The sequence below is a fragment of the Halichoerus grypus genome, chromosome 4, assembly GCF_964656455.1.
Source record: "Halichoerus grypus chromosome 4, mHalGry1.hap1.1, whole genome shotgun sequence".
In the NCBI taxonomy this organism is placed as follows: domain Eukaryota; kingdom Metazoa; phylum Chordata; class Mammalia; order Carnivora; family Phocidae; genus Halichoerus; species Halichoerus grypus.
The window spans coordinates 155,662,433-156,165,922 of NC_135715.1; the positions used below are offsets into that span (position 1 = coordinate 155,662,433).

General features: G+C 38.7%; 2 protein-coding genes, 2 long non-coding RNA genes, 1 other non-coding gene and 1 pseudogene across 13 annotated transcripts; 3 read left to right on the top strand and 3 right to left on the bottom strand.

Annotated features, from left to right (window-relative positions):
- Window positions 1-40,347: 40,347 nt before the first annotated feature.
- On the bottom strand, window positions 40,348-71,276 carry STK17B (serine/threonine kinase 17b). Of its 2 annotated transcripts, none has more exons than XM_036097311.2 (8): window positions 71,003-71,276; window positions 62,119-62,284; window positions 56,268-56,480; window positions 50,628-50,772; window positions 48,667-48,793; window positions 46,763-46,811; window positions 45,417-45,596; window positions 40,348-43,707 (listed from the first exon to the last, which is right to left on the bottom strand). In XM_036097311.2, exons 2-8 carry the CDS (start codon window positions 62,238-62,240, stop codon window positions 43,425-43,427), a joined length of 1,119 nt encoding a protein of 372 aa, XP_035953204.1. In that variant the 5' UTR covers window positions 62,241-62,284; window positions 71,003-71,276; the 3' UTR covers window positions 40,348-43,424. The 2 variants fall into 2 exon arrangements, with proteins under 2 accessions (XP_035953204.1, XP_077927261.1); XM_078071135.1 differs by lacking the exon at window positions 71,003-71,276 and adding an exon at window positions 64,834-64,862.
- Window positions 71,277-71,502: 226 nt separating this feature from the next.
- LOC118538997 (uncharacterized) lies at window positions 71,503-137,406 on the top strand. Of its 6 annotated transcripts, none has more exons than XR_013447307.1 (9): window positions 71,503-71,826; window positions 78,376-78,446; window positions 106,380-106,500; window positions 109,307-109,368; window positions 109,749-109,823; window positions 112,312-112,449; window positions 113,037-113,131; window positions 116,488-116,733; window positions 135,387-137,406. It is a non-coding gene; the product is annotated as an uncharacterized LOC118538997 (long non-coding RNA). The 6 variants fall into 6 exon arrangements; XR_013447306.1 differs by lacking the exons at window positions 71,503-71,826; window positions 78,376-78,446 and adding exons at window positions 90,387-90,489; window positions 98,616-98,697; XR_013447304.1 differs by lacking the exons at window positions 71,503-71,826; window positions 78,376-78,446; window positions 106,380-106,500; window positions 109,307-109,368 and having other exon boundaries at window positions 109,381-109,823; window positions 135,387-136,546; window positions 137,185-137,406.
- LOC118539001 (U4 spliceosomal RNA) lies at window positions 76,580-76,709 on the bottom strand (annotated as a pseudogene).
- On the bottom strand, window positions 91,287-451,984 carry HECW2 (HECT, C2 and WW domain containing E3 ubiquitin protein ligase 2). 3 transcript variants are annotated; one of them, XM_036097301.2, is made up of 30 exons: window positions 451,067-451,563; window positions 450,511-450,617; window positions 313,572-313,898; window positions 241,480-241,587; window positions 233,039-233,133; window positions 227,966-228,041; window positions 223,137-223,306; window positions 220,618-220,760; window positions 215,018-215,118; window positions 213,236-214,585; window positions 211,908-212,003; window positions 202,294-202,444; window positions 201,489-201,592; window positions 200,863-200,987; window positions 191,339-191,524; window positions 167,684-167,818; window positions 164,226-164,328; window positions 160,482-160,578; window positions 151,268-151,351; window positions 147,065-147,174; window positions 136,309-136,429; window positions 134,566-134,679; window positions 123,550-123,702; window positions 121,680-121,778; window positions 118,530-118,659; window positions 117,220-117,366; window positions 116,459-116,573; window positions 113,355-113,440; window positions 112,273-112,385; window positions 91,287-98,111 (listed from the first exon to the last, which is right to left on the bottom strand). In XM_036097301.2, exons 3-30 carry the CDS (start codon window positions 313,861-313,863, stop codon window positions 98,000-98,002), a joined length of 4,716 nt encoding a protein of 1,571 aa, XP_035953194.2. In that variant the 5' UTR covers window positions 313,864-313,898; window positions 450,511-450,617; window positions 451,067-451,563; the 3' UTR covers window positions 91,287-97,999. The 3 variants fall into 3 exon arrangements, with proteins under 3 accessions (XP_035953194.2, XP_035953197.2, XP_035953200.2); XM_036097304.2 differs by lacking the exons at window positions 450,511-450,617; window positions 451,067-451,563 and adding an exon at window positions 451,876-451,984; XM_036097307.2 differs by lacking the exon at window positions 451,067-451,563 and having other exon boundaries at window positions 450,424-450,525.
- Window positions 167,197-167,299, top strand: LOC118539002 (small nucleolar RNA U13). Its single transcript, XR_004918887.1, has one exon. It is a non-coding gene; the product is annotated as a small nucleolar RNA U13 (small nucleolar RNA).
- Window positions 451,985-452,110: 126 nt separating the features above from the next.
- Window positions 452,111-454,269, top strand: LOC118539000 (uncharacterized). Its single transcript, XR_013447308.1, has 2 exons — window positions 452,111-452,281; window positions 453,959-454,269. It is a non-coding gene; the product is annotated as an uncharacterized LOC118539000 (long non-coding RNA).
- The last annotated feature ends 49,221 nt before the right edge of the window (window positions 454,270-503,490 follow it).

Genomic DNA, 503,490 nt, shown 5'->3' on the forward strand with positions numbered 1-503,490 from the left:
TTATTATTTTTTTTTTTTTAAGATTTTCTTTATTTGACAGAGAGACACAGCGAGAGAGGGAACACAAGCAGGGGGAGTGGGAGAGGGAGAAGCAGGCTTCCTGCGGAGCAGGGAGCCCGATGCGGGGCTCGATCCCAGGACCCTGGGATCATGACCTGAGCTGAAGGCAGACGCTTAACGACTGAGCCACCCAGGCGCCCCACAGTATTTCTATTTTTAAATTTTGAGGACCCTCCATACCGTTTTCCACAGTGGCTGCAGCAGTTTGCACTCCCAGTAACAGTGCAGAGGGTTCCTTTTTCTCCTCATCCTCACCAACACTTGTTCTTATAGGTCTTCTAGTCTAGTCATTGACAGGTGTGAGGTGATATCTCATTATGGTTTTGATTCACATTTCCCTGATGATTAGGGATGTTGAGCAGTTTTTCATGTGTCTGTTGGCCATCTGTAGGTCTTCTTTGTAAAATGTTCGAGTCCTCTGTCCACTTTTTAAATCAAAAATTTTTTGGGTGTTGAATATAGTTTATATATTTAGATATTAAGCTTTATATATCATTTGCAAGTATCTTCTCCCATTGAGTAGGTTGCCTTTTCCGGGTTGATGGTTTCCTTTGCTACACATAAACTTTTTATTTTGGTGTAGTCCCAAGAGTTGATTTTTGTTTGTAGCTCTCTTGCTGAAGATTTACCTAGAAAAATGTTGCTATGGCTGATGTCAAAGAGATTATGGTCTAGGTTTTCTCCTAGAAGTTTTATGGTTTCAGATCTCACATTTAGGTCTTTAATCCATTTTCGGTTTATTTTTGTGTATGGTGTAAGAAAGTGGTCCAGTTTTCCTAGTCCCATGTATTAAAGAGGTGGTTTTTCCCCCCACTGTGTATTCTTGCCTCCTTTGTTAATATACCAACCCCTATGTTTATAGCAGCATTATTTACAATAGCCAAGATATGGAAACAACCACAGTATCCATCAATGGATGGATTTAAAAAAAAAAAGATGTAGGATCTATATACAATGGAACATTACTTAGCCATAGAAGAGATACAATCTTGCCATTTTTTTTTTTTTAAAGATTTTATTTATTTGACAGAGTGAGAGAGGGAAGGGGGAGTGGGAGAGGGAGAAGCAGGCTTCCCGCTGAGCAGGGAGCCCGATGTGGGGCTCGATCCCAGGATCCTGGGATCATGACCTGAGCCGAAGGCAGACGCTTAATGACTGAGCCACCCAGGCGCCCCCAATCTTGCCATTTGTGACAGCATGGATGGACCTAGAGGATATTACAGTAAGTAAAATAAGTCAGATAGAGGAAGACAAATACCATAGGATTTCACTTTATGTGGAATCTAAAAAACAAATGAAGAAACAAACCAAAAAGCAGACTCTTTAAATATAGAAGCAAACTGGTAGCTGCCAGAAGGAAGGGGGATGGAGAATGGGTGAAATAGATAAAATGAATAGATACAAATTACCACTTATAAAATAAATCATGGAGATGAAAAGTAGAGCATAGGGAATATAGCCAGTACATTGTAATAATGTTGTATGGTGACAGATGGGGACTATGCTTATGAGGGTGAGCACAGAGTAATGCATGGAACTATGGCATAAATGTTGTACACCTGAAACATATCATAGGTTAATTATACTTCAATTAAAAAAAGAAATTGAAGGAAGATCAGAGTCAGGGATTGGTCAAAGATTGGAGCAGAATGAAGAAGTTTTGAAATAACTACTTGGCAGGAAAAGAGAGAGAATGGGAGTGATCGAGGACATACAGGAACAACCCAGTTGAAGTCTCTGAAATAGTAGTGACAAAAATCTGTACTCCCAAAACATCCAACAGACCAGGCTCCAGTTCAAAGAAAACCAACACACAACACATTTCCCCAGGCTGGGATGACAGAAGGATAACTGTTGGCTCACAAACTGGCCCACACACAGGGAAGGCAGAATGAAACGGAAGAAGCAGGTCACCCCAGATTGGTAGGCGGCAGGTTTAACATGCAAGGGGACTTACGTACAAGGCTTGGTTCCTGCAGCCACAAGACGAACAGAGTCTCACGCCCACCAGCCACAATCTTCAGTTTATATAGAGGCCTTAACAAGGTTCAGCCACGTCCAAATGGGCTCAATGACAGATTGCTCTCTCAAGTGTGGCGTCCTTGCAAACGGCTTCAGCTGTAGGAAGCGTGGAAAGTGTGGGCAGAACGTGCATTCCAAGGTGGGGGGGTAGTGAAGGAGCCTCCAAATGCCTGGGTCCAGCTTGCTGGTCAAGCAGAGGTCACGGCCCTTCGATGACCTCCTTCAACAACAACAGAGCAAGAGAAGGGAGACTCTGATAAGAGTGAAGTTAAAATAGAGACTCTCAGAACCTAAAATCAATAAAGGAAGAAAAGGCTATTAAATGGGGAGAAAGCTGTTAACTAGGGTGAGTGGGCATCTCAGTGACAGAGACATCGAGGGAACAACTGTAACAGTAGAAAGACTAGGAGTGAGGGTACTGACTCTGCAATTTCCGAAGTGGAGCAGCTCCAGGCATTGACAGGGTCCCAAATATGGCCATGGAAGTGGGTGACTGAAGTGAAGGACTTTTGTCGCGGCAGATCAGGGAACTAAGTTGCTAAGGCTATGGCTGATCCCATGGATGCGGAAGTAGCAGAGTGGAATGGAAGACTGAGTGAAAGTCTTCAGTGAATGAAACAGGAGAGAAGAGGTGATGAGCCTAAAATTAGTAAGAACTTTTTACTGGAAAACAGCTGATAAATGTGGCAGACCCTGACTTCTGCATTGGAGGGTGGAGGAATGGAAAATCCCACATAGAAACAGAGCGTTCAAGGAGACACATTGCAGTAAAAACCTGGAGGTAGGCGTAGGGTTCCAAGAACAGGTTAAAGATAAGAGTGTGCTTTCACAGCCCGAGGGCACAGTGAAAAGCTCTGAAAGCCAGGAGAGTACTGGAAGGTTGAATTCTTCAGCCAGAAAGAAGCAAAAGAGCACTTAGAAAGTCAGAATATGAGGAGTTAAAAAATTACCCCAAGGCCTTATACCATAGGCAATAACCAAGAGGTGTGAAGGGTAATCAGGAATATCACCGACCAGACTGAGGCTGAGATGTAATCCCTGTCCTCACCATTCAGGTTAAGTTCAGCTCAAAACCCTGACAAGAATCGATACATTTCAAAAATTGTTAGGAATGAATTTTAGATTAGATTAGATGTGTTGGACCTTCAAATTATGGAAAGACACTTTATCACTGTTATTACTTACTTCCTTGAAAGATTCCCTTACACACTCAGTGTTTAATTTGGGTAGAGCTATTTCTATGCTTTTGATTTATTAATCTACAAATATGGACGTCTACTTTAGGAGGAGCTATCTGGAAACAGAAACTGGTAACCTCAGTTAGCCAAATATAAAAGACTAAATGGAGAACAGAAATTGACTTGCTGATATTTTGGTTCCCTGGGTGTCAAGTTCGGCTGCATTTATGATTTTGTGTTTTCTCTCATGGTTTGGGTGGTTTTCTTCTAAAATGATTTTATTACACATGAACCAAATGCTTGCTTAAGGATTTTATGCCGCAATTTGTGCTGATTCTAAGGGAATCTTTTATGAGAAATTTCTTTTCCTTTAAAATATATTGTATAAGCTGCTGAGTTTTGACTTGTGTTATTTGTTACTACTGATTTTTTTTTTTACCTCCTGCTTTTGAAACTGTAGCTTTGTTGAAGGAAAAAGTGAGGGCTAGTATGTTATACATTCTTCTTTGAAGCAGTGTGTCTGCTTTTTATTATTGTGGGGCATGCTATGAGGTTGAGAAAATTGAGTGTACAATTTAAAGCAGAGTCCAGAATCTGGTATTCTTTTTTCTGGCCATGCCTTTCTCTCTGTGTGAACCTATACTCCTCCCCATCTTCCTCATCTTGCTCAGGTGACAAGTATTCCTTGAACACCTGCTGTGGGCCAGGCATTGTTCTAGGCATGGGAGAGAGTGGAGGCCACCAAGATCCCATCTCCTATTCTAGTAAAGAGGAATAGAAAATGAGCAAGAAAAAAAAATAAGTATTTTGTTTATTTATTTCAGATGATGAAAAATTGTAAGTAAATGAACCGGGATAGTAGGAGAGACTGCGGTCAAAGAAAAGTCTCTCAGAGGAGAGACATTTGAGCTGAGATTTGAATGACAAAAGGAGCCAGCCCTTCAAAAATGTCAGGAATGAGTTTTCCCCCCCGGAAGTGGGTGAGCAGGTGAGACTCAGGCCTGAATGTGAGAATAAAGTTGACACATTCAAAGCCTGAAGAAGGCTGGGGACATAGTGAGGAAGGATCTTATTTTAATAAGGTGAAGAAACTATGAGTTGAAATGGGGCAAGAGTAGAAGCAGGAAGGCCATTTAGGAGCCTATTGAAGTAGGTCAGGAAAGGGATGATGGATGGCTTAAATTTGGGGGAAGTAATAGGTGGAGAAAAGGGGACACATCAGGGATATATTTGGGGGGAAAACCTGAAAGGACTTGCTGATGGACTAGATATAAGGAATGAGAATAAGGTAAAATGACTGTTAGGTTTTTTGTTGTCTGAGCTACTTGGTAGATGGAAGGCACAAGAAAATTTACGAAAACTTGGTTCTCAAACATGTCAAGTTTGAGATGTCTATTAAATGTCCAAGTAAGATGTTGAGGAGCTAGGAAACTGTACAACTCTGGGTATAGCTCCGGTCAAGGGATAGAAGTTCATCCATAGATAGATGATAACTGACCGTGAGAGTAGATGAAATCATCAAAGAAGAGAGTGTAAATAGAAACAAAAAGGAAGGTGATCTAAGGATCAAGCCCCAAGACTCTTTGTTTTCTGTTTCTGGAAACTTGCAATTTAAAAATTACATATTTTGTCAACGCTTTAGCAAAGAGTTCCACAAGTACAAAGTTAGAGTCACATCAGATATCTCAGATACAAAAGGAACCCTACAAAATGTGGTTGACAATTCATGCATGTGGTATTTGTGAAAATACTGAGCTATATATGGACCAAATCCCATAAAAACAAATAATGATGCTGTTTTATTACCACACGTTGACCTTCAACTAATCACAACCAGATCTGAACCAACACAAATGGTTGCATTCGATTTCTTCGAACACTAGAGGGAGATATACTCACCTGCAAACCAGAGAGAAAAATGAACTATTTTTTTCTATAGAATTACTCTCTTGCCATAGAACCATAGACTCTTTTAAATTTTGATATTGTTGCAATCATCAAGAAATAAGTCTTAAATAAATTACACGTTTGGAAAGTAACTCGATTTCTTTGCTACATCAGTTTTACTAAAAGGCTATGTTGTATATGCTTGCAATATGGTATATTGTCAGGTGATGTCTTAGTTCTTTCTTTCTTTTTTTTTTTTGGACAGTGTGGAGCAATAAGATATAAATCAGTTAATTTTTATTTGGAGAAACATCAGTTCTTCCTTCCTAGGGATTCTGGTAATATATTCATTGTAAGCCAAAGTGTCTGAAGCTTTGACTCTTGGCCTTATGTCTGTGGACTCTGGGAATGTGCTGAACTTCATCACGTTGAGTGCTTCTAGGTTGCTTAAAGGTCACTGGCACTGACTTCATTCTGGACTTTTTATTTGCCCAGTAAAAATGTTCTTTGACTTTGCTAGGTAATCGCATAGATATGCAGTGTTTTCATGACTGCTTGGGGCAGCTAGAAAACTTTCTCTTTATTTACTTTGGTAATCTTTGCAAAGAACATACTGTAAAACGTCCTCTTTTCCTGATCAAAGGTTGAATGTGAACCCTACCCAGCAATTCTTAGCCTAGCAAATACTTTATTTGACCTTGTAACTAATTTATAAGTCCTCTTTTTTTGTTAACTTCAACACTGAAATGCTTCGGTTAACTAAAAGGGGGGAAAATGTGTTTTCTATCCCTAAGGAAGAAGGATAGTGTAGGAAAAGAAGTGATTTTCTGGAATCAGAGCTATTATGAATCCTGACTTTGGACAGATGTTAACTAAACTTATTGTGGTAATCGTATCATAATATATGCATTTTGTGATTATATTATATATTACTTGATATGCATATCAAGTAATTGTATTGTACAACTGAAATGAATACAATATTATAAGTTCAATTTTATCTCAAAAAAAAAAAATTTCCTGACTGTCTCTACTGGTCAAAGTAAACAAGTTCTTTGTATCTCTGAACTATCATTTTCTTTTCTCTAACTTGGAATCACAACCTTTTAGAATTTTTGTGGGGGCTGATTCAGACAATGTACAAAAAGCATCTAGCTTAGCTCCTGGTAAAAAGCAGACATTCCAAGTTTCCTAGGCCCCCCTCTTTCCTTCCATGTGAAATGCTTTTTAAATTGACCCCATAAATCATATGTTCATAGATTATGTGCTCTGAAGTATTTGTCAAGTGCTGGTCATATGTACAGAAGGTGACCCGAGCCACACTTGCAAGGCAGTCTTGCAAGTGTTCATGTGTGGTCAGAGCTGTATGGAGCTGTGCTCTCCATGACTAGGTCAGACAGAGGACTTCACTAGGTGATCAACTATTCCTAATTATGGGCTTGTGAGCAAAGAGAAAGGACAGGAGGCTCTGAAATTCTGGTGGGAACTATTGTCCCTGAAAGGAATGACTTCCCCTTTCCCTCCACAAATATAAATTTTACCTCCCACCCCCATAAAGGTCCCATTCAAATCCTTTCTCCAACAGACATTCCCAGCCTAAATGAACTCATCCCTCCAAACACCTCTAATATTTATCCAATTCAGTCACCTGGCAATTCATGCCTTGCATTCCTATTTGCCCTTCATCTACATGTATCTCGCCAACCAGGTAGGTTCTTAGAAGGCATGGTTGCTACGATGTCCTATTTCTTTGTGATTCACTTTAGCACATTCCACGGTATACTGGAAGGAGACATCAACGCATAGTTGGATGTATTTCCATATCAGTTTTCCTTCAACTTACTTGTCACACACGTTTTGACAATGGAACTCATCCAGGTCAAATGCATCGGTACTGTTTAAATCATTCTGCTGACAGCATCTGAAAATTCTCTCTTTAAACAACAGATTCTTAAAAAGAAAAAACCAGAAAGTATGACATATTCCGCGTACATTTATGCTGTTTACTTTGGTACCCATGCCATAATTTTCACTAAGTATCTGCTCTCGTTTGGAACAGATTAGTTACCATGATGTCATGGCCATCATTCACAGATGTAATATATATGATAAACATTTTCATCACAGGCAACCGAATTTTTTCTTCTTAAGCCCCAGAGTCAAATGTTACTATTGGTCATAAAATGTGTGATCATTTGACCCCGGTAAAACTCTGAGGCTGGCATACATGACTCCACAGAACTAAAACAGATGATGAAGTTTTTTTTTTTTTTTTTTTTTAAAGATTTTATTTATTCATTTGACAGAGACAGAGATAGCGAGAGCAGGAACACAAGCAGCGGGAGTGGGAGAGGGAGAGCAGGCTTCCTGCCGAGGAGGGAGCCTGATGTGGGACTCGATCCCAGGACCCTGGGATCATGACCCGAGCCAAAGGCAGACGCTTAACGACTGAGCCACCCAGGCACCCCTCAGATGATGAAGTTTTATCACTATTTATTATTCAAGCTGCAAAAAAGGGTTGCTATAGCTAGACTTAGAATGCTCTCCAAGGTCATGAAGGATAAAGAATCACACATGAAATGCAGCACCTGTTCCCCAAGCGTCAAACCATAACAGAAAAGTCCTAATCCTAAATCTGGACTTTGGAGCAGCTCTGTGATGTGACCCACGTGCGGTGGGTCCTTGCTTGAGGGCGGCCCCGTCTTGCCCCTAAGGAACACCTAGGCAAGATTACATGTTCGAGAGAGGACAATACAGGAATGTACTTTTAAATACTAATAATTGAAGCGACGTTATTTTCGAAAGAGTTGCATGGCAATGTATTTTTTAAAGAATATTCAAGAAATGGGCACAGTTTTTCAAAAGTAGATGCAGAAAAAAGCATGGAAGCAGACTCCTTCCCTTCTGCTTTTATTCATTCACAAATCTCTTAGCTGCTAAATTACATGTTTAATTGACATTTTCTTCTTTTTTTTAAGATTTTATTTATTCATTTGAGACACAGAGATACAGAGAGAGAGAGAGAGAGAGCATGAGCAGGGAGAGAGGCAGAGGGAGAGGGAGAAGCAAGCTCCCTGCTGAGCCAGGAGCCCAATGTGGGGCTCGATCCCAGGACCCTGGGATCATGACCCGAGCCAAAGGCACGCTCAACCATCTGAGCCACCCAGGTGCCCCAGTTGACATTTTCTTCTAAACTCTACACCATTTCTCCTTCCTTTCATATCCCAAATCCTCAAGTGAGTAGTCTCTATTCACTTGATCCATTTTCTATTTCCTTGCCACCTGATCTCTTTGAAAATCATCTATAATCTGGCTTCTGTTTCCACAGTCCATTGAAATAGCCTTATTATTGTTAACGACCTTGACCACTTCTTGTTTTTCTTAATTACTATTCAGAATTTGATGTTGCGGTTACTTCCTTCTTAAAATTATCTTCTTCCCGGTCTTGCGGGACAACCTAGCCCCATTCTTCTAGTTCTCTCACATTTTCTGGCTCTTCTTCTTTCCTTGTCCATCTATTTGTAGATAATTGCTTGTGCTCTCTCCCCTCAGTCTTCATGCCAATGGCTCATCTACTTTTAAAGCTTCATATACCACCTTGATGCTTCTGGCTCCAGAGTCTCTGCTCTATGTTCTCTCTCAGTTGAATACTTGTATCTTGTGCCCAATTATCTACATGACTTTTCCCTTTAACTACACTACTGTCCAAAACCACAGATCCAAAACTGGTCTTCTCTTCCCAACTTCTCAGCTTTACCTGCAGCCTTACCAATCCTCCAAGATCAGTATCTTGAATTCATCTTGGTTTTCTCCTTGTTCTCTAAGTCCAAGTTAGTCATCTGTTGCTGTTATTATTTTTTTGTAGAAATGTCTTACGATCATCTCGTCCTTCTAGCCCTACTGCTACTTTTAAAATCCAGGCTCTGAACACCTAGGTAACTGTGTGGGTCTTTCAATTGTTTATTTGTTTGGTTCTCAGTCTGTCCAATATGCATACCTAAAGGCAAAAAAACACAAAAATAATCCAAAAGGATTCCTTCTTGGTCTGGTGTCATCCAACTCTATTTCAGAAGACTATCCATCAATTCCTTCTTCCTTACCAATCCATTGTTATCTTCCATAACCATCTTCCCTATGCAGAGTCTCTATCTCTATATTGTACAACATAGAACCTCTACTCAGGTTGTGACCTCCACATTTTGATGGAGTCTACTTTTCCTCTGTATCTTTCTTTATCTAAATTTATCCCAACCCAAGGAAAAGGCACTCCATCAAGAAGCTTTTGCCCAAATATCCAACAATGGGCTATTCTTTTTTAAAACAAGAATTCACATAATATGACCTTCCAATTTATTAACTATTATTGCTTGCATGAATGTTATTCTCCTTTCTTTACCTAATATATATTTTTTTCTATTTCTAATTACTTATTCTTTAAGTCCCAGTTCAAAGATCACTTCCTCTACAAAGTCTTCCCTGACCATCCCAGTCACTTGTGTCCCCCAAACATACCTGGCATAGTTTTAGAAATGTAATCAAACAGATATAAATATCTTCCAGTTGTACTATATTCTGAAAAAGAATGACCTCAATGGAATTAATTGCTTACTTAGGCCCAAAGGATACATACATAAATTAACAGGTAAAGATATTTTTCTAGGCCAAGCCATTAGTGTTATTAGTAGAAGCAATAAATAGAAATAATTTCTCAGAGTTATTCTATTTTCAGTGAAGCTAAAAAATAGCTTATCACCATAGCCTATGAAATACTTATCACTACAGTTTATATAGTAATCATCATTTTTGTTTTTAAAATTTTATCTCTACTGATTACTATAATGGTGATGTAGATGATGATATATGTGTCAAAACCCATAGGATATATAACACAAAGAGCAAACCCTAATATTATAAACTATGGACTTGAGTTACAATGTATCAGTATTTGCTCATCACTGTAACAAGTGTGCTACACTAACACCAATGTTAATAATAGGGGAAATTGGGAGGAACATGGGAACCCTCTACTTTCCACTCAATTTTTCTGTAAACTTAAAACTACTCCAGGGGCGCCTGGGTGGCTCAGTCGTTAAGCGGCTGCCTTCGGCTCAGGTCATGATCCCAGAGTCCTGGGATCAAGCCCCGTGTCGGGCTCCCTGCTCAGCGGGAAGCCTGCTTCTCCCTCTCGCACTCCCCCTGCTTGTGTTCCAGCTCTTGCTGTCTCTGTCTCTGTCAAATAAATAAATAAAAATCTTAAAAAAAAAAAAAAAACTACTCCAAAAAAATCAAATCTATTAATTTCTTTAAAATAACATATTTATTGCAGAAAATGTATAATGTCGTGTAAAAAAGCACAAGGAAGAAAATTTAAAACATCTTCAAACCTACTACTCTGTCATTGCCAATATTTTGGTCCCTTCAGTCTATCATTCTCTCGATTGATCACTGGAAGATACTTTACCCATTATTATTACATGACTATTCTCTTTTAATGTTTAATCATATATCACAAACATTTTTCTCTCCTTAAATAATCTCTTACAATAAAATATTTAATAATCACATGATATTTATCTTGTGATAAATATCTTTATCTTGAAGCAATATTTCTAAGATTTTCCTGAGCTTTAACTTCTGCAGCCTGATAAACTTATTTCCTTTACTACTTTCTAAATCTGCATTATTGTTTCCTTCTTGGTAGTCATATCATTCATATCTGCATTCTTTTTTTTTTTTTTTTTTGAGAAGGCAGGGGAGGAGGGATAGAGGGAGAGGAAAAGAGAGAATCTTAAGCAGCCTCCATACCCAGTGAGGAGCTCGATACAGGGCTCAATCTCACAACCCTGAGATCATGACTTGAGGTGAAATCAAGAGTTGGATGCTTAATTTACTGAGCCACGAAGCACCCCCATATCTGCATTTTTGATGTCCCTTTCTCAGGATGCTTTAAAGTGAGTTATTTATATTACTTCCCAATTTCCTATATAACTGTCCCTTTCCACAGAACCATTTTTTTGTACTAACACTTCTAAAAATACATCAGCTTATTAGGTTAAGGGTAGTTTTAGATAAAAAGCAGCATGCATACTGTTATACAGCACATCAATGATTAATTAGAACATAAAGTATGCCAATGAATCCAAGATCTTTTTCTACCTGATGCATAATTTTTATGATATATGGTCCTGGATTACTATTTGGGTTTATTTAAGACAGAAACTTAGAGATGGGGGATGGTTAGAAGTAACACCATACAGAGTCTTTCTGTGTTAGGACAACATACAGAGTTCCTGAATTAGTGAACATGGGTTGAAGTAGTCCCAATGATGGGCCAAAAATGTCCTTTGGTTCTGGCTTGCATTGTTATTGAGAAGTCAGCAATATTCTCAACATTGTTCACCTGGATGTAATGTCCCTTTCCTCTGGCTGCTTTTAATGTGTTCTCTTTTCATAGCTTTTTGGCAATTTGATTATGAGGTATGTTTTGATGTGCTTTTATGTTTATCTTGCTTCACATTCACCAGTTTCCTTGGGTTATTTTTTTCATCCATTTTGGAAAACATTTAAACACTATTGCTTGAACTATCTCTCTGCTTCAATCTATACCTTCTCCCTCTGATAATCCAATTATATATATACTGACTACTTGATCTGTCCACAGCTCTCTGAGACTCCATCCACCTTTTTTTTTTCAGTCTTCTCTCTCTCTCTGCTTCAGTTTTGATAGTTCCCCTGTCCTATCTTCAAGTTGTGGTTTTTTTTGTTTTTTTTTGTTTTCCTGCAGTGTTAAGCCTATTTTGTGATAATTTCATTTTATATGTTGATACTTTTGGATCTAGAGCTTCTACTTGATTCTTAAAGACTCCATTTCCCTCTTAAGATTCTCTGTTCTCTCAGTGTGTTCATGTTTTTCTTTTAATCCTTGAATATATTTATAACGGTGGTTCTAAAGTCCTATCTACTAATTTCACCATCCCAGCTATTTCTTGTTCTATTTACATTGGCTGATTTTTTTTCCCTCTGGCTATAAATTGGGATTGGTGTATTTGGTAGCACAATTCCCACACAGGGTCCTTGGTCTGTGGGGTATCTTAAAGCTATCATAGTAGGGAGCCCACTGGAAACCTCTGGAACTTCCCTCCACCCCCAGCAAAAAAAAGGCCATATCAAAACAAGTTTCATATCCATCTATGGGGTAGATGACAGAAATTAGTGCCATCCTTAAGCATCTAAAGGAAGAATACTTTTGCCAGGGCCCACAACAAGAGTTACTTTGAATCATAATCTATGACTACTGCTTTGGTACTCTGAGCAAAAATAAAATGCATTAAGATTGAAAAGAGGAGTATAAGTACAATTGCAGCAAATACTAAAATATAAGGGAAAACATTATGAATAATGTTATTTCCACATATTTAAAACCTAAAGGATTTAGACAGATTCCTAGAAAAATACAACTAAAATACAAACAAAACTAAAAACTAAAGACTAAAGAAGAAACAGAAAATCTGAATGATCTTATAATCATAATTGTAATTGAATTCATAATTAAAGGATTTCTCAAAAGGTAAACCCAGCTCAGAAAGTTCCATATGTGAATGAAACATTCAAGGAATATAATCTAATTTTAAACAAACTGTTCCTAAGACTAGAAAAAGAGGAAAATATCCCCCAACTAATTAATAAGCCTAACTGAAACTTGCTAATAAAATTAGACAATGACAACATGAATATGGAAAATTATAGGCCATTCTCATTATGGGAAAACCTTAAATAAAATATTAGCAGGCCAAAGTGAATGGAGTATATAAAATACAAGAATGCAAGAATTGTTTAACATTAGAAAAATCTATTAGTATAATTTACCTCATTGAGGTATAAGGAAAAAATACATTTCGTCTTTGTCCCATGTTCTTGGCATAGAACTTCTAAAATCCTTGGCATTTTGTGAAGGATAGGAGTGTCTATTGTTATTCCTAATGAGCGAGCCCCTTTCTACCCAACCTTCAGGATAAAAACTGACCCTGAGGAAGACCAAGCATAGGATTAGAGGTTTGGAAGTTTCAATCCCAGCCTCTGCATTTGAGAATGGGAGGACAGGGGGACTGGAAATTGTTCGATCACCAATGTTCAATGAGTGACTCAATCATGCCTACTTAATGAAACCTTAAGAAAACATTCTTGAACAGAGAGGTTCAGGCAGCTTCCAGATGGGTAAACACATCAGTGTGCTAGGCTGGTGGTGTGTCTGGAGAGGGCATGTGAGCTCTCTGCCTGCCCTCCCGTACCTCCCATTACCTTGCCATATGCATCTCTTCCATTTGGCTGTTCCTGAGTTGTGTCCTTTCTAATGAAACTGATCATAATTACAGAGGTTTCCTGAGTTCTATGAATCATTCTATCAAAGTATAGAACCTGGGAGAGGGGTGATCATGGGAAGTCTTGTATTTATAGTCAGTTGGGCAGCAGTGGGGTGGGGGGTGGGCAGCAACTTGTAACCAGTATCTAAAGTGAGGACAGTCTTGTGGCCCTGAGCCCTTAACCTATTGGGGTCTGTGCTAATTCAGAGTCATTAGTGACAGAACTGAATTGAATTGTAGGACACCCAGTTGGTATCAGAGAAAAAAATTGTTGTTGGAAAGATTGGAAAGGTACCATACAGATTAACAAATTAAAGGAAAAAAAATCATATGATTTCCTCAGAAAGTACAGTAAAAAAAATAGGTAGCAGATCCTTTAGGTCTGTCTGCCCAGATCCCATACCAGTGCACACTGGTGTACCTCAAATGGGTTACAAGTGAACCAAGACTGTGAAGGCTTATGAAGGCCAGAGCCCTTAAGCTCATTGCTTCTCCAACTTCAAACAGACTCATATATTTTTTTCTACTGTCATGTATGAATAGTATAATTTTCGACATGTGCTGTCATGTCAAGAATGTAGTACAGATTTTTTTTAATAGATGAGCTTCATTCAAACAGGTAACTCTTATCCTATTATTCTACCCCCTATTCATTGGCGGATGAAATCCATTGGTTTCATTTGAGTAGAGCTTCTCTATTAAAAAATTTTAAACCTATAACTACTAGGAATTTGCTCTTTTCTTCCCTCCATGCCTGAACTAATGTGACAAAAGGATCATGGCTAAGAGCGTGTTTTGCAAATGCAAATTTCCCTCAGTTGGGCTGAATCAAGGCCAAGAGCGTGCAGTGTGTTAGCAAGCCCATTTAATCACTTACTCATAAATGTAATGCTTTCAGTAATTGCTTTCAGTAATCAAGCTGATATTTTTTAATCTCCATTGATCTGACTGGCTCGATGGGAGCTTGATTTTGTTTAGTAACCTCTTAATATGCCAATGCATAGAATTTCCAAAATGAGGGGTTATTCTGAATCAAAATCAACAGATGAGCCAAAATTGAACCCAGGTTGGCCAATGATTTGCAAACGTTTCACCTACTGCAAAAGTTTTCATAAATGGCTCCTCTCCTGCTTTTATTTTCTCTAAACTGTCACAGAAATATCTCCTTGAAAACTCTTTAATTGACCAACTTCACTCTAAGCCACCTGCCCTCCCATCTTTCTGCCCAATAAGACCCTGTGACCAGTGTCAGGTGGGCCTGTTAGAGCAAAGCTTGTTGCTCTTCTCCCTCCTGCTCCACTTGCTTCATGCACTGTCTGTGGGGAATCTTCCTTCCTTAAAGGATTTCAGTAATAACTCCGCTCCACAAACTGAAGTCATGCGTGGTGAGTTTCCAGCCTCATTTTTTTTTTCTATTTTTCAGTCCTCATTAGCCAGGACTCCCTTCTAGAAATCAACACATCATGACTCTGTTCTGGAGCATGTACCTTCCAGGTGACCCTCCTGTGGAGCAAACTTTGAGAACTACAGGCTTATTTCAAGAACATTGGCACCAAGCAAGCTATTCTCTTTCTGTTCCCTTTGGAGGTAACCCCTCTCTGTCAAGGCAATCTTCCATCTGCAACCTGAAGGAGAGAATTTCCACTGGTCATATGACTGCCAAGGCTTTGTCCTATCACACTTTTCCACGCTGCCACTCCAACACACACACACACACACACACACACACACTCATGTTCTACCACTACTAGTACCCACTAGAATCGCTGTTCCCACACTCACAGATGCAAAATGCTTTTATGTTAAGAGATGGCTAGCATTTTCTTTTGTCACAAAATCAGGATCTCTAGAGGTTGGCTTTTTGGATTTTAAGTCATAATCTAACATAGAGGGTACTTCCATAGACCATGCCACCCAGCCAAAGAGATCCAGAAGGTTTGCTCAAAAACAATTCTTGTTGGGTCAGCCTTTATTAAATCCTCCCTGGAAGCTGATATTTTGGGAACAAAATATTACTGGTAAAGAGAAGCATGCGAAGTTTCCAAAAGCAAAAGCGTTTGCAACCAATGAAAGGATAAAATTTCAAGGCCTGTACGGTAAAGCAGCTGTTAGATAATTTACTGGAAAATTCTTCCAAAACATAACAGAGGCTTCCTACTACAAAGGAAATATTTTTCCTTCAAGTCCATAATACTAAAGTTCAATATGTTATGGACTCAAAAGACCTCTCTAATAAAATCTGAGATTTTCACGAAACCCTCCACCTTAGGGACTTGATTCTGGTTCCATCCCTCTGAACAGCCAGAACATCGCTGGTGTGAGATTCATAATGTGCGTTCTAAAGTCCAGACTCATTCCTTCTCTGCAGTTTCCAGTATCAACAGAGGCTGGGATTCCATTTCTCAAGCATATGAGTGACTCATGTTAAACTAGGCAAATCAGATAACCTCTCGCTTTCAGTTAGAGAAATTATCTTCGATCTGCCAGCAGGGCCCTGGGTTATTTACAAAGGCAGTGAGGACAACTGCAAAGCAATACTTGCAGGGGAAGAGGGGGGTCGGAAAGGGAGTGAAAATAGACTGTTTCCAGGACGTGCCTTAGCTTTCTACATGGGCAACCAGGACAGAGAGGGCCTTTTTCAGATGCTCCCGCATGTGAGTGTTCTGGCCAAGTCATGGTGGAGAGAACGAAGGCAACACTGAGGTATGCGGCATGCTGCTCTGTCGCTGCTCCAGGCTCCAGGCAGTGACGGAGGGGGATGTCCGCCCAACGGAATTGGCCAAAAAGCCCCACACCAACACTTCCCACCTAACCTCGTCCTTGACTCTGCTGACCCACGAGGCCGTGTGTTAGGAGTTATCAGAAAACGGTTGGACTCCGTGTAATGTTGTATATTCACGTTAAGCATCCTCTGGCTCACATGACAAGGACCTCACCTGTACAAAGGGCACTGCTGAGCTTACGGAGGGCAATTACTCCTGAGACTTTGATCCACACAGGAAAAGCTGAAAGGGCAGTGGAGAAAAGAGACACGGTGATGCACGTTGAAGGCGAAGCAGGACGTGTCCTGCAACTTGCCTCCTTTACTATTCTGAACCTGCCAGCCAACGCTAGCCCACCGCTCCCTCAGTGTGCCAGAGTGTGGGGTAGATTCAATCAAGATTCAATCAATCTATTTGATTGAAACTCCAGGTTACACAGGCCTACTTTTCTGAAGAAATGAATGTGGAAATGGTCCAATGGCAACAGGACCACTGATACAGGAATGGTTTGTTCAATAACTATGACGTGTGAGCTAAATGTCTGGACTTGGGTCGTGACAGGAGCCAGTACTGTGGGAGCAGGAGGCCCGCGCTGGCTGAGCACGGGCTCTGGCTCAGCCCCCGGCGTCTGCTGGGCAGCGAGGATTGGAGGCCCTGTGTCAGTGACTCAGCTCTGCCCTGCTAGAGGAAGAGAAATCAGGTGTCATGTGCTTTACTGTTGGTCAAACAGGTTATTTGGGGGAGAATGTAGAAAGTGACTTCAAAACCATAATTCTGTGAATACAGAAGTTCCCTATCTGAAAAAGTGCATATTTGGCCCATGATGAGGACTTTTTCCTTCCTTATGAAAATAATACTATCTCCAGAGTTATCTAGAACTGTTTACTACATGGACCGTTTGAGTTTCATTGATAAGGAGGGAGTCGAACACTGCTTCCAATGATACTCTGCTCAGTTGGGGGACAGCACGCCCCCAGCCTTGCACACTGCCACCCTCGTCCCCCCAGAGGAGCAGCTGTGAAGTCTGTTCCGGAGCAAAGTGATGAAAGGTCCCAGGGCCTCTCAGTTCCAAATGGCAGGAGATACCTTGGGATCAGTTATAGAGTTGTTTTTTCCTATGTGTTTTAGCTTCCGTTCTATACCCTGTGGTGTGCATGCCCCCTTGGTTCCTTCTCTTCTCTCTTTGCTAACAGACCCCTGGTCTCATTCAGGGATCAGGCAGCACTGGGCTCACAGCAGTTGGGCTCAGGCCCAGGGATGAGTCATGACTGGCCATTCCTCTTGGCCAGTGACTAGTGTAGGGATCAAACCAAAAAAGAAACACTGCTTCGGGGCTTTGGGAAAAGGCTTTCCTCCCTAATAAAAGGAAACTTGACATGACTGAGCAGGTGGATTAACCCACCCTGCAATCCTAATGCTGGGCTTCTTGTTTGGGGAGAGAATCCACTCCTTATCGTTTAACCCCACTGGATATGGTGAAAATTGCAACTAAAAGGATCCTCAGTGGTAAGAACTTGAATTCTCTTTCTATTTCCAGAAGAGAAACCAAGTCACAGGCTATCAGCTCCTACATAAGAAGAAAAAAATAAGCACTCATAGTAAGCTATGCAAATTGACGCAACTGCAGTCAAATTTGCTCATCTGTAAAATGGGTATACCAGCAGTAACAATGTCAGAGGTTTATGATGATTAATTTCTTTAGTACAGATAAAGCTCTTAAAATAGTACATAGAATTTAAATGTCAAATATTATTATGGAGATGAAGCAAGAAGGATTGATCATTCTGGGCTAAATCAGGGCTACCGATTAGGGATCAAGGTACAATCACTTGCAAAGGGCAAGATTATGGCTGAGCCTGGTAATATAAAGGAGACAGCAACTGCAGCTTAGCAATGTCTTCATCATGCTGTTCCCTCCACAACGGTATTCAGTGATCTGGCCATGACAGCAGCTCTCCGGGGTTGGCTCAGTTGACCCGAGGTGGTAGGCTGAATGATGCCCCCCTCCCCAGAGATGTCAGTGTCATAATCCCCAGAACCTGTGACTCTCCTTCCTTACATGAAAATGAACTTGCAGATGTGATTAAGATAGGGGTCTGGAGACAAGGAGATTATCCTGGACTATCCAGAGAGGTCCAGTGTCCCTATATGAGGGCAGAAGAAGATCCGAGTCAGTAGTGGGAGATGTGCTGTTGGAAGCAAGAGACGACAGTGATGGGAAGAGGGGCCCACAGCCAAGGAACACAGGATGTCCTAGAAACCGAGAAGGGCAAGGAAACTGTTTCTCTCCTAAACCTCCAGAAGGAACTCAGCCCTGCCAACGCTTGAACTTGGACTTCTGACCTCCAGAACTGTAAGAGAGTAGATTTGTGTTGTTTTAAGCCAAAGTGTGTGGCAATGTGTTATACTAGCACTAAGAAACTAGCATTTCTGGCTAACCAGGTAAGACACGTCCCCTAGGTGTCACGTGTAGGTCCCTCAGTGTTAGTTTGGATGTTTTTGCTGCAAGTAACAGAAGCCTCAGCTGAAAATGACTTACACAGTTAAGGGAACTGGGATCTCAGATATTAAAAGAGAGAAACGGTGTCAAGGTGTTATAGGTTGGGTAATTCAGCATCTCAATGACATCATCAGAGATCCATGGTTTTTTCCAAATTCCTGCTCCGCCATTCTCAGCATGAAGGTTTATCTCTTCTGATTGGTCCACTCATGGTCAAAATGGTTGTTGTGGTTCTAATCACTACATCCTTACACATTAATATCCGAAGGCTGAAAGATAAAAATCACTTCTCTTGTGCATCCCTCTTTAAGTACCAGGAATATTCTCCCAGAAGTCCCCAAGTAGACCTTGCCTCATGTCAAAAGAGGATTTCCACTACCTCCATTTTGACCTCAACCGGTACTTACTCACTGATTAAGTTCTTCTCTCCAGTTTATCTCTTAACTCAGGCAAAGGACCCTGCAAGCAAAGCATCCCGTGATGGGAACCCTCAAGTAATAAAGACTGCCCTGGTGTCAGCAAGACCCCATACGTTTGACTCCAAAGACAAGGATCAACCTTGACCTTTACCATCCACCTGCATGTACCCACCAACCTTTGTCCCACATTTTCCTTATATAAACCTGGAAGTATTTACAGTACTTTGGAGAAGCTAGTCCACTGTCTTTTCAGTGTTGGCCTTACTGAATAAATCCCTCTCTTATTTCACCACCACTCATTTCTATATCTTTGGACTCTGTCAGGAGTGAGCAACTGAAACGTGATGTGTTTGGGACCCCCAGAATGAGGTGCTCTTGCACTCCTGTGCCCTGGTTACCGTGTGGTATTAGCAAGAATGGAAGGATTCACCTATTTCTAAACCAGTCACTAGGAAGGGGATGGACTCAAGATTCCCCTCCTGGGACAACAGAAGAGCTGGTTCCTCCTGCAGGACTTGGCAGCCTACTTCCAGGTTGCATTAGTAAGGAAGAAGAGGAATGGTAGACGGTACGTAGCAAACATATACCTCCCACGTTCCCTCCTCAAGGATCCTTCTGAGCAAACAGCTACACCAGAGACAAAAATTTTCCAAAATTGAGAAGGGCTGTCCTTTCAGCAAAATGTGCAAACGTCTATAACTTGCACTCTTTTTGTTCAAAATCTTCTGACCTGGAAGTGCATTCATTTATTTAATATTTGTCTTTGCTTAGAGCAGCCCCCAAATTAATGTTTATGGAACCAAGGGTCAATAATGGTTATTTTGTGCATCCAGTGGTATTATTTTCTTATTTGATTCTGAACAGTTGGGCAGGTATTTAGAGTCTACTGGAGATCTTATTAGCATAAATTTTGTATTAGGTTGAATAAAAATAAACATACTAACTCTTACATAACATTTTCTCTGGGCCTGTTGTTATACTAAGGACTTTATATAACTCATTTAATCTTAGCTATATGAAGTAGTACTGGATTTTTTGTTTGTTTGTTTTATTGGTTTGGGGGGATGGCGGTTAAACATGGAGCTTGAACTCATGACCCTGAGATCAAGAGCCACATGTTCTACCAACTGAGCCAGCCAGGTACCCCTGAAGTGGTACTGTTTTTAATTCCCATTTTATAGATGAGGAAATTGAGGCACAGAAAGAAAAGCCACTGATAACCCATATATTCCTCCTTGGAAAAGGTTAAGCAATGGCAAGGAGTAGCTCTCTCAATATTTTAAAAGGAAGTAGAAACAACAGTTAAGCATCCGACTCTTGATTTCAGCTCAGGTCATGATCTCAGGGTTGTGAGATCTAGCCCCTCGTTGGGGTCTGCACTGGGCATGGCGTCTGCTTGAGATTCTCTCTCTCCTTCTGCCCCTCCCCCCTCCTCTTTCTTGCGCACTCTCGCTCTCAAAAAAATAAATAAAATATCACAAAAATAAAAGGAAGTAAAAACAATTTAGTAAAAATGGCCTGATACATGACATAAACTACAGGATAATTTTATACCTATATTTCAAAAAAATTCTTTTTCCTGTAAAATTAAAGACAAGCATCATTCGAACCTAAACTGAAGGATGGATAAAAATGAAACGTGTGTGTCTGTGGGAAAGACACCAATAGAAAAAAGAAAAACTTTATAAACTGTGGTCTAACACTCATGAGCAAGAGAAAAACTTGAGGTTGGTTGGGAATCAAGATCATTTGGTTTTCCAAAACTGGCGACCAATATTTTTAATGTCTTTTATATGTTTGTAGAATTACTTTGACCTCTCTCTGAACTAACATCTTCTTCTAAAATGTGTATGGGGTATTGTGCTACAACCATTCTGGACCTAAAAGGCCTATATTCTGCTTTGGCTCTTGGGCTCTTCTAATCACTATTTATCCACTTTATTGTTATTGGGTTTAGATATAATGAAACCAAATGATTTTATCAGTTCTTGCATACAGACAGAGACAGTAATAAACTTCATATTAAATGTATTATGATTCCCTCCAGGAGAGAAAATGTTGGCACCAGTATGTTTGTTGGTTGGCACTGCAATGGAGATTGAGATGCTTTTTAAATAATCTACAGAACAGTTGGAATTTCTATACCAAGGAAAACAAAAATTCCCTCACCTGAATCCTATTAGAGCTGACAAGGGTTTTTCAGTGAAGTTAGTTATTTAAAGATGGGATATTTTATGTCCACAATAGCCAAACTATGGAAAGAATCTAGATGTCCATCAACCGATGAATGGATAAAGAAGATGTGGTATATATACAATGGAATATTATGCAGCTATCAAAAAAATGAAATCTTGCCATTTGCAATGACGTGGATGGAACTAGAGGGTATTATGCTAAGCGAAATAAGTCAATCAGAGAAAGACAATTATCATATGATCTCACTGATATGTGGAATTTGAGAAACAAGGCAGAGGATCATAGGGGAAGAGAGGGAAAAAATGAAACAGGACAAAACCAGAGAGGGAGACAAATCATAAGAGACTCTTAATCTCAGGAAACAAACTGAGGGTTGTTGGAGTGGAGGGGGATGAGAGGGATGGGGTGGCTGGGTGATGGACATTGGGGTAGGAACTATGGTGAGCGCTGTGAATTGTGTAAGACTGATGAATCACAGACCTATACCCCTGAAACAAATAATACATTATATGTTAATAAAAAAAGAGATGGAATATTGTAGATTTCATGATGCCAAGTAAACCAAAGAGTGCCTTCAAGTACACACCAACCTGAAATCCAGAAAGGGAAGAGGCAGCTAATTTATGGTCAATGCAAAGCATACAACACATGAATTCACAAAACAAAACCATTTTCATGTGTCAGTATGTTGGCTTCATTCAGGCTCTACTTAAGCCGATCACATGTCCAGAAAGACCTGAAAATGTTGCCCATTTATCCGAATGATTCCAAATTATCCTATATGTGGTATGTTAGAGGTAGAGGTAAAGATCCAGGTTTTCTTTTTTTAGTATTTGCTATCCAAAGTTTTTCTTGTGTCAACTATTTCCAAAAATGAGTTAATTAGAAGAGTTCGCTGGTGATTATAAATGTATTCCTCTTTTACATTTAGTTTTTCTATAACCAGTTTACTGTTGCCAAACATGTTGGGATAGGCTATTTCCTCTGAATATGCTTTTTTTTTACATTTTATTTTTAATTGAAGTATAGTTGGCATGTAATATTGTATTAGTTTCAGGTGTACAACAGAGTGATTTGAATGAATATCCAGACTTATCTAGACTTTAAATTGACATTTCTATGGCACTCTGAATCATCACTGCTGGTAAAATGTAAATTAGTCTAATGCATTGCAAACTAATTTGGCAGTATATACAAAAGCCCTACAATTTTGGGGTATATAACTGAGTACTTCTGTTTCTGGAAGTCACTTTCAGGAAATAACATAAAATTCAAAAGCCATATTTAGGTTCAATAGTTTGTTTATATGGTAATTGTGCTAACTGAGATGAGATACAATCTAAATGCCTAATAAAAACAAGTGAATAATGATATATCCACTGAATGAGATGTTACTATTTCTAAAATTTATAATAAAATGAAAAAATTCTTAAATATAATGATAAATGCAGAAACAGGCAGAAGGCAGAAGCAAAATTGCATTTGGCATTTGATCTTAACAACATTAAAAACTACATACATTTTTTCAAAGAAATATATCTCCAAATGCCCATTAACAAGAGAAAGGACAAATAAGCTGTGGTGTAAGCACATAGAAAACATAAAAAAAATTTTAAATGTGTGATTTCAGCCAAATAAGCCAACAGTGATGAATCTTAATAATATATCTCTTCTTAAGATTTATTTATTTATTTGAGACAGAGAGAGAGAGAGAGAGAGAGCATGAGCAGGGGGGAGGGACAGAGGGAGAGGGAGAATCTTAAGCAGACTCCCCACTGAGCATGGAGCCCAACACGGGGCTCGATCTCATGAACCTGTGATCATGACCTGAGCCAAAACCAAGAGTCAGATGCTTAACTGACTAAGCCACCCAGGTGCTCTGTGAATCTTAATAACATATCTTAATAAAAATAATATATCAAAACAAGCTAACCTAAATATTATGTTAATTAGGCACACATTCATATACATGTGCATGTGTGTTTGCATGTGTATGTGTGTGCACGATAAAACTAAGAAAAGAAATGGTAATAAGCACAAAATTTGAGACAATAGTTATCTCCAGCAGGAAGGCACAGGGTCAGGAGGAATAGGGGAAAAACAAATAAGTAGAGGTCATTTACTGTAACAGTCTACTTCCTGGGCAGGGCAATGGGTCTTCTGCTAGTCACTTCGTTATATGATGAACAAAATTAAAGATGGCCATGAATGAGCCATCTTCATGTGGCTCATGATTTATTTAATTCTCACCATTGTTAGAAGATGAGATTATGACTGACATTTTTCCCTTTATACATTTCTGCAATTTCTAATTTCTATGATTAGCATTATATTTTAAAATTGTAAAAACAATAAACTGATCTAGAAAGCCTGTAGGTATAAAAATTCAAAAGACATATTATACCTAAGTCTGGATGAGCTAGAATTACCAAATGTAGGTCAGGCAGTTGAACCAAAAGCTAAGATTTATTTATCATTAAGGTACAAACAGTTACTGGTTATATTATTTTATTTTCTTAGTTCTGATGATTCAGATTCTTTGAGAATGTGACCATTCCAGGGCCTAAGTGTAAAGACCTGAAAGTACCATATCTTCTCCTAACAATAACAATAGATGACACTGATTATTGCTATGTGCCAGGTACTGGGCCTGGAGAATATTTGAATCTATATCCTCAGTTCCAGGCTAGCACCAAAACATTTGTGTAATTTTCCAATGTTTAGCACTGACTTCCAAATTTCTAAAATTTTTAGGATACCAGTCTTAACAGTCAGATCCAGAAATTGGGCCCCATCTGCCCAAGTGTTCTATTTTCCCCAAAAAATGATAATGGGTGACATTGATTATTACTCTGTGCCAGGTTCTGTGCTAAGTGCTTTTCATCCATGGTCAGAGGTAATGTTCACACTAAACATGAGATAGTTAACTATTATTGTCTAAATTTGACAAATGGGGAAACTGAGACACAAAGAAGATGGGTACTTTGCCCAAGATCAGACAACTAGTAAATAAGGGATCTCAAAATTGGAGCCTAGACTTAATATGGATCAAGCCTCCTCCTGAGAACAACTAAAAAAATCTTATCAAATGCTGATCTTTTTAAGATTTTTTTTTTTTATTTTTAAAGATTTTATTTATCCATTTATTTGACAGAGAGAGAGAAAATAAGCATGGGGAGCAGCAGGGGGAAAGGGAGAAGCAGTCTCCCCACTGAGCAGGGAGCCCGAGGTGGGACTCAATCCCAGGACCCTGAGATCATGACCTGAGCTGAAGGCAGACACTTAACTGACTGAGTCACCCAGGCGCACCTATTTATTTATTTTAGAGAGGGAGAGCACATGTGTGCACACAAGAGTGGGGGAGGGGCAAAGAGAGAGGGAGAGAGAGAATCTTCAAGCGGACTCCCCACTGAGTGTGGAGCTCAAGGTGGGGCTTGATCCCAGGGCTCTGAGATCATGGCCTGAGCCAAAACCAAGAGTTGGACGCTTAACCAACCAAGCCACCCAGGCGCCCTTCAAATGATGATCTTGATATATACTTATTTACCACGGTGGAAGCATAATCAGTCTGAAAAAAGGGCCCAGAGTTCAGTTCTTAGAACCAAGTGTGAGAATAGATTCAGGGCCATAGTTTCTCGGGGTCTGGTCTAGAGACAGAAGGTGGAGGAGTACAGATGCCAAGGATATATTTAGAAGGCGGAATAGCATAGTGCATAGGTTCCAGGCCCACAACTACTTAGGTTAATATGCAGGCTTCGCCACATACTAGCTTTGGGACCTGAGAAAGTTACTGGAATTCTCTGTGCTTCATTTCCTAGGATTGTAAAATTGGGATAATAGGAGTCCCCACCTCACAGAGTCATTGTGTGTGTTAAATGAGCTAATCTGTGTAAAGCACTTAGAACAATGGCAGGCACACAGCACTCACTAAAGGTTAGCTATTCTACTTCTGGTGTAGGTTTTCCCAGCGTGTGATCTTTATTCCCTCTCTCTCTCTCTCTCTCTCTCGTTGTACATTCATAAGATGTTTTGAATTGCTTTGAATTATTGGGGAAATGAGCCAAGGTATACAATATAGAACGGAAAATAACCTTGCTGATACTAATAATTGCATCACTTTTATGATATGGAATAGAGGCTTGAAGATGCATCAGTTGGTTTTCTTTGCTGTTCAGAGAACCCAATTCTAGGAACAGGAGACCTGAGTGCAGGTCTTGGCTTTGTCATGAGCTGTACAGTCTTGATTAAGTCTCAACTTTCACGTCCTCAGTCCCCTCATCTGACAGTGCAGATGAGGATGCCCCAGTCACCCACCTGAATGCTGTATTCAGGTATGCTTTGGCAGGTTTGCTGTTTCATTTCATGCTCCACGTTTGGTGAGCACCTGGGCTGGAGGTGGGAGCTTCGAACTCCGGTACATTGAGGAATTCAGGGGGCAGGAACTGCAGTCCTGGGACAGGTGTACCCACATCCAGGTGAGCGTGCAGGGGTGGAAGAGACCAGAAGAGAACATTCCTCCTGCAAATGATGATACGCAAATTCTCAAAAATACACCAACCCCACACAGCGGAATACGAGCTGTTCAAGAATGGGTTTTTTTCTTTTTGACATGAAACATATGCACATTTCCATGGGACTTTGTACCCATAATTGCCCCCATCTGAAATGTTTGTTTTGCATTTGTTTTGGATCCTTTTGGATTCCATGAACCTTTAACTCAGCTTCTTAGGACAGAACATTTGTATTTATTTGGCAGAAATTTTCTCACCGTTCATGTCCAATTATTAAGTAAGTTAGATAGAAAATAATGATATTACTACTCTTTCATGTTTATCACCCTTGACATTTTCCATAAATAGGAACTTTGTTCATTGGCTGGAACTGTTTAATGCTAAGCACTGTCAAAGACAGGATTTGATATACCAATCTCCTTGGAGAAAAGGATGTGGGTCTCTAATTCAATTACAGATGGAACTGAATTTGATAGCCCCAGACTATTTGCCAGTAATATTTTTGTAGCCACAAATAACCTGGTGACTCAGCATTTTAGTTCACAGTGAGGTAAGAAAAAGGTCTTATTAGTCATTCATTTCCACATTTCTCCAAACGTCAATTTAGTGCCCATCATGAGCATGCCCACTCGGAGCAGGAAAGCCCGCCACGTTACCAAAGCCATGAGGGAAGGTGTCAAACATTAAGTTACCCTTCAACCCCAAAATTCTATGGTCTGGCATCTAAACAAAGGAGGAGGACTCCAGAAAAAAAAATCTGAAACTCTTCTGTTAACCTATCATCGGGTTATTTGGTATTGCTTAGACTGAACCAAAAGTCGTTTAAAATTTTGCTTCTCAAAATGTAATGAAAGGAGAGGTACAAATAGCTAATAGACTATGAAAAGATGTCTGTCCTCAACGTGGTTTCAAAACATGGAAAATAAAGCAAAATATTCTTTTTCTCCTACAGAATTGGTAATTACTTGAACATTGATAATGTCCAATGATGGGGGTGGAGTAACAGGCACTCTCACTTAGCTGTTGGGCCATAAGGTATTGGTAAAATTTTTCCAGAAAGAAAAAAAATCCTAATGTTTTGCATATCCTTTGACCCTGAAGTTCTACTTTTAAAAAACTCTTTTTTTTTTTTAAAGATTACATTTATTTATTTGACAGAGAGAGACACAACCAGAGAGGGAACACAAGCAGGGGGAGAGGGAGAGGGAGAAACAGGCTTCCCACCCAGCAGGGAGCCCGATGCGGGGTTCGATTCCAGGACCCTGGGATCATGACCTGAGCTGAAGGCAGAGGCTTAACAACTGAGCCACCCAGGAGCCCCGTGGCCCTCTCATTTTAATTTAATACTGTTCAATTTTTTTTTCTAAGATTTTATTTATTCATTTGACAGAAAGAGACACAGCAAGAGAGGGAACACAAGCAGGGGGAGTGGGAGAGGGAGAAGCAGGCTTCCCGCCCAGCAGGGAGCCCGATGCGGGGTTCGATCCCAGGACCCTGGGATCATGACCTGAGCTGAAGGCAGACGCTTAATGACTGAGCCACCCAGGCGCCCCAAGAAACTATCTTAAGGAAATAATTATGAATGTACACAAAGAGTTGCCTTCAAGGATAAGTTCTGCATTGTTTTCAATAATGAATAGTTAAAAATATAAAATGTCCAAAAATAGGGGATTGGTTAAATAAAAGATGCTATACACATACAATGATACAGTATATAATCCTCAAATATAATGTTATGTCATAATATTTTGTGGCAGGAATATGCTTATGATATATTAACTAAAAGAGACATTGTCATGCTAGCAGTCGTTATCCCTAAATAGATGGATCTGAACTGATTTCTTAATATTTTTTTCATTTTTCAGTATTTTTTATGGTGAATGCATTTACCACTTTAATAAAAATTATAAAATATAATGTGATAGTTTCAATAAGAAAAAATGGATAAAATGTAATACAATGCTTCTTAAACTTGTATAAATTTCTAAATGCTATTAAAGCAAACAGATGTTGGCATTCACCTATAACCCTATGACAGTCACTTTATTAAAAATATATATTTTACTTGTTTTGATCAACTTAATTCCAAATAATATAGAGTGTGATATTTGTCAAAGACACTGTAAACACGTAGGATTCGAGCGCCCCTGCTAGACATTTTGTATAATACATGAGGTGGTTGTGCACTGTTTCAGTGGATAGCCAGGATTTGCAAACTTGCACTCCTGTCCATGGAAAGCACGTGGAAATAATAGGAAGAGCTGACAGATGTAGGTACTTTTGTAGTTGAGTCCAAAATAATAGGGGTAGAAAGCCAACATTCACTGGTATGGGGTGGCCTGCCCTCAATTCCTGCCTCTGTCCTTCGTTGGCTGTGTAACCTTGGCCAACTCACTTAACCCCAGCAAAACAAGGACAACAGTAATATGGACATCTTCCAGGGGTCATGAGATTTAAATGAGAAAAGGAACAACACAGGTGGAATTTGAAATTATACGTGACAAATAAGCACTCAATAACCTTAGCTACAATTCCCGTCAGTAGGTTTGTCACGTGGTTGGTACATCTAAAGTCTCCTGCTCAAGTCCTGTGTGACCAAACTGGAGGAGGTATGTCAAGAGCAAGATCAGTCAGCAACTGCCAACATTCCTCAACCCTACCCAGGGACTAGAAAGTGCAACCCACGGAAAGAAACTGAACTTGGAAATGCCCTTGCATTCCTACTTAGTGTGTGTGTGTGTGTGTGTGTGTGCGCGTGTGTGTGTGTGCCTTAATGGAATCCTTTTGTTAAAAAAAAAAGAGAGAGAGAAAAGCAATAGAAGAAAAGAGGTACTGTCCACCATAGTTAATATTGCAAAGCCTCAGGGAGTAATATATTCACTACTTTCTGACTTAGAGCCCAGCAGGGGTTCTACTTCAGGGGATCCTCTTTGAATTTCAGGATTCTTTTTTTTTTCTTCTTTAAAGTTGTTTAAATGTTACCAAACTTTTAAGTCCCTGGATGGATAAAAATCTCTGAGCAAATTGGTTAATGTTGCTGAAGCCCAGAGATGAGTGTCCTAACACAAGGAAGGGCCTGATTTATTCAGAGCCCTGAGCACAGGGAACAATGACCACTTTATGTGGTAAAATAATTAACCTGTTAAAACAATGATCGCTTACAGGAAAAATGTGAGAAAAGTTTACTTCAACCAGGAAGACTTTGGTGAGTTCACTGTTGCCTTCTTGTAGAATCAGTAACTGAAAACCTCAGCCCCATGCTCCTAAAGTAAAACCCCCTCTGTCTTGAGCCAGGGAAAGAAAAAAAATTGTTTGCTTCCTGAAAAACACAAAGCTTATTTTTTCAGATCTTAAAAAGAGATGTAATTTCAAAAAGGGATAATCACAAGCAACACTTTCTGCTGAGAACAAAAACCAAAGCAAAAAAATATTTATGGACATTCCCAAGAAACCGCTATGGCAAATCTCATTGGAACTTTAATTCCTGTGGAGGCTTGGAAACATCAGCACACAGCAGGAAATGAAAGGGCATTTGAAAAATGAGGGACAACTCCAGTTTCTTCCCTATCCATACCTCCATAAATTGCAAAGAAAGTCCTTAATTTTAGCAAAATTGCTATCACATTTACCAACAACATTTCCGGACATGTGTCCACAGCTCTGTGCCAACATCGCCGGATCGCCGGGGATGCAAACCTACCAGAATATTCTGTTTTTCAAAAGTAGTTTCGCCTTAGAATACATTCACACGGAGGGTAGGGAATGAGAACCATCGTGGATAATGACAACTCAGGGCCTGAGAACAAAAGAAATCTGCTGGCGATCTTAAGGAGTACACTGTGAAGGAAAGTCCCTTTTTAGCTCCCAGTGAATTCCTCAGCAATTAGTGGTTTGTCTTGAAATGACAGCAGTTGCAAGAACTGTGACCAGAGATCCAATGCTTGCCTCCATCATGGGAATATCCCTGGCCTCTGAGAAAAGGACCTGCACGGAGCTATTGTAACACACGATCTGTTTTTCAAAGCTTTATGGGCCCCTCTTTCAATAATATGTGAAACAAACAAACAAAAAATAAGCAAAGAAAAATTACCCTTGATCAGGATTTCATAGATATTTCAAAGGAGAGGGATGCATTCCTACCAGAAAGTATTGTTTCCGAATGAGGAAATGTGTTTCAGGATGCCAAGCTCCTTCCAAGAAGTATCTTAAAACACGTGGGCAAATAAAGTCCAACATAAATGGTTGTGGGATTTTGTAGGTAAGAGGACTCTAACTTTCTGGCGTTCCTCAAAAAGATATAATGAACTGCCATGAAAAACCACATACTTCCAAAATCATCAAAATTCATTAAAGACGGTATATTATTTTAGTTTTACATTTTTTTGTGTGTTACTGCTGAGAGAGCTTTGCCTCCTTCCCCATCAAATGCCTGATTATAAAAGAAAGGCATGCTTATTGTAGATAACTGCAAAGCATGAGGAAAAGATCACCTATTATCCCATTGCCCGGGTGCGGCCATCACTAACATACCACAATGTTTTTTTTCTTGTCTGTTTTCTACATTTTTGAAAAAAAACATAGTTAAGATTATACTCTGTGTGTGTGTGTGTGTTCACTTGATGTTTCATAGAAGTTTTCCAAGGTCATGGAGAACACTTCATAATTATCATTTTAAAGGCAGCATCATATTTCATCACATAAATATGCCATAATTTGCTTAACTTTGTCCTGTTACTGTACGTTTTGCACATCCTTTTGAACATGTGTACACTTTGTGAGTGTTTTGTTAATGCAAGTAATGAGGAGATTTTCTTGCTAAGAAATGGTATCTTACATTTATTTGTACGTATATGAGTATATCTCAATTTTGGGTGTCAGATATTTTGATTTATTTAATTTTTTTTATGTCATCTCTCAGAAATGAAGAAGACTTGTTTGTATCTAGACTATATAAAGAATTCCTAAAAGTCAATAATAAAAGAACCCAATTTCAAAATGGGCAAAAGATTTGAATAGATATTTCTCTGAAGAAGATATACCAATAGCCCATAAACACATGAAAAGATGCCCAACATCATTAGTAATCAGGGAAATGCAAATCAAAACCACAGAGAGATATTACTTTACACCCACTAAGAGGACAATAAACAAAAAGACTAACAAGCATAGCGGAGGATGTAAAGAAATTGCAACCCATGTGAACTGCCAATGGGAATGTAAATGGTGTAGCCTCTTTGGAAAATAGTGTAGCAGTTTCTCGATGGTTAAATACACATTATCATGTGACCTAGGAATTCCACTCCTAGGTATATATCCAAGAGAAATGAAAACATACACCTACCCCAAAACTTGTACGTAGCAGCCTAATAGCCAAAACGTGGAAACAACCCAAATATCCATCAACTAATGAATGGGTAAATGAAATGTGATGGATCCATACAGTAGAATATCATTCAGCAATGAGAAGGATTACAGTATTGATATGCATGGATGAACCCTGAAAACATTTTGTTAAGTGAAAGAAGCTAGTCACAAGAGATTGCTTATTTTATGATTTCCTTATAGGAAATGCATAGAATAGGCAAAGCCATAGAGACAGAAAGTAGTTTGGTGTTGCCTAGGGCTCAGAAGGTTGGGAGGAAATTGGGAGTAACTGCTAACGGGCACAGCATTTCCATGTGGGGAAATGGAGATGTTCTGGAATGAGTGGTAATGGTTGCACAATTCTGTAAATGTATTAAAAACCATTAATTGTACACTTTAGATAAGTGAATTATGTTTCAATAGAATTGTTATTTAAAAAGAGAAATCTTAGCATATTATGGGAAATATTCAGATATTGGCTCAATTTTATCACTTAAAAGGTACCAATAATGGAGCCACCATATTTTTGGAAATATAGTTTTCCTGGCTGCAAAGCACCCTCTGGTATCAAATTTCTTTATATGTACAAGATGCTCTTGTAGCCACAGGAGATAATTACTAAATTTCTAGTCAGGTTTCAGACAGTTAACTCATAAATGCCTGCTTTTTTAAGAACAGAGTTTAGGCTTCTTGAGTGAAACTAAACACATTATTTTTTTTAGATAAATTAATCCAATTCATAGGCCTTTACTGTAAGTTCAAAGAAAATGTGAGTTTTCTTTATCCAGGGACTGGAATAAGATTTATTTACATTTGAATCTCAGACATTGCAAACATTTTGAAAAAATTCTATATAAATCTCACATATAGATTATTCCCATTGCTAATTTTTCTAAGAATAAATGTACCCTGGCCAGTTTGATTTAGTTGGCATTTGTTTATTTTTTCACAAGCATTTTTTCCTTTTTTTTTTTTTTTAAGTAGGCTCCACGCCTAGCATGAAGCCCAACATGGGGCTTTAACTCTGACCCTGAGATTAAGACTTGATCTGAGATCAATAATCAGACACTCAACTGACTGAGCTGCCCAGATGACACCTATTTGTGCAATTTCACAAATGGGGATGGAGTATGGGAGTGGCAAGGTTGTAGAAGCTCATGAGGGATCATAAATATTGCTGTGGTTATTTTCAGAAAATGTAATCTGCCACTAAGGATAATTTTTAGAGCTTATATTAGTCATTTTCACTTTTGTGTAAATATATTTCAGATTCTCTCTGGGAAGAGATTTTCATAAGAAGGAGAGAACCTGAGTATACAGCCTTAAAGGAGTTGGGAAGGGGACATAGGTAAAAGAAGGAAATGGGGTGCTTACAAAAGTAGAGACAGGTTTTACCTACCACCCCTCCTGCAGTGGTACCCAGGAACCCATAAATGCCCTAACCCCCCCCCCCACACTGTTTTAATTGTTCCTCTCTGTTGATATGAATGGTGGATATTTTATTAAAAAGACATTTGAATTCCTTCCATCCTTCCTCCAATCACTTCTCTCCATCCTGTCTTACCTCTCTCCTTCTCCCAAACTATGTCCTGCTAAAGACATGGCTTTAAAGCAGGTTAATAGGACTGTAATATGGAGACCTGAATTATGGAAGTCATTGTAGGGCCTGGCTCAATTTCACTGGCCTGCTCCAAGCTAATAACCTCATTCAATCAGCTTTGCAATGACAATACCTCAATTTATATCTCCATCGCGGACCACACCCTGCAGCTCCAAATCTATGCAACAAAAAAACCATCATCATATTCAACACATCCAAAACTGAGCTCATCTTCCCCTCAGACCTGCTTCCTCCTCCAGGGTTCTCTTGTTTTACTAAATAGCCAACCACTGAAATGGCTGCTCAAAAGAAAAACTTGAGAACCATTACTTACATGCTCCCTCATCCTACACATCCACGTAATCAGGGAACTCTAACAGTCCTCACTCTCAGGTCTCACTTGAATCTGTCCATTTCTCTTGGCTTCCTAAGCCCCCACCATCTCTTGCCAGAACAACTGAAATAATCCTCCAAAGTGGGTCTCTGCCTTCAGATTGACCCCCTTTCAATACATCCTCCACACAATGTCCAAACAAACCTTCTAAAACACAAAATATGATTATGAGCAACTCTCACCTGAAAATTCTTTAATGGCAGCATGTGACCTTAAAGTAATTCAAACTGGTTACCATAGACCCTGCCCACCTCGCCAGTGTCTTCCCTCACCTGTCTGGAGATCTTCCAGTTCCTTGAATGAGCCAGGCATTTCCTGCCTCAGAGCCAGTTCTGCCTGGAGAAGGTGTTCACGGGAAGGCTATCTTTGCAAGAGGTTTCTCAGACATTAGAGATGAAGAAATGCGGAAGACTCATCTTATACCAATATCTGCTCCACGTGGAGCAAATTATGTGTGGATACAGGCCATCTGTTCAGTACCTGTTTGTATGGTACAAAATGGCTAACTCGGAAACACTAGCGAATTATTCATATTTCTCTTTTCTATTTAGCAAATACTACATTCTGAAATGCTTCAAATATTACTTTGACTTGATATGTTTTAAATTTTTAATCAAACATATATAAATTAAAATTTTGATCCAAATATGTTTTTCAATGATACAGATTCCAATCACTTTCTCCTAGTTTTTTTCATTCAATCCAGGAAAATTTAATTTAAATCTGGTGTGATAGAAAGGACCCAGGTGGCATTTGAAGCCAGGTGGACTTGAGCTCAAATCCCCGAGTGTGGTAATTAGGTAACTTTGAAAACTGCTTAACCTCTCTGCAACTCAGTTTCTTCACCTACAATATGATGATATTCAGGGTTGTTGTGAAGAGTAAATGAAACAGCATGAATAAATAGTGGGCCCTTAGTAAACTTTATTCTTCCTCATTTATTTTATATCCTCTATATTTCTGAATACAGACATACCAGCCAAGTGGTATTTTTTTATATAGACCCACAAACACCCATTTTATAAACACAAACTATAAAGACCTTCCAAAATTGATACTTAGATACAATGTTGTGGGACTATTTGTGTGTGTTATTTGGGACACTGGAACAAAGCCAAAGTAATTAAGTCTCTTACAAATTTAGTAATATAAAAGGCTCCAGGCACTGGCCATTGTAATTATTCTATTTCTGGGAAGAAAAGAGACAGGTTTATTTGCAGTATCCCATGCTTAATCATTAGTATTAAATGAATTCAGACCAGAACTAATCAAAGAAGCAAACAGCTGATTACTGCTGTTTTGTAAAAGAAAGAAGTAATTGATGTTCACATAGGTTAAAACGGCCAAAAAGGCCTTTAAATAAATGGCTCAGCTTCTTTTCTCCCTTTATAACTTGTTTTCAATGGTCTTTAGTCTGTGATTACTTAAATATTCATTTATTTCAGAAGTCTTTTTGTGCAAATGCCAATTAAAAAACCAATCACGTTCTTAATAAATTGGGCTAACAACTTCTTTCAAAGGAAGAAACAAATAAATCACAATGTTTCATCTATAAAATTTGACTTCCTATGACTATCTAGGCAGTTAATTCAATTATAACCAGGAAAGATCATGAAGCCTCATAGATTTAGTCCTGATGATTGAGTTCTAGGGCAAGGAAAGGCTCTGATATTACATGACACGAAAAATCTGTTATATTTTATTTGTTCAATCATTCTACCTTATAATTTTCTCCACATACATTTTGTACTCGCTTGTTGACTATTCAGTATAACTAGAGTGCCTGCACATTTACAATTGTGTCTGTAATTGGTGACCCAGTTGCATTTTATGATCTGGCTAGCAATATTGGTATAATTAGCATATATCTTTCTTTTGGCCTTTCAAAGGGGTATTACAATCACTAAATTTAAATTCCAGTGGTGAGCCACAGAGGGTGGAATCCTTCCTACCATTATAAAATAATGCCTTTTTTTGCTTATTCTGAAGACTGACCACAGTATAGGGTTGGCATAGGACCTAAGCGTGAAAGATAATTCATTTAATTCTGACCACACTTGCACCCACTCTGCCTGTTAGATTCTTTAACAGTTTCTATAGTAATATGTTTTACAGAAAAGGACTTAATTTCAGTAAAGTGGAAGATTTATTTGTTTCCTATAATTAAAACTTCTACTTTTCCATATAAAAAGATAGACATTGTGTGTGTGTGTGTGTGTGTGTGTGTGTGTAGTGAGGAAACTATGTATGAGGGAAAATGTTAGAACTTCTCTATTCTTATAGGAAAGCCTTGATAAATAAGGAAGAAGCCAGAAGATAGGGAAAGGCCCATGATACTTAATTTCATGGTATCAACTTGATAGGGCTGAGGGAAGCCCAGATAGCTGGTAAAACATTATTATTGCTGGGTGTGTCTGGAGGGGGTTTCTGAAAGAGATTAGCATTTGAATTGATAGACTCAGTAAAGATCACCCTTACCAATGCAGGTGGGCATCATCCAATTAGTTGAGGACCTGAATAGAAAAAAAGGCACAGGAAGGGAATTTTCTCTCTCTTTTCTTGATCGAGGATATTCATCTTCTTCTGCCCTCGACATTGACCCTTCTGGTTTTCTGGCCTTCAAATTTGGGCTAGGATTTACATCACTACCTTTCCCGTTTCTCTAGCTTACAGACAGAAGATCATGGAACTTCTCAGTCTCCATAGTCATGTGAGCCATTTCCTATAATAAATCTCCTCTTAAATATGTCTACATATCCATATATATCCTATTAGGTTTCTGGGGAGAAACCTAATACAAGGCCTTTGCTTTTAGGTGTGGAACATATACAAATGAACGGATAGAGATGAAGGAGCAGTGAGAATGCAGTCTGCTCATGCTGGAAGCCAGGGCATAGCCAAGCTGAGTCTCCAGCAAAAAGCCATGCCATTGACTTTCTATCAAGGAAACATCATCAAAATATTGAGAGCTCATGAAAATCAAGAGTGTGTTGTATCAGAACCTAAAGGTGATTGCTAATAGAGGTGTGAAGCTTAGAGTACTACAAAGAGGGATACTGAAAATGGTCTCACTTAAATAAAAAATTAGGAGTCTGTCCTTCTCAGTCTCTTCTCCAATACAAGAGCTGGTTCTTACAAAGTAACTTGAATTTTATTTTGGGATAAGCCAGATCTTTTGAGATACTTGGATTACATTTATTTAGCATCTAGTGCAGTGTAAGTGGTCCATGGATACCATCCAGAGAGATGTTAGCATGAACAAAGTAATTATAGTACACACTACACACTAGGTTCCTCACTTGGAGATTCCCAGCATAAATTAAAGCCTCCAAGGAATCTTGCAGTAAAAATGCATGTTTAACACTGTTCAACATGGTGTTTCTAAAACCCAGTTGGGTATATGTGCCTTCTTTCTTTGCCACATACCTCATAACATTACAAGGAATGTGAGTTTGGAAAATATTGATTGTGTCAATTAAAATGCTTTCAGCTGCAAATAACAGAAAATCCAAAAGAGAGTAGCTTAACCAAATAGGACATTTATAAAAAGCACAAACTGAAAAGTTGAGAAGGAAGTGACTACTCCTATTACATCCGTGGCTTCAGTGGAACAATAATGTCAGGGCCAGGATCTCCAGGATTCCCTTGTCCCTTCATTCATAATTACAAAATGATGGAAACAGCTCTCATCCAAGATGGTCGAGAGGTTGGGGCTGTCAGCATTTCTTGTTTTCATCCAGAAACCAAAGCATTTCAGAAGCCACCCAGCAGACTTCCACTTCATCCCTTGCTCCAAGTGAGCTGGATAGTTTCTGTAATGGAGGTAGGCAACAAAGAAAGAAACGGGCTATGGCTGGTGAGTTAGCCAACCTATGGTTTCTTCAACAATGGTAGAATTACTTTTAGAGACTTGCATTGTAGCTACATGCTTTCAGCTTCCACCAAGGGATACTGTTAGAACCAATTGTATAAAACCTACTGTTGTTTTTCTAGTAAGTGCATTCTGTTCATGAGGATGTTGGCCAAAGTAAAAGAATATACTCTAATGATACCCACATGAGAACCTCTTCTCAGGCTCAATGCTATCTTTTCCCTCCCTGCCATGCTCATTCCAGAGACAATGTTTACCCCACACAGCCTTTTTGGTTCTACCTTAGCCCTAGAGGCCACATTGCTGCTGTTGGACCATTCTCTACAAAGTCCCACAATACTCAATGTGCACAGGGAACTGGGCAAGTTTCGTATTGCTCCAAGACCTATAGATTTTCCTTCTTGTTGCCTTCTGAGACTTTCCCACTCTTTTCAAACTCTATTTTTCTCAGCAGATTTAAGTCTTTATAAATAAAAGCCCCAATGGAACAGGGTTTGTTTTTTTTCTTTTGAGTGCTACTATATATCTCCCTGATGCAAAGAAACACAGTCTCCTGATATAAAAGCAAAAGATATAGGCAGGAATGATAAATTAGTATTATAAGAATTATTTGGCTACACACTACACACAATAATCACAAATTACGATCTTTGGTGTTTAATATCTGTCTCTCCTGATTGGTTATAAACTCCACTCATTTGACCAACATTGTTGACCACCTCTGTCCTCACCTTGTGCCAAATTTTTACTCTTCCCACCACACCCACCTCTACTTCCTTTACTCTCAGCAGACCACTAGCTGCATTCTTCTTAGGAGAAACAGATTGTCCCCTCACTTCACACCTCTGTTGTCACCCACTTTCTTTTTCATTTTTTCTGTTGGGAGACATTGTTTTTCTTTATTCTAGCCAAAGTTGACCTCTGCCTTTGTGCTTGTGATCTCATCATTTTCTCTGGCATTTTCTATCATTAATCATCTTGTGCTCTTACGCATTTCAACTGTTGCCTCCATGTGGACTTCTCTCCTTTGCCTATTAATTTTTTCAAGTCTTCCCCATTTTAAAACATTTTTAAAAAACACTCTTCAAACTATAGTTCTCCTTTTCCCCTAGATTTCTTGGAAGACCAGTATATACCTGTGGCCTCTACTTTCTATTTTCTCAACTAGTTGCAAACTCACCATTCTAGTAAAATCACATATCCAATGACTACTCAGTCTCCTTCCTCTTGGACATCTGCTTGCTAGACAAAGTGAATACAGATGAGGCTCACTTCCCTGTGTCTTTCTGGCTCTCCTCCCCTTTTAATCATGTTAGAGTGAAGAGAATTAATGTGATAATCTAGATTGGGGTCAAAACAAACTAAATGTAGCTCATCATGTTTTTATAAATAAAGTTTGATTGGCTCACCCATTTGTTTGTGTATTGCTTATGACTGTTTTCATGCTCTAAAAGCAAAATTGAGTAGTTGTGACAAAACACTGGCCTGCAAAGCCTACAATATTTAATAATTGGCCCTTTATAGAAAAGGTGTACAGACCTCTTTCAGGGGTGATCTAAACAATCTAAATCTAGATGAATGTATAGGAGTTATTTTTAAGAGAAAATAACTATAAGATATATAAAAAGATATTATTGATAGAAATTAATGACTATTAGGGAGCACCTGGCTGGTTCAGTCAAAAGAGCATGTGACTCTTGATTTCAGGGTCATGAGTTTGAGCCCCACACTGGGTGTAGAGATTGTTTAAATAAATTTTAAAAAGTTTAAAGAAAATAATGACTATTGGAAGACGTGCAGTAAGAAAACAAAATTTTTAGAATGACACCTAGAGATATCCAGTTGTGATGTGTGGGTAAACAGTGCTATATTAACTGAGGGAGATAACATGAAGCCAGAAAGTTTGGGTGAGGAGGTGATATAAAGAGAATATGATCATGATTTTACTTAGAGCTATTTTACATTTGAGTATTCTTCTATCCAATAAGGATAATACATATGATTTCAGTGTCCAGGAGGAAAATTGGGACTAAAGAGAAAAATTTGGGAATGCTATTGTGTCAGAAAAATATGGAACCTGAGAAGAAAGTGCTCACAATTAAGAAGTTCCAACACATAACAATTTCTTCTCCCTAAAGACTCAATTGTTAAGTTGTGCACACCATTTCTTTATCACACTTCATACTTTTTACATGATGACTTTGGCATGTAGAGTTGACCCTTTTCATTCATTAATTCCATATTTGTGAACTTACATACTTACTAAAATTTGTCACCCCAAAATTAACATGCATAATGCTTTCACAATCATTTGCAGACAGGATCACAGCAGTAAAAAATTTGAGATGCCGGACACACGTTCCTGTCTTAGGTTGAGTGAAGTGATGCTCTGTCTTGTTTTAGCTCTCATACTGTAAGACAAATGTCCATTTTGTGGTCTATTTAGTGTCATGTTTTATGCATTTTTGTGCTTTTTGTTAGTGACTTCTGTGTTTAAAATGGCCCCAAATCGTAATTTTGAATTGCTGGGTAGTTATGTTCCTATGCACAGGGCTGTAATGTGCCTTATGAGAAAAGATGTATTTTTAGATAAGCTTCATTCAGGCATGAGTTATGGTGCTGTTGGTGTGAGGTCAATGTTAATGAATCAACAATATATATTAAATAAGATCCCTTTAAACAGAAACTGCATAAAACAAGGTTATGCACTGATTAGTTGGCAAAAATGTTATAAACAGAACCTTGTAGGAACCTAACCCTGTATTTCCTCTAGCAATGTTTGAGTATTCACTGTTTGTGGGAACTTTATAGAACATAACCAGAGTATGTTATGTGAACTGATTAGTCCATAACAGATTATAAATTTCTTAAAGAATCCCTTATTCATCTTTTTTAAAAATTCAATTTATTTAAACTATAAACAAAAACAAAACCCCAACAGAAACAGTTCACCCATTTCTGGGTAAATAAAAATCCCTTATTCATCCTTATGCAACAGATAGTACACTGCCATTCACTGACATTTTCTGAAAATATCTAGCATTATCACAGAATAGACTTGTTTTCAAATTTATGTGGCTTTTTAACAGACAGGATCTAATAAACAGATATGTACTGAAAAGGGAGTTCAAAGATGACGTGTCAAGGCTAGAACCTTCAGGCAAGGAGGTTTGCTTTTAAGAAAAACAAACTTAGAAATACTTTAAAGCAAAAGACAATCACAGATGTAAAAAAGTGCTTTTTAATTTTTAACCAAAAGGATCATTAAATTGACATGTTTTTTTTTTTTTTTACTGGGGTATTCATAATAATGTCAGTCAACATGTTTAAGCAACATGATTATTTAATGAAAGATGGGGGCAGTTGTAATTTGTGTGAAATTTACAATTAGAATTTAAAATTCTTTAAACTCATAAAATTATAAATTTATACTATTTCTCCAAATTGGAGGTCAGATAATTTTAATACAATTTGAAATTGAAGTACAATTGTTTACACAACAATGAATAAAGACAAGTTTCCAAGACAGATATAAAAATGGAAATTCAAAAATAAACAGAAGAAATGTAAACAGTTATAAAATATCAATTTATAAATGCTGCTTAGAGCAAGGCTATTCCAAGTATGGTCCGTCAGCTATTAGCAACCCATCCCAAACGAAAGAAATAACTTGTGCCAGGATGAAAATCAATTATATCATTAATCAGCTGACTTTCTTTTAAACAACTTGCTTTAAAGGAAGCAATGTATTGATATACATTCTGGCACAGGTGCCTTATCTCATTACAGACTGCAGAACACATACTGCTTACATCCTTAAAGTGCCACTATAATTTTACTGCTCAGAGTTAACTTGACTGTGGAGAAAAAAATTAAAATGACAATTGTAACTGTCGTCTATACTTTATTTTTTAATCCTATCTATCCAAAAAGCAAAGTTATTAAACTTTATAAACTCATCACAATTTAACATTAATTTTCAGATGTGTTTAAGTGTTAAAACATCTGGTTCACCTCAGAGAGGCTAAAATTCCTACTTTAATGAGATATATCATCTACTTTTGATAGATGCTTGTTTTCAATCTTGAGAGAAAAAGAATTGAGTCATTTGTTGAGTTCTCTCTAAATACTGGTTTAATTTTCACATTTCAAACAGTGAAAATATTTAAATTCACTTTTATGAAAAAACTGAATTTTTATACTGTTTGTGCAACTACTTGTTACTTTTTTACAATAAAAATTGTTAGGGAAAAAAGGTATGGAAATTTACGACTTTGTGTATTCTGTTAACTAAGGGGCAGCATATGAACTATTTTAAGATTCCTCAGACTAAAAGAAAACTGGTATAAAATATTTTTAAGAATTAGCTTATAATTTAAAATTCAAACATTTCTTTATTTTTAATTTTTACTATGGCATAATTCCTCTAGAAATTTAAAAATAAAATATGATCTTTTGTAAAAATCCTCTTCCACCAATGGCTTACCAAGCTTTACCTGCATTAGCTTAATATGGAAGGCAAATAAATGGACAATCAACAATTTAGAAAAAACTCAATCAGTTTTAGATATACAAGAGCCCAATTTAGCTTCTGCAATGGCTAGTTTATTGAACAACAAACTACTTCTTAAAGAATTTAAATGTATATTTACATGTCCATAAGAAGAGAGCTCCTTTGGCACCTGAGTTGAACACAATATAGTAGAGCAAAGAATCTCTAAGAGAAAGTTGTCTAAAGACTATATTTTATCTATCTATACATAAATACATAGCCTATACATATACACATATGAACACACAAGTAGAAATAACTTTTCCTTTAAGAAATGCTGAAGATTTAAAAGGAAGTCGCCATTTAGCCAAATAAAGTGAACAGATGGCTATTAAAAACAGTTTTAAGTTATTTGGAATCTTACCAAATTTCAGAAAGTTAAAGGTTTAGAGTAATATATAATTCAAGGGGGGGGGAGCTCAAGAATTTTTTTTGGTCAAAATATAATTTCTTTTAATGTAGTAACATGGTAATGAGGTAACAATTATCCTAACGTGAATCTTTAATAGTAACCAGGTGCAAAGTCATCAAAGATAACCAAAAAAGGAGTAAATTTCCCTCTATTAGCAAAACAGTCATCAGCCACTCTGCTGACCTTCGAATCTTACTTAGATTGGTCCCAGCAAAAGACCATTAAAGGCCACCTGGCACATTGCCTTCTGCTGAGCCTCATCACTCACTGGAATTCTACAAAAGCACTTGAGAAGAGCATGATGTCATCAGGTTTTATGATCACATTCACCTTGCTGTCACGGACTCTGGCCCTGAGTTAACAGTCTTACTGGGCTGTGATATTTTTTTATGCACACTTTTAGAACTCTGAATGACTGGCTTATATCCTAAGACTCAGAAAACATCTAAAATTCTCTAAGTTGCCAAAATCAGGCAGCATTTTGTCCTATACTCAAATAATAAATATGTTTGGCCACCCAAAATAGAGCACATGCAGTTTTATTTAAGTATCTTCTACTCCAGAAATTCTGGAAGATGAAAATCCTCTACACTTGTGTACCATCTAATTCTCCATCTTTCAGACCTTATTAAATCTGAAGAATGTTGAGAGAGGGCAAAAGACATTTGAGTTAAAAAATGATGCCATGCTGCTTTTTTCTGCTCCAACTCTTATAGAGTATTCCTAATCAGGTTTCTAACTCCCTCTTTGCTCTGGTTAAAGGACCTGTCTCATATAGCAGACCATATATCCTGGAAATTTTAGGCAGTTTCAAAATATTTGTGATTGAAATATTTTCAAATGTAAAATATCCCTTGAGCATCTATAAAATAGGACATATTCTTCTTAAACTTGACACTATTATCCTAACAAAATTTTGTCAATAGAGGCATGGTATAGGACTTAGCTTAGAGAACCTATTAAATTCAAATGTCTTCATTTTGTTCAGTTTATTTCAACCATAACATAACCCAAATCACTGTTTTCCTTATCTGTAAAACATTTTGAAAAACCCATTTGAACTTGAATTATTTCCCTAACATGTAAACTCACATGCACAACTTTATCTTTTGTCATATATTTAAATATTTTTTCTCTGCAGAGTTAGTATCTCAGAACAGGAAATGAAATTATACTGGTAACTAGTAATTTAGCATCAAAACACTTCCCTAAACTCTCCTATGCAAAAGTGCATTTACAATATAAACAAGCCATAAATGAAGCTACAAACTACAATCTCACATTGGAGTAGATTTCAAATTCCAAATTCAGTCCAAATAACTCAAAGAGAAAAGTGCTAACACAGCAAATCTGAAACAAGTTCATGGGGATTGGGCAATGAGTTATCAAAGCGAAATCTTTTAGAAACCATGCTGCTATCCTCTGGAATATTCTCTTTGTCTTCTCGATCACTACAGGTTCCATTACAAGAGGATTTAGAAGTTTTGTCTTCAGAGGACCTTAATGAATGATCTTGACTTTGAGAGGAACTGCAAGTTTCTTCAGGGTGAAATAAGCTTCCAAAGTCCCACTGCTGTAGCCAAGAATGAGACAGGCAGATTTCTGCCGTTGGTCTTTTCCTTTGAAAGAAAGCATCAAGTGAAAATTTAGAACTAAAAATCAAGTTGGAAATGCCTGCAGTTTGATATACTATAGACTTATTTTTTTAATTTATTATGAAAATAACACATACTCATAGTACAGAAGAGAATAACAATACAAAGACTGGAGTACCTAGAGTTTCTTTAATACTGACATGTGCTGGAAATTCATTTTATCATGGAGCTTACGGATGATACTATCTAGTCAAAAAGCTTGAGAACATATGTTAGCCTCACAAATAAAAATTAGTAAAATTATAAAATCTCTTGGGTATAAAAACTCTGGAAAAAATATATATATTTTATAATCTTTATTATTATTTTGTGTTCTTAAAAGCAATACTGTTAAATCTTGAAAATAAAGTCTGCTCTTGAATGATGTTTATCCAATATTTTGAATTTTTACATTTTGTTTTCTCTTTTGAAAATAATATGGTCAAATATCACAGTATGTCAAAAGTTAAGAAAATATCTATCTATAGTCAGAACTCCAACCTTAACACAACCACCATTTCCATTAGAACATATGCTTTCTTAGGCTTTGACTTCATTTTTTTAAAGATTTTATTTGTCAGAGATAGAACACAAGCAGGGGAAGTGGGAGGCAGAGGGAGAAGCAGGCTCCCCGCCGAGCAAGGAGCGAGATGCAGGACTCAATCCTGGATCATGACCTGAGCCAAAGGCAGACACTTAACCGACTGAGCCACCCAGGTGTCCCTTAAATTCATTTTTTATGATCATTTTAATTTCATTGTTTTCTGATTACAAAAAAATTAATGTGTTCATTTTAGAAATTATGTTCATTTTTTTTGATTATAAGAAAATGAATGTGCTCATTTTAGAAATTTTAGAATCTAAGTAAAAATGAAAATGAAAACTGCTTATAATCAGAAGTATTTTTACTACTACTACTAAATAACCATTCATGTCCAAAATATGGCCAGTGAGAATTTGTTTGGACTTGCATTAAGCCAATAGAATAATTAACAAACCTGTGAGTTCTTTTTCCTTAAACAGATAAGAAACTGAGTCCTCCAGGAGATTAAGTAATTGTCAGAGATAAAAGACCTGACAAGTAACAAAACCAGGATCCAAGCCCAAGGCACTATATCACAGCTTCTGCATTAAGTATAGCCAGGCCATTTTAAAGTAAATGGGGCTGATCTGAGTAAAGAAAAGGGAGGTCAGCTTTTCTTTTCCTGCTCTGAAGTTGCCAATGAGAAACGTAAGAGTCCTAAGCGATAGTTTCAAGTTCCTTTTTTTGGAGGTGGTCAAAGAGCATCTGACCCTTAAAGATTTGACAATCAGTAATTTATACTTACCACATAACTATAATTACTTGTCTACAAATTATTCATAACAAAGCCTATCATAGCCAGCCATGTGTATTGTAAACCTATTTGTAATTATTGTAGGGAATTTCAAGGTTTAGTAGCAGGTTGAGAGAGAAATAACCCAAATCTTCTCTTTATTCCAAAATTTCCTGTTGTATGTTTTATCTATTTTCTATGTTTGAAGTTACCAATTTGTTATGTAATGATCTCTTACACCACCTCTCTTCCCATTTTATCTGAAACTTGAGAGCATACTTCTAATAACTGTATACTGTTTTAGAATGTATCTTTTCTCAATAGACATATATTATCCATTTTGTAACAGCACTTAAACAAATTAATGTTATAACTTACTCTGGATTTTTTACTAAAAGCCTCTGGATAAAGTCTGTGGCCAGCTGTGAAACTGATGAAAAAATTTCTTCTGAATAATCTACATTAACTTGAGAAATATTGAGGTATGTTTCTTGATTATCTTCTCCCACAAATGGAGATGTATGAGTTAACAACATATATGCTATTATACCAATATTCCTGAAAAACAAATAAGGGACAAGAGGGGAACTTAAAACGCATGTTAATCTGAAAACATTTATATAAAGTAAAACTGATACTCAACATATTCTTGTCCTCAAAACTTGTACAGTTAATCTACAGACTTAAATTGCTTTTCAAACTTCCTATATTATTAAAACTAAAATAACTGTGTTATCTCAAAGTCTGTCTCACAGAAAAAGAACATGAGGGGAATGCATGTGTGTTACATAATCATAAATATAATGTATAAAATACATATCCTGATATCTATAGTCTGCCCTTCACTCAGACATCTGTTATTGAGTACACAAAGCTGCTCGAAGGGCAGCATTTCCTAAATGGTGTCAACGACACAGTAATGATCTGTGAGACATAAACAGGAGTTCTATGCAAATAGAGTCAGCAAGTTTGGCAAAGCACAAAGTTGGGCAGGCAGATTTTTTTCATTGCAAAACTTTTCAGACTTAAATATATTAATGACAAGTCTGGTGCTCAGGAGCCAGAAAAATACAACACATACAGTACATGTTTCCCACTTATTTAGCCAAGGACATTTTTCCTTGGCAAGCCAATTACAGTTACATGGAACACAGAGAATAAGTCTAAACTCTTCCACGTGGTCTGTGGAGTCAGCCCCCATTGTGGTCCCAACTAAAGTTCCAGTAGGAATTCCAGTTTTACTCCCTATATCTGATATTCAAAATATCATTTTGCTTGTGACAAAAACTCACAATACCCTAGAGATATCATAAATAAAACTAAACTTTTGCATGAACCTGACCTCATTTTTCTGCGTAGCAAATACCTTCCTAGTTCTTCCAGACCTAGATCAGATTCTTACATCTGGTGCTTGTCTGCTGCTTCCTCCATGCTCATTAAGTATGTTACCTTATTACAGAACACGACGCACAGTACTGCAACTATTTTGGTTTTTTATTCCTTCAGGAAAGGGATTTTCCTATTTATTTCTGTACCTTTGGCTCACAGCCAAAGTACTACTTAAAAAGAATGGACAAGTAAATGTCTTCTTGTGGCATAGTAATGATACTTGAAAAAAAACCTTTTATAGAAAGTCTTATTATTTACATTTGGAATCAAAGAACCCTAGGATATATACTACTCAACATGTAATAAAAGCATTTAGGTAACTAGCAAAATCTTACCACATATCTGTTGCTGTGGTAATAGGATCATAGTTCAGGATTTCTGGAGCTGAAAGCAAAAATAAAATTCAAATTCAATACTGACAAATTTAAAAACATGAAAATTATTTTATAATAAATTAAAACTGGTTTTAATTTTAAAGACCTAGTAACATCAAATTAATAGAAATTTAGCATAGTATTAATTACCCTGTGATTAGACATTTAAACATATCTAATGTTGAGCAAATTGTATAACCAGATGGTTCGAAAGCACAAATAATATTCTTGGAGTAACCAGTAGCTATGTAGGGTTTTTTGGTTTTTTTTTTATTAAGATCAATCTTAGGAAAAATAATTATGAAGTAAAATTTTAGACACTAGAATCCTTTTAAAAATTTTAGTTTTATTACTCTATGTTAAGAGTTAGCTTGTGTTATTTTATTATACTAAGTTTTTCTTTTCAGGGTAAAGAGAATCATATGTATTTACAATAACATAATGAACAAATTATGCTTCCTAGAAGTGCTTTAAATTTTCAAGTAGATTAAATATCCCTCTTAAACTATCAAAAACCTAAATTCCTATGCAATTAATTTCCCCCCTTTTCCTTCCCCACCAGTTTTTTTAAGTGCAAAATAAATTTTCTATATTTTGTAAACATTATCACAAATTTCAAATTAGTAGGGTCCAAACTAGAATTTATGCTTGAATAATAACTTTGTTATTTCACAGCAGTTTCATAATTTCTCCAAAGAGAAATTGTTTCCTAAAGCCTAATGTTTTTATTAATAAAGACTCTGAGTCATATATATGTCAGTTTCTGTCTGTCACACAATCTACAACCTGACACACACTTCTGTGAGCTGTGTTATCTATAATTACAATCATTTATTCTAGAACATTATAGCCCCCATTAGCATTCAAAAGTTAGTAATTTGCTTTGTTTTCATTTCAGGAAATGCAGCCACCTTGCTGAGAAGCACCTGTTCTGTTTAGTTGTATCTTTTCAATGCTCACATGGGGATATCAATATGAGCAGCAACAAAAAAGCGTAAAAAGATTGTTACTATAACTTAAGATACTTCTTTTTTTTTTAAGATTTTATTTCTTTATTTGACAGAGAGAGAGAGCACAAGTAGGCAGAGTGGCAGGCAGAGGGAGAGGGAGAAGCAGGCTCTCTGCTGAGCAGGGAACCTGACACGGGGCTCGATCCCAGGGTCCTGGGATCATGACCTGAGCTGAAGGCAGACACTTAACCGACTGAGCCACCTAGGCACCCCTAAAATACTTTAAACTTATGTGCTGCTTTATAGAACTTAAAATTTTTTTCATCTGCATCATCTAATTCGTTGATATAGTACAATATCCCTATATTATCTAATCATAGGATCTTTTTGGCATCTTTTTTCTTCAAAATCCTCCTTTTACAATCCTCACATTTTTAACACAGCAGCAACGAAGAGCAAGCAGTCCTGCTAACAATTCTTGCAAAACTGAAGATAATGTATATTGTAAACAACTTCAGAGTTGGGACCAGGACAGAAGTAGAAATGTTGGCACTCTAGCCAACAGCCAGGCTTCAAAGGCAATAATGGACCACGTGACTCTCTGTTTTCCTCTTTTTCTTTTTCTCCTGTTCCCTAATTTCCCCTTTACCCATTCTTCTTTATGTACAAAGCCTTTACACACAAACATTAACTTCTGGACTTATATGGCCAATGTCCTATGAATTGTTGTAAATGTCTCAATAATCCTATGTATGCTAAAGTTCACATTTAGATGTGTCATAACCAAATTTCAATGCATTAAAATACCTGAGCTACATATATCCTGGAATTACATGCTCTAAAATATAGGTTTATAGAGGTATCATTTAGTTGATAAATTTCAAAATGGTGTAGAAAATAAAAAGAAATTCTTACCTAAGTATTCTGGCGTTCCCATGATTTCCCGAAGTTCACAAGCATTCCCTATTTTTCGAGACATTCCAAAATCTACAATTTTTATATCTCCAAGAGGGTATATGCTGCTCAATAATATATTCTGTGGCTAAATAAAGCATAATAAAAAATGATAAGTAATATACAACAATAAAAGAATATTAGTCTCAGATTGGAGGTAAATTAAGTGTTTAGCTATTACACATTTCATTGAATCATTCACCAAACATCTGCTGAACTACTTATTTAGGAAATGCTTTACACTCAATGATAAATAAAGTTAAAAATATACTCAGACGATTCTTAGTTTGGACAAAAAAGTTAGATGAATATTTGGATTAATTGACTATGAGATATACTCAGTAATAAAGACTATTTAAATCTGCCTATTATAAAGTTTAAGAAGCTTTTACTGTAGAGATGATATTTAAGCTGAACCTTATAGGATAAATAGGAGTATGTCAGTTCGAAAGGCACTCTAGGGAACAGCATGAAAGAAGGAATGAAGGAATAAAAAAGTATACATTTCCAGAAACAGAAAATGGTCCAGTAGAGTATGATGGTTCTGGGTCTGACTGTTGCCAGGTTTTTAGCTTAGACAATAAGAGATACGGATGTATGGAAGGTTTCAGCCATTGCTTCCCAGAACTATGTTACTTTGCTTTACAAAGCAAAGGCCTGAGGTCAATTACAAAACTCCCTGCCACTGTCATAACCCATATAGCTGCCAAGGTGCTGCTCCCAAAGTCTGCGAGAAGAATCATAAGTCTAACTTTGGGAAAACCCCATGCTTGTTTATTATTAAATCACAGAGATATTAAAGAAGAGGAGGCAAGGGTAATTAGATCTATTGTCAATCACAGGCTTTAGGATATATAAAGCCAAGTTTATTTGCCATCCCTGACTGCAAATGCTGCATGGTGTTACATAATACACGTGACTAGTCTGTCCTTAGCAGGAAAAAAACCCAACAGGAAGTTTGTGGGGGCATGATTATCCTGATATTAACGATATTGTTATTTTTCCAATATCTTATTTGTAAGGGACATGGCAGGGCTATTAGATAGTAAGTACTACCCCTCCTCCATGGGGGGGCCCCACAGAGACGAAAAGATTTTCTTTTTCTTTTGAAAAATGGGATAAGATAAAGAGAAAAAGTAAGTCTAGTTTGAGACATGTACATTTTAAAGTTTCTACAAGATATCCCAATGGTATCTAATCTACAGTTGGAGAAAATAATTTGGAGTTTAGGAGAGAAGCCTGGGCTATAGGGAAGAGAACTGGAAATCATCATTATTGTGAAAGTGATAGGAAAGGACAAAGGATCATGCAACATGGAAAGTGTAGAGAAAGAGAAGAGTCCAATGTTCAAAAAATGAGAGACAGAGTGATTGAAATTTTGGATGGCTGTGGAGGAAGGATACGGAGAAAGGATAATAATATAAGAGGCTAAAGTGGTTTTTCAGGACTTGAGGAGTAAGTGGCCTGAATGCTCTGGGGGGGACAAAAAAGAAGAAGAACCAAAAGACTAAAAGTCTCAAGGTAAAGATGAATGAATATAATGGGAACAAAGAAATGAGGCCTAGTAGGAGGTTATCTTCAGAGATGGAGATCAGACTAAAGTAGAGGTAGGACCATTTTACAAGATGAGAAAATCCAGTGTGTAAGAGTGAGATGGAGTAGAATGACTGAAGGATTAGAACATGGAGAAATGATGGTTTTTAAGAACCCAGTGATTAATTTGAGCTGCTCATACATGCGGTCTTCTCCTCTCTGCCAATACAAAATTCAGTCCCTGTAGCACATGGGTAAACAAAGACTGCACCACTGCAGTACAGAGGGGCATGATCTGACTTGCTTCCTACCAATACCAGCTTGCAATTATGCATCCCAAGAGCAGAAGGAACAAAGATGTTGTGTTACTTAAAATCATGTTACATTACCTTTAAATCAAGGTGAACAATGTTATTCTGATGTAGATAACAAACTCCTTCAAGTATTTGTTTAATGAGTCTGACAATGTCATTTTCAGAAACCATTTCAGCCAGCTCAGGTAAACACAAGTTGAAAATTTCTCCACCTGCAGCACTGAAGTGAAATTCAAATAATAGAAACTTGAAAAATCATTGACCTAAAAATGACAACTTTTAAATACTGTGTAACTGTTAAGTAAAAGACGAAGCTATCTAAACTTTAGTCTCTCTATATCGATACATATACTTAAGAAATTGGGGGAGGGAAGGGTGAGAGAGATCTTTAAGGTAGAAAGTAAATGACAAGAATATTTCAAATTTTGAGTACCGATACTTGTATAATAAATAAAATTAATTGCTGTATAATTCAAGAATATTATAGTCTGCTTTAACAATGCAATAAAAATAATAGCTAATACTCTGAACTCAGCTCTGCTCTTCATTTTATTCATTTATATATAGATATAAATATCATCTCTTTTGATTCTCATGACAACCATGTGGGGTAGGTAGTTATTATTTCCATTTTACTGATAAAGAAACAAGTACAAAGAGGTTAAGCTACTTGTACAAGGTCACATGGTAAACGGGGAACCAGAATCTGAAGCAGTATGATATGGGTGAAAATCTGCATTCTTAACCAATACCCTGTATTGCAGCTTCACAAATCTTTTATTATTTTTTTTAAAAGAACTGAAAATCTAAAGAATGTTGACAAAGGCATAGAAAGAAGTCCCTAGGTTTGGAATCAAACAATATAAATATAAATCCCGAATCTGTTATTTACCAGCAATATAGCTTAGGATCAGTCACTTATTTGGCTTTCCCCATCTGTAAAACTGAATCAAAATCACTGAATTCAATAGATTTTTTTTTTGAGGGCTAAATCTAAAAAATTTCAAAAAAAATCTAGGTGGTTATTCAACAAATTTATAAGGTATGTTTAAGAATATCCCAAGTAAAGCATATTCTATGTGGTAAAATAGGACAGTGTCTGGCATGTAGAAGGTGTTCAGTAAAAGTGTTGAATGAATGAATGAATGAATGGGCAGTCATTCTTCAGAGTGGCTGAAACTGAAATGCAGAAGTCTCATTGGTTGTCAAGAGGAAGAAGCATGTCATATGTATTAGGAGCTAGAAGAAGAAAAAATAATGGTGGTCAATTTGAGTCCTACACTGAAAGTCACAGGACTGACCCTTTACATTGCAGATATAACATATAACTAAGCCATCTCTACCAATCTGTGCCAGTTAGAGGATGCAGAGATTTGCTGCTTTGCACTTTACTATATTCCAGAGAAAACTGTGTGGGACAGCTGGTAAGGAATACTTGTGAAAACTCCAATTATACTGACACTTCAACTTCTCCTAACTCCTGAAACTCCAAGAGAATTCATAAAAAACTAATACCTGTCTCAAGGTATCACGGTAAAGACAATCTGAGTATTAAAAAGTTAGTTTGCTATAAAACTTATAGAACCAAACTTGAAAATAACATATAGGAAGACAATATTAAAGATTCATGTTCACCTACAAAATAAATCAATCTTTACGAATAGTTGTATATAGACTGCCCTTGGTAGTCCCTTGGTCTACAGGTCAGATGTTTACTTGTCACAGCCCTGCTCAAGGTCTCCTGAGGGAAGAGGGACTCCCCAGGCCAGATTGCCAATGACACCCTCACTCCTTCCCTTTCTGGTTACATTTTTTAATGAAACAAATCCTCTTAAAACAGAAGTGGTCTAAATATTCCTGCAAAGATATTGCAGATAATATTACTAATGCAATCATAAGCAGTAAGAAAATGAAGAGATGATGCTTTAGATTCTTAGAATGAGTCCTGTGCTCAACAAGAATTATTTGATAAGAAACCAGACAAAATAATGTGAAATATAAGAAAACTATATAAAATATGGATTTACAACCACTATTAAGATATGAAAATCCAGGGTGTAAAAGTGAGATGGAGTAGAATGACTGAAGGACTAGAACAGGCAGGAATGATGGTTTTGAAGAAGCCAGTGACTAATTTGAGCTGCTCACAAATGTGGTCTTCTCCTCTCTGCCAATACAAAATTCAGTCCATGTAGCCCACGTTCACCAAATTTAATTCAACAACCAGAACCCTCCATTAATTCAAAAATTCAAAAAATATAAGAAAACAAACTAAGAAAAAGAATGTGAAGCACTCCCTGGTGCCTAGGACATAAGAGATAAGACAGCAGTTTGCTTATAGGGGTACCTACTGAAATTCAAGACTGCCTGGGTTCCATTCTGGCTCTGCTGCTAACTAGCTGCATAAATTGGGACAAAATGTTGCCTCTGTTTCCTTTACTGTAACACAATGATACATGATGGATAACAACAGCTCCTGCTTCACTGGATTGTTGTAAGAATTAAATTAGATAAGCCATATAAATTATTGGACATAATAGATGTTTTAAAGATCAAAGCAGATCTATAAATATTTATCACAGTGTCTGACACATGGTAAATATTCAGTAAATATTAACTATTATAATAATGAGTCAACAAATTTTAATTCCAAGCCTAGCGAACATCTAGCTTTTCTGAATTTGGGAGCTTCTTACTGAATTCTGATTTTTAAAGGCAATTTAAAAAGTGTTTGCTAAATTAAAATTCATTTTTAGAAACATTATATTATACATATAAAAATACACACAATATATTCTTCAGTGAAAAAAGAGAGTTACAATAGAGTACTCCCAAACTCAAAATTTTGTTTCTAAAGGTACATAGACACAGACCAAAAAATAAGAATAATTCTAAAATATAGGAATATGCCATAAAAGTTACCACAATTTACATATGATTTCTATCTTCTACATCCTCTAAATTTAACACAATACATAGGTATTACTTTTGTAACCAGGAAAAGTATCCTAAGGGCTTTTGTCTGTTTCAATAACAAAAGTAAACAATTATTATGATTGCCAGCTAATCAGATTGTCTCTTCTTTTCAGTTTGGCAAGCTGACCAATGTCTTTTGTAGGATTGCCATTTTTCCCATAAAAGAGGGATGTAGGTAGAGCTATGGGAAATGGAAAATTAGGAGGAGGTAAGAGGAGGGAAAGAACAGATAACACAAGAAGCAGACGGCAGAAGTTAGCAGAAACTAGAAGCATAAATGGAAGCAGTGAGTAGTAGACAGGCAGATGCTTTGTTAAAACAAGCCACCCAAGAGCAGTGACTAGTGAGAAGAAAAAAATGCCTCTATAATCAGAAAAGACACCTATATCATTATCATTGCGTTGGAAGGTATATTCAGGTATATCTCTTCTCTGTTAGAAGAATTTGCACCCTGATGGAACATCAACCAACAAACTTAGAAACCTGGGAGCGTTTGCATTCATTTGCTTATGTATTTGTATATATGTTATGTGTGTGTGATAATAGTACTTTAGTATAATTACACTGTCATGCAAACCTATGTGTATATACCCTCTTTCAAATGGTTCAGTACATGTGGTAAAATGTCAACAATTGGTAAATCAAACGAAAGAGTATGTCAATTGTACTGTTCTTTCAACTTCTCTGTAGATTTGAAATTTTGTAATAAAAAAGTCAAGGAAGAAAAGTATGTAGGATGGTTTGAGGAGGGGATCAGATTGGTAATTGTTTATTAGAGTAAAAGATCTCACTGTTTTGTTTTCACCATATAAAACAACTAAGCCTGTCTGACCAAATTTTTACCTTTGAGATTATCTGATGTGACAATGCCACCCTGAAAGTGATAGGAACGGTAATTAAACAAAAGTTCTAGTAATAAATTTTAGTAGGTCTTAGTTGTTCTAGTAAGAAATTATTTTAATCCATCTACACATTTATTGAGTGCTTGCTACACTTCAGCCATGAGGTACAGTCCTGCCCTTACAGAATTCAGTTTACTGGGTAGGGTGCCTGAATCAAGGTTCAGAGTATGGACAAGGTCCAACCGTTAAATGTGTCAAAATGTTTTGATATACCTTGTTGCTGCTATTTAGATAAACCCCCCAAAGAAAATTTTATGAAAAGTAGTCAATGCTCCTATTTATTTACCCTCCAAAACTAGTATTCCATTACTGTGTTTGAAAAATGTTAGCTAATTTTCACATACTTCAAACATGCAGTGTCATACAAGTAGCTAATTTTTTAAAGGTTAGGTGAAGAATCTGATCAATCACAAAATGTATGAAAAATGAAGTCATGTTGGTAGTACTGTGGGTATTTCTACAATTCTAATTTATTTTGAAGGTGCTATAATATACCTTAATTGGTATGTTGGTATTATGGGAAATGTAAATAGTATTCATTTTTAAATGAACTATTGGTCAGTTTAACATTTTGCAAAATAAGCATTTTCATATTTAGAAGTTGATTCCAGGCAATCAAATTTCCTGGTACAAAAATATATTGATTTTTTATAAATATATAAATAAACCTCTTCATCCTTAAAATAACTGAATACTAAAATTAGGCTAATATACTTTTAAATTCAAAAAAGCAATGATGCAGTTTAACCACTAAAAAGGATTATTATATTTATAATGCATTTTTTTCTAAAATGAATACTTAATTTCTTTAGTTTATTATGAAATAGATTTCTTTTATAAACAACTATCAGAGCTTAAAGCATACTAAACATAAATTTAGCTAATCTCTTCCAACCATTGCAGATATTCAAACACATTTTACATACATACAATAAATGTGTCAGACTGTCACTCAATAAAAGGACTATTTTAGAGTCCCATGTGAATATACTGGTTAACAAGCCAGTTGGCTTAACCATGCTCTACCCCTCCTCATGCTTAACCTGATGAAATGTTGAATATTTGGGTGTTTTCAGCTTTTCAATGACTTGTGAGAAGAGATACATTTTATTTCTTATTGCTATAATTCCAAACAGTTTTTCACATGTTACACAATACTAAATATATGTGTTTCTTCAACAAACAATGTGGTAGGCAGGGGCACCTGGGTGGCTCAGTCATTAAGCGTCTGCCTTCGGCTCAGGTCATGATCCCAGGTCCTGGGATCAAGCCCTGCATTAGGCTCCCTGCTCCGCAGGAAGCCTGCTTCTCCCTCTCCCACTCTCCCTGCTTGTGTTCCCTCTCTCGCTGTGTCTCTCTCTGTCAAATAAATAAATAAAGTCTTTAAAAAACAAAAAACAAAAAAAACAATGTGGTAGGCATACCTTCACCTTCATGCAAATTCACCCTTCTACTCTCCATGAGTCATTTCCTTGGATGTGTTTTTCAAATAGATGGATAAAATATGTAAATGATTTCAATTCTATTTATCCATCAGATAGTTTTGCACAAAAACTCATCAACTTTCTATGCTATAAAGCAATGAAAGTTTACTTATTTTACCACATCCCCCAAATGTTGTGTTGTCATTCATTTTGTGTGTGTGTGGTTTAATTAGTTTTTGTGTGTGAAAATATTCGAATATACACTATGTCTTTCTAATATTTTATCAACAGAAATCTTTACAAGTTCTTGTCATACTTTCATCAATCCTGTTCTTGATATTTCAAGTCACCTTATCCCACCAATTAAAATAAGTACAATAAATTTACTTAAATTTATTAAAGTGTATACTTACTATTCCAGTATCAAAATGATTTCACTCGCATTTTCATAGACTTCATGAAGATTAATTACATGAGGACAAGACTTTGCTAATTCAAGTATGGCAATTTCATGTAGAATCTCTGCTCGACAATCCTGCCCTCTTCTTCTCTTTTTTAGAAATTTTGCAGCATATTCTTGGCCAGTAGATTTTGATATACACTGTCTAACCACAGCAAATTTTCCTCTGGGGGAAAAATGAGGACAATCAATTTTAATGTTTGCATAAAGAACAATATGAGTATAATACAGACACAGTTATAACTTGAACTTAAGAGTTAATCCTTTCAAACAACTATGCTATCAGGAACTTATCTATGTTCTCTTAACTGAATCAAATACTACATGTACTTTTATAAAATTTACAGTACTATCACATAAAAATTAAAATGGCAAATGTAATAACAGGATAAGACAGAATTATATTTGTTCATCACTATTAATATAATACATCATCATTGTAGGGGGAGATCTCATCTTCATACTAACTCCATGCCATACTCTTGATACAAATTTTTGGGTTTAAATACTGTAATAATCCTATATAGTAAGTGATATTCCATTTTGCAGACACCAGAGAGTATATGTATCTTGGTCTATTTCCAAAGACTGTACCCTTAATAGAGTACCACACTAACTCTCTAATCAAAATAGCTTCCTTCTAAAACAAAAAATTAAAATGAATGCAAAAATGAGTATTTGACATTTAATTTTATTAATGTAATCACTTTGCCTTTCAACACCACTTTTGACAATCTTTGAAGTTTTCTATCACTAATTTAGCAGTTGTTTTACCAGTAAACCTCTTAATATTGCCCAGTGGCCTATGAAGCCTGTAACAGATATCAAAGGTATATGTGTCCTATGGAGAGTATCCAGAGATAACTTCACGATCAACTAAGAAAATTAATAGTGATCAACAGCTACCGATTAAGGTCATGTTTATCATTTTAGGAATAAGTATGTGTTTAGCTCTTTCCAATAGAAGTGCTTAGCATCTCAGCCAAAACTTAAAAAGACACAGGCAAAATGTGTACTCTAAGCCTATATTTGCCCAAAATCTAGTTTCCCCAAAGACCTAAAGCTATCTTGAGTAAGACTACTTTAAGAAACTAATAAAGGCTACTGACTGCCTACCCAGAAAAATGTACACATACCCTTAAATAGAAAGCTTTACATACAATTCCAGAGGGTTTTCAGATTTCAAAGCCCATCTATAAACCTTCTAAACCTGAGTCCTAGGGATCTAAAATTAAGAACCTGTATCTTAAGGCTCAAATTACTTTGTAGATACTAACAAATGAGGTATAAATAAAGGGTCTTTAGAGAAGAACTTTTGTTCCACAACTCTTCTTTCCCCAATTCAACTTCTAACACAGAATATCAGGTGCTTGGCAAGGAAAACTTGGTATTTCGGGTGGGGATAGGGGACAAAATAAATTGCCTGATTGTATTTTACTTGCTATTCTTAAGGGTCAGGATGACAAAGATTCCAACTCTTTATTTTCCAAATTTCTTCAATATTGGCGCCAGTGAAAATCACTGGAAACCAAGCTGAAAAAGTATAGCTAATACCAAAAAAAAAGGTGACCAAGCTATAATTTGACTCTTCTACATTTATCAAAACTACATCAACTCAATAAATTTGTATGCACAAACCTGATTCTTAGAAAGACCTTTCCTTTAAGATCTGAAATGTCTAACTTAAACTATAAGATACTTTTTCACTGTACGCAAAAGCAATGCAGATCAATGCATTTCAATGAGCACACAAAAAGGTCATCAGTCTCTACTTTGTATTCAAACCACCCATGTTTATAGATTTTATACTGGATAAATTGAATCAGACTAAGATTAAATGATTCCTGAAAGGTCATATATGGAATTGTAGTGCCAAGAATTGAACTATGGAACGTGAATTCCTAGCTTTCTCTTCTAACCACTACAAAACAATTCCTTCCTTTAAGATAGTTTTTTTTTAAGAAGTACAACTCACTTCTGCCAATTCTCACTTAGATTTAGAAGTGAAAACGTGTCTAAAACAGAAAGGAAATTTTGAGTTTTACGAAGAAATTCACCTTGTAAAACTTAGTAAACAGAAACTAGTTAGCCAAGACAATTGTGCATCTGTAAAAAAAGTTTATACTACCAATTGTGACAATTAAATTCTGCTGTAATTTTACAATTGGTAAGCCAGAATTTTCTCAGGAACAACGAGCAAAATTAACTAGTAACACCTTTTTATCTAAATTCTTTCATGTATTCTTACAAGGCTTTCTTAAAACAAGTACAGAACTCATTAATCTAGTACAAAGGTGACCAAATGATATTGGTAATTATTTATCTGTCAGTATTTACGACTAAGTAAAAGCCCCATGAGGGCAGAGACCCTGTCTGTCCTAATTACTACAGTTATTATAAAATCTACACTTTGGTAACACGTAACAGGAACTGAAATACCTATTGAATGAATGCAAGAGTTATGCACCTACTACAATACCATATACTGTGTTATTTTGCGTCCTGTGCTTAAAGCATTTATATTTTTAAAGCTTTTTTAAGATTCCAATAACATTTTACATATATATTCATTTATATACTGTTAATTACCATAATTATCAGATGACTTAGGAAGAAAAAAGTATTTGTTTCCCATTCTAAAATGCTAACTGTGGTTTAGAAGTATGAAAAATAATCTTTTATACATTATGTTCCTGTATCAAATTTAACAGAAACATTTAAGAAAATTAAAAACCCTTAACAATAATACTTAATTCATACCCTAAAAATGCAAAACTGACTAGATTTCCCAGCAGTGAAAAGGTCTAGTAGTTAGCCTTCTGCATTCTAGAATAGACAATAAAATGTGAAGGGGGGGGAGGGTAAGCCACAAAGGAAGCTACGTTTATTTCTGCATCTGCCTCACCCTTCTAACCACAAGAAGTCCTAAGGAACCTTGCCTCGGTTGGGGGAGGGGTGGAAAAAAAACTTGCCCAACATGTTAAAAAACAGGAACAATGCAAAGTTTTTTGAGAATGGTCTAAAATGAACTGTTAACTTTTACATATTTTCTTTTAGTCTGCTAAAGGAAAATAAATTCTTAAATACTAACATCTTAAAATGAATTAAAAAAAAACAGGTGATTCAGAAAAATCAACTTGATTTACAAAGAACTTTGTAATTCACCACATGCTAGAATTATGTTTACATACTTAAAATGTAAAGCCTCAGGAGAAACAATATTATGATCCTAATTTTCATTTTGCATTAGTACTGATATTAAAATTGGTAACAATATTGGAAGAACTTAAAGGAAGTTATTGGTCGTGAAAGATCATGATTTCAATTGATCAAGTTTTACTAATTAGAAATATCAGTATTTACCACAGGACTCATTAGCCCACATCAATTTAAAGAATAATGTTAGGTCTCTTTCCTAAAGATATTAGAAGATGGGATATTAGCAAACTGAACTTGTTTTAATCACATTCTATCGTTTTTGCTCTAAAATGTTAAAAAATATACCTGATTCAAGTTTATGCTCGTTATTTATGATAGTACCTCATTTATAAAACCATTTAGAATTATTAATAGTGTCCTCCTCAAAGTTTAAGTTCTCCAAAACTCCCAAAGGAAAAAAATATTTTATAGACTTTCAAGCCACGTGATATCCCTATTTTGCAAAGTTAATTTAATAAACGTATGTACATTTACCCATCAAAATAGTAACTTAGAAATATGGGAAAGAATACCCTTTATTGTGCATACTGTTCAAGGCTTTTCATATTCAGTTACCTGTTCAAAGCAGTTTTCAAACATTTTTTCAAATAGAAAGAAACTTGGAGTCATCTTAATGAAAAGGAAACCACACAACTAAGTATATGACACAACTTTAGATCCAGAGTAAAGACAGGTCAACTGACTTCCAGTTTAACCTGTTTTTTACTAAGATACTATATAGGGCATATTTGACATAGCTGTTTTTAAAAAAAAAAAAAAAAGGAAAGAAAACTCCTAAGAGAATCTTAAGCTACCTCAATAAAGCTTTATGATAGTCTAGATGTTAAGATATTGACCAAACTGTGTCCACTCTAGGCCTTCTTATTTTAAGACTGACAATGAAAAATGCAGAGTGGTCCAGACGAAGGTAACTAGATCAAAAATGGCTGTCTGGAAATTAGGTCGTAAGATGAGCATTTAAGGAAACTGGCAGTGTTTAACCATATTCAGATCTCTGAAGAATTTATTATATTTATTATAATAATATTACATGCAGCTACAAAAGAAGAACTATGTCTATTGGGTAGATGTTAGCAGAACAGAAAAGAGAACCTTCTGTTCCTAAGAGGCACCCACAAAATGGAACAGACACATTTTGAGGTAAATGAGTTCCCCATCGCTGCAGCATTCAAATTGAAGCTAGATAAACAGCTTGTCAGGAAAATTATTGGAAAGACTGTTGCATAAAGAATTATATTAGAAGACCGCTGACCACCGAAATCCTTCCAGTGCAAAGATTCTATAACTATTCCATGTGAGATATAAGCAACTAAAAGAAACTGACTCCTGTTATGATGCAAAGAGAAATAATTACAGATTTAGAATTAAACAATTTCTTAGAAACATTCTGGAGGGCTTGAAAAACTGTATCTTTCAATACACCATTAAAACACCAGATATTTTGCACATAAAATTAAATAAATAAATATGCCAGGAATTATGAAAAATGCTTTCATATTTAGTTCTTAGTCTAATGAAGTATATATTATCACCCTTATTTGCAAATGAAAGGCTGCATTCAACATCTAACAAATCTAGGACTTGTTGTTACCTTTCATGTAAAAGATCACCAAAAACAGAATTCTTTTCATGGTTCAGTCAACTTTTATTTTCACATTGAGATTTTCAAATATAAAAACCAATCATACTATCTTACCATACATCTATCAATACAAACATGGACTTAGTAAACCATTTCAAGATAAGCAAACATCTGCCTCCAGAACTAAAATCAAACTAAAGATAGAAACAGATCACCATCTTTCAACTCTTTGTTAAACATCATTTAAGTTCAAAGATGCTGAACATATAATAAATAACTTAGCATTTTTTTACAACTTCCATATATATTTAAATGGTAGTGCTAAATGGTCTTATAATTTCAGGTCACCCCTTGGCCTTAACACTCTGGTTAGGCCAAAACAGATCAGTATTAAGTGTAAGTACAGGGTTTTACTTACAGAACATGCACTCTTCATCATACAGAATTGTATTATCAAATATGAGTTAATTCTTTTTGTTTAATTTAGGAAAAAAGAGGAGGAGACTCTCTATTTTTTTAGCTCAGCACAATATCCTAGGAATTTAAAAAACTTTTAACAAAAATTGATAGCATTCTACTAAATACTTCACAAATATTAACTAATTTAATCCTCATAACAACCATAGAAGGTAGATACAATTATCTTCATCCCCACTTCTCAGATGAGGAAATTATAGTACTAAGAGGTACAGAAATTTAATTGAGGTCACAAACTTTGGAAATGGCAGAGCCCTAAGCTTCCTGTTGCCATGCACAGCCTCAAAGAAGAACCCTGACCTCCTATTGGGGCTCTGAATCTAGGTGGGATATATCATATAAGCTCACTAATTTTCTACAGATTTGATTTCCAAGTCAGTTAAGACTAGACCCTTATAATAATAGCAGAGATGATGATTTTCTTTCTAATCATTTTTTAAAATGATCAAGTGAATTTTATAGAACTATAGACCCAGAAATCCAAAATATGAATTTAAACAGCAAATACATTATAAAATTTCCTTACCTTCCCAGCTCTTTAGATGTAAGTGTATAAAAATTATTAAAGTTTTCCATTTTCATTGGAGTTTGAGGAGTTGTAGTTATCAAGCCTGAAATACTTCGGCAATCAAATCTTCTCCTCAACATGTTAGATGACTCCCAGATATGCTTCTTTAGTCACTTATTTTTACCTATTTAAAAAAAGAGAAGATACAGGATATAATTTAAATGCAATTAAGAAAAAAAAAGATGTTATCTCAGACAGACAGGATGTACATTACATTTTACAGTTCCAAATACAGCTGTAAGATACAACAGAAAGAAAGAAAGAAAGAAAGAAAGAAAGAAAGAAAGAAAGAAAGAAAGAAAGAAAGAAAGAAAGAAAGAGAAAGAAAGAAAGAAAAAGAAGGAAAGAAAAGGAAAGAAAGAAAGAAAGAAAGAAGGGAGGGAGGGAGGGAGGGAGGGAAGAAGATTTAAACAGCACAGTCTACCCAGAAGGAAGAAAAAAAAGAAAGGCACACACATAAATTCTATTACCTCTATGGTACTTGAACTAACTTAATGGCTTTATTTCAGAATAAAACTACTATAAAAATCCTCAAGACCTCCCAAATTCTTAAAAAATAGTTATAATTTTAATACAAGCAATCATTCAATTTCATTTTTAAACTCTCATTCTTTAAAGTTTTATCTTCACATAAGATTCTAACGAGCAAGGTAATGATTATTCATTTTAAATTTCATTTTACATGGCCAAATTTGATAGTGAATTCACATTTTGTGAGTTAATGACTTAGAATTAGAAATTACAAGAAATAGAACTTGTTTAACAGACTACCTACATTTCAATATTAAATTCAAATTTTCATAGGTCTTAGAGTTTTTTTCTTTGGTAGAACAAAGCTCTCTAATTTTGTTGGATAAGTTACCATATACAAAGCCTATTCTACAGTTCTATATCTTGAACTCATATTTATCTGCAACTTTGTGATATTTACATGTATTCAGTTTTAACAACAAAACTACCATTTCGTATTAATTGAATTCATATAATAATTGTAGACTATATATTTTATAATAGTTAGGACTTCCTGCTATGTGTATCTAACAAAAGATCCAGTATTATTCTTCTAGTACCCTCTTTCAATAACCCCTTAGGGCTTTTGTTCTTTCTCTGCCACGTTTTTCCTCCACTTATTTCCTACTTGACATGTATTATTCTTTATCTTCCTAAATTCAAATGCCAACTATATTCAATTTAATAAGCAACGTGATAAGAGTTTAGTGCCTTTATTTTCTTGGTTTTATTCTTAAGTCAACAATTTTTTTTCCTCTAAATCCACTTATCTTTGGAGAAACCAAGACCTAACTAGTTTTGGTATACATTTCTAGTAGTCTAAGGGTTGCAGTGTAGCATTCTGAAAATAACATTTGGACTGAATCACATCTGAGTCTGAATCCCATTTATCCATCATACCAGCTAAGAGATCTTACTAAATTATTCAACTTCACTACTGTTATGGACCAATTGTGTCCCTCCCCTCAAAATTCACATACTGAAGTCCTAGCCCCCAATACCTCAGTAGGTAACTGTATTTGGAGTTAGGGCCTTTAAAGCGGTGATTAAGTGAAAAATGAGGTCATTAGGGTGGGCCCAAATCCAACAGGACTGGTGTCCTTATAAAAAGTGATTAGGCCACAGAAACACACAGAAGGAAAACCATGTGAAGACGCAGGGAGAAGAGGACATCTGCAAGCCATGAGAAAGGCCTTAGAAGAAACCAATCCTGCCAACACCATGATCTCAAATTGCTACTCTCCAGAATTATGGGAAAATAAATTTCTGTTGTTTAAGTCACCTGATCTGCAGTACTTTGTTATGGCTGTGTGGGAAACAAATATAGCTACTTTAAAAAAAATTAAAGAAAGAAATATTTCAAATGTATAGGAAGGGATACAAATATCCTAACAAACACTTGCTTTTTCAATCTTATTGCTTTGTCATATTTTGTTTAAATTAAAATAAATAAGACATCACATAGACACAGCTGAAGTTGGTCCCTTCATTCCATCCCCCGTTTATATTCCCACTAGCACTAGGTGAGAGAGCTTATCATTTCCTTGCCAATGTTTGTCCCATTTAGGCCTTTAATTTTGGCTATTCTAGTGTGATGAAGGGAAATGAAGTTTTGTGTTTTACTTTGCATTTCTCTAATTACTAGTGAGGAAAGCTTCAATTCTGCTTCTTCTAAAGTACGGATTATAATAGAATCTATTTTGCACAGCTCTATGGATTAAAATTAAAATATGATGTACTCATGAAGAATGACACTGGTACAGGGCTAATCATGAGAGTACATCATGATTGTTCAGTAAGTAAATATTGTTAATATTCTACCCAAAGATACTCTCTACACCAACCCTGGCTGTTGTTGAGAAGTTGTACTGTTTCCATATACAAAACTCTCACCCCAGGTTAGCTTAAACTCAACTCGTAAAATTCTGCCTTTTTTAACTGTGTACTTTGTGTACTTTCTTAGATCTGATGGCATGCAGTTACAATGGTCATATATTCCTCTCAGAAAAATCAAAATGGTTACCAATTTCTATGCTCAATCTATTTATTTTCAGGTCATCTTTGGGTTTTGACAATTTTTTTCTAAATTTAAAAGTCTACGAATATGCCTGCTTATGATTGCATTTTATTATACATACATATATACAGAAGGAAGGGATGTACCTGTATCATGGATACAAATTGGGCTACATTCCCAACACTGTCCATCAATCAGGCCTTGGGAAATATAAAAAGTACGTGTCAAATTCAATCATAGAGACAGAGTATAGGCTCTTGATTCTGAGATGTTCACCTCATCTAGATTCTAGAATCTAAGGTCTTTATCTCATGCTGTAATATATCAGGTACAAAGTGAACTATTCATAAAAACTCTAGCAGAACTAATTTTATGAGTATTTTCTGCTCTCAAGTTTCCAAAGAGTCAATATGGATCTTAGATGTAGTCAAAGATTTATGCTCAGTGAACTAGGATTTATAATAATGAAAAAAACAAACTTGTTGAATGAATCAACCCTAAAGTCCAAAAAGTGTTTAAATATACCTAAATAATAGGATACTATATACTCGAAAATCATGCTTTCAAAGAATATTTTTAACTCCTGTAATATTAAGTGAAAAAAGGAAGACACAAAAAGTATATACACTATGATAATTTTGTGGCAAAAATATAAAAACAAATAGAAGAAAAGACTGGAAAACTAGGGCAAAATGTTAACAGTGGTTATCTTTGGGTGGTGGGATTATGGCAGTATTTATACTTTCCTAGTATTTAAAGTATCTACACTAAGCAGGTACTACTTTAATAATAGGCAAATAATTAGCAAACGCTTTTGGGTAAAAAAGATGGCTGTGAATATATATCACTAGACTCTAAATGCAGAAACTTACCCACTTGCAACAGCAAAATATATCTCTTTACACATTAAGGGTTTACTTGACTGTAGGTTCAAGAACCATTATTGCTCAATTTTTTTAAGGCCAGAGAGTTTTCTCTGCATTTATATAGAGCAGATGGCATTTACTAACCAAATAGTATGTCAGTTCTTATGCAGAGACCATATAAGCATTCAGGGCAAATACTAAACAAGAATTAATGCCTTGTTTAATACTGGATAGAAAAGACAATTTAACAAATTCTGAATTAATGTTATAGTTACAATTCTATATAATGAATAACAATCTGTAACTTTAAGATACACACCTTTATTATGAGTATCACTTGTGAAAATGTAGACTTACCTGGGACTCCCTTCCCTCCCAAAATCTAAAATGTGATATCCAAATATACATATAAATATTGTTTTGTAATATCTATTATTCAGCTATGTTAGAAGGAAAAAGAGCTGATCTTTAAAGGATTGATAAGATAATAAAATAAAGAGGGCCTTATTAAATCAAGCTACTTGAGAGTATTTCCTATTACTGGACATTGCCTTGTGTTTAATTTTTTACCCTAACAAATTTTCCTCCCTTCACATGTACTGTTGGTCATCATAATGCTGAATGTACCCACAGGCGTTTTTATGACTCTAAATGTAGCTGAAAGCAGCACTGGGCAATCAGCAGTTCTTTTAAATACATGTTAATACAAAAATCATTTTTTGAATTGTGATACATTTTACTCTAGCTCTGAATATGCTGGAATACAAGCTATGTCTCAGAAAAAAAGAGCGAGCACATTTCTGAAAACAGAGCCTTACACTTACCTACTTGTTGCTAATATACCTATATTATAGACTGCTTAAGGCACCCATATAGCTAGCACCCTCTAAGTGTATTTTTCCTTCTATTTCCTGCACCTGAACCAGTTGCCACAGCCTGAATATCTTTCTATTTCTTCTCCTTTGGCCAATTTTACTTATAGTGGAGCATGAATGTTACCCTTTGTCTAAACCCTCCACAAACATCTGGTTGCCTGTCACATAAGATTTAATCCTTGGGTACATGAAGGTTATCAGTCAACCCTCTGTGTCTCTGTGTATCTTCCTAAATTTTTCAACAATTTCTCTTTAACTCCAACAATTCCAGACCTTTTCTTTGTTTTCTACCACAATTCACAATTCACATAACTGATTCTAAATTACCAATATGTCTCAATCTATTTGAAATTCATTTTGTAACACTTTATTAGGCTATACTAGTAAAAAAAAAAATCTTAAGGGACTTAGTAAGTAAATGTGTGTGTGTGTGTGTGTATAGAGGCACACAATTATAGAAACAATCAGGCACTAGAAACAGTAAGAGGGTAATAGAAGGCAAGATAAAATTAAGCTTCCAAGTATACAGTACCTCAAACTTATTCTCAAAGATTTTTCTTTTATTAATTCCCATCACAATAATTACAGTAAAAATGCAGATATGGATCAGTGAAGGAAGTAACAGAGGAAATGTTAGGCTCGATGTGGACCTTAACTTACTTGAAGGGAGACAGCAATGTGATGTGATCAAAAGTAAGACAAACAACAGTCCCTTTAAAACCTTTAAATAGCTCTATTTAAAAAATATTCATCACAATATTCATTTCGAAGTTATCAATAAAAATGTTTTACAGAAATAGGAAATATCATATACAATATATGATAACATCTAGAGAATTAAATTGTCTGGTTTGATCCCTTAATTAGCCACCCAGTACCTATAAGCTAAAACCCTACTGCATGACACACAAAAGCCTTTGAGGCCAGGTACACACCAGTTTCATTTCCTGCCACACTTTTTTTTTTTTTCCTCTCCATCTCTGTTCTACTTCTCTGCCTGAAATGTTCTCTCTACTTTTCCTTAAAAGGCTGTCTTCTCATACACCCTTCATATCTCAACATAGAAGGTCACCTCACCCAGGAAGCTTTGCCTAAAACCCACAGGTTGGTTTAAATGCCTCTCCTTTACCTTTCAAACAGGAGGAACAGGAGGACCCTCGACATACCTCTTTACTTCAACATGTAACATGTTAGACTACAATTCTCTTTAGTGTCTAAAGGGCAACATTTGCTTTTGTGTCTAAACTCCTAGCATGGTGTCTGGCACCCAGTAGGAATGTCAGCATTTTATAGCTACCAAGTTTTTCCTAGGAAACAGAGGAACTGGAGATTTATTTATCTAGCCTCCATCAAAATAAAGAAAGAACTTTCTGCTAGTGTGCCAGAAGAATCCATTTTTAGTCATTGATTAGAAATAAATGTATTGGCGTAGGGATAAGGATGAAGATGATTTTCAATTTCAAGGAAGAGACTATATTCCTTCTACTAACTGTATTCTAATAACAGGTTTTGTTTGTTTGTTTGCTTCTAAAGATTGAATAAGAAGTATAAGTCAAGAATTTAATCCTTTGAAAATCACAAAAGGAAGCCAGCTAACTAAACTCTAGTCCAACCAGTCTAGTATATACAACCCAAGGGCTGAAGTTCCAGGTAACAACCCAGGCCTGATTCTATGCCTTCCTTCAGAAGGAAAATTAAACCTTGTAATTTTGAACCAGGATAGGAAGATGTTGAAAAACAGAAATATAGTGGACCAACAAACACACAGTGCTTGTCGCTCATCAGATGGAAAATTAAGTTTCTATTGTAAAATAAAGTACTGTTTACTGACCTCACTGCTGAAGTACTGTTTGTTCAGTAACCATTACAATGTAAAATGGGATATGATCCTTTAAGGATTTAAAGATGAAACTACCACCTCACTGTTAATATCAAAATTTTTAAATGCTTAAAGTATAACTATGCCCTCTTTGGGTGAAGAAGTTGCAAAGGGTCAGGGATGCACCAAAATATACATATAAATATTAAAAGAAACTGATTAATTTAGATGTTTAAAGTGGCACTGAAATTCAAAGTTAAATGTTATTGGAAAAAAAGGATAAATAAATGAAAGAAATTTTTAAAAATTTGACTAAATATGTCTTGAAAATTGCAACATCACAACATATTTATAAAAAATATTTGTAACTTAATTTATAAGTACATTTGTTAGTTGAAATAATCAAAGAAATATCCTTCGAAAATAATCCATCATAGACTATAAACTACTTAAAAATAAAATAATAGAATTCTGTCATCAATATGGTGGAAAACTAAAGCAACTAAAATATTTAAGGTTTTCCCAAGGGGAAAGGAAGTACATAAATGACTGTTAATATTTCTGACATAATCAATACCCACAGAATGCAAAAGAATTCTTAAAAAAAAAAAAAACAAGATTCAATCAAAATCTTTTAAAAGCAGTAAATCTAGGAGCACTGTTCTTAGCTGCCAATTTTATATACAGGAAATATGCACTACAATATAATGTACATGCAATTTTGAGACAATTTTAGGATTTAGTGACAGTGTTAGCAATTGATTTCCTTGATTCATGGGTTTTAAATTAGGTCTTCTTGAGCACAAGAAATTTTTGATAAGGATATTCTCTCATAATAATCAAACAGCTTCAAAACAAAGCTTTTAAAATATGTTTAAATATTTACTTAACACCAGTAAAGCACTGCCAATGCAAGCTTAAAAATAAAATTGTTTGATTAGAAACATGCCATAAAATGCCTGTATCTTCTTCAGAATTGTTATTAATGTGCTGACACAGTGATCAATTAGTCAAGGTTTGACTTTCCTAAAAACTGATTCTATCTTAACCAAATTGTAATTCACTATTCAGAGTCCAAGAGCAACTACAACCATTCTGCCCACACACAAAAAAGAAATATTTTAATATTACTACTCAAGTTTTACTTTTAAAACTTAAATATATTGCCATGTAAATATATTTCACTTCAATTTTAGATCCATAATTTAGAAAATGATCTAAAAAGCATGTATCTCAAAAATAAAGCAGCTATTAATAACTCCACTTATTAAAATATTAGAAAATTTTAAAAAATGAAACATCTCACAGAAGGATGAATGGGGAAGAAGAGAGGTCTTAAATTAGGGCACTGTTTCTATGGACCAACTTTTTAAAAAATACAAAGTTCTATCGATATGTAGTTTAATACTTATAAAACAAACACCAGAAGTAGTTAAAAACTGCTTCTGTCCAGTTCACACTGGTCAGTGTATCAATGAGAAAGTAGGTTTATTATCTTTTCCTTTAATAAAATCGTGCTCGTGGGCTTAAATTGCCAGGTTACATACATTTGCCACCACTTGCTCAATCATCTCTGTAGACCATGCTGTCTCAGCGCACACGTTCTCAAAGATGAGGACTTAAAGGGGCCGCGCCATATCAAACATCACTGCAAGGTTCAGCATTTCATTGGTACCGGAGGTAAACATTACGTTGGCAAAACAGTAACTGTGATACACAGACCTAATATTATTGAAATTTGACCAGCATGTGGTTGGATTTTTTAAATGTATTTTTCCTTCTTAATTTTAATTTGCAAGTTTATGTCCGAGTGTCTCTTGTCCCATCACAGACGGAGGAAGAACTACTACCAGCTACCAGCTGCCATAAAGTCTCCTCCAACTTTGTCTCTACTTATCCCTCTAAGGGAATGCAAATGAAGCGCTTTTCGCTACAATAAAACAAAGAGCTGGGTAAATTTCAATACTGTAGTCATCACGTAATTGTACAGTTTCAGGATGGCTCATGTACACTTAAGTGATTTACATGGCGTCAAAATAAAATCAGACCGCTGAAAATTACCGAAACAACTGAAATTTGTCTTCTCTATTCAATGGCTTTACAACACTGTTCACAAGCTGTAACTGAAAATGCCCCACAAGATGAGCACAAACTTCCTCGAGACTAAAGGCAGCTGTGAGCAGGACGCGTCCACCAGTCCAGATGTGAACCCGTCCTGTGCCCACACCACAGCTGTGAACGCGGGGGCTGGGGACAGGAAGGACCACATCGACGCGACGTGGAAAGGGGCGCAAGGGAGCCAGTCGCGAAGGGAGCCCCCGCGACATGCGACCCGGGGAGAGCCCGGGCCGCCCAGGCGACGGCGCGCGCGCGCACACACACACACACACACACACACACGCACAGACACGCGCCGCGACTGAGGAGGGGGTTGGGAGGATCACCGGACGCCCCAGCACTGAACCCGAGGGAACTCCAGCCGGAGAGCAGAGAGGGGCCCGGGGCAGTCGGACCACCTGAGGTGCGGCAGTCCCAGTCCGAGTCCACCTCCACCAGGCCGGGGGTCCGGATTCTGAGGAGACTCCGAATCCGCCCACACTGCCTGCATCCCTCCTCGAGACCCCTCCGACGTTAAGGGGGTGGGCGTCGCCATACCCAGGGTAAAGGGGGCGGGTTCAGGGATTCAAAGTCGCAGCCCCGAGCCCACCCACCAGTCGTGGCAGGACCGCGGTCGCGCAAAGCGAAAGACACTGACCGCTCGGGCCGCAGCAGGTTCTCTCGGGGCTGCCCCCTCCAAGGGGGCTCCCGTCCCGCCCCACGCCGGTGGCCACCACACGACTTGTTCTCCAGCTCTAGCCCGGTGAGGCGCCAGGTAGCTCCGAGCGTGGCAGGACCCACTTTTACTCTTCTGGACAACGGCCAACAGTTGTGACCTGTTCCCCTGTGAGGTGGCTCCCGGCGACGGCAGCGGAGACGGTGACCGGAGCTTACAGTTGAGGTTTGAAAACTGCAGCCGCGTTGCGGGGCAGTGCTGTAAGCCAGAACCCACCCCCTCGGCCGGGAGAGCCAGTCCGAGCGCGCACGGAGGGCGTGGCTGTCACGTGACGGGTGGGGCGGGGCGCCGGCCGCGGCGCGTGCTGAGGGGCGGGGCTGGGGGGGGCCAGAGCAGTGAGAGGGTGTGGCCGGTGCGGCCGGAGGCTGGGCGGAGCCGCGGAGCAGGTGGGGGCGCAGGGGTAATTAAGGCGAGGGATGGGGGAGACGGGCGCTGGCTGCCAGGGCTGAGCGCAGGACTGTAACTTCGACTGGGTGCCCCATTCCCTGCCTTCAGAGTGAATATGTGCAAACTGGAAAGAAGAAGAAATAGTCCCAGCTGTTCACTCATTCCCAAACTTCTGTGCCTACCAAAGACTTGCTTTCTAACTCTCCTAGTCAACTTCCCTATGACTTGAAACCACCCTGCAAGTGGAGACCCAGTTTGCTTCAACTTGGCAAGCATCAACATCACTTGGGGATTTATGGAGCCTGAGCCCCACTACTGAAGTTCGCTTGAGGAGGCTGATTCCTGAGGCCTGGCTGAAGGTAGTTTAAGGAAAGTCTGAATGGGATGAATTGCTGATTTTGCATATAGGGTGCTAAAGAGAAGAGGTGAAAGTGCACAGCAGCTATTCAGGATCTGTCATCCCTTGAACAGAATGAAAAGGTTGAAAGTTCTGTGCAAGACACAATTGAATTTTTAAAAATATTTATAATCTACGATTTGTTGCAGAGTATATTTACAATAATTGTAGAAGATTACTAGGAAAATATATTGGGAGAGAAATAGTTCTCTTTCAAAAGGCTGTAACATTCAGCCAACATTTATTTACTTATTTAAGATTTATTTATTCTAGAGAAAGAAAGCATGTGAGCATGAGAAGGGGCAGAGGGAGAGGGAAAGAGAATTCTCAAGCAGATTCCCTGCTGAGTGTTGAGCCCAACATGGGTCTTATCCAAGGACCCTGAGATCATGACCTAAGCTGGAATCAAGAGTCAGCCACTTAACCAACTGAGCTGCCCAGGAGCCCCCCAGTCAACATTTAAAGAGGAGGTTTTCTTGTTCTATCCCAGTAAGCCAAGCAAATTCCCATGAAGCCATCTGTTGACTCTTCCATAATATATTTTTCTTAAGATAAATGCATAAAATGCCTTTTAGTCATTTAATGAAGTCTGCTTGTTGTTACTTAACTGACTCATCCCAGTTTAATGTGTCACTTGGAGAATACTGCTTATATCTATCTAGTTTCTTGCTGCTAACAATTGAACTGACTAGAGAAGTCTATGGTTAGCATGGAAACAAACAAACAAAACGCCTCATGTTAAAATGGACTTTTCAGCTATCGTCATCTAAGAGTTCACAAACCAATAAGACTGTTGCCATCTTTTTTTTTTATGAACACTGGGGTGTCATCCCAGAGGTCTCAGTACCAGCACTGGAACCAGTAACCTCTGGGAATCGCAGATATCATCATAGTGACTTTTGGTGTGTGTGTGTGTGTCTGTGTGTGTGTCTGTGTGTGTGTCTGTGTGTGTGTGTGTCTGTGTGTCTGTGTGTAATGCTAGACCTCCTCAATTACAGCATTTGATCAATTGCCAGCTCTTAATCTCCACACACTCAATCTGCCTTCTCCTCTATCACTTACCCAGTCCCATATCACTTCACACCTAGAGGCAGACCTTTCTGCATCACTGCTTTAAACCAACCCTCCTTACTCACAAACTCTGTGCTCTAACCATCAGCTTCTAGAGGATCTTTTCATATCTTGCATTTCCTGCCCCTGCCTTGGCTCCAGATTTTCACCATCCTCCTCATCAGTACATGTTCACCAATTTCCAACTATAAGAAGGCTACCCTCTCCAGAAATCAGAAATCTTTGCTGATTTCTCCTTTCCACTCTCAGCCTGATCACCTCTTTGCCTTACGTTGCTCGGTGCAGGGCTCACATTATACTTGTTCCATGTGTTTGTCTTATGCCCCTAAATAGATTCTTAACCCTTGTGCCTGATGTCAGATTTGCCCGCCAGGATTTAGCACATTATCCCAAGGACATTCAACTACACTTGCTTGGCCTCAGGCACTGGGGTTCAAGTAACGAGGAGTACCTGGTGTTGAGAAGCAGACTGGCAAGAGAATGCAGGAGTCAGTTATGTCCCTCCATCTAATCGCATTTACCTAAAGTCATTCATAGCCTTGTCAAAGGTGCATGTCTTGTTCTCATTCCCTTGAGTAGGAAATCTTCATGTGACCTAATGGTCATTTCGTGGGCATTGCATCTGACCATGCAGTTCATTAAGTTGATCCTCAAATGCCACATACTGACCAAGGATGGTGGTTGCTATGGGCTGTGTACCCGCCAAATTCATATGCTGAAGTTCTAACCCCCAGTACCTCAGAATGTGACTGTATTTGGAGATCAGGCCTTTAAAGAGATAATTAAGGTAAAATGAGATTATATAGGTAAGTGGTAATCCAGGATGAAGAGATTACACCATCAAATAAAATGAAAAGGCAACCTACTGAAATGGGAGGAAATATTTGCAAATCATGTGTCTGGCAAGCTGTTAACATTCAAAATATATAAAGAGCTCACACAACCTCAGAGCAAAAAACAAACAATCTGATTTTAAATTGGGCAGTAGATCTGAACAGACATTTTCCCAAAGAAGTCATACAGGTGGCCAACAGGTAAATAAAAAGATGCTCAACATCACTAATCACCAGGGAAATGTAAATTGAAACCACAATGAGATGTCACCTCATACCTGTTAGAATGGTGATTATCAAAAAGACAAAAAAATTGCAAGTGTTAGTGAGGATGTGGGGAAAGGGGAACCTGTGTAATTTGGTGCAGCCACTATGGAAAAGTATGGAGTTTCCTCAAAAAAATTAAAATATAACTACTATATGATCCAATAATTCCTCTTCTAAGTATTTATCCAAAGAAAACAAAAACATCAACTCAGAAAGATATCTTCACTCCCATGTTCACTGCAGCATTATTTATAGTAGCCAAGATATGGAAACACCCTAATTGTCCATCAATGGATGAATGGATAAAGAAATTTTGATACATCTACAAGGTAATACTATTCAGGCATAAAAAAGGAATGAAATCTTACCATTTGCAACAATGTAGATGGACCTCAAGATGAAATAAGTGCAAAGTGAAATAAGACAGAGAAAAACAAGTACCGTATGATCTCACTTATATGTGGAATTAAAAGCAAAACAAAATGAAAAACCAAGCTCATAGATACACAACGGAGTGGTGGTTTCCAGAGATGGGGGTGAGAGAGGTGGGAGAAATGGGTGAAGGGGGTCAAAATGTAGAAGCTTCCAGCTATAAAATAATTAAGTCATGGAGATATAATGTACAGCATGATGACTATAGTTAATAATACTGTCTTGCATATTTGAAAGATGCTAAGAAAATAGATCTTAAAAGTCCTCATCACTAGGAAAAATATGTATTTGTAACCATGTAAGGGGATGGATGTTAACTAGACTTATTATGATTATTTTGCAATGTATAAAATATCAAATCATTATGTTGTATACCTGAAACTAATATAATATTACCTGTCAATTATGTCTCGATTTAAAAAATAATTTTAAAAAGAGAGATTACAACACAGACTGAGGGATGACCATGTGAGGACACAGAGAGAAGGCAGTCATCTGCAAGCCAAGGAGAGAGACCTCAGAAGAAACTAAGCCTGCTGACACCTTGATCCTTGGATTTCTAGCCTGCAGAACTGTGAGAAAATAAACTTCTGTTGTTTAGGCCATCCATTCGGAGGTATTTGTTACGGCAGCTCTAGCAGGCTAATACAGTGGTCCTTCCCAGTCGTTGCAAATGAATCACCATCTGTGACCAGGGCCGGTGGTCCTTTCTTTTCGTGCCACGATATTCACCACAATGTGCCCAGGGAAAGTGACCCTCCCCAATCACACCAGGTCCGTCACCACAAGCTGAACACATACTGACCAGGGATATTTGGACATACCCCCTGATAGCACATTTATTCCCTACAGATGCAGAGGAGGGTGGAATTTTACACAGTGAAGAAGGCCCAAATTCAAAACTCCTGCCATTGATATATGCTCCTTCTGAAGAAAGCCTTGCCAATTATTTTTGTGTCAAGATCCTACAGTTTAGGGGCGCCTGGGTGGCTCAGTCGTTAAGCGTCTGCCTTCGGCTCAGGTCATGATCCCAGGGTCCTGGGATCGAGCCCCGCATCGGGCTCCCTGCTCCGCGGGAAGCCTGCTTCTCCCTCTCCCACTCCCTCTGCTTGTGTTCCTTCTCTCGCTGTGTCTCTCTCTGTCAAATAAATAAATAAAATCTTTAAAAAAAAAAAAAAAAAAAAGATCCTACAGTTTAATCCATGTGGCAAGAACCAAACAGACACTACTACTTGTCTCCAACTGAATCAACCAGAAAATTGTGGCCAGGCTAAAGGCAGCCAGACACAAGCAGGGGGCAGCAGCCTCTGAAGGGGCTTGGCTCAAACCTCCACCCAACAGGGGTACTCACGCTGCATGGACACCAGCTAGTCCACAAAGAGGGAGGAGTGCTGGGTGTACTCAGATGGATAAGTCACAGTGCTTTATCCATGGTGCCTACAGTGCATCCCAGTTTGGGAAGCCCTGGGGACCACAGAGTCCTCACATCCCCTGGCTTTCTTAAAACAAACCCTATTAACAAAGGTAATTGGGGCAAGTCTTTCCTGATGAGAATAATGACTCAGATTGGTGCAGGGTGATGTTATTCTTTTCCTCAAAGGGTGATACTAGTCTTTTCTCCAAAGCACCTATGACTGATGATCTAGGTTGCTAATCAAACCACCCACCACACCATAGTTGTTAGAGTATAAACTTCCGAAATCATCAAAAAGAAGTGTCATGCAAGCCTCATATGTCATTTTAAATGTTCTAGTAGTTATATTTAAAAAGTAAGAAAAACAGGTGAAATTAATTTTAATAATATATTTCACTTAACCCAGTATGTCCAAAATATTGTCATGTCAACATGTAATCAATATAAAATTATTTTTTAAAAAAGATTTTATTTACTTATTTGACAGAGAGAGAGAGCACAAGCAGGGGAGTGGGAGAGGGAGAAGCAGGCTCTCTGCTGAGCAGGGAGCCCAATGCGGGGCTCGATCCCAGGACCCTGAGATCATGACCTGAGCTGAAGGCGGACGCTTAACCAACTGAGCCACCCAGGCGCCCCCAATATGAAATTATTAATGAGATATTTTACAACCTTTTTTTTTCACATTGTCTTAAATCTGGTGTATTTTACAGCACGCATTCCAATTTGGATACTACATTTTCATTGGAAACACTGTATTTAGTTTTCAATTAGCAATAATCCCGCCTCGGATAAACCTCATTGGCTACGATGCTGCCACTGCGCAAAGCTGGAAACACTGTATTTAGATTGCACAAAATTCACTGTTGAAAAAAGAAAAATCACATCCGTATGTTGTTTCAAACATAAAAGTTTTCAGTACCTGAATGCAGGATCGGTTTCTTAATTCAGATTTAATCAAAATGAAATAAAACTGTGATGAGGTCACAGCAACCACGTGTCAAGTGTTCCATAGCCCCATGTGGTTGGTGGCTACTGCATCGGACAGTGCAGGTCCGGGGCTAGCCCTGTGCCTTCCAATTGCTTCTAAACCTTAGATTGTTTAATGTGGTACTAGGCATACTGGAGGTGCTCAGTAACTCATAGCATCAGGGCAGTTGGAAATTTCAAAAATCTGTAAGGCTCAGTAGCCCCATCCCCTTGTTTTAGAAGGGAGACAACCCAGAATGACAGAAGTTAAGGGGCTAGCAGAAGAGCACACCACTGAACTAGTTGGTATGTATCTGGACAAGAATTTAGGTCTCCTGATCCTTAGTCCCGAGGTCTTTCTATGTCATTACCTCAGCCATACTTCAGGGGGGGAACCCAGATTTTTTAATTTATTTGAATAATCACTTGAGTGACATGGGCAAAGAAAAACATACTTATATCCTAGTTGTACTTGCTAACCTGATAAAGACAGTATGTTCTAGAATATCTAAGGGTTCCTTCCACTTGGTCTGGGGTCTAGGTGGTTTAATCTGTCAGTCCCTCTCACCTTGGCCTGTCACCACTTGGTACTGCCTCACTGCACATCCATCAGCCCCCCCCCCACCCCAGAGCATCCGGCCACATTTTCTGGTCTGCAGCTGTCCTCTACCAGCTGACTACCACAATTTGCTTAATGCTGTGCTTCAGAGAATCCTTCATATTTGCAAATCAAAGCATTCAGTAGAAACTGCAGCAAAGTTGGAGAAGAGCTGCTACCCTCCAGCCATGAACGGAACCCTGAGGTCCTGGCTCCTGGTAGCTGCGAGACAGAGGATGTATGCGTGGTTAGGTGTGTGGCATCAGGCAGACCTGCTTTCGTGTCTCAGTTCTGCCCAGTTCCAGTTGTGTGACTTTGGGCAACCCTCAGTTTCCTCATCTGTAAAACGAGGATAATAATAACAGCTACTTCTGTGAGATTTAAATACGATAGTGTACACGGAGCCCATTGCTGGACAAGGGTACGCCCTCAGTTCATGAGAGGTTTTTCATTTCCAGGGGTCTGCAGGCTCTCCGAAGAGGAAGGCTACATATATCTGGTTCACTACTGCACCTTGTGACTTGCAAAGTGCTTGAGACATAGTAGGTCCTAATTGAATGTCTGTCTAATGACTTTATAAGATACTTATGGTTTCCCTCACCTCTTAGGGTTGATGCTAAGAGAAATGATTGGGGGGAAATATGGTAAAATCACTGATAAGGAAAGAGGAGAGGGAGGTGGCTGCTTCCGCCTTCAGCATCCACCTGGTGAAGACACCCAGGTTCAAAATGAAGCTGTAGCGTCAACAAATGTTGACGTCTAGGGCTGTGTGCAATGAAGAAATTAAGAGTCACTAGTGCCTAAAAGAAAGTAGATATTGACTAGAGCAAAGAAATAAATGTAGGGTGTAAGACTGTCACTTATTTGACTTGAGTAGATAAATGTCTTCTGGTTCTGCCCCTAAAATCTCCTTTCTTTTTATTCTCCTAGGAAACCTCCTCTACCAATGGCATATTCCATGAACCGTGACCTGATGTCCCATTCCCCAGAGCACACAGCAGGTGAGAAGTAGTAACGCTTCCAGGAAGCCTTCGCCGAGTCAGGGAGCAATAGGTAGAGGTAAGGCAGAGGCAGCTTCTAACCTCTGCCAACTCCCTTGCTGGGGATGGTCCTTGCCCCAACTGGCCTGAGGTGACAGCCTGAGCACTGAGAGGCCAATCTAATCCACTAGCTGAGTGCTTTCGTGGCACAAAAGTGTTGGTAATTTGGGAAATGGTAACATTAATATGATCACAACATCCCGAACACTGAGGATATTCAAAGCTTCCTTGAGTTTTTGCTATAGTTAGCCTTACCTCTAGATATATAGAATAGCATTTCATAGCTTCATTTTCACAAAAAGAGATGTAAGTATAGAGCTGTTTAGAAACACTTTAAAGGGCACATATTACTAGCTGTGAGACCTTGAGCAGGTTACAATATCTCCATGCCTCTGTTTCTTTTCATCTGTAAAATGGAAATGATAATATACCCCACAGGGTAAGACTAACATTAGGTTATAAATAATGAGCCTGGCATTGTTCTAAATGTGCTATTTGTGTTTACTCATTTAATCCTCACACTCCTATAAGCAAAGTACCAAGTTTTCCCCTCTCAAAGAAAGAAAACTAAGGGACAGGGAAGTTATATAATCTAAGTCACTAGTGGAGCCAGGATTCAAACTCACCTTCTACTATCTGGCCTTTTACTGTGGGTATTTAATAACTGTGGTTATCAACAATAGATAGAGTAGAGGGTTCTTGGGTGTTTAATTCACCTTAGCTCCTGGAGTCCCTGATCTTTTCATCTTTTTGTTCCTTCTCACAACTACCACTCCAAAATTTTTTCATTTTTAAAATAACTTTACAAATATATAACAAATGCAAGAGGAGGTGGCTAGAATGATCCATGTGCCAATGGATTAAAGTTAGAGACATTGGTATGAACAATGTTGAACTTCATATAGATGCAAATGTTTACCTATAGAAATATTTATAGATATTATAGATATGTGTCAGAGCATGTAGAAGCAATGACAGTAACAATAAACACGCCTACCACTCAGGCCTTGCTCTCCAATACCATTCTCTAATAAAAGGAACCAAGGCTCCTTAGAGAAATTGATGTTTCTAGGAATGGGGAAGGAAACATACAGATGGGCCTGGAACATTGTGTAATGCCAGAAAGAAGGAAATTCCAACAAATAAACAAAACCACCATACACTGATGGGGGTGTGTCAAAGGGACCCAGGAGCCAACTGAAAGAGCTCCCAATGACCAAAGCTGGGACAATTTGAACAACTGTGTTAAATAAATAAAGTAGTGTTGGATTATACATCAAAGAGTAACATAGACGTGCATGAGTACATACTAATATAAAAAAAGATTGAATAAATAAATAAATAAATCTTTCCTACAGAAGAATTATGAATAATTTATATAACTACTCTTGAAGTTGGTGGAGTGAACTCCCCCCTCCTTAAGTGTGGGCTATGCATAGTGACACTCTTCCAAAAAGGACAGTGTGGAAAGGTGGGGAAAAAAGTAACTTTATAGTGAAAAACTTCCAACAGCCAGGTGACAATCACCTACTTCAAGCCAGGTGATCAAAGTTAAGAAATAATCACAGGTCACATTAACAACACCTACCCTTAATATGATATAAAGAGAATGATAGGGGCGCCTGGGTGGCTCAGTCGGTTAAGCAGCTGCCTTTGGCTCGGGTCATGATCCCGGGGTCCTGGGATCGAGCCCTGTGTCGGGCTCCCTGCTCTGCGGAGAGCCTGCTTCTCCTTCTGCCTGCCGCTTCCCCTGCTTGTGCTCTCTCTCTCTGTCAAATAAGTAAATAAAATCTTAAAAAAAAAGAGAGAGAATGATAATTTGCCTCTGTCGTCTTCCTCCTCAAAACCCATAAGCCCCATTTACCCATGAGAAAAACATCAGACAAATCCCAATTGAGGGACATCCTACAAAATATCTGGCCTGGTCTCCTTAAAACTGTCAAAGTCATCAAAAACAAGGGAAGTCTGAGAAACAGTCACAATCAAGTGGTATCTAAGGCAACGTGATGACTAATTGTGGTATCCTGGATGGGAGCTTGGAACAGAAAAATGACATTGAACAATAACTGAATAAAGTATGAACTTTAGTTAACAATATGAATTAATATCAGCTAATTGATATCAGTTCATTAATTATGACAAATGTACCCTACTAATGTAAGATACTGCTAGGGGAAACTGGTTGTGGGGTAGTCTCTGAACTATCTTTGCAATAATTCTGTAAATCTAAACTGTTCTAAAATAAAATAGTTGTTTAAAATAATGAATGACTCTGTCATTGCTTAAAATATCCATATTTAGAATTATAGAATCAGAAATTAAAGCCAGAAATAATCTTTGAGATCAAAGGAGATAACCAAAATATACCTCGGGCAGGAGCAGTTACCCTAGGTTCTATTAACCACCTGTATATACTTGAGCCTCGATCTAGAGCAAGTGAGGCTGGCGCCAGGAGCAACTCGGTGACAGAAGGAGAAGTGGCAGGGAAATCAGGTCCCGGAATCGGTACTTCTCGTGGCCTCTCCTTTGTCCGCTGTTAGTGGCATCCACGGCTCCAACTACAGCCTAGAATCCCATCTGGAGGCAGGAGTGGTGTCTTCACCTGAAAAATCTGTGGATGTGATTTTGGATATTGTTCCTGGTTATCTTGTCCTGACCCTGGTTCTCCAGCCCAGATCTCTCTTCTATGAGCTACACAATATCCTTTAAATACGTTCCTTTGGTAGCTTCTGTCATTCAGAAATGCTTAATTGCTTGCAGTTAATAACTCTGACCGATCATACCAAGAACTGGTTTCTGAGTTAACTTCTGTAGTTATAGATCTTGATTTATTTTAACATCAGCCTTCCTGGAATTCCACAAACAAACCAAGGTTAACTAAAGGAAAGAAAAAGTGAAATAAACTTACCTTTTGCTTTATCTGCTATAGAAAACAAGTAACTACATAAATAAATTAAATGCTTAGCATCTTGAAAGATGAAAAAAAAATTGTTGGCCTTCTACTCTAGACGTAAACTTTTACCTAGATTTTGGAATTGTGATCCAACTTTTAACCAGCACAGTGTAAGATTTTCATTGTGTTACTTCCCAGTGATGCAATTTCTATAAATGGGCAAGAGGCTCTGAAGAAAATGAGTGATGACACTATGCCATGTGCTTAGTTCATTATAAATCATTGCAAGTCCCTCCAGCAGTTCTGAGCCAATCAAAACAGAAATGTTCTAACACATTTGAGAGTATCTTGTTTTACAGAGTGCTTCAAAAAGGCATGAACAGCACATAGGCTTTCAAATGTACCAAATTATCCAGAAAGGATTTTGGAACTGGTTCCTATGAGGTTACTTTTCATTATTATTTTATGGGATATATAAAATATAATGCTTTTCTACTTGAGCTCCTAGGGCCTGGAATGGTTCTGCCTTCTACAATTTTGCAAGCAAATTTTAAAATCTTTTATTCTGGTCATTTTCTTGCTAGACTTTAAAGGTGAAAAGTTTGTGGGCCAGTTAGGCCCTTCAGATCTTTCCATTTCATGATAACTCAGATTATTAGGGACTTAAATTAATTTCGACTCGACAAAGTATCTTCTTCTGCAATTGAAATACTACCTCTGATTAAGGATCCTTTGAAGTAGTGCCTTGAAATAATCCAGGAAAAACACACAAGGAAAGCAACCTGTCCTTTTTCCCCCTTTCATGCTCTTTGTCCAGGTTTGAGTTTAATTAGGGGTTCTTGGATCTGGATTCTGGTATCTCTACAGTTAAGTTCTCAGAGGAAAGTTTTGTTTATAGGAGAAGTCAACAGAAAAGCATAAATCAGCACACCTCACCTTGAAACAGGTTGAGAAATAAAAAAGCAGGCATATGTGATATCCAATGATAACCTGTTTTTTGCAAGTCTAAAATTGGGGGGTGCATCTTTTAAAATGAGGGTTTTTTTTAAAAAAACACTTTGCAGATGATTATCTTGAGAGAAGCTGCACAGGCATAAAATCATTTGTCTTAGTGTCTTCCTGTCTCTCACCCAGGGTATTTGTCTTTCTCTCTACTTGCTAAGAACAGGAAATTGCAGAAATAAAGATTTAATCTGTTCCCATTTCTTCAGTGAATCTTGCTCAGTTTAACCTAGGTCAATAACACATTTAGATTTGCCCAAATAAGTTATACAATTTATCAGAATAGGCCAGTTTTGTATAGTTTTTAATTATCTTTTAATCTTACAGGCTTTAAGTTCTTCTCACTATGAAGTTTATCTCTGAGAAGGTTGCTCTTTCAAAGTAAAATTAGGCAATACCTTTGGGACACTGTCCATTACTCACTGACCTAGAAAAATCCCCTTCTAGTAGCTCAGTCCCACGCAGGTCTAAAAGGCTTCTAAGGCAGCCATGTATGCTGAATGTGGCACAGAATTTATTAATATTAATAGCACTCAAAGTCTGTATAGCATTTTGGTTAACGTGGACCTTTCACATGGTATATTTTATCTGAGCCTCAACCATCCTGAGGTTGGACTGTGAGCAAGGCTTGTGTTATCCCATTTTACAAATGAGAAAAAAGACTGAGAGTGACTTTTCCAACTGAGGTCTGGGCTCTAGTCTAGAAGTGAAGATTGTATTATCCTCTGGGGCAACCCCTAAGAGAGAGGAAATCCAACGAACAAAATGATCTGACCTGCTTTCTCTCCTCTCCCACCCCCACTCTTTCTCTGAGACATTATAGGAGGCCCTACCATGGAGCAACTTTGGACAATAGGGAAGGAAACGAGGCTGTAATTTGTCAGGACGGCCCAAAGTCCAGATGGCAAGCCGGGCTGAGCCCCGTGGCCATTTTGTCTGCAACCACATACAGCACTGGTATCACCCCAAAACTTAGTGTTCCTGTGTTCCCAACTGGCTGAGCCACGCTCACTCCCCATTGCTGCCCTGGATCGCCTGGGCAGTTTGGGGTAGGGGGAATTAGGAAAATCAAGAATGATTTACCACCTAAAGTAATAAGATTTAACACAGAACCAAGAATTCCAAATCAATAGCTGAGGTTCACAGAAGATATTTAAGAGAAAGGAGTGTACCTGTTTTTAAAAGTTGACATTTCTGTTGTGAGATTACATAAGCACAAAGGATTAAAGTTTTTGTAGTGACATGACAGGAATGTTTTAACTAAAGCATGATCATAATTTTTCATGCAAGATGCTATGTATATGCATTTTATTTAATTCTTGAACATAACCTTGAAATAGTCTTTATTATTATTTCTCAGATGAGGAAACTCAGATTCAGAGAAGTTAAGTGACCTGCTTGAGGTCATACAGTTAGAAGTGGAGACAGAGTTTGAACTCAGACAACAAATCCCATGGCCTTTTCAGTATACTGCACTACACCCTAAGCAGTAGGTTACCTGTTCTCATTTCTTATTTCCCAAATGTCCTATCTCCATAACTCATTATACAAATGAGTTTGTATTACTGTAGTGGAAAGCTACTTATCTGGTAGTCTAACTTTTAAGAAACAGGAAGTATGCAAAAAAACTCTTCTGAGAAGCAGGATAGATGTTACAGCAGGCGTTCACATGTGAGAATATTCTCGCTGGCGTTGAGTATGTCTTTTATGTTTACTATGTAATTATTTTGGATGTTACAAGACTTCAATGATAGGATAGTGCAGGAGTTTTCCCTCTGATCTTCCAATGACTGCCTGTTTTTCTACCTTCAGTTCTCACTTTAGATGTTACATCCTCTGAGAGGCTTTCCCTGTCCATTGCTGCCCTGATCTTTATAGCACTTTTTATCATAATTAATAATGATGGATTTATTTGTTTACTGCCTGTCTTCCTCACGAGATTGTAAATTCCCAAGGACAGGAACTGTGTCTGCTTTTTCACCAGTATTTCCCCAGCACCTATGGTGGTGCCCAGCACAAAGTAGCAACTCAGTAAGTATTGATTGGATGTATGGACAGATGAGTGAATCATTCCCCTAAGAGTTTCCAAAGGGATCTGAGGAAATAGGTGATATGGTAATCTGTTCTAGGAGAGGCTGGGTTACTTTTTGGGTTAGGGTAGGTCAATCACCTTTCCCTAAAATAGGCCTGAGATTTGGTGCCTTCCTAAAGACAATACATAAGAACGGTGAGGCCAGTCAACCAGAACAGAAGGGGAAAGGAGAGTAAATATACTGAGAACTTACCAAATGCAAAGCAGTGTGTTAGATTCACATTATCTCATTTAACATAAAAAGCACTGCATGAGAAAGGCATTATACCCATCCTACAAATGAAAAAAGTGAGACTCATACTGGTGAAATTGCTAAAGGTCATTCAACAAATAAGTGGCAGAGCCAGGATATGGAGATAGATTTGTTATATTTCAAGACCATGTTTTGTTTTAATCAAATTGGATTTTAATTTTTTTGTTTTTATATTAGCCTGTAACTTACATATAAGAATTGCTCATATTTTAAGTATATAGCTTGATAAAATCTAAATATATATGCATCCTTGTAACCACCATCCAGATAAAAAAATAGGACATTTTTAGCCCACCAGAGGTTCCTCTGTACTTCCTTTCAGTCAATATTCCCAAGTCTACCATTATTTTGACTTCTGTCATGACAGGCTCCTGCTGCCCATTTTCAAGCCATATATATATATATGGAATCCTATGATATGCCTTCTTTGGTATTGGGCTTTTGCCTGCAAGATTCATCCGTGTTGTTGCTTACAGTAGTAATTGATTCTTTTTCATCTTTGAGTTATATTCCAATGAATTAATATAATCACAATTTATTTATTCTAATGTTGATGGACATTTGCGTTATTTCCAATGTTATTAGAAAAGTGCTATGTATATTCTTGGATATGTGTTTTGGTGGACATAGGCACTCATTTCTATTGGGCATACACTCAGAAGTGAAATTGCTGGTCATAGCTATTCATATTTTTAGTTTTGATCAGTTTTGCCACTCTTTCAAAGTGGTTGCATCAATTTACACTCTTTATTAAATTTAAATTCAATTAATTAACATATAATATATTCAAAAGTTTCAGAGGTAGTGTTCAGTGATCATCAGTCGTATATAACACCCAGTGCTCATTACATCACGTGCCTTCCTTAATGCCCATCACCCAGTTACCCCATCTCCCTACCCCCCTCCCCTCCAGCAACCCTTAGTTTGTTTCCTATGATTAAGAGTCTCTTCTGGGGACGCCTGGGTGGCTCAGTCAGTTAAGCGGCTGCCTTCGGCTCAGGTCATGGTCCCAGGTTCCTGGGATCGAGTCCCACATCGGGCTCCTTGCTCGGCGGGGAGCCTGCTTTTCCCTCTGCCTCTGCCTCTCCCCCTGCTTGTGCTCTGTCTCTCTCTCTCTGACAAATAAATAAAATCTTTAAAAAAAAAAAAAAAGAGTCTCTTCTGGTTTGTCTCCCTCTCTGATTTCATCAATTTACACTCTTAGCCGCAATGCAGAGAATTCCCATTGCTCCATATCCTTGCCAACTGTTATCATTGGTCCTTTTAATTTTAGCCACTCTGGTGGAGGAAGGCCATGTTTTTATAAACTATACCTTGGTGCCTTAACATGTGGGGCATGAGCCCTCAGAAAGGGAAAGACCAAGAGTTTGTTTCTGCTTCTCGGATGAACCTGACATGATACTATTCCCAGGTCTCTAGTATCACACAAAAATGTGGCTCTCATATCTGGACACACAGTGGGTGAAGAAGCAGGGCCTCCTCAAAGGTTAGAACAGACTCTAACAACTGGCTCATGAATGTGATTGAGACAAATGGACCCACTGAGAGAGAAATGGGTCACAACAAAGAGAAGAACTTCTAACCCTTTGGTCAGAGCAGCAAAGCAGTGAATAAGCCTCATCAAAACCAGTCTACCTTTTCAACCAGAGCAGGACTCTTTTAGGTAAGGAAGTGCCCACCCCATGTAGGAGGTCAGATATCAGAAAATGGCCCCCATAATTGTCATTTTTTGAGCCCTTTCTATTGCCAGCGATAGTGCTTCATACTTTATAGAATGCAGTAGTTAGGCCTGTTGGGTTGTAAATAACAGAATACAACCTGATTATTAATATAAATGAATTCATTTAAAAGAGAGTTCTTTATTCTGAGATTGTCCTTCTCTTTATGTGGGTGCTAAATTTTATTCCATTTTATATAATAATGGTAAGTATGGACGATAATTTGCTAGTTGTTATCAGTAAATGTTCCTTTTAATCCCATGCATTCCAATTGGATGGGGGCCAGTGGCACGGGCAGTGAAAAAATTCACCCAAGGCAGAACAAAGAGATAGAAGTTTATCAAATACACTGCAAGGGAGTAGCAGGCCAGACAGCAAAAGAGAGATTGTCTGCCACATGGTGGTGATGAGGGGCTATAGTTATAGGGCAGAGTGAGGAAGTATGGGAACGTATGGAATTCTCCCTTTTTGGTAATCTTAGGAACTGTGCCTTGTTGAAAGTAGCCTGTTGGTCAGTTAGGGGCTACGGCTATTTCAATGTGGGTCGCTTAATGTGCCTGTTTGGTAGTCACTGTGGGCCCTTCTGCCTTGCCCAAGTTTCCATTGCTCAAACCTGTTGCCTAAAAGTGACCTCTACATAAAGTTCACAATACTAAGCCATTCCCCTGCTCCAACCAACCAAATATTGTCGGAAGGGTTGTGTATGGAACTGAATTTTATTGCCACATGACACTCCAGTGGGAAAGCTACTGCTTCACACCATTCTCTAAAACGTGGGTGCTTTCATCCTTTTATCCAAGAATAGCCCTCAGGTTCACATCAAATCCTATTTATTAATGAATGTTAGGTAAGCTTGTATGATAGTGATACACTATTATTAACTAAAGTCCATACTTCATTCAGATTTCCTTAGTATTTACCTAATGTCTTTTTTCCATTGCACAATTCTATCCAGGTTACCACATTACATTTAGTCACTATGTCTCACCAAGCTCCTCTTGAGCATGGGTGTTTCTCTGTTTCTCAGACTTTTCTTGGTTTTGATGACCTTGACCTTGATCGTTTTGAGAAGTAGAGGTCAGGTATTTTGTGAGAGGCTCCTATATTGGAATTTGTCTTATGTTTTTCTCATGGTTAAACTGAGGTGGTGGGTTTGGGGAAGACCACAGAGGTAAGGTGCCATTTTTATCACATCATGTCAAGGGGATATACTACTTGAGACACATGACTTATGACTATTGATACTGACCTTGATCACCTGGCTGAGGTAGTGTTTGTCAGGTTTCTTCACTATAAAGTTACTCTTCTCCCCCACCTGCATTCTGTGATGTACTCTTTGGAGGGAAGTTATGATGAACATTCCTACATTTAAGGGTAGAGTCTTTACATAAATTATTTGGAATTCTTGTGCATGAAAGATTTGTCTCTTCTTTATTTATTAATTATTCATTTATTTATCAGTATGGACTTACACTTATTTTACATTTTGTGTTGTAATTCAATAGTACTTTATTTATTTTGTTGTTCAAATTGTTCTAGCTTTGGCCACTGGAGCCCTTTCAGTTGGCTCTGGTATCCTTTTAACATACTCCCATCTTTGGGACTTTTTTTTTAAAAAAGTACTTCCCTACTTTCAAGCACTACATGATGCTTATCTTGACTATTTCCTAGAATCAGTCATTTCTCCAAGGAGTAGGGATAATTTTTAAAATATGTTTTATATCTTAACTAAGGGCCTTAGCTTAGGACAGGTCAAAGTCAGCTAGGAAATGTTAGTAGCGTGTGTGTACCAACCATCACCACACCCAAGCTTTATGGCTGGTTGGAAAAACTCTGTACATGTACACCAGCCACAAAACTATTGGCACTCCTGCTTGGTTCCAAGATTCAGACAGCCTGTTATCTTCATTCCTCCTTAAACATTGCTATGAGTGATAGAACAGACAGGTTAATTGCAGACGAGAGAAAACAAACCTAAACATTTTAGCTCCAAATCATCAGTAGTATTGTATGAGGAAGAGACTCCGATGATACAGACATTGCTTTTCAAACCAATGCATGCGCACCCCAGGGTACACAATGTCGGTTCAGGGAATAGGCAAAATTAAAGTGGTATCTTACTGGATCATCAAATTCCTTCAATATTTAGGGGAGCAAGGAACCAGTTGTTATTAAAGCTAATAAGGGAAAATTCCTACTTTCAAATTAAAACCAAGTTTGATGATATATGAAAGTATTACTTAGAAATGAGTGAAGCAGACAAGTAATTTTGTTTGGTAGGGCTGGCTTCCAGCTACATTTCCATATTTGGAGGATCCTCTATCATGGTCATTGGGCACTACATTTAAATTTTTTTGAAATGGTTTCTTAACTGAAACTGGAGTAATAGTAAATTATCAATAATTGGTGAGTAGTTCTTTAGTCAACAGTTAAAAATGGTTTGTTTTGTTGTTTTGGTCTGGAAAGCCAATCATTCCAGAATAGAATTGCCCCCAGGGGAAATGTATAGCTCCTCTCCATTCTCCCTCATTCCAACCTCAAAAAAGAAATGCTGATCTAGATTGGTCAGGTTCAGGAACTTGTTCTCTTTTGGGGATAAGGGGAGCTGCCCAGCCTCAGTCAGGTTTGACAATCTCATTTTTGGGCTTTCCCATTTTTCTGGACTCATCAGTAGTACTATTTCCATTAAGGGACTCCTTTGCCCTGAGAAGTCGTAGAGTGGGCAATCTGAACCAGCTCCAGAGTCATATATTATATATCCAGATTCATATATCAACATATTCTCTTACTTCTCTTTATTGGCTGGGTTTCTCTTCTTGGAACTTGCCTTTCCCTCTAAGTAAGATACAGAGAGTCAAGCTATGATTGTGGGTGTAGGAAGAAACAGGTGTAGGAAGCCTCTTGACCTCTTTTAGTCTCTTTAGAACTGACTCTACTTACTGCAAAAAGATGCCCTTCATATTGTTTTAATCCAATTAAAAGAGGACTTCATTTGACATTGGAGGAAAAGCCTCATAGTAATAAGAAACAGGTCTTTATTTGGCCTTGAATTTAGGATTTAACTTGGGGGTAGAAGCAGGGAGAGGGATGTGTTGGCAATGTCATGACAAAGTTCAAGAATTTGGATTTGGGATCCGTTTTCCAATGCCAACTGAATATCAACAAGGCATGAATTATTATACTACTCCATTATTTTGTGTAGGAAGAGGTAGTATTTTATAAGATTATTATAAATTGTCGGAGAAATATATATCGTTCCAATGGTTTATGCTTTGGAAAACTGCTTGCTTTTCCTTTCTAAATGAACAATCAGCGACTAAAAATCTCTTGAGAGAACCTATAATAATGAAGACAATGAAATATGTGAAGCTGATTTCTATCAATGTGATCATTTTATCTTTTTCAGATGTTCTCATTTCAATTATTAACATTTCAATTATATTTCAATATTTACTCTGGTTGACAAATGTTATACTAGTCAACCTAGTACCTATAGAAAGAAGTGTCTATTTAGAAGGAAAAAAAGCCATTAATAGGTAAACATTTTTGATCAATAAAGTATGTAGAAAAAAACCTTTCCCCCTCCTTGATAAAGAGGTTAAATGCTTTCTAGTTAAAGGATGAAATAAAAAACACCAAGAAAGACTTCACAGGAGCATTAGTAGGATGGTGGAAATTATGCATATTTAAAACATTCACTAACTAAATGAGTTTCAGGTTTTAATATAAGAATATAATGAAGGCAGATAAATATATCATAATAGAAGTACACTGAGGTCAAACGTTACAGATGGAATAAAATGACACAAAAACCAGGAAGTCAGTGCCATGAATGCAATCTCTTGCTCTTCCCTTTCAATAATGATGTCAAAGTAGTCATTTTAAAGGATGAGTCTTTCCTTTAACTGCTCTCATGGGGTATCTGAAATTTATTTCTAGTCTAAAATACAGAATGAAGAGTCTAATGGCACATCTGTTCCATGAAACCTTGACAAGAATACTCTTAACTCATATGAATTAACACAAGGTGGTTTTCGGAGACACTGGTAAGCACAGATCATTTTCAAGTACGTAATTTAGTGATTGTCTGCCCTCATATATAGCTGCCTTTCTCCTTCCCCTATCTCTTCCTGTTAACTACTTTTCTTAGTAATATTTTATGTATTTGGTCAATTCATTTACACTATCAATCAAGTATAAAAGATAATGATATTGATTAAATCAATGGTTCCAAATTGATTTGGAAGGCAAATTCAACTAATAGACATATTTGCCTTGATCCACTGAGTATTCAAAAAATCTAGACATATCACATAAAAATTTAAGTTTCTAGGTTTCTCTTGATAAATCAGAAGATCTTTCAACACTGGACCTGAATTTTATGTGACTAGAGCTGGAGTAAAATATAAGAATGCTCCCTTTGGGTAAATCCCACCACTCTCTGTTGCTTACATTCAGCCAGGTTCATTCATGCAATACCTATTTGGCCCCTATAGGCTTGTGCATATGTGACCCCTGGATGATACTAATGTGGGTGGTAGTGGTAGTGGTGGTATGCATATGTGTTTATGCAACAAGTATTCAACCAAGATGGCTTAACAAATAGTCTCAGCCCCTTATGACTTCTGTTAATTCATTTCTTCAACATTATTTGATGGGCTATCTAATACTAAAATATTCTTTTAGGGATAAACAAAATGGATTCCTAATTGTAAATATCATGGAAAGAGAACTTCCTGTATCCACAAAGCTGCATGCTAATCCCATGAGACCTTTATTCACTTTGTTCTCTTTCCTCTTGAGTTTTTTTCTTTCCCAAATGTATCACAGAGAAGTAATAATCTATTTTTTTAAAGAAGATTTATTTTGGATTAAGTGATTTCATGATGCAACATGGTTTTAAACAAAAATAGAGATCAGTATGAAAATAAAACAAATTGTACACATTAAAATATCTTTCCCTCAAAGCATTTGGAATCATAAAAAAATACAACACAAAAGTCAGGGGTTCAGGTGAGGATAAGAATACAAACTTTCCAGAAAACCAACATCTAGTCTACATTTCAGAATCCCGGGATCCATTTAATACCACCCACAAATCATTCCTAGGATGTCAACAATCTGCATTATTTGCTTTGGAAAAAAACCAGATGAAATTTAAATATAAGGTGAAATGAGAGCTGTATGGTCTTAATGCCAATACTAAATACCTCCCATTATTATTCTCTATTAAAAGTCACATTGAATGAATATGAAGCTTAACTCAACAAAAATAGAAACATAGCTCTTGACTGTGAATACATGGTATAGTAGACACATGGGTGGAGTTGGTGAAAAGAAATGGAAAGGCTTAAAAAAATACATCACCTGTGCTCTACTGAAATCTTAGAAATAAATATGGTTTTTTTTACAGAGCCTTAATATTAAAAAGTAAGCATTATTATAAAATTAGATTAATACTTTCAGTAAGAGGCAAGAGAGATGCATGTATTTTTATTTATTTTGGAATGCCTGCATCCCTATTATAAAAACATGTAATCTTATGCACTTTCCAATATATGAACAGCTTCAAATTTTACTTACGATATCATATAAAGAAAAATAGGTTGTAATAACAGCTTTTAGAGCATAGGGTCCTAAAAGAACATTCAGTTCTGTGTGTTTCCTGGTTAATCCTTCCAAGGTATTTCTTAAACATTATCCATCCTTTTTTACAGAAGGTGTAGTAACCAGAAGTTTACTGATGGTTCCTTACCTGCATCAGTAATAGCTGATTCAGTTTGAATCACACAACATACCTATCAACACTCCTCAGGGTTGTAATATCCTAAAAGAAAATTAGATAGAAAGATATCACCTGCCCAAGGCCACTGGACGTAAACATCACGTATGTAAATTTAATTTCCCTGTTTTTCCCAGAAACCCTACAACTAGGGCCTGCCAATGCTGCTGAACTGTGCCATTGTGAAAGCCAAATAAACTGCCTAGCGGATTAAATCTAAGCAAATGTGTTTTCAGTCTTGATTAGCTTCCCGAAAAATTGGAAACACTGATTAGGTTCTCCATTTGCAATTCAGCAACCTAATTCTTAAGTTTTTGCTTTCTGGATTAATAGGGAACATTTAAATAACCACTAAAGAAACCATGAAAATGTCCCAAAAGCTATTCTAATGTCAAAGAATGTCTGCTGAGAAACAAATTAAGCATCATAAATATGTCAAGCTACAGTTTTGTTTTTTTTACTTATGTAGAAAGTTCAATAATAACAACAGTAATTCTGAAGTTAAATAAAATCCATGACATAATGTAATGCTAAATTGTCAAATTTTCCTGATTCATCTATGGTTAGCTTTAATACTTTTAAATTCTGTTGTGCAATACAGAAGATGTTACCAACCTACCGAAGTTACATGACGAGGGTATTTCCCACCAGGGAGATTATCAAGCAGTAGCCTCACTAGGCAGCATGACATTCTTTTTTTCTTTTTTTTTTTTCTCCCAAAGTCAGAAACCAAATTGAAGCCCTAAGATGATCTTTCCAACTCTCTCTCTCTCTTTTTTTTTAAAGATTTTATTAATTTATTTGACAGAGAGAGACACAGCGAGAGAGGGAATACAAGCAGGGGGAGTGGGAGAGGGAGAAGCAGGCCTCCGGCTGAGCAGGGAGCCCGATGCGGGGTTCGATCCCAAGACCCTGGGATCATGACCTGAGCCGAAGGCAGATGCTTAACGACTGAGCCACCCAGGCGCCCCGATTTTTCCAACTCTTGTTCTAACTTTCCCTTTGCTAGGGTCCTATCTTAACCATCCCTGCATTCCTTCTGGCCCAGATTGCTGTGATTAAGGGTAGCACACACATCCATTATATCCTTTGTGCCCACTCCTTGGAATGGAGCTACCACTCCTGAGTCTTGACAGTTGGTCAATAATAAGCATTACATTCCGGCAGGGGTGGGGGACACAACTGCTGGGCTTCTCTTTATGCTTTTTGCTTTTCTGCTTTTTGTTTCTATCACCCTTCTAGTGGACAACCATTGTCCTTAAGCCACAATTTAGAAAGCTTTAATGTCTCTGGCCTTCCTTTGCTTCCATGTTAGATAAACAAATCTATCTGGAAAACACAATCAAACTAGAAAGGTAACAGTTTTTGCACAATTAGAATCTGATAAAAGTGACATGCTCATTAATTTAAACTCAAGTTTTATGGAAGTAAGGTGTCTAAGATCTAGTGTGCTTTCACTCATCAACTAAAGCAGATAAGAGGGAATAGGGCCTGAGACTCAGGCCCAGTTTGGAGAGTGGGTCACATTCTTCTTTTGCATGTTTTTACTGTGCAGGGTTACAGATGTCTTTTAATAATGGTATATCATCATTTCACCTGCCTTGGGAATTTCTCCAATATAGTTAAGTTGGAAAGACTTTCAGGCTCTTTGTTGTAAGATGTTTGCCTTAGTTAGAAGTGGGCAAGTCATAAATACAATTTGGCCAGAAAGACAGACAAAAATTGAGTGAATGTGAAGAGGACAGAGAGGAAAAGAGGACCTGCAGGGGTTCCTTCATCCACATCACTGGAACCTAGCTACCAGAGCTTCTAGATCCATCCTTTTATTTTTATTAAAAAATAAAATAAGGTTTCTGATTAAAGCAGGTTTTCTTCCCCATTATCTTGCTTCCAAGTAATATCTGAGAAAACTAAACTACTATACTGTAGAAATCCACCAAATGCCATCAAATTTTGCATTGTTTTAAATTTCTCATAACAAGTAGTAAAATGCAAGTATTAAGTCTATGAGGAGTTTTTCCACGAATATACTAATTGCTTCCATGGGATTTTCAGAAGGTGACACACTTTAAGAGTGTTTGAAGAAATGAGAATTTGGGCAAATGCAGCATCTTGCAAAATTCACTGATAGTGGAATATGTTTGTAGAAACATTAGTCTCCACATTTCTTGGAATGAAACCTAGAATTGTAACCATAAAGTGCTGAAATGGGTCTTACAAGCCATCCATGAAAATCAGCCTCAACCCAGCTGGGATTGATACCTTCTACCCCACAGAAGCATGTGAGCAGCAAAAGACATATGACGACGCAGGGGAAAGCACTTTGAAACTCTAAAGCACCGCACACACACATTCTATCGTTACTGTTAATCATTTTGAATGTAGTTTCAGTACTTCTGATTGTTAATGCAGGTGAAACAGATTTTCCTTCATTGATTACAGAATGTCTACTAAATTATAAACACAACATATGCTAGAAAAATGTGACCACACTTCTTTAGCCAAATCCATTCATTTTTGTGCACAAAATAAACGTCCTGACCCCAGAAGTGGTTTGGGCTTAAGGACTGGGATTTTTCCCACTGAAAACCAAAAGTACATTGCAGTGCAGATGAAAGGAAACAGGGAAAGTACTGGATTTAATTTGGGCATTTCTCTGATAACTTGAGGATCCTTGAGCTGCTCCTTCATGGTTCGGCTCCCCATCCGCGCACTTGAAGCCCTCGTGTGTGAATGTGCCCTGGGCCTCCCCATCTGACCAGTGTTGACACACTATCACATGCCATTAGTTACCAAGAGAAAGCATTTATGTGATTTTTATTTTTAGCCACAGTATCTCCCACGTATGAAACCTTCAGTGGGTTTCCCAAATGGAATAAGCCGTTCTCTCCTCATTCCTTAATTGTAGAACATACCAAATTTTATTAAAAATAGTTTTTTTAAACCTTAGCTTCTACTCCTCTAGACTGTGAGTTTCTCAAGGGCATATTTTGAATCTTGTGGCTCATCATCAAACACAGTGGTTGGCACAGAGTGAAGGCTGATAGTTTGCCTCTGGCTTCATCTAGGAGACGTTCTGCATACATACATGATGCATCATGACTGTCTTTTATAGAAGACAGTATAGTATAAGCATCACTCATGAATTTCTTAAAGAAAACGAGACCACACAGCCAGGTCATCTAGGCTCAGAGTCCAGAAGAAAATATTTACGGATATTTCTATTTGTAGAGGATATTAAAGTCTAATTTATTCTGTGGAAATGTTATTTAATGTTTTTATAGTTACTATTGGACTTTTTTGTTTACTAATGATCACTTATCATGGTGTTCTGATATGTTAAGTACATCTTTGGTAATTCCCAATTCTGAGAACAATAGCAACAGTGGATGATTATACTATTATTTGGGAAGAAGTTAGATGCCTTAACAAGAAATACATTTGTTAGGATTAATTAAAGAGGTGCATTTTATTTCAAACCTCTTTTACCTAATAATGTGGAATGTGATAACAAAGTGTCACAAACCAAAATGAAAGCTAACATGGTCTATTTTTGAAAGAAATGTGTAACCTTTTATACCAGCTGCTTAGAGAATGCCAGCTCTGAACCATCTTATATACAATCAAAGATGTGTTTTTTTTTAAGTATGTTATACTATTTTTCCTTATAATGAAAAAAATACAAACAAGTAAAAATAGTTTGCAAAATTAAATATATACTTATATTCATGATCAATAAGTACAAACTAACATTTCCAATGAAAACTTTTTTCTCTTCCCTTTTTCTCTGGTCCAATTATAGTACACAGATAAATCTTCCTTTCTTATCTCCAGATTTCAGTAACCTTTTTTGGGGAACGTTTCCCCATGCTATAGTACCTGCCTTTAGTTCAGGAATGCAACATGAGTGGTATTTCTCTTGAGGGTCTCAACAGTAAACATAGCTTAACCAACAGGAGAGCAATTAGTTCTTATAAACCACCTGTGAAAACCATGCATGTGACCCTATAAAATACAAGATTGCCAACATCCCATAATAGGAATTCCATGGCTACTTATAATTCTCAAAGAGGTGTTTGGGCAACACCTGTCAAATCACAGGCTGGCAAACCAAATGCTAGTCCAGTGCTTTTATTATCCATGATTTAACTTCACTCTATTGAAGAACTCACTCCGATTAGTTATGGCCATAAGTCAAGAAAAAAACAATGATGTGGAGTGACCCCAAAAGCAATAAAAATGAAGAACATCCTCTGATAAAACTATGCAGAAATAACATTAGTGATATCATGCAGTTTCTGAGATACCATAGAAAAATTGTTTCTTAATATTGATAAGAAAATTATGCATCAGTGAAAATGCAGGCTTAGAAATATAGTACTGAGAGTTTCAATTTGTGATGTCTTCACCGACGAGGGAAAATGGAATTCTTATTACTAAAGAGAGCTGATCTCTTGGGTGTTGCTGATGGTTCCCTAAATGAGCTTAGTGTTTAATGATGCTGTACAAATAAAAAGCAGTGGGGGAAATACGAAATATCTGTATTAAATGCCATCCTGTAAAGTATTTGATGGATGGAAGAAGTCTAATGCATTTTAAATAAATGCACATCATACTATCACATATAGTGAGTCTTAAAAAATTATTACTTAGATGCACAGTCCTTGTAGTGGTAGACATGGCACTGTGAAGGAAGTCTGATTTAGAAGCTATTTTCTATTATACTTGTCAAGTGATGGAGTTGCTGTTAGTCGTATTGTAATGTCCCTTCAACTTTGGTACATTCAGTGCAAAATATTTCGGGGAATTTTTTTTGTACCTTTATAAAAATAAAAGGCCCTTTTGTTCCCTTGAGAGTGCTTAAAAGGATACGTACTAGCATGATGCCCGAGTAAGCATGGAACATGGAAATGGAACAGGTGACACACACAGTAGGACAGGTAGGTTCTTATATACAGCTTAAAGAACGTAAATATAATGAATCTATGACAAATAAAACAGAACTCACTGTGTATTTTTTCCTGATATGCTGTGATTAATTGCTAGTTATTTTTAAATTGTTTTCATGCATTATAAAGCATAAAATCTGTCATTAGTTATTCATTGTATAACAGTTTGTCTTCAGCCATAGTTACACACATACCACTTTGCATATACATTGTCACAGACCACCTTATTGCAGATCTTTAAAGTTACCTCGTTGACTGGCTTTCACTTTCACTTGCGTCCCATGAAAGCTGAAACCTACGGTGCACACCATGCAGGCACTCATAAGCAAGAAAATGAACATTCTGCTATAACTTAGGGCTTCAGTGAATGTACTTTCAGGAGACATATTGGTTTTTATTATATTATTTAACCTGCGCTAATTTGGAGATTGGGCCAAGTGCTGCCAGTTTGGCTGGATCCACGTTCAGTGGTAAGTTTCAAGATTCTCCTGAGTCCCTAAAAGTGACTGTGGAACTGATCGTGTACAGGTTCATCTTTGTCTTGGAACATAACACAAATGGAAAAAAGTTTGGCAGTCAACAACTGTTGATTGAAAGACTGTTGGGTTGTTCCCTGGGCATCAAGCTCACCCCAATCCTTCCAAGAGGACTCATCACCACTATCCGGTCCCCAAATGTGACAGAGTGTGTGTTCCTGGAAAATCAGAGCATTCAGCTTTACTCTAATGGAAGTGTACTCTTCAAACTTCCAATGTTCAGCCATTCTTCGAGAGGGCAGCTTTTGAAATTGCCTGTCCATACGGAGCCCGATCTCACTTTTCCAGGTCACTCAAGCCCAAAAGTGCTGGTCTCTTCCACTGCTGTCAAGAGTTTTTCATAAAGCATGGAGAATGATGGGTACGGGGGGAGATCCAGGCGGTTAAAACAAGTGTGAGCTCTGCAAACAGAAGCAGCAGTACATAGATTAGAATGCTTGGAGTGAAAGGAGATTGTTATGTGTGTGTGTGTGCTCATGCTTGTCTTTCATATTAGGATTGGCTTGTGGCCAATTTTCACACTTTTTTTGGGAGAATCTTTGAAAATATTTGAATTTCTAAAGAGAAATAGGATATTTAAAAAAATATTTTCTTTGTTTTCACAACCATTTAAAATCCACATTACATACATATTAATATTACTATTTGTTTAGTTGTCGAAGAATTGCAAAGACAAGTTTGGTTTTTTTGTATCTCTTTTGATGTTAGATTTTTTTTAAGTTTTTATTTGAATTCCAGTTAGTTAACATACAGTGTAATATCAGTTTCAGGTGTACCACTTAGTGATTCAACACTTACATAGATATGAATATCAGTTCTTGCAAAGTGATTCATTTTCAGAGTTTGCATTTGTCTGGGTGTCTCAGAAAATCTACAGTTTTACATTTTTTCATTTTGTTGGGCAGGGAAGAGCACTGAGTGTCTCTGAGGACCTGCCTCATGTGTTAGAGTCTCGGGGAAATTCCCTGGCTGGATTTTCCTGTCGAGGTCAGTAGACCATTGTTACTTCTTTCAGTCCTGTGCTATAATCTGTTTTCTCCTAACTCACAGTACAAAATAATGTCCATTTAAATCATTACATTAAGCATTCTTTTTTAGAAATGCCTCCCCTTTGCCAAGATAGGAAAAAAATATGTTTTCCTGTTATTTGCACCTGAATCACAATAAGAAATAGACAGTTTCCAAAATAGTACATCTTATCAGGAAACAAATCTGCACTTTTGACATGGAATAGGAAGCACTTTACTCTGAATGTACAACAGCTTGTTTGCGAAAGCTAAACAACTTCGACTAAAAAAAAAAAAATGCTCCTGGATTAATATGGAATTTTAGGAGCTATGATTATTGATGGGCTATTTTTACAAAGTCACATGTTTAAATTTTCATTCTTATAAATCACTCTAACACTTAGGAAGTAAATATAATTATATTCCTACATGCAGTATAGTGCAGTGGAAAGATCAGAAGTTTGGAGTTGGACAGACCTGGGTTTGAATTCTAGCTCTACCAGCAAGCTGCATGATTTGGAGTTATTAAAACTCTCTGAGACTCTGTTTTCTCACCTATAAAATGAGAATCATATCATTTGTCTCAGAAGGATACAAGGATTAAATCAAATAACAAAAGCATTTTTTTTTTAAAGCACGCTTAGTATAATGCCTGGTTCACACTCTTTGATGAAGTAATAAGAGATGTATTGTTAGCTACATTTCATTACCATTAAAAAGATTTGCTCTAGATGCCTTCATTCAATTGCCAAAAGATATCATGAGCCATGGAAATGATGAGATAACAAAGAGATAATAAAGCAGGTGTGTGGCCACACGCCTTATCAGATCAGGCATGCAAAGGGGCTCAATTATAAGAATATCAGTTTTAGGACACAGATAATACTGGCTCAGAGCTTGTGACTCTTGTTATTACAAACGCTAGGATATATTGGGGGGAAGTCATCTAATTACTCTTTGCAGCCAACACATTTTTAATATAATAAATTATTTCAGATTGCATTTGATATAATTCTTGTTAATATAATTCTTGTGATATCTTCCTTACACTGGAACCTCAACTTGGAAGCCTCAAGGAAGAAGTTAACTTTTTTAAAAATTGAACTAGCATACTAAGAGTCCCAGGAATGATTTAAAATCTATCTTTTGTATAGAATTTTTTAAAAGAAATATAGAATTATTAAATGAAGACTTTATCTCTGTTCTAGGGAAACAGGAAGGAGAGAAGTAAAATATGTTTTGAATATAATTATATTCCAGACTTTGTGTGCTAGACACATAATACTCATTATCCCATTAGACTAAAAGATGATACTCCTTTAAATAAAATTTAAAATGTTTCATTTCTTTGGTTACCAACATAGCTGAGCATCTTTCTCCAAGTCAGCTTGCTTGTAACATTTCCTACTTTGTGACCTACATGTTCATCTCCTTGGCCTGTTTATCTTTTCAAGTTTTTTTTTTTTTTTTAAAGATTTTATTTATTTATTTGAGAGAGAGAATGAGAGAGAGAGAGCACATGAGAGGGGGTAGGGTCAGAGGGAGAAACAGACTCCCTGCTGAGCAGGGAGCCCGATGCGGGACTCGATCCTGGATCTCCAGGATCATGACCTGAGCTGAAGGCAGTCGCTTAACCAACTGAGCCACCCAGGCGCCCCTATCTTTTCAAGTTTTTTAAAAAATTGTGATAAAATACACATCACATAAAATTGATAGACATTTAGCCATTTTTAAATGCACAGTTCTGTAGCAGTTAGTACACTGACAGTGTTTTGCAACCATCTCTACCACCCATCTCTGAAACTTTTAAATCTTTCCAGACTGAAACTCTGTACCCATTGAACACTAACTCCCATCCTCTCCCATCCCGGCAACCACAATTCTATTTTCTGTGAATTTGACTATAGTAGGTACCTCAGGTATGTGGAATCATATAATATTTGTCCTTTGTGACTGGCTTATTTTACCTAGCATAATGTTTTCCAGGTCCATGTTATAACATGGGTTAGAATTTCCTTTCTTTTTAAGGTTGAACAATATTCCATTGTAGGTATATACCGCATTTTGTTAATCCATTCGTCCATCGATGGACACTTGGGTTGTTTCCATCTTTTGGCTATTATAAAAAAATCTTATGTATATTGGTGTACAAATATCCATTCAAGTCCCTGTTTTCAATTCTTTTATGTATATACCCAGAAGTGGAAATGCTGGATCATGTAGCAATTCTATTGTAAATCTTTTAAGGAGCTATCATACCGTTTTCCATAGTAGCTGTATCATTCTACATTCCTATCAGCAGTGCACAAGGGTTCCAATTTGTCTACTTCCTCATCAATACTTGTTATTACTATTATTATTTTTATAATAGCCATCCTATGAGTGTGAAGTCCATTTATCATTTAAAGCTTCAGGATTTCTTATTGATTTGTATAAACTACAAAATAAAGAGATTAACTCTCTTTTAAAATTTTATTTTATTATGTTATGTTAATCACCATACATTACATCATTAGTTTTTGATGTAGTGTTCCATGATTCATTGTTTGTGTATAACACCCAGTGCTCCATTCAATACATGCCCTCTTTAATACCCATCACTAGGCTAACCCATCCCCCCATCCCCCTCCCCTCTAGAACCCTCAGGTTGTTTCTCAGAGTCCATAGTCTCTCATGGTTCGTAAGAGATTAACTCTTGCATTATCTCCTGCTAATCTCTTTCAGCCTGTTCACTTTTTAATTTAGTTATGCATTTTATTTACAGAACAATATTAATCTGATACATTGTCATTCTATCTTCAGTGTGTTGATAAGAAATGTGTTGAAAAGGCGATCACTATTGCTTACACCTAGTAGGAGGTTTTGTTGTCTATGCTTTTCTTGGTAGTGTTGGTGTATCAAAAAGTGTTATAGGTTGACTTTGGGGACAACTCTTCTTAAAAGAGTAACCCATAGTTGTAATCTTGAATAAATATGAGTGAACTCATTTTCATGAATTGAGTCATACTGGGTGGACTGGGAAATAAAAATAATTCAGGATGACCCATTCTCTAGATAAGCAATAATCCCTAATTAATGTTTTAGTTGCTTAGGACAGGACAGGACACAATTTATCTATCACACTCTTGTTAAGCCTGTTCCTTCCCTCTTGACAACAAAATACTTTCCCTTAACTGAAGGCTATTTTTAGCTAATTAAGAATTAACAAAACAGTCACATACATGGGAATGAGAATTCATTCAATGTTTCAAGTTCCCAATTAAGTTCTTGCACATACTTAGTTGTAGAATTTTAATTCATTGTGGTTTTGTGGTAGGCAGAATAGTAAGAGGACCCACCATGACCCATGCCTTTGTATAAGCCCCATCTCTTGAGTGTGAGTGGGACCTGTAACTCACTTATAACCCATGGAGTATGGCAAAGGTGAAGGCATATTTCAGATGTAACTAAAGCTAATCAGTTGATTTTAAGTTAAACAAAAGGGTGATGATCCTGAGTTGGCCTGATCTAATTAGGTAAGACCTTTAAAAAAGCATCGGGGAGGTCAGAGACTCTCACTGTTGCTGGATTTGAAGTAACCTGCCATGAATTCTATAGCTACAATTCTGCCAACATCCTAAAAGAGCTTTGAAGCAGAACTTGGCGAAGAAGGTCCTTCGCCACTTGAGCCTCCAGGTGAGAATGCAGTCCAGCTGATACCTTGATTTCAGTCTTGTGAGATGCTGAGCAAAAGACCCAGCTACGCCATGGGTGGACTCCTGATCCATAGAAACAGTGATATAATTGTGTGTTTTAAGCTACTAAGTTTGTGGTCATTTTTTATGCAACAATAGAAAATCACTATAGGTCTCAAGATAGTAGAATTAGTCCAAGAAAAGGAGGTAAGTGTGATGAATGTAATACAGTAGAATCACCCCATCAGGGACAGGTAGTGGGACACAGCTGGGAGCGAACAGCTGTCCTCTCATTCTCCCAGGCTGCTGAGCAGAGAAACAGGAACTCTGCGTGTCTCTCTGCAGTTTCTATAGCATCTTACCCAGTAAATCCTTAAGCCTGAGTACTCTTTTCTCTAAAGACTCAGATCTCAACACAAAGGGAAGGACTGGACAAACTTTTTTGATCCTCTTGAGTCTTAAGACACAATCACCATTACTCATCCATAATCTAAGATAATTACTGCCTCCTAAATTATATCGAGTTGTATAATATTTGGTTACGATAACCGAACTCTTCCTCTGAATAAACTTAACAGCTTCTCTAGCAAATGTTTCATGAGGATGGAGAAAGAATATATTGTGGAGGGGAAAACTACAGAAAGATTAAGTGGTTTTCCCAAGGTCAAAGTTGAGTCAGTGGCCAAATCAAAAATAGGATCCCAACCTAGGGGAAGCCCAACATTAAACCGAAAGCAGGAAGACTAATGCTCATTGGCTCTGTTCTTTCAGTTCTTTTTGGAAGTCTGAGTGTTAATTTCATCCTACTCCTGACTGACCTGCTAGCCCTAACATCCTACTAGATATTCTGAGGACAGGGATTAACAAAATAAAGCTTCAAATATTTTTTAAATGAATGACTCAAATAGTGTGCAGTAGCTCTGGGGAAAATAGTCCAGATTAGGTCAGTGTCAGTCCAGAAAACCCTGGGAGATACCGGGGGATTTTTAGGCTTAGCTCAAACCATTCAGTTCTATCTCCGGCTCACCAGAAAGCAGAGAAACTCTGAGGAACACGGAGTGCATCAGAATCACCCTAGAAGCTTGTTTACAATGGAGATTTTTGGCTGTACCCCCTGAGATTCTAATTCAGAAAATCTGAGCGTGGGCCTAAGGATCTGTATTTTAACAATTACTACAAATGAGTCAGATTCAGGTGGTCTCCACTATTGGAGACATCAAGTGGATGAGAAATAAGATATCTACATTGGCTATCTACACCAGCATTTTGTATGCTTGCAAAAATTTCAAAACTCCTTATAAACAAGACAGCATTGCTAATAAGGAAATTGAGGAATAGTGTGGTTAAATAAGTTGCCCAATATTTACCATCAACCTGCAGTATGAGCCAAGAACAGGGAAAAAAAAAAAAAAAAGCAAAACAAAACACAATCCTCTGAGGCTTTTCACACCCCCTCTCCCACCCCATTCCATGTCCTAAGAAAACTCTAGCAGAAAATAACAGGAGGGCCCTTGGACTGTGTTGATATTGGCAGCAAAAGCACATCCAGTTATTCAGTCTCAATAAAAGGACATTTTTCAAATCTTTCAAAGCCAGCTACACTAAGGCTATAATGAGTTTACCTCATTTTAATCTTTGCAGCCAGAACCACTCAGGGAGGGCAGGTCTGAACCCATCTTTGGGAAATCATGCTGGCATCAATATAAAGAAAATTTAAAGCCCTCCAGACATCTGGTCTGACTTAATCTCTTGGTGCTTTCTGTATTCTTCAAATGTTAACCAGGAGGCCACATGCTTACCCTCTCTTCTTTCCTATACATAGACAAATCAATTATCCAAATCCAGTGAGCCAGAAGTATCACAATTACATCTAAATCTTCACAATCAGTTAAATGATTAAGGAATCTCTCTCTCTCTCTCTACTTATTTATTAATTTATTCACCATTTTCCCAGAACTGATTTTTGGTAGCTTATAAGGACTCAAAATATAAGACAAATAAGAAATTACAATCAGGATTTTAAATTAAGAGAGAAAACAAGGGCTAGAGAGAGAGGGAGAAAGAAGGAGAAAACCATGGACCTCATTTTATCTAGTAGATGTAGTCCTAGAAATAAAATGTATTTTAATCTATCTAAAATGAATTTGAATTTTTATTTGCATTATGATTTAGAAAGTGCTTTATCAATACTCTCTTTTTTCAGTTGGCAGTGGTGCCTAATCCTTCAGATTTCAGTTTCCTTACCCCTCTTCCCACCTCTTCATCATGTAATTAATAAATCAAAAACAAATACAAGCATTCTGGAAAATTCCTAAGGACTCTTGGAAGAGATCACTTTTTAATGTCAAGATTTCTTTGGAAATGGGAGTAGTCCTGATCTAAATTACCTGTCACGTCCACATTTTGCCTGTGTGAGAGAGTGTCCACAGGCTTTTCCCTAAGGGAATCACGTGTGGTGGCAGTGCTAGTGGTCAGGGCTGCTGGAGGCAGGGGCCAGAGTCAGCTTGGAGCTGGGCTGTGGAGTAGGCAAAGGGGGGCTTCCTCTGGGCTCTCCAGGGCCTCTAATTTGGGGGTCCAATGACTCTTCAGGCAGCACCCAAGCCTGTTCACCTGTAGAACCTCTTTCACTATTTCTCCCCTTGAAGATGCCATATTTTGAAAGCTTGTCTTTCCCATACAAAGTGCTTTGACAATTAAAAATTAATTTTTAAATTTGCACATTTCATTTATTCCTTCATTCATTTATAAATACTTACTGAGCCATTGAGCTGTCCCCTGGCAGATGAGGAAGAAAAGTCTGGCCTCTGCCCATGAGGACAGTTTACACTCTGGCATCAAAATATGCAAGCAAATGGTCTCCCCTAAAGCTTGTGCAGTCTGTACTCTGTACTAGGGGATCTGACTGGGTTGAATGGGCACTGAAATCCAGCCTACCTTTGGCTCTGCTCACCAAACCCTGAGCCCTAACTCAGGGCTGCATTTCTCTATAAGACTACAAGACATCTTTGTCTAATTAATCCAAAAGATCCATGTGAGTGGCCTTGCACAAAAACAATTTTAATACACTGAGTTATAAGTCTGCTCAGCAGAGTCAGGAAAGGCTTTAAGTGGATACTATTTGTGCCAAGACTTGAAGGATCTGTAGGTGTGTAGGGTTTTTCTGGATAAATAACAAGGAGAAGGATGTTCCTAGCAGACTGCCTGGAAGTATGGGGAAACATTGCATCATCAGGAAACTTGAGAAGTAAAAGTACTTGAGTGACAGTAGTCAAGGCTGGACCATAAGCCAGTTGGGGAGGCAAGACCACATCAGGAAGTGAGGTGTGTTCATGCAAAGACCTTTTCCATTTATTCCATAGATGAAAGGTAGCTAGTGACTAGGTATGGGAGTCATATGGCAGAGGTACCATTAAACAAAGCAGGGAATATATGAAATGGGTGGGGGATACATGATGAATTCAGAGTTTGTAATCAGCATGAGAAATTCAAAGTTACCAATCACAAAGAAAGATAAAATTCAATTAAAGTAATCCAGTGATTGTTTTGTTAGCCTAGATAGATTTAGAAATACAAATAAAGGTAAAACTTCCATTAGGATTTTTAAAACATTCATAATTTCTCTAATATCCCTATTAATATCTTCTTAGACCAGCAGGACTTCCTGCTAAGACTAGTTCACAAATATTTGTGTAACCCGTGGTGGTACAGAAATCCTCACCAGGGATTCAGTAAATGTGAGTCAAGGGAAGGGAATTCTGGCCTTTACTATCCCCACTCCTCAACTGTCATATACCCTTTTGTGGCCAATGATGTTGGTTATCTGTTCATTTAAGTACCTATTACTTCCATCTCTGTTAAGATCCACATGGACAGAGATCAATTTATATCTACCACAAGGTTTTGCACATACTAATGCATGAGTATCGAAAGGCTTTTTTAGAGGAATCCTATCTACTAACTAACTAATGTCTTATTCCTATTTCAATAGGTCACCTTGGTTAAAATGTAGCTGGATCTATAAATACAGTGTGGAATGTCCCCATAGTGGGAATTCCTGCATCCAGGGATAACCAGCAGAAGAAACTCTTCAAACTATGCATTATGAGCAGGTAACTTCTTCACCTGTGGCTGGCTCTGGGAAAAGATGAAGAAGACATCCTTGTCAAATGTGGGAATTTAAACCCCATAGAAGAAAACTCAGTAAGGAACAGTTCCAGAATGAAAACTCTTGGAAGTCCAAACAAAAATATAACTATCCTGGGTGGATATAACACATTTCTTGCACACCTAAAGACGGTAAAATACCATGCCAGCTCTGAAGGCTAGGTATTAGCAACAATAGTAATAATGGCTGAATTTATTGAATGATGTGTTAGGCCTCATTTTAAGCACTCTGCCTGTGTTATCTGAGTTCATTCTCAAGACAGCTTTGTACTGTAATTACTCGTATTTCCTTCAATTGCCCCGATGAAGATACAGAGATATAAAAGTGATTTTGGTATGTCTTATCTGGAGTGGTCCACAGTCATAACCCAAGTTTAAGAATTCCCTAAGAACAGGTCGCCTGGGTGGCTCAGTTGGTTAAGCGTCTGCCTTCAGCTCAGGTCGTTGATCCCAGGGTCCTGGGATCGAGTCCTGCATCGGGCTCCCTGCTCAGTGGGAGTCTGCTTCTCCCTCTCCTCCCTGCTCATGCTCTCTCTCGCTATCTCTGTCTCTCTCTCTCAAATAAATAAAAATCTTAAAAAAAAAAAAAAAAGAATTCCCTAAGAACGATATTCATTGAGTACAAATTACGTGCCAGGACCCCACACGAGGGCAAAGCCACATTCAATTGCAACAAAGTCCTTGTTCTCACAGGCTTATATCCTAGAGGGAGAGATAGATAACGAGCAAACCAATAACTAAACATAATGATTAAATTGGGGTAAGTCTTATGAAGGAAATAAGGTGTGACAGAGTGACAGATGCACTGGGAGTCGTAGCATGGAGGGACTTTCTGAGGAGAACAAGAATTTCTTGGCATTTTTTGGTAAAAACTTTTCATAAGAATAAAAAGCAGAGTTTCATAAATGAAAAAAGTTATCATATCTTTAAAAAAATAATTTTTTAAAGCTCCAGTCCACTAGAAAAACTATCTCCCCGAGACACTCATTTCATAATTAATTCTTGCTTATTTCTTAATTTGGGTCGGCATTTCATTCATAATTAATCTCTAGACACAGCCATTTTCAGAAAGTATCCCCCCTTCGACAAAACCACTACTCCCCCCTCATTACTGCAGCTCTCCAACTGCTCAGCCCGTCATCCTACTTGGCAAGAACCCTCAGAGATTAATACAGAAACTCCATACCATGGTGGCAGAGAGACTTGCTCTGCATTTTCCAGGCTGGCATGTGAGCCTCCTGTTTGTCGGAACGTTGAAGAGCAACTGCCATATAGTGAACTACGGTCTCATAAGCCCATCAGAGACTGGGGGATAGGAAATCTACAGACATTCCAAACACAGAGCTAACTACCAACCGCAAAGCAGAGGAAGTGCAGTAATGCGTTCAGGCTCTAAGCCTTTGCGGAGACACCCGTCTGCCTCCATCATTATTTATCATCTGGGTCTCTAGTTACTTCGCTACCACAAGAGAGGAAAAAGAGCCATGGATTCAGATGTCCTGGCTTCAGAGGCAACCCTATATACTTTAATACACTTCTTGGCCCATAGTGTGAGCAGGCCTACCACAAAGCGAGACTAGGAAATCTGAGAAAATAAGACTCACATCTGCTTGCTAGAAAGGTTGAAAGGCCCTCAATCATCCACGTCTAGAAAGACTAGGATGCCCTCCTGTGTGCCAGGAGTGCCCGCCCTCATCCTGCACAGCCACTTCCAGCTCTCTGGGGTGCGGCTTCTCATGCCTGACACGAGGCAAGGCCAGACTCTTAGAAAATGCATTTTGTCAGTGAGAACGACATCTATCCATTTTGTCTCTGGTCTGTTCAATGTCAAATTTCACATGTTAAATACTGTCTCATTAATAAGAAAAAGAAATACATTGGGGTTGACCAGCATGAGACAGACCAGCTCTTCAGTTCTGCAACTTAAAGATTTTATTTATTTGACAGAGAGACACAGCGACAGAGGGAACACAAGCAGAGGGAGTGGGAGAGGGAGAAGCAGGCAGGCTTCCCGCCGAGGAGGGAGCCCAATCCCAGGGCCCTGGGATCATGACCTGAGCTGAAGGCAGATGCCTAAGGACTGCAATTTAAACCTACCAGGAAATTGCAGGAAAAATGGCTTCAGTGTATCTATTTTGATGGTAGGAGAAATGGCCTCAGTCATCTAAAACAATCTCTTCAGACTGGAGCCGATCTTGTACATCTTTTTTACACTTAAGTAACACCCCACATTTCATGAAGGATGATGACAATGTTATCAGTGAAGAAATCACTTCTGATAAAACTCTATATGGTCATGCATTGAAGTTCTTCTTTTTATGTTTTTCCTCCAAGTGTACTTTTTTTGTGGAGCACATTCTCACAGCTCTAGCAGTAGGGTGGCTTACAGAAGATTCAGGATCCAAGGTTAAAAAGCACATAGCTCTTATTCCTGAGGACTCTCATATGCATTTTCTCACGCACTTGTCACACACTTTTTGAGCACAGCATTGTTATTCCTCTTCTTCAGAGACGGATCTGGCCTCTTGCTGAGGAGCAGACAGGCGGTGTATCATAGCACTTAGATCTGCGCTCATGCCTCTCCACTAGATAAGCTGCCTAACTGTGAAGCAGAATAGCCAAATAGCTCTTTCTCCCTGTCGGATCTAAAAAGTTAGGGCTTATTATAGCTAAGATATGAAAATAGTCTGCTTGCCTGATGTGCTTCATATCATCTTTATTTATGCTTTTTTACAATCTGGGTAAAACCAGGAATCTAGAACCAACCTTAGGTCATACTGAAGAAAGGAAGAAACAACGCCTGTTGCCCAACTGTGAGTATGCAATGATACTGAAGAACACCATCATTTATAATGAGTCAGCACATGAACTTCCTGGAGCTCTTGGGGAAGTAGAAAAGTGAATCCAGCCTGACCCCCAAGATTTTCGACAACCTGTCAGTGTCACTTCTTGCTCAACCAAACCTAATACACCACCCTCTTTCCCTGGCCTTTTGCACATCAAGTGATCTTCCGGGTTCCAGAGTTAGCTGGTGGCAGAGGCAGGCCTAGAACCCAAGTCTTCTGACTCCCAACCCTGTGCTCTTTCCAATACGCTACTGCCTGATATACGGCAGCCACCATTAACTGGATGCTTACTCAGAGCCAGGGTTAGCAGTGAATGCTTTACATGTATTATTTCATTTAATCCTCAGAATTACCAACCTACAAGGTAAATAAGGAAACAGAGGCTCAGGAAGAGGAAGCAACTTCTCCAAGACCCACTGCAGGTAAGCAACAGAACTGGGATATGGCCCAGTCTCTCCAAAGCTAGGTTTCATGTCCACATCAAATCACCTTTCTCTGGTCACCAGGTTTTGTGAAAATTGCAGTGATTAAATGTGAACAACTGATATATCTGCTTACTGTTACAGTTTATTCCATCTACTTTACAAAAGCAAATCTTTAGAAAAACAGATTTCAAGAGAAAGGTGACACAGTAAATCTGCCCCTTCTTGCCTCTTTGATGCTGATTCTTGAGTTCCTCAGAATGGTGAAAACCCTTAGTCAGAGAGTGTGAATCTGCTTATGTGTTTAAGATGGGGGGGATGATTCAGGAAAAAATAAAACATTTCTTTAAATAATGAAATTACAGTCTCCCAAATCTGGAACATTAGGTATGCCAGGTAATACTTAGGTGTTTGGATGTAGTGCCTCTGCTCCCAGATTGAGATGCACCCAAAGTGAATGGGGAGGCTCAGGCCAGTCCTGAGCTTGCACCATTCATTGCAGTCTGTATCTGTATTTTCAGTGCCCCACTTTTCATGTGTTGGGACTTAGAACATAATTCTTAAGAAACAGTGTTTTGCGATCGCTAAGAAGAAAGTCTTGTTATAATAGGTTTCTCAAAGTCGCTTGTACTTAAAGAAACTCAGGATGACATCTTGGGGTACCTAATACCACTCAGGAAGATCATTTAACATCTCCAGATTGCAGTTTTATTATTAGTAAAATGAGAGGCAATCTGATGTCTTCTTTTTACCTCAAAAATGCAGTATTATTACTGCTAATTAGATGAAGGAGCTCTAAAACCAACTCTTCTTCATTCCTCTTTTATTCATTTGCTCCCTCCTTTTTTTGTGTTTCAGTTCTAGTTATCTGCATTCATCCCCAAACACTTTCATTCACAACTACTACCTTACAGGCTCTTACATTTATCAGTAGTAGAAAACCAATTTTTGGTCACTCCAGAGAAATGCATCATCTTATTATGAATGAGAAGGCAATGCAGAGAGCATTCACATGGAATTAAGGCATATACAATCTAAGCTAAGGAGGCATAGAGTATATTAACATGATTTAATATTCTTTAGAAACCATAATGGCAGTTTCTAGTGAAGGGATTCTAAATAGTTATTAATATAAACTAAAAATGAGAGCTTCAGGGAACATCTAAATCTTTGAGCCATAATCATAAGAAGCCACTGTGTGATGACCAACATTGTTTTACTAAAGCTAACAAATGCTTTGGTTATGGCGCATTTTGTATTTTAAAAGAAGATATTTGTAAATGATATATCCTATAAGAGCTTAATAGCCAAAATATAGAGAGAACTTATACAACTCAACACCAAAACCCACAAATAACACGATTAAAAATGAGCCGAGGACCTGAATAGGTATTTTTCCAAAGAAGACATACAGATGGCCAACAGACACATGAAAAGATGCTCAACATCACCCATCACCAAGGAAATGCAAATCAAAACCACAATGAGATATCACATTACACATGTCAGGATGGCTAAAATAAAAAAGACAAGAAATAATAAGTGTTGGCAAGGATGAGGAGAAAAAGGAACCCTTGTGCACTGTTGGTGGGAATGGAAACTGGTACAGCCACTGTGGAAAACAGTATGGAGGTTCCTTAAAGAATTAAAAATAGAAATACCACATGATCCAGTGATTCCACTACTGGGTATTTACCCAAAGAAAATGAAAACACTAATTCAAAAGGATATATGCGCGTGCACGCGGACACACACACGTGCACGCTACTACACAGCCATAAAAAGGATGAGATCTTACCATTTGCAACCAACATGGATGAACCTAGAGTATATTCTGTTAAGTGAAATAAGTCAGACAGAGAAAGACAAATACCCTATGATTTCACTTATATGTGGAATCTAAAAAACAAAGTGAATAAACAAACAAAAAACAGAAAGAGACTCATAAATACAGAGAACAAACTTATGGTTGCCAGAGGGGAGGGGGAATGGAGAATGGTCAAAATGAGTGAAGGGGAGTGGGAGACACAGGCTTCCAGTATTGAAAGAATAAGTTATGGGAATAGAAGGCACAGCATAGAGAATATGGTCAATGATACTGTAATTGCAATGTATTGGGACAGATGGGAGCTACACTTGGGAGCATAGCATAACATACAGACTTGTCAAATCATTATGTTGTACACCTGAAACTAATGTAACAGCATGTGTCAATTTTACTTCAATAAAAAAGAAGAAAAAGATATGTATATATGCATTTTAAGTATGACACGAAGATTTTTTACTCCTCCAATTAGAAAGGTAATCAAAGATAAATTCATTCTAAAAGCTCTTTTCCACTCTCCAAAGCTTTTAACATGAAAACAGTAATTAATCAATACATACATAAGTTAAAGGTCTCCCCTAGAATACTGTAGTGACAGTAAAGAAATGTGGTTTTTTATTTTACCTGGGAAGAGCAGTGATTTTCCCCCATTTCTCCACACAGAATCTTCTTGGGCCATTACTCCCTCGGAGAGAAGCAAATCCTTCATAGGGAATGCTGGATGTGCCTGTGACAAACTATTAACCCAAGAAAACAGAAGGATATGGTGAAACCAAGAGACTAGCTGCTAAGAAACACATGGTATCATTCACATGCACGGCTCTTTGGGAAGAGCAACAGGTTGCTCACTGGTGGGAAAGCCTGAAGGTTAAACTCTATGGGTGCGGAATAACCTAACACAGGAATTTGGACAAAGAGCTGGGGAATACTAAGGAAGGACAGTGCATTAAAAAGGGAAAGGGGATGCAGAGGGTTTGTAGCAGATAAAGCATCCTGTACAGCTAACCAGCTCAGAAGACTAAACTGGGTATATTTCCCATTATAGATTAATAAAGTGTCAATTAACCTAAGTCTCCTTAGCATCAGTCCCCGATCAACTTGAGGTGAATAAGTCTGAGGACCAGATCCTTGATCCAAAGGCTACTTGTAAGGCTGAGCCTAAGTATACAGAAGGCTTGCTCATGTTTGATATTTCTTTGACTGCAATAAACCAGCAATTGCCACGTAACTATAAACACTGCCAGAAAATAATGAGCTAGCTTTTCCAGTGTCCTTGAGCTTCATTGTTATCTCAAGTTTGTGGAAAGTTAGATGGAAGAAAAGAAAGGATTCTTTATCAAAGACCTGGTTACTTCTTAAGGGATTGAAAGCCCTCTTTCTATTGCTAGGGATGTTGCCCTGCAGAGTGCCCTGGGATCTCTTCTTGAAGGGACCAATTGCCCTGAAGCCAGGTGTTTTTCCTGCGATTCTCGGATTGGAATTGGTATGTCCTCAAAATTCTAATGAAATACTTGGACTTGGTTGGGGATGTTCTGCATGGTGATGGAGCCACAGAACCATGCAATCAGAAGAGTCTGAAATAATGTATCTGCCATTTGCAGATAAGCATGGAGTATAATTACTGAGTACTTAGCAATTATAAAAAATATGCAATTCCAACAATAATTATATTAATGCATTAAAAAGATTAACTAGTGGCATCTTACCTGTAACAACCTTAGTCGTTGTTCATTGTTGAATCTTTCCACGGCAGCCCAGAACCACCGAATTACAATATGATTGTCATGATATCCTATCAAACCAATCAGGAAAGCCCATATTACTTTAACTTTTCTGTGTTAGGATGACATGACACCATGACATGTCAACAAAAGACCTCCAGACATAAATCATCATCTTGGATTCTTTAAAGGTTGTTTATGAATTTAAGACTAAGAAATAACACTGTAGATATGATCACATGAGTGTCAAAAGTCAAAAACAACACTAAATGAAGCGAGGGGGCCTCTGTTTCCATTTAGTGGTCAGTAAATAAAACAAGTGGAGAGAAGACCAACAAAGTTGTTATTTTAACCATATCATTTCTGAAAAAGATAACTGCTGTTACTGGAAATGCTTAACTCTTTTGGTCATTCATTTAAGAAATAATTTTCAAGTATCACTATACCAAACACTGTAGTAAGCTTGGAGGTAACAGAGGCAAAGAAAACAGACCCTTACAGGGCTTCTGGTAAAGGAGAGACACACTAATCAAATAATTATGCAAATAAATACATAATTGCAAACTATTTTAAAATTACATATAATGTTCATATTTTTAAATCAAATCACTTTTATTAATAAAAAAGTAATTTTATTAATTTCTTCAACTAATAAATCCCAAATAATCATTAATTTAAATGTTATTTTTATTCCATACTTTAGTAGAATTTAATAAAATATCAAAAGTATCATCCCCGGGGTGGATTAAGGCAGTATTGTAGATTCCAAAATCTTTCAGTGAAGAAAATTTAAGTTCAGAGAGAGGGCTAATGAGGATTAAGATACAATTAGTGATCTAACCAATTAACTGACATGCACAATGTGATAAAGCCACTCTAATTCTAAGTCAGCAGAAATAAGTCCAAAGCAAAGGTGGGTAAAAACGATTTTAATTTGAATTTTTGCTCACATGTTTCAGTGGTTGCAGAATTTGGGGGGAATTTTGCCTTATTGGATCAGTGATGCTGAGTGCCCTTTGGACAAGAAAGGGATCCAAGTAAAGGGTGAACATACTTCTATTGGACATGGTGATGTATAGGCTCCACGTCCATCTGGCAGAGACTAGCTATTTGGTGCTGAGCAAATAGTTTTCTCATCTATAAAATAAGTACATTGGCTCTTTATAGCTTTTCTGACCTTATGAATTGGCCCCTTTCTGCTTCTCCTTTGCTGTTTGTGCCAAACCTTTTGGAGGAGGAAGACAGAAAATGTCTCTTCATATTCTCTATAAACAGCTGCTTTATGAACATATGGCAATTGGCAGCAAAGCTGCCTCTTCATTCAGTGCCAACTAGTTGGGTTAGCAAACAGCTGGGTATCTCACCCACTCCCCTGCCCCCCCCGGCCCACTGGAGCACTGTCTTCCCAAGGATTTCATTTGGCAAGATTTACAATAACCATGGAAACGGGGACTTGATTAGACATATACAGTGAATAAAAGCTTACAGTATATAAATACAAAAATGGCTGATTTGATTAACAGCATTGCTATTAGAATCTCCTGGCGCGGAAGAGCTAATGACATTTATGGTAAGATGCGAGTTTTGTAGCATGCTGGAGAAACTGTGTTCTAGTTTGTAAAAAGAGTTTGGTTAATGAAGTTATAATGACCAAGGTTGTATATGGATTATACATGGGGCCAGCTGGAAAAGACACATTGCAGCAATTGGTTTCAGAAATAGCAGCAAGAGAGACTGCAATTTAATACTGCCTTTCAGAGAAAATGGGGGAGCAAGGCCAGCCCACGGCAAGTGATGAGTTGAAAGAGCCAAGGCAAGAACAAAAGCAATTTAGCAAATGTTAAGGTATTTTTATTCTACTCTACACTTTAAAAAGTGTTTTAAAATCTGTTTCAGGGGCGCCTGGGTGGCTCAGTCATTAAGTGTCTGCCTTCGGCTCAGGTCATGATCCCAGGGTCCTGGGATCGAGCCCCGCGTTGGGCTCCCTGCTCTGCGGGAAGCCTGCTTCTCCCTCTCCCACTTCCCCTGCTTATGTTCCCTCTCTCGCTATGTCTCTCTCTGTCAAAGAAATAAATAAAATCTTTAAAATAAAAAAATCTCTGTTTCAATGTACAGATAACTGGAGATATGTTTAGCTTTCAGTTTATTCTGCTGAGTGATTAATTCAGTGACTTCAAGTTTGTATTTTTCACTCCCAAGTTCAGAACTACTGCTAACCTTTTACATTCTGAGTTGAGTTAAAAACCAAAAACCAAAATCAAAACAAAACACAACTGCTCTTTGTCATGACTTTCTGAAAACTATCACCCTGCAATAAGTTTCAGAAAATGTATTCTTTCTTTGCTTAAAATTATGGAATAAAAACTTTAACTCTGGGTCATCATCAGGTCCCTTTCAAAGTGTATTGACTCAGCAATCAAATTCCAATGGCTTCAAGCGCAATTACTAATTGAAAATTTATAGTGATCTACAGAAATGCCAGTTGTAAAGCTTCCCATGTGGTGAATTGTCATATAATCCAGCTTTTAACTAATCTTACAGTAGTTTCCTTTTCAGTTGAACTTAATGCTTGAATTTAGAAGGGCCTTTTCAATAAACATCTTGAATTTTGAGAACCATGTCTTATTCCATTTATGTGTCTCAACCGTGAATTATAGCTGGAAATAGTTCAGTGAAATGTAGAAAAACCGTGTTTGCTCATTAGGAGGCTCAGAGGATGTGTGACTTCAAGGTTTAGAATGAAGGTAGAAGAGGTGGAGTTTGACCAGCTGGATGTGAGCTCCTTAGGGTTTCACTCACAACACCATGAAACAATTAATTAGTGTTCTTATGGTCACATTTCTTCACCAACAATTAGGAATTACGACATTCCTAGATGAGGTGTACAGTCCTTCCTCCACTTGATAGATGAGGTAACTAGGAACAGAAGAGAATGTATGTTGCCCAAGGTCTCAGAGGAGACTGCAGCAGACCTATGATTAGAATCCAAAGTGCTTTGCCTGTCCTGGATTCAGAGACTGGCAATGCTAACCACTGGCTTCCCTTAATACGAAACTTAAAAATCCAGCCATCTCTAAATCACATCTCACCTCCTCTATATTCCGTGTTGTTTCTCCAGTCACTCAGGTCAATTTCAGCTGTGCCTGCGATGACCAGTTCCAGTTCTCTTGCATCAAAAACAGACACCAGCCTGGCATCCACCACCTGTGGAATAAAAAGAATGCAGGGCACGGCTTATGAATCAGGAGAAATCTCAGCTATAATTAAGCCTCATCAGAAAAGGAGGACACAAGGAGGTTAAGGAATATTCTGGAAGCATTCTGTGTAGGCACTTGAAAACTGTAAAGCTCTCAACAAATATAAGGTATTTTTAGTACAAGATTAATATCTTTTCCTCAACAGAATTTTCATTTTAAAACTGACTACTGATTAATCCAGTTTGTTTTTCTCCTTGAAAAAAGATCTAGTGCTCCTCCAGAGGAAGTCACATGGAGTATTTGTAACAACTCATTTGAACCCTCAGATACAATCATTTCACATATCAAGCATGAGGTGTGATTACCCATATCTAAGCATGAGTAAGATGTATGACTTAAATGTTATTAGTGGTCCTTAAGTCATGAAATGCTACTTGAATTCAGATCATTTTATTTCAGTGATCTCTTGTAACAGAGCATTAAGCCTTTTTTGTGTTCTTGAAACATATAAAAAATATATTGGAGTTTTTAAATTGAAAGAGCAATAGTAAATCCAACAAAAGAAAGAGGGAAATATTGCATACAGAGTACAGTCAGATGGACTGTGGTATCACAGAGATCAGTCTGCAAAACCCTATTCCCACTGTCTTTACCTCATAGAAGCCGCGCACTAAGCTCTCTGTTTGCTGTACGACGCCCCTCTCAATCCTCCATTTCACCATCCTCTCGATGTACTCCTTCTTGTTCTTCTCTGTGACCGGGATATTGGCACCCCCTGGTTTTAATTCTCGTTCGGTAATCTGAGATTTAAAAAAAAAAAAAAGGACTGAACATAAAGCAACATTCTTGATGAGATAAGAACACTGCTCCCAGTGAGCCGAAATCGGCCATCTAGGTACTTGTCGCTGCCTTGGCCCTGGGGCACATCCCACAAGCAGCAGGGGAAGGCACCCCATGGAGCCACAGGGAGCCCAGGCACACGCCGATGCTCCGGAAAAACTAGGCATGAGCTGATGTCTGAAAGCCTCAGTGGTTAAAAATCTATATATCACAAGTGCTGAAGGTTAACTTTTAAATCCTGACTAAAAATCTTCTAAATGAAAATAAACTGGCTCCAGATTCTGGACCACTGCTATTTGAATGTTTGGCAAAAACATATTTTCACAAATTCTGTTAGGGTTCAGAATCAACTACATACAGAAAGCCAATATTTAAGTAAAGATTTACTTTAATGAAGCAGAATTACATTCAAGTGAACGTTAAATTGAGAACTTCTTTTCCAAAACACAAAATTTAGAAGACCGGCCAAATACTAATGTCTAAATAAGAATATTACTTATGAACCAGTATACAATTTCTGAAAGAAATCTTTTAACCAACTCTTCCACCAACTTTGGAAAAAGCCAATACGATTTCAAACCTTCACCAAAACATTATTTACCTTCCCTCAGCTTCAAAACAATCAATTTCCATTCTTAAATATGAATGACAGTTAAGTACAAATGTCAATTAAATAATTTAATATTCAACTCTGGGGTAACATGGACTTTTAAAAGTTATATTTTATACAAGGCAATTCTAATATCTTATGTGGATAATTTAGTTGGAAATAAAAAGAAGATTGCTTATGACACAGAAATAGTTATATAGCTTGTAACACACAGTTACCACAATCTATAAATTAGAACACCTTAGTCTGCAGTTGGCATTAAAATAATCTTTGTAACCAAAATTATTGTAACTGTACGTAAACCTGGGTTGAAACCACCCAACAAGCCACCAATAAGTAAGTGTATGATGTTAGCCTTCATTTTAAAACTGACCACTGATTAATCCAGTTTGTTTTTCTCCTCTTAAAAAGATCTAGTGCTCCTCCAGAGGAAGTCACATGGAGTATTAATTCTTCACCAACCAATAGTCTTTAATTACCACACTTAGTCACCAGTGAGTCACAGACACAGACCTGCCCAAAAACTTCTTCGTTCACAGTGAATGTAAGATCCAAGATGTCATGGATGTCATTGTCTTTCATCCACTGCAGGCTCTGGTGGAACTCTTCGTCAAGGTATTCTAGATCACTCAGGTCACACAGACTAAGATGACAAACAGATAGAAACAAATGTGTAGGTATGACTCTTAGCAAAACTCCAAAGACACAAGGAAAGATACTAAAAATTAAATACAAGATCATCTAAATAGACAGTGATTCCTGGAATGTTCTTAGTCAAATTCAGTAACCAAACTAGCGAAATAATTCAGCAATCTGGTATAAGATTTAAAAATCTGGATACATAAAATGCCTTAAATCAACCAGCCTATACTTTCTTTTATAGACACAGAACTGGGGTGCAAAGAGTGGCTGCCACTTACCCAGTCATCCACGATTAATGCCAGAGCAGGAACTGGAACTCAGGTTGACAACTTGAGTCCCATATTATTTTGGCTATGTTATACTACCTTAAAACATCATTCTCCTAATCTGAAATTTTTTTATGTTTCTATACTGTATTTTAACTTTGTTATTTTTTCTCAAAGACTAGGTTCTGTGATCCACATTCGCATGTATCTTCTTTTTTCTTTATCGCCCTTATTCTTTCCATGTTTCTAAAAACAGAAAGCCACAGAATCTCTCTACAATTATAATGGTTTTCAATACTTCTATTTTTTTTTTTTTTTTTTATCATGGAGAGAGGTCTACATAAGGTGGAGTTACTATTGTATGGCCCTATTTTAAGGTGGTAACAATTGATTTGCTCCCATCAGCACAATTTCAAAGGTCATTTTGTTTGGTTCTGTCTAAACATTTATTAGTATGTGCCAGACATCTTAACAGCTACTTGATAAACAGTTACTGCCCTCAAGGAGCTAGTGGTCTAGTTGGGGAGACAGGCACAAAAATGGGTAAACTAATACAAGGTGATGGTGATAGCCTAGGGTGGGTAACACTTATAATTTGTGTATTTTTTATATGTATGTTACACTCCAATTAAAAAAAACATATAAGGTAGATACAGGAAGCTCTCACAGCAAGAATGAAGGATGTTAAGTTCAACGTGGCGATTCAGGGAAACCTTTCTGGAGTAGATAATACCTACATCAAAATTTGTAGGCTCTTTAAAAGCTAGAGAGGTAAAGGGAAATGAATGAAGAGGAGGAGAAGGGGAAACAGAAAGAAGGGAGAAGGAGAGACAAACACAAGCAAAGCACAAGAGCATGGAGTATGAGAATACTCAACCACACTGGCAGGATCCAAGAGTTAACTGCAAGGCAGAATGTCCAGAGAAGGCTAGGAAGGTTGCTGGGACCAGGCTTTGAATATCATTTTAAGGATCTTGGTGCTTCAGAACTACCGAAAGATTTTAGGACAGGAAATGACATGATCAGATGTGAGATGTGATTTTGAATTGTTCTTTCTGGAAGTCAGAGTATAGAGGATTACTTAAAATGGGGGGAGGGGTGGTTATCATTAGATGGTGGAGACAATTAGGTAGACCACTATAGTAATCTGGCCAAAATAAAATAAGAGTTTCATATTTAGGGCACAGCTATTAAGGGTGGACAGGAGAAGATGCACTTAAGACTTATTTAGGAGGTAAACGTGGGCATTAGTAAATGGTTTTATTGGGGGGCATAAAGAAGGATATCAAAATGGGGTGGCAAATGAACTCATGTTGCAAGCCAACTCTGATTAATTGCCAGTCTCGAGGGCTGTAAGTTGAAAAACTCCCCGAGGCCACAACGAGTTCAGTGGGAAAAAGGACCATAAACGATTTGTGAACTACACTATGGCAATGGAGTGGGAGGTAAGGAAGAGTAGACTAGGTGCTGTGTATTTGCCATCTCTGTTTGAGGGTGACTCCCGATTTCTGACCGGTGACCTGGGATACCAGCACCATGAACTGTGCCAGTATCTCCCATGACTAGGCACACAGGAGAAGTTGCATTTCCAGGGACACCAGTGGAGGAAAGACTCAAAGTAAATGCATGGGGCTGGGGGTTGGGGCAGTCAACAGTATCAGAAGCAGCAGAATGGTCCAGTAAGATAAGGACTAAAAGATATTCTTTAAAAGCTTCTATAGGTTACTGGTGGGAAGGAAGCCAGGCTAAAGTGTGTTGAGGGCACGTCGGCACAGACTACTCTTTCAGGAAGCTTATATGAGAAGATGAGAGAAGGCAGTGAAATGGGAAGATGCAAAATGGGACCAGCGGAACCAGAGAGGCAGATGGACAGTGCCCAGTTGCCCAAGGTTTCATCTGCGCAGACACCAAAAGGGAGGAAAGCAAAAAGTCTTCTTACTGAACCTCTTAAGAACCCATTAGAAATACTTTGTTTTCATTTGAAGTCTAGGCTTCCATTTTACAGAAAGCAGGTACCTGGCCTTGGTCAGGGAATAAGCTGGACTGAAATCAGCAATCATTCTGTGCTTCCTCACTGCAAGTTTGAGCTACTACTCCCCTATCAGACAGTTGCCTTCTCCTGTTCAGCCTTGTAAATGACTACTGATTATAGGACAGAAACTGTTTGCTCTACATTTTACAATAATTGCAATCTTTCATGGCGGTAACAATGAAGAAAAAGTCTGTGAATGCTAAATTTTTATCTGCCATACTAAATTACTGTCTTGCATTTAGGGAGGTCTCAAGAAAAATATGGGAGAGCGCACCTCTAACAAACAAACAAAAAATAAGACAAAAAAAACAAAGGAGAATGAAAACTTGAACCAAGGGTAAGCAGTTGAAGTCTGCATAAAGCAAAATATAAAATGCTTCTCATAAAGGATAGGGGGCTGTGAGTCACCAAGACTAACCCACAACTATTCTATTAATAATCAGCATTAATACCACAGGAATTCCAGTACCGTATTTGAAGTACAATTGTTTTGAAGAAACATGTGTTGCAACAAATGAGAATAAATTTTCCGGAATAAAGCAAAACTAAGACTTTAGGGGCAAGACAGAAGTAAAGGATCAGGAAAAACACAGTAACCATATTTGAAATTGTATTAGTTTCAGAAACCTAAGTAGATAAATGACATTGACAGAAGGTTCTTTTTGATAAAAGAAATATTACATTCTTACATGCTAATTACACAAGCAATAAAAATACTCTTACATTCTGAGAAGAGCTTTATAAAAGGGCCGTGTGAAGAAGGCATCCAACAAATACTGGTGTATGAGTGCAAGACCAAGAATCCTACCACTGAACCGGAACCTGTGAAGGAAAAGCACAAGACAGCTTACACGTCAGGCAGCAGTTCTAAATGGTTCTATTTGCTTTCTAGAATGCAGTCTAGCTCTAATCATCTAAGTTTGTCCAAGACTAATTGCTTATTAGGTCCATGAGAGTTTGAGTGCATTGTAACCTGTGTCTTCCTTAGGCCAATATTCACATCTACTTGAAAAAATCTGTTTCACTCTGATATTTAGAGAGATACTGCTCCACCTTCACCTCATGTTAATAATATCCACCATAGAGCACCCCACATGGACAACATGAATTCCCCGTGAGCATGCCTGTAAAATTTCCCCAAGCCACTTTTAAAAGATGACAGAATGAAACCGGTGGTGGTAGGGAAAATGTTGTCCCCTTCTAGTTTGTTTGCATGAATATTAGCAGGATTTCTCTAATACAAACCCAGTAGCAATCCCCTTTTGAGGAAAAGCCCAATCTCAGAGTGAGACAGTTCCTATCTCTATTCTCTCTCAAACCCCACCACTGATGATAGTCACTATCCAAGAATTATGCATTGTGAACATGGGGGAGTTTCCTCATGGGACATTTGGTTCTCTAAAATTTGAAGGCTCAATTCTATTCTGAATCATTTTGGAAACTTTACTAAATATATCAGTCATGACTGGATTTGCTGAGAGGTACACTTATTTTCCCTTTCAAAAATACTGCAGTTTCTACCTCTGTGAAAGTCTGATGCCTTCCAAAAGTGTAAATCCATGCTGGGATTCATACACTCCATTTGTAATTTTAGTATTAGGCAGCCATTTTAAGATTAATGTCCAGCAGCTTTGTTTTTCTTTTTTTCTACCTAACATAGCATAACTGCAATAGATACAGTTAAGAGGACTCCAAATTGTAGCTACATGGAGTTAATTTGAAGAATAAGTCCTAAAAGTTAATGCCTTCCACCCACCAATATTAACCTTCATGACCCAAAGAAACTTTTTCCATGAGTCCTGCTTATGTTCTTTTTTTGTTGTTACTATTAGTGAAAATAAGCAGGAAAAAAGCAAACAGGGGTTATAAAGATATTTAACATGTATAAGTGCAGGGATTAAAAAAAAAATGTAAGGATGTTTGGAAAGAGTGCAATTTTGGATTTTCAGAATAAATAATTCCCAGAAGGGAATCCTATACCAGTTTTCCTTGATAATTTTGTGTGAAAAATTAGGAAAGGGGCAATCCCTGGCTACAAATTTCAATGGCTAATAGGGTAAGCACCACTGCTGTGACTCCACACCCATGTCCTTCTGCCAGGGTTCTCTTCTATCATCAATTCCTCCAGGGCACACCACTCTCCACTCCCTCCTACTAGAATACCATCATCACCCTCAGCCAGTGTCCCAGCTGCTCTGCCCCACCCCCCAGTGTTGGCCATTTCCCCAAGGGCTGCTCTAGAAGCTAGGACAGGACCTTCTCCCACCCCACCTCAGAGTTCAGAGATGCCCAAAGGTGTAGAGAGGGATCTAGGGATTTTGCCAGGAACCTAACATCATCTGGAACTTTCTTTCAATGGGGAAAATGTTTTGAATTCTGCCCAGTTCACTTGAAATTGGTCTTTTGGAATATAATCTATTCCTAGCTTGGAGAATGTCCATATATTTAAATTTGACAACAAAAGTAAGAGTCAAATGAAACTGAAAATATGATTTTCTCCAAGGAAAAAAGTGTTAAAAGAAATCTGGGTTCCTCTAAAAACTAATATCACATAAAGTCAACTGAAGAAAAGTGTTGGGGAAAAAATACTTACCATTCATGGTGATTGTCTACGAAAGCAGACATGGGACTTATTTGTACTGTGTATGTATCATTGGCCGAATATTCAAATAAGCCATAATATGGGTTAAAGAGTTCTCTGGATACGAGGAAGAAAAACTCTCTGGAAGGTCCACTGTAATCCAGCCTTTAAAAAAAAATCACAAAAAGAATAAACAGTTATTATTTTTTTCTATATATTGGGCACATTTTCTACAGAGTTCGACTTTTTTTTTAAGATTTATTTATTTATTTGAGAGAGAGACAGAGAGAGTGTGAGCAAGGGGAGGGGCAGAAGGAGAGGAAGAGAGAGAATCTCAAGCTGACTTCCCATTAAGACAGAGCCCGCAGTAGGGCTTGATCCCACAACCCTGAGATCATGACCTGAGCTGAAATCAAAGAGTCGGACACTTAGCCAGCTGAGCCACCCAGCAGCCCCCAGAGCTCAACTTTCTATAGAACACTCATTACAAGTCTAATTGCCCACATATCTGGACTACCCAGAATAAATCAAATGATCATGAGTCCTGATCTCATCCATGTTTTGACCCAGAATAGCGAAATGGACATTTACATGAAGCTTACCCAAAACTAAAGCTACACATCAGATAATGGATAAAAAAGGCAATATGTCAATAATTTGCTTGTATGAATGTACATATAAAAAGGTAAATATTTTCAATGTCTGGAATGAGGAAATGGAGAAAGGAGTATATTGGGAATACTTTATTTAAACAGGGTAAAACCAGAGAGTATCAGCTACCTACATCCATGGGACATGGAGTCCTTATGGGTTTCTGAAACATTCTGAAATGGGGGAAGAAAGAGACATTGGTGAATTGGTGAGAGGACAGGACAGATACAAGACCCCCTGGGGAGATCAGAGGCAAAAAAAAAAAAAAAAAGGTAGAATGATAGGGTTCAAGGAAAACTTTAAATTATAAAACACCAAGGAAAATTATAGACAAGTAAAATGAGGGCGTCTAAAGCTTCCTAAAGGTATTTGAAGAGGCTGAAACTCTAGCACCTGAACTACAGTGTAAATTCCATTTAACTCACAAAGACATCAGGGTCAAAGTGAAGTGTGAGAAATGATGGTGTTAGCTTTGAGGAATGACAAGTGGCCAACAATGCTGAGAGGAAAAACGCAGCAAAGAGGAGTTTGCAATAAAGCAATCTGATATGCTAAATTTAAAATGAAAACTATAAAGTCCATCTATCCCATGATGACAAGTTGACACATGTGTTCCAAGACAGGAGGGAATGCTGGAGGGGAGCAAAAGCAATGGGAAGCTGGGTGGTGGGATTTTATTAGACTTCTTTTGTTCGCTGTATTGTTTTTTTCTCTTATGGATTTTCTCCATGGGCATTACTGCGTATTTTTTTTAATGAAAAAGAAAGAAAAATCATCTGAGCCTTGTCCAGTGATGGGACTGTGTGATAGAGAAAAATTACCTTATTAGAAGTGGAAGAAAGGGATGGGATATTAGTAAGAAAGATAAAATGGCTTGTATAGGTCTTAGTTGAGAGTTTAATAGAATTTACTTGGAGCATACTTCCGCTATTCACATTCTACTTTGTAAACTTTTGTCGTATCTGAATATAGAGGTACTGTTATATACTTAATACTTTTCATTAAATCAACTTTAAATTAACTTGCTTTTCCAATGTAGCCTGTTCTTACATACTATTTATGAAATTAGGATGTGCTAGCTTTATTTTTTTTCTAATACACATTGAAAGAAACATGTAAATATTTTAAAATGTCAGTTTGCATAATAGCTAAAATCATCTCACACATCTCCAGTCCTTACTGCACTGTGGGAAATATGAGTGTAGACAGGAAACCTATGTGTGCAGAAAAATGCAAACACAGCACACTCTCAGGACCAACGAGGCCTCAAGGTGACATGACGGAAGTGCTGTCTTCGGGCAGCTGAATATAGCTGTGGCTACCTGGTGACCACTGGCCTTTGAGACAATGCTAAGATTACCCTGGGGACTCCCAAAGCAGCACAGGGGCTGCTTCCCAGGCACAAGGATGCAGGCTGCCCCCTCTGCATGCCGAGACCAGGGCAGTTGCCTGGGGCTTCCTCCCAGAGCCCTACTTCTGGCCACTGACGCCACCAAGAACAAGTAGAATATTTCTTCCACTTGAACATTCTTCACATACTTAGAGGTGTTCTTTCCACAAATATTTGAGTGCCTATTATATTTTGAGTACTGATCTAGATGTAAAGATATAAAATTTTTTGAATAGTAAATTTCTATATGAACTCAAAGTTAAGCAGTTTCAGTATCCCTGGTCTCTGCACCCTCCTGCACTCCTGAACACTGCCACGTCTTTCAATCTCCTCTCAAGGAAGGGCTGAGAATTCCCTTGCCGCCTTGGCCCTCTGCTCTGGACACTCTCCAGGGTGTCAAAGTCTGATCTAAAGGGTGGTGTCTAATACTGATCACAACACTTCAGGTGCGGTCTTGTCAGCACAGAGCTTAGAAAGAGCCCTTGTCTTCTCTTGCTGGGCACTCTTCTCTACTAATGCAGCTTAAAGCTACCTTGCCTTGTGGGCGGCCACTTTGTTGACTCACAGTGAGCTAGTCATCAGCTCAAACCTTTCACCTGTGCTGCTTCACCCCCGTCCCCAAGACTCTCACATCCTGTCTGCATGTCTGTATCTTTTTACAACCTATGTACTAGACTTTATAATTCTTCCTACTAAGTTTCACTTTGTGAAATGTTGTCCACATTCCAGTCTACCCAGATCCCTGCGGATGCAAAACATCTCTCTAAATTTACTATTGATGGTGAATTTCATCAGCAGACTCCTGTGTCTTTCCAGAAATAGAGAATGCCAGTTAAAGGCATCTTAGAAGTCATTTTGTCCATCCACTCATTTTATTGAAGAGAAGACTGAGGCTGAAGGAAAGCATGGACTTGGATCAAAAGGAAGCTGCAGGGGAGACTCTAGGCCTCGACACAGGTTTCCTGACCCCATGTTTAATGCTCATTATTCCTTATGGCCTACTGGTCAGTACATTTTAAATGTTATCAAGAGTGATAAAAATGTTGCTTATATAGCAGGGGTCAGCAAACTATGGCCTGTGGGCCAAACGTGGCCCATCCCCTGGCTTTGTAAATAAAGTTTTATTGAAACGCAACCATGCCCATTTGTTGACATGTTGTCTGTGGCTACTTTCCTGCTCCAGTGGCAGAACTGAGAAAGTATAACAGGAAATGTATGGCCTGAAAAGCCTAAAATATTTCCGATCTGGCCCTTCACAGAAAAAGTTTGCCAAAGTAGGATAGAAGAAAGTAGGAGGAAAATGCTATTTTATTAAAATACCTGGCTTACTATAAATCCTCCTCTTTAGTGAAGATCCTTTCAAGGCAATACAATTACTACGATATCGTAGGGTGTATGCAACCTTAAGAATGGTCACAACTACTAAGTAGGAGACTGTGAGTGAGCTCTGGTCTGCAGTGGTCCCTGGCCTGCAGGGGCTTTCAGACACAATCAAGGCACATGACTGATAAGGGTCACAGCTGAAACATGAGCTGTTTTTTTTTTTTTAAGATTTTATTTATTTATTTGACAGAGAAAGACACAGTGAGAGAGGGAACACAAGCAGGGGGAGTGGGAGAGGGAGAAGCAGGCTTCCCGCTGAGCAGGGAGCCCAATGCAGGGCTCGATCCCAGGACTCTGGGATCATGACCTGAGCCGAAGGCAGACGCTCAATGACTGGGCCACCCAGGCACCCCAACATGAGCCGGTTTTATGAGTCAGTTTTCTTACAAAGAGACAACTGGTATAAGTAAACAGGTTTTTTTTTTTTTTTTTTTTTAATTTTATTTATTTATTTGAGAGAGAGAGAATGAGAGACAGAAAGCATGAGAGGGAGGAGGGTCAGAGGGAGAAGCAGACTCCCTGCCGAGCAGGGAGCCCGATGCAGGACTCGATCCCGGAACTCCAGGATCATGACCTGAGCCGAAGGCAGTTGCTTAACCAACTGAGCCACCCAGGCGCCCAGTAAACAGGTTTTTAGCTGCTTAAAATTAAACTGTGACATTCAGTTAGAAATAGCAGGTTGTCTTTGAGCTTCAATTCTCAGTGTTTTCATAATACTGCACTTATCAGAGTGTGTTATGATAATCTGTTTAGGCTTCTGCCTCCCCTATTGGCACATCTAGGCTGTAACCATACTGAGGGCAGGGACTGTGTCTTTCTCATTTCTGTATCCCAAGTACTTTATTTTTTTTAAGATTTTATTTATTTATTTGAGAGAGAGAAAGAAAGAGGGAGAGAACACTAGCAGGGGGAGTGGCAGGGGGAGAGGCAGAGGCAGGCTCCCTGCTGAGCAGGGAGCCCGATGTGGGACTCCCTCCCAGTACCCTGGGATCATGACCTGAGCTGAAGGCAGAAGCTTAACCGACTGAGCCACCCAGGCCCCACTGTGTCCCAAGTACTTTAGCCTGATACATCATAGGGGCTCAATATCTGTTGTTGAATCCATGAGTGGAGCTCTCTGATGCTCTCTAATCAACATAATTTACATTGTTATTTGACATCTAGCAGAAAGAATAATTTTGCACAAGCTCGCCTTCAGGTGCTATATTGATTCAATGACATTAGTAGGTCATGCCAATCCCTAAAAGACAACTCAATTTGTACATAGTGTCAGGATTCACTCAGCTCAGTTATACTTAGAAAGCCTGGTCTTGTCCTTTCCAGGTCTCATATCTTCTAATACGGTAAAGTTGTTAAAACAACAAAGATGGATCTCGCCGATCTGTTCTTTGTTTATGATAAGAGTTAATTCTGGCTAAAGATAAGATGAATGTTCCCTGAAGTGTTAAACTGAAAAGTAAAACTCTTTTTTTTCCACAAGAGAGAACAAAGCTAATAATAATTCTTCAAGGAGGAAAATGGATCTTCTCTAACTGGTCAGGTTTTTATCTGCTGTTTTTTTTTTTTTTTTTTTTTTAAACTCTAACAACACTGACAGAGCCAGTGTAAAGCCAGGACCATTTTTCAAGTTTGATTTGATTATAATCCAAAGCTTAGAATGCATATCTGAGATCGTGTTGTGGATTACAAATTACATATGTCCACTTACTTCAGGAAGACATGTCCCGGCAGGGTACCTCGTGCATGAGCTCCCTGTAATAGTGTCTTCTGAACCTCATCCATATAAATAGTTAATATGACTCAGATCACGGGGATCATTTGTTACATTCCTGTTTGGCCAGTTAGGTTGGTTCCACAGCTAAAGGCTTGGCACGGAAGTACAGAAACTCTGGACAACGGGTGTGTAGCCACACGACAGCTGCATCTGAGGGCATTTCAGAATAAGCACAGATGTCTTTTGGGTGGCAGTGGAGTTTTGAGCCCATGAAGAGCTGATAAAGCATTTTAAGCAACCATCACATTGCTGAGCCCCCAGCACCCAAGTGGTCAGCAGTATCCAGTACTTGATAAAATAATTTTATCGTTTTATCCTCCTGTTCTTTATTTTCAACTAAAAATCAAAGTATTCCAATGGAAGTAGACTACTGAAGGAAAGAAGATGAAGGCGCTAGGAAGTCACACCGTCATTTCCTACAAGTTTTCTGGAAGACAGAAAAAAAACCTTTGCTTTCTTACTAGTTGGTTCAGGCACACATGGTCTACCTACTCATCTTCTGATTCAGCCTCAGATATTTATAGCAGCAAGGCATTAGTTCTTGAGCCACTTAAGAAGGCCTGCTGGGTGAGTAAGGAATTCTGCAAGCCATTAATATGACAAACAAAGTTTTACCTGGTGATGTCAAGCCCAAGTCTAGATACAGAAGCACCCTTCAGCAAGGTTTAGGTTGTTGAGGTTATCCTGCAAATGTCTCTTTTTGGAAGAAAACAAGCAGCACCAGAGAGTTTCACTTGAAGCTTTATAGACTTCTGAGGAATAAATGGTCAAGCTCAGGACCCCAAACAACTTCTAGCAAGGATTAGACCAGTCATATGTAAGAGATGCTGGTTATTTTATAAGCAGAGATGGAGGCAAACCGTTTCAGATCTCATCCTCTTAGTTACTTTCAGTTGCCTGTCTCAGAGAAATATCACAGAAGGAGCTCATCTGCTCTTAAACCCCTGAACTAAAACTGCTTGCACACATCCCCTCCCTAGTCTAAGTGTGGTTTTGCAAGACAGATGATTGATGCCAATAGATGGCACCTTACATATAATGAACTCATTCTTTCTTAAAGAAAGGTCCCTTTTACAGATTTGGCCATGGAGGGAAAAAAGAGGCAAGGCAATCACAGTGTAAACATCCTTTCTTTAACCAGGCTATTATTTCCTTACTGTTTGGGGTACTGAGAAGTTAATGGCCCAGGACACCTTATCGGAACCCGATAGTCTACCTACCTAACTTTTGATAACACATAAGCCTTAGTTGCTAGGGCTTTTAATTCAGAAGAAAGTAATATGCCAGAGAATATGCAGTGCTCTACTGGCCTCCTTCCTAAAGGAGCAATTTCCAGGCAGACAGAAGCCTAACAGAGAGAGGCAACCACAGCATGCAATTTCCTACCACATTTTGTCAAGATGACTCAGTTTCCAGCCATTCTGCCCCTGCTGACCTGCCACCCTCCCCACTTTGCAAGGGCAGATAACCAAATTAACTTGGGTGGAAAACGTAATGATTAGAACAAAACCTCCAGTTCTGACCAAATTAAATCACAGTAGTTTGCTTAGAAACTGTCAAAGCATAACATGAAGCTTGGAAAAATAATAATTACTTGAAAAATAATAATTACTTGTCAACTAATACACTTCCAGTAACAGGCTCTACAACTCTGTATTTTAAAAAGTGAATATATCACCGATATTCTGAGATTAATTTTACCTCACATGGAATTTGTAGTCATCCTGCAAATTCTGACTATAAATTTTCCCATAATTTCTCGATTTTGCTCTTGCATTTCAGAACAATCTATATGTGTGTTTCAGACCTATGCAACAAGACAACCTAAAGCAGAGCTGAAGTCTCTCTGTGAATCTGTTAATTCATACTTTCTTGGAGTGCAGGCAGACGCAATTTTCTTAAAAATAAATCCCTTCCTCTTTATGCCCTAACTTCTCCATTGTAAATAAAGACCCTGATTATGACGGGTAGGAAATATAATCATTGAGATAGTATCAATAAGAATTGCAAAGTACTATTCCCTCATAGAGAAAATAAACTTGACATTAGCAACACAAAATACTACTCTACAGATAGACCACTACCCCTAATAATTTGGACTTCACACAAAATTAACTGTTTCTCTATACATATAACTCTACTGACCTCAAGTGCAGAAGGAAGCATACACATACCCAAAATTACCCTGGTGGCACCCACTCATCAGACAATAAGGAAATAAGAAAAGTTTGGGGAAATATTTCCTAAATCTCCCCAAATCCTAACTATATCCTTTCTTTTAGTAAATGTTTTATTTTAGAATAGTTTTTTATTTACAGAAAAGTTGCAAAGATAATATGGAGAATTCTTGTATACCTCATACCCAGTTTCCCACTTACTAACATCTTACATTAGTATAGTATATTAGTTATAGTTAAGTAACAGATACTGAGGTATTATTATTAACTAAAATGCATACTTTATTCAGATTTCCTTAGTTTTTACATAATGTCCCTTTTCTATACCAGGATCTCATCCAAAATACCATATTTACATTTAATTGTCCTGTTTCCTTAGGCTTCCCCTGGCTGTGCCAGTTTCTCAGACTTTCCTTGTTTTTGACGACCCTGACAGTTTGAAGGTGTACCAGTAAGTTATCTTATAGGACGTCCCTCCATTTGGATTTACCTGATGGTCTTCTCATGAATAGACTGATATTATGGGTTTTGGGGACAAAAACTGTAGAGATCAAGTGCCAGTTTCGTCACATCATATGAAGGGCCCATACTATTAGCATGATATATCACTGTTGATTTTAACCTTGATCACCTGGCTGAGTGTTTGTCAGGCATCTCCATTCTGGACTTACTTCTTTTTCCCCTTCCCAAACTGTGCTATTGGAAGAAAGTCATTATGTACATTCCACAGTTAAGGAGTGAGGATTTATGCTGAATTATTTGGAAATCTTCTGTACAAGAGACTGGTCAACTCTTTATTTATTTAATCACATATTTATATTAGTACAGATGTTTATTTTATACTTTGGGTTATTATAATCTAATCCTACTTCAATTATTTTGGTGCTCAGATAATTCCAGTTGGGAGATCTTTCAGTTGGCTCTTGAATTCCTCTGACATAGCCCCATCATTGTGGAAATTTTGAGCACTTCTCTACTTTCTGACACTACAAGATATTTCAGGCTCCATCTTGTATATTTCCTGCACTATCCTAGAATCAGCCATTTCCCCAAGGAGTCCTAGCTCCTTTTATTGAAGAATGATATTAGAAACCAAGATCTAGCCACTGGGTGTATATGTTTTTAAATACCCATTACTAGGGCTAGACATGAAGAACTTACAAACGGATACATTTGGTGAGCGTTAAAATTAATGAAGGGAAAGTGACAGAAAATTCCCAGCTCCACATTTATAGTTCCATAGAAAAATGTAGGTAGATTTTCACTTTGGATATTTATTATAATCCAGAAAGAAATGGCATGATCTAATTTTAATGCGATCGAATCAATGTCTTTGAGAAGGTGACAAAGTCTAAAATAACTTCTTAATTTTATGTTGTTTTGAGGTTTCTATTTTTCAGCAAGAGTGCTATATTCTTTCAAAACAGCATTATGTATTCTCAATGCCTTAGTGGCAAAATGAAGTCTATAGCTAATAATCTCTATGTATGACATTGACATGATAAAGCCATAAGACCAGAAATTACTTGGCCTTATTATTCCAGCTTCAAAGGGCCTTACACAGAGGGGCTTGATTATGGTTGTTCCTGATGGCTGAGGTCACAATTCAAAGTGTCCCCCTTTTGTTTTCCCTCTGGGGTTATGGCGAGGAGACAGGTGATGGAAACAGGAAACACGTGGACATTGGTGGCAATCAGATAGAGGTATCAAGCCACACTCAGCCTAGGAACAGATGCCATCAGTCCAGATCACAGGGCAACTACTTTAGGATGATCAAGCATGATAAGCATCTGCTCTATTCAAACTTAAGTACCAGGGCTTCCAAAGACTCTTGCTTACATCTCTGAGATCTCAACAAACTGTGGTCCAAAAAAGAAGGAAGGCAGCTGGAGTTCTGGGGGAGGAAAAGTATTCTCATCCAAATGAGACTGGTTATGTAAGGGAGTATTTGGAATTCCATGCACACCTATGATTAGGCTTAAAACATTTGCCTTCATTTTCAATTGTGCACCTGCATCTTAAGTCAACTAGCATAAGCTAAAAGTCCATTAGTGCGCTTTGGTAATGAAAACAAGTCTCAGGCAAGCTTCTGCCCAAATTTTGTCATCTAGTATTGCTTTCCATATAATATTTTACTTTAAGCTAGGCACAGCTGGGAGACTATAAACAGAATATGTGACAAGAGCAGGGGTTATCAGTCAGCTGGAATAGTGAAGAGATCCTTGGGCAGGAAGAAGTTCTGATAGACCAGAGTTCAACAGTTTTGCCTCTATCCAGTGCTGGTCCAAGAGCCCTGGATGAAAGGCCTAGATTTGAATCCTGATTTTACTGTTATCTAGTTCCATTCACACTTGCAAATTACTTTATACTTTGGAGCTTCCAAAGTAACCATATGTTGAATGGCTGACTTTGTTGGATATTACTCCTATGAATCTATAATCTAATATACTTTATTCCTAGGCAGGACTGAGAAGTATAGCTTTAAAATGATCCAAATTAGGGCGCCTGGGTGGCTCAGTTGGTTAAGCGACTGCCTTCGGCTCAGGTCATGATCCTGGAGTCCCTGGATCGAGTCCCGCATCGGGCTCCCTGCTCGGCGGGGAGTCTGCTTCTCCCTCTGACCCTCCCCCCTCTCATGTGCTTTCTCTCTCATTCTCTCTCTGTCAAATAAATAAAAAAAAAAAAAAAAAAAAAATTAAAAAAAAAAAAAAAAAAAAAAAAAAAATAAAATAAAATGATCCAAATTAACAGAGTCAAGAAGACAACCACAGTTCAGGCCATCATGTGGTACCTTTTAAATTCGCTCTAGTGATGGCTGGGTTACAAAGAGGGTGCTGAGACTCAAAACTCAGACCTTAAATGAGGAAGGAGGAAGGGGTCTGGACAAGATGAGAGCTGTCACCTTCTGAAGTGTTATATAAGAACTGCTATGTTATTTGGATGCAGTAAACAGTGTGTAGGAGTCTTCACTCCTTCATTTCTTAACCCTTATCTCTGTGAGCATACTCATGGAAGAGTCACAGAAGGCCAGAGATGCTTGTTTATGGCAGGTTATTATTTTGGTAGGTGTGTTGCTGTTCCCCCTGCCCACCCCCCCAAAAAAGAGAAAAACTGGCAACAGAGAAATAAGAACCCAGAGTTCAACAGTTTTGCCTCTATCCAGTGCTGGTCCAAGAGTCCTGGAATTACTGCTGCAGAAGCTTCCTGGTAGAAGAGCAGGATTCTAATTCGTGATTCCGAAACTGAGCTTATTTATTTAACAGGTGAAGCGCGTTCTACTTACACCCAGTGCAGACAACACGATCACAGACGTTAGAATTCAATTCTTGTTTTTTCCCTCAAGGCCCCACTTTTTCCCTTTAAGAAAGAGATGCAGAGAGAAGAAACCAAACCAACCTTCTGCTCTCAAAAATGATCTATAGTTACGAGTATTTACCGAAGAATTTCTATGTCAAATGATTAAAAAACCAGAGAAAGCCTTAAAAAAGAAAAAAAAAAAAAAAAAAAAAAAAGCCGAGAGGTTTAAGTGTCTGAGAATGGCATTTCCTGCCAGCAGGGTTTCCTGTCTCAGGCAGCCACAGCGACCCTGTGGTGACACATCCCCTCCGCAGCTGCAGCCCGTGTTCCACACATCACTTCTCTGTTCTACTCACCCTTCCTCCCCGACAAATGTGACGTACAGCTTATTTCTCTGCAAGTCTTTTCTGGAGTAGCCCATGATCTGATTAAAAGCATCTTCTAGTAAGTGATCTCTTCTGATAATTAACCTGTCCATAAAAAGACAATGTGAAAAACAGATTATTTCCTAACCCTTATCTTTCTAGAACTGGGCACTTTTGATTCTCTTTCCATTTACCATAGTTAACTAGCAGAAAGGGGGAGTCACTTAATACTTTGCTAGCTGTAATAATGCACATTTGTCTTGAACTCTTAACAGTAGAAGTAAAAATTACACAAGTGAATTGTTGGTAAGCAGAGCACTCCACCCACAACATATAAAAACAACTCCTGAGTTCTTTCTGGATGGTCAAATCAATTTATCCCAGAAGGAAGATGATTATAAAACAATACAAACACAAAACTTTTGTTTAGTAAAGGAAGGACAACCCTATGAGGTAATGTTTTAAGCATGAATGCACCTAGACAAGGAATTCAATTACTAAGTATGCAGAGAGATGACTGTGAGAACCAGGAGAGGAAAAAAAAAACTCTCCATGTTCTCCAAAGCAGACATATTTATGCCTGTGTTTAATTTAATTTTTAAATTAAGTGAATCTCAGATTCCCCAAGTGACAGATACAAATGAATGATACTTGTGGCCAATTAATCTACTTGTGATGATGATAATGAAAGTCATCCTGAAGCAGATAAAATTTGCCTTTAGTTCAAATAGTCACGGAAAGGGAGATGATAGGGAGTCTGGACACAGGGAAGCCTGAGCTCAAGACCTTCTTTTTTGTTTGTTTGTTTTTAGTAGTCTCCATGCTAGGCGTGGGGCTCAGTGTGGGGCTTGGACTCATGACCCTAAGATCAAGACCTGAGCTGAAATCAAGAGTTGGACGCTTAACCGACTGAGCCATCCAGGCGCCCCTCAAGACCTTCTTAAGTGAAGTGTGGGAAAGGCAAAGCTCAGAGAGGTAAGTTATTTGGTCAGGCTGATGTGTGTTGAAGGGTGAGGAAACTGGGACCTGTGAATATACTTGAGCCAGCCCTCTCTGTGGGGCAGTAAGCTGGGGAGCTGGGGGACGGCTCCTGGACCTCCTCTCAGACACCCAGCATCATGGCAGTGTGTCAGTGCAGACCCTTCCTCCTCTGCCCTCTCTCAGGGGGCACAGTGATCTCTGGTGGGTACATGGGGCAGGGGTGGAGGCGGGGATGAAGGAAGGGTAGGTAAGTAGGAAGTGAAAATAATTCTAGGCCAAACAACATGATGATGTTTAAATTTAAAGGTGGGTAAAGAAAGGCAGAAACAACAGTCATGATAATATTTCATTGGACAAGTGAAGCTTATTTCACAGAACAAAACAGAGCTGAGCAGTGTTCCTACACTCAGGTCAGGTCAGGAGACAGTGATGTGCAGAAGACACCGTGCCAGCCTTTTATCTAATAAATACACTGTAAGTGAACAAAGAGGCACTTTTCAGGAGAAACAAATTAGCCTTTTATTTTGCCTATATTTTTACATGGAATGTGGTGTTTGTTTTAAAACCTTAAGCTAAATGGTACTTAATTCCAGGACCTTGTCTTAGATGATCCTGTAACTGACACATGCCAAAATAATTACACCGACTAAAACAAAGGCTGTGATCCCAAATCACAATCAATTTCCTACATTCCCAACTGCGTCTCACTTTTCACCATCGCCCAATCCTGAGGTCTGTATCATTTTGACTTACTTCAATTTCCCTGGGCCTTGTCCGTATCCTTTAGTCTCTAACTTCCTGTAAAAGTTCCTTAGCTTGGCTTCAAAGTCTCGCTTGTAAGGGGCTGGAGCCCGGGCATTGGCACGCTGAGTACCTATGGCAAACCACAAAAAGAGAAGGGTCCGTGTTTGTGCAATGTCCCGAAGTTCATCACATCACCACGACAAAATACTGCCAGGGGGCTGAGACCACAGTCAACAAGTGAAAGGAGGTAATTATTTCAGGGCCTTCACTTTTCACCTCCCCGAGTCGGAGGCTCTAACAGAGCTGAACCGAAGTCTTAAGATATTTCTGTGTGGCACTTTGGTGGAGAATAACAATCCTCTTTGCATAGTTACAATGGTGCCCGTGTGTGTCAAATATGTTTCCTTTTTCAGGCCAAACTAATATGAGTCAAACAGGTTACTCATGTCTAATGGTAACTGTTCAGGGTGGAATATCTCTGCTTGAGGCTGAGATGGTATCATGGCAATTAGACAGGAAGTTACAATGTGAAAGTATGTGGTGTATAAAGCACAGTGGTGTAACAACCAGCTTCCAGGCTTTGCCCTATGAAAAATGTACAAAATGTCTTTTAGATATGCACCATAAGAATTATTCTAGACGTACAATCACATACATTTTATATTGCAGGGTAGGACAATCTTGATATAAACACAGAATTCAGACATAACTGTAGAGTCACGTTTCCTGGCTGCGCAAAGAATAAATAATACTGCTATTTGTTGCACTCTTAATATGTGCCAAGTGCTAGGATCATCCACAGATAACCTAAAGATGTTTCATATGTCATCCAATGGTTTCATTAATAAAATGTAAAAGCAACACAGTTTGTTCCTCTTTCTGTAGAAAAGTCTAGCTTTGTACCACAAGGTGACTAACCAACAAACTGGGACAAAAAAAAATTGATGATAAATATGGGAATCAGACGCAGAGTGACGACAAAAACACTGGACCTTTCCACGAACTATTTCGCAACACAATGAAAGGAACCGGAAAAGAAAAACTGTGAAGTCTTGTGCATTACATACCATATAAGCTCATTAAATATTTCTTTAGTGAGTCAACTAAGTGATTATTATTCATTGCTAACACTGTTAGGTTCAGCAAATATGCCCAAAATGAGTAAGGTGGGACTGCTGAAGTAGATATGCTGGTTAGGAAGACAGAAATAAAACATCAAACAATTAGATAATAATTAAGTCCTAAACTAGGTGGTGAACAAACTATAAAGCATAGGGGACAAAACTATATAGCCTTGGGGCTGTACCCAGCCCTAATGACCTATTTTGCTTGGCATACAATTGTTTTTAAAGATTTTAAATTAACTTCCAACATTTAAAAATTAGGAGATTTCAAGTAAAAAACAAAACAAAACAGATTTTCATTCCCTTTGATGGCTGCATAATATTCCATTGTATATATATACCACATCTTCTTTATCCATTCATCTGTCGATGGACATCTTGGCTCTTTCCATGGTTTGGCTATTGTGGACATTGCTGCTATAAACGGCCATTTGCAACAACCTGGATGGAACTGGAGGGTATTATGCTGAGTGAAATAAGTCAATCAAAGAAAGACATGTATCATATGACCTCACTGATATGAGGAATTCTTAATCTCAGGAAACAAACTGAGGGTTGCTGGAGTGGTGGGGGGTGGGAGGGATGGGGTGGCTGGGTGATAGACATTGGGGAGGGTATGTGCTATGGTGAGCGCTGTGAATTGTGTAAGACTGTTGAATCACAGACCTGTACCTCTGAAACAAATAATACATTATATGTTAAAAAAAAAAAAAAGAATATAGCAGGAAGGGAGAAATGAATGGGGGGAAATCGGAGGGGGAGACGAACCATGAGAGACTATGGACTCTGAGAAACAAACTGAGGGTTCTAGAGGGGAGGGGGGTGGGGGGATGGGTTAGCCTGGTGATGGGTATTAAAGAGGGCACGTACTGCATGGAGCACTGGGTGTTAAACACAACTAATGAATCATTGAACACTACATCAAAAACTAATGATGTAATGTATGGTGATTAACATAACATAATAAAATAAAATTTAAAAAAATCCAAAAAAAAAAAAAAAAAACAACCAAAACAGATTTTCTTTTGAAAATTCCTTGGGAATTCTTACAACAACTGGCTTGCATTTTCCTTGGGGCCACGGGGGGCAGCTGATCCATTAAATGAAGCATGTGCCACAACCACTCAATGATACTGACTGCCTGCCCCCCTCGGTCTTTGCATTTGGGATCAGCGTTCCAGAAAAGTAATGGCAAGTGAGGATAAGTAGAGATCAAGATGGAAAGGCCATCAGGAGAAGGCTTTATTGGGGCCAGGCCTTGTAAACAGAGGAGAATCTATATTCTGTGCTGGGCCAGGGCAGCAAGAGCTGGGAGAAGCACCGCATGCGTGTTCGGAAGGCACCAAGGAGACTAACCTAGAGCACAGGGGAGTGCTGGGGAGTCACTGGGAAATTTAATCAGATGGTTGGAGCCAAATTATGTGAGGAATTTTTCAAAAACCTAGTTGAGGAGTTTGGGCATAGTGCAGTGAGCAGTGGGAAGACTCTGGAGGTTCCTGAGCTAGGGAGTAACAAACACACGGTGTTTTTTTAAAGCAAGGGTTTTCAGAGTGTGTTGGGTGGATTCAGGGTGGGTAGGAGGGGAAGCGTCTTGAGGGAGGGGACCTGGCCAGGAGTCCTTGCAGCCCTAACATGTACAATGTGAAATAAGAATTGCCTACAGATAATAAGTAAGGAAGAGACACAGGCAGCTCTGATTGTAACATCAAGCTTTTAGACAGTAACCGTAACTGTCCTTCGTGAAGCACCTGCTATGCATACGGAACCACGCACTCTCCAGAGAGGATCTCGGGAAATCCTCACACGTTCACGAAGCAGGCATTATTATCACCAGCAACATCGCCACTTCGTAACTAAGGAAACTGAAGTCAGATGCCAGTGAATGGTAGCTTTGGGATCTGAGCCAGGTCTATCTGACGCTACAAGCAGTGTGGGAAATGCTGGTGGACAGGAGCGTGTGAAGCTTTATGCAGACTGCGCGGGAGACAAGAGCTGTTCAGGTGGGTATCCACCATCGGCACCTGAACACACAGTCCTGGAGTTCCGGCGAGAGATGAGGGCCACACCTGTGCATTAAATGAGTTAGTGTAGTAGGGTGCTTTGTGAGGTGCCCTTGAATAAGTGTTAGCTGTTACTGATATTATCTGCAGAAGGTGAATACTAAAGACATGGGGAAATGTGTTGGGGTGTTAAGAATGGATTTTAATAAAATTGGCTACCAACCAATGATACGTCCAGAGGTCTGTTTGCATGTTTATGAATCTTTTACCCAAGGATCTAAGATCTATGTCACAAAGTAAACAAATAAACTTGACCTTAAAAGCTCTAGGATACAGAAGAGCCTCTTAATGTGGTGGTTTTCAATCCTGACTGCACATTGTAATCACTTAAGAAGCTTCAAAAAATCCCAATGTTCAGGCCACACCCAAGACATATTACATCAGAATCTGTGGGGTGGGACCCAGGCATAAGTGTTTTATGCAGCTCTCCAGATGAATCCAATTTGCAGCCAAGGTTGAGAACCATTATCCCCTACAGGAAGGTCAAATGTAACCAATGAAACATCTGGGGAGCATCTAGAGACCAACACAGAGGCAATGCTTCCTGTGTATTTGAAAGGCATCATTTGCAACATGAAGGACTGTGATCTCTCTGAGCACAAGGCTGTACTCTTGGATGGCTAAGCGACAGGGTGGCGTAGCACAGGTCCACTCAGGGGTGGCAGAATAAGGTTGTTGGTGCTGCAGTCTGAGAAACTGTAAGCTAGTAAACCTAGACAGCTCAGAAAGCAGCCATCATGAGTCAGCTTTCAAGAGCGTGATCATTAATAGGGGAGAGGAAAAACAAAAACAAAAGACTGAATGAAAATCTTTTAGGACTCAAAAGAAACATGATTCTAAAGTTGATTGCTTAAAAAAAAAAAAGCACATATACTATTGCTGTATAATTTGAGACATTTAAAAGGATGTGCGAGGGGCACCTGGGTGGCTCAGTCATTAAGCGTCTGCCTTCGGCTAGGGTCATGATCTCAGGGTTCTGGGACCGAGCCCCGCATCGGGCTCCCTGCTCGGCAGGAAGCCTGCTTCTCCTTCTCGCACTCCCCCTGCTTGTGTTCCCTCTCTCGCTGTCTTTCTCTGTCAAATAAATAAATAAAATCTTTAAATAAATAAATAAAAGGATGTGGGAAATGCCATAATGCATTCCCTCATTATCAAAATGGACACTTAATAAAAATTAGTTCTGACTCCATTTATGCTCTAGATAAAGAGATTCAATTACAGAAACTCTGGAGACAGAAATTGTTAAATGCAAAAATTCTTTTGCCAATAGTTCTATTATGAAAAAAATTATTTACACATTACTTCATGGTTTAAAAATTACAATAAATTATGCTCTTGGCCCTTGTCAAGTTCTTAATGCAAGTCAGGTGCCCTGCCAAGAAATTCCAGGGCAGGAATGATGTTACTTCCACTTTAGAAATAAAAAAATGATCTTGGAAGATCGAGCTAATAGAATCATATGGGAACCGTAACTTAAGTAAAGTTCTAGGATACAATACTCCTATAGAGAGAGTAACTTTATGGTCTTTATGGTCTTAAAAAAAGGAAGTCAGATACAAAACAGTCAATGTTACATTTAGGAGGTGATCAAATAAATGGCTGACTTCAAGAGTAGTCGGCATTATGTTAATTATTTGCAGGAAAAATTTCAGTAACAGATTATTAGGGTTTTTTCCTTCATCATTGCTAGGCAGACCTGAAGTACGATAATAGTAGGATACTATTTCCATTTATCATTATGAAATTGCATATTCATATACAAACTAAAGCATTCTACCTGACAGAATACTTCAGGGGATAGGAGAAATATTCTGGCATCAAATCACGAGGAAGTCTGGGTGTTTTGGATCCCAGGTGTGCCACCAGGATCTTAGATGGCTTTGGTGACTGGTGCTCACTCTGCACTGGATGGGACAAAGCTTGGCCTAATCCAGCATGGCTCTGGCCTTGGTACTGGGATGGCTCAGAAGCCCACTTCTTTCCTGGTTCACTTTCTAAAAAAAGTCTCTATGACTTTTTTTTTAATTTATTATTATATTTTTTACAATTCCCTGCTAGTGCATGAGAACAAACCATCAAGCATTATAATAATTTCTGAAAGACTCCATCTTCTGGAACATAGCTCAATAATGAAAATTAAGGGGAAAAAAACACCTCCAAAATGGCTGCCCCAAAGCACAAGCATCAAAGTTCTTGCATTTTTGCTTTATTCTCCAAGAGTAGTGAAAGGCCCTAGGTCACTGCTTTGAGCTTGCTGATGCTTTCATTTACACAGTATTTTTATTTTTTTAAAGCTTTTATTTATTTATTTGACAGAGAGAAAGAGAGAGAGAGAGCATGAACAAGGGGAGGGGCAGAGGAAGAGGGAGAAACAGGCTTCTCGCTGAGCAAGGAGCCTGATGGGGGACTCGATCCCAGGACCCCGAGATCATGACCTGAGCCGCAGGCAGACACTTAACCAAATGAGACACCTAGGCACCCCTCATATACACACTATTTTTAAAAACCAATTTAATAAGCTGATTTTTTAGACCTTGCAAATCAGAAGAAATATATTAAAAGGGGAAACTGAAAGCCATGCCAGTGACAGGCATTCTCAGACAGCATTAGGGGTGGGGGTCAAGGGAGACGAACAACAATAAAATTAAAAAAACACCTGTATATTGTGACAGAGACACATTTGGCTTTCTTTCAGTCTCTGGAATCACAACTTCCCCGTCTCCACCCACCCAGGGACCATCCTTCATTTGCACTGTTTGGTTCGTAGTTCATCTTTGTGGGGCTGAGCAAAGAGAAGAGAAGGAACACTTTTTCTAAAAACAAGTACAGTTGACCCTTGAACAACATGGTCTGAACTGCATGGGTCCACTTATATGTGGACTTTTTTATAATAAATATAGTACAGAACTGTAGTATTTTCTCTTATGATTTTCTTAACATTTTCTTTTCTCTAGCTTACTTTATTGTAAGAATGCAGTATATAATACATGTAACATACAAAAATGTGCTAATTGACTGTTTATGTTATGGGTCAGTTTCCTGGGAACAGTAGGCTATTAGTGGTTAAGTTTTGGGGGAGTCAAAAGTTATCTGCAGGTTTTTTACCTCACAGGGGGGTCAGCACCCTTAGCCCCCACAATGTTCAAGGGTCAACTGCATAAAGCTACTTCAGGGACTGTGGGCAAGATGGGGGAAGGATAGGAAGAAGGGAGGAAAGGAGAGAGAGAAAGACAAAAGAGCAGGAGATGAGAAAAGCAGCAGCCAAGATGCTGACTTTCAAGGGAGAGAGGGAGGAAAAGAGGGCCCTAAGGGGTCTCACTGTGTGGTGGGAGAAATAATTCCCTCTCATATCCCATGCCCTCAAGACAACCTTCAGCAAAGAACCACATGGCTCTTCAGTGCTCTCTGGTCTGTTTAATTCTGTTGAGTGTGACCTGGTGCCCACCTAGCTTCCAGATAGTCCAGTTTTAGTCAAGTAATAACAGCTCTGTACGATGATTCCCCCCAAACCATGAAATATCTTAAATGCACTGTGCATAGGGAAGCAGGGAGAAATATAATGTATTTGTGAAAGAGTTTCAGTAAATGGTGGGTTAAATTCTCTGACACTTAGTCATCGCTTTGGTTACATGGAAAATTCACATATGTGAGCACATCTCCAATAATATTAGATAAATTAGGTGTTACTGCATTTAAATTCCTAGAAATGTGGAGTTACAAAAGGTCCTTAAATAAACTTCTGGGTCCCATATTTGGCATAAGAACTATATGGTGTTTGGAAAGAGTTTTCCCTTCTGGCATAGCTAAGGTCAGGATTGGCATTATAATGGTCCTAGAAAAATACCTTCACATTCCAAAATTTTGACCAATTTTAGGTGAGCACTCTAACAGCTGCAAAAAGCAAGTCAAAGTTTCCAAAGCCCCTCTCTCCTCTGCACTTGAAAAGACATGTAAATGTGCTCAAATAAGGAAAAGAATGGAAAGTTTACCAGATCCCAAGGAATTCTGAAAGATCATTCAAATTTGTTATTGTCATAATTTTCACAATATTATGCTCATACCACTAAAAGGGATGAAATTCTGGTCACAAGAAGGAGGAACAGACCACTTTAAAACATCCGAAATGTTTTCTACAAAAAAGCTTCAGGAAAGTGGTAGAAGGAGATGCTTTTTACTCAAAGAATCAGAAGATTACTCCACAGGGTAAATGAGGCTAGCTAGTCTTGGCCTTGTAAGATCATGTGGAATTAGTTACAGTAACTTATATCGATATCAGGCAGTTCATCCCAATTTCAAGATCAAATAGAGCCCCCTAAAACTGAATAGGCCAAAAATATGGCGATGTTTCTCCCTGTAAATTAAAGTCACCACAAACACTGCTAGCAATTTAGATATATTTGGGTTCTACATCTCTTTGGAAAATGTTGGGACTCTAAATGTGCTTCCAGAATGCATTTTACTACCACCATGGATTACTCATGTACATTTGTGATGTTAAATGATTAGTCACCATTTAGAATGTTCATATAGTCTCAGAGAATGTTTAGCCAGTCTCCAAGAGCACATGCCTTTGTAGGGCTCAGAAAGGGGCAGAATCTGTTGATCTACCCTTTTTTGGGGGAGGATGGGCTGCAGAAAAGCCCCAGGAAGGAGAGCCTTGATTGAAATGAGCAATAATCCACACAGCTTCATTTCTTTAACCACAAAGCATCAGGTAAAGGGATAACCCATTTGAACTTCATCATAGGATCTAAGATAAAGACCAGTCAGAATGATTAAATACCTAGGCAGAAAGCTCTGCAAATGAGGGAGAAATGAATTCATATTTTTTGGTTATTAATGGTTTAAACATTGACAAACTATACTTCTCAGGATCAGATTTCCAGAAAGAAAGAAAAAAGGGATAAATTAACATTTATTGGAGGCTTGTTGTGTTGCAGGCACCAGGCAAGGTGTTCTCCTCCAAGTATCCATGGGAGGTGATTGCTATTATTCCCATTTTACAGAAAACCACATTCAAGTTCAGGGAAGGAAGTAAACTGCCCAAAATCACACATAGTTGGTAAAGACTGAGGCCAGCTCTGAATTCCACCAATTTTCCCCCTACATCTTGAAACTTACCTGAAGTGTCATATACTTATTTCTTCTCATCCTGGATCAACAAAATATGTGTCCCTACTTTGTTCCAAAGTTGACCTTCACTTTTGTCTCCAGTGTCCTGCTTTCCCATGGGTCTGTGGTAGGACTGCTGCTTCAACAAACTAGTTTCCTTCCACCCACATCTTCTGACCTCTGTACACACACACATGCTCAATTTTCCCATCCTAAACCTCTTCCTTAACTCATCTTCTACTTCTAAATACTGCCCTAGTTTCCTTTCTTTTCATCCCCATACTTCATAAAAAGAATATTCTACACTCCTGGCTTCTACTTTACATCCTATATCATTCTGCAACTGGTCATATTCCAGTTTATAACCTCTTATCTCATAGAAACTTCTCTGAAAAAGGCCATTTATAACTTCATGATTTTCAAATCCAATGGCCTCTTCTCAGGAGTCATGCTTCTTGAATGCTTTGGAGATTTGGCCCACTCTCTACTCCTTGAAACCTGGCTTCCCTGAAAAGACTTTCTTAATTCTCTTCCAAAATCCACTGGCTCTCTTTGTTTCATTTCCTCCTCCATCTCAGCCCATCCCTTAAATACTGGAATTCCTCATGTTACCATCCTCTGTTTTCTCTTCTTTCCATGGGCTTGTCCTCCTTGGTTCCTCCAATCTACCCCGGGTTTCAGCTGCCACCAGCATATATATATGCCGAGCCACCAGCCTCTTCTGAGCTCCATGATTGTCTTTTCCAGTTGTTTTTTGTATCTCTAATTGGATGGCTCAGAGATTCCTCAACAAACCATGTCCAAAACTAAACTCATCTAACCCCTCCTTTCCAGTCTAGTCTTTTTCCTTCCCTGGTAAATGGTGTTGCCATCTGCCTAGTAGTCTAGGTGTTGGGGACCTCAGAATCTGCCTTGACCGCAGAATCTTCCTTACCTGGACTCAAAGTTCTGTGTCTCTATGTCCTACGTATCCTTTGAACTAATTCCCGTTTCTCCAACACCTCTAGTCCAGCCTTTTAGCAGGTCACCTGTGTTAATGCAACAGCGTCCCAAGTGGTTTCTCTGACTCCATTATCTCGTCTTCTAATCCATCCTCCATATTGCCACCAAACTGTTCTTTGTAAAACAGGGTATTCTTCTGTTTGTAAATTTTCAGTGGCTCCATATGGACTACAGAGTAAGGCTTCAATGGCCAACCAGTCCTAGCCTATCTTTCCAACCTGAGTTTTGAGAACTTGCTCTTACTTGTAGCTGTTAATTGGCCCTAAACTTCTTTCATGCTTCTGAGGCCTAGGTTATGCTACTCATTCACCTAGAACACCCTTCTTCCTTTGGCCCATCTTCATCATCCTTCAAGGCTCCCTCCATATCTGTTATCTTTATCTTTCCCCAAACACCCACTGCCAGTCTTGAAGGAAGAACTGTTCCCATATCAGTGTTCCCATACCTCTCTTTATAGAACTAACCACAAGGCTTAATAGAGTCATTTGTTGACTCATTGCCCCACCATGAATCCTTCAAAGGCAGAGACTGCATTATTCATCTTTGTAGCACTGGAGTCTAATTCAGTGCTTGGATCATAGTTGGATGCTCAATAAATCTGTGTTAAAAGAACAAATTAATAGACCTTTTCCTGTTTGTGGTATTCAGTTAGGCTTTAGCTTCATTATCATAGGATTTGTGAAAACAGGTCATATATCAAAGACCATAGAGCAGCTTTTAGTGACACATATGGAGCTTGGATTTCTATTAAAATAGTTTTAAATTCTGATAGCTATTAAAGTGTAAACAATACATTGCCTATAATAAAAATAAATAGAGCTGATGTTCTGTCAATATTATAACTACTTTCCTTTAAAAAAAATTCATTTTCTATCATTCATTCATCCATCCATCCATTCACTCCTTCATTCATACCATACTTCTTTCAAAAAGAATTTGAACTTAAATATTTTAGTTTGTTTTATCTATCAACATGTTCTATCTGCCCAAGTGTCTCTAGTCTTCCTATCTAATGCAGTTAGTCATTACTGCAGGAAAAACCTATCTAAGTCCATTAAACTAATTTTAATTCTGTATTATTTCTTGAAAGTAGACATTTATTTTTATTTGAATCAGTCTCCTAACCAGAACTTTTTCAATCCAAAAGCTAACATAGTATTTTGTGTCCTAATATTTTCCAAGATATATTAGGCAGTACATAACATAATGAAAAGTAAATCTGTATTTGAGTGTATCATACTGCTAACATTTATCCTCTTATTCTGGAATGTCATTATCTTCCTGTCAAAATGAATTGCCATGGGAACAAGCCAATTTTAAGAGACACAAAATGCCACAGAATATGTACCCATGCTCACACTAAAGACAAACCCAAAGTATTCCCTTACCATCCTTTATGAAGAACAGAATGTCTGGTTTTAGGGTACGCTTCTCAGAGGATTCACTGTACACAGCAGGTGGACTTACCTGGCGAGTTCTGGGGAGAGGACACGGGGGAGCCACGGGGGGACTGACAGTAGCTGGGGTGAAGTAAGGCATGTGGAGGCACATAAGACATTATCTCTTCTTCAAATAAACTGGGGAAAGACAAGAAACAAAATGCATACTTTAGCCAAAGTGGTGGGGAAAAGCCTTGCTTCCAAATGAGTAAGACCATCAGTTTCTCACTCTGGGTCCAGTTCATATCCCAAAGGGAGCACTCGTCCCCTCTCTCCTGTAGCTAATTCTTGGGACAAACAGCTTTTATGGAACCCGTGGTTCTGTGCCTGTTTTCCTACCAACTTTGGGCAACACGATTACTATTTTGCCACTTTAATATGTGAGTCTGAATTTACATGTTTTCTTGAACATAGTACCTGGGTTTTTTAGCATTGAGAATAAGATTCAAACACAACACACAATGCTTACTGAGAACCCATAATAGAGACACAAAGTATGTTCTTTATCTTCATTCTAAGAAATATATGACAGTTTTCTCAATATGCAAAGGGTTTAGGATTTAACTGGAGAATTAAAAGCAAAATAAAACAAAACACCTCCTAAATAATTACAACTGCTCATAGTTAGCTCCCTTGTTTACTCTGGCTTTATAATTTTTTAAATGTGAGGATTTTTATCTCAGATTATTCATATTCAATCCAGTGTCTTTGTTCTTCTCCATATTGAAATTTCTCTTTCTAGGACTCTCCTAAAAGCTAATAACCAGGGATGTGAGATCTTAGAATCTCAGACTTTTCATTAAATATAATGATAAAAGTACTATTGATTGCACTAAGCTCTTGACACTTGACAAGACACTTGACAAATATTTGACAAAGATTTGAAACAGCAATAAAAGTAAGAGGACTTGTGTTTTTTAATTAAGAGGTAGAAGTAGGTTTTCTTCAAACTTGGCCAAATCCAGAAACCTGTTAGAAAACATTCAGAAAAAAGTGGCAACAGTTCATTCTTGCAGAGATTAAGAAAAGGACTCCTAAGCACTGGTTCTCAACTGAGGCAATTTTGCCCCTTCCCACACCATTTGGGGACTTTGGAGAATGCCTGAGGACATTTTTGGTTGTCATAATTGGGAGGGTATGCTTTTGGTATCTAGTAGGTAGAAGCCATGATGCTGATACATCTTACAACGCACAGAAGAGCTCCCTGCAACAAACATGTATCCAGCCCAAAATGTCAGTACTTTCAAAGCTATCTCTTTTGACAAATATTTATTTATTTCCCAACTTTGTGCTTTTATCAATAATGTGCAATGAAGATCCTATATATATTGCCTTGTGCACAGGCAAAAGAGTTTTAGTATAAATATGGTATATATCTAAAAGCAGAAGTGCTCACTCATAACACATATGCCTTTTCAACTATACAAGATATTGTCAAATTGTACTCTGAGAAGGTTGTAGAAATTGCAATCCCACTAAGTCCAGACAGTATGAGAGTCCTTATTTCTCATTTGATATTATCAGACTTTTTGATTTTTTCAAATCTAATACTATGAAATACTGTCTCATTATTGTAAATTGCATTTTATGATTGCTAGCATCTGTCCATAAGTTTACTGGCTATTCTTACTTCAATTTCTATGAAATGCCTTTTTATACCCTTTATCCATTTTTTCTTTTGGGATCTTTTCTTCTGAATTGATGTAAAGGCATTCTCTGTATATTCATAATATCTTTGTTTTATGTGTTATGAATATATTCTTCCAGTTTGTTACCTTTATGCTTTTATATGTGGTATCTTTCGTTATATAAATTTTAAAATTCTAACATTAGCCAAATATATCAATCATTTCATATATGAGCTCTGACAGATGTACATTTTTTTTACAGGAGTTCAGTTAGTGAAAGAATATATGAAATAGAATAATCAATAACAAATGTAACAAAGTCATTTTAAAAATTCTTGAGTTTTATAATAGCTATTTTGGAGAATAATCTTACATTGGCTTATTTTGAATTGAATAATTTTCTAGAGCTGTGGCATCTTGATATTTCAGCTTGCTGATAATCAAGTCCATTTGTACAAGGAGTGATTTTCCTTTTTAAAAAATAGGGGCACCTGGGGTGGCTCAGTCATTTAAGCATCTGACTCCTGGTTTTGGCTCAGGTCATGATCTCAGGTTCCTAAGATCGAGCCCCACATCAGGCTCAGCGCTCAGCAGAGTCTGCTTGTCCTTCTCCCTCTGCTTTTCCTGCCCCCGCCCCGTGCTCTCCCTCTCTCTCTCTCTCATAAGTAAATAAAATCTAAAAAAAAAAAAAAAAGAAAAGAAAAGAAATAGGCAAAGTATAAAAATAGATACAAAGTCTTTCACTATGTATGCAACTAGTTCATTGCTTGAGTTTATAGTCACTGATTCAAATGACTCAAACTCCAAAGTAAAATAAAAAATAAAGAACTGAGGACATCTGAAAATGTTTCAATAACTATTAAACATTATTAAGCATCCACATGTAATACATTGTGTCACCATGTACAATTATTAAATTTAATACATTTGATCATCTAAATAAAATAAGTCTAGAACTTAATAACATCATTTGCATGTAATAATTATAGAACTATTATATAATAAATGAATTTCTCACACTTCTCCAAAGGCCCATTAACTTCAGAGAACACGCTTTTTCCCCAAATGGGGGAAAATGTAGCCTTGTTCTTTATATGTATATATATATATGTATGTGTGTGTGTGTATATATACACACATATATACATACTTAAAACTGATATATATATATCAGTTCTCAAATATTTTCAAATTCAACCACATAACACATAGAAACTCATGCAAACTGCAGTGTTTACCAAAGTACAAATATTCTAAGCTATACTGTAACTTAAAATATTTAGGACTATACCATCTAAAGATTATTTAACTAAGAATAGGTGATTGATAATCATGATTTCTATTTTGTAATCATTTTGTTTTTATTAATTCAAAGGCAGAATTCTTCAGTTTAAATGAAAAACCTTAGATTTCTAGAATGAAGCAAAAGAGTCCTATCCTAGCCAGAATTTTATAAACAAAACTATTTTATTACCAACCAAACTATGGTACAAACATCATATTACATATTAATTGACCAATAGTCTTCCTGACCATGTAGCACACTATATAATATGTTTTCAGGACTTGTTCAGTTCAACATAGTCATAGGTTACCCCTTAGACTGAGAAGTGACCCCTGCCTCCCAACAGGTCTTGTTCAGAATCAGGTGAAGCAAGGTCTCTGTGGGAACTGATTATATTCCTTTGAATTATGCTCCAATTATCCAGTAAAGGAAGATAATTTTTTGACTTCAGTTTTACAAGTATGGCAACTATCATGTAGGCAGTTAGAAATGGTTAGGGTCAAGTTCATCATGAATATCATGAATGAGATAGTTAGCACTCTGGGATAAATAAAACATGGCGTGGTCTGGTTCAGCACGACTTTGCCTTTAATTCTTTGGCGGTTACAGGGTGGGTGTCCCAGCTACTGGGTAGAGCAAAGCATTATTTTATTCTGGCCCCTACATTTGAAGGATGATATTAAAAATGAAAAATCTTTTGAAAACTTGCCAGTTTCCTTTCTAAATTACTCTAAGATTTAAAACCAAAGCTGACCTAACCATCAGGAAAGAAAATACAACTGGTCAGTTTGATGAAGGGCTGTCAAGTTGGCAATGAGTACCAGTGATCAAATTTCAACTTTCTGATCTAAATTTCCCAAACCTAAACTCTCAAAATCATTTTAAAAAATCATGTCAAATCACCAAAAAAAAAAAAAAAAAAAAAAGACAAATCACACCTGGAGGAAAGAATTTGAAAGAAAATATAAATATGACCTCTCTTTTACTCCAAAGGGGTAAGTAAGCCCTGTATACCCTTGTGTCCCATTTTGTGAGTAGAACATTCTATCCATCGGCCTCTACTAACCTTTCCCTTCTCCAATACCACCTCATTTATCACCAGGATAAAAAAAAAAAAATCAAACAGATCTCAGAATAAGAAATGCAATCTGAAATGAATTATCACTAAACCAGCATCCTACATCTTCCACATGAGTATTCCACAAGTCTTTAAGAATAATGGAGACATAGGTTACTAATACTGGCATAGTATTTTCTAAAACGCTCCATAATATCTGATGACAGAGGACCTTCTACTTCAAAAACTGGTGTTCCATACCTCAGCAACATAACAAGGTCTGCATCACTTGAAAGACGCACCAATCCTGGGGTCCCTTCAGTTCGGATAAATTGGATCTTCTCCCTATTCAAGCAAAGAAACAGCTCAGAATATATGTGGTAGACTTTTGAAACATAACTCAGTGCCTTAGGCACCATTTTTAAAAACACTGAAAAACAACTTGGTCTCTGCTTTGAGGTAAAGCCTGTTGTGGGCTTGAATCTAAGCAACTATTTAGGTCATTCAGGCTGATTCCCTGTTATTCCAAAAAGTGAGTGTATAAGGATAGTCATCTATTTTCCTGGGGGCATACCTCTAAATTATGTGTGATGAGCATATTCCTACTTGGAGGCAGATAGTATCTATTCAATACATATTCAATATAAAGGCATATGGCTCTTTGAAATAACTGAAACACTTTTAGTTACTACAGTTGGTAGAATAGATTATGTGTATACCTGTGCAAATGTATATATACTTATATGTACACATTTCAAACACAACAATGTGAGCAATTTCTACCATTATTTTACTATAGATATATGTAAGAACACCAGGTTTTTCTTTTTGTTTGATGAGTCATCATCATGCTACTATTTTCAATTCATTACATGAAAACAATTTTAATAAAAATTTCCCTGTTGCTTCCCCTCATTTACATGATTTTATTTCAAAGCACACCATATTCATTTTTATAAGATAAGGAAAAAAATAAGAATATAAACTATGGTACTGAAAGCATTTCATTTGATAGGTACATAAGAATAAACACAACTATGCAATTTTACTCAAAGTGCTAATTATAGTATAGTCTGATTTTTGTACACTATGAATTAAAATATTAATCTTTGATATAAGTATTTATTTAGATTTAGTTCCTCTTTCTAGATCATCTTGTTTTTGTTTGATATTTTCACAAAGTTCTACTGCATTTTATATTTCCAAATTCCAAATCTCTTCTTAATTATTTACAAGCTTGAAGACAATGAGGTGGAAGGCAAGGTTTAACTGTTGAGATGAAAAACTCCATAATGTACAGAAAAGCCAACTGATTTGCTCTCAGCCACACAGTTTGCTAGGAGGGATAAAGAGTTCTAGAGGGGAGGGGGGTGGGGGGATGGGTTAGCCTGGTGATGGGTATTAAAGAGGGCACGTACTGAATGGAGCACTGGGTGTTACACGCAAACAATGAATCATGGAACACTACATCAAAAACTAATGATGTAGGGCATCTGGGTGGCTCAGTTGGTTAAGCGACTGCCTTCGGCTCAGGTCATGATCTTGGAGTCACAGGATTGAGTCCCGCAACGGGCTCCCTGCTCAGCAGGGAGTCTGCTTCTCCCTCTGCCCTCCCCTCTCTTGTGCTCTCTCTCTCTCATTCTCTCCCTCAAATAAATAAAATCTTAAAAAAAAAAAAACTATAAAAAACTAATGATGTAATGTATGGTGATTAACATAACATAATAAAAATAAATAAATAAATAAATAAAGAGTTTGGCTGCTTCTGGCTAGATTGACTTTAAACAATATGTTAGCATATGAAGCATCTAATCTTTGGTATTGCCAAATTTTCTTTTCCGACCTTCATTACCAGGAGTTACACATACACATACCTAAGAAATGAATGTTAGACACGTATGTAAAGAAATTGTTCAGAAAGGAAAAGCCAGCCTTTCTGCTTAATTGTTTCAGTTTGAAGGCTCGAACCAAGTGGAACATTTTCCCTCAAGTGTTACAATCACATGTCTGAAGCACATGACGGAAACCAGGGCCCATTATCTGGTGAATGATTTTTTGGTAGAATATATGAAAGTTGGTTGAAAAAAGCTAAGTTAGAGAAAAGTTATCTTGGAGAAAAAATGAACAATAACTTAACCAAAGAAATACTCTTATAAGGGTCAGTAATAACATGCTTTGATCTTGAAGAATCAAAAGCTATCTCCAACAAATACAGTTTATCTCCATACCCTATCATCAAAATGAGTCAGGCAAACAGAACAAACAAGACAAGCAGGATGCACATTCTCCTCTACTTCTCTAACTGGAGCGAGACAGAGTGAGGTGAGTGATAAAAAAGATATCATACTCTGGACTGTGGCCTGTGGGCTTCCTGGGAATAGGGAAAAGATGATAGCTTTCTGAGTCACAAGAATGACAGGCTGAGGAAAGGGAAAGACACCAGAGGAAATATGCCAACTGGGGAACTTTTCATCACTTTCCAGATATTAACTATATTAGGCAGTGAAAGGAATTGGTCTGATTCTTTAGGCCAGAACATACCACAGGCAAGTGGAGGCTAGTTTTCTACAGGCCAGCTAATTTATTGCACTGATGAGCTAAGGGTCATACGCTTTCAGGAACAAGACACTGGAGCATGTCACCTGATGCATACCATACGACTAAGTACCTTCTTATACCAACATTCATTCATTCTTTCAGCAAACATTTTCTTAGTGTCTACTATGTGCTGGGCACAGTATCACACACTGGAATGCAACAGGGTAGAAGACCTAGCTCCCTTCCCAAAGAGTTCATAGTGCAGTGGAAAAGAGAAGGTCAATTCTAGTATTACATGAAAATATTTAAGCTGTTCCATTTGCTTAACTGAATTCTGTTTAGGCCTTACACCCACTCCTATTCCACAAAGTCCTTTCACATAAAAACAGAGGGCATTGGTTTACTGACTGTCAAGAGAGCAGATCAAGGCTGAGGAAGAGAACGTCCCCAGATATCCTCAGAAATGTCGCAAATCTTTTCTAAGAAAAGCAAAACCAAACAGGAACTACTTCTTGGTTATTAGGTATTTGCCTAATAGTCCATAGACCAGTATTTGTCAAACCTGTGTTCCTGTCTACTGGAAATCTATAGACATAATCTCAAGTTCTGGGGGAATTTAAAAATTCTGTGTTTTCACATTGATGATCAAAACTGCTAATACTGAGGTAGGCATGTGTTGGATAATCTGAATAACATTTATGACTGAACACTGCCATTTGCCTTCAGTTCCCATGTTTGTATTTATAAAACATTGGTGCCAAATGATCAGAGAGAAACTTTCAAAGTGTTGGTGAGCAGGCTCTGAGGTTGGCAGGGCCTTGATGTTAAGTATGATAACAGCAGTCCTTGTCTACCACTTACACACAATTCTCTTACCAGTTAAAAAGACAAAACTTTTCTTTTGCAGTATTGATTTGCATAATGACAATGATGAAGTGAGGCAAGGTTATGTATATATAAATTGCCACAGGCTAAAGGGAAAACAAAATAAATGGATTTAAAAAGTAAACTACGCATTTATGCTAACTAAAGCACAAAAGATGTTATGGTTTATTCTAAAAACAAAAGCTTTATGATTGTTTACAAGTAGAAAAGGAGCAGTAGAATCATCACAGGGTACATTTAATAATATATTTTTTCTTTAGTATTGCGGTTGGGGGTATTACATGAATTGGCTCATCAAAACAATGAATTAGTAGATAAAAATAAAATTAGTAGGTAAATCGCAGATAAAAATAAGCTATTGGTTAAGAAAAATGTTGACCACAATATTGCCACAAATGGACCTGATGAACCATTAGATACAAAATCAAAATTAGATACATGCCAAACACAAGTGAAACAAAAAGTACAAATGTATCTTTCTACTGACAATGGTCTCAATACCGGTGATTTGGTTTCTGAAAAACAAAAATCTCACATTAATATCATTCAATTAAATGTTATTTTTTAAAGTTTTCACTTAACGTACATGTCTTTTGGCTTTAAAGTTCTTTTGGCTTTAAAGTTCCACAAAGTTTATGCATATTTTATATTTGTGCACACTTATGTTTCATTAAAATAAAAGTAATTAAAGTCAACATTGTAGATCTGCAATATTTCTTTTCCTTTTAGAGTGGAAAATAAGTTTCGGCTCCTAACAATTTTCCATGAGTCCACTCAGTGTCTGAAATAAACATAACAAGCTTGAGAAATATCATTAAAGATACATATGACTCTGATTAAAGGGACATTTGAAAGTTACATTACTATATTGGTTCAAGTTTACTTTCTATATTTATAGAGTTAGAAGGAATCAGTGGCAGTCCTCTAATTCCTATCTTTACTGCATTTACCTAATGAAGAAATTCTATTCAAATTTAGTGGTTTATAATGAGGATTAAGATGACATTCAAATAACATTTTATCATTTGACCCCCTCTGCATGGGTATGTTTCTCTCTCTGTGCCCTTTAGAATACATTCCAGTACTTCCTCCATTGTACTTTCTCACTGGGCCACTCAGTTACAACATAAATTCTTTTGGAAACATGAATTTCTTGAGGGCAAAAGCCTTTCCTCCTTTATTTTTATGTTCCCCAAGTACCTAGCTTTGTGCTGTGCACATTAGGAATGCTCAATAAAATATACACAGGCACAATATTAGTTAATGCCAAAATAAGAGTTGGCTCCTAACAAATTTCCCTGACTCCACTCAGTGTCCGGAACAAGCTACCATTTTTGTTGTTGTTGTTTCAGCGGAGAAAAAGAGAATCAGAAAGCTGACATCAGATTACTTGCTAAAATAGACCCCACTGAGGGAAGTGCAAAGACAGGTAAAGAGGCGATCTTTTAATAAGAAAGCTCACAACTGTGGTAAGAGGGTGCTAACCTATATCGTGACAACCTCAGGAAGAAGTCACTAGCACCGCTGTATCTCAGATGCCCATAATATTTAGACCTTTGTAACCACTTCCTCAAGTGCACAGAATTACCCCAGAAGATCAACTCTGGCAGAAGAGCATCTGAGGACAATGAACATAGTCTCAAGGCCGGAATTCCCACAGAAAATACTCTCATTGAAACTAACCAACATTTTTGGTGAAGTTAAAGAAGGGCGCGTGATCAGAAACAATCAGAAGCAGCAATGTCTTGAAACCACAAAACTCTCTGGATTGCAGACTCTGCACACAAGGTTCCTGTAGATACAGTTCAGTAACACCTTCAAAAATACATGTTTAAAAAAACTCCCCGAGGGCAATTTTAGAGAAATCCCGTGACATCTCTAATGGTGTAAGGCCAAGAAAGGAAAATTAGCATTTATTACTCAGTTGATCGTTCATACTCTTTATTACAGTCCCAGAGCAGAGCATGGTCTGACTTAAAGGCCAGGGCCACGCAATAGAAAGATCAACTTTTCTTTCTACTTCCCATTCGATCTGGAAATACAGGTCCATTGTGGATTCTCACGGACAAAGAGAAATGGAATCAACCTGGGCCCCAAAATAATTATCACTGATGCCTGGGGAAAGCTGGAGTAGTAGGGAGCAGGTTTGCTGGCTAGACCTAATTATCACACAAGAGGTATTACTCTCAACTCTTAATTCAGTTTTATGACATGTAGATCCTTGCAAATAATATAGTGTTGTACAAATACCAATACCAAAAATTTTATTTAATTTGTATTCATTACATTCACCAATAAAATATTGTTAAAAGGCTCTTTTTTAATGAATATATTTGTCTTTGAATAAAATAATAAAACATTTTATTTTGGCTTTTATTTTAATGCCACACACACAAAAAGCTTCTTAGTATGATTACTGTCTTCCAGTGAGAGCCAATAGTAGGAGATGGTTATCCATGGGGGGACAGTACTCACTTGAAGGAGGTAGTACTGACTTTTGGATGATGATTTTTCTAGCCGAGGAAATAAATCTCTTCTGAGATTAAAAAAAAGGAGAGGACAACTTTGTAGCATCACATTTACATGACAGATGAAATTAGAGGGAGCGGTGATTTAAATACAGTAGTTGGAAGCTAAAGCCATATCCATTGCAAAGAAAACCATAGCCATTCTACAGGAAAAGGTACATAAGTGGAGTCTCAAGGAAGAGGAAGCTATATATGGACAGAAACTAAATAAACTGCTGGCTGTCCTTTGGTTTAGGAGGAGTCACAAGCTAAACAGGAAAAATACAACGTCAATAGATGTACCCATTTGAATCTCCTAAGGGCTAACACTTTTCCTCATTATATTATGGCGAGAATAAAGAAGGGGTATTTCTTTTAAGTGACTGTGCCACGGATGAGAAAGAATGCACACAGAGCTACACTGGTGTTGAGGATCCTTGCCCAGGATATGAATAGAAGGTCCACAGTTACCTTTGACACACAATTACTCGATGGCTCTATTCCATGCATAAATCTTTTATCAAGCATATCACTGAAATATGAGATTAAAGAACCGCAGCTGGTTCCCCACCCCTGCCTTTGTGGGAATGCCTCTTACGATGCAGTTTTTAACCATACGAAACAGAATGTTCTCTTAGATACACAAACTTCCCCATTATGTTGTTGTGATAAGCAAAATGCTCAACTACCAAAAACTTTTCAGAAAATAAAAGCGCACTGACACACACTCTGTGTAAGAGGAACGCATTATCTCACTGATTTATGTCTTTGCTTCCTTCTACTTGTCATGATAGCATATGCTTTTTACGGTCAAATTCTGTAAATAATTTTAGAAAGGATAAGTGGAAGGTTATAAGTAAGTTGGAATAAGATGGAAACTTATTTCAAAACTTCTAAAATAATTTCTTACCGATAGACTACCATGTGAGATCTACATTACAAGAATGTGCTCAGCTGAAGACCCAGGGTGTCACTAAAAAATAAAAATCCTTACCAATCTTTAGGAGGTTAGAGACTTTTAAGACTCTGAAAAGCAGAAGGAAAAACAAAAACAAAACTGAAAGCTACCAACTGGGGCCAGCAGTTTTCCCTTCTGCTAGGATCTATTAAGGTCCTGTCAAATCCCTGAAGAATAATGATACTGTTGGATGCCTTGTTCAGGCAGAATAAATCATCCAATATCTCTGATGGTGGAAATTTAAAGATACGTGAAATTGCTATAAATAATAATGTGGGGTGTAGAGCAAAAGTAGAAACCTTCTTGAGTTTCCTCTTTCTTGGTTTTTTTTGTGGGGGGTGGGGTACCTTGACAGGAATAGAGACTAAAAGCTCATGTGAGCACATGCATGTGTGTGTGTGTGTGTGTGTGTGTGTGTGTGTGTGTGTTTGGGGCTAGGGCTGGTGGGAAAGAAAAAAAAATAGACTTCTTATTTTGTGGTTAGCAAAAGAGGAGATATTTATTTTTTGTTTTGTTTTGTTTTGTGGTCTGGAATCTCTAAGATCTCTCAGTGGACAACTGGGGAGTTTATTTCTGCAATATTATTAACTAAAACTTCTTACACAAGACTCTCCAGTGGACCATGGATTACTGAACTGATTCCATAATATACAAATATACAAAATGAGATAGCTCATCTAATTTTTATAATTTTCTTGTGATTGAGAACAGCATGCTTGTCAGGTTGAGAAAAGCACTGAGACTTGGGTTAGATATTAACTATTGTAAAACTGGGATTTTTGTGTAGGCAATGTTTGTAGTCATACTTGAAATTACATTTACATGTAGCCTTAGCCTTTAGAAACTTTAGAAGGTAATGACAATTTTTAAAGCTATGAGAGACTGACAGGAGATGGGGAGTGGGCAAAATGGGGAGAGGGGTTCATAACATATAAACTTCCAGCTATAAAATAAATAAGTCATGGGAATGTAATGTACAGCGTGGCAGCTGTAGTTAATACTGTATTGCATATGTGGAAGTTGCTATGAGATCTTAAAAGTTTTCGTCATAAAAAAAAAAATCCTGTAACAATGTGTAGTGATGGATCTTCACTAGACTTATTGGGATGATCATTTCACAATATATACAAATATTGAATCGTTATGTTAAATGCCTGAAACTAATATAATATTGTATATCAATTGTACCTCAATAAGATAAAAGATATGAGAGAATAAGAACATAATAAGAAGAATTGGTAATTTATTTTCAAATCAACAAAAACATCTCTATATCTGTGCATATATGTATGTATATACATTCACTGTATGCAAAGTACTATTCTTGATATTTAAGCAGTAAGGAGGAGACATAATGAGTTGAATAAGATCCATATTTGTAAGGAACTTATAATCTAGTTGGAAAATAAAGCATAAGGACTTGAAAAGTCAAATTACAGCACAAAAGTCATATAAAGGACAGTGTGATACACTACATAATTAATTATCAATTAGTGTCTAGAACATAAGTTATTACACCTGGATGTGTCATTGGAATTAGATGGAGAGGTTGTAAGATATTAAATGCTTGAGTTCTCCCCTAGACCTCCTGAATTAAATAACTGGACAGGGTATAGGAGGATAGGGGGTATAAATTCAGAGAAGGGAGAAGGGTTGGGGGAGAGAAGACCTGGCATTTCACACTTTACAAAGCTTCCCAGGTGATCCTGATGAAAATTTTGGTACAACTGAGTAGTATTGGAGAATCACTGCTGTGAGCCAAGATGGCACCACTGGACAAACATTTCTACCAGTAAAGGTGGCATATGAACCAAATGAGCTTTGAGTTATGTCAAATTTTCAGCAAAAACTTACATCTTTTTCCATCTCCACTGATACCTACAACACTGAGGTTGAGAAATACTAGCCTAGATCTTGAGAGCAAGAGCTCACAGTGCAGCTGAGAGGCTTAAAGGAGGGATAGCTTGCAGTGAGTTTTAAAGGAAAGACCTTCCTTGCCAAATGCACAAAAGAAAAATTTGCCAGGGAACAGGAACAGCATGTATTCAGGAAAGTAAAACTGGACTTAAGTGTGACGCATTGAAGAACTGTTTAGAAGAGTGGGTTCATGCATAGGAATACTGGATGGTGAAGAGGATCAGATTCCCTCCTTGGGTTCCACTGTGTTTATATTATAAAAAAATGTGAATACTGAGCCTAGGATTTTATAAGTCTCAATTCAGTGAACTCTTTTACTTTTGTTTACTCGAGCTACACTCAAAAAGGTTAGTGTCTTATTATTTTCATTATAATCTGCACATCAAGGATGTATTCTTGGCTATGAATTTTTATTTCTTTTTCATATTCCTTCTTTAAAGAGGGTGGTTCTAGGTTCTTTAGTAGTCAATCTTATTCAGTCTTCATACTTAATAGAGAAAAGTCAGGACTACAATGACCTGGTTGTTGATGACAAAGTCTTTGTGCACAAGATGTCTTTGTTCAGACTGCCAGAAAGAAAGAGTAAATTTCCAAGATGATTATCAGTGTTCCTGACGACTTAATAGTTGGGGCTTATGGAACTTGAACCAAATACCATTACTGCAGTTACCTGAGTGAATGATTCCTGGTAAGATCAGGTTGACGCTCCTGTAGAATTTCAAAGATGTTGGGTTGGCGCAGAAATGCAACAATCTTGTCATTGTAAGCTGAAAAAAATCAGAAATTATAGCAATACTTTAAAAATCTGTTATTAGGTTTACGCACATAAATCCAAACTTAAAAGTCAGTGTTTTTGGTTAATATTCCTTGTACTAAAAGTCATAGTTCGGAGCCACTACAGATGCTTAAAATCCAATTTGTGTCTACCTGTTATATGACTATTGGACTTAGATCTAGTAGGTGTGACTTAAGCACTAATTAAACTCATCTGATAAGTCATATTTATTATCAAATTGCAGGATGAGATCACTGACAAGATTCTAGATATTGATAGTTTCTAGCTACTGCTTACCAAAAGCCTCATAAGCAACTGTTAGAAATGGAAAACTATCTTCTGACTAAGTATCAGCCATCCAGAGAGGTAAAGAGGCAGAATAAGAGTTGCCAAAATACAATAGTGCTCTGAAAACTGAAGACATTGATGAAAAAAACCGAAGATGAGGCAAATGAATGGAAAGCTATACCATACTCATGGATTGGAAGTCTAAACACTGTTAAATGTACATACTCCTCAGAGAACTCTACAGATTCAAAAAAATCCCTATCAAAACACCAACGTTTTTTACAGAACTAAAACAAACAATCTTAAAATTTGTATAGAACCACAAAAGACCCATAATAGCCAAAGCAATCTCATGAAAGAACAAAAAAGCTAGAGGTATCACAATCCTAGATTTCAAACTAAACTACAAAGCTATAGTAGTTAAAACAGTGTGGTACAGGCACAAAAATAGACACACAGATCAGCAGAACAGAGAGCCCAGAAACACAACTATGCTAATATGGTTAATTAATCTACAATAAAGGAGGCAAGGATGTACAATAGGGAAAAGACAGTTTCTTCAATGAATGGTGCTAGGAAAACTGGGCAACTACATGCAAAACAATGAAACTGGCCCACTTTCTTACACTATACACAAAAATAAACTCAAAATGGATTAAAGACCTAAATGTAAAACCTAAAACTATAAAACTCCTAAGACAGTAATCTCTTGGACATTCGTCTTAGCAACATTTTTCTGATATGTCTCCTCATGAAGGAAAATAAAAGCAAAAATAAACTATTGGGACTACATCAAACTAAAAAGCTTTTGCACAGCAAAGGGAACATCAACAAAATGAAAAGGCAGTATACTGAATAGAACATATTTGCAAATCATATATCCAATAAGAGGTTAATGTCCAAAATATATAAAGAACTCATTCAACTCAACACCAAAAAAACCACAAATAATCCCATTGAAAAATGGGCAGAGGACCTGAACAGACATTTTTCCAAAGAAGACATATAGATAGCCAACAGACACATGAAAGATGCTCAACATCAGTAATCATCAGGGAAATCCAAATCAGAACCACAGTGAGATATCACCTCACACCTGTTAGAATGGCTAGTATCAAAAAGACAAGAAATAACAAGTGTTGGCAAGGATATGGAGAAAAGGGAACACTTATTTACTGTTGGTGGGAATGTAAATTGGTGCAGCTATTATGAAAAACAGTATGGGGGATCCTCAAAAAGTTAAAAATAGATATATCACATGCTCTAGTAATTCCACTAGATATTTACAAAACAAAACAAAAACACTAATCCTAAAAAATATACGCACCCTCTGTTCACTGCGGCATTATTTACAATAGCCAAGAGAGGGAAGCAACATAAGTGTCCATCGAGAGATGGATGAAGATGTGATTCTGTATATAATTCTATATATAATAGTACATTACCCTGCAATAAAAAAAGAATGAAATCTTGCCATCTGCAACAAAATGAATGGACCTAGAGAGTATTATCTAAGTGAAATAAGTCAGACAAAGACAAATATGGTGTGATTTCATTTTTACGTGGTATCTAAAAAAACAAAACAAATGAAAAAACAAACAAAATCAGAAACAGACTCATAAATACAGAGAACAAAATGATGGTTGCCAGAGGGAGGGGGCCGAGAGGACAGACAAAACAGGTGAAGGGGATTAAGAGGTGCAAACTTCTAGTCACAAAACAAATAAGTCACAGGGATGAAAAGTACATCATAGGGAATATAGTCAATAATATTGTAATAATTTTGTATGGGATATACACTGAGTAATGTATAGAATTGTGGAATCACTATGTTGTACACTGGAAACTAATATAATGTTGTGTGTCAACTATAATTAAAAAAAAAAAACAGTTGTCAGCAAGCTACTACCAAAATGTAGAGAACAAACCATTCACAAATATTATGCAGAAATAAAAGCTATTTACCAAACCAACTATACCAACAGCTACAATACAATTGGCATTATCAACTATGTACATAACATCAAAAGAAAAATGTATGTTTGTCAAGTCTGGCTAATGTCCACAAAAATTTAAAAATAATTAATTACAATTCATTAAGAGCTCTAATAATTTCTCTTTGTTAAGAAAACTAATTGGCTTACTTAATATTATTCATCTTGATTATATGTTTCTAATCAGAAAAATATATTTAAACCACAGAACTGAATGTCTGGATTCTCAAACATCTGTGATCCTAGTTCAGGCAAGGAACATGCCTTACTTTAACAAATGATCAGACAAAAGAAATATCATGCTCTAAACATTTGCCAGTTCAAATTTCAGCTGCATCATGCTGCCTTTGCAAACATATTTTAGTTAAATGTGAATAAAATAAAAAAAATACTATCTGCTAACATGGAATCCCACTGTCAAGCTTGAAGTGTACCTATCAGTACATTTCATCATATATAAATAATGAAAACACTTTTAAAAAATTTTTTAGAAAACATTTTTATAACTGAAATTTTGTCAGTGGGTTTTTACATTCCATCCACAATCAGAGACTAGATAACTTTTTGAGTAACAATTTTATAAGATTTTTAAGTTCTCTGTGCAGTATTTAGTATCCTATTAGTAACAGCATAAATAGACTGTTAGACTTGGATCCAAGATTTCTTTTTGTCCAGTGTTTGTCAAATTTCTTTATATCTCATGTTAAAGTTTTCCTTAAAGAAGTGAAAATTTTAAGGTAAAAACAGACCAATGGAGAGCTACTCAAATTTAAGATGAAGCCGGGAGCCCATACGGCCTCCTGCCATCTGTCTACTCCACCTGCCTTCGGGCTCCAGGTGTGAAAACTGACCTACTTCAACCTCATCGTGTGAATAATAATTCAAGTTGTTCTTTAGGCCTACTGCCCCAATTCATTTATTTTGGTGTCTCTTGCTGCCTTGTATTTGCTACAAATACATAGCTCTTTACCAAAACCTTAATACGCCATCATTGCTTTCTTATTGTGAGGCTACTTAGGTTCACACAGTACTTAAATTCGGTCCCAAGCATTAGATATATACTAAATATATGCTTGTCCAATGCCTCATTTGAAATGACCACATATTTACCTTAATAGCTTATTTTCCTTTAACCTCAACAATCTATTATAATAGCTCTACTAGAAAAGGTAGAGTAACATAAAAAAATCTCATCACATAGGATTTTATACGACATGAGTGCTTTGCAATTCAAATCAGTTTCTTAGGGATAATGAAACAGTTCTCAGTACAGGGCAAAAGTAGCAGGCTGACAGAGTGCATGATTCATACTGATATGAAAAGCGAAGATAAAGATTTCTGGAAAGGGATGACATACCCACTGGAACCATATCCTGGTACTGTGGCCTACTGACTGTATTGAACGTACTCGATGGCCTGGGAAGAACTGGTGGGCCTGTATGTCGAGAATCTTCTCCTACCTGCAAACCAGAAGCATCATTTATGTTGTGCACCAAGACCCAGAATGGTTTAAATCAGCACACCAAGCCTAGTTGTTCAAAATACTTGACAACGAGCATTAAGGACCAACTGATCAGAAAAGATGCCAGCTGAGGAGCCGACACAGGGTTCTCAGGAGCTCTGCTTTAGTGGCTGGATTGAGGGGAGGGGTTGGGACGTCCATGTCCTTGAGAGGGGCCGGGGCAGTGACCAAGTCGTACAGGGGTAGTTCCATATGCATACAATTATTGGAGCTGTAGAAGCTAAACAGCAGACCTGTTCACCAGGAATAACCTCTGCTTTGACAAAACAAAAACCTGCAACAATACATCGGAGAGGGAACCTGGGAAGTACCAGTACCAGGTTATTCCTTCCTTTGGCCAAAGCAGGTTAGGGAATTCCCTGCTCAGCGGAGGCTGAAGAGCAGCCGGCTTCGTGTGGGGTTCTGAGTTGGTGTATTATCTCCTCAGGAGCAATTTTACACACCTATTAGAGCACCCAGTACAACAGCTCTTTCTGGTTTGAACCTCCCACACCAGGGAGCTAATCATAGCAGGTGTGAAAGAGCTAAATAGGGTTGCCCCAACCTGAATTATTTATTGTACCTATTACAGATTTAGAAACTCATACATACAAGTCAATCAACAAAAATGTCCTTTATTAGTCTTCTCAGTAAACTCTAGCATTGCTTTAGCTTCTGTTTTAGCAGCCCCCTCCCCCTATTACAGAAGTCTTTTCAGACAACAGTAGAAAAGAAGTATTAGTAAGAGGGAAAAAAAGGCAAAATAACATATTGGATTTATAAATTGGTACTTTAAAAATAGAGCTTCTAATCCCACTCATTCAATCCTTCACAACCATTTTATCACATTGTATCTGTGAGGTGTTTGGTGAAGGTTTTTCTAAAGGCCCTAAAACTAAAAATACTGTTCCCACTCTACACTGCTTGCTCATCCCTCAAGAATACTCTCACTCATTCTTCACAGTGTAGTTCAAAGAGCCCCTCCTCGATGAAGCTTTCCTTTCTATTCAAGCTGACTTTAAATGTACCCTTCTCTGAGCTCCCAAAGCACTTGGTATACATTTCTTAAGCAGCTGCCATTACTACCATTTTATAAAGCGTTTTCATTCATATTTTTATTCATTTGTATTACGGTTAGTTTCATATATTTGCTCCTTTATAAGAAAAAGAAACCTATGTTATTTGTATCCTTCACACCAACCACTATGTCTCTACACTGCCAGTGTTTGGTAAGAATTTCTCTGTTGGATGGAAGATATACCAACATTTTTACTACCTGTGATATTTGCTAAATGAGGATAAGAGAGTAGATGGAAAGCCTCCTGTGTATGACTAGAAGTTTCTCGCTGTTTCTCTTGAATTATTGGCTTTGAAGAATAAAGTCAGCCACTCTCAGAGGAGATTCGATCATTAACGACACCTTGTTTGTCAGTCACAAAATTTATCACTTCAGTACATGACACATACTTTCCCTCCTTGTCAGTATGTGGCCAAGCGTCATTATTTCCCAGAAGAGACAAATGTCTTCTCTTCAACACCCCACTTCTTCAAACCAGACTGTAAGACAGGGGGCAAGGCCAGATAAGTGTGCGGAGCACTGCAGGCGGTGCCCGGAAAGCACATTCCCATCACTGGTCTGGCAAGGCTGGGGCTGACTGCTGAGTCTTTGTGGGGTTATCTCGGTTCCATTGCTCAGTCTCCATCAACACGAAGAGATATCCTCACTTAAATTTGAATGTGTACCTTAGGATCCCTCTACCACAACAGGCTATTACTAGACCATGAAAATAACTCAAGTGCTGAGACAGGAATTGAAAGAAAAAGGAAGTTAGCTATAACTCTTATGCATGTGGCCCCGACCAGACCCAGCAGCCAGCTCCACACGGTGAAGTCAAGATAAGGCCAAGTGGCTAAAGTGCACTGGCCTTGTGATAAAAGTCAGGCAGGGTCCTAATTATGGTACGTATCACACACAAGGTCCAAAGGTGAGAGGTCTGTTCTGCTTTTAAGTGAATGCTGTTTGCATCATCCAGTTCATCACTCATGGTTTCCATGGCAGCAAAGTAAAGATTTATCAACTACTCATAAAATATAAATATTTCTGTGCATACCTCATCCTGCAATAGATTTATATATCACTTTTATATGAGCTTCTCAAGTATACTCTTCTATGTCTGCACTTACAATCAGCAAACACACAAGTATGTAAATCACAAGGGGAAATTCCAAGAGTAGAATTTTGATGAATAAAATCCAGTTATTTATCGCATTCATAATTTTTCTTATAAGAGAGGTTACAAAAATATTTGATCTACAATATAATACTGAAAATATAATATGCACATAGACATGGAAAAGGCATGTAGGAAAAGAATCTTAATTCTTTCTGCCTGAGCAAAATTTTTAGAAACAATGTATACCAAGCAATGATAAACATTCAAGGCATAAAGCCAGTATTAAAGAGAAAAAAAGTTGACTTAAAACATTCCTTTTATTTAAGCTACTAAAGAAAAAGGAAAACAGGAAGTGATTCTTTTTTTTTTTTTTTGGTTAGGCTATTCGAGAGCCCCCATGTGGTTACCACAGGTCACTGCAAGCCAGCAAAGTTAAAGCGAGGTAGAGCTGTTAGTGATTAATTCCGCCCATTTTCTCTGGGCTCTTAGAGTACATGAATCAACTCTCAGATATATGGTGACTTTAAAGAATATTAGTGAGGACACCACCACCCCATAGCATTGGCTGAAGATTTTAATCCAATCCAGCAACCCTCACTTCAAAAACCTCCCTGTATGTAACTGACATTTTGCCCACTAAAAGTTACATTTCGAGCCTTTTGCAGTTCATAAGCGTGATGATGGGGTGTTCACGCCTTTGTGTGACACGAGCCCCCCTCAAACCTCGTTACGACTCGGTACATTACCCATCCGACGTGGAAAAAAAAAAGTTACATTTATTTTTTCCTATGAAGCTGCCCTTAGGTATGTACGCAAAAGGCTTTACCGTCATCCTCTCTGGAACATTTCCTAACATTGAGAATTTTCTCTAACCAACTTCTGAATGTAAAAAATTCTCTGCATTCTTCAATCTTTCCCCATATATCCGTCTTTTAAAGTTTGTAAATTAGGCTCTGTGCATTTCCAGAGAAGCCCTGTCAACATTGCAACACTTTCCAGTCTCCAAATGATAAGCTCTAAACCAAACTAGGAAAACAAAACAAAACAAAACAATAATAAAAAGCCCGCCCGTTTCCCCAGCCACCGCATCCCCGTGGCTTCCACGAAGCGCTTGCCGAGGGCGGGGGGCGTGGGACTCACCTCGCCGGCGCTGTGGCTGCGTTGCCTCGTCAGGTGCTGCCGATGAACCAGCGCGCTCGTGGGTCTACTGCTCTGGAGCGGGAGCCGGGGGTCGATAAAAGTGGTGGTGCAGGAGTTGTGGTCGACAAAAAATGCCTAGGAAACAGTCCCCTCAGTCAGTCTTCAATTCGTGCCACACACCTGTCTTCGCTGACCTATCATAGCACACGTTCAGGAAAAGACCCACTTTCGAGTAATGATCTCAGCTCCATTTTCTCATAAATTTAATCTTTGGGGAGCATTATTCCTGGTTTTAGGAAATACTCGAAGAGACAGTCATCAAAGACAGGATCTTAGCTAGGAGCCATATGAAAGGACACTTGGGCTTCTCTTAACTGGTGCTCTTTAAGCTCTTACTGCTCTCCACGGTTATTACAAAGTTCTTATCACCTGACACTTCAGCCTCATTGACCTCTCCTACACTGTCAGCCCCCAGGCTCCCCACTTTCCCAGAGTAGTGTCTCCTCCATTTGTCCCATCCCAGCCTGATGACCATCCTAGTTTTTCAGGGCTTTCTCTTACACATGTAAGTATTAATAGTCTTCAATTGTTCCAAATCTCCACAACCTTATTCATTTAACTGGTACCTCAGTATCGAATATTCTTTCTAAGTGCTTTGATTACATCACAGCTCCAATCCAAAGCTTCCACTGGCTACCCAAGATCTAGAAAAAAACATTCCAACAAAATTTGGCAGTTTTCCAAGATTTTAAAATCTCCTTCCCATTTGCCTTTCCAGTTTAATTGGTGATCACACATTCCATACAAATTCTATCACCTGCAATGACTTTGGGCAAGCCACTTTAAGTTCCCTGAGCTGTAGAATTCTTATAAAAACATTTTTCCCCCCATACTGTGAAAGGAGGGAGGAATCATGTCTATGGTGTTTACTGCAGAATCCCCGATTACTGAAATCACAAATGAGCATAAACCGTTTCCCTCACTGTTGCAGTAAGGACTGCATATAACGTAGAAAAGCCTTTTAAAATTCTTTTTGTTTAATTCTGAAGCTCTACACCAGTGCTATTTATCGCTGTCATTAGGAGCCAAATGGTGTAAGTCTTCAAAGTAAAATTCGCTCTAGGGAATAACGAAGCCCATTATCTCAAGGACAATTAGAAAATGTAAGTTTTCCATGATCAGATAAAGTTTATTAGGTCATCAAGATAAAAGAGACTATTAGGAGAGTCGAGAGACACATTACCTATTAGTCAAGTGTCAGGGCACATGATATATGCCAATAATCTAAGTGAAAAAGAACTGACTTCTCAAACTGATGGAGCTCAGTTAACAAAGTACCTTAAAGACTAGGAAGGAAAACACCTAGGCAAATCCCAGGTTTAGATGATATATTTATGTCTATTAAAAAAAAAATCACCTTTCCATTATGAAACAAAATATTTCTGTATATACATAATCAGGAAACAGGCAAAACAATTTGTAGGTAGCTCCCAAATAGGGAAAAAAAAAAACACGTATTTCTTTGTAAGGAAATAACTTTAAGCAGTAGATGCACTAGAAGACAAAGCAGAGAAATATACTGATTGAGAATCCTTGCCAGTCCTTCCTTTATTCCTTCCTATTTATTTTAATTAATTAATTTATTATTATTATTTTTTACTATGTTCACTTAGCCAGCATATAGTACTGTATGCTGGCTAGTCCCTTCTTTCAATATCTGATTTCCAGGTACAAAGACTGAATTAAGTGGAAGTCTTGTAGGAGATGATGCCATCAGCCTCACATCCCTGGGTAATGCTCCCTTTTTCCTAACAGGTCAGGTGGAACATCTGTCTTCTCTCATCTTGTAAAAACAAAACAAAACAAACAAAAAAACACCAATGATAAACTCTATATAGGCTTATATTGGCAGGTTCTGGTCCCAAATGTCACACTGGTCCCCATTTGATTTGGGCTTCTAATACATTTATACATCATTTCTGCCACTATTCAAAATGTCATACAATAGAAATTATTTTTACAAATGGACATTTCAAAATAATAAATATCATAATCAGCCACATATCTTTATGAAATTAAGTTTTTATTAGTAAAGCAATAATATAAGCCATGTTTTTTAAGGGAAAAATACAAAGGGTGCTAAAATAGAATTGCTTATTTACCTAATTTCTTAGGAATGTTTTGAAGGGATGGGTAACCATTTAGAGGTAACAATGATGCACTTGTAATTACAAGGACAAATGGGTGTGTACATCTAGGTCAGCTGTGATTTACATGTAGTGTCATAGTATAATTTGATATTAAGAGGCTTGTCTAAAACTAATTCTCTAAAGAATTATACTGTAAATGCCTTGAGGGCAAGGACTCTTTCTTACTCATCCTGTTATCCCTGATAGCTTTTGGAACTGCATCTGGGGGAAAGATGGGGCTTAGTAAATAAACTCTAAAATGCTAATATCTTGACTAAAGTACAGAGTGACAACTCCTAATGAACTAATCAAGTAATAAAAGTCATATTCTTTTACATAAGCATAGAAATACTTAAAGATCTTAAAAAAATAAATGAGATGTGTATATACGTGTGTGTGTGTGTGTGTGTGTGTGTGTGTGTGTTAGGTGAAAAGCTTAGAGAGTTAAAGACTATAAAACCACAGATAGGATAGAAGTTTTTAAAACATCCCATTGTAGATATGGATAAACTACCAAGTTAAAACTTGAGAAGTGGGAGGCAAAGTAGTAATTAAATGGTTGGGATCTAAAAAAAGACAAGGCTGGTTCTGAGCATTACCTCCACCACTTACTAGTGACATAACCGTGAGCAAACTACTTAACTTTTTTAAACCACAATATCTTTTCTGTGAAATGGGGATAATAACACCGACATCAAAAGAAGGTTAAATGAGATGGTTCTTATAAATTTTTTTAACATAGTGCCTGTGACCTCTTAAATGTTACTATTATTAGTAGTAATAATATGTTTTAACTTCTAAGACACTTTTCCCAGGATCACAATGCATCTTGCTACATTCCATACACAAGGCTCAAAAAAATGGAGAACTAGGGAAACTAGACTTCTTGAGCTCCTTGTAAGTGTATGTGGCCCAGACTAAGTTATGGTCAATGTGATGTAAACAGAGTGTCACATGATACTTCTGGAAAACCTCCTTACAAGGAGATTTTTACAAGGTCAAGCCCTCCCCTGTCCTTCATCTTTTCTGCTCCCTGGGAGAAGGATGTAATTGGTGGAGCTCCAGCAGCCATACAGAACCATAAAGATGAAAGATGGCTGAGCAGAAATTGGAAGAGGCCAAGGCTCTCACAACTTGAGAAATCACCTCAAGAGCCCCAGACTGTCTACCTCTGAACTCCTTTATGTGAGTGAATAAAATCTTGTATATTAAACTTTGTATGGGTCTCTGTCACAATGCAGCCAGAACAAATCCTAACTGATATACTGAAGTCTCCGCAACTCAGAGGAAACATGGTCTTTCTTAAATTCAAAGCATAGAAGAACACATAAACCAGCAACCACCATTATAAATAAAGATTTTCATTATTCGGTAAATAATGATATCTCGTTGTTCACCTTCAATATAGTTGGGTAACAGTTCTGATTTAAGTGAGATGTATAGTTGGGAACCTATAAAGCTGGGATTTGAATTTATCTTTCTGTCTGACTCTAAAGCCCAATGAGTAGTACCTCTTTCCCCTCGGTCTCCTTTTCATATATCTTTTTGTCTCCATTCTGCTTTCTGCTCCCTATCTTTTCCTTTTCATGTTCCTCTCGCTCCCCTCATACTGTATGCTGTACATGATTTTGGAAAGCATTTAAGTATTTATTGAATTAAGTTGGCAATAACAGCCACTCACAGTGCTGGGCCTTAATACCGTTTCACCACTGAAAAGGCTGCCACTGTCAGACCGCACACTGTACGTACTCTCCACAGTTTGCACTGTTAACCAGCTGGAGGCATGGCTGTAGGTGGGGAATAGGTGATATTTGTATCCCACAAAGGGGTCAGTTTCAGAGTCAAATAGAATGTGCATATTGTTGACACATGCCTTCTAAGTCTGCCAAGTACTTGGGGAGAAAGATCCTGATTAAGACCTCTATCAAAATCCTATCATGGTGATTAACATAATAATAAAAAATTAAAAAAAAAATCCTATCACTAGAGCACTAACAGAATGCAGCACAAAGAAACAATTACTTAGCATGCATTTTGCCTTTGCCCCACCCACTGTGTGACCATGGACAGGTTTCTTTGGTGCTTTGCTTTATCCCCATAAAGGGGACTGCTCAGGTCACAGCTGAGTTGTGAAAAATGTATTCTACTTTAAAGTAGAGAGAAAAGCATAGAAAAATTACCATGCAAAATTTAGGTTCACCATTTCTATTTGTGACACACAAATCAATTATGTCAGAAAAGTGGATCATTTTCCCACAGGATATCCTAAGTAGTTTAAGCCAGTAATGCAGTTGACCTAGTACTTTTTTTTTTTTTTTTAAATTTGGGTCATTTTTTTCTGTCACCATCTTGAATAGCCTGCCTTTATTTATGGAAGCATTTAGCACGTATTAATAAATTCTGTGTGGGTAAGTAGCATGTTGAGAATGTAGACTATACGAAAAAAACAGCTGTATCAAAAAATGGGTCTTTTTCAGATTAGCCATAGCAAAGCAAATTTTGAACAACATAGACTCCCTACTGTTAAGTTTTATTAAGGAAATTGACTCAAGCTTCACAGTGCTGGACCAACTAAGACTAACAACACAGTCAAAAACTGAAAGGAATGCAAATACACAAACTCAGATCTCATTTGAAAAACTTCTTCCCTTTCATTGCTTCAGGGCATGGTCTAGTCAGGAAATATGGGCTGGTTGGAGCCAAGTGGTATTTTAGTGAGGCCAAAGAAAATACGCTTCTCTCTTTAAACAATTCTTTCTTTTTATTTTTTTAAGCTTCTATTATTTTTAAAAAAAGAAAAAGCCATCAGTATTTGTGAAGAAATACCAACCTCAGCCTCAACAAATCTAAGTTACAGAAGTTTGAAATTGTTTCCAGTTAACATTCTGCCAAACCAGGAATCCATATTAAAAGACTATGTAAACAGAATAAAACAAGCACTTGTAACTATGCTACACAAAGAAGATCAGCTCTTCTATCTTCTTCTAAAGAGCTATGGAAAAAGCAGGCAGTTCCAGATGGTGGCACAGGAAGATCCTGAACTCACTTCCTCCCACAGACACAACAAATCTATAGCTACATGCGAAACAATTCCCTCTGAAAAGAACATGAGAACTAGCTGAACAGCTCCACAACAAAGGATAAAAGGGTTATTGAGATGGGTAGGAGAGGCAGAGATCTTGCCAAAAAGTCCATCCTCAGTGTAGCAACCATTGGGAGGGGACTCACAATGGAACTCCTCTGTGAGGGGTTTTTGCCTCACATTAGGCACCCCAACCCTTGGGACCTGCACTGGAGAGACAAGCTCCCAAAACATCTGGCTTAGAAAACCACCAAGACTTATATCCAGAGGAACCATAGAGCTGTAGAGAACAGAGATTCTGCTCTTAAAGGGCTTGTGTGCAGACTCACTTGCCCTGGGATCCAGCACAAAAATAGCAGTTTGGAAAGAGCCTAGATCATATGTGAAGAAACTCATTTATTAATCTCAAAGCATCTGCCAAAGGGCAAAAGTTTGTTGGGACTCTCTCCAGGAATGGAGGTACTCATGGATGCCATTTTTTGCACTCTCACTTTAACTTGCTAGGGCCAACCCTCCATCCCCACCCTGCCTTATTCCCTCACACTGCTACTGCTACTGGCCAGAGGCAGCAAGTGAGCGCCTCAACCCCTTTCACTGCTTTTGCAGCCCTGTCTCCTTCCCAGCTTCCCCCACAACGCTCCAAAGCCAGTGGGTGTGGGCAGCCCACACAGGGGATAGCCATTGAGTACTGGGCTCTGGTGGCCAGGGGAGATTGCATTTCTGGACCCCATGGAGCTGAAACAAATGGAGAGGCAACTTGAAAGACAATCAAGAACTAGGGCAAGTTTAAATGATAAGGTTAATTGCCCACACAGGGACACCCCTTCAAGACTGGGAGAGATGGCTGTTTTGCCTAACACATGGAAACAAAGAGTCAAGCAAAATGAAGAAACAGAGTTATATGTTCCAAATGAAAGAACAAGATAAAATTCCAGAAAAACACATTAACAAAATGGAGATAAGTAATTTACCTGACAAAGAGCTCAAAGTAAGGGTCAAAATTTGTTCACTGAACTTAGGAAAATGGATGAACATCGAGAAAACTTCAACAAAGAGACAGAAAATAATAAGAAAACACCAAAGAGCAGTCACAGAGCTGAAGAATGCAATAACTGAACAATAGCTGAATACAATAACTGGTAATACATTTGAGGGGTTCAACAGCAGACTAGATGAAGCAGAAGAATCAGTGATTTAGAATACAGGGTAGTGGGACTCACTCAAACAGAGCAGCAAAAAGAAAACAGAATTTTTAAAAGTGGAGATAGCTTAAAGGACCTTTGGGACAGCATCAAGCAAAATAACATTTGCATTTTAGGGCATACCAGAAGGAGAAAAGAGAAATAAAGGGGCTGAAAACCCATTTGAAGAAATAATGGCTGAAAATTTCCCTAACCCAGGGAAGGAAACAGACATCCAGACCCAGGAAGTCCAGAGAATGCCAAACAAGATGAACCCAAAAGACCCACACTAAGACACATTATAATTTAAATGTCAAAAGTTAAAGATAGAGAATCTTAAAAGTAGCAAGAGAAAAACAAATTGTTACACAAAAGGGAACCCCCATAAGACAATCAGCAGATTTTTGAGGAGAAACCTTGCAGGCCAATAGGAAGTGATATGATGTATTTAAAATGCTTGAAGGAAAAAACTTCCAACCAAGAATACTCTACCTGGCAAGTTTATTATCCAGAATTGAAAGAAAGATAAAGAATTTTCCAGATAAGCAAAAGTTAAAGGAGTTTATTACCAATAAACTGGCTCTGCAAGCTCAAAAGAAAGGGTACTGATTAGTAATAACAAAACATACAACAGAAAAATCTCACTAGTAAAAGTAAATATATAGTAAAGGAAGCAGATTAATCACTTATAAAGCAAGTATAAAGGTTAAAAGACAAAAGTAGTAAAACAACTATGACTATGATAATTAGTTAAAAGATACATAAAAAACGTAAAATGTGACATCAAAAATGTAAAATGGGGGGGTGATGTAAAAATGCAGTTTTAGAATGCATTCAAACTTAACTTACTATCAACATAAAATACAGTATTATATATATATACTGTTATATATGAGCCTTATTGTAACCACAAAGTAAAAACCTATAGTAGATATGCAAAAGATCATGAGAAAGGAATCTGAGCATTACACTACAGAAAACATTCAAATCACAGGGGAAGAAAGAAGAGAAGAAGGAAGGAACAGAAAGGAACTACAAAAAGCCAGAAAATAAACAAAATGGCAATAAATACATATCTACCAATAATTACTTTAAATGTAAATGGACTAAATTCTCCAATCCAAAGACACAGAACGACTGACTATCTATATGTTTTCTACAAAGGACTCACCTTAGATATAAGGGCACACACAGACTGAAAGTGAAGGGATGAAAAAGATGTTTCATGCAAATAGAAACCAAAAGAAAGCTGAAGTAGCTATACTTACATTGAACAAAACAGACTTCAAAACAAAGATTGTAATAAAAAACAAAGATGGGCCTTACATAATGATAGAGGGGTCAATTTAAGAAGATATAACGTTTGTAAATATTTATGCACTCAACATAGGTGTACCTAAAGCAAATATTAACAGACCTAAAGGGAGAAACTGACAGCAATACAATACTACTAGGAGACTTTAATACCCCAGTTTACATCAAACGGTAGATCATCCAGACAGAAAATCAATAAGGAAACATTGGCCTTAAATTACACAATAGACAAGATGACTGTAATATATATACATATAACATTCTATCCCAAAGTAGAAGAATACACAGTCTTCTCAAGTGCACATGGAATATTCTCCAGGATAGATCATATGTTAGGCCACAAAACAATTTTCAATAGGTTTAAGAAGATTGAAATCATATCAAGCATCAACAGTATGAAGCTAGATATCACTTACAAGAAAAATGGGAAAATCATAAATATGTGGAGATTAAAGAACATGATACTGAACAACCAATGGGTCAATGAAAAAATCAAAGGAGAAATTAAAAAATGTCTATAGACAAATGAAAACAGAAATACAACATACCAAAATCTATGGGTACAGCAAAACCAGTTCTAAGAGAGAAGTTTATAGCAATACAGGCCTATCCTAAGACACAAGAAAAAACTTAAATAAACAATATATATATATATACCTAAAAGAACCAGAAAAAGAACCAACTCAAAGTTAATACAAGGAAGGAAATAATAAAGATAAGGGAGGACATCAATTAAATAGAGACTAAAAAAACAACAGAAAAGATCAATGAAACTAAGAGCTGGTTCTTTGAAAAGATAAACAAAATTGACAAACTGTTAGCTAGACAGACTAAGAAAAAAAGGGAGAGGGCGCAAATAAATTAAATCAGAAATGAAAGAGAAGACATCACAACTACTACCAAAGAAATAGAAAAGAATTCTGAGAGATAAGTACATGCCAACAAATAGGAAAACCTAGAAGAAATGGATAAATTCCTAGAAATATACAATCTTTCAAGACTGAATCATGAAGAAATAGAAAATAGAACTGGACTGATTATTGGTAAGGACATTGAATCAATAATCAAAAAACTTCCAGCAAACAAAAGTCTAAGACCAGGTGGCTTCACTGGTAAATTCTACCAAACATTCAAATAATATTTAATACTATCCTTCTCAAACTCATCCAAAAAATAAAAAGGAGGGAACACTTACCAAACTCATTTTGTGAGGACAGCATTACTCAATACCCAAACCAGATAAAGACACCACACAAAAAAAGAAAGTTATAGACCAATATCCTGATAAACACAGATGTAAAAATCTTCAACAATATATTAGCAAACTAAATACAACAATACATCAAAAGAATTATATACCATGATCGAGGGAGATTTATTCCAAGGATGCAAGAATGATTCAAAATCTGCAAATCAATCAATGTGATACACCACATTAACAGAATGAAGGATAAAAATCATATGATCATCTCAATAGATGCAGAAAATGTATTTGACAAAATTCAACACCTATTTATGATAAAGACTTTCCACAAAGTGGGTATAGATAGAATGTACTTCAGCATAATAAAGGCCATATATGACAAGCCCACAGCTAACATCATACTCAATGGTGAAAAGCTAAAAGCTTTTCCCTTAAGATCAGGAAGAAGACAAGGATGCCCACTCTCATCACTTTTATTCCTAGTATTGGAATTTTATACCTAGTATTGGAAATCCTAGCCAGAATAATTAGGCAGGAAGAAATATCCAAACATCAGTATCCAGAGAAATTAGGCAGGGAAAAAAAATCCAAACAACAGTATCCAAACTGGAAAGGAAGAAGTAAAACTATCACTATTTATGATCACATGATTTTATATAGAGAAACTCCTCAAGACTCCACTAATTTTAGAACTAATAAACAGATTGCATAAAGTTGCAGGGCACAAAATCGATATATAAAAGTCTGTTGCATTTTTATACACTAACAACAAACTATCAAAAAGAGAAATTAAGAAAACAATCTCATTTACAATTGCATCAAAAAGAATAAAATACCTAGGAATAAATTTAACCAAGGAGATGAAATATGTGTACACTGAAAATTACAAGACATTGATCAAAGAAATTGAAGAAGACACAAATAAATGGAAAGATATTCCATGCTCATGGATTGGAAACATTAATATTGTAAAAATGTCCATACTACCCAAAGCAATCTATAGATTCAATGCAATTCCTATCAAAATTCCAATGGCATTTTTCACAGAAATGGAACAAACAATTCTAAAATCTGGAACCACAAAAGATCCCGAATAAACAAAGCAATCTTAAGAAAGAACAAAGCTGGAATGAATCACACTCCCTAATTTCAAAACCTATTACAAAGCTACAGTAATCAAAACAGTATAGTATTGTCATAAAAACAGACTCATAGGTCAATAGAATAGAATAGAGAGCCCAGAAATAAACCAAAGCATATATGGTCAATTAATTTGTGACAAACGAGGCAAGAATATACAATGGGGAAAGAATAGTTTTTTCAATAAATGATGTTAGGAAAACGGGACAACCACATGCAAAAGAATGAAACTGGACCACTGTCTTATACCATTCACAAAAATTAACTTAAAGACTTAAATGTAAGATCAGAAACCACAGAACTCCTGGAAAAACACATAGTGGTAAGTTCCCTGACATCACTCTTGGTGATATTTTTTTGGATCTGATTTCAGAGGTAACGGCAACAAAAGCGAAAATAAACAAATGAGACTACATCAAACTAAAAAGCTTCTGCACAGCAAAGAAAACCATCCACAAGATAAAAAGGCAACCTACTGAATGGGAGAACATATTTGCAAATCACATGTTCAATAAGAGGTTAATATCCAAAGTATATAAAGAACTCATACAGCTCAATAACAAAAACAAAAACAATCGATTAAAAACTGGGCAGAGGATCTGAATAGACATTTTTTTCCAAAGAAGACATTCAGACGGTCAAGAGGCACACAAAAAGATACTCAACATCACTCATCATCAGGGAAATACAAATCAAAACCATAATGTGGTATCACTTCACACCAGTCAGAATGGCTAGTATCAAAAAAGACAAGAAATGACAAGTGTCAGCGAGGATGTGGAGAAAACTGGAAGCCTTGTGCACTGTTAGTGGGAATGTAAATTGGTATGGACATTGTGGAAAACAATATGAAGTTTCCTCAGAAAAATTAAAAAATAGAAGTACCATAGGATCTAGCAGTTCCTTTTCTTCTGATTATCTATCCAAAGAAAATGAAAACACTAATTCAAAAAGATATATGCATCCCCATGATTATTGTACCATTATATACAATAGTCAAATATGGAAACAACCTACCTGTCCACTGATGGACGAACGCACAAAGAAGATGTGATGTACAGATATACAATGGAATACTATTCAGCCACAAGAAAAGAATGAAATCCTGCCGTTGTGGCAACATGAACAGACCTTGGGGGTATTATGCTAAGTGAAATAAGTCAGACAGAGAAAGACAAATACTGTATGATTTCACTTATACGTGGAATAAAAAACAAACAAAACACAACTTATAGATAACAGAGAATAGATTAGTGGTTGCTAGAGCAGGATGGAGGGTATAAAATGGGTGAAGGAGATCAAGAGATACAAACTTCCAGTTATAAAATATGTGTCATGGGATATAATGTATAGCACGATGACTACAGACAATAATGTTGTATTGCAGATTTGACAGTTGCTAAGAAAATAAATCTTAAAAGTTCTCATCACAAAAAAATGTAACTTTGTATGGTGACAGATGGTAACTACACTTATTGTGGTGATCATTTTGTAATGTATACAAATGTGAATCATTATGTTGTATACCTGAAGCTAACATAATGCTGTCTGTCAATTACATTTCAATTTAAAAGAAAGGGAGAGGTATGGAAACAAAGAACAACAATTTATAAGTTAGAAGCACTGTATATTGAATCTGTTCTTAACTTCTGGCTTCTCTACAAAGTCTTAGAAATGCTTAAAAAAAGTTAATTGTAATCTACTTTAATTTTTATAAAGAATGTATTTACTTACACAGTCTCTCCATTCCAAAATATAAATCACTTCTCAGCTCCTGGCTCCCTCCTTAGTATTTCTCCAATTATTAGGAATAAATGCGTTATTATTTTCTTTATATTATATCCCAACAGAACCCTTAGCAATAGCAGAAATGAAAAGGCTGATTGATACAGTTTATTATAAGTAAAAATAGTCATGCTAATGTTTTCCACCATTTGGTTCATTTGGAGGGAGTGATCCCAAACATTCCGTGACATCTGTATTGGTCACACAAAAGTTAAAGCAGGTTATTTTGTTAAACTGCTATGATCAGAGACTTAAAGCTGAGAGGAGACAAAACAGGAATCTGTGGTGCTCAAGCTAGAGCTCTGGAAACAGCTGGTCAGTTAGCAGATGTGGATAAGTCCAATATTCCCAACACTTTAAATATAAAATGTTAGCACAAGGATATTTTATGTGTTGGGAGTGGTGGTATTTAGGTGTTGGAAATATAATAGGAGAGCCAGTGACATGCTGGGGATGGTGTGTACCAATTCATGACAGCTGATTGTGAGATTTTTTTTTTATTATTATGTTATGTTAATCACCATACATTACATCATTAGTTTTTGATGTAGTGAGATTTTAAGGGAATATGCTGGCAGCCTGAAATGGGCTATGGTGGGGGAATTTACCCCATGGAAAATGGCAAATGCTACAAATCAGCCTTCTTCCACACTTCCCCCGGAGAGCCGGTTTTTAAACATTTACCAAAACACATCACTATAGAAGACTGAGGATAGAGTTATCCAAACCAGCCCATTTTCGGTACAGCAGAAAGTCACTGCCATGAAATTTTAAAATAGCATATTATATTTCATAAAAAAGATCCAGTACAGATCGTGAAGACAACTGTTTAAAACTAAAAGGCAAAGGCCATCTCCATACTTGGATAGTTCCTTCAAGATTCCATGAGTCTAGCATTTTACTGAGAAATACACTCACAAAACCAATCTCTGCTCTCTTCTCTCCTTCAAAAAGGTACACTGTCCCAGAAGTATTCTTTCCTGTTGCGTTCTATGTGTATTTATGTGAGTTAATGCTTAATCTAACACCTTTTTACCCCATTAAAAAATCAGCAAGAGATCATTTAAAATCCACATGCTATTTACAAGTTTAGAACTTAATTACATCTCCACCTGGATTGCTGTATAACTTCAGGTTATTAAACCAGGTAGCCACTACAAAGAGGTATTGTTTCAAAGCAATTAAAGAGATGTGCCACAAACATAACAAATGTAGTCATCAAACTAACAAAAAGCATGTTTTTCAGAGTGTAGAGCTTATCCTAAGATATTTTAGGGATTCACTTGAGACTTCCAAATACTAAGTTGCATTTTACTCATTGAGATGAACCTGACCCAATAAATTGTGGCTATCAGCTTCATGTGGGATACAACCAAAATCTATGTCATCACTGGGTCAACTTCTGCAGCCACATCGGTTATTACAGTCTGGTAAAATGAGAATCCTTCAGTAGGCTCAGACTGTGGAAACTTTCACTGTACAAATATTTGTTCTCTTCTCAAAATCTATCCTCATAACCATAACTGCTACTTGCCATGGTCATCTAAGTTGGGTATTTGGACCATTCTGCTACTCAAACCCCCAATCTGACATCCAAAGTCACAAAACTCTGGGGTTACCATGTTTGGATACAGAAATGGATGTCAATTTAGCTAGGAGATAGAGCATATGATTTTTGTAGGAAAAACTACAAGAAACTATGAGAAAAGACATTTCATTTTAAATAAAAAGATGATTAGCATTTTTTTATTTTAAAAAATGAAGTTTATGGGTGCCTGGGTGGCTCAGTTGGTTAAGCAACTGCCTTCAGCTCAGGTCATGATCCCAGAGACCCAGAATCAAGTCCCGCATCGGGCTCCCGGCTCAGCAGGGAATCTGCTTCTCCCTCTGACTCTCTCCCCGCTCATGCTTTCTCTCTCTCTCTCAATAAATACATAAAATCTTTTTTTAAAAAATGAAGTTTATGATACTTTTACTTTTAAAGTTCCAAGTTTCTTAGTATATCAATTTAGGCCATGTAGAATGATCTGGGAAAAACACTTCGTGTTCTACTGTTTCAGAGTACAAAACAAAGAGGCAAGAGGGGGAAAAAAGTTATTCCATATTGAATATCTGGAAGAGGGGCCACAAACTAACATTCTTTTCTAAAAAATTAAACCAAGTGATAAGCTCATTGTGTGAACTTAAGAAATAATAAGCTTTATAGTATTTTTCTCATTATCCATGCCATTTTGCATCATTCTCTCTGTTATCCTTAACCCTCTGCAATAGAGATTCTACTGATAATACTCCAATGACATGAGTCTGTGATAGTTCATTTTATATATTAATTTTTTTTTTTTTTAATTTTTTTTTTTAAGATTTTATTTATTTGCGAGAGAGAGAGAATGAGAGACAGAGAGCATGAGAGGGAGGAGGGTCAGAGGGAGAAGCAGACTCCCTGCTGAGCAGGGAGCCCGATGCGGGACTCGATCCCAGGACTCCAGGATCATGACCTGAGCCGAAGGCAGTCGCTTAACCAACTGAGCCACCCAGGCGCCCCATTTTATATATTAATTTTACTGGGCCACCAGGTGCTCTGACAATTGGCCCGGACATTATGGGTGTATCTATGAGTGTGTTTCTGAATGAGATTAACATTTGAGTCAATAGACAGAGTTAAGCAGATTGTCCTCCCTAATGTGGGTGGGCCTCACCCAATCAACTGAAGAGCTCTATAGAACAAAAAGGCTGAGAAGAGGTAAACCCGTCTGCCTAACTGGACTGGGATATTGGTGTTTTCCTGGCTTTCAGACTCAGACTGAAACATAGGCTCTTCTTGGGTCTTGAGCCTGCCAGGTTTTGGATTAGAACTTACACCATTAGCTCTCGTGTGTGTATCAAACACACATGCACACACACATACACATACACATACACACAGAAAACATAGCTTATATAGAGTTTCTTAAAATTTGCCCTTTACTTCTTTGTAGGAATCAAACACACCTATCTGGTGTATTCCTGTCTCCATGACTTTACATTGGGTGTTTTTCCTCCCCATCCCCTATTTTCTCTTCTCTGTAATCTTTTTTTTTTTTTTAAGATTTTTTTTTTTTATTTATTTGACAGAAAGAGACACAGCGAGAGAGGGAACACAAGCAGGGGGAGTGGGAGAGGGAGAAGCAAGCTTCCCGCTGAGCAGGGAGCCCAATGCGGGGCTCGATCCCAGGACCCTGGGATCATGACCTGAGCCGAAGGCAGACGCTTAATGACTGAGCCACCCAGGCGCCCCTGTAATCTCTTTTTATCAAAATCCTACTCATCATTCAAGGTTCTGTTGTAATCCTACCTTTGCTATGAAAACTTTCCAGGTATCCCATGCCAGAAATAGGTCATCCTGTCCTGGATCATTGCAGGTGCTATACCAGGGCACACCATACATTCTTTTATAGTCCAAATGAGAAGCATTAGGGGTAAGCAGTCTGGGGGAGGAATGTCTAGAGGCTTTACACAGGAAGTGCATGATTTTGTGCAAAGGGATCTGATTTTAGTTCCAGTTCTAAGGAGAAAGTTACTTATCTTGCTGAGGATGTTTTTAAACCTTACTTTCATGACCATGGCTGATGGAGAATGTAACCACCAGAGTAAAGGCGGCTGATCCAGCAAGAGAACAAATCTACCAGAATGACCACAATAACCATGGTAGAAAAACAGATCGCTCTGGGTTGTTATACAGTTTTAAGGCAGGAGCAAACACCTGAGGGCAGACAACCCTTCAGTGTCATGAACAACATGGACAACAAAGAACAATAGAAAAGGAAACTCACTTTGAAGAAACCATTCTGTTGGACCACCATGGTTAAAGGAGATCAGCAGTACGTTAAAGGAGGAATGCGACATTGACTAATCCTACAGTATATCTTTTATAGAGCCATTGTACATTTCCTGTTAGAGTAAGAATGTGGCCATTACCAACAAATCTTTATCATTTTCATAAAATTCTAAATTGACGATACTCTTAGTTATTGTACCATATAGACCTTTGCTTTAACCTAACCATTCAAATCAAGATTTTGGCGAGGTGGGTAGCAATAACCAGGTGGGCAGCAATCCTGGCTAAAAATAAATAAAACTGTTCATTTTATTTTGTACGTATTTGTATATTCCATATCTTTGTTTTCTCCAAACTAAATCATAAATCTCTAGAGGTTTGTAATTGTACAGCTTTTATCTTCTATACCATAAGTCAAGGAATATTAAATCAATGACTGATCATTATAATCTTAATTGTTTTCTTCCATTTGTAATCCCTCCATTATCTAAGTTGAGGCTAACCACAGCCCCAGGAGCTGGAAAGGACAGGTTACTAACCCTCACTTCAGAGAAAACTGAGGTTCACAAAGCTCAGATCAGATGTGAATGATCCAGAAATCCTGACCCCACTACAGCATAAGTTTCTCAAATCCATCAAATTAACAATGGGAAGAAAGAGAGAAAGTGAGAGAAAGAGAGAGAAAGAGAGAGAAAGAAAGAAAAAGAGGAAGGAAGGAAGGAAGGAAGGAAGGAAGGAAGGAAGGAAGGAAGGAAGGAAGGAAGGAAGGAAGGAAGACAGACAGAAAGCAAGAAAGCAAGAAAGAAAGAAAGAAAGAAAAAGAAAAAAAGAAAGAAGAAAAGAAAAGAAATGTTCCTAGGTTAAATAACATTTGGTTTTCCTTATTAAAGTGCGTATTTGTCTTCCAGATATATTATCCCTATGAACACACACTAATGACCAAACCTAGCCAAGAACTAGAAGCATTTTAAACAAGTCACATTTTAATACTATTGATGCATATTTCTTGCAAAAATATAAAACATTTATATTAACACTGTATCCAGATCCCAAATTATCCTTGCTTTTCACACTCCTGAGAATGTACAAAAATTTAAGAATTATTACAATAAGAAGCAAGCAGAATTTTTTTTATACTGGCCCACTTTCTTTGCTTCATTTCAAAATGAGACAAGTCAAAATGTGTCCTATATATTAGGTGAAAATCCTAGGCCTTAAATCCAACAAATAAATACAGATGTTGATCACAGTTTCATAAGGATGATCCTGCATAAAACTTGGCTTAGTTGCCAATCCCACCATTACAGAATCAAAATAATTAAGGAAATCAAATAATGGAACAAAATACTGATTAAAACAACTGTAGAATTTTGAACAAGAGACCCTTCCAAATGTAATTAGCAGAAAGAAGCACATTACATATTTGATGTCAAATCCAGTCTCAAACCATATTGTCTAAACTTCAAAATTGAAGAATCAGGATTTATAGAATCTATTAGCTAAAAAGGCAATCTTGGCCTGTCTCTAAGCCAACCTATTAATTTTTTAAATAGCTTTACTGAAATAAAATTCAGATACATACAATTAATTCATACATTTGAAGTGTACTACTCACCGTTTTTTAGTATATACACTTGGTTGCACAACCATCACCATAATCTTAGAACATTTTCTCCCCATAAAAGAAACCCCACATATCCGTTAGCATTCATTCCCCATCCCACCTCCAACCCCAGGAAACCACCAATCTACTTTCTATCTCTATAAATTTGCCTATTCTGGTCATTTCATACAAATGGAATCATACAGTATGTGATCTTTTGTGATTAGCAAAACACTTAGCAAACATTTTCAAGGCTCATCCATGTTGTATCAGTCCTTCATTCCTTTGAATTGTCAAATAATATTCCATTGTATGGATCTAGCACATTTGTTTATCCCTTTATCAGTTGATGGACATGTGGGTTGTTTCCACCCTTTGACTATTACAAATAATGCTACTATGAAACACTAGTGTGCAAGTTTTTTGAGGAAGTGTATTTTCTTTTCTCTTGGGTATATACATAGCTGTGGAATTGCTGGATTGTGTGGCAACTCTTTGCACAACATTTTTTTTTTATAAACTGTGAAATTGTTTCCAAAGTGGTTGTACATTCCCACCAGCAATAAAGGAGGGTTCCAATTCTCCCCATCCTTGCCAACATTTATTATTTTCTAGGCTTTTTTTGTGGCCAATTAAATGGGTCTGTAGTAGTCTCATTGTAGCTTTGATTTTCACTTTCCTAACAACTAATGATATCAATGAAAAAGAATAGTCTTCTACAAATGGTGCAAGGACCTGGATGTCCACAGGCAAAAAAATGAAATTGAATCCTCTACCTAACACCATACAAAAAAATTAACTCAAAATAGATCCTAGATCTAAATGTAAGAGCTAAAACTATAAAACTCTTAGACGAAAATACAGGAGTCAATTTTTGTGATCTTGGGTTAGGTAACATTTTCTTAGATATGACACCAAAAGCACAAGCAACAACAAAAAATACAAATAAATGGCTACATCAAAAAATTTAAAATTTTGTGCTGTAAACAATACCATCAAGACAACTCATAGAACAGGAGAAAATATTTGCAAAGCATATATCTGATAAGGGACTAGTATTCAGAATATACTGTTTAAAGAACTCTCACTATTCAATAATACAAAGACAAATAATCCAATTACAAAATGGGCAAAGAATCTGAATACATATTTTTCCAAAGAAGATATACAAATGACCAATAAGCACATGAAAAGATGATCAACCTATTCGTATGTAGAGATAAGGAAACTCAGATCCAGTAAGTCTAAATGACATATTTCAAGTTAGTCAGGTAGTTAGTGGCCAATGAGGGCTAGACTAATCTTGTATAGAAAAACCATTACAGGCCTTGGATATAGAAAGACGTGGGTTTGTATCCAAGAGTTTACTTGCACACCTAATCTCTTTGAGCCTTAGTTTCTTCATCTATAGTAAAACCTATCCCATGGGGTTATTGTGAAAGTTAAATGAGCTAATATCATATTCCTAACATAGCGCCTGGCATCTAATAAGCCACTATTAGTAGTATATTTCAATATTCTATGTACCCTTAGCATAAGAACTCTATGGGATGCCTGGGTGGCTCAGTCGACTAAGCGTCTGCCTTCAGCTCAGGTCATGATCTCAGGGTCCTGAGATCAAGTCCCACATTGGGCTCCTTGCTCAGCAGGGAACCTGCTTCTCCCTCTGCCTGCAGCTCCCCTTGCTTGTGCTCTCTCTCTCTTTCTGACAAATAAATAAATAAAATCTTAAAAAAAAAAAAAAGAACTCTATGGTATTTAAGCATGAAGCCATGTATGTGTCTCTGGTGGTGGATCCTCTGCAAGATCACCTGTGATCTAATCAAGACATACATACATGTCTCAGTCTTGAAGAATACTAGTAACCCCAGCATCTGGCCTGGAACTCTTTCTCCATCAGATGACAAAGGACTCTCATTTCCAAAGAAAATCCCTCCCAGTAGAGAAAAGTGGTAAAGTCACACTGATAATGTTTGAATCCTGGATTCCTCACTTGCTTGCATACATTATTCAACATCTCTAAATTTCAGAAAAATGTGGATAATAATAAAACCCACCTCATAAATTGCCAGCAAGTATAAATAAGATAATCCATGGGAAAGTACCTTGTACAGTGCCTGGCACATGGTATGAGTTTTAAAAATGCAGGTATCATCGTTATCATCAGTGTCATTGTCATGATCATTATCTTACCTAGAAAGCCTGATATTGTTCTTATTCTTTAATTAATAGTTAATTAGAAATATTTTATTTCTATTCTTTTATGTGAGCCAAGGACAGAGTTTACCTTAGAACTTCCAAAAAGAGCACACCAGATCTAGAATTCTGTGAAATTGCACCCAGTTTAAATCCTTGGCCTTAATTAATTAGAAAAAAAGTCTCTCCCCAAATTAATAACTGTCAAAGTGCAGTACAAGCTTCATCACCACCTTGTTTAAACAATATTGTGAAAGATTCAAGGCAACATATGCATTAAGACATTAAGAGAGGTCAAATGGAGCAAATCTAGGAGCTATTGCTGGTGAAAACACAGGAGGAGGAAAGAGTGGGGAGGGAGTCTTCATCTGTCCAAAGCAGAGATTACTAATAATTGGGAAACTACAGGTGACAAGTTTCATTCATATATCAAACTTGTTTTGAGAACCCAGTATGTGAAAAGCACTGGGGTAGAAGAGGGGGTAATTAAAAATAAATAAAAGAACTCTCAAGAAGGGGAATCATCTGCTTGGGAAGATAAAACATGCTAATGACTATAGCATGAGACAGATGTGGATAGATGTCATGAGAAAAATACAAGGGAAATTATGTGGGGATTCAAGAAAGGACTGGTTACCTATGCCCAGATTGCTAACAGCAACTCACACTCTATGCTGCCCTTCAATGACGCATCTGAACGCCCCCACCTCCTCGACAGTGGTAGGAAATCCTACCATAGGCTCCCATGGCACCTTCTACAACCTTCATTATGATTGTTAGACATACATCCCCCTACTCACTGGTGAAAGGCAGGATAAGAGCACAGACTCTAGACCTGGAGTGCCTGGGTTCAAATCCAATTCTATCACTTTCTAATTGTGGGACGTTGGTCAATTCACTTAACCATGCTCTGCCTTAGTTTCCACCTCTTTAAAATGTGGATAAAAACAGCAGCTATCTGCAAGGCTGCTGTGAGCATGAAAGGAACTAATCTAAGAGTTTACAACAGGGTCTACCACACAGTCAATGCTACATACTGCCTAATGCTGCACTGAGTGTCAGCTTTTATCATTGTTATCACACAGGCATGCACGTATGAAGTATGTGAATGTGTGCTGAATGACTAAATAAATGAAAACATGAAAAGAAAATATTGCACTTGAGAAGAGACCAGATTTCATAAGTCTGAAGAGCTAAATTTGGGAATATGCCCCTTGAGAAGCATTTCCTTTCACGTAGCTTAGGATTTGGATACCCTATTCCATGTCAGTTCTAAAAATCAGTCATCACTGTGGGAAAATAACGTTGCAGTGTTTAATAGCTTTTGATGTTATATGAAGTGGGGAAAAAGTTTACTCCCTTTAAATGTTCTGGAAGCGAAGCAATTCGTTAAAAAAGGAGCTAAAATGGAAGAAAACCTATCAACCTTGGAGGATAAGAACAATGATTTCCAAAATACAGTCAAAAGCAGTGCAGCCCAATAAAGACCTAGCACAAGCCTGTCCCAAATGTTCCTTTAAGTTATTTTAGACTGGAAGCCAGTCATTTGCAAAGGAAGGATGGGGGTGGGGAGGGCTCCCAGGGAGATATCCCTGCTTCAGCTAAGATGTCCAGCTTAGGTAAAAATCTTATTCAAGTCCTAATGCACAAAACAGAGAGATTAGACTAATGTGATAAGCTTTCAGGCCTGTTTGATAATCCATTTTGTCCACAAGGCTGGGGGTCCTTCTCTATCTTTCATGCCAAACAGCGTTAAAATGCAAAGCCACCAGTAGACTGTGAGGTCAACTATCTACCAGCCCACACTCAAGGTTCTTTACAGTGCCTACAACTTTAGGCTGAAACCCCCAGATAAGTCTGAAACCCTCAGCAAGTAAAATGGACAGCTGTGTTGCCCACATAGCGAGATAATGCTTACCTCTGTTTAACTATGGAACTTTTTATAAAGGCTATGAGACAGAACTTGCTCTTAAGAATACATCATAATTCTTCTTAAGTAGTGTCCTAAATGGAACTTAAACTTTTCTCAAGGTCCAGGATTATTAATAAGCAGCTCTCTCCTGAAATGGGTCTGGAAAGTTATGACTGGCAGGAAGGGACTGTCCCACTATGTATACACAAGCTCCTGATCTCCTTTAGTGAAGGGTACAAAGTGACTTAGCAAGTTAAGTCTCAGGGCAGAAATACAGGGCAGCATTATCTCAACTTGGGCTTTCCCTGGACCCATGGCTCTCCTTAGGACACAGGTAAAATCTTGTCAAGAGTTGAGAACAGAGCTGAATTCCTGGCATGGTACTGCTCTTTTATACCCAGGTATAATACCATCAGTTACTTCCCAAAGTCTTTACTTGGACCATCTACACCCTTCCATTCAGTAGAATGTTTAGAAACGTTGGGCTCTCAGGCTGCTGAACCAAACTTAGCACCAGCAATGTGACATCTTTCTCTGGGAGGAGAAAGTACTGGAAGTGCCAGGTGGCCCTGCTTCCCCTTCCCTAATGTCTTGGAAAGGTTTCCCTGCCAGGGACATAATCACAAATCCATTCTCTTTCATCTATTCTAAACTTGAGACTTCTAATCCTCTCTGGGCTAGGAATTATAAGTTTATTAAAGAAATTTACAGAAATCAAGTCAATAGTTTCATTGAGAGTCTGAGGGCTCTTCCCATGCATTAAAATACATGCTCTTCATAACATCTATTTGGGCTGGTTATAGGTTCTCAGATAAGATTGCTGGAAGCTGAGCTCAAGACGAGTAATATGCTACTATGGTATTATTGCTAGAGGTTACACTGAGGGAGAATGGCATTTCTTGAGTATTTTAACATTTCATTTGCTTTGAATGCTCTTTCCCTTATACGGTTTACTCCTCACTTTGTTCAGGTCTCTGTTCACATCTAGCCTTACCTGGGAGGCATTCCCCGGCCACCCTGTATAAAATAACTCTCCACTCCTGAGACCCCATTCCCTGATTTTTTTAAATCGCAGCAGTAATCAGCACTTGGCATGCTATTTGTGTATTTTCTGTCTCTTTCCATGAGAATGGCAGTCCTATGAAGTAGCTGGCTTATCTGTTTTGCACAGGTGCTCTATAAATATTTGTTGAACGAATGGGCGAAGCATGATTAAATACTTTAAATATCATGTCATTTTAATCCCCTCCATCCTTCAAGTCATGCATGTCAAGTCTTCTTACAGCTAAGGGAACTGAGGCTGGTTACTCAATATACAGAGAGCATGCCGTGGTTAAGAGCATGGACCCTCGAACCAGACTGCCTGGGTTAGAGCGCAGCTCAGTCACTGCCCCTCTCTGTGACCCTGAACAAGCCACCATACCATTCTCGACCTGAGGCTCCTCATCTGTAAATGTCATCAATAATAGCAGCATTGCCTCACAGAGTTCTTGTGAGGAGCCTTATATGTATAAAGATCTTAAACAGTTCATGGCCCATAGTAGGCACTAAACCAGAGTTAAATAAATAAAATCTTAGCCTAGAAACACCTTATAAAAATTACTAACTTTCTCATTCTGATTTCTTACTTATAACCACATCCTGATCACAACCCGGCTTTCTGGTACATCTGTCCGTGAAGGAAGTGCAGCCATGGTTACTCTGGTCTGTGTGACACTTACGTATTTCTCATCATACGTGAATTCATCTGTGAGTCTTGTTTAATATGCTAACAAAATCAGGGTTCTGAACCAACAACACCAAGGCCACAGTGTAGTTGTGTAGTTGCTCACGGACCTCCTAGCCACTTCCCCCAAACAATACCACAACTTTTAAATCAACTATCCATAACACAAGCTGTATAACTAAGGAGGAGGACATGTCCCAGCCTAAGAAATCTTTTCTCTAAACAGCAGAAAAGAGAGAGAGATCACAGGCAGAAGAATATTTAGGCAAAAGGGAGTATTTCACCAAACAAATGCCCTCGCACCTGTCCACTCCAGACACTATTTCAGAATAGCATAGTAACTGTTTGTAGAAACAACCTGCTTGTCCAGGTTTCACTCGAACCTGGACATGGAATGTCTCACCTCACAAAGGGCTTTTAGCCCTCCCTTGAATGGCTGAGCCAATGCCAAAGCCATAAGCAGCCCACTGTCATTCAGCAGCTTCCCCACGGCAACTCCCTCATGTTACCTTGCCCTGATGATCGTGTTTCATCTCCCAGCCCCTTGGCAGCTCCAACTGTTTGTTGGCGAACATGTTGAGGAATCCCACAAGATCTCGGTTATGCTGGTAGCGTTCAAAGTGGTGGGTGTCCCGCCGGACTTTGGTGATCATGTGCTTCAAACACGTATTGTTTGTAAACATGCGGTAGGCACTCTGGAGGAAAGAATAGAGAGCCCACATTAACCTGCTTGGGACCTGCAACAGCAACGTGCTTACCATGCAACATAAGGCATATATAGTCTTCCAGTGGGCATAGAAGCTTCAACGTAATTCTAGACTCACACATGGAAACAGCAGGCTGAGCACAATATTTTGATCAAAATAAAATAGCAAGACTACAGAAAGTAAGGAACCTTCATGGATGATGTCTAGTTTCCTAAAGAACAAGAATGCTTCTGTAGAATCTCATTCCACAGGGGATGTTAGGTCCTAAAGGTGGTCTTAGGCAAAAACCGCATAGTCATAGTCACACCATGTCAGATACAAATATACCACCTCACAGTGAGCCCCAGCATAGCCAATTTTTCCTCCAGCACTAGAAAAGGTGATTGGTCTTTGGGTGAGTGCCAGATGAAGCAGTTGGCATACATTTGCAGCCAAGTTGTATGGAAAAATGCTTGGCCATATATTTGAATAGCAGGAGTATATGCAATGGGCTGAGTTGCTCTCACTGAGAGTCAAATTCAACTGAGACCACAGTACATAAAGGTTTTTCATCTTATACCTTCTTTGAGGCATAATCTCAGTGAATAGAATGGCAGGCAGAACTGCCTGGGCTGTATACGTATTTTTTTTCTTTATTCTTTCTGTGTGTGTGTATATGGCTGAATTTATACAGCTGAAATGCACATTTAATAAAATCCCACTATACAACCACACAAAAAAGTGATTGTCTTGTAAAAAATGCTATAGTCTTCATCTCTATGATACTTAAACGAGATTCCAAAAATTAGCCGTAAGCCACGAGCAATCCACATATAAGTTAGTCAACAAATACTCATTGCATAATATCATGTGCCAAGAAGTAAAAAAGGAATAACTGTATGGAGCTATTTCCCTGCATTTTGAGAAGGAATATGATATTCATGAAATTGACAAGGTTGTGAATGATCTATTCCAGAATTCTATTCTTCTCAGATAGATTCAAAGGATTCTTCTTACCTTTAGTATCCCAGAGCCACTAGATTGAGTCTGGAGGTCTTCAGGCTTTACTTCATGGGTTCTGTTATTTGTTCAGTCTAAGACAGACCAAAGCAAACCCAAAAGAAACCAGAATCCCTGGAAATAATTTCATTTTAATGAACATTTACTGTCTTTGCTATGCCCAGTACTGTGGTAGTTATTGAGGATGAAAGATAAATGAGTATGACGACAGTTAACATTGTTCCTGTCTGTCCAGTATTCCTCAAGATGTGTCATGTTCTGGCCAAAGCATTTATTGATGATGGGAGTCCTTCTAGAGCTTTCTTCCCTTTGGCACAGTTACCATAGCAACTGGTGATGTTTGAAATGGTTGCTCCCCAGTCTGGGTCCCTGGGTCCCTGAGTAACTACAGGGATCAGAGAACCCTGATGACCCAATTTGGGATGAGAAACAAAGCTTTGTCAGCTTAAGCCACCAAGATTTGTTAGTTTCTGTTATTGACACATAGCCTAAACTTTATAACTTTAATATAGTTTTTCTGATTGATTCCATCATTATATACTTTTTGCTAAAATATTTTTGTCCTATCAAAACAAAAGGAAGAAAGGAAGTAAGAGAGGGAAGGAGGGAGGAGGAAGGAGGAAGGAAGGAAGGAAGGAAGGAAGGCAGGCCACACTGAACTATCCTCAAATACTAGTGCACTAATTCCTTAGTACACCTGAGAATAAAATACTTTGAGGTTGTATTTCAACCTGACAGTCTAAATGAGAGGAGGTTTTGATGGCTGCGAGAAATGGTGAGATTCACAGCACCGTGAACTCCCAAAGCAGGCGAGCCTACACAGGGGCTCCGGGCAATTACAGAGCACGAGAGAGTAAGAAAGTGATACCATGAAAACAGAGAAGGAGACCAATAAAAGAAGTTGGAGGTTGTCAGAGACGAACGTTAGCTAACTAACAGTTTAGCCTGTGGCTGACCCTGCCTTGGTGTTTTATGCACAATCAGCAAGGCATCTGTTTTTTGCATTTGGCTCCGTGCTGCTTATGTATTTTCAAAGAAGCCATTGCAAGCTTAGAGGCCTGAGACCACACTAGGTCAAGTGGCAGTGGCAATGAGCTTTCAAGTCATACTCCCTAATCAGTCTCTTAGGGACATGTTATTGTGGGATAATTCTGTCAGATAAATCATTATATTAACTGTTGTTCTAAGTAGGTATATCTCTTGGCCCCCCTGATTTCTTCCTTCCCCCATTAATCTAAGTAAATAGGCCACATCCTGATTCTTTATCTGGAGCACCAGAAATGCTCCTCTTTCAGCTAAAGAGAAGAAGGAGAACTTCATTAGGGCAAGAAGTAGTAATTAGGTGAAGGAACCTGTCCCAGCCCCAGGCGTGAAGTAATTCCCTGGGGTTGCACAGTTCTTTACGTTCAGGAGTCTTAAGGCCAGTCTTATAATTAATTACGTCCTTTCATTTTCCTCCTTTCCTCTCAGTAAGACATGTAACATAGTGCAAGTTCGAGTGATCTGTGAAAAAAGCCTCTACCAAAGTAAAGTAAGTGCAAGAAAGATTTCTTATCAGTAACTAGCGAACGATCTTTGGAACCATAGCTTTTTCAAGTCTGACCAACATGCACAAGACGGTAAGTGTCCATATAAAACCCTTATGGCAAATGGAAACATCCCTTCAGACTGCTAGATTTTTATAAGGAAATTATATATATATAGTTTTGTGACATTTATACACATATGTATGTTTATATATGTTTATATACATATGTTTATTCTATTTTTGTTTTTAAATATATACTATTTTTGAATATATATTTATATATGTAACTATATATGTGTGCATATATATATAAATATAAATATATACATGTATTTCAGAAAGAATATTTATACTCCAGTTCATATGGAACCTTTCTAGTCACAGCCCTGTCACTCATGGACAAAGAAAATCATTTAATCTCTGCCTCAGAGATTAAATCTTTGCTCAACTGTAAAGTGGAATAATAGTAACTGCCCTGCTTTCTTCATAGGCATGTGAGACTCAAGTCCAATGAAACAAAGGATGTAAAACTGCTTTGAAGAGGTAAAAATCACTATAAAAATACAGAGTAGAAGTAAGTAAAGGAATATATGAGGGATTATACCTACCATACCTATGTTATAACAGATGAATGATAGCAGTAAAATTGTTTTCTACTTTTTAGGTCTTTGAAGATCATGGGCCAGCATCCCACTTACTATTAACTAAAGAAGGTTTTCATAACCTTTCATTAATTATGTCCTAAGCCCTGTGCTAAGCCCCGAGGATACAGAGATGAGCAGAGGTCCATCATTCAAAAGGATGGGAAGGAACATTATAGGGAAAGGTGGGAGGAAGAGTTTCCCTGGAGGCAGAAAGCAGAGTTTGGAAATCAAAGGGCACAGTAGCAGTGAAAATACTGAAACACAGAGAGAACTAGCAGAGCAAAGAATGAGAGGGATCCCAGCACTCGAGAAACACTCAACAGGTAGGATTCGACTACAAGAGCTTCGTCTTCTGGGAAGCAGATACCGACAAAGCTGTGGGAGAAGAGAAAAGGGGCATTTCGTTCTCCCTCGGTGGTTCTGTAGTTCTCACCCGGTGAGAGTCTTCGGCGTTTGGGTTGTTGTTTTGTTTTGGTCTTAGAGAAAAAGATGCAGTAAACGGATGTGACTTTCTATCTGAAGCCAAAGTAGATTAGGAAAGAACAAACAGGCCCTATTTCATCCCATGATAAAGTCTCATGGTAATGCACAGAATGATCTCGTCTGGGAAGCGGCTGCATATGGAGTCACCAGCAGTACTGGGAGAGCTGGGAACTGTTACAGTAGATGGAACGCCTTTAAATGGTCTCTCCTGCGATTTAAAAGGTCCCCTTTAGTTACTGCTTCTCTACTCCAAAACTCCTTTCCTAACCTTATCCTCGGTTGTTTCCTGTTTTCCATGCAAGAACCTCATGGTTGAGTGAATGATCAACTGAACTTCTTTAGTGGAATTCTGTTAAAATAACATTCGTTTGAGCTTAATGTGTTTTGTTTGGTTGAGTGCTTTGAGGTGTTAGAAATGAAAAATATTGAGAGGAGTTGAGGGAAATGTTATTGCCATTTGGCAGCAGAATAAAAACATTATGTAAATATTCATTTCTTATCAATCAACCACAGTGCAAATAATAATCTTTTTTTCTTTTTCCTGGCATCTTTCTTTCTTTTCTTCTTTCTTTCTTTCTCATTTTCTTTTTCTTCCTTCCTTCCCTCCTTTCTTTCTTTCTTCTTTCTTTCTTTTTCTTCCTTTCTTTCTTTTTTCTTTCTTTCTTTCTTTCTTTCTTTCTTTCTTTCCTTTCTTTCTCTCTTTCTCTCTCTCTCTTTCCTTTCTTTCTCTCTCTTTCTTTTCTTTCTTTCTTTCTTTCTTTCTTTCTTTCTTTCTTTCTTTCTTTCTTTTTCTTTCTTTCTTTCTTCCTTCCTTCCTTCCTTCCTTCCCTCCCTCCCTTCCTCCCTCCCTCCCTCCCTCCTTTCTTTCTTTCTTCTTTCTTTCTCTCTCTCTCTTTCTTTCTTTCTTTCTTTCTTTTCTTTCTTTCTTTCTTTTCTTGTTATAGTGACCATATGTCCGGGATTACCTGGCCCAATCTTGATTTCATCAAATTTGTTCTTTTCAATAACATAGGTAAGTACATCAAAGCTAAATAAAATCTTTCATATTTCATAAATCCTTCATCAGGAATAGGTATACTGAGGGGTGCCTGGGTGGCTCAGTCAGTTAAGCATCTGACTCTTGGTTTTGGCTCAGGTCTTGATCTCAGGGTCATGGGATGGAGTTCTCCCCACCCCCGCTCAGCAGGGAGTCTGCTTGTCTCCCTCTCCCCCTCCCCCCTGCTCACACATGTGTGCTCTCTCTCTCTCTCTCCCTCTTTCAAATAATAAATAAATCTTTAAAAACAAAACAAAATAAAAAGAATAGGTATTCTGAATCCACACTTGGAAACTATAATCACTCATCTACAGTGAATGTCTCTCACGTTCACAAGGGATCAGATCTGGTCATTCATATACCTTATTCACAAAACAAAATTTATTATGAACAAAATCAAGTAACATTGCTTCCATAAGATGTATGCAGAGATATGAAAATAGCCTGTTTTACACAGTCTGTATTTTTAATCATAAGGGATTTTACATTATTTTCATCTAGCTAAAGAGTAAAATGGAGGGAAAATTTAACTTACTAGCAAAACTAATTGTAAACTATCAATTCATCTATTTTGCAATAGTTGTAAGAATATATTTTTGTATTTTTGAATAATATTTTCCCCATTAAGTACCAAGGAGTTTAATGGTAGAATTAATGTATTTCTACAGCTTAATAAAAGCCAGAATAATAATTTTTGGCATGTATGTTGGAAACATTATTCAGTTACATATTAGGAGACATATTTATGTATTACATTAATTAGACAAACACAGTCATACCAACTATAAAAGACATGACACTAATAATTAAATCTTGAGTTTTCAGAATTCGTTTATGAATACAATTTTGGAAGAAATCTGATCATACCAGCAGAGGGCAGTAGTATACACCTTAAAGCAAACACGATGCAAAAAAATGAAAAAAAAATACAAAAAACAATATTTTGTCTTTCAAGTTTTCCTTTAGAGCTGTTACAACCATATATCTACTTAATTTCATTATTTTCAATAAAAATGATTAAGTTACTGTTACATGAAATCTATTTTTTATGATTCTCTTAACATAAACTGATTATCTTCAAACCATAAAAAGATAGAATTAGGAAAGCTTTTAAGTTAATATACTCCTTTTGTATGTTGAACATTTTCAATAATATAAACAGGGAGTCTACTGAAACAGTCATGGATAATAAACAATTCAAGCAAAAAAAAGACTAGATAATAAATCCTAAGATTAGGAAACCAAATAAAAGTTTGCTTCATAACATTTGTTACATAATTTAGGAAAAAAAAAGAGTCTATCAAGTAATACCCTCTGCAAAAAAAAAACTGTGCAACTTATTCCCATAAATTCATACCCTGAGATCATTAGCAAGATAAATCCAGCTACTTTAATTTCTGCCATAGATAAGTCAGGGAAATAAGACTTCCTAAACCCAACAGAATTTAAATTTACACAAACGCATAGATGCACAGCATGGATCATCTTTGTGGCCGGTAACGAAGACAGTTCAGTTAGGAAAAAAAAAATTAAAATGCTTTAGAGAGAATACTTTAAAATCAAGATTGGCTTCCCAGCAAAAGATGTTTTGAAATCATGCCCAAGGAAAGGGAAAAACAATGAAAACATGAAGACAAAAGAAACAAAAAACCTTTAAGCTGCTGAGTATTTTCACACTGTTAAAATCTGTTATTTGTCCAAAGTCCAGATGCATTACTGTTGTGACAAAAGCAGTGAGGTCATTTAACGCAACATCTCTTTATTCTAGGAATTCCAAAGTTACAGGTCATAGGCCAATTGCATCAGAATCACTTAAGGAACCAACCAAAGAAACAAACAGATGCTTGGGGCCTGCTCCAGACCTAATGGACCAGGGTCTCTAAGATCCGGGAATCAAGAATATGCATTTATTTATAGACCTTGACCAAGTTTAAAAGCTACAGCCTTTTACCACAACCCAACAACTGTGAATCCAGCCTCTACTTGAAACAATGTAGTGATGAGGAAGTTGTACCCAAGAAGGCAGCCTGCACTGGCGAGCTGGTTGGTGAGGTCATACTGGCAGCTTAAAACTAGCTATAGCTGGGAGTATTAACATTACAGAAACCAGTAAATGCAAACCAGGCCTTGATATTATTTCGTGGGCTGTCTAGGATAGGTGTGGGCAAGCTATGGACCCAGGGGCTGGCTGCCTGTGTCTGCAAAGTTTTTTGAGATACAGCCACGTTAATTTGTTTACATGTTGTCCTTGGCCCAGAACCTGAAAATACTTACTTTCTGGGCCTTTACAAAAAAGTCTGTTGTTTTTTTTTAGATGTAACGTCTAGACTTAAGAAACTGATGGAGAAAATAAAATGCTAAAAATACAGATTAAACCTCACAATGTGCTGTTACACTGCATGCACGCGAGCTTACCCACGCGCACACGCGCGCACACACACACACACACGAAGATATTTAAGTCCAGTATTCAGAAACTATTACCTGGCTCAAAAAGAAGGTACTACTGACCTCACTAACCCAGGAGTGTGAAGCTCCAACTTGTGTCTCCCCTGCTTCACTGTTGTCTTAATGGTTAAAGTAGATGAAAACATTCGTGTTGGAACTACACTTGTCTGTAAACTACAGCTGTAGGTTGGCTACTGATACGACACTTCAGCAAAAAGCAACAAAAGCATTCTGTGTATATTTTATTATTATTTGTAAATTGTGTGCTATACATCCTTCACTCAGTAAAATTTGTAAGATACGCACACACACACACACACACAATTTTCCCAGAGCTGTTGTTGAACATTTACCAGCAAACCCTTGAACACTACTATCCAATCAACTGCTCTTTCTGGAAGCCTTTCTTTTCTCTTGTCCCCACCTACTAAAGTATTAACAAGAATGTCTGCTCTTCCTCCAAAACACGTCCCATATTCATCCACTTGCACTATCTCTACTGCTACGGCACTAGTCCCAGTTCCTTCTACATCTCACCACAGGACCTTTTCACTTGTTTCCCTGATGCCAGTCTTGCCCTCTAAAACCCGTTCTCAGCAAAGCAGCTAGAAGGAACTTTTTAAAACACTGACATTACACCCCTACAGGAAATCCCTTTAGAATAAATCCATTTAGAATAAAGCCCAAACTCTTTGCCAGATCATACCAGCCCTACTTTCTGAAGTCCTGCTCACCTCTCTGCCCTTATTATATACCACATCAGACTCATTCAAGCCTTAGAGCCTTTGCTTTTCCTTGGCAAGGAAGGTTCTGCTTCCAGACCTTTACCCTACTGGCTTCTTGACATTTTACAAACAGCTTAAATGTGGCTCCCCCAAAGAGGTCTTCCTGTCCACCCAATCTAAAGCAGTGCCTCCAGGAGCTCATCCTCGAGTACCCCCTCGCCCCGTGTATGGTACCTCATGCCATACCGCACCATTTGAATTACCTTTTCTGGTTCACTAGTTTGTTACTCTAATCTGCTCTGTCTTGTTGACCACTCTATCCCCAGTCTAGACTGTACCAGGCAAATCACAGGCATTTAATAAATCCTGGTTGAATGAATGCATGAACAAAGGGACAAAGAGATAAGCAAAGGAAAACCTGAGCTATCTGACTTCAAGCCTAAAGTTCTTCCCACCACAGAATGATACTGTTTTACAACAGTAAATGTGACAACTGTAAATGTTAGCCCACTCTTCCTTGTATAAAAGCCTTACCGTCTCTTAAAATTGTCCCCTATATGAGTCTAGGTTCATGTACCCTGGCTTCTGCCTACCTTCCCAGGCTCAAACTTGACTTTCAGGGTGTCCTGTGCCCTTGACCCACCAGCCATGCCAAAGGGCTGTCCTAGCAATCCTGTTCCAGTACTTCTGCAGTAATTACCCAGACAGCTCTACTTCATAGACCTTTAAAATATGCCTCTATTTATTGATTTATTTTTCAGATTCCAGCAATGTATACAGTTTATATTTTCTCTTTCAGAGAGCATGTGCCACAATCTCAAAGACCGATCTGACCACTGGCTGCTGTCGACGCTCAGATATTTAGTTACCTTTTTGCAGGCGAAATAAAGTGGTCATTAAGAGCTTAGTCTCTAGAGTTAGTATCTCTGGGATTTTAACCCCAATGATGCCACTTAGTAGGGGTATAACTTTAGGAATGGTTTTTTTTGTTTGTTTGGTTTGGGTTTTTTTTTTTTTATATAGGGTTGACACGCCACAGTACATTAGTTTCAGGTGTACCACATAGGGATTTGACAACTCTCTCCTTTACGCTGTGCTCACCACAAGCGTAGCTACCGTCTGTCACCATACAATGTCATTACAATACCACTGGCTATATTTCCTACGCCACAGCTCTTATTCCCATGATTTGGTCATTCCATCACTGGAAGACTGTTTCTTAGGAACGTTATTTAACTTTTCTATGCTTCAGTTTCTTTGTCTGGAAAAATGGAAATTTTATCTGATTCATAGGTGTATTGGGACCAAAGGGGTTAAAACAGATATAGTGCTTAACACAGACCTTGGGACACACTTAGTGCTCAGTAAACAGCTCTTGTCATTCTTACAATTACTATGTAAACCAGGATAATTTCTTTGGCCTCTTGCTTTTTCCATCACAGACTCTCAGATCTGATACTCACAGGGTTAGAATGCAGCACGGTGAAGAACTCTGGGCTGATGAGGAACTTCACAGGGGGAGACTGTAACAGCAACGTGAGCCTGGATCTAGAGGTAGAGTGGGGCAGGACGTTCTCCCGTCGGAAATCTAGATGGGGCAGACCACAAAGGCTTTCAGGGAAATTGTTCCATGTAGTGGAAACATATTTATTCACTTCCATCTATGTTTTAAAAGAACCAAAGAATACTTATATCATTTACTATTATTTTAATCCTCCAAACCCTCTTTGCTTTGATGTAAATTCATAGATAAAACCTGACTAAAATGGAATTGAGTATTTCTAGCCACTATGAACATTTTAATGCATCCTTAGATGTTTTAAGTGATCAGATTCAATCATTTTCCTCTATCCCACACATCCAGAGATTAAAGTCATTTATGTTCTATTTTGTTTTGTGATTCTTCTCTTACTACTAGTAAAAAGTCGAGGATTAGAAGAGGTCTCTGGTGAATTCTACTATTTGCATTGGATTACCAGATCTTATTGAAGATCAAAAATTCACTAAAAGAAAAACCTCATTTCTTGGAAATCCTTATTGTTTTCTGCTTTTCTGAGATTACAAACCAAACCAACCTATAGACTCTTACCTGCACTGGCTTGGTGAAAGTCAGCTTCCTCCCCTGCCCCATCGATAGCGTTGGTATTTTCCTCAGGCCTCTCGTTAGTCATGGTTCTGCGGATACTCTGGTATCTAAAATCAGGAGCCTAGCATTACAACACAGCAGCCTCCAAAATGAGGGACTCAACCATTCCCCCAGAGCCCAGAAATTTTCACCATCTTCTCAGCCTCAACCAAAGTTTCTTCCCCCAACCCCCTGCCCAATTCCCTGACATTCTGGGCCATCCGTTGTTTAAATAAATTACAATGCATTGAATTTCTTCTGTCTGTTGTTTGTGGAACATTTTCCTAACAACGTAATAAAACTTAAAAAGAAACTGCAGCCCTTAGCCAGAGAAAATTAAATTCTTATATTGTTAAAGAAAAGAACTTTTTATTTCATAGCCATTCATTTTCAAAAAAGAATGACATTTAAAAAGCTTAAGTTGATAATAAAGATGCATGATGAATGGAGATTCTAGATATTTAGAAAGGTATTTGATTCATATCATATATGTATATGCTCTGTTTTACTAAAAATCAATGCCTTGGGTTGGCGAAAGGGGTCATCATTACTTATTTCCTTTCTAGTTTCCAAACAAGCAGTGTATGCCTGTGGTTATTATTTTTTTAACCAAGAGAAGTTCACTGAAGTCTATAAATCAAGAGGTACCAGCTACATGTTAACGACAGGTCACCCAAAGATGAAAGAGAGACATCCATGTTTTCTACTGTGGCCCACATAAAAATAAGCCCAACCACACTACAGTCATAGTGAAAATGCCCATCCTCACCTCCGGTTCAGCTGCTCCATTTGCTGTATGGAGTTGGACCTCTGCAGCACTTGGGGGGCCGGGGGCGCTGTTGGCCGCTGCCACGTGGTGGTTCTGTTGACATGATCCACGTAGAAGATCCTGCCATGGCTGTCAATGCGTGCCTCCCAGTCTTCACAGTAGGAACGTACCGAGAAAGGTTAGAGGAAGAGCAGAGGCCATGAACGTGGTTCATTAACTTCAGCATGGGTTTTCCCTGACATGCTAGAAATTGGGGCTAATCACATATATCTCACTGCGTCATCAGGCACCTCCTTCAGTCCACTTCAGGATCTGTTGTGATCCGTTAGTAAACATACCCTGTGTGTGTAATACCCCCGCTTTAAAGAATCTCTGAATGTAGAGAATCCTTCCAGATCTGTCCACAATGCCCATCTTCATATATGAGTGCCAGTGTTTTATAAATACAAGTTGTTGTTATCATAAGACTTTGGATATTTGCATTGAAATTGGTGTCAATGATTGTTGTCACCAAAAATTGATTTCTCTCTCTCTCTCTCTTTTTTTCCAGCTTGAATGAAAGTATAGCTGGAAGCTTCCAAGTGCATATTTACATACAATTCTGGTAAATGTAGGGGCGCCTGGGTGGCTCAGTTGGTTAAGCGACTGCCTTCGGCTCAGGTCATGATCCTGGAGTCCCGGGATCCAGTCCCGCATTGGGCTCCCTGCGCGGCAGGGAGTCTGCTTCTCCCTCTGACCCTCCCCCTCTCATGCTCTCTCTCTCTCTCTCTCATTCTCTCTCTCAAAATAAATAAATAAAATCCTTAAAAAAAAAAAAAAAACAATTCTGGTAAATGTGGTCTTCAGAAGAAAATAATGCTAGCCCACTCATCAAATACTATCATTATCTACAAACTTCCATTTGCACTTTCCCAAAGATGAATACATTTTCAGAACAAGGGTAATTACTTGCCTTCAAGCTCAAATAAATACAACGTTTTAAAATATTATTTAATTTTATGTTTAAGCAATCTCATTAAGTCTGTTCACCTTTGTAAACAAATATATAAGTGCATGTTCAGTAGAAACAGAAAGCACAGTGATCTTCAGAGCCAGACCGACCTCCTCTGTGGCTCTCTAAAGGGCCATTCTCCTATCAAAATACACAAAGCACGAGCTGATCTTTTCAAAAGGCAAAATTTTGAAACTGACTGTAGCTGGGAAGTGCAATTTATACATAATATACAAAAACAGCAGAAGGATGCCTGGGTGGCTCAGCCAGTTAAACGTCCAGCTCTTGATTTCAACTCAGGTCATGATCTCAGGGTCGTGGGATCAAGTCCTGCATCTGGCTCCATGCTGGGTGTGGAGCCTGCTTGGGATTCTCCCTCTCCCTCTCCTTCTGCCCCTTCCCACCCCCACTCTCTCTCTCTCTAATAAATAAATCTTTAAAAAACAAAACAGCAGAAATCTATTCTTTAACCAGCAAAGTTTTTATACATCTCTATTTCTGTGTAAAATATTTTTTGAAATTAATAAGCACCTTTCTCCTTAGCAGCTCAATTATTTCAAAACTACCCATGTCATCACATAGCTTATCAACAGACACCATGGGTCTAACCCTGGAGACTAGGAGGACGGCATGTTTGCTCCTGACGCCCTATGGCATTTACTCTGGAGGTGAATAGAGCAAGTATTCTAACAAAGTTCTCAGGGTTGGAAAGACCTGAATGGTAGACCCCAGCCAGCAGCAGCTGATTACTGAGGGCTGCCTCAGTGGGGGGGTGGAAAGATCTGTTTTTGTTGATCCTAGCACATCGTAATTGATGACAAATGGCAAGAGAAAGAAAAATTGGGCTGAGAAAAAGCACCACACAGACAAAAAACAACTCAGTGTCACTCAGGCTCCAAGGTAACACAGACTTACAATGAACCAGCCTGCCAAACCTGAATTCTTTGGACACAGTTGCAATCTCATCAATGAGACATTTCCAAAAGACCTCGTGATCAGCCTGCCATAAGCTGACAAATAGGAACTACATTAGAGCCTTTTCAGAAACCATTTTCCAAAACCCTTTGATCTATTCCATTGTTTTGCTCTGCTCTTTGCATACTTTCCCATCTCAAAGATTTTGAGAACCAATTATTCCATCTCATTAGAGCCAGGATAATTCAAGCACATAGCATATGCAACTCAAATGCACAAGAAAACAAATGGCCATTTCTTTCCCCAAAAATGTTTACAGTAGCTTCCAATTTTAAAAACGTAGAATAGGTCAATTAGGGATAAAAACAGAACTGAAGCCAACTAAAGATAGTAGAAAGAGAGGTGCTGCCAAGCTCCCAAGATAAGCTTATAACTCAAATTTGGCTCTAAGTTTTCTGGCAGTTAAGGCAGAAAAGAAAACACATTGTGGCATACTTTCCATTTTCTGACAAAAGAAAGTAAAAAAAATATCTTCAAAGATAGAACTTTTTCCTTGAACAAACTACATAGGAATTTACCCCACAGAATGTGGTCTCTATAAGGGCCATATGGGTAAGAAAATGGGGGAGGAGGGAGAGTGGGGAATCTCTGCATATATTTACCACTACACTTTGCACATAGCATGAAATGAATGAACAAATAATTTCAATAACATAAAATCATAACAAAGAGATTCTTGTGTTCGCTTTCCACAAAGTCCAGGAATAACCTTAATGTATTTCAACAAAGACACCTCTGTGTGCCATGAGAAGAACAAGAAAATGAGGTCCGAAAATTTGCTTTCAAAGAACGTGGGACATTGGAGGCACATTAAGACTATCCCTATCAAATGTCATATCTTTAAATTGAGGCTGTTACTTAAGATCCCATAAAGAGAAATGCTGTCTTGCTGATTTCAAGTGGACACTTATCATCAGATTGAGAAAGGCTGTTCTGTTGTTGACTCTTACCCAAGTGGTCAATACCCTTCCATCCAGACAAAGACAGTAGAGGTGCCTATAGGAAGATTAGCTCTCTATTGTATCTATCAAAGTTTCTCTGCAGGGTGGAGAGAGGTGGGTATGGTTGCTTATAAATTTTTATATTGGGCCTGGTTTATTCTTGGTACAAGTAAGCATATGAGAACTCATTGCCCAGCATCAAAGTTTTCTTTCAGAGACCAGGATAAAATCAGACAGGCAGGATTAGAAGACTGGGAACTTGGCATTTACTTCCTTGTCTTGCCACATTGTAAAGTGGGGTGTATAATCAGTGTGCAATGAGTCTGAGGACAATGTATTGGGGTGCATATGTACATGCAGTGCACCAAATTGGGAAGTAGAAGGCCTGGGGCCTCTGGCCATGGCTTTGTCACACCTTTGCTCCATGACCTTCAATAAATCACTATACCTCTGAACCACAGTTTCTTTACCTGAAAAATGAGAGGGCAGTATTATACCTTGCTAAGATCCCTTTCAGTTCTAAAATCATAAGAATCTTCAAAATGACACCCATTTTTCTACATTAGGTTTAGTAAGAACCTATCAACATCTTATGTCTAGGCCAGAATTTGCAAACTAAACTCTAATTAATTTAGCCGTATAGAGCCAGGGGCTTTGGGGTCCTGAGAACCATCTGCCAACTCCGTGTTGGCCACCACAGCCCCAGTGTTACCTCTTGTGCCCACTGGTCTTCCACACGAGATTTTATTTGCATAAAGAGCTTCATGGCAATAACAAGGTTTGAGAACTGGTATCTACAGAAACGCTTCTCAAAGTGTGGGACTCCGGCAGTAGGTATCAGAATCACTTTGAGGATCAATAAAAATGCAGATTCCCAGGACACACCCTAGATCTGGAAAATCAGACTATCTGCAGTTAGGACTCAGTCATCTACATTTTTGACAACCTTCCCAAGTGACTCCTAGACACACTAAAATGTGAGGGACACTGACATAAATTTATAAGAACTTAAAGCAGCTAATTTACTAGACAAAGCCATGGAGCTAATGCTAGATTTCTCAGAGGTCACAACGTATAGGCTCACAAGAAACTAAACTTCATCCTAAAGACTCCGAACTGAAATCCAGGAGCAAGTGGACTGGGAGATATCCCGAGACTCAAACAGAACAGCCCCCTTTAAATAGCTGGACAATAAGGGGGAAATTAGAGTTGCAAAGTGTGTAAAAGTTCGCCCAGGCCACTGTCACAGCATTAATCCCTAGGCAGGCACCAGAGGGAGGCAGAGCAGGGAAGGTCTTGGACATTTCCAACTTTTAAAATCAGCATTTGTGGGAAGGAACAGGAGTCGTCCCTGTGATCCCTCTTCATCCCATCAGGCATCTTTCCCAGTCCTTTCATACCAGACCTTGGTCTGCGCTGGACCGTCCAGCTGGCTATGAAATGAAGCCGTGAACACATCTGGGAGAGTGTGGAGACTGGGAAGAAGATCAAAGACTAGCCATAAAAGATGGCATTTCAGGGGAAGCATGAACCACGTGAACCAAGGGGATGAGAGGACCACAAGTGGGACTTGAATTAGTTATAACTGGGTTTAGAAGGATGAGGAACCTGAACTTTGGGAAGTAAATGTATAAGCCACTATAAGAAATTATAAGAACCATGGTGTCTTCGCCACATGGTGAGATGATAAAGTTATAATGAACTGAAGGTATTCTAAGGAAAAAATTAAGCTTTTGTGGTAGATGCTGGACAGCAGTGTTTAAAAGATTAGTTTTTCCTTATTTTAACACTCAAGGAGGTGTATACCATTTGTACAAGTACAAAAGGAAGTTATCTATGATTTTGGGAGGCAGCATAGTAGGTCTACTTCCCCTTCGGGAGGGCGGGTTAGTGATCGAAACGGGCCCAAAGAGACTTCTAGGTGCCCGTCATGGGGCACCGGTGCACATGTATGCTCAGTTTGGGAGTATTTAGCAGGCGGAATGTGCTCTTCTCTGTATGTATATTATATTTAAATAAAAAGTTAAAAAAAATCTCAAACAGCTGCCTATGGTGGACCTTAATAGTCAATTTTTAAAGAAAGTAGCTTTTTAGATTAAAAGTATGAATTCTTCTCTTAAAATTCACTTTTAGGGGCGCCTGGGTGGCTCAGTCGTTAAGCGTCTGCCTTCGGGTCAGGTCATGATCCCAGGGTCCTGGGATTGAGCCCCGCATGGGGCCTGCTTCTCCCTCTCCCACTCCCACTCCCCCTGCTTGTGGTCCTGCTCTCGCTATCTCTCTCTCTCTCTGTCAAATGAACAGATAAACTTTTTTTAAAAGTAAATAAATAAAAATTCACTTTTAAGCTCTAGAAAATAAGAGCCCCTAGCCTTAAACATACTAGAAAGTTAGATTAATTACACCTTTCAGATTCACTGCCTTACTTTAAACCTTCATTTCAAAGGATGCTTTAATAATGAAAGTGCACAACCAAAAAAATGATAAACATTCTCCTGTGTTTTTCCAGACCTGCCCATTTGAACCTGCCACCTAAGTAGTACGCTAGTCCTAACAACGTGGCAATAATCCTGGGATCCTACAAGAGCCCAATAATCTAGATGGTTCATCGTGAGTCTAATCCTATTCCTACACTTTTGGGGGAAAAACACTCAACAGTTCCTTTCTGTCCCCAGTGCAGCAAGGGATTAAGTCACAATTATACTGGACCCAGTAAGAAAAATAAAATGGGTTTTCAGAAGGGGCTGAGCTGACATTTCTTTTTTTGCTTCTCTTAATGCTAAAATGACCAAGATCTGTCATGCTGATGATGTTCCAGGGGGCTTCAGCCCTGACCTGCCTCCAGCTGCCAGTGCCATCGATCACCTCAGAAGAAGATAAGCAAATTCTGAAGGCGCTCAGTGTGGATTCAGATTTAAGCCACTTCCAGGGAAGGCTCACCACACTGCCATGCTGCCCTTAAGACCTGGAGTGTTCTTATGTTGTATGGATCATGAGAGCATCTCTCAGCCAGGGATTGGAGTTACATAGCTCACAAGGTCATTTCTCAGGGCCCGTGGCCTAAAGCAAGAGTAAGATTCTGAAAGCAATTGGTAGGACATCGTTACAACTGTGTCATCTCTGTACTAAGTCCAAGAACAGGTCCCTGATTCTGAGATAAGAGGAATTAGATTAGAGGCTGAAGCAAACAAACAAGGAAAACTGCTTTGCATAAAAAGAGATCAAATAGATGTTCAGAGACTAAGTTATAACACTGATGCTTAGACCACCACATGATCAGCTGTAACAGGGAAAAGACACAGCGAGGGGTACCACCGAACCCCCTTAACTGAGTTCGTAAGTCCTCAGAGAGAAGCCTAAGTTTGCTGGGTGGTTTCTTCACTATATGTTAGCACACAAATTTCAATTAAGGTGAAAATAAGCTCAAATAACAATAATAATTAGGAAAAGAAAAAGAAAGAATCAAGAATGAGGGGCGGGCATCAAAGCCCAAGGTACAATGTTTCAGCAGCCTGCCCCACAGGGTTGTGGATAGCGATCGACACAAGGAGAAAAAAGTGCTCCTGAGTCTGATACAAAAGCTTAACAGAGCAAACCTGTCTGGGCTATGCTCATATTGTCACTACAACCACTTTTCTTCTATTTCAGGGCCCCTGGGGAAGAGTCCTGCTGAGTAATCTTAACCCAGAAGAAGGAGAAGAAAGTTGAGCACTTTTTGAGCCTTCCTAGGTTTGACCTCAAAACTGCAGTAGAATAAAGCTTCAGGGAAACCCCTAAAGCCTCTGATTTAAGGTGATGCTTGTACCTAATAGATAACACACCACCACACAAGCCACTACTCTGCTTCTAAGTAAGCTTTCAGAATTTATATTCATCTACCCACACAACAGTCCCTTCCCTTCTAATCTTAGATCAGAATACCTGATAGAGGAGAAGGAAGGTTTAAGACTCTGTCTCAACTTTTACTAGTATGGGATCGTAAACAAGTTACTTAATTTATCTGGGCTTCAGTTTCTCCATCTATAAAATGAAAGAATCATTTTAGCCAATTTCTACTCACTTGACCTACCTCATAAAAATGTAACAAAGAATAAAGAATGAAGCATGTAAAAGTGCTCTGTAAACTATAAAGCACTATGCGAGCTTGAATATTATAACTCATAGTGTTAAAAGTACAACTCTTAGCCTGAAAATAATTCAGCCAGGTCATTCAAGGGATGGACTAATCTGTACACTCCAACGGGATGCCCCGTGGCCGAGCCTCCCTGGAGACACTGCATGAAGCAGAGGCACGAGGCAGTGTGCAATGTGGAATGCCACAGCTCCAAGTCAGAGGCACGGCCCGAGGTGGTAGCAGAGTTGCCCAGTTGGGAAAGGAAGGCAGAGAACTGGTGAGGTTGGGGACAGACAACTAGCAGGGCAGCCATGTGATTAAGTAAGGTGTTGAAAGGATGAGACACACATGAGAATAGGAGGGGCTGAAACACTGGGAGGACAGAGCTGAACAGTAATCAGGCATGCTCAGACCATAATCTGTAACCTAGCCTTGATAATAGAAATCCCCAAATTTGTAAGTTGCAAGTTGCATAAAAGGGATTAAGAATTTTTCTCCTCTTGGGGCACCTGGGTGGCTCAGTCAGTTTAAGCGGTCAGCTCTTGGTTTCCACTCAGGTCATGATCTCAGGATCCTGGGATTGAGCCTCTCGTGGAGCCCTGCATAGGGTTCCACACTCAATGGGGAGTCTACTTGAGGATTCTTTCTTTCTCTCCCTTTCCCTCTGCCCCTCCCCCCCACTCTCTCTCTCTCTCTCAAAAAAAAAAATATTTTTTAAAAAAAGAATTTCCTCCTCTTCAGTTACTCATTAAACTGGATATACTATTAAATTGCTGTTTTGCTTTTAGATATATCAACTTATTAAAATAAACCAATTGTTTATTTTTTAAAATCCTAAAATATATTCTGTGTAATAAAAATACCAGTGTTTAAACAAATGCATTGAAATATCACAAAAAGTGGTCAGTTTCAGCAAGAAAGTACTTGTCTGTATTATGCAATCCGGAAAACAAAATCATGGTTCAGTAAAATTCAGAGCAATTAGATGTGCCCAGGAAGATGCCATTTACCCATACTCTGATGTGACACAATGCCTCTGAAACTCAAATTACTATTAATCCACATACACATATAAACAGAGCTCTTCCAGAACCCTCTCCTCATGTTCCCAATTCATTTTTTTCCTATTATATCTAAGTATCTCCCAGGGATATTTTTCTTTTCTGTCTCTAATCTTTTCTCCAGAGGTAAACAATAAAGAATTTTTTTATTCCCCCACCTGCTTAAGATGACATACTGGTTAATTAATCTCTTGGTCTATTTTTTAAAGTTGCTTAAAATATACATTTCCTATAAGTAACTACCTTCAATCATCAAAATACATGAACAAGGGGAGGAACTGTACACAAAAGAATTTCCAAAGGATCAAGCCAATATTTTGACCAATTGTACATAGTACTATTCAGCTTTTTTGTTAACACTCACCAAAACTAAGCATTCAGCATTTCAGCCCTACATATGCATAGTCCCACGCCCCCACTTTTATGTCTCACCATTTAAAAAAATTTTTTTTTAATTTGAGAGAGAGATAGAGCATGATCAGGGGGAAAGGGCAGAGGGAGAGGGAGAAGCAGATTCCCTGCTGAGCAGGGAGCCTGACACGGGGTTCGATCCCAGGACTCCAGGATCATGACCTGAACCCAAGGCAGATGCTTAACCGACTGAGCCACCCAAGCACTCCTATGTCCCACCATTTTTAAAACACAGAAGGCCAAGGGCATCAGCTTCTTGCTATGATCACCTATAAGGTGGGAGAGTTGAAAGAGTGAATAAGAAGAAAAAGCAATAATGCAGAAAGATGTATTTTCCAATGTGTTCCCCTATAAGCAGTATTTACTGAGCTTTGTTACTGTTCATCAAAATGCTTGCTCTTACAGAGCAATACTGCTTTAAGGGATCCTGGACATTTAAACAGAGCTTAAATGATGTCCAGATTATGACTGGCCATGGGTATCGCTCGGACCTGTGGATACAGGTTGCACAACTATTTTTCCAGAATCCCTCATCCTCAACCATCCCCCCTTTAAGTGTTACATGTTTCTTGAAAGTGAAAGAAATGACCTATCTTTCAAAACCTCAGATAATTATCATGCTCCAAATAAATGGTAGACCAATTTCTGAAATTATTAACACTTCTCTGCATATCCCCAAGGAAAAAATCAGAACACTGTACTTAATGATTTAAAATGCTGTAAGTGAATAGAAAGAAGTGTATCACATAGAGTGAGGCTTTTCTAAGAGACCGTACCAATTTGTCTCCTAACTGAAAATTCATGCTGCCGTTAGGCATAATTTTTAAAATTTTCTATTATGAACCCAACTGTCCCAAATATCTGTTTCCCAATTACAGTATTGACTCTACGGATATTACAGTATTGCTCCACCCCATCCCCCACCCGGCTGCCTCCTCATTCAGCAGGACAGTGCCAACAAGGAGTCGTCAGCCTAGCACTTTCCAGTCTGCAGCTGCTCTGCCAAGGGGCAGCCCTGAGATCCCTTTCTCTCATCTCTCATCTTTTCGTTCCCGTGGGAAGGATCTGCCTGTCCTCCTTGCACCCTCCGAGCAAGGCGGACCCCTTAGCGAACAGGCGCTCACTTGGTGGAAGAGCCTCGTCCACCCTCTGGTAGCGGCTAACGTCTTGGCGCACCGAGGGCAGCGATCTCAGTGGCTGGTGGCCATTGGTTTGAGAACCTAGGATTAAACAGAAAAAGGTACTTGGGTAGTGTTTTCCCCTTCAGTGTCAAAACAGTCTTTGTGAAAAACAAAAACAAAACCAAAACAGCAACAACAAGACCCAACATAAATCCTAGAGCTAGTCTCTTTCCTCTCTTTAGTCTCCTTTTCCATATGAGGACCCAGAAACAAAAGAAAAGAACAGGAGCTGAATGCTCAATCAGAAGAGGGTCTTCTAGAGAAATGTCTCTCTCTCTACCCATCCCCCCCCCCCACTTTCTCCTCTCCTGGCTGGTGCTGGTCATGCGCCAATGTTTTAGGGCCACATAGTGGCCGCAAGATGATGAAGGAAACAAAAACAAAAATAAAAGGAAAAGAGGAGGAGGAGAAAAGGGGGATGCTTTAGGTAGAAAAATAAATTACAGAATAAGAAAATCATTCCCATTTCTGAGTCTGAGCTATTTAGGCACAGTGAGTTATCCTTAGACTTTCTGATGCATCAAAGGAAACATTCTACCAGGTCATGTTCACTGAGACATAATACAAATTTTATGTGTAAATCTACATCCCCAGATACTAAAACAGCTTATTCTTCAAGTGTCAGAACGCATCACCTAACTTAGTTAACATTTTTTGTACTGCAGAAGTAAAAAATATTACAATTGATGCAAAGTACATATTAAGTTCTGTTTTGAGGGTTTTATACAAAGAGGAGTAACTTAAGATGTTCCTGAAAGCGGGGCGCCTGGGTGGCTCAGTCGTTAAGCGTCTGCCTTCGGCTCAGGTCATGATCCCAGGGTCCTGGGATTGAGCCCCGCATCGGGCTCCCTGCTCGGCGGGAAGCCTGCTTCTCCCTCTCCCACTCCCCCTCTTGTGTTCCCTCTCTCGCTGTGTCTCTCTCTGTCAAATAAATAAATAAATCTTAAAAAAAAAAAAAAAAAAAGATGTCCCTGAAAGCCTCTACACATTACACTGATGTTAAAGCTGTCTTTGGTTTTGTATCTACAAACCCAGGTCCCACTGGAGATTCATTATTGAAATTTGAAGACTACCATTTGACAGGCCTCTTATTTCAAAAACAGAAGATCTGTTTAAAAAAAGAAAAAAGCTAACTGTTGAGGACCAAGGTGAAGAAAAGAATTCAGATAACATGTGACCTGCAGTATAATTTACATTGAGGGACAAAACCCCAAGACTTCTCTTGAAGCGGTATGCTTGAGCCAAGAGCCATACCGACTTGTACATCCTACCTCCGGTGGCGCCCTCCTCCTGGGCAGTGGCCCCTTCACAAGCCCCGTGGGCATCCCCAGCATCACCCTCTTCTTGGGGCTGGCTCTCGGCAGCAGCAGCTCCCTCCAGGCTCCCCCGCCGCTGCCAGACCTCCCCCACCTCCTCCTGGTGAGGTGGAGGGGCCGAGTCTGCCCCTGGCCTTTCCTCCTCTCCACTGGGCACCTGCACCACAGGTAAAGCACTGGGAGTGCGTATGGAATCCTGCGACCCTTCAGCGGGGCCACTGCTGATGGGCTCTGCTGCACAGGCTCCATCTTCCTCCTCCTGAGAAGAAAAGGCCGGGGTTTCGGGAAAGCGTGCACTCTCAAGAGACGAGCACCGCGTGTCCACCGAGGAGAGCTGTGTGGTAACGCTCTCATTGCAGGAGCTGTCGGCGCCTTCCAGGTCGCTCTCACCCTCCGGCCGCGTGCTGGCCTCGCTCACGCTCTCTGTCCTGGCAGGGTCACTGGGCTCTGTTTCAGAGGATACCTGGGAAGGCTCAGACCCCTGATCCAGGGACTCAGTCTCACTGATGGCTCTGCGGCTTCCTCCTGACGTGTCGGAAGTCCCCGTGTCTGCCCCACTCGTGGGCTGATCCACCTCCTGAGAGCCACACAATTCGGTGCTGCCCTGGTCAGCACTTGGTTGAGACTCTGGGCCATTTTCACTTTCATCTGGGACTGGGCCTGGGGGTAAGGAGGCCTCTGCCAGCTCTGGAAGATGTTCTGGCTTATCCTCGAAGGAAGCGGCTTCATTTGTGGGGGCTTCCTCCACTTCCACTGGGTTGTCTTCTGGCTTTGTTTGTGATGTCAGGCTCACATCATCAGTTCTTGATGCCGTGCCAAACATTATTAGCCCTCCTTCCTCCTCCAAGGAAGATGGATATCCTAGGTCTTGCTGGAACTCGTGGTCTTCCTCATCTGAGTCGATATGAAGCATTGCATTGAGTCTTGTGTCAGTGGGAAAACTACTCCTTAGTTTTGGAGAGGCTCCCATGGACCTCTCCGAGCAGGTGGCCGTGCCCGGCCTGGAATGGCCATTGTGTTCAATCGCATCTAAGTAATCATTGAGTGAATCCTGACGTCCTCGGGGAGGTGAGGTCCTTGAAGAAGTAGAGGTTAATTCCTCTGTGTCTATTTCCAGAGTAGAGCTAGTCCTGAAAGAATGCTTGGGCGTCCCATCAGCAGCACTGTCCTCAGAAACTGGTCCATTAGAACAAATGGGGCTGTCATGATGGCCCCCAGGCATGTCCTCCTCATCAGAAGGGCTTCCTAGGTCTCCATTTACAGTATTGACCCCAAGTATTGTGCCAACAGCTTCTGGAGAAGCATCTAAAGGAGAAAACAGCATTTATTAAAACAAAGTGGTAATAACAAACTTTTAATGTCCTATTCCTTTGCCACCCATCAGTTCAACAAATTCAGTCATCCCATTAAGGCCTCTTTACAGTATTATTGCCTTGAGAAGATAAGCAACTCACTCCTAAATGAGTATCTTGTTGGTTAGTTTGACATATGAAGTGTCTATGTTCACTATTACTAGAAATTCTATAGCCTGGTTTCCAAACACAGGCATAAACCTAAGAGATATTTTTTGATAAACAAGCTTGCCTATCTGCTTGGGAAACTTCAGAAGGTAATCATTTATTAGCTGTTTATTTTCAAAACAGGACACAAATTCAAATTCTATTCAAATATAAACTAACAACTGAGTAAGACTTAACAAGTTTTTCCTACAGCGATGTATTCACACAGCTATCTCACCTTCGTGCACAGAAGACGTAACCTCCACTTTAAACTGGAGGTACCCGCTCACGTGGTCAGCTGGGAGCCTGCGGCCAAGGTTGTAGCTGAGCATTTGATCGCTGCAAGAGGAGAAATGGTTCTTTCCTTACTACACTGGTGTCAGCCTTCACCTCCTCCAGCAGGCCACCCCCAAATCTCACACACTTCTCTTAAAACTTTCACACTCACCAGAAAATACAACGCTCGAAGGCATGTTATAGTCCAATGTAATATGATTCATTCCCACAAAGGAAAACTTATAACCCCCCCGACCCAGGATGCAACGAAATCTTGTTATAAGCCGAAAACGCAACACAGTATCACGTGATTTTCTTAAAGGGGACTGATGTGCTCTCTCACTGCTAACAGTGACCAGGAAAAGAGCATTCTCAAGGTCATCAAGTAGCTGTGAAAGGCCTACAGTTTGGGGTATTTTTCGACTCAGGTATAAAAGCGTAAGAGGGCCTGGCTCCTCAGCATTTAGCACAATAGGAAACTGGTCCTACGAGGACACAACAGGCAAGGACTATCACACAAGGACGGGCGGGGTAGGGGGCACTTCACTACTGTACTTGAGGAGTAGGGGCTGGGAGTTAGGAGACAGCAGGGTGAGAAGTGTCCTGACAGCCGCTGCAGCTGTGGGAGGGGAGCATGCCACTGGACCTCCCCTCCTCACCTGCAGAGTAAGGGGACCAGAGCTGCTGGCCCCCACCGGGGGGAGCCTGGCTATCACTGCTTCCCAGCATGCCTTGCAAGAGATGCTAATGGAGAAGCTAGGTGTGCTGCTGGGGTGGCGTCTTGTTGCCGCCCCACGAGGCGTGCTGGAGGGCACCCCACCAGGGCCCCACCTTGGCCCCCCACTCAGCCTACCAGCCTCTTTGAGGATGAAGTTGTCAATCTTTTTCAATTCTGTGTTTATTTAATCAAAGTCAAATGCAATTACATCATGACCTTGTCTGAAGCAGCTTGCATTCTCAATCTAATTTATTCTTAATTAAGGAAAATAATCAAAGGGATAGTACGAAAGCATACTATCTCTGCTCTCACACTGCCCTCTACTGGCAACTTCAGAAGGAAAACAACACCTTGGCCTAATACTTGCACCGCTGTGCAGCTTAGAGCCACTAGTCTGCTATTTATTATTAATGCGCAGCACAGTTTTGTTTGTCCGTCTCTACCTTCTCAGGACAATTCCAAATAGATGTCACCCCTTTAAAAGACACACATGTGTGACTGTAAAATCCCGGTTCAGCTCTTAGGGATCTTTCTGACTTCTTAGCAAGAATTTCTTAAAACTGTAAGATTATTTTCTTCTTCCTTTTTCTTTTCTTTCCTAGAAACGAGGTAATAGTTTTTGTCTCGATTGATGCTTTTAAAATGTCATCAGGGAAATTCAAATCAAAACTACATTGAGATACCATCTTACACCAGTTAGAATGGCAAACATTGACAAGACAAGAAACAACAAATGTTGGAGAGGTTGTGGAGAAAGGGGAACCCTCTTACACTGTTGGTGGGAATGCAAGTTGGCACAGCCACTTTGGAAAACAGTGTGGAGGTGCCTCAAAAAATTAAAAATAGAGCTACCCTATGACCCAGCAATTGCACTGCTGGGTATTTACCCCAAAGACACAGATGTAGTGAAAAGAAGAGCCATATGCACCCTAATGTTCATAGCAGCAATGTCCACAATAGCCAAACTGGAAGGAGCCGAGATGCCCTTCAACAGATGAATGGATAAAGAAGATGTGGTCCATATATACAATGGAATATTACTCAGCCATCAGAAAGGATGAATACCCAACTTTTACATCAACATGGATGGGACTGGAGGAGATTATGCTAAGTGAAATAAGTCAAGCAGAGAAAGTCAATTATCATATGGTTTCACTTATTTGTGGAACATAAGGAATAGCATGGAGGACATTAGGAGAAGGAAGGGAAAAATGAAGGAGGGGAATCGGAGGGGGAGATGAACCATGAGAGATTACGGACTCTGAGAAACAAACAGAGGGTTCTAGAGGGGAGGGGGGTGGGGGGATGGGTTAGCCTGGTGATGGGTATTAAAGAGGGCATGTTCTGCATGGAGCACTGGGTGTTATGCACAAACAATGAATCATGGAACACTACATCAAAAACTAATGAAGTACTGTATGGTGACTAACATAACATAATTAAATTAAAAAATATATATATCATATATTAGAAAGAAAAAAATAAATAAAATAAAATGCTTTGGTTTCCCAATGTGAGTGCTTCACGTGCGCCACGCGCACTCTGCTAAGGGCTCGCCCTGCACTGTCTCTCAGCCTGGCAGGCAGGTGGCAGCTCTGTTTTCTAGAGGAGGCCACCAAGGCGTGGGGAGGGTAAGTGACTTGTCTAAGGCCAGACAAGTACTGAGTGACAGAACCGGGATGAGTACACAGATTCATCTGACGCAGAAGGTCCTGCTCTGCAGTCACCACACTACCATCTCGCTTTATGTCTTCTCAGTATACATGTATACTGTCTACTAAATGTTAAACATGCTGTTCGGTATTGGGGATATGACAGTGAGCAACACAGATGGATGCAGTTCTTTTCTTACAATTCCTACTAAACATTCATTTCCTAGCTAAAATCTATCATTTTTAGAAATTGTCCATTATCAACACCAACACTTTCTTTTACTGGCTGAGGAAGAGAAGATGAGGATCAATTTATTTTTAACAAAGAAATGAAGGTTTAATTATTCTGGGACTTAATGTCCAAAGAGATGGGTGAGGAACCACAATGTTGAGGACAGGCCTGTGTAATTTGCTGCTAGGTTCATGCCTTAGTGGGCAAAGATCAGGCACCTCTGTGTGTTAGGCGATGTCTAAATAGGAGGATTTCCTGTATTTATAGGTTGAATAGTTGAATTGAGTATCTGGCTAGTTTGGTTAATAAACAGTACTATCACCTGTTAAAATTCTTCTTTCCAAGTAAAGAGTCTCATTTGTTAATTAATTATTTGTTGAATAAATTAGCCAAATACTCAATTCAACTATTCAACCTATAAATACAGGAAATCCTCTTATTCAGAGATTCTGAGTCAAGGGTTTCATCCTTTGTTGAGTGTCAGAGGAGAGACTCAGAGGAGTCACCTATTCTTTCTTTCTTTCTTTCTTTCTTTCTTTCTTTCTTTCTTTCTTTCTTTCTTTCTTCCTTTCTGTTTTTATTTATTTTGGGTTTTTTTAATACACATTTTTTTCTTTTCTTTTTGTTTTTTTTCTTTTTTTTCTCTTTCATCTTTGTGCCTCCTTGTTCTTACCTAGTCTCATCTGACTCATCCTGCTTCTTGCTGTGATATATTACTGTGAACAATATATATTATTATGAAACACGATTATGAAGAATAAATGCCAAAGTACTCTCACTACCTGAGGCATTCTCTCTCTAATGTAATCAGAGGGATTGACAAAGCATAGGAAAGTGATGTGTATTTTGGACAAATGTGGGCCACTCTCTGAAAAATATCACATTCAAACAAATGCTCTCAAAAGAGGTAATTAGTAAAAAGTTCTAGCTCATCCTACAAAACCACACTCTATAAAACCTCAACTACTTCAGAGGGCTGCAATCTACCAAACCCAGCACTTTTCAAGATGAATCAATTACTTGGTGGAAAGCAATAATCAGATCAGGAATATATATTTAGGTATTAATAGTTGATATATCAATACGTAGTATCATTCTTAATAAAGCAAATCCCAAGTATCTGTATCAGACAATATTTTTAATATACTTATACGAAACATTTCGTAATTCCAATATTTTACAAATTCATGCTGGACTTCCTTCTAATACACACCAATTCATGACTGGCAGTTCTTGAAGTGTCCAATTGTTTAAAAGACTAAATGAAAAGCCAGCAAGTCAACAACGGTTTCACACACTGAAAAGGTTTTATTTTGCCTTGATCATTCTTACTGGTGTACATAAATTCACACTTTTATCACGTGTCATATATATTCTGTAAATTATATGATGATAATTATATAAATTAAATTATAGATATACTGTATTTACCATAGTTATCTTTCTCTTTTAAATCTTTCACTTTTTATAAATCCTAAAAATAACTTTTTAAAAACTTCCTAATGTAAATGATCTCTACCAGAAGCAATAATTGTGATTTCCTAGCTTTTATCAGATAAACCAGGCACTAGAATTTCAGTATAATATTCCTACTTCATGTGTGCTGGCTCGACCACAAATTCCATTGTCTCTGATGGCCAGAGAATTAAAATCCATTATAATCTCTTAGTTTCAGATTTTGAAGGGGCCTTCGAGTTCAGCTGGTCTAAACACTGTATTTTTCAATGAGGAATGCCCAAGTAAGTTATGACTTGCCAAAATAAAACAGTCCATTAGTTGCAGAATATGAATATGAATGATCAACCTTCCTTAGTTAGCTGGAATAATAACACATTGCTGCCCGTCCTTGAAGTGTTGTAGAGAAGCCAGGATTCTAGAGCAGATTGATCTGCACTCAAGTCCCAGCTCCACCTCTTGCTTGCTAGTCTCAGATTCCTCATCTCGGAAATGGGTATAATCACACTTTTTATCTCCCAGAGCTGCTGAGAAGGTTACATGGGTTAATGAGAGTAAAGTACTTAAGCTCTGACATAGAATAAACTCTCAGCATCTTTTTAGCTTGTTCACTTTTATTTATTACTATTGCTACTACCATTGTTACTACTTCTGCTGCCACTGCAACTATGACCACCACTACCATTTGCTCATGTTTTCTTACAGTGAAGAAGATACAAAACAAGATGGCGGCACCCCCACCCCCACCACCATCACTACCACCACCACTACTGTCACCATTACTACTGCCATATGTTCATAATGTTCTCCTACAATGAAGAAGATACCAAAACAGTACCCTCAGTGCTACCTCAGAGCAGCAGCGGTACTGAGTTTGCTGGAAACAACCACGTAGAAATACATACATCATTTATGATAAGGGATGTTATGATTTCTTAACGAGTTTATTCACAACTTACAAAAAGCTCACGGAAAGAAAACAGACATCAAATCACATTTTAAAATTCTCTCAATGAGTAAATTTTAGTTGTCTGAATGAATGTATAGGTCTAGGAGCTCTACGATAATACCTCCTACGAGTCAAGGTCTTATTTTAAATGGCCCTAAAACAAGGTCGTTTTTTGTTATTCAGGAATAGCAAGTTGTCTGGATGGGATTAATTAGGACAAGGGAGCTGTCAACCTGACTCTAGAATCCTGCTCTAGGGAGAGACTTTTACTGAAAGATTTCAATATACTCAAAAACAATTGAGTGCTATGACATTTGACACAGAAATGTTAATGGTAGGCACATCTTGGGAAAGATAGATACAAAAAAAAAAGGTATATAATGAAAACAAATTGCTTTTGTCCTGCACAGTTTAATGAGTATGCAAACACTTTCATTTTTAAAAGAATTATCTTACCACTTCTTCTCAGTAAAAGTCCTAGGACTACAAAGTTTCATTTCAGTTGCTTCTGTGCAAACTAATCTCAACAAGATCCCTACAAGTGGGGTCTGATTACCCAATGGCTTGCCGCTCCAGCAATCTCTGGACTGGAATGGTTAGTTTCCCCAGAAAACGCTTGATGATGGGACGGCTCTTGGCAAATTTGTCTTTAATTTCAATTTCTAAGACATCAGTAAGAAGTGCAAAAAAGGAATATTTCTGAAAACGAAAACAGATAACATGTTGATTCAGAAGAAAGACAAATATGAAATTATATCATTTCATTATTACAGAAAATGGTCTCTTAAATCCTAATGACTTAGAGTCCACGTTGCTAGAAATATCTGCAGCCACTGTCCATCCTCTATTCATTTAGAATCATTAGCATTCACAGTGATTACAGGCATTAGTTAAGGATCTGCAGGACAAAAGAAGCTCCTTCAATCATTCAGCCCTTCCTGGTTCAACATTTTACGGAGATGCTATCAAATATTAAATTGTACACAATGCAATTTTAGTACTTACTACATTTATTGTATCTCAATTCTTTGAAATTTAATACCCTGTTACAGGATGGTTTCGAATTATCACTGTGTTTGGTTAAGAGCAATTTTAATTCCTCATCCTATGGGATTCTGAAGTTGTACAGCACAGGTTAAAATACTCTTTCACTCAGTGGCTAAAGTAGGAACATCTATAGAATACTGTGGTCTCTCTGATAAATATGAGAATAAAACAATGTTTCAATGGAAAGTACTTAATTTAAAAGGCACACGGGACAGAAAAATAAAAATATGAAGTTAACATAAGCTTTGTTGTTTTGCTTAGGAATGCCATTAGAGAGAACCAGATTGGCTATCAATAAGAATACAAAATAAATATAAAAAGCTTTATTCATTTACAAAGGCTTTCACATACATTACCTTCATGTTATCTTTACAAATAATATTTTCAAGGATGAGATCTCAGGATAAGGAAGTGATGGGGCCAGAATCTAACCTGAACCATCTCGCCCCTTCCCTGACATTATCCACTCAACCACAGTGATGCGAACGGTGCCAGCCAGTCTTACACTTAGGCACCACTAAGTTCATTTAGTCATAACAATTAAAGTTCTGCCAAGGGCCATGGAGTCTAGTAATCTGCTGAATGGAAAAAGCACTTGCTGAGAATAAGAGAGCTGAGTTTAAGCACCACCTGTGTCTCTGAGCAGCTAGTTACATAAACCTTTCAAGCTTCATTTTCTTAATCATCAAAATGCAGAGATGATGATCTCATCCCTTATGCCTCCTTATTAGGCATACACTGATAACATGGTTAAGAACTTTGTAAATATAAAATGTTAGCAAAAGAAAGTTGTTGCTAGTATCATTCCTATATCCACTATGTTCCTTCTAGAGCTCATAGTGAGATGCATGTTATGTCTTCTAGGCTTCTAAATGTGTTAAATTAAGTGGTATGCCTTTAAGAGTTATTTACTATTTGGAGATCATAAGTAGTTTTTTAAACCAGTGTAAGAATACATGCAGTATTTAATCCATTTAAATAACCATAAGAACTTCTCAGGAGAAACATCTTGCTGTGCTGGCAAGTCTCAAATAGCCATACCTTTTTTTTCCAATTGGTTTTAGACCCCCTGAACTATCTCCCGCCCCACTGAAATATTTCTACAAAACTATTAGAACATATTGTTGTCATTAAACATTTAGGGAATGATCTGACTCATTGTATAACTCCTATGCCAATGAACGTTTATCCAGAAACACTCTAACACTAGTAGGTGAAACATGTCTTGGATCTCTGAGAAATGGTGGGAGAGCTCCTACTTTGTTCAGTAGATGAAAAACAATGTCTCTGTTCGGTCCACCTGACTTTAATGATGCAGTGCACTAAGATGACAGGTAGCATAATGTAGCTGTGAGGAACTCTAAGGTATCTATCATCAACACATCAACAATCTGGCTTCACTCAGGATGACGAGTCCTTGAATGGCTTATTTAATTAACCAAAATCTAGAAATCCGAAAACCATTTGCCAAAGCCCATAGGGAGAGAAATTCCCTTAATCTGTACTGAATATATACTAGAACAAAACATTGGGAGGGCTTTTAAAGTTTTTTATTTTAATTCCAGTTAGTTAACATAAATGTTGTATTAGTCTCAGGTACAAAAAAATAAAATTTTAAATAAAAATAGGATTGGTGTTACTGACTTTTCCTTCTGCCTCAGGCTCTAATATGGCTCGGCAAGGCATGGTTACTGACCCTGTCCTTACTTAAAATTTTAATATTTGTTCATCATGAATTTTTTTGCATTGATTTTGATTTTTCTAAAAAAATTTTCATTAAAATATTAATTTTGATGATTGAGTCTTTTGGCCCCCTTAAGTTGTGCATCTGAGGTAAGGACTTCACTTGCTTTGCCCTACACCTGGCCTTGGCTACAAGGGACTATCTCATTCTCGTCCCTCTTTCTAACAGAACCCCGAGACCCTTCAGCCATCCTGCCATGCTCATAAACAGCTCAATGATACACAGAACAGAGATGGACTTGGCCAACTTCCTGTCAAGTAGAAGACCCCTGAGGATCATCTTACCTCTCGGTGCCAAATTGGATTAGTGGTGTTACTGATGATAGTAGACCTTCTCTCCTGCCCATGGTGGGCACAGGTGGGGAAACTGCTCTTCTTCCCTGGCTGAATGGACATCTTAAGATAAGGGTCAGGATTGAAGAACATCCCTTTCTTTAGCCCAACTGCTCTAAGATCTTGAAAGAGAGGAGGGAGGGAGGGGAAGAGAGAGGGGTGGGTAAACAACAGCAAAACAATCACAAAGTTATTCACAGTATGATCGCTTAGATAAGTGAGGACAAGTGAGTTATGACTAATTCCAGCAAGGGGGGGGGGGGTCTCCTGACAGGCCACAGAAACAAAGCCAAACATTTACCATCACCTTACGCACCTAAACTGACTTTGCCTGGGAATCATCTTGATTCTAACATGCGCATCTTCACATGGTCTGGCAAACAGCATTTCAAACAGTATCTTGAGAAAAATTCTTTGGCAACAGTTTATTTATTTATTTTAAAGATTTTATTTATTTATTTGACAGAGACAGCAAGAGAGGGAACACAAGCAGGGGGAGTGGGAGAGGAAGAAGCAGGCTTCCTGCAGAGCAGGGAGCCCGATGCGGGGCTCTATCCCAGGACGCTGGGATCATGAACTGAGCCGAAGGCAGACGCTTAATGACTGAGCCACCCAGGCTCCCCAACAGTTTATTTTTTAAAAAAGAATTCTAATATGTTCTTTCATGAGAGAAAAATTAAGTCTTCTACATACATATATGAAATTACAGACCTATGTTTAATTGGGGATAAAACTCGAGAGCACATATTCAGTTGTACCACATTTAAAATGTCAAAGATACTCCACAAATATAATGAATGTTAGGGGGAAAAGGAGACCAGAAATATTTCTAAAATTTGAATGCCACCTGCTGTATTAAGTGATTATGAGGTTACTGTTTAGGAACTTACATATTTGATGACTGTGTCAGAACTCATCTTAGATTCACCAGTTGTTATTTCACACTAGGTGAGCTGCTAAAATTTCTGGCTAAAGTCTGGTAAGTGAAGAGACTTTTAAAAGGAGTCAGGCTAAGGGATACAAACATGTCAGGCAATAAACCCAGATCCGCTGGGTCCTCAACACCTTTCTGAGAATATTAGTGTGAATAAGATTGGCCTGAGAGCTAAGTGATCTTCAAAGCTTCTGCAATCATAGACTGTTTCTAAGTAACTTGATGCAATTATGATCAGTCTAGGGAGGTGCTGACTCTTGGTCCAGCGAGAAATTCTGCAGATGCCTCTGAAGCTTCAGAGATCTTTGGATTACCCAGATCAGTAATTTATGGTGACCTTAAATTATAGGAGGTCACCTGAGTCACCCTACTCAGGCCCACTCATTTTTTTTTTAATGTGGGCTCCACGCTGGGCCCAACATGGGGCCTGAACGCACGACCCTGAGATCAAGACCTGAGCTGAGATCAAGAGTCAGACGCCCCACCAACTGAGCCACCGAGGCGCCCCTCAAGCCCATTCTTGAAACACGGTCTTTCTTAGTAGGACAGAATTGGCCTGGGGTTGCCCATAGAACCATATTCTCTAGGGAGTGCTGCCTAGAGGAGGCTCCCCCATGGCCGACAAGAACTTGTGGCCTAGCGTGTTGGCCGATGACAACTGATGGGAAGCAGAGGAGGCAGTTTTAATATGTCGGCAAAGGTTGAAAAATTCAACCAAGAAGCCTTCATGTTAAGGACACTGCATGAAATACAGTAAGATGTTTGCTCTGAAAACCAGCAGCAGAAGGGAAAGATGAGTAAGGAACTAGACAGGCTCTTCAGGGAAGCCGCTGTAAGCTCATTAGCCTTACAGCCCCCCACTCCCGGCACTTCACAAGCTACGGAGTCATTATTAATACAGCATCTGCCTCTGACTATCAATTTAATAATGCTACATGTTTTCACTTGGCTTTAGTTAGCATAAAATAGCTTCAAGAGAAAAACATCATTTGCATACTTATTTTCTTATCTTTCTTGATTATGCTCGCCTCAGACTCAAAGACAGAAGAATAATATTCTTTAGATATTAAATTTACTCCTAAAGAAGGGATTTCTTTGCAGTAAATGAGGAGTAATGAGGAGTAACATGTACAGAAATGGCTGCCACAAGCCTGACAGAGCTAAATTATTCATGCAAAGCATTCCTTTGAACAAAAAGCATCCCATTGGAAGATTAAGCCACCGTGATGAAGGATGTCACTATTAAATAACCCTCATACCAAATTTTGCCACAAGGAACACTGTACAAATAAATCTTCATTAATAAATGTAAGAAATTACCAATTATTTGTAGTTTGCTTATTCAGTTCCCTTATCCATCTCATTCCTGCTCTTGCTTCTCCCTTTTGTCTTTTATATATTTTATTGCTCATAAGTGTCCACATAACCTCATAGACCAAAAAAGAACTCAAAGTCACAAAGGTATGACATGTTAAATATCCTTGTTTAAAGTCTTATTTGGAGAAGAGGATGAAGATATTCATCAAAACACAGTTTTTGTTTTAGATGTAGAATTCAATTATTTGTGTCCCTACTTACCATAGATAATCAAGAGTAGAACATTTGCAGGTAGCCATTCTACAGAGCTTAAATGCTCTTGGATAAATATTACCATTCACTGTCAACATGCTACAACTGGATTAATTTTTCAGAATTACCATTATAGAACTGCTTTCATCTTCTATAATTTTTAGCCACTTCTGTACACCATCTGCAAATATCTGACAATACATTAGGAAATAAAACAGTTATAAAGTAGCCAGCCACCATGTGTATTGAGGTGGGATGTTAGAGGAAATTATATTTAAAGAAGGAGCATTTGGTGGTGCCCCAAAGCTTATTTCCTACTTTTAGGAAAATGTCCTGGGATTTTCAGCTTCTAGGTGGTCATGCTCCTATGGGGAGTTAATTATCATCCCCTCGAGTCAAAATAGATCATATTTAGAATGATATTGATCACTTGAAAGCTTAGGGCAATGCTTCTAAACTAAGAAAACCATAGGATGGTCAAACTCTAAATTTTCTGAGCCATGGAGGTTGGCTAATTGTTCCCTACCTATAAATGAAGGATTTCTGTACCTGCAGCCGCTCAGGGCTGTGAAGGTCTAAAGCATAGCCAGATAAATGTTTTCAGGGGACACACAGATAATGAGGAGCAGGGGACTATTAACATTGGCCGTGGTACTTCTAAGTGCCCTTCTAAAAACCTAGTTACATTTTAAACCCTGAGGGGTCCAACCAAAACATACGTATTGGCTAAATTTGAAGCATAAGCCACCAATTTACGACTTCTGAGATTTTGCCAGAGAATCAAAGCAAAAAACGCTTTCATAGTAAGCAACCTCACATGGGAGAGAAGGAACATGTTAGAACAGAAATGGACACTCCGAAGGCAAAGGCCAGCAATGAACTAATATGCACACTTTCATCATAGGTGGTGATCATGCATCATGGAAATGTCTGTTTTCAAGATCAGCTTTCTCTCACTCTTGAGAATGTCAATTTTCATTCACAACACTTTTTGCAGCCAAGAAAAGTGAATCTAATTTAAATTTCAGAAGCACTGTACCCATGGAAAAATGAAAACAAAACATCTTACGGTGACAGACATCTGTTCGACTGCATTTTGTATGTATTGTAGCACAGTTTTCTATTTTAAAAGTCCATTTCAAATACTGATTTTCTTAGTGCAAATCTTGACTTTATAAGTGCCAATTAATTTTTTTTAAATCAGTAGCTTTCAAATTTTTTTTTATTTTTTTTATTATGTTATGTTAATCACCATATATTACATCGTTAGTTTTTGATGTAGTGTTCCATGATTCATTGTTTGTGTGTAACACCCAGTGCTCCATGCAGAACGTGCCCTCTTTAATACCCATCTAACCCATCCTCCCACCCCCCATCTAGAGCCCTCAGTTTGTTTTCCAGAGTCCATCATCTCTCATGGTTCGTCTCCCCCTTCAATTTCCCCCCTTCATTCTTCCCTTCCTGCTATCTTTTTTTTTTTAACATATAATGTATTATTTGTTTCAGAGGTGCAGATCTGTGATTCAACAGTCTTGCACAATTCACAGCGCATGAAATCTAGTTTACTCTGAAATCCAGTACACCCATGCATAGGTGTGTGTACTTTTTGTGTGAAAGTTTTCAGTTTGTATAAACTGATGTTCTATGAAAAAATATTTCCCTTTAGTGTAAAACTCTGATTTTTTTTCCTATTCTTTTTTTTTAAACTGCTGGTTTTAACTAAATTAAACTTACAAAACACAAATGAGTTCCAACTCAAAATCTGAAAAGCAGTGTTTTTTTCATAAACATATAAGCAATTAGAGTATTTCACTAACCAGAAAATAAACAAAAAATTGTCTTATCAGCTTTCCAATTTTTATGTGTATTTCTCCACAGAAACAGGAGCATCCCTTGGCTTATTTTTCTTAGTCTCCAACTTTTTCCTTTCTCTAGATGAGCTAAGCACACCTTGTTTTCAAGAAACAAGGTGTTTCAAGGTTTTCAAGAGAAAGTTCTACAGTGGGGTGAGCACACATTACATTACAGTGTTCTTTTAAAGTAACTATACATAGTTGCAGTTTTTTTATCATTAGAAAACCTGGTGGAAGAAATAATCTCCAAGTTTATATTAATAATCTAATGGTAAGAAATATACTTGAATTTCCAGAAATATTACAAAAAAATATAAATAACTACTTCATATATAATACATGAGAATCTATAGACAAAAATGACCATTCATGTCTTTGAAATTATATATTTTCAAACTGGACATCATGTTTAAAGACATCCTTACCTGACAAGGTAAAGCTAACTAGTTTCCGAGAATGCTGATTTCCAGAAGCACCTCCTTCCATGCCTTCTGCCCCCATCTGCAGAGGAAAAGCATGTATTGGAAGTTTCACAGGAGTATGATGGTACTCAACTTTCTTAAGAAACCACATATATTTGCAAATATAATGATTTTTTGTGTCAAACATGCATTGTAGTGTATGCCTTTTCATATGCTATACATCTTGGAATCGAGACATAAACGTATATTCTCAGAGATGAGAGAGTCATACCTCAATTTAATCTTTACCCCAAATGAAACCAACACAAACTTCTAAATTCCCTGGGATATGAATCAACATACTTCATGGCCTTTTATTTCTTTGGTAAGAATACAGTTGAGATGTAGTAAATGCACTTATATTGCTATTAGTGTATTAAAATAATCCTTTAAGTTAAAAACCAAACACCAAATTCCTTTAGATTTATTAGGAAAACAGAATAAACTAAACAGGTGATTTATATCAAGCTCATCCACATATATGCAGAATTGTCCTCTCTTGCCAAATATTTGAGTGACCATGTGGATGTTCTATTGCCCTTGTAGATTCCTATTTTATTTTGCTGCAGGTACATGGCACATGGTATGATAATTAGCAATGACAGGAGTTTGCAATGCTGTTGTACTGGCTACTGTATTGTAAAAGTTTTCCCAAAAGCTTTCAAGTAAATTATATCTCACTTGAAACCAGTCATTTATGGACCACATAGCAGATATAGGCTTTCTCTCAATTTATGTACAGTTAATGCTCAATTTGTAATATACTAGAAAAAAAAAGAGTTTCCTGTTTCTCTAAAAAAGAAGTCCACAATACTAGAAGAGACAGAAGTGAAGGCAGAATGTATTTTGAATAGTTAGGAAACAGAAACCACATTTTAATTCTAAACTTTAGATTAAACCCTTGCATCTAATCTTTGCAGCACTCCCTTACTCCCTTAAAAATCACACACCACCAAATGCAAACTGGTGCAACCACTGTGGAAAACAGTATGTGGGTTCCTCAAAAAATTAAAAACAGAATTACCATATGATCCAGTAATTACACTACTGGGTATTTACCCAGGGAAAACAAAAACACTAATTTGAAAATATACATGCACCCCTATGTTTATTGCAGCATTATTTACAATAGCCAAGATATGGAAGCAGCCCAAGTGTCCACTGATAGATGAATGGATAAAGGAGATGTGATGCATATACACAATAGAATATTACTCAACCATAAAAAGAATGAAATCTTGCCATTTGCAACAATAGGGATAGAGCTAGAGAATATAATGCTAAGTGAAAAAAGTTAGTCAGAGAAAGATAAACATCGCATGATTTTATTCATATATGGAATTTAAGAAACAAAACAAATGAACAAACAACAACAACAAAAAGATAAACAAAAAACCAGACTCTTAAATACAGAGAACAAACTGGTAGTTACCAGAGGAAAGCTGGGTGGGAGGATGGGTGAAATAGGTGATAAGGATTAAAGAGTACAATTATCATGATGAGCACTGAGTATTATGTGGAGTTGTTGAATAATTATATTGTACACCTGAAACTAATACTAACACTGCTAATTATACTTCAATTTAAAAAAAATCATATACTGCTGAGAGATAAAACTTTCACTAAGCCAAGCAAAGTTGAGCAATTTTAAAATAAATTCCATTCAAATTTTGAAATATAAATTTCTGCTTCCTTCTCTACTTCCTGTACCTTAATCAAAACTATATTGTATGGCACCTAACTGATTCCTGATGTTTTCAAATGTCATCTGCAGTATACTTGGGTACCATCCAGGTATCTTCATTTTATCTCATCCATAAAACTACTACTTGATAATTCTGGGTTGGCTCTCAACAAGTATGCATGGTTTATTATATTGTGTTGTTCCCCTCTGACTCATCACCCCCAGCTTACCTGGAACAGAGACAGCAGCAAACTGACCAGATAATTGATGGCTGTCACTGTGTCATCCCGCTTTCACTGCACACACCCCTGGGCTATAGAGTGATGAACAGAGTGAGGTAGTACAGGATGCTACTGAGACAGACACTTAGCAACCTGCCCCTCCAAGTCCCGGGTACAGCCAGACATCTGATAAACCATAGCCCGCCCTCAAATGGACCACACTGCCCAATGAGATGTGTTCCCTCCAAAAACATGATGTCTCTTCCTGCTAGGCCATAGCACTGCTAAGTGAGTTAAATGAGATGGAAAAGGTTCATGGTCTGTCTTCACTTAAACTTATTTAAAATGTTATAAGCTATTATAGAAACACAAGAAAATGCCTTCGAACTTTCATTTTAAAAATATAAACTACTGTCTTACAAAAGGCTAATGTGAAACAATTCTCCCAGAATTCACAGATTGTGTCCTTTACTACAACTATGGCAAATGCTCATCTGAAATAATACTCAAAGAATTCAATTTTATCATTCATGACAATAAGGTCAGGAAAGACCAAACACTGTCGCTAGATATGGGGACATCAGTGATAAGAAACACATCTGCTCTCAATGTTTAGAGAGAGGTTTTTAAATAAACTCACTCCATAGATTCATTCCAGGAAAACCCAGAAGCAACACTGACAATCAAGTGTTGGAACAATACGTGGTAGTGAGTGATGCTAGCCTTTTTATGTCCCCGAAGCCAGAGGATTTCCTGTTCCAAGTGCCTGAGACACAAATCGCTGTGTACTCTGGTGAATGACAATGACGTCAAAGTGCAAATGACAGAAAAGACACAACTTTTTTTAATCCCTGATTCATTGCAAAAGGACATATGAGAGAGGAGACCATAAGATGAGGATGGCAGCTCATTTCTTTCCCTACAGAGTAGCTCCACTACTTTTCCAGGACTGTTCTTTGCATATGGTCATGGAATAATTAAACTAAAGGCCTTTGTAAATGTCAATGTTGTCAACCGGTCACACTAAATAGACGCATGTCTACAAGGTGGCCACCGTGCTGTGATAGAAACACAGCATCATGAGGTGTCCATGTGGCACAGCCTTCCAATTTTGGATACAGACCCAATTGTCTCAGCTGGGTCAGAAATCTATTGACCACCAATTTCATTAGTCATCCCTTGAACCAAAATATTCTGGCTCTGGCCAGAGCTGTATCTGGGAAGCTTTTAAGGTTCTCTAAAACCTGTCTGAAGCAAATTAATTATCTCCAAACTATCCACAGGCTTTGACAGAGTAATCTCAATGCAAAATCAATGGAATGAGATCAATGTTCACCAAGCTGTAAAGTCCTGCTGTCTTCGATGCTATCTGATCACTGAAATTGCTCAAGTCTAAGAAAATCTGAATCCAGAAAATCATGTTTGGAAGCTACTGTCTAATTTCATACAAAGTTAATTTTTCAAAGGTTTTATTATTTAAAAAAAAAACAACCTCACTTTTCCAGGGTTTTTCTTTTTAGAATATTAATTAAAGCATATTCCAGGGCTTAGTTTATGTCGTGGCAGATTTTGTAATCAATAATTGTTATTCTCCTTCAAAATCTTGTGTAGTAAATGTTGATTATTTTTTTAAATTCTAAATGATGTTTACTACATAGGAACTCAAATATAATTTAAATATGAGAAGAATATTTAGATACTGAAGATGTTACACATACTATTCCTACTATCTGAAATGCTTTTCCCTCCCCCTCTTCACGTAAGTAACTCCTACTCATCCTTCAGATTGTCCTACAAACACACCTTCTTCAAGGAAGCCTTCTAAGACCTACTTGATCAGGATAAATCCTACTAGTACATGCTGTCATAGTCCCATTTTACTCCCCCTCATAGTAATTATCACTCAAATAATTTAATTGATGTCTCTTGTCCCCACCAGATGTGAGAGCAAGGACCGGGTTTGGCTTATGTCATCCTTGGTGGTGGATGCAATGCCAGGTACTTAGCAGGTACCCAATGAATATTTGTTTGAACGAATAAATGAAAAGGAAAGACTTCATGAATACCACATTGGTGGGTCTGGACAATTTCAAAATGCCACCTGCAGAGATTACTTTCTGAATTTCAAGGAGTCAACATGGCCAGTTGCCTATTTCCAAAAATGCATGCATCTATAAATGCATACATACACACAACACACACACACACACAGAGTTATAAAGATTCTATATTGTGGGAGTCGATATTTTTCTTCTACAATTTCATGGCCTGATTTTTATTAATGGCTTATAGTAACTGCAATGCTTTACATATCTTAGACTCTAAGAATCTCCAAACCATCTGAACCCAACCACTCATGTAAATGGAGTACATATTGCAAAGCTGTTAGATTCTAAAGTTAGTCAATGGAGTGAAAAATCACAAAACTGTGAAAAGTAATCCTTTGGAAAGTACCATGCTGAAAATAGACATACTTTCCTTCAAAAGTCCAACACAACCAGTTCCCCCAAAACTAAATTAGGTATCTCTTTCTTCACTTGAAGACCTGGCCACATTGAGCAGCCATGTTATACCAAAAATGTGTGGTATCTTTAGGCACTAGAGTCCAACTCAGCATGAAGGGATCTGGTGCTCAGACCTCCTGAGGGAACAGCACACACGTGATCCCCATCTCATACTCTTTGGGGTGAAAGCTTGTTAAGTTGACTGGCAGGTAGAGTCACACATGATTTAAATTGTTATTTTTCCCTTTTACTCACTGAGCTCACATAAATTAGACTCACGTAAGATGCAATGCCACCATCTCCTCCCAACCAGTCACCTAGATTAAATTTAAACTAAGTTTAAGACTAAGTTTGATGAGGTACTCATTAATTTCCTTTCTGAATGTGTTCTCTGAAGAGGTGCCTATTTACAAAGTTGTTATAAATTAAATCAGATTTGTCCACTGATTTGTGTTATGGATCCAGGTAAGCCAGCCTATAAGTTATTTCCTTTCCTAAAACAGGTGCCCATGCTGTTATGTGTTTCCTTCTTCACTGTTTCCCACCACCCTGCCAGAGCTGCACAGGCCAAAATAGAAACCAGGGCCCTGGGGACCTCCCGAGGAAGGCGACAATGAGGGGCACTCACCATCACAGCCGGGTTCTTCACGGTGATGCAAGGGGTGGTGGCACGAAGGGCTCCACTAACGCCGTGGTAGTACTTAAAACAGATTTTTATCTCCGCTGCACATCAATTGGAGAAAAACAAGGAATGAAACACTGAGACAAGTCATTTAGGAATTGGCTGAAGAAATCCGCCACATCACCTCTCAGAAAATCCTACTCAGGACTTTCTGAATGACCCCTTCTTTTCCAATCAGAGAAACAAAGGATACCAACTCCTGTCTGATTTTATATGGTCCTCTGACATTTTCTAAGAACATCCTGAATACATGAGAAAAATAATGCACAAAAACAACACACCAAAATATGTATAGTGTAGGGCAAGAATTGAACTGGTCACCTTTTGCCAAGGTAGTCCACTGTGTGCCAGCCCCTGTGCTTGTCTCTGCTCATGTTGTTATTTAATCCTCACCTCAACCTTGGGAGGCAGAGATGCCTGTCCCCATGTTACAGAAGAAGTGCTGAGGCTTTCAGAAGGTCGAGCAAACAGGAAATGACAGAGTCAGGACTCAAACCCAATCCATCCGATTCCGAAGCCTTCACTCCTAACCTCTACAACATAGACAGACTGCTGCTGTCAATGGAAATAGCAAAAAAAGCAGTCTAACAAAGTAAAAAAGAATACTGTAGTAGACTGCCAGGATAGGGAATTTGTATTTTAATTTTCCAAGTGGTTTCAATGCAGCCACTGGGCAGGGATCAAATTTAGAAACCTCTGGCATATAGATATATAGTTATGGTTAGAGAAATAGATGATAGATGATAGATAAATAGATAGATGGATAGATAGATAGATAGATATGTGGAAATATAGCTCTCTCCCCACAGGTAGGTGTGTGCGTGTGTGTGTGTGTGTATGCACGTGTGTGCATGTATATATAATCTCAGCTTGATAGAAAAGCAACTCAAATGCCAATTACTGATTTTGGAAAGTAATGACAATTTCAAAGACCATGAAGCCAAAATGTGTCAAAGATAGAACCCACAGCCACCAGAATTTCTCTGTATACAGAGTATCTGAGTCACCGCAGTGTCACCACAAGATGTTCTTTTCCCAAGCTGTGTGTAACATAGGCAATGATGCTGACAGGCAGGCTGCGGGGAAGAGTCCCAGCCTACAGGAGTGGAGCTCCTCTCTCAACTGAGCCACCTGGTTATTAAAATGGGGCCACTAGATGTACTTCCCCAAGGAAGTTAATAGTCTACTGACGCTCCTGACTGTACCAAATGGCCTGCTACAGAGTATTTGGTTTGACTATTTTAAGAGAAAGATATAATGATTGAAGAAAAACTCTCTTTTAGAAATTTATATAGGATTAAAAATACTATATACAGGAATACAATATCATATTTTCCTATCAATGACAAAATACTAAAGCTCAAAAAATTAACTCTATCATGGGGTAAAATATTGAGTGTTTCCATTATGCATGATAATCACAGTGCAGTGATGCACAGTGTAATTAGCATCATCAAGCAAAAGATTTTTACCATGTACCCATCACAATACATGCCAGAGAGTGCAAGGGAATCAAAGAAAGGGTTCTGGTCTAGCAGGTGTTTTATAGTGTTGCTGTTAGGATGACAATTACAGGCAGGACAAAATATAAAAGACAAGCACTAAAAAGAAAGCAATGAGGTAGCAGAGTGTAGAGACCATGGAGAAGATTAGTGAGGACACAGTGGAGTCAGAAAGGCCTCATGGAACAAATTGGTCTGGACTCAAACTTACAGATAGGAAAAATGGAGCCAAGAGAGTGAGGAGTGGCAAAAGGAAAGCATGAACGAACATGCTGGGTTTGAGGAACAGCAAGATGACCTACACAGGAATTCTAGCTTTACATCACTTGTCTGGGAACACCTCTGCAAATGACTTTCCCAAACGTGAACACAAGCTTTTAGTTATTACTGAAACAATAACAGCTGTACAGATCAGAGCAAACCTTCCTCTCCCACTTGCTTTCTTCCAAGACCAATAGCATGTATTCTATAGGAACAAAGCTAAGCACCATGCACAAAGCCTGCCAAAGCAGAACAAGCTCAGTGACATGCCCGAGCATTGAATTCTGCAGGCATGAGCTCATGAGTATCACTCGAAATGCTAGCAACCAGCAGCAGTCTGTGACTGCCCGCAGCAGCACCACAGAGATCAAATCAGTGCTAAGGGAGTGAGCGGCTCATTCTTCCATAAAGAGACGTGCATTTTTATAAGACATCTTCCCCTAACTCCCTCTCAAGTTAGGATGCTATCTCCCCTTTTGTAAGGTTTAAAGAGTCGGCTAGGTGACAGATTATGAGACCAAAAAAAAAAAAAAAAAGTTGATTTTTGTTCGTAGGATATTGATAGCCCGGCCAGCTTTGCTTGTGAACCCATTCCGGGTATTATTTATTCCTTGCTATAACAAAAATCTCTAGTTATTTGCACCTGGATTGAAACGAGCCCGCTCCCTCAGCAGAATACCAGTTCTGCTCCTTAAAACTACAGCAATGTTCCACGCTGAGTGGGAGCGTTCCTCTTCAAATATTAGTTAGTGCTTTATGAGGTCACTCAAGATTTTAAAAAATGGTGTAACTAATCAACATGCCCTCTGAGTGAGAGAGAGGAGAGAGAGAACAGCATTCTGATTGATGCGCTTGAACATCTTAGTTGTGGGAAGAGGTAACCTAGAAGAATACACAAGAGGGGTAGAAAAGGGGAGCTGGCATTCACGCTTCTACTCTAGCTACCATTTGTAACCACTAACTGCAAGAGGAAAACAAAGAGCTACTTCTGAGAAACAGATACACGCATAGGTAAAAGTGAACATGTGAATGATGATGGGGCACCAGATAAGGGAGGAGCCCACCCACCCCCACCCCCCATGGGGCCAGCCAGCCCTGTGCACAGGCAGCGGAGATACAGGCCTGAGGAGCAATGAATGACCCCATCTCCCTGAGAATGGTTTTTCCACAGCCCAGTGTAGCAGCCAACATCTCCTCCTATTGGCCTCAAATTATGGAAATAGATATATGTGTGCCAGTGTGTGTGTGTGTGTGTGTGCGCGCGCGCGTGCACGTATTCCTTCAGACTATAAAAAGCAAGAGTATTTTCTCCCAAAAAAATCCACTTATTGAGGGGCGCCTGGGTGGCTCAGTTGTTAAGCGTCTGCCTTTGGCTCAGGTCATGATCCCAGGGTCCTGGATCGAGCCCCGCATCGGGCTCCCTGCTCTGCGGGAAGCCTGCTTCTCCCTCTCCCACTCCCCCTGCTTGTGTTCCCTCTCTCGCTGTGTCTCTGTCAAATAAATAAAATCTTAAAAAAAAAAAATCCACTTATTGAAAGCATGTTGCCTCAGAGGGCAGCAGGTCAGAAGGGTGAGGCGTCCCACATTAACCTAGGAGGACCTGTCACTGGTTGGGCCCACTCTAGCCTCGGAAGGAAGGAAGAAAGTACCACCCAAATGGCATCGTCCTCTCTCAGAGGTCCCTCCTGAACGGCTGAAACCAGTCATGAATTACAGAAATATATTTTGGTGCCTTTCAGGAATCTTCAGGATACTTTCATTTATAGAGTTTCTCCAATAGAGATTTGGCAGCCCCTATTTAAATGCTGACAAGACACAGAAGCCCCTTTATTTGTAAATGTTTAACTTACTAATTTCCATAAACACAAATGAAGCCATCCCCCAGAGCACCAGCACACCAGCTCCATCACCTCACAGATGGGAGGAGGATCCTGGTGAGATGTCACCTGGGGCTTGTTTTGTGGGGAGGGGAGGTCAGGGAGGTGGAAGGGGCGTTGAATAGCGTTTAGGAACGTAACCATGCTCCTAAGTGAAGGGGTTTCTGTAACTGCGTGATTCTGACATTGCATTTTTAAAGCAATCACTATGTTTCTGGGTTTGTATCTGAATAAGATATTTCCAGACAGATGAAGTGAAACTGTAAAAGTGGTTGTCTTCAGGGAGGGGACACTGATGACTGGGGCATGAAGTTGAGGAGATACTCACTTTCACCTTTTGTATCTTTTAAACATTATATATACTCTTTTCGTACACTACCTATTCAAAAATTATTTTTTAAAAGCAATCTCAACTCAGCTACATTAACTCTTGGCATTAGTATTAAACTTCATTTCAAACCCTCTCTGAAAAAAGATTCTACAGGCCACACCCTGTAAGAAATGGTTTTGTTTCAAAGACTGGGATCTCATCCATCACCTTAAACAGCTACAGGATTCACTTAGGCAGTCATTAATAGTTTGTTCCTATTTAGAAAGTCTACATTTTTCCCAAGTTTCTAGAAGTCGAGTATTTTGAACCATAAAGAGAATGGAATGGAAATGTCCTTCCCTCAAGCATTTTTATTTAAAAAGAATAATCTTTAGGGATACCTGGGTGGCTCAGTTGGTTAAGCATCTGCCTTCAGCTCAGGTCATGACCCAAGGGTCCTGGGATGGGAGCCCCGCATCGGGCTCCCTGCTCAGTGGGGAGCCTGCTTCTCCCTCTCTCTCTGTTGCTCCCCTCACTTGCGCTCTCTCACTCTAGTTCTCTCTCAAATAAATAAATAAATAAATAAAATCTTTTTAAAAAAAGAATCTTTTAAAAATCAAGCTAACTGCAATTTATTCTAAAAAATTATTTTAACCATTGCCCTATGTGCTTTTACTGTACTCTTCATATTATGATTCCTATTCACAGGATCTTTTATTCAGAGGCCACAAACTGGAAAAAGCAAACACATTTTAATCCTCATACTTTTGAGGAAATCTGCCCACATTTCCAGTGACAGGTGAACTTATCATTTATATGTTACTGCAAGTTGTCTTCTCTTTAACAAGGGTCAAAAGAGCCTGAACGGCCTCACCCTCCTCTGCTAAAGCTCAGATATACAATCATGAAAATCAAAGACAGACAATATCAGTGTGGATGTAGCAGAAACCTAATAGGATTAGAGGATGAACAGGATCCCAAGCCTAAAGTATGAGAGTAGAAAATAAAAAGCACCAAATTTCCACCCAAGGGACAAAAAAAGTCATTCTGATGTTGGCAGGAAGGGGCCTGGAAATGGACACATTTAAAGCAAAGGCTCTGACAGTACAAATAAGAGGCCCAGGCCACCTGCCTCCCTCACCCCCACCCCCACAGAAGCCACCCATAAAGGTTCTCTTTTGGCAAGGCACTGCATCCTGGAAAGCACATTAATTAATCTGAGTACCAATCAGAGACAAGACTCTTAAGGACACAAGCCACTTACATCTCTGATGCTCAGTTTCCTCACTATATCACTTATACCAATATCAATATTCTGATATTATCCTCAATGATCACAAAGCAGTTTAGCACACAGCAATGAAGTTTACTATTTCCAAGCTCATTCACTGATCCAGGATTTAGTGAGCTCCTAGAAGAGCATGTGACACAAAGTTGGCACTTAATAAATACCTCGTGATGGCTGGAGAGAGATAGATGGACAGATGAATAGAAGGAATGAAGGAATGACAAAAGCAGGTCTGAATGAATGAATAAATGAATGACCATAGTCTACATAAGACTATAGAATAACAGAGACATCCGAACATGACAAGACAACTTGGAAACCTCTTACATTTCCAAACTCAAGATTCATCCTGCAAAGATGACCCATTCGGTTTCTGCAAGCATAAGCTCATCCGAGGACTCTTTGACAGTCTTATGACAAGTAGGTGCAGAGGAAGTTGATCCTCCTGTCCAGTGCCTAAGAAGGTCATCTGCCCAAAATTAAACCCGTCTTTGTCCTTCAAATTCATTTAGGTAGGCCCTGTAATAATATAAGTCTGGGCGGCCTGCCTCCTCTGGGGCTTTATCTAGACAAACTAAAGCCATCTTTACATTCAGAAATAGCTTAGACAGCACTTAAATCAAGGTTTACCCATGAACTTAGGTCAATGTTCAGAGAATTCTGTTTTGCCTGAACTTCTGATGAGCTAAAGATAAATTTTCTTTCTGAGGATGAAAGCAGAGGTTTTTAAAAGTCGTAAGTTTTTAAGATCAGAGGCTGAAAATATAGAAGCTGTCTAACCACCGCCCAATTTTTTATAAGTTCCATGCCATCAGCTCCAGAGGTTCAAGCAAAACTTCATTATGCTGGGAAGTCCCCTTAGGTCAGCTGTAGCCAGATATGGGGTAAAAAAATGATGTCTAAAAGACAGACTGCACTACAAAGCAGTCATATAAATACTACCTGAGGTTTTCACATTGAAAGGATAGGGATGTGTGTTGGAGGAGCCCTCATTTTGATTAATGAAGGTAGACTTTATTCTAAAGGCAAATCTGTCTGTAATTCTCATTCACTGTCTTGGATTTTAATGTGCACAACTTTTCTCAGTCCTTAAATAAAACATTACTGCATATTTCCAATTTTACAGTCATGATACACAATTATCTGCAATTTTGTGTGTGCAGAATTAAGGTGGAATTTAGAGGAGAAAATAAAGCAACAACAACAACAACAAAACCCTACTCTTTTCTTCATTCCCAATTCTTAGCTTCAATGTCAAGCTTATTTCTATTAAATACTAGAACAAGGTATAAAGAAAAACATTCATCCAGACAGAGATATTAGCATACCCTGATCAGCCAGGACATTAAGAATCTCTAAAGCTTTTGGGAGGAGAAATAAAATCAACCATGGCAAAGGGAATACTCTGCAAATAGGGTTTTTCACACATAATGTTCCAAATTATAGCAGTATGTGATACTGACTTCTTCCCAGGTTGTTCACCTGAGCCCCACTACATGAATCGGCACACTCTAACCAGAAGGAACCATTCCTAGCAGTCTGGCGTTTTGTAGAGAACAAAAAGGTTGTTTTACATTTTCCCCTGAAGTTCAGTTGGCAGAATTTCTCAGCTACATCAGCCTCTTAAACCCTGGGATCCTTTCAAAGGAGGAATCGCATTAAATGAAAGTAACCCATTTCATTTTCTCCCACATTCTTTTATCACTTATTTTTCTCATCAGTGGATGGCAATGCCAGCTGGGCCAAATGTTGGAAAGTAAAGTAGAAATGAGCAAGAAAAACAAATTACCCATAATCTTCCCTCCTAGGAAACAACCCATGTTCACATTTCAGCAAATCTCCTTCCGGACTTTTTCCTATGTGTCATGATATTAGTTAGAATTGTTATATGTATCTGCTTTTCCCCCCCTCATGTATTGATATATCATGGGCATTTTCCCTTAAAAACTAAATTCCCTTTAAGGTTTCAAGAGAAACTCTAGGCAGATAGTGAACTATGAAAAAAAGACAGTCTTTTGGAGAGAGAAGCATAATTAGAGAAAGTTATGAAATGCTGCCCTACCAGTAAGGATATGGAAGAAATTATCTGATGTCTTTAATGGCAATTCAAAGTAACAGATGTTAGTCTTTGAAAATAACTTTTTTATTACAGAAACTTATATACTTCAATAAAAATATGCTTATATCAGGTTCCCATTTAATCAAACCTTACTTTATATTTTAAGGTTTAATATGTACCATCCTTCAGTACTAACATCCACGTACACACTCTCCTATATTAAATCTCTTGAACATAGAAAACTTAATTCTTATACAAACTAAACAACTCAGAAAAATTTAAATATCCCATTTTTTCCTACATTAATGAAGAATTCTCCAAATGTAAAAGTTAATTTGAACCACCCAGTAAATCACGTATTCATTCACACTTCTATCTATTCCACAAAAATGTATATACTATGTTCTCAATAGTATTAGTGGCAAATATAAGTACTCCCTTTCATCCTAAATAAAAAGGAATGAGATATTTCTGTGAACCATGTACTATGTATAAACATTTATATTTACAAAGAAATACAACATCAGGTCAACTGGGTAATGGCTGAGTTATCTGCAGCCAATTTCTGATTCTTAAAATTGACCTCCAGGGCAGTGTGCCCAGACTCTCTCACCTAATTGTAAAGACCAGGACACAGATGCAATAGTTACTGCTGCTGGGAAAAATAATAGCAAAGTATTCTATAGGCCAATAAAACTTTTAAATTAACTGAAATCTTGAATTATTCTTTCTGCTCCCTGAAATTAATATAATAAATATTAACTACAAATGTAGATACAGGGTATATAAAATGTGTAAAGTATTAAAATAACTATACATGCTTTATATACTATGCATTCACAAGGTATATGTAATGTGCATATGTATATACCTACACATATATATATTTACATATGCTTTTTTCAAAATATGTGAAATTTCTCTAACGAGCATTTTCTAAAACAATATATTTCCCAGTTTGAAGACACATGGCATAAATATGTAAATCAGAGCCAAAAACTTTTATAATAAATTCAGAAAAGACTCCCTAGGATTCCATATATTTATGGAATTTTCAGTAACAAACTTCTATTTCTCGCTTAGTACTTACGTTCCATGAAATAGGGCCCAGGCTCAATTCTCCATACAATTTGCCCTTTTTGGGTTCCAGTCACACCCCTGTTTTTAGAATCCCAGAAGTTGGCTGGAGAATTCTCATCTGGAAAAACCAAACAAACACTTTTCAGCTTAATTACAACCCACGAGTCCTTCCTTAGCTCAAAGACTAATGCAAGTTCTAAAATAAAGGAAAAAAAAGATAAAGGGGGAAATATTAATGAACACTATTATGAATGAACAGCTCCCGGCAGATTATTACCCTGCATTTCTGCACTTGCATTGATATGGGAGAACGGGGGAGGGGATTGAAGGAAGTTGGCATTTCTGGGCTTGGCCTGGTTAATCAACGTCACCAAAAGACAAAACTGGAAAGAACAAAGGATACAACTGGTGCAGCATCAACGGTGAGCTGACAGATAAGAAAGGAGCTGGGTGTGCTCCCGTCTATAAAATCCCGTATAAAAAAGAAAGGAAGAGCAAAGCTGGGAGAACATAATAAAACTCCAAGTGGAATTAAAAAAAAAAGGGAACTTAAGCTATGAAAATGAGTGAAGACATAGTACAGGTTTGCCATGAACAGTGCTCAGGAGACACCAACCAAGTCATCATGTCTGCTAGGATAATTCTTTACAAAAAGCCGAAGGCGTAAATCTGGAACAATACAAAAAAAGAAGAGAGTGTTTAGGTATTTGTATGGATAGAAAGGACAGCCACCTGAAAGCAGCATTTTCCAAGCTTTCTGACCTCCTGGCACACAGAAAATGATAACATTTGTAGGGCACATTGGGATAAATGAAAGAGACGCTTATAACTTAAAATGGCAGGCAGGGACGCTCTGGTGGCACCAGGCTCTGCCCCACCACCCCAAAGGCTGAAGGTCATATGCTATCATTTGCCCGCATCACACTAGTTTGAAGCTCTGTCCTAGGGCCTAGAATAGGAAATACAACTAAAAAGAAGGCCATTCAGAGTGTCACAGGTACATGAGAATGTGTTCAGTGATACTGGCTCTTAAAGTCAGATGTACTTCATTTGTCTCCCCAGATCCCTTTCACAGGAGGAAAGACGAAGGACACGCTTTAACCGAGAGCTGGGATGCACTAGATGTGAAGTAAGAGCAACACTGAAAAAACGAAAGATGGAGAAAAGGTCCCAAGCTCAAGGGAATCGTCCTGAGAAGAAAAACCTCCCCCACCCCTTTCTTTTTCATGCTTCTGGAGTATGAAAGAAATAGAAAGTGGGCCAGAGCGAGGGGTCAGATAATCCAGCCCTCTCTGTCTGTGGTTATGCTGGGAACCCACTATTTTCTTTTTTTTTTTTTTAAGATTTTTATTTATTCATTTGAGACAGAGAGATACAGAGAGAGAGAGAGAACATAGCAGGAGGAGAGGCAGAGGGAGAGGAAGAAGCAGACTCCCCGCTGAGCAGGGAGCCCAACATGAGGCTCGATCCCAGGACCTGGAGATCATGACCTGAGCCAAAGGCAGATGCTTAACCATCTGAGCCACTCAGGCGACCCCCTCCCCAACTATTTTCATCATATGGATAAGCCAAAGAACTCTGGGAGGAATGGTCTTCCCTGCCATTTGCATTCAGCACATTGTAAGTCAAAGATTCTTTTTGTAAAAGACCAAGAAGGAGCCACTGTTCTTTAGAAGAATGGAAAAGCATAACCCCCTCATGCCATCACCTCCTCTCCTAAACAAATGACCCAAGGCCAACCACTCCGTTCCATCACAGAAACAGAACAGCAATGCTGATATTTAAAAGGCAGTACCTAGCAGGAAGGGAAAAATGAAGGGGGGGAAATCGGAGGGGGAGACGAACCATGAGAGACTATGGACTCTGAGAAACAAACTGAGGGTTCTAGAGGGGAGGGGGGTGGGGGGATGGGTTAAAAAAAAAAGAACAAGATGGGTCAAAATCAATGGAACAACATTTCTTCAACGAAATAATTGTTACCACTCACAACAGTTAAAATAATACAAACATTATTTAACTTAATCCCCCACAGAAATTTCATGATATGTGCATTATTGATTCATTTTGCAGATGACTGGTTGATGGTTAGAGAAGCTTTGTGACTTATCCTTACCCACACCAACCAGACATGATATGGCTGGAATTTAAACCATGTCTTTCTCAATAGCACAGAGGACATTAGGGGAAGGAAGGGAAAACTGAAAGGGGGGAAATCAGAGGGGAAGACGAACCATGAGAGACTAGGACTCTGGGAAACAATCTGAGGGTTTCGGAGGGGGGAGAGGGATGGGGTAGCCCGGTGATGGGTATTAAGGAGGGCACGTGTTGTAATGAGCACTGGGTGTTATACGCAAATAATGAATCATGGAACACTACATCAAAAACTAATGATGTACTGTATGGTGACTAACAATAAACCACGTCTTTCTCTAAAAAAATAAAATAAAATAAAATAAAAGGCAGTACCTAAAACTGGTTGTGATAGATGTCATGGGGCTCCCCAGGGCAGATCCTGATCACTGCCCATCCACTGAGCTTCCTCCTTGCCAAGTGAACCCCAATTTTATCCAAGGCAACAATGTTCCCAGGTAAAAATACTCACCTCTCCGAATGCCTTGCAGCTAGGGGTGGCATGTGGTGTAACCCTGGCCAGTGAGATGGAAATGGAAATCTACTGGGTGGGACTTCCGGGAAAGCTATTATTTTCCTGAGCTAAAAAGGGCAGACTCAATAATCCTTTTTGCTCTTCCCTCTCCCCTCTTCTTGGATGACAGCCACATGCTAAGGATGGCAGAGCAAGAAGCCAGAAGTAACCATGACGAGTCCTTCAGCTCTGAACCACCTGCCTTCAGGCTTCTTGCTACCGAGGCAACAGTAAATTGGTTTGGGTTTCTGTTAACCTGCACCTTAACACAATTCCTAACAGATATACATACCACCTTAAAAATCAGTGATTTTGACCCATCATGCCTGACTTGATCTAGAATCCCCACGACTGGATCACTGCTTCAGTCTAGACCACAAAGGTACTTGCTACACGTCTAAAAGATAGTTTAGTGTGCAGAGCTGCTTGGGTGGAGAGAGAGACTCTCATGTTTTTGCAAAAAAAAAAATGTACTTTTTTTTAGCTATTAGTCACTTGGAAGACACAAAAAGCTGGACCCTGCAAGAAACAGAATATAGGCATAGGGAGTAGAAGGTGTCCAGCCATTCAAAATGCTTTTTTTAAATGTGGCTATGCACATAGCAAACTTTCTGAAAATATTATTGTGAGTGTTTCCTCTTGAGCTTCAGGAAAGATGAGGCAGCATTACATCTTGTTTTAAGGAGCAAGCCTCAGGATCACAGTGCAAAAGAACAGTGGTAATAAAACTGCACTTGTTAACGTGACCTCACTGTAAGAGGTTTGCACTTCTGGTGTTACTAACCCTTTCTCCCAAAGTCATCAGGTAAGCCAAACAAAGGATACGCTTCTGACAGAAGTGAACCTGAGGCTCCACACATCCCTTACATGCTTCCTGGAAAAGAACTTTGACAGAGAACCAGTGTCGGCATCTCTTGTTCCAAGAAGGGTCACTAAGATACTCTTTCTTTGCCAGCCACATCCACTGCAAGGTAGAAATTCTGCCCCATGTGAAGTAGGAAATAAGGGAGAAGAGTGATGGGTGCTTGTTCTAAAAGCCTTCACCAAGAAACAGATCCAGCTCCTGTGGGTTGGGATAAGCCAATATCTCTGACTTTAATTCCCCTCATTGGTTCATAGGTCATGTAGACAACTCCATTTGGTTAAATTATGATACTTAAAGAAAAAAAAGACGAGTTGAAGCAAAATGTTGAAAATGTACTGTAAGTATTCAGGCTCAGATGGAATTCAAATGTCCCATAAAGATGAGAAATGGGTCAGAATTAGGATGAGCAAGCCCACAGCAGAAGTTTGATGGATCTGTTCTGATTAAAAATGCCACGGCAAGCGACCCACGCTGTAAATCTCCGCGGAGAAGATCTTATTCCCCACCAAGCACAGAGTCTGTCACATAGCAGATACCCAAGCTGATTAATATTCTGGTTATTCTAGACAGAAATTTGTCTCTGATGAAATGATGTTTCTGATAATCCATTATCTCTGACAGAGACAAGCACCTCTGCCAACAAGTGGCAGCTACGCTTCATTGAAAATATCAAGTCCATATAAATAAGCCAGCTTAGGAGCACAGAGTACAAATTATTTTGATATGATTATCACAGCCTTCACCAAGACTACAGCTCCTACTGTAGGAGTAGACTACAGCTAACTAGCACAACACTGGCCAGCCTTGGCCACACCACATAAAGAACAGTGAGAATGACTCATTCCTTTCCTTTGGTTCAAGACCAATTTTAATTAGTCCCTCAGAGTAAAACTTTCTTCTTTAAGTAGGTTAACACCTTTGTTTAGGTTGCAGTCAATTCTAGTCTAGACCCAGAACACCTTTTCAGTGACAGCATTTCTACTCTGAGATCTGTTTTTCATGGATATCTGAGGACAGAATATTTTTTCCCAGATTGTATGAGTTGTTTTTCTTTCCCACATATATGGGAAAAACAACTCATACAATATATATATTGTTATATATATATCATGTATATTAGGTGATTCAGTCTTTTTTAAATGCCCTAAATCCAAAGAAGAAAAATAACTGAGGATGAAATGGAATACCAAAGAAAGGGCCCTAAAGCCCCTACAACTATAATGTAGACATAATTATAAATCTATTTCTTCCTCCACTGAATAAACGTTGTGATAGATCAAAAAAACGTTGGCCTTTAAAACCAATTATCAGCTGTTGCATTTATACTTGGCTACTTCCTTTCCCCATTTCTCTTAACAACTATTCAAATCTGTCCCACTGTCCTCACATCCCATAGCTAATTTTCACACTCTGATTTGGAACAGGGTACCATTCAAAACATGTAGAACATTAGGCCTCGTCTCCCTAATACCATGTTTTCTGTATCCATACCTACTCCTTGCCTTCTTGCCCAGGGTTCTACCCTCTGTTATGGCAGAGCCTTTGACCCAATCCCCTCCATCAATCACCTTCTCTCACTTTGATTTTTAGTTTCTTCCTTTCAACCTAAAAACATGTCAGCCTCCATGAGGCACACTTCCTGGCTTGGCTTTTGCTCTTTGAACATTACCTTCCTTCCTCCCTTTTCCATTCTCATTTTTATTTCTCTTCCTACTAGGATTAAAGTGTCTGTTTTCCAATTGAAATAGTCTTATTTCGGGGGCACCTGGGTGGCTCAGTCGGTTAAGCATCCGCCTTCGGCTTGGGTCATGATCTCAGGTTCCTGGGATCGAGTCCCACATTAGGCTCCTTGCTCAGCGAGGAGCCTAATTCTCTCCCTATTCTTCTGCCACCCCGCCCTGCTCGTGCTCTCTCTCATTCTCTCTCTCTCTGTCAAATAAATAAATAAAATCTTAAAAAAAAAAAAAAGAAATAGTCTTATTTTCTAGGAGCACATATTCTAAATACTTGGGTAACTTTCAAGTTGGAACATAATTACAAAAAAGAAACATTGAAGATGTTTAATTCATGTACCTAAATACCTTTTTTATATCTAATTTTGTTTGGTATGGTTTATATAAAGCTTGTCCACTCACGTCTCATATGTCTTCTTTGTTCTCTTACAAGTCTAGTTGGCAGTACATTTTCTCTAAATAGAAAAGCAAAGTACATACACACAAAAAGCCCTAAAAATCCTTTCAATATAATTTTATACCTGTTTATGAATATTATGGGAACATGATCAAAAAAACTTGAAAATCTTCACTCCTGCCTATTTTAGCAGTCCATGATACTTTTGCAAAGTGATTTCATTTAGTATTTTTTTTAATTACTCTTTAGTGCTATTTCTATTCATTCTGTTATTAATACTGGAATTAATTCTGTTAAGTCTGTTTCTCCAAGGGAGAAACAAATAAAGTGTTTGGACCAAGAAAACAAAGGCATAGAGATAGAAGATTACACCACACACAACTCTCTTAACTATAGAGTATAGTGGCTCAGAAAATTTTCTCAGATCTAATTAATTAGGTCAGAAACAGGACCCCCTTTCCTTAATTAAAACCACATTATCTTTAGGAGGAACATGTTGGGGACTTAAGCAAAATCTCTATATAAGCAAACTTACCAACATGTCCTGCACACTCACTAGGAAACAAATCATCATTGGCCACTTTTCCCTTTAGATGATTGATCCTCCACAGCAATGATTGCCCAACTCCATTGCTCACTCTAAATATCCTGAAGGCTTCTTTAAAATGCAGATTCCTGGGCTGCTCTTCCAGAGATTTTGGTTCTGTAGGTTTGAGTTAGGACGCAGGAATCTGAATTTTAGCAAACACCCCACGGAGCTGATTCCAATAGAGATACTACTACAAAGGCCACATGTGGAAAAACTCTGTTCTATAGTTATTTCCAGGGACACTGAGCAATCACAGCAATGCTTTGGACCCTGTTCATCGCCCACAACCGTCCCTCTCATTTGTTAGCTTGTTCATCCATTCATTCACTGAAAAGCATTTATTGATTGCCTAATACGGAAGGGGAGGAACACCCATTTCCTGCCATCAGGAGTTCCTGGGGTGGTGGGGGAGACTAGCACAGAAGGTACGATGCAAAGTCAAGAGTGCCGTGACCAGGCTGTGCTCACTTTATACAGTGTTAAAGAGGAACAGAGGGCACTAATCAGCACTCCCTGTGACTGTGAATAGCTCATATGGCTCTGGATCCATCAAGTTTGATGTATCTTTGCAAGGCACACACGGAGATCTCCTTTGGGAGATCTACACATTTAAGCCAGTCATTAAGGTGTCTCAGGCACTCCTTTGCTTCACTGTTCCATAGACATACAGCTTTACCACTGGGGTTCATTTTTTAGTTCTACGAATGGTCATCAGAAGCAATAAGCAAGTGGCCATATTTAGAGCTGAATTCAGTGGTAAAAGTTACTGTTGTTGCCTGGGCCCCAGAATGTTATCTTTTTCATCTTTGGAAAAGTACGATTAATTATATTAACCTACACGTGATTGTAAAGAGTAATTAAAATAATGAATTCTCTTCTAAAACGCCACAAAAAGCTAAAATCATGTAAGCAGAAAGATTTAATTTTTTAGAACTCTTCCTTCCCCATAATATTTCATATGCAGAGATCACTGTGAAAATTACCTTTAAAAGATTAATTTTTTTCCTGTACATGATTTTTGGATTCCAAAAAATGTCCTCTGAATAGGCTTTTAAGATAATAAGAGAATGGGGAGGGCATGTGCTATGGTGAGCGCTGTGAATTGTGTAAGACTGTTGAATCACAGACCTGTACCTCTGAAACAAATAATACATTATATGTTAAAAAAAAAAAAAAAAGTAGAAGAAGATAGTAGGAAGGGAAAAATGAAGGGGGGGAAATTGGAGGGGAAGATGACCCATGAGAGACTATGGACTCTGAGAAACAAACTGAGGGTTCTAGAGGGGGGTGGGGGGATGGGTTAGCCTGGTGATGGGTATTGAGGAGGGCACGTTCTGCATGGAGCACTGGGTGTTATACGCAAACAATGAATCATAGAACACTACATCAAAAACTAATGATGTAATGTATGGTGATTAACATAACATAAAAAAAAAAGATAATAAGAGAATATACAGGAGACCTGACCAGACATCTCAAACATATCCAAACATAATTTGGATTTGCAAATGTTTCTTTGTCTCTGTTAATATTTTCAAAATCTCCATAGAGTGCTGGAGATAAAATAGGAACAAATATATATACATTCAAAGCCTTCACTCTTCTACCAATCAACCCAGGGGAGTTAAGAAAAGATGAGGAATTTTTTGAGAAAGATGCCATGTGACAGATTGTAACAGAGAGATGAAAAATGATGCCTGCAAATTTTCTTTTGCTTTAAAGTAATCCCTCCCCACATTTTCTCACAAATGGCATAAACATCTAAGTTGTTTTAAATTACTTTTTGGATACAAATTGAATATAACTATGTCCTGAGATTGGATCACACAGGGGCCTGGTTTATTCTGGCTGTACTGGAAAATTAGATGCCCTGGCATTTGGGATTTGGAGAATAATATACTAAACTACAATTTGAATCAAAAGTATCATTGTAGACCTGGGCAAAGAGCACAACTTCACAGGGACTGGGTGACTGTTTTTAACAAATTTTCTAAAAATTTTTGCAAATTTTCTACAAGTATGTGCCAGGCAGGTTATGGAATCCTGCTACAATGGGACAGGGAAACTCAATGACTTTGGGATCTGAACTACATTGCGAGGGAAGAGTGAGTCTTTACCATGGACTGCACCACACAGAATACCGATCTTATGAAGTGCTATGAGAATTCATTAACAACCTTCCTCATGAGTTTGCAAACATGACATTAATTTTAATCTAATCTCCCTAGATGCCCAATTCCCGACACCAACGCTCCCTCTGGTTGTAAAAAAGACTGAGTGCGAGACGTTCCTAGAGATTATGATCCTGTGCTCGCTTCGGCAGCACATATACTAGAGATTACGATCCTGATACCACAACACCAGCTGAGATGTACCCACTAATGACTGTGGCTTGGTTCTCACTTGAATAGCTATTTTCCTGTAGATACCGGAAAGAACTGCTGATTGTAATGTGCCAGAGATGGGAGAAGAAGGCACAGCACATCACAGGACAAAAAAAAGCAACAGCAACAACAGCAAAAGCAAGAGCTGATGGCCAGTCGGCAGGGTCTGGTCCTGGGATACGTGTGCCTGGGAAGGCATGTGCATCGCTGCACCTGCAGGATGGAGTGGGTGCACACGTGCTGATCCAAGGCCATGCACCCCCCAGGATGAGAGAGATGTCTTATGGTTATCTCCTCGGTGGCAAGCCATCGACCAGGAGTGGTGGAACCCAACCTGGAGAATGAGCAGTCTTTCACTAGATCCACACTGGGTGACTTATAGCCACGCCCTAAGCACCCCCCCTGAGGGTGCCTCCTGAACATTCACACCTCCAGCCGTACATCCAGCAGAGGCAGGATGTGCTGCTAAGCAAATTCCTATGTAAAATGCTTGATCCTAAGCTACTCAATTAACCACCAATAGATCGGTGAGAAGCAACACTTGAACTCATTTTGGCAAATACCTCCTAAGAGTTTCAGTCATGGTCCGGAATACCAGATAGTAAAGAGCAGTTCAGAGATGGCTTATAAGTCAGGCACTGTTCTATTGTTCTGTCTTTATCAATTCATTGACACCTCTAACAATCCTTTGAGGTAGGCAGCACTATCAGATTCTTAGTGATGGGAACTAAGGCACAGAGAAGTTAGAAAATCTGTCCAAGATCCCAAAACTAGTATGTGCAGAGGGAGCCCAGAGACCATGCTCCTTAATGCTATACCACACCTTCTATCTAGACCACTGTGAAGTTTGGATTCCATGCTGAGGATGATGGAAGGTCACTGGAAGACTTAAAGCAGGGAAGTAACATGATCCACATTTCTAAAAAAATCCTCTGGCTGCCGTGTGCAGAGTGGACTGTCAAAGGACAAGAGGACGGTCCACAATGCTTCACGCCCAGGCCCAGCACCAAGCGCTGGAGCCATAACCTAAACATGACCCCCTCCCCCCGTCTCCATCTTTCCTGTGCAGACGGAGCTGCGGCAGCTATAAATAGCCAGCTTTAGTGCAAAAGGCTGTGAATCAATTCCAGACTCTCCAGTCCAACGACCCTGCGAGGTGACTCATCCACCTCTAAGCTCTCTCCAAGTCCAACCACCAGCCTGAATTTCACTCTCTAAGCCCACCATGCTCTTCCTGTCCCTCTCTTTATCCAAACAACTCCTGAAAGTCCAACTTTCCCACACCCAACCTTAATCAGTCAAAACAGAAAAGCTCAGATTCTCCTTCACTCAGTAACTCGATAAAACTTTTAATGCAACATATTTAATATATCACTGCCTTTAATCCACATGGGCCTTCTATTCACAAACAGAAGTATGCTTTATGTTTTTAGGCACAAACCATTTATTACAGGTACTAAGAGAGTAATACACCGCTTGAAAATGATGTTGCCAGGCAGCAGCTATTAGGTGATGGTAAGATCCCAGAACTTTGAGAAAGAGCAGACCTGAGTTTAAATTCCATCTCTCTCATTTACTGGATCCATAACCTTGTGCAAGTCTTAAAACTGCATAGACTCCATTTCTCTAATCTACAAAATGATAACAGCACCTAGCTCAGAAAGCTGTGAGGAGTATTGGGTACAGTACTTGAACCTGGCACATATTAGGAGGCTACGTGCGTGGGGTTTAAAAAATTTTTAATCCATTTCCTCCTTCTTTCTAAGAAAATTATGTTTTTCTTCTAATACCCAAAAGCACAGTTCCTCAATCTCATTTCCTTAGCTTTTACTTTTTAAATTTCTTTTAAATTCATTTTATTCTAATTTCTCATAAATATATATAAATTAAAACAAAAGCATGCTATTTATGTTTTTAGAGACTGCTTTCTTTCTTAATCTGGATGCCAAATGAGCAGACAGAAGTGCAGTCCATACATACAATGATAGCACATTATGCTATTACACACAGAACACAGTCTCTCACACAGAGTAGATCAATATGCACAGTTCTTGAGTGGAAGGTCACTCAAAGCCTAAAATTCTGTCAATGACCTTTAAGCTCAGCTTAACAAAGAATGAGCAGAGATACCTTCATCTCCCTACATAATGAAACTTGGATTGTGAATACCGTGTTTAACTGGGAAATCTCTCTTGTGGCACTATGTGTATTAAAAAGTTGCCAGGAATGACAACGAGGTTTTGATTATATATCTATCCCTCTTTCTCTCTTCTAATGATTTTTTTAATACCATCCATATACTAAGCTCTCACTCAAAGATAATCCTTTTAATACTAAGTGAAGTTTAAAAGCAACCTCCAGATCTTTCAAGGATTTTACTTTTACATGAACCTAATAGCTGCAGATTCTGAGAAATGTACAACCATTATAAAATATAAAGTTCAGCACAAAAGCACCCTTCGATTAGGGGTAAATCACATCTTTGATCTTAGTGAGCTCATACAATAAGGATCAGGAACTATAATAGCTAACTTGATATAAAGAAGGAGGTTACCCTCATTGAAGTAACCAAATACTTATTGGAGCTAATCCAAACTCAGTCTGAAAATATTAGTTGGAAGTATGTGAGAGCGATCTTTCTGGAACATTCATTGCTACTAATCCTAAAGAAAAATTTTGCAGATGTGCCTACTCTCCATGGGTCCCTCCCCATAATGGCTTGATCAGAAGATGAACCACTTTCCCAGAGATTAGACTGCTCACCTGAATCCTTACTAAACCATCAACTTACTGTTCATTAAACTAGGTATTTATCTATGTTTCCAAATGAGGGCACTACTGGGTCCAATACACTGTAGCAACGGTAGCATCCTTGGCTCTCGAGCACCAAATGCCAGTTGCGTGCTATATGACAATAAATAAATAAATAAATAACATCCTCACCCATCTTGAGGACCACTGATTGGCATTTTGTAGCCAAAAAGTAAATTTTTTCATTGAAAAAGGATTAGGATAGAACTGAAATTTTGCCCTGGATTCATCCTGTCTTTTAAACAATTAGAACAGATTTCAAAGCTCTACAGAAAGCTGGGTCAGTTTACTACAACTGCCACAAGAAAATCTTAACAAAAACATTATTTTATTCTCAAATTAAAGTTTTGTTGTAAGATTGCTGTTAAATCAACAGTTTCTAAAACGTGAATGTCTATGAATACTTGTCCATATAAACATTACATTACAAATAAATCGGCTTTAACATCTCATTCATGAGAGAAGAGCTTTAAAATCTGACAAAAAAAAAAAAAACATTATTATCCAGGGGCATATAACCTGTCATAAAATCTATTTAGATTCAATCAAATGACATTTTAAGAAACATTATTGTAGGTAGGACCTGTACTTAACATCACAGTAAAGTACTTCCTTTGAAACCAGGGGGCTCTAGAAATTCAGCAAAAGTACTACATATTTATTTGTAAAAGTTTTAAATTTTTTTAAAGATTTTTATTTATTTATTTATTTATTTGACAGAGAGAGAGAGAGAGAGCAGAACAAATGAGAGAGAACATGAGTGGGGGGAGGGGTAGAGGGAGAGGGAGAAGCAGACTCCCCTCTAAGCAGGGAGCCTGATGCAGGACTCTATCCCAGGACCCTGGGATCTTGACCTGAGCCAAAGGCAGATGCTTAACTGACTGAGCCACCCAGGTGCCCCTTTTTTGTAAAAGTTTTAAATGTTTTAATCCCAGCACTGATGGATGTTGAGTTGTCAAATGATTAAATGTGATAAGCACACCACATAGTTTGTTAATGACTGTCCTAATCAAGCTGGAAGGGGACCACGTTTAAGAATGTTTCAAAGAGAAGGGCAGACAGAACTGTAAATCCCAATAGTTGAACTCAGAAATCGGGTGAGGGTAGAACTCATTTCACAGAACTTTCTAATTTCTTACCTCATATAATCCCAAAGAGTTTCTCTCTGCCTTTGTCAGGGTTGAATTCATCATCATTTCAAACCAGATTTAGGAAGCAGCAAGAAGAAACACGTTCCATTCTCCTTAAAATCATATACCTGGCCTACCCACTTGGCAATTTCATTCATAGAAGAGTCCAGAACTGCAGTCAGGCGGGTCTGGAGTCCTAACGTGGCTTTGAGAGCTCTGCGGGTCCACCTCACTGATGCTTCTCCTCCTCTTTCCCAAAGTTCTAGACATGAAATCCTAAGTGGGATTTGAGCAGACCTCTACCAGGAGACTCCTGTCCAGCTAAGAAAACACTGAGAGCCACTCCCACTTTTCCTCAAGACTGTCAGGCATCCTAAATGAAAAAACACAGCCTATTAGTGTCCCTTAGGCTGAGGCAGTCGTGGCCACACCCTGTAAAGGGTACAGGATGCAATCGCCCCATCCTCCCCTCGGCTTCCTTCCTTTGCTTTTTTCCATTGGGAAAATTCCAAAGAATGAGCTATGTGTACACACGCACACACACACACACACACACTCATACAGAGTGAGTGTCAACAAACTGACTGTTATCACAGAGAAGGGAGTTTTCTGTCTGATTTACTAAGAATAGAGTGGTCATTATCAGGAAACTCTAATTTACTACTATGATTAATCAGATATAGCATTCATTTAGGGTACTGAAAGAGGCTTACAGCATTCTAACTAATCCAGAATGAAATTTGTGGACTTGTGAGTTCAAACTGTAAAAATCAACTAAAATTTTTTGAAACATTATCTAGCTTTAATGAAAATCCAAAACTGTGGTTAGCAACCCTGAAGTTATTCTCAGATGTCACTTTTTTTAAGATTTTATTTATTTATTTGAGAGAGAGAGAGAGAGCACACAAGCAGGGGAAGCAGCAGGCAGAGGGAGAGGCAGACTCCCCACTGAGCAGGGAGCCTGGTGCGGGACTTGATCCCAGGACCCTGGGATCATGACCTGAGTCAAAGGCAGACGCCCAACCTACTGAGTCACCCAGGCATCCCTCAGATATCATTTTTAATGCAAAAATGGATGCAAAACCTCAATCTAGCTGTGCTCTTGTCTTATCCAAGGAAGAGGTTGTAGTGGAAGAATTTCCAGATGAGATGCATTGTTATTTAATGGAAATGGGGCCTCCTGAAGCTGGCCCACCCAGGGCGGCTGTCACAATTATTAAGTGTTGGTTGAATGGGTGAATGCAATCAAAGGCTGCAAGTCCATATCTTTCCAGCAAACTTCCAGGAAAGCAAGATAAAATATCCTCATTAGTCACCATTTTGTTGTGAAGTGAGACAGACCGGATTTAAATTCTGTGCCACATTTAGTGGATGCAATTTTCTCTCTACCGTTTCCTTAATCCCGACATTGTTTGTCATAAAGCTTCCAGGGGCCACGGAGCTTGAGGCTGGTTCTACAATAGACTATGGGGACACAGCAAGCCTGGCACTCAGAATCACCACCAGGCCTCTTCTGATGTGTAAACTCTGCCCAAGCTTAGAACAAACCAAGATGCTGACATTGGGTGGATTCTTGGGTGTGTGCTAGCAAACAACAATAAGAACAAGCATGTACAAAATGCCCACAATGTACCAGGGACACATCATAGATGCTTTTGAAATAGTCTAATGAATGGCACTGTGCTCTAAGGCTGAGGTCGATAATGTTATTAGGCCTACGTTACAGATGAGGAAGCTGAGGCTCACAGAAAGGAAGTGATAACAAACAGCCAGGATTTCAGGGTTGGATCTGAATGGCACCCAAGCCCGAGCTCTTTTATGATATGCTGCCTTTCTCAGATAACACTCTGGAAAATGGCAGTCACCTCACAAATTCAACTCAGTCACCAAAAGGAGGTTAGAAAAAAGAAGTCTAGAAAGGATGAATTCATTTCCTTTTATTGGCATCAAAGGTGGCTATAGCTTATGAACGACAGACTTCCCAACAACGTCAGCATCTCTGTTTTCATCTCCAGTCAAAAGTGTATAATCTTGAATGCTTGCTTACTTCCTAGTTATGGAACAAAAATTCTCCATGGGGCTGAAGAGAAGCTCACCTGATGCTCCCACCACTCTGAATTCCCACACCATGATTCTTTACCTTCCAAATATTGTAACATTTGCCAGATAGGCCACTTCAACTGAACTCTAGGTTCTGGTCCATCTATGTGTCACCGATGTTCACATGTGTCAAAGAGGCTATTGTCCTATGTAAAGGAAACCTATGTCCCCACAGCACACACCATTGTCATAAGAGACCTAGATTTCCAAGTTGATCAAGACACTTATAAAGTGGATCAAGCAAGGGGCACCTGGGTGGCTCAGTTGGTTAAGCGGCTGCCTTCGTCTCAGGTCATGATCCCAGGGTGCTGGGATCGAGCCCCACGTCGGGAATCCCTGCTCAGCGGGGAGCCTGCTTCTCCCTCTCCCTCTGCTGCTCCCCCTGCTTGTGCTCTCTTTCTGTCAAATAAATAAATAAAATCTTTAAAAAAAAAAATAAAGTGGATCAAGCGAGGTTAGATGATGTTGGAGCTTAGACTTAAGGCCATCACATATGTGTACCTTTTCATAGAGATGGTCTTTCTTAAACAAGGGAGTTCAGCCAGGACTTCTTCAATCACAGTAGACTATTGCATTGAGAAGGTAGAGCCAGAAGAGCATAGTGTCAGACCTCGAAATTTATATATGCTATTCCTTTCTCCAAACCACATCTCTGTGTGAAGAAAGACCTCAAAAATCAACAAGAACAAATAAAATGGGAAGCACATCAATACCAAGTTTGCATACATATAACATCTTAACATTTTCACTCGCTACGATAGCATATGGTGCCAGGCATTGGGAGATAGTTCTGAATAAGACAAACACAGCACCTGCTTTTTCTTGCAGAGCTTCTATTTTAGAGAGAGGGAGAAACACTAAATAACAAATACAAAACGAATTCTTTGGTTACTATTATGATACATGCTACAAAGGAAAAAGAAGTCTTAAGAGAATGGGGGAGTTGCTGACATGACCCAGACCAGAAAGTAAGAGAAATCTCCCTCAAGGAATTAATGTGGGAACTAAGCTCTGAAGGATGGGTAAGGAGGGGAGGAAGAGAAAAGAGAGAACATTCCAGATAGAAGAGTTGTACAGAGGCCCTAGGGTGGGAAGGAGCACTTTCAAGGACTAAAGGAAGACTAGTGTGACTAGAGCACAGAGGGTTAAAGGAGAGATGAGGCCAGTGAAGGAGGAAAGACTAGAAATTTTAAGCATCAGTGTAGAGGGAGAGAAAGGGAAACTTAAGAATAAGGGAATGGAAATTATCCCTTTATCTCTTCTCCACAAGATCTTCTCCTGAAAGCCAACTGGTATCACAACTGTCAACATTCAAAGTTACTGATCTAACAAGGATGCTCGTGGGTGAAACTATGCTTTGTGGATGTTGAATGTATTAATCACAGAATATTAAAGCTCACAGAATGAGTAAGTCATGGGAATAAAAGGCAGAGCATAGGGAATATAGTCGGTGATACTGGAATAGGACCATATGGTGACAGATGGCAGTTACACTTGTGAGCACAGCATAATGTGTAGAGAAGTTGAACCACTATGGTGTACACCTAAAACTAATATAACATCGTGTACCAACTGTACTTAAATTAAAAATAAAAAAAAAAGAACGAATAAGCTCCCCCCCCAAAAAAAGAGTAAAGCAAAGAAGAGCAAAGACACAATTCTTAGATGACGATACAAATTGGCAATGGAAAAATTCAGCAGCGTCTCTTCCATCTATCTTTATGTGGGCATGAAAAACACAAAACAGAATCAAGGTTAGCACATCAGGAAGGTATGACCTTTTTCCTGAAAAGCCCATTATGAATTTCCTCTGTGTTTATGCAATTTTGCATGTCTCCGAGTCTGACATCACTCATATGCATTATTTAGGTCCCGTAGCAAGTGTCTGCCTGTCTGCTGCAACTTTTACTGGAGGCTTTTTCTTCTGACATTGTGTTCATTCAACAGCCAGATGAATGCTTGTCTCCTCATGGCTTTGTTTTCAGATGCCCCAAATCTTCCAATGGAAATACACATCATTCTGTGCATAAATCAGAAAACGTTTTGAAACTCCGTTCAAAAATGAGACAGCTGCTAAAAGATCCCTTGAACCTCAAATAAAAATCAGTTGACACATGCACAGGAAACACACGGTTTTTAAAGTTTAGCTTAGAAACTGGTAGGTAATCAAATTAAATACAAATAATAAAGGCTATTATCTGTTACCTATTACGCACTTAACACATGCCAGGCACTATGAGTGTGTATACACACTCCCTCATTCAATCCTCAGAGTAACCTTCTGGGCTAATCATGACAATCCCTAAGAAAACTGAGGGACAGAGAGGCTGAATAACTTGCTCAGACATAGCTAAATCCCAGGGCAAAAAACTAGCTGAATTTCAAATCGAGGGGCTGCATGACATCAAAGCTTATCCACACATTGCCCACTATTATACAACTTCCCCCCAAAATAATTAACTACCTTTTATCAAGTGACAAGACCTATGCTTGACATTTTAGAATCATTCACTGATAGAATTCTCCCAGCAATTCTGAGAGGTGCTATTATCCCTAAGATAAGGGAAGTGAGCTTGGGGAGGTCTGGTGACTTGATCCAGGGCACACAATCGCAAGGCTCAAAGGTGCAGAGGAAGATTTTCCAGAAGCCTGCTCAGTTTCACAACAGCAACATCTCTGAAGAATTCTGAGTTCAATAAGAGTAAGTATGGGCAGGCGCCTGGGTGGCTGAGATGGTTAAGTGTCTGCCTTCGGCTCAGGTCATGATCCCAGGGTCCTGGGATCGAGTCCCACATCGGGCTCCCTGCTAGGCGGGGAGCCTGCTTCTCCCTCTGCTTCTCTCTCTCTCTCTGTCTCTCATGAATAAATAAATAAAATCTTTAAAAAAAAAAAAGAGTAAGTATGGGCATATTTTCTTAGGGTTTTGTAGTTTTATCTGGGAAATTATCATTATGCTTTGGAAGATAGTAATGTCCCCAAAAGACTGATTTTCTCATCTTAGGTGGATAAGAAAAATCCCTTTATCGATGTCTACTCAAGCAAAATATCAGGACTGTGATCCACTGCTTTCATAAACAAGAATAAATGACCCTCATTTTTCTAACAGACCAATATACACAAGCAGATGTAATGTGCCAAACGCATGAAAGGTATACACAAATAAGAATAAATGTGGTTTTATTCTTTTCAGTAATTTCTACAACAGGATTAAAGAACCAGCTATAACAGCATCTCCTTTATTTGACTGACCCGTACGTGGAAGCTTGAAGGATGTATTTCTCCTTATGGGTGAATTTTGTATAAATATCTAAGAATATTCTATTTTTACTTACTGATGAATTTTGTATTAACCCTACGTTAATGTACTGTTAATGAAATATTAAGGTGGTTTATGTATAATCCCACCTCACTCACTGAATTCATAACAACTGTTTAATTACATGGCTAATGGGTTCTGCAGCTATGCTATTTATTATTCCAAATAAAATTATATTGTAAAGCAGGGTGAATGTATAGAATAGATTTTAGGCATGTAACACTCTGAAAATAAAATGAATCCAATAAGGAAGGATATAAAATTATTTTATTTGTATTCGTATGTTGTTTCTGTCTGTAAAATGAGAACACTACCTTTTTCTAGCTATGCTATGCATATGACTAAGAAAGCAATGAACTCAATAATATATCCTGAAGATTCTCTGCTAAAAGCACATATGTAGAGACTCTACTATATCCACACAGGGAACATTTTCAGGATTTATCATTTACCACCATAGTGCATGATGTAGAATCAAATAATCACACAGATTCCCAAACCCTAGAAGAATTCTGATACAGCTGGTACTAGAACTCCACGTTGAGATACTTGTCTACAGTCTCAAAATCTAATTAGACCATACATTAACATACGTGTATATGTGAATGTCACATTTGATTTTGCAAATGTGTTTTATTAGACGATAAAAAATAGACATGCATCTTTGCACCCTACCCTAACAGCTCTCATGATGATTATGATCAATCCATTTTAAAAGAAGAAAAAAGTGAGTATAACAGGAAGACAAGCAAGTGCAGAAAAAAACGAAGACAGAAAGGGATGCTAACGTGAGAAAAAAAGTTTTTGTTTGTACATAAATCTAGAATAGTACTCCTCAAAATATAGGCTATGGATAAGCACTGGGCCATGAACTTACTGTTAATGATCTGAGATAAGGACAGAAATTGAACATGAGCCTTTAGAAACTTTTTTTTTTTAAAGATTTTATTTATTTTTGACAGAGAAAGAGAGAGCACAAGCAGGGGGAACAGCAGAGGGAAAGGGAGAAGCAGACTCCCCACTAAGCAGGGAGCCCAATGCAGGGCTCGATCCCAGGACCCCGGGATCATGACCTGAACCGAAGGTAGACGCTTAACCATCTGAGCCACCCAGGCACCCCAGAGCCTTTAGAAACTTTTACAGAAATTTGCCAGAGTAATTTTAAGTCTGTTCAATAATAATAATAATGAAAATGTGGACTTATATTTTATAGATCTTGTTTTTATTTCATTTCATTTTTCTTTATTTCATTTTTCTAAGTTTATTTTTATTCTATTTCACAAAAGATCGGTGTCTATGATGGAACTGAACGACCACAGGGAATCTGAGAAGCATTGAGGGCTCTAGACGGTCTTGCTCCATCCAGGGAGCCCAGGATTAGATACATATGGCTTTCTGTGATACCATCTCAAAGGCTAGCAGCCAGAAAGAATTTATTGAACGAACGTCTGCAAGAACATCCTTAACTTCTCATACTAGCTCACTCTGAATCTGTCAGCAATATATGAATCTACACGCTTTTGTGAATCTGTCAATTTTTCTTTTTAGCTTGTACCACCTCTTAAAATAACACTTTAGTAAAATTTCCTAAAAAACTACTTTCCATGCATAGAACAGCACATTGCACTTATAAATGTATGTCTCTCAAATTTCAAACAGACCCTTGGATTTTAACATTTGAGGACTCCGTGAAGAACATCATCATATCGATACCCCATCCCTGAGTCTTTGCTCACATGAATCCATTGTTGCAGGCTGCTCTCAGAAAGTAGGTCTTTAAATTGCTTTGGTCATCTTAGTATTAGGTCCTTATTAGCTATCTAATGATCTTCATATTTGGCAATGACACCAGTAATAATAAGCACAAAGTCTCAATACATTATACTTTTAAGTACATGGGATACAGATCTCATTTTGCAGCTTTCCTGCTTCCTGGGAAACCGAATAATAATTCTCTCCTTTATTGAGACTTGCATTAGAGACAGCAATAAAGTTCAATTCTAGACATATTCTCACAATTCCAGCTCAAGTCAGTATACTCCTTGGTGGCCCCTGCAGTTGCTACTTTTGCCATGTGAGTGTTGCCAAGAATAACTTTTTCTCCTCCGAGTTAAATATGGTGTTTATAAAAGGTGTGGGGCAGAGACTCCGGCAGCATGTATCTGCACACACAACAGACAAACTCACAACAATAGCAACTGTGCTCCTACTTGCCAATATCTCTAGCCAGGAAGAATGAACAAGGAGGATTTTTTTCCCTAAATAATTGTGTCCCCTTTTTAAAGAGAATAAAGTCAACCTTTAAATATGTAAGTTCGTTCTGTAATGTTTAAAAGGTGTAAGTTAAGTCATATACTAAATTTGTTCATTATGTTTTCTTAACATGTTTTAATAGAATTTAGGACATTTAGTCAGTCACTAACTCTCTAATAGCTTGTAAGTACAGTACAGAATAGCACTGGTTCTGCAGCCCAAACAGACAGCTATTAGCTGTGTGACTTTGCCAAATGATCAACCTTCCTAAACTTTAGTCCATCTATAAAATGGGGACAATATCAATGCATGACCAGCACAATTTTGAGAGGACTGGAAAGCTACGTACAGTAAGTAGACAGTGCCTGGCAAAAAAGTATTTACTAATAGTCAATAAATTCTCAGATATTAGTGCTGTTATTCTCAACAGAGAAGACTCTAAATCATTGAAATACCTGGAGAAGTTTTTAGAATTTTATTTTTGCAACAAATGCTGACACTAAGTAGATATTGCCACCAGGAAGGCAGCTGGCTGGATGAAATGACCCCCGGAGTCTCCCTGATCTAGGGTATTTGGCATGATTAAACTGGGCACAGATTCAATACTTTCACTAAAATTCAAATAACATCTTCAGAGAAAAAGAGTTATGTTAATGCCTTTTATTGTACTACATACATTTGTTTCAGCAATCACTTTGGGAAAGGTTAAGTGAAAGCAGATAAAACTAAAATCACAAGACATCTTTGTAAAAGTAGGTGGCATTCATCCAAAATGCCTTTCCTGGAACAAACTGTAACAACTCGTTTCACTCCCGCCCTTTCCTACCAAGCTATATTTAAGGGTCTGTAAGCATTTCCATCACAAATTGCTGTCATCAGGAATTATAATTTTACCGTCTAATCTGTTTCAGAGTTTATAAATAAACATCTCAATCAAATTTTTAAAAACTATTGTTTTTTAAATTTAAAAACTCTCTTCAGTAAAGGATAATAGTACAAGGGGGAAAAAAAAAACAGAAACATCAGAAAAGTAAGGATTATTTTACACATGAAAAAAAAATTATCTGCCATGTCTTAATAAGCAAAATAAGACACCTGTTCTAGAAATATGTGCCACCTAAGATTATATAAATTCAGTGATCATTGTGTCATGATCTGTAAAAATCAGAAACTATGTAAGTATCCAAAAATAAATGTATAGGTACATTATGGCACTAGCCAGCCATATTAAAGAATATTATGTTGCCATCACACAATGTCCCCAAATAATTTTTAATGACATGGACAATGTTCATGATATAATAAGTGAAAAAGCATATGCACAATAGGAGCTTAATAGGGTTTAGAAATACATATAATATTTCCACCAACACAAAGCTTCCTTTTTCTCCATGTCTTCGTCAACACTTATTGTTTCTTGTCTTTTTGATTTTTGCCATTCTGACAGCTGTATGGTGATCTCTCATTGTGGTTTTAATTTGTATTTCCCTGATGATGAGTGATGTTGAGCATCTTTTCATGTGTTTGTTGGCCATCTGTATGTCTTCTTTGAAAAAAAAAGTCTATTCAGATCTTCTGCCCATTTTTTAATCAAATTGTTTTGTTTTATGGTGTTGTTATATGAAATTCTTTATATATTTTGGATATTAGCTCCTTAATGGATATATCATCTGCAAACATCTTTTCCCATTCAGTAGGTTGCCTTTTTGTTTTGTTGATGGTTTCCTTCACTGTGCAAAAGTTTTTCAGTTTGATGAAGTCCCAATAGTTTATTTTTGCTTTTGTTTCCCTTGCCTTAAGAGACATATCTAGAAAAATGTTGCTACAGCCGACGTCAGAAAAATTACTGCCTGTGCTCTCTTCTAGGATTTTCATGGTTTCAGATCTCACATTTAGGTCTTTAGTCCATTTGAGTTTATTTTTGCATATGGTGTTAGAAAGTGGTCCAGTTTCACTCTTTTGCATGTAGCTGTCCAATTTTCCCAACATCATTTATTGAAGAGACTGAATTTTCCCCATTGTATATTCTTGCCTTCTTTGTCATAAATTAATTTACCATATAAGCATGGGTTTACATTAGTCTCAGGTGTATGTAGTCTCAGTCTGCACTCTCTATTCTGTTCCATTGACCTGTGTGTCTATTTTTGTGCCAGTACCATAATGTTTTGATTACTATAGCTTTGTAATATATCTTGAAATCTGGAATTGTGATACCTACAGTTTTGTTTTTCTTTCTCAAGGCTGCTTTGGCTATTTGGGATCTTTTGTGGTTCTATATAAATTTTAGGATTATTTGTTCTAATTCTGTGAAAAATATTGTTGGTATTTTGATAGGGATTGCATTGAAGCTGTAGATAGCTTTGGGTAGTATAGATATTTTAACAGTTTTTGCAGAACACAGTATGGAGGTGCCTCAAAAAATTAAAAATAGAAATACCATATGATCCAATAATTCCACTACTGGATATCTACCCAAAGAAAATGAAGACACTAATTAAAAAAGATATATGTACCCCTATGTTTATTGTAACATTATTTACAATAGCTAAGATATGGAAGCAATCTAAGTGTCCCCTGATAGATGAACGGGTAAGGAAGATGTGGGTACACACACACACACACACACACACACACACACACACACACATTACACAGCCATAAAAAGGATGAGATCTTGCCATCTGTCACAACATGGATGGACCTAGAGGGTATTATGCTAAGTCAAATAAGTCAGACTGAGAAAGATGAATACCACATGATTTCTCTCACATGTGGAATCTAAAAAACAAAACAAGTGAATAAGCAAACACAAAAAAGCAGAATCAGACCTATAAATACAGAGAACAAATTAATGGTTGTTAGAGGGAAGGGGATGAGTTGCTGGGCAAAATGAGTGAAGACATACATACAGGCTTCCAGTTATGGACTGAATAAGTCATGGGAATAAAAAGCACAGTGCAGGGAATATAGTCAATGATACTGTAACAGCATTGTATGGTGACAGATGGCAGCTACACTTGTTCTGTGCATAGCTAGGACATCTAGAGAAGTTGAATCACTATGATGTACACCTGAGACTAATGTAAACATTGTGTGTCAACTATACTCAAAAAATTTTTTTCAAAACACACATAATATTTATGAAAATAAAGTTGTAAAAGGAACACACTAAAATGTTTATAGTAATTACTGCTTGGCAGGAAGACCTAAGCGTTTCTTATATTGTTCCATATTTTCTAATTTGTCTCTAATGAACTTGTCCTACTTTAATAATAAGAAAAGAGAGGCTTCAATCTGGCTTCATGTGACAGAAAAATATAGAAACAGTAATACAGAAAAAAAAACTCAGTTTGGCATCTCTCTTATCTTTCTATATGCCCTGTATTCTCCTTTCTAATCTATATTTAATAATAAACTATTCTGACATGGGAAAATATTGCTTGTATTAAAGTATTCAAACTCAAAGGAAGTTTTTATTTGTCAAATGGAGCTGCCAAAATGTGACCTTGTAGCTAACCACATATTATCAATAACCCACGTCTCAAGATGCTAAAAATCACAAGTATCATTCATCATAACGACACCTCTGGGGGACAAAACATAGATTCAAGACACATCTAATAAAGGAACAGTAAGAAAAAAATTTGAATCAAAAGGTGTCACATGAAAAGTAGTTTGAATCTAATTGAGTTTAAAATTATATTCAAAACTTCAAGTACTCAATAGTCATCAACCCGAAGAGCCCTGTTCTAAATGGGTTTATGACATTAGTATAAATCAAACACAAATATAAAATTAGTATGTCAATTATACCTCAATTTTAAAAAAGCAAAAATACCCTTCCTGTGTCTTTATACATCGGCTACTATGCAAAGTACTTTCACATATGCTCTTTTTAAAATCTTGTCCTCTTACTTCAATTTTAAAAAATTTGGTTTGGGGACACCTGGGTTAAGCCCCCAACTCGATTTCCTCTTGGGTCATGTTCTCAGGGTCATGATCTCAGGGTCATGGGATGGAGCCCCACATGGGGTTCACCACTGGGTTAGGAGTCTGCCTGGAATTCTCTCTCCCTCTCCGTTTGCCCTCCCCCACCCCCAACCCCACTCTCACATGCTCTGTCTCTCTAAATAAATAAATAAATAAATAAAATCTTAAAAAAAAATCTGGTCCACTTGGAAACACTGTCATATCTAATTCCCAATATCAGTCTATATTCTTTGAGGATAATAACCATACTTTATTAATCTTCATACTGCTAACAATCATCCAATTTTGGAAAATATCCGATACATGTTTTTGATTAAATAAATAAGAACTGATTCTCTATCTTAGTTTTTATTTCCCACAAACTGTCTTAAACATCATAAGAGTGAAGCACTTCATAACCTGCTGGTATCCAAATTTACATATTCAGGAGCAACTGCTAAAACAAAAATTTGAAGACATACTAAGAGTGGAACAGACATAAGCCACATCCAAGTAACCTCGTTATGTGAGAAGTAAAAAAAAAAAAAAAAAGAATCTGATAACAAAACATAAAATAATTTTCATTCTTTAGGGAAAAAAACAGAAAAGAATTACAAACTCTATAAAGACTACACTGATGATGCTCAAATTTCATTGGTAGGCCAAGGAAGTTTTAACATTAATCTCTAAATCAAAAAGAAACCAAGTTAGTTGAAGCTACATACTAGTTAGTGCCAAGGAAAAGTAGCTTAGACTTTTAGTGATAAACAATGAGTAAATTCTACAACTCCTGAAGAGAGACAAAAAGAGTTTCAAATATAAGTTAAAAGGCAAATTATATTACGGTTCCTTTTAATTCTTCACCTGCTTAAGACTTTCTGCTATAAAGACTAGTAGTCTTAATCTAAAGTATTAAAATTTACCTGCATGCAGACTGCAGATTTTCCTGAAATCGCCTCAAAACAATTAATGCATGAATGAGGCAAAGCTTCCGTTTTACAAAATGATCATGCAATAACAAATATTATACTGAAAGGGCTTAGAATAAGCTTTTCTCCCCATTTCTTGCCAGCAGATTAAATCAATACTGCTAAATCAAAAGTGGAAAATGTGGATCAACTAAACTATTGAAATACAGAAAAGAAAAAAGGAAAGAAAACCAAGAAGCTTTTCTCTCTTTTTTTGGTACAAGTGTATTCTGAGGCATTCTCACACAGCATTTTTACAATTATTTGAAAACCAAGTTCCATTGCTAATACTGTGTTCAGATTACTTTTTCACTCATTACTCTGAGAGTAGCAAAGTCACAAAAGCCTCCTTTTGGGTCTTTATTGGGTTGTGAGTCAATGGGACTGCCAGAAGTACAGCAGGCCATTAAGAGCCCAAGCTCAGGAGTCAGATTGCTGAGTTTACATCTGGACCTTGCTATGTCATCTTTTTGTCAACTTGGCCAAGTCATTTAAACTGCCATTGTACAGGGCCAAAATAGTATATGTAGTGATATAATATGCTACACACACACACACACAAATTTGCTTTTATTTATGAAAAACAAACAAACATGGAGATGATAAAGAAAAAGCCACCACAAATGGTTACCTGAAGAAAATGAGGATTCAGTGTGGAGGTATCAGGGATAAAATATAAAACTGCTCTTAAAATACCTCCTTATATAGTTTTTCCATTGGCCTAAATGGTACAGTTTGGTATTTAAAAAATCATGTAACTCATTAAAATAAATACAAAATTTTTTAAATACATGAGTTCATAATGGTATTAAAATATACATAGCCACTCATCAAAAAGAAAAATCTGATGATGAGTGATGTTGAGCATCTTTTCATGTGTCTGCTGGCCATCTGTATGTCTTCTTTGGAAAAACGTCTATTCATGTTTTCTGCTCATTTTTTAATTGGATTATCCATTTTTTGGAAAATACAAATCAAAACTACAATGAGATATCTATCACCTCACACCTGTCAGAATAGCTAAAATCAACAACACAAAAAACAACAGGTATTGTTGAGGATGTGGAGCATGGGGAACCCTCTTACACTGTTGGTGGGAATGCAAACTGGTGCAGCTACTGTGGAAAACAGTATGGAGGTTCCTCAAAATGTTAAAAATAGAACTACCCTATGATCCAGCAATTGCACTACTAGGTATTTACTCAAAGAATACAAAAACATGAATTAAAAGGGGTACATGCACCCCAATGTTTATAGCAATTTTATCTACAATAGCCAAATTATAGAAACAGCTCAAATATCCATCAACTGATGAATGGATAAAGAAGATGTAGCATATATGTGCAATGGAATATTACTCAGCCATAAAAAGAATGAAATCTTGCCATTTGCGAAAACATGGATGGAGCTAGAGAGGATTATGCTAAGTGAAATAAGTCAGTCAGTGAAAGACAAATACCATAAGATTTCACTCATATGTGGAATTTAAGAAATAAAACAAAACATAGGGGGAAAAAAGAGAGAGAGAGGCAAACCAAGAAAGAGAGTCTTAACTATAGAAAACAAACTGATGGTTAATAGAGGGGAGGTCACGGGGTTGGGTTAAATAGGTGATGGGGATTAAAAAGGGCACTTGTTTTGATGAGCACTGGGTGATGTATGGAAGTGTTGAATCACTATATTGTACACCTGAAACTAATATTACACTATATGTTAACTAACTGGAATTTACATAAAAACTTAAAGAAAAAAGAAAAACCCACAGCTAACATCATACTTAATGGTTAAAGACTGAGAACCTTCACCCTAAGACCAGGAATGATACAGAGATGTCTGCTTTTGACTCTTCTACAACACTGTACTGAAAATTCTAGCCAGATCAATGAGGCAAGAAAGGGAAATAAAATTTATTCAAATTTAAAAAGAAGTAAAATTGTCTGTATATAGTTGACACAATCTTATATAGAAAATCCTAAAGAGAGGCACCTGGGTGGCTCCGTTGGTTGAGTGTCAGACTCTTGAGTTTGGCTCAGGTCATGATCTCAGGATTGTGGAATTGAGCCCCGCACCTGGCTCTGTGCTCAGCGGGAAGTCTGCTTCTCTCCCTGTCCCTCTGCCTCTCCTCCCACTCAGGTGCTCTCTCTCTCTAAAGTAAATAAATAAATCTTAAAAAAAAAAAAAAAGAAAAAGAAAATCCTAAAGAATCCACAAAAAAGCTATTAGAACTAATAAATGAATTCATCAAAGTTGTAGGATGCAAGCTCAAGACTCAAAAATCAGGTGTATTTCTATACACCAGCAATAAATATCCAAACGGGGAATTAAGAAAGCAATTCCACTTACAACAGCATCTAAAAGAATAAAATATCCAGGAATAAATTTAACCAAGTAGAAAGACTTGTGCACAGAAATCTACTAAATATTGTTTAAAGAAATTAAAGATGACCTAAGTAAATGGAAAGACGTCTTATATTCATGAATTGAACATTTAAGATTTTTAAGATGTCAGTACTACCCAAAACAATCTACAGATTTCGATGCAATCACTATCAGAATTCCAATGGCCTTTTTTTTTTTTTGCAGAAATGTAAAAGCTGATTTTCAAGTTTATATGAAATTGCAAGGGGACCCAAATAGCCAAAACAATCTTTTAAAAAAAAGAAGTGGGAAGGTACACATTTCCTGATTGAAAAACTTACTACAAAGCTACAATAATCAAAACAGTGTGGGTACTGATATCAGGATAGATGTACAGAACAACGGAATAGAATTGAAAGTACAGAAATAAACCCATACATCTATGGTCAATTGATTTTCAATAAGGGTGCCAAGATCATTCAATAGAGAAAGAATAGGTTCTTTCTACATACTGACATGGAAAAATCTAAAAAAATATATTAAGTGAAACAATCAAGGTATAGAAGAATATACATATTTTGCTATTTTTTATAGAAAATCGACGAGAATTTAAAAATATGTATATATTTGCACTTGCTTATATGTATGTATACACACACACACACACAAAATATACATCCATCCACATATATGTGGAAAATCTGAAAGGATAAGCCTGAAAGTAATAAGTATTGTTACTTGTTGAAGGGAAAGGGAGAAATCTGGAAATGCAGGAGAGGTTGAAGGGAGACTTTTCAATCTATACCTTTTTTCATTTAAAAAAGTTTTGATCTATGTGACTATATCATTTAAACTAATAAAGACCTTTGTTACATGGTTATTCAAATATGTTTATAGCAGCTTTATCTACAATAGCCAAATTATAGAAACAGCTCAAATATCCATCAACTGATGAATGGATAAAGAAGATGTAGCATATATGTACAATGGAATATTACTCAGCTTAATAATAATAAAATAATTTTAGAATTATTTTAACACAACTGTTTTTTATTTAAATTCAAATTAGTTAACATACAGTGCAGTACTGTTTCCAGGAGTAGAATTTAGTGATTCATCGCTTACATATAACATCCAGTGCTCATCCCAACAAGTGCCCTCTTTAATACCCATCACCCATTTAGCCCATCCCCCCACCCACTTCCCCTCCAGCAACCCTCAGTTTTTAACATAACTATTTTTAAATAAAATTAGAAACTAGAGACATTTTCAAATTTTGCAAATCACTGTAGTCAAGACAAAGTTTATGAACCCCAAAAAGAAGGGAGTGAGAGTCTGTACAAGGTGATGAAGGATTGTGTTCTCCATCTGATAGCAAAAGATGCCTTAATTTGCCTGCATTATTTATAAATAACCTGCCTTTTAAAAAAATATCTACAGCAACTGATTCCAGTGGAAACTGCGCTTCCATCTTGCTTCCCACTGAAGGTTTTAAACAGGGGTACCTGAGCTGATCAGGCTGTACTATAAAAAATGTATTGGTTTCAATATTGGTAAAAATTATATTGGAGATGGTAGTAGGACTCTGAGTAATTTTAATTTTATTCTTTCTATTCCCTGTATTTTCCATGTTTTTCACTGAGCTTAATTTTCATAATCAGGGATAAAACTGTATTTTATAAGACAAATGATTGTAGTGAGAATACAGAGGATGAACTGCAGCAGGAAAAGATTGCAGCAAAACATCAGTCAGGAGTGTGCTCCAAAGTTAGGGAATAGATGACAAGTATCTGAATAAAAGCAGAGGCAGTGAGGGTAGAAATAGATGTTGAAGAGGTGAATTGACCAGGCCAGTTGGGTAGAAGTGATGAAGAAACTTTAAGAATAAGTCTCAAATCTCCATGTGGGTAACTGCCACCAGCAACATTAAAGAAAAGAAGAGGTGAGTTGGTTACAAGATGGAGGGTATGGTCAAGTTTGATTTGGGTTATAATGAGACTGAGGAGTATGGGGCCCATCCAGGTGTAGTTGTCAAGTCAACACTGGAAATACAATTATGGCACCCAGAAATAATTAAAATTGGAGATTTAACCCTGTGGGTATTAGCTGAAGCCATGGGGATGGATGGCTTGCTCAGAATGTGCCAAGAGAAAAATTAGAAGAAAATGAGCTAGGATAAAAACCTGGAGAATGCCAGTATTTAAAGTGGAAGAAAAGAAAGCAGAGGACAAAGTAGAAATAAATGTATGCAGGTAATTAGGAGAAAATGGTCTGATGTAAAGCCAAAAATATATATACATTTTCAAGAAGGAAACTGAGATCAACAGCAACAAATTCTGAAAGACTAGAGGATAAAGCCTAAAAATGTCCATCACATTTAGCAGTGATGAGGTCCCTAATGACCTTAGTGGGGGCAGTGACAGTCAAATATTGAAGCTGAAAGCTAGACAGAGGTAGGTGTAAATTGGAAGGGGAACATTTCAACCAATAAAACTAAATCATTCAGTGGCGAACTTTCACACTGTATGTATACCATTCATTGCAAATCTTTTTTTTTTTTTTAGTTTTTATTTATTTTTTTTTTAGTAATCTCTACACCCAACGTGGGGCTCGAACTCACAAACCCGTGATCAAGAGATGCATGCTCCTCTGACGGAGCCAGCCAGGTGCCCCTCATTGCAAATCTTTAATAAGTGAACACGGAAACTATATTCTCTTCTGCTTCATAGCAAAAAGGTAAAGCAACATAGTACAGTGGTTAAATATATTCCCTGTATGCAAATCCTGTTCTATTACCTGTTTACTGTGTGACTTTGGGCAAGCAACTCTGTGCCCTACATTCATTCCTCATCTTTAAGACGGGGATGGAAATCATACAACATCCTCGGGTTGTTGAGGATCAGATGAGGCAATGTGTATACAGCAACTGGCTTAGTGTCTGCTCCACTCTAGAGTCAGATATTCTATCTCCTAATTCTTCCATCTGTGCAAAACCAAAAAGAAATGAAATCTAGATCTCCCAAACTGAAGGACTGCTTGTTACGCTTACTCATTCACTTGACAGTGAACATGCATTGAGCCCCTTCCATGGGCCAAATACATGCTGGATCCTGGGGACACAAAAATGATTCAGGTTTGGTCCCAAGTCTCACAGGCCAGAGGAAGCAATGGCTACATTAAAGAAAAAGAAAAAAAAAAATCACAAGGTGGCAGGAAAAATCACAGAATGTGAAGTTACTTATTAGGGTTATGGGAAAACAAACAAGAGAACACAAATTTATGAGTATTTACATAATGAAATGATGAAAACAACACTTACAATTCTCTCCCTAGCACTTTTCACAGTTCTTCATTACAATATCCTAAGATTTAAAAAAAAAAAAAAAACCAACAGGGGCACCTGGGTGGCTTAGTCAATTGGGTGTCCAACTCCTGATTTTAGCTCAGGTCATGATCTCAGGGTCCTGGGATTGAGCCCCGTGTCTGGCTCCGCACTCAGCAGGGAATCTGCTTAAGGATTTCTCTCCCTTTCCCTCTGCCCCTCCCCACTAAAATAAATAAATAAATCTTAAATAAATAAATAAATAACAACAAAACCTAAACTAAACTGCCAGATGATTAATTTTTGTATGCTTTATAAAATATTAATCACTTGTTCTAAATACCTATGTTTAATCTATTTTATTCTTCTCTGCATTTCTCAATAATTTCATGACATTAACAATAAATCTCCGGAGTCACCTGTTGAAGGTTTCTGTATCCCATATGCAGTAAATCACAATGTAATCTCATTAAGATGTAAAAGCCTTCTCTGCCTTACAAACAACAGCTCATTTACTTAATCAGAATATAAAAGCTAGAGTTACTTAATGGAAAGTATTCAATAGACCAATGAAAATGGGAATATTAAAGCATCTCTTAATATGATCTCAGTAGAAAGAAATTAATGTTTCATCCTCTAAGATGCCTTCCTGAGATCCTGCATCCTTAATCATCCCTCTCCATTAATTGCCCTATAATCTGATGCCATAACTGGGCTATAAAAAGCATTCTGCTCCCCTAGGTAGGACTCCAAAGACCTAGGTTTCAGGTCTTAGAAGATCGTTTTCGTGATCTGGGGCTAGTTCTTTAACTTCTCTGCAACTTCAGTGAAGGAACTGAAAATACCTGTCAGCCCAGTCAAGGTTGTCGAAAAAAACATACAAAGAAATTTTTGCCCAAGTGCTCTTCAAATAGTCAAGTACAAAACTACTGCAAAGTATTCTATTGGATTGTGACTTACCTGGATTATAACTGCTATAGTAGACGAGTTCTGTTTTCTTAATTACTTATTCCAAAATAATCCAAAGGAAACTAACCAGATTGAAAGTTTATAAATATCTACTGAGTATGTTTCATTTAGTGGAAAATGCCTCATTTAATGTAATAAAATGTCAGGACAGTGCAGAGCTAGGTATCCTGAACTTCCTCCTACTAATATATACAAATGTGCCACCTCCACCCCCGTCCTTCAAACTGTTTTAGAAACAAGAAACATAATATATATATAATATAAATTTATGATAATTTATATAATATAAATTATATAAATATATAATTATATTTATTATTTATTATTATATATATTATATATAGAAATATAATATAAATTTATGAAGTGAACTAAGAAGAAAGTAAAATGACAAATCTATTCAACAGTTATTTATGGAGTGCCTGCTTTGTGCCAGGAATAATTCTAAGCCGTTGGGATATAATAGTGAACTAAACAAATAAAAAAACTCCTGTCCTTATGGAGCTTACATTCTAGCAGAAGAAGGAAGGGGGAGATAGACAATAAATAAAACACATAATAAGTAAATGATAGAGTGTAACGGAAAGTGATAAGTGTTTGGGGAAAAACAGTAGAGCAGGTAAAGGGTCTCAAGAATAGGAAAGCAAAACAGGCTTCCTTCAGAAGGCGACACTGGAGCGAAGACTTGAGTAAAGTTTGAGGAGTTAACCTCTGCGTTCCAGGCACAGAAAACCAATGTGCAAAGACCCTAATGCAGAAGCTTGCTAGAAAATGCTTGAGGAGCAGCAAGGTGAGAGAAGAGAACATATGAAGATGCAAAAGGAACAGAGAAATTGAGAGCAATATAAAGAAAGAGACCGCCTGTCTGAATCCGCTTTGTACAGCACTGATTGATTTCGGCTCAGGTCATGATCTCAAGGTACAGCACTGATTGTGTCGGCTGATAAGCTGGGCACCCCAGCACTGCAAGTTAGAAAAGGGGAAAAATCTCCTTGACCTTCTGTGTTCTGAGTCTCTTTTCAAGCAGGGCCAAGACTATCTCCTTCCCAGACAGTGTTTTTTGAATTTGACTAATGAACGGATCCCTTCTATAAAGGGGAAAAAAATTCTGGCATAGTCCCTCATATAAATAAGTCATTTTTACTATAATATTGTATACACACAAATACATAACTGAATACCAATAGTACTAAACAAATACATAAGACAAAAAATGCATTAATTACAAGCAAAACTGAAAAATAAATAAAATTCTAATTAACAATGCTCATTTACTGCAATTGATACTGGTGTTTTGCTGGAACTATAAGGAGATTTTACAAAACTGACTACTAACAGCAAAGGTTTTTTTGAGTTAATTATGAAACCAATGCATGATGCTAGATGATAACTCAGTTCTGCTCATTTTTCACTATTAAAACTACTGTGAAATCCTTGGTTTGGCCCTTTCTTGGCACAAGAACATTACTTACGTATTAAACCCACCTTTTGTCTTTTCTCATAGGCTCAGACAATGAAAGCAGGATTACTCAGTGACAGCAACATTATAGGCACAAATGCTATTCACTGAGGATCCTAATGAGTCAAAATACGTTTAAATTCTTTAGGGGGATTATCCCTGGAACAAAAACACAAAAAAACTTCTTATGAAAAGTACACCCCTGAGAATATGCTTACATGTTCCCAGGGATCCAGATCTTTGGCTGCATCTCAGCATAAAGTTAATAAGCAGAGAAGAGACCACTGAGGTGTGTGTGGAGTGTGATGTATGTAAGAGAAAAATATGCCAAATTAGAGCATCTGTTTTCCTTGCTGTTACTTTGGGAATATCATTTAGCAACTTCCTATTTCATTGAAAACTAGCAGCAGTAGATAATTTTTTGTCAAATTCAAAGCCCTCATTTGCCTCAATTAAATTAAATCAAGCTTATGAGCACTGAGTTATTAAGAAACATTCTTTAAAAAACTACATAAGGGGTGCCTGGGTGGCACAGGTCAGTTGAGTGTCCAACTCTTGGTTTCAACTCAGGTCATGATACCATGACCATGAGACCAAGCCCTGAGATTCTCTCCCTCCCCACCCTCCCCCTTGAGCTCTCTCTCTCTCTCTAAAATAAATAAATCTTTGGGCGCCTTGGTGGCTCAGTCAGTTAAGTGTCTGCCTTTGGCTCGGGTCATGATCTCAGGGTACTGGCACTGAGCCCCACATTGGGCTCCCTGCTCAGTGGGGAGCCTGCTTCTCCCTCTTCCTTTGCCCCTTCCACCCACTCATGCTCTTTCTCTCTCTCATAAGTAAATAAATAAAATCTTTAAAAATAAAATAAAATAAAATAGATCTTGAACACTACATCAAAAACTAATGATGTATTATATGCTGGCTAATTCAGACCACCTGTCTGAATCAGCTTTGTACAGCACTGACTGATTTCAGCTCAGGTCATGATCTCAGGGTACAGCTAATTGAACATAATTAAAAAATAAATAATAAAATAAATAAAAATTAAATACTATTTTATTATTCTAATTGTGCAGAAAGGTCATTTCCTAAAGACTGATTTTTTTGCTTTTGCTTTTGCTTTTTCATGACTTTCTTTAGGTATATGGATTTAACACACTATATAGTATGTATTATCTGTCATGTATTGTTCAGAGTGTTTTATAATTATTAATTAATTTAATCCTAACATCAATTCTCTGACTTATTTGCTATTATTATTCCCATATTGCAGAGGGTGAAACTGAGTTATAGAGAGATTGTGTAATATGCCCATAGCCACAAGGCTGATTAGTAGCAGAACCAGGATTCAATCCAAACATCTGGCTTCAGAGTACATAAGTTTAACTACCACACTATGCTACCTTACATTTACTCATGGGCCTTCAACAAATACTTATTGGTAACAAATAAGTAGGAAAACTACTATTTACTCATGGGCCTTCAACAAATACTTATTTTCTTTTTCCTTAATGTATTTATAGCAATTAATCATATGTATGATTTTCAACATACAAGACTGGGAATCTAAAAAAATGAAATAGGTGAATTTTACTGGGTACCAAAAGCAAACTGTCATGGCAGTTTTGCAGAAGTAAAAGCGTTAGGGTTACTGGATGTGTTTACTCGTCAGATACAAGAATCACTGTCCACAGAGCGTTCTCTGATTATTACATAGTTAACTTCTGTTGGCAGGGAAGATTAGCACTGGGGCCATGGCTACTGCCACAAGGAGGAACAACCCTGTGAAAAACTGAACAGAAGCATAAACCTCTCTAGGGGATAACCTTGACAGGCAACAGGAAAGCAACAGTTCCTAGAATGTGAAGCATAGATTGGTACACATAAATTGTGACTCAAGCACAATCTTTATGAATTAGTCACTTTATGGACCATTCAGGACACATTTTTCACCCATGTCTGGTTTCTGTCTCCAGACACAAGGTGACACACAGACCTCACACCATTAACTGAAGAATATTCCATGCATGAAAGTAACTGTCATATTGCAGAATTGTCTGTTACAAGCAAACGGATGCACTACCGAGAAGCCTTACAGAGAGAGATTTCCTTAGAAGTGCAGAATGTTCTAAAATGCATGTTGAGAAACCTTTGTGCTTTGAGAAGTTACTAGGAAAGAGGGCTCCCGGTCAAATAAGAGTAGAATGTGGTAGACACTATCCACTCTCCCTTAGAGGTTCTCAACCATTAGCAAATACAAAAGCTCCCAGAAGCCTTTTGATTTCTATAGTGTCATGAAGTGATTCAACTGATTAAACCCTTTATCACATAACACCTACAAACAGCTTGGAGAATGTAGTTTGAGAGACTGTGACTCAGTGAAATCCCCACTATTCTGGATCTGCCTCCTGGCTCTGTGAGAGGTTTGATCCTGTCAGGCTCCTAGAGTTGGTCAGAATCAGAAAGACAGACTTAGCTGAGGAGGAAGGTAATTTTGAAGGGGGCCTAATTCTTGTATCCTCTGGCCTTCTAGGAAAACTACTCAGAAGGCCAAACTATTACCACAGTTTACTTAGTAGCCAGACATCAGAAGTAGGGGAACGACTTCAGATGCCTAAAGGTTTCTGGTTAATACCAACTGATACACGTGCCTCTGGCCCTTGGCACCACACAGACCTCATCCTTAGCCAGCACATTTTTTCCCTAAACAGTGATTGGATGGACACTCAAGGACCACACCACTCACTCTAAGCTTCTACAGCTACCCAAGACCCCTTCTGATTTTTCATCATCTTTTTAGTTATTTCAAAACAGGTCTGTTACAGCCAGGGTTTGGAATAGTAACAGTGAACATTTTTTAGTACTTCCCCAATGTCAGGTACTGTATGCGGTTGATAATCATTAGCTCTTATAATTTTCTCTACAGCACCATGAGGTCGACCCTATTATGATGCCCATTTTATTCATGAGGACCTGAGGCTCAAAGAAGTCAAGCAGCTTCCCAAACATCACAGAGAAAAAGCGGCCAAGTCAAAATTTGAATCCAGGCCACCAGTTTTCAGAATCTATGCCCTTTATCAGCTGCTTTCATGATATTAAGACCTGAGAACTTTCCAAGTTTTTTAAGGCTGTGTGGCATGATCAATATGTCACCTCTATAGCTTAATTCTCAGAGGGGGGATTATTTTTACATTCTTGCCAGCACTCCTTGTGCTCCCCCAAATTATCACACATCATGACTGCACAGCAGCTACTTGATCACCTCTCAAACCCAGCAGCAGAAGTCACTGCGTGGAATCCTAAGCACATTAGAAATGATCCGGGCTAGATTACTAGCCTTTTCTGTGCCTTGATCTCCTCAGCTATAAAACAGAAATTGCACTTGCACTAATTTATAACGTGGCAGGGAAAGTATTATGAATGCACTTTCAGCTGCCTGGGGGAAATAATGACATCCACAATCTTTTGGGTTTTTTTTTAAAGATTTATTTATTTGAGAGACAGGAAGTGAGCAGTGGGGGGAGGGGCAGAGGGAGAGGGAGAGAGAATCTCAAGCAGACTCCACGCTGAGTGTGGAGCCTGACATGGGGCTCGATCTCACAACCCAGAGATCACGACCTGAGCCAAAATCAAGACTCAGACGTTCAACCGACTGAGCCACCCAGGCGCCCCTTGTTTTTTTTATTAATACAAGACTTTCATACTTAATGCCTGCAGGGGCCAATGCATGCACAATTCTAGAAGCAAACACACATTTCTACAAAACCTGTCACCATAAGAAACAAGATACTAGGAGAGAACTGGATTAAGACTTCACTCAGACCAAGTAAGACAGATGTTTATATTTGTGATGAATGAGCTAAGTATTTAGATAAGAGGATTTTCTGATTTGAACTTTGCATGTTGTCTAGGAAATTCTACATTGTATATTCTTATATTTTTTGGCATTGCTGCTGGAGACTGTCTATTTGCTCCACCTCCACCAACAGTCCACTCTATACCCTTCTCCATTCTGTTCTCTGCCCTGGGAAACTCAATAGTAAGGACTGTATCATTGAGTTCCTTTGTCTTCAAGATTGCACTTGAGTTTAGTCAGCAGGGAGCACCAACAAGAGATGGAAGGGAAGGAGAAGAGAAAGGTTAGAATATTAAACTCCCAGCCCTAAATATATAGGTCTCCTGGAGGCTATAGAGCTCTTACCAAGTGACCCCATCCACCTGGCTCTCTGTTATCCAGGTTCTAGTAATGTCCCTTCTTCTTGCATCTTCAGGCCTAGGAGTGGTAATTATACCCCATTCCATTGTAATTTCCCTATGCCCCGCTCATACCCTTGTAAACAGTCCTTGTATTAAAGGCTCCTCAAATTACCTAAAATGAGATGGTCATATTCATCTTGCATGGATCTTGACTGACATAGCACTCAATTAAGAACTTCCGTGTGCCATTTTTGTACTGAATTGATACTACTCTCATTATAATATTTAATTTTCATGAATGTGTAATTTAGAATGTACAATCTCACATTTGGAACCCCACAGTTTATCAAGTATAATCCTATGCAGTTCCCACTTCTAAAGGTTTAGTTCTTCTATTCTTTCTCTCTCAAGCTGCACTTAACTCTCTGGAACCAGAATAAGGAGGTATTATGTAGTCTAGTCCCAGATATTATACTAGCTTTCTAGGACTGTTATAACAAAGTCTCACAAACTGAGTGGCTTAGAACAACAGAAACTTATTCTCTCAGAGTTCTAGAAGCCAGAAGTCTGAAATCAAGTTGTTGGCAAGGTCACATTCCCCTGAAGGCTCTAGGAAAGAACCCTTCCTTGCTCCTTCCTAGCTTCTGGTAGTTGTTGGCAATGCTTGGCATTCCTTGGTTTGTGGCTACGTCACTCCAATCTCTGCTTCTGTCTTCCCCTGGACTTCTTATATCTATTTGTCCTCTCCTCCTTTTTTTAGGGATACCAGTCACTGTACTTAGGACCCATCTTAACCCAGTATGACTTTATCTTAACTAATTATATCTGCAAAGATCCAATTTTCAGATAAGGTCACATTCCAAGGTTCCAGGTAGACATAAGTTTTGGGAAGACACTATTCAAATCACTACAGATATGCTATGTGAATTTGTACTAACCATTTTCCTTTTTAGATTCAGTTTTTTATCCGTAAAACAGATTATGCTAAAATTGGTAACAGAACAGAATAAAATTGAATAATATTGTTCTTCATTTCCCACCATGTCAAACACTGCTAAGTGATTACACAACTCTTCCCAGAATGAAGCCTCAATCCCACTAAACATAGTACTCTAAGTAGCTTCTACTATTCAACTCAGATGGGCACGTAAGATGAAACCTGTTTTCTGTGTCAGGGCTCTGTGATTTCCAGGTGTCACTCCTTCTAATTATGTGATTTTAAGTTTTATACTCATTAATTAAAGTGCTACATACAGAAGCTTAAGGAAACGTGTTATATAAAAGAAATTTCTTCTTTTAATAGTACATGTTCAAGTCAAGGACTCAGGAGAAAAGATTTGTTTGTTGGTGTTTAGTCAGCGATGTAACACAACATGTTCCATCTTCTAACACATCAAAATAATAGTTTATAAACCTCAGACGTAGAAGTTAATGGAAAAGCATGAATCATTCCCTTAATAAAATATAAAATACAAAGCGGCGCCTGGGTGGCTCAGTCGGTTAAGTGTCTACCTCCGGCTCAGGTCATGGTCCCAGGGTCCTGGGATCGAGCCCCGCATCGGGGTCCCTGCTCAGCAGGAAGTCTGCCTCTGCTGCTCCCCCTGCTTGTGCTCGCTCTTGCTCTCTCTCTCAAATAAAAAATAAATACATAAATAAATTAAATTAAATTAAAAAATGCCAAGTGCTACCACTATGTTTCAAAAATATTGCTGCAACACATGAAGGAAATGCAAAAGCAACAGAAATCAACACTGAAAAACAGTAGATAAATAGAGAAAAGGAAGGCATGAAAATATTGCTCTTCACATTCAAAACTTACATATCCTATAAAATGATCCCAGAAAAAACATTCCAGATAAGGAGAGTGAAAATAGAATACAATTTGTTTTCTACTTCTCTCATTACCTAAATTATAAGATAAATTAATTAGATAAAGGGAAACTACATTCTGCTGTATCGTGACTTTGAGAATAATATTTCCTCCTTTTCTCTTCCTGAATTTGGGGCTTGTGTTATAATTTTTGTGAGTCATAAACACCACCCCTCTAGTCCATGACAGAGTTCAGACTATCTAGAAGTAGATACAGGACCCAAGTAGACAGATGATCCATCCAGTATCCTGGCTCAGAAAGGTCAATTTATTCACCCCAGATCATACAGTTTAGTAGAGAGCTACGGCTAAATTCAGGTTTCTACGATTCCAAAGCCCAACATACCACAGTGCCTCTCTGAGAAAAAGAAAAAATGGATTTGCAAATATTTTTTAAAGATTTATTTATTTATTTGAAAGACAGAGACAAAGAGAGCACGAGCAGGGGGAGGGGCAGGAGAGGGAGAGAGAATCTCAAGCAGACTCCCTGCTGAGCGCAGAGTCAAATGCAGGGCCCCATTCCAAGACCCTAACATCACAACTGGAGCTGAAATCAAGAGTCAGATGCTCAACTGACTGAGCCACCCAGATGCCCCTGGATTTGCAAATGTTATTTTATAAAAATGTTTGCCACTCAATGAAAAAAGAACGGTCTTTTGAACAAATGGTTCTGGGAAATTGGATATCCACATGGGAAAAAATGAAGTTGGAATTTTACCTTACACCATATAAAAAATTAACTCAAAATGGATCAAAGACGTAAACATAAGAGCTAACACTATAAAACTCTTAAAAGAAAACATAGGGAGAAAGCTCATGTTGTTGGATTTGGCAATGATCTCTTGCATAGGGTGCCAGAAACATATGCAACAAAAGAAACAGTAGATAAGGTGGATTTCATCAAAATTTAAAACTTTGACACTATCAACAGAGTGAAAGGCAACCCAGAGAATGAGAGAAAATATTTGCAAATCAGATATCTGTTAAGAGACTGATATCCAAAATATATGAAGAACACCTACAAGTCAACAGCAACAAAAAAAACCTGGTTAAAAAATGGGCAAAAGGCTTACACAGACATTTCTCTAACAAAGACATACAGGTGGGCAATAAGCACATGGAAAGTTGCTCAGCCTTACTAACCATTATAGAAATACAAACAAAGCCACAATAAGATACTACTTCAGGGGCCCCTGGGTGGCTCATTCAGTTAAGCATCTGCCTTCGGCTCAGGTCATGATCCCAGGGTCCTGGGATCAAGCCCCGCATCAGGCTCCCTGCTCCGCGGGAAGCCTGCTTCTCCCTCCCTCACTCCTCCTGCTTGTGTTCCCTCTCTCGCTGTGTCTCTCTCTGTCAAATAAATAAATAAAATATTTTTTTAAAAAAAGATACCACTTCATACCCATTAAGATGTTTATTATCAAAACAAAACAATACAACATAGAAATTAGAACTCTACGTATTGCTGGTGGAAATTAACACTGGAGACTGTGGAACTGTGGCAAACACGAGGGTAATTTTTCAAAAAATTAAACATAGAATAACCACATGATCCAGAAATCCCACTTCTGAGTACGTACCCAAAAGAACTGAAAAAGGACCCGAAGAGGTATTTGTACAGCTAGGTTTACAGCAGCATGATTCACAATAGCCAAAAGGTAGAAGCAACCAATGTCCATCAGTGAATGATTAGATGAACAAAATGTGGTACGCGCATACAATGGAATATTATTCAGTCTTCAAAAGGAAGGAAATTCTGACACATGCTACAACATGGATTAATCCTGAAGACATTAGGCTAAGTACACAAAAAGACAAATTTTGTATGATTCCACTTATATAATGTACCTAGAGTAGTCAAATTCATAGAGGCAGAAAGTAGAATGGTGGTTGCCAGGGATCAGGGTTGGGGGAAGTGGAGAAAAACACTTGCATGTCTAAATGCAATAAAAAAATATATATACAAAGAAAAGCTACAGCATAAAAGTAATTGAAAAGCTTATAATTTAAACAATAAAAACAGTTTTTAGGTAAACACATTAGGTTAAGTCCTAGATCTGTTTACAAAGTATTCTGAAAGAAAATATATACATGACAAAAAATACATAGTAAATTATTACATGGAGAAGAGTTCAGAAATGTAATTTTTAAAGATTCACTGCATTATCTAGTAAAGGAGATAGAAATAAACACGTAAAAACAGTCGTTCTTATACATTTCTGGTTGCAACCTATGATTGTTTCAATCTTCTAAAGAGTAAGTTTTAAATGTTCAACATAAGCTATAAAAGCATCCTTATTGTTTCTCCTTTTGGAGAAATATGCCCCAAATCTCTAGACATAGAGATTTGCCTACAGGCATTTCCTTAGGAGGTGACCAAGCTGAAATGGTTATAGAGATCAAGAAGGAAACAAGAATGAGTAAAAGTGGCCTGGTCAAGACCGAGACAATGTCCCCACCAGTTGCAGCAAATCGTTGTCCTGCAAATGTATTAGAGGCCAAGGTTTGCATATACTCCAATTCTAAAAACAAAAAACAACACTGCCTTTGTGACGTCTTCCACATATAGAAGAAGGGAAGCGGCTTACAGTTTGGTGTGACAGAGGAAAGACATTGTCCCTGCTTTCTGCCCTCGAAGAACAAATGATGGCATCCAAACGGTAGTGCCTAATATGACTCAGGTACCAGAGAAGTCTCACTTCTGAGATGGGCCTTCCGCTCACTTCCGGAAGAGCCTACTGATATTCACTTCCTGGGGCCACTATGGACCTACCCCATTCACATCATCTTGATGACCTGCATCTATACACATCCGGTCGGTCTCTACAGACCTGCATTTGTTAAATCTTAAATTCTTTTGTGAGATGGGGAGCCAGCAGAGGATGAGGACATAAGTGAATTTGGGCTTTGTGGTTTTTTCTTTTTATTATTTTTAAAAAACATGCTAATACGTAACAGGTTTGCTAGCCCTCTACACAACTTTACAGGTCATTGTGACAGAACAGTCCTTCATCTCCTACCAAATGGCACAGCACATCCTTACTTGTAAACACTCAAGGCACTTTTCCCATTTTTATTAAGGTACTCAATCACCACAGTCTTTAGGTTATGGGTCTCCACTGACCTATTTAGTTACCCTTTCCTTCATACATGCCAAGACATTGCTTTTCCAGTGGGGTCTCCTTTAAAACTCAACAGAATGTCCCAATACCACTGCTTTACCTGCTCATCCTCCCCGCTTACACCCAAAGATGTTTATGGCAGGGCCAACTAGTGACACAAAGAGATGAAAAATAATAAGGACCAGTTTCCACAAAGCTCTAACAACCCTGCACAAAGCATGCCCTTCCTGAAACACATCAGCAGGAAGCAGAGTTTTTCTTAAGAAGGGGAGGTGGTTTCAGGCAAGCAAAGGGGAAGGAAGGAGACACAGAAGGGGAAAAAAGTGGAAGTGTAGGGGCTGGGGGTGGAGAGAAGGATAAAATGGGCTGGGAAGTCAGTATCTGTCCATGGGATGAATGAGAGAGGACACACTGGCCTGGAAAGAATCTTGGCTGGATAAGAAGAACTCAAAATCTGAAGGAGAAGGCTAACAGTCAAGTTAAAAATTTTGAAAACAAACAATATGGCCGAGTTAGTGGGAGAAAATATTTTGATTATGCATGCACAGAAGCAGAGATACCTGGCAAAATGTGACAGCTTAAATAAACATGTTAACAACTTCAACCAGGGGGTGATGTTGTATAATTACTAGGTCTTTGTGAAAGCAAGAGATATTGCTATAGGTTTTAATAAATTTGGTGTTTCAGGATCTGGTAAAAGACATAGCAGTTAAGACTTAGAAATAGCTTGGCGGGGGCGGGGGGGTGTCCCCGGGTGGCTCAGTCGGTTAAGTGTCCGCCTTCAGCTCAGGTCATGATCTCAGGGTCCTGGGATCGAGTCCCGCATCAGGCTCCCTGCTCAGCGGGGAGTCTACTTCTCTCTCTGCCTGCCGCTCCCCTTGTTTGTGCTCTCTCTCAAATAAATAAATAAAATCTTAAAAAAAAAAAAAAAAAAAGAAATACCTTGGATATAGGAAGGGAAAAGAAGAAATCCCCTAAATGACTCATTTCCCAACCAATCCAATCCCACTCATTCTTTAAACTCTAATCAAGTCCCCGATAAACCTCTGTGAAGCCAGCTTTGGCTTTCAGTACAAAGTGGGATCTTTCTCTCTTAAACATATCATTTACTATCCACCACTCATTCTTCACCCAATCCTATGCCACTGTATACAGCTATGAATCTTTTGATATCTTGTCTCCCCATATCTTGTCTCTGCAGTTAGAATAAAAGGTTCATGGTATTCTACAGATTCAGGTGCTTCATTAACTCTGAGGAGAAATAAAAATAAAATAAAATAAAATAAAAATAGAGGAGAAATAAATTTTAAAAACAGAGATAGAAGTATGGCTTCCAAACCTACATATGTTTACAATCCAATGTTACTACATGATTTTGTTTCAATCAGCGGTGATGTATTGGCCAAAAAATCCATTCTTTTTGTTTGTTTTGTTTTATTTATTTATTTATTTATATTTTTTAATTTAAATTCAGTTAATTAACATATAGTGTATTATTAGTTTCAGAGGTAGAGGTCAGTGATTAGTCTTATATGCCACCCAGTGCTCATTACATCACATGCCCTCCTTAATGTCTATCACCCAGTCACCCCATTTTCCCCAACTCTGTCCCCTCCAGCAACTCTCAGTTTGTTTCCTATGGTTAAGAGTCTCTTATGGTTTGTCACCCTCTCTGATTTTGTCAAAAAATCCATTCTTAATCTCAAAATGATCTTTATATTTGGGCCTTGATAGTTCTAGAGTTCCTCTCGAGGCACTGGTTCCCAAGTTGAATATGCAGACTCCAGAAGAATGCACTGATGTTCCAGGGACCTCTCCTCACCCAGGCCCATGCTCCCAAATATGGAGCATAATTTTTGGAGGCTACTTTGAAGATGTAATTTAATTTGTGATTTTTTAAATTTAATTTAATTTTGTTTTTTGTTTTGTTTTGTTATGTTATGTTATGTTGTTTTGTTTTGTTATGTTATGTTATGTTGTTTTGTTTTGTTATATTGTTATGTTATGTTATGTTATGTCACCATACAGTACATCATTAGTTTTTGATGTAGTGTTCCATGATTCATTGTTTTTGTATAACATCCTGTGCTCCATGCAGTATGTGCCCTCCTTAATACCCATCACCGGGCTAACCCATCCATCCCTCCACCCCCCTCCCCTCTAAAACCCTCAGTTTGTTTCTCGGAGTCCCTAGTCTCTCATGGTTCATGATTTTTAAAAAGCAATTATATGTGAAAACACATTTATGTTATAAAGAGGTAAAATAAAACTTCAAAAAGTCATGCAGACTACTTTGGGCTAAATTTTCAGATACTAATACTACTTATTTACCACCATCTGTAGTAGAAATACTCTGGTACAAAACTGAGGGAAGCACAATTTTAAGTTTCCACAAAACTGAGAATAAAGTGCCAACTATAAGAACAGCAACTCATGATCAAGCTCTTCCTCCAAGTCAAATATGAACATTTATTCATTTCTTTTTCCAGTCCCATAGGAGTTATGGTGCCCATGTGACATATGGTGAAACTATAAATTTACATATCCTGCCCAAGTTCAAGTCACTAATAGGTAACAAGGGTGGGATTCGAACCCAGGCCTATCAAACATTAGTGTTGTTGTTCTAACCAGACAGTCTCCTGAGTGGGACTGACAGATGCTTGGACTTGTAGACGCAATGAGTTTTCAAGAGAATAATTCAAATCATCAGCAAAATATTACGTCTTTGAACAAACAGTTCAATAGCCCTTTACTGCCATGTCTACTGACATTTTCTAGATAAGAGAAGAGTAATATTAGATGCTGACAAGTTTTCAAGATAAGAAAGAGTCCTCTGGATTTAAATAAACTCCTAAAGTAGGTCCTAACACAGTGGGTACTCAGTACTGTATCATATATAATTGAATTATAAGAATAATTAATAATTGGAACCCCCTAGAATAAAAAATATGCCAGAATCTGGAAACATGGAGAATTTGTCTTGTAAGAAATTAATTGGCTCCCTCCCTCAGGCTAGTTTTTCAGGAGCTTTTTCATGAATCTAAGAATAAAATCTCAAAATTTCAACAATTTTTCTAATCATAGTGAATAGTGTTTGGTGTTTTGTAACCTTCACTGTGGAATTCTTGAGGCCTTTCCAAAAGGGATAGCCTAATTATAGCTGCCAACATTGCAGAGAAAGTGCATCACTGCTGTTACATACATCAGCAAGGAAATGGGACAGACAGAGGAAGGATTTTCATGTTGGGGGAAGGAGAGTAGGGTATATGACTAATGCCTGCATACCTCTGGAAAAGATATAGCATTTTGCTCTTGAATGAAAAGATAAGCTTGTGTATTGTATTAAAATCAAGCCCTTTGACTGAAACAGGATAGCCTAGAAATAGTTCAGAAGCACGGGATACTTGAAACTGAAAATGTGCTTTCAAAGAGGTTATATTTATAAACCAGATATGCACAGGAAATTTTGTTATTCTACTTCTATTCCATAGCCTAAAGATCTGTATTGTCCTAGCACAAAGACCTTCTTGGACTGAAGCCCAGTCACAGTTGTTTACTTAAAAATCATGAAAACCTGACGAAAGACCATCTTTTTCCAGATAGCACCTTCCTGTAAAGATACCCTTCACTCACCTCCGCGTCCAACACCAAATAGTGATTCTTCTGTCCTCTCTCTGACCACTATCCTGCATTCTTAGAAAATGCAAAATGCAAAGTTTAAAATAATTTCCTATTTTATATTCAACTTGTGTCTCCTTAAAGATTTTAAATTTCTATGAAACCTAAAAACGTATACAACTTCATCTGTAATATAGTCCCCAACCACTCAGCACACTTGTAACCCTATCATTTGGGCAATTTCTAATTTAATTTCATGGTTAATAATGAAAATTTTAGTAAACTGATATGATGTTTCTGGAGGGATATTTAGCAGTATCTCTTAAATGTGCACATTCTTTGCCTCAGCAGTTCCATGCCTAGAAACTAATTTTTTATATTTTAATTTTTTTAAAGATTTATTTATTTGAGAGAGAGAGAAAAAACACACTGGGGGGAGGGGCACAGAGAGAGGGAGATAGATAATCTCAAGCTGACTCCAGCTGAGTGTGGAGCCCAACATGGGGCTCAATATCACGTCCCTGAAATCATGACCTGAGCCAAAATCAAGAGTTAGATGCTTAACCGACTTAGCCACCCAGTGCCCCTATTAACTAATTTTTTAGAAATGCTGACACAAATGCTCAAAACTGTAAATGTAGAAATGTTTATTGCAGTGAAGCATTGTTTGTAATACCAAATCTTGGCACCAACCCAAATGACCATCTACAGGACAATGGTTAAATAAATTACTGTGCAAACATATCAGGGAATGTTACAAAGAAGTTAAAAACAATGAATAGTGAGATGGATGAATGTTCAAGACACACTGCAAAGTAAAAACAAAAGCAATTTGCAGAAGAATATGCCTAGCATGATATTTTTTTGTTTAAAAGTATACTTGTATGTGCATATGTGCAAATGTGTCTATGTGTGTGTGCTGCTATATATAATCCATCATCAACACTGCTCACCTTCGGTAGAGAAAGGGAAAAAAATTGTATTGTTTGAAATTTTACAAAAATATAATCCTCTTGTAGCAAGTTTTAAATGGCATTTTTCTTTAAAAACTACCTTGGGAGCCTCAATGGCTCAGTCAGTTAAGCGTCTGCCTTCGGCTCAGGTCACGATCCCAGGGTCCTGGGATCAGGTCCCATACTGGGCTCCCTGTTCAGCAGGGAGTCTGCTTCTCCCTCTACCCCTCCCCCCTGCTCATGATCTCTCTCTCTCTCAAATAAATAAATAAAATCTTTTTTAAAAAAATTTAAAAAGGGCACCTGGGTGGCTCAGTCATTAAGCGTCTGCCTTCGACTCAGGTCATCATCCCAGGGTCCTGGGATTGAGTCCCGCATTGGGCTCCCTGCTCGGCAGGAAGCCTGCTTCTCCCTCTCCCACTCCCCCTCTTATGTTCCTGCTCTCACTATCTCTCTCTCTGTCAAATAAATAAATAAAATCTTTAAAAAAAAAATTTTTTTTTAAATAAAAATAAAAAAATAAAAACTCTACCTCTAAAAATATGGGCCATCCCTTCTTACCAAACATTTCAAAATATCATGTCGGGTAACAACCTACCTTTTACAAGATGTTTAATACATGTGAATATACATACACAGATGTTTTAAAATGAAATATGGACATTTAAAAAGCATCCATTTGTACTCAGAGAAAAAGTTTTAATATTGAGGATGTATCTTCCTTCATCAACATGATTCCCAATGGAAAACAAAATTCCCTAGATAAAACTTTAAATCAAGGGATGGCTACTGTTCATAGGACCATCACATGGAGAGAGTACCCACAATAACTAGGCAACCCAAGGAGAGAAACTTACCATAATAACCTTAGTTACTGAAGAAAAAAAAAAAAAAAGAAATGGCAAGCTTTCATTAGAAATTCAATAATCAAGCAACTACATAGTACCTGACCATTTAATAGACCTTGGATTTAGTTTGGGTGAGGGGATAGTTTGCAGCAGTATATTTTTTATTCTTAGTCAAAGAAACTCTGGAACCGTTGTCCAACATGAGAATCCAAGTGAGAAATTTTAGTCATCCATGTACATGGTACACCTCCATACCATGGGTTACTTGAGCTGCGTTTGCTTTGTTCAGTCCCCCTTGGAGACACTATGCTCCCTAATGTTTTCATTTAACAGCTTTTTATCAGGGTGCAGAGTGCAGCATATTGAATGGAATGGTTTTCATGGTATCTCATACAAACTACTGCAGGGTACCTTTGACAAGAGCCCAGAACGATCCCCCTGCCCCCCCACCCCACCCCCCGCCTCCAAAGAAAATAGAAATACCTGTAAGAGAGCAAACAAAATTTCTGTGGCCAACAATTTAATTTGGGAGCCTGAATGCTTATTATGAAGGAAACTTAAGTATTTGTAAACCAAATAGAGTTAGAATTAACTAACATATGGACCTCTTTGCCTTGGGGTTTTTATTCTTGGGTAGCTCTCCCCAGCTGATGACCTGTTTTAACTGTGCCATGTAGGGCAGAACCAGTGCAAAGGAAAAGCCAGGAAGTACCAAATAGCCACAGGCTGCCACAAGGAAGCTCAACTAACTGCTGTATTTTGATTCTTTATTTGACAGTTGATATAATGGGCAAGAAAGTGTTTAATAGATATTTTTTAGGGAACTTAATCATACTACTAAAGCAACAGATCGCTAAGTGTTTCTGCTTTTTGCATGTACCTGGGTATACACATGGACTATTAAATAGACTTGCAGGCAAAGGAAGACTCCGCCATTATAAAATTCACCTCAGCATATGAAAGAGATTTGGTAAGTGCAAATCTTCAGATCTTCAAGATGCCATAATTTTTAAAATATCCTTTCAAAAAGACATTTATACTATGCAGCTCATTTCTGCAAAATGTGACTTGATTACAAAGTCCTCAGCAACTTACGAGATTTATTTTAGGAGACTGAGTCACTTCCCCCAAAGTTTTACAGCTATCTCTTGTCAGTGAAAAAATTCTAAGGCCTGAAAGCTCTCAAGGAAATGAACCAAAACATTCTGGAAAGTTCATTCTCCACAGGGAAGATAAGATAACCATGGCTTTAAGACCAGCAGGTAAAAGGAAATACACAGGGAAGAAGAATGGCAGAATGTAATAGAACCTCAGATCTTTTGAAAGAAATTTTTAGGGGCGCCTGGGTGGCTCAGTCGTTAGGCATCTGCCTTTGGCTTGGGTCATGATCCCAGAGTCCTGGGATCGAGCCCTGCGTCGGGCTCCCTGCTCCACAAGAAGCGTGTTCTCCCTCTCCCATTCCCCCTGCTTGTGTTCCCTCTCTCACTGTGTCTCTCTCTATCAAATAAATAAATAAAATCTTAAAAAAAAAAAGAAATTTTAAAAAATAGAGACATGTCTGTCTCCCAGCTTACTAAATGTAGCCAGATTGTAAGCCAGACATTTTTTTCAAATTCTCAGGTTGCATACCAAGCATGTCCTACTTCAACACCATACTATCAACATTTTCTATAGCTTCTAGAATTTCTTTTAAAATTATGTTATATAAATGTGGTTTCGGCCTCGTATTCACCTAAGATCAATGCTTTAGGTGACATTTGGCTTTAGTAATATACAATGGAATGACTAATTGGCTGTGGCTGCTTAATCCTGTTATATTATTAGGTTTTTACTATAGGCAATTAATTTCCAGGGAAAAGTCTTCTGTTTGAAGCCAACAATAAACTGCTTTCTTACAACTGGACTGTCTGTAGCAACTTGCAATATCCACACTTGATTCTTTAAATCATTGTTGATGGATGCGGAGATGCCTGGTACTGGAATGTGAGACTGAGTAGGAGTCCCACTGTATTCTTTAATAGCTGAAAAGCGTAATTCTCCCTATGACTCTCCCCACAAACATTTACTTACTTGCCCAAAGTACTAGTCATGCTTCTTTGTGCCATGCCTGCTAGGGTTATGTAGAAATAAAGAAATTTTTCGAAGTCTCTTCCTAGGTCTTTTAGTAGAAGAAAATGATGTTCTCATTTCCCAACACCCAATAAACCCGTCCTGACCAAGCAGGAAGGTTCAAAGGGTATTCTAAGGCCTCTCGTAGTCAAAAGTTTATAACCAAAAATGTAATGCTAATTTTTTTATGGTAAAGAAACCCTCAAAATACTCATATTAAATCCCAGGGGGCCTGGGTGGCTCAGTTGGTTAAGCATCTGCCTTTGGCTCAGGTCATGATCCCCAGGTCCTGGGATCGAGTCCCGCATTGGGCTCCCTGCTCCGTGGTGGGGAAGCTGCTTCTCCCTGTCCCTACCACTCCCCCACCCGCCGCGTGCTCATGCTCTCTCTCTCTCTCTCTGCCTGAAATAAATAAATAAAGTCTTTTTTTAAAAAAAGAAAACAAATGGATTTTCACTCCTGTAATTTTCTTATATCATCTTGGAAATTGTTTTCTGTCTTTGGGCATATTTCTGCACTCAAACACCTACCTCCTCATCTTCTAGCTCACCAGCTCCAGTGATCTCACTCCAGAAATCCTTCTGTCTCAGGTCTTTCATTTCATTTCATTTCCTCCCCCAAGTCATCAAAGTCTTCCTTATCCTGCTAGATTCTTTGATCCATTTTTATAATCACCCTCTAACTCTATCTTCCTTCTCTTCTTCCACTGCATCCCATGATAAAGCTCAACAGTAATTAAACCCAGCCACCTACTTAGACCATCACTGTAGCCCAACTGGTAGAAAAGTAAAATAAAACCAAACACAAAGACACTCTCTGGTCTGCCTTTCAACTCATGATCACAGATCTTCCATGGGAGTCAGTACTGCCAGGCAACCTTGCTACACTTCTCTACCACACGTACTCTCTCACTTCCCTGGATGACTATGTCACATGTTCACCCCTCTCCACCACCTCCGAATGCATACAAGCAGAAGCAGACCCACCACTCACCTGCCTCTAGACACATCTTTGCTACATTGCCTCCGCTCTTCTAGGTGAAGTGCCTCTGCTCCTGTTGAAGTCCAAGCCCCTAACTTGTGCCCTAAATCCCATCTGCTCTCATCTTTTCAAGGATTTATCTCTTGCAAGCATCCCCTCTCCTGAGTCATCAGTATCATCTGGACAATGTCTACTAGATCATATCCACTAATGAAAAACCTAAAAATGCCTTTGCTTTATTCTGAATGCCCCTGTTGGCACTCCCCCATTGCTTCACCCCCTTCACAGTGAACTTGTCAAGACACCAACGATCTCCATTCCATGCTGCCAAGCACAATGCTCATTACTTTTTGCCACCCATGGTCACTACTCTTACAGTCCTTGGCCTCTCAGTTCTAACCAGCACTGTTGATTACTCTCTCCTACTTGATTATACTCTACTTTTTTCTCAGAGCTTTCAGGACATGTCCTTCACATGGTTTTCTTTCCTGGCCACACTCTCTTGGACTTCTGTGACTCTTTCTGCCCTCTGCGCAGCCTCCATCCTAGACCCCCTTCTAGGTGGTATAGTGATGGACTCTCTCAGGGCAGCTTCCTCCAGCTCCATCGATTTGTTAATGATTCCTAGATTCCAGATTCACGGACCTAACTTCCTTCTTGACATTTGCACCTATGTCTAATAGGCATGTCTAATTTGACACAGATAAAATAATTCTTGACTCCCTCTTCTATTCCTCCCCATTCCCCCAATTACTCCTCCCTCACTTAATTGAACTACTCTGGTCAAGAATTAAGGAGCTACCCTAGATTTTTTTCTTTCCCACATTACCCAATACTGAACCATGAGGAAATACTCTTGATACTATCTTCAATAATATCCTATATACATTCTACTCCTATCAGCCTCTCTGCTATAAGCCCAGGATAAGCTCATATTCTCTCACCTTCACTGCCACAAGACTTTGACCTATGATTCATTTTCCACCAGCAGCCAAAGTGATCTTCTAAAAAATCAAACCTTGTTACTCTGCTAGTTAAAATCCTTCACTGGTCTCCCCTGTACTTCGAATAAAACCTGAACTCCCTATGATGGCTTACAAAATTATCTGCGATCCAATGTATCTATTTCTCTGACCCCCAGTATGTCCTATTTGTCCCTTATGCACTGTGCTCTAGCAACACTGGTCCTCTCTCCGTTTCTGAAACCTGCCGCTAGTTCCTGCCTAGGGCTTATGCTAGAACCGTTCCTTCCTATCTCTGATATTTGCATGGCTTGTTCCTTCTTGTCATTCAGCTTAAAAGTCACCTTTCAGAGAGTTTTTCCTGACCCAACATAAAGTCTATGCAATCACTCTTATCATATTACCCTGTTTTATTACCTGCATTGTACTTACTTGAAATATTACCTGGTATTTTTCTTTACTTTTAAAAATTTTTTTATCTTTCCCCTCTCGAATATAAGCTCCACAAACAGGGGCCTTCTCTGTTTAACTCACTGTTGTATTTCAGGACATGGACACAGGTGCTCAATAAATATTTGGGTCCTCGGGGCGCCTGGGTGGCTCAGTCGTTAAGCATCTGCCTTCGGCTCAGGTCATGATCCCAGGGTCCTGGGATCGAGCCCCGCATTGGGCTCCCTGCTCGGCCAGGAGCCTGCTTCTCCCTCTCCCATTCCCCCTGCTTGTGTTCTCTCTCTAGCTGTCTCTCTCTCTCTGTCAAATAAATAAAATAAAATCTTTAAAAAAAATAAATAAATAAATAAATATTTGGGTCCTCAATAAATATTTGATAATGGATGCTTTTATAGAGAGCTTCGTCAAAGAATATGAGCTTTCTGGCTAAAAAAAAAAAAAACAGTTACCTGCTTCCAAAATGAAAATAATATACTTGCATTTGTGTGGCAGACAATACTTTCAAAGCACTTTCATAGACAATTTGTTCAATCTTCCCAATAGCCTTTTAGGAGTTTACCATGATTCTTCCTTTCTCCAACACAGAGAGAAAGATGCTAAATGATTTATACTGGGTTACACGGTCAGACATCACAGTGCTGGGACCAAAACCTAATGACTGGACTCCTTGCTCAGTGCTCTTCTTGCTAAGCCCAAGTTAACAAATGAAAACATATATTAAACTGAGCCCCTCTGCCATCACGTGCTCTGTGTATGTGCTGTTCTTAGAAGATTATGCTGAAGTTATCTGTTCACATGTCTCTTCTCTCACAGGGTACATGTTCCTAGAAAACCGAGCTGATGTTTTATTCATCTGTGTATTCCCAGTGCCTAGCATGCTGCCTGGCATGTTGTAGGTGTTTAAATGCTTGTGGAATTAACTGACACTCACATCAGAGCCAAGTCTTCCTCTCGATACAAAACAGGTGGGTTATTCTCTATCTCAATACTGAGGATTTCACTCTGCCCATATTAAAAACCTGGAATGATTCTTTTTCTGAAAAGCCTCCAGTCTCACATCATCCAGCACTTTCTGAGTCCTTTCATGGACAACTTAAGGACAAGAAGTTGCAGGAGGTTAAACAAGTCCTGGGCAGTTCTCCAAATCAGTACTTCAATTCATACTCTACTTCTTAATAGAAACAAAGGGCATGTAGAAAATCATTCATTCACATTCATTCAATCTGAAGTCAAAAGCATGACATTCCATGCCCTGAATGTGCAAATAGTCATCATTCAAATAGTCACAATGGTGTAATGGAAAAAAACACTGAATGGAGTATCAAGAACCACAGGTTAGGATCCCAAACGACTCTCAGCAGCTGTGTGGGTTTGTGCAGGCTTCAATCAGTCTCTAAGTTTCCTCATATATAGTATATGAGTGACAATTATCTTTAGGGCCCTTCCAGCTCTAGAATCTGTTCTTCTGTTAGCAGTCCTGATTACGATGACATTGTCCCCTGTATCCTATCCCCTCCAGTCTCTCAACTCAAAATAGCTAGATGAAGGAGTGCCATAACTAGGTTTAGGTGCAGTGGTAATGGTCAAGTATAAATAAAATGAATGACTAGATGGATGGGATTTTCCTAACAGGAAATGCTCCATGAACCGAAAACTAGGCAGCACCAAGAAATTGAACAATCTTCCCTCCATTTGCAAGAGCAAGGTTTGGTACCACTGCAGTCTGATGTATTCAGCCAGGCATGGGCAAACCTGGTCATAGTTCTAAAGTTCTAAAGTTCCCAGGATCTCTTAATCATCGAGTTGCATCAAAGAAAGTTTCCAAAAGCCTCCAGTGGGTTCAAGAGTTTCCTTTAGACTTAGGCTAAAGGCCCACAGAGCATTCCTGGCCATATTTGTCAAGCAGGTGCTACTTTCTATCTCCTGTTGCAGTGGTGAGGTTCAAAAGGAGCCCACTATGCATGAGGGCAGGAATGAAAAGTGCCATGTTGCCAGAATAAGACTTAAAAGAAGTACATGCCCTAATACCAGAGTTTCAACCTCAAACCAGGGCCACCATCCTTAGCTTATTTATATAGTAAGTCCCTTAAAGGTAGAGGCTGTGTGATACCCATAAAACCTGGCATAAGAACCATGAAAGATTTGCTGAAGTGAATTGCCTGGTTTGGTAGAGTTTGGGGTTCATAAATCTGAGGTTGCTATCTGGGCAACAAATAACATCTAGTTAAATGTTTATCCCAGATCAGTAAAGGATGCCTAAGAATAACTGCTCCTGACAAATCAGCACAGACTTATCCTCTGATACTGGATGGTGTCATCGTGCACCATTTGATCATGAAAAGATAGAAATGTTCTTGTTGTTCTTCCAAGCGTTCTCTTGTCTGGATGCAAGGATTTGTAAAGATTATCATCATTCCACTGTCTTGCTCTTCAAAATACAAGTGCGCATAACACATTTGGGGTAAAGTATTTAATTGGTAAATGTCAAAAGTGCATTTGCACGTAATCCTAAAAATGACAAGAAGTAGAATATCATCCAAGAGGACTAATTTGTCAGTATGCTGACAGCCAGATTTTGAAAACTTCAGTCAGAGAGCAGAACTTAAAAATAGATGAATGGTTTAAGCATAGGATGAATTCTAGAAAATGACCATCTCTGTCCAATCTAACTCATAGTAATAGATCTTTAAGAGATTTTGGGAAAGAAAGGGGGGATGGTTATTTGGGTCCATCTGCTGTGTCTAACCAGATCAACACACCTAAACCACTGGAAAAATTCCTAAAGTTCCCTAGGAATATTGGATCCCACAAAATCTTGGGAATTCAGTCTAGGCCTAAAAACATTCTCTAAATCAACAATATTCTGAATCTAAAGACTAGAAGAACATTTCAGATGCAACAACACATCACAGAATTCATTGTAGGTCAAACTGAAATACAACCTATCAGACACCGAATCTCAGTTTTCCTTTTAAAATGCTCATTGATTCAACAAATTTGTACTGAATTTGATTTGGGTACTGAGCATGGAGGATCCAAATATGATTAAGACATGGTCAGCCTCTATGCTTATGGTATATAGTGGAAGGCACAAACTCACAAATGGCAAAGATAGAGTGTGCTAAGGGCTGTGATAACAGCCCACCCAGATAAATACGGACTCTGAGCTCCAAATGCCATGAAAGGCAACAGCTCAGCTGGAGGCAGCAGCATCTTTTAATTAAGGGCCAGGGGCTGTGGTGAATTCAAATAGTGCTTTCTTTTTAGTGGGTGCTACCATTTCTAAAGGTGACAATTTTTTTTCTGGTCAGAAGAAGTAAGAAAAAAAAAAAAAACCCACAAAGTAGTAGAAGTTTAAAAAAGCAATCCAGGTTCCATATAAAGGCCTTGTGGAAAGGAGGACAGCCTTGACAGACTCAGGGTGGCAAAGTCCAGACATCTAGGGCTCTGTACATAAAAAGAGACACACCAGACGGTGTCCAAGCACGGGAGACGGTGGTGTGAGGTGGGGGTGCGGGCTTGGCTTAAGTACAAAGAGAGAAAAGGGGCAGCCTGGCATGGCCTTAAAGCTCCTGAGGAGGAAATTTAATTTGAAATTTACTATGAGTTTGATCAAAATTACCCTGGAAGATCAGGCTATGCAGTTTAAGAATTCTTATTTAGTTACAGTCGCAGTATTTAAACAAATACCTATTGTATTCATTTCCTAGCGCTGCTGTAACAAAGGTAACAAAGTACCATAAATGGGTGATTTGAACAACAGAAATTTCTTGTCTCACAGCTCAGGAGGCTGGAAGTCTGCAATCAAGCATGGACAGTTACTTCCCAACGAGTGCTATGAGGGAAGGATCCGTCCCAGGCCCCTCTGCCTGGCTTGGACATGGCCATCTTCATGTTCATATGGCATGCTCCCTGTAGGGCATGTCTTTATCCAGATCTCCCCTTTTCATAAGGACCAATCATGCAGATTAAGGCCCATCCTAATGATGTCAATTTTAACATGATACCGCCGTGAAGACCCCACAAAAACATAAAACTTTAGTTCAGCCTTCTTTTCCACTAATTTGGAGCTCTGCCGTTATTCTTTGAGTTCACCATACCTATAAAGACTGCACACAGCATCCCTCACTTCCCTGTAAGTCCATGCTGGTCTCTGGAGGAAGGCCAGAGTCGATCTCAGGGCCAGGTGGCCTTACTCCCATCACTCCCTGCCTCCTGCATAAAGGACTGAGGCCGGATCTGCCTCAGCTTCTTGTCTGCTGCGGGTGATGATCACACCGTATTGCACGTCTGCTCCCAGCTGTAGCCCACCAATGCCGTTAAAAAGCACTGAGAACATAGTCCCTGATCTTCTCTTCTGCGCTGCTTTTGAGTGAAATGCTTTGCCTTTCCATAAATAGTTCAGAGCCTAATGCCACACGCATATTTCTTCAAAAGTGGTTCTCTCCAGGGCACCTGAGCACAGCTATCAGTTAACGCAGACTGACTGAGAAGCAAGGCAAAGCGAGACTGACTTAGAAGCAAGAGACCAGAGAAAGGCAACATTTGCCCAGCAGTGCCATCTTCTACCCCACTTTGCCCATTGCAGTCAGCTCAGTGACTCCTTTGAATCAAAGACTGAAAACATGTCCAGTTTCCATTCCTGTACCACCTCAACTGGCAACCTGACAATCAAACCGAACAAATCCCAACAGTGTCTTCTCCACTTCAAACACCAGACTGTTTAACCCCATTGCCAATAAAGTTTTATAACTGGGTATTACATTCAGCAAGCGGGACTCACAGGATAAAACTGAAAACAATGTTATTCTTCCACCCTGCTGCCTGTTGTGATCTGCTCTGGGGGACTAGCTCTTTGCTCACCACAGGATGAAAGGACGAGAGCAGGCCCCTTGACTCTTCTGGTCATTTTGAGATGAGGAAAAGTCTTCTGGTCACATCAAGCCACAAAAATGTTCACTTTTACAAAGAAAATGTCCAATCCTATGTCACAGTTAAACCTCCAAACTTCGGTCAAAATAAAATCTTCTCTGTCTTAGCTAAGGCCTGCTTCAGGCAGAAAGCCTTCAGAAAGGAAGGGAGCTGCAGCTGGATTCTCTCCTTTCCACCAGTCTCTGCCTCTCTCAGGATATCAGTGGGGTGGAAGAAGGAAAGGTTAGGAGGCATGACTGAGTTGGCACTGTCACAATCTGGTGCCGGCATTCTGTGAGCTTAGACTTTCTCTCTCCAGAGAACAGTTCCTGGGTTCTGGAGAGATACCCCATTTCTGGGGATTCTCACCTGCAGTTTCCTTCCTGTGGTCACTTACAACCCTCTTTCCCCCAGATGATGGCACTCTCAGAGCACACCTGGACTCTTTCTGCCAAGGTCTTCTGCCCTGTCCCTCTGAATGACCCCCGGGGAACATGAGCTCCTCTGGATAGTGTTTAGGAGCAGGCATGCCAGTGACCCCACACCAGCTCTGTGGTGGGCAGACCCCAACTCTTGTCCACCAGAAACACATATTCTTGTCCTAGCAGCTCAGGCAGTGTGGCCCATGGCCAACGAGCCATGCCCACTCTTTGTGCCAGCCACAGCTTCTTGCCTTTAGAGTTGTCGAGCATGGATCAGACACCAGTCCAGGGTGTCCCTCACACAGCAGAGGACGCTCATGAAGCCGTCGGGGCAGGTGCCCTGACACTTGACTTGATGTGGAGGCATTAAATGAGATAAGATATGTAAAGCACTTAGCTTAGTGCCTGGCAAAAATAAACTTTTATTTATTAAATATTTGACAGTAATGTGGAACATGAATTGGACTAGAGTATGTCAGACTAAGGACATGACTTAGAGAGACACGAAATGAGAATCAAAAGATGTGACAGTGTCAGGAAACATGGCTAACTTAACCATGAGAGTAGGATAGGAGGCAAACTCTCAAGTGATTTTCAACCCTGAGAGACTTTTAAAAATGGCATTTCCACTAACAAATATAGGAAATGAAGAACCAGTTTGGCATGCCAGTCACTTTGTTTTGAACAAGCTGAGTTTGAAGAGCGAGTAGGATATTCAGAGAGAAGTGGTCTTGGGAGCTTAAGACAGAGGCTGGTGTTAAATAGTGGGCTGCTAGCAAACTGAGGGCAAGCCCTGATGTGCCGTGTTCACCCCTTTCTGTGGCGTCCATGCTCTCCTCACAGCTGCCACCAATGTGAGGGCCCTGAACGCAGAAACACAAGAAGATGGGCAGACTTGGCTCTTGGGGGCCAGGAGGGTACAACCACCCTTGGTTAGCAAGAAAGCTTTCTGCCTAGACTAGCTAAAAACTGGGAGTGAATGAAATCATTCAAGGAAAGAGGTTTTAAAAAGAAGAAAATTCACTTACAAGAGGATCAGAAAGGAGTTTCAGTAAAGAGGAAAGGAACAAATGGCCAGAACACTGGGGATCCAGGAGACAGGGTCACAGCCAATGAAGGAGCAGCCTCAGACAGTGGGTGCAGTAGGCAGTAGCTGAGGCCAGGGCGGCAAAGACTGACAAAAGTTCTGGTGTGGGATTTTCCAGTTCCTGCAACTTGCAAGTACATGGCTTTAGAACACAGGAGGGGCACAGGGGTCCTCCTGTCACCTCTTATAAATAAGAATTCCACAATAGTTTAGCTTTCTTAAGAGAGTCATTGAAGTAGTTTTGAAATATTTGACTATCTGAAGAATATGTGGAATATTTCAGCTCATGGACACTTACAGGTGTTGGTCACATCTACCTTTAGGAAAAAATTAATTTGTCAGTTACTGTTTAAAGAAAGATGAGTAGGTTTGATATTTTATGGCAAAGGAGCTTTTGTACCGAAAACAATCCTATTAGATCATCTCAGCCTTTCCCTATGCCCAGAGTTTGTGTACGCACTCAGCCCTTGGATTTAAAACCCCAAAGAATGCGAGCTGCACTGGAAAGGAAAAAGCAGAAGTAACAGAACAGACAGTATTTATGTGTATCTGAAACACTGCGACAGCTCTAAAAAAATGAAACTCTTTCACTGAAGTATTGCTCAGACAAAGGGACAATAAGTATTGGGGGAATATTTTAGACAGTGCTAAAAAAACTAGCAAAAACAACTTAGAAAATAAGTCTCTACGAGCCTCCAGTTAAGGAAGTGACTCATCATACTCTACTGAATCTTCAAAGATGAAATGATGTTCGAGCGAGGCACGGCAAATGCGCATTTAACGTATTCTGGTGGAACCACGCACGTTCCGTTGGTACAAAAGAAGAGATTGAGAAAGAGGATGATCTAAATTGCACAGGAGCCTTTCCAGACCCTGAGTGTGTGCCCCAACAGGGAGTATGAAATATGCAGTTCTTTCAAGGATCCTACCAGGCTGAGTGGAAATTCAGTTTTAAATGATAGGGCTTGGGGGCTATAAAAACAGCTCCTAAACACAAGCCAACTTCTCCTCTGGCACTCAATCTAAGACAGGAGTCTATTCCAATACTGGAAGAAAAACCGGCTGTGTTGAACTCGTTAAGTCATATTGCCTTCCTGGGGTTTTTTGAGGGTAATTTTAGCTATACTCAAAAATCACCTGCAGGGATTGACTTTAGCACCTAACTCCCTTTAAAAAGCAACCCCGCTGTGGAGGAAATTCCTATTAAACACTGTATTTTTTCCAACTATTTTACTGAGCAACCATGGGAATATTACTAAATCCATCCAGGCCCTCCGTTTGATTTGTAAAATGAGGCCAGCAGAGTAAATGATCATTAATTTCCTATCTAACTCTAAAACCTCCATGCCTCTAAGTTTTAAAATAAACTTCAACAGATGGATCATCTATTTAATGATTCCAGATGATGAAAAATGCAGTACTTCACTAGCAGCATTGGATTTCCTTAAATAAATCATACCGTTTCCTTATATTTGAGTGAAATTTATGTAAAATGAGGAATTCTGGAGGTTCCATCAATAGCATCACAAAACACAAAGATGACAATGTTGCTGCTTATCTTAACAGTATAACTCTAGTTAGACTTTACAACTAATAATAATTAATTTTTTAAAAGTAGTTTTATTGGTTTCATAGTGCTCCTCCATTCAGGCAAATGAATCACATGATGAACTAGCAAATTCTAAGTTACCTGACAGATGCTGACCTGTAACCTTGCTCAAATCAGCAGTTACACTGGGGCATGTGTATACACAGTTCACCTTGTTTATCTCCTTGAAATGGCTCAGGAATGACGGGGTTTGGCAGCTAAGTGAACAGAGGAAAAATGACTGTCACACAGCCCAACACTAAAAATTTAACCTCCTCCAGATGTTCGCTGAATTCTTAAGCCTTTCCTTTTTGCATGGAATGTCTTATCCTATCCAAAATATGCCACAGACTTACACTTAAAAAAATCTATTTGGATGCTTTAAGAAGGTATATAAATATTTAAAATCCTACTAGTTAACTTAATATAAATTCTCAGTTGGGAATTTCAAGTTTTTTTTTTAGATTAGCCTTACAGTAACATATTTGCTTCTAATATTATAGTTTAGTGCTATAATTATGGTCCCCAAAACAATCATACTTATTTTTGTAGAGTAAAAAGATAATCGATCATTCTTTGACCCATCGAAAATTTTATAACAGCATTTGTTTATAGATGTGTAATAGTTATGTTGTGAATATAAAGGTGATATATTTCAGAATGTCAAGAACGCTATAGATATTCTTCATGCCAAAAGACACACAACCTTCAGAAAAACACCCGTGACTGCTTAGAGCAGCAAACGCCTATTTTTGCAAACAAGGGACTAAGAAAGAACAAAAAAGAATGAGAGTATAAAGCACTAACCACACTGAATTCAGGGAATAAATTCATTTCCATTTAAACACATAGTGCTTTCCATATTGAAAATAGAACCATGGGTAAAGAAAGAGGAAGCAAAAGGCCAATATATTGTATAATAATTGAAAAAAAAACTGGAATGACAGTTCCTCAACTATGATCTCAAATACAGATATTTTAGAAATTCTTTCAGATGCCTGGTATATAATAAATTCCTAATATTGTTGAAGAAATAAATGAGTGAATGAATACCAAAACTGATCTGTTGAATAAAATCATTAGGAGAAAACGATATAATATGGAATAAATCTCCAATAGGAAAGTACTCACTATTCCGTCATAATTGCCCTAGCCAGAAACCTACTCTTTAATGAAATTAATTAATCCACATGAAGAATGCAGCACAGAGAGCTGGATGAGGTGCTCAGGATACAAAATGAACAGGACACAGTTAAGGAGTTAAGAGTGCACCTGAAGGGACAAACATGGAAAAAGACAAATTACAACACACTGTAATTGGCACTGAAACAGTGATATGAAAAAGTTCCTAAGGAAGCAGGAAAACAGACTGATTGCCTGGAACAGTTAGGGGGCACATCATGGAGTGGGTGACTTTTGAATCCTATCTAAAAGGATCCACAGAAGTCAGCCAGGCAGAAAAAGGAATAGGACAAGAGGTGCAATCTTCAAGTAAAACAGATGTAACCCCTTCATGAGAAAGACGTGACATGCATATGAAATTTTCACCTCCTAGAATGACTTTCTCTCATGTGAATACCAAAAATAAAAAAAGTCCTATTTGATGGTAAGTCTAAATATCACCTTCTTAGTGAAGCTCTTTCTATACATTACCTGTCCCTGAACCCATCTCAGGCTTTAAACCATTCCTTCTCCATGCTCTCATGGTCTCTGTAATATTCTGAACACACTGCATCATTCCTACCTATCTCACACCCCACCAAAATGTGAGCTGATTCATGTTTGTACCCCATTGCCTACTGGCAGACAAACAGCAGGCTCTCAACAAATGTTTCGGTGGTGTTGTGGTTACCACCTATGAAAAAACCACCCTGCATATACTTCACAAATGTCATCTTGTTTCATCTTCCCTGCAAATTTATGAGGTTGATACTATTCCCATTTTTACACAGGAGGCTGAGCCAGAACTTGAATCCAGATCCATCCCATATCCCCTCTCCAAAACCATCCTTTTTGCCACTCTACTACCCGATGCTGAGGTTAATGGATCCACTGGACTATACCCAGTTCAAGCTCTGTATGTAATTAAGGCATTAGTGTGGGTCTTCCAATGATTTTATGATCTACAGTAAATTGAGAAAATGTGATCATTTGTTGCTTCATAAATTTTTATGTAGGAAAAGAAACATCAGGCTTCCTCAATGAGCATGCATACACTGGGAGTTTTGCAATTCATAATTTAAATTAAAAGAAAAAACACAAAATAGGACTTAGAGGAAGAATTCCTTAATGTCACCACTGAATCCAAGTTATGACACTCTGGTCCCTACCACTTAAATCAGACTGAAAACCTGAGATGCTCTCTATAGTTCCTCTGATGTCCATATGAAGTATACACAATTGTGAAGTTATTTACTCAAAAACTCAACAACAGTGTCAGCCTGACTGTGGGAAAACAACTGTCAGAAATTAACATAACGACTTTGATAGTTATCACAGCTCAACTGTAACTCAAAGACTGCCAGCATAAGACTGGTTTAAAATAAAGATAAAAATATATGGTGCAAAATGAAAGAGAGAACACGTGAGAGCCCACAATGGGGAAAACCTGCTGGAGAAAACAAAGAGAAGATTTCAGGTATACCTGATACCTCTCATCATTATCTACAATACCAAGGGAAAAAAATGAATATTCTTTGAGTTAGTATATCAACAAGAATTTGAAGTTGAGTTTTAAACTTCTCCTGCTTGTTTCCATTTATTTTAGAACACAACTTTTGTTGTGTGTGCATGTGTATTTTGCAGGAAAATCAAACCTCATGTACTCTAGTGTTGCTGATTCAGATAAGTCTCTTCTTTTACCCTTATTGTTTACTTATTCAATACATTGTTGTTTTAAGCCACTAAGTTTTCTCATGGCTTTTTATGCAGAATACAAAACTGGAATAATCCCTGTCTATAAAAAACCCACAACAATAACAATAATGACTAGTATAGGAAAAGGGGTTTAAAACAGGATGGAATTAAATGTTGTTAACAGTAAAAGAGAAGATGGAGAAGGAAGTGATTGTAATAAATATGTTCTAAGATCTTTGTACAGTTTGAGAGGTATTTAAAGATACTGATTCATTTTAACCTTTAACTCAAGTATGCATGACAAATATTTTAAGAATAATTGCTAACAGACTAGACCTAGGAAATTTAACTTTCAAACAAATAGACTGAATAGACGGTAGGGAGTAAAGAAAACTCATCATTTCAATGGAAGGCACAAAAGCACATCAAAAAAAAAAAAAAACTACAAAAAAGCATAAAATACAGAAAACAAGATAGGATGTGGAAATAAATCCAAATATATAAAAATATAAGAGCAAATGTTAAAGCACAAAATGCACCAACTTTAAAAGAGGGTCACTCAGATTGGATTAAAAATCATAAAGCCATAGATGATTTACAGCAGATATATCTGAAGCATGCCAAAGAACGGCTGAAAGGAAATCAGTGGGAAAAGATATATCGAGCAAAAACTAACCAAAAGAAAGTTGACACAGCAACCTGATAACAGACAAACAGACTTTAAGAGAGATATCAGGATAAAAAGATGGCATTATAAATGTATTTTCTTTATTGATGTACCCATTAGTCCTTAGAAAAGCACGAAAAGCCAATTATAACAAATATTATAAAAACAGTATGTGTGGTAAGCAATTATTTTGTGAGTTAGTAATGGGTTTTATCAGAATGAAGACTTTTTTTTGAGAGAGAGCGTAGGGTGGGGAGGGGAAAGAGAGAGGGGCTCCACACTCAGTGCAAAGCCCAACACAGGGCTCAGTCTCACGACCCTGAGATCATGACCCGAGCCGAAATCAAGAGTCAGACACTTAATCGACTGAGCCATTCAGGCGCCTGTGGAGTGACTAATTTCTAAACCTCATGCCAATGTTATCTTAATTCCATCAAAAAATATTTACAATCATTTCACATTTACTAATTATGGTACCTATATAAGCATCCTTCAAGGAAAAGTGACACAAATCACACAGGTACTGTCCTTGGTCCTGCTCTGGGTGTGTCTTCTCAGTCAGTATCCTGAACAGGTTGTAAAATGTATACGAAAGTATGACACTTTTTAATACCCAGCACCTATTCTTGCAGTGATCATGCAAGGATGTATTAGGCTTTGAAACAGACCAGAGGACCTGATACGTTAGCAAGATGCATCTACTATGGTAGAGACATCAACTGCTCCCTAAAGAGCCAACGGCTTCTCCCCATTTCCCAGTATCTAGGCAGTTAGGCAGATCATGGGACTAATGTTGAATGGAGTCTCTGAGAAGAAGTGAGATGTGTCACTTTGGGGCCAAAGCATTTAAGAGCTGATGTAGGAGTCTCCAGTACCCTCTTCCCTTGACACTTGCCCAGAGAGGCCTTCTGTTACAGATGGTGTAATGACACGATGGTGAGCCTTTAATAATCCGATATGGCAAAAATCAGGAGAATGGTCAGCCTGCATCTCTAAACAACAGTACAAAGCAAGCCCCCTGTCAATCCATGTTGGACACATAGTATTAGAAAGAAATAATCTTTTGTTCTGCTAAGTCACGGAGGATTCAGGGTTAGCTCATTTGTACAGCATAATCTGACTGAGGCTAATACAACTAGGTAACAAAAAGCAATTTAGAGTTAAGTTGTTCCAAAAACCATTTCATGTTCAAAGCCCTTATTCTCTAAAAGCATTTTCTAAAATTTAAAGACACGACCTGAAACAACTTTTCTTTGGCAATAATCATGTAAAAATACCAAAAGAGCTTACAAACAGTCACTCTTCCCTATATTTTATAGCTATTCTGGAAACTAAATACTTAATACATAAATTCTTTGTTCCATTTGATTGAATTTGGGATTAAACTGCAGCTTTCCCATCCCCTTGAAAAGCATATTGGTTCAGAACGTATATAATACTCAAAATACTGTATTATTTAGCATTGAAATTTGAAGTGCTTTATATAATTTATAGAACTCTGACTCAAAGGATTGGATTTTGGTTTTTATAAGCAGAAGCGGTCTGGTGTGTCACTTTAATCTGGACATCCCTTCTTGTGGATTCATCCAGTAGATAAGTTTGTGCTGCAGCTTCAGGCTACCAGGAAAATGATTTTATTATTATTTACAGTAGCCAAAATAATGATGATAGTTTGCAATCAGCACGACCTTAGAATAAGCCTAGGCACCTTCTCGAGAGCTTTATACACATTATCTTCTTTCTCGTGATACTGGTACTTTTTTTGTCTTTTTTTTTTTTTTTTTACAGATGAGGAAACTGAGATTTAAAAAGATGACATAATTCAAAAAGGGCTTCTGTCATGAGCAGCACACGTAGGGCAGCTCTGCTGCTCTTCATGTGGAATCGACATCAAAAAGATGACGTAATTCGCTCAAGCCAGTAAGTGTATTTGAATTTACTAGTCTGTCTGATTGCAGAACCTGTGCTCTTAACCACTGATAACCCCAGAATTTCTCAAAGTGTGCTATGAGTGATAATCTTGGTGGCACTGTCTACAAAAGTTATTTAACAGTTAATGTATGTTAGAATTACAATTGACACAGAACACCTTTCCCAAGCCTTACTGCTTAAAACAAAGTCAGGGTAGATAACTAGATTGTTTCTTCCCTCCTTCCTTTCTTTCTTCCTTTCTTTCTTTCTTTCAATCAGATGGTTTAAAGAAAAATATTAATAGTACAGGTGATAATCCCATACTGTAAAAATCAAGAAGGTGCTGAGTAAATAACTGAAGGTTGGAAAACACAGGACTATATTTTTCAACACAAGGGGGAGAAATGAAGACTAAGACATGAGACACTTTAGGCCCAGCCTTGGCTGCCTCCCACTGGCTGTAGAGCATCACCACGCTGGACCTTAATTCTTTATCTGTAAAACATCAATTTAAACTTTGGGATCTTAAAGCTCTGAAATACATAATCTCAATGCCTTGGTTAACTACTGTGATCCTACTTCTATTTTACCATCCAAATGCAAAGAAATATGAAAAACATCATACTACATGAGCCATAGTATTTTTTAAGATAGAGGCAAGTATGGTCGTTCTGCCATTCATCTTTGAAGATATAATCAACACGCAGACACTGAGAGGTATACTCAAAGGGCGATCCAGAGAAATGCTGGCAAACTATTTAATACTGGTCTATGGCAAGATAAGCTTGAGCCAGAGTATGAAACAGCTGCATCAATAAGCCCATTATTTAATTTAATTTTTTAATAGCAAGATTTTCTCAATGAAGAATGCAGGACATTGATTTACATCTTAGAGGAAGCTTCTTATCTAGTCATATCAATTGTAGGCCAGCACTTTGAGTAGCACTGGTGTACAGAACAGTATAGACGTCTAGTTTTCATAATGTGCATTTTCCTAGCTCTGTTCGGGTACTTGAAGTTGCCTGAAAATGAGAAATGGCAGAGTAAGCCTTTTGAAGTGTTTTTCTTTTGAATAGCCAGAAAGCAAAGCACAAGACCAAAGGTTAAGGGGAATTAGATAGCGAGCCTGAAACAAATAGAATATACTCTGCCGACTCTTTAAACAGTGACCATTTGGTTTTTCATGGAAAGCTGTGTTCCGTACCCTAAGTGCTTTTGCACATTTAAGCATTTGGCTCCTTTTATTTAGACAGCTTAGAAGGAAGCAATGAGTAGCAGTGTTACTCTTGTCAGGGGTCACTTCTTATTACGGAGACCAACAATAAGTTATAAATCTAGTGATTTTTGAAAACCATTTGCAAGGCATTAATTGCTGTAATTTGGAGATTCAGAGCTATAGCTACATTGCAATCATCTCTGGAAATCTCAGGGTGTATCTGAGACTTTCTGGAGAGAGAAAATATAATTATCACCTGTTTTAAGAATTATGTTCACCCCCAAATTTACCCCAAATGGCACTTTGATATTTTCAATCTTTTTTCCTTTGTATTCCCAATAGGATGTATATACTGCTTAAAATGCCTGGAGAACAATTTATTTTTCTGATCCAGGAGTATATATTTTCTCTCCAGATTAGCTAAAAGTCACCTGGACTGACTTGTACAATGCAAAACCTTATTAACAATTAGCCAAACACAAGCAAAACTCACACTTCTTGAGAGTAAGAAAATGTAAGCCAAGAGAAACACAATCAAAGTGCAGAGTGTGCCAATAAGCCACACCTCACTGGCCAGACATTCCACCCAAATCCTTTTCCTTTGGGATTTATGTCTACAGAGACCATCTCTCTGTTCCACAAATAAAACTAGGCGTTGCTAGGAAACAGTCCGGCTTCTCAGGACTCGACTGAAGGGGGGCAGCTACTCCCTACCAGGAGGGACAGGAGTTTGAGGCCGCACCTGACATGTATGCTACTCTTGGGAAACCTGGATTCTCAGTGCACCTGTGTCACAGACCCCAGGAGAGAATGTATTTCTATTTAGCCACAACAGCCTTAAATTGGTGACATAATTTGTGCCCCGAAATTCTTTTCTCCATCCTGGCCTTGCATTTCCTCTTTTCTTTCGGGTTTCTCCAAATGTATCAGCTCGCCACCTTCATGTAATAGTGCCCCAGAACAGTTGGGTATATATTCGCGTTACTTCCTTACTCATTCCGTAGATGCTTCCTGTCATATGATGGGTCCTACTAAACTTTTGAAAATTTCCACCTGGCTTGGAGTTACTGTTTTCAAAATTTTTGTATCAGATTTTTGTTACTTTAAAAAATAAAAATAAAAACAATGACCTAGTGGTTTTTCAGTCTGTTAAAGCAGCCCCAGGCACATTCCCTGAAGTAGTAACCACTGGAGTAGCCCACACTCTCTGTCCTGCCTTCAAAAGCAGTTCGTGTCCCTCCTTTTCCCTTCGGCATCTTTACACCACCTAGCAGCTCAGTCAGGATTAACTGCAGATACAAGAGAGCTTCACAGTGAGGACTTAAGCAAAGAGGGGAAGATTTTTTCCACATATGGCAAGAACTTTGGAGTGCCAGTCCAAGCTCATTCTGACTTTCTGCTCTGTCATTCATAGCTTTTAATCTCGATTGATGTCTTACGGTTGCTCCATGGACGCAACAGTTCAAGATATCACATCTTGTCACCACAGCCCCAGGTACAAGAGAAAAGGAAATTTAATGACTCTACAGGAGACTCTGGCTTTTCACTGGAAAAGGAAGTTCCCCCAAAGTCTTTCCCTTACATCTCCCCGGCCAGAGCTGGCTCACAGCCCACTCCTAGACTACTCACTCGTTGGATTACCATGTAAATTTAGAACTTTCCTGACTCTGGGGAGGGCCTACGTGCCCTGAGATGAATGGCTTGCTGCTGAGCCCTGACCCTGTAAGGAAGAAGGATCAGGAAACAGCTCTCTGTGAAAACCCACAAAGCTGCCACCTAGCCCTCTCCACATGGGAGGGCAAAGTCCCCACAGAAGTGAGGCTGCCTCCAGCCTAGAGGCCAGAATAGCCCACCTCAGCCCCAGGAGCAATGGCTATCTCTGTCTAAAGCCAGGTCTCTGTTCACTCATTCTGAGGTCCCAGATCAGCCAGGCTTCCTCTGAAACATAGCTGTGGCCCTTCAACCATAGAAATGAGCCAGACTTAATGTCTTAGATGCTGGGACCTGTGCCTCTCAGACTCCTTTGCTGCAGAAGAACTGTTGGAACCAACAACATGCCCTAGAACCCCAAGTACATGGTATTTGCACCTGCAGATGCTAGTCTCTGTGTTCATCCCAGTCCCTTGAGAGGTCTGAGGGCTCCAGTTCTCTCTGCCCTGCCAGGGATCTAAAACTATTAGAAAATACACTAAGAAGAACTAACAAACCCATGGAACTTAAGCCACCATTTATTATTCATTCAGAGTTCTCTGGAAATGGTGAGATGGGAAAATTAAGTGAAATCTCTCACTGCCTACGGGAAATCAAAAGCATGGAAGAAACTTCTGCTTCAGGGCCTAGGGCAGTGATTAGTTCCAGACTAGCCTTCCTGATGGAAACAGCTGTAAAACTGGGAGGCAGTGGTTTTCAGACATTGCACGACAGGTGGCTTAAGATGAAAACCCCAGAGGGAAGAGAAACTGATGAGGTGACTCTATGACCACCCAGATCTCAGCCAGGGGACAACTTCCTGAGTCCATGGAAGTTCTGACAGGCTGAGGATGCAGAGATCAGAGTATGGATCAATAGGCAGGGCATGGGGAAGGAAAGAACTATGGAGGGGTGAAGGTCAGAAGTGCATTGGGATACCCACAAGCCCTAGGCTAATGTCTGGACTGCGCATGTGCAGAGAAACACTACCAAGGCTTTGTAGAGAGTAGCTGCTAACGGGGCTGAGAGTGCGCTGAAGTTCCTAGAGGTCCAGCAGTGCTAGAGAACACTGGAGTTATGACCCAGCCAGAGAAAAGACACGTGGTCGACATTCCAGGCATCCGCTCAGACATCAGAAATGCCACTACTTAGAAAGAAGTACAAAGGCCAACAAGGCTTACCATAGATCTAGCCTAACAAAGCCCTAAACCAAGCCCTAACAAAATCCATAGGGGAGACCAAACTTGGAGGCTGAATCCCATCAAGTTAGAAGTGCTGGGGAACCACTTTGGGCTTTCCACAGATCCATCCTCACAAAGGGGAAAATTATACCTAGCAAGTTCAAAAAAATAAATCTGCCTACTAGGATAAAAATTAACATTACAATAAAAATTGTTCTACAGAACTCGGGATTTCTACAACTTAGAATTCTCAATAGCCAGTGTAAAATCAAGAACTGCTGGATATGTAAAGAAACAGGAAAATGGGATCCATGGTCAACAGATAAACAGATAATAGAAAATGCCCAGATACTGGATTTTGCAGAGAACTTAAAGCAGATACATTCGATTCAATTCAAATAACTGAATGAAAATATGGTCTGAGTGAGTTAACATACAGGGAATCTCATGAGAAAAATAAAATATACAAAAAGAAAAAGAAATGAAAACTCTACAAATGTAAAGTCAAATAACTGAAATTTTAAAATCCATTGGATGCGACTGACAACAGAATGAAGATGAAAATATTAAAAGTTAGTAAACTTGAAGATAGGTAAATATTTTTAAAAAATCATATTAAAATGAAAAGAAAACAGTTTGGTGAAATCTAAAAAGTTGAAGTTACATAAAACCAAAAGAATCACTTCCAAAGTCCCATCAAAATTGTAAGACTTTTTTGTGAATATAATAGATATCAGAAATAAAAATACAATTTTTAAATCCTACCTTCCCCATCTTGAATATATATTTAAACACACCTGGGTAAAAATTGTCATAAGAGGAAACAGAAAAATAAAAATTCTTGAAATTTTTTTTGCCATTTTAGATTTCTTGTTATCCAGCATGATTAATAGAGTTACATTAGTAAATACCAATCAATTTTAGTCAACATAAAATTCTTTGTTGCTGTGAAACGTAAATTTTAGTGGGTTGAACATTTTGATAAACTGTCAGCAAGGATGTTATTTTGCCTTAAATCATAGTTTGTCAAGGGTGGTGCTAACAGATATCTGTGGGAGGTGGTCCTGTGCATTGCGGGATGTCCAGCGGCATCCCTGGTCTCCCATTCCCTACCCCACTGTGTCAACCAAAAATGTCTCCAGACATTACAAATGGCCTGGAGGGGGTAAAATGGCCCCTGAATGAGAAGCACTGCCATAAACAAATAGGTCTTTTTTCCCCCTAGTTCACTCCAAAAAAACAAACAACAAAGATGCCTGGTTTATAATTTACAGTGAAAGCAAACATGTCTTTCTATTAAAATACTTGACGTTAAATTTTGAAAGGAATTCCCTTCACTGAGTGAAAAACTTCCCCAACTTTGGGGAATGTTAGATTTTTATTATCAGGTTTAATTTAGATTTTCTTTAAGCCTGGTTGGTAGGGTTTGGATTTTTGCTTTCAATAAAGCAAATTTTATATTTTCTGGCATGTGCCATTCATCATTCGCTCACCTATGCATAACAAGTGCAAATTAGCTAAACACAGCTGGGACATTTCTATTAAAACAAATAGCAACTTATTCCTAAGTCATTTGTTAGGAAAATATGACACTTTCTTTACCTAACTGATCAAGGACACATCAGGAATTTTGAAATAAAAAGATACCATAGACTGCAAGTTGTTCTTCAAGAAATTCAATCTTTAGAAACTAAAGAACAGTGCAGCTCTCTCAGGTCCCCTCCCTCTTTGGGAGCTTTGTACTATCACTTTACTATTGCTCAATAAACTTTGCTTTGCTGGAAAAAAAAAAAAGAAAGTACAGAACATTTTTTCACATCAGTTATCTAAATTGAGACATCTTTTTCATCAGTTTAAAAATATTAGTAAAAGTTAATACCCAATTCTTCCCGAAATGGGACTACTGATTAAGGGCAATGTGAAGCTTTAAAAAGAAAATATTATAAAATCTGCAGGTTCTGGCATTTAATCAGGGTAGAAATATAACCACAAAATTCATATCAGCAAAGGTATTTATTATTGTTGATTCTTTCCCTTCTAAAGAAGAAGGAAAAAAAAGTCCCAGAATCTTGCTGGGTTTATTTGTGTGTGTGGTCCCCCCACCCCCTGACCCCCGCCAAGGAAAAAATACACAATAGTGTCATATCAGAGTAAAAATGTATGCTCTAAGTCACATGCAAGTCCATTTCATGTCACTCACCTATATGATAAAGTCCAATCCAATCACTGGGGTCCACCTCCTCTTTAATATCCCAGAAGATAATGAGGTTCTGGGCTTGCCCCAGCGTGTACTCGTACATGCTCGCAGTCAAGCTGGAGCGGCTCTCGGAAGTCACCAGGTCTGTGTCGCTGTTCGCCCTCTGTAGGGTCATGTTCTCCGGCATGGAGCTCTGGGAAGCCAGGCTCTGGAGGTTCTCTGGGCTCAGTGTGTACCGCATCTGGGGATTTCGACGCCGCACAAAAAGCAGGTGCTCCCGGGCTGAGCTAGCCATCCCGTCTACCTCTTGGAGGTTAGCTTCCTACAAAGCTGCAAGAGACATAACAAGCACGAATCATTAGCGTTACAATGCAAGGAATTAGGTTTAAGCTTCCCAGACATAAAGCCCTAAAGAGTGTTTATTAAAGCCCCACCATGCAATAATCTTCTGCTGTCAAAATAAAACCTATTACTCTACTGTCAACGGATGATGTCAGAAACAGCTCCTGAGAAACAGACTGAGGTCACATGAAGGCAAAGGCCATTGCACACCTGTCGCCCTTGATTTCACTGGGCACAGCTCCTCCTGGCAATTAAGGAGAAGGGGATTTCGCTACTAGCCCTTTTAGGTCTATCCTTTCCCAGACACCCCACCTACAGAAATGGTCCTCGTTTCTTTCACCTCGCCCCCCGACATGTATTTGTTTCCTGTTGAAATTAAATTTTAAAATAGCAAGACAAAAAATTTTGACACAGTTGAAATATACAGTTAAGCACAGGTTAACTTGCTCAATTTCCTTCTCACAGGAATGTAACCCATTAGAGTCTTTTTCAGAAACCTGCTCAAATGTCACCTCCTCTCTTAAATACAGTGGCCATTGTCTTTAAAACTGCAACACCCCAGTCTTCCCCCTCCCGCCCCTCTCCCTGTGTTTTTCTCTAATAGCAATTATTATGATCTGATGTGCCACACAGTACCACGTACTTATTTATTTGGTTACTGCGTACTTCTCCCAACAAGAACGTAAGCTTGGGGAAAGGACAGTCTCCTCAATAAAGGGTGCGGGGAAAACTGGACAGCCACATGCAAAAGAAGGAAACTGGACCCTTATCTTATACAATACAAAAAACCCCAAATTCAAAATGGATGGAAGATTTGAACATAAACCCTGAAGCCATAAAACTCCTAGAAGAAAACACAGGCAGTAAGCATCTTGACATCAATCTTGGCAATAATTTTTTGATCTGACACCAAAAGCAAAGGCAACAGAAGCAAAAATAAACAAGTGGGACTACATCACACTAAAACACCTCTGAACAGCAAAAGAAGCCATCAACCTTGACGCTCTCCTGTCTCTATAAAGCAGGAAGAGTGCCCCAGCAGTGCTGTGTATAGCGAGGGAGGAGATGAAGTGGAGAAAGGATGGAGGTTAGCCGTGTATCTCTTTAACAAACACTCAACACAGCACTTACTCTTTTAAGTGATTTACAAATATATATAGGTTATTTGGAAGACTTGTGTTTATAAATCAATAGCTGCACATGCTTAAACTTTACCCTGTCTCAATATGTTCATCTATTAAATGGAGGTGACTTTACGGTACCATGCAAGATTGTTGTAAGGATTAGAAAAGTCATAAGTGAAAGTATTCAGTAAAAAGCAATTACTGTTACTTTAGTAATAATGTAATTACTGAATTAATTAATGCACTATTTAGTTTGGGTAGCTCCAAGGACTGGAAGACAGTTAACACAAGTCAAACGCTGCAGGCTACCTTTACACATGAAAAATCACTGTGAGTTCTGCCTCGTGCTAGATGAGCCTGCAATGGGGAAAGAAGGAGAAAGCAGTCCCTCCTTCCCCTGCCTCCCTATTCGACATGGCTTCTGGCTCCCAGAAGCCAGAAATCAGCTACGTGAGGAAACACAGCCCTTTGAGTTAAAGCTTCAGAACTCAACCACGTCTCTTAAATAATTGTTTCTACATTTAAAAAATTAATTCCAATCTCCAAACAATCTACGTGGGAAAGAATTTTTAAAGCTGAGCACCTACAAGCCGGTGACTGCACACAGTGAAGGGCGAGATTAGAGAGAAAAGAAATTAGAAGAACCTCGGGCACAGAATATGGAAGCAAGGCAGGTGAACCCTCACTAAGAGTGATGTGCAGGGAGCCATTCCAGGGTCTCGAGCAGAAGAGTCAACATATGAAATATAGTTATGAGAATTAGAGAGCCTCCGAAGGGCTAGGAGGGAAACAGCAGTGGGGAAACCAGTTAGAAGCAGGTTAGTTAAGATATCCGGCATTGAGTGCTGAGAAATGGATTTTAGTAACACAGAAGGGAAATATATCAATTGGGAATATTTCAAAGAAAGAACCCAAAGACTTGGCAACAGAATGAATACAGGGGATAAAAGTGGGGGAAAATTAGGACTAAAGTCTAGATTTTCAGTCTAAGTGACAACAGAGTCCCAGAAACATTGACAGGGCTGAGAAAATCAATACCATCTTGGGTGGGTTTGAAGTAAATGCAATATATCCAAGTAGCTATGTCCCAAGGACTCTTGTGAGGGTGGGCCGAGTTTCTGGTTATTATGAGGCCAGGGGTAAAACAAATATTCAAATGCAAGTTTCTGCTTAATAATAGCCTTATTATTTGTTAATTAGAATCAACTATGCCAATTCATCTCAAAAAGTCTTATTAGTTTGGGGTTTAAAAGCCTCATTAAGGGGGCGCCTGGGTGGCTCAGTTGGTGAAGCATTCAACTCTTGGTTTCAGCTCAGGTCCTGATCTCAGGGTTGTGAGATCAAGACCTGTGTCTGGCTCCATGCTCCCGTGGAGCCTGCTTAAGATTCTCTCTCCCTCTGACCCTCTAACCCCCTCCAGCTCGTACTCCCTCCCTCTCTCTCTCTCTCTCAAAAAAATTAAATTAAATTGAATTAAATTTTAAAGAGCCTCATTCAGATATTTTACTCTACATAACTTAGATCAATGTAAAAGAAAGAAAACTAGAATGCTTAGATTATAATGAGGGACAAGAGTCAAAGCCTGTATTGGAAAACTTCATTTTTCCCCTATAGGAAAAGTAATGTATGTTTCAGAGTTCATGTTTCCATGGAAAATAAGATCAAACATTTTGCAAAAATTAATTCTCAAAGTTGCATGAAAATGAAAAAAAATCAAACCACTCTAAATGTCATAGATAAAATTTTACTTTATAATTTTACTTTATTCAATGCAATATTCTCACATGGGAAAATTAGCTACTGAAATGACAGAGAATGGCTGCTTTACATTTTCTCCTACTGAAATCTAAGAATTCTTCATTTGCTTCTTGGTTTCATACCTATGTCTTATGCAATAAGAAAGACAAATTGTTCTTCAGAAAATTATCCATGCTCTTCTGAAAAGCTTTAGAAGGTAAAGCTGATGGTAAGGGAAACTGATTAGTACCCACCATATTTATTAAACAGAAAGCTGGTCCTTTCAAGCTCCTTAGACAATCCCTCCCATGAGGAGCCTCTGCAGCAGCTCTATGTCCCATTCCCAAAGGACACAAGGTAACCTAATGCAGCACTCCTTAAAACCCCTCCCCCTTCTATTTATGATTGGGTCTGCATCATGCTGCTCTCTCAGATAACCGACATCTGCTTAAACAACAGCTAAAAACAAAATCACTTTTCTTCCAGAGGTCAAGAGAGATGCAATTACCAAGCAAACTGCAAAACACCTTAGTATACAACTTCATTTCCAAAAGGAGCAGATTTTGTGTAGAAGATACAGACAGTAGCAGATGACAGATACAGTAAGCAAGTGTTTTTATTTAAAATATTTTTGCTCAAGAATCTGGGGGTGAACGTCAATTTACTAAATCTCACCTGAAGGGCAAGTACTGACAACATTCCTTGTCAAAAGATTTTTACAAACTAGAAATACACCCTAGGATTTTAACTTCTTAGACTGGACACTGATACATAAAACCAATAATAATAACAAAAATCCTTGTTTAACCTTTCAAATTCCAAAAAAATACCACACAAACACACACACACACACACAAACACACACACATGCACGCACACACACCTGCTCAACCATACTATGCTTCAAACTCCATGTGTGCTTTACTACATAAATGAGGAAAACAAGGGGGTAAAAAAAGCTATGTCAAGAGACACGAAGGAAAACATAATTAGCCTGCAATAAGCAGAGATGTGAGAAATCTAGGAAGAGAAATCCGCGACCCATCAGACCCGCAAGGCTAGTTGACATATGAGATGAAGAAAGCTATCACCGAATTCTCAACTGAAGGTGCCTCCCCAGTAGATTTCCATCATATCTGCTGCTACGAGAAAGCAGTCATAGTAATTACTCAGTGTTTATCATATATAATCATAACCCCAATGTTCAGCTTCCTCAGCAAAAATGTTCTAGTAAATTGATTAATACCAGGAAATCCCTGCTCTATGAATTGCCAGTAAATGCTCCCAGGACACTGGGGCATTTTACGGAGAGCCCAAGGTGACTGAACCTTCCACTCACTTCCTCTTCTCAGGTGGAGAAGTATCAGAAAATGCAAGTTTCCCTCCAGCCTGCTGCTCTTTAGGAAAAGCCTCTTCCTCTTGTAATTTTATCCAATAATATGTTAGGATCCACAACACAAAAACAGCCCATTTGTCAGTTTGGAAAAGGAATGTACACAAATGGGGAGAAATAATTTTAAGTTCCAAAAGTTTTTCATTTTAAAGACTGAGTCCAACAGTGCTTGCAAGATGTTGTTTTGGCCTTAAATCACTAAATATACACTAGATAAATAAATAAGAGAAAATAATTCAGATTTGGCTTCATTCTTTTTAGTTCTTTAAATTCTTTTTAGTTCTTTAAATTATTAAACTTCTCTTTGCAGGTGTGAATGGATAATTCCCAAAAGAAAAAAGTTAACTAATTAATACTATATATCAAAAAACACATTTTTAAAAAATGAGATATAATTTTTTATACATTAAAATGTCAACTCTGAAAAATAACAGTACTCAGAAGTGAAGGTGCAGCGAGACACACACTCGTAGGCCGCTGAGAGAGAAGTTTCACACAGCTTGCCAGCGCCCTGGGAGAGAAAAGGCATCCAGACCAAAACTGAAGGCAGTTTCCTCAAAAAAAAGGAAGTGGTTATTAGAAGAAGAGGACATGAATGTTGGACAAAAATAAAGGAAAAAGAAAAAAAAAACTAACAAAATATCAGCACCCAAATGACAAACCCTTATATATGTAATGAGAGAAGAAAACAGAATAGGATCCCATGTATGGGAGGAACAAAGGCAATAATGTTACTCATTTACCTCAAAAGTTGAAGATAGATTATAATGAGCCCCTTACTGGAATGATATTCATTGGCTCATTGGCATAGATATCGATTTAAAACACTCATCTATATTTTTAAAATGCTATTACATTAAGAAGAGTAAAACTTCAAGAATCATTTTTAAACATTATACCAGATTAGAAAAACGGGAACCAAAGCTTCATGTATTTTCAAGACCTTTTTAAAATTCCAAACTGTTTTTCAGTAAATACACATGAAATTCCATGGTCTACCCAACTATTTCTTAAAAAAAGAAAAACTCTTTGCTTTTATTTCAAGCACTGTTTGTGGTTTGCTTCTCTGTTGACAAATATCAATGGTTTGTATGGGGGAGTGGAATCAATTCATTTCAAAGTCATCTCTTTGGGTTGGGTTTTTTTTTTTTTTAAGATTTATTTATTTATTTATTTGCCAGAGAGAGAGAGTGAGAGAGAGAGAGAGCAAGACTACAAGCAGGGGGAGCGGCAGAGGGAGAAGCAGGCTCCCTGCCAAGCAAGGAGCCCGATGTGGGGCAGGACCCTGGGATCATGACCTGAGCCGAAGGCAGACGCTTAACCAACTGAGCAACTCAGGCATCCCTAAAGTCATCTCTTTTGAAAGATATTAAATTTTTACTCCCTGAACATCCCTAGGGCAAAAGATGTCTTTTTTTTCTTCTGCATGGAACACATCCCAAAATATCATCTTTAGCTACTAAAGCTGCAAATAATTACCAACTGTTGGTAAATGGAATTCAGATATGAAAAATTCTACATTACTTTGTGGTGGTTGGAATACATTTGCATGGGAAAGTGTTCCCTGCAATGCAAACCACAAAACATAAGCTCCTAGTTACTGATTGTCAAAAGCTGCTAGAAAAGACAACCAACTGTATTGCAATACAATTGTGTATTCCATAAAACACCCAGATGTCATAACCATAAACATGAGTAATAATAGCTGCATGTACTCTGTACCCCACAGAACACATTTTTTAAGGCTTTATGCTTCTCTCCATTCCCAGTGCCACAGCAAGCCTAAGCCAAGTTCATGTCAGATCCTATCTAGATGGTCACTTCTCAGCGGGCCTCTGTGACTCCGGTGTTTTCTCCCAATCCATCTGCTCTCTCCCTGCAGAATTTCCTCAGTGACAGCACTCCTACTCAAGTACGTAACATACTTAAAGGGCCAGGAGGAAAGCAAACAAAGGCACAGGGGTGCAACCAAGTCTAGGCAGGGTGAGCAGGGCAGGCCTCTCACAGGTAGTGACATTTAAGCTGATAAAGCTGAAACCTGAAGTTAGGCCTTTGCAAAGTCCAGGTGACAGGTGAGAAAGGCATGAAATTGAGCGGTGGCTCTGAGGGTCAGGGTGGAGAAGGGAGGGTGGGTTTTTGCAGGGATTTCTTTACACTTCCTGAAAGAAAACATTAAAACGTTCCCTCCGGGACTTACTCCATGCAAGGTCATCTATTCTGCTACGCATGAAATTGCTTAACATGCTCAGCACCGTCCACACCATTCTCTCCACCTGCAGCACCTTCTCCACCTTCTCTGTAGAAGGCAACACTCCTACTACTGAATCCCAGGGGCCTTTTTATATCATTCGTATTCCCTACACTTCACAAAGCCTCAGAGTCTAATGACGAAGATTCATGTCTTCCCTTGTCAGACTATAAACTCTCTGAGGGCAATTACTCTTTCTCTTGCACATTATATCCTCCTCAAAATAGTAAGTGTTCAGGAAATATTTTTCTTAAATAAGTGAATGGATGGAGTTCACCGCCACTAATGAGAAAAGAAGAATCTGAAAGGACCAAATCAACAATAGGAGCACATACTGACTTTTCTTTAGAATGCAGCCAGCCATTCAAAAAGGATTTATTAAGTAAAGGGCCTACTTTATGCTGAAATGTATGAGGTAAGGTCGTTGCTATAGTATGGAAAGAAATAAAACCCAACCTACTTGAAGGAAATCGAGAGCAAACTGCCTTCTATAAGGTGTTGTAAGTGCAGAAGTCAGTAGGAATTCACTGCAGAGAATGATCAGCAGGGACTGGAGTGTTTAAAAGAAGCCTAATGAGAAAAATTGAGCTGGACTTTGAAAGATAGGAAGAGGCCATGGAAATACGGCATGAATTCTAAGCCAAAGAAAGAATCCAATTTTAAAAAGGGAAGACAGGAATTAGCTTTCAATGGCTTCACTCTGATCCAAACCATTATCATCTGTCCTCTGAATGAATAATCACCTCCTTCGCTGCTCCTATCCTTGATTTCCTGCTGTCTATTCTCAAAACAGCAGGCAGAATGATTTTTTTCAAATGTAAGTCAGACCACTTGCTCTTTACCCAAAACCCTCTAAGGGCCCCCATTTCACTTATGAGACTGACGCGCTACCTACTGCGCTAACAAGGCACCTCCATTTCACTTAGAATAACAGCCAAAACCCATATAATGGTCTACAAGGCCCACATGATCTGGTCCCTGGTCCTCTCTGACTTCGTCTACCACTATGGCCACCCATGCTCATGCTATCCCAGTCCCACTGCAGCTCCTACAAGGCATCAGCCATACCCTACCACAGGGTCTTTGCATCTGCTGTTTCCGTTGCCACAGAAGCTCTTCTCTTCAATATCCACATGGCTCACCTTGCTACCCCTTCACATATTTACCCTCTCAATAGGACCCTTCCTGACCACTCTATTAAAATTTCAACTGCCTCAACACTACCCTTTCCCTGCTTTATTTTTCCTCCATAGCACTTTCACATTCTAGTATCCAGTATAAGTTATTAGTGTCTCTCTAGTGTCTAGTGTCCCTCCCCACTAGAATGCATGCTTCACGAAAAGCTGGAAATGACAGACAGACGTCACCTCTAAGTAGGCAAATGAACTTAGATGGTTTTTCAGGAGAGTACCAAGAACAAGGCCCATTCAACTAAATGATCAATTGTTGTTTTTAACTTTACAGGTGATTTGCAACCACAGTAAGATTTCTAACTGATGCAATTTCACTGGCACCATGCAAGGTTGTGGGTGAAAGCTGCAAACATACGGGTTACCTTTCAAAGTTTGAGATTACCAACTGATGTTTACCATTATTACTGAGCTTAACAAAAGGCACCTTTGAACAGAAAAGGGGAAAAGGGATGGAATCAAACAATAAGTAATAATCATGTTAGAGAGGGGAGTCACATGTAAGTCATAAACACAGTCTGCTAAACTGACTTGATTGTCCATACAAGCAACCTCCAATATCTACTATGTGTGAGGCACTGTTCTAGCTCCAAGGAACCACAGATGAAACACACTCCATTCTCAAGGAACTTAAGAGTCTCAAGACTAGAAAAAGAATGGGGTGCCCAGGTGGCTCAGTCGGTTAAGCATCTGACTCTTGGTTTCAGCTCAGGTCATGATCTCAGGTTCATGAGATAGAGTCCCACACTGGGCTCCCTGTTCAGAAGGGAGTCTGCTTCTGTGCCCCTCCCCCTGCTCACGTTCTCTCTCTCTCTCTCTCTCCCATAAATAAATAAATCTTTTTTTAAAAGACTAGAAAAAGAATGAATTTAAAATAATAATTGGGGGCTCTGTCTCTGTCAAATAAATAAATAAAATCTTAAAAAATAATAATAATAATAATAATAATTGGGGGGACGCCTGGGTGGCTCAGTCGGTTAAGCGTCTGCCTTCGGCTCAGGTCATGATCCCAGGGTCCTGGGATCGAGTCCTGCATCGGGCTCCCTGCTCCGTGGGGAGCCTGCTTCTCCCTCTGCCTCTGCCTCTCTCTCTCTCTCTGTCTCTCATGAATAAATAAATAAAATCTTTTAAAAAAAATAAAATAAAATAATAATTGGGGCACCTGGGTGGCTCAGTCGGTGAAACATCTGCCTTCAGCTCAGGTCATGATCCCAGGGTCCTGGGATTGAGTCCCACATCGGGCTCCCTGCTCAGCACGGAGCCTGCTTCTCCCTCTCCCTCTGCCCCTCCCCCTGCTTGTGCTCTCTTGCTCTCTCTCTATCAAATAAATAAAATCTTTAAAAAAATAAAATAAAATAATAATTAATAAATCACCCAATTTCTAAGATTCCCAGGGGTTTGGAGAATCATCTGGAGGAACCAAAAAATTAAATGAACATCAATGTGCAGCATGTGGATAAGGAAACAGTTCTGTTCAGTATCATGATCCTGATTATTGACACCAAGCTTAATCTCAATTTAAGTATTAGGATAAGAAATGTTTGAAATCTTTCCCAAAAGAACTACCTGTATTTTCACAGTACTATCATTTTCAAATCCTTTTGACAAAAAAGAGATCTTTTTTACCTAGGTATTCATTATCCAGCTCCACTCTATTAAGAAGCTGAGGAAGAAAGCAAAACATATCACAAAACAATGAACTGCAGACTTTAAGTTAATCCCCATTCAACCACATCTTCCTTGCAATGACGGAGTTGATCCCTGCCAGTCACATCTGTCAGTCATTCACTGAACCTCAGATGTTCCAAGAATAAACTGATTGAGAAGAGAAACTGCATGAACTGGTAAAACATTCAGGAATTCATAAAAGTCAATGAAAGAGATTTTGAATAACTTCTTGAATCACATGCGAAACCACTGATGAATAAGGGCCTGGTAGAGTTAGAATAGTTGACAAGCGAAGGAGGAAGAAAATTAGAAGCAATTTGAATGTCACAGGATTAAACACAGGCTGTGGGAAGGTTGACAGAGCCCTGGCACAGTTTTCGTAATAAGACTTTCACGCTTGTGGTAAGAAAGACAAATATTACATGGTGCTATTATACAATTCTCTTGAAAAAATTAACTCCTCTCAACTCTTTAAAAATTTCAACACCTTCATTTGTTCTTTTTTCCTTCTAATAATTAGGCCATATTTGCGATTATAATCTAAATTTTGTTATATGTAAGATAAACTGATACCCATAATTTGAACTTTTCCTTGTCCACGTCAAACCCCTTTTCCCCCTATTTACTATAAAACTTGGCTTCCCATTGTGAACAGATTCACTTTAAAAGGACTGCTTTTCTGGTATCTCCTGTCTACCCTCTGCCCCCACCCTCACCCTCATGTTATCTCCACAGCTACCCCATGATGGACCGATTGATTCTAGATTTGATTTCCAGATGAGAGCACCAAGTGACTGGGTGACACAGCCGAGATCCACACTTAGGTCCTTAAAGCCTGCTTCTCTGCCCATATACCACAGCATCCTGTGGTTTCTATACCTGAGCCATATTATGTGATACCTAGGGTTACCCACAAAATTAGGGAGTGGGGAAATCATCTATGTACAGGATTTAAAGTCAATGCCCTAAATGCAGGTGCCAAGTAGCCTCCCACTGCCAAAGTAGAGCTCCTGAGTTACCTGAATTGCCTTGCTTTCTCCCCAGTCTTCCGGTTCTCATTTTTGGCCCACGTACTATAAGCTTTGCAGGCACAGAAAGTCATTACTTACTTGTTATGAGCCACAGATTAATTATAAGTCAACTTTATAAGCCCATAATGTTGTTGAGAAGCGGGACTCTCCCTCCCTTAAGGCAGTCTCCATGGGCTCTGACAACTCTGTAATGTGCAGGGGTAACAGAGGTCCAAGAGAGCAGCTTTGCCCGGGGGAGCCCTTCCAGAGTAGGACTCAGGGAAAGTCCCATCCTTTGCCTTTCTCTTCTCACCCATCCATTTTTTTAAAGGACAATGAGTACATATTTAGGGGGTTCCTTGCCCAAGCATGTGAATGATTGTATTCAGAAATCCTAAAGATAAACTGAAAAATGAAGCTCTGCCTCCCACATCAACTCCCATATCAACACTCAATTCCATGGCATTGGAGGTGCGCTAAAGGCAGTGTTAGTCTGAAGATAAAGAAGGAGGAAATTAGGGGCGCCTGGGTGGCTCAGTCGTTAAGCGTCTGCCTTCAGTTCAGGTCATGATCCCAGGGTCCTGGGATGGAGCCCGGCATCCGGCTCCCTGCTCAGCGGAAAGCCTGCTTCTCCCTCTCCCACTCCTCCTCTTGTGTTCCCTCTCTTGCTGTGTCCTCTCTGTCAAATGAATAAATAAAATCTTTAAAAAAAAAAAAAAAAGGAGGAAATTAGTGATACCAAGTGTGATGCCTGCCTAAAGTACCAGCTTCCTCCCACCCAGAAGCACTGAAGCATACAACTAATCCTCAGGGTACCCTGATGGCTCTCCAGCTGACTTCAGAACCACAAGGTGTAAGTCCTTACACAAATCAATTTGCTCTTCTCTCTTTCCCACTAGTCCCGCCAGATGTCCAGTGTAGCAGCAGAGACACATTCATTACTGAAAGTAGAACAAATGAGAACATAGGATGAAGCAAGGTTTGAAGTCTCGTGGAATGATTTCTAGAAAATAGACAATTCTTTCAAAATAACAATAGAACTATTTGAATTAAGTTGTGCGTCAGATAAAGTTATATAAGTAAAACTGCCAATTTCTCTCTAAAGATCCTGAAAAAATTTCATTTGTTTCAATGAGTCAAATTAGTTTAACTTACTACATTTAAATAAATTGGATTCCTGCCCCCAAATTCAATATACTACAAGAAGCAGTGTTTTAGTTAATAGATTAAAATCTATTCAAAGAAAGAAATCCATTCAGTTTACAAATGAAATTAAATACTTATTTTTGCTTAGAATGCTGCACTATTAAATTTAGGAAGAAACCATGGCCCTAAATAATTGTTTCAAACAAATTAAAATCTCATTAAAATGAAAATCAATTATTGGTTGTAACTGGGGAAATATCTCAAAACACTATGCACTTATCCATTATCTCATCGATGCAATTTTTAAGTTTATTTATTTATTTAAGGAATCTCTACAACCAATGTGGGGCTAAACTCATGACCCCAAGATCAAGAGCTGCATGCTTTTCTGACTAAGCCAGCCAGGTGCGCTGCAATTATTTTTTTTTTTTTTAAAGAAGGATCCCAGAGTAAACCAAAAACCCACTCTTTGTAATAGTAAGCCCTTCTGCCCTGATACATGAGTAACTGGGATAAAAGAAGAGATTCTGAACCATATGTCCTAGCACTTTTCCCCTCCTCTTCTCTGTAAAGAGGAAGGTGTTCCCCTGTCTGTCTTCTGGAGGTATGAGGACTTTGCTGGTCAGCCAGGCTGAGAACCAGAGAGACAGTTGTAGACTACTCCAGCCTCATTCCAGAGTGCCTAAGACAAGACCTACCCCTGGGCTCTTCTAACACTTTTCTCTTTGTGGTTAGGCAAGTTGGGTTGGGTTTCTGTCACAGACTTAAAGAATCTTAGATAATACACTGGCTTTGTGTACAAAACCTACATGATAGGTGAAGCTGGGAGGCAAAACTGAAAACTCCGAAGAATGTGACTTGCCCTACAAAACATGGTGTTAGCCAGAGTGGGGCAAGGGAAGAGAGACAAGAAAAAGACTGCGGGGTGAGGGGTGGGGAGCAAGGGCAGAGGGGGATGGGGAGTTATAGATCAAAATATATGAACTTCCAGTTACAAGATGAACAAGTTCTGGGGATCCAGTGGCGATTATAGTTAATAATACTGTTGCTAAGAAAATAGATCTTAAAAGCGCTCACCACAAAAAAGAAATGGTAATTGTGTGATGTGATAGAGGTGTTACCCAAAACTACAGTGGTAGGGGTGCCTGGGTGGCTCAGTCGGTTGAGCATCTGCCTTCGGCTCAGGTCATGATCCCAGGGTCCTGGGGTGGAACCCCGTCCCATCCATTGCCATAGGACTCTCTGCTCAGCAGGGAGCCTGCTTCTCCCTCTGCCTCTCCGTCTGCATGCCCCTCCCCCTGCTTGTGCTCTCTCCCTCTCTCTCTCTGTCAAATAAATAAATAAAATCCCCCTCTTAAAAATAAAGTAAAAAAAAAAAGCTACAGTGGTAATCATTTTGCAATATAGGTCTATCAAATCACCATGTTTTACAGCTTACTTACACAATGTTGTATGTCAGTTATATCTCAAAAAGGCTCAGGCTGGGGAAAAGACCAAAGGAAAAAGACTGTGGGGATTTAGTTATGGAAAGCACTTTTTTCTGGGATATTAGGGTTAGGAAGAGGGAGATGGAAAAAGCAGCTACCAGGAATATGACAAGCAAGAGAACGTGTTAAACTACCATTTTCTAGACCCGAACCCAAATCTACTAATCCTAACCTACCTATGAGGCGGGGCCCATACATCAGATTTTTAACATACTCCCCAGTTAACGTTGTTAAATGCTGAAATCTGAGAACTGCTAAATAAGAAATTACCAGTTAGTGTCCCTATATAGTCCCATGTTAGACCAATAACTTAGATACTATCTTCCCAAGTGCATCCAAGTTTATTAAACTACATTTTAAAAGAACCAAAAGGCAACTGAGAGATTTCAGTCTTTGTAAAATTTTTTCAATTGTATTTTCTATAAAATTTAGACCGACATCATTATTTAAACTTAATAAAAATTTAAATAACACAAGAATTTATTTATCCCCATCCTTATTAAAAAAAAAAAATTTGCATGACATGTTGCCTATGATATTCAATAAGCTGAAAAGAAGAAAGCCAAAAAAGCAAGGGGAAACAAGCCAGAAGTAAAGTTTATACCCAAAACTCACACCATTTAGCACTGCCCAGGTACTAGAAATAGGCCATTAATTTGTCTCTGAACTTTCTAGCATCCCAACCAAAGAGTTACAAGAATCACAGGCTCAGTCCCCGTATCCATAATATAAATAAGAATGTTTTCCTAGTGGTGAAACCTGAGAGAATCTTCTCCTATTAGTCTTCATGACATATGAAGTATTACTCTGCATTCTTATGTCTACATCAATGACGACAGTGTTGTTGTATTACCATTTTCGTGACATATCATTGGCTTAACACAAATAGCTCCAATTCAGGCACATTCACACATAGCTCTACAATGGTCTACAATGTGCTATCCACTACATGAGCTCCCAGCCACATGCGGCTACTGAGCATCAGAAATGTGGCTAGTCCAGGGTGCCTGGGTGGCTCAGATGGTTAAGCGTCTGCCTTCGGCTCAGGTCATGATCCCAGGGTCCTGGGATCGAGTCCTGCATCGGGCTCCCTGCTCAGCTGGGAGCCTGCCTCTCTCTCTCTCTCTCTCTCTCTCTCTCTGTCTCTTATGAATAAATAAATAAAATCTTTAAAAAAAAAAAAAATGTGGCTAGTCCAAACTAAGATATGCTGTAAGTATAAAATACACACCAGATTTTAAAGACTTAGTGCCTCCAAAAAAAAGTAAAATATCTCATTAATACATTTTATATTGATTGCATATTGAAATGATAGTGTTTCAGGTTTACTGAGTTAAATAAAATAGGGGTTTTTGTTTTTGTTTATTTAAATTTTGCTTCGTTAACATACAGTGCAATATTGGCTTCTGGAATAGAATTCAGTGATTCGTCACTTACGTACAATACCCAGTGCTCATCACAACAAATGTCCTCTTTAATCCCATCACCCATCCAGCCCATCCCCCACTCACCTCCCTCCATCACCCCTCAGTTTGTTCTCTATCACTGAGAGTCTCCTACAGTTTGTTTCTCTCTCTCCTTTTCCCCCCACTTCCCATATATTCATCCATTTTGTTTCCTAGATTCCATATATAAGTGAAACCATATGGTATTTGTCTTTCTCTGACTGACTTATTTCACTTAGCATAATATACTCTAGCTCCATCCACATCATTGTAAATGGCAAACTTTCATTCCTTTTGATGGCTGTGTAATATTCCATGGTGTGTGTGTGTGTGTGTGTGTGTGTGTGTGTGTGTGTGTGTACACCACATTTTCTTTATCCATTCATCAGTCAATGGACATTTGGGCTCTCTCCACAGTTTGGCCATTATTGATAATGCTGCTATAAATATCGGGGTACATCTATCCCTTTGAAACTGTATTTTTGTATCCTTTGGGTAAGTACCTAGCAGTGCAGTTGCTGGATCATAGGGTAGTTCTATTTTTAACTTCTTGAGGGACCTCCATACTATTCTCCAGAGTGGCTAAATAAAATAGATTTCAAATTACTCTCACCTGTTCTTTTTACCTTTCTCAAGGTGGGTCCTAAAAATATTAACTAACATGAGTGGCTCACATTATATTGCCCCTGGAATGGTGCTGGTCTAATAGCTATACTCTAGTTTAACTCAAGGATAAAATTTAGACTTAAATTTTAGAGCTTAGAGCAATAACTGGACTTCGTATTTTTTAAGCAATTTTTGGTGAATGTAATTTCTTATAAATGAGTTTTCCATAAGAATTTGGCAATGGAAAGTTCAAGATAATGTCCACTAATAAAAATCTGACCCTGAATGACACAAGTGACGAAGGGCAAAGCCTCTGGGAAAGATCTCATTCTTTCATCAGCATGACGGAGGCTGACCAGTACATGTGCCCACAAAAAAGGCCACTCCTCTCCTGCATGGAGGCTGGTGGAGGGATAAGTTCTGGGCAACATCTTCCCTAGAAAACAATTCTGGGCCTTGTCTATGCATAGCCAAAGGAGTGACTGACCCCAAAGCTCTAAGGAAAAAACATCGGCCCCATAAACATAGCCTGGTATATTTTTAGAGCAGTGCTTATCAGTGGGCTACTGTCCAATGAGATAATCCTAGGATTTCAGCAAATCAATTCCGAGATGATGCCCCATCCACAAGGACCATTAAGAATCCATGATGAAATTGTGGCCTTCAATGAAAACTATCTTATTTTCTGGTAAATTTGCTTTTAATAGTAATTGGTTATGCTTAGGTAATATATTTAGGGAACTCAGCAAGACCTTTATACACTCTGATTTCAAAAACCATGTAAGTAACTTTACCCACTCACACAAGAGAGAAGGGGGTAGGCTCCATTCTTTTTTAAGAAAACAGACTGGTGAATTGAAAGCATCTCATCACTGAGGGCTGGCGGTTCCCTGCAAAAAACTAGTTATAACCCTTCTTTTACATCACAGAAGTTTAGGGTCTCCGACTGAAGTGATGCTAAAATTTGTCAGGCAATTACTTCTAAGGAGGACTTTGAAAGAATCCAGCCAACTAAATTAGTTTTAAGCCCACGTGCTCAAAATCTCAATAAAAAATAAACTGCCCCAAGTGCTCTAATACCAGCCAAATCCAAACCCAGGGTAGGGGTGTGCAGTGAAGCACAAGCTTTGGGAGGTTTTCACATCAAACTAAGATTTAAGAAGAAAGGAACATTCTAGTCAGGATCTGCATATATGATCATGAAAGAAAAATTTGCACTGACAAAAGATTCCTGATTATTAACGACATCTGTTGATTTTAAGTGAAGCTTTAAAATATCATCTGCTTTAATGTTCAATGATAGCTTACATTTGGTTACTTTGAGTTCTATTTTTATGTAAATTATGTTATGGAAAAATCAAGTTTAAATCGGGAAGCTCAAGCCAACCAGGGTGGGCTCTGCAGTTTAGAGCATTTGCAAAGCTCATGAGCCCCACCTAATGACAGCACACCCAGAGCTCTGGAGCAGCTTTGGTGAAGGGAATAAATAACTGGAAGCTGAAACTTCAAAAACAAAATTGTGACATGCCTCACACTCAGAAAGCATGAAACCAAGGATCAAACTTGCCAACCTAATTTTATCACAAGAAAAGAGTTGAGGGAGTAAGAAAAATAAACACTTCTTAGGGCTTTTTTCCCAACTATAAAAATAGTATCTGCCCATCATAAAATTTCAAAAAAGATGAGAAAAGATAAAGAAAGAGGTAAATATCATCCATAATGCCAGTGCTCAGAGTTGCCAGCCCACTGCAGTTTGGTCTATAACTACATGCATAGCTATTTAAATGTATACATGAGTATTAAAAAGAGCACGTACTGCATGGAGCACTGGGTGTTATACACAAACAATGAATCATGGAACACTACATCAAAAACTAATGATGTAATGTATGGTGATTAACATAACATAATAAAATTTAAAAATAAATAAATAAATAAATAAATAAATAAAGCTGCACTGTAAAAAAAAAAATAAATGTATACATAAGATGAGATCATACTACAGAGCACAAACTGCTTTGTCACCTGCTCTTTTTCACACAAAATGTGGGCATTATTATTCATAAACATAGCACTACACCATCCTTTTTAGTAGTCATATGACATTCCATTGTATGATACAGCATCATCTAAACAATGCCCTCAAGATGGGCATGTAATTATTGCTATAAATCACGTTGTAAACATATCCTCATACCTTCATTATTGCACATTTGCCTGATTATTTCCTTAGGATAAATTCTTACAAGTGGAATGGCTGGGTCATGAGGTGTTGACAAGTGTCACCAGAATGCCTTTTAGAGAGAAGTTGCAGTGAACATTCCTCACACCTGCAATCTAGGGGAGATAGCTACTTCATTCTCTGATACCTTCACCAACACTGGATATTATCAATCTTTGGAGGCAGATTAGTGGCTAAGAGAACAGGTTCTAGAACTAGAATTCTACAGCTGGGTTCAAATCCCAGCTCTGCCATGGACTAACTCTTGGGAAAGTTACCCAACATTTCTGCAGATTTCTGTAAAGCAAAGATTGTACCATTATACCTACCTCAGAGGTTATTTTTAAGGATTAAACGAGCTGCTACAATGCCTGATACACAATAAGTACTCAATAAAAATTTGCTCTTATGACATTAGTGCCCATCTGAGAGGTAAAAGCAAATCTCATTTCTGTTTAAATTGCATTTGCCTGATTCTTACTGGGATTAAACATAGGCCCCCTTTTTAATTTTTATACTATTTTCATTTCCTTGGTCTTTTTTTAAGTAGTCAACCATATCATTTACAAATAATGATGATCTTTGTATCTTCCTGATTTATTTTTCCAGGATAATTGCATTGGTTGGAATTTCTAAAACAAACTTGAATAAAATTAGTGGTCACAAATATCTTTATCTCAATCGACTTTATGGTAACAGGAGCTTTTTAAAGTATTCTAAAATTCAAAATTATAAAATGTGATGGCAATTTTTTCTATACATTTTCTTATCAAGTTGCTTTAAATATAAATTCTGCATTGTTTCTAAATTGTGGCATTCTTTTGGGGAAAATGTCTTCTTTGACATTTTAAATTAAAATGATCTTTATTAACTAAATTTGCACACACCTTCAGTGAAGACCATAGTAATATTTAACACTAAGAATGTGAAGTATAAAATTAAAATTATTATATTACTTAAATTAATTTGTGAAGCAAAAGAAATTTGAAAGACAATAATGTAGTTTGTCCAATGATTTAAAATCAATTATTCTGGTTAAAGAAATATATCTGATAAATAACAGAAAAATTTTAACCCACATTTGCAGCCAAAAATATAAAGCCCTTTAATTTTAAACAGCTACAATATGATCTAGTATTTTTATTCCTTGTGTTTTCATCCAAAAACAGCATATAAATTTCAAAAGAATGATCCCATTTCTCACAATTCACCCTCTCTTACTCCCACACTCTGAAAAGGAGCCTGAATTATTTCTACATACAAAAGCCTTCAGTACATATTAAGGCCCTAGTTGCTAATCCCCAAAATGAGGGATACTTGAGCCACAAAACAAGTTAGCTTCTTTTTTAAAAATTAAACAAAAGAAAGGACACTATGCTAAAACTCTACAATAAATCAAATATTCTGGAAGATCTTTCCCAAGTCTTAACAAATACGTAAGTCTGCTTGTTGACTGCCTACCTAGAGATAAAATTATAAACCAGAATAATAACATATTTCCCTAGCACTTAAAATGTGCTAGACCCTATGCTATGAGCTTGTCCTACACATATTATCTCCTATCGCCAATCTACCTTCCCCCACAAGGAAAATATTGCCACCCCACTGGCTGCACATTGCCTTCGCCACACAGAATCTTCCAAAAGCACCCTATAAACAGATTGCAAATGGCTCTTTGGGAGTCATTACTGACCAGCTGTCCTATAAAGAAAGGTGGTGGAAATTTTAAGGCTATGGGCACGACAGACAGAGTTTGAGTTTGGGCTGGTGAAAGATTGATCACTTGAGTTCACGACAATCAGCAAACAAGAGTAACCATATCCCAGCATGCCAGACAAGGTAAAATGACACTTAAGTATGACCAGATGGCTTCTTATTTGCCCTCCTGGGACATTCTCCTTGAATAAGAGTCAGCATGGCTAAGAAACTCTGGATTTACTTTTCCACAGAATATAAAGTAATGGAAGTTTACCCGGCAAAACACACTAATTCAACAAAACTAGCCCCTGGCGCAGTTTCAGCACTTTTCAATAAAAAAATGCTTCAAGTTTAAACAACCTAATTTTCCTGATTCTTTAATATACCAATACATCTAACACATGTATGGACTATTCATTTGGAAGAGCCAAATGATTCCTAAATAATAAGTTTATACGTTATATGTGTCTGTTCCCATTATTCATATTCCTATAACAAGCTCCAAACGAAGAAATATTCAAATGAAGCCTAAGAAATAGAAATCATCTGGAAGAGCACTGATAATGCCTAATGCATAGATACAGTCTGGAATCAAGAAATGAAATTCTAAATGTTGAGCAACTGACATGTTTGGTAAGACACTAGATACATCAGTCTCTATTCTGATTTCATAAAGCTTTGATCATGTCAAGTTCCAAGTGTTGACCATTGCTTCATTTTTGTACAGAATTTTACAACTAAAAGGGCTCCCAGAGGGCGCCTGGGTGGCTCAGTTGGTTAAGCAACTGCCTTCGGCTCAGGTCATGATCCTGGAGTCCCGGGATCGAGTCCCGCATCGGGCTCCCTGCTCGGCGGGGAGTCTGCTTCTCCCTCTGACCCTTCTACCTCTCATGCTCTCTGTCTCTCATTCTCTCTCTCAAATAAATAAATAAAATCTTTAAAAAAAAAAAAAAGGGCTCCCAGAGAGAGTCTAGTCTAATTCTTTAATTTCTGAATGATAACACCGACTTTTTTTTTTTTTTTTTTTTTTTGAGAGAGAGCAAGAGCATGCATGCACAGGGCAGAGAGAGAGGGAGGGAGAGAATCTTAAGCAGGTTCCATGCTCAGCACAGAGCCCAATGTGGGGCTCGATCTCAGGACCCTGAGATGATGACCTGAGCTGAAACCAAGAGTCAGATGCTAAAACGAATGAGCCACCCAGGTGCCCCAATACCAACTGACTTTCTAAGTGCTGTATGATTTTTGTTGCAAGGTCATACAGTTTGTAATTAACAGACTTAGAATTATGACCTAGATTTCTCAAATAGATGCCCCCCCACTACATGGTATTTTCCCTCTCAACTACATTCCATGTGAAGTCATTTTGAAGAGTTGTTCAATATATGTGCACATAAAAAAATCTTTTAAAAAACTTTCTTCTTAAAAAATGTATACTTTTTAAGAATGTGTGGGTTTCCCAGGTATCTATCTACAGAATAATACTTTGTACAAACTAGGCCAGAGAATTGAGAAATAATATAAATTGATTATCTCAAGCTACTCGCAATATTGTTCTATTCTTGACTTTTATTAACTATTGACCTTACCCACATCTTACTTAACCACACTGGTCCTTGCGTTTCTCACCTATAAACATGAAAGAATGGGACAATATAATCTCTGAGACACTTCCCAGCTCCATAAATTTTATAAGTCTGTATGATTAATTTACAAATCAGAATAATCATGTTTCCCACTTTTGTTTACCTTTCCCTCACAATGAACTTTTAAAAAGCTCTACTACTGGGACACCTAGGTGGTTTCAGCTCAAGTCATCATCTCAGGGTCCTGGGATCAAGTCCCACATTGGGCTCCTTGCTCAACAGGGAGCCTGCTTCTCCCTCTGCCTGCTCTGTCTGCAGCTCTCCCTGCTTGTGCTCCCTCTCTCTCTCTCTGACAAATAAATAAAATCTTTTTAAAAAAATCTTTAAAAAAAAAAATTTAAAAAGCTCTACTACCATAACACCTGAAAAGGCCAAGTACAGAAGCAATCCGTACTTAGGAAAGATGCCAAAATATGCCAAAGTGTTTATCAAGAAAGTATATGGTGTTTGAGCCAAAGAATCAAAAGGATAGAATCCACAATTCTCTAAAGCCACTACAGTCAAATATACTGGGAACTGTTTCCCTTTCCTCTGTCCTCTACCATTTCCATTATATTACACACTTGAGTTACCCAATCTGACAGTAAAAGATCTTACAAAGCTTGAGTCTCTGGCTTGAACTGTCACACTCCACCAATGGGTGAAAATGTGTGAGTTGGTATTGCTAGGTGCTGAAGCAAATGATACAAGGCTCCAAAAAGCTCCATAGCAAAAGCTATGAAACCAGATGATAAAAATACCAAGAAGGTAAACACGTTGACCCAATAACCATTAGCCAGATTACTAAGTACTAGGTATTCATTAAGCATGTATTTTATGTCCAGAACCATGTTAGGCACTGCAGAATATACAGAAAAAGGAAAGACTTGGTTCATGTTCCCTAGAAGCGTACAGTCCACTTGGGGAGACAACATCATAAAAACAACAAGCAGCATGGGACTACAAAAACTAAATGTTAAATTATGTACATAAGTGATAGAGGAATTACAGTTAATTGGAAATGACATGCAAAATAAATTGCCCAAAGAAAGAATAGAATTAGAAAGCAAGACATTTTCATAGGCTTTGGATTTTACTCAACCCACCATATTTTTCTTCAGTGCAAATTCTATCACATGACTCAAGTGACAATGACATTTTTGGATCCATTAATAGTGTTTTCCAGATGGCCAATTCCCTGGTTTTGCTTTAATCAGGTCTTAGCTGAATAGAATCTTAAAACTTAATATAATCACTACTTCCCAGAAATATAACAGTTATAAATAAAGGAAAACAGTTTCCTTTATTAATAGGCCCTCCATTAAGGCTATTTATTTATAAAGCAGACAGTTTGGAGTTTTTTAGTAAATGATAAACTTATAAATCCCTGAAGCAACCCCTAACCACCACCACCACCACCACCACCACCAAAACAAACAAAAATACACACACAAAAAAAACAAAAAACGCTGAAAAAAATGAAATGATCTTTCATCATACTTAACAATCCCGAGTATTACTGGACATCAATCAGGTCAAAAACTGTACTCTTTTATTTCAACATTTGAAATGTATAACCTAAGGAGACGCAGTGGCAAGCAAACAGAAAAACTAGAAAATAAAATGTCAGAGAAAGCCTTAAGGGAGTGGCCTATGTCGCTGAACAACCGATGAGAGCTCCAGATGAGGGAAACAAGCTCTCACCTGCTCATTGTCCCCTGTTCCAAGGAGACTTCCACGAGAGAGAGAGAGAGAGAGAGAGAGAGAGAGAGAGATGCCCTCCACTCACACGAGCAGCGGAAGAAATTGCAAATTCTCCCATTCCCCAATGGCACCAATGCCAAGGCTTCTGAGTCCTGCTAAAAGTTAGTTGCTAAGCAGCAATTAGTCAGAGGGTTTGTAATAACCCGATTCTGTCCTCACGGGTGAGCACCAGTGATAGCACCCACTGCCCTGTGGGTGCAGAAGGGGTGTCTCACCTTGTTCATGAGATGAGCATGAAAGAAAAGCAGCAGTAATTACGGTAACAGATGTTCGTTCTATCGTGAGCACTAGTGATAGCACCCACAGCCCTGTGGGTGCAGAAGGGGTGTCTCACCTTGTTCATGAGATTAGCATGAAAGAAAAGCAGCAGTAATTACGGTAACAGATGTTCGTTCTATCGTGAGCACCAGTGATAGCACCCACAGCCCTGTGGGTGCAGAAGGGGTGTCTCACCTTGTTCATGAGATGAGCATGAAAGAAAAGCAGCAGTAATTACGGTAACAGATGTTCATTCTATCGTGAGCACCAGTGATAGCACCCACTGCCCTGTGGGTGCAGAAGGGGTGTCTCACCTTGTTCATGAGATGAGCATGAAAGAAAAGCAGCAGTAATTACGGTAACAGATGTTCATTCTATCGTGAGCACCAGTGATAGCACCCACAGCCCTGTGGGTGCAGAAGGGGTGTCTCACCTTGTTCATGAGATTAGCATGAAAGAAAAGCAGCAGTAATTACGGTAACAGATGTTCGTTCTATCGTGAGCACCAGTGATAGCACCCACAGCCCTGTGGGTGCAGAAGGGGTGTCTCACCTTGTTCATGAGATGAGCATGAAAGAAAAGCAGCAGTAATTACGGTAACAGATGTTCGTTCTATCAAGATAACTGTTAGCATGAGTCACCGAGAGATGAATTCCCTACAAAATAAGAGAGATGGCCTTAGTACCTCCAATGTTTGGGAACAGACTGAAACAGATCCAAGCAGATTCATCATGCAGGTCAGACTGCATACCACCACCACCCCACACACCACCACTACCACTCTGGAAAAAAAAAAACAAAAACTACAAAGTGGGGATTTAAATAGAAATGAAAGTTCAATGCTATGGGGCTGCACTTCTTCAGAATACTAATATGGACTGGTATCAGTCTGCATTATGATTATAACAGTACTCATTGCAGAGAGACAGCTAATATTTTTATCAGTGCTTTTTGTTTAAGATTTTTTATTTATTCATTTGAGAGAGAGAGAGAGAGCACAACCAGGGGGGAGGGTCAGAGCACAAGCAGGCTCCCCCTGAGCGGAGAGCTGATGTGGGGCTCGATCCCAGGACCCTGGGATCATGACCTGAGCCGAAAGCAGACGCTCAACTGACTGAGCCACCCAGCCGCCCCATTTTTATCAGTGTTTTAACCTGATCATATAATATTTTATATTATAAAGTGAAACCATTTCCAAGGTGATTTGAGTCAGGTCCTTTTATTTTACTTTTAAATCAATATCCAAGCTTTTGGGGGGACTCTCTTTTACCAACACTTTTGAAGAGCAATGCTATAAAATTATGACCCACTTTGGGGGCCCTTATCATCTCTATTGCTTCCAATTTCATTTTGGATCTTTCAACATGAACATTAAGAAACTGGCACCCAAGAAAGCGTATGTTGCCACATCATTGTCAGCTGTTACAGCCTTATCTAGCTCCCATCTAGGCCTTAAACATTCCCAGAATTCCCATCTGAGAAACTGCATACATTATATGGGAAAGAAAAAATTTAATGTGGATGTAGGGCCAAATAGTATTGGCGGGAGTTAGAATTACAACCTAAGTATCGTCAGTATTTTTGTTGTTTCGTTTTACTAACCGTGAAGGCTCCACCAAAATTAAGGAGACCCTATTTCCTTTAGAGAGATCAAATGACAAGTTTTTGATGACTAAACTCAGATATTCAATCCTCTTTCCATTACAAAACTACCAAACAATCAAGAAAATAAAAAAGTCAAAGAAAAACCTGACGTATAACTCCCAGGATTTTACAAATAAGGAGCAAACACTGAGCCTATAATTATTTCAATGGTTTTGCTCAAGTCCATAAGAATTCAAGGAGGGCAAAAGGTTAGGGTCCTGACAGATTTTTGTTTTTGTTTTTGTTTTGTAATGCGCACGTTAGGAAAGAGGATGATAAACCTCCAAAGAGTATAAGATTTCAAGTTTGTACAACATTTGCTTAAACAAGAGAATGGTGATGCAGGTAGTTGCCTATAATCCTAACACCCTTCTGAAGAGTGGTTCTATATACACTTCAATGGAGGATGAAAAACCCAGAGCACAGCTTTAAGAGTCAATGTGTTTTCTTTCTTACGAACAAATTAAAATATTTGGCAGTAATTTTTTCAAGCAGATGGATTGGAATATTTTGGGAAATGCTAAGGGGCCGATTTTCTATTGCTTTTTAGAATCTCTAGTTATAAAATAAGATTTTGGCTAAGCTAGTCTTCCAAATTCAGCACTGTTTATTAAAGGAAACAGGCTTTAACTTTCTTACCTAGATGATCTGTGTAGCAGTAGTTCGTTTCAATTAGGAAATCCAATTCAAATAAGCAGAATAATGCTGGGTTCAGTGTCTTTAGTCTCCCCAAAGAAGAAGAACAGATTAAAAAATGATCATGTGCCCAGCACAATATGGACCCAACTTTTACCATTCTTTTTAGGGTGCTCTTGAATTCACCCTTTCTTCTACTGCTTCTAAACCTAATTTTACTTTACAAAAACTGCCTTATCTTTTACTTAGTCCATGATAAGAATTAGTACACTTTCTCTACAAATGCCTGTACTTACATTAAGCTCAAATGAACTCCTGTTTCCTAACTGTGCCAGGCAAATCCCTGGCCACCCTCGCAACAACTGATCCAATCGGACATTAAGTAAACATGAAGCCATGTGGTTTCTTGTTTTATGTTACTTTTACATTGTGTTGTACAATTCCACTGGATATACAGAGAAATTATTCCTCTTTCTTGGCTCTTTCCTTAGATCAATCATCTGGCCAATATTTATTGAACATCTGCTATGCACTTAGTCTTTCAAAGAATTACTTTCACAGGCTGTCCAAATAAAGAGCTATAAAACTTTGCTCAGATCCAATCCCACAACCTTTTGACTGGCTCTCTAACATAGAAGCCTGTAAAAATATTTTTTTTTTTTTTTAGAAATTAGAAAATTAGTCTAACGGCTGAGAATTCTCTTCACCACACCAACATAATAGAAGAATCCAATGATCAAGGACAAATGACCACCCTGCCCCATCCATGAGTTAGACAGAAGGGAAACCATGTTATTTAAATCTATTAATAGGGGCGCCTGGGTGGCTCAGTCATTAAGTGTCTGCCTTCGGCTCAGGTCATGATCCCAGGGTCCTGGGATCGAGTCCCGCATCGGGCTCCCTGCTCCGTGGGAAGCCTGCTTCTCCCTCTCCCACTCCCCCTGCTTGTGTTCCTGCTCTCGCTCTCTCTCTCTCTGTCAAATAAATAAATAAAATCTTTATAAATAAATAAATAAATAAATAAATAAATAAATCTATTAATATTTGGTTCCAGAGATTGCATAACCAGTTGGGAAGTGGGGATCCCTTTAAATGACGTGCCGGAGCTGGCTCTCACTGGCTCAGGATCTGACTGTGTGCCTCTCTTCCCAAACTTCACAGACTTCAAGTTGGCAGCCTGAGATGAGCCACAAGGAAAGTATCAACCCCTCTGTGACTTTGCTTCAAATAGTCCCCTCTCCAAAAATCCAAATCTATTCTGTTCCTGGGTTCAGATGGTTGGAGTTTAGCTAGCAAGGGTTACCTTTTACATTAAGAAACCATCACTTGTAAGAAACAGAACTGGTAAGAACAGAAAATTATAAGATCCCCAGCACTTGGGGAACTTCCAAAGCATTCAGAGGGTCAAGACAGAGGTAAGGCCATGAGGGGCAAGTGTACAAAATACTTGTGAAGCTGGCAAGGGGATTCCCAATTAGTTGGAACTGTCAGGAATTGCTCAGAGATGAAGGGGAAATGGGATTTGAAGCAGATCTTAATTGATGGCTGTGGTTTGGGTCAGCTGGAAAGAGTGGAAAGAGTCATCGCTAGTGGGATTACCGAATGGGCAGAGGAAGAGGTAAAAGAGTAAGGTGAGCCAGAAATGGACTTTGGGCCAATATGAGGAGGGATACCTGGCAAGCTAACTAGGCAGAGGGAGCTACTGAAGTTCTGTGAAGAGGGTGATAAAGTGTTTTAGGAATACTCTTTCCAATTTTGCTCAACTCCTTGTTTTTATTATCTTGACTTCTTTCTCTTTGATCTCTGAAAATCCCAAATCCCCTAGTTTTCAGACTTGTTTGACTAGAACTCATGCTAGTACTGAGCACAGCACCGTGGCACGTCACGTGGGAACCCTGAGCCATGTGCTGGGACCTAACAAGTAACAGTAGATGCCAGACTTGCCTCACAAAGCTTGTGTTAGGGGTTCCCAAATAAATAGTTTTGGGGAAATTTCAGCTCAGCCTTTGTCCTCAGCAAGTTGTAAATTATTGCAACCTAAATGAAGGTAATTCTCATCTTCAACATTTACAAAAACTATGCATACCCATTCTTAAAGCCATTCACTTAGAACCCCAAATGTCTCTTCCCACAGAAAACCACTTCCTCCCTATCACTGCACCTTATAAATAATTCTCCCACAACTACTACTCTGAGCACTAACCTCTTAGTACTAACCTCTACAGATCAGAATCAAACTGCCTGGAATAGCATGAGGGGAAGGGGGAGTGGTGCATGTGGAGAGAAGGGGAAGAGCCACCATTTACTGAGAACCTTCTCTCTCTGAGCCTTTTGTAGACCCCAATGAATCCTCACAACAATCCTGTGAGATAGGAAGACACTGAGCCTTAGTTACGTTCCCATGCTTTACATAAGCTTGGTTTCAATATCTGATTCCTTCCTAGGCTCCAAAGTCCCAGGAAAGGACTATGCATGGGTACAACCCACTCTGCTGTGCGCCCATAATGATACTCAGTAGAAAACTGCTGAATAGAAACAATGTCAGAAATGGTAATTAACTTTCCAGGTTAAACCTGATAGGTTAACATGATCCTGGGTTTTAGCAATACAAGTTATTGTAACACAGAAGCAGGAAAAGGGAAGATGTTCTCCTCATTTCTAAGCAAAATCCTTGATGCTCCCTTTATCCCACCTCCTATTGCCTCTTCTCAATAAATTTCCATGCTCCCCTAGACTCTTCCCTACCAGGGAAGCCTCTCCAATCCAGGCCCAGCCTATTCCCTAAATGACCCATGTTACAAAATTACCTTCTCTTCTCTTCCTAAAAAACTTCCGTTTCCTTACAAAACAGCATATGGCAACAAGGTCTAATAATCATTAACATACAAATTATTTGTAGCCCCTTCATTCTCCTAGTTGTCTCTTTAAAGAGGAATGTTTGGATTAATTAAATGAACTAAAATGAACCTCTCATTGGGAAAGACTCAAGTTGCACAGTACATGGACATACAGTAGACATATTTCATATGTTAACACCCCTAGGTTTCAGTTACTTGGTGAGAAGATTAGGGAAGGAGGAGTCCTTTCTGAGGCAGGTCATCCTTGACCAGGATTCTGTGTTTAAAAGCAAAACTTCTCCAACTTCACTTGTTAAAATGCATCCTCTGATTCAGTAGGATTGGGGTGGAGGCTGAGAATCTGCAGATCTAATAAACGGGCAAAGGCTGGCGAAGCTGCCCATCTTCAGACCACACTTCAAGTATCACTACTTGAAGCTATTCCACTTTTTCACTGCTTTTTGGGAATGCCTCCGCTTCTCTAGCTACAGACTCTCTAAATGTCTGAAGGTATAAGGTCTTTTTTCAAAATAACTCTAGGGTTGGCAAGATCTGAATATTAGAAACTGGACTGGAAGAGAAAGGAAACAAAGAGAGGATGCTACACAGGTCCCAGTACACACACGTCTAAACCAAGCCTGCAGGTGTTCAGTGAGACTTACAGAAGGCCTGGATTGTTGTTTTTTCTCTCTTTTTATCTGTCTCATCTTTTAGCAACCAAATGACAGCTTACTTACACTGTAATATTACCTTGTCGGAGAAGCAATGACTTTTCTAAAGGAGAGGCGTATGCTATGATACCATATCAGGGCCAGATGTGAAAAGAAAAACAAGTCTGTTTTACTTTTTTATTGACCTTCAATAAAGCACAAGCATGCAGTAAAGCACAATAAAGCACAAGCATGCAAGACCAGCCAAGAAAACTCAAGAAAAAAAAATAGAAAATTGGGCAAACTATATGAATAAACAATTTATAGAAAATGAAACCTAAATAGCCAATAAACATATTATAAAAAGATAAACTAAAGCTACAATGAGATATTATTTCACATCTGTCAAACCAGCAAAAATTAAATAGTCTGATAATACCGAGTGTTAACAGGGATGCTGAGCCAGGGAAATCCCTGTGTACACTGGTGGGGGTATCTCATAGACGTGGGGAGGTGCACACCCCGCAATTTAGCACTTCCAGTCCTAGGTACACGCTAGGAAAATTGTAACAGATTTTCGTAAGAAGTCCTACCAGGATTATTTGTAATTAAAAAAGGAAAGGAAAAGAAAAAAGAAACAAAGTAAATGTCACTTACAGAAGAATAGAGGAACCGTGGCACTTTCAAACTTTAGAATATTATACAGCTGTGGGAATAAGTAAACTAGAGTTCCCCATAATCAACATGTATAGAGTAGGGGAAAGTTGTAGGCAAATGCATACTATACATTGTATGTATATTTGCATAAAACTTAAAACATGTAAAACAATAACTCCTTGTCTGGGACCCAAACATAGGTCTATAACTACCCAGGAATAAGAAACAGCAAATTCAAAAGAATGGATCCCTCTTCAGGAGGAAGGTAATGTTTTATATTTTAAGGTGGTAGACAAAAGTATAGGCATTTGTCATGTTATATGTTATAGTCTTTGCATTTCTTAAATATTTCATAATAAAATTTTAAGATCTTGTCTTGGTGAACTCGTAACCACATTCACTTAATAGAGAATTGACAGCAATTAATTGTGACCAGAAATTCTATTAAGGTTATGTTGATTCTGAAATTTACTAAAAGCCACATTCTTCAAAAATATCAAACTGGGATTAGTGTTATAGCTCAGAAAGAACCATTTAGGTACAATGAATAATCTTTGCTTTCTAAATCAGTGGTCTCTAAAGTGAGGTGCATTTGGGCTCAAGAAGAAAATAACAGAACTTTTTTTCATAAAATCCTTTTGATTCCTAGGTTTTGTCTATTTATACATACATAATAGACACAAGTATAAATTATTTATATTAATTTATATAACATAATTTACAATATGTTCTTGCACAGTGGTAAGTGTATGTCATGTAAAAATAAACTTTGGGGCACCAGGGTGGCTCATTCAGTTGAGTGACCAACTCTTGGGTTTCAGCTCAGGTCATGATCTCAGGGTTGTGGGATCAAGCCCTGCGTTGGGCTCCTCATTCAGCACAGAGTCTGCTTGAGATTCTTTCCCTCTCCTAACCGCCCCCCCACTGCCATGCACTCAGGAACTCTCTCTCTCTCTCTCAAATAAATAAAATCTTAAAAAAAAAATAAAATAAAAATAAACTTTCACTGGCCAGGGTACAAAATCAAAAAAGATTAAAAACCATCATTCGAGATGACCATTAACTTTAAAAGCCACCCATCCAAGTAACCTATACCCAAACCCTAGAGGTTAAAAATAGAAATTTTAGAAGAGGACTAGATTTTTAAGAGAGAAATTATTAGTGAAATATCTTAAACCAGAAGATTAAAACTGTAATCAGAGAACAAACTCACTCTTTCTACAGATCAAATTTTACTTCAGGCTTCAAGATAAAAGTTGATATAAATCCCAACCAATACTGCACCAGGTCAGAATATATTAGTGTTGAATGCTTTGTTTTAAAAAGAAGGGGGTTGGGGCACCTGGGTGGCTCAGATGGTTAAGCGTCTGCCTTCGGCTCAGGTCATGATCCCAGGGTCCTGGGATCGAGTTCCGCATCGGGCTCCCTGCTAGGCGGGGAGCCTGCTTCTCCCTCTGCCTCTGCCTTTCTCTCTCTCTCTCTCTCTCTGACTCTCACGAATAAATAAATAAAACATTTTAAAAAAAATAAAAAAATAAAAAGAAGGGGGTTAAAAAAAAGAAAGAAAATAAATCATCTGAAAAACCCACATGGGAAAAGGACACAATCTAGGAAACTGAGTGCCACTCTTCAACACAAGAGCTAAATTAACATTCTCCAACTGCTTCCAGCTATTGATATTCATTTTGGAACAGGCAGGACATATTTAGAAAATGGCACGTCACCAGAAAATGTGGGTGAGGGTGTGGGATTCTGCCTAATACAATGTAGCAAGAATCTTTCCAGAGCCAACTTTGGGAGCCAGAAAAGAAAATGTGTTGCACAAACCCTTTAGGTTGAAATGTAATCTTCCAAAAAAATAAACTAGATAAAATCAAGTAGTATCATCTTACTATAAATAACTGTTCAAGAAGCTGCATTTTAAAATAAACTCCTTGGCCTTTAAGCTAGTGATCTTGGTTACTGCCAAGTGAATTCATAATAAAAACAAAATCGTTTTACTAAATGTATAATAAAAAATTTAAATATACCTTTTAGTAAAATGAGATGACTATTTATTCACATGCATCATTTATCAATTTAACAACAAAGTAAGAAAGTGCACAGTAGGCAGCTATCATAAAGGCCTGCATTTGGCAGAAGCAGAACCAGAGGTGGGTGGATACTACAAATATCATTAAGCCATAAATCAAGATAAATTAAGATATTTACTAGGAGAGTGTGCATTTTACTTTAATAATAATGTTTTCATCCAAAAAAAAAAGTCTTGGGCGCCTGGGTGGCTCAGTTGGTTAAGTGACTGCCTTCGGCTCAGGTCATGATCCTGGAGTCCCTGGATCAAGTCCCGCATCGGGCTCCCTGCTCGGCGAGGAGCCTGCTTCTCCCTCTGACCCTCCCCCCTTTCATGTGCTCTCTCTCTCATTCTCTCTCTCTCAAATAAATAAATAAAATCTTTAAAAAAACAAAAGTCTTCTCAAAGAATCCTTTACATTCATTTGGACACTAGCTCAGAAAGTCTCACTAAAGGGCATAGGCCTTTAGCAGGACCAATTTATACAGACATCTATTTCATGACATGTTGTAAGGGAGCTGCACATCTCTAAAAAAGGTGCAAAGTGAACACTACATCAAAAAGTAATGATGTAATGTATGGTGATTAACATAACATAATAAAATAAAAATTTTTTTAAAAAGGTGTGAAGCTTAGAAAGCTATCTGTTATTTCACATCTGATAATGGAAAGATTCATCAAACAATTTCCATCCTGTCTCCACTGTTGACTACTTGTTTAGGATTTGATTTCCTACAAGGTACATGATAGGATGTAATAGGTCATCTCAGGATAAATAAGTTTTTGATGAAAGCATCTGCTAGGGTTTCTAATTTCTTCCCAAGTGTCTGAGACTAAGCAAATTAATCACTCTAACATCCAGGCTCTCAAAGCAGAGGTCCATTTATTAGAATATGTTCAACAACAAGCAGCTCCTTCTGTCCATGGGTCCTGTCCCCATGCCTTAATAAAATCACTTTCTTGCACAAAAAAAAAAAAAAAAAAAAGTTCAACATGGAAACATGATATGTATCATGCTCCCATCCCCTAGACCCAACCCTTTGGGCCTAGGGAGAGGGGACTTATCATAGATGGGTCTCCAGCTTACAAATTTCTCCGAAGCCCAACAGTGGCTTGGTGCATGGTCCCGTGGCTCTGCCTCCCAGAGAGCATCAGTAATCAAAGTCTTTTCTCAGTGATTTCTTCCGAGATGCTCAGAAGATCTCCCAGGCAACACAGCTCCCACTCACTTAGTTTTGTACCCTTGATGCAGTTGAATAGTTCTTCCTTCAAACCGGGAGCAGAAAGGAGGACCTGTCCAGGTTGGATAGTTCCTAAATCTATTCACCTCTTACGCTAGAATTCTCTCAGTTGTAAATAATGGGAAGGGAGGGGAGGAGCAGAGAAGGAAGGGAGAGGATAGAGGAGATGAAGGGGAAGGGATCCATAGCTGGATCCAGGAAATATCATCAGAACTTGATCTCTTTCTCTACATCTCTTACCTCAGCTTTTCTCTATATGATCCTCATTTTCTAGTAGGGTCTTACCTTAAGAGTGGCAAGATGTCTGCCAGCACCTTCAGGCTTACATCTTCCCAGCTTTAAGTCCAGTGAAAAGAGAGCATCTCTTTGTAGAGAATTCCAATAAAATTTCCAGAATGAAAACTTATCAGTTCTAATTGGCTTCGTGTGGGCTACCTGCTCATCCCAGAACCAACCATGTGGCCTGAGAGGTGCAAGGATTTCTTAATGGCTCAGCCCAAGTCAGATGCCCCATGCTGGCATCAGGGGGAAAGGAGGTTTCAAGGGCAAACCAGGGTGCTGCTACAGGAGAGGGACATCTTGGCAGGCCCACCGCTGTGCTCAGGACCCTCTTTGCTTATCCCTGTCTTCGAACCCCCTCCCACACTTTCCCAACCTAGGACCCTTCATCCTTTACCATGTCTATCAAGCACAGAACCTCTCCACATGTTTCCCTGACTCAGGAAAATCTCATGTGTGGTCCTGACCCTGGCGTCAAACAGCCTGGCTTCCATTTCTGCCTCCATTACTAGAGCAGACTGTATAATCTCTCTGCACCTCGATTTCCTCATCAAAAAAAAAAAGAGAGAGAGAAAGAAAGAAAGAGAGAGAGAGAGAGAAAGAAAAAGAAAGAAAGAAAGAAAGAAAGAAAGAAAGAAAGAAAGAGAAAGAAAGAAAGAAAGAAAGAAAGAAAGAAAGAAAGAAAGAAAGAAAAAGAAAGAAAGAAAGAAAGAAAGAAAGAAAGAAAGAAAGAAAGAAAGAAAGAAAGAAAGAAAGAAAGAAAGAAAAAGGTAGGTGACAATAGCACATCTATCATCAAGTTGCTGGGACAAATCAATAAGATGATACACCCAAAGTGCTTAAAACAGTGTCTCACACAAAGTTATCTCTCAAAAAACACCAGGTATTAATAGTCAATGACTGGTTAACATTTCACTAACACTGCCTTATTTTTGCTTATATCTGAGATGTCTTATAAATGCAATTTACAACAAGATACCACTTAAGAACGCATATAAGTATGGGGCATATCTGAGAGTGTTTTCTAAGATTGTATTTCCTAATTTATATTCTCACCATCAATGTATGAATGGACCTGTTTCACTGCATTTTTACCAAACTGGGTATTTTCTTCTTATCCTTCTTGCAGAGCCATTATGAAAAAATTCAGTTAACAACTATCAAAGTTGATCTTTTTTTAATCCACAAGACACTAAGCACCTAAAAATCTAAAAATACAATAACTGTTTTCAGTTTATCCAAAGTTCTCACTGGTTTCATATTGCGTCTGTTATTTAACGTGGTTATTGACAAACCCAGGAAAGAAGGAAGTATGGCTTAAAATTTGGAGTACATAGGAAAGTAGAATTCTAAACTGTAGAAGATTTTGTTTATTCCCCTGCAGGAAATGCAAAAAAATCTAGATAGAAATGATATCATGTCCTCAACTCATTAAAAGCAAAAGCTAAGTGAATATAAGAAAAGAAAAAAATGGGGCACCTGGGTGGCTCAGTCGTTTGGGCGTGGAACTCCTGATTTCGGCTCAGGTCATGATCACGGGTCGCAGGATTGAATAGGGGAAGGATGGGACTTTATGTAGGGAAAGAATAGGAGCCCCAATTAGGCTCTGAGGGTATTTCAGGTATACAGACACTGGGACAGAACAAAAATAGAGATAAAGAAGAAAAACCAGACCCCCTGTCCCAACTGCTAGGATTAAAATGTTTTTCTAATAATTACACTGTAACCCCAGAAAATAGAAAATAACCACAAAAAATGATCAGGCCTCAAAGGAGAAGTTAACTATAAAGATTAACCAGACCTAGCAAAACATATCTATAGACCACAGATGTCACAAGAAACAAAGACTCCACAATGTATACACGTCTTGTCTAGTTCCAGACCACGGACCTAACCACTGGCAAGTCTCCTGGTAAGGTCCTAATAAAAGGGCAGAGATGAAAAGCCCTCACTAGCAACCGGTCGGGACCCCTCTCACTCCTGAGAACTTTTGCTGTATCCTTGCTTAATAAAACTCTATCACTTTGCTCACTCTCCTTTGTCCACAAGATTCAGTCTTCCATTCCGTGAGACAAGAACCTTGCTCTCCTGCTTCAGGATCGAGCCTGTGCCCAGCTCCCTGCTTGCACTAGCAGGGACTCTGCTAGCAGGGACATGCATGCTCTCAAGCACGTGTGCACTCATTCTCTCTCTCAAGTAAATAAATCTTTAAAAAAAATAGGAAAGGGGCACCTGGGTGGCTCAGTCAGTTAAGCGGTCAACTCTTGACTTGGCTCAGGTCATGATCTCAGTGTTCTGGGATGGAGCCCTGCATCCGGCTCTGCGTTCAGCAGGGAGTCTGCTTGAGATTCTCCCTCTCTCTCCTCTTCCTCTGCCCCTCCCCCCACTTGTGTGCACACGTGCATGAGCTCTCTCTCTCTCTCTTGCTCTCTCTCAAATAAAAATAAGTCTTTAAAAAAAAAAGGAAAAATTAGCCCATATTTAATGTGTGGAATAAAGTTGTAATGGATATTTTTCAACAGTTGTCTAATAAGAGTTTTGGAGCAGAGCATCAAATTGCATCAAATTGTTGCCATTTAAAAAAAAATCAAACTCAATCTAAATTTCCTTATTAAAGTTAAAAATTAATAGGCCATTTATAGGAAATCTTGCATGCTTTTAAAATAAAGAAAACACTTCTTCCACTTTCTCAGCTTTCAAGTATTTCAGGAGGAAAATTCTAAATGGGATGCAGAATTCATTTATCCTCAAAAATCCCTTCAAGTGTCCCAGTGGATTTCATTTTCATTAGTGCCATAATTGAATACAAAGTCTATATTATTAGTTGACTTTCCTGTCATTCTTTTCAAGTGTTTCTTGAACTGACAGGAAGATACTAAGCCCCCCCTGCTTGTGTGGGACCGTGAGAGGAGAGGGTGCTAAGGACCACCACTGTCATGCAGGGGCTGAGCACCTCAACGAGGACACAGGTCCCACTCACGACAGAAATGTCCAGTAAGACTTAGACAGTGGCTTGGAAGAAACAGAAACAGCAGGAAATTAAGAAGGAGAAATCAGAATGTCCCAGGTGTCAGGAGTGGCTCCAGACAAAGAGGAAACTTGACCTAGGCTCTGAAAAGCAGTATAATTTATTTTTTTTTTTTTTAGAGATTTTATGAATTTATTTGACAGAGAGAGAGAGAGCACAAGCACAGGGGCGGGGAGGGCAGGAGGCAGAGGGAGAGGGAGAAGCAGTCTCCCCTCTGAGCAGGGAGCCCCGATCCCAGGACCCCGGGATCATGACCTGAGCCAAAGGCAGACACTTAACGACTGAGCCATCCAGGCGCCCCGAGGAGTAGAATTTAAATAGGCAGGATGGGGAGGGAAAAACTCCCCACCACAAACCTTGTACAATGCACAAGGGTTCTTGTAAAAACAGACACGCTCCCACAGACATGCGTCCTGGCTGTGGGTATGTAAGGTCATTACTTGTCCTACTGTTCAGTAATGTAAAAAGTGGATTATATTCTGCGTGGCAGCTCTGCAGTCACTGGGGTTTGACTGGATACTTGTTTAAAGGAAGTCTGAACATTCTGTTGCTTATACCCACTAAACAGGATGGGTTAAAAAGGCATGTCAGGGGAGTAATTATTGCTGTTGTTAGTATTATCACTGTTCATTTTAACTTCACTCTCAACAGTTGTTTTTACCTAAATCCCATAAACATTTTCATAAAGATAGTATCAGAAAAAAATTATGACAAAAGTACCAGAGGAGATCCCAGCTCATACCAGAGGACGCAAACCAGCCCTGCAGTTGAGAACAGGGAAGTTGGAAAGACCAGAAAGTAGAAAGCTGCCTTCATCACCACTTTCTCAATTTATAGGAAACCCTTACTGATTTATACTGCCAAATAGAAACATTTACAGCATCTATAGGAATGGGCAGCAGCCCAGGCTAGGGAAAAGAAATCCCTAAATTGTGGTATAAAATGTGATCTCTTATAACAAACTTGATGATTCCTGGATTTCATCCCAAGAGAGAAATGGAGTCAGGCAGCACCATTAGAGCACCCACTGGAACCCCACTTAGCACTCAGCAAGAAGCACCAGAGCCAACGTCAGGGCCAAAGAGGAGGGGAGACAATTCTGAAATAACTGAGCACAGGTCACAATGGAGTACAGCATAAACTCATTCCACTAGCATATTATTATTCAAGCACAGAGCCACACCCTCCGTTTCTCGTGTCATGGATAAAGAAGCAACAGTATAGAAAACGGGCCACTGTGAGCACATACAAGCTGGTGGCAGAATAAGGAAGTGAACCCAGGGCATTTGAATCATTTCTCAGACATACATTTTCCCCATCTCCATCGAGAGGATGGTGGGAGTAAAATCCCAAAAGTACCTGCAGCCCTTGGCATAATACTCATCACTCCATTATAGACATAAAACAACAAGGAGCAAGAATTTACACTTGCCAACAAGACTGTATGCTCTTTGCCATCATCAGCAAGGGGTTCTCAATCTTCTGAACAGGCCATGCAACTGACATCTGGGTGGAACAGCTCTTCCTGTGCAAGGACGTCTCAAGAATGGCAGAGCAACTCCCACTAAATCCCAGCAGCACGAACGAAATCAAAATTGGCAACACATGTCCCAGACGGCCTCTGATTGAAAATCACTGGGTCACTGAGCCATAGCTACTCTGTTCCACTGCCTGAGTCTCCAACCAGTGCTTAACCAAGCATATTACACTGTGTTAACACAGTACTCAATATTTCCTAGGACAAACTCAGGATCTCTCTCCTTTTCCTCTACCAGCTCCTTCTCCAGACTTCCTTATTTCTATAAATAGAAACCTGCCTCAAGAGCTTTGAGTTATCTCTGACTCTTCCCGCCAGTCCCCTATTTTCTTTTCCATCCTGCTCTTTCACTCCTGCTACCATCCTTTTGCTTGAAGGACTGAGGTAGTCCCTTAGCCGGTTGCCCTGCTTCAGTGCATCACGAATCCCCTCCTAGTCTGTCTTAATTGCAGCTCTATTTGTAAATTACCTGTGCCAAGACATATTTCAAAGACTCGCTACTGCCTACTAAGTTAAATACCTGGACCCAGGGGTGCCTGGTTGGCTCAGTTGTTAAGCGTCCGCCTTCAGCTCAGGTCATGATCTCAGGGTCCTGGGATCGAGCCGTGCATCGGGCTCTCTGCTCAGCAAGGAGTCTGTCCCCCTCTCTCTCCCTCTGCCCTTCCCCCTGCTTATGTTCTCTCTCTCTATCTATCTCAAATAAATAAATCTTTTTAAAAAAACACCTTGACCCAGCATTTGTGCTCTTTCACAACATGACCCCAAAGGTTTTTCCCACCATACCAACACTTACTCCCCCACAAAGACCTATTCCCCTATCCATGTGTTCTTCCCTCACCCTGTTCCCACCTCTGCCATCTGTTTTCCCCATTTGTCCCAATAAAAGACATAGTTCTGCCTGAAATATCTTCCTTTCCACATTTCTAGCCAAATCACATCAGCTTTGGAGGTGCACTCACAAAGCTTCTCCAACTTCCCTGACACAAAGTTTTTTTCTCTTTCACCCTCCACCATGTGCCATACTTTGTACTTTATTACCCTAATATACTTATTTGCGTCCTCACTCATCCACTGGTGAAAGAATGCTGCCTGTGGGTTGTTTCACATGGGATAAAAGCCTGACTGCTGTTTGGGGACCCAGTGTCCCGCCATTCTCAGTCCATTAGAATTGAAGGAGGCCCCCTCTGAGGCCCCCAGGGTGGAGAAGAGGGTCAGGCTCAGGCGGTCTGCACCTTTCATCCTCAGCCACAGCCAGGGGCTCTGGGATGTGCACTCGACAGAGTGGAGACAGGGACTGGGAAAGGCACTGAATGGGGAGAATGGCAAGCTGGACTGGCCACACGACAGAGGCGAAGGGTGACAGACACTCTCTGACGCCTGCACTGTGCCACACAAAACCCGGTCCTGTCCCTAGAGTCGTCAGTTACATGAGTAAAAAATATCCTTTTCCTGCTTGAACAAGGTTGAGGGCCCTCACAACCAGAGTTATACTTAAAACATCCTTTCTATTGTCTGTTGGCTACTTAAGGGAAGTGTCTGACCCTTCGTCCCCTTTCCCCTCCATGCCTAGCTCAACTGGGTCACTGTCACTATACACACGTACAGAGACCTACGTGCACTGTCCTAGGTAAGTACTTGTACTCAAGAAATGTCTTTGACATGAATTTGAGAATAAATAGTTTAACTGGGAAGAAATAATGGATTTAATTTTAGCCCTTTGCAGTCTCTCCAGTCATCACCTTATCACTTGTAGTCAGTAGACACTGAAAAGCTTTCATTAGCAAGTTTCAGGAAGGTTTTGCGTTCATAATTAAACGCTCCTGTGAAAACTTTCCCCTGCTCTCAGGATTTACTTAAGTACTAGTGGCATATGGCGAAGCAGGTGTTTGGCAGCAAATGTTTTTTAAAAGAGCTTTTGAAGACCACAAACTTGTTTCTCGTTCTAAAATTAGGTAGATTCGCACAATTTTAGTTTGGCTTCCCTGACCCCGTCAATTCCATATTCATCTCATCCTATCCAGAAGCCACAGACTCACGAGGAGCCCCCAAATCAGGTACAGTAACGCCTGTTCTGTTCAAGGTCTGAGAAAGCTGCCCAGTTGTTATTTGGGCCCAGAACGTAAATGCTTTGGGAAAATAAATGCGTATGTGCCCCGCCACACTGTGGTGCTGTGGACTCACTCACAGTGGAGATCGGTGACAGACCGTCTCCTGAGAGACCTCACAGGGTGCTGCTCCTTTCAGGGGTTAACTGACCACAAGGCAACTCGCAGCCCTCTGACTTGGGACGCTCAAGAACCTATCTGCAGCGTTCCACCAAACTGGATGCATCTTCAGAGGTGGACTTTCCTCAAACAAGCTTCCACTAATATAGAAAATCAAAATGCCAATTAGTTTAGCTCACAATAAAAGATAACTATCTTGTATTACGTGTTAGGTATTGGAAATCTTAAAGTTCATCGGATCACTACATTCTCTCCCATAGCTAAAGTCATGGAAGACAAATCATAATCATAAGATTGCTTTGGCAAACACTAGAAATCAAAGAAAAAGAGATTTAGATGTCCTTACAAAATGTACCTCTGACAAGGCAGCTTGGAAGATGTTGTTACTAGAAGAATTCAGGTAAATGGACCACACTACACTCCCTCTGCATGGAGTGAGCCAGCTACACAATGACCAAACGCCCTTTTTTTCATATGCATTCTAACTGCTTTCTCTCCAGGGCCAACTGCATAATTTGCGGGGCCCAATCCAAAATAAAAATGTGGAGCTAACCCCTTGTTTAAAAAGTGGATAAAAAATGACCCTAAAGGTACTAAAATCTATTTTTCCTTTCTTTCATGGTCTTTCTCTCTCTTGACCTATCATGTTGCTTTTTATTTGCTCTTTCATAGCATCCCCCTTGAGTACAGAGGTACTCCCTGGGCCAGAACAGACCCTCACAGGCACCAGATAGCCCTGCCCCATGACTTGGCACAAGTGTGCAGCCCACTAACTAGAGGGTAACCCCTCACACCAGCTGCTGGACTGACACTGTCTAGGCCAGGGACAGTAAAGTCAAGCCAGGTGCTTCCCTTTGCAACAGGGCATGCAGCCCAACCCACTATGCGCAAGCTACCCCAGGGAATGCAAAATCTACATTAGGACACACTCAGTACCTGGATTAGCAGTGGGTGAGGGGCACTGAGTCACTGCTGAAAGCATTATGGCATTGCCAGCCCAGGGTGAAAATGACCAACACCAGGCCTCTCACCAAGACACCATGGGGTGTGCAGATTGGACCCTCACACTCCTTGCACCCAGACTCCCACCTGGGACAAAGGGTGATAGTGGTTGCTTGATGGTCAGGGTAGGCGCAGGCCAAGCAGGACCAGAGAACCAGGGAGGAGGGGAGCAGGCTGTCAAGTATCTAGGGAGGCAGGGCTCCATGCTCCTGGACATGCTCCATTGTCCCATCAGGCTTCATTTACAAAACACAAATTCAAAAACAAAATTATTAAGAATTTCAGAATGGCACCTGGCTGGCTGGGTCGGAGGAGCATGCAACTCTTGATTTCAGGGTCATAAGTTCGAGTCCCATGTTGGGTGTAAAGATTACTTAAATAAATCTTTAAAAAAAATTTTTTTAAATAGCAACCACAGAGCACCGTATCCCAAGCACAGAGCCCTTCCCAGAGGGGTGCCCTGTGTGACTGCACTAGTCATATACCCTACTTCTCTTGCTTTTTCTTTTCTTGTAAATGTCACTGGGCATGCCACAGATTCAACACGCAAATACAGTCCAATTTTGCCTACACTTACAACTTGATAGCTTGCCTCAAGAAAATTAAGGTTCCCCTTTAATTAACCAATTGTTTTTCTAGACAGGGCATTTTAGAGACCAAGCAACTTCCATGTCGTATTGATCTCATAATTGAACTAAAAGAAGCATTCTTACTTTCTTCATTTCTAAGCCTTATACTGTAGCCCCCAAATACTGACAACATAGTCAACCAGCCAAGCATAGCAATAACCACAGATTCAAACATGCCTAAGAATGCATTTATCTTCATTAACTTATTTATTCAGTGGATTTAATAAATCTTACATGCCCACCTGCCAGGCATTATGCTAAGCTCTATGTTACAAAAATCAAGAATTATACAATCCCTTGAAGAGTGCACAACTGAAGTGGAGAAGACAAACAAGAAAGTCGACAATTTAGTTTCCTAAGTGCTGTGGACTCATTTGTCATGGAGGCACAAGGGAAGGCATCCAAAGCAGCCAGGTGGGCTGGGGTGAAGGTTTTCCAACCTTTTCTATTAAGTAGTGGGAACATTTTTTCCCAAGAAAATTGACAGCATCTTGGAGTTACAAACCTTTTCCTACTAGCTTTTAGATTCTACTATGTGATCCAAAAAAAAAAAAAAAGAAGAAGAAGAAGAACCACCTCTGAAGTATGAAGTAATCTTGGAAAAAATCAAACCCTAATCTATTGAAGCCTCCAAGATTCATCTACCAATTTACAAGAAAAACAGGGGACAGAGGAACATATTAAACTAACACCAAGGGATGCATTCAGCAAAATCCAGACTGTGGGGGAAACTCTAATAGGCCAAATCACTCAATTTCTTCAAAAATTAAATTGTAAGAAAAAATAGGCAGAATGCTCATTAGGTTAAAAGAGACTTACAAGATATATTAGCTGACTGCAGTGCGTGGGCCTTGTGTGGAAGTTTTTTGAATCCTTGTGGGGAGGGGGGGCATTATGACACTTATGAGACCAAACTATTTAATGAAATTAAGGAACTATTAGTGTTTTAGATTAACAATGGCATTGTAGGTATGGTTAAGGAGACGAGAAAGCATAATGGGTAAGGGTCCAAGTCTTGGGATTGTATTTCCTGGTTTCAAATACCTCTTCTGAGACTGGGCAACAAAACTTTGAGTAAGATCCACTGCTGTATGTCTCCTCTCTGAACCAGGAAGTAATAACGGTAGCTGCTTCATTAAGTTGTTGGAGGGCTGTAAGATGTAACATGAAAAGGTGCCTGGTCCACAGGAAGCATCCATTCCATGTTTATTACTCATAAGGTGATGAGAGACTTTTTATAAACCTTGCTATGGATTTCACTCAGCCCAGTTACTCTAATCTCTGAACTAGGTTAATCCTCTTGCATTTTTCCATACACAGCACCCTCATTAAGTGATCAAAATTTAGTTTTTCCTTTAGAATCTTCTTCAGAATTGCTTCAATCACAATCTTTCTTAGGCTGCGTACACCAGCCTGGTTCCCTGAGGCTGCCTCGCTCACCCTGATGCATGCAGGACATCTCTTAATCCAAGTGCACCATTCACATCCACCATCCTCCCTTGCATGGTCTCTACCCTGTCTCTCTCCTCCCAGCTGCCAGGTTCACAAATCCCTGTGCCTTTCCTCTACTGCCCTATGGACTTGAAGGGCACATTCCCAGGAATCAAGTCATTGTGCTAAATCTCTTTGGGTAAAGTCTCTTTCGGCTCCTATATTCATGCCCTAATGCACTCCAGCGGGACCCGGGCAGTACCCTCCCCAGTGGCTACAGCAAGCTCATGCTTCTTCTTCCACTCCAGGTTTGTACTGTATGTCCTAGGACTCAACAAACACAATTCACTGTTTGCTGCAGCTCATGGCCTTCAGGCCACAAAAGCACCTGCCAAGTATGAAAGTTCCCATCCTCTTCAGCAATCCTAACCCTTTCTCCACTTCAGGGCAGAGAAGGGCAGGCCTCCTGATAAACCCTTTGGACCAGGGACTACCTTACACTGTTCTGATTCCTCTGAGGCCACTTACTTGGTGCTTTGTACATTTCGGCACTAGGAAAGTCCTTAGTGGATTTTTATACTGCTTAGGAGCAGGCAGTGAGGATGCTTTACACGTCAGGGGCAACAGAAAAAGAGTACAAAGACGGACTCGGGGAAACTAGTGTACAGAAGGTGATACTATTAAAATCCATGCCCTGCTCCCATCCCAAAAGAAAAAAAAAATCTAATCACTCCTGATGCCTTAGTAATCGATCTGGGTTGTTTGTCATAGTTGTGCTAATAAATATATAGGATTCCCGGTAAACAATTAAACCTCTCCAGGCCCCACCTACTTCATCTGTAATGTGAGGATGTTAGATTACAGAATCTCTAAAAACCCTCCCAGCTCTAAAGGTATGATTTTAAATGTAAGAGGTAAAACTCCCAGATGCGTCCGTCTATGCTGTGTCAAAGTCATTGACTAGTCTCACAATAACCATGAACCAAAACTGCTTCCTGACTACGAAACTGAACACTAACATGACTACTAATATTACTATAAATTCTAGTACTATCATAACACATATGTTAGTTGCCTCATAGAAACTTAAATTGCATGTACCAAAGTCAAAGAGCATTAGTCAAACATTTTGTGAAATAATAGTATCAATATTAATGTTACTGGTTGATTAGCACAGGGTCCAGCACATTTTCAAATACTAAATATGATCATTTATCCTAGCACCATAGTTTGTACATGGTAACCAGTCCAATGTCTGCTGAATTCAGTCATTTAATTAGGAATTCTGCCATAGACAGTACCTTGTTCAGGCTTTTGAGACTTTCATACTAAGGTGAGATTGCCTTGGCTGACCTGGAGCTCTGCTTTAGTCCCTTTTCTGTGCTCCCCTCTGTTCGTTGAAATTGAGGTATAAAATTGAGTTATCTACCACTTTTGTTGAAGGCTGACCCCACCTTAAACCAGCATCCTGGGATGCAGCCAATGCTATAAAAATTCATCTCGAGACGGGAACATTTCCAGGAAACGGGAAAAAATTGAAATCAATGTTTGTAAACAGGAATCACAAAATCACAGCCTGCACAGAAGCAGGACCTCAGCTCAGCATCCTGCCAGCTGGGACCTGTCTGGGCCTACATGTGCCTTACAATGAATCTAGCGGCCATAGCATAGAAAGGCAAGTGTTTGTAGGAACTCCAGCAAAAATCTGCCCAAAAGGGTGATCCCAAAAGAAAATCAACCTAAAAATGTCCTCCATCTTCTTCATGGAAGAAACACTCTTTTGGCAATGTGGGAGGTGGGCCAATCACGACTTACAAGGGTGGCATTCTAATAATGGGGATCGAATCACAGTGTCTGTCTGAAAGAAATAGTCAAGAGCCAGCTATCCACTAAAACAATCGTGTCACTGCCCCTCTCTGGGTCTCAATTTTTATCAATAAAATGAGAGGACTGGACCACCCAATCTCTAAGATCTCTTCTGAATCCAACATCTAGGAATCTGTGACATTCATTCAAATATCTGGGTTGCTGGGGTGCCTAGGTGGCTCAGTCGGTCAAGCGTCTGCCTTCAGCTCAGGTCATGATCCCAGTGTCCTGGGTTCGAGCCCCATGTCAGGCTTTCTGCTCAGCGAGGAGCTTGCTTCTCCCTTTCCCTCTGCCTGCCGCTCCCCCTGCTTGTGCTCTCTCTCTCTCTTTCTCTCTCTCTCAAATAAAATCTTTAAAATAAAAATAAAAGTAAACGAATAGCTGGGTTGCCATTTTGACCCGTTTCACCCTTGCTACTTAGAAAACCCTTCCTCTCTCACCTTCACACCATCCTCTATAATGTGATTGAAATTTACATCAATTATTCAGACCCCTCACTCCCTTTCCTAAAGCCCTCCCACAAGCCATCCTCCATGTCTGCATGGTGGACTCTGCACCACCCCTCTGCATGGCCCCACCATGCTGCCATTCTCACTTCCCAAACAACCCAGTTTCATCCCATTTCAGGCAGGCTACCACATTTGACTTCTTTCAGAAACAGAACTCCTTCATTCTTCAGGCATATTTTTGTGAGTGGGCATACTATAAATAGTGTATGTTGAGGTCAATGGTCTATATCTAGATTTCCCATGGGCCTGTCCATCTTCAATCCAGTCTCCCAGCCACCTGTTTTTATAAGTGAGGTCTTAACAAAACATAGCCACGTGTATTCATTTACATATTATGGCTGCTTTCTCACAAAAATGGCAGAGTTTAGTAACTGCAACAGAGACAATATGGCTGGCAAACCCTTTAATATTCACTATCTAGCCCTTTACTTGGCAGAAGTCTGCCAACCCCTGCCCTAAATGGATGCATGGCAAGCCTAGCAATAATCTGATCTTCCAGAGATCCTCCGGATAAAGGGAGTCCTGAAGGAAGGATGATAACTAACAACTGCTGAGAATCTACTATGTGATAGCAACATGCTAGCTTTTTACCTACTTTGTGTTTCAGCAGTGCTACTTACTTGATGCCACTAGATTGCACACTCCTCCAGGGCAGAAAGTGAGGTTCTCTTATAACCTCACCTCCTAAAATACTGGCTGGTGTCAATCAATGCACACAGCAGACACTCAAAATGTATTTGTTGACCTGAATTACAGGTTATCGTATTTAGGTCTCAGGATAACCTACAAGGGAACTGAAGTGTAGGTGAATGGCAGGACAAGGTATGAACCCAGGCTGGTCAGACTCTCCAATATTCCATAAGATCTGAAACAAGTCAGCAGTCTTCCTGGGAACTCAATTATTGTCACAACCACCTGATAATATGGAGCTGCTGTTGGTTTCCTAAATTTTTCTACCACTCTACAGTTCTATCCCCCGCTGTCACATGTAGCTACCAATCTCTGAGCACTTAGTATGCACCAGGCACTATTACATGTGCTTTGTAGGTATTGACACATTTAATCTTCACGACCCCATGAGTGGTACCAGTGATGTTCTTATTTTATGGATGATAAAACTGAGGCCCAAAGGATTCAAGTAACTTGTCTATGATCACATAGCTAGTAAAGGGTGGAGCAAGGATTTAAATCCAAGATGTCAGACTCCAGAGGACCTACCCTCAACCACTACCCTATGCCACCTCCCTTCTCTCATAACGGTTTTCTACAACTCAGCTCAAGACCCACATCTTCCATAAAGACTTCAAAACTGAAAACAAACATTTAATTCCATTTCTCCCCTTTGCCCACCATATTATTGATTTATACTAAAAGTTAAGACATTCATGTGTTTTTTTATGCCACAAGCCTCTTTAAAGTAAAGACCATTCTAAGGAGTTGTAAGCCAAAGCATTTTAATAATAACAAACACTTATTCCTTTTGGCTCTACCACAAATTTTAAGAAATAAAACTTTTTTTGGTGGCTTTCATTAGTTCAGTCTTCAAGTATAATAAAGGACAATTGTGCAAACTAAGCTTCTTTGTTGTTGTTAAGCAACAGGTTATACGGCAGTATTTGGAGAAGGGAAAGTGGGCAGGGTTTCACAGGTGGGTAGATCTGCTTATGCAAGATATTTTTAAGTCTTACCCCTAGCATACATATAAGATCCCCAATAAGTAAGTTGAGGATATGATACAAACATTGGAGATATTTGATTATCAGTTATATCAGCTGATTAAAGAGGAAGGGTTTTGTTTGTTTTTTTTATTCTTTTAAAACATGGCCAGAGCACAAAATGTCAGTAAACAAGCAATTTATGTATTATAACAATGGCATCATTTTTGTGACGCGCATTGTGTGTTTTCAGATTATTTAAACAGCAAGTATGCCTGCTATCACAGAGTATGAAAGATGACCTTATGAGCACTCAGTTAATTTCGTATTGTTTTTAAAATACATAGTTGTAAGTACAGCATTACATTACTTTGCATGTTCTTCACAGATTTCAAATCCAGGTAAGTTTAGAGTGTGTTTTTAGATTGGTTGCTTAACTTTTCAAATTTAAAGAACCTCATTTTTATCTAAACCTAAAAATATACTGAGTATCTATGATGGTAGACTGCTTCCAAACTATTTCAGGCCAACTTGGCTACTAGATAGAGCTTGAAGAAGCAATTTAGGATGTGACTCATTTTGGTGACCCAAAGGATATTTGCCAAGGGCCTCATTCACTCATTCAAGCACACAGCGAGCACCTATTACATGGAAGGTACTTGGCAGAATCAAGGGAGATCTAAAATTCCAATAGGACACCCTCCTCACCATCAAGGTGCCCACAGGCCAGTGTATCCACCACTCCAGCCAACACAATGAGACAAGTACCCCACGGATGTCCTGGAGCAGATCAGTGTCCGAGGTTGACACCAATTGGAAAGACATTTAGAATAAATGCACTGAATACCTGAGGACATGCAAAAGTGCTCTCATATCACTCTCATTTCTCAGGAAAGGAAGAGATACAACAAATTCATAAGCAAAGTCAGGAAAAGAAATCAGTGTTTTTACATATTAATTTAAATGCCTGTCATTTCCTTTATAATGGTATCATAAAGATGATACCATTTCCTTGACAAAGGAAGAGACCCAACCAGTTTACAATTTTGTTTTCCATTCTCAAACTGAAGGTCTTCTTAATGTATGTATGTATGTTGAATTGCAATCTAATATGGTGGTTAAAAGCATGTGCTTTGAAGACTGGCAGCCCTGACTTGAGTCCGAATTTTGCAATATGTGAGCTGTGCAGCTCTAGGCAAAGCCTTTAACTTCTCTGACCCTCAGGTTTCTCATTGGCCAAATAGTGGTAACTATCTCCACACCATTGGGTCTTTGTAAATATTAAATGAAATAACACATGGAAAGTACTTAAGCACAGTACCTACCACCTAGTAACTGCTAAATAAATGTTCATTACATTAATATAGCTTCATGTCAGTTCAGCATTCAGTCAGAGGCTCAGCTTCACAAAACGAGCCTGGTACGCAAATCAAGGGTTCATTACAAAAAGCTCTTCAGTTACAAGCCTCTTCATAACCACCTATCAGGAAGCAAAATGCTAGCAAACTTTCTTCTGAAATCAGCTAAGTACTTAACTAGAAGATATTTTTTAAAGCCAAGCTAATTGTAGACTCAAAAGATAAACTTTTCTCTGAAGCAAAAATGAGATGTGAGGCCTGTTGTTCTTGATGACCTGGTTTTCCAAAGAATATATGCAAATTCCAACTTTTAAAAACCCTACCATTCTATATTTTTACTCTACAATTTCTTATCACCATCATCTGACATTAGATTGCACACCCAAATGATGAGGCCTTGGGACTCAGATAGCCTCTCATCTGAAAAATGAGGTAATAGTATCTAACCCATAGGGTTTTCGTTGGGATTAAATGAGATAGTGAGTGTAAAGTGATTCACATAATGCTCTGAAACAGTGTACTAGGAAGCGCTGGATAGATGTAGCTATTATTCATATTATTAATTATTCAAATCTTTTCTCATAAATTGAACAGCAGAGGGGCACCTGGGAACTCAGTGAGTTAAGCGTCTGCCTTCAGCTCAGGTCAGGATCCCAGGGTCCTGGGATCGAGTCCTGCATCAGGCTCCCTGCTCAGCGGGGAGTCTGCTTCTCCCTCTGCCCCTTCCCCTGCTCATGCTCTCTCACTCTCTCTCTCTCTCATTCTCTCTCGCAAAAATAAATAAAAAACCTTAAATAAATAAATAAACTGAACAGTAGAGACGAACTGTTTGCATCTAATGATCTACACAGTTCTGGAAAACCCAGATTCTGAACTGGTTAAAGACCATGAAGAATTATGGATATTGTTGTTAAGCAAGTTCTTCCTTATTAACAAACCTGCACACATTCTGGATTAAAATATGACAGGGATTCCAGCAAGGATGCCAATCACATTATAAATTCTGAAAAGGCATCTGGAGCCTCTATATTTCCCTAACAGACACTTTTAGTCACTAATCCACAAATTTTGAAGTGGTGATTATCTGATATTGGGTTCTGTGTAGGTTCAGTGTTTCAGTCTAAAGAAGTTTACAACATTCCTTCCTGTGTGTATGAACCCCAGGATGTGTGCGAGGCAGTGGTTCTCATCCTGGCTGCATCTAAGAATCAGATGGGGAGCTCTAGGAATATAGGTTCCCAGGCTCTCAGACCAACTAAAATGGAGTGTCTGGGATGGGACCTGGGTGTCCGTAGTGTTTTGCTTGTTTTGAAGTTCCCCAGGTGGTACTAATACACAGTGAAAACTGAGAACCCACAGGTGTAAGGAGAAATAAGAGAAGCAGCCAAGAAAATTCTGGAAGGAGAGATCAGGCCAGTTTGTAGGAAATTCTAGTTGTCCAATTACAGATTTAGAGGGCTAGAGATTTGAAGAGAGAAACACAATTATACACAACACAATTAAGTACTCAGCCCCAAACTAATCAAAACCACATAAAAGCAAGACTCTATTACTCATGCTAATAGAAGTCCTGTAGAGCGTCAGATTTTGGAATTTTGGAACTCCAGAACAAACTAAAAAACAAACTAAAAAATTCATAAAGGAATTGTAGTAGCCTTTTGTGGGGGGAGAGGGAGCCTGAGAACTGAACCTCCCACAGAGGTCACATTCACCTCCTTTTGGAGTTACACACAGCTCATTCATGAGACGTTTAGGCTGCATGAGAAGGCCATAAAACAGGCAGAAAACAAAGACATTCTCCAAGCATCAAAGCCTTCCTTACTTCATCACAGCTGATCCAGACTTCATGGAAAATGGATGACAGCAAATGGTATATTCTGGAAAAGAAGCAGGTAGCCAGCCTAGTAAGCTGGAGTCAGAGAGTGGCTACTTTGATTCAGAAGAGATAAGAAGTAGAGAGTGTGATGATGTATAAATCCCATCACCAGCAATAAAATGGGCAGTTATCAGTCTGTTTGCAACCCCAGTGCTATGGCCTTCATCAGGGAAAGCAGGGATGGGGCAGTTGGTTTGTTACAACCCCACAGACAGGAAGTCGCCACAATATCCAGACTATACAACAAAATAACTGAGCTCCCTCCTGGGGAAAAGGATCCTGGGCAAAAGGGGTGTTCCTAGACTTGAGGACAGGAGATAAGCCTTTCTTAGAATATCTCTGGTGAATTATTATTCTAATTGTGAAGCATATTACGTAAGGCCCCTCCCTTTTTTTATTGTGGTAAAAAAACACATAAAATTTACCACCTCAACCATTCCTCAGTATTCAGTACAGTAGTGTTAACTATATGTACATTACTGTACAACAGATGTCCAGAACTTTTAGATCTTGCAAAACTGAAAATCTGTACTCCTTTTTGAACAAAATTTGCCCCCTTCCCCCTGTTCCCAGGCCCGAGAAACCACATTCCACTTTGTTTCTGAGGGTTTCACTCCTTTAGATACCTCATAAAAGTGGAATCTTGCAGGAGTTGTCTTTTTGTAACTGGCTTACTTCGTTTAGCATAATGTGCTCAAGGCTGATCCATGTTGGAGCATGTGACAGGATTTCCTTCCCTTTTAAAGACTAAATAATATTCCACTATGCATATACCAAATGGACACTTAGGTTGTTTCCACCTCTTGACTACTGTGAATAATGCTACAATAAGCATGGGTATGCAACATCTTTAAGAACCTATTTTCAATTTTGTGGAGATATACAAGTGGGACTCCTGGATCATATGATCATTCTATTTTTAATTTTTTGAGGAATCATTATACTGTTTTCCACAGCAGCTCCACCATTTCACATGCCCACCAATAGTGCACAAGGGCTCCAATTTCTCCACATCCTCACCAATACTTGTTATTTTCTATGTTCTTGACACTGGCCATCCTAACAAGTAGGAGGTGGTATATCATTGCAGTTTTGATTTGCATTTCCCTGATAATTAGTGATGTTGATTATCTTTCCATATGCTTGTGGGCCATCTGTATATCTTTTCTGGAGAAAAGCTTATCTAAGACCTTTTTCCTTTCTTAATTAGATAACTTGGTTTTTCGTTTTGAACTGCAGGAGTTCTTTATTTATTCTGGATATTAATTCCCCACCAAATATATAGTTTGCAAATATTTTATCTGATTCCGTAAGGTGTCTTATCACCCTGTTCCTTTTGCTGTACAAAAGTTTTTAAGTTTGGTGTAGTCCCATTTGTCTGTTTTTCCTTTTGTTGCCTTGCTTTGGCATCATATCCAAAAAATCGTTTCCAAATCCATTATCATGAGGATTTTCCCCTATGTTTTCTTCCAGGAGCCTTAGAGTTTCAGGGTTACATTTAGGTCTTTAATCCATTGTGAGTTAATTTTTACATATGGTGTAAGATAAGGGTCCAACTTCTTGTATACATGCGAATCCAGTTTTCCCAACACCATTTGTTAAATACACTATTCTTTTCCAATTGTGTAGCCTTGGCACCCTTGTTGAAGATTATTTCACCATACACATAAGGCTTATTTCTGTCTAAGGCACCACTTTTCACAACACATAAAACTGTGCTTCTCCTGAATATATTGCTTTGTCATCTGTTTCATTTAAAAATATACAATCAGTGACTTATAATACAATCACTTTCTATTATAATTATAATTCTTATTTATTATTTTAAAGGTGTTTTACTCTTAATATAAAAATAACATATGCTCACTTTCACTCTTTGCAGATGATATGATACTTTATGTGGAAAACCCAAAAGACTCCACCCCAAAACTGCTAGAACTCATACAGGAATTCAGTAAAGTGGCAGGATATAAAATCAACGCACAGAAGTCAGTGGCATTCCTATACACCAACAACAAGACAGAAGAAAGAGAAATTAAGGAGTCGATGCCATTTACAATTGCACCCAAAACCATAAGATACCTAGGAATAAATCTAACCAAAGAGGCAAAGAATCTGTACTCAGGAAACTATAAAATACTCATGAAAGAAATTGAGGAAGACACAAAGAAATGGAAAAACGTTCCATGCTCATGGATTGGAAGAACAAATATTGTGAAGATGTCAGTGCTACCTAGAGCAATCTACACATTCAATGCAATCCCTATTACAATACCATCCACTTTTTTCAAAGAAATGGAACAAACAATCCTAAAATTTGTGTGGAACCAGAAAAGACCCCGAATAGCCAGAGGAATGTTGAAAGAGAAAAGCAAAGCTGGTGGCATCACAATTCCGGACTTCCAGCTCTATTACAAAGCTGTCATCATCAAGACAGTATGGTACTGGCACAAAAACAGACACATAGATCAATGGAACAGAATAGAGAGCCCAGAAATGGACCCTCAACTCTATGGTCAACTAATCTTCGACAAAGCAGGAAAGAATGTCCAATGGAAAAAAGACAGTCTCTTCAACAAATGGTGTTGGGAAAATTGGACAGCCACATGCAGAAGAATGAAACTGGACCATTTCCTTACACCACACACAAAAATAGACTCCAAATGGTTGAAAGACCTAAATGTGAGACAGGAGTCCATCAAAATCCTAAAGGAGAACACAGGCAGCAACCTCTTTGACCTCAGCCTCAGCAACTTCTTCCTAGAAACATCGCCAAAGGCAAGTGAAGCAAGGGCAAAAATGAACTATTGGGACTTCATCAAGATAAAAAGCTTTTGCACAGCAAAAGAAACAGTCAACAAAACCAAAAGACAACTGACAGAATGGGAGAAGATATTTGCAAATGACATATCAGATAAAGGGCTAGTATCCAAAATCTATAAAGAACTTATCAAACTCAACACGCAAAGAACAAATGATCCAATCAAGAAATGGGCAGAAGACATGAACAGACATTTTTCCAAAGAAGACATCCAAATGGCCAAGTGACACATGAAAAAGTGCTCACCATCGCTTGGCAACAGGGAAATCCAAATCAAAACCTCAATGAGATACCACCTCACACCAGTCAGAATGGCTAAAATTAACAAGTCAGGAAACGACAGATGTTGGCAGGGATGCGGAGAAAGGGGAACCCTCCCACACTGTTGGTGGGAATGCAAGCTGGTACAGCCACTCTGGAAAACAGTATGGAGGTTCTTCAAAAAGTTGAAAATAGAGCTGCCCTACTACCCAGCAATTGAACTACTGGGTATTTACCCCAAAGATACAAATGTAGTGATCCAAAGGGGTATGTGCACCCCAAGGTTTATAGCAGCAATGTCCACAATAGCAAACTATGGAAAGAACCAAGATGTCCATTGACAGATGAATGGATAACAAAGATGTGGTATATATATATAATGGAATATTATGCAGCCACCAAAAGGAATGAAATCTTGCCATTTGCAACGACATGGATGGAACTGGAGGGTATTATGCTGAGCGAAATAAGTCAATCAGAGAAAGACATGTATCATATGATCTCAATGATATGAGGAATTCTTAATCTCAGGAAACAAACTGAGGGTTGCTGGAGTGGTGGGGGGTGGGAGGGATGGGGTGGCTGGGTGATAGACATTGGGGAGGGTATGTGCTATGGTGAGCACTGTGAATTGTGTAAGACTGTTGAATCACAGACCTGTACCCCTGAAACAAATAATACATTATATGCTAAAAAAAAAAAAGAAGATAGTAGGAAGGGAAAAATGAAGGGGGGGAATCAGAGGGGGAGGTGAACCATGAAAGACGATGGACTCTGAGAAACAAACTGAGGGTTCTAGAGGGGAGGGGAGTGGGGGGATGGGTTAGCCTGGTGATGGGTATTAAAGAGGGCACGTTCTGCATGGAGCACTGGGTGTTACATGCAAATAATGAATCATGGAACACTACATCAAAAACTAATGATGTAATATATGGTGATTAACATAACATAATAAAATAAAAAAATAAAAAATAACATATGCTCAATGTAAATGAAAAAAGTAAATAAAAAAGTATAAATAACCAGAAACCCCACAGCCACAGACAACCACTGCTACCAGTTGGATGTATTTGTCCAGGATATTTTCTCTTCTGAGGATGAAAATCTTTTCCCAGATTTTATTCTGACAAACATTTACTGATATCCTACTATTTCCAGTCACTACACTTAAGGTGCTAAACCCAGAGATACAAATAAAACAGCATCTGGATCAGTGCCTGGCAGATAGAAGACACTCAAATACTTGTTGAATGAATGAATGAGTGAATGAATGAATGAATGAATGAACAAAGGAACAGGTCTGTACCTTGATGAATTTACATCATAATTAACTAGTTGATCCAGTTAAGGAGCAAACAAGCACAAAAATCACTACAGGTCAGAATGATAAATGTTACAACAGGGCTGTAGTCACAGTCAGAGGAGCACTGAAGCACAAAATAATACTCAAAATGTCAGGTCACTTCTTCCAGAAGAGATGGTACCTACTCAGTCTTAAAGAAGGACCACAATAGGGGCACCTGGGTGGCTTAGTCGGTAAGCATCTGCCTTGGGCTCAGGTCATGGTCCCGGGGTCCTGGGATCGAGCCCCACGTCTGGCTCCCTGCTCCGCGGGATGCCTGCTTCTCCCTCTCCCTCTGCCCCTCCTCCTGGCTCATGCTCACTCTCTCTTTCTCAAAGAAATAAATAAAAACTTTTTAAAATAAATAAATACATAAATAAGGACCACAAGAAGATAGCCAGGTGAAGAAGTAAAGGAAGAGCAATCAGGAAGAGCAATGGAGAGTGCCTGGGTGGCTCAGTGGGTTAAGCATCTGCCTTTGGCTCAGGTCATGATCCTGGGGTCCTGGGGTCGAGCCCCGCATCGGGCTCCTTGCTTGGTGGGGAGCCTGCTTCTCCCTCTGCCTGCCGCTCCCCCTGTCAGATAAATAAATAAAATCTTTTTTAAAAAAAGGAAGAGCAATGGATTGCCAAAAACAAGTCAACAAACAAAAACAAACAAATAGAAGCATATGGCGTGTTCAGGGAGCTGCGCAGTTCACCTGTGAGGAAACGTAACAGCGAGTGTGGTGTGTATGTGTGTGTGTGTGTGTGTACAAATGTGCTTTGAGGATGAAGTGTGTGGCAAAACAGCAACCATAAGGCTGATGAGGCATGAAAAAGCCAAATCATAAAGGGCTTTGCATATACCTCTGAGTTTCAACTTCATCTTTTTTTTTCCTAGATTTTGCAGATCAAAAAACATTTTATTATAAAAGCAGGTGGATATTTCCAAATTTAATAAACAGCTATATCCTAACTTCCCTTTAAAAACATTACTCACTAATGAATTCAAGCCAGTTAAAGTAAAGATTCAGGCTTGGAACACAATGCAATTTCTGTATTCTGGAGAATTATGAAAAACACATGCTTGTTATGCATACTATAAATTTAGATCATCTTTGCAAATAGGAAAAATTTTCTTGAAAAACTTTTGAATTGTTCAAGTTCTCATATTTTTGTTTTTGTTTCTGTTAGAATTAGGCTATGCCCAATCAGTTCCTTCCACGCCTCAAATTATGTATCAGAAATACTCTGGGCCCCTCAGGAGAAAAGTAGGTAAGATATTTTCATTAATATCATTGTCACATCTGAAAAACAAACTGAGGGTTCTAGAGGGGAGGGGGGAGGGGGGATTGGTTAGCCCAGTGATGGGTATTAAAGAGGGCACGTTCTGCATGGAGCACTGGGTGTTATACACAAACAATGAATCATGGAACACTACATCAAAAAACTAATGATGTAATGTATGGTGATTAACATAACAATAAAAAATTTAAAAAAAAAGAAAAGAAAAGTAGATGGTAAAAAATCTCAGAGTGTCAACTTCATCTTGAAAACCATGGGAGTGCTTGAAGGAGTCAAGCATGAAAGTTTCAGTGTGGTTAACAGTCCTCTGGCTGTACTTTGGGTGGGTGACAAAACTGGAATCTGCTAGAGGTTCTGTTACAGGACTCTAAGTCAAAAGTGATGCAGGTTTGACTCAAGCCAGCATGGGAGCAATGTGGCAGTGGGGAAGTCAGGATAATTGATATTACGGAGGAAGAGCTAACAAGGCTCAGCGAGTGACTGATGGAGTGTGGTTACTGAGAGAAGGAAGAGTCTAGGCAATTCCTAGTTTTCTGAAGGGCATGATCACAAGAGAAACAGCAGATAGAGAAGAGAAAATAGAAGAAAATGATAGTTCCATTCAGGGCATGCTGAGTGTGAGGATTTGTGAAACATCCAAGTGGAGGTCTCCAGAAAAGTTGTAGCTTAGAGAAACTGAGCTGGGAGCAGAGCACAGAGTGGAAACCAGGAAGGGAAAAAGATCAGGTCAAGGACGGAAGAGGAGAGAACATCATCAGTATGTACCAAGGGGATCACAGAAGGTATGTCCGGGAAAAAAACTAGGAAGGGAACTGACCAGAGGGATAATAAGGAAAAGAAGGAGATGACTTATCACCATGAAAGCCAAGGTTTTAAAAACTAATTAATTTTTTAAAATTTAAAATGAGTTTTAAGAAGAAAAATGTGACCAAAATGTAAGGAAGGAAGATACTTAGAAAGCAAAAGACCAGTAAAATAAGTAAAAAGTAGACACTCTCATAACACAGGAAGATAAATCCCTGAGTCAATTCAGAACTAGCTATCTTTCATCGTACCAGTTTATTCCTATTTCTTACCAATACCAAATATAGTGTCTATAATTTCCCCACCCATATCACACAGAAATAGTGTCAGAAACATGGTAATTCTTGCAGACTTTGTAAAGGGGGTGGTGGTATTCTAGATCCAGATTCTGGTACCACGGCTCCTGTGGTGGCTGACTTGTTTGTAGGGGGCAGAATCCAGCCCAGGCCTTAGTTTTTACAGCCTTTTGTTTTAAAGGAAAGAAAGAAAGTAGGAGCGGACAGAGAGGAGAGAAAAGACGAAAACAAGAAAAGAAATAATCCAATAGAAGTGAGAAAATGCTCTGGAAGCCATACCAGTGTGAGACCTCACGTGGTATCACACATTTCTGTATGCAAACTAAATGCATTTTTGTAGCTCTCCAGAGCCTCCCCATGGAGCTGCTTGCATATTTCCCAACTTTCACGTAAGTGGGTGGGACTGAGCAGTTAGACCTTCTCATTATGTCAGAGCACAGCAAGGGTGGCCAAGCTTCACGCTGTCATGTGCTGCAGATGCAACCCCCCTGGGCCCAAAGAAAAGAGATGATTTTGGAAAACCCTCAAGCCCATGCACTCTGCCAGCATTGTACATACATGAATGTTCCTCACAGAAAAAATAAAATCAGTAGCAACATCTTCTCAGGGCCCAGAGTGTGGGTGGCAGCCTTCCCCTGGAAGGGGCAGAAATGGAAGAAGACACGCAGAAAGAAGCACCCTTAATTATTACTGCATTCTCCGCCCTGTTTTTAGAAAAGCTTAATGAATGGAACCATATTTCAGCCTGGAAACAAAACTGGGACCCAGCATCCAAAGGAACTATTAAAACAAGAATGAACATGTTCAGTGTCCACCCCTTGTCCATGTCATTCCAAATATAAATGCAGAGAAACTTAAGCAGCTTCACTTCTATACATTTCCTCATCAGGAATCTAGGGCTAACATTAAATCCTCAAACATAGGATTTAAATAAACTATTATAGCTGTAGTGGTGCCATGAAAGTCAGGGCATTATCACTGTATCACCAATTTCTGGGTGATAATACTCAGGCTGGCTCATAAAAAAAACAGACCCCTGTCTATTCTTAGAAAAATTTAAACCTATCCAGATCTTGCTTACTAATGCTCCAATATGCAGATATTGAGACCTTAGCCCTAAAGTGGAACCACATCCCACTCTCCAGGGAAATTAGCTGGCCTTTTGGTCACAGCCCCTGCAGAAGAGGTCTCCAGATAACTGCCTTAAATTACATCCCACCCCAGGCAATACCTTGTCAGACAATTTGACTTTGACACAGATGTCCTTTTAAGACAGAGGCCCAATACTAATGAATTTAATCATCTCAAAACTGTAGCATTACCACAAATGCATGGCTCAAATATTTTTACATTGTTATAAGATAAAATGTTCATATAAAAACAGCAATTCTATTAGGTCAGTGCATTTACTAAGCAGTATTCCCATGAGCGCAGCGTCAATGACATCTACCCAAAATGCACCAGGTTTAAGGAGTCCTTTGGTCTTTCATGACATTCGTATTCTTAAATTAGCTGGCTAGAATGTGAACAAAGCTTAGTTTAAAAAAAAAGTATAATCCTAGAACTACAATGGGATAGTTTCAAAAACCATGATGTTTTTAAAACCTCATTTACTCTATTTCATTTTTAAAATGGGAAAGTGCATGTACATATTCTAAGATTGGGAAGTATTCAATAAGATTATTATTACCACGTTGAGCAATAGATCCACATGTATGTAAGTCAGTTTGCTCATATTCTCCAAGGGGTCTCTTAAAATCTCATTTCTCAGGGGTATGTTACAACAAATAGGATCAAATCCCTTCTTACATCCCAAACAACAAAATACCCAATTCCCCTCTTATAAACACCAGTAAGAGTTAAGGCATGTCAGATCATTATCCTGAAAAATATTTCCACCCACATATAAATAGCTCTTTTAAAGGAGATCAAGAATAGAAAAAAAGTCTTAAAGCATAGACACAAAACAGTGATTCTATTTTTTCTTTACATTTCTGAATTGGCTCACTGAATAACAATGTGCTTTATTCCCTTTACAATAAGCAGAAAAAATTATTAGAATGGTGTTATACGAGAATATGTAATGGCATGGGGAAATGTTCATTCTGCTATACATGGTTAAAATCACAAAAAACACTTTTCAAAACAACATGTATATTAAGATCCTAATTTTATAGTGAAAAACACACACACCATACCACATAAAACACAGCTGCACCCATATAAACCTGGTGGGGGGGGAGAAGTAAAATTAATTTCTCCAAAATATTATCTCTAAATAGTTGGGCTGCTAATGAATTTTTTTTCTTTTTAGTTTTCAATATTTTCCTATTTTTCTACAATGACCATGACCTTTAGCATAGGATATTATGGAAATTAAATGAGATGATACTTGAGTACAGCACAAAACTCAGTGTCTACACATAAGTAAGCATTCAATAACCATTAGTTTAAAAATCCAATGCAAAAAAAAAAAAATCCAATGCATAAAAATGTATACATACAAAAATAAATTAAGGGCACCTGACTGGCTCAGTCATTAAGCGTCTGCCTTCAGCTCAGGTCATGATCCCAGGGTCCTGGGATGGAGTCCCACATGGGGCTCCCTGCTCCGCAGGAAGCCTGCTTCTCCCTCTCCCACTCCCCTTGCTTGTGTTCCTGCTCTCGCTTTCTCTGTCTCTGTCAAATAAATAAAATCTTTAAAAAATAAAATAAAATAAAAAGGGTAAAATATTGCCTACACAGATTATGTTGTATTAAAATTATATATCAACTAAAATAAATTTAAAAGATTTTTAGAGGGGCGCCTGGGCAGCTCAGTCTAAGCATCCGACTCTTGATTTTGGCTTAGGTCATGTTCTCAGGGTCCCTGCTTGGGATTCTCTCTCTCCCTCTGTCACCCCCCACCTCACCCCCTGTGCACACTCTCACTCTCTCTCTCAAAAAAAAAAAAAAAGGGCGCCTGGGTGGCTCAGTTGGTTAAGCGACTGCCTTCGGCTCAGGTCATGATCCTGGAGTCCTGGGATCGAGCCCCACATCAGGCTCCCTGCTCAGCGGGGAGTCTGCTTCTCCCTCTGACCCTCCTCCCTCTCATGCTCTCTGTCTCTCATTCTCTCTCTCACAAATCTTAAAAAAAAAAAAGATTTAAAATATTTTTAGAGTAATGAAAATAGAGTTAGTGCCTTTTATTCTTACAATTTTATTTAAGTTCCTTTTTTTTAAGGTGTCCTTATATTGGGAGATGACCTCAAGAAACCTGGAATTCACAGAGGACCCGGTATTGTTTTGCTTTGTTAATCAGAAGACAGTATAATATTGTAAATTAGTAGGCTCATGGAAGGGTATACTGAACACACTTTTCAAAATGGTGCTTTGTTTTTATGCTTTGCTAGAAACTGTGAGCTGATTTTACAAGGACTCAAAGAGGGAGATATAACCACCCTATCATAACAAAGCTATCATTTTCCATGACAAAGTACTGCTTTTCTTCGAAGGTCCTCAAAGCTATTTATTTTCAAAGATGCTGTTGTAATTCAGTGGTGTGCTGGAGGGACACAGCTAAATTCGATATGGACTAATGAGTGACCAGGAGAAAGATCAAAAGAACCCACATCACCGGATACACACAGTAATGAAAATCCCATTGAGTCAAAATACTCAATCCAAATCCTTTCCTTCAAACCATTAAACTAAAAAATCCCAAAAGAAGACAGCCCTGGGAGCGTGAAGGGGCAGACCACAAAGCCTGTTCCAAATGCTTACTCCTTACACACTCAGGTTCGCCACCGCCATTTTAACAGTGCAGGATGGCCCATCCACTTGGCCCCAGCCTTGGGAAGTGGATCTTGGTGACTAGCAAGTAACTCATGGTACTGCAGGTGAGATGGCACAGCAAAAGGTAAAGAATAGGACGGCACTGTTGCCTAACTTTCTTCTATTCACTGAAAGACACTTTAACCCCCATGATTATATCTGAAGCTCATCTTCAGAGAAGACTACAAACAGGGAGGAGCTAGGTAACCAAGAGGAAGGAGGTAACTGAGAATCAGAAGAGCACAGGGACTCAAAAACATTCACATGATAAAGGCAGAGACATGATTCCAAAGCCAAGGCTATCCAATTCCATGCAGATGCAAAAAAACAAACACAAAGGGACAGAGGTGCCCAATTGCCTAGAACATTCCATTTACCGGGCTAGGCTTTCCTTGGAAAGGATTTTATTTAACTATTCTTGATAAGCACTGAAAAACTACAACCAAAACCAAATTAAACAAAGAAAAAAATTCAACAGTGTTTGTTCAAAGGCTGGAGGATGGGGTTGCCCTTCTTTCCCTCCACTTTATTTTCTCTTCCTTTCCTGTTTCATCTTTCTTATGAAAGCAGCCACACTCCCCCATCTGTTGCCTGACAATGACAGGGGATCTACTTGCCCACAAACTAAATTCATTCATCAGTCTGCTCTCATTCGACCCAGACAATGCCTCAAAGCACTATTAAAATTTTTATTCCAAAAAGAACCTTCATATGCAGCCACTTTGAAAAACTGGCATTTTCTTAAAAAGATAAACATGTGTTTATCATACAATCCAGCAACTTCACACCTAGGTACCTATCCAAGTGAAATGAAAACATATGTCCACATGAAAACTTATACACAGAGGTTCATAGCAGCATTATTCATCATAATCAAAAAGTGAAAACTCAAATGTCCATCAACTGTGAGTGGCTAAATAACATATGTACGTTCATACACTGGAATGGAGTACCATTCAGCAATAAAACAGAAGAACTGATTCATGCTACAGCACAGACAAACCTCAAAAACATGCTAAGTAAAAAGAAAAAAAAAAAGGAAAAACAAAAACAAAAAATACCAACTATATATTGTATAAGGCCATTTATATCTAGAAAGTAAAATCTAGAGAGACAGAAAATATATTTGTGGTTGCCTAGGGCTTGGGGTGGGAAAAAGGACTCACAGTAAATGGGCATGAAGAATTTTATTGTGGTGATGAAAATGTTCCAAAACTGGATTGTGGTGATGCACATCTCTGTAAATTCACTAAAAACCATTGAATCGTATAGGTAATATGAGTGAATTTTACAGCATGCATATTATACCTCAATAAAGTTGTAAGAAAAAAAGTTTGCAGTGCATGTAATAGTCTATCTACAATTAAGGTTTGCATTATATACCTGTGAAGCAGCCAGAACAATTGCCCCTCTTTAACAAAAATTTCACAAAATTCAATAGACTCATTTTATTGGCAAAAACAACAAAGACTTTTCAAGTCTGTGATGCTAGAGAGCAGAGATGTAACTTTAACAATGACTTTGACTCTTTAAAGAAAATGAAAGACAAAACTCTGCTCTACAATTCAGGGGGAGGGGGACAGAATAGAGATGGCTAATTGAAATAAGCACATTCAGGATATTTTCAGAAAAATCTGGCTGAATGTTTCCAGTAAGATCAGAATTAGATAATAAACAAGTTCAGATATGTTTTTGCTACTAATGGAAATTGTTTTTTTAACCATTGAGTCTCTGGGTATCTGAATGCTCAATCCAATTATCTCTCAAAGAGTAAATTACAGATGTCAGCATATTAGTATTGTCCATCTCTTTTTTTAAAAAAACGTATGTTTTGGGGCACCTGGATGGTGCAATCAGTTGGGCATCTGACTCTTGGTTCTGGCTCAGGTCATGATCTCAGGGTGGTGGGATTGAGCCCCACATGGGGCTCCGTGCTCAGCACAGAGTCTATTTGATATTCACTCTCCCTTAGCCTCTCCCTGCCACGCTCTCTCTCTCTCTCTCAAATAAATAAATCTTTAAAAAAAAAAAAAAAAAAGTATGTTTCTTTGGTCTGTCAAAGACCTAACTGGGCATAATTTTAGCTAGAGATGGAGGAGGAGAATTTCCCAGGTGCTCTGAATGCTTTTCAAAAAGCAAATTTTGGACTAGAGGTCAGTGAGATTATATCAGATTTATACAATAGTTCAACAATAGCTCCTAAATTGGGGTTGGGGGAAGCTTACTTACATACTACCCAAAATTGGCTTTTCTCTATAAGCCTTTACTGAGTGACTAGACTACAAAGCATTAGACTACAAAGACAAGTTGCTCATAATCTAAGAGAGGAAACGGTCATGTAAGCAGATATATTACAGTTCAGCTCTAAGTAGAAATTGAGCTGGAAAAACAGAGAGCAGGACTACTCTCTCCGGGGCTTCCGTGATGTCTCACAGAAGTCATGCCTTTTGAGTTCAGTCTTAAAGAATGAATAGGAGTTTGCCAGGTAAGGGGAGGCATTCCAAGAAAAAGGAATCCCAAATCATTTGAGAGCAGGACTTGTTCAGGAAAATGGCCTGTGCTGCCAAAGAGGGTAGAAATGGGCACTGGGGCTGGACAAAGAGCGGAGGCCCAGATCATAGACATGTATGCCATGTTGACAAATTGGCAGTGGGGGCCACCGAAAAGGAATTTTCAACTGGAAAGTGAGATGATCCAATTTTCATGTTAGAAATCACATTCTAGTAGCAATGTGGAGGACAGTATTGAGAGGAGAAAACCTGAAAGCAAGTGCATTGACCCCAAATGGCAGGGAGGATGGTACAGATTAAGAGATATTTAAGAGACAGAATTTCTAGAACTCAATATTTGGTTGGGGGGGGGAAGGGCAGTGACAGAAGGGACAAGTTTAAGGAAGATTCCCAGATTTCTGGGGACAACTGGGTAGATGGTACTGCCATTAACAAAAATAGACACACAAGGGAAGGGCATGTCAACTGAGGAGACCAAGACACTCTACGATGTTCAAGACTGTCCAGTACACAACTGAATATATGAAATCCAAAAGTTTAAGACTACAGCAATTTCCCAGTACATATTTTATATGCAGAACTCTCTTTAGGTGGCAGTTGAGGCAATTCATCTTTATTCATTTGACAGATTTTATCGCACGCTTCCCAGATTCAGGGCAGTCCACTGAGGGTTCGATGAGGCTTCTGTACATGGTGGAAAGAGCTCTAGACACAGAGTCAAGACTCTGATGACAAATATTGGCTTTGCATCTGCTCTGTGATCTCCAGCACTTGCCCACTCTGATCTTCTGTAAAATGCAGATGAGTTCTTCTGCTCAGCACTGCTGGGAGGGTTAAATAAGACAATTGCATGGAAAGGCATAGCATGATACCAGACACATTGTAGGTGATCAGTAGAAGTTGGTAGAACGCAACCTCTAGTTACTCTGCATACTCGGAGAGCTCGTGAGCTGGTGGGGAAGGCGAGCTAGGTAACATAAAAATGCTATAATATACTGTAAAAGATAATGGTCACCTCTACAGAGATATAAAGAGTGATGGGCAGTCAAAGGAAGGAGAGGCGACCTATAGGAAAGATTTAGAGGACTTTCCTGTAAGCTGGGCCTGCAGAATGGGTAGGATTTAGACCTGCAGAGAGACAAGAGGGCAAGCGCAGTGGTAGGGAAAGGCAGAATAACAGAAGCACAAGCTTCTGCTCAGAGAAGCTGGCTTTTTACTAAGGCTCTGACACTCCCAAGCTGCGTGACTTTGGACAAAATAATGAACCCAAATGAGAATAACGGCAACTATCTTTCAGTCACCATTCGGATTTAATGAGATAAAATATGTAAGATTCTTAACACAGGGCGCCTGTCAGCTGGCATCATACTTCGCAGAAATGAAGAGGCAGAAACTGAGGGAAGGTCAATTTGGCTAGTGTACGGTTCACAATGCTGAGCAGTGGGCATAAAGTTAAAAGCAGACTAAAAGGTTAAAAGAAGAGAGAGAGAGGGGATTATGGACTTAATTCTGCAGGCAAGAAGTACCACTGATGGTTTTAGAGCAGGAAAGGAAGATGCCTGCCCTTTATCTTTCCAAATATCAGAGTTTATATTTACAATATAAGGAACTTTAATTATAAAATGATCTGCTTTCTGCCCCATGCTTGACTGCACACAAGTTTTCAATAACAACATATAGAGGTTGAAAGGACTAATTTTAGACCTGCTTTAAAAAAAAAGGGGGGGGGGCGCCTGGGTGGCTCAGTTGGTTAAGCGACTGCCTTCGGCTCAAGTCATGATCCTGGAGTCCCGGGATCGAGTCCCACATCGGGCTCCCTGCTCAGCAGGGAGTCTGCTTCTCCCTCTGACCCTCCCCCTCTCATGCTCTCTATCTCATTCTCTCTCTCAAATAAATAAAATCTTAAAAAAAAAAAAAAAAAAAACTGGCTGAAATTCCTATAGCACATACTTACACATAGTTTTTTAAAATTGTGTGTGTGTGTGTCCTGTATCACTAAAAAAATACAAAACCCTCGGGCCATGGCGGCTTCAGATACCAGCACAGTATTCAAAACATAAGACTAAGAGAATATTTACTGATTTTTCTTTTTATTAATCATAACTGCAATATACTGGTGCTGATATGAGAAACACTGATCATTTTTTCCATATATACATATGTATTTATAATACATGTATTTATGTATGCACATATACACATATAGTAACTCATGTGTAGGACTAATCTGAAGCATTTTTTTTTTTATAATTATCACACTCATATTCTTTTTCCAGCAAGTTTTCCTCCAAACCTTAAACCCTTCTCACTCTTCATTTGCCATTGAACTCCCACTGAAGTTAAAAATAATCAAATTTCCAATTCAGATATGCATAGCACTTTTCTTCCAAGGAGCTTTGGTTGCTTTATAATTAGTCTCAAGTATATTAAGTCCTGTGAGATAGTAGGTATAAAATACTATATAACCTCACTGGCCTGTAAAACAGAGTAAATATTCTTCCTAAATGTTCACCCCAGAAAAGTGATGACATGGAGGAAGTCACTTTTTTTGTTATTCAAATGTTAACCTAGATTTTCCCCATCCACCTACTCTGTATCACAGCAGTTGTTAACTATAAATATACCAGTAAGTCATTTTTTCCAAGCATTTATTGAGTGCCTACCATTAGCCAGAGACTATGAAAGGCTGGAGAGAAATGGACTAAAAGAGAAATAAATCTTGGTCCCTGCCTTGAAGGAATTCTCAGTTAAGTGGAGAAGACAGACCCATTCTCAGCTGATAGTAAGACTAACACAAACCAGCCTGGCTGAAGGAGTTGAGGAGCCCAATGGAGTGAGAAATATGGAAAAAAGTATATCAAATCATACCCTTAAATCCCAATTCCAGGATCTATAAATTACTCCCAAAATAGGTGCCGAAAATGTTCAGACCAAATTGTGCACTTAAGATTTCCTAAGGTAAGTTGGATTTCCTGGCTTTTTTTTTTTTTTCCTGCTGCTGCAATTGGGTCGTCCCACCTTGATTCCTAAAGCAAACAAAGCTTTCCACCCAGAATGAAATGCAGGCTGTGCATTTAACCAGAATTCCATTGCTTACTAGTAAACGCTTATGAGTAAATATTAAGTTTGCATTCAGATACTAAAGATTTTAGGCTCTTCATCTTTGTATCTCAGAGCCCAGCTCAATATCTGGCAGAAGAGATGGGATATGAATGACTGTTGACTTAACTGAATGAATTACAAGGCCACACTATTGTACGATGATAACACACCCACCAGGAAAGTAAAAACATCTTGGGACTTCAAGAGCTAGTCACTCCTAATAACTGGAAATTGTATAAATCTTACAACCTGTCGTTTTTCACTTAACATTCTAGCATAAGTGTTTTCTCATTTAATCAAAAATTCTTGGCTGCCTGAGTGGCTCAGTCGGTTAAGCGTCTGCCTCTGGCTCAGGTCATGACCTCAGGGTCCTGGGATATAGCCCCGGGTCAGGCTCCCTGCTCAGCAGGGAGTGTGCTTCTCCCTCTCCCCCACTGCTCATGCTCTCTCTCTCTCTCTCAAATAAATAAAATCTTTAAAAAAAAGTTAAAAAAAATTCTCAACCCCATGTCGTCGGGCTCAGCAGGGAATCTGCTTGAGGATTCTCTCCCTCTCTCTCTGCCCCTTCCCTCACTCACACTCTCTCCCTTCCTCCCTCCCTCCCTCTCTCTCTCTCTCTAAAAGAAATAAATCTTTAAAAAAAATTCTCAGTGTGTGTCACTTTAGAAGCTAGGTAAATATTGCATGACTACGTCATAATTTTTCTAACCATTCCCATTTATTGGAATAGTCCAAAGGTCCTTTTACTTTTCATTTTCATGAATAATATTGTGGTGAATATTTTTGTGTATAAAGGTTTGTATGGATTTCTGATTATTTTGTGAACAGGAACCCCAAAGTAGAATTAAAAGGTCATATATTTAAATTTCATATGATGTACTGACAAACTGCTTTTAAACAAAGCTTAAAGTCATTCTGATTGCAGGATATAAAAGTACTAGTTTCACTGGACCTTCGCCAGGTTTAAGCATTCTGAATTTTTTAAATCAATGCTAGTTTGCAAACTGAAAATACATCTGACAAATAAATGTAAATAATCCCCTTTGCTTAACCAGTTTCAAAGCAAGAGTACCCTTAAAAGACTTGAGAATGCATCACAGGGTAAGCTGTTTAAATAGGGGCTTACCTTGGAAAATGATGCTGTGTTTATTCTTAGAATCTACAGTTTCAGGTATCTTTTATCTTTACTGGTAACCTTCTCAAAGGCAAATTTAGAGTCCTTCACTTCGTAAATATTCATATTACATTAAATTCTGGCGCTTGCTTTTCACTTGTGGGCTCCACAACATAATGAAATGCATGTATTTTTTAAATTAGAAAGCACTCTACACTAAATATCAATGCTGACCAAACCCCAACACCTCCCTAAAGAACTCAAGGACTTTCAGAAAGTTCTCTTCTTCAGGGTTTTAATTTTTTTTAACTTCATTGTTCTTAATCATTCTGAATTAAGGATTATGTTGCATGACCTTTCAGAGAGAGTTGACTTTGTTGCAACAAAACTCACTTATGTATTATACTGCTACTCTTTTCTATGAACATATGACAAGAGATGGAACAATGATTCTGAGATTCCATTTTATTTCAAGTTCTACTATATATTTTGTTCTAACCTTAACCATCCCTAAAAATGTCCCTCTTCAAAAAAAAAAAGAGAGAGAGACTGCAAACCTGTTGCTCATAATTGAAATTCTCAAGTGAATAATGCTACATTTATGACTCCCAGTTATTGTAAGAATTAAATGAGATAATGTGAAAACATTCTCAAGAACTACAGAACTTCCTTTCCTCAAGTTTTTTGACTCGGATCCAGAACTTTGAATATCAAATTTTAGAAAAAGAAAGAACAGCATATAACGTACTGTAACCCAAGAGAGAGCAAACTCAAAGCCCAATTCCTCACTGCTTGACCTAAAGACAACACAGCCATTAGCGGTAGGCTGCTCTCCTTAATACTCACACACAACATACAAATGTACATGCAGACATACATACAAATCCTCCACTCTTAAAAGGCATAAGCATTTCAAATAATTTTCACAGGAACAATTGACACTGCTAGAAAAAAACAAAAGCTAATGAAGTGATTGCTGCTGTCACTAAAAGAGTGAATGGCAGGCCTTTGGGTTTTGCACAAGAGTAAAACTTCAAACACATTTCGTAGGCCGACAAAGAGTAACTTTTTATTTTGTCAAACAAAGGTATTTAGGAAAGAAAAAACTAGCACAATACTATTTTACCACTTTACCACTTACTTCCTTAAGTTGAATAACCTCAGCTTTAATTAAAATTTAGTACGTTGCCAGAACTTTACTAAACCTATAAAAAAAAGTCTCAGAACAGAACCTGGGAATAACTTATCTAGACTATACTGGATTTAAGCACACCAGTGTCCCCTCCACATTACTATTTCTTGTCCGTATTTCCCTGCGGCTACTTCTTTTTGTCCTCCACTGTCTGCCAACAGAGCAGTCACCTCTCCAGGACTCAATTCAGAAACCAAGGTCAGGGCAACTTTGATTGAGGGACACAATGCCCACAGATGGGCAAATTTCCAATGGCAAGATCATCTTAATTTTCCTGCCCTAATTGGCTGGGTTAAATCATTTCCAAAAGTAAAGATTTTTCTCTTTGGAATATAAAGGTGGAGAGAGATAAGGAGGAAAGATAAAAGATAAAATGAGTGTAAATAATAATATAATGAACCCACCTACTGAATTTAATCCTTGTTCAGAAGTTAGTTCTTTTCAGAAATTAAGTAATACACAGAATTTTCACATGAAAACAAGCTGCAGAAACACATTGTATCTGTCTTTTTTATGAAAACCCTAACATATCAGAATAACTTTTTTAAATCATGAGTTATAAAAGATGACTAATATTTTTTAACGTTTTCTTCACTGTGAAAGTCTACTTTCAGATTTTGCATGGTATTAAAGAAACAGTTGGACGAAATGCCACAATTATAAAAACTGACAAAAAGAATTTTTTTAGGAACAAACTACTAATTCTCAAATTAGCACTAATAGGCTTAATCCTCCATGTAATTTTGCATGTATATTCATGAGAGCACAGAGTTTCTCCTACTTTAGATTTTTAAAATACTCCTTTAAGTAAAAAGACTCTCAATGTCTAAACCCACAAGTACTATCATAGATCAAAATATTGATAGTGACTTAGGCTTACTTCTAATTAAATATAAAAAAAATATCTTCTGGTTTGAAAATACGAATGCTTACATTTCTCTTGAGCATTAGAAAGAGTTGCTGCATAATTTTCCAAAATCAGAAACAAGATCAGTATATAACATTTTCCTCAGCTACTAGACACTCCCAAAAAAGACCATGACACAGGATGAGTCCCACTTCACCTTCTCTTCTAGCACACTCTCCCAACCTCCACAGATGATTGAGATTTCAAATGACCTTAATCACTCAAGCCACACTAAGTTAAACATTCTTCACTATGAAAACCTTGACTTTCCTTGAATCTTGAGGTACTGGAATCTTGATATCCTTAGTAGTTTCGTTTATTTTGAAAATACTTTCAAAATAGTTCTAGGATTTAGATGAAAAAAACTGTCAGAAAATATACTATTCCTATTTTGTTTAAAAATTTCTTAAGTCTTCATAATCAATAACAATCACATGGTTTTTATAATGTATTTCCCTACATATTTGGCTTGATTTAACCAGCCTGTGGTAGCCTGGGGTTTTGTTTATATGTCTTCTTTCTTTCTTTCTTTTTCTTTTTTTCCCTTCTTCCTTCCAACCTAATTGAACTACATACCATCCTATAATGGATATTTGTTGGGAAATTCTGAATCAGGAAAATTATGGTGGAATTAATTCCCTTCCCTCAAAAATATGCCACAGATATAAAGTCAAACAAGAATATATTATCAAATTTACATAGCCAAGGATCTCTAAATGATACAAAAATTTTCAAACTTCATATGATCCAAGAGGAAAATGGATACCAGAGAGCATCCTGGGACAGCGTTCAGTCTATCACACATAGTCATACCCTAGTGGAGTCACTAAGGGTACTTTCCCTCTCCTGCTGAATAATTCCCTGCCTTCCACTGCCCCTCAGATCCCATGACTCATCCTTCTTTCATTCACCATGTGCCAGGCATTGTTCTAAGGAACAATGGTGAGCAGAAGTAATGATGGCTCCTGCCCAATGGAGCTCTTCACCTGGCCTCGATCCTCTCAACACCACTAGGCAATAGAGTGTGGGCGTGGGGCAATGCTCTTATGCAGGTTCACTGCTAACATTTGCAAAGTTCAGGACAAGAGTACCCCTGGAGGCTGACCTCCATATGTCTAAATATTTAAAGGTATAAATTAAGCTAATGAATATGTTTTATTCTCATAATGGCCTGAAAGACCAGGTTTGAATGGAGAATTCTAGCCAAAATGTAGGGTGCCAGAGGTGCAAGGTACCCTTCTCCATCCACCTCCAGCTCTATCCAGCACAAGGGACCTCATCTGTGCATACTTGTGGGCACCCAAGCCAGCTCATCAAGCTCCATTCACACTCCCTGCAAATAGGTGCTTCTTAAACACTCCTTGGGTCTAAGGGTGTGCACACTGGCTTCCCTTGTCTGTCCTCAATAAGAACCCCCTTGAAGAGACCCAAGCAGGCCCCAGAAGCAGGCTTGGGGCTTTGGGGCAGGGAAATCAGTATCCAGAGAGTGTTTCAGAAGGCTCAGCTCAGGCTCCCGGTGGGAACATTCACTAGGCTCTGTAGATTCCTTGCTCTATGGGGAGGGGCAGACAGCGGGGCCAGAGGAAGGGCCTCTCACCCAGTGCTAAGGGCATTAGTGTGCTCTCTACAGAGGCAGGAGATTCAATTTTTCAGTATCAGTCTGAAGAGCAGCCCTGAGCGACAGAGGAAAAGAGGAGTCAAGGGCAAAGGAAAAACAACATCCTTTCCTGATGCCCTCCTACCCCTGTGTTCCTTCACCCAGACGGCCAACAGCAGCAGAGCGAAGGGAAGAGGCCCGGCACTCTGCTGTTGCAGGGTGCTGTCTCCCTGTAACGCCACGCTGAGTACACAGCCCAGGAGAGTCAGGTAAAGAGAAAGGAAACGAGAAGGAAGCTGGAAGGGAACTGATACTTATTAAGCCTCCGCTGAAGGCCAGTTCTGCCCACCTCAGAAATACAGAAAGGCAAACAAACAGACAAAAAAATCCAACATATTTAAAAAGTTTAAAAAGTTGTCTATTAAATTATACCCCCAAAATTTTTTTAAGTAAAGTGCCTTTCCCACCACCGGCTTGGCTCTGCAGTTTGTGAGCCTCCTATGGCAGAGCCGCCAACTCAGCAACTCCCACTGTCTAAACAATCATCGGTGCTTCTAATTTGGGAGCATCTCACACTTGCTTTACTCACAAATGGCAGAGACCATGCAATGCCTAACTAACCAGGGGTGGCAGGACTCTGGGAAACCCCACCCCCAACCATGCAGATGCAGTACATACTCTCCTGGGCTCACCTGCTGGATGCTTCCACCTGACTCATTCCCTACTCGGTCCCGCCCAGCAGAGACACCCAGCAGGCAGGTTGCCCCACATGCCCACCACAGCGGTTAACTCCTCTTCCTCTAGGCACTGGGCAAATGCTGTGGGCTTCAGAGAAATACTTACCAGGTCCGTGCCAGCCCACAGGTCCCCAAAGCTCTCCATTAAGTTACTTTCTGCATTGTGTTATACTTCCATCTCCAGTGTAATTCTCCCCTTCTTCCTCCATACCAGCCCTCACCCGCACAGGAATTCAAGTTCCTTCCCATCCTTTCTCCTGACATATCTCTTTTATTCGACTTGACTTATTTGTTTATTTGTGAGTTCTTTGGGACAGAGTGTGTATGATCAAACCTTATATATCAGGCACTAAGATATGAGGGAAGGAGTTTTTGAACATGGCTTCCATGTTCAAGAACCATGTATTTTACATATGTTTTCTCATTTACTCATCACAAAACTTTACAACCATCATTACTATCCACATTTTTATCCACTGAGCTTAGAAAAATTAAGCAAGTTACTCAAGATGACAAACCTAGAAAATGTGTGAAGGCACCCAACAGAGTTCTCCCTGTACCTGTGAAACTCCAAAGTTACCCTCTTCCCACTGCATTAGCTAACTGCCTGATGAATGGCTGACTCTATAGAGATGCTTATGTGTTGATGGTTTGCTACATGGGGCCTCAAATAGCCTTATAAGGGCTGAGGTACAATAACAAGAGTAAAATACTCTATTAACCAGATTTTATAGTTTAAAAAGAACTTTAAAAATAATTTTCAAACACCGAGATAGCAGAAAGAATAAGGATAAAAACAGAATGAAAGAGAAAACAAAGAAACTAACTTGATTAATAAACCAAAAGATGATACTGTGAAAGGACCAAGAGAAGAAACAAATCACAGGCCACGCCATTTTAAAAAAAAAAAGGAAGGAAAACACAAATAAACAATGTTACAAATGAAAAAGGGACACAACTGCCAATTTGGTATTAAGAGAATAGTACATATTTATGACAATAAATTTGGAACACTAAACCAAGTGGATAATTTTCTAGGAAAATATAAATGTATCAATTCATTCAGTGACTAATTACTGAAGACCTTCTATTTGCTGAGCAGTGGGGCTATCACAATCAACAAACAGATAAAGTCCCTCCCATTATGGAGACTTCCTTTGGAGGCTGCGGGGCGTAGGGTTGAGGGACATAAAGAAATAAATGTATAGCATGTCATATGGTAATACACACCATGAGGAAGAACAAAGACGGTTGGCAGAGGGAGACCAGGAAGAAGGAACATCTTTCAAAGCACTGTTCAGAGAAGGATAGAGCCATGCGGGTCAAAGGGGAAGGGAGCTGGAGTGTACTTGGCTTGTTCAAGTAAATGAGGAGTAAATGCGCATTATCATCTGGTGTGTACTTTAAAAGAAGCATTCAAGGGGCGCCTAGGTGACTTAGTCAGTTAAGCACCCTGGCTCAGGTCATGATCTCAGAGTCATGAGATCAAGCTCTGCATCCGGCTCTGTGCTGGGCATGGAGCCTGCTTGGGATTCTCTGCCCCCCTCTCCCTCTGCCCCTCCACCCCACTCTCTCCCTCTCTCTAAAATAAAAGAAGCATCCAAGGTCAAAATAAGACCCAAAAGAGGTAAAAATACTGCACAGACCAATATCTACACAAGAAACTAGAAAAGCCATTTAAAAAACAAACAAACCCATTTAGAAATGCACCAAAAATAATAAAATACCTAAGAATAAGTTTAACCAAGGAGGTGAAAGACCTGTACTCTAAAAACTATAAAATACTGATGAAAAAAATTCAAGGCAACAAAAGGGAATGGAAAGACATTCCATGTTCATGCGTTGGATGAATAAATACTGTTAAAATATCTATAATGCCCAAAGCAATCTACGATTTAATGCAATCCCTATCAAATTACCAACAGCATTTTTGGAAGAACTAGAACAATCTTCAAATTTTTTTTTTTTAAAGATTTTATTTATTTATTTGAAAGAGAGAGAGAATGAGAGACAGAGAGCATGAGAGGGAGGAGGGTCAGAGGGAGAAGCAGACTCCTTGCCAAGCAGGGAGCCCGATGCGGGACTCGATCCCAGGACTCCAGGATCATGACCTGAGCCGAAGGCAGTCGCTTAACCAACTGAGCCACCCAGGTGCCCCCAATCTTCAAATTTGTATGGAACCACAAAAGACCCCAAAGAGTCAAAGTAATCTTGAGAAAGAAAAAAAAAAAACAAAAAACAAAAACTTGAGGTATCACAATTCCAGACTTCAAGTCACATTACAAACCTGCAGTAATCAAAACAGTATGGTACTGGCATAAAAACAGATATATAGATCAATGGAATAGAATGGAAAACCTAAAAATAATCCCACATTGATATGGTCAGTTAATCTTTAACAAAGGAGGAAAGACTATATAATAGGAAAAACACAGTCTCTTCAACAAATGGTGTTGGGAAAACTGGACAGCTACATGCAAAAGAATTAAACTGGACCACTTTCTTACACCATATATGAAAGTAAACTCAAAATGGATTAAAAACTTAAATAAGAGACTTGAAACCATAACAATCCTAGAAGAGAGGCCATGCAGTAATTTCTCTGACACTGGCCACATAGCAACATTTTTCTAGATATATCTCCTGAGGCAAGAGAAATAAAAGCAAAAGTATACTATTGGGACTATATCAAAATAAAAAGTTTCTGCACCATGAAAGAAATATCAAAACTAAAAGGCCACCTAATGAATGGGAGAAGATATTTGCAAATGACATATCCAATAAAGGGTTAGTATCCAAAATATATAAAGAACTTATACAACTTAATACCCAAAAAACAAATAATCTGATTAAAATGGGCAGGAGACATCAACAGACATTTCTCTAAAGAAAACATACAGACACATGAAAAGATGCTCAACATCACTCATCATCAGGGAAATTCAATCAAAACCACAATGAGATATCACATCACTTCAGATGATATGATGGCTAAAATCAAAAACACAAGATACAACAAGTGTTGGCAAGGATGTGGAGAAAAAGGAACCCTCTGGCACTGCTGATGGGAGTGTAAACTGGTGCAGCCACTGTGGAATACAGTACAGAGGTTCATCAAAAAGTTAAAAATAGAACTACCTTATGATCCAATAATTGCACTACTAGGTATTTACCCCAAAATACAAAAACACAGAGATTCATGCACCCCTATGTTTACTGCAGCATTACTTACAATAGCCAAATTACAGAAGTAACCCAAGTGTCCATCGATAGATGAATGGATAAAGAAGACACACACACACACACACACACACACACACACGAATATTATTCAGCCATGAAAAAGAATGAAATCTTGCCATTTGCAATAACATGGATGGAGCTAGAGAATATAATGCTAAGCAAATAAGTCAGAGAAAGACATACAATATGATTTCACTCATGCAGAATTTAAGAAATAAACAAAGGGAAAAAAGGGGGGACGGGGGAGCAAACCAAGAAACAGACTCTTAGACTACAGAGAACAAACTGATGGTTACCAGAGGGGAGATGGGTGTGGGGATGGGTGAAAGAGGTGATGGGGATTAAAGAGCACACCTTATCAGGATGAGCACTGAGTAAGTATAGAATTGTTGAATCACTACATTGTACACCTGAAACTAATATAACACTGTATGTTAATTACAATGGATTTAAAATTAAAAACTTAATTTAAAAAGAAAAAGAAAACAATAATAAAAAAACCACCTCTAAAAAAAAAATGGGTCCAGGGGCACCTGGGTGGCTCAGTCGTTAAGCGTCTGCCTTCGGCTCAGGTCATGATCCCAGGGTCCTGGGATCGAGCCCCGCATCGGGCTCCCTGCTCAGTGGGAAGCCTGCTTCTCCCTCTCTCTCTCCCCCACTTGTGTTCCCTCTCTCGCTGTGTCTCTCTGTCAAATAAATAAATAAATAATTTTAAAAAATAAAAAATAAAAAAAATAAATAAATAAATAAAAATGGGTCCAGGTAGCTTTAAAGGTAAATTCCACCAAGCTTTTGAAGAACTGATAATCCCTATATGAAAAGCTTCTGAACATTTATGAGGCTCACAGAATATGGAAAACAAACCAGACAAAGATATATAGAGAGGGCTCTTCTATTCACCTCCACCCCTTTCTCTAGCTAGCAACACACACACACACACACACACACACACACACACACACTCTACAGGCCAATGTTCCCCAAACTTCAGTCATTCTAGTACCATCTTCACAATTTTAAGACATCTAGATACCACCTATAGTACATATAAATATTATTTTTTTTTTTAAGATTTTATTTATTTATTTGAGAGAGAGAGAGCACATGAGAGGGGGGAGGGTCAGAGGGAGAAGCAGACCCCCTGCCGAGCAGGGAGCCCGATGCGGGACTCGATCCCGGGACTCCAGGATCATGACCTGAGCCGAAGGCAGTCGCTTAACCAACTGAGCCACCCAGGCGCCCTACATATAAATATTATTAATGTTCATTTAAATTGACTACTCTAAAAGATAAATTTTTTATCATTATCAAAAATGAAAAAGTATCACTTATCAAAATTAACTGAATAATTGCATATATATACAATTTTTAAAATATTTATCTACATACTACCTAAGAGTAGGTCACATTCTACCAATACTTGGTACTGGTATACAGACCATATTTTAAGAAACACTAATATAGGCCAAGCTTACTTATGACTCTAGGTATACAAAATTTTAAATATAATATTAGAAAATCTAATACAAAAAATGCTTTTAAAGAACAATATATCATGATAACCAGGTTTTACTCCAGAAATAAAAGAATGGCTTACCTTGGGAAACCAACTGATATGTGTGCACATTAAATATAACATATATACATATATGCACACATATTAATAAAGACACATGTAGATAGACTACAGAGCACATTCAAAACCATTCATTATCTCTTGTGATATAAGTAGTACCCAACTTATAGACAGAAAAACAGGCTGAGGACTGTTATGTAATACATCCAAGGTCTTAGAACTCATACTTTTAGAGCAATGATTCTCAACCAGGGACAATTTTGCCTCCCAGGGGACATTTTTGATTGTCATGACTGGGTGACTGCTACTGGCATCCAGTGGGTAGAGGTCAGGGATGCTGTTAAATCTCCTACAATGAAATACAGGACAATCCTGCAAGACAAATAACCAGTCCGAAATGTCAACAGTGGTAAGGTTGAGAAACCCTGGCTTAGAGAAAATGAAACCTCGAACTCCAAATCTGATTCCAGGTCCAGGGTTCTTTCATTCTATTACACTGCATCCCTATCACTGAATTAAAACTTTATTTCTATGGAAAAATGCATTTTGAATTCCAAATAACCAACTCTAAAACCTACCTACACGTTATACCTAACTGAATAGTTATAATTAAGAGAAAGGCCAGTTCACTCCACAAGGAGTCTTCTTCCCCAAGTGAAACTATAAGTGAGAAAAGTTAATGAATCCTTTCTACCACCAGGCAATGGGTAGAAGGTGTAAGAGCAGTTGACCAGGGGCACCTGGGTGGCTCAGTCCGTTAAGCATCTGACTTCAGCTCTGGTCATGGCCTCAAGTCCTGTGTAGGGCTCCCCACTCAGAGGGGAGTCTGCTTGTCCCTCTCCTTCCGCCCCTCCCCCTGCTTGTGCTCTCATGCTCTCTCTTTCTCAAATAAATAAAATCTTAAAAAAAAAAAAAAAAGCAGTTGACCAAAATGTTTGCCCAGCTATTTTTCTCCTCTGACAAGAACATTTCTCTTTGACTCCAATATGCTCTGGAAACCTAGGTTCATTGTTTTAAACTGGCCTGGGAAATTTTATAATAGGCTAGTGTTTTTTAAATACTGTTTGCTTATGTCATTTATACAATTCATGTGTTAGGAGGAAAAAAAAAAACAGGCTACTTTAAACAAACAGATATTTTTATCTCTCTGCAACTGTCTAGAAGTGTACTGCTTTCTGAAAGATGGAAGGAGACATAAATATGTTATTTTACTTTTCTTCAGTTAAATCTCATGACCTACTTCTCCTAACCTGTTTTCTACTCTTATACTACAACAGCAGAGAGGAGAAAAAGAACAGTTAATAAGCCACCCTTTGTCAAACACAGAAGCTTTCGTCCATCAATCTCTGGGTACATTCAAGACAAACAAGCGAAATATTTCCACCCTTCCCAGTGGTGCAGCTAAACTACAAATTAGAAAACTAAGCCAGTAAACATTTTCTTCAAGATCACAACTGAAGAGCCTGCAAAAGAAACCTGCTGGATTCTCACTGCAGCTAATGCACATCAAGTGTTTGACTTTCAAAATGCATGGATTATAAAAAGCATCAGTGTGTATGGAGGGATGTGTGTAGGATGAGTAGGCGGGGGTATAATAAGAAAGAACAGTATTTTGGTTCTCTAGCAGATTTAATTCCTTCATCCCAACCTCCTACTAATATTTCTGAGAATATGCAATTTACCCCAGAACGTGCCTCTCCAACCTTCCCCCCCTCTGCCTCTTTGCCCTCCAGTCCCTCATCCCCCAAAGGCATCTTAGTGGGGGATAAGCACTCTTGTTTCTTTCACTCCTTCTCCATTTTGCTCCTCCCTGAAGAGAACTCCATTATTCCCTATAGGATTTCTTTTTATGAATACTTTCATCTTGAGCTTTCAAACAACCACAATTATTACTCTGTAAAAGATATTTCTACCAAAATTAGGACAAAAATAAATTATTAAATGTTTAAATAAGCTTCTGGTTTGAGTGTGGAAAATTAAAAATGGCTTAGTAGGACTGTAAAATTTTCTTTAAAAAGATTCCCTTAATTGCTATACTTCATAATTTTTTAAAAAACAAAACAAAAAAAAACCTTCAGCTCTCAACACTAAAGACACTGGCTAAAAAAAGGTAGGATTTTAGTAGTTATTTTCCACAAATACAGGGATTATTATATTATTTTTTTACTTAGCCATCTATTTTTTTAATGGTGTGATCAAAAGCCCAAAAGAGCTTATGGACAAGCAGTTCTAATTATTGTGTAGCCTGCAGCTTTAATTAGTATGAAGCTAATTTAATGGTGACTTATTTTTCCCCTCAGAATTATAACCACAAGCACTTAGTAATAAGAGCCTACCTTCTTGAAAATCTCTAAAAATTAGACTTTGAAATCTGACTGATGATAATATAAATACAATAAATAAATTATTCTGGAAGTATAAAATATTATATTCCTAAATGCAAAATCATAAGCATCAAAAATATAATTAATACACTTATAAGACATCAATCAATATTTCCATTCATTTTCTGGGATAATTCAATAATTCAAATAATTCAAATAGCTTTTAATTAGGACTGACTGGTGTACTGCACACTGCATAACTGCAAATCAATTCCACAACCCACCCTCAAGCTTACTGCACCAATACTTTCATTTCATTCAGCCACCAAATATGTCCAATGTATGTCATGCACAATAGTAGGAGTTAAGAATTCAGTGGGGGACAAAGCAGAAATGGTCCATCAGGGAGCATACAGTTTGGTATTAAATAAGTAAGTATATAAATAAGTGTATGATTATAAACTATGGTAAGTGCAATTAAAGAAACAAACAGTGCTCTGAAGAATATTCCAGAATAAGGGATATACAAAGGCAAAACCAGAAGTATTGTAAGGTTAGCACTGCATAAGGAAAACGTGTAATCCAAAGGACAGAGCTGTATGAGGCAAGCAGATAGAGGTTGATAGGTGGAGGTTTCTAGAAAGGCCTGTAGGAAAGTAGGGGCAGAGGAAGGTAGAAGTTAGGGTAAAGAGAACAGCAACCATTCAGAGAATCAGGGCAATAGGAGTATGACATCACATCAGTGATGCCCAGTGGGGCAACCTGATGGATTCTCTTTTAAATGGTGTCCCTCCCCACAGCCTGCTCACTAGACATTCTGCGGTGCAGGAGAGATTTTAACACATTACTCTGGACCAGAGATCACAAACTCCAATGACCACAGGGGGTAGGCAGGTGAGAAAAATTAACGAAACACCTGCATGTTCACCCTGTGTAAAAGGTAGGAACTGTGGAGACGCAGCTGGGGACCTGCACTGACTGACATCACATGGAGATGCAGGCCCCACATGGGGCCAAGTATCAGGATTTTTTAAAGAGATGCCAGAAGTCTGAATTTTTTTTTACATGACATATTCCAATTTTTTAAAAACTATAGTGGGCCAAATAAATCAAGTTTAGGGACCACCATTTTGTAACCTTCCTTCAATATTTCACTTCTGTTATCTATGGAAAAAAAGACTTCTCTTCTTAACTCTTCAACTGGTTTTACTTTTTAATATACCACTAACGCACTATTTCAGACTAAGAAAACAAACAAAAAACTGTAAGACAATGTATTCCACTATTACTGACCTTTAGTCTTTAAGCCTAAAAAATTCGTATGTATTTTAGGCATGAATAACATTGCATGTATTTCTATCTTTCTTTAAGAGGCAAGTTATTTACTAAAATAGTTGAGATTGATTACTGATAAAGGATGGAAGATTAATGTAAAAAATAGCATTACTTGCTTTACTTTGGATAAAAGTTTTAAATGAATATCCGGAGCTTGCTGAAATTGCTATAAAAATATCTTTTTCGGGGCACCTGGGTGGCACAGTCAGTTGAGCAACTGACTCTTGGTCCTGGCTCAGGTCGTGATCTCAGGGTCATGAGATCGAACCCCATGTCGGGCTCCACGCTCAGTGAGGAGACTGCGCGAGATTCTCTCTCCTTCTCCCTCTCCCCCTCCTGCTCACGCACTCTCTCTCTCCCCAAATAAATAAATAAATCTTTTAAAAAATATATATATCTTTTTTCCATTCTTGTAAACATGCCTTCTGTGAGGCTGGTTTCTCTACTATGAGTGTTATTAAAACAAAACTTTAAACATTTTGGGTAGACATTATGCCTTGTGAATAGCATGTCATCCGTCCAACCTAGATTAGATATGTTCACAAGCAAGAAGCAAGACCATTTGGAAAATTAGAAACTATAAATACTGGTATACACACAATTTACATTCCAAGTGTGCATATGGAGATTGCTATTTCACTTACAACTATTTGTTTAGTTACAATTGCTGGTCAAGAAAGGTATGAATGTAATAACAATTCTCTATGTTAATTGCTTATACATACACACATTTTCAGAAACCTGTATAATTTTCATAATTATAATTTTCAGAATTCTTTTCTCTTTGTCTATGTTAGGTTTGTCATTTATTATTGAAATGTCATTTTATGTCTTAAACCTAGTAATAAAAAGTATGTGCTTATGTTTTGTATGTGCAGTTCCTATTTTATTTTTCTAGTAATTCAGAGTAGCAGCCTACAACATATTGGAAATTAAAATTAAAAAAAAAAAAAGAACTGGTCCTTCTCCACAGACAGTCTGAGAAATACTGATCTACCCAAGACTGCTAGAAAACAAGCCAGAGTTATTTCAAACAAGGATTTCCCTAGGGCTGTATTTTCCAAAACTTCAGGACATGTGGTTTGGTAATAAACAAGGCATTCAATCACACTGAATCAGAGAATAAGAAAGGTACTGCAAACTGATCTGATCGGTAACAGTCAAGGTCTTTTAGTAAGGGTCTGTGAAGCCAGGTACAAGCCAGATATCTCATTCCTCAAGCTCATTACCTGCTAGTATTTTATGAAATCAAGTCATAAACTAAATTCAGCCAAAAGTACACTAGCAAGCAGGCACCAAGCCTGTCTTGTAGCTCAAGGACGTCCCGTTTTCTTCCTCAGGTACTTCCTACTACCCCCTAAGATGAAAGACGCTCCCAGAGAGACTCCCGAAGATCTAGATGGTAGGATGAGCCCTCCTGGGAACACCAAAGCCGTGGCGACTCCTGGGCTTCCCACAGCTCATTCATGCAATTCCCAACCATTTCACAGATGAAAAATTGTTCCTAACATTCCTGAAGCTAATTAAATCCTCTGGTATAGGTTTCTATAACAATATTTGAAGCTCTAAGTATCTAATACTGAAGGTGTTAATTCCTTATTAGGATGCCTGAAATGATAACAGCCTGTAAAGAGAAAATTAGGCAAGAACCATGCCATTTATACTGAAGTACTTCCAAAGTAAATTACACACATACAATATAAAGATCTTATTCCAATAATTCTACTGAAATAAAGTCTCTGATGATAGGATGCTGTGGATAAATCTTCAACACTTACTCATCTCCCATTTTAACAAAGAGCAGAAAATTGGTTTTAGGGCCTTTGGCAAATATCAGTATCCAACTAGAAAAGAATTACATTGTTTCATTTTCATTGTAATGACTGTGACAGTTACCTTCTCTTAATCATGTAATAATATTATAGAGCTACCTTTCAAAATAAATTCCCTTAAGTTAAATAAAAAGTGAGTAAATAGAAATATTAGATAATCAATAGGAGAGGCATATAAGGTAAAAATTTGTGAAAATTCTTCTGTCCTAAGTTATGAACACTCCCAACTGACCACCCCAGCTATACCTCCCCACAATTTAGGAGATCACCAGCGACTAAGGAGGGCAGCTATTGCTAAAAAAGCCTGGGGCACATAATTTCCAATAATTCTGCCTCAAAGCACCACCCAGGCAACCCTGTAGGATAATCCATCCTTACTGGAACCCTTTTTCCTTTAACACCCCACAGAGAGCATGTGGCTTACAATTCAGACTTCCTTTAATGTTTGTGTCAATCAAATTTTAGCACTTTAACAAAGGAAGGGAAGATAACTTTCATATACATCCAGGATAAGACGAACAGAGACTGAAATCCACTGTACTAACATAGCTATTGAATTGTGGACTTTTTTTTTTTCCTTTTCTCTATTTTTCAAATTTTCTGTAATGTTGTTATAGGCCTTTTCTAAGCAATATAACATTAAAAAAAATACACCTAAGCCTGATGTGATGGGAAAGGGGATACTGAAACCAAATTTATAAGACTCAAGCGGTGGTGGCTTGCTTTACAACAGGCTTCTGGGCATCACTGCAGAGAACTCCTTTAACGAGTTCACATTAGGAGGTTCTGTAGGATCCTTAATTCCTCTGTGCCATGCCCCACCCTTCCCCGTAATTTAAAACTCAGCCTTAGCTCAGTGCCTACTGCCATCTTGTCTGCCTGGGTGTCCCCTCTGTATCTCTGCCTCTCCCAGACAGGCCTCTCTGGCTCATTCCTCACCAGTCTCCCCACAATGCCTGTCCCACAGTTCCCGTGGTTTTGACGTCTGTCTCCACTACTACTATGTGCCGTGCCTGAGAATCTGGACATGTCATTTCTCCATGTCCCTAGCACCATGACCAGATCTTAGCACCCAGATATCTGCCCAAGACTGGAATTGATTCAATTGATAACCATTAAAAAAAAAAAAAAACCAGAAAATACATTTGATATTAATAATAGCTACCATGCATTTAAGTGTTTTACATGCATCATCTCAGTTACTGTAACCTTTAGCCCTCCGAGGTATTCATCACCCTCTACAGGTGAGGAAACAAGGCGGGGAGAAGCGACACAGCGTGTCCATGTCCAATCTCCAAGCTGGAGAAGGTGGTGTGGAATCAAGCATGAAACTCCCCCATCATGTGAAACTGACTTTCCTCCTCGCCCAGTTCTACCTTCACAGGTTTACCAGTACAACAGACATGCAAAGCCACTGTCATCAATCTCTCCCACAATTCCATATCAGGAACACAACAACTATACAAATAATAATAATAATTCAAAATAAACAAAATAAACAGAAAAGAGCACTGGCAGCTTGCTTCAGCTGTGACATCAACACGTTAATTCGTCTATGTTCTGAGGAACATTTGCACACTTTTCGATTTTGTAAAAACACAGAAGTATAAAATTCCATAATGAACTCCACTTAAAAGTAATAATTTACGCTAGGAAACATTTTGTCTCCTTGTCCCTCAATTCTTGAGATCAGTCTAGCCCACACCTGATGGCAAAAAGGCAAAAGCTTCTCTGAAACAGTAAATCAGAGAAAGATGGATACAGATTCAGACTAAAGTATTTCTGACATTTTCCTTGTTTCCGGGGGATCACAGGGGTAATTAGATTTAAGGGGAAAATAACATTTAAGTCAAAAAAATCAGTATGATAGGAATTATGTGAATCAGGCATATTTACTTTGTATGCTTTTCTATATTTTCTGTCTGTCTTACAAGTGAATAAAAGTACTATTTTTATATAATTAGGGTAGACTTTGTTACGAATTTTTAAAAAGGACTGAGGATATCCTTTCATCAATAATCTATAGCACACACTTAACTTAAACAGAACTTCAATATAACCAAGTGTTAGATTACCTGGAATTTACTTTAAAATACCACAAAAGAGCAATATGAAATCTATGTGTGTGTTAGTTTCAGTCTCCACCCTAATAGGAACTACACACTCCAATGGTGGTCAACTGACATTTATTCAAAGGAACCACACTCCCAGAGGCAGCTAGTTATCTCTCTTTCCATCTGACACTGGTGGTTTTTGTCAAAGTATTGTAGATATTAGAAACAAATTTTCATCAATAAAATTAGCAGTGGTTAAGATGTATAAACTGATCTCTTTCATGAATCTGGTACAAAAGTCTAATGACTAAATGCAATGTGATATTCTGGATTGGATTCTAGAACTGTAAAGGGAATTAATGAAAAAAAGTCTGGAGTTTAGTTAATATTAATGTACCAATGTTGATTTCTTAGTTTTGATAAATATAAAAACTCTGTATCATCTTTGCAATTTTCCTGTAGATCTCAAATTATTACCAAAAAATAAAAACTGAGTGAGCATGTAGAATATGACATGAAAACTAGAACCCTAGGCTTGATTCTTAAAGGTCCTATGTCTAGAAACTGTTGCAAGGGACTCCTGTCCACACAACCCAGATAGTTAACAAAGTCTTCCTACTAAAATATGATGTATCTGCCCCCAGGAAAACCTACCATGTAATGTGCACGTAAAGAACACATGAAAGGAAAGATAAACATCTTTACGTGCAATGGAATGAAGTCTGAAAGTTGCTTTCATTATAACCCAGTAAGAAAGTTACTCCTAATTATTGGAGTTTAGAGATATTTACCAAAACAAATGAGCCTATTAGTTGTGCATAACCAGATCCATTTGTAATATAATACTCAAAACAGTTCTTCAACTGTAGCTTCTAAAGATGAATGTGCATCAATGTCTCACGGATTAGCAGAACAGTTAACATGGGAGGCAGGGGTTTCGGCTCAGGTCACGATCTCGTGGGTGGTGGGATCGAGCTCCGCATCAGGCTCCATGCTCAGCGGGGAGTCTGCTTGAAGATTCTCTCCCTCTGCCCCTCCCCCCACTTGTGCCCACACACTCTCTCTCTCAAATACATAAATCTTAAAAAAATATATGTGTGTTTCAAGCTAGCAGCAAGCTTCCCATCCATTCCTTCATGCTGCTCATATCCCTACCCAATGGCCATGTGGTATATAAACACACTGGAAAGAGTTCAAACAAAAAACAGAGCATCACTCCATTTGATCTTCACAACAGCCTAATAATGATGATGAAGGTGATGGAGGTTGTACTGGTGGTGCTGTCTCTATGTTCACCTATATTTCCAGATCATGTGGGCCATTACTTAATAGGCCAATTGTTCCCTCAGCAAATATGATACAGACTTTTAACTATATCCCTTTAAATGATTCGACTGCAAAAGTGTGAGATGTGTTATCAAGCAATTAATTAAATATTAACATTGGTGCCTACATTACTGGAAATTGACTAATTAGTGGAAAACAGAGTCAAATGTATTATTTTTTTAATTACACAAATTAAATCACATAAAAGCAACATTATCACCATCCTGTTCTCTACACGGGAGGTAGAACACACTCAGCCTCCATCATTTAAAAACTATTTGTTGTCTGAAGCTACCAAAAGCTATTTCCAAACTCAATGCTGAGAGTCAGGAGCAGAAACACTGCGACTAGAACCCTGGTATACAGGCATTATAATCCTGGGCTCCACCAACCAGAACATGATGCTCCTTCAAAAAGCAAAGCAAAACAAAACAAAAAAGAAGGCTTTTCTATTGTGCATATCCAAGGCGTTGTCAACACATCACTGCTTCATTGTTCTGCCCATTCTTCATCAGAGAAGCCACAATTAAATGATGAGGCCTTCTTTTCCTTTTTCTAATAAAAGCCAGAGGAGAGAGAGTTCCACATCCTTACAACTTTTCATTTTCTAGAACTCCAAATTCACTCTTCAATAAATGTTTCATTCAAAGGCCTGAGTAAAAACAAAAGAGACCAGTCAAGTATCTGGAAATTCTGTGGCTTTCTCTGATCTGTATTAGGGAAATGCCCCCAAAACTGTCGAATGAAATTTCACTTATCTGTGCACAGTTGTGGTTACCCAGGACTAGAAAAGTGGTTTGACTAATGAGAGCAATTCTGGCCATGACAGTAATAGTTTTCTCAGAAACAGAAACTGAATGAGGCTAAGGGTTATAGCCACATGTAAAAACCATGCCATAAGGAATCAATGTTCCTGCGCATAATTAAACTGTAACATTTAAGACAAAAAGAATGTACTGGTACTGCCAGAGCCAAACCATCCTACTAAGTAAGTACTCAAAGGGCTGTTAGCTTTTGTGGACTCCCAGGAACAATCAGGAATGATACTTCGGAAGGGGAATATGGTAATGATTCCAGGAGGAAAAATATACATTGTCATCTCTCTTCACCTTTCACTAAGTGACTGAACTGTGTTTAGTAACAGGAACTCAAATACATTTTATTTTATATATTTATTACAAATGCATCTAAAAGACATTTTATTATTACAAGGGGGTCAAGGTAGATTCTAGTCCTGCCACTAATTCTCTTTGTGATTCTGGGCGAGTTAAAATTTACTTGAACCTCATTTTTCTAACTGTTAAATAGGATTAATAACCCATCATGCCAGGCTCAAAAGTCTTTAAGGATAAAAAAGTTAATAGGGAAGTGTGCTGGAAAAAATACAAAAAAAAAAAAAAAAAAAAAAAAAAATATATATATATATATATATATATATAGATAGATAGATAAGTGAAATTTCATTTGACAGTTAATATATATATATATATATTAAGAGTTGTTATAAATGTATGGCCAGATGCCTCATCCGTGTTCTTTCTCCGATGATCCAACTTTACCCATGAAGATGAAAAACACTATACTTGGGGATGGTATAACAACAATTTGGGAAGTACCTGAATAACCATGAACAGCAACCATGTCCAGCCACCTGGTCCATTCACATTGGAACTATCACATAAGAAACAAACACCTCTGTTCTCTTGGCCACTGTATTACTGGATCTCTTTGTTATAGCAGCCTACCCAAACTAATACAGTTATTAAGACCTAAGCACACATGAACTATGCAAATCAAATCTCATTTACAGACATGTTTTGCTTGGTCCTTACAATGTTGCTCTACACAGTACTTCGTATGGTTGTTTAATTTTTACTTAGATGTCAACATTTAAAAATCAGAAGGTTTCATCTAACAATCCAAGATTCTTTAGAAAAAGGTGGGGGGGATCAGAAGATCTGGCAACAATGAACTTTTATTTACAAATGGCAACATGTGGATGGAACTGAGTAGACTTGGCCCCTTTAGAGAGGGAATGAGCTATGCTCAGTTTTCCATCACCTCCCACCATGACAATAGGCCCACCTTATTAATTTCGTTTTCCTATTCTTAAGCCCTAGTGAATATTTGATTTTGCAACCCCTCATCAAAATAAACTTGTGGACATTCAAAATTCTTCACAATCATATAATTTTATGAATTTCAGGCCTGGATAGCAATAGATTAGAACAGTTCATTTCTGCCAAACTCTTCTCCATGAAGTTCTGCCTATTAACTATATTATGGCTAATAAATAACCATCCCTACAGAGTCTTTATCACCACATCCTTTCTCATCTGGATTACAGCAATAGCCTCATTGGCCCCCCAGCCTTCCACTTTGCCTACCCATTCACTCATGGCATTAAAATGAGAACCACCTTTCTAAATTGCAAATTTAATTCCCTTCTTTCTAATGGTTTCACATTTACCTTTGGATAAATCCTAAACTCCTTAAAATATAGTGAGATGGTGATATATATGTGTGTGTATTTATATATTATATATATAATTATATGTTATATATTATATTAGTTACATATATGTTAATTATATATTGATAATATAATTATACACACATATATTATATACATATATATAATATAATATAATATAATATAATATAATATAATATATATATAAACATGAGACAATCAGGTAACAATAAAAGTTCCCTAATCAAGAGTTCACTCCTGCTGGCATTGAAAAGACCCTATTCAGGTATCCGCCCTCTGGAAACTGCTGTTCTGTGAGAGGAAAATAAACTTGTTTTGTTTGAGCTTCTGTAATTTGTGGTCTCTGTGTTGCTGCACCTTAAATTACACCCTACCTAATACTACACCCAGTGATTTTTAGTTCCGTAAATACACCATATTCCCTCTTACCATGGGTTCTCTGCACGTGTTCTTCCCTCTACCTGGAACTCTCCCACCTCCTAACCTTCATCTTGCGAACTCCTACTTCAGTTCTCACTTCCTTGGAGAGATTATCCCTAACCTTAACACTAGGTTCTGTTCCCCTTGATATTCCAACAGCAGCCTTCTTTCTGACTTCCAGTTATCACTTTAGACACCAGTGGTTAATTAATTAGTATAAAGGATGCTTGGAATACTTTTCACTGGTGAAGTGAATGATAAAGATAAAAAGAATTTGAGTACCAGAATGACCTTTATAAATAGAGCTGCCTAGCCTCCCTGGCTTGTCAACCAATTCCAGACAATTTCATGGGAGGAAATAAATTTGTCTTGTTTGAGTGACTGTAATTTGGGATGTCTCTGTTACAGCAGCTAGCTTGTTCCTTAACAAACGCACTTACCATATTCAGTGGTTTTCAAGTCTGAGAGGAGTCCATGTCCTTCCCACCTCTGAATCCTTGCACACGCTATTCTCTATGACTGGAATACTCTACCACTCCCTACTGTTAACCTAGCTATAGCCTCCAAGTCACAGCTTAAAGATCATCTTGGACAAATCCTCCCTAACCTTGAGGGTCCATTAGATCCAACAGAAGATCCTGCACCCCATCACCACTATCGCAACATATTTTACTGCCCTTTGTCTTGTCATAATCTCTTTCCTTCAATACACTATAAGCTCTCGACAGACAGAGACCACTTCTCACTCATTTCCTGCTGCACTGGCAGCACCTGGCAGCGGGTCTGGCTCCTAACATACGATCCGGGGCACAAACCTCCATCTTGACCACAACGCCGTCTTGAGAGATCTTGCAAATTACCTTATCACAATCTAGAAATATCTCCATATTTTATTTTATTTTACTTCTAGGAACACTAATAAGGAGAAGGAAAGGGAAGAGGACAAAGGGGATGAGGGAGAAGGGAAGGAAGAGGAAGAAGAGATTAGTTTGACATAATCTGGCATGGCTTAGTGAACCGTCCCATCTATGTTGCTCCCCAAAACATCTTAAGAAAATACATTCAAAATATTTGCGGGTTGAAGACAGTTAGATAGCATATAGTTTCTTTAGCTATAATATTTTTCAAACCCGTATCATATAATTTACATCATGTGGAGACCAACTAGATGCCTTCTATCTCTTTCTTTACCTTGGATAGAACTTCAGTTGCATCTTAACCATGTTTGTTTGAAGACTAAGACAGATGCTTAGCTCGCATGTTTTAATTCTTCCAGAAGCCAGGGATTGGGCAGCTGATCTTCTGGTAAGCAAATAAATTATAATGTTGCAAAAATGTCCAAACTGAAGTCACCTTATCCTTTGTAGAGAAACTAACAAACTAACAAACTAACTAACGAAGAACCCTAAATTGGTTGAGAATTAGCAACCAATGACCTCTACTTCCACAGCTATGTTTCTATACGTCTGTCATTGATATGGACATTCTAGAGCCCCTTTCATAATATGAAGCAGCCTCAACCATCACAGATGAACTTTGCCCTTTAAATTATTTTGTATCACAATCAGGGTGCCTAGGTGGCTCAGTCGGTTGAGCATCTGACTCTTGATTTCGACTCAGGTCATGATATCAGGGTCATGAGATTGAGCCCTGGCTCAGGCTCTATGCTCGGAGGGGAGTCTGCTTGAGATTCTTCCTCTCCCTCTGCCCCTACCCCTGCTCACTCTCTCTCTCTCTCTCTCTCTCTCTCTAAAATAAAGAAATCTTTAAAAAATTAAATTATTTTGACTCACAACGGCCAAAAGACAACTTGACATTTTTTTCCCTTACCTTGTATTTCACTTCCCTTTCCACACTCCTGCTTTCCCCTTCAATTTTAAGCCTGTAGGACAGAAAAGCTCCTATTCTCTGATTTCAACAAAATCATATTTATTCTTGTCTGTAGCACAAGAAAAGGAATATATAGATGTAATTTCATTCTTGACTTTCCTTTAACAATGTGTTTAATTAGGCAAGTAGCGCTGTTACTGTTACCTTAAACGAGGCTGACTTTTTTCTGGCTCAGCTTACCTCACTATAAAACAGTATGAGGTCAATGCTAGATTGCAGAATTTAATTAAACGCCTAAGATGAAAGCTTTATAACATCTCCAATTCTTGCTTTGCATCAAGAACAAGAAACCAAATTTTGCTTGAGGCTAAAATATAATACTAACCTCGTAAAAAATGATTACTGGACATAATTTATAACCTCATTGCCATGAACTATCCAACCTAGCACATCTGCTATTTTGATAGCAGATATCAGCTGGGCTGAGAATCCTTATTTTATAACCGCACTCTGATTTACTGTTGCACATTATTCCCAGAATCCTGATTTCATTTGTTTTTACTGTTAATATGAGTCTGCTAAAAAGTCCCAACTTTGTGTACTAAACCAAATGAGATCAGCCAGTTGGAAAGTAGTATGTATAAATTTTAACATCCAGCTATTTATAGTCCTATTTCCCAGACGTGTTTCCTGACCACAGGAAAGGTTCAGTCTGGCTATAAATGAGTCTCCAGTATGTGTCAGGACCTCCTTCCTGTCCTTGTGCAGCAAAAAATCTTTATTCTGCTTTGTTTTTAAATTATGCAGATCTTCCCTGCCACACACACTAAGCCACTCATATGTCAGCATTAATACCCGGGAATAAATTATTAGTAGCAACATGCTCTGAGATCTCAATTCAGTGAGTGTGAAACATCAGACGGAATGTGTTACTTTTTTCTTCTTTAAATAATACATACCTAAGGGCCATGGAAGAATCTTTTCAGCCTTGGAAATGAGAATAGGGGTTGAAATGATAGTCAAATCCCCTTCTATTCTCTTCTGCCTCATTCCACCACCCATAAATATCAGATGAGAGGCTGCATATTCTGGTGAATGTAGGCCAGCTTCTGTGACGCACGCCAGAGGGAGATTTGGAGCTTTGAGATATAAATTTTTCAAAGAACTAAAAGTAGCTCCCAAGAACCTGCTTAAGACAACCGCCTGCCTCAGCCTCCGACAGCATTTCCATCATCAATCTCTACTGGGAAACAAGCTGGTGTTCACCTGCCTCTTCCAATGGCTTCACCATGCTGGGAAGGGTTCACTAGAAGGAATGGCGCACGACTGTGTTTTCTCACCACAAACTGTCTGAGGGCAAAACATCTTGCTACAAGCCTCAAATACCAAAATCAAATCCTGTTTCCACTGCCACATAGTTCCGTACATCTAAATAGGGAAATTTTTCAAATGGCAAACAGTAAATTAGCATAGCAGCTAACTCCTCAACTAACTAGTCTTCTTCGGAATTTGCACAACAAAATGACTAGGAAGAAAAAAAATTGTCAACATAACTCTTCTTCAACTGCTAAAAAAGCTAGCCCCTAAAAAGCCATATTTAAAGCTTCAAGCCTCATTTCTCACAGCACTCCCAGAAGAGGGAAAACAGATTTCCCAGTTTGTGAAAATCAGTGCTGCTTTCAGCAAGTTGGTAAAGACTCCAGTTGCAGAAACACAAAATCAGGATCATACGAAAATAGAAGTGGTTGGTCCTTCGCACCAATGTGAGACGTGCAGACTGTGCCCCATGCTGGCTTTGTTATTTAAGAGCTGCTTCCAACATAATGCATAGGAAAGGACAAGATTCCAAAAGCATCAATGTTTAGAAATTTTATACTGTTCTACATCACATTTACATGCCACACGCAGAGTCTGGGTAAGTCTGATGTAATGCCTTGCATAATGTATTGCAAGATTTGCTAAGGCAAATTATAAGACAATTTAAGTAGAAGAATTATCCCCTTACCATATACCTTTCTAGTCTGTTTCTGGCCAAGTCAACCCTAAACATATACCTAATGGCCCTGGCTATTCTCCCCCCGCCCCACTCTACCCTACCCCACCCCCCCACCTCCCCATCCCTAACTGTTACAGTCACTTCGGAAATGCAGAGATGATATGAGTTCAAAAGCAGCAAAAAATAGAGAAAGCACAAACAGCTTAGATTAGACCTCTTTTATGTTGTCTCTTCACTTTTGTTCAGAATGTCTGAAATTGCTCATTTCATGATGATACATTGCCTCAGATGTCATCAATTAAAGATTTGAGTCAACAAGCATTACTTGTTTTAAAAAAAAAATATCTTCAGGAGAATCACTACACTATGAAGAATTTAATCAGATTGCTTTCTACTCTAACATTTATCAGAGAACAGCTACAGAGTGAAGAAATGGATGAACGAGGTTTAATAATCTGGGAGCACTTTAGAATAATCTGGAAAGGTAAAGTGGGCTCTCAGGAACCATATGACACCCTAAAAACTCAAGCTCTCTTCTTCTAAATGACCAATGCTGGATATGGAGGACACACTAAATAAATTAACGATTAACAGTTCTTATGCAAGAGTAACCTGACATGAGAACACTCTGACGCTTCTATAGAATAGTCACGGACCCTCTAGCTTTATCCAGTCCTGAGTTCCTTAGTTTCTTGGTGCACCTCGGTGCATGGCTTGCCACTCTAAACTATGACAGCTGTGGCAGCATTCTGCATAAGGGACTACTGTAGGGGCCACAGGACCACATGAGAGAGCTGGACTAGAAAAATCAGAAATGTCAGTGGGCACTTGCTTCCCAGAATGTGTCTAAAGCCCATAAATCTTAAAACCTGGCATACTCGGCCTCACAAAACTCCTCTGGCCCCATCAACTTCCAGACTTAGTCTACTGATAAGCAGAAAGAGAAGCAAAAAATATGTAATAATTTCTTGAAAACCATTAATCTTGCTATTTGGTGCCTAGGACTCACCTCCAGCTTGAAGGGGAAAAGAAGAATACACAAAGTTACATGGCAAATGATCTTTAGAAGGCATATAATCCAACTTTCTGGACTAGAAGCTGAGAGCTACGGGGCCAGTCACCACAGATATTAATCTGCCAAATGGCCAATGTGCTTATGAATAAACTCAGCACTGATCCACCAAGTTACAGGTCCTGACTTCTACCTTAGTGGTGGTGCTGGCGGGGGGGGGGGGGGGCAGCCACAACTGAACAAGCCCAGAGCTCCCCACACGTCACCCATCATATGTGTGGGGCACACACAGCACTCATTTCACAGCTGGATCACCTGACTTCATACACAGAGGCCAAGAACGGTAGATCTAGTAAAAGAAAAGGAGAGGGCAAAAACCATTTCCTTTCTGTTCGATTTTGCCTAAAGTCATTCCCATCCTAGGCACAAGAAAGAAAACTGTTCCTCCTGCCTCCATGTCACAAGCCTCCTGCTCCTAGGAAACAATTCTGTTACCATATAGGGCAAATCAGGTTTCACAGGAGAACCCGAACACCTTAACACCATGACAGAATTTCCAGGAAAATGTGTTCCTAGACATAAACAAAAACCAAAAAAAAGTACATTGGGAAACCTGTTTGGAATTTGAGAATGTGCTGTGTATGTACGGGGACACGGTGAGAAGTGAGAAGAATGAAAGCCTCTGACTCTTAACTATAGAGAACAAACTGACAGTTCCCAGAAGAGAGGTGGTGGGGATGGGTGAAAGGGGGTAGGGATTAAGGAGTGCACTTGTCGTGATGAGCACTGAGTAATGTATGGAATTGTTGAATCATTATGTTGTACACCTGAAACTAATAGAACACTATGTTAACTATACTGGAATTGCAATTTAAAAAAAAGAGAGAATGAAAGCCTCTGAATAGATCCAAAAGGAATTCAAACTTCCAATCCAGAGACCAGCTAGCTAAATCCAAAGGTTTATGATTCAACTGAAGCTAGGAATCAGGAGATGGCAGAGCTCTTGGCCTGCCAGGCAGACCAGACAGGGCACAGATGATTGTAATTATGAAAAGACTTCTCGTAAAACCAGGGACAGCATGAACCAGGGAGGAAAACAGACCAGGCTGAGGTGTGGCTGAACAGCACTCAAGAATCTAACAGAGACCGTGGAGAATGGCAACTGTTTCTCTACCCTATAGAGAGCATTCCCCTGTATCCTCCTCACCCCGTTCCCCAAAGTGATTTGTCCTTAGTGTGTCTCAACTGCTTGTGATAAAGACCAACAAGGGAAATGAGAAAGGAGCCAGTGGTTGTCAGATCTTAAAGCATCTATGAATACTTGGAGAGTTTGTTTAAAATTAAGAATCCCAAGCCCCACCCCAGGAGATTCTAATGCAGGCAGTTCCGGACCATGCTTTGGCAAACACTGAATGACTGTGAGGGCAATAGAAAGGGTAATTTGCTGGCCAGCACAGCAGCTCCAGATTTGTTTTAACAGCATAAAAAGTACCCTACACACTCTGCAATCCACAGAGAGGATACTGCAAAGGAGTTCTAAAGCACCACCCACATTATGTTTATAGGAGAGTCAGGGCTCCGATTCGGAATACCCTTCTATGGGGCAGTCACCTTGGAGGCCAGTTAATCAGACTTAGCCAGTGACCCACCATGCCTACTAATGAGTTTTGTTGTTTTCTTTAAAAATGACTTGTCTTGAGGCACCTGGGTGGCTCAGTCGGTTAAGTGTCTGACTCTTGATTTCTGCTCAGGTCATGATTTCAGGGTCATGAGATTGAGGCCGGAATCAGGCTCCACCCTCAGCAGGGAGTCGGCTTGAGATTCTCTCTCTCCCTCTCCTTCTGCCCCTCCCCACTCTCTAAAATAAATAATCTTTTTTAAAAAATGAATTGTCTTATTGAAAACTTTGAGTTTGTAAAACTATGCAAAGGTATCATGAGCCAACATGTTCTGACACTTTTGTTTTTGTTTGTATAAAATTTCCTCCCAGGTACCTTCATTTTTACATGAGAGACAATCCTGGTGATATGACAGAGAATAGAGGCCAGCTTGCAGGCTGCTCATCAAAACTTACCAGAAATAAAAGCTTAGCAACTTGCGTGGAAACCAGCTGTTGCCTCCATACCAAATCAGCCTGCTGCCATGGCAGTTTCCTTGGAGCTGAAACACTCTTTGAAGGTGAGAAAAAATATCTCTGAACAAAGAAAACAAGTCCTTCCAACAGTGAGAAGTGCTAGTCTGAAAAGGAAGAGTCTATTTAATTTCTTTAGTCCTAAAAGCAAGTAACTGTTACCCAAATGGCATGGAAGAGTGGCAGAAGTCCAGAAGTATCCTATACCTTTAAGCTGAGACTAAAGATGTGTTGGAAGAGAAATTCTGAACACTGCTGAGTTCTTGTCTGAGAAACTCAACTACTGTAGGACCCTGGGTAAATCACTGAACCTCTGAGGCTCATTTTACAAATGTGTCAAATGGGGATAATATTCCCTGCCATTTCTCCTCATAGGAGGTGGTAAAGTTTGAATGACAGAAAACACGGGAGAGCTTTTCAAAAAATATTAGTCAATAAACAAATATTTTTGATTGCTACTCTGTTATTCCTTTAAGGCTTTTAAAAATCAAAAGAGGAAGTAGTCGCTCTACCCATTAGTGACCTACTCATGAATCTTTTTTTTAAAGTTACTATGCTAGGGGCACCTGAGTGGCTCAGTTGGTTGAGCATCTGCTTTCGGCTCAGGTCATGATCTTAGGTCCTAGGATCAAGCCCCATGTTGGGCTCCCTGCTCAGCGGGGAGTCTGCTTCTCCCTCTCCCTCTGCCCTTCCCCCTGCTTGTGCTCTCTCATGCTCTCTCTGTGAAACAAATACATAAATAAAATCTTAAAAAAAAATAAAGTTACTATGCTAAAAGCAAGGTCCACAATAGCCAACTATGGAAAGAGCCAAGATGTCCATTCACGAATGAATGGATAAAAGAGGATGTGGTATATATACACAATGGAATACTACTCAGCCATCAGAGAAGATGAAATCTTACCATTTACATCGACATGGATGGAACTGGATGGTATTATGCTAAGCGAAATAAGTCAATCAGAGAAAGACAAGTATCATATGGTTTCACTCATACGAAGAATATAAGAAACAGTGCAGAGGATCATAGGGGAAGGGAGGGAAAAATGGAATGGGAAGAAATCAAAGAGGGAGACAAACCATGAGAGACTCTTAAGTATGGGAAAGAAACTGAGGGTTGCTGGAAGGGAGATGAGCAGGGGGATGGGGTAACTGGATGATGGGCATTAAGGAGGGCACGTGATATGATGAGCACTGGGTGTTATATGCAACTGATGAGTTACTAAACTCCACATCTGAAACTAATGATGTTCTATATGTTGGCTAATTGAATTTAAATTTAAAAAAAAAAGAAGAAAGTTACTACGCTAAAGAAATCTGTTAATGTCAATGAAATTGATCAGTACTTAGTAATCAAGTATAGGAGAGAAGATGTATTTGTGCCTAAAAAATCTAAACCTCAAATACTATCTTCTATCATACATTTTTCTGAAGCAAAGAATAGAAATCATATAAGGAAGCACAACATTTTTTTTTAAGATTTTATTTATTTATTTGAAAGAGAGAGGGAGAGAAGGAGAGAGAGCACAGAGGGAGAGGGAGAAGCAGACTCCCTGTGGAGCAGGGAGCCCGATGTGGGGCTTGATCCCAGGAGCCTGAGATCATGACCTGAGCTGAAGGCAGACGCTTAACCGACTGAGCCACCCAGGCGCCCGGAAGCACAACATTTTTAACCACTACACTTTCTCTATGGAATGATCATACAGTGAAATGACTGGTCACCCTATTTACATGACAGAGAATGTGAGTAGCAGGAACTAGAAAGAAAAACAAAACATGGAAATTTAACATTGTGGCAAGAGACTGTACATAAAACTATCCTCAGCTCATCTATGCTCTTCCGTCCATCAGTATCTTTATATTAAAAATTCTCTTACCAACCTCCTCTAACCCAACCTTCACTTACCCAACCACCGCAAAGAGGCAATGCTCTTCAGTCCCTCCACAAACCATAAGGCAAGGTGCCCATTGAACCCCCAGGGAGGCGACCTCCAGGCTGCCTGTGCACCTGTGTTCCCATTAGCTGAGTCATGTGCCCCCAAAGCCAGTGGTGTTGGATTCCAGACCAGTTTATGCCAGCTCTACTTGTTATTGTTAATTATATAATTGAATTAAATATTATGTAAACCCCAGAAATTTGAGAGCAAAAAGCAAGAGTGATCGTATCTATGGAAACCAAGATAAATGCTTTAGAAAGATCTGGTAAAGGCAAGTAACTAAAAATATGTCTGTCAAATTAAGAATGAGTAAAGAATTGGAAAAAATCTTAAAATTCTAGGATTCTTCACTCAGGCTGCTTCACAAGAGTCTCTGGGTCCTTTCCCTAGAGAAGAGATTGAAATTGCCAAGCATGGAGGAGGCAGATTGATTGCAGTTTACACAAGAAAGTCCATGAGGAACTCCAATGAGCAGATACAGACTCAAAGAGAAGCCCGTCTTATATCCAAAGACAGGGAAGTGTGCACAGAGATTTCTTTAATCATCTTTTTATGGCTCTGTTTTAACTGACTCTTTATATTTAAAGACCCCCCATAATAAAACATTAGAAAAAAAAAAAAACTTTCTGCCATTTTTCCAAAAATTCAAGTCTCAGAAACCAGGGGGGAAAGACTCTTAAAAACAAACTCCTTCAAAAATTTGAAGATCTTTTTAGAAAAACATCCAACATCTTTCATAGTATCCAAAAAGAACTGCCTGAATAAGTAATGCAGTAAAGAGAGAGAGAGAGATTGTACCTCAGTGTTTATAAATACATAAAGAAATAGCAGGCCAAATTGAAAAAAACTTGAATGAAACACAAAGACAAAAATACAAGATAAGAGAAAGCATAGTAAACAAGGAAGAACAAGAGGAAGGCATGAAACTAAAACCACACTGGACATTTGGTGAAATGAAAAACAAATGTGAGAAAATTAAGCCGCGGTTAAAATGTGGGTTTTGGGGCGCCTACGTGGCTCAGTCAGTTGAGCGGCTGCCTTCAGCTCAGGTCATGATCCCAGAATCCTGGGATCGAGCCCCACGTCTGGCTCCCTACTCAGCGGAGAGCCTGCTTCTCCCTCTCCCTCTGCCTGCCACTCTGCCTACTTGTGTTCTCTATCTCTCTGTCAAACAAATAAATAAAAGCTTTAAAAAAAAAAAATGTGGGTTTTGAAAAACTACCTCCTGACATGAGAAACTGCGCACAACGTGATTTTTAGGTATTTTCTTTCATCCACAATTTTAGGAAAAGTAATATAGACACAGGGTACAACACTCAGAGACACCAAATGAGTAAATATTGAAAAGCAAGTCTCCCTCACATCCTTTGCCTTCAGCCACCCATTTGTCCCCAGAGGCAACTACTACAACCAGCTTCTGTTTCCTTCTAGGGACAGTGCATGCACACAAGCGTGGATGTATGTAAATAATAATATAATTTTAAGCACAAAACTCAGGACAAATACAGATATTTCTAATAAATCTATGTATAGTTCTTCAGAAAATCTCAGTCCACTGTTGCAGAACTACATCGAAATTCCACAGGTACCATTTTTGGGAAATGAATTCCATCCAAAGTCATATTTTCACAGCATAAAAATAGGAATGGGAAAAATAATAGTGCTCCTTCTCAAAGAGCAAGTCAAATCAGAGGTCTCTAGAGAGTATTTCTGTTAAAAACAAAGCTGGCTAGATGACAGGTTTGATCTGTTACGGCAATTCACGTCTTCCTGTTGCCATGCCCTTTTTAAAAACTGGCATACCATACATACAATGTGGTAATCGGTGTGGGAATTCAAAAGAAAAACGCAAGCAGAAACAGCAAGGGAGAGGAGACCTCCACGGGTCTCATACCTCAGGCTTTTCTTGTCCAAGTCCGAACGCTGCATCACCGTCCACAAGGCTTTGGAATCTGATTAGTTGTCATGTTCAGAGTAGATCCTTCTCTTGGACAAACTCACCATACTGTAACTCATAAGATCTACATGTGTGCGTGTGTGGGTGTATGTACATGTAAACACATACACTTACAGAATGCTGAAGTATTCATGTACAGGGAGAACTCCGTCAAGGAGCCTTCAACACTCAACACAGAGGCAAGTGCATTTTCTTTCTGTGGGCACAGCACATGAAAACCAAATAACAGAACTACAGAAGAACTGTCATTTCTGCCTATCCAAATGCATTCCTCTTTATTCTGATTACAGACTTTTACTTCTGAGAACTTTTCATTCCCCATTAGCAGAACCTATGTTTAGATGGTTGGGTGGGCACATGTCCCAGGAGTGGCCGGTCCCTGGGCTAAAACAATCCCCATAGTTGGCAGGATGGTTAAACTGTGAGAATATGAGCAGGGAGATTCAGAAAGCCCCCTCAAGAAGAGAGAGCTTTGACTGAAAATGAAGCCAAAGGGGTGAGCGGAACCAAGAGATGGAGAGAGACATTGCCTGACAATACCTTTTAACACTGAAGTCAAGCCATACCTGAGACCAGGATCCGCACTGAACTTTTCATTTATGAGAAACAATAAACTCCTTTCTTAACCCACTTTGAGGTGGGATTCTATCTCTTGCAAACAAAAATAAGTCCTGATTAATGTATAAGTATTTTCACAGAGAAAACGGAATTGGACTAATGAAGGTTTATAATATGATTTGAATGTTTCATCAACATTAAAGTAGCTTAATGCATCCAAATCCACACCAGGGCAAGCCAGGGCTCTTCCTTGGGCATCCTTCTGTCCTTCAACATCTGACTGACCCCACTTGCACTGACACATTCTCTCTTAAACCATGCTCATATGTTCAGTCTGCCTGGCAAGCCCATAGTCATTCTGTCTCTGCTCCATTTAACTAACTCTCAGAGGGCAAATCACATATCCCTTGTTCCCAAGTTCTTAGGGGATGCATCACTGGATCCCAAGTACTGAGAGTAATGGAAAATCACTTAATAGATTATTAAATTCTATGGCACCCACGAGAACTCACAACTCATCCAAATTAAATGCTATAAATTTCTTCCAGTGAATTCTAGCATCAAAAAATCATTTATTGTAACAAAATGACATACTCAATGGTTTCCAACTATGAGAATATATCAATGATATTTTCAATTAAGGTGAACACATAGTGCTGATACTTTAAGGTGGGTTCTCCAAACCCATATTATTTTGATTATAAGGCGTTATTTATGCTCACCCCAATTCATAGGACAAGACAAAAGTATACACCTTTATAAGTTAAGCTCCTATTAGAGCTACCTGTTAGGCAAATAATGGCTGCAGTGTATTACTTTTCTTCCTCCTTTCAGGCACAAATCCTGTCTGAGGTTAGATTCTTGAGTGCCTCCCTCCAGCGCCACTTCCCAGCTCCTTGTCCCAATTAACCCACGCCGTAGAGAGGTGCAAACAGTTTCTCTTCAAGCTATTGTCATCATTTGCTTTTGTGTCTCTCCCACTAGACTCAGCTCTCTGGATGACTTGATCACTAGTCTAGCACGGTGTCTGGCTGACACCCTATAAACATTAGTTGTGTGGATTTAATTAACTACTTGTCAGCAATTTACCAGAATATCTGGTCTGTGACCTTTATGTCACTGTGCGGTTTCAAGCATCAAGGAAAGTACTAGGGAGGAGTCTTACAAACTTGACATCTGCCCTCCCTTCAAGAACAAAGGGTCCAGAAACAGTTTCTTGCGGACAAGTTTTCAACCTCTGTAAAGTATATCCTGCAACCCTGGCTATGGCTATCAGGCCCAGTGGTGTCTAACCTAAAAAGGTGTCAGATCTCAGACTGGACATGAGGCAGACCACTGGCCTTAACGTGGCCAGCCATGACAGTTCAACCCCAGGAGGGACAAAGTGTACTGAACAGTGATGAAGCCACTCGGTAAGATCCTTTCTCAGAGTGTGTGAATGCAACTCTGACAGAGAAAGACGTCAGAGAGCAGCACAGAAAAAAATCAAGAGAAAGTAAAAACTGAAACTCTAAAGCAGGTGAAGCCAAGAATAACCCAAAGCTAGGAGGCCTTAGAGGGAAGGAAGTGTATAAGACCACAGAGAAAGACTGGAAAGAGAAGGCACAGCAAGAAGCTGAGACGAGTATCAGAAATTACTTTGGCCACTGTAATGTGGTCTCAAATTTCTTTCACAATAGCATGAGGTCAGTGGATCAAAAGGCCACATTAAGAGACAGCACTCTAAGTTTTCCAGTTATCTTTACCTCAACTAAGGAGCTGAGGTTGTAATGATCAAAATGGACATTAGACATAGGCTTTTATTGTTGAAATCTAAGATGTTCAAGATTTGTGATTTGGCAGGGGCACCTGGGTGGCTCAGTCATTAAGCGTTTGCCTTTGGCTCAGGTCATGACCCCGGGGTCCTGGGATCGAGCCCCACGTCGGGCTCCCTGCTCGGCGGGAAGCCTGCTTCCCCCTCTCCCACTCCCCCTGCTTGTGTTCCCTCTCTCACTGTGCCTCTTTGTCAAATAAATAAAATCTTTAAAAAAAAAAGATTTGTGAGTTGGCAAGAAAATCTTCAGGGGTACCCCATCCTTTCATGAAGGGGTATGATCTAGCATGTTCCCCAGGCTGCTCTCAGGAACAGGCCCCATGCTGGATTCTGTACTCAGGCACAGTTTATTTGGATGAGCTTGGCTGTCCAATGCCAACACGAAGTTTAACTGAATGCTGCCTCCACAACATTGCCATGTTTGCCTCAAGTGAATCTCTTAAGCAAAGCAAGGAACATCCAAAAGGGCAGAAATATAGACTTTATTAAACTTATAAAATAAGTTGTGGGTATATTTTTATGCCCTTTTACAAATGCACATTTGGCTTTCATATCTAGGGGAGGGGAGTTGATGGGAGACCCAGAGCCCTCACCTTCCTCTAACTCCTGGGGTGTGTTCTTTGGGGCTTTAGACTCGGGTGCTATTACACAGAAACCAAAAAGAAAAGTGGCTTGACCAAGGACCATATTTATGTCTTAATATCTAACAGTCCAGAGGTAAACCAGTCCATGCAGGAAAAACTTCCACTTCTAATTCCAGACGGCTATTTCAAGTCTCACCATCCCCTAGTCAGCAGGAAGGCAGAGAGAGCAATGGAGGGCCCACCCTTTCCCCACTGGCTCGATTTTACCCCATGATCATGCCTAGCTTCAAGGGCAGCAAGGTAAATAATCTCTCAGCTAGCAAGCAAAGGACAAATGAGTGAAATTTATACCATCATACATCATTTAGGGGCCTCCTGCTCTGTGCAGCTCCCATCACTTGAGGAAACTTGAGTGAGATCTATTCTTCACAGTATGGATGAGTCTAATACAGCAAATCAACTCACTGCTTAAATAATACCAATAAGATGGGTGGGGGGATGGGGTAACTGGGTGATGGGCATTAAGGAGGACACCAGATACAATGAGCAGTGAGTGTTATATGCAACTGATGAATCACTAAATTCTACACCTGAAACCAATAATACACTATATGTTAACTAAATTGAATTTAAATAAAAATTTTTAAAAAATAATAATAATGCCAATACCAAATCCACCATGAAGTCACTACAGAAAACAGACAAATGTTTACAAAAAGAGAAAAGAAAAAACTTAGTAAAGGCCCTGAAATATTAGATAACTATTATATTAAGCAAAATCTGGATGACCTGAGAATAAAAGAGGGTTCCTAACCTTCTTCAATCACCTTAATGAGAGATACCTGAATCACATGGGAACATAACTCTCCTTGCTCCACACTGAAAGACCCCAAACAGGTCAGTGTAATTAGTAAAGCCACTGGTTAAAAAATAAAATCTTTATCAGTCTTACAAATTGCACTACTTTGTTTGAGTTGCCATAACAAATACCACAAACTGGGTGGCATAAAAACAGAACTTTATTGTCTCACAGGGCTGAAAGCAAGTCCACAATCCAGATGTCAGCAGGGTTGGTTCCTCATGAGGTCTATGAGGAAAGGATCATTCTAGGCCTCTTACCTTGGCTTGTAGATGGCCATAGTCTTACGTCTCTTCACAATGTCTTCCCTCTGTGTGTGGCTCAGCATTGAAATTTCAACTTTTTATAAGGACACGTGTATGAGTGCCCACCTAATCACCTCATTTTAACTTGATTATCTCTGTAAAAACCCCATCTCAAAGTAAATTCACCTTCTGAGGTACTTGTGGTTAGACTTCAACATATGAATTTGCTGGGGGCGGGGAGGAATGGGGCACACAATTCAACCCCTAACACAAACTCAGAAGCCCTGTAAAGCTGAGACCAAAGATTGCATATTCACTACATTCATTATAACCTTTTTTTTTTTTTAAAGATTTTTTATTTATTTATTTGAGACAGAGAGAATGAGAGAGAGAGAGAGCACATGAGAGGGGGGAGGGTCAGAGGGAGAAGCAGGCTCCCTGCCGAGCAGGGAGCCCAATGCGGGACTCGATCCAGGGACTCCAGGATCATGACCTGAGCCGAAGGCAGTCGCTTAACCAACTGAGCCACCCAGGCGCCCTCATTATAACCTTTTTAAAGCCTTTCTATTGGAAAATATAACAGATACAGAAAATGCATAAGACCTAAATATACAATGTAATAAATAATTATAAAATAAGCATCTGCATAACTGCCATTTGGGTCCAAAAAATTTGAGCATTGTCAAGCCCCGTAGGCCTCTTCCGGATCACAAATCTCTCCTTCTTCCAGAAGGTATAATATCATTACTCTTAGGAAAATGGCTTCCTTCCTTTCCTACATAGTCTTACCATTTCTGAATACATCCCAAAACAACATAGTTTGGTTTTACCTATTTTTGAACTGCCTATGAATAGAGTTATATTGTCATATATCATTTGGGGTCTTCTATCCCTCAATATATTTGTAAGATTTATCCATAGATTTATATTTTTTAATGGTTCCAAACAATATGTCATTAACCTATATCCAATATTGTTGGTCAAAACTATATTTTCTCTGATATTTACCATTCTCGTTCTCCTTTAACATCCCCACAGCTTTCCGTGTCTACATCAAAGTCCTATCTGTATCTACAAACTACTCTAAAACTTATTCTTACAGTTTTTTTTCTTACAAAAAAAGCCTTTTGTGCTTAAAACTTCTATCTGTGTAGACAGATTATAAGAAAAGCAATTCTCTTCAGTGTTACCTCTGCAGACATTTTCCCAGAAAATACTCATAGCAAAGTATATTTACCAATCGACTTGATATGTTGCAGGCAATGCTGTAATATTCTAGGTTGAACTGACCCACAAGGCATTTCTCACAAGGTATGTGAACCACCAGGAAAAGGTGAGAGAGGGCACAACTCAGTGGTCTGAGGGGACAGTCATTTGCCAGGGTTTAGTTGACAGGTTTCACTGATGAGCAAAGCAACAGAGGCCCGCCCAATTCCTAGTTTCAACGGTAAGAGACTTGCTCCTTGGTCAGTTCTATTTGAGATTTGCTTAACTTAATGTCTCAGCACTCTGCCCTTGCCTGCCTGCTTACCTTTCAGTCTGCAGTCTCAGGCTGGACTCTGACACTGGTTTGGTTATTAACTCATCCACTTGTTAACGTCCCGGCCCTGAAGAGGCCAACTGACTTTCTAACCTTCGCTTGGTATTGTAAGCTTAGATCCTAATTCCTGTTTCTAAGTCTCCATGCAGACTTCATTCTTGATCCTGATAATCGATTGTATTTTCCAATCCCGACTTAAATTCAAGTTCTAACAGTGATGTGACCCCCCCCTACAAAATGAATCACAACTGGAAAGCTGGTTTTTTAATTTTTCTGTCACTCTAGATTTAGCTCTATGAAGTAGAGATGAGCTAAATAAAAAAGGAAATTAAGAAATTACTACAGACATGAAATTTTCACTAAAGGTCTTTAAATAATAAAATAGCTTCTCTTTTCAAATTTATTATCAATTTTTAGTCTCTATAAAGTTATTAGGAATAAAGGGAAAGCCACTCTTACTTCTAACACTCAGAGATAATCACTGTTAACATTTTGACACATATCCTTCCAGACTATTCTTTTCTATTCATAAATACATAGGTAAATAGACACAAAAATGAGATCATGTTATAATTTATATTATTTTGTGACTACCTTTATTGCCTTAAAAAAAAAAAAAAACCTATGTATAGCTTTTTATCCAATGAGGTCATTTGCAGAAATTTTAACTAAAAAATAACTAAGGCTACCTTTTTTTTTTTTAACTAAAGCTACATCTTAATTAAATTTTAGTTAAGGCCATTACAGGAATGTTTAAATCCTATAGTGAGACATAATTTAAAATAGCAAATATTCAACAACTAAATTGTGGAACATCTATGAGGTAGACTGCAATGCATCGTATTAAGAATGATGTTGTTGGGGGTGCCTGGGTGGCTCAGTAGGTTAAGCACCTGCCTTTGGCTCAGGTCATAATCCCAGGCTCCTAGGAGGGAGCCCCATGTCGGGCTCCCTGCAGGGAGCCTGCTTCCCTCTCCCTCTGCTGCTCCCCCTGCTTGTGCTCTCTCGCTCTCTGTCAAGTAAACAAATAAAATCTTTTTTTAAAATTTTAAAAATAAAAATTTAATTTAATTTAAAAATCTTTATAAAAAAAGAATGATGTTAAAAAGTACATTTTTATATGGAAAAGTGCAGGCTAAAAACAGTATGCACAGACGATTGCTTTTTAAATTAGTGTGAATATCTGTATGCATACATATATATAGAAAAACACTGCCACGAAGACTGGTGATGTCATGGAGAATTTGTTTCCTTCAATTTGCTTAACTGTATTTCCAATGAACACATACTACAATCATTTAATAAAAGCTATACAATGTTGAAAAAAATACAAAGACCATCTTCTGGCAAAATTTTTTCTTTATATCATCACTTTTAATGGCAAAATAGAATTCCATTGCAAGAATGTACCATAATTTATTAGGCATCTATTTAAATAATATTTTCCATGAAGGTATATGTTTGATGAATGAGAACATTCCATTCTGATCTTCTGTCCTGGTAATTTGTTATAGTTTAAGACCAAATACAGTCAACTACAACAAGATGCTAAAGAAACCTTAGTTACACCCCAAAAGATTAATGACAGAAAAGAATTTCTAATAATATCAATAAAGATTTTAAATCTTTCATGCCTCATCGCTGGCTTGTAAGCAAGACAGTGCTAAACAGTCAAACTTCTGATTAGGATAAAATCTAAGAATTTGTCTTCTTGCCCAGTATTTTTACTGCCATCATCTCCATAAGCAACTAGGAAATTCAGTGAAATCCAAATGTTCCTCCCATCTCCATCACAACAGACCAAGTAAACAGCTCTATCTGCCTAATATGTTAGGAAAGAGCCAGAGAAACGCAACACCTCAGGGACCAAAAAAAAAAAAAGTTTCACAATGAAAACAACTAAGAAACACGCCCACCTCATTTTATTAGGAAGAAACACAATAACTCTTACAGCCAAGGACGGGGCAGGAGTTAAGAAAAATAGTAATTAGATACTATTTTTCACAAGCATTTGTATGAGATCTTAAAAGAACAAAAAATTTCAAGCTATACAAAGTGGCAGACTATAGAAAACACAACTATTTTGAATCACTCCACCCTAGGAAATGGAAAGACTAATATTTGTAGACACCACCAGGCAGAAGTTGGCTTCTGTTTACCGCTAAAACTCTCTTCCAGATGATAACTCAGAACAAATGCTTGAATTTAATACGCTTCTTTACATATGTGTAATTTCTCCCCACAAGATATAAAGATTTATAGCTCTACAATACTATAGTTTCAAGATATCTAAATACAGTGTCTGATAACTTTGTTTAAATGGTAAACATGATTATAAATTTCTTTTAAACTCAGATGTATAATAACTACTCCCTGATTTGTAAGAGAATCAACATGAATTGAAAATTACAGTAAATGTTGAGGGAATGTAATTTACTTAATCATACATTCTTTTCATGGGCCTCTACAATCCGACTTCAGGATCCAAATCTTGCCAAAAATGCTCTTTTCCACGGTCATCAGTGACTTCCTTCATACCATATGCAATACTTCTCATTCCTGAATTTTCTTTTCCTAGCATTTCTTACTGTTGAGTATTGCTCTTTCTTAACATTCTCTACTCTCCAGCTTTTATAAAAATATACAATCCTGAATCACTTCTCCCCCTCTCTTCCCAATCTCCATTGTTAAGTCAAACATTACCTAGAGCCCAATACAAGATGGACACAACACAATGTCCTATAGATAATGAAGGATCAAGATATGCCTGGTCCTTAAGGAGAGAGATGCAGGAAACCAATATTTCAGGCCAAAATGATAAGAATTATAATGACCAAGTTGGTGTAAGACTGTCAGTGAGAGATATTTTAAGTTTTAATCAGAATTGAAGATTTATGGTCAAAGAAGGCTTCCTGGAGGATGAGATGCTGACCAACCACGTTTGTGCCAGACACTTTTATATTTCCCAAAGTAGTCCTCAGGCCCTCAGCTGCCTGGAAATACTTCTAGATTTTCCCTAGGCAGCTCTCTTGTCCACTTCCATGACAACTATTTCTTACTTTCTCCACTCTAAAAACTTTCAGACAGCCTCTGTTTGCCTCATTCACAGTAGATGACCTAAACTTCAACTTCAGAGAAAACAGAAATACAGTCCATCAGCAGAAAAGTCTTACTATTACAAGGTGAAACACAGAGTACAGAGGATGGTACAAAAGTTGTTTTATAGTTCCCTAAATCCCAGTTCCTAACATGATCACTTTGGGAGGCACAGGGAAGTCCTTCCCCTCTTCTGTTTCCCTGTGCTCCTCAAGTGTCTTCACTCCTATCCAGAGCCCCAGGCTCACCCTCCTCTTCCTCTGCTATGACTCAGAATCTTCATCATTTGGTTGCACTGGATTTTCCTTTGGTGGAGCAAGGTAGAGACCAGCATGGCAGTGAAGGAAGATCCTTTCTCTTCAGAGAACCAGGAGAAACGAACTTCTAGATCCAGCCTGAGAATGAAGTCTCTAGGACCCTCCCAACATAAACCTAGATCCAAAAACACCTCCAAATCTCCATCCTACTCTACCAAAGCTGTTCCCATTAACCTAACCTGGTCAAGCCCCAGAAGAAAAATGGCTTTTCTCCAAAGCCCAGAAAGACTGGGTACGGTGGGCCCAAAGGGAAAAAAATCCAATCCTTTCTCACAAGCTGTTATGTTTTACTACAGCTGCTTTCTAGGAATTAAATTTAGATACACCGGAAGCTAACAACTGTTTTTGCAAATTGTTAGAAAATGTATTTCACGTGCAAACAACAGTTTTCCAAAACTATTCAAATTCTTTTGTTCAAATTCTTCTCACAGTATGGATTACATGCAGTAATTCTACTATACCTGCAAGAGATTTTAGAATCCAGTTAATTGAAGTTGTGGGTTAGCCAATAAAAGTCAAAAACTTAAGTCTATTACTCCCCTATAACCTGAAGACACTTAGACTCTTTCAAGTTCATTCATTTCTTCAGCAAATATGTGTAAAGCATCTATCACATGCCCAATACAGCACTAGGCTCTGAGCACACAGTGGAGAATAAAACAAATATGTCCACTGCTTAAAGACTATTGAGGAGACAGACAAAAAACAAGTAAACAAGTAAATAGAGCATTACAAATGGTAATAGGTGTTTGTATTACATCCTGCAACATAATTATACTCCCAGGCATTACTCGATTGCCATCGGAGTGAAGCAGTGACCAAGACAACATGGTAGAAAATTGCACCAAATTGTTGGTCTAAGGGACATAATGCATTTAAACTCTGATTTGCAAAGCAACTGTCTGGAGAGGACTTCAGGCTGATGACTCACTGGACCAAAGGAGACTCTTACTGACCTTTACATTTAATCAAATTGATGCCCAATGGACTGCGTAAGTTTTTCACCAGAGACAGCGTTACCTTGAGCCATCAACAATATTCAACCCACACAAGCCTCAAAACACATTTATATGCTAGTGTCATTTCCACATAACCAATAAAATCTCTTCAGTCAGTAACCTCAGTATCTCACTCAAATCACCCAGCCCCAAGTGCCACAGAAGACAAGAAGCTATTCACCTAGAAGGGTATCTATCTCCCAGGCATCTCAGATGTGGGTGGAGAGGGTTTTTGTTTTTAAGATTTCTGAATTACAGTGGCAGAAAACAAGCAACTCCCGATTTACACGCATTGGCTCATTGACTTCTCAGTGACATTTTTGAGGTGCTGGAAATTAGGAGAAACATCTCCTAACCCTCACTTGAAGCCCTGAGACCTAAATCGAAGAAAGAGGGGGGTAGTCAGGTGGGAGAATTCCATCCTACCAAAAAATATCTGTGCTTCCCCACCCCTCCCTGCCCAGATCTGGGCTTTGCACAAAAGGAAAGCAAACTACTCCCTCGTGCTGCTTTCTAAAGCAGCAGGGAGCTGCCCCCCATCTGCCAATACTTCTTTTCTTGTACCAGTTCCACTTTAATTCCCACCAACTACATTTCCTAGCATGCAGTGCACCAATAAGAAGTCAATCGTTGGAGGTTAGCCTAGAAGAACAAAAAGCAATAAATTCTGTGGTGTGCAAAACTGCTGGCTTGGAAATTACTTGTAGGTTTTTCAGATCATCCAGGAATAAATTCTCACCTTTATAAAAAAATAACAAGGACAAGACATCAGGAAATCTCTGCTTTAGACAACAGATCCATAAACGATAAAGACCACAGTAACACAATGCACAGCACTTAGCCCTCTAGCTTAAAAGGCCAAAGGAGGATTACAAAACATACGACAGAGCCCAGAATAAGTACACCAAGAATAAAGATAAGTACGTCCTACATTAAGAATGAACAGATTTCCCCTCGTGTAGGACTAAGCAAAGAAAAAAATGTCAATATGGATCCTATCAAAACATCTCACTGCATAAAAAACACGAGTTATATGTAAAATGTTATTCGATAAGAGTTCAGTTTGGATCAATGGAAAAAGGAAGGACTAGATAATAAAATAACAATAAAAATCACATTTCATGGCCTTCTTCATGAAAAATAATTCCACATACCGCAACCATTCAAAGACGATTAATAATTCACTGAAGCCCTTTTCACCACAAGTTAATGTTACTGCTTTACGCGTATCTTCTCTTTTTCCTGACTCTGACTGCATGTTGGCATATCCTCTGTGTAAAATGGAATATTCTCAGTTTTCTGGACATGTAATCCCTCCTGGCTATGATCCAGCCGATGAATCTGCCAGGCTGAAAACACTGTGCCTTTGAAGGCCAAGGACTGCCATACAGTGATGATAACAAAAGATGATGCTTACCTGGCAAAGAATCACTTGGAAATACATTTGATGGACAAAACTATCAGAAGCTACTTAAATCCCTATTTAGTTTACCTGGAGCAGCCATTAAAAAAAACTGGTAAGGAATTATTTAATATACCAAATGTATATGGTAATGTGTACTTAATATTCAGTGGGTACCCACTCTGTGTCAGGCACAGTATTGGGCTATTAATATATCATCTCATTATGATGGGCCTCACAACAACCCCGAAAGAAATCAATTAAACTTATTCTTACAAGTATGTAACTCAAAAATCAGAGGTTAAAAAACTGCTACTAAGTCACAAAACTAACAAGCAGAAGAGTTGGGATTCAAACCCATATCCAGCTAATTCCAAATGCAATCCTCTTTTTCACGCCACCGTACTGCCGCCCTCTGTCCACTCATTACCTGCAGTTCCTGGTGGACCTCCCACCTGAGTGACCCAGGAAGATGTCGCTGCAGTTGGGCACTGGCTTAAGGCATTTGCTTCAACAGCACATTTATGAGCCTATCAGAGGCACATCTGACCCACCCATCCCTCAGAAATATCTAGAGATGTGAGAGACCCATGAGGGGAGGAGGCTCGATTTCTTCACCATCACCCCATCACCTCTAGATATAAGTGAAACATTTAGAAAGCTGGGAAAACCTGGGTTATGTCAAGCTGCCATCAACATTATCAAAGCCAATGCTAGGCTAATACGAACCATTGACACCTACTGTTCAGCTGAGTACTACACACAGGGCAATGCAGTAAATCAGCACCTCTGCCCCAACCCTCCAGCCTTGTGAAATAGAGTGGCCATCCTGCAAACAACAGAGGCAGCCGAAAGCCTCTCTATACAAATGGAAGCATGACTTCAAAATTTTAACCATTGGTATCAACAAAATACAAAGAATATATAAAGCAAGGAAAGGGAAGGAAGTAGTTGAGCACTCTAGCCTACGACTAGCAAAATAACTTAAAAATCACTTTTTAAAAAAATAGTATTCTTGTACCTTGGAAACATCTCTTTAAGTCTTCTTGGAAGGAACAATGTGGGAAGGTTAACATCTAACAACGATATTGTGCCAATATACATTTACAATACACATGTGAAATACTTTCACTCTAAAAGGATTTGCCTAAATATGCTATTTAGTATGGGCAAGTACTTCACAAAATGAGCCTTTATCACCCAACCAGCTATGTGCAGAAAGAGACAGACTTACAAAAATGATTTCCAGTGCTTCCCAAACCTAATTTGTATGTGAACCACCTGGAGATAGTGTTCAAATGCAGATTCTGATTCAATAGGCTAGAACAGAGCCGAAGATTCTGCTTTCCTAACAAGCAGCCAGGTGACCTTGATATGCAGAGACCAACCTTAGCAGCAAAGATCTCAGCCACTGTTTCTTCACTAATATGCCTGTGCTCCCCATACTGGCCCCAGGAAACTGAGCTTTACACGGATTATTTATTGTGCATTTATATTTTTGATAATCTAAAAAATATACATTTTACTAGCTCAATGACAAGACTTCTCTTTTGCAGAAAAAATTGACAGGCGCTTTCAGATAATTGGTTTTCTTTAGTCAGCTTTTCTCCAAACAGAGTATGCAGACATTTTTTTGGTGGGTACTCAAGAAGAATTTTCCATAAAAGAGGTCTAGGTCCATACAATGACTTCTCGATCAGTTTTACCTTATTCAGCAGCATAGCCAACATCCAGCTGCAGGAAAAGGACTGCCATCTGGGAATGGACCAAAGGTTAGGAGGAAGGGTGAATTCTGAAAATCAAAAGAATTTACTGATTTCCTGTCCTCCAAACCTCTGACATGGATTACTGAACAAGTGGTCTGTGAGAACTTAGGGGAGATAAAAAGAGGCATTCACTAGAAAACAGCATGGTTTCACTGAGAATTTGTTATGCCAAACCCTTTATTTCCTTTTTGACAAGCTTATAAGAACAGTGGATTACAACAATGCTTTAGACAGCATATCTAGATTTCAGGAAGGTACAAGTCTCTTAAAACAGTCTTGTGGCCAGGACAAGAGAAATGCAGCCTAAATAATAATGTGTTGAACAGATTCACAGGTGGTTAAACAGAAGATTCAAAGGCAGAGGGTGGATGAAATAATGTCAGTCTAGGAACAGACCCCTTCACAGTCCCCTTCCTTCCTCCCGCTGCCTGCCTGCCAATCCCTCCCAACCTTCAAATTAGAGACAACACAAATCATACGGACTGAAATTGAAATTCTTACACATACTTACATAAGAACTTTACAAAAGAGGGATTCAATTTCAGTATACTTCACAGCAACTTCTCTTGATAAGGCCCCAGTAATTAAAATTTAATGACTTGTCCCTGTGTAAGTTATTTAAACTGCTTTCAGTGGCGATTTCTGCGCTTAAGGCTTAGAAAGGCTGGTAACAGAGGAGGTAAAGCAGATGACAGAGAAGCAGTACGGGTTTTTCCAATTAAAATTTAGGAAAGATAATGGAAAATGAGCTCCAGTAAACACTGTATTTATAAAGTATATAGGAGGAAGGAGGAACAGAGCAAAGATGTGTGTGAGGAGGGCTATCCTGAAGCTTTTTTACCATCTTATGCCATCCACATGATTCTGCCTCTCTGGGATCAGAGAGAGTCCCAGGAGGCAGCATGCATGAGTCTTTATTCTGAATCATAAATCAGAAAAGGATTTTGAGAAACCAGAAACTGGCCTCTTGATATGTTTGTAATCTTCAAATTGCCAGTTATGCATATATCACGGACACTACACAGAACAGAGAACTTTCCATCAAACAACTGATGACAGAAGGAAATTAATTTGTATAAAATGTCTAAGATATCTTTATTTCTTTTATTATAAGATAAATATAACTTTATTTTAGCCACTTAAAAATATTTATTCTGAAAAGCACAGAAGTGCTCAAAAACTACAGAAGTCATGTATAAAAAGAACATAGGAGCTAGCCTGCAGTGGTGCCAGATTTAGGACAATTTGTGCATCAAAGTATAATATCAATAATTATAACATCTAATTTTTAAAATTTTGATATACCAGTATACATGCTTCTTTATTAATGCATTGAATAACAAGATTAATGCATTAAATAACATCAGGTCTCAGAACTATTATAATTTCAAGGTTATGGTAAATTTAGAAAATATTATGAGATAAATACAATGACTATAAGGTGATACAAATACATCTGAAATAGCTGATTTCTAGTTGTGATAAAGTGATGTGTACTGTGAGTACTGGTATGACCTGTTGCCTACTTTCATAATTTAAAGAAATGTTAAATTTTAGTTAGAAGTAGTGAAAATAAATGTAATTATTTTCCATTCAAGTTCCTGCATTTGGTTGTTCAGGCTCTTAAGTCTCTTATTCTACAACAGTCTTTTTTAAAGTTGTGGGATAATTTCAACATAAAATGTACATGAGATGATATTATTGAATTATGGTGAATTTTCATAGGTTTAACAATGATAATAAAAACCAGTAACAATAATACTGGGGTGGTGGGAGATCACGACCTGAGCTGAAATCAAGAGTTGGACGCTTAACCAACTGAGCCGCCTAGGTGCCCCAACATCTAATTTTAAAAATTCACAAATCCAAATTAATGGGGGAGATGAGGGAATTTCTTCTTGCAAAATGCCAGCTATTCGATGGAAAAGGAATGATAAAAGTAGAAAATAATCCCTTTGCAATCTCCAGGATAACTGATTCAGGCAAGAATCACCTATGAATACTAAAAGTTCTTGGGAAAAAATTATTAGGAAACAGAATATTCACCTAACCTCAAGCATCATCCCATGGATTACCTACTACTCATAAAAGGACAAATGTACTTGTATATGGGAAAGCTGTGGGGCCACCACTTAACCAAGTAACCCCATATCACCATCACCAACAGCAGGATGATCAGATCTCAGGTGACTCCTGGTGTGATGCTTAGGTAAGTTGTATCACCTCCACTGGCTTCTTGACAAAAATGCTAACCTGAACTAAACGTTGGGAAACAAGTAGACAAATTCAAAAGGGGGAACATTCTACAACCGGTCTAAACTCTTCAAAACAATCAATGTTATAAAACAAAACAAAAGGAAGAAACATGAGGATCAAATGCAATGCATGAAACATGACTGCATCCCGGATTTTTTTTTTTTAAGTTGTGGGATAATTTCAACATAAAATGTACATGAGATGATATTATTGAATTATGGTGAATTTTCGTAGGTTTAACAATGATGATAAAAACCAGTAACAATAATACTGGGGTGGTGGGAGACTGTTTACTCTCAGGAAACATGAAAGTATTTAGGGGTGCTGTGTAATGGTGTCTGCAACTTACTCCTTAAAAGTTCAGAAAAAAATCACTTCTCAGCCTTTTGGCTAAGATCAAGTGTAAAAATTCAGAAAAAAAAAAATATAGACATGTAGAGAGAGAATCCAAGGTGACAGAATGTTAACAATCGATATAAAGAGTATAAATGTGTTTTTCTTTGTATTTCAACTTTTTCACAGTAATTTTTCAAAATTAAAGGCTGAGGGAAAGAGGATACAAACTTTTTTTAATTTAAACACTCATTAATGTTTCTTTTCCCCTCAACCTTACTTTTCCCATAAAAGCTTACGTTCCTCAACCTCATACCTCCTACTACGGAAGTTTCCAGTACTAACTTACCCTTGGAGTTTGACAGCAATTACAGTTCTCTCTGAACAATGCATTCAGTATTCTAAATCTAGATAGATCATAATAGAAATATATTTAACAATAAAATGGAGCTTCAAAAGTTTGATGAGCAGGGTAGTAAGAAGATAATAGATGAAAAGCTAAGGGCTCATTTCTGTTTCTCTGCTTTCCATTGTTTCCAAGGCAAGTACTTCAACGATTTCTTCAGAGATACTTACAGAAACGCTTTGGTAAAATTCAAAACTGTCCTTAGCGCAACGCTCTCCACAAAGTGAATAATGAAGTCAAACCGAAGTGATTACAAAGCTGATAGCTGTGTAACCCCAGCCCCGTCTTCCCACAGGAGACACTTAAACAACTTGGGGTTGAGGGGTGCCAACCCCCACACAGTCGAAAACCCACATATAACTTTATAAGTCAAAACTATTACCAGGCTACTGTTGACTGGAAGTCGTACCAATTACATACTATTAGCCAATAACAGACCAATAACAGCTGATTAACACATATTTTGTATATTGTATTATATACTGTATTCTCTCAATAAAGTAAGCTAGAGAAAAGAGAATGTTATTAAGAAAATTATAGGGGTACCCCGGTGGCTCAGTCGGTTAAGCGTCTGCCTTTGGCTTAGGTCATGATCCCAGGATCCTGGGATCGAGCCCCACGTCAGGCTCCCTGTTCCTCGGAGAGCCTGCTTTCTCCCTCTCCCTCTGCCCTCTGCTCTGCCTACTTGTGCTCTCTCTCTGTCAAATAAATAAATAAAATCTTTTTAAAAAAAAGAAAGAAAGAAAATTATAAAGAAGAGAAAACCTCCAAAAAATTTTCAATTATATTTATGGAAAAAATGACCCGAGTAAGTGGACCCACACAATTCAGACCTATGCTGTTCGAGCGTCAGTTGTACATGTAAAGGTCATCCTAAAATCACTCACAAAATTAGCCGGCAGAGATCAAGAAGAAAAATATTACAAAAAGCTGCAGGTTAAGTCAATGAGAATCAACCTAAATTGGGGGAATGCTATCTAAAACTGATGATGACAAAGCAGATGGCACACATATCCCCTTCTGGCGCTTGGCCCAAGAAATAGCAAACCAAGGAAGAATTCTTATGCAACAAATGAACACACTTTAGAGATGCTAAATCAAAACAAAACTTAACCTATTCTTCACTTGTTTGTTTCTCATGTTCTTATCATTAAAGAGAGAAAGGGATGAATGCACAAATAGTTTTAAAGGTAAGCTTTGTCATAATTTTTTTTATTTGACAGAGAGAGAGAGAGAGAGAGAGAGAGAGTGTGTGTGTGTGTGTGTGTGTGTGTGTGTGTGTGTGTGGCAGAGAGAGGGAGAGGGAGAAGCAGGCTCCCTGCTGAGCAGAGAGTCAGCCTCGGGGCTTGATCCCAAGACCCTGGGATCATGACCTGAGCCGAAAGCAGACACTTAACCAGCTGAGCACCCAGGCGCCCCAGCTGTCATATTTAAAACATATTTCCAATGGAAGGACTGCTTGAACCAAATTAACATATGATCTCACAAAACTAATTAAAATCCCTGAATAAATGCCTAGCCTCTTTTTATCTTTTTTTTTTTTACCAAAAACTGACTTTTGCTAAGAATTGCTTTCAAAAAGGTTAATGAATGATCCTTAACAACTAACAGGATAAAATAAAAAAGGAACCCAAACTAAAGTTATCTTTCTTTATTCAAAAATAGTAACAATCGGCTATGAAAGATTAAAGATAATTTGTTTAAGGATTTCTTTTTAGCTACCAACAACACATAATATATAATACACTAAAATAGTCACGATACTATTATACTAGGAAAAGTAGGGATTACTTTCTGTACTTTCAAAATCAGGCAGTTTAAAATGCTAGTAAATTTTCTCCACATTGGTATATGTTAAAAATATCAATAAAAAAGAAGTTTTGGGTTTAAGTTAGTAAGAGGTTTTATAGTTTATTCGCCCTAGCCAAATATCAAGAAAGCAACTTTTAATTTTTATTTTTTTTAAAGATGTATTTATTTATTCGAGAGAGAGTGTGTGTGCATGAGCAGGAGGAGGGGCGGAGGGAGAGAGAGAGCAAAGCAGACTCCCCACTGAGCATGGAGCCCGCTGCACAGGGGCTTGATCTCAGGACCCCGAGATCATGACCTGAGCTGAAATCAAGACTCAGACACTTATGCGACTGAGACACCCAGGCGCCCTTCAAGAAAACAACTTTTAAAATTACAAAGGCATTTTAGAATTCTCACTTCTGCAGTAAATCCATATGTTAAGAATATCTTGCCAAATAAATGAATTGCTTCTAGCGATGACCCATTTTAAAAGAAAAATCTAACTAAAATTTTTGCAAGTGAAATTAAATTACTCTAATGGACTACTTACCTCAAAACCTACTTATGTGTTATCTACATTAAAACCATTCTAAAAAATAGCAAGAAATGCTCTTCCCTTAATAATACTTTTTCAAAAGTAAGCTAAAACAAAAAACCTAGATGTTACATTTCTATAAGATCTGTTGTCTCCATGTATTCAGTAAGTTTTACTGCTTTATTTTTTTTATAAAGATTTTATTTATTTGAGAGAGAATGAGATAGAGAGGGAGAATGAGAGGGGGGAGGATCAGAGGGAGAAGCAGACTCCCCGCTGAGCAGGGAGCCCGATGCGGGACTCGATCCCGGGACTCCAGGATCATGACCTGAGCCGAAGGCAGTCGCCTAACTAACTGAGCCACCCAAGCGCCCCTTTTACTGCTTTAAATAGTATAATTCTCTTGAAGTAAAATGAACACTGCTTAAGAGTTCTTTAAGCTTTAAAAAAACAATAAAGCAAGTTGCTCTTGTCATTAGAAACATCTTCATAATTAATATCTAATATTTATTGAGCATATTTTATATACCAAAAATGGAATAAATAATGTATTACCTTACCTATTCTTCAAAATAATCCTCTAAGGTAGATTATATTATTATCACCGTTTTAAAAGTAAGGAAACTAAATTCAGAAAAGTTAAGTAACTATGGCAGGTTGCTAGACATTGCCCAAAATCTACTCCCCATTCTTTCTTAGTAACAGAGTATCAGCTGGGCATATGGCCGCCCAGCCAGAGGATGCATCTGCCCGCCTCCATTCAGCTTCTGTGTGGTCATGAACTAAGTTCTCACCAATGGTTGTCACTGGTGAACGAGTTCTCAGAGTGAAGGTGATGCATGCACCTACCATGTTACATGCTTCTCTCCCTTCTTAGGCTAGAACACAAATGTGGAGCTGAGGCAGCTTCAACCATGCAGATGGTTGAACCCTAAGGGGTGGCAAAGCAACAAAATACAAGACTCGAGCAGCACTCAAAGGGCCTATCCATCCCAGACTACCCATCCAGCTGTGAAATAATAGAAAAAAAATACAAGGTAGTCTCTGATCCCTGTTCCTGACACAGGGCTTTCTGAAACCCTTGTAATTTCCTAGGTGACAGAAGTGTCTTTTGCTCTAATAAGGTGACTTGAGGTGGGGTCCTGGAATGACAGCAGGTTATTGGAAAGAACAAGCCATGGATTAGAAGTCTGGAATTTTCAGCCCTGTCTTCCATTCTCTTGAGAAGAGAGAAGGGCTGCAAATAGAGTTAATGATCTCTCTCGTGCCTACATGATGAAGCCTCCATAAAAATCCCAATAGCACAGGGTACAAAGAGATTCCAGGTGGGTGAACACATTCATGTCCTGGGAGGTGGTGCACCCCAACTCCACAGGGAAAGAAGCCCCCGCCCTCGGGACCCTCCCAAACTTCACCCAATTATCTTCATCTTGCTGTTCATCTGTGTCCTTTACCATATCCTTTAATAAATTGGGAAACATAAGTTAAGTGTTTCCCTGAGTTCTATGAGCTGCCCTAGCAAATTAATCTAAACCAAAGGTCATGGGAACCTCCAATGTGTAGCCAAGTTGGCCAGAAGTTGGACATAACCTGCGGACCTACTACTTGTGACTGGCATATGAAATGGCAGCGTGTGAAAGTGAGCCCTTAACCTGTAGAACCTGATGCTGTCTCCAGATACACAGTGTCAGAAATGAGTTAAATTACAGGACAACCATCTGGTATGCCAGAGGATCGCTGGGTGGGGGGACACCTCCACAATTTTGGTAACCGGAAGTGTCTGAAGTGAAGTGTTCTGTGTGAAAGTAAAGGAGACACACGGGAGGGAAGGACTGAAGTTTTTCCAAAACACCACCTCAGGTAAAAATAAGCGAAATAGCAAGAGAAAATATTAGACAGAAATAAGCTTCTATCATTAGGTAATTTTGAGGAAGTGTTTATTACACCAGCTTATTAGCTCATACCCAAACAACCATAGGAACTGGTAACAGAATTGGGGTGCTGATGTTAAATATAAAATAGGAGGCACTGGCTTAGAGATTGGGTGCTAGGTAACAAGAAAGAAGATGTTGCTAACTGAAAAAAGGTCCTAAACCAGTGACCTTTGTTTGTCACAGTAAGATAGTTGGCGTATCTGTCACCTGAGACAACCTCTAAGGCAGGGGACAACATACCGACAGAACCTGTTGCCCTAAGGAAAAGTAGATGGAAAGTGCAAGAATGGGCCATTCCTATAATCCCAGGTATTTAACTACCCAACACTGATATGAGCTATTATCACAAAAAAATCCTAGAACTAACAAAGGTCAGAGGCTTCCCTACCTTGTACAACTAAAACATCAGTGATAAGATGCCTTAACAAGCCTGTTTCTAGACTAATTTCATCCCTCCCTCAATAGGAATTAACAGCACTACATAAACCTTCTCACATTTTGGAAATTGAGAAGTGGACTATTTTATTTCCCCAAAATTTGTTGGGGGAAAACAAAGTTTTAATCTTAAATACCACAGTTACCCAGTAAGCCTTTTGTTTCACTTTAATGTTACACATATCTAAAAATAAAACAATTAATAAAACACATCATTGCAAACATATTTCCTTTAGAAATAGTTCATTGTTTTAACTGAAGAGCATAATTTGCTTCATTTGTTCTCTCTTTCTTAATATTTTTTTATTTCCAAATTTACCTAAAGACTTGGAACTTCATTCAAGGTCAAGTTGTTTCTTTTTTTTTTTTTTAAGATTTTTTATTTATTTTTTTTAAGATTTTTTATTTATTTATTTGACAGAGAATGAAAGACAGTGAGAGAGGAAACACATGCAGGAGGAGTGGGAGAGGGAGAAGCAGGCCTCCCACGGAGCAGGGAGCCTGATGCAGGGCTCGATCCCAGGACCCTGGGATCATGACCTGAGCCGAAGGCAGACGCTTAACGACGGAGCCACCCAGGGGCCCCTAGGTCAAGTTGTTTCTTTAAAACAATTGGGAAGTCGTTATAATCCTCAAATACATATCTAAACAAAAGTTCTCTATATTATGGTCGTTATGTCTGTATTTTCATTATATGAAAGTGTAATTCCTAACAGAATGTCTGACTGTGCTGCCAACTTAAAAATTCACAGTACTTAACTTCACCCACCCCCACCTCCTGCAAAGTGGAGACTAGATGTATGAATAAAATTAAGTGCAAGAAAACAACAAGTCTTAAAAAGCACTAGTCAAAAAACTAAGAAAAATTATAGAAATAAAACTTTGTCTCAAATGTCAATTCCTCCTTGATAAACACCAAAACTTATCCAAGAAATGCCTTCTGTCTACTTTTGCTGCATGATACTTTTCTAGCCTTCTGGTCTATTCAGCACTTGTGTATTTTCTCCTTAGGAAACCTTTATTTTATCATATTATTTACCTTCCTGCTGTGATGGAAGAAGCTTACATTACAAGTAAGGAGACTAGATCCTAATTTAAACACTATCACTAAGTGACCCTATATCCCAGACTACCAAGGACTGTCCCCATTTGTGTCTGCTGTCCCAATATAATCATCTCAAAGGTATCTCAGGCTGAAGAGAAATTATAATGAGCACACTACTAACTAGCCATGTGAGCTTGAGCAAGTCACAAAACTTCTTTGGAAATCAGTTTCTTCTTTGGCCAAATGAGAATAACCTCTATGCTACAGCTTGTGATTGTAGGAGATAACATAGGTGAAAGACATGGAAAAGTTCTATATAAACCCGTTATTGTTAACAAGAACACAAGAGAAATCCAAATGTATTTTAAGAAAGAGGAGCTTGCACTGTTACCCTTTAGCTTGCTTTGCACGACTCCAAAAGTCTTAAAAGATATCATGGAAAGTCATTTAACTTTGTTGGGTCTTGCTTCTTGAACTATAAAATAAAATGGATACACTAGACGATCCCTACAGTCCTCCTCAACATTAGAAATGTTATTATCATAATTACTCTAATCAACTTTCTCCAATTATCATAAACATATCTTTTATGTGGTATCCATCAAACAGGCTACCCCCTGAATTTATATATTTCTGTACCTCCATCACAGTCATAAATCCAACTTGCAAGCTTATTTGGCTGGACAGCGTGATTTTTTTATTTTCATTTTTAAATTATTTGCCCATTTTTTAAAGTAAGACTTCACATAAAAATTCTCATTTCTGTTTTCTCTTTAAAAAAACTAGCTTATCCAGCATCTTGGGGCACTAATCTGGTAGGAGCTGGGTAACAGCTGTCCCTTTAGAAACTGCATGTAAGGTCCAGCTTACCAGAGTCGTCATCTAGTTTGCTCCGCAGATTTATGTTACCTGCTTACACGGTGTAGAGAGTTGAGTTTGCTCCCCAGATATACAAATGGCCACTCACATCTATTTACATAACTAAACCTGTTACTTTCTATCCCTAAATATGTTTCCCCAATAGCCTACTCATTTATCAATGAAATTTAGACTATGAAATGCCGTGTTGGTTACTTATTCAAAAAGACTACAAGAATTCTTATCCCTACACTATTTTTTTATTTAGATGCATAAAAATAATAAAACATAGCAATTTAAGGTTTCAACTAGGATTTGGAAGTTGGATTCCATTTAATTTTGTAATTTATTTATTTCCTAATGCCTGACATGGCTTCAAGTCATTTAAAAAATTTTAAATTTTACCAACTTAAAAATGGGAAAACAAGTGAGGTAATGTCTAAGTCTGGGAAGAAGCATAAAATAATACTTAGTTGTGTCTAATGAAGAATGTATTATGTAGCAAAATCTGAGAAACTCATTAAGTTTACTAACCTATTTAAGAAAACTATCAAGTTGACTATTTCTGTAGATGCTGCCATACAAAGGAAAAAAATTAACAATATACTAAAAAGAATTGATATAGGTATGTGTACATCTATGTACACAATATTCACAATATTCACAATAGTGAAAAGGTAGAAGCAACACAAGTATCTATTAATGGATGAGTGGATAAACAAAACGTGGCATAGGCATACAACAGAATATTATTCAGCCTTAGAAAGTAAGGAAATTCTGTTGTATGCCACAACCTGGATGAACCTTGAAGACATTATGCTAAATGAAATAAGTCAGTCACAAAAAGGCAAATACTGTATAAATCCACTTAGATATCTACAGTAGTCAAATTCGGAGAGACAGAAAGTAGAATGATGGTTTCAGGAACTGGGGGGAGGGAGAAATGGGGATTTTTTTGTTTAATTGGTACAGATTTTCAGTTTTTCAAGATGAAAAGTGTTCTGGAGATTGGTTATACAACAATGTGAATGTACTTAACATTACCGAGTTGTACATTTAAAATGGTTAATTGAGATGGCAAAATTTTGTTATGTGTATTTTACCTCAATTTAGATATTTTAAAAATACACACATGGATGTTTAAAAAAAAAAAAAGCATATACCCATAAAAAGGGGTGAAAAAACAGAGATAAAAAAGGTGAAAAAGATAATAAATTGTTTCAAAATCTTGAAAGAAAGAAAGAAAGAAAGAAAAGCCAATCAAATGTAACATCACATTGTAGCAGACAATGGTAAAATTCCATAGGACAGGGAAGCACCTCTGGAAATAGCCAAGTAAGAACCTCTCAAAACCTGCTCCTCCATAAAAGCATAAAAGCTTTCCTACCAAAAATTGTCAAAAATCAACTTTTTCAAAATTATGGAAATTAACAAAAAGCTTACAAAACTACAATGATAATTTAGTCATGAGAAATGGCTGAATCTCAGTAAGAATACTGAGTTTTGCGGGATTTTAATTTACCCTGTTTCCATCACTCTATCCCTAGCATCACAGTACCCTTGAAAACCAGCATCCTTGCAGCCACAATGACTGAGAAAACCAGCATTCTAAAGGTCCCTGAGAAGGCAAAATGGGTTTGGAGTTCCCTCAAAAAGGCCCTCTCCCAGAGAACTGTCATTATTTGAACTGGCAGTTATCTGGAAAAGCCCCATTCTCAGGGCTTGTGTTTATCGGACCTAACTCAGAGATCACTCAATGGGAAAAACTCTAGCCCCTCAGCATTTGTTGAAAACAATTTTTTAACAATGAAAATGCCTGGGGCAGTAATACCAGCAGGGGGTGGGCAGGAATTTGGGGAATGAAGTGTCCATACAAGGATTTGAAAAGCTCTGACATATTCCTTGGGCTCTAGAAGGCCAGATACATATGCAGCACTATGCACATGCACAATAAATACCTGAGACGACCCTAATCTTTCACTTCTGGCTGACATTGAGCCTCTGTGCCTGCAGCATTGAAGGCTATGGCTGAGTTGTCAATGGCATGGTTGATGGTCGAAGGTGTGCCCCAAAATGCACCTGGAGCTTCTCTGCACAGACTGAAAGACTTATTCATTCCAGGCATTTAAAGAAATTTCTGTCAAATCATTAGCTGACCACTAAGGTAACCAAGCAGAGGCTTCAGTAGCCACATGTGACAACAAAAATGAAGACTTTACAGAATTTATTTAGAAAAGTCTGTAAACAAACAAATAACAACAGAGAGCAAAAACACCAAACCCTGGGGAGAGAAGGAAATCTCATTTTCAGAGTTGCCATGAAATATCTGAAATGTCTCCTTTCCAACAAAAACTTGCAACACACACACAAATAAATAGGGAAGTATGGTCCATACATAGGAAATAAAGTAGTAAATCAAAACATGTCCCTGAAAAAGCCAGATGGGGGATACTAGACAAAGCTTATTTAAATATGCTATTATAAATATGTTCAAATTATTAAAGGAAACCATGTCTAAAGAACTAAAGGAGAATATAAAAACAATATTTCACCAGAGAATATCAATATAGAGACAGAAATTATTTTTAAAAACACAGATTAAAAATTCTGGTGTTGAGGGGCACCTGGCTGGCTCAGTTGGTGGAGCATGTGACTCTTGATCTCAGGGTCATGAGTTCGAGCCCCACACTGGGTGTAGAGATTACGTAAATAAACATGTAAATCTTAAAAAAAAATTCTGGTGTTGAAATATACAATACCTGAAATGGAAAATTCACTAGAGGTGTGTTCAATACCAAATCTGAATAGGCAGAAGAAAGAATCAGTGAACTTGAAGATATGTCAACTGAGATTATCCAGTCTTAGGAACAAAAAAAAGAATGAAGAAAATTTAAGAGAGCTTCAGAGACCTATAGAACAACAAATATTGTATCAATACATGCATACAGGGAGTCCCAGAAGAAAAGAAAAGGGACAGAAAGAATAATGAGATAATGACCAAAAACATTTGATGAAAACATTAATCTATACATCCAAGAAGCTCAACAAACTCAAGGTAGGATAAACTGAAAAGAATTCCCACCAAGACACATCAGAGTCAAAATGTCAAAAGACAGACAGAAACTTAAACACAGCAGGAAAGTCTCATCACATAAAAGGGATTCTCAACATTAACGGTTGATTTCACATCAGGCACTATGAAGGCCAGAGGGAAGTGGAACAACATATTGAAAGCAGCCAAATAAAAAGGTAAAACAAGGCTCCTACATCCAACAAAATTATCCTTCAAAAATGAAGGAGAAATTAAGACATTCCCATTTAAGCAAAAGTTGAGAGAATCTGTCACTACCAAATCTGTCCTTCAAGAAATACTAAAGTTAGTCCTTGAGGCTGATATGAAAAACACCAAACATTAACTCTAAGACATAGGAGAATAGGTAAAGCTAACTACACAGTTAAATATAAAAGACAGTATAAATGCATTTTTTATAACCGTTTCTATTATCTGATTTAAAAACAACTGCACAGGCAATAATTATAAAAGTGCAGTGATAGGCTTACAATACATAAAGCAAGGAATGGAGCTATAGTGAAATAAAGTTTTTGTATACTTTTGAAATTCATCTTAACTAGATCATTTTAAATTTAAAAGTTTACTGTAATCCCCACAGCAAACACTAAGAATATAACTCAAAAAATATAACAATATTATCAAGAATGATAAAGACTTATGAAAATCCTCTTCTCCAGAAAAGCAACATGGGAATTAAAATGGCACACTAGGAAATAGATATTTAAGACAAGGCAAGGCAGTAATGGAAGAACTGAAGCATAAAGAAGACCTGAGGCATACAGAAAACAAACAGCAAAAAGTTAGACATTATCCACCTTATTATCAGTAATTAACATTAAATGAAATGAACATTCCAGTCACTCTAGCTAAACACTAATCGAAAGGCAGAGATTGGCATAATATATTTTTTAACTGATCCAACTATTTGCTGTCTAAAAGAGATACTTTAGATTCAGAAATACAAATAAGATGAAAGTAAAAGGATGGAAAAAGATATGCTATGCAAAGAGCAACTAAAAAAAGAGTTGGAATGGCAATACTAATATCAGACAAAATAGACTTTAAGACAAAAATTGTTACTAGAGATTAAGAAGTATATTTTGTAATGATAAAAGAGTCAATTCAAAAGGAAGACATAATAATTATAAACATATATGTTCCCAAGAACAGGGCTGCAAAACACGTAAGTATAAACTGACAGAGTTGAAGAGAGAAAGACAATTCAACAGTAGTTGGAGATAGCAAGACTCTATTTTTCATAGCTTATATAACAATTAGAAGATACATACATACAAGGATAGGTATGACAGCAAAAGCACAAGGATGAAAAAAAATAACTGGACTTCATTAATATTAGAAATGATTGTGCTTCAAATGACACTATCAAGAAAGTAAAAAGATAATCCACAAAATAAGAAAAATATTTTCAAGTCATAGCTCATAAAGGTCTAGGATCCAGAATATAAAAAGAATTCATACAACAAAAAAGTTTAAAAATCAGCGATGAATTTGAATAGACATGTCTCCAAAGAATGGAATTGGTTGCCCAACTTTGTAAATATACTAAAACTCACTAAATTCTACACTTACAATGGTGAATTTCATGGTATGTAGATTATATTTGAAGAAGGCTATCATTTTTTTTTTTAAATCAGTGAGGAAAATGGATACCAACAGAATGACTTTCCAAGATAAAAAATAAATTATAGTTTGTCTTATAATTATTTCAGGTCAACAAACATTCACTAACCCAGACTGTGCTAAATGCTGAGATGTGAAGATAAATAATAAACAGTCCTGACCCTTGAGGAACTTAGTTTTTAACAAAAAACATAATAATAAATCTTTGGAAAGAATTTTGATTCCTTCCCCTAGTTTTCACTTTCAAAATGTATAAAATGCTAATTTTACCATGACAAACTTCAATTGGATATCCAATTCCAGCAAACTTGAAATATTAGCAGGCACCCAAATCAACAACCAGATGCTAAAGAAAAATTAACTCAAATTCTATCTCTAGTTGCACTTCTCTCCCAGCACAAGAAGGTCCAAGTTGTGGTCCCGCCTCCCAGCCCTGACTGCCATGTTATAGTGTACAATCCCAGCTTGAGTGTGCCAAGGAATTTGCACGTCTCCATTTCCTCAACCTTGTCCCAAACCCCTTTCAGATTTTACAGGACCTAAATTTTATTCCTTTAGGGCCCCAACTCCTTCTTTCAAATACCATTAGTTACTAAGGTTCTCCAGATATATATTTGGTCAAGTCATCAACACAAATGCAGCTCCCTTCTTTTATTTCTTTTACTTACTAAAGATCCAAAATGGTCCCTACTAAGACCAAAACACCACTACCTGTGTTTGGTGCCCTGCACTCCAAGAGCCTGGCATTGATGCTATCTCATATGTTCTGTTGCTCCAGAACAAGAGTTGTAAAACAGATGCAGACAGCATATAAATTTTGTTTGGCCTGTGCTGTTCTAAAAACATTTTAATTACCACTCAAGAGATGTTTTACATACAAACTCACATTTTTAGCTTCATTTGGAAAATGTGAAGATTTGGTCATGTTGGACCCAAATTTCCATGTGACAACAACTAAGTGAGCTGAGTGGCATCCCTTCTTTCCCCTTGGACGAAGAATGCCCTCCATGGTCCTCACCACTCCACAAGGTTTCCATGCACAGCACATCCCGCTGGTTTTATCTGTGACCTGTTGGCTCTGGATGCATTAAATTTTAAGATGAATCCAAGCCCAGAGCGTCAGAAGTTGCTTCTGAGAATAAAGGTAAGACATCTTCCTTTATTTTCAGTTTTAGGTTGCATGGCCATGTTTTTCTGCCTTTGCCAAGCTCTCCTAGTTTCTCACTCCACCAACTGCTTCAAATTCCTGTCATCATTATCATGTCTGGCACGTAAGTATCACCCACTTAAATTACTCCAAGACACTCCTACAGAGGCATCTTCTGGCCTGGAAGCTCTGATGCAGGATAATTTCAGGCCACCCTGCAGAAAGCACTGAGGATCTCATCCATAGACTGAGGAAATCTTCATTTCCAGACTTACTTCTCTTTGACAATAAATGCTCCTCCTAAATTTCTGAATTCTGGTAAGTTAAAGCAATGCTTCTCAAACTTTACTGTGCATAATACTACACAGCTGGGGATCTTGTTAAAATGCAGATTCTGGTTCAGTAGGTCTGGTGCAGGACCTGAGATTCTGCATTTCTAACAAGTCCAGGTGATGCTGATGCTGCTGGTCTGTGGATTACACTTTGAACAGCAAGGAGTTAGAAGATGTATAAAGGAAGAAGGAGGTTTCTGAGATTAGAATTATCTGAATGACTTAGACCCCCAAGACTTGAATTTCTGCCATTTTAACACTACAAAATCTTAATTATTTAGTATCTGTGCCAACTTAATATCTGATTTATATATATAACAGCCTTTAATGGTCTGTGAGAAACAGGTGGTTCTTTCCACCATTAGGCATCGATGACTGTATATTCACTCCATGATCGATACTGAGCATGATACAGAGGGGTCAGCCAAGTTTCCATATATTTAGAGTGCTTAAAACCTAGCTGGCAAAAAGGCTAATAGGAAACAAAACAACTAGTATAACATCTAAAGCAAAAGATGAGAGGTGCCTGAGTGGCTCAGTTGGTTGAGCATCTGACTCTTGATTTCAGGGTCATGAGTTCAAGCCCCACATTGGGCTCCATGCTGGGGGTGGAGCCTACTTGAAATAAATAAAAAATAAATAAATAACTGTTTAAAAATAATAATAAATAAAGCAAAGATTATGAAGATATTGACTGCTATAAAATAGTGGTTCCTAAGAGGGTGCCATATTAGCATCTGGAGGGGAAGATGACAAACCAAACACTTCCCTCTATCCCCCCCAAATTATGATACTGATTCTGCCCACTCTTATTGTCAATCACTGACAAAGGAAGCTATCTATACTTCTAGGAATGCCATATTCTTCGGAAGGGTAACACAGGGAAACTACTGTTTTCAGATTGTACACAGAAACACAATGGAGATAGGGGGCCTGGAAGGGTAAGTGGAATTGGTGGGCATTCCAGGTGGGACATGCTTCCTGTGGTAAAAGTACTGAGGGAAAGATGAGTCTGGGGTATTTATGGGATGGAAAGAAGACCTGCCTAATAAGAGTAAACCAGAGTGCTCCCCTCACCACCACCCCATTCTGAGTAAAGGAAGCACAGAAAGGATCGCCTAAGAACTTGATGACCACCTATTAAGAAAACTAAAGAGATATTCCTTCACAGGAAGGCTGAACTAGTTTGTCTCTCAGGTCTTTTCCAATTTTTCTTCAGTTGAAGAAACAAAATTTCAATTTTCCTCTCACACATATTTCTAACCTGAGTAACCTGCCTTGCCTGCTGTTGAACATGGGAAATGACCAAAGAGAATATGACTGTGTAAAAGCCCCTATAAATTTATGAAAACAATAGCCTAAATGGCTGCATCAGGTAAATTTCTCCCCCTGCTCAGCATCCCCAGTTCTTCAAAACTGTTCTCTCTTACTTTCAACCCGTGTCATCAGTTATCTCTGTGACTCTTCTCTGAACCCCGTTCAAATGATCCTCATCCCTCTCACACAGGCAAGCGATGAGGTACACTTCTGGTCTTCCCTGACTACTCTGTCCAAAGGAAGTCTCAGTCACGCTCCATGTTCTATCAATACCCCCCTCTACAAAGCACTGACCACACTTCCAACTATACTTTTTTCATTTTTTTACTTAGGAAATATTTCAAATATGTATTCAGAAGTTCATATAGTTCAGAAGTATAATAGCAGCCCATATACCACCACCCAGATTTAACAAATAGAAACATTTTTGCCACATTTGCTTTGCAATTATGTATTTATTTGTTTATCATATCCTTGTTGCCTGTCTCCTTCTAGATTCTCTGTTGGACCTGGGCAGGGCCATGTCTAATTACTAACCTCTTTTATACCTATCACTTAGCATACAGCCTGGCTCATGTACAGCTCTCAGTGTTTGTGCAACGAATAATGCATGAATGGCTTCTGTCCTTGAAGTAAATAATGGTAATCAATATAGAAAAGTTATTAGACAAAACACAAAGACTCCTTCTTTATTTAAGTTCAAAAAAAAACGGAAACCAATCTTTATTGAAAAATGAGGGTTCAAATTTAAATGTGTGCTCTAACTGGACCCTACACATTAGAGTGGGCTAGCTGAGCAAGAAGCAGAGGCCCTCCCTTAGAGGCCCTCATCCCTCCTGCCCTGGGTAGCCCATGTACCTGCCTGATGACATGGAGATACAGGAAATGAGCTCACAAAGTCTCTTCTAGTTTAAAGATGCCAACTTAAAGATGGAAAGAACAAAGGAAAAGAGGTAAGACAGGAGGGAAGATGAGAGGGAACGAGGGAGGAAGGCCTATGCACAGAGAATCCAAGACCACTGGAGATCCTTTATTTTTCTAGGTTAGGTCAGGGGCAATATAGATCATGTCCTGAAAACTTCTGAGTATCAAGTCCATTTGTCTGGAATGAAGCCAAGCCTAAGGCAAAAGTATATAAAAGGTCATGTCCAATTGTTAGCTTTCTCCACCTCCTTCTACCTGTACTCCATGCCACCCAGTATCTTAAATCAAAATCCTAAAAGCCTAGGTTCCTCCTGGCGTGGTTCTCTACATGCTCTCAAATACCACAGATACACTTGTACCCTCTCCCCATCAAAATTAGTGGGTCTAAGTTCTATTTCTTTGTGCTCTTATTCTCTCAATGGGTCACGAAGAGGAAATATGGTTATTATTTAAAGGACTGTCCATCACCGAAAATATAACCTCCTTAAAACCCTTTATGGTCAATATGGATCTCCAACTTTGTCTAATGAAAAAATTTCTTAGTCCTAAGATTGTGGCAGATTGTTCTATTTGTTAACAATTCTTCCTTCCCTCCGTCCTTGACATCGCTCACTGTGGGCAGAGCGTATTATTGAGGTACGCCACTTGCTATAAGAGAAATGGTTTCTCATCAGCATCATGACAAAAACATTTCTCTTATTCCACAGATAAAATATTGTATGTGTGCCTTTCCTCTAAACAGCTAGCCTAGGTCAGCATGGAGAAGCAGTCTTATACTCCCTGCCTGTCACTCTGCACGGCACACTCATATACTCAGGGGCTGCAATTTGGCTGTACGCAGTTTTTGCTCTTTCTTTTAGTATTTCCTCAAGATCAGAAGGCACTACATCTGCTCTGTGAATGGAGTAGCATGCAGACTGGCTTCTAGGTACAACTCCTTTTCTTTACAAAGCTCTCACCTTCTTCTATGAACATGAAAACGAGTGCTCCGTAAGTCCTGCCCCTGGAGCAACGCTTCCAGTCTCATTAATGACAGCCAAAAGAAAAATCTCCTCTCTTTCAGCGCAAGTTTTCAGCGATAAATGAACAAAGCATCACCAAGCGCTCTTCCTGGAACAAATGCCAAGAGCTGATTCATTCTCTGCATGACCTCAGTGGTTTCATCCAACCATAAAGTGAAATATCTCCTAGTACGTACTTGATAGTAATCACTCTTCCACATGCTACTCCACTTCTATTAGGCAACAAACAGCCAACCGTGTCACTTGACAAAGGAATCCTGTCAATAACTTCTGGTTTCTCTTTGAGGACAATGTTTGTCTTTAGCCATCCGGCCGATTTTGCAAGTGTCTATTCAATAATATGACTCATTCTTACTTTTGCTACACGAGTCCTTTAATGTTGCCGCTAGAGTGTTCTCGTCTCTTACCTACCTCTAGCAATATAATATGTTAATTTTGTAATGGAAAGCATTATTGTGTGCTTGCCCTGGAAAACTTCAATGTATAACAGAGAAGCCACTGTGCTTTGTTTGAAAATGACACCAAAACATCCATGGCTTCATGCCACTATTGGACAGTTTCATAACAGGCAACGACAGGGAATGAGGAGCGAATGGATGGCAAACCCAAGAAAAAAAACAGTTTTAAGCAAGTCATCATCATACTTCCATTTGCACTTTTCAGTTCCAGTTACTGTTTTGAACTCCTCACTCTCACGGATTCCCTTGTTTTTATACATACAGATTTCACATTTTATATTCGCAGTGGGATTGAGTTCTCTGAGTATATTTAGGACATTTTCACACTTCGCAGAACCACTTTTGAACCACTGATCTGTTTTTGCAAAATGGGGATACAATTTAAGAGTAGCGACAACCAAATATATGCTATTTTGACAAACAAGAAGCAAATGACACAAAAAGTTTATTAACCAAGATGAAGTGCACTATTTATGAGATGTACGCTATATTGACCGGGCAGGCTTCAGAGCACAAAGACAACTTTTTAAATATTATAATGAGTTTTAAGAACATAATGGGATTTCACCTGAAATTGTAATCACTCTTGTGTCTTAAGGTCCTACATGCTCTGCCACTCCTATACCACTTTTCTGATTTCATTTCCAGCTCCCCCCAGCCGCCCCACCCCATCCGTGCTGGTCTTCTTGCTATATCTTTATCACATACTTCAGGCTTTCACATGGGCTCTTCCCTGTGCCCAGAACATTCCCCCTCAGGTATGTGCATGGGTAACTTCTCTCACCTCCTTCAAAGTCTTGGCTTAAGGTTAAGGTCTTTTTCTCCATGAAGGCTACTCAACTACCTTGATCCTGTTCTACCGTCCCATTGTTCCAAAGTATGTACTTCCTCTTAGCATGCTATATAACTTACTTACTCATTTTTTTTACTCTCTTATCTGTCTCCCATCCATCCCTCCACCCCAAAATAATGAAAACTTCACAAGGGTAGGGATCTTTTGTTTTATTCATTGGTACATCCTCAGCATCTAGATCAGATACTGACTTGTGAAAGGTGCCCAATAGTAGCTGAATGAATGAATGAAATTTTTTCATTGCTTTTCCTTTCTAACCACCAAACTCTCTGCAGATCTTTGAGAACTAAACAGAAAACGAGCACCATCACAGGTTTTTAAACAAGAATTATACTAACAGATTAGTATTCGAACTACACAGGGTCAGGAGATGACTTAAAGTTTAGAGAGGCTGGATGCAGAGAGTTTAGTTTTAAAGTCAGTCCATGAAAGAGGTTATGAGGGCCACAATTTTCCAAATAACTAAGCATTCTTTAGTGGTTTATTTCAATCCCACAGGACACATATCTATAGATATATGATCAGTGTTCATGTAAACATATATACATACACATATACGCATGCACACACATAAACAAATATGCTGAGCAAATTTAGAAGAAGCTAAAGACATTTTTTCCATCATATGGGTATTCTTCATATAAAAGCTAATGACTCGGGTCCTACTTAAGATGACCATACATCATTGTTTTCCTGGGACAGTCCCAGCTTATACCTGTTGATCCAGTGCCCCTTCCGGTTATTATTCCCTCTTACTCTCAAATGTGTCCTTGTCTGGACAGAAGAATTACATGTCACCCTACTTATAAAGGAGATACAGAAATTCCTTCCTATTCAGGCATGCTGACCTCAGTTTTGAGGATCTTAGTGGAGTGGGTATGGAAAAGGTGACAACCATAATTAACTATAACACCTATCGGCCAGCACTGCAAGTGAACTATTTCAAACAGGCAATTCTTCAGCAAAATCGTACAGCAACTGTTGCAGAAGTAGATGCCACAAGCTCCAAATATCTAGCTTTGGAACCCAAACCCCTACCAGGTCGCCTGCACAATCTCAAACCCCTATGAGAATTTTCGCACGGTGAGCAGGCACACCAAGTTCTTCTCTGTAAGCCCTCCATATGAAAAGCTGAGACCCAAACCCAAGACTGGAGTCAGAAGAGAAGATCGAAGGGGCGCCTGGGTGGCTCAGTTGGTTAAGCAACTGCCTTCAGCTCAGGTCATGATTCTGGAGTCCCGGGATCCAGTCCCACATCGGGCTCCCTGCTCAGCGGGGAGTCTGCTTCTCCCTCTGACCCTCCCCCTCTCATGCTCTCTGTCTCCCATTCTCTCTCTCAGATAAATAAATAAAATCTTAAAAAAAAAAAAAAAAAAAGAAGAGAAGATCGAAAACAAAGGTTCTTCTATTATCCTGTGGCCGAGAGCTTGGAAACTAGAAGAATGTTGAGTCACGTCTTCACAACAACACTTGTGTTCTGAACTCTCAGTAAATATCCCAAAACTGGACCAAACACTAAATCTTGAAATTTGCATTCACATTTGCAAGAGCCATGCATCTGCCAGGTCTGCAAATAGGTTTTGTCAAAGCTCTTCTCCCAAGTCCCAGAAGTTATCCCAATTCCTGTCAGCCCACAGTAAATGGGCAAGTGTAACTCTTCTTATTCTTGAAGACAATAATAACATAAGCTTAGAGCCATAGTAGACACTTAACAACTTAAGGATAAAAATATTTATTTCCTATACGTGTAAACAGATGGCAAGCAATGACCTCATTCTTCGATCTTCTATCTTCCTATTTCTCTTTTCTGTATGTATTTTCTGGTTTAATTTTTTTTTAACCTTTTTTATCTTTACATATAACAAATAAAAGACTAAATAAAGCAAGACTCAAAATCTGAGGACAGGAGGGTGTAGTAAAGAAAAGTCAAGGTTCCTTAACATCTAGGATGACTGTATAATTTATCAGCCAAACCACGGCACTTCTAAACGTCAAAAGGGATGCTTTTGATAACTAACATAGGTCAGTAGGAATAAGCTGGGACCATTGTAGACAAACTAGGAGTTCTGGTCACTCTCCTAATTCCTCATTCATATTCCCATACAAAAGACATCCTGTGTGTAGAGAAGTAACCTCTGCCTGTGTTGGATCCACCGAACTTCAAATAGAGCCCTCTCTCTTTCAGGCCAGGCCTGGCTTCTGACAATGAAACTAGAAATGTTTTCACGCCATGCTGCCATTCCCTATCCAACACACCATGCAAAACTGGTTCCATTTTTACCCAAGAAAACAAGCCACACACGAGAATGTGGATCCAGGCCAGGCCCATAGCAAGCCCCAGACCTGGAGCCTCGGGTTTCTCTTAAAGCAACACTTCACAAGAGAGACAGCAACCTGGGGAGAGGGTATACAGATCCAGCCACAGATTTAACAAGTATTTTGAATGTTAGATCTTTCGACGCTAGGGCACCCACTGAAACTGGACACAGCCCAAAAGCCACCTCTCCTGCAAAATGCATTCACCCAAAAGGTTATACCATCTGTCCTCAATTACAGGTAACAACTTTAGTTTCTTTGTCTTTTGCTGAGATCAGGGGTGAAAAGGGCTTTGAAAAGAATAAGAAACCATGTTTTTCTCTCAAGATCACATTGCCCAAGTTAAACAGAGCTAATGCTTACTTTTATTCCATACTTCTTATTCAGAGGGGTCAAACATCGCTCATGTTCTTCATCAAATCTCGTCCTGTGGCTGGTGAATATTAATTTACTGAGATATCTTCCCTCACAATCACTGAGGGAAGACCAGTTTTGCAATCTACAGCACACAAAGAACCTATAATGGTGGTTGGAGCAGAAAAGCTCCAGCTGGCTTATCTCAAATGTTCAGAATGACTTTGATTCTTCACGGACTCCACAGTCATTCATAAAGATTCACTGCCAAAGGCTGCTCAATGTTGTGATAGAGGCAATGGTAAAGCCAATGTCTTAAGCTAAGTAATTACAGAAGCTGATTCTATCCATAGCTGAGGGTCTGAGGGCAAGTGCTAGAAGTTAAGGAATCACCTGTCTTAGAGATGGTGGAAGAATTCATGCAGATTGGACCAAAGTCCTTCCAGCTAGGAGACACTATGAGTCCAAGGGGTCATTTGTTGAAATGAACAAGACCTAAGAAAGTTATGACTCTTTTCTCCCCATAAGTGGTAGAATAATCTTAAATTCAAAGACATTTTTGCTAAGAAAACTGTTTAAACTGCTTCACATGATTACAAATAAGACCAAAATGTGCCAAACAAATAATCAAAACAAATAGCTTAATGATGACTTTTTAAATGTTCAAAGAAAGAAGAAATTAACTGGTTTAGGAGATCCGATGATAAGATTATGTCTCCTTTGGGAGATCAAAATGATGTCTTCCCCACCCCCCACCCCACCCTACCCCTCTTCCAAACAGTGAAGTGGATAGTTTCTGAAAGATACAATGACCCTTTATGCCTGGCTTCTCTTGTCTGCTAGGGATGCCATCTGTCTCCCACACTATATAAACAATCCCTGCAGGAATCTTCTGATGACCAAACAGATTAGCAAGCTCCAGATTTTCACACCATTAATAATATCCCCATCCAGATTAGGCCTCTTGCTTTAATAATGCCAACGATAAGCCTAATAACTGATCCTTCTCTGTTTATAGGGACTGTGAGTGTCATTTTAAAGATAACCTCTCAGAACATACAGAGCCATCTGTTGGGAGGAGGGGGGTGGGGGAAGCTCTCTCTAGGCAACGAAGAAATGAACCCTTGAGGGAACAGAAGAAATAATAAAACGAAAATCATACTTGTAAGACAAACGCATACATGAAATTTCACCAGGTCTAACAGAGGACGCTACTAATTACATTAAAATCTTTTTCTTCTAAAAGCCAAAGTACAGAAAAGTGTTCAAGAAAAGACAAGTTTCACACTTTCACAAAGGTGTACATACACGAGAATTCAGAGTTTGCTTGACTCTGGGGCAGTGAGAGCAGAAACAGACCAGGAAGACGTAAAGCCTCCCAGCAAGTTTGCCTACCGTCCACCTCTAACTATGATGATCGCCGATGCTTGCCTTCTGGAACTTTAATATCGATCCCTTGTAACTCTGTGAGCTCTCTGTCTTGTCTCCAAAGACTTCCAACTCTAAAAGAAAGAAACGTGCCTGTAAAGATGTTCCTAAAGTTGATAATTATCAAGGAAAAACACTTGAGCACTGCAAAGGGAGGAAAAGACAGGCATGCAAGAGCCAACCTCTGCAGTCGCACGTCCTCGGAAACGTCTACGTCTAAATCTGCAGCCCCAGTTTCCTCCAGGCCCCAAGCCCCAGCAGAGGATGTTCACTATACATTCCTAACCAAAAAGAAATGAAGCCCCCTCTCCCTAAAGTGATGCTCAAATGGACCCAAAGGTCTCAGCTCCCTGGGGTAATCAAACCACGAAACACGTCCCCGTGCCTCTCACCCGCATTTCAGGGCAGGGGAAGCCGAAATGTCAAATGAATGACCGCGCCGGAGCGCGAGGAAGGAAAACAAAGCCACCTCCCGCCGTCCGGTACCTGCGGCGCGAGGGCCGGGCCCTGGCCACGCACTCACCTGGGGCTCGGCGCCGCCGCCGTCGCGAGCTGCGGGTGGGAACGGGGCTGCGGGGCGGGAGGGCGCCCCCGCAGTCGACCCGACCCGGGGCCCCGGCGCCCTCCGGCCGGTCCGCGCGCGCCGCGGGGAAAGCAGGCGGCCGGGGGCGCCGCCGCGCGTCGCATGCAGCTCCCGGCTGCGGCGGCCGCTGCCAAGGGCGGCAAGGGACCCTGCGCTGCCGCCCCCGACCCCGCGACCTGAGGCGGCGACGGGAGAGACGCGGCGCAGGAGCAGAGCGCGCTCGGCGCGCCCCTTAGCGACTCTTCCCGCCGCCCTCCGCAGCGGGCTGGGTCTCCGCTCGCCTTTGTACTGGCATCTTCCTTCGTTCCCAGCGACACTCGGAGCTCCTCCGGCGGCTCCGCGCAGCCGCCCACCCCCGGGTTACGCCGCGCCCCCCGCGCGACCCGCCGATTGTGTCGAGTCAGCACCAGCCGCGGCGGGGACGCGCGAAGCCATGTCTCCAGCCCGCGCTCGAGAGGGCGCCGGGGGTCCGGGCGCCGCGAGGAGGTTTACCGCCGAGCTCTGCGGCCCCGGCGGGGCGCGGCGCGTCCCCGAGTGACTCCGCAGCGTTCGGCTCCCTGGCGCTCGCTCTTCTGGTGTCGCCCGCGAGCAGCGCGCCGGCCCGCCGGCGTCTCCCCTTTCGCCGCTCCCCGCCGCGTCGCCCGGCCTCCCTCCCGCCGCCACCTTCCTCCTGCCCGGCTGGCCCGGGCGCCCGCCCCAACCAGCCCCTGCGCCCCGGCCCTGGGAGAGCGCAGGGCCGGCCAGCTCACCTCTGGCGGCGCCGGCGCCCCTCCCGCTAGACGCCTGAGCAGCATCTGCCCGCACCTTCCTGCGGGGCACTTGGCTGGGGGTTTCCTGCACGTCGGGGACCGGGGAAAGGGAGGCGGGGGGCCGGGGGAAGGACGGGAGGGACAGCCAGACCTTGGCCAGCTGGACCTCTTGAGGAAGGTGCGGGAGAGCGGGGCGGGTGCTGCTGGGCGGAGGACGAATCCCGAGGCTGCGGAGGATCCCGAGCTGCTCTCCTGCGACGCCGAAGGACATGAGGGTTCTGAGAGGCGCCGTGGAGGAAGGAGGAGACCCTCTGAGGTCATGCAAGCAGGACTCTTCCTAAATCCTACCGAAAAACTGAATGGAGGAGGGTCATGCCTCGGTTTCCCCAACTGCAAGGGCAAGACGGTAATACTCGTCACCTATACGGGGTGTGGTCACAATTAAAAAATGGATTATTGGAAGCGCTCCGAGCTACTTTGCCTAAAGAGGAAACTAAATTAAAAATTACTGTATTAATACTTTCAGCTTTCTATTTACTTCTTCTGTAGCATCTTCATTGACTCAGTCCCACTTAGGGGAAAGACTGAAAAAGCCGAAATGTAAGGCTATTGCCCACTATGCATGGTATCTATCCAGATGTGGGAGAAAAGATGTACTTGATTTTACGGTTTAACAACTATAGCCCTGTGGAGGAAGCTCCCAAACATTGCCCCCTCCCCCAAATAATGGATATCCATTATTTTGGAATTTTATGTGCTTTCAGTATTATCCATCTCTCCCCCTTCTCTATTAACAGGAATTATATTTTCCTTTGGGAACTACCCCTCCCCCTTGCCCAGGAGTCTTTATGGTTCAGGATCATGACACCTCCCATCCTCACTCCCCAGAACTGACCAATCATCATATCCAGACCATAGTAATTGGTTCTGGGATGGGTATGTTGGTCCCGGAACGCCATCTGGGGCTTTTTTCTGAATCAGTTCAGAAAAAAGCAGCTCTTTTAACTAGGATAACTAATAAGCCACTAATAACAAGTACCACCACTTGAAGAAAGCCAACTTCAAGGGAAGGAAAGCTGAGGGAGAGAGGATGATGTCTTTTGAGCCTCAGGAGGCAAATTTGTCTGTACCCCTGATGCCAATAAATCCCCTTACTCTTAATTTCCTTAGATCAGTTTCACTTGTGTCCTGTCACCTGTCATAAAAAAAGCTCTGACTCATTATTCCCAGAGATCTATCCATTGCCAAGCTATTCCACAGAATTGATGAACCCCCCAGCACATGGCAAAAAAAAAAGTCCTATTTTTGTTCCTACTGGAAGAATCAGGATCCCAAGAGATCCCACATGATGTTCTCTTTCTACAACTTGCTCTAGACTCAGCAACCCTACACCTGCAAACCCTTAACTTCCTGTATTGATTAAACACTACGTTACAATCTTGCCTTAAACAAAAAAGCATAAAAATAAATAGCACTAAAATAGATCATTATTGCTGCCCTTACGTTAAAAAAAAAACAAACTGGGTGCCTGGGTGGCTCAGTTGGTTAAGCGACTGCCTTCGGCTCAGGTCATGATCCTCGAGTCCCAGGATCAAGTCCGGCATCGGGCTCCCTGCTCAGCAGGGAGTCTGCTTCTCCCTCTGACCCTCCCCCCTCTCATGTGCTCTCTCTCTCTCTCTCTCAAATAAATAAATAAAATCTTTAAAAAAAAAAAAAACTTGTTTTTTTCTCTTACCTAAAAAGCAGCCCCATCTATCTTTAAAATTTTCTATATGTCAAGCATAAAACCTGAGGCTAAGGCATCAAATAAGATTAATAGCAAAGTCATCCTAGAATCTCAGATTTCCGAAAGTGTGTAAAGGTTAGGTTCTTTCACGCTGTACTCCCCATCACCCATCACCACCGTTACCTAATTTGGGTCTCCGCTTCACAGGATCCAGGGCAGGTTCTCACCTAGCCTTGCCTTGAACCATTCCCATAAAGAAAACTCATATTTCACACGCTGGTCAATTCTATGTTGAAACTGACATAACACTAGAAGATGATTCCTAATATTGAGTCATCATACTTTTTCCCCTCACAGGACTCCAAGTACGGAAGACAGACTTGTGGACCACTTGAATTGTGTCTTCCAAGATCTTCACATGGCCCTTAGATGCTTATTATCTGACACTGTCCTAACTCTTCACCATACTAGGTTACCTCCTTACTAAGGACATGCTCAAGTTTGTGGACACTCCCCCTGAAGTGTAATGTCCAAAGCTGAACCCAAAGGCAGATTCCAAGAAACTTAAACTTCAAGCTCCTTCTAACACCACAGGAAGAGTCCAAGAAGTATGTTCACGTGGCTTTATATTTCTGTAAGGCTTTGGAAGTAAAATATTTTAATCTCAAGAGACTGCTGTGTCTTTTCATCTAACTTCCTTTCTGAAACATCAAAGTGGTTGTGGGCATTTTGGGGATCTGGCTAAGGGGAAGTTGAGTTTGTCAAGTGGAATAAATATGTGGGGTCTGTGGGCATTACAGCCCATAGTTAAAGTGACATTTATTCCAGCTGCTTGAAGGCCTGCTATCATCTGATCACCGGGTGTTGTGACAATAAGGTGGAGGGCCAGACACCTTATCAGCAAATGAATGTGTCTCTCAGGATCCAGCACGGAAGTATACAGGTAATGGGGTAGACAATATTTGAAATACATGGATCCAGAACAAGAATATGGAGGGGCACCTGGGTGGCTCAGTCAGTTAAGCGTCTGCCTTCGGCTCAGGTCATGATCCCGGAGTCCTGGGATCGAGCCCCCACATCGGGCTCCCTGCTCAGCAGGGAGACCTGCTTCTCCCACTCCCTCTGCCTGCCACTCCCCCTGCTTGTGCTTTCTCTCTCTCACTCACTCTCTCTTTCTCTCAAATAAAATAAATTTTTTAAAAAATTGACATTAAAAAGAATATGGAAAATCCCCCCACATCTTATTATATGGGAAAGAAATTTTTCCATATTCGACAACAATCTTAAAAATGTATATGGCTTTTCCAGTAATGACTGGAAAGAAACTCTTCTAAACTATCAATAATAAAAACACATTTCAGTCAACTATGCTAATGGAAAGACTGAGATATCTATTAATGCCGTAGAACAAAATGTGACAGAATCCTTTTTACATGAAGAAGAAAACAGAGAGTATGCAAAGTGTAGGAAAAAATATTATAAAATATATTAGGCAATTATTTTCAAATCATGGTTTTATATTTGATGATGTCTGATACTTGTGAATGGATTTTAACTTATAATCTGTTGTGATTTTTTAATTCTAAATATTGTCTTGTACTTATACATTGTTTTCTTAAAAAGGCTCCAAACTGTATAATCTTCAGACTCCAAAAAACATGGATCTATCCCCTATTGAACCTGATACTCTAAATGAGGCCTCATCAGGATAGCAGCATTCATGGAGTGGGAGATTCCAACAGAAATGACTAAGTACAATAATGCTTTGAGATGTTCATTTCTGTCATATTTCATCAATCAACCATTATAAGGAAATGAATAGCTAATTACAGCTAGGGAGTTTGGGGAATAACTAAAGGATGCCCATTTGAATGCCAAAATATAACAAATATGTTACAACTTTTCTATAATTTTAAAGAAAGTATACCAGACCTAACTGATTCATTATTTTCATAGTGGCTATGACTTATTTACTATGCTGTCATTCAGTGATGCCCTTAGGTGCTAGGTAGGTATAACAGGTTTTTGCCTCTATACCAATAGCCTTAGACTTTTACAGTTTTTCTTGTAGTGGTGGTACTTAAAAAATAACTTTCTTCTTAGAACCACATATTTTTCCTACTTATCACCTTTTCTTTTATTGACAATCTTATCTCATTCTAAGTTCCTGTTTACAGCCTGTTATGGAATCTATAGACTAGATATATATTCTTAGAACTTTGTCTAGAATGGATTGTGGGAGGGAGGAGGGTCAGTGAATAATGTACATGAGCTTTAGTGCATACATTTTGTGGCATCTATTTTGGTTGCTTGAAATCCTTTCACATTTTCTTCTAATCTCTTACCCATTACCAATGGTGAAAAACTCTGGATTGTCCCTTACATATATTCCTTATGTAAATATTTAATAACCACTTAATGTGAGCCAGGCATTCTTCTAAATGTTGAGGATACAAAAGTGAGGGGAATAGACAAAAATCCCTGCCTTTGTAAAACTTATATTCTAATAGGATAGGGAAGGAGAGGTCAAATAATAAGGTCCGGCAAAAAGTGTGAGTGTTTACAATGTCCATATATTCCTCTACATTTTCCATTCTATTTTGCATTTAGGATAGCCATGTGATCACTGCTGGCAAATAGAATTTAAGCAACAATCATGGGTGTCAGTTCTGGCTCTGGATATTAAGAATCCAATGTGACTTCTCTCATTCTCTTCACCTTCACTGAAACCACAGAGCTCATATATTGCAGTGGTATCATCCCAAGATGGAAGGAGCCTGGATCCCTGCACTATCACTTGGAGGAAAGCTGACTAACTGACATAAGACTGTGATGTAATCAAGAAATAAAATGTTACAATAAGTAGATGTGGGGTTATTTGTTCCATCAATCAGGATTAACGATCCTGACTACAATGGAAGTTGGTAACTTAAAATAGGGTATTGCTATAATTAAAACCTAAAATATGTGTCATTTACTCAGGAGTTCAGTAGCAAGCAGCAAGGAAACTAATATTAGAAGCTAGAAAGATGGTTATAATAATATGCAGTGGCAAAACAATAAAATGTTGCTATGATAACTTATAATTTATCTTGTGCCACTAAGTCAACAGCTCTAAGGAAAGTGATTGGAAGAATCAACTAGTCAGTGATGGAAACTATTAGTTGGTACTGAATGGGAAAAGATATCCACAAATTGTATATCCAATAAGGGGTTAATACCCAAAATATATGAAGAACTCATACAACTCAATAAAAAAACAAAAATTAACAAATCTGATTTAAAAATAGGCAGAGGACCTGAATAGACATTTCTCCAAAAAAGGCACACTGACGGTAAACAGACATATGAAAAGATGTTCAACATCACTATTGGGGAAATACAAATCAAAACCACAATGAGGTATCACCTCACATCTGCCAGAATGGCTATTATAAAAAAGAAATAACTGTTGGTAGGGGTTGTGGAGAAAAGGGAACCCTCATGCATTGTTGGTGGGAAGGTAAATTGATGCAGCCACTGTGGAAAACAATATGAAGATTCTTCAAAAAATTAAAAATTGATCTATCATATGATCTAACAATTCCACTTCTGGGTATCTATCCAAAGATAGAAATGAAAACACTAATTCAAAAAGATATATGCACCCCTGTATTCATTGCAACATTATTTATAATAGCTGAGATATGGAAGCAACCTAAGTATCCATTAATGGATGAATGAATAAAAATGATGTACATGCACACAATGAAATATTACTCAGCCATAAAAAAGAATGAAATCTTGCCATCTGTGACAACATGGATGAACTTTGAGGATATCATGCTAAGTGAAAAAAGTCTGACAGAAAAAGACAAATATCACATGATTTCACTTATATGTGGAATCTAAAACCAAACCAAAACAAACAACACCCAGACTCATAAATACAGAGAACAGATTTGTGGTTGCCAGAGGGTGGGGGGTTGGGGGGGTGGAGATACGCAGAACGGGTGAAGGTGATCAAGAAGTACAGCTTCCAGTTACAAAATAAATAAGTCATGGGCATGTAATGTACAGCATGGGGAATATTGTCAATAATATTGTATTAACTTTATATGGTGACAGATAATAACTACACTTATTATGATGATCATTTCACAATGTATATAAATGTTGAATCACTGTGTTATACACCTGCAACTAATATTGTATATCAATTATACCACAATATAAAAAAAGAAACTGTTGGTAGCATATGGCAAAGTATCACAATAAATAGATGAGATAGGAAATAAGTCACCAGTTTTCAAAAATTTATAAATGAGAGTAGAGAGAGTCTAGACATTTGGGTCTTTGCAGAGGTAAAAAGGCTGACTGCTTTTAGATCCCAAGCAGTAAAAATGGGGTTTGTAAAGACTTTGAGAGACAAAAGCTCAGTAAAACTCAGCCATGGAAAAGATCAAATTTGAGGGTGTGGTCAGATAGCTTCAGGGTTACCATTCAGTTGAGAGAAGTTTAAAACTTATGTTTCAAAAAACGTTTTGGGTGTAGTTACTGGCACATGCAACTGATTGGGGGAAAAAAATCACAAATCAGTTTATTTTAGACAAAATTGTATTACCAAAGAAACTATGAGCCCAGACAAAAAAATTATTTGTCCATTCAAGACTTAACATAACTTTCCATGTGCAAGAAGCAGACTTTGAATGCTGTACACCCTTCCCAAGGAGATCCCACATAACATTCCTCATTTTTTTTTTTTTAAGATTTTATGTATTCATTTGAGAGGAAGAGAGAGAGAACGAACAGAGGGGAGGGGCAGAGGGAGAAGCAGACTCCCTGCTGAGCAGGGAGCCCTATGTGGGGCTCGATCCCAGGACCCCAGGATCACGACCTGAGCTGAAGGCAGATGCTTCACCAGTTGGGCCACCCAGGCACCCCAACATTCCTCATTTCATACATGGCCAGGCAAGATAATGGGGAAGGAAGAACCTCACAGAGGTGGAAGGGGCAAGGATGAGAGTAAAGAGAAACAATGGACAAAGAAGATCCTCTCTGCGGGTAAAACCAGAATTTAATCATGCACCTTGCCAAACCGCCAGGCCTGGGGTACATCACAATACCTACCCACAGGATTTCAGCATTACTCTACAAAAGACTGCTGTGTATCTTTGCATTCTTTTCTTTTCCAAATGTGATATTTACTATAGGTGTGCATCATTATGTATTGGACTTCACAGGAGGCAGGTATCTTGTCCTATTAGGTCATAAGTTGTTACTATACCATAAAGCACCACATCTGGACTTGACAGAGGACTATACATCAACCAAGGATCTTGAATTTAGAACTAGAAAAAAATGACAAATTGTTTTCCTTAGGGAGAAAATGAGTGTTTTTTTTTAAATACAGGAATAGACTAGTTTTCTATTATTGTGTAACCAATTACCACTAATTCAGTAGTTTAACACATAACACATGATTTCATAGTCTCTGTGGGTGGAAAATGTGGGCACAGCTCAGCTGGGACCTCTGCTCAGGTCTCACAAGACTTCAGTCAAGGTGTCTGCCTACTGTATTCACATCTGAAGCCTTGACTAGGGAAAAAAATCCACTCTCTCGGTATGTTGGCTGAATTCAACTCCTTATCGTTCTAGAACTTAATGGCATCTTGTCTCTTCAAAGCCAGTAGGAGAATCTATCTTTCCAGTCTTCTAAGACAGTCTTATATAACATAACTTAACCAAGAGAGTAACATTTTATCACTTTTGCCATATTCTATTGGTTAGAAGCGAGTCACAGATCTCACCCACACTCAAGGAAAGGGATTTTATAAGGACATGACTCACTGGGGGACTTAGCTCATTGTCTGTCCTTCTAAAAGTGGAACAACTGGATAATTGGTGAACAGAAGCCAAATATATGGGTTTTTACCAATCACTATGTGCACCTCTATTTCTCCCAAGCTGCTTTATGGCGAAGTGGCCATGTGACTGGTTCTAGCCAGTGAAATGTGAGTACAATGTGGGTCATTTCTAGATTGATGCAACTGCCCTTTGGTTGGTGTCAGGGCAGCCTGTGAGACAATCTCCTTAATAAACCTTCAATATAAATTGAAGAAGATTCTGGGAAGATAGTGGAGTAGGAAGCACCAGGAATCTGTTTCCGCTTAGACAACAATTGCACTCTCAGAATCTGTCTGATGTAACTATTTTAGAACTCTAGGGTCTGTTGAAGGCTTGCAACTTCCAGGGGAATACTTGTATGGTAAACTGTGGCTACTTTTAGTCAATTTCAGCTCTCATTACAGTAGCAGCTTCCCATCCATCACCCCTGGCCACATGGCAGGCAGCTCTGCACATGCTCCTAGAGCAACTTGCACACAGCTTTGGGGAGCCAGGACGGACAAAAAGGACCCTGTCCTCCAGATGGCTGGGATCTGTGCTCTGCTCCCTGATGGCTGCTTCTGATCACAGAGGTGCAGAAAAAGGAGCAGGTAACCATTCTTGTTGCACCTATAACCCCCTTGATGCTAAACCCTCCCCCTCTGGCCGAAGTGACTGCCAGTGGATTTAAAGACCTGGCACCCTCTCCCCCCTCCTTTATTTTTCACTTTTTTACCCTTTTGGGAGCCAGATATTAAAGATTAAGACATTCAAAAGTTACTGTAGATACAGGGAAAATTTGAAACTGACCATACCTCCCCTGAGGAAGGATCAGATTAAGTTTACAAGGCAGGCTGATCCTTAGCACAGAGATAGCCTACAACAACTGAAAAAGAATAATAGCAGAAAACAGCAAAACCCTGGGGAAAGGGGAGAAACTGATTCACAGAGTTACCACATTATTAGATAGGACAATGGAAATTATTGAGTTTGAGGAACAGAAAGAAGCAAGATTTAAAACTGTGAACAGAGCCTAAAGAGTCAGAAAAAACCCTCAAGCAGAACATGGGAGTCTTAGAAGTGGGAGAAAGAAAGGGACAGAGAGAATGTTTGAAGAAATAATGGCTGAAAAATTCCCAAATTTGATGAAAAACATATAAATATCCAAGAAGCTCAACAAACTCCAAGCAAGATCAACTCAAAGAGACCCATTATAATCAAAGTATCAAAAGATAAAGACAATCTTGAGAGCATCAAGAGAGAAGCAAATCATCACATACAAGGGATCCTCAGATGAATCTAAGATTATCAGCAGATTTCAATTTCTCATCTGAAACTTCAGAGGCCTGTAGACAGTAGGCTGATATATTCAAAGTGCTAAAAGAAAAAAAAATGTCAACCCAGAATCCTGTCTGGCAAAACTGTCCTTCAAGGGTGAGGAAGAAATTAAGACATTCCCAGATAAACAAAAATTGAGGGAGTCTGTGACCTCTAGACCTGCCCTGCAAGAAATACTCAAAGGACTCCTGCAAGGTGAAATGAAAGGACACTAGACAGTAACTTCAAGCTTTCAGAGAAATAAATATCTCAATAAAGATAAATACATGGGTAATTATATAAGCTGGTATTATTGTACCAATGGTTTGTTACTGCACTTTGTTTTCCCCATGATTTAAAAGATTAATGCATTTAAAGAAAAAGACGTTAATGTAAAAGTTAGTATTACTGTAATTTTGGTTTGTAACTCCAAATCTTGTTTTCTATATAATTTAAGAGACCAATGCATTTAAAAGAATTATTAATTTACGTTTTGGGGCACACGTGTATAAAGACATAATTCTGTGACTCTATGATTCCACTTACATGAGGTACTTAGAGCAGTCAAAATCATGAAGACAGAAAATTTGGGTAGAAAGGAGAATGGGAAGCTTTTGTTTAATGGGTATAGAGTTTCAGTTTTACAAATGAAAGAGTTATGGGGATGGGTGGTGGTGATGGTCACACAAAAATGTGCATGTATTTAATACTGCAAAACTGTAGGGGCACCTGGGTGGCTCAGCTGTTAAGCATCTGCCTTTGGCTCAGGTCATAATCCCAGGGTCCTGGGATCAAGCCCCGCATCGGGCTCCCTGCTCGGCAGGAAGCCTGCTTCTCCCTCTACCCCTGCTTGTGTTCCCCCTCTCGCTGTGTCTCTAATCTTTTTTTTTTTTTTAAGACTTTTTATTTATTTGACAGAGAGAGACACAGTGAGAGAGGGAACATAAGCAGGGGGAGTGGGAGAGGGAGAAGCAGGCTTCCCGCGGAGCAGGGAGCCTGATGCGGGGCTCGATCCCAGGACCCTGAGGCCATGACCTGAGCCGAAAGCAGACGCTTAACCACTGAGCCACCCAGGCACCCCTGTGTCTCTAATCTTTAAAAAAAAAAAATACTGCAAAACTGTATATTTAAAAAGGTTAAGATGGTAAATTTTATGTTATGTGTGTTTCACCACAATAGAAATAAATGAATAAATGAAACAAATTGAAGCAAGTGTCCCTGCCCTAACATATCCACCCTCTCGGGGCCAAAGCCTGGGGAGGACATATATTTTGAGACACACATCTGTCACTCCATGGCCTCTTCTATCCCTGTCGGTCGCCTTCTCCCATGACCTGCTGGAACTGGAAGAACTGTCCTTTGACTTTCCTTTCCTGTCTACTTGGGACTTCCTTTGGCTAAAAATGAGCCTCAGGCCGCCCAATGTCTTCATACCAATGTGCTCCTTCCCAAACCCAGCCTCATTGCTAAGCCTTAATGAGGCCAGGATGAGGGCAATAAAATCAGCTTACCAATGAGGGAAACTAAATCAGGAAGCAATTCTAAAACATTGCAATTGCATTATTAACAAAGAATACTTAACTTCTCAACTAATTTCAATCTATAATATCTCATTTAAGAAATGAATTCCATTATTATCTCAACAGGTAGGAAATTGAAGCAGTAGAACTGCTAAGTCATTTGCCAGGATTAGCACAAGGCCTCTGACTCCTCATCCGGTGTTTTGTCCACCATGGTGTAGTGTCCCTTTCATTACAATAAGATAGCTTTGGGGTGCCTGGGTGGCTCAGTTGGACTGCCTTCGGCTCGGGTCATGATCCCAGAGTCCTGGGATCAAGCCCCACATCGGGCTCCCTGCTCCACGGGAAGCCTGCTTCTCCCTCTCCCACTCCCTTGTGTTCCCTCTCTCACTGTGTCTCTCTCTGTCAAATAAATAAATTAAATCTTTAAAAAAAAAAGTTAGCTTTTAAGTTACTTTTTACAGTTTTATTTCCTTAAGATGCCTAATACTAATCCCATGCTTACTCAAATCACTCACCAGCTCAGATCACTTTTGCATTTGTTTCATTTCCTTATTAGTTTCTTACTGTCTTATTGTTTTCCTCTTATTAACATCTTTCTTAGCACTACCATCTCTTATAACATTTTCAATAATATTCACATATAAAGAGCCCCAAATTGCTTGTTGAATGACTATCACAATTTGAGAGAAGCCAAAATAAACTTAAAGATGTGGAAAGAGATCCTCCAAGAGGATAATATTTTGGTTATATAATAAGAAATACCATGAATGCTTTAAAAATCCAAAATGTATATTAAGGTTGGCATATTTTTCTTATGTCAGATAAACCCAGCATTTCCACTTGGCTCAGAATTCCAACCTACACATGATTCTGTCTGGGGAGAACAGTGTAGCTTTGGCCGAAGAAAAGACATCTTTCCCAGCGGTTGTACCATTATTGAAACTTGTGCCAAAGAGTTTATGTCATGATTTAGTTCAAGGTCACAGAGAGGTAACAGGTGAAGCAGCAGTTAATCTAAGGAGATGTAAAGGGAAACAGAAGTGTAGAAAATACACTGTGAAATTAAAAGCAAGGGTGAGGTCCTAGAAAAATAATATAAGATATACAACAAATTTAATTACCATGCTCTTTTAAGTGTTATTCTCACCCCATGTCCTAGGGCCAGGTTATACTACATACAGCTTATCCTTTCACACCATTTTTCTCTGGAGCCCTCCTCTGGAGACCCATACTTCTGGAGACCCATGCGTCTCTCTTCTCTGCCCTGCTTTGTGTGCTGGGAGACTGACCCATATGGACTGCCTTACAGGCTCCCTTGCTCTCTAGCACTGGAAGAGATTGGGGGGTAAGAGGACAGTGGGGTTGGAGGGTTTTCTCCCCAACTCCCTTCTTGACCTGGTGATGTATTTCCAGTACTCACCCTGTCAGTCAGTGCCCCTCCCACTTCTCCAGCCCTTGCTGGACTCCAGGACCTTATTGCCTTTCCTTACCCCTTTGTGCCTTGGATAGCAGCAGTCTCCTGCTGTCACTGATTGCTGGGGGTCTCAACATTTCTTGTTAGTTTTCTTAACTCTGCCCAAGTTTCTGTGAATAGACTTTTCTTCACATTTGTACAACATTCCAGTGGAGCATGCCTTCTACTTTCTGCTGGGCTCCTGATCGGCATTCTTTCCCAGGATATTTACACTTTACAAAATGATAGATTTAGACACAGAAGTGCATTTAAAGTAGACAGTCTTTACAATTCAGATCAATAAAGTTCAGGTCAATAGGGCTCCAATCAATTACCATTGGGTAATTTCAGACCTAGATTCATTGAGAGTTTATACCTCAGCTTTGAAGGTTCAAAAATTTCAACTTTGTCAATTCACCCAAAGATGACAGAACCATAGGGAATCTGTCCATGCCAAATTCACAGGACATTAAGTTGTATTTCCAGACTTCCTTTTATTAGCTTGAAGAAGGGAATTTGATACCAGAACTGTTAGGCCATCAGCTCAGGGGTCTCCTTTCTGGTGGATAATATCTTTTAGAGTTTCAAATTACAGATCAGATGTTTGCATCATGGTGAACACAGAGTTAGAATAGAATCATTGTATATTTTTAGGGGCTTTTCCTATGAATTTAATTGACTTAATAAATTGCTTTTATAAACTTCAAGTATATGCCTGCATGAAAACAACAACAAAAACAAATAGTACTCACATGGAATACTATAAAGTAATGGGAATGAACAAGTTACAACTAATTAATAATATGGGTGAATCCCACAAGTGTAATGTTGAATGAAAGAAGACAGATACAAAGAGGCATATATTGTATGACTCAGTTTATATAAGCACAAAACAAGGAAAGCTAATCAGTGTCATTTGGCAGTCACAGTGGTAGTTACCTTGGCGTGGGGATGAAGGTGGGGGTTATGACTGGAAGAGAACCATGAGGGAGGATTCTGGAAAGCTGGTGATGTTCTCTTTCTTAATCTGGGTGCTAGTTACACGATGTTTGTGTAAATGGATCAGTTTGTGAAAATTTATCAAGCCATACATTTATAATAGGAGTGCATATTTTTGTATTTGTACTATACTTCAATAAATAGCTTTTTAAAATTTACCAGTACTGCTTCTAGAACCAAAGCTTCTCTCTTTTGGGCAATACTGTAGATCCACTGATCAACTACCACCAACTTTGTTTCTCCAGTGGGGTATTCATTGTCAGTTTTGAAGTTTCTATCATGATACTATCTCAAATACTAATGTTCAACATCACAATGATTTTGTATTAGCTTATAAAATAAATGAATGATGAAACAGTGATGACACTCTGGTCCCATTTCACAAAATTCTTAGAAATAATTTCTTAGACTGGGCTATTTCTGGAGAGAGTTCCAATGGTGTCTTTTAGAAACATTATTTATGTGCCTCTAGATACATCAAACAGTAATTTGTAATCAGATGAGTGCCTTGGAATCTCACCTCCACACCTATTGAGTCAAAGTCTCCCTGAGTAGAGTTTCCCACTTTCTTGTCATATATATTTTCAGAATGTGTCCTGGGTGAATCAGACATCCTTCTCTACTTCTCTACATCCACTCTCCTATTCCAACACATATTGGTACACCAATGTTCAGAGCGGCATTACTCACAATAGCCAAAATGTAGAAATAATCCAAATGTCCCTGAATAAATGGATAAACAAAATCTGATATAAACATGCCATGGAATATTATTCAGCTTTTAAAAGGAATGAAATTCTGACACATGCTACAATATGAGTGAACCTTAAAGATATTATGCTAAGTCAGACACAGAAGGACAGATCTTATTTGATTCCACTTATATGAGGTACCTAGAGTAGTCAAATTCATAGAAACAGAAAGTAAGATGGTGGTTGCCAGGAACTGGGGAGAAGGGGAATAGGGAATTAATGTTCAATGGGTACAGATTTCAATTTGGGAAGATGAGAAAGTTCTGAAGATGAATGATGGTGATGGTTGCAGAACGTTGTGAGTTCACTTACTGCCACTAAATGTAAGCTTAAAAATGGTTAATTTAGGTAAATATATACACTGTATGGTATGTGTATATATTTATTTATTTGAGAGAGAGGAAGAGTATGAGTGGGGAGAGGGGCAGAGGTAGACGGAGAAGCAGACTCCCCACTGAGCAGGGAGCCTGATATGGGGCTGGATCCCAGGACCCCTGGACCATGACCTCAGCCAAAGGCAGACAATTAACCAACCGAGCCACCCAGGCGTCCCTTATGGCAGGTATATTTTACCACCCCCCAAAAAACTACTTTTCTTGAGTCTTATTTAGCTTATTTTATAAAATAATAAGCTAAGAGTTCACACTATTGGAGGAAGATCGTAAAACCAAACCCAAGCGCCATCTAAGAAACTCTCATGGCACCAGCAGCCCTCTACTTGAAGGCCAGAGTTCCTGGTAGACTTGCATGTAGACAAGAGATTTGTACAGTGGCCATTTAGGTTCTTGTTCATTTTGTCTGGATGTTGACCTGTGGGACCAAGCGTTACGTAGTCAACCGACTACGATACGGTTCCTCTGGCATATTGACTAAAAGCAGCCTCATCTCGGGGTACCTGGGCGGCTCAGTCAGTTAAGCCTCCACTCTTGATTTTGGCTCTGGTCATGATCTCGGGGTAGTGAGATCAAGCCCCATGTCTGGTTCTGTGTTGAGATTTTCTCTCCCTCTCCCTTGGCCCCTCATCCCCCCTCAAATAAATAAATAAATCTAAAAAAAAAACAAGTCTCAGCTCATTGAACTCCTTAGGAAGCTAAGCCCTACCTGGCAACAGTTGCCATGCCAGAGGGACTTTGTTTAAACAACATTCCGAACCGTCACTAATGAACATTAAAGAAACCCTGCAATAAAGAATTTCATTCCAGGGGCACCTGGGTGCCTCAGTCCGTTAGGCGACTGCCTTCGGCTCAGTTTGTGATCCCAGGGTCCTGGGATCGAGCCCCGCATCAGGCTCCCTGCTTGGCAGGAAGCCTGCTTCTCCCTTTCCCTCTGCCCCTCCCTCCACTTGTGTATGCGCGCTCTCTCTCTCAAATAAATAAAAGTAAAACCTTTGAGAAAGAATTTCGTTCCACTTTGCCTTGACTCATCTAAAGAAAATACTATTTTTCTTTGAGAATTATCATATAATTCTTTCTAATAATAATGATAGTTTATTATTTTAGGCATTTGATTATTTTGGTTTAGTTTGCTCATAATAAGATTTGTCTCACCCACCTAGCTATCAAAGGAAACAGGAAAACTCTCATGGCCTTCATACGCTCACTCCTTTTGGGGAAGAATTCTGGTTCACTACTTCAACGAAAATATTCAACATAAGAAGTTTTTCAGAATGTTTAGTATGTATCAACAATGTTAGCAAATTGCACTGTGATTAAAATTGTCCAAATATCTCTTTTGTAACCATTGCATTCATGACAATCAGATTTCTAGTGGTAGGTCTCCTAATATAACTCTGAACTCTCCAATCCAATTTTTGAAATCCAGTTCCAAATACATTCTTGTTTTCTATTGTTAACTAAAGTTGTGGAAAATGTAAGTGCTATTACTACTTCAACCCACTACCACTGCCAAAAAAAAAAAAAAACCCCAAAAAACAAAACAAACAAACAAACAAACAAAAAACCTTTTACAAACAAAATAACTAATAAAATTAAAATGCAGGGACTTTTCAGCCAACTATGGTTCCAAATTAAAGTGCATTGACTAAGGCCATCCTCTTTTTAAATGAGTCATACTTTCATGATTACAGATGACCCCCAACTTCTGATGGTTTGACATGTGATTTTGCAACTTTATGACGGTGCAAAAGGGCTATGCATTCAGTGGAAACTGTACCTTGAATTTTGAATTTTGTTCTTCTCCCCCGGCTAGTGATGTGTGGTACGATACTCTCTCACGATGTTGGATAGCAGCAACAAGTCACAGCTCCCGTCAGCCGCACAATCACGAGGGTCAACAACCAATACACTTACAACTATCTGTACCCATACAACCCTTCTGTTTTTCACTTTGGGTATCATATTCAATAAATTACATGAGATATTCAATACTTTATTATCAAATAGGCTTTGTTTTAGATGATTTTGCCCAAATGTAGATTAACACAAGTGCTCTGAGCATGTTTTAAGATAGACTAGCCTAAGCTATGGTGTTCAAACTTATGATGGATTTATCAGGACTGATTAATGAACTGCCGAACTGTACTAAAGCATCAATGGGTTTGGGGAATGCATAACACTTCACATGTTCATTACTTTCTGCTCCAGGAGAAACAGATAGAACCTATTTCCCTGGTAACAGAACAATGTATTCGTTTCCTATTGCTATTGTAACAAATTACCACAATTTCAACAGCTTATAAATCACAAATGTATTACCTGGCAGTCCTGGAGTTCAGAAGCCTGAAATCAGTTTCACTGGACTAAAAAGCCCAGGTGTCATTAGGCCTGCCCTTGGGAGACTCTAGGGGAGTCTTTTTCCCTGTCTTCTCCAGCTTTTAGATGTCACCTCTATTCCCTAGCTTGTGACACATTCTTCCATCTTCAAAGCTCATCACTACAACCTCTACTTCCCATCGTCCCATCTCTTTCTTCTACCTTTAACCCTCTTGCCTCCCTAAGGATCCTTGTGAATAGATTGGACCCACCTAGATAATTTTCAGGATAATCTATCTCAAGATTCTTAATGTAATAATATCAGCAAAGTTCCTTTTGCCATGTAAGGTAACATATTCACAGGACTAAGCTGACCATTAATCAGTCTATCGTAAGTAGCGGTAGCTCCAGCTAAAACATTACATATACAAACCTCTCTTCCACATGCAATTATAAGATTAAATTTTGGCCAATGAGATATAGTAGGTGGACGTTCTAGGAAGAACAGTTAAAGGAAGTTGATTTAATTGCAAAATGTACTCTTTTGTTCTTCTTTTCCTCCTCCCTTCTTTATTTTAAAGATTTTTTTTTTTTTTTTTTTTATTTGAGACAGAGAGAATGAGAGAGAGAGAGCACATGAGAGGGGGGAGGGTCAGAGGGAGAAGCAGGCTCCCTGCCGAGCAGGGAGCCCGATGCGGGACTCGATCCAGGGACTCCAGGATCATGACCTGAGCCGAAGGCAGTCGCTTAACCAACTGAGCCACCCAGGCGCCCTTCTTCCTCCCTTCTGTTCAAAACATAGACATGATGGCTGGAGTTCAGCAGCTACATTGAACCCTGAGGTTAACACTGGAAATAGAATTCATGACTAGGAGAAGGAAGCAAAAAAGGCAAAATAAGCCTGGGCCTTTCAGGGTCACTGTACCAACCTGAAATGCTAAACTCTGGACTTATTTTATATGAGAGAATAATCTCTTGGGTACATAAGTCACTGTTTGTGTTTATGTTACTACCATCGAAACACAATTCTTGCCTAACTGATATTATTTAATTGGGTAAATCTACCTCGTCAGTTGATCAGGGGATATTTGTTGAGAGTCATACTGCACTATGTGCCTCTGTAATTAGTTGGGCTTTCAAAGTAAATTTAGGAAAAGGAAGAAAGGGAGGGAGGAAGGAAGGAAGGAAAGAAGGGCAGAAGGAAGGAGGGAGGGAAGGAGGGAGGGAAGGAAAAAGAAAAGGAAAAGAAAGAAAGAAAGAAAAGAAAAGAAAGAAATGTGTCAACTCCCATAACTGAAACCTTCTGTTAGGGTTGGCACCAGGCACAGCCTGGCTTTAGGCCAGACTGGAACATGAGCACCCGGGTTGACTTTGCCTTCTTGGGATTTCATTACCTGGCTGGTTCCTCTCATGGTCACAAAATGGCTGCAGCAATCCATCTTTTTCATATCTTTATTTCCCTAAGTCCAAAGGAAGAAGGAAAGCCTCTTTTCCTGAAGCCCTGCAGGGTCTCAATATGTGTCATTGAATTGATTAAATTATGTGCATTTCCTGGGGGCTGGGGTTGGGATAGATTGGATCCTTTATTTTATACCTACACCAATCAGGACCTGCCCCTACAGATGTGAGTGGGGTCCATCCCACACAAACGACGTGGCTGAGAACCAGGGGGAGTATAGTAAAGTGCTAAGTTTGTTACAGAGACAGCGAGAATTCTGGGGAGGTATAGAAAACTTAGCATGTCAGCATACCAGTTTCATAAGAGACTTCTCTAGGAATTTAGAGAATTTGAGCCATAGAATAATTAGCAAAAATGTTTCTAGCTCAGGAAGTGAGGATTTAATGCAAACACCTTTAATTCCTAGCCCATGGCAATCCTCACAGTCTAGCATTCTGTTTACACTATCATTCATCCCCAAACCAGAAGCAGCCTGGGCTGGGAGAGAGTTCTCTTTGAGGTAGCCCCAAGGTTAAATCTACTCCAAGTTTATTTGTATTTACATTTTGCAAGAAATTACATGGCCCTGAGACACTATTTCCATGTGAACTCTAAGTAAGATGGGTAATGTCATCACATCATCTCCTGGGAACAATAGGAGCTTATCTTTGTTTTAATATACATAGACTCAGCTCACTTTTTGTGTGCAATTCAGCCAGTCTAGCACCTTCAATATTCGTTTGTTTTCCCTTTCCCTAGTCCATGTACGCCAAATCCATATTCACATGTACACTCAACCTGTCATACAGAGTAGGTTCTTTTACGAACACGCTCAGTCTAAAATAAGGTAAATTTTATTTCCTTTCTTAATTTTTACCAAATGCAGGGAAGAGACACCCAGGTATCCATGACTGAAATTAAACAAGCATTAACTCTTTGCTATATTTATTTTAGGTTTTTTTTTGTGTGTTAAATACTATTTTCAGAACTGATAGTTCAGATACAGCTAAAAAACCCCAATTCCCACTTTTCTTCTTCCCTTTCTTCCTCAGAAATAACCACTAACGTGAAGGTGGAATATATCATTCCCATCCTTTTTTTTTTTTTTTTTTTTTGGTGTTTGCTAACATTTTTCTATGCATGTGTATATCCAGACACAACATATACTATGGTTCAGTCCTAATTTGGCTAGGATCCCAGCAAGAAGCTGATGATGGACTAAGGGTTAATCAGAAAGAACGTGATAAGAGGGTAATGAAGAGACTGTTTATGGAAGTATGGACAGTTTTAAAGAACGAGACATGGTAAAATATCCAGGGAATAGTAACAGTGGAAAGCCCTTACCACCTCTGAACATGAAAGGGCAGGAGAAGGAATAATGTTTCCAGAACCTGCTGTGAGTTGCAGCATGGGACAGGCATTTGACAGCAGCTTTGACCTTCAGTAGAGGAATTAGAAGATCTCAATTATTGTCCAAACCAAGGTCTACCAGGGAAGATCAATACCAGGCTCTCTTCCCTCCCTCTTTTGGTCACCTGCCTATGCCTCCCATTGGCCACAACCAACTGGAAGGCAGGAGAACCTGTCTGACGCTATCTGTCCAGGCCAACTTCTTTTGACACAAAACAGGAAAAAGAAGGGAAGCAAATGGATCTGGAAAGGCAAACAGATAATAACACAATTGTTTTGTATTTTAAAAATTAGTATATATTATCATAAAATACATAAAGTTAATTTTAAAATGATGTGTGAACTGCTTCCTTACAGAAAACCTAAATGAAAATTCAAGTTACCAAATTTGAAGTTTTATCTCTGAACACCACAGTTGTTTATCCACACGCATTTGGCAACAAAACAAAAAGAAATAAAGGAAGGAAAGAAGGAAGGAAGGAAGGAAGGAAGGAAAAAGAAGGAAGGAAGGAAAAGGGAAGAAAAAGGAAGAGATAGAAGGGGGAGTGGAAAGATTGATTTCACAATTCCTTGAAAAAGGGAGTAGACTTTTTTTTTCCTTCTCTGATGGCTTAGAGAATCAGCAAAAGCACAGAACATTCTGGCTTTCTGTCAACTGAGCATCACTAGGTGATTAACCCTTCACCTAGCCCTAGTGGAAAATAGAGATATGGAAGCTGAAGCAAATGCTCTTAGCAAAGAAACACCACTGCCCCACCTTTAAAAAAAAAGAAAACCAAAAACATCTTTATTGAAAATAAAAGTGTGCAACTCGATTGTTTTTAGTGTATTCAGAGTTTTGCATCCATCACCAAAACCAATTTTAGAATATTTTTATTTTCCCAATAAGAAATTCCACACCCCTTAGCCATTACTCCAATACCCTTTCCTTTTCAACTCTTTTGGTCACCTGCTCCTACACTGCAAGAAGTAATTTATGTAATTCCTTAGCTTACACAATTTACAACTTTCTTGTAAATTCTGACTCCAAAATCTAAGGAACTAAACCCGATGTATTATGGTAACCTATTGGATGTACTAGCAACATTGTTAACATTCTTCCCTTATGTATTACCCATCAACACAGATGCTCAAATTACTTTGTCAAACACATCAGTAACTACATATTCCCTTCTCACTCTTGTTAGTTACTATTAGACATGCTCTGAGGTTTTTAATTACTTTGGGGAGATTTCAATTATTTTTGGTTTCTTTCAATATTGTCTTAGGTGAGTGAAGCAGCATTTAGGATACGATATATTCTGTGAAAGTTTAGAATTGTATTAATGGGGACAAACAAAAAAGATGATGAGATACCCTGGAGGTAGTTCTGCTCTGTTAAGGATTTATCAGAACCTTTATTAATGTACTGCCTCTAATTTGAATACCTTCATTTGAGTGTAATGTACAGAAACAAATGAACATCCAAAGGAGATAAAAAATATAAAGGATTATAAGAGGGAGTAGGTATAGAGAAAATAGAAGTGGCTGTTTGCATTGTTTCATTGTGAAAAGGAGAAGGCTGAGGAAAACCTTGACTGTCCTCAAGTTTAAGGAGAGGATAATTCACCTCTGTCTCCCCAGATGCCTACATATACACTCTTTCTGGGCAATATTCTCTGCTTTCATCATTTCAGCTACCATTTATATTCCACCTGTAGATTGTGGATTTATAGTTCCAGCCCTAAACCTCTCTTTTGCATACCCCACTGGACTCACATATCCCACTGGACATCTTTACTTGGATGTTTCATGAAACTCAACATGTCAAAACTGAACCCATCTTTCCCCCATTGTGGCAGACAGACACTAAGGTGGCCCTTGATTCCTGCCACACAGCATTCACACCTTTGTGCCATCCTTTCCCCCTTGAGAGTGGGTGGGACCTGTGATTTGCTTCTAACCAGTAGAAAATGGCAAAGTTGATTGGAGGACAGTTCTGGGATGTGATGTTATAGAAGATACTCTTGCCAGCTGACTCACTCTAGAGACTCTTCTTGCTGGCTTAACAAAGTTAGTACTCATTTTGGGAGAGTCCATGTGGCAAGGATCTGTGGTCAGCTTCTAGAAACTGCAGCTGGCCTCAAGGAGCGGAGGGCAACATTCAGCTGATCATCACCAATAAAGTGGGACCCTTAATCCTACAACCATAGGACATGAATTTTTCCAACAACCTGAGTGGGCTTAGAAGTAGATTCCCCCCAGTTCAGCCTCCAGATGAGAATGCAACGTGGCCAGCACCTTGACTGTAGCCTTGTGAGACCTTAAGCAGAGGATCCAACTAAGTCATGTCAGCTTCCTGAGCCACAGAAACTGTCACATGATAAGTATGTTATTTAAAGTTGCTAAGTTTGTGGAAATTTGTTACACAGCAAGACAGAACTAATACACCCCAAACTTCATCTTCTTCCTCTTTTCTCTGTGTCTTTGAGTGTATATTCTACTCTATTGACCAAGCTATCCTGAATTCTTCCCTCTTCTTCACCCCCACATTCAACCAGTCTCTTCAGGCCACCACTTCCTCTTGGATAGCTTCATATTTCATATAAGCATGCCATATATAGATTCAGATCTTTAGAACCATTTGCCCAGATATTGCTGCAGCCTTTTAATCAGTCTCCCTGCCACTAAACTTTACTGTTTCCAATCCATTCTCATAGGACTACAAAATGTATCTTTCCAAAGCATAAATCTAATGAATTCACTCCATAACTAAATGACTTTAGAGACTTGGAAAAATCAGCTTCAAGACAATATTCAGAGTCCTTTGCATAACTTTGATCCAACTACTCCTACTTGCCTCGTCTCATTTCACACCATTTTTGCTCTACTCACACAGCACGTGCACCTTGCTTTCTTAGTGCAAACACACTGCAACAGACTGTTCCTCTTCCCTGGGGCTCCTTTTCTGTCCTTAGTCAATTGGAAAACTCCTATTCATCACTTTTTATTTATCCCTGGATCATTTCCTCCAGAACACTTTCTCAGACCTCACTACCTGGACTCTGTCTGCTCTCTGAGCCACTTGGGCTTTTCTTGATCACAGAAGGTGGGTACTTGTTTGCATTTCAATCTCTCATAAGATAGTGAGCTCCTTGTCTTCTGGAATCTTGTCTAATTTCTTTTTTTAAGATTTATTTATTTATTTGAGAGAGAGAGAGAGGGATTGAGTGGGAGTAGGGGGGAAAGGGAGATAGGGAGAGAGAGAATCTCAAGCAGACTCCCCACTGAGCACAAAGCCCAAGGTGGGGCTCGATCCCATGACCACCCCGAGATCATGACCTGATCTGAAATCAAGAGTCAGATGATTTTTCTTTTTTAAGATTTTATTTATTTATTTGAGAGAGAGAGACACAGTGAGAAAGGGAACACAAGCAGGGGGAGTGGGAGAGGGAAAAGCAAGCTTCCCACCGAGCCCGATGTGGGGCTCGATCCCAGGACCCTGGGAATCATGACCTGAGCCGAAGGCAGACACTTAACAACTGAGCCACCCAGGCGCCCCAAGAGTCAGATGCTTAACTGACTGAGCCACCCTACAGTTTACATAGTTTCTGATCCAAGCAACAAATGGTTGTTTATTTGGTTAATGAATTAAGTTCACACTTCTAAGCTATATGGAAGTTGACAGAGAATGCAATTAACACTGGCATTGTGCTTGGAACTGTCCCCCACAGGCAAGGAGCACCCAAGTGTCTGCTCTGGGTTCTAAGAAGTTAAACTGCATTTCTGCTCATAAATTTGTGTCTTTGCCCTAGCCAGAGTTGAATCTCTGCAATTTGTGTACTCTTTGGAAAAATGTTTACTGTGAGTAGATTTAAACTGCCCTATGCCTGCAGAATGTTGCTGCATTTGTTGAGATGCTTATGTTCTCATCGGGGCAGTTATCACAGGTCAGACCCTAAGAACTGCAGGAAGCTTGTGCAAGCATTTTCATCTCACATTGGAGAAGAGGTCACAAAAGGAACCAGACTAGGTTTGACAAAGTTCATCTTGAACTGAATTGCAGCTGTTCAGCATCTAGTATTATTTAAAATATAACAACACAGGTTTGAGAAATGTTAAAAAGAAAAATTCTCTTTGCTATTTGAAAGTAAGGCACTTAAGGTTGCGATCCTGCTACTGTTGACAGGGCAGCTCCCATAGTGAAACTGGGCACCAAGATATCACATTGGGGAAAGTATGCAAGCTAGTATGAAAGACATGGTTGTTTTCACAGTCAATCATCTTGGGAAGAGAAAGACCCTAAATAAGGTAAGAAGGAATTTCTCTTTCTCTTCTCTCTCTCTCTCTCTCTCTCTCTCTCGGCCTGAGTTCCAAGAATGTATATGAAGCTCCTCATAAAGGTAAAGGAAACTGGCTTCTACCATGAAGGTCATGTGGTAATGAGGCAGAAAAGCAGCTGTATGGATGAACCAGAATTACAAAAACAGCCATATCTGGTAGTCAGTAGGCTGTTCTGTGCTTCCCTTCCATTTCCCGAGACTACAGTCAAGTTTTGTTACAACGTAGAACCTCGGTTCAGCTCATTTTGAGGATGTAAGTCTGTCTGTGCTTGATTTGGAATACTCTATTCTAAAACTCAAGTGAAGAGAGTGTGCTCAAAAGGATAAGGGTAATCAATGGTGTCATATGGTACAGAGAGGTCAGGAAGAATGAAGGCAAAAAAAAAAAAAAGGCCACTGGGACTCTGCAAAGTGGAAGTCAACAGTGCCACTTCAGATGACCATTACAAGAAAATAATGAGACTAATCACCTAATTACAGTGCCTAAAGATGGATAGATAAAAGAAATGGAAGCAATCAGTTTAGAACATTCTTTCCATTACAAACTAAAAGAAATAATAGCTTCTAGTTAAAAAGTATTTTAACTTTCATACTGTCAAATTGCAGATAAAGAAACTGAGTCTCAGATTATGACTTCCCAAAGTCACCAAACTAGAAAGTGGCAAAGTCATACTTTCTTTCCTTAAGTTCAATTATTTTCCCCACTACCTTTAGGAAATCAGCTGGTGGCTTTAGAACCAAGCTATGTGGCTATATTCAGATCAATGGATGTGTTCAACTTGCAGGAAATATCTTTAGGAAGGAGATGTGCTCTTCTTTATTCTTTCTTTTCTGATTTCTGGAACACAGACATGATAGCTAGGCCCGAGGCATTGTCTTGGACCATTTGGGGGCATTTATTTGTTAAGAATGGTAGATAAGAGAGAAATCATCTAGGATCCTGGCACTGAGGAGCATCTGCCAGCCCTGAACTATCTACCTCCAGTATTTTCATGAGAGAGAAACAACACCCCCCACCACCATCTTACTTAAGCCATTGTTATTCTGAGTTTACTTTCACTCAAAGCAAGATCTAATAATATTAACTGATGCTACTGGTAAAGTGGACAAGTGAGTGTAGACATGCTTATAGAAAGGAAATGGATTGTCATCTTAGTTGGTAATCTCAATGGAAATTCAGGGTTATGTATCAATATTATCCTTATTGTGGCCTTGCTGGGTCTAGCTAGCAAAATGACCAACTATGGTGGACATTTGTTCTCTTTGTCTCATCAGCACGCCTTTCTTCGTTGGAAAATTTGTTACTTTTTCCATGTGATTCTAGTGGGATTGCTATTATGTTACTGTCCTCCTATTTAAGGGGGTCTGCAAGTGACTCAGGCATTTCTGCCTTATAATTGTGCCCCCTTCCATTTATTGGGATGATTGGTTCAATGGTAGGCACTTGACCCAAGCCAAGCTAATCAAAGTGCTCTGAGATTGTCTTAAATGGCTCTAGAGGGTAAAGCATCATTTGACTCAAGAGATACATGATAGGAAAGGTAAAACTGGTGCTGGTTGAAGCCTCAGACTTGATGACATTTAACTCCCTGAGCTAACTGCATTAATTTCCTATTGCTGCTATAACAAATGGCCAACAATGTAGTGGCTTAAAACATTATCATTTATTACCTTATAATTCTGGAGGTCAGAAATCCAAAATCAATCTCAGTGAGCTAAAGTCGAAGTATTGGCAGGGTTTGTTCCTTCTAAAGATGCTAAAGGAGAATCTGGTTCCTTGTTTTTACCTGATGCTAAAGGCTACTTGCATTCTTTGGTTCATGGCCCTTTCTCCATCTTCAAAGCCAGCAGTGTAGAATCTTCAAATCTTCTGTCTCTGTCTCTGTGTCTCCATCTTTCTTTCTGACCTCTGCTTCTGTTATCTCATCTCCTTCTATCATTCTGACATTCCTGCCTCCCTCTTTCCTTGTGATTACATTATATAATCCATATAATCTAGGAGAATCTCTCCAGGTCAAGATCCTTATCTTCATCTGCAAGGCCCCAAATTAACATATTCACAAGTTTTGGGGATTAGGATGTGTACATCATTGGGGCTTTCTACAGCAAAAACCTTTCTACCGGAAAGCCTTTGGGACACTCTACCATTAGTCTCTCTACCACACTAACCCATCCCTGGACTTGCAAAAAAATTATTTTCCTCTTCTCTTCCTCTTGTCACTTGCAAACAAGAGTCCTAACTGACCATGCAACTTCCCATACTAAAGCTAACAGAATAAATACTTTGAGTCCCCTTAGAGTTGTCATTGCCTATAAGCCTCCTCATGCAGGTCAACATGACTTCATCATGGGAATTCATCCACCTACTGTACTCTAGTAAAGATTCTCAGGGTTCATGAGTATTGATGGTCCTGGGTAAATCAAACAATGATACTGCCTTTTCCATATTCTTAACCCCAAGAAGTTTAGATATTAGAGTAAAATCGACACCAAATAGTAGCATGTGGATTATTAAGACATTGTTTAGGATGTGCTTGTGCCCTGGAAATCTCAGCCTCTTTGCAGGAGCTAAAACCTTATACAAATAAAAACTCTACACAATATATGAAAAGCAACTACTTGAACACTCTGAATAAAAAACAGCAAGTAGATTATGGAGAAGACAGAAAACTTGAATGGCCTGTACAGGGGTGAATTTCTTTTCTTTTTTTCTTCTCTTTTATCTGTTGTTTTACTGTTGACCTAAAGAAAACTCCAGTTGTATGTAACTATGCATCAGCATGGACAACTATAACTCTGAGAGAAACCCATCTTTCTAGACAGAAGACTGGGAAAAGAGGCCCTCAGAAGTTGGAGAGAATAACAGAAATATCAGAGAGAAGAGAGCTGGAGAATATATTCTAATTCTGTGTATAAACCAACGTAAGTCCTAGGTTCATTCCCAAGCTGTGCATAAATGAATTAGATGTCAGAGCCTCATCATATAATATTCTAAATGTCCAGGATGTAATCCCAAATTACTCAACATGCAAAGAACCAGGAAAATATGACCAATTTTTAAGGAAAAAGATGATCAACAGATGCAAAGCCTGAGATAATCCAGATCAGGGCAAACTTTTTCTGTAAACAGCCAGATAGAAGGAATATTTTAGGTTATATGGGCCATATGCTGTCTTTTCTTTTTTTTTTTATTATGTTATGTTAATCACCATACATTATTACATCATTAGTTTTAGATGTAGTGTTCCATGATTCATTGTTTGCGCATAACACCCAGTGCTCCATGCAGAACGTGCCCTCTTCAATACCCATCACCAGGCTAACCCATCCCCCCGCCGCCCTCCCCTCTAGAACCCTCAGTTTGTTTTTCAGAGAGTATAGTCTCTCATGGTTTGTGTCCCCCTCCGATTTCCCCCCTTCATTCTTCTCCTCCTGCTGTCTTCTTCTTCTTCTTTTTTTTTTTTAACATAAAATGTATTATTTGTTTCAGAGGTACAGGTCTGTGATTCAACAGTCTTACACAATTCACAGTGTTCACCATAGCACATACCCTCCCCAATGTCTATCACCCAGCCACCCCATCCCTTCCACCCCCCACACTCCAGCAACCCTCAGTTTGTTTCCTGAGATTAAGAATTCCTCATATCATTGAGATCATATGATACATGTCTTTCTCTGATTGACTTATTTCGCTCAGCATAATACCCTCCAGTTCCATCCACATTATTGCAAATGGCAAGATGTCATTCCTTTTGATGGCTGCATAATATTCCATTATATATATATATATATATATATATATATATATATATATATACACACACACCACTTCTTTATCCATTCATCTGTCGATGGACATCTTGGCTCTTTCCACAGTTTGGCTATTGTGGACATTGCTGCTATAAACATTGGGGTGCATGTACCCCTTCGGATCCCTACATTTGTATCTTTGGGGTAAATACCCAGTAGTGCAATTGCTGGGTCTTATGGTAGCTCTATTTTCAACTTTTTGAGGACCTCCATACTGTTTTCCAGAGTGGCTGCACCAGCTTGCATTCCCACCAACACTGTAGAAGGGTTCCCCTTTCTCTGCATCCCTGCCAACAACTGTCATTTCCCGACTTGTTAATTTTAACCATTCTGACTGGTGTGAGGTGGTATCTCATTGAGGTTTTGATTTGGATTTCCCTGATGCCGAGCGATGTTGAGCACTTTTTCATGTGTCTGTTGGCCATTTGGATGTCTTCTTTGGAAAAATGTCTGTTCATGTCTTCTGCCCATTTCTTGATTGGATCATTTGTTCTTTGGGTGTTGAGTTTAAGAAGTTCTTTATAGATTTTGGATACTAGCCCTTTATCTGATATGTCATTTGCAAATATCTTCTCCCATTCTGTCGGTTGTCTTTTGGTTTTGTTGACTGTTTCCTTGGCTGTGCAAAAGCTTTTTATCTTGATGAAGTCCCAATAGTTCATTTTTGCCCTTGCTTCCTTTGCCTTTGGTGATGTTTCTAGGAAGAAGTTGCTGAGGCTGAGGTCAAAGAGGTTGCTGCCTGTGCTCTCCTTTAGGATTTTGATGGACTCCTGTCTCACATTTAGGTCTTTCAACCATTTGGAGTCTATTTTTGTGTGTGGTGTAAGGAAATGGTCCAGTTTCATTCTTCTGCATGTGGCTGTCCAATTTTCCCAACACCATTTGTTGAAGAGACTGTCTTTTTTCCATTGGACATTCTTTCCTGCTTTGTCGAAGATTAATTGACCATAGAGTTGAGGGTCCATTTCTGGGTTCTCTATTCTGTTCCATTGATCTATGTGTCTGTTTTTGTGCCAGTACCATACTGTCTTGATGATGACAGCTTTGTAATAGAGCTTGAAGTCCGGAATTGTGATGCCGCCAGCTTTGCTTTTCTTTTTCAACATTCCTCTGGCTATTCGGGGTCTTTTCTGGTTCCATACAAATTTTAGGATTATTTGTTCCATTTCTTTGAAAAAAGTGGATGGTATTTTGATAGGGATTGCATTGAATATGTAGATTGCTCTAGGTAGCACTGACATCTTCACAATATTTGTTCTTCCAATCCGTGAGCATGGAACGTTTTTCCATTTCTTTGTGTCTTCCTCAATTTCTTTCATGAGTATTTTATAGTTTCCTGAGTACAGATTCTTTGCCTCTTTGGTTAGATTTATTCCTAGGTATCTTATGGTTTTGGGTGCAATTGTAAATGGCATCGACTCCTTAATTTCTCTTTCTTCTGTCTTGTTGTTGGTGTATAGGAATGCCACTGACTTCTGTGCATTGATTTTATATCCTGCCACTTTACTGAATTCTTGTATGAGTTCTAGCAGTTTTGGGGTGGAGTCTTTTGGGTTTTCCACATAAAGTATCATATAATCTGCGAAGACTGAGAGTTTGACTTCTTCTTTGCTGATTTGGATGCCTTTTATTTCTTTTTGTTGTCTGATCGCTGTGGCTAGGACTTCTAATACTATGTTGAATAGCAGTGGTGATAGTGCACATCCCTGCTGTGTTCCTGACCTTAGGGGAAAGCTCTCAGTTTTTCCCCATTGAGAATGATATTCGCTGTGGGTTTTTCATAGATGGCTTTTATGATATTGAGGTATGTACCCTCTATCCCTATACTCTGAAGAGTTTTGATCAAGAAAGGATGCTGTACTTTGTCAAATGCTTTTTCTGCATCTATTGAGAGGATCATATGGTTCTTGTTCTTTCTTTTATTAATGTATTATATCACATTGATTGATTTACGGATGTTGAACCAACCTTGCAGCCCAGGGATAAATCCCACTTGGTTGTGGTGAATAATCCTTTTAATGTACTGTTGGATCCTATTGGCTAGTATTTTGGTGAGAATTTTTGCATCCATGTTCATCAAGGATATTGGTCTGTAATTCTCCTTTTTGATGGGGTCTTTGTCTGGTTTGGGGATCAAGGTAATGGTGGCCTCATAAAATGAGTTTGGAAGTTTTCATTCCATTTCTATTTTTTGGAACAGTTTCAGAAGAATAGGTATTAATTCTTCTTTAAATGTTTGGTAGAATTCCCCTGGGAAGGCATCTGGCCCTGGGCCTTTGTTTGTTGGGAGATTTTTGATGACTGCTTCAATTTCCTTAGTGGTTATAGGTCTGTTCAGGTTTTCTATTTCTTCCCGGTTCAGTTTTGGTAGTTTGTACATCTCTAGGAATGCATCCATTTCTTCCAGATTGTCTAATTTGCTGGCATATAGTTGCTCATAATATGTTCTTATAATTGTTTGTATTTCTTTGGTGTTGGTTGTGATCTCACCTCTTTCATCCACGATTTTATTTATTTGGGTCCTTTCTCTTTTCTTCTTGATAAGTCTGGCCAGGGGTTTATCAATCTTGTTAATTCTTTCAAAGAACCAGCTCCTAGTTTCGTTGATCTGTTCTACTGTTCTTTTGGTTTCTATTTCACTGATTTCTGCTCTGATCTTTATTATTTCTCTTCTCCTGCTGGGTTTAGGCTTTATTTGCTGTTCTTTCTCTAGCTCCTTTAGGTGTAGGGTTAGGTTGTGTATTTGAGACCTTTCTTGTTTTTTGAGAAATGCTTGTATTGCTATATACTTTCCTCTTACGACTGCCTTTGCTGTATCCCAAAGATTTTGAACAGTTGTGTTTTCATTTTCATTGGTTTCCATGAATTTTTTTAATTCTTCTTTAATTTCCTGGTTGACCCTTTCATTCTTTAGTAGGATGCTCTTTAGCCTCCATGTATTTGAGTTCTTTCCAACTTTCCTCTTATGACTGAGTTCTAGTTTCAAAGCATTGTGGTCCGAAAATATGCAGGGAATGATCCCAATCTTTTGGTACCGGTTGAGACCTGATTTGTGACCTAGGATGTGATCTATTCTGGAGAATGTTCCATGGGCACTAGAGAAGAATGTGTATTCTGTTGCTTTGGGATGGAATGTTCTGAATATATCTGTGAAGTCCATTTGGTCCAGTGTGTCATTTAAAGTCTTTATTTCCTTATTGATCTTTTGCTTAGATGATCTGTCCATTTCAATGAGGGGGGTGTTAAAGTCCCCCACTATTATTGTATTGTTGTCTATGTGTTTGCTTTTGTTATTAATTGCCTTATATAATTGGCTGCTCCCACGTTAGGGGCACAGATATTTCCAATTGTTAGATCTTCTCGTTGGATAGACCCTTTAAGTCAGATATAATGTCCTTCCTCATCTCTTATTACAGTCTTTGGTTTAAAATCTAATTTGTCTGATATAAGGATTGCCACCCCAGCTTTCTTTTGGTGTCCATTAGCATGGTAAATGGTTTTCCACCCCCTCACTTTCAATCTGGGGGTGTCTTTGGGTCTAAAATGAGTCTCTTGCAGACAGCATATCGATGGGTCTTGTTTTTTAATCCAATCTGATAGCCTGTGTCTTTTGATTGGGGCATTTAGCCCATTTACATTCAGGGTGACTATTGAAAGATATGAATTTAGTGCCATTGTATTGCCTGTAAGGTGACTGTTACTGTATATTGTCTGTGTTCCTTTCTGGTCTGTGTTGCTTTTAGGCTCTCTCTTTGCTTAGAGGACCCCTTTCAATATTTCTTGTAGGGCTGGTTTCGTATTTGCAAATCCCTTTAGTTTTTGTTTGTCCTGGAAGCTTTTTATCTCTCCTTCTATTTTCAATGACAGCCTAGCTGGATATAGTATTCTTGGCTGCATATTTTTCTCATTTAGTGCTCTGAATATATCATGCCAGTCCTTTCTGGCCTGCCAGGTCTCTGTGGATAGGTCTGCTGCCAATCTAATGTTTCTATCATTGTAGGTTACAGATCTCTTCTCCCGAGCTGCTTTCAGGATTTTCTCTTTGTCTCTGAGACTCGTAAGTTTTACTATTAGATGTCAGGGTGTTGACCTATTTTTGATTTTTGAGAGGGGTTCTCTGTGCCTCCTGGATTTTGATGCCTGTTTCCTTCCCCAAATTAGGGAAGTTCTCTGCCATAATTTGCTCCAATATATCTTCTGCCCCTGTCTCTCTTTCTTCTTCTTCTGGGATCCCAATTATTCTAATGTTGTTTCATCTTATGGTATCACTTATCTCTCAAATTCTGCCCTCGTGATCCAGTAGTTGTTTATCTCTCTTTTTCTCAGCTTCTTTATTTTCCATCATTTGGTCGTCTATATCACTAATTCTCTCTTCTGCCTCATTTATCCTAGCAGTTAGAGCCTCCATTTTTGATTGCACCTCATTAATAGCCTTTTTGATTTCGACTTGGTTAGATTTTAATTCTTTTATTTCTCCAGAAAGGGATTCTCTAATAACTTCCATGCTTTTTTCAAGCCCAGCTAGTATCTTTAAAATCGTCATTCTGAACTCTAGTTCCGACATCTTACTAATGTCTGTATTGATTAAGTCCCTGGCAGTCGGTACTGCCTCTTGTTCTTTTTGTTGAGGTGATTTTTTCCATCTTGTCATTTTGTCCAGAGGAGAATAGATGAATGAGAGAACAAAATGCTAACAGGGTAACAACGTCCCCAGAAATTATACACTAAATAAATCAGAAAAGACCTGAAACCAGGGGAAAAGAAAGGGAAAGAAAGAAAAAAGAAAAAGAAAAGAAAAAGAAAAAGAAAAAGATAAAACAAACAAAAACAAAACAAAAAAGCAGAATATGATCAAATATGATCAGGCTGGTGCATAGATCAGTGCCACACACTAGATTTTGGGCGTATCTGTTAGAAGAAAGTGCCTCCCAAAATTGTAAAGAAAGAAAAACTTATATATGTACAAAACTAAGGGTTAATACAATGAAGGGATGGAATATGACTATAATGATGAAAATTATAAAAGATTTTATAAAAGAAATTGATAAGATAAGAAGTTGGTTGAAAGAAGAAAGAAGAGGATTTAAAAAAAAAAGGAGAGAATGTGATCAGGCAGGAGACTAGAACAAAGCCATACACTAGAGATTTAGGGTATATTTTGATCTGTTAAAAGAAACTGTATCCCAAAATTTTAAAGAGAGAACAACTTATATATATATATCAAAAATAAGGGTAACTACTATGAAGGGAGAGAATATGACTCTAAAAATGAAAAATAAAAAAGATTTTTTAAAAAAGGGATTGATAAAAAAAAGGGATTGATAAGATGTTGGTTGAAAAAGGGAAAAAGAAAAATTCAAAAAAAAAAAAGACAGTTAAAAAAAATTAACTTTGAAAGACTAAAGAATCATTGTAAAAAAGCCATGAATTCTTTGTGCAGTATTCCCCTAGCGCAGGAGTTCTGCTGTTCTCATTGATCGGTAAACTTGGCCTTGGCTGGCTGTTCTCGCTGATCTTCTGGGGGAGGGGCCTGTTGCCGTGGTTCCCAAATGTCTTTGCCGGAGGCGGAATTGCCCCGCCCTTGCCCGGTCAGGGCTAAGTAATCTGCTCGGGTTTGCTCTCGGGAGCTTTTATTCCCTGCAAACTTTCCAAACGGCTTTGGAGGCTGAGACTGAAAATGGCGGCCTCCCAATCTCCGCCCTGGTGGAGGTGAGAACTCGGGGCCCCGCTCCTCAGTGAGCCCCCAGAGAAAAGCAGTCAATCACTCCCGTCTCCCCGGTCTCCGGCCGCACTCCGTGCTCACCCGGCCTGTGACCGAGCGTTTCTATCTCTGGCACACAACCCGTGTGGAGTCTCCAAACCCAGCAGATCCCTGCAGTGTGCTCCCGCGCCGCTCCTCCCGGGGGAGGAAGGGGTGTCTCCCCGGATCTGCCACTTGTTGGGTCCCTGCTGGAAGAGCAGTGGCCCAACTGTGCTGCAGATCATGGTTTGTGGCAACCCCGAGCTGAGAGCCCACTCCTCAGCTCCGTCTCTGCAGCTGGCTTCCCCACTCCGATACCTGGGAGCTCTGCCGCACTCAGGCACCCCCCGTCTTTCTGTGACCCCGAAGGTCCTGAGACCACACTGTCCCACGAGGGTTCCACCCCCCCATCCCCCCCCCCCCCCCCCCCCCGCTTAGCCACTGGAGCGACGTCCCTCAGCGGAGCCGACTTCTAAAAGTTCCGATTTTGTGCTCCGCGGCTCTATCACTTGCTGGTAGCGGCTGACAGAGGCCCCCTCCCCCGCCGTCTATCCTCCCAAATACCGCCTCAGATTCACTTCTCCGCACGTCCTACCTTCCAGAAAGTGGTCGCTTTTCTGTTCAGAGAGTTGCTGCTATTCTTTTCTTCGATCTCCTGTTGAGTTCGTAGGTGTTCAGAATGGTTTGATCCCTATCCAGCTGAATTCCTGGGACCAGACAAAATTTAGGTCTCCCACTCCTCCACCATCTTGCTCCATCCCCCGGATAGGTGCGTCTTAAACCGGGCCATATGGTTTCTGTCACAACTCAACACTCTCATTGTAGTGCAAAAGCAGTTACAGACGATATTTAAATGAACGAGTATGATAGTGTTCCAATAAAATTGTATTTATGGAAACAAATTTGAATTTCATATAACTTTAACATGTCATAAAATATTAGCATGCTTTTGATTTTTCTCCCAATGATTTAAAACTTTATTTTAATTAAAACTTTAGTGTGACAACAATTCTTTGCTCATGGGCCATATAAAAAACAGGCGGCAGGTTAGATTTAGCTCACAGGTTTTAGCTTGCCAACTCCTGTCTAGCTGTTGGAATTAAGACTCTAAAGTAGCTATTATAACAATATTCAATGAGGTAAAGATCAACACTCTTGAAATGAATGGAAAGATAGAAGTTCTCAACTGAAAAATGGAAACTATCTATCCTTATCTATCTTACCTATCATCTTTCTACCTATCTAAAACAAACAATAATTTTAAAACAGAAAAATACTTTATCAGAAATAAATGTCAAGAAAATCCTCAAATAATCTTAGTAATTCTCTGCTCCACCAAGATACCCAATAGGATTAAAATAAAACCTTTATTATGAGGAATGAAACATAATTTTTGAAGCAGAATGAGCTTTTATAGTGCAGGACCTCAGACTACAACTTCTAGATATTAGATGTTATTTTATTCTTATGTGGACTGGAGAAAGGAATGAGAAATGTGTTCTCAACTAGAGAATACCTGGAAGATAAAAACATTTTTGTCATTTTTAATATTTGTTTTTTGTTGTTTTTGTTGTTCTATCTTTATAAGGCTTTATTTTAAAAGTATATGTATCTATAAAAAATTTTCCAATGATACAAAAGTATTTATGTTAATTCATAAAATATAAAATGGAAGTTATTTCTCATCTCTCAACTCCAATCCTGAGAGATAAATACTAACACTTTGTGTATCTTCTCAAACTCTTTACTATGCACCTAAAATAAATGTATTCAAAAGTTTTTCTTTTAAATAAAAATAGGGTCACATACATTTCTTACAATTTGTTCTTTTCATCCACTGATGTGATGTGTACATTTTCCCTTTAGAATATTCAGATATACTCATTCTTTTTGAAGGCAATTTAGTGTGAATGTACTGTTATTACCTAACCACTTTCCTATTGAAGATTGTGGTAGATTAATTTATGGATTCCAATTCTCCACTCTCCTATAGTACATCTAACACCCTTGCCATGGCTTCCTAGTGAGCTTGGTACAATTACTGGTGTCTTGACTTTGGCTTGGCTATGTTACTTACTTTGGCCATTGGACTGTTATTAGATGTGACAGAAGCAGAAGCTTGAAATATGCTTGTGCACTTGGGCTTGCCCTCTGGTTCTTCTATTATTCCCAAGAAGAGCATGCCCCAGGTAGTCACTGACCCCTTTTGTCTGCCTCCCCCAGAAGGAAACCAAGCAGAGCTTTCCCAGCCAACCTGTAGACATTGTGAGTATGAGAATAAATGCTTGCTTTTGTAGGACACTGAGTTTTAGAGTGTTTTTGTTAGGTGGTATCATGATGGCAAGAGCAGACTTTGTATTATTATAAAAAATATACAATAAATATCCTTCCCTTTACACATATCTTACAACTTTCAGCCAGATAAATTCCTAGAAGCATAATAGTTAAGTCAAATCTTAGTATTTTTGAAGCTAGCTAGATAATGGTGGTGGTGATAAATATTAACATTTGTTAAACATTTTCTACATTCCACTCTCTAAGTCTTTCACATGTGTCCAGAACTGTAAAGGGTCTGAAATTTTATTCTACTTGCAAGCTAACAAGTTATCCCACCACAGTTTCATAGATGCTTGACAGAGACATGGGACTCCTGAATCCAAGGACTTTGTTACTTATGACCAGCAGCATAAATATCAGCATGTTTGTATTAGTACCCCTTGCTCCCAAAGCACCAGAGAGGCATCACAGATTGACCCAGATGGATAACTGCACATGGATTGTGTTACAGGAAGGGATCTTTGAGCTTAAGGGACCCAAATCTCTCATAATAGATGGTAAGCAAACCTGCCCTTTACTCCAGAGGCAGACCCTAGCTCTATTTTCCAAGGCTATTCACTATATAAATACTCTCGAAAAGATAGGCTAGAACAAAGGGAAGTCAGTGCCTGTCCTCACAAGTCATTGAGAAATATGAGAGATCTATGGACAATCGTCTCCTAGTGGTATTATTAACTTAATCCTCTCTACTTTACAAATATGGACCTAGAGCACAGAAAATTTAGTAACTTTCCCAAGAGCATACAGCTAAAGAATAGGAGAGTCAGGCATATTGGTCAATATTTCTAAGACAAAGATAGATTTTTGTTTAGGAAAAATCTTTAATACTACAGTTGTGGAATAAGGAATGTAGGAACCCAATTTTTTCATTATCATATAAAAAGTAGTCTTTTTGTCTTTATTAAGCTGTTCAGTTTATATAAGAAAAGAAATTGTATCTTGATAGCACTATAGCTAGAGAGAACATTTTCCATAAATAATTCTTTTAAGAAGCCAGGATGCTTTCCAGGAAGGGAGTGTATGGGGGTAGAAAATGAAACCAGCCAAGCTGTCAAGGGCTTCAAGAGACAATATGCACTTCAGAGCTAATGTAGAAGCTTGATTTTATCATCAATATGTTTGATTAAATTTACTACCTTGGCGGGTCATCTGCACTGATTTTTATAGAGAAACAATGAAGAAAGAAATGTAAATATGGATTTTTCTATTTGTTGAGAGCCAGGGGAGAAAAAATTCTACTTTGTAATGTAGTTTTATTAAGTAATGTTTTATAAAGATTAAGCCTTTTACCACCCAACAATTGTTGTACCAAGACATATAAGTGATACCTTAAGCTCAACTGAACATTTTTAATAGAATATATATATATATATATATTAATATTCTGTAAGGGGTTACCACTATTGTAAGAATAAGGTACCAACTGTGTTCAAATATAATTAAGAAGGATCTACAAAGATCTACAGAAAACCTTAGAAATAAAGGAATAGACCCTGAGAAATAAGATTTATAAATTGGTTGTTTAGAATTCAATGTCTGGGTGAAATGTTATGTTAATTTTCACTTTTTCACCTACCTGATACTTTCTATATTTTGGATGAGACACATTTCTGTTGTAGTGTTGATCCATAGCTTCCCTCAGAGCCTTGTATTTTGAAGGGCTGGACTAATCTTTGATGACTATAACCAGGAGCATTCTTATTCTTTTCGGGAATACTTATCGAAATACATTACTTGCATTTAACTCATTAAATCAGTTCTTTTTTTTTTTTTAAGATTTTATTTATTTATTTGAGAGAGAGCACAAGTGGGGGAAGGGGCACAGGAAGAGGGAGAAGCAGGGAGCCCAAAATGGGCTCGATCCCAGGACCCTGGGATCATGACCTGAGCTGAAGGCAGACGTTTAACCAACTGAGCCATCCAGGCATCCCTCATCAAATCATTTCTTTAATGTATGTATGTATGTGTATATTTTTAATGTGCTTTTAAGAGAGAGATGTGATTTTTCTCAAACCACAGAAAAATAAATAATGTTATCCTTTCATTCCATAAATAAAACAATTTTAGGCTATTCATCTGATTTATTGACTCATGGAATTCAAGGACATACTCAATATCTTAGAATGTAACTAAATCTCAGAAACAATAGAACCAAGGTCCTGACTACAGTTATGATAACATTTCACCCAGACATTGAATTCTAAACAACCACTTTATAGATCTTATTTTTCATCAGTTTTCCCATTATTGCATAGGTTCTCTTGACCAAAAATCATGTGGAAGAGAATTCTATGCTGGGGATATACATACAGAACCATGTATGAAAATGGAAATCCCCATAGTCACCATGGAGATGGGGCATAGGTTGTGAGGAAAAGGAGCAGAGCTGGGGAGACCCTCAATGGGTCTATCAATGATATCCTTTACCTTCCCTCTGATTTACTAAAGCAAGTTGCAGTTTACTCTTTCTTTGTATGTAAAATGCCACAAATAAATTGGAAAATAGGCAAAAAAAAAAAGAGAGAGATATAAATAAAATAGCCCAAATAACTAAGTATGTGAGGATAATAGTTGTGTTCCCAAACCTGCAGGTTAGGAATACAGAGCAAATCAATCATTCAATTCTGATAATACGTTGTTGACATTTAGAGTTAACTATACAATAATTATCCCATTTTCTCCAATAAAACTCAGGTAATCCCCAGTGCTTACGGATTGACTAATTCATTTATTCAACTGTGTACATTGAGATTTTACTATATGCCAGGAATTTTACCAGATTATGAAGTACAGTAGAAGTACATTAGAGAAGTACATTTATTTTATTTTGTGAATAGATCATACAACCAAATGATTTAGAATCAAAATAATAGGAGATATGCACCGTAAAGTTTTATTCACATAGAAGTTCCCATTTTGTGCCTTTTGTCTTGGTTTAATTATTAGTAGTGTCCCCTTTTATTTTCAAAAGTGTTCTGGTTTAAATAATAAACAAGAAAAAAAATAATAATAAATAATAAACAAGAGAAAAAAATCAATAAACTTGAAAACAGAAAAATAATAGAGAAAATCAATGAACCCAAAAGCAAGTCCTTTGAAAAAAAAAATCAATAAAATTGATAACCTTTACCCAGATTGACCAGAAAAAAAGAAAGAAGACAAAAATTACCAATATTAGGAATGAAAGAGAAACTATCATGACAGATCCACACAGAGAGTGAAAGGATAATAAGGCAAGACCACCAACAATTCTCAGCCCATAAATCAACAACTTAGATAAAATGGACAAATCATTAAAAGACGCAAACTACAAGGGATACCTGGGTGGCTCAATCAGTTAAGCATTTGACTCTTGATTTCGGGTCAGGTCATGATCTCAGGGTGATGAGACTGAACCCTGAATTGGGGTCCTCACTGGGCGTGGAGCCTGCATGAGATTCTCTCTCTCCCTCTGCCCCTCCCCCCACTCATGTGCTCTCTCTCTCTCTCTCTCTCTTTCAAAAAAAAGAAAAAAAAAGAAGTAAACTACCTAAACTCACTCAAACAAAACAAAACAAAACCCAAACAAAAATGCAATAGTCCTAGAACTATTAAAGAAATTGAATTTGTAGTTAAAAAACGTTTCAACAAAGAATGTTTCAGGCCTAGATGCTTCACTGGCAAATCCTAAGAAATATTTAAGAAAAAATAATGTCAATTCTATACAATCTCTTTTAGAAAATATAAGAAGAGGAAACACCCATACATTTTATGAGGCTGGAATTATCCTACTATCACAACCAAACACATTATTATAAAAGAAAAATAAAAACCAATATCCCTCCACAAACACAGACACAAAAATTCTCAACAACCTATTAGCAAATCAAATCTGGGAATATATAAAAAGGATAATACAGATTGACCAAGTGAGGCTTATCCTAAGAATGCAATTGGTTAAACTTTTGAAAAATCAATGTAATTTATCAGATTACCAGACTAAAGAAGAAAAAAAATATGATTATCTCAATAGTACTTGATAGGGGCGCCTGGGTGGCTCAGCCGTTTAGCGTTTGCCTTCCACTCAGGTCATGATCCCAGGGTCCTGGAATCGAGCCACACATCGGGTTCCTTGCTCGGCAAGGAAGCCTGCTTCTCCCTCTCCCACTCCCCCTGTTTGTGTTCCCTCTCTCGCTGTCTCTCTCTCTCTCTGTCAAAAAATAAATAAAAATCTTTAAAAAAAAAAATAGTACTCGATAAAGTTTAATATCTCTTCACAATAAAAACTCTCAGCAAACTAGGAATGGACAGAAACTTCCTTAACCTGATAAAGGACAACTATAATAACCCTACAACTAAAATCAAATTTAGTGGGAACAAGGCAAGGATATCTTTCTTTCACCACTCCTATTCATCATCCCAGTAAAAATCCTAGCCAATGCAAGATGTGAGAAAAATAAAGTTATTCAGATTATAAGGGGGAAAAAATATTTGTAGATGACAGGATTGCTTATGTAGAAAATCCCAAAGAACATGTAAAAAAAAAAAAAGTTCCTAAAACTGATAAATGAGTTTTGCAAGGCCATAGGATAAAATATCAAAATACAAAAGTCAATTATATTTCTATACAGTATTTCCATATTCTATATATTTCTCTATTATAACAATAAACACTCAGATTTGAAATTTTTAAAAACGCTGTTTAAATAATATCCCAGGGTGCCTTGGCGGCTCAGTTGGTTAAGCGTTCAACTCTTGGTTTCTGCTCAGGTCATGATCTCAGGATTGTGAGATCAAGACTGAGCCTTGTGTCGGGTTATGCGCTTGCTCATCAGGGAGTCTGCTTAAGATTCTTTTTGATGAACCTCCAAACTGTTTTCCACAGTGGCTTCATCATTTGCATTCCCACCAACAGTACAGGAGGGTTCCCCTTTCTCCACATCCTTGCCAACACCTGTTGTTTCTCATGTTGTTGATTTTAGCCATTCTGACAGGTGTGAGGTGATATCTCATTGTAGTTTTGATTTGTATTTCCCTGATGATCAGTGACGTTGAGCATCCTTTCATGTGTCTGTTGGCCATCTGTATGTCTTCTTTGGAAAAATGTGTTGTCATGTCTTCTGCTGATTTTTTAATTGGATTATTCATTTTTTGGGTGTTGAGTTTTATAAGTTCTTTACATATTTTGGATATTAACCCTTTATCATATACGTCATTTGCAAATATCTTCTCCCATTCTGTAGGTTGCCTTTTAGTTTTGTTGATTGTTTCTTTTGCTGTGCAGAAGCTTTTTATTTTTATGAAGTCCCAGTAGTTTATTTTTGCTTTTATTTTCCTTGCCTCAGGAGACATATCTAGTAAGAAGTTGTTACGGCCTGTGTTCTCCTCTAAGATTTTGGTGGTTTCAAGTCTCACATTTAGGTCTTTAATCCATTTTGAGTTTATTCTTGTGTATGCTGTAAGAAAGTGATCCAGTTTCATTCTTCTGCATGTTGCTGTCCTGTTTTCCCAACACCATTTGTTGAAGAGACTGTCTTTTTTTTTTTTAAGATTTTATTTATTTATTTGACAGAGAGAGACACAGCGAGAGAGGGAACACAAGCAGGGGGAGTGGGCAAGGGAGAAGCAGGCTTCCCGTTGAGCAGGGAGCCCGATGCAGGACTCGATCCCAGGACGGTCCTGGGATCATGACCTGAGCCAAAGGCAGATGCTTAACGACTGAGCCATCCAGGCTCCCCAAAAAGACTGTCTTTTCTCACTGGATATTCTTTCCTGCTTCGTCAAAGATTAGTTGACCATAGAGTGTGGGTTCATTTCTGGGTTTTCTATTCTGTTCTATTGATCTATGTGTCTATTTTTGTGCCAGTACCATATTGTTTTGATCACTACAGCTTTGTAATGGAACTTGAAGTCCAGAATTGTGATGCCTCTAGCTTTGCTTCTCTTTTTCAAGTTGCTTTGGCTCTTCAGGGTCTTTTGTGGTTCCATGCAAAATTTAGGATTGTTTGTTCTAGCTCTGTGAAAAATACTAGTGGTATTTTGATAGGGATTGCATTAAATGTGTAGATTGCTTTGCGTAGTAAAGACATTTTAACAATGTTTGTTCTTCCAATCCATGAGCATGGAATGTTTTTCCATTTCCTTGTGTCATCTTCAATTTCTTTCATAAGTGTTTTATAGTTTTCAGAGTATGGGTCTTTCACTTCTTCGGTTAGGTGTATTCCTAAGTATCTTATTGTTTTTGGTGCAATTAGAAATGCGATTGATTCCTTAATTTCACTTTCTGCTGTTCATTATTAGTGTATAGAAATGCAACACATTCCTGTATGTTGATTTTGTATCCTGTGACTTTACTGAATTCATTTATCAGTTCTAGCAGTTTTTGGGTGGAGTCTCTTGGGCTTTCTATATAAAGTACCATGTAATTACAAATAGTGAAAGTTTGACTTCTTCCTTGCTGATTTGGATGCCTTTATTTCTTTTTGTTGTCTGATGGCTGAGGCCAGTTCTTCCAGTACTACACTAAATAACAGTGGTGAGAGTGGACATCCCTGTCTTATCCCTGACTATAGAGGAAAAGCTCAGTTTTTCCTGATTGAGGATGATATTAGCTGTGAGTTTTTCATCTATGGCCTTTATTATGTTGGGATATGTTCCCTCTAAATCTACTTTGTTAAGGGTTTTTATCATGAATAGGTGTTGATGCTTTTGCTGCATTTATTGAAATAATCATATGGTTCTTATCCTTTCTTTTATTAAGATGGTATATCACTGATTGATTTACAAATATCAAATCACCCTTGCAATCCAAGAATAAATCCCATTTGATCATACTGAATGATTTTTTAATGTACTGTTGGATTCGGTTTGCTAGTATTTTGTTGAGAATTTTTGCATCCATGTTCATCAGGGTTATTGTCCTGTAGTTCTCTTTTTTAGTGAAGTCTATCTGTTTTTGGTATCAGGGCAATGCTGGTCTCATAGAATGAATTTGGAAGTTTTCCTTCCTTTTCCATTTTTGGAACAGTTTGAGAAGAATATGTATTAACTCTCCTTTGAATATTTGGTAGAATTCTCCTGTGAAGCCATCTGGCCCTGGATTTTTATTTGTTAGAAGTTTTTTGATTATTGATTTTCTTTGCTGGCTATCGATCTGTTCAAGTTTTCTATTTCTTCCTGTTTCAGTTTTGATAGTTTATATGTTTGCTGGATTTTTTTCCATTTCTTCCAGGCTGTCCAATTTGTTGGCATACAGTTTTTCATAATATTCTCATGTAATTGTTTGTATTTCTGCGGTGCTGGTGTGTTATTTGTGATTCTCTCATTTGTGATTTTATTTATTTGGGTCCTCTCTCTTTTCTTTTTGATAAGTCTGGCTAGAGGTTTATCAATTTTAATTATCAGTTAATTGAAAAAATAATTAAAATAAGATAAATTAATTAAATAAACAGAGAGATGTATCATGTTCATGGATTGATAGACTCAATACTAATGTTAAATTCTCACCATTTTGATATATAGTTTTGGCATATTCCCAATCAACGCCTTGGGAGAATTTTGTGTGGGTATCAACAAGCTGATTTAATTTCTAAGGAAAGGCAAAGGAACTAGAATAGCCAAAAATTTTTGAAAAAGAAGAACAAAGTTGGAGGACTACACCTCCTGATTTCAAGAATTACTATAAACTACACTAACTGAAGACAGTGTAGCACTGATGGAGAGAGAGAGATACAAAGATCAATGAAACAAAGTTGAGAGCCTGGAAACAGACTTGTGATTTTTAGATAGATTAATTGATTTTTGACAACGATGCAAAGGCAATTCAGTGGAGGAATGATGCATAATTTATTCCAACAATAGTGTGAGAATAATTAAATGTCCATAAGAAAAAACAAAAACAAAACCCCCACAACCTATACCTCATACCTTATTTTTAAAAATCTACTTTAAATGGATCATAGACCTAAAGATAAAACAGGAAATGATACAACTTTTAGGAGAAAATGTAAGAAAAAAATCTGCATGGCCTAGGATTAGGGTAGGAGTTTTTAGGTATGATCTCCAAAGCACTGTTCATAAAAGAAAAAACTGATAAGTTGTACAAAATTAAAAACTTCTGCTCTGCAAAAAACAGTGCTCAGAGAATGAAAGACAAGCCACAGATAGGGAGAAAACGTGGTCAAAAAATATTTTGATAAAGGACTTGTGTCTCAAAACATTTATTTGAGAAATAAACCACAATTTATTTAAGAAAAGAAACCACTTGATTTTAAAAGTGGGCAAAAGATATATATGTGTGAAAATATGTTCAACATCATTAGTCATCAAGGAAATGGAAATTAAACTGCAGCAAGATACCACTACACACTTACTAAAATGACTTTAAAAATACTAACAAGTGTGGACAAGGATGAGGAGCAATACATTGTTGATGGATATGCAAAGTGATAGAACCACTTGGGAAAGCAATTCAGCAGTCTCTTACAAATTTACCTAATATATAATGCGGCAATCCCACTCACAGGTGTTTATCCAAGAGAAATGAAAAAATTATTTTCACACAAAAACCTCTATGTAAATATGGATAGCAGCTTTATTAATGATCACCAAAAACTGGAAACGACCCAAATGTCCTTCAACCAGGGAATGAATAAGCAAACTGTGATGTATCCATAGAGTGGAATGTTAGTCAGCTACAAAGGTGAGTCATTTTTTTTTTTTTTAAAGATTTTATTTATTTATTTGACAGAGAGAGACACAGCGAGAGCAGGAACACAAGCAGGGGGAGTGGGAGAGGGAGAAGCAGGCTTCCTGCCGAGCAGGGAGCCCGATGTAGGACTCGATCCCAGGACCCTGGGATCATGACCTGAGCCGAAGGCAGACGCTTAACGACTGAGCCACCCAGGCGCCCGAGTCATTATTATTTTTTAAACAACTACAAAAACCCTCTTATTTCTCACCGTTCTGGAGGCTGGGAAATCCAAGATCAAGATGCTAGCAGATTCAGTGTCTGGTGAGGACCCTCTGCCTAGTTTTCTGTTGGCTGCCCTGCTGTATCCTCACATGGAAGGGAGGGTGGGGGAGATCTTGTGTCTCTTTCTCTTTTTCTAAAAGCATTAATCCCACTCTAAAGGCCCCACCCTCAGGATTTAGTCTAACACTAATCACCTCTCAACAGTCCCACCTCAAAACACCATTATGTTGGGGATTAGGGCATCAATATATGAAATCTTGGGGGAGATACTCAGTCCATAGAACATTCTTTCTGCTACATTATGTTTTCTTAAGGTTTGTCAGTGAGAGAATGAGGGAGATATTGGTAGCCTGTTAGGGAAGCAGTGTCAAGTCAATGTGTTTTTTAGGATGGTAGAGACTTTGAGTCTAGTTTTAGGCCTATGAGAAGGAGCCAAGTGGAGGGTGAAGGTGGGTAAGTGATGGAGTAAGGTCCCTGAGGAGGCAGTGGAAATTAGAGTATGCCTGTGTCTCTACAGGACTAAGAAATTCTGGGACGCTTGGGTGGCTTAGTTGGTTAAGCATCTGCCTTCGGCTCAGGTCATGATCCCAGAGTCCTGGGATCGAGACCCTCATCGGGCTCCCTGATCAGCGGGGAGCCTGCTTCTCCCCCTCCCACTCCCCCTGCTTGTGCTCTCTCTCTCGCTCTCTCTCTCTGCAAAAAAAAAAAAAAAAAAAAAAATGTTAGGAATAAGCAATTCTATGTACTAGTAATTATTGATTCAATTTGCTCTTTCCTGGGGCCTTCTTGTGACATCATTATCAATCTTTCAGTAACCTTATTAATTTAAAGAAGTTGGATGCGGGCGCCTGGGTGGGTCAGTTGGTTAAGCGACTGCCTTCGGCTCAGGTCATGATCCTGGAGTCCCTGGATCGAGTCCCGCATCGGGCTCCCTGCTCGGCAGGGAGTCTGCTTCTCCCTCTGACCCTCCCCCCTCTCATGTGCTCTCTCTCATTCTCTCTCTCTCTCAAATAAATAAATAAAATCTTTAAAAAAAAAATAAAGAAGTTGGATGCTTTAGGTAATCTCCAAGACCATGTTCTATCTTTATAGCTTTTTCTATAAAGTCTACCATCCCAGAACTGAAAAGAATTTTCTGTTAAAAAATGAATTATTGATTCATGTAACAACATGGGTGAATCTTAAATGCATCTGGTCACTGAAAGAATTTAGACCCAAAGCACTATGACTCCATTAGTATGACATTTTAGAACAGCAAAATTATAGGTATGGAAAACAAATCAGTGGTTTCCAGTGGCCAGGAGGTGAGGGGTGGGGTTGACTGTAAAGGGGAAGTGTGATGGCATTTTGAGAGTGAAGAAACTTGTGTAAACAACTATGGTGGGAGAATAAGTCTCTAATAATTTGTCAAAAGCCATAGAACTGTACACCACAAAAAGTGAATTTTACTGTATGTAGATTAAATAAAATCAATCAGGATATAGGCAGAACACAAGATGCATACAGACTGGCCCACATGAATCTAACTGTATTACAAATAAATCAAATAGCCATGCTGAAGCAGGTGGAGAACAAACGGAGCTGATGTAAGTCACTTTGGAGAACAGTGTTTTGACTGGATACTGTAAGGCTAAAGCAAAAAGAACAGTGCTAAAGCAATATACTCTAGTTTTTTTGTTTTAAAAGAATTATTTATTTATTTTAGAGAGAGAGTGAGCAATAGGGTGAGAGAGTGGAGGGCAAGAAAGAGAGGGAGAGAGAGAGAACCCTCAAGCAGAACCCCCCACCCCTGGGGCTCAACCCCAGGACCCCAAGATCATGACCTGAGCCAAAATCAAGAGTCAGCCACTCAACCAACTGAATCACCCAGGCACCCCCAATATGCTCTAGTTTTAAATTTGTTTCTCTTTGGGTATGGCTTAGCAATTTTAAAAACTATTTTATATGTATACTAGGATTGAACAAATAATAGATATATTGTGGATACTGAGAGTCAGGATTCCTACAGTCATAGAAGTTAAAAGTCATGAAAGACAAAGGTTAAAATAAGCTGTGGTGCTGGATTTGAGTGGCAGTATTGGTAGGAACTCATGTTTTGTTTATGTATATATATGCAAATACATAGAGAAATAGATACAGAAATATAGATATGTATGTATATGCATGGGTTGGTATATAAATGTGTGTTTCCTATCTCTATCTTTTGAGAGGAGCTATCAGCAGTGATTTTAAATATCATTACTTCATAAAACGGAACAGGGCTCCTTGGAGAAATGGTTGAATCTAGGGCTGAGCAGGGAAAATACGAGGTGAGCATGGAAATCTTGCAGTGACAGAAAGTAAGGAAGTGCTCAAAAAAATTTTTTTTAAAAAAGAAGAGGGGACATAGCAGCTCCTTCATGATCTCTGAATGGCCAAAGCTAGAACAATTTTATTGCTAGAGCAATAAAATAATGATCATATTGAATTATAATCCAAAGAATAAAACAAATATCCATAAGCCCACACTGATATAAAGAAACAACTGAATAAATCTGAATAAATCAATGCGAGAAAATATACAAATCCTCTCTACAAAAGAATTCCAATTAATAAATGAGGAACATGGAAAGTCACTCTTAGCACACCATAGTAATAACTGCTCTTGGCAAGATAAACCGACTATCTTACTGTCGGTAAGAGTAATATTTTACTGGAGAAATCTAGTAGACATCACCTAAGCGAGTGATGGACCTTAACTTTAACAGTAATAAGACATATGCGTTGTGTAACCCCAGGCATCAGGCACCGAGAAGTGCACATCACTTCTGTGGTATTCATCTCAAAATGCATAATCTTGTTCTAACCATGAGAAATTATTACGAACCCAAACTGAGGGACATTTACAAAATAACTGCCCAGCAGTCTTCAAAAATCCCGAGGCCATGAAAGACAAAGACTGAGGAAGGAGTCAGGACAAGTAAAAGCAATGTAAAATTCTGAATTATATCTTGGAACAGGAAAGGGACATGACTGGGCAAACTGATGAAATCCAAATGAAATTTGTCATTTAGTTAATTGTATCATACCAGTATTAATTTCTTCGTTTTGATCATTGTATCATGATTATGCAAGATGTTAACATTAGAGGAAGCTGGATAAAGGGTATACAGAACTCTGTGCTGTTTTTGCAGCTCTCCTGTAAATCTAAAATTATTTCATAATACAAAGTTTGTAAGAATTATCTTAGATAAGATGGAAAATTATATGGCTACCCTACCTGCAGAGGTAATAAAAGGTATTATTTTATTGGTTTCTTGGATATCCTTTCAGTGATTATTCATACAAATACAAAATTCTTATCTCTCCTATTTCCACACACCTTGCTTTTTTCATTTAAAATATATCCTAGAAACTTTCCATATACATACACAGACTTGCCTCATTTTCTTTTCATATTTTGTATTATGAAAAAATTTTAAGACATACAGAAAATTGGTATGGCTTGGCATAAACACCCACATGCTACCACCTATATTTCCTCATTTTCTTTTATAAATGTATGGTATTCCATTGTGTGGAGTTAATGTACATGTATTTTTTTAAGTGGGTTCCATGTCCAGCATGGAGCCCAATGGGGGGCTCTGAGATCAAGAGTCAGACCGCTTAACCAACTGAGACACCCAGGCACACCAACTCACATGTATTTCTCATCTCATACTTAAATGCTGAAATTTCTGTCTTGACCCACTGTTGTCAAAATGGAGTGGAGAATTGGTAGGAGATGGAATCAAATTGAAGGGCAGGACTTTGAAACCAGATAGAGCTTAGTCCAGATAACCATTCTGTCGCTTACTGGCTGCATAGCCCCAGTCAAGTTACTTAACTTCCCAAATCTCAGCTGCCTCATATGGGAGGATCATGTGAGATGGTATATATAAAGCACCAGTTCAACAGATGATACACATTGTTATTGTTATTATTCAATCAGAAAAGTTCATAAATATCAGGCAGTTGATCTATGTGAGCCAATTTAAAGAACACTCATGTTTCGGGGCGCCTGGGTGGCTCAGTTGGTTAAGCGACTGCCTTCGGCTCAGGTCATGATCCTGGAGTCCCGGGATCAAGTCCCGCATCGGGCTCCCGGCTCAGCAGGGAGTCTGCTTCTCCCTCTGACCCTCCCCCATCTCAAGCTCTCTCTCTCATTCTCTCTCTCAAATAAATAAATAAATAAAATCTTTAAAAAAAAAAGAACACTCATGTTTCTTATTTTTTTAATATTCTTTTTTTTTAAGTTTTAAAACTTTTATTAAGATATAATGTATTATTTGTTTCAGGGGTACAGGTCTGTGATTCATCAGTCTTTTTTTTTTAATTTTTTAAAAATATTTTATTTTTTTATTTGACAGAGACACAGTGAGAGAGGGAACACAAGCAGGAGGAATGGGAGAGGGAGAAGTAGGCTTCCGGCTGAGCAGGGAGCCCGATGCGGGGCTTGATCCCAGGACCCTGGGATCATGACCTGAGCTGAAGGCAGACACTTAACGACTGAGCCACCCAGGTGCCCCTGTGATTCATCAATTGTACACAATTCACAGCGCTCACCATTGTACATACCCTCCCCAGTGTCCATCACCCAGCCACTCCATCCCTCCCACCCCACTCCACTCCACTCCAGCAACCCTCAGTTTGTTTCCTGAGATTAAGAGTCTTTTATGGTTTGTCTCACTCTCTGGTTTCATCTTGTTTCATTTTTCCCTCCCTTCCCCTATGATCCTCTGTCTTGTTTCTCAAATTCCTCATATCAGTGAGATCATATGATACTTGTCTTTCTCTGATTGACTTATTTCACTTAGCATGATACCCTCTAGAAGAACACTCATGTTTCTTCCTCTTGCTGATTATGTATCAACCTATCAAGACAAAAAGAGTAATCTTAGGAAACATAAAATAGAGCTGCAGCAGTATCACCATGACCTTGATTGTTCTTAAATTCGGTCAATAGAACAATGTGAAAATCTACTTGGCCACAAAATTTAGTTGGTAAAGCTCTAAGTGACAGAGACCTTATAAGAAGTGTTGTTACTCTCAGCTGATTCAAATAACAGATTTATCTTCCCAGCCCTGGGCCAAAGCACCAGTTCATTAAAAATCTGAGACTCCTCCAAATTTTAATCTCTATACTGAGAGCCAATATTTTACCAAAAGGTCTGGACTGCCTACAAAAGTTGTTGGACCAGTTAGTAAACTTGCCATTTTTATTTCTCCATTGTACCAACAAGATAAGAAAACTTTGAGTTTTTGTGTTTGCATTTCTCTATCCACAGAACACATTTCCAACCCCGAGGGGAAGTGGTTGCAGGTAACTTTGCTATCACTTTTGTAATTGCAATGGCAAATCATTGCCAGGTCTGGAAGAAAGCAGATGCCTTTTTAATTTTTTTGGCCTACAAATAGAGTATGTATATAAATAGTCAAGAGAGTGAGAAATAGCCTCTGTCAGAAGATTTCAAAATTTATTTATTCATTAATTCACTCACTTAACAAGGAGGACTTAACCAAGCCTCTATTGTGTACCAGGCACTGTGCTTGGTGTTGAAAATAATAAGCTCAAAATAAGAACAAAACTCTTGTCTTCAAGTTACTTACAGCCTAATTAAGGGGCGATAAGACACACTGACAATTATAATGCAGTGCAGTAAGTACTTTGGGACGTAATAGAATGGCATCACTGAAGAGGTTAAATTTCCGTTGGGTTCACCAGACAGACAAGAGAAAGGGCATGCCTGGCAGAGGATGCAGAGCCTGCAGGCACAGACATGCTGGTAGGCTTGAATTCACAGTTCCTTTGGGCTACTAGGTGCAGACTGGCTGGTAGATTAAGCCGAAATCATAAGCAGTTTCGGTTTCATCCTGTTCAGTGGAAAACTACTAGTTCAAAGGGAGAACTATTCTTTTTTTTTACATTTCCCAACTTGGTTTTATTTATTTTTTTTGTTTTTTTAATTTTTTTATTATTTTATTTTATTATGTTATGTTAATCACCATACATTACATAATTAGTTTTGATGTAGTGTTCCATGATTCATTATTTGCGCATAACACCCAGTGCTCCATTCAGTATGTGCCCTCTTTAATACCCATCACCAGGCTAACCCATCCTCCCACCCCCCTCAAGGGGAGAACTATTAAATGTTTTTAAGCAAGGGACTGAAATGATTGGATTTACAGTTGACTTGAACAACATGGGTTTGAATTGCGTGGGTCCACTTATATGTGGATTTTTTTTTAAATAAATACAATACTGTAAATGTATTTTCTCTTCCTTATGATTTTCTTAATATTTTTTCTCTAGCATACCTTATTGTAAAAACAGAAAATATGTGTTAATCAACTCTACATTATCAGTGAGGCTTCAACAGTAGAGTATCAAGGTTTCTGGGGTGTCAAAAGTTAGACATGAATTTTTGAATGCAGGGGTGTCACCGCCTTTAACCACCGTGTTGTTGAAGGGTCATCTGTACTTTTTAAGATCATTTTAGTAGCTGTATGAAGGTTGCATTGGGAAGGGTGATCAGAAAACCAATTAGAAGCCTACTGTGGTATTGTAGTGAGAGAGGAGATGGTTTTCATGGAATCTTGAGATTTCCATGACTAAAAAGACTTTATCAATGGGTCAAGGAGTATAAAAACCATTTACCAATCGAAAATTAAGAGTGAAATCAGAAAAAAAAATCAGTATGTCTACGCACTTAAAAAATAAAAACACCTTTTATGTAATGAATTCTCAGGTATCCGGGACTGATTCTCCAGCAGATGAATTAGTTTATTGAAGAATTCAGATTCTTTTTTCTAACTTTGTAATTGCTTGACTTAAGTTCTTATATGGTTTGCCAGATGGTCGAAAGAGAAAAGGAAATGAAAAACAGTAAATTTCGTCAATTTGGCTCCCTGACTGCTGCTTAAAACGGAGATTCAGGAAGGTGAAATGCTCATTACAGTGAAGTGTATGGGTATTTGTGGAGTGCATACACATACCCCTCATCTCCACAGATAAATCAGAGATCATTGAAAGAGAAAGTGTACATACTGAGAGAATAATTGGCTCTTCGTGTTGACGCTCTAAAGTACTCTCCCACTTTTCCTATTAAAAGCTTTATTTGGTCCCTTCACCTGAATAATGTAGGCAGCACTCATTTCTCTTTCACCAGATGGGCTTACAGTTTAATGAATACATCTTACAGCGGTGGTTTGATAGACACTCCATCTCGTGTGGAGGA

Coding starts and splice junctions, on each gene's coding strand:
- HECW2 (XM_036097304.2), bottom strand. CDS start 313,863: ATGGCTAGCTCAGCCCGGGAGCACCTGCTTTTTGTGCGGCGTCGAAAT. Junction 123,703..134,565: donor ACATTTGTCGGGGAGGAAGG/GTGAGTAGAACA, acceptor TTTTTTTTAAAG/GCTGGATTACAGTGGACCTT. Junction 116,574..117,219: donor TAGTGCGCGGCTTCTATGAG/GTAAAGACAGTG, acceptor TTTATTCCACAG/GTGGTGGATGCCAGGCTGGT.
- STK17B (XM_036097311.2), bottom strand. CDS start 62,240: ATGTTGAGGAGAAGATTTGATTGCCGAAGTATTTCAGGCTTGATAACT. Junction 56,481..62,118: donor ACATCTAAAGAGCTGGGAAG/GTAAGGAAATTT, acceptor TTTTTCCCCCAG/AGGAAAATTTGCTGTGGTTA. Junction 50,773..56,267: donor ATCATTTTGATACTGGAATA/GTAAGTATACAC, acceptor ATTTCACTTCAG/TGCTGCAGGTGGAGAAATTT.